This window comes from Molothrus aeneus, chromosome 14 (genome assembly GCF_037042795.1).
Source record: "Molothrus aeneus isolate 106 chromosome 14, BPBGC_Maene_1.0, whole genome shotgun sequence".
Taxonomy (NCBI): Eukaryota; Metazoa; Chordata; class Aves; order Passeriformes; family Icteridae; genus Molothrus; species Molothrus aeneus.
Genome location: NC_089659.1, coordinates 747407 through 1302082, shown reverse-complemented (window position 1 = coordinate 1302082; position 554676 = coordinate 747407). Strand labels below are relative to the sequence as shown.

Genomic DNA, 554676 nt, shown 5'->3' with positions numbered 1-554676 from the left:
CATGCCCTGTCCCCTGTGTGTCAGGGGGTGGCACAGCCCCATCCCATGGGGGCTCAGCCCTCCTGCAGTGCCAGCTGTGGCTCTGCTGGAGCAGGGATCCTGCACAAGGGGGGAGTTTTCCTCTGCAGCCCCAGGGCTGCTGGAGATGGGCCTGGGCTCCCTCTGGCCATGCAGGGCAGCAGAAGCTGCTCCTCTGGCAATGCACTGGGCAAAGGCTGCTGTGCTGTCCCAAAGCTCAGATTGGATCCAGGTAGGAATGCTTGGCTCCTCCCCTGGGCGCAGCATCTCCCCATGGGATGCTGGAATTGGATCAGCCCTGCAGGGACACTCAGTGGCCATGGACAGCAGAGATCTCCTGGAGGGAGGAGTGGCTGGGGGAGAGATAAAGGAAAAACTGCCCCAAGAACAGCAGAGAACTGCCCCAGCTCTGACAGATGGGGACAGAACACACACCCCAATAACATCCTGTGCCCTAAGACACCTCAGTGGATGTGCTGCTGGCACTGGGAATGCCCAGGAAGGCACAAATGTGGTTCAGGGCTGTCACTGAGGGGAAAACAGACAGATGTGTTTGGGAAACATTCCAGCAGATGCTGGGACACATCCCAGCTTGGTCCCTGCCAGGAGCCAGGCTCTGCCCAGGGGGACAGAGCTGGGACAGCAGCTGGGCTGAGGGATGGGAACTGTGAAGGCAGGAGAACCACGAAGCCTCCATGAACTCCAGCTGCACTTGGGTATCCCAGCTCTGGCTCTCCCTGGAGGCAGAACCTGGGTGGAGACACTGCAGGAGCTGAGCTCAGACACCAAGCCAAGCTTTGACCATCAGCAGCCCTCAGAGATCTGCAGCCCTTTGCCCCCCTCACAAGGATATTTCACTTTCAGGCACCTGGGGGAAGACAAACCTAAAAACAAAACTTTTCCCCCAGATTTTGTAGCATTTGTGCAGTGCCAGGACTGCTGGGGTCCTGCTCCCTTCCCATCAGGCATTAGGGAATAATTGCTACAAATATTAGGCAGAAATTTAAATATATGAGCAAAATCGACCTATCTGGAACTCAGCTAAGCCACATATGATTGGCAACACCCTTCTTGCTCCACAGGGAACATTCCAAGGGTTTGAGCTATTTCAGGCATCATCTCTTCCCACAACAAAGGAGCCTGGGTGGCAGAGAGTGCAAAACCTGAAACACGAGGGCTGTTTAAAACATCTCTTAGCAACCCAGAGATACCCCAAAGCCACTGCTGCAGGAGAGCACTGGTGCCAGTGCTTGTGGGATTTCTGCTTTCCTTGGATCCTGGTGAGGAATTTAGAAGCAGATGCAGGGAACTTGACAGCCTTTATCTTTTTATCTCACCCATTCTTATTCAGATAATTGTCTAATCCTTATTTGAAGCTCCCCAAGGTCTTGGCCTCAGTGATTGAAGTTTCAGTCGTGCTCTGGGGTTTGAAGAGCAAGAAAAATCCAGAGGATGTTCCCTTGTGCTGGAATTCAGGCTGTTCCAGGTGGGGGCAGCTGAGAACAGCAGAGATTTCAGCACCAGGGGCAGGGAGGGCATGCAGGGCTGCAGACGTGGCAGGGCTCCAGAGGCCACCCAAACCCAAATCCTGATGGAATTGCAGAGCTGGAGCCTGAGGGACACCCAGTGCTCAGCACTCCTCCCCTCCCATTTTACAGCATGTCCCATTTTCCACAGGTCAGCTGAGTGCTCCTCACTCTTCACTGCTCTGTGGAGAAAATGGCCTTGGGTTTTACTGGGGGGAGGGAGGGAGGGAAGGAGGTGCTCAGTGTGATCTCCAGAGGTTAATTCCAGATGTGGGGCGGCCACTGAGTGCTCAGGTGGATTCTGCTCTGACAGGCAGAGCTTCCTTCAGATCCCCAAAGGAAAGGGCAAAACACATCCCAGTGAGCAGAGAGGAAAATGGGGAAAATCTGCCACAGCTTCTGGAAGGGGTGCTGGGGAGAGGGGTGTGTGAGGGAAAAACCTTGTGATAAGAGAGGGGAAGAACAAACCATGTGATAGAACAAACTATCAGTGCAATATAAAGACTACTCAGTGCAAATCCCCAATCAGCCAGTGCAAAACAACAACTAAATAACCTTTTAGTGCCACACAACAAGCTTCCATCAAAGAAGGTTTTTTCTGAATGTCCTCCCCACTCAGGTGAGCAGGGATAACCATCCAGGAAGTTTAACCAAGTCATATTTTAAAGTCAGATAATTTAAAATCCCTTGCTGAGGGCTCCTGAAAGCATTCCAGAGCTAAATGCTCTGCATTTCCTGGCTGTCTCCACAAGGACATTTCCACCACCCCAGGGTGCTCCAAGCCCTGTCCAGCCTGGCCCCATCACCCCTCTGAGAGGTGTTCAACACCTGAGCTCTTGCAGAGGAGGATCCTGCAAGGGAAGGGAAGGGCTGGAAATTTGTTTACTGAATCTCAGTCTGAGGTGAGTTTTAGCTCTCTCATGAGGCTTTAGCCACATAATTGCAAATAGTTCTTTTAGCTGAACTTCATAACTCTGAGTTGCAGTGATTAAACTGAAATTCCCATCCCAGACCTGCAGGAAGATGAGGCCTAATAACAACTGTTAAATCTCAATATCACATTCAGCCACCTCAGTAATCTGTTTAAAAAAGCAAACATCTGCAATCTCATTATCAAGCAGCCCAGGGGCTGAAACCTCCCAAGTGGATATGTTGGGAAAGAGAGAAATTTTGCTTAAAAAGGAAGCTTATCTCATCAGGATGAAAAATCTCAACCAAGGAAAGCAAAATGTGCTGGAAAACTTAACCACAACCTTTTTTGTCTCTCAGCGTCTGAGAAATTAAAATTCTCCCCCTCTGAAATCCAGATCCAGCCCATCTTTTAGAACAATGGCTTCAGCTTTATCACAGTCAGCACAGAATTGTTTCTTTGTGACAAGCACAGCTAACACAACAAATAACCTCACATTCTTCAGGGGTGCTGGTAAATAAATAAAACGAATTCCTGGCACCAGCACAGCTCCCAGTATTTCAGTGTGATAACGATGCTCTGGGGCATTTCATCCCTGCACAGCCCTCATCCATCCCAGGCAGCCAGGGCAGCTTTTCTCCTTTCACCAGTCAAGAGAGAGGAACCAAATGCTGAGGCTGATCTTGCTGAATGTTTCTGGGTGGCTGAGCAGAACCCTGGCTGCATGATGATACACGCATACAATAATCCAGAAACTCAGTTTCACACAGCTCACAGCATTGCTGGTGCTTCAGCTGCTCCTGGAAGACAAAGTTTCTTGGGAAGGATGACAGAAAACATCATTACATTCATTAACTCCACCCTGTTTCTGTAAATTTGAAGGATTGCAGAGATGTGGACACAGTTAACCAGCACTGCAAAGCCCATTTTAAAGCACTCCATTTTACATCTTCAGTTCTCTACTGTTTTTCTGTGAAATCCAGAATGAGGGGGCTCTACCTCCAGGAAGCAATTGAAGCCTTAAATGCACATTTGACTGAGTAAATTACCCAGCAACTGCTCTGAGCATCCAGCTGGAGACAGGCAGAGATGAACTCAGGGACAAGCACAGCAATGGGTTTTATGCTACAGAATTCACCTCTCTTGGTGGGAAGCAGATGCTGAAGGCTTTGGAAGCACTCTGATATCCTTGATTTCCTTCACAGCAGAAATGCACTGGCTTTAGAAGGGGTGCTTCTAATTAAACTGTTGTTAATGTGTTGTAGTTAATAAATAAATGTGGGTTCAAGCCTCAGCATTAAAATTTGAATTTGACAAAACGTGGGCTGGTTTAGATCTGGGGGTTTATTTTAGCAGGCTGTAAAAGAGATCAGATCCCATTCTGCTTTTCAAACATGGAATTTCTACCCATGGAAAAATGATAAATGATGGAGAGCTGTCCTGTCAGCAGAGGACAGAGTGAGGAACAGTGGAAATAATATTTTGTTACTGACTTTCCTTGGAATGGGCAAATGGGCAAATTCCTTTCATCTCCCCACCCAATCCATAGCTGTGCAAACCAGGGCACTGAGGATGTGCTGCTATTCCAGACCTTGCACGGGACACTAATCTCCTTATGCTCCTAAATCAGCTCCTGTTTTAGCCCAGGACAGCCTGACATCTCTGCTCCTCCATCAGCTCTGCCTCAGTGTCCCCCTGGGCTGATCAAACCACAATAATGAACATTTTACTGACCCTGCACAGGCTTTGGGACCAGTGTCCAGCCCAGTTCAGCAGCTCTGTCCTTGCCTGGGGTCAGGGGCAGCAAAGCAGATTCCAAATGGGAGCACCTGAAGATTTCCCTGCCAGGCTCCCACACCAGGCCATGCCTGTTACACAAGACTTAGATTAAAAATCAGAAACTGTTGCCAAAATATTGGTGAAAGGGCTGGCAGGGAGTGTTTCAATAACTTCTGTTTCGAACATCACATGCTCCAACTCAGCTCTGCCTTAAGAACAGAAAAGCCATGTAGGTAATTTTTAAATTACTTTTTTGCCATTAGGACAGTGTCTTGTACCCAGAAGTTGAACACAGATGGCCCTCAAGACACCTGTAATTCTTTGTCTGCAGTAATAAACATGCAAAATGAATAATGAAGAGGCACCTGAAGCCATTGGAAGCCCTGTCCACAAGCAACACTTGCTGTGACTCCATAATTTTATTTTCCTTTCTAAATAAAAGATACTAAAATGGGTTTTTTTTGACTCAGTAACACTGAATACATCATTGCAACAAGAGGCCTGGGTGTGATAGCAGAACTGATAAGGTGACCTAGGCCAGGGAGGAATTAGGGGGAAAGTGTTTTAGATGTGGCTGAAAAGATCCCAAATGCCAGCACTAGCAGCTGTGCCTGTGGAAAACTCAACAAAGCTGGGAATGCCCAGGGGAAAGCAGGAAAACACAGCCAGATGGAGACATCCCCTCCAAAGCAGCAGCTGGAACTGCACAAGGAGAAATCTTCCAGGCCATTCTGGGAGAGGATCCCAGCACTCAAAGAAATGAAGAATCTGAATTCTTGCATGATTTCCATGTGTACACAGAGTAGGAAGTGTTCACAGGGACGAAAATACCTGGTTTGAACCAAGAAGGAAAGGTGGAATTGGTGCTGGAGTTCACTGAGGAGAGCCAGGAAATTCTGCTTTTGTCTCCAAAGCAGCCCAGGCTGGCAGCAGCCGTGCCAGCCCCTGTCACTGTGATATTTTCTGAAAAATCCCTTCACCAGGATTTCTTCTCCTGGGAAGATGAGAAGCCTCAGCTTCTCCACGTTTTGCTGCTCTGGAATGTGGTCTGGAGATTGTTTATCCAAACATGTGAATTGTTTTTAATTAATGACCAATCACAGTCCAGCTGTGTCAGACACTCTGTGTCAGTAACGGGTTTTTATTATTCATTCTTGTTAAACCCTCTAATGTAGCCTTTCTCTTTCTTTAGTATAGTTTTAGTATAGCATAATAAAATATAATATAATGTAATGTAATGTAATATAATATAATATAAATTATATATCATATATTATATATATTATTATATATTATTATATATTATTATATATTATTATATATCATATATTATAAATTATATATAATATATTATTAGAACACATATTATTATAATATATGATATATTATATGATTGATATGATATGATATGATATATGATATTATATAAATAATAATATAAAAGCCTTCTGAGAACATGGAGTCAAATTCTCATCTCTCACCTTGTCCTGGGCACCCTCACACCACCACAATGCCCCACGAGCCAGCCTTGGAGCAGCAGTGGGACAGGACTGGAATTTCAGTGGATGGGATGAGCCTGGAGGGCTTTTCCAGCCAGGATGGTTCTGTGGCTGGGACACAGGTGTGACCCCCCAAACAATCCTGGGGAGCAGCAGCATCTCCCAGAGCCCCCACAGGACTGGCACAGCCAGCACCCCATGGAGCTGCCCTCAGCTGGCCCAGCCAGACAAGGAGATTTTGTCAACATTTCCTTGATTTGGGGAGGGGAGAGAATAAAGCTGAAACAACAGCCTGGCTTTTAAGTTATAATAAAACTCCTGCAGCTGCTGTGATTCTCCCAGCTGAGATCAAGTTTGGACTCCTGAGTTTTCAGACAGCAGCCTGGTGTGTGATGCTCCCTGCTGCTGCCAGGGCCCACAGTGACAGGCCCTGCTGTAAGGACAAGCAATTTGATTTATTTTATTTTATTTTATTTTATTATTTCTTATTGGGGTAGAATGCATTGAAGCACTAGAACTGCTTCTGTTCCCTGCTAATGGTGCCACAGCTTCACTGACCCATCCTGTTCTGTCCCCCTGGGGGCTGAGCCGTGGTTTTGGTATTTCACTCTCTGCTCTGACTGGGATTTGCTCTTTGTTGTGCTCTGGCCTGTACTTCAGGGCAATCCCTTGTTGGAGACACTCAGGCTGCTTGTCACAGAGCTCTGCAAACAGAAGAGCTCTTCACAAATCCTGTGTGTCTGGGGCTCTGCAGGATGGGAACATGTTCAGGAGCTGTGAATCTTCCAGAACATTTGAGCACAAATCCCTGGCAGAACAGAAATACATCTTCACACTTCAAGTTTTAATGAAAACAATCAGCACATTCCAGTGTGTGTTTTCTCCATTTATGTATTTTCATTCAAAATGCATCTTCATACATTCTTTACAAGTATTTTACTTCAAATATTTAATGAACATCACAGAAAATGCAACATAGAATCAATTTGGCTTTTCTTTAATAATCTGTTCCCAAGGCACTACACATATGGCTACACCTTTACACATAAATAAGTGTGCAGTGGATCAGAGTCTGGATTATTATTATTCATAACTAGGAGAGGACTGTATTTTGCTTTTCAAAATTCAGGAACAATCCAGCAGAGGCTTTTGAGTTATCACAGGAGTCAGCAGGTGTTCTGTGGATGAGGAATTGGAGAGCTCAAGGCCTCAGAGCTGTAAGCACTCCTCGGTTTGAAGAATTTAGAAAGGTAAATAGGTGCAAGAGATAATAATGGGAAATTCCATTTAATGCAGGACAAAGGCAGGGGATGTAGAATTACCCTTCATGAAGGGAGTAAAGCTTGGCAAGGCACTCAAACCAGGCAAAACCTTCAGACAGCTTTCCCCAGCTGAATCCATCAGTGGATTGTACAAATCACAGAGGGGGAAAAATGAGGATCCCTCATCCAATTCTAATCCAGCTGTGGAGAGTGAAATTTTTACAAGTTAAAAAGGAAAATAAAATAATTAAAGCTACAAGTTTTGATAGCTCTGCAGCTCAGGTATAATTTTTGACAAAAATTACAGTTTGGTTAACTGAACCAAAACATTCAAGTTTTGGTTCAGGTAACCAAAACTGAATATTACTTTAATGAAATTTCACCCATTAGGTCATTAAGATCAGTCCATTTGTTTCCCTTGTTTTTCATTATCTACTGTGGAGTCATTCTGGTTTTCTACTGGTGGAAACACATCCCATCCCATGCTGTTTAATTTCCTTAAAAATTTTATTTGCCCATTTCTGGTTTCAAGAGGACTTTAACTTGCAGCTGTTTAAATCAGCAAGGAAACAAAAAGATCATCTCAGAAGGAATTGGAGTCAACTCAAGCTATATTTTAATTTTATGACTGTTCATTTTCTTATATTGGCAATTCCCAGTCAACTCCTCAGGTGAGAGAACATGACATTTTTAACCACTGAAATGCCATAATTTTGAGGTAACTGTGGGCTTCTGGTTGTTATTGCTTAAGATTCAACAGAGGCTGCATCAGAAATGAGCCTTTGAGGAAACCAAGTCTATTATCCCTGCTAGCTGGGGCAATGGCAACCATCATGAAAGTAAAATTACTGCTATTAAATCAAGAAACTAATTAGAATCAGATCATCAAGTTCCTTTTCTGCTGGAGCCTTGATCTCCTGGCATGGCACAGGTGATTTACTCCAGAGCACACACCAGGGCTGAGCTGAGCCTGTCGCTTTAGTGCTTTTCTGATGCTTCTAGAAATTCAATAAACAGCTCAGGAAGGCTCAGTGGCACTTGTGGATGTGGATGTGGGCTGGCAGCTCTCAGAGAGGAAGGCAGAGCTCAGGAAATCTGGCTCAGGGTGGAGTCAGAGGGAATCAGCCTCTGCTCCCCCTGCACAGCCCTGAGCAGAGCAGGAGCCTTCAGCTGAAGGTCTCAGACACAAATCCTGGCCTTGATTCCCTCCCTCCACCAACAGAGATCAGTGAGAGATCAGATGGAAGGAGCAGGAGCACAGCTGGGCTCCAGCATCTCAGACACACAGGAGGGATCTCTGTGGTTCCCACAAGGAGACCTGGGCTGGCTCTGACAGGGTTGTGTGAAAAACACGTTCCCTGTCCTGGGAAAATGTCAAAAGTTTAATAAAAGACCATGGGAGACAAGGACCACAGAGCAGAGGTAATTATGGGATCAGCCAAGAGCACACCTGCTAGTTTGGGAACACCTTTATATCCCATTTCTATTGCATCAGCCTGTTACATATTCATCAACAATTATGCATGGTAAACTCTTTCCCCAAAGTAGTTTACATGTTCCAAGAATTGTTTAGCATGGCTCCTCCTCAGTTCCACCTTTTAGAGCATGCAGATTCCTTGCTTGTGGTTTTAGTCCATTCTTATCATCTCCTGTTTCTGGGCCTTGGTCCACAAACCTTCAGACACTGAGTGCTGATAACTGGAATATCTTAGCAGGGTCCTCATGCTGTGTTTATTGGATGTGATCCCATCCAAGCAGCATTTTAACACAGGCATACTTATATCAGCTATTTCACTAAGCTTAATGAACAACAGAAATAAAAACTTTATAACAAAGTTACTTTAACACCACACATATAAAATCCATTTTAATACTTGCAAAAAGCCAATATTTTAATATGTATCTGTAACATTTGGGAGGCTGTGCACCCTGAAATCCCCTTCATCCCCACACCTGGGAATCTCCTGGGCATGGCAGTGTCTGACCTGCCTGCCAAGCTCCCTGCCAGCTTCCTCCCATCAACCTTCTCCTGCTCTGGTGCTTCAGCCCCTCACATGGAGCACAGGCATTTCACAAATATCCACCAGTGAGCTCAGGAAACCTGGGGGAAAAGCACAGGACTTGTGAGGGTCCCATATTGAGGATGAGAAAGGTGATTCACTCCCAATGATACAAGCAATTAGACAATTAACAAAGGTTAATAATGAATAACATCTGTCACAGCAAGAAGTGCCCCAATGAGAATCCAGGCTGCCACTCCCACCTTATAGGAGCCATATTCTCTTTATGCCTTTGATTTCCCAGCACTCACCCTTATTTCCCTGTCTTTGGACAGTAATCAGTGTTTTAAATGTTCTTCAAAATTATATGAGTCAGTACAAATTGTCTTCCCATTTGTACCCTTAATTGGGTTTTAAGGCCATTTTAGGCATCTGCATGCTCCCAAGTCTAACAGGAACTCTTAAAAGCCTGAAATAATTTGGGACCAGAACTGACACCTGAGGGTCATTCTATTAATGGGAGTTGAGAGTTACCAGTTTTACAGTTGTTTTGTTTATAACCAGAGGGAAGGACAGGTTTACTCAGTAGCTGCAGCATTACTCAGCACAGAGACCTGAGGAATGTTCCAGAAAGCAGCAAGGAATTTGCCTGGTCCACAAATAAAATCACTATTTAAGATTAAGGGGCTCAGAGTAGGACATTGAAGGTCTCAAATGTCTACACACAAAAGTGGCACAAACCAGTTGCCAAACTTCAGATGAATGTTTATTTTCTGAGTTATCAAACAGCCACAGAAAATTAAGAGAGAAGTTCTTTCCCAAAAAATATAATCACTCAAAACAAGTCCCCTCCTTCCCACAGGGGAAATGCTCAGAGCAACATTGATGTTCCTGCCTCCAGGACCATGAGGCTGCTCAGAAATGAGCTTAAGCTCAGGAGAGATTCTAAAAGTCCTCTGAACTACAAAATCAGTCCAGGTTCTCCAGTAGAAATAATATTCCACCAGCAAAGGACTGGAAAGGAAAACAGAAAATCCCTTGCTGATAGGACCCACAGCAGGTGTAGGGCACTTCAGTGCTTCAAGAAATTGGAATGAATAAATTCTGTGGTTTTAGGCTAAACACAGAGTCAGTATAAAAAGCTGCTAATTTCTAAATTAAAGCATTTGCTGAACTGGCAAAGTAACTCATTGGTTTGAAGGTATCCTGACAGATTCCCAAAAGAGTCAACCTATTACCAAAGCACACTGATTAATAAGTGCAGTATTGATCTGCCAGGAGCAGGGGATGCCTTTGCTGATCCCCTTGGAAGCTCTTCCCACTGCAATGCACTGGGAATTCAGCAGGATGGGCCACAGGGAAATCATGAGGCAAAAATAATAAAAGGAGAGAAGAAAATGAAGGAATCTCAAGCCTTCACTAGACAGGTTTCTGATTCTCCTCTTTTCCATGAATTCATGTCATGTTCAGGCTGTAACATTCCTTGGAAAAGCAAGGAAAAACCACTGCTCTCCAATATCCAGCTATTTAAATCACCTCCAATAACTCTGTACAATAATTCTGGAAAAAGAACTGATGCAAACCTGCAGACAAACAACCAAAGTGAGCTAGAAACCAACCCCTCTGGGTGTCCCTGGACCTGGGCTTTTCCAGGCTGCTGGTGTGAAGCAGCACTGAGTTATTCACACACAAAAGGTTTGAGGCTGTTGGGGAAGATGGGAATTAGAAATTCAGTGTCCACTGGATGTTTCCATACACATGGATATCCATCCCTGTGAATGGAGATTTGATAACGCTGCCTCATGGAACTTTATTGCATTTTCAGATGTTTTCCCACTGGGTTATTGAAATTCTGTAAGAAGGGAGGACTCAGGAGGAAATCTGCAGTTTGCAGGCACAAAGGAGGAAGATAAAATTTGCTGTTTCCCACCTCCTTAGGACAGGGGGAGGAAGGATATTTCTCCAGCTAAAAGCACAAGGAAAACCAGGAGGGCAGGGATGGCCTTGCTGACTGGAGTGTCGTTTCCAACACCAACCCCAAAGCATAATTAACAACAGCTGCCTACAATATGGATTTTCTTTTTTTCCCCTGTCTGGAACTCGGTTGCCACGTTCACCATCTCATTGGTATGCAGGGCTCTGATCTGCCAGGGACACCTGCCAGTCTCCAGCAAAGATCAATCCATTTGCTAATTAGGGATGGGAGTTAATGGCAGCTGAAACGGCCACTTGAAATACAGCAGCCCCTAAACAATGACTTCTCAGCGTGCTGCCTGCCCCAGAGCCTTTCCTCTGTCATCTTCTCAGCCTCTGCACTCTCCTGGATGATTTATGGTGTCTGGGGGCTCCTTGGCAGTACTTTCTGTGCTGATAAAGAGGAGAACCTTGACTGTATCTTAAATTGTCAACAAATGCTTGCAAATTTCCTAAGAGTTCTTGCATTTGTCCTTCATATTTCCAGAGTTAAAAAAAAAAATGTTCCAGCTTGAAACTGCCCTTTCCTACAGAGTAATGCCCATGAGCATCTCATTATTGAGCCCCAGGAAGTTTCCCCACAATCCAAATGTGCTTAATTCCACTGGCCTCACCCCATCATTCCCAACTGGATACCCAACCTCGTGCTGACAGCCCAGTTCATTCTGCTGGCATCATTAATTATTGGAGAAACACACCTGGCAAGAGTGAGTTTCACAGGCTAAAAGGGATAGTACAACTTTAATAGAAGGAGACATCAAAAAGCATTTGCCCAGAGCAAGGAATTCAACAATTGTGTTTAAATTTAATATAACAAGTAATAAAGAGTTGAGCTGGAGTCAAAGTCTGTCACTGGCTCCCCCACAATATTATTTATGGCTCTATATAGGCCCAGCTCCATGACTTCAGCAGGCAGAAAGCTTAATACCTTGTGACACAACTGGGCTGAGCCATCTAATATCACCCACAAATCCCTGAAAAACAAATACTCCTTCAAATAATTATGCTGTTCCAACATCATAACTTCCCAGGCAGTGCTGAAATGTCCTGTTTTAGGGAAGACCACTGAAAAGCCTTGTCTGTATCCTGGGCTTCAAATCAAAAACCTTTAATATTAGGATCACACTCTGCACTGAATAAATGTCAGAGAAATAAACTTGACGGAACAATATACTTTTCATGCTCTAAAATGAATTTTAAAAAGGACCTAGAACAGGAAACTACAAAGTCTTTAACCTCCAGGGGGAAAAAAATCAAATACCACCCAGGTCACTAATAATCTAATGTCAACTGTTTCCATAAAAAATGGGCAATGATAAATAATCAAAGCATTTAGTGGGAGCTGTGGGGATCTGGGTTATTCTCAGTTATCCTGTGTTATTCTCTGTGCATGTTGATTAGATTTTTAAAGAAAAGGAAATGTTTCTCCCAGCCCTGTTTCCCTGTGGTTTTTAACCCAGAGCATGAAATCTCTCCCTTTATTTTCTAGATCCTTCCAGATCCTGACCTCTCTCAGCCTGGCTGCCACGTTATCTTCCTGAGAAGGAAAACACCTCAGAGCAGCCAGTGCAAGGTGAACCTCTGGGCTGGACAGGTTTAGGACACAGGGCAGGTCTGGCTGGTCCAAACTGTACAGAATTCCAGAATTCCATAATCCCAGAATTCCAGATTCCTGCCTCCACGAGCTGCTGGCATTGAGCTGGCTCCTGCACTGCCCTTCCACTCACACACCCCTCTGATCACTGCTCTGGATGGGCACAAAGGGTACAAGAAACGTTTATCCCACATAAATTATTTTAATTTCCTGCAGCAAACTACAAGAAAAGGGCCAGCCCCAAGCAGCTCACTCAGCAAACAAGTGAATGTTACAACTTGAACAATGGGCAGGCAGAGCTGTTTATTTCACCACTGCATCAATGCATTTATTACTCTCCTGCATCCATCTCATGCTGCCCAATCCTTCTTTATAGGAAATGTAGAGATCAGCACAGAGTTCTCTGTTCCAAGAGACACAAGATCACTTCTGCTGCACTTCAAATGCGAGAGAAGACAAAAATCTCTTGTCCTTTGGCCAGGCAGTCCAAACTCAGCATGAGGACGAGACCCCAGTGACAGATAACACTGCACCCCAGGACTGGAGAATCAGGTTTTCTTGCCAAAAAAGACTTCAATGAAAAAAACCAAAAACCAACAAACAAAAACCAAACAACAAGAAGAACAAAAAAACCCCAAAAAATCCCAATTAAAAAAAAAAAAAAACACACACAAAAAAACCAAAACCAAACCATCAACCAAAAACCAAAAAAAACCACCCCAAAACAAACCAAAACAGGAAGTGGTATTAGCTAACCTGAAATAGCAATTTTAAAGCAAGATCCCAGAATAGAGAAGAGTTGCTTTTATCATGATATAACCTATGGCAATTGTACCTGAAAATACAGAAAGATTTCATGCCCTGGAATACTTTTTGCATCTTATTTCCATGAAGTGTCACATCCAAGGCCATCTGCCTTCATCGTCTTGGGTGTAATACACTGTCCTAAAGGTAAAAAAAGTAATTTAAAAAATCCCCTAGTGTTTCTCTTGGCTTTTGTGTTCTTGTGGCAGAGCTGGAGCTGACCGTGCGGAGCTTTTCTGTCACAGCTCCGGGCAGCCCTTTCTCGGTGTTTGTGCAATGTGGGATCCTGTGGGGATCAAACACACCCGGGGGGGATCAAACACAGCCGGGGGGGATCAAACACACCCGGGGGGGATCAAACACACCCGGGGGGAATAAACACACCCGGGGGGATCAAACACACCCAGCTCAGCTCCCCAGCCCCGCTCCCTCACCCTTCGCGAACCGCCGGACTCGCTCCAGCTCCTCAGAGCTCTCTCCAGACCCAGACTCGCTGTGGGGCTCAGCTGGGACGGGACGTGCAGCACAACCCCGACCCCACAAACCCGGCACCATCCAACACCGACCCCACAAACCGGCACCATCCAACACCGACCCCACAAACCCGGCAGGATTTCAGGGCCGGATTTTCCGCCTCAGCCGCGGCCGGCCCGGGCTCCGCTCCCCGCCCCGTTCCGCCCTCAGCGCCCGAGGCCGCCCCTTCCCTCCCGGGGGAGCCGGGCCGGGGTAAGGAGCGAGGTTCTGAGGGCCAGAGGGGGGAAAAGTCGCTCTTAGAGCCCGTCCCTGAGGGCTGAGAGCAGGGAGGGAAGGGCAGAGCAGCTCCCGGAGCCCGTGAGGGGCGGGCACGGCCCTGGCCGGGGGAGCTGCCGGGCACGGAGCCGCTCCAGGGCTGGAGCCGGGCTGGGAGAGCTGGAAGTGCTGCAGAGAAGGCTCCAGGGAGAGCTCAGAGCCCTTCCAGGGCCTGAAGGGGCTCCAGAGAGGGACTGGGGACAAGGCATGGAGGGACAGCACCCAGGGAATGGCTCCCACTGCCACAGGGCAGGGATGGATGGGATATTGGGAATCAGGAATTGTTCCCTTTGAGGGTGGGCAGGCCCTGGCACAGGTGCCCAGAGCAGCTGGGGCTGCCCCTGCATCCCTGGCAGTGCCCAAGGCCAGGCTGGACACTGGGGCTGGGAGCAGCCTGGGATGGTGGGAGGTTTTTTCCCACTATCTCATCTAACCATACTCTCTTTCCATTTCAGCTCATTCCCCCTTGTTTTGACACTATCTGCTGTTAAACAGGCTTACCTACCTGCAAATAGTCCTACCTTTTCTTTCCTGTAATTTCCTTTTAGACACTAGAAAGGGAGAAATTAGAATTTTTTTTAATGAAGAATTTTATCCAAGCATTACTGTAATCCACTACAGATTTGAAAAGAACAGTGCTCAGATTTCACAGCTCATGTTCAGTGGTAGTTGGTTCTGTACATTTACCCTGTGGATCTGAACGTGTGCTGCTCGAATCCCTGCTTTGGCTTGATCACGACCGAGTTGTGATTTTACCCACCTGTTGTGGTGGTTAAATCTGGTGGGATGTGCCTGTAGCATCCCAGTGTTCCTCCCATGTTGCTGTGAGCAATCCTGTGAACCTGATTTTGTTTTTGTTTTTGTTTGCAGTGCTGTCCCATGGCAGCTGCCCCAGCAGAGAGCTCCAGGAGCCAGGGGAAGGGGCTGGAGTTGAGCCAGGGTCACAGCAGCTCTGCCTTGGACTATTCAGGAGACACCTTTGAGTCCTTCAGCGAGGAGGAGGAGAGTGAAGCACCTGGATCCTGGTGTTCCACAGAGGATTTGGAGGGGGCAGCTGTGTCAGAGGCTTTGGAAAGCTCAGCATCACTGGCAGGGCAAAGTGCTGCAGGTATGCAGAGCTCTCCCTGCTTGAGGCCTGCCTTCCACAGCTTCAGTCAGTGCAGGGGGGACTCGAATCGGTAAAAATAAACATGTGAAAATTGCATACAGTGTCCTTGCTGTGCAAGGTGCCCACCAGATCCATGCTTCAGACAGCTCCATGGGAAGGACTTGGCCATGGAAATCCTTCCTTAGTAATCTTGTGATGCTGAAATTCTGTTGGCACCTTAAAAAACAATTCTCCAAGCTACTTTTTACCATGTATGAAAAGTAGCTGGGCCATAAAACAGTTTTTCCATGGGATAGTTCCATGATTTGAAATACTGAAGAGGGCTGGGTAGGACCTTAAAGCTGCAGCAGAGGATGGATAAAGCAGAAGCTGAAATCTGTGGCCTCATCTGTGTTTTGCTGTGGCTCAGGGTTTCTCCTCCCTAGCAGGGAGAACTGGCACATTCAAGTGGAGGATTATTTGCCTCCCACTTTGCTTTCCTCACAATGTGTGTTCAAAGTTGCCTTTTTTCTTTGCAGAGGAGGAGTTTGAAGCAGTGGATCCTGCAGCTGTGGAAAGAGCTGCCATAGGGAAATGGATTGATGCCATGGGAAAATGGATTGATCTGAAAAATAAAGACACTGGGATTAGGCCAGACAAATCTGTCCTCAGAACTCCTGCTGGTGAGTTGGGTAACTTCAGCAGAGCCTGTAATTGTTTCTTTTGGAAGGAGATGTAAACTTGACTTAAATTTTATACACAGGCTATTAAATTAAGCCAGCTAATTAGCCTGGCTTAATTAGCCAAGTAATTAAGTGCAAAGTTTCTCTTTTATGCTTTCTTGGAGAGCAGTTTGTGTCCCATATCACACATGGCTTTGATGCTGCCCCCATGTAGTGACATTATCCTGGTGATGCATTACCACAAAACCTGGAAAAGTACATTCAAAAATGTCCCCGTGTTTGGCATTTAATTGTTTAATTTAATTCAGTTTTTTTCTCTCCAGCTGTAGAGGTACTAGGAAATTTGGGCATTTTCCCCTCCAAAATGAACATGACCTCAGAATTTATTGTGTGAAACGGGTTTTCCCCCTTGTTAATCAACAGTATTGATAATTGAATTATTTGTTTGCCCTTTTTTAGTTCCTTTCCCAAGCTGAGGGAGGCAGTAGGGCACCAATTTTGGCAGGAACAATGGAGCAGCTTTACCCAAATAATGATGGAGTGCAGGGAGGAGGAGGAGGAGAAGGGAAAGGAGGAAGGAAGGATCCATTTCCATGTACCAGTTATGCAAGGAACTGTGAGAGCAGATGGTGGGATGCAAGCCCTGCTAAAGTCTGTCAAAAAGTGGGTCAGAGATGCTATTTTTAATTAAGAAAAAAGAGCAAGAAAGCTGTAACTGAGCAAAAAATAATGGGAGCAGACGGGGAACCTTCCTCAATCTACACGTTGATGGGAGGCGAGCACACTCGGAGTTCTGTAGGTCACTGTGGGACAGTGATCCTCCTGCCTGGGCCCTTCATGGTGTGGGATTTGTGCACAGCATCCTCAGAACACCCCCTGTCCTAAAGAAGCAGCAGCTCAGGTCACTGCCAGGCTGGTCTGAGTGGCAGAGCTCCCTCCCCACAGTGGCAGTGCTGGGGGCTCCTGACTCATCTCCTGCACTCCTCTGCTCTGCAGTCAGGGGAGTGTGAGCAGCTCTTCCTGGCCTCTTCCTCCAGGAGAATCTTCCCAAAATACATCAAAGTCCTGTGACTGATTCCTGGAGACACAGAATGGGACCTGCTGGGTTCAGAGGCACTGAAGGAAGGGTGAGCCACAGCTGAAGGTTGAGGATGTTTTCCCTTGAAAGTTGTGCTCAGAGGATTTTATTCATGGAAGCCCTTGCAGATCCCTGCAGTTCTGCACCAGGGAATGCTGTGCCTTTGGCTGGTGGCTGCTGATGGCAGGGAGGGTCAGAGTGCTCACTAGGGCTGGAGCAGCAAATCCTGTGCCATGACCTTGAGGTGAAGGATGCAGAGCTGGCTTGTCCTTGCTGCTCCTGTCACTTGTCCCTGTGGCAGCCTCGGGTACATTGGTGCTTCCAGTGTTCCATATGAAAAGCACAAAATATGGTTTATTCTTTTCTTTGATGCAAACACAGTGCCCAGCCATGCTATCCCCAAATCAATCATAATTAGCCAGGCATTGCATTTTTTTTATTGCAGAATATTACCATAAAATAAACACAGCAGATAATCTTCTGATATCTGTAAATGCTTCTCTTGAACTTCATCCTTCAGCACTTGGTAATCTCCAACTCTTGTATTGTTTTAGCAGCTTGGAGATGTTTTTTAGTGCAGTAGATGAGCTCACCTGGAAGTGGATTGCTGCACACTGAGTCCCCTCAGAACACTCAGCTCAGTGAATCACTGAGCACACAGGGTTCTCTGAATTGGGGTTTGTTTTATTGCCTCAAGACTTTCCTTCTCATCTTACTGCTAATAGGGTTAAATGTGATGGGGGGAGCAAAAGGTTCTGGTTTGCCTGTAGGAACACTCTGGAATGTCATTTTTATTTTTCATGGTTTTCTTTGTGGGCTGAAAGAAGGAAAACACACTGGCCTCAGGAGAAGTGAGAAATTTTCATCAGAGTTCTTTGTCCTTGCACCCCAGTGTGGAAGCATGAGCTGTTGTTAGGCAAATGCATCACAACATGAGTGTAAATCCTCAGTTCCACAGAGATTGCTCCATGTTAGTCATCTTTAAAAAGTACTCAGGAAAAGGCAATTCTTCAGCTTGGCTGTATCTGAGAATTCAGGTGGGGCTCCTGAGCCCCCTGGCTGGTGCTGTGCTCACAAGCTGCCTCTCACTTTTGTCAAGTGTCTCCATCAAATGCTTTGCCTGTTTGTTTTTCTGCACTGTTGCTGTAATTGTTCCCTGGAGGGTCAGGAGGCCCTGGCACAGGTGCCCAGAGCAGCTGGGGCTGCCCCTGGATCCCTGGCAGTGCCCAAGGCCAGGTTGGACACTGGGGCTGGGAGCAGCTGGGACAGGGGGATGTGTCCCAGTGTGGCACTGGATGGGCTTTAAGGTCCTTGCAGCCCAGGTTGCTGTGTGACTCTGGGATGATTCACTGTGCTGGAGGAGTTGTACTCACTTTCAGTTCCTATTTGTGATGAACAGCCTGACATTTCAGCCTGTTCCTCTGCCCTGTGTTACCTGCTGGGGTCTTTCTCGTGTTCTTTGCTGGTCAGGCTGTCAGCATGTTCATCTGAACTGGAAAATCAATCTAGGTCATTATGAAGATGCAATCTGGAGCTGCAGAAGTAAAACCTTACTGAAGAGCAGTAAGTGGTTATTGCCTTTCACAGTTATCTCTTTTTACCTTCTTTAAAATAGAGTATTGGTAGGGAATAATAACAACAAAATGCCTGCCAATTTTCCTATTAAGTCAAAGTTAGACATCAAAGGAAAAGAAAACTCATAAATATTTTCTTCTTTTACTCCCTCCTGGTGGATTTCAAATGTCACACTTAAGGCTGGAGTTAAAACCTACATAGGTCACTGAAAAAACCTCCAAAACTCACACAGGTCACTGAGTTCCACCCCCTCAGCAGGGTTTGGGGTGCAGACATGAGGATTAGCTGGTCTCTCCTGGGCTGCTGGAATCACAGCAGCTTCCTGGGGCTTTGCTGCCTAAACATTGCACATTTTGTGACCTTGCTGCTGGGTGAGGTGGGGCTGGGGTTGATGCTGTGCTGCTGTCACTTGGGCTGCTCTTGTCACCTGCTCTGTCACTCTTCTGCAGTGAAGAGAGGGATCACTGGGTTTGGAGTAACAAACATCAGGAAAATGTCCTTGTGGAGCAGTCATTGGCACTGGCAGGGATTCTGTGCCCTGCCCTTGGATCTGCCACCCCAGCTGGAGCAGGAGCATTGCAGCAGGTCTGGATCACACGTGGAAAACAGGGAATGTGTGAGAGACATGGAATAAACCCAACCCCAAAGCAGGGGCTGAGATCCCCTGGGCAGGTGAATCTCCCACACCTGGGAGGGGCAGTCTGAATGTGCAAATACTTCAGTTCAAAGACAAACTTTCCTCATCGTTTTTTGGGTTTCTTTCAGAAAAATTCTAGTCCTTGATCCCTAATTTATATTCTTTCTGAACTTCCTGTTAAGCATGACTTAATATGAAGGAATAACTCCAGCACTGAGTCGTGCAGTGAGGTTTAAAAATTACTGTTCCCTTTGCCAGTGTTTCTTCTGAAGTCTGGAGGTGCAGATGGGTGGGTGTGTGGCAGCACAGGATTTATGCATTATTAGAAACCAATTCTTAATAAAATTGCACTTGTGGATGTCAGAAGAACCTTAAGTGAGTTATTCAGGCTGGTATTAAACTGTCACTAAATGCTCAGTGGACCTGATGTGTTTTACTTCTTCCTTTGAGTACTCAAATGCTTTTGTTCTGGGTTTTTTCCCCCCTCACAATTGTAACTTTTTAATCTTTTTATTCATTCTATATTCAACATAAATGAACCTGCCAGGAATATTTTATTAGTGTGATTAAACCCAGTAGTGGCACGTGATTTCCACTTTTTTACACAATTCTTGTAAGGAAAATCACCTGATGACTGAAGTGGAGGTTTCCACTCAGATATTTATGATGCTCCCTCAGAATTTTTTAAAATTAAATTTCATTTGAAGGTGTTGCTAATTCTTATTTATGTGTCTATAAATTGTCTTTCCTTTTAATCATTTTGATACATCATCTTCTTTAGGAGGAGTAAATTGCTCTGTTTATGCTCAATTCTGAACATAAACATATTTTCCATGCTGTCAGTGAAGCCACAAAATTCCTGCTTTTAGTTTTAATTATGGATTCCCTCATCCTTTAGAAACACTGGGTTTCTGAGGAATGCTCAGTTTCTTTGCAGAATTCCACAACTGTGTCCTGTGCACTCAGGACTAAATAAATCCCATGGAGTTTGGGGGAAGTTTTCTATTCCAGTGGTTCAGTGTTTTGAGGATTTCTCTTGTGGGACTGGAATGCCAAGTGCCTGTGTGGAAATTGAATTTAATCCTGAAAAGACAGAATGTGGAGGGCTTGTTCAAATGATAAACCCAAGCTCCCAGCAGGAATTTGGGGGTGAATCCTCGGGGTTCAACTGGCCCCACTTTGGAGTCACCGCCTGCCTGACTTTGGGGGAAATCTGCCCATGGAAACCTGGAGAGGCCCAGCCCGAGGTGCTGTCCATGAAATACTGCACTGATTGTGCCCTAAGCCTCTGGAAAATCTCCCCAAAAGCCCTGAATGAAGCTGTAAATCCATCCTAACCCGCCCAGCTGAAGTCTAATCTCTGCTTTATTTATTTTTACGTGCCACTGGGAAGGATAAGGGAAGATGAAAGAGGGAATGATGGTTTTGAAATAAGATCTTATCAAGAATTTAGGAAATGATTGTTGAAGCTTCAGATAAGAAGTGTTTGCTAATTGCATTTCCTCCAAAAAAATTGCCTTTCTGTAGTTGTGGGATTTATTGGAGGTGTTTCCAAAGTGGCTTCAGTGGACACTGCCTCTAATTCTTCTTACAAATTGCTCCTTAGAGTTATTGATGAGATCTCTCTTGATATATTAATTAATTTGGGTTAGCAAGTTGCAGTTGCAGGTGGTGAGGTGCTAAATCTGTATTATTGACAGCCAGTTTATTTCATGTCATAGTATTTAACTGCTTGCTTTGCTAATCTATTTATCCTGTGCCATTAAGCATTTGTCTTTTTAGTTCCTCACATCTTTGGAGCCTCTTTTAGAGCCAATTATTGTGCAAGTTCCTACAGCTCCCATCCACATTTTTGTTTAAATTCTGATTTTGGAGCTGTTTAGGGCCAATTATTGTGCAAGTTCCTACAGCTCCCATCCAGATTTAAGTTTAAAATCTGATTTTTGAGCCATTTATTTTGCAGGTTCCTGCAGCTGCCATCCCATTTGTGTTTAAACTCTGATTTTAGAGCCATTTAATGTGCAAGTTCTTACAGCTCCCATCCCCATTTGTGTTTAAATTCTGATTTTAGAGCCATTTAATGTGCAAGTTCTTACAGCTCCCATCCCCATTTGTGTTTAAATTCTGATTTTAGAGCCATTTAATGTGCAAGTTCTTACAGCTGCCATCCACATTGTGTTTAAAATTCTGATTTTGGAGCCTGTTTTAGGACCTTTTATTATGCAAGTTCCTACAGCTCCGAATCCAGATTTGTGTTTAAATTCTGATTTTGGAGCCTGTTTTAGAACCAATTATTGTTCAGGTTCCTGCAGCTCCCATCCCCATTTGGGTAAATTCTGATTTTAGAGCCATTTATTGTACAAGTTCACATAGCTCCCATGCACATTTGTGTTTAGAATTCTGATTTTAGAGCCAATTATTGTGCAAGTTCTTACAGCTCCTGTCCAGATTTGTGTTTAAACTCTGATTTTAGAGCCATTTCTTGTGCAGGTTCCTGCAGCTGCCATCCCATTTGTGTTTAAACTCTGATTTTGGAGCCATTTCTTGTGCAGGTTCCTACAGCTCTCATCTCCATTTGTGTAAATTCTGATTTTAGAACCATTTATTGTGCAGGTTCCTACAGCTCTCATCTCCATTTGTGTTTAAATTCTGATTTTGGAGCCATTTATTGTGCAGGTTCCTGCACTGCCATCCCATTTGTATTTAAATTCTGATTTTGGAGTCTGTTTTAGAGCCAATTATTATGCAAGTTCCTACATCTCCCATTCACAATTGTGTTTAAATTTTGATTTTGGAGCCATTTCTTGTGCAGGTTCCTGCACTCCATCCCATTTGTGTTTAAACTCTGATTTTGGAGCTGTTTCTTGTGCAGGTTCCTGCACTCCATCCCATTATGTTTAAACTCTGATTTTGGAGCCATTTCTTGTGCAGGTTCCTGCACTCCATCTCATTTGTGTTTAAACTCTGATTTTAGAGGCATTTCTTGTGCAGGTTCCTGCACTCCATCCCATTATGTTTAAATTCTGATTTTGGAGCCACTTAACGTTCAGGTTCCTGCACTCCATCCCATTATGTTTAAACTCTGATTTTGGAGCCATTTAACGTTCAGGTTCCTGCACTCCATCCCATTATGTTTAAACTCTGATTTTGGAGCTGTTTCTTGTGCAGGTTCCTGCACTCCATCCCATTGTGTTTAAATTCTGATTTTGAAGCCATTTCTTGTGCAGGTTCCTGCACTCCATCCCATTATGTTTAAACTCTGATTTTGGAGCCATTTAACGTTCAGGTTCCTGCACTCCATCCCATTTGTGTTTAAACTCTGATTTTGGAGCCATTTAACGATCAGGTTCCTGCACTCCATCCCATTTGTGTTTAAACTCTGATTTTGGAGCCATTTAACGTTCAGGTTCCTGCACTCCATCCCATTTGTGTTTAAACTCTGATTTTGGAGCCATTTAACGTTCAGGTTCCTGCACTCCATCCCATTTGTGTTTAAATTCTGATTTTAGAGCCGTTTCTTGTGCAGGTTCCTGCACTCCATCCCATTGTGTTTAAATTCTGATTTTAGAGCCATTTCTTGTGCAGGTTCCTGCACTCCATCCCATTTGTGTTTAAACTCTGATTTTGGAGCCATTTAACGTTCAGGTTCCTGCACTCCATCCCATTTGTGTTTAAATTCTGATTTTAGAGCCGTTTCTTGTGCAGGTTCCTGCACTCCATCCCATTTGTGTTCAAACTCTGATTTTGGAGCCATTTAACGTTCAGGTTCCTGCACTCCATCCCATTTGTGTTCAAACTCTGATTTTGGAGCCATTTAACGTTCAGGTTCCTGCACTCCATCCCATTTGTGTTCAAACTCTGATTTTGGAGCCATTTAACGTTCAGGTTCCTGCACTCCATCCCATTTGTGTTTAAACTCTGATTTTAGAGGCATTTAACGTTCAGGTTCCTGCACTCCATCCCATTATGTTTAAACTCTGATTTTGGAGCCATTTAACGTTCAGGTTCCTGCACTCCATCCCATTTGTGTTTAAACTCTGATTTTGGAGCCATTTAACGTTCAGGTTCCTGCACTCCATCCCACTGTGTTTGCTGTGCTGTGTTGCTGCAGGCAGGGCTGCTCCTTGCCCAGCCGAGGTCCCGCAGATGAGGAGCAGCCGTTCGTTCCTCTCTCCCTGCCCCAGGCATTGATGTCGTGCCCCGTTGATTGCAGGAGCTGCTGGGCTGTGCCAGGGGGAGCTGCGTGCTCTCAGCCGTTTCTGCAGCAGCAGGATCAGCAGCATGCAGCAGGCACAGAAGGGCAGCAGGCTGCACTGGGGAGGCCCAGCAAGGCAAACTGAGACAGCAGAGTCCTGTGCTGTTCCTGCCCAGCTGATGAACAGGATCCTGCTGGAAAACACCAGGGAGGCTGTGAAACAGGTACTGGGGGAGACAAAGGGAGATTTCCCCTAAATTGTGGAGAACAACTGCAAAAAAAAAAAACCCATAATAACAGGATCAAGGCAGGCAGGCCTTACTGATGCCAGGCTCAGGCCTCTGCAAGAGGTTTTGGGTTGACAACCTAAGATTTAATCTTCTCATTTCTTAGACATTGTCACTGACACATTATATGGAAAATCCTTTCCTTAGGATTTTTTCTGCTGAGAAGCTGAGAGGCCTCAGGAACAAAATGTAACCAATGGTTATCTGCTGCTGTGGGATGCAACAGGTGCATCTGGGATTGGCTCATGTGGTTGTTTCTCATTAATGGCCAATCACAGTCAGCTGGATCAGACTCTCTGTCCCAGACACAAGCCTTTGTTATCATTCTTTCTTTTTCTATTCTTAGCCAGACTTCTGATGAAATCCTTTCTTCTATTCTATTAGTACAGTTTTAATGTAATATATATAATAAAATAATAAATCAAGCCTTCTGAAACATGGAGTCAGATCCTCATCTCTTCCCTCATCCTCAGACCCCTGTGAACACGGTCACAATACATCACTGTAGATGGTAGCAAATAATCACCATAAAATAGTATCTGCTGATAAAATCCTACTTTATGTGATTGAGCAAGGCTGGGGTCATAATTTATTTTACAAGAAGGCCAGAACCAGCTGAAGGAAAAAGCCTTTTTTCTGATTGTGCTTGCCCCAATTATTTATCAAATTATTCTACCTATTATTTGTTGTGAAGTCTTTGTGACTTCAGGATTAGAAGAATTGCAAAAAGAAAACCTCCCTGTGCTCCCAGCTTTCTTAGGTATTAGATAATATTGATAAAAGCAATTCCAATAAAATCTTGCTGACTGTAGCCATGATATTTTCTGAAAAATCCTTTCCTTAGGATTTTTCCTCCTGAGAAGCTGAGAGGCCTCAGGAACAAAATGTACCCAATGGTTATCTGCTGCTGTGGGATGCAACAGGTGCATCTGGGATTGGGCTCATGTGGTTGTTTCTCATTAATGGCCAATCACAGTCAGCTGGCTCGGACTGTCTCAGTCACTCACAAACCTTTGTTATCATTCCATTCCTTTTCTATTCTTAGCCAGCCTTCTGATGAAATCCTTTCTTCTATTCTTTTAGTATAGTTTTAATATAAAATTTATCATAAAATAATAAATCAGCCTTCTGAAACATGGAGTCAGATCCTCATCCTCAGACCCCTGCAAACACCATCACAATACATCTGCTACTGTAGATGGTAGCAAATAATCACCATAAACTATTGTTGCTGATAAAGTCCTGATTTCTGTGTTTGAGCAAGGCTGAGGTCATCATTTATTTTACAAGAAGCCCTGGATGAGCTGATGGGAAAAGCCTTTTTCTCTGATTGTGCTTGCCCCAATTATTTATCAAATTATTCTGCATATTATTTGTTATGAAGTCTTTGTGACTCCAGGATTAGAAAAATTGCAAAGACAAAACCTCCCTGTGCTCCCAGCTTTCTCAGATATTAAATAATATTGATAAAAGCAATTCCAACAAAATCTTGCTGACCTCAGTCCCTGGTTAAGAAGCCTCTGTCTCGTCTTTGCCTATTCAAATCTCTTTTTTTTGTCACCAGCCCAGTGGTTTTTTCCCACCACAGGATGGGATGTGGCTCCTCCCCTCAGCCTTGCATCTAAAAATAACACTTTAAAGTCAGTTCTGGTGTGATAATTATTTCAGGCTTCCTGTCTTTTAAAACAATTTTGACATTTCAGCCATCTGCTTTTTAAATTTCTGTTAATGTTAACCCACCTTACAAATTTAGTGGAATTTTAAATTCCCTCTTTCTTTGTCTTCCATGGTGGGAATACATTCCCTGAGAAGAGTGACTTCATCTGCTTTTCTGCTTGGTTCTGTCTGTAGCTCCACACAACAACATTTTTATCCACAGGAGTCAGGGAAGAGGGGACAGAGAGGCCTGGGATGGGACTTCTTGGGTTGATTCCCCTGTCTTTGTAGCAATTGAATGTGTTTATGGAGCCAGATGGAATCTGAGTCAATTAGATCAGATAAAACCATTGATATTTCATAAAAGCACAAACCCTGGGATTTGTGTAATGCTGATAAATAAGCTTAAGATTTCATGGTGGATGAACTGACCCAGGAATCACTGAGCAGCACTGATTATCTTACACACACAAGCACAGAGTCTGGGTTGGATTCTGGCTCAGAGCTGCATCTTTGAACTAATGGCTCCAGAGTTTATTTGCCTCTTAATTTATTTATAAAATGTATAAATACAATTTATAATCACAGCCCCTCTGGTTGCTGCCTAAGGCCTTGCACACAGCCAGCATAGGAACAGTGATAGATGATGGAATTGTGACTCTGAATTATTTTACCACTGCCTAAAAAGCCAGTTTTTGTCTTGAGTGTATTTTTTGGATTGTTCTCCAAGTTGCCAGGCTTGACATTGCTCATGACATCAAAGTTTCCTCTTCCAGGTGACAGAAGCTGAAATCCATGAGGTTTCAACCTGTCCTGACTGCCAGCAGAAGGAAGCAGAGCTGGCCAAGGTTGCCTTTCTCAGGCAAAAAAAGACTCTGCTGGAAGGTGCTTTAATCCAGGAGAAATTGGAAGAACAGTTTTACTCCAGGGTAAGCAAATATTGTTGAAAAAAAATTCATGCTACACTTTCTAGGTGCTGTAATGAAAGAATCTGTAATTCAGATTCTCCCTGATTTATGGCAGTGAGATCAGTGCAAACCAAAATAGAATTTGGGTCATTTTCATTAATAAAATGCTTGGGACCAACATTCTCCTCGAGGCATTTGAGCTGCTGATTTGTGGAAGCTGAAGGTCATTCCCAGGCTGTCATGGAATGGGTTTGGGTCTCTTTTGATTGTCTCCCCAGTTTGTTTTCTGCTGGGCTGTCCAAGCTGAAATGGAAATTAAATGATGAGATAGGAGATAACTGCCCCTGCTGGGCTTCCTTGCTCATCCTTTGGGAATCTTGGAGTAGGACACTGCAGTGTGTGATGGAGGCTGAGGTTTTTCTGGAATACTGGGATTTTTTCTGGGATACTCTGAGATTTCGTCTTGGAATTCCTGTCTCTGTGCCAGTGTCCCAGAGGTGGAAGCTTTGTTGGTAGGGAGTGCCTCTGGAGCAGCTGGGAGAGCAGTGAAATGTGCAGAATTCCCTGGTCCTCCTGTGGCTGTTCTTCAGGAGGATCCTTGTAGCCATGATATTTTCTGAAAAATCCTTTCCTTAGGATTTTTCCTCCTGAGCAGCTGAGAGGCCTCAGGAACAAAATGTACCCAATGGTTATCTGCTGCTGTGGGATGGAACAGGTGCATCTGGGATTGAGCTCATGGGGTTGTTTCTAATTAATGGCCAATCACAGTCAGCTGACTCAGACTGTCTCAGTCAGTCACAAACCTTTGTTATCATTCCATTCTTTTTCTATTCTTAGCCAGCCTTCTGATGAAATCCTTTCTTCTATTCTTTTAGTATAGTTTTAATATAAAATATATCATAAAATAATAAATCAAGCCTTCTGAAACATGGAGTCAGATCCTCATCTCTTCCCTCATCCTCAGACCCCTGTGAGCACCACCACAGATCCTCCTGAAGGAAGAGCTCTTCTCTCCCTCCTTGCAAGGGGGCAGCCTGAAGGGAGGAGCCTTCCTGCAGCTCCCATTCCCATGGGAGAGCCTTCCTGCAGCTCCCATTCCCATGGGAGAGCCTTCCTGCAGCTCCCAGCTCCCATGGGAGAGCCTTCCTGCAGCTCCCTTCCCATGGGAGAGCCTTCCTGCAGCTCCCAGCTCCCATTCCCATGGGAGAGCCTTCCTGCAGCTCCCAGCTCCCATGGCAGAGCCTTCCTGCAGCTCCCAGCTCCCATTCCCATGGGAGAGCCTTCCTGCAGCTCCCTTCCCATGGGAGAGCCTTCCTGCAGCTCCCAGCTCCCATTCCCATGGGAGAGCCTTCCTGCAGCTCCCAGCTCCCATGGCAGAGCCTTCCTGCAGCTCCCAGCTCCCTTCCCATGGGAGAGCCTTCCTGCAGCTCCCAGCTCCCATTCCCATGGGAGAGCCTTCCTGCAGCTCCCATTCCCATGGGAGAGCCTTCCTGCAGCTCCCATTCCCATGGGAGAGCCTTCCTGCAGCTCCCAGCTCCCATTCCCATGGGAGAGCCTTCCTGCAGCTCCCTTCCCATGGGAGAGCCTTCCTGCACCTCCCATTCCCATGGCAGAGCCTTCCTGCAGCTCCCAGCTCCCATTCCCATGGGAGAGCCTTCCTGCAGCTCCCATTCCCATGGGAGAGCCTTCCTGCAGCTCCCATTCCCATGGCAGAGCCTTCCTGCAGCTCCCTTCCCATGGGAGAGCCTTCCTGCACCTCCCTTCCCATGGGAGAGCCTTCCTGCAGCTCCCAGCTCCCATTCCCATGGCAGAGCCTTCCTGCAGCTCCCTTCCCATGGGAGAGCCTTCCTGCAGCTCCCATTCCCATGGGAGAGCCTTCCTGCAGCTCCCAGGTCCCCTCCCATGCTGATGAGCAGGCTGGGAGTTTGTGCTGTACCACACATTCCTTTCTTCCCTAATGTAATTCCACTCTCCAGAATTTTGGCCCTTCCTCACTCCCTACCTAAGATTTGAGAGCTTCAGCCTCAGGTGAGGCTTCACTTTTTCCCACTTTTCCCTCCTGCTTCCCTGCAAGGTCAGCTGCTTTTCCCTGTCCCTCCTTAGGGAAGAATGCTGCTTTTTGGGCCAGAGTTTTTAAACAGAATCCTTTCAAACCCACCAAACTGTGGGGATGAGTGCTGCCCACCTGGCTGGGCTTGAGGGGCTGGGTGTGTGCTCCAGGCCATGAGAAATGGCAGGGATACAATCCTGAATAATCCCATGTTTGCTTTCTGTTTCAGGACATGCTCACACTTCTAGGAGAAGCCCTCAGAAGCTTTCCCAAACCCTCAGAGGATCCCAGGGATTTGTGGCAAAGGCTGAAGGGTCAGGAGTGGAAAGACTGAATGAACCATAACTGCAGTGGGTGAAGAACTGGGAGAGCTTCCTGTGGGCACTCAGCTCCAGAATCCCAATGGTTTTGGATCTGAGCTGCTCTGGCAGTGATGGATTGGGTGCTGCTTTAATATTCCTGCAGGTGGAACCAGATCTGCCTGGCTGGGGTGTGAGTCAACCTTTCCTCAATGCAAATGTTGCAGTATATTGTAATCCATCTCCATAGGTTTCTCAAATTCCAGAAGCCAACAGTTTCCATGATTAATCTGGCAAGGCAGAAGTATTGTTTTTGTGGGATTGCTGTGGGATTGCAGAGCAGCTCCCAGCTGCTTCCATCCATAAGGAAAATAAATGATTCTGTTTGCCAGGGCAGGGAGGTGGAATTGCTGCAACTCAGCTCAGGCTTTGCCCACTGCCTGATGGTAAATTGAAAGTGAGAGCCCCAGGTGGAAGACAAAAAGCAAAGTTAACTATAAAAAGCAGTAAAATGAAATGAAGTATTTATAGAAGGGAATTAATGAGGTTGTAACAGAAATCAATCAGCAGGACTGGGGATGCCAATGAGATGAGAAATGATAATAAATTAATCATGGAATCTATATAAGATAGAGAAAAACAAGCAACAGATGAAAACTGGGAGAAGAATTGCAAGAAAATACTTTGGAATTTGGAATTTTTCAAGATGATGAAATCACTGTTACTCAAAGACTGGATCTGGGGTTCAGTACACATCCAAATAAAATGGAATTGTGCTGGGAATCTTTGGGTTAGACAGTGAAATCATGCTCAGCGTGGCCCCCAAAGCCTGGTGCTGCTCTGTGGGCACCTCTGCAGCCCTTTGGGACCAAAGCAGGGGCTCAGCCCCTGCTCCAGCCATGGCCTGACTCTCCTCAGCCTCCCATTTCCTATTTCTTTGCATTCCCTGTGGAAATCCTGGAGGGATATCCCTATCTGTGAACCCACACTGTGTTTTGTGCCAAAGCAGAGGGAGTTTAATCCCCCTGTTGGATTTTCTTCCCCCATTTTGGGACAAGAGCCCTCACTGCTGCCCTGGGATTTGTACTTCATGGGGTTGTTTCCCTCCCCGTGCTCTGGATTGTTGGTCAGAGTCCTTGAGGGCTGTTTAGCCTCTTGTTCTCACTTCCCACAAACCATGGAAAACCTGGAGGGAAATGCTGGGATATAAACAGAAGTGTTAGCAAAGTTCTGCCTTCTGCTGCTTAAAAACCTGCTCAGAGTGATTTCCCTGGGATGGATCCTGAGTAGGTCAAGCCCAGGTGGGAGCCCAGCCCAGCCCTGAGTTCCTCAGTGCTGCCTGTCCTTGCAAACAGCTTTAATAGTCCATCAAAAATACTCCCCCAAAAGCATTCCCCTTCCAATTGGCCCTGCAGGGCACCTGGATAATGAATGAACTCTGCTTGTTCCTTCCTGTTGCTCTGGGATCCTTGGAAATGTTTAAATCCCTTCCATCTCCTGCCTTCCAATCTCTTCCTGGATGCCCCCCCTCTGTTCCTTGTTTTGCTCTGCACTCCCTGGTTCTCTGAGCCTCTGGAAGTCTCTGCAGCCACTGGGAGAGGCTCCCAGAATTTCAGGTGGAGCCTTGGGAGGGCGGTCAGGTGTACAGGAGGTGATCAGGAACTGAATCCTTTGAAAATGTCATTTTGTAGCACAGAATTTCAGCAGACCCACAAAGAGTGACTTCCATGCACATGTTGATATTTCTGTTCTCAGATCATAGAAGCTTTCTAGAGCTACTGAAATTTCTTTGCAGCTGCTGTCAGCCTTTCTGTGAATGCTGAGCTTTGAGTTATTTGGGTTATGAGTCTGACAGTATTTGTCTGTGGAACAGCAGCCTGCTCACACACAGTGCCTGCACAGCTCTTGTTTGTTTGCATAAATGTTACAAACAGAACTCAGGTAACTCCTCAGGAAAATCAAAGCAGATTTTGCTGATGGCTGTTGGATGCATTTTCCTGCTGCTCACTACAGTTGTTTCATTCTTTTATCAGCAATGACTCTGAGATCTGAGTGTTTTCTTTAGCAGCTCTTAGAGATATGCAATGGAATGAATGATCTGATCTCCTAAATAATTTATTTTCTAATCCTGCACTTTTTGAGGCTGGAGATCCAGAACTCTGCCAGGGAGGATGTGGGAATGAGGGTGGGTGATGGATCTTCCTTTTTCCCCTTCCAGGATCTCCTCCCTCCAGCAGGAGATTTTTCTTTTGATCCAAAGAAACCTCAAAACTCTGGTCAAGGAATATTGGCTCATCTGTGGCCTGGTTTGTGCTTGCTGGGGCATAAAAGGAGCAGGGTGGCTCAGGAGGGATTGCTTGGGCAAAGCAGCTGTGAAACAAATCAATCTGCCTCTTCAAAGTGCTCTGCAGCTTTGCCTTTGTGGCTTTCATGGCACCCAGAGCTGGATGATTTAATCTTCTGGATGATTGCTGATGTGGTGGGGTTCATTGCTCTGAGCTCTGTGCTCACAGGGAAGGTTTCTCCCATCTCAGTTGTTTCATGCTCTGTGTGTGCTGATATCCACTTCTGGGGTGTTGGATTGTGTAACTGACCCTTTGGAGAAGCTTGCATTCCTCACATTATCATTAAAATCAATTCCCCATGGACTGCAGCACTGTAACTTCCCCTTTCATTTGCTCTAGCTTTCTAAAAACCACCCTGCACTCCAGGCTCCCTCATTCCTTGTCTCCTTTCCAGCCATCTCTCCTGCTCTGGGAATTTGTACCTCTAGAAAATCTTCCAGCTCAGTCCCAGCAGGCTGAGTGAGAATGCCCAGCTCTGGGTGGGGATGAAGTTTTAGTGGCATTCACTCCCTGGGTATGAGCTGGCAACAAAGCTGAGCATTCCCAAAGGACCTGTTCTGGTGGAAGGTGCCCGTGCCCATGGCAGGGGTGGCACTGGATGAGCTTTAAGGTCCTTTCCAAACCAAACCATTCCACAATTCTGGGATATTTGAATTTGGATTTCCAGCTACTGAGGAAATCCTTTGTGGCCCCACTGGTCCAGTGTAGGATCAGAGAAGAGTTTGAGTTGGAAGAGCCCTTCCAAAGGCCACCTAACCCCCAAAGGCCACCTTACACCTCCCACTATTCCAGGGTGATCAGACCTGGACACTTTCAGGAATCCAGAGGCAGCCACAACTTCTCTGGGAATTTTATGACAGGGCCTGCCCACCCTCAATGGAAAAACCTTCTTGTATCTGGTGTAAAGCAGCCCTCCTGCAGGAAAAACCATCCTCCCCTGTCCTGAGGGCCCAGGGCCTGCTCAGAGCTGTGCCCCACCTTTCCTGTGACCCCCTTCAGGTACAGGAACGTTCCTGGGGCCTTCCCTTCTCCAGCTGAACACCCCAAAGCTCAGCTGTTCCTCAGGGCAGAGGGGCTCCAGCCCTCAGAGCACCTTTGTGGCCTCCTTCCCTTAATCCTGAACATTTCTCTGCAGTTACAGGAATATCTGCAATGCTCCAGGCTCCCCTGGGGTCCCTCAGTGCCTCCTCAGAAATTTCCCTCACAGGGTTGGGGTGTGGTGACACTTGGGTGGTTTTTTAATTCTGTTTTTTACCACAGCCAGTTTGATGAGGTTCCAAGAAAAGGAGCTGAACTCATTTATTCTTATTGGGAACTTGACAGAGATTTCCAGCTGCTGGCACCAAGGACAAGGGCTGGTGTTCCCCTGGGAGCTGGGGCTGCCCCGGCTCTCAGTAAATCCTGAGCTGAGAGCAGTTCAAACCATCCACATATCCTCCAGCAAGGGCTGCAGTGCTCCCAGCTCTGCATTCTTCAAGCATTTTCCAATCTCCTTGCATTCCTCAAGCTGTGATTTTATTACCACTGGATGTGATTTTCAGAGAGTGACTTTTGATTGTACCCCTGAGGGAGCCACTGGGTGTGTGCAGATCAGCCCTGCCTGCCCCAGGGCTGCTTTCCTGCCTGCTCTGCCTTTAAATGATGGCAAAACAGATATCAATCCTATCCACAGATATCAATCCTATCCACAGATATCAATCCTATCCACAGATATCAATCCTATCCACTGATATCAATCCTATCCACAGATATCAATCCTATCCACAGATATCAATCCTATCCACTGATATCAATCCTATCCACTGATATCAATCCTATCCACTGATATCAATCTTATCCACAGATATCAATCCTATCCACTGATATCAATGCTATCCACTGATATCAATCCTATCCACTGATATCAATCCTATCCACTGATATCAATCCTATCCACAGATATCAATCCTATCCACTGATATCAGTCCTATCCACAGATATCAATCCTATCCACAGATATTAATCCTATCCACTGATATTAATCTTATCAACACCACATTTGCATTGGTTTCATGCAACTTTTTGTCCTTTTTTTTTTCCTCCACAACTGATTTTGAAGATCTTTGGCAGCACTGACAACACCAGGATGTGGATGGGAGATGAGGGGGAGTGGATTCCTTCTGTCAGGATCCTCCATTTTCCAGATTACCTAAAGAATTGATCAAGGTACTTAAAAAAACCCCAAACATTTTCCAGCTTCTGGGCATGGATATTCACTGCTTATTTATTCATTTATTTATTCTGTAATAAAATAGTCCTGTTCTCACAGACTAGGCTGTATGATCCATAAATACCCTTGTAAAATAGATTTGTAGCATGTAACAGAATCCTTTAGAATATTCTGTGAAAATTCTTTTTTTTGTTGTTGTTGTTGTTGATAGCACTTTCAGAACATTTACATCCTTCATCCTGACATTTTGAAATAGAACATTTTTTCCTACAGAGGTAAGTTTACAGCATCATCACAGTATTATAGCTTGTTTAAAAATACATACAGCAGTACTGGTAATTGCAAGCAAGCTGGAGACTGGAGCAGGGGGCTGGTGGCAACTTCACATGGTTTCTACTTTATAAAACAATGACACTTATTAATATTACATCCATCACTTGGCTAGAAAAGATTACTTAGATGTGCTACTCACAAGAAATCTGTCATTTCTCTGTGACATCACAGGACAGGCTATGGAAATAGAAACACTCCGTGGTATGGGTGGTTTAAAAAGGATTTGATGGCTAATTAAAAAAAGGGGTTTAGGCTGTCTCTTCCCTTAGGAATTTGAGTTCCATTAACACTGGATGTCCTTCATCCACTGGTGGGAATGCCAGGAGCAGCTCTCAGCACAGCCCTGGTGTGAAGGAAGCCCTGAAATGTCCCTCTGGGCCCAGGAGCAGCTCTGGGGGAGCAGCCTGGCAGCCCCAGCTGGGAGCTCTCACTGCAACACCTGCAGCCCTGCTGGGACCAGCACAGCTCAGCCCCCCTGGGCTGGAGCAGCTGAGCTCCTGGGGCACCCCAGAGCAGTGAGAGCAACAGGGTGAAATTTGGAATATTTGAAATACTTGAAATACTGGAAATCGTGAAAAAATGTACAGAAAATCGTGGTTAAGGTTGGAATGGAACTAAAAACCCATCCCATTCCAGTCCTGCCATGGCAGGGACACCTCCCACTGTCCCAGGCTGCTCCAGCCTGGCCTTGGGCACTGCCAGGGATCCAGGGGCAGCCCCAGCTGCTCTGGGCACCTGTGCCAGGGCCTGCCCACCCTCACAGGCACTGCCAGTTTGCTCAGTGAGGATTAAAATGACAGAAGAGATTAAAAATACATCATTGCATTGGTTTTACTTTGCACAAATGAGACTAAATGTATAAATATATATATATATATATGTATAATAAAGCTGTAGGAAATCTCCAAACTGCTAACAACTCTTAGAAATGAGATAAAACAAGGATGTATTTGCTTGGAAATTCCAAATTTGCAGTTCTCTCATGATTTTCATTTTCAGGTAATTCAAGAGTCCTTCATGGCGGATCCTGGTTTTCCCTTTTTATGAAACAAGTCCAGGCGTGCTTTGGCAAATGCTCTTTTCTTGGTCTCTCTGATACTCCTCTTGTGCTTTCTGCAGTCTTCTCCCCCTGAGTTTCCACTTGTGGAAGCAGTAGGTGATGAGGGATGTCATGACCAGGGAGAAGATGATGACCAGCACGACGATGAGGGCGATGGTGGACGAGAGGGAGCCCTGCAGCTGCTCGCTCTCCGTGTCCCCGGTGGAGTTCACAGCAGCAAAGTTCTCATACTCTGCTGAGGCCAAAAGGGCAGCTCCAGGAGCCTCCCTCAACTTGGGCCTCATTGGGACTCAGGAGTGTTCTCAGGATGCTGGAGAAGCAGATCTAGGAGTGCCCTGTCACATCCAGGAGCCACCTTTGGGTGCTGCAGGCATGGGGGAGGCTCAGCAGTGGAGAGCAGGAGCTGCAGCCTGGGCACAAAGCCTCCAGCACAGGCCAGCTTTAGCCCAGCTTTATATCCCAGCTTTATATCCCAGCTTTATCCCTGATTTGGGTCAGGAATGTGCTGCTTTCCTCATCAAGGGGCAGGGAAGGCTCAGCCAGCTGCCAGTTTGGGATTCCTTGCTTTCTGCAAGAGATAATTGGAGAAAATCCAATCAGTTTTCCAGTGGTGGCAGAGCTTGTCCTGGGGCTGAAAGCAAACCAAGTGCTGCAACAAGTGTAACTTTCTATCAGAGGAATTGTTTCAGTGGAAGATTTTTTTTCTTTGCCAAAATATTCCCAGAAGAGAGGGAAATCAAAGGCCTGTTTTGTACATTACCCACAGCAACAAAATCAGCTGCAAATGGGAGTTCTCACATTAATGAAGGGGTTTCATTTCCCCTCTTCTATGCATCTGCTCTTGGACTGGGCTGGAATTTGGGGTTAAATCCTCTGGAGTTTTAGTTATAGTGGGGTTGAGGAGGTTTCCTCACTGATTGCAAATCTGGGATCTGGAGAAAGGTCCTGGGTGAAAAACCACCCGGATTAGTGGAGAGGTGAGCTCCCCTACAGGCACTGAGCTGTAAACTGAATTTAACCCCCCACCCTTCCACAGTTCTGCTGGAATTTCAGAGACTTTTAAGTCATTTGCCTTTGATATGAGCTGAGTGTGACAAATCCTAAAAAATTCACTCATCTGAGCCGTTCTGAAGCCCAAAGCTTCTCTGCCCTCCCCATTCCCTCCCTGATCCAAATCCCATTTTGGAGTTAAACCTGAGGAACAAGGCTGCTCTGCTCTGGATTCCTGCTTCCAATCGGGACAGGAGGATTTGCCTCGGGATATTTTCCTCTGAGGAGCTGTAAGGACGTTCAGGGCTATTTATTTCAAACAACAGCTTGCTCCAAGCCACCCCCACCCTCCTCCCAAATGCTTGGAGGCCAAAATTAGGTTTCAGAGATCTTGGAGCATCATTGTTTGGAGATGCTGTGTTTGATAGGATGCAGTTCATCCTCTTTATAGAAATAAAGTTCATCCCACTCAGGCTCACAGAGAACTGAGGGTCTCTTTTCCTAATTAACAGCACATTCTGATTAGTAATAACCACTGTTTATATAGCTCAGCATTCTGTTGGTGCTAAAAGATGTAAATAACAGTTCCTGCCAGTTTGGAACAATATGTTCACAGAGCCAGAAATGGGGATTTTCAAGGGAGTTCAAAACTCAGATTTTGCTGAGGGAGAGCTGATGGAAAGCTCATTTCACAGGAGGGACCCAGTGGCCCATCTTTGATGAATGTCTGCAAGGGGCACTGCTGGTAAGCCATGCATCAGGAGGGTGACAAGAGAACATTTCAGTGCTCCCCGTGTGTTCAACATCTCTCTCAAGCAGCCTGAAGAAAGGAACTGCAATAAAAGCACTTGAGGAGCTGAGAAATGGCCTCTGATTTATGGAGCAGCCAAGTGCCCACCTGGCCAGGGAAGTCCAGAGGGGGGAATGTCTTAGCACCAGGGGAAATCTGATTCTGTCACACTTGCCTTGGCCGGGGTCTCATCTCATCTGTGCCCACAGCTCTCGGGTTCCTGGGGAGGAGAGAACAAAACACAAAATCACCATGGAGCTGCCTCTGTGCTGCTCCACGAGGGGCAGGGTGGGTTTGTCCCTGCCCTGCCCGTGCAGGAGGTGAAATCCCAAACCAAACCAGGAAAGCTTCTCAACCTCAGAGCTGCCAAGCTCTGCTTGGGCTTGGCTGCATCTGGGGAAGGAAAAGGTGGTTTAGGGCAAATCCCTGGGGAACAGCCCCTGAGGGCTCTGCTGCTGCCTGTGCTGTCACCTCAGAGTGACAGGGACCTAAGCTGGGGTCACAGCAGTGCCACCTCTGCCCCTGTGGGTCACAGCAGTGCCACCTCTGCCCCTGTGGGTGACAGCAATGCCACCACTGCCCCTGTGGGTCACAGCAATGCCACCTCTGCCCCTGTGGGTGACACAGCAGTGCCACCTCTGCCCCTGTGGGTGACACAGCAGTGCCACCTCTGCCCCTGTGGGTGACAGCAATGCCACCACTGCCCCTGTGGGTGACAGCAATGCCACCTCTGCCCCTGTGGGTGACAGCAGTGCCACCTCTGCCCCTGTGGGTCACAGCAGTGCCACCTCTGCTCCTGTGGGTGACACAGCAGTGCCACCTCTGCCCCTGTGGGTGACAGCAGTGCCACCTCTGCTCCCGTGGGTGACACAGCAATGCCACCTCTGCCCCTGTGGGTCACAGCAGTGCCACCTCTGCCCCTGTGGGTGACAGCAGTGCCACCTCTGCTGCCTGAGGGCCAGGAATGCTCCTTGCTGCTGCTCAGGGATGGATTGGGGACCCAGAGTGCAGAGCAAAGGCTGAGACACCCCAGCAGTGCCATCCATGGCTGGAGGCCTGGGCTGGTGTGGGCACAGGCAGGAGCAGCGCCCAGGGAGCTCCAGGGAGAGGCTCCTCCCGTGGGCATGGCAGGGATGCTGGCACAGGGCTGGGGCAGCTGCTCCTGCACAGGCAGGGAAGCAGAGGGGCTGGGCTCCTCTCCAGAGCAGAGGAACTCGGTGAGGTTCAGGCCTTGGGAGGATCAGCTCCCATCCCATCCCATCCCATCCCATCCCATCCTCTGGAATCCCACTGGCACCATGGGCAGTCACATTCTCTGAAAAATCCCTTGGCCCAGGATTTTCTCCTGGGAAGCTGAAAGGGCTCAGAGAAAAAGGAACACAATTCTTATCTCATTTGCTTCTCCTGTGCTGTGCTCACATGAGGAATGTGTTTGGAGATTGTTTATCCAACTGGTGATTGCTTCATTAATTTCATGTGAATTGTTTTGACTCAATGACCAATCACAGTCAGGCTGTGTCAGGACTCTGGAAGGAGTCAGGAGTTTTTCATTATTATTTTCTGGCCTTCTGTCTGTATCCTTTCTCTATTCTTTAGTATAGTTTAGTATAGCATTCTTTAATATAATATAATATCATAAAATAATAAATTAAGCCTTCTAAGAACATGGAGTCAGACTCATCATTCCTTCCTCCATCTGGGAACCCCACAAATACAAGGGGCAGCACATCCTCAGGAGGCATTTCCCATTCCCCAAACCTCTTCCTGTTCCAGGCTTTAGCTGAATTCCAGCAGCAGAGAATAAATAAAGCTGAGATTGTTTGCTTGGCTTTGTGTGAGTCATAAGCCTTCAGTGGCTTTGGCTTGAGCACTGCAAACATTGCAATCAGGAGCTCAGGGCTGGGCACATTGAATTCCCATTAAAATATATTAGAAAGATTCAAATATTGACAAAAATAATGTGATTTTTTTCAATCTGGAAATTTGTTAGAATCAACTTCTTGTGCAAGCACATTAGAATATCTGAAAGTTGAATTCATTTTGAAAGTTTTTAATGAAATAATCTTGTTTTACTCAGGGACTTACACAAGCTCAGGCTCTTGATGTTGCACATCCTTGCCTTGGGATGGACCTTCCTGCCCTGGCTCATGTTCCCTTGTCTTTTTTAGCAAGTTATAAAGTAAAGTACAACTCGGTACAAGATGGGGAAGACAAAATCTGCTCCTTGATTTGCAATATCCTTAGGACAGGCATTGTCTTCCCTTTGTTCTCCAAGTCTGACCTTTGAGAACCTCAGAGAGAAATAGATTTTTGAGGGTTTTTTACAGTTTTTGAAGGTGGAAAGTAAGAGAGAGTTGGAAGCGATTTGTATGAGAGGAACAAAGGAAATGACAGTAAAAAAAGGCAGTGTCTCAAGATGAATTCAGGTTATTGGCATCTGTCAAATACTGAATTACTCAAAAGAGATAAGAATGTTCATCAACAGCTTTTTGATTTCCCTGGGAGTCCTCCCTTTCATCAGGGCAAACCTTGCCTCTGTTTGCCAGACATGGCAATAATGATGTTATCAGTCTTACAGTCAAGACAGAAATGACAATTTGCACTGTGTTCCTAAAAAGAAATAAATTTTAAAATCCAAATAACGTGTGGAAGAGGAGACTTAAGTTTTACTGGATATGGTTTGAGGCTTTTATGTAGTTGGAGAAGCCTGGTTTTGATTTCAGTCTGAGTGGCTGAGTTCAGTGAATGTCTGGGAATTTCAGGTTTCTTGGAGGGATGAAGGGCAGGAATCCCAGTGAGCAGGGGCAGCTGAGGGCACATCCCTGACCCCAGGATAACTCACACTTCCTGATGGGGCTGATCAGGACATCAAACCTGGGGAAAAGGAGCAGCCCTGCTCTCAGAGGAACACAAAAGCAGCTTCCAAAGGAAAGGTGAGTGCCCTGAAACCACAAACCCTCCTTGGGAGCTGAGAGAAAAAATCTCTTTGACAGCAGGAGAGCCTTGGGTTCTGTCTTTGTGTCTCATCTCCTCATCCTCCCCTCACTGTGCTCTTCCCACTGTTGAGTTACTTCCTTCATTTATGTAACTCTAAATATATATTGATTTTTTAACATGGTTTCAGGCTTGCTTTCTTCCCTTTTGCCTTCAGCTTTCTTGTAAATCTCCCCACAGCCTTTCAAATTGCCTCTTCCATTTTAATTGCATTAGGGAAGAATGCAGCTCCTCTCTCTGCATTTGCATCTTTTTGATGTGAAAACATTGGGATGAAAGGTGTCCCTCATGCTTCAACCTGGGTGGAAAGGGGCCTTTCTCCTCCTCCCCCTGAGCTGGAGACATCAACTCCAGCACTTGTGCTCAGATAAAAGGGAGTGGGAGCAGTGGGAGGGGGACGAGGAGGAGGAAGGGATAGGAGAAGGTAGAAAACGCTTGGAAAAGCACAGTGAGATGTTTTAGCCTTGCTGCATCTTCTAGAAACTCATAGGAACAGAAGGCCAGGCTTTGAGAGTGTTTAAAATAGGCCCATAAATATATATGTATTTAATTTGGGATGACTACATTCTTTTGGAAATCTGCAGGTTTCAAGTCTCCAAAGTGCTGCTGAGTTTAATTCCTGGGGGGTTCTGTGGCCTTTGGGGTGTGTGCTGCTCCCAGGCACTGTATTTGTAGGGTCACCAGGTTTGTGGGTGTTCAACACCACAGATTTCCCTGCAAAGTCCTCACACTAAACCTCTTTGTGCCTCTTTCTTCTGTACAGTTAATCTCCTAACAGGAACCATGGTCTGGGTTGGGTTTTTCCATGTGGTCACCCCTAGGAACAATATTTGCATAATTCCCTTGGGATTGCCCCAGTGCCAGAAGTGGCACCTTAGGGAAAGGTGGAGCAGGCAAATTAACCTTTTAATTAAGTGCACAAAACTCCAGCCCTGCTTTTACCCCAGTGAAGAGGAAATTTCTGCTCTCCATTGCTGTTCAGGTGTTCTGCCTTTGTTATTCCTGAAGAAGAGGAAAAGGCTGGGAGTTTTGGGATCTCTCATTCCAGCCCTGGCCAGATCCACGAACCAGGGCAGAGTTGTGCTCCTATAAAAGGATCAGTGTCTGGTGGGATCCTGATTCTCCCTGGGCTTGGAGAACTCTGTGCACAACAAAACCAGGAAATTTCACAGCAGAACCTGATCCCATCTTCCCTCTGCTTGGAGGATCCTGAGCAGAACCACCCCTGGAGACTTTTGGGATCCATTTTTGGGAGCTGCTGTGGGCAGGGGCTGTGCTCAGCAGGGCCATAAATGTAATTTATGGCTGTGCTCAGCAGGGCCATGGATGTAAGGTGCTGCCTTCCTGGCATTTGTTTGACAGAGGACCCATGTGAGGCTAATTCTGGTTTTCATTTTAGTCCAGTAATCCTTGAAGTGGAGATTAATTAAAGCCACAGGTGTGCCTGGCTTTAGGCTCTCTCTCAAGCTGATCTCCATCCCACTGATTTTATTGGTGACCTCTGATAATTTAATGTGTTAATTTAGCCTAAGTGTGATTTGATAAACAGCAGCAGCTTTGAGGGTGTGATCACAGCCTCCTTCTCACTGCCTGCTTTGGCAAATCTCAGCTTTGCTCTGCGCAAAGTCCAAATCCCTCTGGAATGGTTCCTGTTCCCAGGAGCAAACTGCACCTCAGCCATGGGCAGACTGAACATTGGATGGATTCCCTCCCTAAAGCAGCCTCTGGAAAGCACCTGGACAGATATTTAAACCTTCTTGTCCAGGAAATGTGAGGAAAGTTTAATATCCTGAGCACTGGAATGCTCAGATGCCATTTTTAGGGTGGCTTTGAATCTCCATGAAATGCTCCCAGAGGTGTGAGGACTGAGCTGGCACAAACATGTGAGGAGGAGACACTGGGGTTTATTATTTTCATTAATAATGATAATAATAATAACAATAATAATAATTTTTCTCTAGGAAAGGGTCTGGTTTTTTCCCCTTTTAAGCTTGGAGGACAGTGCTGTATCCAGCTGCTCCCTGAGCATGATCCTTCCAGGTGTTCCCTTCCAAAGAGGCTTCACTCCTTTTAAAAGCTCTGTAGTTGTTTTTCTCCAAGCAGCACAATTCCTGCTTTTGGAGGGTGGACTTTCCTGCTCAGCCATTCCTGCCACAGGAGCTTCCATCAGCAGCCCAAGAGCACTCCCTGCAAAATGGGGATTCTTTGTCCCTTTGAAATGATATTCTGTGGTTCACTCACTGCTGATTTGCTTCAGACTCATTTTTATGCTGCTCTTCCCTCCCAAATCAGGGGCAGCTCCATCCTGTGATGACAGAGGCAGCCTGGGAATTTCCCCTTGGTCCATAATTTAGAAGTTATTCTGTGCAAACACAAACCCTGGGGTGAGCAGTCCCCAAACCTGCACTGAGCTTAAATTGCTCAGTGATTGTTTTTTTCCCTATTTGCTGTTTTTAAGCTCAGTTTGCCCCAAAGTTCCAGGATTTTGGAGCCAGGACAAGTAGTGCAGGTAGAGGTGGATGATTAATGGTTGAGTCAGAAGAGAAATGGAAACTAAAAGCTGTTTAGAGCTGAACTCAAATGAAAACCCCAAACCTAAGAACCCCCATAAAATACAACCAGGGCCAACCAGTGGCCTTTTTGTTCAATTCTCATTTTGTGTGCAGGTGAAGGAGGGATTTAATTCTGGCCTAATTGTGAAGGGATGAACAAATTAGATCTGGGTTTGTATCCCCCTCCCTATTTAATCTCTCTTTTCCCATTTTCTCCTGCCCTACGAGGAGCAAGGAATCTATTACAGCTGAGACACTGCAGCCTTTCTCTTGGATCTAAAATCTGACTGAAACTCCTGCAGGGATAGATTTCTTTTTAAAAATATTGCAAAAGAGCAAGAGATTGTTTGAACATTTCAGTTTTCATCCATCTCCTTTCAAAAGAAAACTCTCCTGCTCTTGATGAACAGGCCCAGTCTGGGACTGCCATAAATTCAGTGCTCAGGGAATTTCACCTTTAAATTGTGCAGGGAAAGAAGAAGTTAAAGGGTGGGAGGGAGCAGGGGCTGGGAGGGGGAGTGATGAGTGTCAGTTTAGAGGCAGCTACTTTGTCTGTACGTTTCTGGAATAAAATCACATTTCTTTTCCCACAGCACAGACTGGGGACAGTTTCTGTGGGATCTGGGAGCTGCTTCCCAGCTGTGCCCAGCTGCAGCCCGGGGAGCTGAGCTGGTGAGCAGGGAATGGTCCCAGCTGGAGGAGGGAATGGAGACCGGAGCATCCCGTGCTGCCAGCACTGCCCCTCCTCTGGGCTGCCAAGCCCATTCCAGCCGGGAAAAGCCCCGATGTGGGCTCGGGAATGCTGGGAGGTGGCAGCACTGCCCCGCTGGGAGGGCACGGGCACCCGCAGGGGCACACTCGGGTGCGGGAGGAGGGATGGGAGGCTCAGGGAGGGCTGGAGCCCGGCATGGAGAGCAGGGCAGGGGTGCCCAGAGGTGCCCGGCACAGCCCTGGGAGCAGGGGCGCAGCTCCCGGGGAGCTCGGGCAGGAGGGGCACCCACCCAGGAGGGGCACACCTGGGGCAGGAGGGGCACCCCTGGCACACCCGGGCAGGAGCAGGAGCCCGGTGGGCACCACGAGCGGCCTGGGCTGGGCCGGGGGCAGCGGGGTGGGCAGGGCAGCCCTGGAGCCTGCCAGGGACCGTGCCAGTCACCGGTACCGTGCCGTGCCAGCCTCACAGCCCGGGTATCGCCGTGCCGAGCCGTGCCAGCCTTGCACGCAGGTATCTCAGTGCCGTGCCAGGCAGGTACTGCGCTGCCCAGTGCCGTGCCTGCCCGCCCCGGTACCTTGCCGTGCCAGTCAGCCGGTCCCACGCTGCCCGGTGCTGTGCCGTGCCAACCAGAGCCAGCCTTGCACGCGGGATCACGGTCCCGTGCCCACCCTGCCCGCCGGTGCCAGCCGTGCCGTGCAATGCCATGCCGTGCCAGCCGTGCCATGCCGTGCCGTGCCAGCTGTGCCGTGCCAGCCGTGCCATGCCGTGCCGTGCAATGCCATGCCGTGCCAGCCGTGCCAGCCGTGCCGTGCAATGCCGTGCCAGCCGTGCCGTGCCATGCCGTGCCATGCCGTGCCGTGCAATGCCATGCCGTGCCAGCCGTGCCGTGCAATGCCATGCCGTGCCAGCCGTGCCATGCCGTGCCGTGCCAGCCGTGCCGTGCAATGCCATGCCGTGCCAGCCGTGCCATGCCGTGCCGTGCCAGCCGTGCCGTGCAATGCCATGCCGTGCCATGCCGTGCCAGCCGTGCCGTGTCCCCGCGGGCTGTGGGGCCGGGATGCAGCGGAGCATCCCCGGGCTGTGCCGCAGGCGCTGCCCGCGCCCGGCGATCGCCGCTGCTCCGGGAATCCCCGCATCCCTCCGGGCAGGGCACGGGGCTGGGGCTGTTTGGGCATCGCCCCGAGGCCTCTTCCCTCCCTCCCTCCGTCCGTCCCTCCGTCCGTCCCTCTGTCCCTCCAGCACAAAGGAGCCGCGGCAGCCGCTCACTCACCTGCTCCGGCCACGTCCTCCGGCTGCGGGGCTGTGCGCGGCTGCAGCCCGGGCAGGGAGCCCCGGGACCGGGCAGGGAGCCCCGGGACCGGGCAGGGAGCCCCGAGCCAGGGCAGGGAGCCCCGGGACCGGGCAGGGAGCCCCGGGACCGGGCAGGGAGCCCCGAGCCAGGGCAGGGAGCCCCGGGACCCGCGGTGGCCCCGAGCCGGCGCTGCCGCAGCCGCAGCGAGGCTGGAGCGCCGCACACCCCCTCGGCAGCACCATCTGAGCCCAGCCGAATTTGTCAACTTTATTTAGAGGGAAGAATGGATCACATGGGAGCCTCACCGAGCTGGGAGGAGCGTGCGGTGCGGAATCAGGTCACCGACAGAGAGCCGAGCCAGCCACGGCCACCGGCACAGAGAGCCGAGACAAAGGCAGGGGAGCAGCCGGGAATTCGGCTCCTTTCTCCCCTTCTCTGGCCATCGAACAGGGTGAATTTCGCGCTCCTTTCATCAGGTGCGGTTTCCTAATCAAGTACGAAATAGAGAGCGATGTGAAAGGAATGTTTTCAGCTGCCGAGCGCTTTCGAGCACATCCATCCATCCTGTCGAGCATTTCTCAGCCTTTTCTTTGCTCGTTTCTGGCTGCATTGATCCAGCCCCAGAGAAATGGATGCTGGACCCTTTCCCAAGGACCACATGCAACAGCCCAGGTGGAATGTCCACCTCTGCCTCAAACCTGCATCTCTCTGTCTTTAATTTGCATCTCCTGCTCAGACAAAGGCTGGAGCTGCTGCTGGTCCCTGCTGCCCCACGGGCTGAGGAATCCTTGCAGAGCTGGGCTCCTCCAGCCCCTTTTCCTGCTCTTTCTCACTCATTAATGGCCAGCAAAGCCCCCAAGCACGGGTAACACCAAATTTGAGCCCTGCTGGCTGCCAGGATCCGTGTGACTTTTAATACCATTGTTTATTTCATCAGCACACATTCCCAAAGAGCTGCCATGGGTTTGGGTTATTCAGAGGCCAGAATTCAAGTGTGGATCCCTAAATACACACGGATCTTGTGAAGGAGTGGGCCTGACTTTTATAGGTGCTAAGCAACTGTTCTTCTGCATTTCCATCTGCCTTGAAGTCACATCCCACCCTCTCCACCTTCCTCATGTCCACACTTTGAGACAGAAATGAGCTGTGCAAAGTAGGCTGGCTCCTTCCTCTGCTGCCAGGAGCTTTCTGCCCAAAGGAAACTCCACCCTGCCCCACAGAAAATCCATCCTGGAGCAGGACACCCAGTGCAGGGAGTTGGGAACAGGGGAATTGCCACTGATGTGTCCAGGGAGGGTAAGAACCCAGGGGAGGGTGAATGCTGCAGCCAAAAATGGCTCAAGCAGCCATGGAACAAGTGGCAGCTGCCTACAGAGGGACTTTCCTTCCTCCAGCTTGCAGAAAATTATCCAGCCTTGGCACTTAAAGGCTGGAACAGTCAAAATGTTGATTCTTGGCAACTTCTTAATGAAGCCTCTGGATTAGAGTGGATGTAAATGAGGATATCACACCAGGAAAACAATCCTCACATCAGAGAGCACCCAAAGGCAAAGCTGAGTCCCTCGGTGGGCACTGCAGTCCTGGCTGGAGCAGAACTTCCCATTCCTGGCTTTCCTCTCCCAGAAAAGGGAGAAGCTGTCCCAGGCTCCTGCTTCCCGTGGCTCCAGAGGCTCCAGGGAGTGCAGCTGCTCCTGCTGGAGGGAGGATTCAGCCCCAGCTGGTTCTTTGGAGGGCAAATAAAGAGTGCAGGGATCTCTCTGCAGCTTTGCTCCTGCACAGCCCCGGCCTGGGCCTGGCACAGGGACATGGGAGTGCCTTGGCTTGGAAATGGGGATGTGAGCTCTGTTTAATCTGTCAGAGCTGGGGCAGTTCTCTGCTGTTCTTGGGGCAGTTTTTTCTTTATCTCTCCCACAGCCACTCCTCCCTCCAGGAGATCTCTGCTGTCCATGGCCACTGAGTGTCCCTGCAGGGCTGATCCAATTCCATCATCCCATGGGGAGATGCTGCGCCCAGGGCAGGAGCCAAGCATTCCTACCTGGATCCAATCTGAGCTTTGGCACAGCACAGCAGCCTTGGCCCAGTGCATTCCCAGAGGAGCAGCTTCTGCTGCCCTGCATGGCCAGAGGGAGCCCAGGCCCATCTCCAGCAGCCCTGGAGCTGCAGAGGAAAACTCCCCCCTTGTGCAGGATCCCTGCTCCAGCAGAGCCACAGCTGGCACTGCAGGAGGGCTGAGCCCCCATGGGATGGGGCTGTGCCACCCCCTGACACACAGGGGACAGGGCATGGTCTGACTCTGGCAGTGGGGTTTCTTATTTGTTTTTTGGTTTGTACTTGTGCTAGTATTCAAGCTATGTCAGGGAAGGGATAGGTTAGACATTAGGAAGAAATCTTTCACCAAAAGAATAATAAAGTACTGGAATGCTCTTCCCAGGGAGGTGGCAGAGTCACCATCTCTGGATGGGTTTAGAAAAAGACTGGACATGGCACTGGGTGCTGCAGTCTGGGTGAGGGGTTAGGGCACAGGTTGGACTCAATGATCTCAGAGGTCTCTGCCAACCTCATCATTCTGTGATTCTGTGATTCTCTGTGATTTGTATTTTTTAATTTCCCTAATAAAGAACTGTTATTCCTACTCCCATATCTTTTCCTGAGAGCCCCTTAATTTCAAAATTAGAATAATTCAGAGCAGGGGGTGTGCAGTTTATATTTCCCATTCCATGGGAGGCTCCTGCCCTCCTCAGCACACACCTGGCTGTTCAAACAGGGAGATTTCCCCAGGTGAATCTGGGGTTGGACCTGGGCACTGAGCTTGGTGTGCAGCTTCCTTTGGCCTGGATTTCAGCCCAGCAAGGATCCATCCCTGTGCACAGCAGCTCCAGGTGTCTGGGGTTATTTTGTGACAATCTCCCTGCATTGCCAGGCAGGAGGGGACCTGCCAAAGGCTCTCCCAGCCCTTGTCACCCCTTATTTACATCTCATCCCCAAGTTCTTTCTTCCTCACCAACTGAAGTTTTCTGTCTCCTGCACTTCATGAAACTTTCCTTTTATATTTTTATACCCTGCTGCTTGCTGAAGTGTCTGATGTCAAGTGAAAATCTATACATAATCTGTGTCTAAATGCATATTTATATAAATTCACCCAAATACATATGCAAAGACCTGGGAATGCAAATTCCTCCCTGTTTGCATTGGTGCAAGGGGAGTTTTTCCTCTGGTTTTATTACATTTCACCCTCCCCAACACTTTGCCAATGAGCTAAGCCCATAAGGAATGTCTGAAAAGATTCTAATATATTTTTATGCCACATTTAAGCTTTTCTTCAAATGCTTGCTCTTAATCCTCTATGACTAATCCACTCAAATTCCTCACACTATCAGATTTCCACTTCCTGAATCTCCTCTATTTAAGGCTTGCCACAGGTCAGGAATTGCATCAATAATCTGGAGATTGTGGCTCTCAGGGAGCTCTTGGCCAGGGACAGGGACAGTGTTGATGTGGCACAGCTCTGCTGCCCCCAGAAAAACTTACAATTCCCAGAAAATCAGGAAAACCTTGATTTCAGTAAGACTTCAGGATGGAATTCTGGTTTCTGAGGTTGGGGAGGCCCTGGAATGGAATTCCCAGAGAAGCTGTGGCTGCCCTGGATCCCTGGAATGTCCAAGGCCAGGCTGGAGCAGCCTGGGACAGTGCAAGTGTCCCTGGGTACAGCTGGGTGACCCCAGGAGAGGATTCCCAGTTGTGGGGTTTCTCTGGGTCTGGACTGAAGGCACTTGAGGAGGTAGTTCATGTTCAGATTCAGGTGTTTATTATTTCTTATCAGTGAAACAGCCCCACAACCATGAGTTCAGCAGCTTTTCATTAGAAGGCACAAAATGGCCAACAATCTCTTGTTCCAAGGTCTTTTAAGACTAAACTATCCAATTAAGAGCTGACACCTGGATTATTTCCCCTTTTAACCCAATAACTGATCCCAAAGAGCTGCAATGGGGACTTTTCTGCCCAATTACAAAATGCCACCCAAACCCATGAAGAAGAAACCCAGGACAGCACCCTGTGCCCTCCATCTTGCTTCCATCCACAACATACTAAAAATCCCAAATCCTAAATTTCTCACCAAGTGATAAACCTACACTACTCTCTATAATCTATTTCACACTTTTGTGGATTCCAGTCTATCTTGAAGTCTGGGAAACTTTCTCCATGAGTGAGGGTCAAAGTCAGTGTTCTGCTGGGGGTCAGGGCACCCCAGAGCAGACAGAGAAATATTCCCTGTGGTGCCCTGGGTTTGCACACCCAGGGAAATGTTGTTTTCTCCATGTCCATGCTGCTGTCAAGGTGCTCTTCTCATGCAGAGACTGGAGCAGGTTCCTCACCTTTGATGGTCCCCACCTCCTCTTGGAGCACAGTCAGGAATGTGGCTTTTCCTATTCTCAACAGAGCAGGGAGGCACTAAAACCAGAATTATTCAAAGCAAAGTTTCCCATCAACACCAGACCATCAAATTCCTCCTCACTGGATGAAGTTATAAATATTGACTGCAGGGGAAGAGCAAAATTTAGAGGCAAACAGAGTGAAATGAAAGCTCATCATGCAGAAAGTTTGAGCAGGGTTGTTGTTCCCTTCCATCCTAGTGGAAGGTTTGGCTTTATTAGGAGAGATAAAATTGACTTAATAAAAAAAAAAAAAAACCAAAAAAAACCAAAAACAGTTAAGAGCTCATAATGTAAAAGTGGCTTAGGCAGCACTGCTGATCTCTCAGTCTCACTAATTTTAATTGCATTCAGCCTGATCATGAAATGTGGAATAAGGTCTGGGATTTCTGAGGCATTGTTGGAATTCTCAGGCTGCCCCCCCACCTCTGAAATGGCTCCTGAGGAAAACTGACAGCTCCTGAATCCTTTATTCCAGGGAGGAGGCAGAAAGGGGGTGTGAAAATACAGAAACATGGGGCAGGAAGTCAGCAATTCCTAAATAATCTGCCATTTGGGGAGAGTAAGGAGGAATCCAGAGGAACTGAAAGGCATTGATGATTGAAAGGAAATGAAAGATGATATTAATGGACAGGAATGATTGAGAGGAATTGAAAGGCATTACGGATGATAGGAATGGACAGGAATGCTGCTGCACAAGGCACAGAGTTCCCCCATGGAATTCCTTGCTGCAGGTGTGCTCTGGGGCTGGAAGCCTTGAAGGATTCCTGGGAAGGTGCCTTGTGGGGGTGGGAGCACCCAGAATGTCAGCAGTGCCTGTGGCTGTGGCTGTAACTCAGCACATACAAAGAGGAAATTCCCTTTTGGGGCACATTTCCTGCATCCCTTTAGCTCTGGGTGTGTAAAAGCAGCTTCAGAGCAGCCCAGGGTCAGGAGCTGGGGCTGCACAAACAGCCCTGGATCCATCCAACAAACAGCCTTGGGTCCATCCAACAAACAGCCTTGGATACATCCAACAAACAGCCTTGGATCCATCCAACAAACAGCCCTGGATCCATCCAACAAACAGCCCTGGATCCATCCAACAAACAGCCTTGGGTCCATCCAACAAACAGCCCTGGATCCATCCAACAAACAGCCCTGGATCCATCCAACAGCCCTGGATCCATCCAACAAACAGCCCTGGATCCATCCAACAAACAGCCCTGGATCCATCCAACAAACAGCCCTGGATCCATCTAACAAACAGCCCTGGATCCATCTAACAAATAGCCCTGGGTCCATCCAGCAAACAGCCCTGGGTCCATCCAACAAACAGCCTTGGGTCCATCCAACAAACAGCCTTGGGTCCATCCAACAAACAGCCCTGGATCCATCTAACAAACAGCCCTGGATCCATCCAACAAACAGCCCTGGATCCATCCAACAAACAGCCCTGGGTCCATCCAACAGCCTTGGGTCCATCCAACAAACAGCCCTGGATCCATCTAACAAACAGCCCTGGGTCCATCCAACAGCCCTGGATCCATCCAACAAACAGCCTTGGGTCCATCCAACAAACAGCCCTGGATCCATCTAACAAACAGCCCTGGATCCATCTAACAAACAGCCCTGGATCCATCCAACAAACAGCCCTGGATCCATCCAACAAACAGCCCTGGATCCATCCAACAAACAGCCCTGGATCCATCCAACAAAAAGCCCTGGATCCATCCTTGCAGACACTTCTGCTCCCTCTACTCCTGGCTGCTGCAGGAGGAGGAAATTCAGCTTCACAACAGGGAGATAAATCTGGATTTCCCCCGAGGTCCTTCTGTGCACACAGATCCCCAGTGCTGCTGACTGGAAAGCTGAGTTCCCTTTCTTTGCTGGATCAAAACCCTCCTGGAAAAAGCTTGGATCAAAGGATGAATGTTCTGGAAACGTGGGCTGGAGTGCAGGTAGGACAGGCAGGCCCTGTTTGCAGGGCTGGGATGTGAAAGTCAGGGCTGCTGAGGAGGCTCCTGTGCTCTCTGAGATGACCCTGAGGAACCCCAGGATGATCCCTGCCAGCACCACCCCTGGAATTTCTTTTAATTCCCTCTTGTCCCATGGCAGGGGGGTCTGGATGGGCTTTAAGGTCCCTTTCCACCCCGCCCATTCTGGGATTCTGTGACACAAAACCCCTGTGGTTTCCACTCCCCTGTGCATCCCTCTCTGCTCTCTCATCCCAAGCCTAAAGATCCTCAGCTCTCATTCCCAGTGTCCCTCATTGTGTCCTGCTGTCCCCATTCCTGCCAAGGCCAACCTGGATATCCCAAATTCATCAACGCTTCCACAACACAGCAACTTCCTAACAATTTATTCACCAGTGAGTCGAGATAAAAATGGGACAATAAGTTACTCAAAAATGCATTTGCAGTGTGAACTTTGGAAAAGCCAGGAATAAATTAACAATGTGTGCTCAGAGCAGAACGTGAGTTGGGAGAAGTAAAGTGGGTTAAAGCAAGCAGGGAGGAAATGCTCTTGTTCTGCAATAAAACATTCCAGCAGGGAGGTGCTCAGCTGTTCTGAGCAACCCCTGAGGAGGGAAGGCACCAGAAATGGGCTGCACAAGGAGAGAAAACAGAGATGGAATTGCTGCTCGTTAATTTAGAATTCTCCACCAAGCCAGGCAGGGTCCTGCAGGGAAGAGTCCTCCAGCAGGAGAGGAGGTGACAGGAAGGGCTGCACCTCCCTCCTGGGATGGCTGACCCTGGCAATATCCCAAAATTCACCTGAGCACGTTCAGAGGGGCTCTGTGATCTGCAACAGTGAGTGTGAGGTACAGAAATGTTGTTTTGGAGTGGAGCTGGGTGGGTTTTCACACTTCTGCTGTCAGGGAGAGGCAGCTGGTGTGCTAAAACAAGGGATGGACTTTGGAACCTGCAGGGTTAGGGACTGGAGGCAGGCAGTGACACAAATGTCAGCTTTGCTGGCAGCAGTGACACAAATGTCAGCTTTCCTGGCTGCTCACTCCTCCCACTGCTCCCCACGCTGTTTTCTGGAGCAAAGTGTAAACATTTCATGGGAGATGTCTGGTGGCTCTGCTGGCACTGATTCTGTGGGTTCTCCATCTGATGCTCTCCCTAAATACAAATCTGGGGGCTCCAGTTGCCAGCTCTGAGTTCAGTGTGGGTGAGGGCCAGACTGGTGGAGCTGGGCAGCAGAACTGAACTGGGTGAACTGGGCTCTGCCCCCCGTGTTTGGGCCAGGACAGAGCCCAGCTCCCACCCTGAGAGCCCTGTGGGGCTGAATAAAGGCAAAACACCAAATTTGGGTTCATCATTAGAGTGGGCAGGTGCATGTTGGGCTGCAGGGAGCAGGGCTGGTGAATAGGAACTTGTGGGGTTTCATTATTGACTTTGAAACAAAGAGGTTTTAATCCACCTCCTTAGTTAAGGAAATTGTTATCTTGGAGTCCTTCTGCTCTGTTTATCCTGAGTGTAAATGAAAAGTGATTCTTTGCTCTAAATCTCCTAATCTTGACACAAAAGCAAGAGCAAGAGGTTTAACCCCCAAGGAAGGCAGGAGGTGTAACACTGCAGCAAGGCCTGGAAATCAATGATTAATGCTTCAGGGTTTTAATTAATCTCCCATTTAATAACAGGGGATCAGTGGTCAAGGAGCTTCTCCAGGGCCACTCCTGGCAGTGGGACACAGGCTGAGCAGGAGAGGGAAGGAGGAATGCTTTACCAGAACCCAGCAGGGGTTATCTGCCCAAATCCCAGGCTGGAGCTGGGCCCAAGGCCCCTCAGCATCCTCCCAGCCCCACCTCACGCCCTGGGGAGGGTTTTCCAGGACCAGGGGACATTTCCATCTCCTGTGAGTCAGCAGGTGCTCTAGGAACAGCCAGGGATGCTTTTCTTAGTCACAAGGGGTGGCTTAAGGAGACTGCTCCTGTTCCTTTGTTCCATCCACTCTGTTCTTCCCAAAACACCATTTCCTCTGAGCTGCTCTGAAAGTGGACTTCAATTGACCAAGAGCTCCAGGAGTTACAGAGTCAGGGAATGGTTTGTTTGTTTCTTTAAGGAAGGGACCTTAAAGCTCTTCCAGTTCCACCTCTGTAATGATAATCTCAGGATTACAAAATTCACAGACTGGTTTGGGCTGGGAAGGACCTCAAAGCCCACCCAGTGCCACCCCTGCCATGGCAGGGACACCTCCCAACCTGGGACATTCCAGGGATTTGGGAAATTCCCACCCTTCTGGGCAGCCCTAAGGAGGCAGAACTGGAAACACAAACCCTGGGTGTCCTGAGGGACTGATGGGAGTCCTGCATTCCTGATCCCCACGGGGAATCTCCATGTCCCTCCTGCTGGGAGGGAGATGCAGGGGTTGCAGCAGGATTTCTGTGGTTTGTGCTCATTCCCAGTTTGCCCTGCACAGCAGTCCCTGTCACCCTCAGAACCACAGCAAGCACCAGAGTTTCTGTGGGATTTTCGGGGTCCCTCGACAAAGGAAGGAAATGATGAATCTGACTCCATATTCTTAGAAGGCTAATTTATTATTTTATGTTACTATATTATAGTCAAGAATTCTATGCTAAAGAATAGAGAAAGGATACTTACAAAAGGCTTAACAAGATATTAACAAAAACCTGTGACTCTCTCCAGAGCCTCGACACAGCTGGGCTGTGATTGGTCATTCAGTCAAAACATTTCACATGAAACCAATCAAACAATGACCAGTTGGTAAACAATGTCCAAACCACATTCCAAAGCAGCAAAACACAGGAGAAGCAATCAGATAATTCTTGTTTTCATTTCTCTCTGAGGCTGCTCAGCTTCCCAGGAGAAGACATCCTGGCAAAGGGATTTTTCAGAAAATGTGATGGTGACAAGTTTCTGCTCCTCTCTGCTTTGTTTTTGCTGTGTTTTGTTCCTCCTGGCAGCTGTTTGGTAACTCTCGTGTTGCTGTTTTGGGATCAAGCTTTAGTGCTGAGGTTTTTTCATTCCCAAGCGCTTGCTGGGAATAAAAATACCCTTTCTATCTGCTGGGTGTGCACGTGCCTTGGGCTGTGCATTCTCAGTTCTGGGGGGAAATGTCACTTCCCACCCGGTGTCACTTGGGAGGAGGAGTCTGTTGGTGGCTCGTGGCTCAGTTGTTCCCTCTCCCAGGGCCCACCCAGCTCTGTCCAGTGCTGTCCCCAGCACTCCCAGCCCCTTTCCCAGTTCTCCTGCCCCTCTTCCCCAGCCTGGAGCATTCCCTGGGGTTGTTGTGACCCAGCACCATCTCACTCCAAGGTGGGATTTCAAATTCTTTTTATTTTGCCATCCAAACCTTTATGCAGCTGCCCCTGGGCTGCAAAAATCAGGTTTTTTACCGGTGTAGCTCCTCAGGAGATCTCTGATAACTCTGTTACCCAGGAACAGGGAAAGCTGTGTGCTGGCCAAGCCCCTGTGTCAGCAAATCCCAGGTTTGTGGTGTTTGCTTCCCCCCAGCACAGTTTGATTGGATTTGTGCAAAACAACTTTCCTTCCCTTGGAGCTCTGTGCCAGCAAGGGAGGCTGAAATCCTGCCTCAGCAAACGGGGCAGGGCTGACCTCAGGAGTGTCGCCTCCTGAACAAAACCTGGAAAATGAGTTTTACTTGAGAATTCTGCTGACTTTAATATCACTGAGCTGCACAGCTCTGCCAAAAGTGGGATTGGTGCCAGCAAAAGGAGCCCTTGGACAGCGGGGAACTGGGCTGAGATTGCCACAAAAGGACTGCTGGCACCTCCATGGAATTCTGTGGCTGCTCCTGGTCACTGTTAATGTGTAGATATTCCATTATTATTAATTATTAGTTCTACTGCTAATAATAATTAAAATATATATTAATATGCTAAGACTGGGATAAATCCCTTCCAAAGGCTTTCTCAGGGTGTACCCAGAGAAGGCAAATCTCCTTTTCCAGAGTATTTTTGGGATGAGAAGCCACACTGAGGAATTTCACCCCAATGCAGATCCAGCACTTTGCAGGGAAATCTGCAAACAAAAATTAATGATTCAAAAAAATATTCCTGTCAAAATGCCACTTCTCAGAGGCTGTGCCAACCTTCTGCTGGAGTGGGTGGAGATTCATTAGGAGCAAAGGAGAGGGTTAGGATTTATCAGGAGCTGAGGAAGGCTCCATCCTGACAGAGCAGCACGTGCACAGTTCATGGCCAGCATCTGCTGAGCAATAAATCAGCTCCAAATTCACCTCCAGGGCCCCAAACCAGCCCTGCTGAGCAATAAATCAGCTCCAAATTCACCTCCAGGGCCCCAAACCAGCCCTGCTGAGCAATCAATCCGCTCCAAATTCACCTCCAGGGCCCCAAACCAGCCCTGCTGAGCAGCTCAGGTGCTGCTTGTACTTCCCAGTGCAGGAGGAAGAAGCGTTGGAGCAGTTTAAAGCTCTGTTTCCTCCTGCCCCTCTCCAAATTAACTGCCTGGACACTAATTGGCATCTCCTCAGTGCCTGGAGCTGCTTCCAAACAAATGAACTCTGAAACAAGGCAGGAGCAGCTCAGGGAGAGCTGGCTGCTGGAGACAGAGCTGGGAAAACTGAGGTGCAAACAGCTCCTAATAGCTCTGAAAGAGAGAACTGAACTGTGGAGAGAGCAGCCCTGCCATATCCTGGTTATTTAAAGAGAGGGAGGTGCAGCTGTTTGGATTTCACAGAGGAAAAGAGTGGGAAAGCCTGGAAGTGGTGTGGGAAGTTTAAAGAAGTTCCAGCCCAAAGCTGAGACAGACCCAGGTGGATCTGTCCCTCCTGGGGCTCACCAGGACACAGCAAAACTCATTCCTGCTGTTCCTTCCCCAGCAGGTGATGCCTTGGGAGCTCCTGGAGCAGAGGCTGGACAGAGTTAAAGGAATAAAGCAGGGATTTATTAAAAGGCCTTCACAGGATTCACCTTGGGCAGCACAGGAGCCCAGCCAGGGCTACACCCAAGCTGGATGAGGATCACAAGTTCTCACTATAAGTTTTATCAGTTTTGGTCCATTTCCATGTTGGGGTTAATTGTCCAATTCCAGCTCCAGGTGATGCAGTCCCATCCTCCCAGTCTGCTCTCCTCAATTCTCTGTTGTTTGCACTTTCTGGGCCTGAAGCTGCAGAGGTGTCCTTGGTTCTGGGGCTGGAAAAGGATTGTTCTGTGTGCCTGAGCTGTGAGGAGAACTGCTGACACTTTATACTGAAATAGAGATTTTTGGAGTTCACTTGAGCTAGCAATATGAATTAAGCATTTAAAGTTTAGCCTGTAGAATTATGTGTTGAATTTTAACAACATGAAATTCAGAGTTATACACCAATGGAGGACAGGACCTGGAAAACATGAAAACTAAAACTGAAGGTGTCACAGGGAGCTGGGATTTGGCTGAGCCTGGGCAGAGCTGCTCCCCCGGGCCAAAGGAGATCCCAGGCCGTGCCTCCTGTCCTGCACACCCTGTCACACACGTCCCTTTGTCCCTGTGCTCCCTTCCCCTTGCCCTGGAAGCCATCTCAGCAGCTGCAGCGCTTTCTCCTTCCCCTCCCGGCCCTGCTGCCCGTCTCTGCTCCCTCTAGTGTTCCCAGGCAGCTGCTGCCTCTCCTCGTCGCTGCTGAATTTTGCATTTCTCTCCCTGCATTTCACACGAGCTGGGAACACCACCAGCTTTCTGTCCCCCTTGGGAGAGGAACCAGGGCAGGGTCTGCAACCTCCACCTCCCGTCCCTGTGCCAGCACCTGAGGCAGCTCTGAATCCATCCGACTTCCAGTTTTGATGATTTCCAAGTCCTTCACTTATTCTCAGTTCAGTTTGGGGAATTCTTTTCCAACCATTGCAGTTCCTTTCTAATTCAGGCAGCTGGAGGTTTAATAGGATGTGACACCTGGGATTAGAGCCACCAGATTTTGGTGCCATTCCAACAGCATCCATCACACCTGAACGCCCTGCTTGAGTTCACTTTAGACTCAGTCTAAGTTTAATTAAATCTACAAAAGCTTTTGGAGCTAAGAGATGTTGCCTGGAAATCAGAAAATGCAAAAGGGGGCTGGAGATCCACACTGGAATCATGGAATTGCTGCTGCAGAGGGAAGGTGGAACGAAAAACACCTCACATAGGGATTGTTTCCAGAGTTCTGACGGAAATGTAACTGTTTAAAGAGCTCTGAATTGTGTCTTATTTAATATAAATATTCCATTTGCATGAGAATATCTGGAAAAGGGCTTTGGGATCATCAAATCCAGTGATTCACCAGCACCACCAGCAAGGTGTCTCAGGATGCAAGATGTTATTGGGGTGTGTGTTCTGTCCCCATCTGTCAGAGCTGGGGCAGTTCTCTGCTGTTCTTGGGCAGTTTTTTCTTTATCTCTCCCCCAGCCACTCCTCCCTGCAGGAGATCTCTGCTGTCCATGGCCACTGAGTGTCCCTGCAGGGCTGATCCAATTCCAGCATCCCATGGGGAGATGCTGCGCCCAGGGGAGGAGCCAAGCATTCCTACCTGGATCCAATCTGAGCTTTGGGACAGCACAGCAGCCTTTGCCCAGTGCATTGCCAGAGGAGCAGCTTCTGCTGCCCTGCATGGCCAGAGGGAGCCCAGGCCCATCTCCAGCAGCCCTGGAGCTGCAGAGGAAAACTCCCCCCTTGTGCAGGATCCCTGCTCCAGCAGAGCCACAGCTGGCACTGCAGGAGGGCTGAGCCCCCATGGGATGGGGCTGTGCCACCCCCTGACACACAGGGGACAGGGCATGGGCTGACTCTGGCAGGGTTGGTTTGTATCACTGCATTTGTATTTTTATTTTTCCTACTAAAGAACTGTTATTCCTATTCCCATATCTTTGCCTGAGAGCTCCTTAATTTCAAAATTATAATAATTCAGAGGAGGGGGGTTGCATTTTCCATTTCAAAGGACGTTCTGCCTTCCTCAGCATCTTTTCAATCCAGGACAATGAACACCACCAACCCCTGTCCTCCAGTGCCACGTCCACATTTCTGAACCCTCCTGAGGCTCCAGCCCTGCCTGGGGTTGGTCACCCAGGGACAGGATCCCGGGGCTTTTGCAGGAGGAGGGAAGTGGCAGAGCTTCCCTCGCCCAGGAATGTGTTCCACAGGCTGGGGAGTGGGTGAGTGACAGCTGAAGGCTGAGCTCTGCCGAGCAGCACAGCTAATTAGCACCTAATCTAATTAGCACCTCCTCAGCTCACCCCTCCACCCAGCCCTTCCTGAACGCTGCCTCTTGGGGTTTTTGGCAACCAGCCTCGTGCTGCAGCACAGCTTTGTCCTCCCCAGGACCCGACAGGATGGAAAAGGAGGATCCTGTGGGATTTGGGTCTCCAGCACATCCCTGCTGCCCTGCCCTGCCCTCACCTGGTGTCCCCAGGCACAGGGAAATGGAGCAGCTCATGGCATCCCCAGCTAATCCTCACGATTTCTCTCCAGGAACGCTGGGATTGCTGCTCCCAGCTCGTTCCTTGGTGGCAGAAACTTCCTCCCACGCAGGGAAAAGGTGGAAACCCAAGGCTTTTCCTAAATCCCAGAACATTCCCCCAGCTGGCAGCCAGGAGCTGAGGACACGGCCCTTCCCCTCCTGCCTGGCTCCGGGGCAGCTCTGAGGTGCAGCTCGGGGATTTTTAGTGCCTGGGGCTCCTGCAGGAACCCAGGAAAGGGTTTGTGCTCTGTTATCCATGCAGGAAAAAGCAGAAATTCCATGAAGCCCTTGGAGACTGCACTGCAGGAGCATCCTGGGGATCCACGGGGGGATTGTTTCCAATTCATTCTGTCAGAAACACTGCGGCCCACCTGCCAGGGACCCACCCAAACCTTCCACAAACAAACCTGGAGACAGCCCAAGGCCTCCCTGTGCCCTGGTGTGTCACTCCCTGTGTGTGCCCCTCTCTGCTTCCCCTCCTGTGGGCCAGAATTGGTTCCAGAATGATGAACCTGCAGGGAAATGCTCCCACCTGGCAAAGTCAGGCTGTTCCCACACCATCCTTTTTATTCCAGGAGGAATCTCAACATTTTGGGTTCTTTCTGCTCCAGTCAGGGCCAGAGGAAAGTTTGGGCAGAAAATAAAAAAATCTGAAGTTGAATCAGATCTTAAGCCTGGATTTAAAACAGATGACATGAAAAGAACCAAAAAAAATCCAGTAAAGAATAAAAAATCCCTAATTCTCTCCCTGATCTCCCTCTGCTGCCTCCCTGTCCTCCCATCCACTCTTCCCATCACCTTCCCTTGCTCTGCTCCAATTATAGATCCCTCCAGGCAGGGACCTGCCAGTGTTTCTGTCAGGGAAGTGCCAAGTCCATCCTCGATGCTTTACAAATAATCACAGGCAACACATTTTTTGTGAAATATTGAAGCTCTTCCTGTTAAAAAAAAATGAAATCTCTCTGCCATATCAGACAGGATGAAATGTCAGTGTGCCATCCTTCCTAAATTAACATCCTTCCCTCTGTCACTCCTGCTGTGGCACATGGGAGCCCAGGATCCATCTCTTCCTTCCCACAGAGAAGAATTTGGTTTTAGCTCTGAGACACAAACTTGTATAAAATGGAATGTCTGAGGTGGGTAAGGAAAATCATCTCAAATCTTCTTTAGCTGCCTTTGTTTGCTGCCCTTTAACCCTTCATTCCCTGAAATCCCTTAAAACACCTGGAGGATGAGGCACCCTGTTAAAGGCTGCAGAATTTTCCCTGCTCTCCCCCACCTTTTCCAGGACCTGAGCATGTCAGGAGCCCTGCAGCCCATTCCAGAGCTTGACAGCCCTTTCCATAAAGGAATTATTCCCAACATCCAGCCTGAGCCTCCCCTGGCACAGCCTGAGGACCAGAGAAATCCACTGATGGGCAGGGTGCCATGGGATTGGGAACTGGGCAAGTTTCAGTGCCCAGGAAGGTTCTGCCCCCTGGGATGGGGTGGGATTGGCAATATCTGGGGGCAGGGATTGGGCAGGGGCTCCTGAGGTGCCCCAGCTTTCAGGTCTCACTCCAAGAACACTCTGAGTTTATTTCCAGGCTGGAAATTGTGCCAGGATTTGCGTGGCCAACGTGGATCTCGAGGATTTGAGGTGACAGCTGGGAAAGAAATCTGCTGCTGAAACTGCACTGGAGCTCTCTCCCTGTCTCTGTCATCTCTCTCAGTTCATTAAGGGCCCAGCCTTCTCCTGGGCTGGAATTGAATTATTTGCTTTCACCTCCAATCTGCCTGAGGTGGAGTGAGCTCCACTGGAGCTGGCAAACACAAACAAATCCCATCTCCACAGGGCTTAAGGGTTAATTGTGTTTCTCTCAACCTCTTCTGAGCAGAAAGTTGGGATTTGCCCCCTCTGCCTGATCCCTCTTGCTCCTTTCTTGAATTGTTTTGGGGAGCAGAAGGTTCAGGGCTGTGCCCCCAAAGCAGCTCAGGCTGTGTGAACACAGCAACTTTCTGCAAGTGAAATCTGCTTCTATTTCTGTGTTTGAAAAGGAGCTGAAATGCCAGTGGTGATGTAATGTTCATTTACATTTAGAGCCTGTTTCTATTTATTTTTGCTCCTATTAACTGCATCTTGATTCCAACAGTTGGGTTTTGGTTTTTTTTAATCCACTGAGGCTCTCTTTGCCATGAACAGCTCATTTTTTACCTAAAGCCTGCCAGGTTTGGTGCCTTATTCAGCCCATAAATGAAGAAGAATGACAGGTAGAAGGGGAAATGGATGTTTCCTCCCCAAGGGAAGGCTCCTAAATTTGATAGGAGCTATCTCTCCAGGAATTGCTGCCTCTGATTGCCACTGGAATGGCTCTGGAAGGAGCTTGGAGGGGATCATTCACCTCAGCTCTGTCCTGGATATGCAGGGCTGGGAGATGCTCTGGGGCTGAGAGATTTCCTGTGCCACCTTCCATAAACACAAAGAGATGGATTCAAAATGCTGCAGAGCTCTGATGTGCAGCCTGTGGCTCCAGTCAAGGGGTTCCTCAGCCCCAGAGCAGGAGAAAAAGGCAGAAAATCCTGGAATCACAGGGTTCTTAATGGTGGAAAAGGCCTTTAAGATCATCAGCCACCACCATGGTCACACAGTCCATGTCCTCAGGTGCCATGTGTTCATCCCTTGGACTGAGAGCTGGAATATTGCAGGTTTATTTCCTCCCTGCTCTCATCTCCTTTAGTTCTTTTTTGGGCTCACTTTTGTTGATTCAACCTTCTGGGGTGCCTTTAATTTCTGTTTTTCAAAGGTTTCAGGGAGCACTGCCTTCCTTAGTGTTTAATTTGTTTTCTAAAGGGATAAATGCTCCAGGGTGGCTTTTTTAGACTGGGCAGAATTGGAGCTGGCACTGGCAGCAAGAATTAAAGCACAAGAGTTCAGCTCTGCCTTCAGAGTGAGCAGGGACTGAAGGAGATTGAAGGATTTCATTGTTTCTATGGCTATAAAATCCTTGGAAAATATAACCCAGCAGCTCTCTGTGCTCTTGCTCAGCAGAACTCCACAGAAATGCCCACAAACCCTTTATTTACAGGGTTGTTGGACAAGGAGAATGCAAAATTAAAGAGAGGCTCAGGATCCATCCTGGAGCTGCTGTGCCCCCAGAAAATCCTGTATTTCACAGCTCACCAGCCTAAAAATGCCCCAGTAAACCCAGCCAGGGGAGAGCTCTGACTCATTTTCCCCTCAGGTGGAAGTTTGAGGTTGTCCAGGTAAGCCCAGCTCATCTGAAGCTGAGAAAATGTGCAGAGAAACGTCCTGAAATCAGTTCTGTGCTCAAGGCTGGGCCTAACTCTGCTGCCTGGGGTAGCTGGGCTTGGTTTTTCCTGAAGGACAGAGCTCAGGTCCTTGACTGAAGATCAGGAGATAGGCCAGGCTTAAATCTGTGTGGGAAGGCAGAGCTGGAGCTGCCAGGTGCTGCTGGCAGGGCTGTTCAGTTCCAGCTGTACTCAGAGTGAAAAATGAGTGGGAAATGCAGATTAACACAGGCAGGGCTGGGAGGAGAAGCTGATTTATCTCCCCCTGGTTGGGAACTGATTTATTTCTCTCTATTTCAGAACTGATTTATTCCCCCCTGAGGTTTCAGTGGATCAGGTGAGCTTGGAACAAGCTCCAGGTAGCAGAGGGAGGTGAGGGAGCAGGAATGGCCCTGAGCAGGTCCAGCTGTGCTGGGCCAGGTCCTCTGTGGGTCCAGGAACCTCTGGCTCTGTTCCCACAGGGCTGGAGCTCCCTTTTCATCCCACCCTGCACTGGCATTCATTTATTCCCTATTTTATAAATGTAACAATCTCTCTTTATCCCCACAGTGGGAGGGAACAGAAGGAATTCAGTGCTGGAACCATCTCAGAATATCTTTACCACATTCTCCTCTTTTGTCAATCGTTCTTTTTCCCCAGTTTCTCATTTTATAGGTTTGAATCTGAAGCTATTTAGAGCCTCCTTTTCCCTGGCTTCTCTCTAAATATATCTTAGAGCTGCCTGAAGGGTTAAGGAGACACACAGACATCCCCTTATGGGGAAAATGGGAAAACACAGCCCAGCCTCCTGCTTTTCTCTCTCCTCACAGCCACAGCCACAGCCGCACACATTTGGATTTTGTCGTTATTGTCTGTCATATATTCTGTCATTGTGGGCAAACAGAATGAAAACAGGCAAAAGAGAGCAAATCAGTATGTTCCAAACCCACTTTTTAAAAATTAGGTTACTTAATATGGCCATGGGAGCTGGCAGTTGTAGGAGAGGAAGGTTTTCATATTATAAATGTGTAAAAAACTGGGAATCTGCTTCCCTTCACACTTCCAGCAGTTCCCTTGGACAATGAAACCTGCAGTTGTATTTATTGCATCCCTCATTTCCTCATTTGTGTCTCATCCAGGCATGAATTTCATCAACAATTGGAGGTTTGCTTTCCTGGCCAACACAGCTAGGGGATTGTAAATAACTATAACTATAACTATAACTATAACTATAACTATAACTGTAACTAACCATGAAATAGAAACAGAAATAATAGAAATAATTGCTCCCAGTCTGTGGGTGTTACACAAGGGACTCTCCACTCTGGGATGCACAAGAACTGCTGGATCTGGGGTTTCTGGGGGGGTTCCAGCAGGGTCATTCTGGTGAGTGAACTCCAGAGCAAAACTGTTCCCACCCCAGTGTTCCCCTCACTCCAGAGCCATGGAAAGGGCAGAACTGAAGGAATCTCTGCTGGATGTTGATTCCCACTGAACCTTCAGAGTTCTCCCCTGTGGGTAAAAAATGACAGAACCATGGAATTCCAGCCTGGGTGGGGTTGGAAGGAGCTTGAAGCTCTCCCTGTCCCCTCCACCAGCATCCCAGGCTGCTCCAAACCCCAGAGTTCCAGGAGAAGGCAGAGGTTTGGTGAATCCATCTGGGAGCAGAGTGAGGGAGCAGATTCAGCTTCCAGAGCCTGAAGGGGCTCCAGGAGAGCTGGAGGGGGGCTGAATGAGGCATTCACATTCTCTGAACTTGATCCCTTTGCCCAGGGAAGCTGAAAAGCAGCGAGAGGCCTCAGAGAAAAAGGAAAACAATTCTTCTCTCATTTGCTTCTCCTGTGTTTTGCTCCTTTGGAATGTGTTTGGAGATTGTTTACCCACAGGGGATTGTTTCATTGGATTCTGCTGTGAGTTGTTTTGACTCTTTGGCCAACCAGGGCCAAGCTGTGTCAGGACCCTGGAAAGAGTCAGGAGTTTTCATTATTATCTTTTTAGCATTGTGTAAGTATCCTTTCTGTATTCTTTAGTATAGTATAGTATTCTTTAATATGATATAGTATAATAAAGTAATAAATTAGCCTTCTGATAAGATGGAGTCAGATGCATCATTCCTGCCTTTGTTGGTGGCCCTGCATTTATTTACAATAGACTGGGGACAAGGATGGAGGGACAGAACCCAGGGAATGGCTCCCACTGCCAGAGGGCAGGGCTGGATGGGATGTTGGGAATGAGGAATTGTTCCCTGGCAGGGTGGGGAGGGGCTGGGCTGGAATTCCCAGAGCAGCTGTGACTGCCCCTGGCAGTGCCCAAGGCCAGGCTGGACAGGGCTTGGAGCAGCCTGGGACAGTGGAAGGTGTCCCTGGAAGGTTCTGGAAAGGACACAGGTGGTTTCTCTTGTTCTGGACTTGAGGTGTTTTGTGAACCAGCAAGGAAGTGTTAGACACATCCCATGGAGCTCAGAATTAACAATAAGAGAATTCTGTAAATGGGAATTCTCTGTCCTGTAAAACACAGGCAGTCACTCCTGCTCAGGAGCCAGAACTGGGCCCAAAGAGCCTGGCAGGAGCTGCTGGAGCCCTTCCCTGAGCGGGGTGGAGCTGTCAGGCTCTGCTCAGGGGGGCTGCACTGAGCCCCACAGAACATTCCCTGCACTCTGTGATTCATTCCTCCAGCAAGACCCACTGAATTCCAGAGCAATTCACTAAGAAGGAGCTAAATTGCTTGGCAGGATAATGGGAGCAAGAGAGAACCTGGCAGGAGGGTGAACCTGGCAGGTTTCTTTGACCAGAAGAGCCCCAAATATAACAAGAGCCCCAAATATAACAAGTGAACCAAAATTCCCTCAAGAACTATGAATAATGAACTGAATCCCTCACTCCAGGCTCATCTGCTCAAGACCTGCTGCTGGTGTGTGTTTGAAAGCCCAGCTCCATCCTCCCAACACCAGAATGGTTTTAGAGCCCCGAGCCATGAGCTGCTGAAGAACCCAGAAATAATGTTGTTATTGGAGTAGTGCTAATTCCATCCCTGCTAAATCTGGGGGAAAAAAAGGATTGTTAAAGGATGGGGTTGTTCCTTAGGGGGAGAGTGTTTGTGTGGGTTTATTGCTGCTGGGTTTTAAATGTTACAGATGATGTTGGTAAACTCATAATAAGTGGAAAGTGGTTTTACTTCTGGTTTTACTTCTTCCCCTGCAGCTTTTGCAATTATTAAAATCCAGAGGTTACGATGGAATTTGTTAAAATCTCTTCTGAGGGATGCAGAAGGAATTATTCCAAGTGACTCAGACCTGCTGAGACTGGAGGAGCTTTTCAGAAAGGTTTGGGAGTGTCTGAGCAAATCCAGGAAGGCCCTGCTTAAATAATGAGCTGCTAATTGCAAATTTAGGCATCAGGACCAAGAGTTTTGGCCATTTTCTGCAAACTGCCTCCCCTCATTCATTCCTGTCTCCCATGGGAGGTGGTTTATCCAGAGGATGGATCAACAAACCCTTGGCTGTTGGGAACCTGAAATCAGAGTAACCAATTTGCCAAGCCAAAAGGTGGTGCTGGGCTGAGGAGGTGAAAATCCATGGGTGTGGAAAGGTTGAAGATCAGTGGGAAGGAGCTCTGGAATTTGGGAATTACAGGAGTCCTTTAGCATCATCACACATTTCTGGGAAACCCAGCCCTCCCTGTCCACCCCTAAAAACAAACCAGTGCCTTCCAAACAAATGTTCCTTCAGCTGGTTTGGGAGAGGGTTTCAGGATGGTGAGGAAACATTATGGGATGTTATAGTGAAAGCAGGGCAACGGCCACAAAGGCAGGAAATGTCAGGGAGAACTCCATAATATCAGCAGGCTAATTAATTACTTTATTATACTCTATTACTCTATATTATATCACACTATGTTACATTACATCTAATCTGAATCTGCACAAGCACCCAACTCAACTCAGCTGCCCAGATTCTCCTGACTGTCTGCTGACCCACAGTCTGCACACACTTGGCCCTGACAGGCCCTGACAGGCCAAGGAAACAAAACCCCATCACTGTGGGTAAACAATCTCCATATTGCATTCTGCTTTGGTACAACACAGGAGCAGCCAATGAGATAGGAATTGCTTTGATCATTCTTTTCTCTGCTTCTCTCAGGTTCAGGGAATGTGAATCCCACAGAGAGGGACTTTGGCAGGGGCCTGGTGTGACAGGTCAGCTGTGGATGTGGGCTCTAAGGAAACAGCCACATTCTTGTCCTACATTATACTGTATTATTCTCTACATTTTACACTATATTACACTACATCTTGACTGAATCTGCACAAGCACCCAACTCAACTCAACTCAACTCAACTCAACTCAACTCAACTGCCCAGATTCTCCTGACTGTCTGCTGACCCACAGTCTGCACACGCTTGGCCCTGACAGGCCAAGGAAACAAAACCCCATCACTGTGGGTAAACAATCTCCATATTTCATTCTACTTTAGCACAACACAGGAGCAGCCAATGAGATAGGAATTGCTTTGATCATTCTTTTCTCTGCTTCTCTCACTGCTTCTCTCAGTTCAGGGAATGTGAATCCCACAGAGAGGGACTTTGGCAGGGGCCTGGTGTGACAGGCCAGCTGTGGATGTGGCTCTAAGGAAACAGCCACATTCTTGTCCTACATTATACTGTATTATTCTATACTATTACCCTACATCTCAACTGAAACTGCACAAGCACTCAACTGCCCAGAATCTCCTGACTGTCTGCTGACCCACAGTCTGCACACGTGTTTGGCCCTGACAGGCCCTGACAGGCCAAGGAAACAAAACCCCATCACTGTGGGTAAACAATCTCCATATTGCATTCTGCTTTGGCACAACACACAAGCAGCCAATGAGATAGGAATTGTTCTAATCATTCTTTTCCCTGCTTCCCTCAGGTTCAGAGAATGAATCCCACAGGATGTCTCTCTCTAATTCCTGCTCCCTGCAGGCTCTGGACACGTGTGAGCACAAGGACTCCAAAATCCACAGGAGCTTCTCTTTGGGCAGCTCCCACAGCCCCTTGGGCCTGGACTGACGTGCAGAGATCAGGGGGAGCACTGGGCCCTCCCCACACCCCCTGTCCCTGCAGGAGCCAGCTCCTGGCCAACCCTTCACCTCCAGGGAATTTGGGGTTTGTAGTGAACCCCCAATTCATGATTCCATCTCACCCAGGCTGGTTAAGGCACAAATGCCCTAAATGTGATTTTAATCCTGATTTATGCAACTCATCCCATTCAGATTTGAGGGTTTGGGTGGTTTTGAGGGAGGGGAAGCACCAGAGGGGGTTTTGCCTTGGCCAGAGCTGTTCTCACACCCTGGGAAGGCAATCTGGACATTCCCAGGGCACAGCTGCTGACCTAACTCAGGGTCAGGGGGTATTTTACAGGATATTTTACAGGAGATTTTACTCCCTGTTCCTGGCAGATTTTCCCATGGGACAGCTCCAGAACATGGATGAGTGAGAAGCTGCATTTTCCAGTAAAATTTTAGGGATTGGTCTGAGAGTTTTGCTCCTCAGCAAAGAGGGTGGAATTTGAACCCTGGATAATCAATCTGTGGTTTTTAGAGATAAATGCGAATCAAATGAAGAGATTTGACCTAAAGGGTGTTGGGGAACTCCCTATCCAATAATCAAAGCTTAAATGTGGAATTTACTGCTTAAAAAAATTTTGAGTTGTGCATTAAACAGCAAGTGGTGTGCTAAAATATTTTCTTAAGGAAAAATAAAAAGAAAAAGGAAAAAGAGACGGGAGAAAGGGAAAGAAAATGGAAAAGAGAAAGGGAAAGAGTTTGAAAAGAGAAAGGGAAAGAGATGGGAAAGAGAAAGGGAAAGAGATGGGAAAGAGAAAGGGAAAGGAAATGGAAAAGAGAAAGGGAAAGAGATGGAAAAGAGAAAGGGAAAGAAAGTGGAAAAGAGAAAGGGAAAGAGTTGGGAAAGAGAAAGGGAAAGGAAATGGAAAAGAGAAAGGGAAAGAGATGGAAAAGAGAAAGGGAAAGCAAATGGAAAGAGAAAGGGAAAGAAAGTGGAAAAGAGAAAGGGAAAGAAAGTGGAAAAGAGAAAGGGAAAGAGATGGGAAAGAGAAAGGGAAAGAGATGGGAAAGAGAAAGGGAAAGAAAGTGGAAAAGAGAAAGGCAAAGAGATGGGAAAGAGAAAGGGAAAGAGATGGGAAAGAGAAAGGGAAAGAGATGGGAAAATAAAATGTAAAAATAAAATTAAAAACAAAAATAAATGTAAAAACAGAAAAAGAATGTGACAAAGAGAAAGCAGAATAAAAACAAAGAAAAGAAACAAAATAGAGAAAAAAGAAAAGATGAAAAGAAAAGAAAAAAGTAGTTGGTAAAAACTGATGCTTAAATTTTACAGAATCTCACAGATTATGTTTGCTCTAGAGATGGAACCAAGGATCACAAATGGTGCCAGGTGACATGAGGGGAACAGGATTTTCTGAGGGATCCCTGCTAAGTGGATAAAATAATGGAGCAGAAAGGCAGTTTAGGGGACCCAGAATCTCCTCCAGAAGGAGGGAAAATCCTGGCTCAAGTCCAGCCATGAGATGTTGTGGGGTGTTCCTGCCTCAGCTCCATCTCTCTGCTCTGCTCGGGGCGGTGGGATGGGACAGAGCACCTGGGGACTCACTGAAAAGGGATTTTTTCACTATAAACCACAAAATGCCTCTTGTGGTGAGGTGCTGGGACGCTTCGGAGCCCAGCTGAGGTCAGCAGCACAGGGCAGCTCCTGCACAGCCTCTTCCTTCTGCTGCTGCCTGCGCTCATCCCTGCCCTGGAAATCCCTTCCTGGAGCAGCAACTCCTCCTAGGCCCAACCCTGCTGCTCTCCCGGAGACAGGAACAGAAATTGTCCAGCTTTGGGTTACTGCAGTGCCAGAAATGTCCCTGTCACCAGTGGGGCCACACCCAGCAGCACACGGACACCTGGCTGCCACCCAGCCAATTCCTGCTCTGCCAGGATGGAGGGATGGATGGATGAGGGATGGATCCAAATGCTGATCCCTGCACTGAGAGCAGGAGGGCACAGAGACTCTGCAGAGGGATCAGGACAGGCTGGATCCATGGGGTGACAGCAGAACTGTGAGGGTCAACAAGGCCCAGTGCCCAGTCCTGCCCCTGGGTCCCCATGGAATGTTCCAGGCTGGAGGAAGTGGGGCTGGAAAACTGAGAAAGGCCCTGGGGGTGCTGGGGACAGTGGCTGGACAGGAGCCCAGGTGTGCCCAGGTGGGCAAAGACAAGGGCACCTTGTGCCAGCCATGGTGTGACAGCAGGAGCAGGGCAGTGCTCATCCCCTGAGCTGGCACTGCTGGGGCACCTCAAGTGCTGGGGACAGTTCTGGGATAACCCTGGCAAAACCTGGAGGGGCTGGAGTGTGTCCAGGGAAGGGAACAGAGCTGGGAAGGGGCTGGAGCCTCAGGAGAGGCTGAGGGAGCTGGGAAGGGGCTGAGGCTGGAGAGGAGCTGGAAAGGGGCTGAGCCTGGAGCAAAGGAGGCTCAGGGGGCCCTTGTGGCTCTGCACAGCTCCTGCCAGGAGGGGACAGCCAGGGAGGTCGGGCTGTGCTCCAGGGAACAGGGACAGGAGCAGAGGGAACGGCCTCAGGCTGGGCCAGGGCAGGTCAGGGTGGAAATCAGCAGAACTGATCCAAGGGAGAGACCTCGTGACCATTTTGGGACCATTTTGGTTCATCTTGGGTGTGGTCCTGGCTGGGCTCTCTTGCTACCCAAGGTGGATGGATCCATTGAGGCCTTTTAATAAATCTCTGCTTTATTCTGTAATTCTGTCCAGCCTCTGTTCTAGGGCAGCCTTCACAAGGCATCAAGGGCCCAAATTTCCATGGAGGGCTCTTGTTTGGTGTCACCCAACCTCCCTTCCTCCAGAACCACCCCTCCCTGCGGAGCACTGTCATTTCCTGATCTTTCCATTTAAAAAACCACAGCAATTCCCCTTCAGGCTCCTGGAGAAAGGGGTGGTAAGGGACAGCAGTGGCTGTCACCAGGCAGGGGGACACCATCCCTGCCCCACTGCTCTCTGTGAGTGTGCAGGACCTGGACAACAACAATCCCACCCCATGGAATGCCCCACCGTGCCACAGCTCTGCAGGAACCCCCAGCACCAGCGTCCCTCCCACAGGGACACATGGGGACCTTTTGTTTGTGGAACCACCTGGAAAACTCTGCCCGGCCGGGTCCTGGCACCTCCCACCCCAAAGCACTTCCCAGGCAGGGCCCCAGCCCAGGGCAGGGGCTGAGGGAGCTGGGATGGGGGTGAGCCTGGAGAGGAGCTGGGATGGGGCTGAGGCTGGAGAGGAGCTGGGAAGGGGCTGAGCCTGGAGAGGAGCTGGAAAGGGGCTGAGACTGGAGCAAAGGAGGCCCAGGGGGCCCTTGTGGCTCTGCACAGCTCCTGACAGGAGGGGACAGCCGGGGGGTTCGGGCCGTGCTCCAGGGAACAGGGACAGGAGGAGAGGGAACGGCCTCAGGCTGGGCCAGGGCAAGTCAGGGTGGAAATCAGCAGAATTTCCCCATGGGAAGGGCGGTCAGGGATTGGAACTGCCCGGTGCGGTTTGAGTCCCCATCGCTGGAGGTGGCCAAGGAACGCTGTGCGCTGGTGACCAGATGGGGACGGGCCACAGGCCGGTTTTGCTAACCCCGGATTTGCTAACCACGGATTCGATAACCCCGGAGCGCTTTTCCAGCCCCAGCGATCCTTCAGGGACAGGAGCGCCCCGGAGGCTCCCGGCGCCTGAGGGGCCCCGACCGCGGCCGCCAGGGGGCGCCAGGAGCAGGGCGCCTCACGCACGCGCAGCGCCCGCTCCCGTGTCCGCCTCCCCGGCCGGGCCGCCTCAGACACCGCGCGGACGGCGGAGGGGCCGCACTGCCCGACCAGGGGCACCGGGAGCACTGAGGGCACCAGGGGCACCGGGAGCGGCGGGGGGACGGAGAGCGGCGAACCCCAGCAACCCGGAAGCGCCGCTTCAGCCGTGCAAGTGCGCAGGCGCGGGAATAGAAGCGACCAATCGCAGCCGGCGGCGCGGCGGTGACGTCACAGGGGCTGTGAGGGGGAGCCCCGCTCCGGGAAGCGGCGGCGAACGAACCGCGAGCGGCTCCGGGGACGGTTCTGGGCTCCGGGCTCGGCCCTGGACTTCGGGGGCGGTTCTGGATTCTGGGGGCGGTCCGGCGGCTCCGGGCTCGGCCCCGGCCCCGGCCCCGGGCTCCGGAGCAGTTCTGGGCTCCGCGAGCATTTTGGCTCCGGAAGCGATTCTGGGCTCCGGGACCTGGACCAGGGCGTCCCAGGGGTCACACGGTGGCTTTAGGAGGGTCAGAGGAAAGAGTCGCCACTTGTGGGTGACAGATCTCGGTTGAGAGACACGCCGTGGAAGAGGCTGGCGCTGTGCTGGTGCTGGGGGAGTTTTCCAGGCTGGGTTTGGTTGAGGCAGCTGCAGTCCTGTTCGTGTCCCAGGAGAAGGGCAGAAACCCGGTCACAAATGCTCTCCAAAGGAAGAATTTGAGGTAGTCAAGGAGCTGCTCCAGGCTGTGGTTAATCCATGATGAGCTTCCCCAAACCCTGTTCTGCTGCTGATGTCTGCTAAAGAAGGCAGGAGCCTCCCCTGAAATGGAAAATGTAAACCCCCCCCCCCTCCAAATTGCTATAAATTTTAAATTAAGGGGCTCTCGGGCAAAAAATAAGGGAGCGGGAATAACAGTTCTCTACTAGGTAAGAAAATAAAAAGATAAAATAAACAATGCAGTAAACTAAACTAACACTGACAGAGTCAGAACTCAACCTGACACCCTGTGGGTCAGGCTGTTGGCAGCAGTCCCATTGGAATTGTGGCTCAGCCCTCCTGCAGTGTCAGGGCTGGTTCTGCTGGAGCAGGGATCCTGGAGAAAGGTGCAGTCTCTTCCTCTCAAGATCCAGGGCAAGAGGCAGCTGCTGTTCCTCTGGGGAATCCAGTGCAGAAGCTGTGCTGGTGTTCCAGAATCTCCAGATTTTATTTGGGTAGGAATGCTTGGCTCCTCCTCTGGGCTCACATCTCCCAGTGGGATGCTGTAGTTCTTATCAGCCATGCAGAGACATTCGATGGCTGTTATCAGCAGGTGTCCCCCAGAGGGAGGAGTGGGTGTGGGAGAGAGAAGGTCTGAGGGTCTCTGCTGCTCACAGTGACCCCGAGATGTGTTAGAAAGTCTCTTTTCCCAGCCCAGCACTCAAAGGAGGAGTCAGGGCTCTTCATTTCTCAGTCTCAAGGTTGTTTATTGTTCCTTATCTATAAAATTCTTTCTCCTGTCCTGCCGAGGTCTGCTCAGCAGGACAGTTCCAGGCACTCTGCCCACCCTTGCAGCGGTGTTGTTATCTTTTATACTAAAAACTACGTGTACAATGTTTACAATTCCTTACCTGTATTAGACAGTGAGCTTCTACTCTGAACCAATCTGTGAGTGCCACCAGCACAGCAGAAGATGGAGGCCAAGAAGAAGGAGAAAGGCTGGACAGGCCCAGATCCCTACATCTTGCCCCCTGAACCCCCATTCTAAAAACCCCAAAAATCTATTTTTTCACCCCATGATAAATTCACTCTCATTCTACTGAAACTTTCGTGGCTTGTAATTCTTCATACAAGGTTGGTAATTGTTTTTTCCAAGGGCTAAATCAAAGGCACAGGAGTCTTGGGCTCTGTGCCAAGGTCTCTGAGCCCCCTGGGCAGGGGCTCGAGCCCTCCAGGGCAGCCAGAGGAATTTCCTGGGTTCCAACAATAAGGAAAACTGCCCACTGAACAGAAGACAACTGCCATACAGATGGCAAATAGAATAAAATCTGCTTGGCAATCCAGGACACAAGGCACCCACCTCTGACCATCCCTGCTCCCCTCCTTTCCCCTGCACACTCAGAGTTCCTGCCAGGGCAGACAGGGGCAGCTGGAAGGGGAGCACAGAGCCTGGGGAGCAGCAGAGCAGCTGTGACAGCCACCACAGTGTGCCCAGGGAGTGCCACCCTGGGGCAGTGCGAGCTGTCCCTGCCCATGGCAGGGGCAGAGCTGGATGAGCTTCAAGGTGCTTCCAACCCAAACCAGTCTGGTAATTAATGACCTTGTGCTAATTACCCACAGCAGCACTGACACAAAGCCTTCACACCCTCAGCCCACCTCACGTCCTTCAGAGGATTTTGCTGATTTTTGGGGCGTTGGAAGGACTGAGTGCTGCACACAAGGCACTGCTGCCCTCCATTTAAATAGCATTTATTGATCCCCTGCAGTCAGGGTGGGCCAGGGAGACAAAGGAAGGCCTGGCTGGTGACTTCTCCTGGTTCAGAATTGCCCAGAGCTCTAAAGGTGCCTCATTTCCCTGGGCACGGACAGGTGGGAGCACTTTGTGCCTGTGTGAAACCCTTCCTGCTCATTTTGTGGCTCTCTGTTCCCTAAAACCGATGGAAATGTTCATTGTGTGAAGAAAACCCTTCAGTGAAGGCAGGGAGAGCCTTGGAACGTTTGCTGAGCCCTGAGTACAGCTTTGATCAGAGCAGTGAAGCCCAGGCTGCTTTTTGTGCACATTTTACACAAAATGTTTCAGTCTTTGGGTTTTGGCAGCTCAGTTTGGGGTTTTTCTCCTTGACAGTAAGGATTCTGTGGGGTCACTGGTTTGTTTCAGAGCACTCCTGAATTAAACAATACCTGCTGGTGAAGCTATTTTTGTCTTGTGGGCTGAATTTATAAATTGGGATATTTTTGGGAGTGAGCACAACTTCCTGCCTGCTTTCCTGTGCTGCTGCTAGAGATGAAGGGCATGCTGGTGCCTTGATCTTTATAGCTCTGTGCCAACAGCCCTAAATCCCAAATCCAGGGCAGTCTGTCAAGGAGCTGAGCCCCACCTCCTTCAGCTCTTTGTGGTCTGCCACAGTCACAAAAGCAGGAGTTTGAAGCGCTCAGTGCTTGTGCAGGGGGTGCACTTGGCTCCTGGAGTGAGGGGTTATCTCTGCACAGCCCCTGAGCTGCACTTTTTACAGCTTTTGGGTTCTTCAGTGAAAACCTGGCCAATAAAACTTCAAAAATTAACAAGTTGAGTGTAGAGGATCTGTGAGCAGAAGGCTCGTGCTGAACAAGGACAGCTCAGAGCAGCTGCTGGCAGCAAGTGAATGTTGTCATTGTGCAGCTCAGTTAGAAACTGAGTTCCAAAATTGGAGACAAGTTGTTCTCCTGCAAGAACATCAGGGAATTAGACAGATTTTATCAGAATATTCTGACTTTGGACCATTTTCTTCAAAATCTGCTTTAAAAATAGAGGAGAGGTCCAGAAGGAAGGGGGGTGGGAGAGAAAAAAAACCATTTTACTCTCTTCCCCCTGCACAGCTAATCAAACTTGGAATTTTTTTCTGTTTAATTGGGATATCTGAGAGTTCAGCAAGAGGAACAAAGAGGTAAAATGGCTCCAAATTCTGTGGACCTTGGCACAGTTTTAGGGGACACAAAGTTACTGTCACAGCTTCTCCTGGGATTTGTTTTGCATGAGTATAACACGAACACACCCAGAGTCAGACAAAACTGCAATTGGGGCTTCAGGGTCTGACAAGAATATTTGAAATGTAAATAGAAAACACTTGTTAAAGTCCAGTACAAGAAGGAAGAGGGGTAGGTGTTTTCCTGACATATTTCCTGGTTTTTAAAGGAGAAATCCAAACCCATTTTTACATCCATGTTTGCTTTGAAAGCTTTAAGGAATGGGGGGAAGAAAGCTTCAAAAAGCTTCAAAACCTGGAATCCTGAGGGACCAGCACTGCCTTTCCCACCCATTGAACAGTCCAAGGTTTGCCAGGCTGGAATTTCCTTGGAGCTGCCTGAAGCTGCCAGGTGCCAAGGGAGGGGGGGGGGACAAGGCTCTGAGGGGGGACACACGAGGGAGTGATGGCTCTGAGGGGATGGCACTGAGGGGACACAAGGGGTGATGGCTCTCAGGGGACACAGGGTGATGGTACTGAGGGGACACAAGGGGTGATGGCTCTCAGGGGACACAGGGTGATGGCACTGAGGGGACACAAGGGGTGATGGCTCTCAGGGGACACAGGGTGATGGCACTGAGGGGACACAAGGGGTGATGGCTCTCAGGGGACACAGGGTGATGGCACTGAGGGGACACAAGGGGTGATGGCTCTCAGGGGACACAGGGTGATGGCACTGAGGGGACACAAGGGGTGATGGCTCTCAGGGGACACAGGGTGATGGCACTGAGGGGACACAAGGGGTGATGGCTCTCAGGGGATACAGGGTGATGGCACTGAGGGGACACAAGGGGTGATGGCACTGAGGGGGATGGCACTGAGGGGACACACGGGGTGATGAGGCTGGAAGGGGATACCCGAGGTGATTGATGGCTCTGGGAGGGGACACTGTGAAAAACACCAATCACTTGTTTATAAAATTTAAAAAGTTTAATAGTAATAAAATGATTATAAAAATAGCAATGTAATTAGAGTAATAATAATTTGGACAATTAGGATTTAGGACAATATGAGACAATAAAAACAAAGAGTTATAGACAGTCCGGGTACCTTCTCTGGGCAAAATAAGCCCGAAAAAGGACCCACTGTTAACAGAGGATTAACCCTTAAAAGCAACAGCCTGTTGCATATTCATACACCTCATCCATGATGCATCAATTCCATTCAAACACAGGATTCTGTCTGGTCAGTGTCAACTTTTTCCTCTGAATCCTGATGGTGTTTTCAGGGCTGAGCAGGCAGGAAGAAGTTCGTTTCTTCTGATAATGGAGCAATAAATTCTCTTTCTCTGAAAGATTCAGGTGTCCTGTGGCTGCTGTCTCAGTGTGAGTCCTCTCTTTAAAAAAAGTATCCTATATAGCATAGTTTCTATTTTAACATTATGTTCTAACCTAAAACTATATTTAACACACTATTTAGGAAAATTAACACAGCATAACTTTCTAACATAACACATATAATATTATTTTTTATTATTTGCAAAAAGCCAGTCATAAAATGCGCATTTTTCACAGACACCCAAGGTGACTGATGGCTCTGTGGAGGGGACACCCAAGGTGATGGCCCCAGATCCATGGCAGCAGCAGCTCCCAGGATCTCTGGAAGCCAGGAAACCCCAGCACATCTCTGAGTCCACAGATCTGGGGCAGCTGCCAGGAGTACCTTCAGCAATAAATGAGCCCCCACACGTATAAATCTGTACATCATATGTGGATTTCTAAATATGTATCTTCAGCACAATCCTATTTGCCTTGAGGAAGTTAGGGTGGTTTAAAACACACCGTGGGACACAAGCAGGAATTTTCTTGCTTGCGAAAAAAAGAGAGAAAAAGCCAATTAACAGCATGTTAATTAGCTGGGGCCTCTGTGCTCCAATGCACTTAAAGGTTTAAATAGGTGTGAGGCTGGGTTTGCAGTGGCAAAGCGCTTCCTACGGCTTCAGGGGGCTCCTAGTGCCGAGAAATTTTACTGCAGAGGTGCAAAAATCAAGTGTCGAAGGAGTTTTGATGGAGAACGTGCGGAAAAATAGGAAAGGAGAGAGGAGTGTTTCCCGATCTGGCAGGAAAAGTGAAGCTTCCCATACCGGGAGTCGAACCCGGGCCGCCTGGGTGAAAACCAGGAATCCTAACCGCTAGACCATATGGGAGGCGCTGAAACGCACTTCACCCGCGCGCCTCAAAGAGCTACTGCCCGCCCCGCTCACCGCCAGAGCGGTTCCACCGGACCCTGCTCTGCCGTTCAATGGGAGACACCGGGAGTCCACCGGGAATGCCCGGGACTCATCGGGACCCCCTAATAAACGCCCCCGCCTTGCCAGAGAGACGCTGCCCTCACCCAACATGGCGGCCGGGGCTTCGGTCACCCCGCGCCCGCATCACGTGACAACGGGGCGCGCGCGTGCGCGGGGCGGGAGGGGCGCGCGCTCACGTGACCGGCGGCGGCCGCCGAGCGCTGGGTCCCGTGAGCGGGGCGGGGGGCGGGACGGGGGCGCCGCCACAGCCCCGGGTAACCCCGGGCACCGCACCGGGCACCGCCTCCGGCCCGCCGAGTCTCGCACCGGGCACTGCCACAGCCCCGGGCACCACCTCCGGCCCGCCGGGCACCGCACCGGGCGCCGCCACCGCCCCGGGCACCGCCTGCCGCCCGCCGGGCACCGCACCAGGCACCGGCCCGAGCCCCGCACCGCCTCCGGCCCGCACCGCCCGACCTGCCGGGGCTCACACCGGCAGCGTCCCCCGAGCCGCCGCAAGTGCCGGGGGTCCCACCGGCATCGTCCCCCAAGCCGGCCCCGAGCCGCCCATCGCCGCCGGAGGTACCGAGGCGCGGCCCGGTACTGCGGGGAATCCCGGGGGAATCGCAGGGATGGGGCTGCGGGGAATCCCGGGGGAACGGAAGGACGTGCCAGGAGAAGGGGCTGCGGGGATCCTGAGGGAAGGAAGGGGCTGTGGAACGTGCCGGGAAGGGGCTGCGGGGATCCTGAGGGAAGGAAGGGGCTGCGGAGGCGCTGCCGGCCCGGCCGCAGCCACCCCAGCCGGGCCGGGTGGTTTCGGGAGCGCCGGAGGTTTCCCGGCAGCAGCGGGAGTTCCCCATGGGCCGGAGCAGGGGGAGGGGAGCTGGGACTGTGTCAGCGCTTCCCCAGTACCGGGGATGGGATCGGCCCTGGGATTGGGGTTGGCATTGGCATCAGTATTGGGATCGGCATTGGGATTGGCATTGGGATTGGGATCGGCCCTGGGATTGGCATCAGCATTGGCATTGGCATTGGGATTGGGATTGGTGAGTGGAGCCTGTGCGTGTGGGAAGCAGCGATCCAAGGTGGGCTTCTCTCTGCAGGTGTGTGATGCCAAGCACAGCCATGAAGAAAAAGGTAAGGACAGGCAGGGTGTTTCCCTTCCCCATCCCCATCCATGAGCACCGCTTGTTGGATCCGTCCCTTGGTTGGGGCTCTGGTGCCTCTCAGTCAGTGCTGCATCTTCTGCTAGAGGTGCCAGGCATTATTAAACCCGGCTTTAATCCTGGCCTGGATGGGCCGGGTTAAACCCGGCTTCAATCCTGGCCTGGATGGGCTGGGTTAAACCCGGCTTCAATCCTGGCCTGGGTGGGCCGGGTTAAACCCGGCTTCAATCCTGGCCTGGATGGGCTGGGTTCCTGCAGAGCCTTCCCCAGCAATTGCTGTTCCCCGGGCGCTGCTGGGGCTGTTGCAAAACCCTCTGCAAAACCCTGTTCTCGGGGAGGAGGATCTGCTCCTGTCCCTCCCCGGTCCCTGGGCCACCCTCCTGAGGTGTCCCAGGAGCCCCAATCCCCTCAGGGCTCCAGGAGGATGAAATTTAACACGTGGGGAAGGAGCAGCAGCTCTGGGCATGGCAGGGGTGGGTGTATCCCAGCAGGAGCACGTCCAGAGCTCTTAAAGGAGTATCTGGCTGCTTCTCCATGGTGAGGTAGGGTTAGGTTCCCTGCCTGGCTCTCCGTGCTGCTGTCTGACCCCTTTGCAAGGCCTCTGCAGCCTAAACTTTGGGAATTGAGGCTGGTTTGGGCCGTGCCGCAGACTGGGATCGAGTTTCTGCCTGGGATTTTGTGCTGGTGCTGTGAAATAGGAGCTTGGCTGTTCTCTGGGATCAGCTCAGGGGACAGGACAGGACAGGGCAGCATCCTGGGGGCCCTCCCCAACCCTCCTGGGTGTGGAAGAGCCAGGAACATTCCTTGTTGCCTACCCCTGGAGCCTGTGGGCAGCGTCCCTGTGGCCAGGGTGCTCCCAGCCCGGAGCTGCTGCAGGGATGAGCTGAGCACACGGCCCTGGGGAATTGTGCCTGCCTTTTGTGCCCAGCTCCTGCCCTGCTGCCCAGGGTGGGGGTGGGAGCTGGGCAGCACTCACTGGGCTGCTCTCCTGAAATCCCTCCTGGATGGCAGACTGGCAGGGCTGCTGCCAGGAGCTGCATTTGGCTTTGTGACTGGAACTTGTTTAACAGCTGGGTTTTGTGAGCAGCGCTGTGTTGGCTGCCACTGATGGGTTTGTTTTGTTTAATTTTTATTTTTAGATCACAATGTAAAGCCTTGCCTGGTGTGACTGTCTCCCCTCATCCCCACCCCCAGCAGCATTCCCTGCTTTTTGGCTGCCTCCCCTTTCCCCTGAGCTCTGCAGGGAAGGGACATCATGGAGCCAACAGTCTCCTCTGGAGGGGCATCACTGGAGCCATAAAGGGTCTCCCCTGCTCTGGGGATGCTGACCTGGGCTGTCTCATCTGCTTTTCCCCTTTTTTTGGTCTTCTGGCACCTGAAACTGGGAATTTCCCTGGTATTTAGGGAAAAGAAAACCAGTCATGTTGTGGGAAGAGCAGTATTAGAAGGTCTTTAAGGTCCCTCCCACCCTGTCTGGTTGGGACAGAGTGTTTGGGGTGGAAAACCAGGAGCTGATTGGTTGTTTTTGGTCTGGAGGGGTTGAGACAAAGCTGTTCCTCATCTTTAAAGTCCTTTGGTGCCCCCAAAGCCATCAGGTGGGAGGGGCTGGGAATGGGGAGGCAGCTCCTGCTTTTCCCAGGTCCTGTCCATGTTTTTGGAGAAAAGTGTTCAATCTGACCATGGCCCAGGGACCAAGGCCAGCAGGGACATGAGATGACCATGGCTCAATGACACCCAGGACTGCTTGGGGTGTCTGTCCTGCTCCCCACGTGCTCCTCTCTGCCTCTCTCCTGGTGCATTCCCAGCTGGACTGTGCCAGTGCTGTGTTCAGTGCCTTTGGCACTGAGATGTCAGCTCGAGGGAGCTGGGGGGAGACTCAGTGCTCTGTGGGAGCTCATTTTTCCTTCTTTCCCTGTGTGCAGGTGCTGCTGATGGGTAAAAGTGGGTCTGGCAAGACCAGCATGAGATCCATTATCTTTGCCAACTACATCGCCCGGGACACGCGGCGCCTGGGGGCCACGAGTAAGGACCTGCCCCGTTCCCACAGCCAGGGCTCCAGCCCTCAGCAGACGGGTGGGGCCCTTCCCTGCAGCCATCCCTGGGTCCCCTGGGTGTGTCCCTGCAGCTGCCACACCCTGCTGGGAGCTTCGGGATCAGCCAGGGACAGGCAGGAAGTGGAGGGAAGGGAAAGGCAGCGCTGGGATCGGCTTTGCTGCTCTGTTGTTCAACATTTATCCTTAACTCCCTTTTTTTGGGGTCAGAAAGCAGCCTTTGCTGCTTTATTATTTAACTTTTATCCTAACTCTTTATTTTTGGGATCAGGAAGCAGCCTTTGCTGCTTTATTGTTAAACTTTTATCCTTAACTCCCTGTTTTTGGGATCAGGAAACAGCCTGTGGTGCAGCTACACCTGTCAGAGCCTCCTGTGTGTTGGTGGAATGTTCCTGCTCCTGCAGGGATCTCTGCACAGGGATCCTGCATTGCCCCCGTGGTTTTGGCAGGATGATGCACTGGGTTTAATGAATGCCTTTCCTTCTTCCCTTTACAAAGCCTTTGCTGGGAAAGAGCAAGAAGTGATTCCTCTGGGAGAGGTGGATGAGTTGTTGGGATCTGGTGCTTCTCACTGGGAAGGGCCTGTGTGGATTTAACATCAGGGATTGGTGTACATTTCCTCTTTGCCATGGATTTGGCCTCTTCCTGAAGTTTACATTCCCTGTGTTCCTGGTTTATTTTGTCAGGGATGGCTTAGAGCCCTGCCCAGTCATTCCTACAATATCCCAGGGATCAGGGAATGTGTGAGTGAAGGGGAACACTTACTGCACTTCTCAGGAGAGCAGTGGGCAGGGAGGCCTGAGTTCCTCTGGGAAATGGGGTTTTGGTGGGATTTTACAAACTGGGGCTGCTTTGTGAGGAATGCCCATCCCTGGAAGTGTCCAGAGCCAGGCTGGATGGGGCTTGGAGCAGCCTGGGACAGTGGAAGGTGGCAGGGGCTGGAATGAGGACTTTAATCCCTTCCAGCCCAAACCATTCCATGATTTGGTGCTGATTTCCATGATTTTTGGCTGCCAAGCTCTGCCCTGGCTGTGGTGCAGTCAGTGAGCTCCTGCTGTCTCTTTGCAGTTGATGTGGAGCATTCCCACGTCAGATTCCTGGGAAACCTGGTGTTGAACCTGTGGGACTGTGGAGGGTAGGTACTGATTATTCCTGGCCCAGCCTTTGGGGGAGGCTCTGGGGAATCAGGGATGGAGCAGGGGGGATTTTTCTCTCCCTGGGATGAGGTGGTGCCAAGGGAATGCTCCTTCTGCTGTCCTGAGGTGCTGGAATTGCTCACTCCAGCTCCATCCAGGTGGGATTTGTGCAGAGAGGCCATGCTGGAGGTTGATCCTGTGGCTCCTGGAAGCAGCTTTTTTCAAGGAATGCGTCCCCTCCTCAGCTCCATGGCCTCTGGACCATCTCTGTCATGTTCAGCCAGAGTTAAAGGAGATTTAAATCCTGGGATTTAAGGCTGAACTGATGCTTTGGGTCACGTTTCACCTGTTCCTGCTGCTGTGGGCTTTCACAAACAGCTCCTTAAAGCCAACCTGAGGCCAGAAGCAGCAGCACATGAGGGAAGCTTTGGTTTCCTGTGGGACTGGGGGGGCTGATGCTCTCCAGGAGCATCCAGCTTTCCTTGGGAATGCCCAGGGCACGCAGCCCCAGCCTGGCCTCCCGAGTGGGGGCTGCAGCTCCAAATCCCAGCCCTGCCCTCCTGGCAGGAGGAGCTTCCCACAAACCCAGCGTGCCAGGCAGGAGCTGCCCTAAAGGGAGTGTCCTGCTCTGCCCCCTCAGCCAGGACACCTTCATGGAGAACTACTTCACCAGCCAGAGGGACAACATCTTCCGCAACGTGGAGGTGCTGATCTACGTGTTCGACGTGGAGAGCAGGGAGCTGGAGAAGGACATGCACTACTACCAGTCCTGCCTGGAGGCCATCCTGCAGAACTCTCCTGATGCCAAGATCTTCTGCCTGGTGCACAAGATGGACTTGGTGCAGGAGGACCAGCGGGATCTGGTGAGGAGCTGGCATTGCCATGGAAATGCATCCCCTGTGCCCTGTGGGTCACACCTCAAAGGCAGCCCCGAGGGCCTGTTCCTCAAAGGCTTTCTCAGATGTCCTCAGAGCTTTTCCTGCCTTCTTTTAATGTGTGTCATGCTAGAATCCAGTGGAGAACAGCAGTGCTGGTTTTTAGGGACAAGAAAAGCCTTTCCTGCTTGGTTCCAGAGCTCCCAGCACACCTTGGCTCCTTCCAACCCAAACGATTTTGGGATTCTGCAGCAAGACATCCCTGGCCCTGCTGCTCCCTGGGAGGGTTCCTGGCCACTCTCCCCTGCAGTGTCCCAGAGATCCATGTGAAACTCATCCCATAAATCCATACAGCAGCCACAGCACAGGCAAGAACATTTCACTCAACCCCTCAACTCTCTTTGCTCCCCAGATTTTTAAGGAGCGTGAGGAAGACTTGAAGCGCCTTTCCCGGCCCTTGGAATGTGTTTGTTTCAGAACTTCCATCTGGGATGAGACTCTTTACAAGGTTGGTGCAGCTTCCTCTCCACATCTGCCTTCCCACTGGGAGCAGAGCAGGAGGAGGATCCCTGGAGCTGCTGTTGGTGTGTTCAGCTCTGCAGCTGCTGCTTCTGCGGGGTGGCAGTGAAACCCAAATTAATCCTGGGTTTATTAATTAATTTTAAAAAGTCAGGAGCATGTGGTAAATATTGGGAACTTGGCAGATAGGGATCCCAAATATCCCCCGAGCTCTGGGAAGGGTGAGTTTGCCACTGCCCCACACCTGGGTCAGCAGCTGGGCAGAGAGGGGAGGCTGAGCTTGGAAAATCCGAGTGTGGATGAGCACAGATGTTGATCCCAGCATCCCCAGCCCCTCCTGGGCTTGTTCCTGGCCTGTTGGGATAAGCTGGAACTTTGGGTCAGGGATGAGCTGCCAAGTGTCCATCTGTGTGCTGACCTTGCTCAGGATTAAAGATCTCTGTGAATTCGAGTGGGACAAGGAGACAGAAGCATTCCCAGCTTAAAGCAGGGATGATTTAAGTCTGTTCAGCAGCACTGTAGTTTCTCTGCTGCTGGAGAAGAGCTGGAGCCAGGGAAGGGTCTCCTCAGGTCTGGGCTCCCACTGGGACCTGGGCATGGAGGGTGGAGAAGCTTCTCAGCCTTGCCCAGGCTGTCAGCACCCAGAAGTGCCCAAAATCCCTCTGGGAGCACATTTCTCATGAGAGGCTGAGGAGAGGAGCTGCTGGGACCTTTGTGTGTCTCCCTGTCCAGGCCTGGTCCAGCATTGTCTATCAGCTGATCCCCAACGTGCAGCAGCTGGAGATGAACCTGAGGAACTTTGCTCAGATCATCGAGGCAGACGAGGTGCTGCTGTTTGAGAGAGCCACGTTCCTGGTGAGTTCCTGGCAAGGGTTCCCTGGGTGGAGCCTCCCTTTCCCTCCCTCTGCTCTGGAGCCAGGCTGGGAGAGCTGGGAGAGCTCACCTGGACAGGAGAAGCTCCAGGGAGAGCTCAGAGCCCCTGCCAGGGCCTGGAGGGGCTCCAGAGAGGGACTGGGGACAAGGGATGGAGGGACAGGACCCAGGGAATGGCTCCCACTGCCAGAGGGCAGGGATGGATGGGATATTGGGAATTGGGAATTGTTCCCTGGCAGGGTGGGCAGGCCCTGGCACAGGTGCCCAGAGCAGCTGGGGCTGCCCCTGGATCCCTGGCAGTGCCCAAGGCCAGGCTGGACACTGGGGCTGGGAGCAGCCTGGGACAGTGGAGGGTGTCAGGTTGGAACTGGATGAGCTTTGAGGTCCTTCCAAGCCAAGCCATTGTGGGATTCCATGGAAGCTGGGAGGTGCCAGCCCCAGTGCAGAGTGCCCTGATCCAGGCCTTGGCATTCTGACAGCAGCTGCTGGGATCCTGTGGCCCATGGGACCATCCCAGAATTCCCCCCTGCAGCAGCTGAGCTGAGCTTTGGTTGGGGTTTCCTCTTGCAGGCTCTGGGAGTGTTTCATGTCCCCATTGTGGTGGGACTGCTCTGAGAATCCCCCTCTGCACAGGGCAGGAACCTTTTGTAGCTTCACAACCAAACCTTTTCACTTCCTCCTGCTGAGGCATTTGAGCTGGACCTGATTTCTTTTGGTTTTTGATGTTCTGCAAATCCAGAGCATGGATGGGGGGTCAGCCATGGGATTGTGATGCTTTTCCAGGTCCTTGTGCTCCAATCCCTCTGCAAAGCTGCTGGATAAAACCACTCTTGTCCATATTCTGATTGCTGGGCTGGGCTCTTCACACTTTGCACCAAACTCTTGCTGAGCTGAAGGAAATACTTGAATTATTTGGAGTGTTTTCCTTGCTGGTGATTTGGAAATGATGGAGGGAATTTGGGAAAGGAGCCATGACTTTTTTTTCCTCCTTAAACTATCAGAAACAAACACTTGCCATGCCTGGCAAGTTCTGCTTTTTGACCTTTTGGAGATAATGAATAGTTCCACCTTGGGGTGTGTGACAGTGTGATTGTTACAAGGACATTTTTAACTGAAAGAAATTATCTTTGCTTCAAAAATTGTGGGCTTAATTTAGGTGCAATGGTGACTTGTTAAAAAACTCCTTCCTTTTTTTCATATACTTAAACGCTCTCAGGACTCTCTTCTCTTGAAGGGAAATCTTCCTGTGAAAATCTCTTTGGGAAATCTTATTCTGAAATTGTGTTTAAATTGTGGAAAAACCTTATCTGGGAAGTTTAGGAAGGAAATTGAACACTGGCAACTGCAAGTCTTGAATGTGGCTAAAACTGTGCTTATGGGAATAATTGGGCAAGTTTAAAAAGTGATGGGTTTAAGGTGGTTAAGGGAAAAAAAGAGGAAAAAAACCCTAAAAAAAACCTGTTAAATGTGACTCCCTGAATAGAGCAATTTCAGATCCCTGTGCAAGGGCTCCTGACACATCCAGTGAGAGCTGATTTTGGGATTGAGAAGAGTTCAAAGCAGCTGGCCTAAGGTTTTGAAGAGATTGCTGTCAGGTTTTACTGTGGGGATGGAGCTGTGTGGGCAGGAAATGCAGCTCTCACTCCATGTGGCTGAGGAATAAAGGGCTGGGGCCACCAGCTCGGGGGGAATGTTTATGGAGATGTTTTCAAGGGTTCCTAAAGCCCTTCAGACCCTCTGGGTGTTGGCATCCAGGCACTCAGGGCTGCTCCCTCTGCTCAGACTGGAGTCAGAGAAGGAATGGAGAAGGGATTCCCAAGGAAGCAGCTGCCTTTGAGCTGCTTTTCTTGGGGAGGAGCAGCTTGATTTGGCTTTGGGATCACTGCCTGTGCAGGATGGGAGGGAAAATCCATCACAGCACTCAGCCCATTCCTGAGGTGATGGACACATTTTTTACTCTGTTTCCACCTGTTCTTGGATCAAGATGTAAATTGCTGCTGAGGTGAAGCCCTGAGGGGACAGTGGTGTCACCTGGCAGGTCTGTGCCATCCTTTGTGTGCTGATCCTGTCACTGAGTTTCCCCACAAAAACCCCACAAGAATTTCTGTAGAACTCCCAGGATCAGTCAGCCAAAGGCAAAGGGGATCCTCCTGCTCCCCAGGCATTCCCAGAGCTGCTGTGGGAGGGCTGGGCTGGAATCCCTGACTGCCTGTGCCCTCTCCAGGTGATCTCCCACTACCAGTGCAAGGAGCAGCGGGACGTGCACAGGTTTGAGAAGATCAGCAACATCATCAAACAGTTCAAGCTGAGCTGCAGGTGAGCTGCTCCCATCAGCACTGGGCACATCAGGGCTATTCCAGCTCTTTGCAGAGAATCCCAGTTTGACTCCTCAGCAGCTGGAATATTGCTGGAACACAAATCATTTAAATGTTCATTTAACACCCTCCTTTGCTCATGGTGGGAGAGCTTTGGTGCTGTTTTGTTCCAGACCTCCTTCTCCTGGATCAAGGCAGGGGAATTCCAGGGCTGAAGTGATCAGAAGTGTTTCTCTTGGAAACTGGGAATGGAGAGCTCTGCTCCAGCCCAGGCCCACAGGCTGCTTGGGGAGGATGGGGCTGCAGGCACTGTTTATCCCTGTTTGCAGTGGAAAAGTGGGAAGCTTGGCTTTGCACAGCCCTCAGGCTCCACTGCCAGGTTAATTCTGAGGGTGTGTGGAGCTGGATAGAATGGAGAAGCTTCTGGGGGGTTTACAGGTGTTCAGATGTCTCCAGATATTCCCATTTTATGCTTATTTCTGCTGCTCATCCAGAGTGTCCAGCTGGGAATGGCTGAGCCCTGGTATCCATGGGGAGCAGGCCTGGTCGGGGGGGTTGTGTCTGGAATTTCCTTCATTCAATGCACAAGCAGCTGATATTGTTCTCATTTGGCCCCAAACTGAGGAATTTGCCTTTAAAACCAAGCCCAGCCAAAGCCCTGCTGTAACCACACCTTGCCAAGTGGGAATTCCAGCTCCTCCTTGTTCCCAACAGCTCAGATCAGGGATTTTGGCCATGTGGGCACAAAAGCTCTTCATTCACTCTTTTTTCCCCTTTTTCCCTGTTTTTCAGTAAGCTGGCAGCTTCTTTCCAGAGCATGGAGGTCAGGAACTCCAACTTTGCTGCTTTCATTGACATCTTCACATCCAACACCTACGTGATGGTGGTCATGTCAGATCCCTCCATACGTAAGTCAGAGCCAAGAGAAACCTGCTTGGGGCAAAAAAAAACCCAGAAAAAAAACTAAAAAAAAGCTGGAATTTGTCCAATTTAAACCGTGTTTCTCTTGAAAAATGAGTTTTTAATTACAGAACTGATTAAGAGAGAGGGATTGAGTGTGAGCAGGACCCTGCAGAGGTGGTGGTGGCACAGCTAAGCTGCTGCTGCTGCTGTCACAGGGAGCCACCAAACCAGACCTGGCTGAGCAGGTCGTGCCTAAAGCCTATTTTGGGCATTGGGAGCTGGCAGCCCTGGTGATTTTTGGGGAGGAAGCAGAGCTGGCTCATGTTTGGGTGTTGCTGGGCTGTCTTGGGTGGACAGGCTCTAATTTTAGCAGCCTCTATTTATCCCAAGGAGGAGCTGCAGCAGTGCCAGCCCACAGCCCCTGGGAGCAGATCCCTGTTTACACAGCTCTTGGAATTCCTGCTGGGAGCTCAGGGGCTCCAGGGACACTGCCCAGCACTCCCCAGGCCTGCTGCTGTGCTTTCCCTGCCCTCCTCCCTTGGGGAATTAGGGACACTCTGGGATCCCTGGGCATTGCTGGGCCGGGGAGCAGCGCTGGGATGAGCAGCTCTCTCTGGGAGAGGCTTTTCCTCATGTTCTTCTGGGATCAGCCAACAGCCCTGACCATCCCACATTTAATTTGCCCAGACCATCCCACACTAAACTTTGCCCAGACCTTCCCACATTAAATTTTGCTCAGACCATTCCATGCTGAATTTTGCCCAGACCTTCCCATGCCTAATTTTTACCCATCCCACATGAAATTTTGCCCAGACCTTCCCATGCTTGATTTTTACCCAACCCACATGAAATTTTGCCCAGACCTTCCCACATTAAATTTTGCTCAGACCATTCCATGCTGAATTTTGCCCAGACCTTCCTATGCTTACTTTTTACCCATCCCACACGAAATTTTGCCCAGACCTTCCTACATTAAATCTTACCCAGGCCATCTCAGATCAAATCTTGCCCAGATGTTCCCCCATTGAATTCTACCCAGACCATCCCACCTTAAACCTTGCCCAGACCATCTCACATTAAATTTTTCCCTGCCCAAAAGCCCGCTGTGGGTTTTGCCTGGCTTGGGAGCAGCAGGATTCACCAGCCCCTGCAGACAGAGCTGTTGGAGCCAGGCAGCCCTGAGGCCGTGGTGACTCTCACCCTTTTTAACTTCTTTTTATCTCCCCTGTCCCTTTTCCCTCGCAGCTTCCGCGGCCACGCTGATCAACATCCGGAACGCCAGGAAACACTTTGAGAAGCTGGAGAGGGTGGATGGACCAAAGCACAGCCTGCTCATGCGCTGATCCCAGGCACCGGGGCTTTGGGGGGAGAAAAAACACACCGGGACTACTTCTTTTTAGGAGAATCTAACACTGTCCATGTCTTTGTTGGGCTTTGAAATGAGTGTGCTGCTTGTTTTTTCTCCTCATCACGTTGGACACTAGAGCTGGAGGCTGCCGGATCCGCCGCGGACCTTCCCGGATTCCCTGGCACGGGAGGGTGGGGAAGGAGGCAGGAGGGTGATGTGCCCGCAGGGGGTGTGGCAGAGCCCTCCTGGAGGCGCGGCTGCCGGCTGATGGGATATTTACTGTTTCCTTGGATGGTTGCTAGAAAAAGTTTATAAATTTCTCCTCATCTTTGGTCATGGAAATAAATTTTTGCTACCAGGGATTTCAGATCTGAGAGTTTTGCAAAGTGGGTTTGCTTTCTCCCGAATCCCGAGGCAGCTTTGGGAAGGAGGAGCTGTAGAGGCTGGGTGGCTCCTTTTGTGGTTTTGGGGGGATTTGGCCGAAAGCCAGTCCAGAGTTTCACTGGGAATCGCTTGGCAGCATCTTCCTCCCTTTATTCTCTCTTGCTGCATCAAATTACTGTGTGAAAAAGGGTGTGGTGCCTTCGTGCCTGGCTCTTCCCTGTATCCCTGCCCACACACCCGCTGGGAGGGGACAAACCCGCCGGGGCGAGTCCGGGAGGGGGAACGAGGAGATAAAAGGGCCGGAGAACCTGAGTCCAGGAGGGGGAACGAGGAGATAAAAGGGTTGGAGAACCTGAATCCAGGAGGGGGAACGAGGAGATAAAAGGGTTGGAGAACCTGAGTCCAGGAGGGGGAACGAGGAGATAAAAGGGTTGGAGAACCTGAGTCCAGGAGGGGGAACGAGGAGATAAAAGGGTTGGAGAACCTGAGTCCAGGAGGGGGAACGAGGAGATAAAAGGGCCGGAGAACCTGGGGGCTCCGCACAAGAGCTCCCAGCCCCGCTCCATCCTCCTGGAATTCCACAGCCGCGTCTCGCACCGCCCACCCGGCAGCTGCCGTGCCTCGGGCTGGGGGAGTTCCATGGGAATCGTCCCCGTGGGGAGGAGCTGCTCCAAGGGAGCCCCTGCAGAGCTGGGAATGGCCGGGCAGAGGCAGAGGTTGTGTTTGCCGGGGTGCGGGTGTGGAATACCTGGAGTGGGAATCATCGTAGAACAGCCCTGACACAGCCGCTGTTCCCCCTTGGAGCTGCCCCGTGCCTGGGATCAGCCCCTGCTGGGAATGTCACGGCTTCCCACACTCCTTACCCTGGCCCGGAGCAAGAGGATGATGCTGGGTTGGACCTCTGGGATATCCCATCCCACTGGGAAGGGCTTCAGGAGCTTTGGGCACCTGCTGGGAGCGGTGGGAATGCTGCTCATTGCCATGGTGACAGGAGGTGCCGCTGGGTTTCCTTAGGGAATAAACCCCAGCAGCACATGGAAGTGGGATGATGCCAAAGGGGATGTGGAGTGGGGGGCAGGTGACACAGGGACAAATGGCCAGAGCTGTCAGGAGTCAAATCCTGGCCCGGCTGGAGCTCCTGGGACAGTGCCCCAGTGGGGTTGGAGTAAAGTTCTGCTGTTCTCCCATTCCAAATCCCTTTTCCTGAAGTGCACGGATATGGGGTTCTGTTGGAATCAGCGTGGTCCTTTTGCTTTGGCCAAGGTGCCACTGTGCTCATCGAGTGACAGCCTGTGACAAACACAGGTGGCTGTGCCCTGCCCTGCCTGCTCCCATGGCACCGAGGTGTGTCCTTTGTCCCTTCCCAAAGCAGATCCCAGCCTTTTTGGGAGCCTGGGGTTGGTTGCTGCTCTGGCCCCTTCCATTCTGAGCAGGGAGATTTGGGAGATCAGGCTCATCATCCTCGTCCCACTTTCTCTGGCAGCTCCTGCCCTCAGAAAAAAATATTGATGCCTGCTCCAGATGTTTCTCACACAAACATCCCAAACCTGGATGAGGTGGCCGTGATCCAGCCTTTTCCTTCAGCACTTGACCTTGTAATGAGGAGAAACTTGATGCCAATGTCACTGAGATCGTGAATAAATCCCCCCTTGGCCCAGTTCCTTTCCCTGGGAGCTGCTGTGGGGCCCGGGGTGAGTTCCCTGGGACAGGCTGTGCTTCCTGGGGCTGCCTTGGAGCTACTTCCCGATTTTTTGACCATTTCTTTCTTGCCTTGGAGCATGGATGGCTCCAGTGGGGTCAGCCCCAGGCTGTTTCCCCCAGGATGAGCTGTGTAGGGTCAACAATTCCTGAGGGTCTCCCTGGGGATGCTTCCACTTGTTTTTCCTCCTTAGTGGCACAGAATCGTCCCCAGGAGGTGCTGGGGGGGAGGACATGGGGCTGTGGTGGCCACACGCTGCTCTCCAGCTGGAACCAGCTCCTCCAACCCATCCAGGGGGTCACGAAGTCTCCAAAGTCACCCTGGACTGTCACTGCTGAGCTGTGCCTTGTGGGCACCTCGTGAGGAGCCTCTGCACCATTCCCTGCCCCTCCTGCCCAAATGCATCCCTGGGCAGCAGGAGAGGGGGCCTTGGGGGGAACTCCTGCGCTGTTCCCCCCTTTCTTCTGTGTTTTTTGGGAGGTCACCTGTGCCTGCTGCTGGTCCCTCAGCTCAGTGACATCGGGGTGGGGGTGCTTTGGGTGCAGGGTCCACAAAAGCCCCCCAAGGAAGGTTGGCTGTGGGAGGGTCCCTGCCTGAGCCTGTCCTGGGGCCTCCCTGGTGTTTCCTGAGGAGGGAGAGGGATTTTTGCCAAAACGAAGTCGGTTTGGTGCTGTTTGTGTATGGTGTGGTGGCTTGGCAGAAGTGGGGGTCACGGGGGTCCCTCCACACCCCTGGATGAGCTGTGTGTGCACCAAGGTCACCGCCTTGGTGGCCATGACCTGCTCCTGGAGTCACCCCTGGCAGGGACATGGTGAGCAGGGGACACCTGGCTGAGTCCCCATCTGCAGGATTTCCCAATTCCCTGGGGATGATCTGGGTCAGGGCTGGGGGTGGGGGTCCTGCATTTGGGGGGACATGGGGTGATTAACCCAGCCTGGCAAATGCAGAGCAGGGTGGGGACATCCCGAGGCTGGGGACACAGCGCTGAGAGCAGCCAGGTCCCTTGGGATGAGGGCTGGAAAACCAGTGGGGTTCAGGGAGCGTGGGGGTGGATTCCCACTGGCACTTCCACCCCAGGGCCCCCCAGGAAGGGGCCAGGGGACCCCCAGACTCCTCCACGGCTGCAGCCCCTGGAGGGGCTCCCCCAGCTCTGACAGGACCCTGCCACCCTGGGAGACCCCCCCGGGGTGCTGAGGGGGTGCCCCACATACCTGGGGACTCACCTGTGCGGGACGGGGGCAGTGCAGGGAGCGCCCCCAGGGCACCCCTGGGTGTTCGGGTTTGGGGGTGCTCCAGCGCCTGTGGGTGGCGGTGCAGGAGAACCCCAAACCCCCAATGGGGGGGGGTCCCTGCTCCTCCTCATCAGTGCCACGAGCTCCCCCGGGCTGAGCCCTCCAGCACCGCCCCCCCCCGGGTTTTGGGGTGCACTCCGTGTGGCGGGGTGGGAACAAGTTGGGGTCCACCCCCCCTCCCCCAAATCCTGCGCGTTCCCATGGCAACGCCGGATGCGAGGGGAGCCGCCCATTGGCTGCCGATGATGTCATCTCAAGGGCGGGGCACCCCCACCCCAAAAAAAAGAGGGTGGGGGAGGGGAGCTCCGCCCCACGCGGCCCCTCCCCGCCCGTGGGGGCCCCACCCCGCCCCACCCGGCACCGCCCCGGGGGCAGCGGCGGCGGCGGCGGCGGCCGGGGATGCGCTCGGAGGAGGCGCGGGGGACGGTGCGTGGGGCCGGGGGCGCGGGGGGCGCGCGTGGGGCCTGAGGGGGCCGGGAGGGGGGGGGGAATGGGAGCGCGGGGTCGGGCGGGGGGAGCGGGGAGGGAGGGGACGGGAGGGAGGGAGGGATGGAGGGGGAGGGCCCCGCCCCCCGCGCCCCCTCAGGCCTCCCCTCCCCCCTCGCCCCTCACGAGGGGGTCGCGCGTGGGGTGTCCCTCCCCCCCCAGCCGTGCGCCGCGCGCGCTTCCGGGCAGGGCGCCCCCCCGCGGCCGGGAGGTCACAGCGGCCCCGCCCTGCCCTCCCCTCCCACGCCCTTTGCTCTTAAAGGGACAGGCCCCGCTTGGGCTCCAGCCCCCCGTGCCCCTCGCCCTCCCCCCCCACACGGGCGTCCCCGCTCTGTGTTCCCTCCGTGCCCCCCCCGCCCCCGCCGTGTCCCCAGCGGCCGCCGGCGGAGGGTGGAGCGCGGAGGAAATTCCACGGGGGGGTGTGGCGGCGGCGGCGGGGTGTGACCCCCCCACGCCCACGGGTGGGGGACACGCAGCGGGGGGAGGGGGTGGGGACACGGAGGGGACAAAGCGGTGGGGGGGGGGGGGGCCGTGGAAGGCGTTTTCCCACGCTCACCCCCCCGCCCAAGGTCACCCGAAATGCCTCCTTAAGCTGTTTAGGGATAAAAACGGGGGGCACTAATTATTGCCGGGGTGTGGGGGACATAAAGCGTTGGGAGGGATGCACAGCGCCCTCCGATATGTGGGTTTGAGTGGGGGAGGGCCCGAGCCCCCACCCCGCACCCCTGGCTGGCTTTGGGGTGCACCGGGCTGAGGACGGAGGAATTCAGTTCACCAATAAAGGGGGGGAGGGTCAGCAGTGCAGGAATTTGGGGTGCAATGAGCCTCCCCCTGCCCACTCAGCTGCCCCATCCCGCACCCCCTACCCCCGCGGTGCTTTGGGGTACAAGGGACTCCCAAATTTGGGTATGGGAGGGTCCCCCAGGGGAGGACAGGGTCCCTTTTGCAGCCCCCCTCAATGAACCTGTTTGTGGGGACCCTCCTGGTGTGAGGGGCTGGTCCTGGGGGGCTCTGGGGGGACACTGAGGTCCCCAGGTGCGGGGGGCAGTTGTGTGTCTGTCTGGGGGTGTTCCCTGGTGTGTTTTTGGGGGGGTTCTGGCTGGAGGGGGTGCTTTGGGGACCTGGGGATTTGGAGGGGGTCCCTGACTGAGCGTGGGGTGTTTGACGGGTGTCTCTCCTTGTTGGGGGGTGTTTTGGGGGTCCCTGGCTTTGAGGGGGGGTCTATGGGGGTCCCTACCTGAGAGTGGAGGTTTTTGGGGGCGCTGGTAGTTTGTGAGCGTGTGAGGAAGATGCTTTGGGGGTCCTTGGCTTGTTCTGGGGGTGTTTGGTGGGGGTCCCTGGCTGAGTGTTTGTGTTGGGGGGTCCCGCCAATATGTGGGTACTGGGGGGGGGGGGTCTCTGTCTCTGTTTGGGGTTGTTTGGGGCTGTTTGGGGGGGGGGCTCTGTGTGTTGGGGGTCCCCAGGTGACGAGGCGGGTTCTGGGGACGGGGGGGTCTCTCTGGCTCTTTTTGGGGTGTGTTTGGGGGCTCCCGGTTGTACCTGGGGGTGATTGGTGGGGGGCTCTGTTCGGGGGTTCCGTGCCTCTGTGCGTCTGTTGGGGGGGGTCCCTGGCTGGGTGCGGGGGTTCGCGGGGGATCCCTGCCCTGAGCGTGGAGGCGCTTTGGGGGGACCCGGTTCTATGGGCACGGTGAATTCGGGGCTCCGTGTGTGAGCGGGTGCTCCGTGCCCGTGCCTTGGGCTCGGCGCCGGTGCCGGGGGGGTTCGGCGCCGGTGCTCGGGCTCGGTGCCGGTATCGGAAGTGCTCGGTGCCGGTGCTCGGGCTCGGTGCCGGTATCGGAAGTGCTCGGTGCCGGTGCTCGGGCTCGGTGCCGGTGCCGGGGGTGCGCTGTAGCCGCCGCCCCCCCCGGGCGGGGCCGGGCCGTGTGCGCGGGGCGCGGCGCTGGGTGTGGCGGGGCGGGGCCGCCGCGCGAGGCCGGTGCGTGGGGGCTCCGCGGGCGGGGACGGTCCCTGCGTGGGCAGGTACGTGCGGGGGGCCCGGGACAGCGCCAGGGGGTGCCGGGGCAGCGCGGGGGGTGACGAGGAGCTCGTTCGGCCGGGGGTTCCCCCGTACCGCTTGTCCCCACGCGTGCCCCGGGACCGAGCGCGGGGTGCGGTGGGGCCGGGGGTCCCGCTCGTCCCTCGGTCGTGTCGCGGTCCCGCGGGGGCGCAGCGCCGGCCGTGCCGCGGGTGGGGCCGTGCCCGGTGCCTCCCGCGGGGGCCGGGCCGGGCCCTTTAAGAAGCTCCACCCGCGGCGGAGCCCAGGTGGAGCCGCGGGGCCGTTCGCACCTCGGCCGGCGCGGCCCGGGAGATGGTGCTGCGGGCGGCGGGGGGGAGCTGCGGGCGCGGCGGACACGCGTGGGAGCCCCGCGGGTCAGTGCGTGAGTGACCTCGGGCGGGGGCGCGCGGGCCGGGGGGGCGCGGTCCCTTTAAGGCGCGGGGGGAAGGAGCGGGGCGGGGCCGCCACCGCCCCGCGCGCGGGACACGCCCCCGCCCCGCCCCGCCCGCGGGGGGCGGGGCCGCCCCGGCACAAAGGCGCGGGTGGGGGGGCGGGGCCTGCGGTTCCCGCCCTCGGCGCGCGCGGCCGCCGCCGTGAGGGGTCGGGCGGGTCCGTGAGGGACGGGCGGGCCCGGCCCCGGCCCCGCCATGCCCGGCGACCCCCGGGTGGCCCCACGCCCCGCCGGAGCCGCCCCGAGGCGCCGCCCCGGTCGGTTGGTTGGTGAGAGCCCGTTAAAAAAACCCCTTCGCCCCCGCCCCGTGCCTCAGTTTCCCCGGCTCCTCACGGGCTGCGGGTCTCTTGCAGGGCCAGGGGAAGGCGACGCCCGCCATGAGCTCGTCGGCGCTGCTGGCTGAGGGCCCCCTCGACCCCCCGGTGCTGCTGGCCGACATCAAGACGGAGCCCCCCGAGGAGCTGCTGGCCAGCGACTGCAGCCAGCCCCAGGCCGAGCCCGTCGATCTCTCCCTCAATAAATCCAAGGTGGCTCCGGCCTCGGCCCCGCCGCCACCGCCCTCCACCTCGGTCCAGTCTTCCCCCATGCTGGTGGCTCCCCCGCTTCCCGCTCCCAGCACCGTGTCCATCCCGCCCTCCGGTCTCAGCTCCACCTCGGCCATCCCGGCTGTCCTCTCACCCGGCTCCATCCTGGCCTCCACGCAGGGCAGCGGCGGGCAGCAGATCCTCCACGTCATCCACACCATCCCCTCTGTCAACCTGCCCAGCAAGATGGGAAACCTGCAGACCATCCCCGTGGTGGTGCAGTCCCTCCCCGTCGTCTACACCACCGTGCCCACGGACGGCGTCACCGCCATTACCGTGCCCCTCATCGGGGGGGACGGCAAGAACGCTGGGTCTGGTAAGGGCACCTGGGGAGAATGCTGGAATCTGGGGGGTGGAGGGTGTCTGTCCTGCCTCGTGGAGGGGCAGCCTCGAGGGGAATCTCATTTTTCACTGTGGAGTGTCCCTGCCACTGCCGTGTGCCACTCTCATACAAAGCCTCTCAGCCCCCAGCCTGTGCCCCCCAGGGGACATGGGGAGGGCAGGGACACACAGGGCATGGCACTGCCTGTTCTCCACCCATCCTGCCGCTGGCAGCCTGCCCTGCCCTTCCCACTGGCTGCCTGCTGCCAGCAGCTCTGGTTTCAGCTCAGCTGCTCTCTGTGCCCCCCACAATCCCCTTTCCCAGGACATTCCCAGCTTCCCACCTTAACCAGGGTGGGGGACCTGGATCTGCCCTGCTCTGGGCAGGAGCAGGCAGCCAAAAGTGGTGTCCCCAAGTTGTTTCCTCCCTTTGGCGGTTCTCCATCTACGCAGTTGGATTTGATTCTCTGTAGGGACAGGCTGTGCCAGGAGCACTGCAGGAGCAGGGGGAAGGAGCAGGAGCAGCCCCTGATTGGGCTGCGTGCTTTGGGGACGTCTCTGTTCTGTCCTCACCCCTTGCCTCTTTGTGCCCTAAAGCTTTTCTTTCCCGGACCCCTCCAGTGAAAATGGACCCTGGCTCCGTGTACCCCATGGACATGAACAGCGACAGCGAGGACAGCGCCTCCGAGAGCGGCCCAGCGCCTTTCCAGGACCTGCCGAGAGAGTGAGTGTCCTCCTGCCTGTGCCTCCCCACCCTTGATGGCCCTGAGCCCCCCCTGAGCCCCCCGTGGGCCGCGGGGCCGTGGCTGCAGCTCTCCCTGCTCCCGGCAGGCCGGCGGCGCGGGGGCCCAGGGCCGATTCCCCGGACCTGAAGAAGCGGCGCATCCACCAGTGCGACTTCGAGGGCTGCAATAAGGTCTACACCAAAAGCTCCCACCTCAAAGCCCACCGGAGGATACACACAGGTAGAGCTGGGATTGGTGTGCCTGGATTCCCCATGGGATGGTGCTGTGGCCCTTTGGGAGTGCTGGGTGGAGGTGCTGAGGGCTTCTCCGTTGGGAATTCCTGTGAGGGCTCTGGGGGCCCGTTGTTGTGGCAGCGCTGACCCCTCGGTGCTCCCCCGCGCAGGCGAGAAGCCCTACAAATGCACGTGGGAAGGCTGCACCTGGAAATTCGCCCGCTCGGACGAGCTCACCCGGCACTTCCGCAAGCACACGGGCATCAAACCCTTCCGCTGCTCGGACTGCGACCGCAGCTTCTCCCGCTCCGACCACCTGGCCCTGCACCGCCGGCGGCACGTCATGATGTGAGCGGTGCCCGCCGCGCTGGGAGCCGGCAGCGCCTCCCTCCCTCCATCCATCCACACCCCGCGGCTCCTGCGGGGCGGGGCGGGGACTGCGGAGCGCCGGGGCCGAGCCGTGCCCGCTGCAGGAGCCCCGCCGGCACGGCATGGGACGGCAAACAATGGATTCTGGACTGCTGCCCCTTCTCTCTTGTCCCCAGCTGTTTTTATTCCTGCGTTTGTCCTCGCCTGGAGGCTCCTTGACTCCTCACCTGGAATTGACCCAGCAGCTGCCTCTGGCTCTTCAGCCTCCTGCCCGTTGTTGTCCCCTGTGTGCTCCCTGCCCCTACCAGTGCTGGGAGCCGTGGCAAGGACAGGGGCAAGGGGTGATGGGCCCCGTGGAGGAGCTGATGGCCATTCCTGCTCCATCCCCAGACTGTCCCAGCAGGAGAAGGGACATCACCTCTCTGTGTGTCCCTCAGCACGTGCTGGGCTTCATGGGAAGTGCTGGGTGTGCAGAGAGCCAGGAGGAAAAGAGGAATCAAGAAAGGGGGAAACAACCCATCAGTGACCCACAAACAAGACTATCACCACCACACAAAGGGAAACTTTGTGGAACATGGAACTTTTCTTTTATGGAATTCTACGAGGGGGTGGGACAGGGTGGGGGGGACGAGGGCCAGCAGCTCTCGGGTTTTTTGGAAGACTCTGGGCCACTTGAAGTGTTTCTAAGTTAAACCAGCGGCTGTGGCCACACGCTTTGCTTTTTAATAATGGTTTTTGAGGAGTGTTTCTTCATCCCCCCCAGCCAACCCCCCTGGTTGCTGGAAGGGTGTCAGGATTTGGGGTTGGATGCTGAGAGCTGTTGGGTGGTGGGAAGGGTGATGGGGACCATGACACCTCCCATGCTCAGGGCAGTCCCTGTGGGGAGTTCCCAGACTCCCTCTGAGCTGGTGCTTTTGCTCTGGCTGTGTGGGGATGGGGGAACTGATGTGAGGAAAGGCTGGGGGGGCACTTCAGGGACCTGTGGCCCCTGAAAACAACTCACAGCTGCTTGGGAAAGTGCATTTCCTCAGCTTCCCATCCACCAGCCAGGGTGTGCCATGGGCAGAGCTTGTCCCTGGCCTGAGGTGGTCCCTGACCCCATGGCCTGAGGGAGAGTCTGGCTGGGCACTGGGCAAGTGCTGGGGCTGCCCCTGGCACAGCCACCCCACCCTGCAGGCCTGGGCAGGAAAGCTGCCAGGTGGGGAATGCCTGTTCAAACCTATTAATGGCAAGAGGCACTGTAGGAATAGCATGGATTGGCCTGGTCGGGGTGAGGATGTCACCTCCCACAGGGGACAGGGACAAGGCAGAGCTGTTCAAGGCATTCTGTGTCCAGAGGATGGACCAAGGGAGTCCCAGTGACCTGAACTGGATGAGCAGGACTGCAGGAATGATCTTGAATGAGCTTGTGCAGGATCTCCTGCTCCAGCTGGATCCCTCCAAATCCCTTTGGGACCTGGTGGGATTCATCTGAGAATCCTCCAAGAGTTGCTGATTCCATCACAAAGCCTCTCTTGATGATTTTGAATGGTCTTGGGACTCCAGCAGGTCCCAGCTGGCTGGAAACTGGGGACTGTTGTCCTGATTTTCCAGAAGGGCAAGAAGGAGGACCCTGGAACCCACAGGCCTGTCAGTCTCACTTCAGTGCCCAGTAAAATCCTGGAAAAGATGATTCTGGGAGGTATGGGAAGACAACAGTCATTGGTCACAGCTCCATGAGGGGAAAGTCCTGCTTGTCCAGCCTGATTTCCTTCCACAACAGGGTATCCCACCTGGCTGATCAAGGAGATGGAATCTTTTTGGACTCCAGCAAAGCTTTTGATTCTGTCTCTCCCAGGGTCCTTCTGGACAAAATGTCCAGGCTGCAGCTGGATGCACACATGGGATGGGCAGCAACTGGCTCCAGGCTTGGGCACCGAGGATGACAGAGTGGGGTGACAGCAGCCTGGCACCTGTCATTACTGCAGTGCCACAGGGCTCCAGCCTCATCCCAGTTCTCTTCATCATCCTGAAATGATGAAAGATTGAAAATCTGGGTTTTCATCATTCATCCTGATGAAAACCCACATGTAGGACTCTAAGGAATGCTAAGGAAAAAATCTCTAAATTCTTCAATTGAAGCTTTTTGGGGATTTTGCATGAAAAATGTCCCATTCCAGGGAAGAAAATTATAAAGAAATGATAAAAATTACTCCTTACAGAAATGAAAAAATCCTACTTTAAGAGGATTTGGGAATTATGTCACCTTTTGAAGAGCCTCGTGGCGCCACCTTGGGCTCGGTCGAGGCTGGAGCTTCTTAAAGGGCCCGGCCCGGCCCCACCCACAGGCCGGCCAGCGGGACCGGGGGACAACTGGGGGACAAGTGGGACCCCAACCCCACCCGGGACACGCGTGGGGCTCCCGGCATGAGGTGCCACGGGGACCCCTGCCCAAACCGGCTCCTCGTCAGCCCCGGGACCCCCGGGCTCCCCTGCACGCACCTGTGGGCACCTCGGGGGTGTCACTGGGGGCGCCCCCAGCCAGAGCCTGGGCGTCCCTTGAGGGCACAGGGTGCTGGCAGTGTGTGTCAGGGCTGGGGGCTTCCTCTGGGGGCACGGGGGGCTCTCGGGAGCTGCCCTTTGGGGGACAGGGCGCTCTTTAGGGGGACAGGTGCCCTTTAGGGGGACAGGTGCCCTTTGGGGGACAGGGCGCTCTTTAGGGGGACAGGGCACTCTTTAGGGGGACAGGCGCTCTTTAGGGGGACAGGTGCCCTTTAGGGGGACAGGTGCCCTTTGGGGGGACAGGGCACTCTTTAGGGGGACAGGGCACTCTTTAGGGGGACAGGCGCTCTTTAGGGGGACAGGTGCCCTTTGGGGGACAGGGCACTCTTTAGGGGGACAGGTGCCCTTTGGGGGACAGGGCACTCTTTAGGGGGACAGGGCGCTCTTTGGGGGTGCTGTCACCCTGTGTTAAGGTGCAGGGTGGCACTTTGGGGCACTTAGGCTCTGTGCTCGCCCTTTTTGGGGTGCTGGTAGGCAAAGCCATGCTCGGAGGACCCTCCTGTCCTTCATTGCCCAGGTTGGTCATGGGGTGCCCCCCCTCCTGAGCACCCCCAGGGCCCCGCAGTCCGTGTGTGGGGCTGGGAGCCCGGCAGTGCCTGGGGCTGCTGGGGCGGTCCCGGTGGGCGCTGCTCGCACCCAAAACCCGGCCGGGCGCGTTGCTGGGACCCGGTGGCAGCGCTCGGGCACCCGGTGGCGCCAGCGGCCCGCGCTGAGCCACGGCCGGGGAGGAGCCGGGGGATTCCCGTTCTGTGGGAGCTTCCCCGATCCCCCGATGCTCCCCCGGCACGGCTGAGGAGCCCCAAAAATGCCCATGGGAAGGCTGCACCTCGGAGTTCTGCAAGCATGGGGGCATCAAACCCTTCCGCTGCTCGGGCTGCAGCTCCTCAGCTCCGAGTGCCTTGGCAGGGACCGCTGGCACAGGGGAATGGGGGGACAGCCCCCCGGTGTTGGGAGGAGCTGCAGAGGTGTGGGGGTCACACAGGGTCCTGTGCCAAACGCCCGGGACAGAGGGACAGCAGTGCATGGGCATCACCCTGCGGCTGGAGCAGGTCCTGCCACACAGGAGCAGGTGCCCCCCCCTCCCCAGGGGCTGGCCCCGCCATCCCGGGGCTCCAGGCTGGGCTTCCCCCCAGCTGCCTCTCCTGGGTGAGGCCCTGGAGGCTTTTAATTGCTCTGAGCAGCCCCACTTGAGATCCTCACCCACATCCCTGGGCCCATTTCAGCTCAGCATGGGGCCTCCAGCTGCTCCCTGTACTGTCCTGGAGCTGTCTGAGCCCTTCCACAGCCACAAGAACTTTTCCCCCTGGCTCTCACCTTGACCTGCCCCATCCCTGTCACCTGGGCCTGTCCTGCAGCATGTGCCAAGGGCAGGGTGACCCCCAGGGAGGGCTGTGCCACCCCCGTTCTGGGCACAGGTGGTCCCTGAGCCTCAGCAAAGCCCCTCTGGCAGTGGCTTTGCTGTGGCATGAGGGGCACATCCAGCTCCACGTACCCTGGGAATTCTTCAGTGCTTGGTGGGAGCCCAGAAAACCCTCCCGGTTGTTTTCCAGGCTTGGCAAAGGTCCAAGGCTGGGGTTTGGGGGGGAAAAAGGCCGATATCATCTTCCTTGCACCCTGAATTTTTGTCCTGGAAACCCAGCTCAGCCTCAGGCCCTTCTGCTTCCTCACCTTCCTCCTCCTCTCCCAGGAACACCTGCTCCATCTCACTGCCTCCCAGTGCTCCCCCACTGCCTGACTGGGGGTACGGGGGCCTCCCCATCTCCTCTGGGCTCTTTCCCCATCCCCTGCCTGCACTTTTCCATGGCTGGCAGAAGAATTTAGCAATCCCCAAGGAGCAGTGGCTGGGAGGGGTTCTGCAGCCTTCTGGGGGGTCCTGCGGGCCGGTGTCCCCCCCGTGTCCCGGGGGACAATGGGGTGGCGGTGCCCTGGCTCTGGGATCCCCGCGGTCCCTGCGGACTGCTCCTTGTCCCTGTCCCTGTCCCTGTCGGGGGTGCCGGGGCCTCTCCGCCCGCCCGGCCGGCCGGCACTGCTCAGACTGGTTTAGCAAGTGGATGGGACGGGGCGGCCGCTTTTCCTTTGAAGGGCTCCCGGGAAGCATTTGATGGCTGGAAACCTCCCGAGGAGGAGAAAGGAAAAGACAAAAATAGGTGGTTTTGGGTTTCGGTGGGGGAGCGGGGGAGGCGCGGGGCTGCTCGGGCAGCTCTGCAGAGCTTTGTGCGCCGGCCGTGGGGACAAGCGAGCGGGGCCTGGCCACGGGGAGCCCGCGGCGGCCTCGGCCCAGGGAGGCACAGCCAGAGCGGGCTGGGTTTGTCCACCACGGTCCCGAGACAGGTGGGTGCTCCGGGGTGCACGGGGGGTTCGGGGGACAGCAGGGAGGGAAGAGCTGCTGCAGGAGGGAAAATGGGCCAGGGACCCCCAGGCAGGGCCGGGCCCCTTCCCCAGCCCCCCTCCTGGCTGGGACCTGAGGGGGGCTCTGGGGGGTCCCTTGGGGAGCCAGCCCAGTGCTGAGGTGTGAGGGGGGGACCTGAGTGGGGCTCTGGGGGGTCCCTTGGGGAGCCAGCCCAGTGCTGAGGTGTGAGGGGGGGACCTGAGTGGGGCTCTGGGGGGTCCCTTGGGGAGCCAGCCCAGTGCTGAGGTGTGAGGGTGGGACCTGAGTGGGGCTCTCGGGGGTCCCTTGGGGAGCCAGCCCAGTGCTGAGGTGTCAGGGTGGCTGTGGGGATGCTGGGGACAGGCTGGGGCTGCCTCTACCTGTGCCTGGGATCATTTGAAGAGTGAGAGCTGAGGTTTGCTTCCCAGCCTGATCCAGGTTTCCTCAAAATTCAGTGCCTTTCTTGCCTTTTAGCTCAAGTCTCTGTAATCCGGGGCTTCACCTGCCTCCTGCTCCCTTGTGAGAGGGAGGAGGGCCTGGCTGTCCTTCCTCACCATTCCCATGGACCCGGAGTGCCGGGATCCGGGATCCGGGGCTGGCTCCCCAGATCTCCCCAGCAGCCTCAGCCCCTGGGTTGGGACCCCCTCTCAGCTCCATCCCTCCCTGCACAGGATCTCCCTTCCCAAAGCCCCTCCAGCCTCTCGGTGTCGGCTTTTCAGAGGGGAATTCTGCGTGCGATGAGGTGCGATGAGGGAGGGAAACGTGAGGGAGGTCGGGAGGGAGCGCGTTGGTGGCCGGGTCACGGGAGCCGCTCTTATCTCTGCGCCATCGCGGGTGGCACGTGGGGACACAACGGGACCGGCGGCGCCCCCGGGCAAAGGGCCGGGGGCAGAGAGGGACCCAAGGCCGCTCTCCTGGGGCAGATAAGGGCACTGCCTGCCTTTGGCCCATCCCTGCCAGGAGGGGCAGCTCCACCTTTGGAAATCGTGGATTGCTCCCTGCTGGGCAGGAGCAGCCTGCTCCTGGGATTCACCCGGCTACGTGTGGGATGGAGAGAAAGGGAACACTTTTGGTTTTATAATGGAATCATGGAATGGTTTAGGCTGACAGGACCTTAAAGCTCATCCCATCCCACCCCTGCCGCGGCAGGGACACCTTCCACCGTCCCACTTAAGCTTCTTCGACCAATTTTCAAGCCCATCCTTCCTGGGAATCCCACTAATTCTCATCTCAATAACATTCCCAGCTCTCTTACTACCCTCCCTAGACAATCGATGAATTACTAACTGCTTCTCAACCCTCCAGCTATGATTTATCAACCTAGTCACAAAACAACTAATAATACCCTTAGATTAAAAAGGACACAAATGAGCCCTAATTTTAACATCCCCTCATAATCTTCCTGCTCCAAACCTCAATGTCCAGCCAGGCCTTGGGCACTGCCAGGGATCCAGGGGCAGCCCCAGCTGCTCTGGGCACCCTCACCACCCTCACTACAAACTTCCTCCTGTCCCCGTGGGGTCCTGCAGGGCTGGTGACACATCCCCCTGTCCCTGGCATCCCCCTGGGAGCCCTCGTGAGAGTTCCAGCAGCAGCACAGCTTCCCTGGAAAACAAAACCCTGCAAGGCCGGAGCTGTTCCTGTGTTTGCTCTCCCAAGGGCTCACAAGCTCTGCTCTCCAGGATGCTCAGCCCCCCCAGCTGATGGTTTTGGTCCCTGGAGTGGGGTGGCAGCTGTGACACCAAACCTCTGCTGTGGCTCCTGCTCTGAGTGGTCACAGGTCCCATGTGAAGGCCCTGGAGTGGCAGGAATGCCATGGAACAGGCTCTGCCCTGCCCTGCCAGCACTGCAGCTGCTCTCCCTTTGCCCAGGGGGGTAGAGCAGCCTCGGTCCCCACACTTCCTTCCCCTGCTCCTGTGCTCCCCTGGAGCTGCTGGGATGTCCCCAAGGTGGTGACAGCAGCATCCCTGCCTGTGTGGGATCCTGCCTGGGACACACAGGGAAGTGGGGAATCTGGGGCTGATTTGGGATGGATGAACACAGAGAGGGGGAGGATGCAGGCTCTTCTTTGGGGAGGGGTTGGGGACACTCGGGGCTGGATTATCTGGAGCAGAATGGCTTTTTTTTTTTTTTTTTTGCTTTTTTTTTCCCCCCAGTTCTTTGCCAGAAAGGTAATTTTTATTCCCTTTATCTCTGGATCTTTACACTCCTTCCTTTCCAGAAGTGAAACCCAAACACAGTTGTCTGGTGTCTCCATAGAACCCTGTGCCCTCCTACCTGTCTGTGTTTTCCAACTGTTGCTTTTTGTTGCTTTTCTTTTCCTTCAGGGTTTGTCCCTTTTATTTTTGATCCTTCCTTTTTATTTTTTATTCTTCACCTTTTCTCCCCGGGAATCAGAAGTGTGAGCAAACAAGAATTTCCTCTCAAAAGTAGTTTTGATACAAAATTAACCCATTCATGCAAAAATGGCATTTTCTTATGAAAAGTGCCCATGTGTGTAAAAAGCTGGAATATCCCCCTTGTTTCAGTGCAGGGGACTCAGTCTGGGGACAGTGGCCCAGCTGGGGGGTGTTCCAGGCCTCGAGGTTGGGACTGACCCCTCCATCCTGGTGGTGCTGGAGCTGGCCAGGCCCTGTGGCTGATGAGGCTCCTGGAAGGACTCAGGGATTGGGATTGGGATTGAATCTTGGAGTGCTGGAATTTCCTGGGCTCTGTATGGGAGCAGGGCTGGTGCCAGAGTTTGGGGCTGGGATTGGGGATCAAATCCTGGGGTGTGGGATCGTCCTGAGCTCCGTGTGGGAGCAGGGCTGGTGCCAGAGTTTGGGGCTGGGATTGGGGATTGAATCCTGGGGTGTGGGATCGTCCTGAGCTCCATGTGGAGCATGGCTGGTGACAGAGCTCCTGGCCTCCTGCTTGGGGTTGGGATTGGGGTTAAATCCTGGGGTTTCCTGAGCACTCTGTTGGAGCATGGCTGGTGACGCAGCTTGGGTTTGTGTTGTAGTGTATTTTTTATTTGGCATGTTTACTGCGACAGGTTTGGGATTGGGGATCAAATCCTGGAGTGCTGGAACTTCCTGAGCTCTCTGTGGGAGCAGGGCTGGTGCCAGAGTTTGGGGCTGGGATTGGGGATTGAATCCTGGGGTGTGGGATTGTCCTGAGCTCCGTGTGGGAGCATGGCTGGTGACAGAGCTCCTGGCCACCCGCTTGGGGTTGGGATTGAATCTCGGGGTGTGTGATTGTCCTGAGCTCCCTGCCAGAGCATGGCTGGTCACAGAGCTTGAGATTTGAGTCCTGGGGTGCCGGAGCTTCCCAAGCACGTTGTGGGGTCACAGCTGGTGACAGAGCTCCCGGCCACCTGCTCAGGGTTGGCATTGGGATTGAATCCCGGGCTGTGGGATCTTCCTGAGCTCCCTGTCGGAGCCCAGCTAGTGGCAGAGCTCGCGGGCTGTGTTTGGGGTGCTGCAGCTGCCCGGGCTCGCTGCCGGGGCTCCTCTCGCCCTTTTATGAGCGGTGTCCCGGCGGGGCCGGCGCCGGGAGCCTGATTGGCTCCGCATCACCGCCCGCTCCCGGGGCCGCTTCCTCCTCCCGCGGCCAGGTAGAGCCTTCCCGCGGCCAGGTACAGCCTTCCCGGCCTCCCACCCGCGCAGCTCGCTCCGCCTCGCCTCAGGGTTTTTTTTCCCTTCCCCTCCCTTGTTTCTCCCCCTTTTTTCCCCCTTTTCCCCGTTTCCCGGGCCTGTTTCCCTGTCCCGTGCGGGGCGCGGGGGGATGAGCAGCGGGCTGGTGGACGCGGCGGTGTTGGCACCGCTCAAACCCGTCAGCATGTCCGGGGAGCCCAGCGAGGACACCCCGGTCTTCGAGGACATCAAAGGCCCCTCGCGGCCCCTGGAGACCCCTCCCGAGCTGGCGCAGGTAAGCGCTGGGAGGGAAGGGGCCGCTCCCGCCCGCTCAGGTGCCTCCGGCTTTGGGCTGAATTCTGCTTTGTTTCTCCCGTCGTGGCTGCGACACCTCCGTGGCTCTGTGGGCTCCCGCTTCCCCCTGCGCTGGCTTTTCTCCTGGGCGTGTTGGGTTTTGTTCGGGAATTTTGGTTTGGGTTTTTTGCCTCCCGTCTGCCTTCAAAACTCCCCGGCAAAGTCCGTGTGGGCTTTGCTCCCGCTCCAGGGTTCAGTCCCTGTCCCCTGGGCTTGGCAGGCCAGGGGTGTCCAGGGTCTCTCCCACCGGGAAGGGTTTTGGGATCGGGATTGCTGTGCCTGCGCGTGCCAGATGGGACACGGGACCTTATTTTCCATTTTACTTGATTCTCTGTACTTTTCCACCACCGCCGTGGGGAAGGAATGCTCCTCGAGATTCCCTGGCAGCATTCCCCCCAGATAAAGGCCAGGATAAGGCTTTGGGATGTTCCCGCAGGCCCACCCCTCTCCTGGGCCCTGCTGCCCACCCTATGTGGGGGACCAGGCTCCGTGTGCCACCCCCAGAGCCTCCGGCCGCTCTTCCTGCTGCAGGGAGGGTGAGGCAGGCCGGGCCCCACCCTGGAGCCGAGGTTTCCCCGTTTCCCGCTCCGTGGGGCGCGGGGTGCCCGGGTAATGATTAACCCCAACCCCACAGCCCCAGCGCCATTTTGAGCGGGGCGGGAGCGCTCCGGGCCCGGCTCCAGGGCCACACAGGGACCCCCACCCGGCCTCTGCTCCTCCAGAGACCCCCGGGAGGCCACCCCAGCCTGGGTGGCACCAGCCAGGCTCAGGCCCACGTCCCCAGTGCCCCTGCTCTGGTCCCCGCGTCACCGGAGTGCCCAGGGCCATTTTGGGGCTGTGTCCCACAGAGGGAGGTGAAGGCCGTGGCTCCATCCCTGGATTTCCTGGAGCTCCGGGATCCACAGGGGCTGTCAGTGGTGCTCGTGGCTGTGGGGTCAAACAGGGAGCCATTCCTCCCTCCCCTGTGGGGTTTGGGGATCACCTGGAGCAGAGCTGGGTGGTGGCTCTTGGAAAGCTGGGATTGTCCCCAGGGCCTGTCCCAGGGGGAAAAGCTGTCAGCTCCCTCCAAACCCCCTCAAAAAGGGCTGGGCAAGGTGAGCTTGGCTTCTTGCCTTATTCTGTCTGGGTGGGATGAGGCAGTGTGGCCATGGCTGGCCATGAGCCACCTCCTGTCCCCCTCATGGGGACACCCATGGTTGGGGACACCTTCACCCCACCCCATCCCTGCTGCCCTTCCAGGTGGTTTCTCTTCCCAGTTTGGTCCCACTTTCCTCTGGGGCGGTGGCAGCTGAGGGGTGGCCTTGGAGGTGTCACCCTTTGCCACTGACCCTCCTGTGTCCCTCCTGGGCAGTGGGATCCTGGCACAGCAGCTGTGGAGCTGAGCAGGTCCCATGGATCCCATGGATCCCCAAACCCACGCCGGGAGCAGGGCTGTGCTGGGACACCCCAAGAGCCCCAGGCTGGAGCCCACAGCCCTGGGCAGGAGTTTCCATGGCCTGGTCCCTTTTTCCCAGCAGGTTCCAGGGGCTGTGGGAGCCCTGCCTGGAGGCTGGAGGAGCTGGAACCTGCAGGGCTGGGGAGCCTTTGCTCCAGAGGGTTTTTATCAGCTTGACAAGGCAGGTGCCAAAGGCTGTGACCTGTCAGGCTCCAGCTCGGGGCAGTTCCTGTGCTCTGGGTGCCTGAGCTTGGGAAGAGGCAGGAGCAAATCATCCCTGTGATTTCACTGCCATACATCCCCTTCAAATTGCTTTTCAGGTGGGAGCTCTTTGCTGTCAAAAATTTTATTGGATTTGGCTCAGGTGGAAACAGATCCTTTGTGGAATTTCCAATCAAATTTTCCCTTTCCTTGGCTTTTCCAACAAAAAAAACAGAGAAAAGAGGAGGGAAAAGGGCTTGTGAGAGGAAAGGACTTTTATTTCCTGATTTGAGTCAGATCAGCCAGAAAAAGCATTTTCCTCTTTAAATCTCCAGTGGCTGATGCTGGAGGGAATAATAATAATAATAATAATAATAATAATAATAATAATAATAATAATAATAATAATAATAATAATTGCAGTAGTAAAGCAAAAGTAATGTCCAGGGAACATTTCAGGAGAGGAGGAGCTGATCCCTTTGTGTGGCTGTCGGGCTCCCTGGATGAGTGAGGGGCCTGAGGGATTTATTCTTGCTCCCACCTGGCTGCCACAGCATTCCTGGGCCCCTGGGGCTGGAGAAGCATCCTGGGATCACCCGGGCCTGGAGGGCAGGGCAGGAATTGGCTCCTCCCGGCTCCCCTGTGGCTGTGGGGAGGCGGCTCTGCCACCCTCTGTCCTTGAGGGTTTGGGAAGGCAATCCCTGTGTCCCTGGCTCCAGCTGGGAATTCTGGTGTTGGAGGCTGTTGAGAGAGGGCAGGAGCTGCTGGGAAGAGACAGAAGGACAAACCCCCGACCCTGTCCCTTGGTTTGAGCCCTTCCTGCCTGTGCCAGGCCCCAGGGCAGTTGTGGTGGGGCTGGAGAGCTCCCGGTGGGGCTGAGGCTGTGGTGGGAAACAAGGAAGATGCTGATGAGTGTGGAAAGGGATTTTCCTTGGCTGCAGGCTGGGGAACAGCAGCAAAGGGCTCCCTTTGTGTCCCCTGATCCCAGTTCCTGCCCCACAGGCACTTCCCCACCCTGTCCTTGGCTCTCTCTGGGCTAGGGGGGGCTCAGGAGGAACAAAACATCTCCAGCATCTGGGGGGTGCTTGGGCACATGAGATGGGATGAGGAAAGTGCTGTTCCCAGAGCTTTTCCTGGCACGTCACCTCCTCAGTGCTGGGAATGGCACTGCCAGACCCTTCCAGCAGCGTGGAAGAGCTGTGGAACAGGGTGCAGGTGCTGTGCTGTTCCTCTGACTTATCTTGGCAGGGATTTTGCTCTTGGATCACAGGAGGAGCTGGATCCAGCATTTTTAGGAATGCTCCAGCTTTCAGGAGCTGTTTCAATCCTGCCCCTGTGCCATGTCCTGCACCTCCTTTGGTGCATCCTTGTCATGAATGTGACTGTGGTGGCTTGAGAGTGGCTGTCCCTTGGAGCAGGGATGGCTTTCCCTGTTTCTTGGTGCTCCAGTGCCTTGGAACCAGGGTGATGGGTCCTGGTCAGGGCCAGGAGAGTCCTGCCTTCCATAAATAAAGCTCCTTTACTTTTTAGGAGAGATGTTGGAGTGCCCAGCACAGCTCCCAGGGCGTGATTCATTTCCTTGGAATCTCAGGAGCTGCAGGCAGGGAATAAATTTGGCTTTTCTGCAGGGAAAGGGGAGATGGCTGCTTTGGAATTTTGCTGTGGACCTGGAATGAGATGCTTGGGGGGAATTCCCTCCCTTGGGGATCCTCCTGGCTTTGGATAAGGGTTCAGAAATTCCATGCAAAATCCATTTCCAAAGGGTGCTGACTCCAGGGAGTGCAGGAATGGGGTGGGAGAGATGGGAAGTTAAATCTTGCCAAGGAGGAACGGGAACACCTGATCCCTCTGGCACGAGGATGGGTTTGGGAGCTGGTGGAGCCTTGCATGAGGGATCTCCAGAGGGAGGGATCCTTCCCTCTGTTTTGCTTGGGATCAGCTGATCCCAATGTTTTTGGGACCAGCCCGTGGATTTACAAGTCTGATGGGCTTTGTGCCTGGCAGGTGTCTGCAGGGCCACAGGGAGCTGGGATAGATTCCCAGAAATGATCCATTTATCCCTCTGATTTTGCTGGAAGACCCTCAGGAGAATCCCCAGCCCAGGGGTGTGCCAGGGGTTGGTCCCACAGCAGAGCAGCTCCAGAGCCTGCAGGAAGCTCTGGGTAGAACCAGTGAGGCCAAACCCAGAACATGCCAGGGCTTCATCCACAATATTTGTTATTTGGGTTTTCTGGAGGCCCCAAACACTGCTGAGCTCCATGGGTGGGGGCAGGAGGGAGTGAGGAGCAGGATAGAAGGAGAGGCAGGATGGAAGGAGGAGGATGGAAGATGGAAGGAGGAGGATGGAAGGAGGAGCAGGATGGAAGGAGGAGGATGGAGGATGGAAGGAGCGGGATGGAAGGAGGGGCAGGATGGAAGGAGGAGGATGGAGGATGGAAGGAGCGGGATGGAAGGAGGGGCAGGATGGAAGGAGGAGGATGGAGGATGGAAGGAGCGGGATGGAAGGAGGGGCAGGATGGAAGGAGCAGCAGGATGGAAGGAGCAGCATGGAAGGAGCAGGATGGAAGGAGCAGGATGGAAGGAGCAGCAGGATGGAAGGAGCAGCAGGATGGAAGGAGCAGGATGGAAGGAGCAGCAGGATGGAAGGAGCAGGATGGAAGGAGCAGCAGGATGGAAGGAGCAGCAGGATGGAAGGAGGAGGATGGAAGGAGCAGCAGGATGGAAGGAGGAGGATGGAAGGAGCAGGATGGAAGGAGGGGCAGGATGGAAGGGGCAGGAGGATGGAAGGAGCAGGATGGAAGGAGCAGCAGGATGGAAGGAGGAGGATGGAGGATGGAAGGAGCAGGATGGAAGGAGCAGCAGGATGGAAGGAGCAGGATGGAGGATGGAAGGAGCAGGATGGAAGGAGCAGCAGGATGGAAGGAGCAGCTCCATGGAGCAGCTCAGCCGAACTCTGAGCCGCGGAGCTGCGGCTCTGTCCCGGTGGGACAAAGGCTGATTGTTCTGCTCGGGAAGGAGGGAGCGAGAGAAGGGGACGAGGATTCCAGGTGTGCCATGCTTGTCCTCCTCCCTGCGACCTGCCATCCGCTTGGATTAGCTGGGAAAGCGCCTGGGAGTTGGTGTTCTTTTCCTTTTTGGAACGCTGGGAAAGGAGGGAGCGAGCGGGGCGCTCCGGATTTCCCTCTACGGCTCCTCCTGCGCGCTGTGCGGGAGGCAAATCCCGTCACCTGAACTCGCTGCCCGGCTTTGGGGAATGCATTTCTGGCCCGTGCATCACCGCCCGGGAGTTTTCCCCCTCTCAAACCTGTTCGGTCACCTCCCGGCGCTGTTTTGTTCTCCTTCCCTGCTCCAGTGAGTTCTTTTATCCAACCCATCCACTGCAAATAATCGCACTTACGAGCGTCTTGTGAGCTCGATTACAGTGTTTGCTTTCCTCGTGCTCCATTGGCGAATTCCCGCAGTCACAGGGGCCGGCCGGGCTCCGGGGATTGGAGAACTCGTGTTTACAATTCAGATGTTCTCAGAACTTGAGCTAGCATGAAAACCCTCCAAAAAAACCCCCATGGGCTGTTTACCACATCAAAGAGCTTCAGCCCCGTTCAAGCTCGGCTTGAAACTCAAACAAAGAATCTTTCATTGAGTTCAGAAATGCTGCGAGAATTCTTGGAAAATTATTGTTTTTTCAGCGTGAGGGGGAGGGACCTTAAGTTCCCACCCAGAGCAGGATTTGTGAGTATTAAAACATTTCAGGACCTCGCTCCTTGTAGGATTTTCAGTGCAAGCAGGAGAAGGGAACGGCAAGGAATTCATTGTAGTGTAGCTGCTCTGAAAACACAGGTTAATCCCAAAAAGCAGGGCATTATCCATCCCTTATCAGATCCCTCACACCTCTGAACCCATCGTGGAGAGCCCAGAGGATGTGGATGTTCTCCAGCCCATCCAACCATGGGGTTTTTTGTTGTGTATTTATTTACCCCAAATATTTTAATGTTGTTTCTACAAAATCATGATTTTGCTGCTCCTCAGGGACATTTCAGGGACCTCAACCCAGGAATGGCTGAATATATTAAAATTAATATATAAATATTAATATATTCCTCACAATGAACAGGTTTGATGTTCTCTTAGCTGTGGAAAAGCCCCAAATTTGTTGGGAAAATCAGGGCATCTCCCCAGGTGCTCATCCAAAACATTTCTGAATGTTTTGTTCTGGGCAGCTTCCAATATTTGGGGGTTTTGTGGTTCTGTGGTGTGGGAGGAGCTCAACTCCATTAATTTGGGGTTTGCCATCCCCTTGGGGATGCCAGGAGTGTCCCAGTCCTTGTGTTTCCCAGGGCTGGCAGTGCCCAGGCTCCCAAATGCTCCCACTGGGGTTTCTCCAGGGCTCAGAGCTTCCCCTGGGAGCTGTTGCTGGCCTGTGCCATAATCAGCTTCTCTTAATTAACAGCAACTGGGGATTCCTTTATACAGGGAAAGTGTGGAAAGAGAGGGTTTGGGTGGAGGGCCCTGGGTCTGGAGGAAACCCCAGATTTCTGCTCCCAGCACCACACCAGAAGCACAGAGCAGGGGGTGGAATGAGGTGTTGGTTGAAACCAACCAAAACCATTCCATGATTCCATGAAATACTCAGCACAGGGCACGTGGCAGGAGTGGGCCTGCTCCAGTGTCCCCCTCAGTCCCAGTTTTGGCAGATCTCCTCGACCTGGGGATGTTCAGGCTTGGAAAAGGGTTGGCCCAACCCAAGACAGCCTCAGGCTCTGTTTTGTTTTCCCAACTGCTCTGGGAGGAAGCTGGGGCTGCAGGGATGGGGGGATTTGCTGTCTGCACGTGAAACCTGACCTTGCCCAGGGTCTGCCCGGTGGTTTGCCTGGGAAGAATGGGATTTGTGGCCTCTTTGATGGGATCTGGGTGCCAGGAGGGCTCCACAAGCCCCGGCAAGCAGCCAGTGACTCATTCCATTGTCAGCCCCTGGGAGCTGCCTTGGACAGGAGAGTGAGCTGCCACAGGGGCTGGGGGAGGCAGAGTCAATCCCACCAGCTGGGGATGATCCCTGGGAGCTCCAAACCTCTCCCACAACACCTTCAGGACCTGGGGCAGGGATGTGGAACTGGGGGAACTGGAAGGTCAAAGATAACCCCTGTGTCCTGTTGGCAGGAACAGATGGATAAATCTGTCCAGGTAATCCTGGGGATTGTGGCCTCCAGGAGTCAGGGAGAGGCAGTTCTGGGCTGGAGCTGAGTCCAGAAGGAGCAGTGGAGCTGCAGGGGGCCCCTGCTCCTGGCTAATTCCAAATCCAGAGCTGATTTGTGCCTGTGTAACCCAGGGTTCCTTGAGTGTTTTGGCTGAGGCTGGAGCAGCTCCAAGCCTCTCGATCTTCCAGGAGTTGAAATAACATTAAAACATTTTTCCCAAAAAACCCTCCAAGGGGCTGTAGCAGCTCACACCAGGGATCAGCCCAGAGTGACCTCCAGGAGCTTTGATGGAAAACCTCCATTGCCTTCAGGGGCTTCACCTCAGCCTTTGCTGAGCAGGAGCAGCTCAGAAATCATGGAATGGGAATATCCTGAAAGCTGGGGAGGTCCAGCTCCCTTAAACCCTCATGTCCTCCCTTCCCACACTTTGAGAGTTGTCCTCACACCGTGTATGGAGAGGGGAAAGGCCATCCCTGATTGCCACCTCCCTTCCAGCTCCATCCAGGGCTGAGGTGGCTCTTGGTGGCCCTGCAGAAGTGGGATCTACCCCAAAAATGTGGATCACCAAAATCACCATGGGACCCCCCCACCCTCACATCTGGAGATGCTCCTGTGTCATTCCCTTCCCGCTCTGTGTCTCCAAGGGTTTGGTATTTTTCACTCCATTTATGGCTCTGTTTTTGGGAAGGTTTCTGCTTGCTGCTGGAGCCTGGCTGTTCCCAGCTGCTCCTCTGGCAGCCCCTTGACCTTGGAGTTGGATGAGGCTGTTTTCCCTGGCTCCCTTGGCCTTTGGGATTGTGGCATGATCCCGGTGATAAATTCCTGAGCTGGATTGCCTTTGAGGGAGCCTTTATCAGCTGCTGGAGGGAAGGAACTGCAAACACAGCCAGCAGGTCTGGGAGTGGGACTGCCTGGATGGAGAATCCCAGCTCCCCTGGTTCCTGGGAACTCATCATCTGCTCAGGGAGTTCCAACACAAGGGCAGGAAAGAGCACCGGGATAACCCTCCCCATCTTCTGGGCCAGCCATGGGCACAAACCTGGAGAATGAATTAAATTCCATGAATGATTTGGGAGCAGCACCTCATCCTGGAGTGCTCTGAACACCCAGCTTGGGGCAGGATGGGGTCTGACATCCTTTGTCTGGCAGGAAAAGGGGAAATGCCTGGGGTGGATGATGTCAACCTTGGTCACCTTGGAGGTGTTTTCCAAGCCAAATAATCCACGAATGCCTCGAGGGCAACCCCTCACCCTGGAGTGCTCGGAGCCCATCCAGGGCCTCCCTGGGCCCAGCACATTCCCACGGATTCCATCTGGGACAGGCTTTGTTGTTTACAGCAGCAAACGTTGGGCACTTGAAAGGAAGAGTCCCGGGGCTTTCTTTGCTAATCCCGTTTTACAGAGAGTTCCAGGAGACGTGAGGAACAAACAGAAAATAACGTCGATGCAGGTCGGTATCAAACCCAAATGATCAGAGGATCAAATATTTACCCAGGTCAATATTTAACCAGGAGACAATAAATGCTGATATTGAACCAAATCTGGATATAAATACAGGCTATTTATAAAGTGAGCCTGCAAAGGGGCACTGCCAGGGCCGTGCCAGGGGGGTTGATTGATGATTATCCTGCCCATTGTTTGCTGATTCCCTTGGAGGCTGGAGTTTCGTGCAGGTGCACGGAGGGAAGGAACCAGGGCTGGGTGGTGGCACGGCCGTTGTGCCACACCTGTGCCCAGGTCCCTCATCCTGGGACAGCCCCCCCTTCCTGCTGGAGCCACCTCCTGCTGCTGCCCCATTCCTTGAACCCCCAGGTCAGAGAATCATCCAGACAGGGACTGGTTTGTGCTGGGGGGACATTGGAGATCACCCAGCCTGACATCTCCCACTGTCCCAGGCTGCTCCAAGTCCCAGTGTCCAGCCTGGCCTTGGGCACTGCCAGGGATCCAGGGGCAGCCCCAGCTGCTCTGGGCACCTCTGCCAGGGCCTGCCCACCCTGCCAGGGAACAGTTTTTCCCTCAATACCTAATGTAAACCTACTCCCTTTCAGTTTAAAGCCAAGTTTGGGTAGGAAGGGATTTTAAGATTCCTTGGGCAGGGACACCTCCCACCATCCCAGGCTGCTCCAAGCTCCAACCAACCTTGGACATTTCCAGGGATCCAGGGGCATCCCCAGCTGCTCTGGGCACCCTGTGCCAGGGCCTGCCCACCCTGCCAAGGAACAATTCCCAATTCCCAGTATCCCATCCATCCCTGCCCTCTGGCAGTGGGAGCCATTCCCTGTGTGCTGTCCCTCCATCCCTTGTCCCCAGTCCCTCTGCAGCTCTCCTGGAGCCCCTTCAGGCCCTGGCAGGGGCTCTGAGCTCTCCCTGGAGCTTCTCCTGTCCAGGTGAGCACCCCCAGCTCTCCCAGCCTGGCTCCAGCCTGGAGCAGCTCCGTGGCCTCCTCTGGATTTCCTCCAGCAGTTCCACATCCCTCTGATGCTGGGCCTCAGGGCTGGATGCTATTGCCTGCCCAGCATGGACACAGGTGACATTCTTCTTACCCCCTGTCCCCAGAGCTCTTTGCAGCCCCCCACGCTGGGGTGTGGCTGTGAGCAGGAGCCTGGATCCAGCTGAGAGGGAGTCTCCCACTTGGGAGAAGGGCTGGGAGCTCTGCCCAGGCAGGAATGGGCACAGGGCTGGTGAAACACCCCCAGGTCCCCCCCTGTGCCACCCTCAGAGCTCTGGTGCCTGTTTAGCAAACACCGATTTCCCTCCTGGTCCCCTGGCGCTCCCGGGAGGTGACAACACCTGATGTTCCTCTGGGGCCGTTTGTCATTTATCACCTGCAGATTAGGAGGTGTTTAATCAGGGGACAGCCAGTCCCACCCCAGCCCCAGCCCAGCTCTCCGTGCTCGTGGTTAATCCGGGTTTATCTGGGGCCTGCCAAGAAATGTTTGTGTTGGACTCTGCTTGAATCGATCTCTGTGCTGATAACAGCTCCCCGAGGCTGGGACATCTGATCCAGGCATAAATCCCAGGCTCCTGCAGGATTTATGGGAACTGCCAGGGCTGGAGGGGCTCATGTCCACCCCTGTGAACCACTGGAAAATCCTGCTCCTGCAAAATCCCCTCTGGAGAGGTGGGATGGCATTGCTCTCTTCAGTGAGCCACTGGTTTTACTGGGCCTGGGGGATTCACACCCTCCAGCTCTCCCAGGGGCTGCTCCTGAGGTTATCCCATCCTCCCCAGGGAATTTTGGTCACCAGGTTTGGTGTGCTGAGTGTAACTCTGCTGGTCCAGAGACACAAACTGGTGTCCTGTGGCCTTTCTGGAGTGGACAAAGTGCTGCTTTGTGCCTTCTCCTTGTTTTTAATTTGGTTTTCTTTCTCTGCCAAGTTGAGGAGATGATTCTCCAGGGTTAAACTTGGGTGACTTTTGGGGGAAAATCCCCCCAGAATTCAGTGCTTTGGCTGTGAGAGGAGTTTCTTGTTGGCTTTCCCTTCCTGGACAGCTGCAAATCAAAGAGGGTGGGTTTGGGTGGGATTTTGGGAAGGAATTCCTGGCTGGGAGGGTGGGCAGGCCCTGGCACAGGCTCCCAGATCCCTGGCAGTGTCCAAGGCCAGGCTGGACAGGGCTTGAGGAATGGGATGAGCTTTGAGGTCCCTCCCAGCTCAAACCATGGTGGCACTCTGAAGGATCCCAGTCCCTCTGGCCTCCCAGCAGGTTTGTTGGTGTTTCCCCTTTCCCTCAGCTGCTGATCCCTGACTCGTGGTGGCTGCTGGAGCTGTGGCCATGCAGTCAGGGTTGTTTGGTGCCTCCTGCCCCCATCCTGGTCCCCAGGGATGGCCTGGCCATGACTGTGATGGAAACTGGGCTGTGACCCCACTGAAAACCTGCTGGCTCTTCATCTGCAAGGCTCTGAGGCCTTTCCCCACGAGTCCACATCACTGTTGGGATGAGCTGAGCACCCTGTGTGTGAGATAAATTCAGTCCTGCCCAAAAAGAGCCAGGAAATGGCTCCTTCCTGCAGGAGGGGTTGGGCTGAGCATCCCAGGTCACTGCTGTCCCACGGGAGGGGACAGGCAGGGGTGTCCAGCTCTGAGATCTGAAAATCTCCTGGCAGTGAGCAGGAGAATGGTGTGGGATGAGAGGGAGGCAACAGGAGCCTGGCAAATACTGGTTTGGGATCTGGAGGAATCCCAGATCTCTTCCTCTCTTCTTGGTGCTGGAGGGCTGTGGCCTGTTTGGGACACTGACCTTGGAGAAAGGATCTGGGTCTGAGGGATCTGGGAAGAGCCCTCAGCCCTCTGTGGGAATCTGGGAGAGGCAGAGGCAGGAGGAGGGAGAGGTGCAGGACATTTGTGAGCTCACTGTCATCTGTGTGGGGGTGATAAAGGGATTTAAGGTTCCGTGCCTCAGTCTCCTTGGGGAGCTCAGTACTTCCCATTTGTCTCTTCTTCCCAAAGAGGTTTCCCTGTTCCTCCTTGGACAGGCTCCAACCATGGTGGGCAACCATCAACCCATGGTGGGCAACCACCAGCTGCTTCCATGGTGTGGGGTGGGAGGAGGCACCACTGGCATGGGGGACACCTGGAGACCTGGGGGGCTCTGGGGGTGCTGCTCTCCTTGGCCAGGGGAATTTGGGGGGTCTTTGGGGTGGCCAAGGCAAGGAGGACACCCCACTAACCCAGCCCTGCCTCCCACAGCTGCACCCCATGAGGATGGACCAGCGGATGCCACCGCTCATCCTGGAGGTGAGCACCTTCCCTCATTCCTTCCCCTGCATCCTCCTGCTCCTGCTGGGAAGAGGAAACACAGGAGCCCCCAAGAGACTGAGCTGGGACATTCCCTACTCCCCATTCCCACTCCCTCCTTCCATCCCCACTTCCAGCTGGGACACATCCCTCCCTCTTTGCCAGTCCCCTGTGTGTGTCACTGTCACCTCCATGGCCTGTGTGTCCCCATGGGCTGTGGGACACAGGAGTGACAGCCAGGAGCACCTGAGTGCTTGAGTGGCACTTGGTCACCTCAGTTGTGCTGGTCTGAGCTGAGGACTTTGTAGGATCATGGAATTGTTTAATTTGTAGAAGCCCTCTCAGACCATCGGGTCCAACCATTCCCCAGCACTGACCCAAGTGTCACATCCACATGGCTGTTAAATCCCTCCAGCAATGGGGACTCCAGCCAGGGCTGGAAAACCCTTTTTGGGGAAGATTTTCCCAATATTCCCTGACCTGCCCTGGCCCAGCCTGAGGCCGTTCCCTCTCCTCCTGTCCCTGTTCCCTGGAGCAGAGCCCGACCTCCCTGGCTGTCCCCTCCTGGCAGGAGCTGTGCAGAGCCACAAGGGCCCCCTGAGTCTCCTTTACTCCAGGCTCAGCCCCTTCCCAGCTCCCTCAGCCTCAGCCCTGGGCTGGGGCCCTGCCTGGGAAGTGCTTTGGGGTGGGAGGTGCCAGGACCCGGCCGGGCAGAGTTTTCCAGGTGGTTCCACAAACAAAAGGTCCCCATGTGTCCCTGTGGGAGGGACGCTGGTGCTGGGGGTTCCTGCAGAGCTGTGGCACGGTGGGGCATTCCATGGGGTGGGATTGTTGTTGTCCAGGTCCTGCACACTCACAGAGAGCAGTGGGGCAGGGATGGTGTCCCCCTGCCTGGTGACAGCCACTGCTGTCCCTTACCACCCCTTTCTCCAGGAGCCTGAAGGGGAATTGCTGTGGTTTTTTAAATGGAAAGATCAGGAAATGACAGTGCTCCGCAGGGAGGGGTGGTTCTGGAGGAAGGGAGGTTGGGTGACACCAAACAAGAGCCCTCCATGGAAATTTGGGCCCTTGATGCCTTGTGAAGGCTGCCCTAGAACAGAGGCTGGACAGAATTACAGAATAAAGCAGAGATTTATTAAAAGGCCTCAATGGATCCATCCACCTTGGGCAGCACAAGAGCCCAGCCAGGACCACACCCAAGATGAACCAAAATGGTCCCAAAATGGTCACGGGGTCTGTCACTGGGATCAGTTCTGCTCCATTTGCATCTTGCAGTTCATTGTCCCATTCCAGCTTTAGCCCATGCAGTCCCATCCTTGTTTTTCTCTCTCCAGCCCACGTTGTTTGTGCTCTTGGGCTGAGATTTGGATCATTTGTCCTTGGTCCCCAGCTGGAGCAGGAATTGTTTTGTCTCCCTGCTCTGTGCACAGAGCTCAGCATCCCCTCATATGAAGCCCAGACCCACACACTAAAGCAGCACAGAATCTGAAAAATAGAAAAGCAAAAACCTGAGGCATCACCCTCCATGGAAATTTGGGTCCTCCATGGAATCCTTTAGTTTGGAAAGACCTTTTGAGCTCCACACTTTTCCCTATTTCTCTCCTGCCTGGTCCCCTGCGGCAGAAGGACCTTCCCTTGGGAACTGGAGGTGAGAAAGTGAAATGCCAGAGATAAGGGAAGTGTGAAGGAAATGGCAGCCAGCACTCACCCCGCCCTGCTCCTGCCAAGTGGGGCCGTTCATGGCTCAGGAATGTGTGGCATCCCGAGCTGCCCGGGGCGAGCTGATTCCCAAGGGAACCTGGCCCGTGCCAGCCCGGGTGCCAGGAGTGCCCAGGGCTGGGCTCCAAGGCTGTGCCGTGGTTCTCCCGTGGTTCTCCCGAGGGAGGAACCAGCCCAGCCCCAGCAGGGAGGGGTTGGGGCTCTCCATGGGGATGGAGTGGAGCTGTAGTTCTCCCAGCCCCTTCCCTGCTGATGCCTCGGGGTAAAGAGGGAGGGCAGGCACCAGGGTCAGGGCCCAGGGAATGGCTAGGGCTGTGCCAGGTGGATATCAGGGAAAGGTTCCTTATCCAGAGGGTGCTGGACACTGACCAGGCTGCCCAGGAAATGGACCTCCAGGAATGTTTAGTCAATCAGGTTGTTGGGGTGCCCTGTGCAGGACCAGGGGCTGGGCTGGATGATCCTTGTGGATCCCTTCAATCCTTGGCATATCCCATGAGTCCACAAGCAGCTTTAGGCTTTGCCTGAGCCAGGGTTCCTTCTCCAGAGGGGCTTTGGAGCATCCTTTAACCAGGACAGGAGTTTGCAGCACCTCCATGTTTGACAAGGACAGCCATGTCATGGTTGATGCCCTTAGAGGTGTTTTCCACACGTGACAATTCCCTGGTTCTGCAGGATTCCCAGCAGGCTGTGTACACACAGCACCCTGGCCCTGCCCTGCCCGGCCTCCCTGAACTCCTTCCCGAGTGCCCAGGGTGGATTGGTGGCTGTCCCCTGCCTGGGTGACAGCCAGCTCAGCCATGTGTTGCCAGCAGGGCTCCCAGAGGTGCAAAGGCTCTGAGTGAGCTGCAAGCTCTGTGATCCTTTCCCTGGAAAGGGCCAGGAAATCTCTTGGCTCCCACCCAGCTTTGTTAAGAGCCCTGAGGTGGCAGCAGGGCTGACTTTGGCCCATGGCACCATGGTGACACAGTTCAGGGCTGGAAGTGGCTCAGGGCGTGGGCTGAGCTCAGCTCCTGCTCCTGGAGTGCGCTCTGGGCTCTGCCAGGGAAACCTGGTCCTTTTCCAGCTGCTCTCCATGGGAATGAGGGCTGTGACACTTGGGGAACCACGCAGTGAAGGGCTGGAGCTCTGCACGAGAGCTTTAGTGCTGGGATCTGCAGCCACAGCGAACAGAACCTGAGTCACCCAGTGCCAGAGGATGGATTTCCTCGAGGATTGCTCCATCAGGGTGCTGGATGGTTGGGCCTGGATCCAGTGGGATGCCCCAGCAGGCAGGAACCACGTGGGGAAGGAGCCCAGAGGTTCTGGTAGCTTGGAGGAGCCAGGCTTGTAAAAACAGCTCTGTAAAACCAGAACTAACCCAAAGGTTAGGCCGGGGCTGAGTCACTGCCTAGGTGAGGCACAAAGGCAGGAACTGTTCCCATTTCAGGCTCAGAACACGCTAAATTAGTGGCAACATCACAAAGAATTCTAGGCCTGAATTATTCCCAATTAATTAAAGATATTGTCCTAGAGTTCCTCAGTTCATTAAAGAGACTGCCCCAAAATAAAACACTCCTCAGGCTGCTGAGTTTAAGGAGACCAGAGCCAGCATGTCCTGGTGGGCTGCAGATCCAATGTGCCTGAGGTGTGATCCTGGCTGGATTCATCCCATTCCTAGCGCTCACTCCTGCTGCTTGCGTGGCCAAAGCTTTGTACCCAAAGCTTGCTTCCTTTTATCAGGTTTGATTTCTGTCCTACCTGCATCCTCTCCTGGCTGCCCGGTGTTATCAGGGTGATAGGGAGGGGGGAAGTGGGGCAGAGGACGCTGATTCAGCCCTGGGGAGTCTGGCTGAGTCAGACCCGGAGCTAAATCACCTCAGCTCAGGTTGCTGGGCCGTCACCGCTGCTCCCTCCATTTCCTGCTGGAGGGACGTTGGTCTCCCTCCGCTGGCGGTCAGGGTCAGCGTTCCCAGCCCCGTGTCCGTGTTTTTGCCGCAGGCACGCTCGGAGATGGACAAGTACCTGTCCAGCGAGGTGCCGCCCGTGCCCGTGCTCCCGGACAAGAAGTACCGCCGGGAGAGCGCCTCGGTGGTGGACGAGTTCTTCTCCACAGAGAAACCCAGCTCAGCACCCTACAGTGTGAACATCAACGTCATCCTGCCCGACACCACCCACCTGCGCACGGGGCTCTACCGGCCCCCCAAGCCCGTGGCCCCCTTCCCGCAGATCAAATCCGAGCCCGGCACCGCCTTCTCCCAGCCCTGCTCGTCCTCCTCCGGCCCCACGCAGACCCTGCCCGACTTCACCAGCGTGTTCAGCATGCCCCAGTCGGTGGCGGTCAACAACATCTTCATCAAGCAGGAGATGCCCGCGGAGATCCCGCTGTCCGCCCACCCGCAGCAATCCCAGCTCTTCCAGCTGCCCCTGGGCGCCGCCAGCGCCGACGTTCCCACCCTGGCGTCCTCCTCCAGCAGCACCACGGCCATCAGCTGCCTCAGCGGGGTCACCATGTCCACGGGCTCGGTGGCCAGCGTGGCACACAGGCCCGTGCAGCCAGCGGGGCCCCTCAAGCAGTACCCACACGTGGCCCAGGGACAGGGCAGCTTTGGGAACATCTCCGGGCAGTTCTACCCCGCCCCGGGGGTGACTCTGCCCCCCTCGCCCCCCAACTCACAGCCCGGCAGCCCCGAGAACCAGCCCGAGCTCATCAACACCATCTCTCCCCCGCCCTCCTATGAGGCCACCTTTGGACTGAAGCTGGTGCAGTCGGCCCCGATGCCCCCAGGGCCCAACGGCGTCGGGGGCCTCTCCCAGGGCCACGTGGTGATGCAGCCCCCCAAGTACAACCGGCGCAACAACCCCGAGCTGGAGAAGAGGAGGATCCACCACTGTGACTACCCAGGTGTGCTCACGGGGCCTCTGGGGGCTCTTGGCACCCCGAGGGTGGGTGGGAGCCCCCAGGGAGGATAACCTGAGATCCTTTTGGGGTGAAGCTGTGGATGCAGCCCCAGGGAAGTGGGAGGGAGTAGAAGAGGTTGATCCCACCAGCACGGTGTGCTTCCTGTTGTGTCCCCTTCCCTCTCCCTTTACACTCAGGCAAATGCGACTCAGCAAAGCTCCTAAGGCAGAGATGCTCCTGGGAATCTGCACTTGGGAATCTGCTCCTGGGAATCTGTACTTGGGAATCTTTACTTGGGAATCTGTACTTGGGAATCTGCTCCTGGGAATCTGGATTTGGGAATCTGCTCCTGGGAATCTGTACTTGGGAATCTGCTCCTGGGAATCTGTTCCTGGGAATCTGCTCCTGGGAATCTGCACTTGGGAATCTGCACTTGGGAATCTGTTCCTGGGAATCTGCTCCTGGGAATCTGCTCCTGAGCTGTTGCTTCACTCTGGTCCTTCCCAACCTCAAGCAGCCACTGAAGCCACTCTGCCATTCCCATTCCCCCTTCCTTTCCCTCTCTCTCACATTGGGTGGAAAACCAGCAAGGAATTCCCACCAGGAGCTCTGCTGGACTCTCTGAGAGTTCTGATCTTCTAAAGAGGCAATGAACTGAACATCCCTGTGCCATCCTTCCATGGCTCCACGTGCTGCAGCAGGAGCTGTGCAAGGGCATTCATGGAGTGCTTTGGGTTGGAAGGGATGTTTAAAGGCCATGTCATCCCACCTCCTGCCATGGACAGGGACACCTTCCTGTCCCAGCTTGCTCCAAGCCCTCAGGCTGGGGATCAGCCCAGAGCAGCTGTGGCTGTCCCTGGATCCCTGGAAGTTGCCAGGCTGGACAGGGCTTGGAGCAGCCTGGGACAGTGGGAGGTGTTCCTGCCCATGGCAGGGGGTGGAACTTGGGTGAGCTTTGCTTCCAATCCAAACCAGTCTGGGATTCCATGGCACACACCAGGGAAGCAAATCCCATTGAGAGATGGCAGTGAGAGCCACTCCGGGGCCAGGACACACCTCCCACTTCCTGGGCTGATCCCCAGGGCTGAGCAGCTGTGGATTAGCAAACAGCTTTCCCGTGGGGGTGTGTGAATGAGGAAAGTCACTTCCTAACTGCCTCAGGGAGATTTACTGACCCTTTCCCTGGCATGGGAGTGGCTGAGGCCAGCCCAGAGGCTCTGCCTGTTCCAGATCCCATCTCCAGCCATGATGCCAGGAGCTGCCTAAGAACAGGAGAGGTTGAGAGAGATCTTTCTGTGCTTACGCCTTCCCACTCTCTGGCACCCTGTGGATCAGGGGCTTGCTGAGCCAGAAGCTGCCAGTGGTTGATGGTTTGTGCTGAATTTTTTATCTTCTGCTGGTATCAGACACACTCCTCGTGTCTGACTGCTCAGAGGCTCATCCTGCAGGATTTGCACCAAGGCAAAGCTGCTTTTAGCAGGATTTTGGTCTGTGGTGCAAAAAAAAAAAAAAATAAACCAAAAAAAACCACCCCAATCTATGCTGAATAAATCCTGGGTCTGTACATGCAGAGATGGAGCAGGGGTCCATGTGATCCCTCCCTTGAAGGTTCAGATGGAAGTGACTCCAGTCAGGAATAATGGTGAGGGATTCTCACCAACCTGGCCTCTGTGAGGAAGTGAGGGGGGCTTGGAGACTTCACACCTGGAACCAGATGAGCATGGGAGAGCTGTTGGTAAAGCCCCCATCCAGAACCTTGCAGGGCCTGAAGGGGCTCCAGGAGAGCTGCAGAGGGACTGGGGACAAGGGATGGAGGGACAGGACCCAGGGAATGGCTCCCACTGCAGAGGGCAGGGATGGATGGCATAGTGGGAATTGGGAATTGCTCCCTGGCAGGGTGGGCAGGCCCTGGCACAGGTGCCCAGAGCAGCTGGGGCTGCCCCTGGATCCCTGGCAGTGCCCAAGGCCAGGCTGGACACTGGGGCTGGGAGCACCTGGGACAGTGGGAGGTGTCCCTGCCATGGAATGGGAAGAGCTTTGAGCTCCCTTCCAACCCAAACCATTCCTTCATTCCATGATCGCTCTCCCAAATGTGAGGAGCTGCCAAAGCTTCAGAGCCCCAGAAGCAAAACTGAACAGGGTCACCACCCCTTGTCCCTCCTGCCAAGGAGGAGAAAAGCAGCTCCTGCCCCACCTGAGCAGGACAGGACCAAGGGCTGATCCTGAGCAGGAGGCTCCTCTGGGCTGGCTGGAAACACTGGGATGAAAAATATCCCCATGCTGCTTGTGCAGGTCATAAAAATGCAAATTCATATTTGAATGTCCTCATCAAAACACAAAGCAGCAGGGCCAGAAAGGGCAGCAGAGGCTTCCTTAAGCTTTATCCAATTTAAACTTCAGAGGAGTCAAACTGACTCCTTTTGAGTTGCCTGCTGTTGGAACTGTTCCCCAGTCGTGGTGTTTCTGTTAAACACTGTCTTGATGAAACCTGTTCATGCTGGTCTTGTGAAAACACTTCCCCCTGGCTCTGCTCTGGGACCTGTAAGCCAAGTTGTGACTGTCCCTGGCTGTTTCCTTCCTGGAACATTGGTACCACGTCTGCTGGGCCAGGACTGTTACAAAACCCAGCCTTGCAAAGTCCTGTCAGCTCTGAGAGGAGCCCAGAGAGACAGGGCAGCACAGAGCCAGGAGCGTGGGGGAATCAGGGCTTTTCATCCTGGTGCTGGAAGGGGGGTTTGAACCTCTGTGCTTGACTGTGCCCCCCTAATTCCCAGCACAATTCCCATGGGTGGCAGGAGGAGGTGGTAAAGTCTCTTTGCCTAAGAGCAAATGCTCCTTAGTTAGTGCTGAGCCCAAGCCAGGCTTATTTGCATGGCCCAGCTCTATCCCTCCCCTCAAATATCAGAGTTTGTTTGAGTAAGGGCCCCTTTCTCACAGGGAAATTGTGCTTTTTTCTGTCCTTGCAGGTTGCTCAAAGGTTTACACCAAGAGCTCCCACCTGAAGGCACATCAGAGGACTCACACAGGTAAGAGCAGCTCCAGGAATGCTGCCAGCCTCAGGTACCAAAACCCCCAAAAAGGGCAAGGTTAGAATGGATATCAGGAAGGAATTCCTGGCTGGAAGGGTGGTGAGCCCTGGCACAGGGTGCCCAGAGCAGCTGGGGCTGCCCCTGGATCCTTGGCAGTGCTCAAGGCCAGGCTGGACATTGGGCCTGGGAGCAGCCTGCGACAGTGGAAGTTACCATGGTGCAAGATGGGCTTTAAGGTCCCTCCCAACCTGATCTGTTCCTTGAATCTTTGATTTTTTGTCACTCTAAGCTCTTCCCTTGATTCCCAAATCCTACCTGGGGCTGATCCTGCTGATCCTACAGGAAGGCTGCATAAGGCCTGTGCTGCACATTTAGGATCTCTGAGGAGACCAGGGCATCTCTTCTGTGTCAAACCCCCACCCCAGGGCTCCCAGGGAGAGGGAGGAACACCTCGTGTCTCCCTGAGTTCCACTGCCTCTGAACCCACCCAGGGAAGGGCTCCCAGTCCGTGAGGGGATGGGCTGAGGGTGCCACAGGGAGCCCAGCTGGGAGCTGATCCCAGCACAGCTCCCCTGGGCTGATCCAGCTCCGTGACACTCTGCATTCAAGCCCTGGCGCCCTCATTAAGGCATTTATTATACCTGAAACATTATCAGATCCCCAGGTAGTCCAGGAACCATCAGTGCCCTCATAAATCTCTTTTATAGGAGGGCTGATCTTTACTGAGAGCAATTAAGCCAGGCCCAGAGTTCACTTCTGTTTTTTATGAACAACGACCAAAGCCCGTTCTGTGGCTGGGAATTGCTCCTTGCTCTTGGCTCTGTTCCTTCCCCCCCTTATCAGCCCTTCAAACAAAGAATTTCATCTTGTGCCTGAGCCACGGTGGTTCTTTGGCAGGGGCTGGGCACGAGGGGCTGAAAACAGCACGGAAGGGCTGGAAAAAAAGGAACAGGAAGGATGTTGTCCCAGGGCTGGGTGCTGATAGGGGTTTATCACAGTCTGGAATCAGGCCTTTAAAATGAAATGCAATGAAATTAAATTAAATATCTCTTGTCCCTTCTGTTGGGAGCTCTGTGCCCAGGACAGGATCCATGAGTTGGGTGCCTCCTTACCTATCACATATAAAGATGTGCCCAGAAAAACCTGGGTGGGTTTGAAATCCAGGAAAACTCAGTGGTTTTCCAGGTTTCCCAGTAATCAGGCAGGAAATCCAAGTGGCTTTGCGTCCTTTCCTTCCCCTGCTGTTAGAGGGAAGGGTGGAGAGGTGAGGGAGGGTGTGAGCTGAGGAGTCAGGACCACTGGTGGTGGCGTGGGATGAGCAAAAAGCAGGGAATCCAATCCAGAACCATCCTACAGTCCTGGCCCAGCATCTCTGCATCCAATGTTTTTAAGCCTCGTGTTTTGCTTTGGAGGCCTTATCCTTGCTGAGGTCCTCACCAGAGCTGCAAGAGCAAGGCTCACCCCAAATCCTGCCTCAGCTCCACCACCCAAAGGGTTAAAAATGTCCCTTCTCCCATTCCCTGCCTGACAAGTGCCTGCTCTGGGAGCTCTTTCCTTGTGGTTTTGTTGCCATGGCCAGGCTGTTTTCCTCTGCTGGAGCCACCATTCATTTCCTGGGTGCCATTGTGAGGTTAAACATAAACCCCCGGGGCGGGAATGCCACCTCGGATCCTTTGTTTGAGCCTGCCCTGCCGTGCTGTCCCGGGAGAGGCAGCCAGCTCCAGGGACAATGGGAAACCCGGGACAATGGGAAACCTTGGGATTCCATCCTGGACATTCACCTGGCATTGTTTGAAAGCAAAGGGCTTGACCCAGCCAGGTGACCTGCAGGGGACAAGGTCTGGGCTGCAAGGGGCAAATCCTGCCTTTGGAAAATCCTGCTTTGGGGCAAATCCTGCCTTTGGAAAATCCTGCTTTGGGGAAAATCCTAGCCTGGGGCAAATCCTGCCTTTGGGAAATCCTGCTTTGGGGAAAATCCTGCCTTTGGGAAAATCCTGCTTTGGGGAAAATCCTAGCCTGGGGCAAATCCTGCCTTTGGGAAAATCCTGCTTTGGGGAAAATCCTGCTTTTGGGGAAAATCCCACTTTTGGGGAAGATCCTGCCTTGGGGCAAATCCCACTTTTGGGGAAGATCCTGCCTTGGGGAAAATCATGCCTTTGGGAAAATTTGCTATTTTGGGGAAAATCCTGCCTTTGGGAAAATCCTGCTTTGGGGCAAATCCAAACTTTGGGAAAATCCTGCCTTTGGGAAAATCCCTCTTTTGGGAAAATCCTCTCTTGGGGCAAATGCTGCTTTTGGGCAAATCCTGCCTTTGGGAAAATCTTACCTTTGTCTTGGCATGTCCTGAGTCCCATAAAACCCCCACCAGCTCCTTGTAAATCGTCTGCAAGTGCTGTGTTCACATGAGCCATAAAAATCCCTCTCCCTTTCCCATGGAGCAGCATCCAGGGGTTTTTGGAGGAGCAGGATGTGTTCATGCTGCTCTACCTGCTCCACGTCCATGTATCCCTGGTTTTGTGTTTTATCCACTGCAGGCAAGGCACTGGAGACCTTGCTGTGGTTGATTTCACTTCCCTGGCCAAATGTGGCATTCCCAGCCCTGGAATTGTTCAAGGCCAGGTTGGATAGGACTTGGATCTAGTGGAAGGTGGAATGTGGTCTAGTAGAACCTGGTCTGGGGAAGATGGACTTTAAGGTCCCTTCCAAGAAAAGGCATTCCAGGATTCCCTGGCTCTGTGGGAGGAAGGGCTCCCTGGGAGCATGGAGAGGAAGGAATCCCTAGAAGTCACTGTAGGAATCCCTGAAAGTTGGTGGAACCTGGTCTGGGCAGGGTGGAACACGAAGGGCTTTACGTCCTCTCCAAGCTGAGCTGTTCCAGGATTCCCTGGTTCCATGGAGTAGGCTGTGGGAGGAAGGGCTCCCTGGAAGGCTGGGGAGGAAGGAATCCCTGGAAGCACGGCAGGGCAGGGCACACATGCCCGTGCACGCGTGCTGCGTGCGGACGTGCGCTCCCGCCGCCGCTGCGCCCAGCACTTGGCCCCGGGAAGGGTAAATATTTGAGGTCGGGAATGTCAGCACATTCCCTGAACTCTGCCTGCCTGTTCAGGCTGTTAAGAGCAGCACTAATATTTGAGAGCACCACGCCCTGCGTGGGGACACGGCTGCAGCCAGGGCTCAGCCCCGTGGCCCGGCTGGAAGCGGCCGCGGCTTTTCCGGTGCAGTTCCCAGCTGGCTGGGAAGGTTCGTGCTTGAGTGGATTTTGGTTGGGAATGGGTGTGTTTGGGGGGGAGGAGGAGAGGGCACGGGGATGACATCACCTGAATGTGCTGAGGGAAACACAATGGGTTGTGTACAGAGCTGCTGGCAGAAGAATTAGGAGGTGTGGAGCATTAGGTAATGGAATACCGGAACGGTTTGGCTTTGGGAAGGGTCTTTAAAGGCTGTCTGATCCTTTAGGGACATTTTCTACTAAACCAGGTTCCTCCAAACCCCATCCAACCTGGCCTTGGGGTCAGGTCCCTGACCTGATCCCTGCCCAGGGATTGGGCAGCCATCAACATTGGATGACGGTTTCAAAAAAATTTAGATTTTTCGGATTGAAATTTAGATTTAGAGCCCTGTCTTCCTCCTGGTGCCTCCCACCACTCACAGCTCCCTTAGGAATTTCTGGCTTTTTATTCAAAAAAAAAAAACCTAATTCACAAGTTGTCTTTTTTGCCAGAAATGCTCCAAAATCCAGCAGGAACTTGAAGAGCACCAGAAGGCAAAGTGGGAGGGGGTGCAGAGGGGCAGGACCTGGCTGGTGCAGCTCAGTCCCTCGGTGGCGCTGGGCTGTGTGCAGCCCTGGCAGTGCCAAGGAAATTGGGTGTCTCCCAGAGGCTTGGGGGCGGTTTTGGGAGGCTGGGCAGGGGGTGGAGAGGGACAAGCCCTGTGTGGTGCAGCTCAACCCGTGCTCCCTCAGCAGCCCTGGGCTGTGCACGCTGGGGAGCCCTGGCAGTGCCACTGACGGGGGGATCTCCAGAGGCCAGGGCGGGTTTTGGGGGGCTGGGCACATGTGTGACCTGTGGCTGTCCCCGGGCAGGTGAGAAGCCCTACAAGTGCACGTGGGAGGGCTGTGACTGGCGCTTCGCCCGCTCGGACGAGCTCACCCGGCACTACCGCAAGCACACGGGGGCCAAGCCCTTCAAGTGCCTGGCGTGCGGCCGCTGCTTCTCCCGCTCCGACCACCTGGCCCTGCACATGAAGAGGCACCAGAATTAGGAGCTGCCTCCCTCCCCACTTCTCCGAGAGCAGCTCAAACTCTTCCCTTCTCCCAGGGAAGGATGTGTACATAGGAACGGCCCCGCGCCGCCATCGCCCAGGCGGCAGGAGAGCCCTGCCAGCCTGGCCCCAACGCTGTCTGGTCTTACCAGAGACTGGAACCCCTCAGCTCACCTCAAACCAGCCCTGACTGCAGACTGAGCTCCTGATGAGGCTCCTGGTGGCACTGGGGTGCAGGAGCATGGATGCCCAAGGGCGTTCTTCTGGCAATCCTGCTATCTATTCATCACTCAGGAGTGATTTCTTGTCTCAAGACCCTTTGGGATGGGTTTTACCCCTTTGGTGAGGCCCAGGAGGATGTGACAGCTTGGCTGTGACAGCTCTCACTTGGACTCTCTAGGACAGCCCCATGGCATAGCCATGGATGTGACACTGTGTGACCATGGACGAGGCACCTTGTCCCATGGTGTGACCATGGGTGTGGCACTGGTGCCATGGTGTGGTCATGGATGTGGCATCTGTCCCATGGCATGGCCATGGATGTGACACTGTTTCCCATGGTGTGACCATGGATGTGACACTGTCCCCCATGGTGTTGACCATGGATATGGCACCAGTGCCAGGGTGTGACCATGGATGTGGCCCTGTCCCCCATGGTGTGACCATGGATATGACACTGTCCCATGGCCTGGCTGTGGATGTGGCCCTGTCCCCCATGGTGTGACCATGGATGTGGCACCAGTGCCATGCCAGAACAGGAGCCGTGCCCAGGACTGTTGGCTGTGACAATCCCAGTCTCTGTGGGAGCACAGAAGAACAGACCTGTGACAAACTCACCCTTCAAACAAGGGGCAGCACAAAAGCAGGTGACAAAGTGTCACCTATGTCCCACTGAGCCCATTCCTGGCAGCCAGCTTGGGACTGTGAGCACCTGCCCTGCCTGGCCAGGATTTTATGGCTGTGTCCTTAGCATTTCTGCTTCCAAGAGGAATTTAAACTTCGGGTGTCTCTGGGAGGACCAGCGTGGGTTTGAAGCCACCCGGGGGACAGCGGAAGAGCCACTGTTGAGGTCTGGTGTCCCAGAATCCACCAGTGCTGCCCTTCTCCAAAATTTCACAAGGACTTGGTGGCTGCTGGTCCCACCAGGCCTGTGCTGTTGCCATTCCAGCAGATGGGAAAAAAAACCAGGGAAAAAAGCATCTTGGAAACAAATTCCAATAAATCCTGCTGTTCAGAGTGGAATCACATGACTACCTCACAGGTTCACCTCCTCTGGCTCCCTAAGCTCCTTCCCCCATCCCATGGGATGAGCATCCCTGTTCTCCAAAGCCTTCTAGGGGTTAAATTTGGGCACAACAAGAGCCAGTTCCAAGACCAGCTGTGAGCTTTGTAAATGAATCAGGACCAAATAATGGGTTTGCTGTGTCCAGCAGAACATTGATTTGTTCCCCACCCTCCTCCTCCTCTCTTGTTTCTCCATGGATAAATTCGGGTGACTCATGGATTGATGTGTGGGATGAGGGGCCAGGCTGGACCATGGCATGGTCAGCTGGAATTTGGAGGCCACTCCTCTCTGCTGCTGCCAGAGCCACTGCTGGGTTCCTGCTTGGCCTTTTCCTTGGATAAACAGGAGCAATCCCATGGGTCTGTTTGACAGCAGAGGAGGGCAGGAAGGATTTGGGGTCTGTGGTGTGTGTTAGCTTTGGGATGGACGCTGCTCCAGCTCTGTGGTGACTCCTCCCTGTGGCTCCTCAGCCAGGGAGGGTGGGAATGCAGGGGAGAAAGGCCATGGAATTGCTGCATGACTTTCCCAACAGTGGGAACAGTTTTCCAGCCCTCAGCAGCAACCTCCACGCTCCAAGATGGTTTTTTGGGGCATCTCTTGTGGTTGGACCTCCCCAGTGCAGGAGCCAAACCCCAGGGCACAGGGTCCCCACGTGTGTCACCATCAGCCCCACCCGTGGCTCTCTCAGAGGGGTCTCTTCACCCCCTCTGCCTTTGGCCAAGGAAATCTCCTCTTCCCATCCCTAAGTCCCCTCCTTCCCCACCCTGTGATGCTGATGGAGCCCAAAACCAGTTTGCTAAAACCCAGTACAAAGCCAAACCCACCAACAGGCAGCTTGAAATCCGAGGGGAGTTGGACATAATTTTCCTGCTAATCTTGGGAATCTTTTCCCCTACAGCCTGTGCTTGTCCTCCCCTGGACTCTGTGTGTGTAAATATATAAATATATAAATATTATTTTTTTTCTATCTGATAAGGGGCAGAAGTGTTTTCGCACCCACGCTCTGCTCTGTATGCAAACTCCTCACATGCAAATCCTTCTCTATGCAACAATTTTTTGTTTTTAAAAATGAGAACCACGACAAATCCTCAGCTCTTGTTCCTTTATTTTTCTATGGACAGAGTGGACAGCTCTGGGTTTGTATTAATGCCAAGGGCAGCTGTTTTTGAGGAGAAAGCTGGGGAAAGGGAGTGGTGGAGCCACGTGGCTGGGGCCATGTGACACTTGTGACAAATGAAGGTCCCTCCATCCCCAGTCCCATGGGACATTTTGGAAATGTCCACCACTTTGCAAGGAGTGGAGCAAATGCTGGAATGTGGGTGCCTCATCTCTGTTTGATAACGGGGAGAAAATCGCTGTAAATAGGCCAAAAATGCTGTGTGACTTCATGGGTTCTCCCAGGTGATCCTTTATTATCCAAGATGAACACAATGGGGAAGAAACTGGGACCTGGAAAATGTGGGGGGGAAGATTTCTTTTCCTGGGATGCTGTGTTGGTTACAGAACCCCTCTCCCCCACCGAACCCCTCCAGGAATGTTGATCCATCTCCTATTTTGTAATAAAATTGTATCACCTGCAGACCTGGTCTGGCTTCTGGTCCTTCCTGCTCCAGGAGCTTTTCTTGCCTTCATCCCTGGCCTTTCCAGGCATAATGAAAGGGGGAATAATGTTTTTTTATTGGGGAAATGGGTGTCCAGGCAGGGAAGGGTCCATGGACGGTGTGAGTCTGGAGCTGTACCTGTCCCAGTGCCATGAGAAGGGACAGGGGGGCACGACCCTTGTTTTTGATTCCCTCACCTTTATGTGCTCCCATTCTTTATCCTGAGAAGGGAAATGGGGCATCCACAGATCCTGGACGGATCTGGAGCAGAGCCAGGAGGGGGAGAGGGACAAGCCAGGGACAAAAAGCACCTGAACATTCCGTGACCCCCTCCTGTCCTTGGGGACACTGCTGTGCCCTGGGCTGTTCCTGGAGAAGTCACAGGACAGTGAATATCAGCGATGTCAGGGAGGTTTAGAGGGTGGCTGATTGCTTGAGAGCCTGAAGTGTCCTCCCAAACCCCGGAGAGGGCCCCATGCAGAGGTGTCACACCTGGCTGGGGTCCCTCTGGGCCAGCTCCTCCCTGGAACCTCCTCTTTGAGCAGTGCCAAACCTGGGACAGGGCTCAGATGGAAGTTCAGGCTCACCCCTCAGCGGGGTCCCAGCAGAGCAGGATCCCAAAAAGCCCTGCTCCCTTTCCCACCCCATGGCTGTCCCTCCCTGCAGCATCCCCCTGTCACCGTCCCCTTCCCGGCCTTGTTTGTGTGATGGTGAAGCAAGGGCTGTAAAGGCTGGGCTGTGCACAGACTGTTCCTGCCGGGCTGTTAAAGCTCCAGGAATGCCAAGATCCCGCTGGTCAAGGACAGGAAGGGGAGCAAGAGGGAGAGGGAGGGGTAAAATCCTGGGGGAAGCCTGGAGGAGGCCACGCGGTGTCACAAGGCACAGCCAGGAGGGGACAGCACCAACGGGAGACTCCTCCCGGCTTTCTTCTTGGAATGCAGAAGGAATCTATGCTGATGGCACCACACCGTGCCCAGGACCTGGAAAACACAAGGAAGGAGGGTGGGGATGGGAAAGCCCCTGGGGGAGGCTCTGCCCTTCCTCTGCTCCCTGGGTGATCCCAGAGGGAGAAGCTGGAAGGTCCCAGGGACAGCCAAGGTCCTGCTCAGTGCCACCCTGTGGCCAAGGTCTGCTGGGACGTGGGGAGACAAAACCCAGCCCAGCGTCCCCGGGGATCTGGAAGGGCCCTGGAGATGCCCCTCCAGCCTGGCAGTGACTTTAAGGGTGGCTTTAATTTTGAACTTTGCTGTCCCGACATCTCCCCCGGCAGATGTGGGCTGTTCTGTTTGATGTGCCCGGGCTGTAAAGTTATTTATTGACTCGGGAAAACACAATTACAGCGGGAAGGAGCGGCCGGGCGGGTTCTTGGCAGAGGATGGTGGCATCGGGACACGCATGTGGCTGCGGCAAAGCCACCCCGGGCTGCCACCTGCGGGACAAATCCTGGCTCCCAACACCCGCCGGGAAGCCCCGGGAGAGCTCCAGCAGGGTGGATTTTGGGGAAGGTGGCACAGAATGTTCCGTGACAGCGGCCACGAGCGCTGCCCTTCAAACCCTGCCCTTATCTCCTGTATCCCGAGGACCATCAACCCTCGAGCCTCCCGCTGCAGCCGAGCCATTAAAGTTAACGATTACCCAAAGCGAGTGTTTATTTGGGATAATCCAGGCCCGGGGGAAAGTGAGGGATGGGGGCAGGAGGGCTCTCGGCTCTTTTCTGCGAGATAGGGCCCGTCCTGCGGCGCTCAAGTGGTGCTTGAACAAGATGAATGCTCAAATAACACACGGCAAACAGCGCGGCCCAGAGAGCTCCGGGACACTCGGCATTCCCATTCCATGGGGACAGTCAGCATTCCCATTCCATGGGAACACCCGGCATTCCTGTTCCTTGGGGACACCTGGCATTCCTGTTCCTTGGCGACACTCGGCATTCCCATTCCTTAGGGAGTCAGCATTCCCATTCCATGGGGACACCCAGCATTTCCAGCCCATGGGGACACTCGGCATTCCCATTCCACGGGGACACTCGGCATTCCCATTTTTTGGGGACACTCAGCATTCCCATTCCATGGGGACACCTGGCATTCCCATCCCATGGGGACAGTCAGCATTCCCATTCCATGGGGACATTGAGCATTCCCATTCCTTGGGGACACTCAGCATTTCCATTCTCCCATTCCATGGAGACACTCAGCATTCCTGTCCCTTGGGGACACCTGGCATTCCCATCCCAAGAGCAGACTCCCCCTCTCAATGGGATTTTTGGTGCCCCCAGCCCATGGAGAGCTTTGTCTCCTGCCAATGTTCACGCTTTCCCTGGTTTTGTTTTTTTTTTTTTTTGGTCACCTTTGGGGAGAAATCCTCCTTTTCCCGATGACTTTTCCACTCTGTATCTCCAACCCTGCTGTATCCCCACCCTGTCCTGTTCCTGCTCCACCTGCAGAGACAGCAGTGGGAGCCAGCACAGGGAATCTCCACATCCAGCCCCATCCCTGGCTCCTGGAGGGGCCTCACCCACCTGCAGCTCCAGAGCAGAGGGATGCCAAATCCTCCAGACTGTCCCAGAGTAAAACTCCTTTTTTTCCACTCCCAGAGTTTCTTTCCTCTCCCTGGAAGCGGGGAAGGGCAGGGACACCCCAAAGCTTTTCAGCACCGGGATCTGACCCCAAATGTGCCCCCAGCACTGGGGCAAACCCTTCTCCCTCCCGGTGGTGCCTGGTCCCTTCTGGGCTCGGAGCCTTCCCAGAGTGGGCCCGGCAGGAATTGTGCCCAGGGCCGTTCCCTTAGTCCCTGGATCGCGTGCCAGGGCTCACCTGAGCCTCACCTGAGCCTCACCTGAGCCCTCTAATCCCCTAATCCGTCACCAAGGAGACCCAGCCTTACCTGGCCCGTGCGAGCAGAGGGGCCCCGCGGAGGGAGAGCTGAATCCCTCCTGTGCCAAGTCCCTTTTGGCTCATCCCAGGTCCCTTTTTGGCTCATCCCAGGTCCCTTTTTCGATCATCCCAAGTCCCTTTTGGCTCATCCCAGGTCCCTTTTTGGCTCATCCCAAGTCCCTTTTGGCTCATCCCAGGTCCCTTTTTGGCTCATCCCAGGTCCCTTTTTCGATCATCCCAAGTCCCTTTTGGCTCATCCCAGGTCCCTTTTTCGATCATCTCAAGTCCCTTTTGGCTCATCCCGGTGCTCCAGGGCTGCGGGGTGGAGCAGGGAACTCCCTCCTTGCCACATTCCCGCCCCAGTCCCCCCAGCTCAGGCATCAGGGACCCCTGGGATTTATCCATCCCTGCCTCCCTGGGGTTTATCCATCCCAGCCTTCCTGGGATTTATCCATCCCTGCCTCCCCGAGCACCCCCACCCCCCTGAGGATGTCCCCATGGCCCGTTTGGAGACAATGGGGACCCCAAACTGCTGCTGGGGGGACACCGGGGTGTGGCTGCTCTGCCCCGAGCCCACCATGGATGGGCTGGAGACACACAGGGATGGGTACAAGCAAACTGGGTGAAACTCCCATGAAAAATTCCCTTTCTGGCAGCAGGGAGAGCATGAGGGCTCTAAGGCAGATTGAGAATTGTCCCAGTGAGGCTCCAATCTGTCCCCACAAAGATGGGGAAAATCCCGAGCTGGAGGGATTAGAAGGCACAGGACATGGGGTGGGGAATGCTGGCGTTCCTACAAACACCTGGAGGGGCACGTGGAGACCTGGATGGTGGCCGAGGGTCCCTGCGGGGCCAGCAGGGGACAATCCAACCACTCGTGTCACTCTGGTCACCCTCTGAGCACACCGTCAGTGGGAAGGTGAGGAGAGCAAAGGGTTTCTGGGAGAAAGGCTGAATTCCTGCCGGGAGCATCCTTGCTGCTCCCTGGAGGATCTCCTGGAGCAGAGCTCAGGGCTGCGGGGCGCTCCAGCCCTGCCCGAGCACCCTCGGGGGTGCCCGTGGAGGCTCCCATCGCCTCCCAGTGCCCTCCAGTTCGGCTGCGACCTCACGGCTCGGGGGGTGAATGGGAATTTTCCAGCGGCGCCGCCGATCCGTGTCCGAGCCGGTCCCTCCCGCAGCCCCGGGAATCGTCCTGCCCGCCCCGAGCGTGGCTGGGGACACCGGGAATGCGGGGACATCGCGCTCCAGGGACATCCCTGCTGCGGGGACATCCCTGGTCTAGGGACATCCCCGCTCCGGGAACACCCCCGCTTCTGGACAGCCCCCACCCCAGGGACATCCCTGCTCCATGGGCATCTCTGTCCAGGGACATCCTCGGTCAAGGGACATCCCTGATCCAGGACCATCCTGCTCCAGGACCATCCCTGCTCCAGGACCATCCCCGATCCAGGACCATCCCTGAACCAGGACCATCCCTGCTCCAGGACCATCCCCGCTCCAGACCATCCCCGCTCCAGGACCATCCCTGCTCCAGGACCATCCCCGCTCCAGGACCATCCCTGCTCCAGGACCATCCCTGAACCAGGACCATGATCTCCGGGAGCACGCCTTGTTCCTGGGGGATGTCACCTCCTTCACCCAGGACAGAGGCTCTGAGCAGCCCAGTCTAGTGGGAGGTGTCCTTGCCCATGGCCTTTTTGAGGTTGCTTCCAACCCCCCAAAATCTGGAATTCTACAAACTATTTCCTCCTAAAAGCGATTCCGTGACTCTCTGACGGCTCAGGAGGAGCTGAAGCATCCAAGGGGGGACAATTCCTCCTTCCCACAGCTCCACCCACTGCAGGGGTGAGCCAGACCCTCACCCGGATCCTTTGCTGTCCTGGAACTCCTCTGGCTCCATCCCATCCCTCCCAGCTCCATCCTGTGACTGTGTTCACAGGGGTCTGAGGATGAGGGAAGAGACGAGGATCTGACTCCATGTTTCAGAAGGCTGATTTATTATTTTATGATAAATTTTATATTAAAACTATACTAAAAGAATAGAAGAAAGGATTTCATCAGAAGGCTGGCTAAGAATAGAATAGGAATGGAATGATAACAAAGGTTTGTGACTGACTGAGACAGTCTGAGCCAGCTGACTGTGATTGGCCATTCATTAGAAACAACCACATGAGCCCAATCCCAGATGCACCTGTTGCATTCCACAGCAGCAGATAACCATTGGGTACATTTTGTTCCTGAGGCCTCTCAGCTTCTCAAGAGGAAAAATCCTAAGGAAAGGATTTTTCAGAAAAGATGTCTGTGACACCATCCTGTGTCTCTCTCAGCCCCATCCCATCTCTCCCATCCCATCCCACCCCATCCCATCTCTCCCATCCCATCCCACCCCATCCCGCCTCTCCCGTGCATCTCTTGGGGCAGCAGAGCCCGCGTTCGGCCGGAGCCCCGTCCTGCCCAGGCTGAGCTTTACCCGCCCAGGCTCAGCTGGATGCTGGCCTCTCCACGCCGTTATCTGGTGTTTATCAGCCCCAGAGCCCCGGGAGATGTCCCCGTTTCCCCGCAGTGCCGAACATCCCGGGATTGCCGTGCCGGGACCGCGTGTGGCCGCTGTGGCTCCTTCTGGTGCTCGTGGCTCCGGGATTTTTGGGCGAGAAGGATTTGTGTCCTCGCTCGGCGCTGGGAGGAGCCTTGCCCTGGGCTGGCCCTGCTGTGATTGCCCCGATCCATCCGGAGCAGGGACGGGATTCCTCGGGAATGCTGCCCTCGGCTGCAGCATTCACCGGCACCGACCCCGGGCATGATCCATAATCCGAGCTGGGGCAGCTCTCAGACCTTTCACCGCTCGCTGGAAGGGGAATGGAGCCCGATTTTCCTTGGAGAAGAGCTCCGGGGTGGGAAGGGGGGGTTTGTCACCCCTCTGTGCCAGCACCACCATCCCACAACCCCAAATTCAGAGCAGGGGTGTGGAATGGGATGATCTTTAATCCCTCCCATCCCAGACCAATCTCTGACCTCCCCAGTTTTTAAGGAAGGAGGAAATTCTGGAGACAGGTTCACAGGTGCCCCGTTGTTCCCACCCCAAGGACACAAACTCTGCTCCCACCAACCCATTTTTTAATCCTTGGAGGAATAATAAAAAAACCCAATCCCTGGAGTGCAGGGGATGAGCTCCAACAAATTCCCAGTGGCAGGAACTCTCCCCTGCTGGTTTTCACTAACACTGAAATATTAAAGCAATCTGGTTTTTATTTGGGAATTTTTATTGGATTTGTCAGGCTCGAGAAGCCACAGCGACAAACAAACCTGACAGAATCCTATTAGCCCCATTAATCACCATTACGTGCTAATATCTGTGTTCTCCCTCCTTGCTGCTATTAATTAGCACAACCAGAGAGGGGCAGAGCTCCAGCCCCGGCCCTGGAGGAGCTCTCAGCATTCCTGGGAAGGGGCTGGGACTGCTCCAAGCTCCTCCTGACTGCCGGAAAATCTTCCACCAGCACCAACCTAAAACATTCTCCACTCTGGATGTCCCTCCCCAGATTCCAGAGGCAGCACCCCCGGTGCCTCCCCTTTCCTGCTCCAGGGGCAGCTCCAGCAGCTGGAATAGAGGCTGCCTCTTCCCAGGATTTGCTCTGCTGCCTGCAAACCCTCTGCAGTCCCCCAGGGTGTTTTGGGGTTGGGTTTTTTTGGGGTGTAGGACTGGAATTCCCAGCCTCCCCAGCCCAGGAAGATTTTCACACAGTGTAGGGACAGAGCTGTCCTGTCCCCAGGATCCTGGGAACTTTATCAGCATGGATGTGGCACTTGGGGACATGGTGGCCTTGGCAGAGCTGGAGGAGAGCTGGACTTGATGATCCCAGAGGCCTTTTCCAGCTTCAGTGCTGCCATGGTTCTATGAGGTCCCTTAGAAGCTCTGAGCAGCTCCAGCTTTTCCCTGGAGAGGTTGGCACTGGGGAGAGGAGGCCCTGGAGGCTGCAGGGTGAGAGATCAAAGCCTTCCCAACCCTTCATCCCTGCAGGAGGGGGAGCAGGGAGGGCACAGGGAGCAGCAGCAGCAGCTGTGGTGACCTTTGCATCCCAGGCAGGGAAATGCCAGCCCCAACAGGAGGGATGGCATCCCAGCCTTCCCTGTCCCTACCCCACTGCAGGAATTGCATCCCAACCTTCCTGTGCCAGCCCCAGAGCAGGAATTGCATCCCAGCCTTCCCTGTGCCTACCCCACTGCAGGAATTGCATCCCAATTTTCCCTGTGCCAGCCCCACAGGAGGGTTTCCATCCCAATTTTCCCTGTGCCAGCCCCACAGGAGGGTTTCCATCCCAATTTTCCCTGTCCCTACCCCACAGCAGGGTTTCCATCCCCATTTTCCCTCTGCCAGCCCCACATCAGAGTTTCCATCCCAATTTTCCCTGTCCCTACCCCACAGCAGGGTTTCCATCCCCATTTTCCCTCTGCCAGCCCCACATCAGAGTTTCCATCCCAATTTTCCCTGTCCCTACCCCACAGCAGGGTTTCCATCCCAACCTTGCCTGGCTCCTGCTTCTCCCCCAGCCTTGACCTGATCCCACTCTTGGCTTGGTTTTGATTTATCTTTGTATTTGTGCAGAGGGAGAGAGCAATAAATAAATAAATAAATAAATAAACACATCAATCAATCAATAAATCACCTCCCACCTCCAGCATCCCAGCTCCTGCCAGCTCCACAGGGGGATGGAAATCAGCTCCATCCTTCCTGCTCCTCCTGCTTTTCCCTCTCCAGGCCATCCATCACTCCCTGCCCCTGGGAACAGGAGCTGTGGGGGCAGAGCCAGCCCCTCCTTCCTCTTGTCCTGCTGATCCCAGACACCCCTGGGCTGGCAGGGTGGGAGCTCTGCTCCCTGGAGATGGGGAGGGATGGGGATCCACACCCCTGGCAGTGCCCAAGGCCGGCTTGGATGGGGCTTGGAGCAGCCTGGGACAGTGGGAGGTGTCCCTGCCATGGCAGGGGGTGGGACTGGAGGAGCTTTAAGGTCCCTTCAAACCTAAACCAGTCTAGAATAAAGCATAAAAAATTTATGGAGCTGCTGGAATAAATCCAGGTGAGGACACAGAGCTGCTCCAGGGCTGGAGCTGGGCTGGGAGAGGGCTCACCTGGATAGGAGAAGCTCCAGGGAGAGCTCAGAGCCCCTGCCAGGGCCAGAGGGCAGGGATGGATGGGATATTGGGAATTGGGAATTGTTCCCTGGCAGGGTGGGCAGGCCCTGGCACAGGTGCCCAGAGCAGCTGGGGCTGCCCCTGGATCCCTGGCAGTGCCCAAGGCCAGGCTGGACACTGGGGCTGGGAGCACCTGGGACAGTGGGAGGTGTCCCTGCCATGGCAGGGCTGGAATAGGATGGATTTCCTTCCCTTCCCACCCAAACCATTCTAGGATCCGGCCCCAGAGGCTCCTGGCACCGCCCCAGCCCTGGTGCAGCTCCCCAGAGCAGCTGGAACCTCCCCTCTCCCGCCAGCGAGTCCCAGCCCTGCCACTCCCCGGGAATTGATCGCCCAGAGCCTGCAGAGTGCGCAGGAAACGCGGGGAAAAGCGGGAAAATCCCGTCCGTGCTGGCTGGAGGGAAGGGAGGGAGCAGGGAGGGAGCAGGGAAGGAGCAGGGAGGGAGCAGGGAGGGAGCAGGGAAGGAGCAGGGAAGGAGCAGAGAGGGAGCAGAGGCTCCGCAGCCCGCGGGGGTCTCTGTGCCCCTCTGCGCTGCAGCTCCGCGCGCATCCCGCCAGACACCGCCCCGAGCAGCCCAATTAACCAGCGCTAATTAACTGCCAGGAGGAGGCAGCACTTGGCCCCAGCGGGGGAAGGTTTCTGTGTGACCAGAACAGGGTTTGGGTCCGGGACGGAGCTGCCTGAGGTTTGCGCGGTCCGGGATGCCGCTGGTGGCGTTAATTAACAAATGATTGGATTGAGCGGCAGGCAGGGCTCATGCTCAGGGGGGATGGGCACGGCAGCATTCCAGGGGCTGGGAGGGGACAGGGCTGGCACCCGCTGGGGTGGCTCTGCCATCCCCTGCCCTGTCCCCGTGTCCGGGACATGGGATGGGGCCGGGGAGCGGGGAGGAGCCAGCCGGGGATGATGGGGATGGAGCCGGTGGGAGAGGTGACAGCGCCCTACAAGGGGTGGGGACCATGTCAGTGCCTTCCCAAACCGGTGGGAGCAGTGACAATGCCATCCCAAACGGGTGGGGGGGGGTGACAGTGCCATCCCAAATCTAGTAGGAGTGGTGACAGTGCCATCCCAAGCTGGTGGGAACAAGGGCAGTGCCTTCCCAAACCGGTGGGAGAGCTGACACTGCCTTCCCAAACCGGTGGGAATGATGGCAGTGCCATCCCAGAATCACAGAATGATGAGGTCGGCAGAGACCTCTGAGATCATCGAGTCCAACCCATGCCCTAACACCTCACCTAGACTGCAGCACCAAGTGCCATGTCCAGTCTTTCTAAACACACCCAGAGATGGTGATTCTACCACCTCCCTGGGAAGAGCATTCCAGTGCTTTATTATTCTTTCAGTGAAATTTTTTTCCTAATATCCAACCTGTACCTTCCCTGAGGTAGCTGGAGACTGCGTCCTCTGGTTCTGTCAGTGCTGCCTGGTGGGAGAGACCAACCCCAGCTGTCTGCAGCCTCCCTTCAGGAAGGTGTAGAGAGCAATGAGGGCACCTCTGAGCCTCCTCTTCTCCAGGCTAAACAGCCCCAGCTCCTTCAAACGCTCCTCACAGGGTTTGTGTTCCCAGCCCCTCTCCAGCCTTGCTGCCTCCTCTGGATGTACTCAAGCATCTCAACATCCTTCCCAAACTGAGGGGCCAGAACTGGACACAGCACTCAAGATGCTGTGTGATCCCAAGCCAGTGGGACAGGGGACAGTGCCTTCCCAAGGGGTGGCAGAGGTGCCAGTACCTTCCCAAGCCGGTGTGACAGGGGACAGTGCCTTCCCAAGGCGGGGGCTGCCCTGGCAGCGCCTCCCAGCTGTGCTGAGGGAGCAGAGGGAGCTGCCCGAGGAGGGGCAGCCCCACCCATCCATAGAGCAGCCCTATGTATCCACAGGACAGCCCCATCCATCCATAGGGCAGCTCCATCCATCCATAGGGCAGCCCCATCCATAGGGCAGCCCCTCCATCCATAGGACTGCCCCATCCATCCATAGGGCAGCTCCATCCATCCATAGGACAGCCCCATCCATCCATAGGGCAGCTCCATCCATCCATAGGACAGCCCCATCCATCTATAGGGCAGCCCCATCCATAGGACAGCTCCATCCATCCATAGGGCAGCCCCATCCATAGGGCAGCCCCTCCATCCATAGGACAGCTCCATCCATCCATAGGGCAGCCCCATCCATAGGGCAGCCCCATCCATAGGGCAGCCCCATCCATCCATAGGGCAGCCCCATCCATAGGGCAGCCCCATCCATCCATCCATAGGGCAGCCCCATCCATAGGGCAGCCCCATCCATCCATAGGACAGCCCCATCCATAGGGCAGCCCCATCCATCCATAGGGCAGCCCCATCCATCCATCCATAGGACAGCCCCATCCATCCATAGGGCAGCCCCTCCATGCATCAGGGACTGTGGATCCCCCCCAGCTCCAGCCCCACTCTGTCCCTGCCCCGTCTGGCCCCTCCCAGCCCTGCTGATCCCAATCCCGATCCCGACGCTGCCGTTCTCCTTTGGGAAGTGCCCCTGTGTCACTGTGATATTTTATGAAAATCCTTTCACTAGGATTTTTCTCCTGAGGAGCTGAATGCCTCAGAAAAGAAATGTAAACAATAATTATGTGATGGCTGTGGGATGTGGTCTGGAGGTTGCTCACCAACAGGTGCCTCTTTGATTGGTTCCATGTGAATTGTTTTACTTGATGACCAATCATGGTCCAGCTGTGTTGAGGCTGTGAGCAGTCACAAGATTTTATTATTTGTTCCTTTCTTTGCTAGCCTTCTGATGTCTCCTTTCTATTTCTTTAGTGTGGTTTTAGTATATAATTTTCAATATAATATAATGTAAATATGATATGATATATGATATTATATGATATATGATATGATATATATCAGCCTTCTGAAATATGGAATCAAGATTCTCATCTCTCACCTCATCCTGGAGACCCTCAAACAGCACCACACCCTGGCTGTGCCTTCACCCTGTGGATGGCTCCCGAGGGGAATCTGGGAATTCCCAACCAGCTCTGCTGGGAGCAGCACTGATTTGAGCAGGGTGTGGGAAATAGGATGATGAATTAGAGGAATATTGGCTGTAGGAAAGGTGATCCCAGGATAAATGAGGCAATATTTGCTGAGGGAAAGGCTTGGAATGTGCCCAAAGCTGTCAGAAATCCAGGAGAGCTGTGGGCACAGCCTGGGGTTAATTGGTGTTTCCTGGAGCTGTTAAATCCACAAAAATCCCTGTTGGGTGCTGGGCTGTGATTGGAGCTGCCCATTTTGGGGGGCCAGGGATGTGTCAGGTGTTTGTGGACTGATAAATCCCAGCGTTTTCCCTCTGGTTTAAAGGAACCGTGCCCAGATTTCCCCCCCAGGCTGGAGCCATCCATGACTGTGGGTGTGGAAGGGAAGGTCCCTGCCCATGGGAGCTTTGGGGGCTTTGGGGGCTCTCCCTGCCCTCATTTTCTGGGATCCTGGGATCACCAAGGACTGGAGCTGTCCCAGGCTGAAGGGACAGGGCAGCCTGAGCCATTTCCTGCAGAAGCTCAGCCTCATCCTTCAACAAACCCACCCCAGTTTTCCATCCTCCAAGAAGATCCTCAGAGCCAGACAGAGGAAAAAAGTCTGCCAACGTTTCCACAGCAGATATTGGGATTTTGGGACTTTTTGCACCTCCAGAACAGGGAGGTTTTACTGTTTTGTGGGATGTCTGGGCACAGTGAGTGCTCCCCACACACAAATCCATCATTTTGGGGCTCCCTTGGAGCACAGTCCCCTCCCAGGCAAAGAGAGGAGCAGCAGACAGGAGAACATTGGGAAGGGTAAAATGAAGCTCTGGCAGTCAGGGACACTCCTGATCCAGCTGCAGATGCATTTTGGATGAGCTGCTGGTTTATGGATGGGCTGGGGGGTGCTGGAGTCCTGGAGTGTGAGGAGGAGCAGCTCCAGGATGGATTTGAACGTGGACCCCACAGTGTCCAATGGAGCAAATGATTGAATCCATCCCATCAATCTTTCAGTGCCACCAGAGGAGCGTTCCTGCCTGGAAAATCAGAGTCTGCTCCCTCCCAGAGCAGCAGGGAACACATCATCCTGTGGAATCCTGAGATGGCTCCTGCCTGGAGACAGCCAGAGCACGAGGAGCCTCTTTGCTGCCCAGCTGTGGGAGTTTCTCCTGGAATTTGGGATGTGCAGGAGGCCACACCTCCCAAAAACTGGGCTCCACCCTGCAGGAGCAGCCCAGCTCATTCCATGCTCACTCCCAGGCTGTGCAGGGAGCTGGGTCTGGGAAAATGGAGACAAATCCCAGTCTGGAAGGAGATGGAGAAGGGCAGAATGTCCCTGATCCCACCTGGAATCAGCAGGGCTGGCTCTGAGCAGGGAGATAGAAATCCCTGCACTTGAACTCCTTCGTTCACTGACACTTGGCACGGCCCCAGAAAGAAATGTTCCTGTTCCATGATCCCAAAGAAGGTCAGGAATTGTTCCCAGCCCGGGATAATGCATTCCCTGGGCAGGCAGAGGCATCCATCAAGGCAGGAGTGTTATCCACACTTTGCTCTCCTTGGGAAGCTCCTCTTCACCCAGAACTGCTCCTTCTGCAAAACCTTCCCAGGAGTGATGGCTCAACACCCAAAAAAGGGAGGGAAAATGATTGATCAGGATCTGTTAATTTGGGAACAGCAATCACAGGGGCTGGACAAGAGCAGCAGGATTCCATGGGAACACACTCTGTCCTCCTGAGGAACATGGAGCTGCTCTCAGCCAGTTCCAGAGGCACTGGGAAATCCCTCCCTGCTCACACACAAACGATTCAGGTGCCTGACCCCTTCTTCCACCAGGATAAAGTGGAAGAGGTGCTGGGAAGGCCCAGGGACCTTGGAGCATCTTCTGGGGTGGATGGAACTGAGCAGAGTCCGCAGGGATGCCGAGGTCTGAGCTGGACACATCCCCCAGGGAACCCCTCCAGGGAGCCCTGTCCTGCTGCCAGCACTCTCTGGGCCCTCACAGAATTCCCAGAACCACCAGGTTGGAAGAAACCTTCAAGATCATGGGGTCCAGCCCAGCCCCAAGAGCTCAGCCAAACCCTGGCACCCAGTGCCACATCCAGGCTTTGTTAAACACACCCAGGCATGGGCACTCCACCACCTCCCTGGGCAGCCATTCCAGAGCTTTCTCACCCTTGCTGGAAAAAACTTTTCCTAACATCCAACCTGTATTTCCCTTGGTGCAGCTCGAGGCTGTGTGCTCTGGTTGTGTCAGTGCTGCTGGAGACAGAGCCCAGCCCCAGCTGAGCACAGGCACCTTTCAGGAGCTGTTCAGAGTGATGGGGGCACCCCTGAGTATTGGAATAGATCCCAATATTTCTGGATGGAATGTGCCTGGGCTCATCCGGCCCTTGCTGCTTGGCCAAAGGTGGCAGCTGTGGTGTTTCACCTCAGAGACACCTTTGGCTGGCTGGATGCTGCAGCTGGCACTTGGAACAGGTCCAGGCATGCAGGAACTCAGTTTTACCTCTGGTGGAAAGGCTTTAGGTGATGGTGAAGGGAAAAGGAGAAGGATTCTACTGGAGGGTTTAACCCAGAGCTTTATTCCAGGGTCACAGATCTCTGACTCTTGTAACAGTTACGAGAATCCCGACCCCATGGTCCCGTGTCTTTTTAATCCCGGGGAAAGGAGGAGAGGAAAGGGCAGGTGAGCCACCAACCAGGTGGGAGGGGGGCAGTCTCAGGGGACAATGACACCTGGACTGGCCAATGACCCCAGGGCTGAGGGGCATCTCTTGAACTTCACCAACCAGACCACGGCCTTGCTGGAATGTTGAGATTGATGGACAGCACTTAGCAAGGGGACAAGGGGGAGGGGAAGGGAGAGGCCGGCACACCTGAGGGACTGGGAAAGGTGAAACAGGTTATTGCTTCACACCACAACACCTGAGTCTCCTTTTCTCCAGGCTGAGCACCCCCAGCTCCCTCAGGGGTTCCACTCAGGGTTTGTGGAACAGAGGATGGAAAGGGAGGGTTTGGGCAGCCTGGGGACAGCTGAGTTATTCCTGAGCACAGGCAGAGCCTCCTCCTGTGGCTGGAATGGGAATTCTGCCTCTGGCACAGCTGTCGGTGATGGGAAGCAGGGACAGGGTCTCTGGGATGTGGGATTGTGCCAACACTTCATCCCTAACTCATGTTTATTAGGGAAAGGCAGAGATTCCACGCTGCTCCCACACCTTCCCCATTCCCCTGCTCAGGGGGGCAGAGGTGTCACCCACGGATCTTCTCCCACATCTCCCCATCCTTCAGCACTTGGCTCTCTCTGAGATGGGCAGAGGGTGAGGGACATCCGTGTGCCACCCGTGCTGCCCTCCTCAGCCAGCCCAGAGCCGGGAATGCTGCTCAGGAGCTCGGGGATGTGCGGCTCCTGTCCCCAGCTGCTGCCAGGAGCTGTTTGTCTGCAGCTCTGGGAAGCGTGAAATCTGAGATGGCAGCTGGACACGGAGCAGCAGAGGAGGGAACCTCTCCCTGTCCCTGTCCCTGTCCCTGTCCCTGTCCCTGTCCCTCTCCCTCTCCCTCTCCCTCTCCTCTCCCTGTCCCAAAGAGGTGCCCTGGGCTGTCCCTGTCCCACCCCCAGGTCCCCTCTCCTGCAGTGCCCCCTCCCCAGGCTGCTGCTGTCCCCAGGCCCTGCTGGCACTGCCACCAATCCCTTTTGTCCCCAGGGATGGATTTTTCCAGGAAAACCATTGGATTTCACACATCTCCGGCACAGGACAGGCTGTGCTTCCTGGCAGGAGCTGATCCTGTAGAGCTCTGGGGAGGGCCAGGAAAGGTCCTGGACTTTCTTCCTGAGCCTCTGGAGCAGGGGGAGGGTTCCCAGAGCAGAGCAAAGGTTTGGGAAGCAGCAGCCAAAGGGCTCAGGGTGGTTTTGTGCTGCCTGTGGGATCAGCTCCTGTTCCTGTGGGATGGGAGGAGTGCTCTGCTCCTGTTTGTACTTTCAGGAGCATCTGGACTAAAGCCATGGAAGAAATGTCCCAGGAAAGCCTCTCCCTGTGGATTTGCAGGGACCCTCATGGCAGGAAGGAAGGAATGATGAGTCTGACTCCATGCTCTCAGAAGGCTGATTTATTATTTTATGATACTGTGTTACATTAAAGAATGCTATACTAAACTATACTAAAGAATACAGAAAGGATATAGACAGAATGCTAAAAAGATAATAATGAAAACTCCTGACTCTCTCCAGAGTCCTGACACAGCTTGGCCCTGAGTGGCCAATGAGTCAAAGCAATTCACATCAGAGACAACAATTCACAATGAAACAATCACCTGTGGGTAAACAATCTCCAAACACATTCCACACGAGCACAACACAGGAGAAGCACATGAGATCAGAATTGTTTTCCTTTTTCTCTGAGGTGTCTCAGCTTCCCAGGAGAAAACTCCTGGGTGAAGGGATTTTTCCAGAGAATGTGAATGTGACATCTCCCCTGCTCAAGCACTCCTTAGGAACAAGGATGCAGAGCAGCAGCCACAGGAGGTTTGCCCCTGGCTGTTGTGGGTTTTTCCTGGGGTACAGAGCCTGAGCAGAGGGAGATCCATGGATCCTCCTCTTCTCCAGGCTGAACAATCTCAGCACTCTCGTCCTGTCCCCACAGGACACCCCAGAGCCCTGCCAGGGCCTAAAGGGGCTCCAGAGAGGGACTGGGGACAGGGATGGAGGGACAGCACACAGGGAATGGCTCCCACTGCCAGGGGGCAGGGATGGATGGGATATTGGGAATCAGGAATTGTTCCCTGGCAGGGTGGGCAGGCCCTGGCACAGGTGCCCAGAGCAGCTGGGGCTGCCCCTGGATCCCTGGCAGTGCCCAAGGCCAGGCTGGACACTGGGACACCCTGGGACAGTGGGAGGTGTCCCTGCCATGGCAGGGGTGGCTCTGGGATGAGCTCTACAGCCCCTCCCAGCCCAAACCATTCCATGATCCCATGACATCCCACCTCCATCCCATGGGGAGATTGATCCCATCTCTTGGAGCCCAAATATTCCCAGTGCCCCCTGCAGATCCTTCCACTGTCCCCAGTGTGACAAACCCGGGCAGCTCCCAAGGCACAGCAGAGCTCTGGAATACTTGCAGGGAATGCTTTCCATGGATGATGAATGTCCCTGAGGTTTGTCTGCTCTGAAGGGCACCTATGGAGGTGATAAAGGATTTAAATAGAGGAATTTTATCTCTCCTGATAAAGTTCCCAGCTGGGCTCAACGTTCTGGCAATTCCTTGTGTCCTTCCCACACTGTGACTTTCCCAAAGACCTTTTGGTAGTGACACTTTTGGCACTTTCATCCCAAATTCTCGTGCCCTGTCCCAGTGCCCTGGATGGTGGCACGGCCCACATGGCCCCATTGCTGCCCCACAACTCCAGACACCCCAATCCCAAATCCACCCTCCCAGCTATCCCAGCTGTTCTCCCAGGGGCTGGGACTCTGTGGTTCCATCTGCCAGGTTCATCCCAATCTCTGGAATATCAGCTTTGTCCCCACCCTATCAGTTTTGTCTCCGTCTGGGTCACTCCTGAAATAAACCCCAACCTTTTTTTTCTCCTGAAAATCCCCTCTGTGCCTTTTCCCTCCTGCCCAGAGGATTCTCTGCAGGGCTCCTCTCCTGTTCCTGCTCCCACCATCTGCTCCGTGCCCTTGCCAGGGCAGCTTCCTGCTGGATCCTGGCTCTGGATCCTTCCCTGGCACACTCAGGGCTCCTCATTCAGCACCCCAGCTCAGACATTCCCTGTTCCTACATTTTCCTTCAGTGTTTGTTTTGCAAAATGTTGGGATATTTCCTCTTTTATCTTAAAAAACAAAACAAAAAAAAAAAACCCCAAAAACCAAACCAAACCAAAAAACCCAATAAAATGATTTTAATTTCCCAGGAGACTGAAATTCCCTCTTTTCTCCACCTTTGAGTCCTGCAGTGTCAAGGATAATCCAGAGCTTGATGGGATTTTTTTGGGAGCTGCTCCAGACTCCTGATCCCAGTTTTCCTGCCAAACAGAGAGTTCTTTATCACTTTTGCCTGGATTTTGATTTCTTTGGCTCGTGGGATGAGTTTCCTCCTTGGGAGCTTTCCCCTGAGCTGATTTCTGGTGCTGAAAACTTCCTGGCAAGTTTTCCATGGCTGCTCCAGAAATGCTTCCTCATCTTCTGAGCAAGTGTTATTTAATTACTCTGCAGTGGGGCTGTTCCTGCATTTTAATGGCAGCCAGATCCCTCTGCACCTCCTCATCCTGATTTTCCTGGTTTTCTCCTGTGGGAGAGGTGGAATTGCTGCAGAATTACACAGCAACGAGCAGGAAAACAATCAGGTCTAACCAGGATCCAGGGGCTCTGTCCCTCCTCAGTGCCTCTTTCCTCTGCAGGGATTTTTCCAGCAAGGAAACCCCTGAGGAGCAGCCATGGGAAGCTTTGGGATGTGGCTCCAAGGCTGGTGCCCCAGTGAGGCCTCTTCCCCAGGGAAATGGGGACAGCAGGGAGCAGGAATAAGGGCAGAGCAGGAAAGCCTCTGGAGAAGCAGAGGGAAGCTTTGGCCTTGGCCTGGCGAGGCAAATCCCAGGAAAACAGGGCTGCTGAGCACTAATGAAAAACCTTGGAAAAGCTACCAAAACAGTTTCATTTCCCTGCAGATTTCAGCAGGGAGCTGATGGGGGTTCATTATAACCCATGATAAGTTTTCCTTATGTAGGCAAAGCCCCAGTGGATTTCCCGGGTGTTAATAAAGCAGGAATGAAGTGATCCAGTCCCTTCCATGCAGACAACAAATCCCTCTCCCCCCTCTCCTGATGAGCTCCATCCATCATCCCCAGGGCTGCTGGAGCCACAGGGACCCTGCTCCTGCTGGGCTTCCCCTCCTGCTGCAGGTGCTGCTGAGAACTTGGGAATATTTTGGAAACTTCTCTTCCCTGTCCATTTCCATGGCCCAGTTTGGGCTCAGTGGGTTCTCCTTCCCCACCTCAGAGCCTTTTCCTGCCCATCTGGATCACACCCAGGTTTTTTCCTTTACCACAAAGTTCTGCCCTGATTTAGAGTTCCCAGAAAAATCCATTGACCCTGATGTTCATCTCCCAGTAATTGGAAAAGAGACATAAATCAAACTAATTGCAGAAGAGTTAAAAATGGCTTTGTTTGCTGTAGCTCAGGCTGCAGCCTCCCTCTGGGAGAGTGTTGGGATCAATGAAATCCCCGGATGAGTTAAAGCAGAGCAGGGATCCTTTCCTCCTCCTGGCTGATCCCATTCTCTCTCTGGACATGAGAATAAACAGTTCCAAGGTGCTGGAACATTCCAGGGATTCCCTCCTAAGCCATTCCTGCTCTGGCTGTGGATCAGGTGGCACCGTGGAGAGGGATCCTGGAATGCTTTGGGTGGAAAGGGATCTTAAAGTTCATCCAATCCCACCCCTGCCATGGCAGGGACACTTCCCACTGTCCCAGGGTGTCCCAGTGTCCAGCCCCAGTGTCCTTGGGCACTGCCAGGGATCCAGGGGCAGCCCCAGCTGCTCTGGGCACCTGTGCCAGGGCCTGCCCACCCTGCCAGGGAACAATTCCCAATTCCCAGTATCCCATCCATCCCTGCCCTCTGGCAGTGGGAGCCATTCCCTGGGTCCTGTCCCTCCATCCCTTGTCCCCAGTCCCTCTGCAGCTCTCCTGGAGCCCCTTCAGGCCCTGCCAGGGGCTCTGAGCTCTCCTTGGATCCTTCTCCTGTCCAGGTGAGCACCCCCAGCTCTCCCAGCCTGGCTCCAGAGCAGAGAAGGACCCAAACAACCCCAGTTGTTCCTCTGTCACCTCCATCCCCTTCCCACCCTGCTGCCTTGGGCTGATTCCAGGAGCCAGGGAGAAACATCCCTGGGGAAGAGTCTGAGGGGATAAAATGCCCTGAACCCAGAATTGCTCCCCCCGAGCCCCAGCCCCACTTTTCCTTTCGAGGGATGATGGCTTTTCCTGCTGGCAGCTGGAGATTCCTGCAGCCTGGAGAGGGGACAGGAATCCACAGGCAGCCCTAAAACAGAGATAAGAGATAAGAGGCAGGCTGAGGTTTGGCTCTGATGGAGCTGTTTGGAAACAGAGATATTTATCCAGGGGGATCCTTCGGCAAGATCAGAATTCCTTTTCCTATTCCACGTGCCCGCGTCTCCCCTCCCTGGAGCTGCTCCAGCCTTTCCTGCCGGTTTACAATAAAATCTAATCCATTTCCAATCCCCGCTGCCGGCCATTAGGGCTCCCTGAGCACGGTTATCATCGCGCTTGGCTGGCAGAGCATCCCGAGGGATTTAACCCCTGCCGGGCTGGGCGGGAGCATCCCTGGAACAGCTGTGGCCGAGAGCTGCGAGCCCCAGGGACAATCCTGTCCCCTCTCCCAGAGCTGCCATGAGCAGAGAGGCTGCAAATGTGATGCTTGCAGGGAGGTTTTGTCCCGAAATGCCCAAAAAAGAAGGAAAAATTGGGTTTTATTCCAGCTGGAAAAGAAGAGCTCCTAAAGGGAGCAGAGGATCCAGCCCCTGGGAGTTTGGGGGGATTGCTCCTAATCCAGCAGATTGGGAAGCTCAAATCTGCTCCTGAAATTCATTCAGATCAGGAAGAAACAAAAAATTTTCCATTTTCCTGCATGAAAATGCCACCAAATCCAAATTCTTCACAGCCAAGTGAGGCAACCACTTCTCTCCCCATGGAATATCCCAATTCCTTTGTGAAAACCTGTGCCAGGAGCTCTGAGCTGCTGGGACATCACAGCTTGGAATCCACGGGTGGTGCCAGAGGGCAGCAGCTGAGGCCATGCCTGGAGAGCAAAACCCCTCCAGCTTTCCTGCAGGGATTTGGTTGGAAGGGTTTTTTTTCCCCCACAAATCCCAAGGGAAATAAAATCCTTCTTGTTTCCTTTGCTGGACAATTCCTGCTCATTATTATTTGGGCCGTGTTTAAATTATTCTGTCTGCAGCAGCCGATGGCATTTGCTGCGTGCCATGCAATGTTCCAGGTAATTAATTGGTGTTTAATTAATTAAGGAATAATGACATTCAATTAAGGGAACACTGTCACTGGGTAATTAATGGCTTCCTGCTGCTTCAGGAAAGCCGAGGTGTTTGTGGGAAATCAATCCAGGGGGAAGTGAGGGGTTCACTCCCCTGGGGAGGAGCTGTGGCCTGGGGATCTCCCATTCCTGCCCCTCCCAGGACCAAATTCATGGAAGGAAGCTCTGCATGGACCTGTCAGGAGCTGTTCCCAACCCTTCAGCAGTGGGAAGCACAAGGGGAAATCTCTGGGAAGGAGGAAAAGACACCCAGTGTTGCCAGCAGCACACACAGCAGGAATTCCCATTGCCAATCCCCTGCCCAGGGCTGTGCTCAGGGCAGTCAGGCTCTGCCTAAACTCAGGATTCCTCTCCTGATGTCCAGGATCAAAGCCTGGGATCAAATGGGGCTCTGTGTCCTCTTGGCTGTGGAAGGGAGCACTGGAAAAAAGAGGAATTTCCTGGGATGTGAAGATAAATAAGTTCCCCAAATCAGAGGGAACTGAGCCCTGTTCTGAGCTAAGAGGACAAATATTGAAGGATGAACAGGAAGGATAAACAGGAAAGATAAACAGGAACAGTTCCCAGCTGCTCCTGCCTGTGGATGAGCCCTGGATGAGGTGGGTGAGACCATTCCAGGCACCTCTGGCAGCACCTGCAGGGGTTGAATGGCACAGGGCCCTGAGGAGGGGCAGCCTGAGGGATCCTGCTGCTCCTGGAGAGCAGAGGATCATCCAAGAAAGATTCCAAACTATTCCACAGCTCCTCTCCAAGTGCCAGTTGTGGTGGCTGGTGCCCAGTTAAGGATTTGTTAATTTAATTTTAATTTTCGTTGCATTTTTGAGAGCGTGTAGCTCTCAGATGGTAAAATGCTTTTGAGTGCAGCATTTGTCACCCTCAGGCACCATGGGCACCATCAGGAAGGAATCAGAAGGAATTCCAAGGCCTTCTGCCAGGAGCATCCTCCTCCTCCATCCCCAAATCCAGCCTGCCCTGCAGAGCTGCCCCTTGCAGCTGGAGGCTGATGCAGGCAGGGAGAGCCTGGAGCGTGTCCTTGGGTGGGGGAAGCTGTAATTCCCAAATCCTGAGGAGAACAGGGCTGCCTGCAGGTGCCAGATCCAGCTGGGAATGTTTGCCAGCTCCTTCTGGCACCAGCAGTGTCTCTGCAGCTCCTTCTGCTGAGGAGCTCCAGAGAGCCATGGACAGATTCCAGCTCTGACTGCAGCTCTGGCTCAGCCCCTGCCCTGCTCCCTGAGCTCCTGTCTGCCTGTCTCCCGGGAAGTGGGGATCCTGTGCAGGGAATGATGTGGGAGTAGAGCCTTTTCCTGGCTGCCAGCTCTGCCCAGGGTCACCTCACACTGCAGGGCTCTCCATGTCCCTGTGAACACTTCCCCGAACACTTCCCTAAACATTTCCCTAAAAGCTTTCCCAAACATTTCCCCAAACATTTCCCCAAACACTTCCCTAAAAGCTTCCCCAAACACTTTCTTGAACACTTCCCCAAACACTTTACTGACCTGGCTCCACATAAAAGGAATAAAAATGTGGATCTGGTCTCCCCCTCCACAGCCCCCAAACCCAAGCAATTCAGGGGACTCCATCTCCCAGCCACTTGTAGGGTTCTGAAAAACCCAATTTCCACCTCTGCCCCGAAGCCATGAGGAGACTGGAGCTCATTTCGGACACCAACTCGATTTTATTGCTTGAAATGCCAGGGAAACTCAGTCTCAGAAATGTGGGAATTTCTGCTGGTGCTGAACACCACCCTGGACATCCTTCCTTGTCCTACCCCCTCCAGCTGTGCCTGTGCCCCTGAGGCCGTGGAGCATCCCCTCCACGGCCGAGGTGGGGACAGGCTTGTGACCCTTTCAACATTGGGATGGGCTCCACGAGCCACCTCTGCTCCTCACTTTGGGAGCGTGGAGGGGCCACTGCTGGGACAGCCACCCTCCAGCCTGGAGAGATCATTCCTGGATGGGAGCCGGGTCTGCTCTCAGAGCTGGTACTTCCTCAGCAGCTCGCTCTGCCACTGCCGCTTCTTGTTGGGAAAGGCGGCCGGGATCCTGATCCTGCGGAACTCCTCGATGCACCTGCCCAGCTCGGACTGCAGAGCCTGGCGCTCCTCGCTGCTGCCCGTGGTGGTGACAGTGCTGGTGGCCGTGGAGGTGGCCCTGGTGGTGGCTGTGCTGGCCGTGCTGCTGGCCGTGCTGCTGGCCGTGGTGGTGGTTGTGGAGGTGGTTGTGGAGGTGGCTGTGGTGGTGGCATTGGTGGCGGCAGTGGTGGTGGCAGTGGTGGCGGCAGTGGTGGTGGCAGTGGCTGTGCCCACGGTGGTGGCAGTGGCTGTGCCCACGGTGGCCTCCAGGCCGTTGTCCCTGAGCACGGCCTGGTCGCTGTCCCGCCGCTGCTTCAGCTCCTGCAGCCTCCTGAGGGAGCTGCCCAAGTCCAGGGTGCTGGGCCGGGCTGGGCTTTCCTCAGGGGCTTCAGGCCACGGCGGGGACCCGCTGGGGCCGGGCTCGTTCCCCCCGGCCTGGGCGGCCCTGCCGGGGCCGGGCTCGTTCCCCTCGGCCTGGGCGGCCCTGCCGGGGCCGGGCTCGTTCCCCCCGGGCTGGGCGGCCCTGCCGGGGCCGGGCTCGTTCCCCCCGGGCTGGGTGGCCCTGCCGGGGCCGGGCTCCCCGGATCCCGCGGCATTCCCGGGCTCAGGCGGCTCCTGCCTCCTCCCTCGGCTCTCCCTCGGCTCCGCAGCATCCTCGAGGGCTGGGAGGGAAAGCAGAGAGGAGTGTGAGGAGCGGGACATGAGGGAGGTGAGAGACCTGCTGGGAATTCTTCTAAAAATACACCTGGTGGCAGAGATACAAAACAAGCAATGAACTATTCCTATTTAAAATCCCCACCCTCCATTTTGCCTCCTGCACAGAAGCATAAAATGTCAAGGGGGACCTTCTTTTTCCTTGAAGACTTTTGTAAGGACAGAGTTGGAATTTTTCCCTCTTTTTCCTTCCTCTTTTTTTTTTTTTTTTTCTCCCTATTTTGACATTTGTTGAGCAGTTCCAGCTCTGTAGTTGCTGGAGGTGGAAGCAGGAATGTCATCCATCAGCAAGCAGAACCCTTGAAGGATGGATTTTCTTTGGCAAATCTCTCTGGGAAGTTACAGGAATGAATCTTTGCCCCAAATTCTTTGAGTGATGGGATGAAGCCTCAAAGCTGCTTTAATCATCTTATCTGTGAACCTGGGAGCTGCTTTTGGGAAACATGGAGCTGAGGCTGGGGAATTGAAGCACCCAAATTCCCAGGAGGAGCCTCCGGCTGAGCTGAGGAATGAATTCAAATCCATCAGTTCCTCTCCAGCATCTCAGCTCCCAGAGCATCCCATGACTGTGGCTGCTTCAGGATAACATTTATTTTCCAAAGTTTTCCATTTTACATCCCATTATTCCTGTCTGAGGCACTGTTCAGGTCACCAGGCTGAGAGCAAATCCAGGTTTCCAGGGAATGGCTCCTGAATATTCCTCCTATCCCACCCGCCTGATGTCCTTTGGGTGGTCTGGCAGGGCTGATGCCAGGCTACAAACTCACATCCCTACAGTTTCCCTGCTTCTAATCTCAGAATCCTGGAATGCTTTGGGTGGAAAGGACCTCAAAGCCCCTCCAGTGCCACCCCTGCCATGGCAGGGACACCTCCCACTGTCCCACGCTGCTCCCAGCCCCAGTGTCCAGCCTGGCCTTGGGCACTGCCAGGGATCCAGGGGCAGCCCCAGCTGCTCTGGGCACCTGTGCCAGGGCCTGCCCACCCTGCCAGGGAACAATTCCCAGTTCCCAATATCCCATCCATCCCTGCCCCCTGGCAGTGGGAGCCATTCCCTGTGTGCTGTCCCTCCATCCCTTGTCCCCAGTCCCTCTGCAGCTCTCCTGGAGCCCCTCCAGGCCCTGGCAGGGGCTCTGAGCTCTCCCTGGAACTTCTCCTGTCCAGGTGAGCACCCCCAGCTCTCCCAGCCTGGCTCCAGCCCTGGAGCAGCTCTGTGGTCTCCTCTTTCCTGTAGCTTTGGACATCCCATTTTCCTCCTCAGTTTATCTTTCCTGACATTTGAGCCCCTCTGGCATTAAGGGGGGGTGACCCCTGGATGATCCAAGGACACCCCATAACCCTGAGTGTCCCTCCAGCTGCTGCACTGGGAAAAGGAACCAGCCTGGCTGATTTGTCTGATCTTTTCTCCCACAGATTTTCCTTCCCTGGTGCCTCTTGTGCTTTAGAGCTCCAATTAAATTCAGCAGCGACACTTCCGAGCAGCCCCGCGGAGCCGCTGGGATCCTGCTGGGGGCAATTACCGGCTCCTGCCGCGGGGCTGGGGGGAGCACACGCCACTGTCCCACCCCGGGGGGAGCACACAGTGTCCCCACACTGTCCCCACACTGTCCCACCCCGGGGGGAGCACACAGTGTCCCCACACTGTCCCCACAGTGTCCCCACCCCGGGGGGAGCACACAGTGTCCCCACACTGTCCCCACACTGTCCCACCCGGGGGGAGCACACAGTGTCCCCACACTGTCCCCACACTGTCCCCACCCCGGGGGGAGCACACAGTGTCCCCACACTGTCCCCACACTGTCCCACCCGGGGGGAGCACACACTGTCCCCACACTGTCCCCCCCCGGGGGGAGCACACACTGTCCCCACACTGTCCCCACACTGTCCCCACCCCGGGGGAGCACACACTGTCCCCACACTGTCCCCACACTGTCCCCACACTGTCCCACCCCGGGGGGAGCACACACTGTCCCCACACTGTCCCCACACTGTCCCCACCCCGGGGGAGCACACACTGTCCCCACACTGTCCCCACACTGTCCCCACCCGGGGGGAGCACACACTGTCCCCACACTGTCCCCACACTGTCCCCACACTGTCCCCACCCCGGGGGAGCACACACTGTCCCCACACTGTCCCCACACTGTCCCCACACTGTCCCCACACTGTCCCCACCCGGGGGGAGCACACACTGTCCCCACACTGTCCCCACACTGTCCCCACCCGGGGGGAGCACACACTGTCCCCACACTGTCCCCACACTGTCCCCACACTGTCCCCACACTGTCCCCACCCCGGGGGAGCACACACTGTCCCCACACTGTCCCCACCCCGGGGGAGCACACAGTGTCCCCACACTGTCCCCACACTGTCCCCACCCCACGGCTCCAGGACAGAGCTGTGTTACTCCCGAGGCTGCAGCAGGGACAGGGATGGGCAGCTGGGTTTGCTGCTCTCCCACTCTGCTTCCATCCCCAGGGATGTTGGATGGGAATTTTATTCCCCCCGGCATGGGTGGGGGGGAATGGGACATTCCTGGATGATCCCAAATGAGGGATCTTAAAATTCCTTCCAGCTTCTTAAACTTGGGTGATGTGGGCCAAAAAAAAAATGGATAGGAGTTTCCAAATGAGCTGGAAGAGCACGTTGGGTTTGGGAAGTGTGGGAAGGGGGTACCAGGGTGCATCCAGAGCATCCCCAGTGTGTATCCTCAACATCCCAGTGCCCAATCCAAACCAGCTGCTCCCGTGCCAGCTTCTGGATCCTGTCAATCTCAGGGCCTGACTCTGCACAAATTGTTCTGCTTTATGGGATTAATCCAGCTGGGAACAGCACTGGGAGCTGCCCCTGCAGCTGGGCCAATGTGCTGTGGTACCCAGGCCCTGGCACAGGGCCCTGGCAGTGCCAGTGGTGCCAGCTGGATCCCCAGGGAATCCTGATCCCTTGGCAGGAGGCACCAAGCTCAGGGGTACAGAGGTGTTGGAGCCTCAGACTCATGACACAGGTGGCAGAAAATCCAGCTTGACTCTCCCTGGATTCTCCTTTTGTAATTCATTCCTGCTGTTGGAAAAGCTCAGCAAGAAGCTGGGAAAAAAAAAAAATTCCAAACAGCAAAAGGCACCTTCTGAAAGACCTTGGAGCCCTGGGAAGGAAGGGCCTTCCTGGGAAGGAAAATCTGGAATAATCCAGATTTTCCTCCATCATACAGGCACTGCCAGGAGGAGGCAAGGTGGGGTCAGGGATTTCAGGGATTTTTCTGAGGGCTGGGGTTCCTTGGAGGGGAGCTGCAGCTCCCTGGGCTGGAGCAGAGCTGGACACTGGTACCTGCAGGCGTTGGCTCTGTGTGTTCCAGGGATTGTCCACTCCCTGCAGTGTCCTGTGGTGGGCAGGAGCTCTGCTGCCCTGCTCCTCCCAGGTTCTCTGTGAGAAAAAGATTGGGAATTGCATAAATTATGGAGATGTGCTCACAAACATCACCCTGTGGGTATGGAGCTCACAATTCCATCTTTTGTAGGAATCTTGGAGGCCTGGAATGATTTGGGACCTAAAAGCTCATCCAATTCCACCCCTGCCATGGCAGAGACACCTCCCACTGTCCCAGGCTGCTCCAGCCCCAGTGTCCAGCCTGGCCTTGGGCACTGCCAGGGATCCAGGGGCAGCCCCAGCTGCTCTGGAAATGTGTGCCAGTTTTACAGGGATGTTCGACTTTGCAGGATCTTGGTCCATGTAGGGATAATGTGATTGCAAGAAATGCCCTGGAGATCCTTCATCTAAATTAAATCAGTGTTTGCTGAGTGCTTGTGGATATCCACAGGCTGCAGGAATGGCTGGAATGTGGGAATGCCTCCAGCCTGGAATCGAAGCTGCATTGCCTCATCCCTGGCAGTGTCCCAGGCCAGGCTGGACGGGGCCTGGAGCAGCCTGGGACAGTGGAAGGGGTCCCTGGGCATGGTAGGGGGGATTGGGTCACCTTTAGAGTCCCTTCCAACCCAAGCCAGTCTGGGATTCTGTTCCATGACTCCTGAGCATGGGATGCTGCACAATTCCGACCTTTTTAGCCTTTAAATCCGCGTGTCTGTCGGACTGACAGATGGAGATCTAACTCCAGCCACCTTTTGTTATCCAGGACTTCAATCCCTTGGAGCTGCAACAAACCCGTCCAAGGGTTTTGTGCCTTTAATTCCCGGCCAGCTCCCGCCGGGATCTAAATCAGCCCTGGCCACTCCGCCCCCTGGGCGAGCCGATATCCATCAGCACCTAATTACTGTTCCCGTTCATCCCAGGGCGCCTTTCATCTCCAATTCCTCCCGATTCTCCCGATTTCCTCCCTCCCTGGAGCTGGCAGGGCCCACGCCCAAGAGCTGAGTGAGTGGAGCAGTGTTTGGGGCTGGAATTTTGGCTGCCTTCATCACAGTTGATTCCTGCAATTCAATCCATCCCCTGTGCAGCTGTTCTTGTTACCAAAACATTCCCTTTTTTGTTTTTTTTGGGAGCTCTGCTGTAGGTTTTAGGCGGTTTCCTGTGGATCTGTGCAGTCCAAGTATTTTTTTCACGCTTATTTTTATCCATATATATAAAATAGACACATTCAGCAGTGGATATTCCCTGTCACTGATTAATTTAACACCTGTTCTAATCTGCTCCAGTTCTGGCATTCCCAAGAAAACAGAGAAAAAGGACAAAAAATCCCCTCTCCAAAGGTCTCCCAAATTCCCTCTCTGCGGGAATATGACCACACTGACTACAAGCAATTTTTAGGGGTGTATCTATAAAATATACCTCCTTTTCAAAGTCCTAAATGTAGTCATGTCTAGAGGTGAACATTCTGAATTGGGCACTCTGTTGGAGAAGCTCTGGCTGCCCCAGCCCTGGAAGTGTCCAAGGCCAGGTTGGATGGGGCTTGGAGCAACCTGGGACAGCATAAAGGTGGAACAGGATGAGTTTCAAGGTCCCTTCCAACCAAACCATTCTGGGATTCTGCAGATTCTCCCAATCCCCTCTCCAGAGGGCTCCCAGCTCTTGCTGCCTTCTCTCCATGGGCAGAAATTTTGCTTTTCCCAGAGCGGGGATGCTGCAGCTCCTTGCCCAGTCCTTTGGGATAAGATGGATGGGATGAGCAGGAGGAGCTGTGGGGCTGCTCTGGAAGTGCAGCCAGCTGAGGGGAGTGAAGGACAGCAGCTGTCCCAGCCAGGGCTTTGTGTGGTTCCCTGACTTATCCAGAGCAGCCACTCCAGCTTTGTGGCTGGGGTGGGAATTATGAGGGATTCAGACTCCAGAGGTCAAACCCTGGGGACAGGCAGAGGCCTGGGCTGGTGGGAGCCACAGAGCCATCCTGCTCTGCATCACCAAAACATCTGGCTGGGCTGGAGGCTTGGCACCACGGGCAGCAAAAGCAGCTTTCCCTCCCTGCCAAGCTGTAGCTGCATTTCTCTTCACAGAGAAAAGCAAGGCACAACTTCCCAAGAATAATTCTGAGACTCACATTCTCTTAACCTCAGAGAGAGAAAAACCAATTCTTATCTCATTTACTGCTCCTGTGTTGTTCACAAGTAGAATGCATTGTAAAAGATTGCTTACCTAAAAAAAATTAATAATTAAATAACTTAATTAAATTAAATTCGACCTAAAAAAATTAATAATTAAATTCTAGTGTGAGTGTTTTGATTCATTAGCCAATCAAATCCATGTGTGTGTGTGTCAGGACTGTCAGCTGACAGTCACGAAATGCTGTGCAGTAAAAGGCAGTTGAGTGCTTAGCAAATTCAGCTTAAATGTAATATAATATAGAATAATATAGTATAATAAAGTAATTAATTAGTCTTCTGATAAGATGGAGTCAGATGCACCATTCTCCCCCCTGCATTTCCAATACCAAGCCAATCCCTTTGGATGACCCTTTATTCCCCAAAAAGTTTTTCCAGGCCTGGCACAGCTGCCCAGGACAGGGGTGGAGTCCCCATTCCTGGAGGGATTTAAAATCCCTGGGGATGTGGCATGTGGGGACATTGAGTATTGCCACACTTGGGAATGGCTGGGCTATGGTCTTAGGGGTCTTTTCCCACAGAAATAATCCCATTATTCTAAGACCTGCCTATTTATTGGGATTGGTGATGCATAGTGTGGATGGCAAAACTTTGCCAAGAATTCTTTCAAGAGGAGCTGCTGCTGGTGAGCCTGAGCTGCATCTGACTTGGAAGTGTTGGTTCCCACCTGGAATTGCTGATCCCCCCACCTGGAAGTGCTGACCCCATCTGGAAGTGCTGTTCTCACCTGGAATTGCTAATCCTCACCTGGAATTGCTGACCCCACCTGGAAATGCTGACCCCATCTGGAATTGCTGATCCTCACCTGGAATTGCTGATCCCCACCTGGAATTGATGATCCCCACCTGGAATTGCTGATCCCCCCACCTGGAAGTGCTGACCCCATCTGGAAGTGCTGTTCTCACCTGGAATTGCTAATCCTCACCTGGAATTGCTGACCCCACCTGGAATTGCTCATCCTCATCTGGAATTGCTGATCCTCATCTGGAATTGCTGATCCCCACCTGGAATTGCAGTTCTCACCTGGAACTGCTGATCCCCACCTGGAATTGCTGATCCCACCTGGAATTGCTGATCCCCCCATCTGGAATTGCAGTTCTCACCTGGAATTGCAGTTCTCACCTGGAATTGCTTCTGCCGTGTCTCCCTTGATGTCCAGGATGGGCTCGGAGGAGGACATGGGTTTTTTGGGGCTCTGCTCTGGTTCTGAAGGCTCGGGAACAGGAAGGCTGAGCCAGGAGCTTCCTGAAAATCAACACCCAAATGAGAAAATCTTAGAAGGGAAATGATGCACAGGGAATGTGGGAAGAGTGGTGGATGGGAATGGAATCCAAAGCACCTCCCAGAGTGCCACACTAAGTTCCCAGGATGAGGAATTATCAGGAAAACTCCCAGTGCCTCCCAAACCCTTCTTGGTGTCATCCTTGAGATCTGGGCAGTGCCTGTAACCACATCCCACATTTTCCACCAGGAATTGCTGTTCCTTACTTTGGTCCCACTCTCCTGCCTTTTTCCTAAACCTTTCTATCCCTGCATTTCCATATATTGCATCATTTCCATGGATTTACAAACAGGGAGGAATACAAAGTGTTTATCCTACACTGGGATTAGTGCTTCAGTGTTCCATCGTTTTCTTGCCTGACATTTCCACACAGACACTTCCATTGGCCACCCAGCCTGGATGAACCTTTGGATCCAGCTGCAGTTCCTGCCCCATCCAAGGGATTTGCCTCTCCAAGGCTGAGTGTTGGAGTGGGATCATCCCATTGGCACAGAGAGCAGCAAATCCCCTGTGTGCTCCAGTTCCACAGCTCTTCCCACCAGGCAGACAGGGAATCATGGAATCATCACCCAGAAAGGTCACCCCGGACACTTCCACCATCCCAGGCTGCTCCAGCCTGGCCTTGGACACTTCCACAGCTTCTCTGGGCACTCTGTGCCAGGGCCTGCCCACCCTCCCAGCCAGGAATTCCTTCCCAATATCCACCTAACCCTGCTCTTCCAGAGGTGGATGCAGACTTTCACCAAGGCCACCCTGATTTGGGATAAAGGCAATCCTGCTCCACCAGGCCATGGGAGGCAGGGGATGGAACTGGGTGCTCCAGCTCCCCAAACCCCCAGAGCTGAGCAGGATTCTGTGTTCAGTGGTTGCCAGAATCCAGGATAGCAGGAATTTGCCCAGAGACAGCCTGGCCAGGCTGGACCTCCAGGATCCATTATGATCCAGAAGAAGGCGCAGCCTCCAGGAGATGGCAGCAGGATCCCAGCACGCCCTGTGCCCATGGCCTCCCTCATTAATTGTGGCTCCTGAGACAGTTCCTGGCTCCTCCCAGGCTCTAACCAGGGTGTCCTGCTTCCCAGGACAACCAGCATCATCCAGGGGTTCTGTGGTCACCCCAGTGCAGCTGGAAAGGTTCCATTCCTAATTCCAATTAATATCCCAGAGCAGCTGGTTTTGCACCCAGTTAAGTCCCAAAGTCCTGGAGGAGGGAGTCTGAGCTGAGCTCCATTCCAGTGGGGAATTCCAAAGCCTTTTGGGCAGAACAGCACCTAGACAGGACACGGGGACATGGTTTGGGATGGAATTCCTGGCACACAAGTGCAAGGGGAAAGATTTTCTGTGGAATAAGAGCAATGCTGAATTTCATTCATTTCATTCATTTCATTCATTTCATTCATTTCATTCATTTCATTTGCACAGCTGGGCTTCTCCAGGTGTTCCCAAACATTCCAGCAGAGCTCCAGGGCTCTGGATTCCCTCTCCCACGTGCTGACCTGCAGCCTGTGCTTATTAAAGATTTAAAAGCCAAGCTGTCAGTGCTGCTCTGGGGATGGACTTTTCCTCTTATAGCTCTATCCCTCTAATTCTAATAGGATTGGGGAGAGGAGGCGGGGGCTGGAGCGGTGCCAGGAGCCGAGGGAGGGTTTGCTCCTTCCAGAGGCTTTGCACACCTTGGTGGAGATTTCCAGAAGTTTGTTCCTCTTCCAGCTCCTCCCGTCGGCTCTCTGGGATTTTGGGTTAATCCCTGGGGCAGTGGGAGCAGAGGAGCTGCTCTGTCCTGGTTTTCCCTCATCCCAGGGATAACAAAACCCCCTCCCTGTGCTGGCTGTCTGCTCTGCTCCGCTGGAAAAGCTGCATTAATCCCATTTTATTTCAGATTTCAGATGGGCACTTGCTGCTTCCCAGGGTTTGGGAAGATTTCAAAGCCACCACTGGAAAGTGTTGGCTCAACTCCACTTCCAGCCTCAAATCCATCTGGTCCTACAAACACTATGGCTTTGAGGACATTCCATGGGTGTGGTGAAGGGGTGGAAGCACCGAGGAGCCACCAATCTCTGGGACCCTCGGGAATCACAGCCACTGCTGAAACTCAAATGCGTGAGATTCTTCCTTCCCCCAGTGCCAGGTTTCTTCCAGGACATCTTTTTCCATGGATTTACCTGGAAGGCTGCAGTGCCTGGAGAGCTGCCTGGAGAGTTGGCCTCGCACAACAGGACCTGGGAACAAAGGAGAAGGTTTGGAACTGGATCTGTTCTCTGAGATCATGGAATTCTGGTGACCTCCCTCCACACCTACACACCCACGTGTGGGTATGGATCCTGCTCCAAAATCATGGAATTCTGCTCTTCCACATCCACACCCCCCCTGGAGAGGGATGCAAGGAAAATGAGTGCTGTGGTTCTGTCCCGTGAAAAATCATTCCCTGGGATTTTCCCCTTGGATGTGCCATGAGGCCAGTCAGGTTTTATTTTCCAAAATATTTGGGCTCCTCCCAACATTTCCTGCCTTTTGGAAGTTGAGAAACCCCTTAATCCATGGGAAAGTTCTCCAGCTCAACCCCATCCCAATTTCAGCAAGAGTTGCCCCTGCACCAGCAAAGCCCGGGAATGGTTGGAAAGGGAATTTTGATCCCAGATGTCCTGTAGGAGCAGGGCCAAAGCAATGTCCTGGTGCATCCCCTTCCCCAGGATTTGGGATCAGATCAAGCCTGGGCACCAAAACAGCCCAAGGTTTTTCCACTGGAGAAGTGAAGTAGCCAACCTCGTGCTCCTTGGAAGCCTGAGGAGTATTCCCTGCTCTCCATCCTGGAAATCCTCAGCTGTGAAATGGGATCAACAACCTGCTTTCCACTCACAGGGAAGCAGGGGAAGTCTGGAGTCATTCCCAAATGCTTTATTAATTCCATGGCTTTTGTTGGAAGCAAAGGGGGCTGGAATGAGGCAACTCTGCCTGGCTGGAGCCAGTTGCTATTGGAGTTTTTCCTGGAAACCCATTACATAACGTGGGGAGGGAGGTGAAAATTACCTTTAATACTGAAATATTGTTGGAAAGGGGGAAATTGGGATATTCCATGTGGGAGCTGAAGGAATAAACACATTTTTTACCCAAAAAAGGGATTTTCTGCACTGTTTCCAGCCCTTCCTGAAAAATTTGCACGTGGTTCTAATTAACCCTAAAGCTTCATTAATGATCAGTTTGGCACCAGTCATAATTATTCCCAAATGTGCATTTTTCCATGGAATAAAAGGTTTACCTGAGCACATTTGCAAATTCCATTTAGAAATTGTGGCTGTGTAGTAATTAAACTGAAATAATAATTAAAACCCTTCTAACCCTTCTAAACATGGGGGGAAAAATTCTTTGCTTTTATGCTCAGTCCACAAATTTGTGCCTAATGGAGAGCAGTTATTCCATTTTCCTGAGGGCTCTTGGATGAAGGCCATCCAAGAAGCTTTTAAGGAAAATTTGGAGCCAAGGGGGGATTGTTGAACTTCCAGCATGGATTAAGAGCTTATTAAGGGAGAGAAAAGGGGGGATAGAATCAAGAGTTTGCTCCCAACATATAAATAATGGAATAATGGGATGTTCCCAAGAGACCAGCTCGGGATGAAGGGTGTTTATTACCCAGGAAAGGGGCAAAGAGGAAAATGGAGGAAATGGAATAATGGGGTGGTGGAGGTTGGTGGGAAAGGACCTTGGCATCAGCTCTGATGGAGAATCTTCCAGTGGCATGGATAGAATGACAAACAGGACACAGGAATGTGCCTTGGGAATGTCCCCTGGATGTTTCATAGACCTTGGTAGGGTTTAAGTCAACTTCAGAGACTCGGGAGAGAGCTGGGAATGTTCACCTGGGGAAGGGAAGGATCCAGGGAGAGCAGGGGTAAGGCCAGGAGGGGTTTTATCTTTGTTTGTTTTTGTGGAAGAATTAATCAGGAAATTGCAGCACTCTGGGCTTTAAGGTTGGAGTTAAATCCCTTTAAATCAGTGGCTCCAAGCTCCTCCTATTATTTAAATAATGGCTGGGGATTTTTGTTTGATTTGATTGTGGTCTTCAGAATAAAAAGAGAAAAAAGAAAGCCCACAAACAAAATAAACCAAGCAAAAGAAACTTCCCTGGATCAGCACGGAAGAGCTGCTCTGAGCACACCCGAGGTGCTCCAGCTGTTCCCAGCCCCCTCCAACGCTTTCATCCAAGATCCAATTAATTATCTGCAGTACACGGAGCTGCTGAGCTCATCCTCCAGCACGGGAGGTCACAGTGACCACTCCGAGCCCCAGACATTGGATACTGGGAAGGAATTCCTGGCTGGGAGGGTGGGGAGGGGCTGGGGTAGAATTCCCAGAGCAGCTGTGTCTGCCCCTGGATCCCTGGCAGTGCCCAAGGCCAGGTTTGAGGGGCTTTGGAGCGCCCTGGGACAGTGGGAGATGTCCCTGCCATGGCAGGGGTGGCACGGGATGGGATGGGATGGGATGGGATGGGATGGGATGGGATGGGATGGGATGGGATGGGATGGGATGGGATGGCCTTCAAGGTCTCTCCCAGTCCAAAGCATTCCATAATTCCAGGCTGCTGTTGCTGCAGGATCCAGTGGGAACACGAGCAGGGCAGGTGGGACCAGCCCCAGCTGGAAGGGGCAGATCCTGGGCTGGGAAGGAGGGGATGGAGGAAGGTTCCTGCCCCAGGGGGAACCAGCCCCTCCCAGCAAATCTGGGAACAGAGCTGGGAACAAACACAGGAACAGAGCTGGGAACAGAGCTGGGAACAGACCTAGGAACAAACTTGGGAATAGAGCTGGGAACAAACCCAGGAGCAGATCTGGGAGCAAACCTGGGAACAGACCCAGGAACAAACCTGGGAACAAACCTGGTAACAAACTTGGGAATAGAGCTGGGAACAGAGCTGGGAACAAACCTGGGAATAGAGCTCTGAACAGAGCTGGGAACAAACCCAGGAGCAAACCTGGGAGCAAACCTGGGAACAAACCTGGGAACAGACCTGGGAGCAAACCCAGGAGCAAACCTGGGAACAAACCTGGGAGCAAACCCAGGAGCAAACCTGGGAACAAACCTGGGAGCAAACCCAGGAGCAAACCTGGGAACAGAGCTGGGAGCACGGGGAGGGTTCCTGGCCCTGCCAAGGCTCAGTGACAGCAGCCAGGAGTTTGTCCTTCATTTCCATGAAATGACAGGGCTGGATGACCTCAGCTCCGGAGGGAGAGGAACCGCTCACAGCGGAGATCCCTGGTGCCAAAACCTCATTCCTCATCCAAATACAAATGAATCCCATTGGAAGGAAGCAGCTGCGCTTTCCAGGGGCGGGGGGGGGGATTAAAACCACTCCAAAATGTCAGGAACTGGGAGGAGTATTTAGCATCAGCACCTTATGGCAGCCCCTCAGTGCCTGCTCAGCTTTCCAGCCGGCTGGAAGTGCTTTCTTGGCCCCTTTTGCTGACTTCGGGAAGACTGGGAATCCTTCCAAACCAGGACCTGGGGATTTCAGTTCCCCTGGAGCCAAATTCCCATTAAAGGCAGCGGCTCAAAGTTAATGTGGTTTTTTTTTTTTTTTTGTTTTGGTTTTTTTTTTTTTTTTTGTGTGTGTTCCCCTGGGGGTTGTGTTAAATCCCCTCCAGGCACGCAAAGGACAATAATAATTTGGGAATAAAATGGGAAACGTTGGCTGCGCCCTCGCTTCCCTCGGGTTTGGAGCTGCTCCACCGAGGCGGCTGAAGTGACAGTGACAGGGATGAGGGGCTGGGAAAGCAGCTGGGCGTTTAAAAGGTGCAAGAGCTGCAGGACGAATCGGGAATCCCAAAAGTCAGGGAGGCTGAGCCTGCTCCAGAATCCCTGCTGGGATCCCTTGCAGTGATGGAAGCCCGTGGCTGCTCCTGCCTGCGCTGGGTCTGGGGAGCAGCCGGGGTCCCCTCCCCGCACGGGGGATTTTTAGGGTGCCAGGTTTGCTGCTGCACCCCCCCGACCCCAAGGGGATCCCGTGGGAGCAGAGGCATCCCGGGATCCAGGGAAAAACCCCTTTCCTGGGAAGCATTTGGGGTCCGTGGCGGCGGAGAGGAGCAGGGGAAGCTTTGGTGGCGGGAGGTTGCGAAACAATTTCCTGTTTACTTCTCTCTTTTCTCGGTTAAATGCAGACTCTGCTCCTGAAATGTCACTTGTGGCCTGTCCCTGTCGCCTGTCATGCCTTTCCTTCACCCTCAGACCCTGCACCCTCCCGGCTCAGGATCCCTGCAGCTGGAAAAGGCCGCTCCCAATGGGAGCTCCTCAATGGCATTTAATCCTTGGAGCTGATTAAAGCGCTCCATTAACAGCAAATTAGGGACTAATGGGAATAATGGCTGTGCTCAGGGAGTGATTCCCGGGAGAGGGAACGGCACCGAACAGCTCTAATCCCTTGTTCTGCCGGAGAGGGGAAGGATTTGGGTTTATCCTGGGGTTTTTTGGCTGGAAGTCCCAGCCCCAAGGAACTGATGCCCAGGTGGGGCCAAGCACTGAAACTCGGCGGGGTTTTTTATCCTGCCTGGTTAAAAACAGCTGGAGTGAGCTGGAAAACGTTGGGTGGGGCTTGGAAAACCTGGGATAGTGGAGGGGTCCCTGCCCATGGAGCTGGATCAGCTCTAAGGTCCTTTCCAGTCCAAACCATTCCACGATTCCAGGACAATATTCCATGGTTCTCTCAGTGTTTGGGGTTCCAGATGTTTTCAGGCTGTGTTTGAGCAGAGCAAGGATTTCCCCACATCCCAGAGGGGAGGGAACTCCTGGAATATCCTTTCCATGGCTCCCAGCAGAGCTCTGCTCTCCAGAGCAGCCCCACAGGGACCTCAAAGGACCCATTTCCTCTCGCTGTGCCTGGGGAAACTGAGGCAGGGCAGGCTGGGCGAGGCACAAGACCCACTTTGAGGTTGTTGTGTTGTCCCTTGGGGTTCTCCAGGTCCCCAAAGCTTCCTGTGCCCTCCTCATATGACCCCAATAAACACTCCCTGTCTGGCCAATCCCACAGCACAAGGCTGGAAAACTTGATTTTTCCTTTTTTTTCCCAGTTTCCTTTATTTATTCTTTTCATCTTTGAGCCTTAAACATTTGGGCTTTGTTTGGGTTTGTGGGGCTGGGCCCTCCCTAGTCCCGGAAAAGGCCCCAAACCAAAGCCAAACAAACCTTGATCCCTGCAGGGGCCATTCCTGGAGGGCTGCACTGGATGAGCCCTGGGGTCCTTTCCAGTTTGGAATATTGCATGGTTCTAACTGGATGGGAACTCAAAAGCTGAATTTTGAGGGAAAAATCTGATTTTTCAGGCCATTTTCCTTGTGAAATGGCCCCAAAATCTGCAGCCCCTCATGCCTGCTCCTGCTGGGAAGGGGCTGTTGTTCCCTGGAGGAACATTCCAGGGATTTCATGTCCAGGGAACAAGGTGCTCCTCCTCCCTTGGGATCCTTGGGATGATGGCACAGGACCATGACAAGGCTCCATCTCCCTCCAAAATTCCAGATCATGGAATCCCAGACTGGTTTGGGTGGGAAGGAACCTTAAATTTATTCCTGGTAGGAGTTTTTAGGGGTGTGGGGGTGAAGGAAGGATTCGTCCTTTAAGGATGCTGGTGGGCTCTGCATGCTGGTGGATTTATCCCACTGGGATTTATGCTGGAGGAGGGAAAGGAGGGACAGCAAACATTGGGATGCAGAGGTTGTGCTTTGGCTCCAAAGTGATTTAGTTGGAATCTGGTTTAGGTTATTTGCAGGAACATCTTTCCCTCAGATCCTGTCCAGCCCTCCTGGAGCAGGGGGAGATAATTCCCAGCCATCCATCACCTGGAATGAAGGAAAACATTTTGGACTGCCAGAGCCTTTGAAGGAAACCACCTGGACATGCCCAAGTCCAGCCTGCTTAAGCTCAGCACAAAGTGTCAGCACAGGTTGAAGGAGATTTATTTGGCAAATTCTCCAGCACTCGCCAGAATCCAACACATCCAACAGCTCCCAAAACCTCCAAGGGACCCAAACACTCGTCTGCCTTCCCCCTCCTGCTCCCCACAGCCCTGGGAAGGAGGCCCAGAGGTCTCTCTGTGGCCAGAACACAGCAGCTGCAGCTGCTAAACCGAGCCCAAAGCCTTGTTTTGTTAAACCCCTCCTGACAAAGCATCCAGGCTGCAGTTTCTGCACCAGGAATTGGAAGATCCCCCACTCTCCGGTGGTTTTTCCCAGTGCTGGATGCTCATGTTGTTAAAGGGAGGTTTGGGGGTTTATTTTTTAATATTAATAAGATTTTGGAGGGAGCTTGGAGCAGCCTGGGGTGGTGGGAGTTGTCCCTGTTTCTGGCAGGGGTGGGACTGGACTGGATGAGCTTTAAGGTCCTTTCCAAGCCAAACCATTCCCTGGTTATCTGAGAGAGGAAGAGGTTGGTTCCACCTTCCAGCTGCTTCTCCCCTCTCCTCCAGCACCAAATCCTTTCCATTGCAACATTCCATCAAATCCCTTGGACTTTTGTGGCAGGATGGGATTTCAGGACTGGGAATGGGATTTTTGTGTCCCCCTCTAACCCCCACAGGAGCCTCCTTGTCCCATGGGATTGAGCTGCTCCACGAGGTGGGGAGAGGTCAGCTTTGGGGCTCCTCTGCCTCCAAAGGTGCCCTGGAGAGGGGCTGGAGCCAGGCCGAGGACACAAAGTGTTTCCAGATGTTCTCCAGGGGTGGCAGAAGTGCCTGATGGAGACAGATGGGGTCTGGCTTTTCCTTAAGCTCAGTTTTAGTGAGGAGCAACCAGCAATTTGTGGGCAGGTGGCTGCCTGGGAGGGCAGAGCCAGCCCCAGCTCCTGCTCTGCCTCCCTCCCTCCCACCAGGGGTTTTATTTTGGGATGAGGCTTTTCCAGGAAGCTGGAGATGAGGGGCTGGGTTGTGCTGCCCCTGGGGAAGTGCCCTTGGGAACGTTCTTTGAGGGAACATTCCTGGCTGTGTGCAGGGAGGGCAGGCGCCTTCCCAGGGACCCACACGGGATCTGCTGCCTGGACACCCCTTGGGGCCTCCCTGCCTTAAAACCCATCCCAAAGCCATCCCAAAGCCATCCCAGCCCTCAGCCCTCATTCCCAGCAGGATGAGAGAAGCTGCTGAGTCCTCAGGGCAGGGCAGATTTCAGTAATCCCAGGGATCCCTGCCGGCCCTGGTTTTCCCAGACGAGGTGGATAATCCCCCCTGGAACGTGCCAGCCACCCCTGCTCCAGCTCTGCTCTGCCCCTCGGGGTGCCAGCATTCCCAGGGATGAGCTGGGCCATCCCAAACCTCTGCCCAGCCCTGGAAATGCAGTGGGGGAGGAGGATCTCGGGATGGAGCTCCTGGAAAAGTGCAGGATGTGCCCCCAGCAGCACCTGGAGCTTGGCTTAATCCAGCAGGAAGCTGAGGAGCAGGGTCCTGTCCTCTCGGTGGGAAGGGAAAACCAGCTCCAAGCACAAACCCGGCAGGGAAGGAGCTGGACAAGGCTGGATTCTCCCTGGGGGTGGGAGGTGCTCGGGGCAGCACAAGGACAGAACAAGCAGAGAGCTCTGGGTGGGTTGGACAAGCCCAAGGGATGGCCCAGCAGGAGCTCAGGGTCTGGGAATCACAGAAATATGGGAATATTCCCAGGAAAACCAGGCAGCATCAGGGAATCTCCACTGTCTCCCTGAGAGCTCCCAGCTCTCTCCAGCCATTCCCTGCCTGGTTCTTCCCAGCTTGCCAGGATTGTTCACAGGAGGAGAACAATCCTCCCTGAGATGCTTTTCCATGCCACCACTTCCCTGCAAGTTTGATCTATTTGATCCAAGATCTTTCCTGGGGATCAAATGAGCCAGGTTCTCCTCCCAGCCATGACAAGGACACTTTTCCTATAAATAAATACATGCAAGGAAAAGAAACAACCCCAAAGTGGGTGCATTTTTGTGGAGATGGATCTCAACAAAAGGGTTTTTCATGAAGTCTCAGTTTCCAGGAAAACCATTGGGCTCTGGAAGGATTCAGGCATAACCTCTGCTCTTGTTTCCTGTGGGGGATCAGCCCTGATCCCAGAACCTGCCACATCAAAACCCCCAGAATGGTGACTCTGCCATTCTGGTTTCTCCCTTATGCAAAAATTCCTCCTCCCAAGAGATCAATTTTTCAGCCCAGTTCCAGTGGGGAAAAACATCAAAAGAGCCCCATTTCCCACAAGGCAGCAATTTTCTTTCCCAATCCTACTTAGGAAAATCTCGAGTTCAAAAAGATAAAGCAAATATGGAATGCAGGTCCCCTCCCCCTTTATTTAAAGGTTTTCTTTGTGTGCACACAGAGCTCAAGTTCCTTTTTCTTGCCTTTTTAAAAGCCTGTTGTCATTTCCTCTTCCAGAGGTTGTTGGAATGAGGAACAGGACCATGAAAAATGTCAAAATACCATTTTTGCCTTCCCCTTCTTCAGGAGAGAGGGAGAACCTGGTTTGAAACTTCTGCTGGCCCCAGAGCCCTCCCTCCTGTCCAGGAAGGAGCTGCAAACCTTCCTCCCACATGAATCCCAAGCTGGAATGGCCCCTTGGATGCTCTCCAGCCAGGGAGGAGATCCTGCAGCTCCAGGAGCTTCACAGGGGCTGGGGTGGGCGCTGGGAGCAGGGATGGAGGGTGGGAGAGGGGATGGAGGGTGGAGGGGAAGGGATGGAGGGTGGGAACAGGGATGGGTGGTGGGAGCAGGGATTGAGTGTAGGAACAGAGATGGATGGTGGGAACAGGGATGGAAGATGCAAGAGCAGAAATGGAGGGTGGAGGAGCCGGAATGGAGGGTGGAGGAGCAGGAATGGAGGGTGAGTGCCAGGGATGGATGATGGGTGCCTTGGGTGGATGGTGGATGCCAGGAAGGGGTGGCAGAGAACCAGGGGACAGGCACAGGCAGCAGACAGGGACATCAGGGACATCAGGCTCACCTCCCCTGCAGGCTGAGGCCGTGTGCCAGAGCTGGGGCTGGGCATCCCCCAGGGTGATGTGCTGCCCTGGGATCCTGCCCAGCAGGCACAGGAGGGGCAGAGCAGGGCACAGAGGCTCCCGTAACTTTGTGTTCCTTCTTTCCTTCTCCTGTTGGAGCCCCCCCACCAAACCTCCCCTGTCCTGTGCCAGCTGGGCACGGGGCACACGGCCACTCCGGGCTGTCCCTTTATTCCTCATCCCCCACTGGGGGAGAGCAGCCGCAGCTCCAGCCCCAGGAGGGCCTGGAGAACTGGCATTGGAGACACCTCATGGGAGATCACCCAAATGGCCAAAATTCCCTTTACTGGGTGAAGCTGTGGCCTGACTGCCGCCTGAGCATTCCAGCCTCATCCCCGTGATTCCCATTGTTCTCCCAGGAAAAAATGAAGGGACTTTTTGGCTGACAAGGCTCCAAGGAGCTGGAGAGCTGTATAAGCATTTTACACCCCCAAGCACATCAAACCTTCCCCGCTCCCCCCCACCTCCCTCACAGAACATCTGCCCCTCCCACCCTCCCCAAAATCCCCCCAAAATCCCTCCCGAGGCACCCCGGAGCCACGGCGATGTCTGAGCTCAGAGCTGCGAGCACAGGGGGAGCCTCTCCCCTTCCCAAGCGCTGCCAGCCTCAGGCTAAGCTGCTTACAGGGCTCCTGCCAATCCAGCCGTGCTGCCAGGCTGCCACTTCCCAACCCCCACCCCCTCCCCGCCTCCGCTTCCCACCTTTCCCATGTCTTTATCCCAAGGGTTCCTCTCCGAACCCCCGGTGTGGGCAGCAGGATCCCGTGGAGCTGCACGGGACACAGAGCCCAGTCCAGTGTCCAAGCCCATCCAGCTGCAGGAATGCCAGCCCAGAGCAGTGTCCAGTGTGTCCCACCCCTCCCACCCAGCCCACGTCCACAGCAGTGTCCGAGTCCACACATCCAGGGAGGGTTGGGAGCGACTGCAGAGGTCACGGAGAGGGAGGAAGGCTGGTGGTCAGCAGCTGCTACAAGGAAGAGCTGGGCAGGTTCAACGTGGAGCAAGGAGGAGGGAAAAAAACCCAAGAACCAACTGAAAAGGAGGCAAAGGGAGGACGCCGGGATTCGGGGATGGATCTCTACCTTCTAGGCCACAGCCAGCATGTGGGGACGGGAAAGGGACAGTCAGCGGTTGGTTGGCGGAGGGTTGGTTTTGTGTCACTCACGATAGAAAACATATTCGGTGTAAGAGGTCCAGATCCTGTCGTCCGTCTGCTCGTGGGCGAAGGCACAGGTGCCCGTGGAGTTGCAGGCCACCATGTGGAAGCCGGCATCGGCCAGTTTGTCAAAGGCTTGCTCCAGGAAGGTGAATTTGAGGTAGTACCTGGACGTGTACCTCTCCGGGGGCCTGTCCGGGTCCCTGCTCTCGTTCAAGGTGTCCCCAAAGACCTCCTTGGCCAGCGAGGTCTTGCCGCACACCATGATCCGGGCCACCCTGCGGAACTTGGCGTCCGTCTGGCTGTCCCTGCCCAGGGTGTAGGAGCCGCGGTAGCCGATGGTGATGAACCCTGCCCTGCGGCCCTCGGTGCTGGGCGGCGCGGCCGTGGCGGCGGCCGAGCCCAGGCTGCGCGCGGTGTCCGCGCCAGGGGACGGCTCCTCGGGGTCGCTCTGGCAGGGATCGTCCCCCAGGGAGTTCTGCTCGCTGAGCTTGGGCACCAGCAGCTTCACCAGCTCGGGCAGCATGAAGTACTCGGCCTCGCGCTGCAGCCGGCCGCGCTCCGGGAAGTGCTCGGGCAGCACCAGCTGCTGGTCCCGCATGTAATCCAGGATGTAGCGGAACAGGAACCCGTCCCGGTCCACGAAGAAGCGGCCCTTGCTGTCGCGGGCCAGCGAGCGCACGCTCTGCTGTGTGAACATCTGCCAGAGGCGGGAGCCGGGCACGCTGAGCAGCGTGGGCAGCCGGGTGATGTACACCTGCCCCCCCACGTTCAGCTCGATGATGTCGGGGAAGGGGCTGCTGTCCTCGCTGCCTTTGGCACAGCTCATGGGGTCTGCCAGGGCCATGGTGAGCTCCCGCTGCTCCCTCCTGCAGCACAAACAGGTCACAGCCGTGTTAGAACTGCCAGAAAACACAGCCCACTACCCTGATCCCGGCTGACTGCAGGGCATTCCAAGCCATTGCCCCGGTCCCAGGTGATTGGGAAAGATCCCAAGCCTGATCACACATGGAATCATAGAATTGTTTAGATTGGAAAAGCTCTCTAAGATCATGGAGTCCAACCCGGCACTGTCAAGCCACCACTAAATGCCTGGTTTGGGTCAGCAGGCGGGCAGGACCAGATCCTTGTCTCTCCAGGAGCCTGGAAGTCATCTCTCTTCCCCAATCCCTGGTTCCTGGAACAAGCAGCATTGTCCACAGCCACCTCCCCTCCCGTGGCACACTGCCCATGCCATCTCCACCTGAGCTCTCCAGGCAGCAGAGGGGCTCAGCCTCTCTGCCCAGGAAGGTGCAAGGACGTGGGGCTGCTGTCAACAACAGGAAAGGCAGGGCTGTCACACCCTGGGGACCCGCCAGCTCCGCATCCTGCGGGCAGCAGCTGCCGAGGGAGGAGTTCCCGGTGCAGGGGCCCCGCAGAGCCGGGGCTGGAGGGGTTGTGGTGCCACACAGGGAGCACCCCGGGGGTGCTGGGGAACAGCAGCACCAGCTCCCTGAAGGACAGAGGGACAGAGGGACAGAGCCTTTTGGCACTCCTGCTCTGTCCTTGCTCCTGGAAAGTGCTCAACACGGACTCGCAGCCAAGCTGGGAGATGGCAGAGCCTCTCCAAGGGGCTGGGACCAAGACAAATCCTGGGCTGCTGCTACAGCAATTGCTCCGTGGCAGATGCCACGGATTTGTACATTTTCCAAAGGCAAGCCGGTTCTTGGATGTCTCTTGACACTGCAAATCAGCAGCTTACATAAACCTGGCTCAGCAGCCGGAGCCTGGATCCATGCCGTGCTCTGTGCAGGCATTTGGGAGAGCACGGAGGGAAGGGGTTCCCTGAGCTGACCTCCAGCTCTGCCCCCTCCCTGGGTGATCTCAGTGCTGCCCTGGGTCTGCTCAGAGGTTGGGACCCCCCAGGACTGGTCCCACACCCAAGGAAGAGCCCAAGGGCTCGCCCCGTCCCCATGTCCTGCCACAAAGATTCCCAGGAGCTGCTCCAAAGGATCCCAACACAAATTCTGGAGCAACTAAAGGACAAAGACAGAACTCTGTGGGCACTTTCGGGTACGGAGGCAGAGCTGAGCCAGCGTTCCACTGCTCCTCCCGGCTCACAGGGAGAATCGTCTTTGAACCAGGAGTGACTTGGGCAAGGAAGAGACGGAAGGATGGAAAGAGGATCAGCGCGGTCCCGGCTTCCCGGTCCCCTCCCGCAGTCCCTCTGGCTCCCTTTCCCTGGCGATTCCATGCCCACGGCACAGCCCAGCGGGCAGCAGCGGCCGTGCCCGGAGCTCGCATCCCTTTGTCAGGCTGGGGGCTGCCCATGGTGGGCTGGGGGCTCGGGGGGCACGGGCAGAGCGGCCCCGCTGCCCCCTCTGCCCGCCCCAGGCACGGACCCGGCGGTGACAGCGGCGGTGACAGCGGCGGGGACCTGAGCGGGGACAGCGGCGGGGACAGCGGCGGGGACAGCCCGGCTCAGCCCCGCAGCCGTCCCGGCGCTCCCCGGCCGCGGGACCCCGACCCCGCCGCCCCCGTTACCTCGGCAGGGCGGCCCGGCCGCTCCGCTGCGCTCCCGCCGTGCGCTCCGGCCGCGCCGCTCCCGCCGCTCCTCTCCGCCCGCCCGGCCCTGGCCCCGCCGTTTTATGGCCGGGAAGGCGGCGAGCGCCGTCCCCCGCTGTCCCCGGGACCGCCTTCCCCCGCCTGCCTCCGCCTCCATCCGACCAGCCCCCACCGTCCCCGCTCCCCTGTGAGCCCCATCCCGCTCCCGCATCTCCTGTGAGCCCATCCCGCTCCCACATCCCCTGTCAGCCCATCCCGCTCCCACATCCCCTGTCAGCCCATCCCGCTCCCGTTCCCCTGTCAGCCCATCCCGCTCCCGTGTGAGCCCATCCCGCTCCCGCATCCCCTGTCAGCCCATCCTGCTCCCTGCATCCCCCCCATCATCCCTTGTCCCCGCATCCTCCCGCTCTGGTACCGGGCGGGACTGACTGGGGACTTCCAGGGGCGCCCTCGCCATCGCCTGGGAATGCAGCGGGGATTGTGAAAAAGGAGGGAGAGGGACGCGGCCAGATGGTGCCAGGACAAGGGGAACAGATTTAAACTAAAAGAATGGGGATTTAGGTGGGATACTGGAAAGAAATTCCTCCCTGGGAGGGTGGGCAGGCCCTGGCACAGGGTGCCCAGAGAAGTTGTAGCTCCCCCTGGATCCCTGGGAATGTCCAAGGACAGGTTGGACACTGGGACTTGGAGCAGCCTGGGATAGTGGAAGGTGTCCCTGCCATGGCAGGGGGTGGAACTGGAGGAGCTTTAAGGTTCCTTCCAACCCAAACCATTCAATGATTCCATAATTCCAAACCCAGCCAGCAAAAACCTTACAGCAGCCAAACTCTTGCTACTCCTTGGATGATTTTATATTGTTGAGCTGGAGGGACTGAAATCCCCTTTCCCAAGGTAGGAATGACATAGTGGGATCATAAGGAGCTTAGGCTGCTGTGGCAGCCTGTTTGTCCAGGCTGGAAAAACCAAGCAAGGAAAGAGAATCCAGCTCTTTTTAGTTTGCTTGAAAATTCCAGCTTTATGTAAATCCAGGAAAATATGACAACTCCAAACAACATCCCAATATTTACACATTTCCTGGAATGCTTTCCATCGGAAGTCTGATGAGGCTTAAATCCCAACATTGTCTGACAGCAGAGCTGGCCTGAGTTCATCCATGAATTTTTGTCCCTGTTAAATTTTGTAAGAGCAGAAGATGTGATTTCTTCTTCTCCTGCAAATCAAATCCCTGAGTCTGGGGACTCACATCCAAGGAATTTTTCTGTTTGGGTTTCTCCTTGTTGTTTTCTTGTATCACAGGGCTGTTGGATTATTTTCTCATAAATTGCGGGAACTGTATCCTGTTGATATTTTGTGGGATGCATTTATAGACAGGGGAGAGTTATAAACCAGACCAATTTGCTGGATGGATGGATGGATGGATGGATGGATGGATGGATGGATGGATGATGGATCATGGATGGATGGATGGATGGATGGATGGATGGATGATGGATCATGGATGGATGGATGGATGGATGGATGGATGGATGGATGGATGATGGATGGATGGATGGATGGAAGGATGATGGATGGATGATGGATGATGGATGATGAATGGATGGAGGGATGGATGGATGATGGATGGATGATGGATGGATGGATGGATGGATGGATGGATGGATGGATGATGGATGGATGGATGGATGGATGGATGGATGATGGATGGATGGATGACAGAGATTTGCTCAAAGAGGTACTTGAAACATCTTTGAAATTGGCCTGGGGGAAAATTTAGCCACCATGGGCCTTTTTGATTTTTGGGATTGGGATGAAATCTTGAAGGGTTTTGTCCCACTTTTCTGGAGGTCTGATCCACTGTAACTGCAAGTTCATCAAAGAATTCCCAGGGAATTTTCAGCTCTGCTGGCTCACAGCTCCCTGTCTCAGGGAGATGCCATGACCCCAGCCATGATCCATGGCTGGGCAGCTCTGCCACAGCTTGGCAATGAAGAAATTTTTCCTAAAATCCAATTTAAACTGATTTATTCTGGAGGCTCTACTGGGAGAGCTGGGATGGGAGCTCAGGATAGGCCCAGTGACAGAAGCATCGATGGCACTTCCCATTCTTTTTTCCCTTTTCCTTTCTCTTTCCCTTTTTCCAGCTGCCTCTGTGCTTTTTTCTCACATGCCTGAGGCTCATGGGGGGTGTAAATTGCATCCAAATTGGTGCAAATATTCCCATGAGCTGATGTGGAAATCATGGACACCATCCAGGCCGCTGCTGATGTGTCCAGAGGCAACTGGGAATGGGATCTCCAGGGAAGGGGAAGATGTTTGGCACCATGGAAATGACCAAGGGGCCTGGAAACTCAGGAGAAGTTGCCAGGAAGTTTCATAAAGCAGCTTTTACAAGTTCTTCCAAGAAAAGTGGAACAGGAATTTGGGTCCCTCTCTGGCTTCTGAAGACTTTTACCAGCCACAAGAGTGGCAGATGATTCATCCCCATCCCAAGAGAAGGCAGGGAAGGGTTTTAATGAGGGTTTGTTTGTGTCCACTCTGGGATTCCACAGAGTGATTGTGAGGAAGGCCTTGGAGTCACTTCCTGGCTGCTATTCCCATGTTTTCCAAGCTTGGACACAAATCCCTTCACCCCACGGTGCCTCATCCTCCTCACCCCCCTCCAGAGAGTCCTGCCCACTCCCCAGCACTGCTAAAACCCCCTTGTGCTGCCCCAAAACTCCTCGAAAGCTCCTGAAATTTGCATTTTTAAGGATTGAGGAATGTCAACTGGAAGTGAAACACAAATGTTTCCATTGCCTGATTTTCCTTGGCTAAAAAAGCCCAAAATACAATAAATCGATTGTGAGCCATGCTGGGATCAGGATCCTGTGACCCACCACATTGCAAGGATGTTGTCCCAGAGCCCTGATGCTGCTGCATCCATTCCTTGTCCAGAGATAACAAAGGAAATTGCCTGTGGAGGCAGGAATATTTACCAGAGGAAAAACCCCCTAATTCATGGGTGTCAGAAGGGTCCACACAGAGGTTCAGATTCCTCGGTGCCACGGCCGTGATTCACGAGCCAGGGCTGGAGACAGGAATCTTTCAGCCTTAAACAAAGTGGAGCTAAAAAGTCCTAAAAAGGCAACAGAATCCCTGAGTGCCAGACTCCTGTGGGGCACGGAATTATTTTTAGAACATCTGGGGCACTACATTATTTTTATAGGTTTGGGGCACAATTATTTTAAAGACATTTGGGGCACTGAATTATTTTTAATTCAGGGTCTTCTGGCTGTATATCCATCAGTGGGAAAATCCCCCTTAGCAGCATCCCTGCTCCTCCTGGTGCTCCCAGCTCTGTCTCCCTCTTCCCCATCCTCATTCCCCTTCATTCTCCCCCTGTGCTGGGTTTTCCTCTCTGGGTTAATGAAAACCCCACCGTGGGGTTTGGGGTGAGAAGAGCTCAGGCCTGAGGAGGAACTCAGCCTTGAATCATCGGCCCCGTGCAGGCTCCCAGATCCCCAAAATTCTGCAGGAAACTCCCCCCCGCATCTCCAAACCCCATCTTTTTGTCTTTCCCTCCTCCCGGAGCCGCCAGCTCTGCCGGCAGCGCGGAGCTCTGAGTGCCTGAGCCTGAGGAGAAGCGACAGAAGCGACAGAGGGGACAGAGGCGACAGAGGTGACACAAGTGACACAAGCAACACAAGCGACGTTCCCGGTGTGGCTGTGCCCGAGCCACCCCCGCGCCTCCTCGGAGCTCCTGGAAGCTGCAGCCGCTGCCGGCTGCTCTACAAAGGGTTAATCTGCTCCTGCCCGGAGCTCAGGTGGCTCGGCAGCCCCGGGGAGCAGCGGCCACCCCCGCTGGCCCCGGCGTTCAGAGCTCCTTCAATAATTCAATAAATTCAATAATTCACGGGCCCGTCTGGTCCGGCCGCTCTCAGCAGCCGCTGCCACCGCGCCCCGCGGTTGTCGCGGCCCTTTGGTGACAGATCGGCTCGGACAAGGCAGGAAAAAGGCTCTGCTCGGCTTTAAGTGGCTCCTCATTAGGGGAGCTCGGCGCAGGGAGGGGAGGGCAGGGCTGGAAACTCCTCCCGGGGGAGTCAGGGCTTGGGGCATCACCAAGGGAGGGTTTTCTGCTGTGCTCTGATGGACCAGAATTGTCACCAGGAGGATGATGGAAATGCTGTGCCAGGGACCTGCTTCCATCCTGGATTTGCCAAGAGAAACAAAGGACAGTCCATCCATCCCATCCCATCCCATCCCATCCCATCCCATCCCATCCCATCCCTGGATGGACACTTTGGAACTGCTCGTCCCTAAGGCAGAGAGGTCTCACCCAGACCTTTCCTTGTGGCCTCTTCCAAGCTGGGCTATTAAAATCCCAATCAAGGAGCACAGACACCTCTGGATTTCAGGCCAGAGCTGTCAGCTGGAGCAGGGTTGGGAATATTTCAGCCTCAGAGGGAAAAGGGTGAGGAGTGGTGTGGCCAGAGCAGGAGCATCTCCTGAAGAGCAGCACGGACCCAGAGGAACAAGGGACACCAGCGTCTCCCAGTTTCTCTGCCTTGCACTCTCTGCCAGCATTCTGGAGGACTTTTCCCTCCAAGGGAATTCTCCAGGCTGAATTCTGCTCCCAGAACAGGAGAACCCAGTGGGTCCAGCCTTTTCCTGAGGCAGCTCCTGTGGCCTTTGCCTTCTCACTCCCCTACAGGTGCTTGAGTCCTCTGCAGGGTCCAGGGAAAGCTCCAGCAACCCAAAATTAATGGGTTAAAACAAACTTGTGAAAACCTCACGGGATTTCTGGGATGTGGATCATCCCCACAGCAAGCTGGGAACAACCTGGGCTTCCAAACTGCCCCCAAACACTGGATTTCCACACACAGAGGATTTATTTTGGTGCTGTGCAGTAAGACCCAGCTGAGATGGGATAAGAAGGGAGGAGGTGGCAGGTGGGTGACAGGAGGGGCCTGGGGGGGCCTGGGGCAGCCAGTCTGTTCCTCAGGCTCTGCCAAGGCACTGCCCTGGCACGCAGGTGCCAGGTGGCTGCCAGAGCCAGCCTGGAATGCTGCTGGACAGGGAACAGGGGGATCTGTCTGGGCAGGAAGGAATCCCCCAGAGCCAACCCAGCTGTGCCCTCCCCTCTCTCTCCTGCAGCTGGGAGGGATTCAGCCTCACAGATCTCCAGGTTTCCTGGCTCAGACCAGTTTCAGGAGAGTGCTGAGATCCTTCTCTTCTTCACTCATTTCCTCCCAGGAAGGGCTGCCCAGCACTGGGAAAGTCTTTCCAGGGCAGTGGTGGAGTCCCATCCCTGGAGGGATTTAAAGGCCCTGTGGATGTGGCACTTGGGGACGTGGGTCAGAGCTGGAGGAATGGTTGGATTTGATGGTCCCAGAGGGCTTTTCCAGCCTCAGGGATTCTGTCATCTCCAGCCCAAATGGGCTTGTCCTTCCCACTCCTTCCCATGCCACCCTCACCCTTTAGCACAGCATCCCTGTCCCTTTGTGCCCTGGAGGTGCTTTCCCAGTGTCCCAGTGGGTCAGGGACATGTCCAGAGCCACCCCCAGGAGGGGCCAGCCCAGCCAGGAGAACATTCCCCGTGCTGGGAACATCAAAATTCCCCGTGCTGGGAACATCAGCTCCAGCCCCGCTCCCAGCCTGGAGCTGCAGCTGGGCAGGGACAGGCCCAGGAGCACCAATGTCCCTGTGCCAGCCAGGGGGAGATTTTGGAAGGCACAGCCCTACCCCAGCACCGTGCCAGGGAAATTGTTGGCCCGTTTCCCTGGCTGTGTGCCCCGTGTGCCTGATGGCTCAGGGAGATCCAGCAGTGCCAGTGCTCCAGGGAGCCAGGGCTGGGAAGGGAGCATTCCCTGCGCTTGGAGGGGGGTTTGGAGCACAGCTCCCATGTCCCTGGGTCAGCTCCTCAGATCCCAGCCCAGTTTGGGATAACTCTTCCCCTGAGGGTGGTTTGGAAGGGCAGAGCCCTGCAGTGACTGAGCCTGGCATAGGGACAGAACTCTGGAGCTTCCTGAATGGACAATTTTTGCTTCCAAACTTCAGAGAAGGATCAGAAATCCCCAAATCTGAATGGAGAGACCTTCAAGCCCATCTCATCCCAAACCCTGCCATGGGCAAGGACCCCCTTGGAAGGGTGGGGTGGCAGTGCCTGGGCTGTGCTGCTGTCCCCAAGTGGCTCCAGTGCCAGGAGGGGTCAGGGACCTCAGCCCTGCCCTGAGTGACAAAGGGACATTTCACATGTGCTGGGCAATCCCTGGGTGTTCTCTGCCAGTTCTTCCTGGCCCTCAGTTCCCTGAGCCTGCCTGGCTCCTGCTCCTCCTGTCAGGATCGTTTGGAAGTGGGGCAAGGAATCATTTTTGGAGAAATGTCTCCCAGCTTCCCTCCCTCCTGCTTCCCTCTGGCCCAGGAGGAGCCTGGCACAAGAGCAGTGCAGGGACTTGGGATCTTGGTGGCCCTGCTGGATGTGAAACCTTTCCCAGGGCTTTCATTCCAACAGAGCTGGGATTTGGCCCTGGATGAGTTTTCCTGGAGGATCTGCAGCATCTTCCAGGCAGGCTGCGCTCCCTCCATCCTAACAGTGACAAATGATGTCCATGACAAGGGACAGGATGAGAGCAAACAGCCTCAGGTTGTGCCAGAGGAGCTCCAGGTTGGATATTAGGGAGGATTTCCCCACAGAAAACTCGTCCAGCCCCGGAGTCCTCATCCCTCCAGGGATTTCCCAGCACTGTGGGGTGCTGGATCTCCCTGAGCCATCAGGCACACGGGGCACAGCCTTGGGGACAGGCTTGGGGTGGCCTTGGCAGAGTCAATGGCTGGAGCAGGAGCCATCATTCCAATTTATCCAAAGAGTCAAGGAGCAAAATCCATGGAATTCCAGCTGATCAGCTCCTGTGGGATTCCCAGCTGACAGGAAAACTCAGATGATTCCCACTTTTCCCTGTGTTCAATTCTGTCTCCCCTCCCCCCATATTTAATTAAAGTCAATTAATCTGATTATCTGTACAGTCTATCAGAAAAAGAAATCTTAATAGCCTGCTCAATGTGATGAATTAATAGATATTAATTAGAATTCATGACATTTATCACCATCTCACTGGGCTGGAACTCTGAAAACATTGGGGGAAAGAGGGAAAATTCTCATTTTTAGTTTTGTGTCTGTCACATTCACATTTTCTGGAAAAATCCCTTCGCCCAGGATTTTTCTCCTGGGAAGCTGAGAAGCCTCAGAGAAAAATCCTGGGCAAAGGGATTTTTCCAGAAAATGTGAATGTCACAAATGTCAGATCAAACCTTTATCTCATCTGGACGTGCGTCACACAAAGTCCCAACCTCTGTGACACCCAGGTGGGGACACACAAACACCCAAAAAAGGTCATAAATGGCTGTGGGGTCACCTGCAGGTGGTCCAGAGGGGGATGAATATTTTCAGTTCTGCTGGAGGCTGCTGGGGCGGGAAAGGGATCTCAGTGTGTGCCAGGTCTCACTGGGTGCTCAGGGATTCGGGAATATCCCACTCTGTGATCCCCATTCCTCTCAGGGATTTGGGAATATCCCACTCTGTGATCCCCATCCCTCTCAGGGATTCGGGAATATCCCACTCTGTGATCCCCATCCCTCTCAGGGATTCGGGAATATCCCAGTCTGTGATCCCCACCCCTCTCAGGGATTTGGGAATATCCCACTCTGTGATCCCCATCCCTCTCAGGGATTTGGGAATATCCCACTCTGTGATCCCCATCCCTCTCAGGGATTCAGGAATATCCCACTCTGTGATCCCCATCCCTCTCAGGGATTTGGGAATATCCCAGTCTGTGATCCCCACCCCTCTCAGGGATTCGGGAATGTCCCACTCTGTGATCCCCACCCCTCGCTCGGGCTCACTCCGTTTGTTGGATGCGTTTACTCGAGGGGGAAAATGAAGAAAAGAGGAGGTGGGGCCATAAAGCAAAGGCAGTTTAAAGCTGTGGCAGCTCTGGCTGTGCGGGCCATAAATCAGGAGAGAGGGAAGCAGGGGAGGGAATGCGGCCGCAGGAGCTGCAGGGGTGGCCCGGAGCAGGCAGAGCCTTTCCGTGATTCCCAGCACCCTCTAGTGGGATGTCTGCCTCCGGAGCATCCCAAAATACCACCGAGCATCCCAAACACCTGGCACACACGGGAGGGTGGGGATGTGCAGCCCTGTCACCCACCAGAGGCTCGGGATCCACTCCAGGGCTGCTCATGCAGAGAGGGGAAGGTCCCTGTGGCATCAGGAGCTTTTCCAGAGGAAGGGATAGCCCTGGAATTGTCCACACTGCAAAACCCAGGGCCCCACGGTGCCTCAGGAGCTGACTCCCTCCTGTGCCCTCCTGTCCCCTCTGCCTCTGCTCCCTGGGATGGTCGATGGAGGCCGGGGTCAGATCAGAGCACCCCGGGAATGCTTTGGGGTGAAAGAGCCCCCCAGCATCTGGGGTGGAGCCAGGGCCGGTTCTCCAGGCAGTACAGGGGATCAGCCCAGGGCTCCAGGGTGGGAGATCCCAAATGCTGCACCTTCCCTGCATCCCTGGGTGTGCTTCCTTTCTGCTGCAAAGCAAGAAACCTGGGGGAATGGGAAATCATCCTGTGGGAATTTGCCATTAAAGGATATGAGGCAAAACCCATTCCTGCTCTTCCCTGGAACAAAGCAGCACCTTCTTGGCCTGATTATTTTAGAATGGAAAATGGAATTCTGGAATGGTTTGGATGGGAAGGGACTTGTCTTAGGTTGGAAATGCAAGATGTTATTGGGGGTGTGTGTGTTCTGTCCCCATCTGTCAGAGCTGGGGCAGTTCTCTGCTGTTCTTGGGGCAGTTTTTTCTTTATCTCTCCCCCAGCCACTCCTCCCTGCAGGAGATCTCTGCTGTCCATGGCCACTGAGTGTCCCTGCAGGGCTGATCCAATTCCAGCATCCCATGGGGAGATGCTGCGCCCAGGGGAGGAGCCAAGCATTCCTACCTGGATCCAATGTGAGCCTGGCACAGCACAGCAGCCTTTGCCCAGTGCACTGCCAGAGGAGCAGCTTCTGCTGCCCTGCATGGCCAGAGGGAGCCCAGGCCCATCTCCAGCAGCCCTGGAGCTGCAGAGGAAAACTCCCCCCTTGTGCAGGATCCCTGCTCCAGCAGAGCCACAGCTGGCACTGCAGGAGGGCTGAGCCCCCATGGGATGGGGCTGTGCCACCCCCTGACACACAGGGGACAGGGACTGCTCTCACTCTGGCACGGGGGTTTTTGTACTATTCCACTTGTATTCTAATTTTCCTAATAAAGAACTGTTATTCCTACTCCCATACCTTTACCTAAGAGCCCCTTAATTTCAAAATCATAACAATTCAGAGGAGGGAGTTTACATTTCCCATTTCAAGGGGGGCTCCTGCCTTCCTGAGCAGACACCTGGCTGTTCAAACCAGGACAGGAGTTTAGAGTTCTGCCATCCCACCCCTGCCATGGCAGGGACACCTTCCACTGTCCCAGGCTGCTCCAAGCCCCAAAGTCCAGCCACTGCCAGGGATCCAGGGGCAGCCCCAGCCTGTTTTCCTGACTAGACCTGGATGAAATCTGTCACTGTGATATTTTCTGAAAAATCCCTTCACCAGGTTTTCTTCTCCTGGGAAGATGAGAAGCCTCAGCTTCTCCATGTTTTACTGCTCTGGAATGTGATCTGGAGATTGTTTATCCAAACATGTGAATTGTTTTTAATTAATGACCAATCACCATCAGCTGTGTCAGACTCTGAGGAGTCAGTCACAGGTTTTTATTATTCATTCTTGTGAAGCCTTCTGATGTATCCTTTCTCTTTAGTATAGTTTTAGTATATAATTTCTTTTAATATTATATAATATTATAAAATAATAAATCAGTCTTCTGAGAACATGGAGTCAAATTCTCATCTCTCACCTCATCCTGGGCACCTCACAACACCACAGAGATCTTCCAGAGCAGAGGCTGCCCTTGCTGGGATCAGCCATTCCAGCCCTCCTGGGTGATCCTTTGGAACACTCCAACCAGCTTTCCTAAACTGTTGGAGCCATTTTTCCATCTGGAATCCTGAGGCTGTGGCTTCCCCAGGGCAATTCCATGTGACCTAAAAAGCTGCTGCTTTGTGTGTCTTAAAGCTTTGCCTCTTCATTTGCAGAGTGGCTTTTGTCCCCAAGCACTGGGTGGGGGGACAAACAATGCCTTGGAATTTTATGGGGTATGGAACAGAACAAACAGCTTCTCCTCAAGTATTTTCTATCCTCCATAAATCTTGATTCTGCTGCTCTATCATTTCCTAACACGAAGCAGCTCAAAACCCAGGAAAAAAAAAGTTGATTGGCGAGGTTTTTATAATCCCAGGTGTGATTCCTGTGTGGCAAAGACGAGAGGGCAAAAATTCACTTTTCAGTGTCTGCACATGCAGATCCCACTTGGCTGCTGCTGCCTCCAGCCATCCTCTCCAGGAGAAGGGATGGGATGGGATGGGAGCAAGGCCAGGTCATGCCTCATCCATCTCCTGGCAGGGAGCTGCTTCCTGACCTAATTTCCCATTTCCAGCTGCCTCCAGGCTGTTGCTCCACAGCCTGTGAGGAATCCCCCACCAGTGGCTTCTCCACAGTCCTGCTCCTCATCCAGGGTCTGGAGGGATGGGCAGGGGAGCTGCAGGGCTTGTAAATCTGGGAATGTCAGGAGGAGTCAATGGGCGGAGCCTCTGCACTACCCCAGCTTGAGCTCTTGGATCTCATAACCGTGGAAAGGTTTGGCTTTGGGAAGGAATATCATCTATTTCATCTTTTCCACCCTCCCAGCTTTTCAGAGCTGTCTGCAAGGTGGTTTCACCCAGAAGAGCCTGGAAAAGACCATTTCTGCATCTTCCCATGGGTTTTACCAATTTCTCTCCCAAAAATGAAGCGGGAACACCTCCAATCCCAAACTCCACTCATTGCCAGCAGCGAAGAGGGGAGAAATCAGCTTTCCTGGGATGCAGCTCCAGCACAGGGCCTGGGTTTGTCTCTGTGTGCAAGAAAGCAAATTGAGAGCTGAAGACAAAGAGCTCCCCTTGAATCCAGCGAGGCTCAGAGCACACGAGCAGAGCAGGAGAAATCTTCATGAAAAATGAACGAGGAGCAGGCGGCTGCAGGGAGAGGAAGCGCCTGGAGTTATCTGGGGCATGAAGAAACCCAGCAGGCCAGAAAAATGTGAGCAGAGAGCAGCGGAGGTGAAAAGCGAGGCTTTATGTTTAATTAATCACCCTGTTTGCATTGGAATGGCAGCGTCCTGCTGGGGACAGCGGGGACAGCGGGGACAGCCAGGCCTGGCCGTGCCACTGGGTCCCCACCAGTGCCACTGGCTCCTGCTGGAGCCCTGGGTGCTGAGAATTTGAGACTTTCTGTGCTCACAGGCTCTCACCCCCAGGAGAACACTGCATTGACCTGAGGCTGTGGAGAAGCTTCCAAAAGGGAATGACAGAGCTGGGATTGTGGGTGTGGAGTTTGGATAGAAGTGTGTGAGATCACAGGGTGGGAAACTTAGAGTTTAAGGGTTTAGAATATAGTAATATATATATAAATAATACAGTAATATTATTTTTAAGGGTTTAGAATACAGTAATATATATATAAAACAAGATGGAGGTTTTAGGGTGGAGGCTGCTCCTTCTTCACCTTCTTCTCCTCCTTCTTCTCCACCTTCTCCTCCATGGGTTTGGGTGGTTTTGTGTAACTGGATAAAAAAGTCCCCATTGCAGGGCACAGGTGGTTGGTTATTGGGTTAAAAATAACAATAATTGAGGTGTCATTTCTTAACTGGACAGTTTATCCTTAAAAGGCGTTGTAGAGAGAGAGATGGGGCTCCATTTTTAGTTTGTTAGGGTGAAGTGCTGTAGAACTCACAGTGTGTGAAATTATAATTCAGATAAAAACTAATAAACATCTGAGTCCAAACAAAAAATACCATCTTGTGCATTTAACCCCAACCCTAGCAAAAGAAACCCCAAAAAATCCACAGTGTCCCATGCAGTTTTCCCTTTTCTCTGATTTTTTGGGATGATCTAAACCAGTGGAGCCTGTGCTGCTCAAACCCTTAGTGCTGATCATCCACACAAGAAGATCCCATGGAGGAGGCAGTGCCAGGGCTGGGAGGGTTGGGACATCTGGGGTTTTCCTGCCTTTGACACTGGGAGGTGAATTTTAGAAGGGGGAAAAAGAAAAATAGAAAGAAAAATCCCAACCAAATTCCCCCTGGAGCTGCAGTTCTGTGCTTGTTGGGTGACTGGTGAGCTCAGATGGAGGAACCATTTCTCTCTGGAAAGACTGACACGTTAAAACACCAAGAAATAGTAAATGGAGGTGATTTAATCCCTATTTCACGCTTTTTAACAGAGAAATAGGAAATGGAGGTGATTTAACCCTGATTTTGACTGTTTTTAACCAAACAAAGAGCAAATGAAGGGGGATTTAACCCCAGTTCTGACTCTTTAACCAGACAAAGAGGAAATGAAGGGGGATTTAACCCTGATTTTGACTGTTTTTAACCAAACAAAGAGGAAATGAAGGGGGATTTAACCCCGATTTTGACTCTTTATTCAAACAAAGAGGAAATGAAGGGGGATTTAACCCCAATTTTGACTCTTTATTCAAACAAAGAGCAAATGAAGGGGGATTTAACCCCGATTTTGACTCTTTATTCAAACAAAGAGCAAATGAAGGGGGATTTAACCCCAATTTTGACTCTTAACCAAACAAAGAGGAAATGGGGTGTGATTTCACTTTGTTTTGCTCCTCTCCCTCTGCAGCTCTGATGCTCCTCCTGCACCTGAGGATTTCCTGCCCCAGCCTCAGCTCAGGGCTTCACCCAGGTCCTTCAGGCTTCCTGTTTTGCTCTCAGAGCTTTCATTTCACCCATAAATCATTTCCTGTTCTGAGGCTCCCTGTGGCTGATCCCCTCCATTTCTGCTCCTCTGGTAAATCTTTGCCCTCCCTTCCTTTTCCCAAGGTGCTTTCCCTTTTCCAGGGGTGTGGGTGGGTGATGGGGGAAGCTCAGGAGCTTTCCCTGGCATCTTGAAGTCTCTCAGGTTGTCTCTGGATGTTGGGGGTGGCGGGGCTGTGCTCCTGCTCGCTGCTGACAGCTTTTCAATTCCAGCCACGGGAGGTGTGGAGCCTCCTGAATTAACTCATCCAGCAGCACGGAGCCCTTTATTCCTCTGCCTTTCCATCATTTTCCTGGAGTTCAAGTGCTGCTCTAAACGAATTAATGTTGGGAAATGGGTGTGGGGAGGGAAATGCCATTGGAGAGGCTGAAAACCTGACAGGAATGGAGGAACCAGGGTAACCCAGAAAGGTTCAAAGGGATGTGGTGCTGACAGAATAATTTTAGCTGCAAATCACATTTCATTTTGGGGGGGGGGGGGTCACAGGCATGGTAGGAATTTTTAATAATTGGGGATGTGATTCCAAGCTTGTTAAATGTGTGGCTGAGCTGAGGGAGTAACTGAGAGGGAGTCGTTGAGGAGTTCATTGCTTTCAGTTCACTGCAGAGCCACAAATTCAACAACAAATTCAAATTCCTCCTCCTAAACATTCCCAGTGCCTCTTGTAAATATTATTATTATTATTATTATTATTATTATTATTATTATTATTATTATTATTATTATTATTATTATTATTATTATTATTATTATTTTCCTGCAGTCTTTATTTTTATTTGCCCCTGGTTCTCACTCAAACATTTACAAAACCCGATGTTTCAGCTGTAGCCCCTTGGTTTTTCCCCTCCCCATGCAGCTCAGAGGCTGTGAAAGGATGGTTGGTGGTCTCCAGGTGTTTATCCAGGCCTTGGATTGCTGGAAATTCTGATCTTGCTGGGTCTGCTGAGAATGGAGAAGCTCCCCAGTAACATCTGGAGGGGTTATAAACCCCAATACCCCCATGGTAGGGGTGGGAAGAAGAGGAGCTTTAGGGTGTCTTCCAACCCAGCTTCCTGAGAGCTGGGAGTGCCAGAATTCCAGAGTGGTTTGGGTGGGAAGGGACCTTAAAGGCCATCCTATTCCTCCTGCCATGGGCAGGGAACCTTCCAGAGCCCAGGGTGCTCCAGCACTCCCAGGGGTTGCTCCAGCACTCCCAGAGCCTGTGTGGATCCTCTCTCCATCCTGGCTGTGTTTTGCAGGGAGATCCCCCATGTCCCAGATGTTGAGGGGATGCTGGGGGGTTTCCTTCCCTCCTGGATCATCCATCTCTAACTTGGGGAGGTCAGGCTGGCCAAGGACCTGACCTGGCCAATCCCCGAGCACGGCTGAGCGGTCACAGTGGGGCTCACCCAAAGGCTGCACTGGATTTTGGAGTCCTTTTCCAAGCCTGTTCCATGATTCCCTGGTGCTGCATGGACACAGCTTCCAGGGAAGGCCCAGGAGCTCTGAGCTGTTTGCAGCAGCCCAGGGAGGCTGCAGAGCCCATCTGGCCACGGGGACAAAGCTCCTCAGACAACTCCATAAGGGATTTAAAGATTGGATTTACTGAAAGAGGGATTATGGAGGGCTGGAGTCAGCAGGAATTTGTGCCTTTAGGGTGATATTTAGGTTTTGGGGAAATGCAGCTTGGATCAGGTTCTCCCTTTCTGTTGCTGGGGCTGGCAGAGCATCGTTAAAGTTGGGATAATGAGGGTTTTTATTAATGGGAATGTTCCAGAGGCTTTGGCAACACGCCTGGGGTTTCACAAATGTGAAAATAAATGGGAAAAAGAGCAGCTTCCCAGTTTTACATCCAGAACAAATGAAGTACAGCATGGCTGGCAGGAAAAATCCCAATGCAGATACCAGATCTGCTGTGACCCCTCATTATCTCACATTTCCCACACATGAGGAGATCAGGAGCTCCCATCACACCTGAGAATTCCTTTAGCAGGTGAGCCTGGCTCCTGCAACTGCTTTGCCTCCTCGGGAATTCAGAGTAGGAGATGCCTCCAGGATTTTCAACCTTTCCCCCCTCATTTGATATCTCTTGGGATAAACTGATAATACTGATCTTAAATATTGGTGTATTTTTGCCCACCTCCTGCTGGGAAGCAGAGAGAGAACCTGGCTCTCCTTCCTGTGATTCCCAGCCTGCATTCCTGCCCCCATCGCTCCCACTGTGCTGTGATGTCCTTTAGCTCAGGCAGCTCTTTGCCTTCCCAGATGTATTTTTAGATTGCAGCCTCCTCTCCTTTCACCTTCCTGCTGGCAGGATGAGCAGGATGACCTCTCCACATCCTCCTCTGCTGGTGCCAGGACACAGGAATGGCTTCCCCCTGCCAGAGGGCAGGGATGGATGGGATGTTGGGAATGGGAATTGTTCCCTGGCAGGGTGGGGGTGCCCAGAGCAGCTGTGGCTGCCCCTGGATCCCTGGCAGTGCCCAAGACCAGGTTGGACACTGGGGCTGGGAGCACCTGGGACAGTGGAAAGCATTGGAACAAAATGGGCTTTAAGGTCCCTTCCATCCCAAACCATTCCTTGATTCTCTGATTGTCTCTTCCCCTCATCCTGCCTGGAGTCTCTTCCTTGCCCCTTCCTGGCTCCCTGCATGCAGAATTATCCAGAATTATCCCTCTCATCCCTCAGATGGGACCCCCTCAGCAGCTGGAATTCAAACCAGGCTTTCCCTGGCACCAACAAATGCTGACACAGCAGATCCAGCCCTGCTGAAGCTCCAGCTGCCTTGACCAAAACATCATGAATATTCATGAGGTGATTAATTAACGTGTCCCTGCTTTAATAGCTCCTCATGAAATTCTGTGCCATGCCAGGGGCTGGCACCCGGGTGGAAGTGTCACTTTAAGGTATTTTGGAACAACCTGGCCAGGAGTGAACACGTCTGAGGACTGCAGTGACCCCAATCAGCTCCCCACGGCTGTGATGGTGATTAGTACCCATAATTAGAAATTCTCCAGGAGGGTCAGGCTGTGCTGCAGAGCTGGGATGGTGCAGGAAGGAATTTCCAGCTGTGGGATATTCCAAGTTCAGCAGCCCCCATTGTTCTTTGCACTTAAATGAAGCTTAGTGGCAAAACTGCACCTCCTGTGGTTGGAGATGCCCTCCAGGAGACAACATCCCTTGGGAAGAGGGAGATGGGAACATTTGTATGGATGGAAACAACGTGGGAAATGCCAGGAGTGTTTCCTCCCTGTCCATTTTCCTTCCCCTGCCAGGACATGGGATGCTGGGTTACCCAGATTATCCACACTGCCTCCAGAGGGATCCCTGGCCTGAGCTTGGGGAAGCCTTTCTGGAGTTTCTCTGAGCATTCCCAGTCGGGAGTGAAGAAAGCTTTGAGATCCCAGCAGGATGGGGACTGCAGAGGGAATATCTGCAGTGGGGGTGGGGTGGGTGCTGGATTTATCCCAAATTCTTACCTCCAGTTGCTCACCCTTTCCCACTCAGCATTTCCAGCTCATTCCTGCAGGATGCTGGAAGTGCCAACGCTCTGAATAATCCCAAAACCATTAGAGGAGAGCAGGGACAGCAGCTCCTTCAAGGGCTGTTAAACACAGGGCTGTGCATCCAGCTCGGGGAGCTGCTGGATCATGGGATCCTGGGAGCTGCCAGGGAATCCTGAAGGCACCAGAACTCTGGCCTTGCTTTTGATCCCAAGCACCTGCCACTGGCCACTGTCAAAACTCATCACTCATCCCCCAAAACTGCAGGAAAAGGTGAAGGGGTTCTGTAATGTGGAGTTAAATGAGCACTGCTGGACCAGGACTGGTTGAACCTCATTAATTGATGTGTTAATTACCTGTGGATATCTAGGCCAGCCTGGACTGTGAGCTTCCCTTGGAGAAGTTTTACAAGAGGATCTCCAGAAGCTTGGGGGAGAAGAAAACCTTCCTCAGTGCTTGTGGAAGCTGAACCGGTGCTGTCCCCTTTGTGAACATCCCCTCGAGTGCAGTGGAAGGTAATTAATGAATCAATTAATTAATTAATTAATTAATGGCTTTGTTCCACTCAGAGCGCTCTGAGCTTTTTGCAGTGTCCCTGTCAGTGAAAGGTGAATCAATTCAGGCAGTGAATGAAGGTGGTGGGACAGGGTGAGGTGGTGTCTGGAGAGGGGAGCAGCAGGGGCTGGGTTTGGTGTCTGGGGCGCAGCCATCGATTGATCCACTGCCCATGGATACACAGAGCCAGGCTGGGAATAAAAACAAATTATTTCCAGGAGTCTCTGGTGTGGGGAGATGAGTGTTGGTAACACCAGAGCAGGAGCCTGGTGACATCCCCTCATCAAGGATTAAATACATTTGTGAATATAAAATGTATTTTATATATGCATTATTTGCATGAATATTTAACTCTACAACAGATGACTTTCAGTCCATTTCATAGAAAAACACGGGTTTGGGTTGGAAGGGACCTTAAGGACCATGGACAGGGACACCTCCCACTGTCCCAGGCTGCTCTGAGCCCCAATGTCCAGCCTGGCCTTGGGCACTGCCAGGGATCCAGGGGCAGCCCCAGTTTCTATGGGAATGGGTGCCAGGGCATCCCCACCCTCATTATCAAACCCTTCTTCCTTGTGTCTAATTTAAATCAGAGGAGTTTCTAATTTAAATCAAGGAGTTTCTTCACCTCTGGAATTTGTCCCAGCTTTGTGTGACACATCAGGATGGCTCAGCACACAATCCTGGACACACGAGCAGGGAAAATCCCAACCCAGCCCCAGTGTCTGTTTTGTCCCTCTTGCAAAGCTGACCCTTTATCCCACACCCATCTTTCTCTGCCCCATTCCGTGATCTCATTCCACCTGTTGGACTCCCCCCTCGACCTCAGTGGGCCCTGATTTGAGCAGGGCTGCTGAAATGGCCTCACCAAAGGGCTCTGGCCATCCCCACCCCACAGGTATGTACCCAAGTAGGGTGCCCCTAAGCAGGGAATAATGTGCTCTGACTCCATGATTCCAGAAGGCTGAACCAATGCTTTATTGAGCTATACTATATTACACTAATACTACACTAAATTACATACTAAAGAGATACTATACCATACTAAAACGATACTGTACTACTAAGGTACTAAAGAAAAACCTGTGACTGTCAGAGACAGGCAGGACACAGCTTTGACCCAACTGGCCAAGGAATCAAAACAACCCTCACTGGTGTCCAATTAACAAATCCCTTTGGGCAAACAATCTCCATAACACATTCCACATGTGCAAAAACAACAGGAGCAGCAAGTAGAGATAAGAATTGTTTTCTCTCCTGTCACTGTGATATTTTATGAAAATCCTTTCACTAGGATTTTTCTCCTGAGGAGCTGAGAAGCCTCAGAAAAGAAATGTAAACAATAATTATGTGATGGCTGTGGAATGTGGTTTGGAGATGGTTTACCAACAGGTGCCTCTTTGATTGGTCTCATGTGCATTGTTTTACTTGATGACCAATCATGGTCCAGCTGTGTCGAGGCTGTGAGCAGTCACAGGTTTTTATTATTCATTCTTTGTCACAGACATCTTTTATGAAAAATCCTTTCTTTAGGATTTTTCCTCTTGAGAAGCTGAGAGGCCTCAGGAACAGAATGTAACCGATGGTTATCTGCTGCTGTGGAATGCAACAGGTGCATCTGGGATTGGCCCATGTTGGTTGTTTCTAATTAATGGCCAATCACAGTCAGCTGGCTCAGAATCTGTCCTTTGTTATCATTCTTTCTTTTTGTATTCTTAGCCAGCCTTCTGATGAAATCATTTCTTCTATTCTTTTAGTATAGTTTCAATATAATATATATCATAAAATAATAAATCAAGCCTTCTGAAACATGGAGTCAGATCCTCGTCTCTTCCCTCATCCTCGGACCCCTGTGAACATGGTCACAATACTTTGCTGGCCTTCTGATGTCTCTTTTTTCTTTTTTTTAGTATAGTTTTAGTATATAATTTTCTTTTAATATAATACATATCGTAAAATAATCAATCAGCCTTCTGAAACATGGAGTCAAGATTCTCATCCCTTCCCTTGTCCTGGGAACCCTCAAACACCACCACACTCTTCTTCTCTCTGTGCTTCTCACTGCCTTGCCAGGGAAAAATCCTGAGAGAGAGGATTCCTGCCTTGCCAGGGAAAAATCCTGAGAGAGAGCTGTGGCCCCGGGCATGCAGCAGGACGGGCAGGAACGGGCAGAGGCTGAGCTGCAGGAGGGGCTGGGCACCTTGCAGGAGGGGCTGGGCCCGGCAGAGGCCGTGGCTGTGCTGGCGCTGCTGGAGGAGCACGAGGAGCCCCTGCTGAGCCGCTCTGTGGCCTTTGCCGAGCACCTGGATCGGGAGCTGCGGGAGCTGGAGGAGGTAACGGAGCCATGGAGGGGCCTGGAAGGAGGGGCTGAGTCTCTGGGCATCAGCTGCTCTTCCCTTCGCTCTGGGAGAAATTCCGGGAGGAAAGGGAAGGGGAATGGGAAATGAAGGGAAGTTCAGGGAAGGGAAGTTCTGGGAAGGTTCCAGGAAGGTTCAGGAAAGGGAAGGTTCTGGGAAGGTTCAGGAAAGGTTCCAGAAGGGAAGGTTTGGGAAGGGAAGGTTTGGGAAGGTTTGGGAAGGGAAGGGTCTGACTGTGGGTGCTCTGGGGCTGGCTGAGGAAGGGGAAGGGACAAAAGCTGTCTCTACAGAAGGAACAGCAGGATTCAGGGAGAGTGAAAAGGGGAGAAAAATGAAACAGAGCTGGAAGGAGATTGAAAAGGAAAATATAAACCAGTAGGAAGGGCCAGTGAAAAAGGCACAGAATATTTCCAGAATTCCTGGTGAGGATGGGGAAGGCTTGGCACAGGGAGCCCAGAGCAGCTGCGGCTGCCCCTGGATCCCTGGAAGTGTCCAAGGCCAGGTTGGATGGGGCTTGGGGCAGCCTGGGATGGTGGGAAGTGTTGGAACAAAATGGGCTTTAAGGTCCCTCCTGTCCCAAAACTTTCCAGGATTCTGTGGTTTTCCACGGATTTGGAAGGGAAAGGAGGAAATGAAACCAAGGAGCTCAAGGATCCCCTGGAAGAGGATCCTTCAGTATCCCTGGCTCCCACCCCTGGGTGGATGGAACTGGATGGGCTTTAAGGTCCTTTCCAACCCCAACCATTCCATGGCTTTTGACTACTGAGCTTTACTGACTCCATTGGGGTTGCTGTGATTTATTGCATTTCTGCAGAGGAAATTTCTCCTTTAAGTGCTGTAACAAAAAACCTAGGAAAGCTGCTTTGAGCACTTATCTTCTGCTAAAATATCTGGGATTTTATGGTTGGTAGCCAAGGAAAAGGGGAAAAAATAAGCCAAAGGAAATATCTTAAACCATACAAGAAACCACAAACCCTAAATCGAACCTCCTTTAGCTGCAGAGTCTGCTGTATTCCCATATATGATTTATTACACTTGGAAGTTAATCTGGAAGCCCAAACTCCTGAGGTTTGTTCCTGCCAGCTCCTGGCAAGGAATTCAGGCACTTTTTGACTGTTCCCAGCTGTAAAACACCCTGGGAGAGCAACAAATACATCTTTATTAAGTTTTTTGAGATGAAAGGCACCGTTGAATACATTATTTTAATGCCCTCTAATGAATAAATGTGACTTCCCTCTAATACAAATTAATTAATGAGCATTTCCATTTCCGAGCCCTAATCTCCAATATTAAATGTTATTAATCCCAGCAAGTTAGACCAGCACATGCATCCATTTCAATGTTTTCCCCACATCCCAGTGATAGCACCTTGGCTTTCTCTCCCATATTAATCACCCTCCTCTAACCCAGCTGTTCTGGGAATCACAGAAATCCCTGCACTGGCAGCAAGGAAAAGTTGATTTCTCCAAAGGGAAGGACAGCACGGCCGGGACACCGGGAGGCCAAAGGCTCTGATTTGGACATTGATATTCCTGCAGAATTCCAGGATCCCAGCACATGTGGAACTGCAGGCAGCTCCCAGCAGCTCTGTGCTGTGGCTGGATTTTATTCCTGTTCCTGGAGCCTCTGGAGAGCCCCTTCCCACAGCCCTGTCCCATCAATGTCACCGGGGATGCTCCCCAGGGTGACAGCCTGAAGGAGTGGCAGGGACAGGCGTGGGGGAGGCTTCTGGCTCTAATTAAAGAGCAATTAATAAATGGGAAACTCTGGGCAGAGCTGGTGGGATGGGATGGGCTCCCTGGGCGTGGCAGGGAAGCAGAATTTGGAGCATGGCTGGTGCTTTTGGAGATGAGTGTCCATGGTTAGAGAGGATGGGAGAGCTGGGGGTGTCCACCTGGAGAGGGGAGCTCAGAGCCCTTGTAGGGCCTGAAGGGGCTCCAGGAGAGCTGCAGAGGGACTGGGGACAAGGCATGGAGGGACAGGACACAGGGAATGGCTCCCAGTGCTAGAGGGCAGGGATGGATGGGAAATTGGGGAGGAATTGTTCCCTGGCAGGGTGGGCAGGCCCTGGCACAGGTGCCCAGAGCAGCTGGGGCTGCCCCTGGATCCCTGGCAGTGCCCAAGGCCAGGCTGGACACTGGGGCTGGGAGCAGCCTGGGACAGTGGGAGGTGTCCCTGCCCATGGGGTGGAATTGGAAGAGCTTTAAGGTCCCTTCCCACTCCAAACCAGACTGGGATTCTCTGAAATCTTGTGGGGTGGACACTCAGGTGCTCAGGGGACTCCACCACTTGTGGAGAGGAGGGTTGGACACTCCCTGCAGTGACACCTTCCCAGGGCACACATCCAGCAGGGCTTGGTGGCCTCTCCGGACCGATGGAGATTTTTCTGCTCATGGCCAGATTTTCCTGGACACTCCCCAGGAATTTGCTTGCTGGGGCAGCTGGAAGTGCCCTGAGGGGACGCCTTGCCCAGGGCAGGGTTCTGTGTGCCCTGGCTTTGGGGACATGCAGGTGGCATTTGGCCAAGGTGGGACAGTGGCACTTCCACCAACATACTGCGGGTCACAGCGACACGGTCCCTGCTGTGCCTCAGGAGAGCGAGAGACAGGACATTGGAGCCCAGGATGGTGACACATCCCTGCCAAGCTCTGAATCCCTCTGCTCCTGCTTCCCACAGGCCAACCTCCACGCCATCCTCTCCTCGGAGCAGCAGCTGGCCCAGCTGATGGGCGCCCTTGACGAGGCCCTGGCCGAGGTGGGCAGGGTGGAGGAGACCCTGCAGGTGTGTGAGGAGCTGCTGGGGGCTGTGAGGCAGCAGATGGATCACATCCACCAGGAGAGCTCCCTGCTGCACCGCCTGGCCTCCAACAGGAGCAGGCTGATGGATGAGATCCTGTTCCTCACGGTGCGTGGGCTTGCCAGGACATTAATCTTCAGCTGGTGAATCTGCTGGGAAAAACTTCCAGGGAATTTTAAACACTGGGAGCTCTGATTGTCTGCAAGGGCTGTGGAGTTCCTCTGCCCGGGAAATGGGGATGGTGCTGCAAGGTGAGGATGGACAGAGAAGAGCTGGGATGTGCAGGACCCTCACCATGGCCCAGAGGGGTCTCTGAAAGGCCTTTTCCAGGGCAGGACTAGGAATGACAAAGCTGATTAAATATCCCATGACCTGGGAATACAAAACCAACAATTAATGAACTAATCAATTAATTAGAGGCAGAGCTTGAAACACCAGGCCTTCCTCGGGCACCACTGCAGCTGTTCCTGAGCTGAACACTGGTTTTCATGGGGACTTCCATGGATTTCCTGATGGACACAGCAGCTGCTTCTGAGGGCAGCACTGGGCAGTTCCAGCCAGCAGAATTCCCAGTGGGATGGGAAGGGAAGGGAAGTGAAGGGAAGGGATGGGATGCAATGGGAGGGATGAGGGGCTGGGAAGTGATGAGAAGGGAAGGGATGGGATGGGAAGGGATGGAAAGGGATGAGAAGGGATGAGGGGCTGGCTGTGTGTGAGCTGTGCTCTGTGTGTGAGCCATGCTCTGTGGCTGTGTTTAGCTGTGCTCTGGCTGTGTTTGGCTGTGTTTGGCTGTGTTTAGCTGTGTTTAGCTGTGTTTAGCTGTGCTCTGGCTGTGTTTAGCTGTGTTTGGCTGTGTTTAGCTGTGTTTAGCTGTGTCTGGCTGTGTTTAGCTGTGTTTAGCTGTGTCTGGCTGTGTCTGGCTGTGTCTGGCTGTGTTTAGCTGTGTTTAGCTGTGCTCTGGCTGTGTTTAGCTGTGTTTGGCTGTGTTTAGCTGTGTTTGGCTGTGTTTAGCTGTGTTTAGCTGTGTCTGGCTGTGTTTAGCTGTATTTAGCTGTATTTAGCTGTGTTTAGCTGTGTTTGGCTGTGTTTGGCTGTGTTTGGCTGTGTTTAGCTGTGTTTAGCTGTGTTTAGCTGTGTTTGGCTGTGTTTGGCTGTGTTTGGCCGTGTTTGGCCGTGTTTGGCCGCGTTTGGCCGTGTTTGGCCGTGTTTGGCCGTGTTTGGCCGTGTTTGGCCGTGTTTGGCTGTGTTTAGCTGTGTTTGGCTGTGTTTAGCTGTGTTTGGCTGTGTTTAGCCGTGTTTGGCTATGTTTAGCTGTGTTTAGCTGTGTTTAGCCGTGTCTGGCTGTGTCTGGCTGTGTCTGGCTGTGTTTAGCTGTGTTAGGCTGTGTTTAGCTGTGTTTAGCTGTGTCTGGCTGTGTCTGGCTGTGTTTGGCTGTGTTTGGCTGTGTTTGGCTGTGTTTAGCTGTGCTCTGGCTATGTTTAGCTGTGTTTAGCTGTGTCTGGCTGTGTCTGGCTGTGTTTGGCTGTGTTTGGCTGTGTTTGGCTGTGTTTAGCTGTGCTCTGGCTGTGTTTAGCTGTGCTCTGGCTGTGTTTAGCTGTGCTCTCTGTCTGTGTTTGGCTGTGTTTAGCTGTGTCTGGCTGTGTTTGGCTGTGTTTGGCTGTGTTTAGCTGTGTTTAGCTGTGCTCTGGCTGTGTTTAGCTGTGCTCTCTGTCTGTGTTCGGCTGTGTTTGGCTGTGTTTAGCTGTGCTCTGGCTGTGTTTAGCTGTGTCTGGCTGTGTTTAGCTGTGTTTGGCTGTGTTTGGCTGTGTTTGGCTGTGTTTGGCTGTGTTTAGCTGTGCTCTGGCTGTGCTCTGGCTGTGTTTAGCTGTGTTTAGCTGTGCTCTGGCTGTGTTTAGCTGTGCTCTCTGGCTGTGTTTAGCTGTGCTCTGGCTGTGTTTAGCTGTGCTCTGGCTGTGTTTAGCTGTGTCTGGCTGTGTTTAGCTGTGCTCTGGCTGTGTTTGGCTGTGTTTAGCTGTGTTTGGCTGTGTTTAGCTGTGTTTAGCTGTGTTTGGCTATGTTTAGCTATGTTTAGCTGTGTTTGGCTGTGCTCTGGCTGTGTTTAGCTGTGCTCTGGCTGTGTTTAGCTGTGCTCTGGCTGTGTTTGGCTGTGTCTGGCTGTGTTTAGCTGTGCTCTGGCTGTGTTGCAGAGCCAGCTGCAGCTGAGCAGGGATCACTGTGCTGCCCTGAGCCGGGTGGATCTGTCCAGCCCCGCGGCCATTGGAGCCTGCACGGCTGCAGCACAGGCTCTGTCCTCCTGCCTGGACCTCCCCATCCACCCCTGTGAGTAGGAGCAGGGATTCCTCCCACGGGATCTCCCTGCCAGGGGCGGGCACCTCTTGGAGCTCGGAAAGGAGCTGGGGAAGCTGTGGTTGGAAATCCTGGCTGGTGCTGTCTGTGGAAAACAGCAGCTCATTGTGGCAGGATGGGGCAGTTTCTGGATCCCTGGAAGTGTGCAGGGACTTGATCCTGGCAGGAAATCCCAAGTTTTCCTTGTGGTCACACTGGGCGTGTCTCCTTGGCTGAGGCTGGACTCATGGATTATTTTTATTTTTTAAATTTTATTTTCCACTCCTTGTCTGTATTTCCTTGGTACCACAGGAAAGCTTTTGCCATTTTGGATTTATCTCAGGACTTCTTTCTGAGTTCCCAGTTTTCTGAGGGGTGTGGGTCTGCAGCTCCCCCAGATCCCCCCAAATCCCAAAATATCCTTTTTTCCCCCCGAGGTTACCGGAAGCTGCAGGCAGTGGCTGAGCAGCTGATCCTGTTTGAAACCCTCAAGCAGAACTTTGAGAGCTCCTTCATCAGCCACATCACCAACATCTTCGAGCTGCAGGTGGGCTCCACTCTTCATGGCAGCCTGAAATCCTGGGAAATTGGAATATTCTGGGGAGGTTGGGCCAGTGGTGCAGGAGATGCTGCTGTGACAGGATTGTCCCAAATTGTCTCTCCAAAGAGATCTTCACCCACACCTTCCCTTTGTCATTGTCCCTCAGTCCTCAGGTTAATTTTCCAGGGATGTAGGAGCAATCCATGTTCCCAAAATCCCTCTGGTGGCATTCCTTAAATCCTCAGGCCTGGAGACTTTTTGTTTGGGTTTTCTTATTTTATTTTGGGGGTTGTTAATCTGTTTGTAACCTAAAATCCCAGTGTAAACCCCAATCCTGTGATCCTTTGATTAACACCTTCCAGCACTGATCTGGCTGTTTAAATGATTTGATGGACAAGACCCCTGTGGGCAGCAATCCCAGAGATTTCCTTCTGTGGAAAGGAGCAATTCCCAAATCCTTACTTTAAATCCTTAGTGTTTAGTTTCAAGTAGCAGTTCTGAGAAGGGCACTGGGAAGGAGCTGTGGGATTGCCATCCCTGGAGATTTGCAGACCTTGGCTGGGCACATCCCTGAGCAAACTTTTCCATCTGGATCTGCTCTGAACCTGCCCCACTCCAATCCCACCTGCACCACTCTGCAGGTGCAGTGTCCCAGCAGATTTTCAAGGCTGTTTTATGTGGATTTTTTCTGTCATTTCTCTCCCTTCAGGGCAATTCCCAGGCCCCTGCTCTTGGTGCCCCCACTGGCACCGTGGCTGCCCCAAGCCACAGACCCCACCACGAGGAGCTGCTGCCCTACACCCCCCTGATGGCCTGGCTGAGGAGCACCAACCCTGCTCTGTTCTGGGACCTCCCCAAGGTAGGGCTGAGACCCTCAGCAAGCACTGCAAACCTTCCCTGGGAGCAGCCAGCTCCAGTGGGGAGTTCCTGGTGGGACCTGGCTCTCACCTGAGCTTCCAGAGCTTCTGGGGATGTCCAGCCAGCCTGGAGCTCTGTGCCCAACAGGAAACTGGGGGATGCCAGGGTTGTGCTGAAGTGAAAGGTCTGTAATGCCCAGATTTGGACTTTTTGCTCTTACCTGGCCTTTCCTCCCCATTCCAGGTGTATTCCCAGAACCTTGGCAGGCTCTACGAGCGGGAAATCAGAGCCCTTTTTGAGCAGGCCAAGATCTCCCTGTCAGGAAGAAGAAAAGGAAGTGAGTGGTTCAAAATGTGCCCTCTGTGCTGCTGGGCAGGGTTTGACACCCAGGGATGGTGACAGTCACCTCCAGCACAGGTGGCTTCCCAGGCTTGCTCCAGGGCTTTGTTTCCTGGCTCTGCAGGTGGCAGGGAGGGAAAAGCCAGCCCTGCTCCACACCAGGCAGTGCTGGGGAGAGCCTCAGCCCCATGAATTCCCCACTTTTGTTCAGCTGCTCCTCAGAGCTGGAGCTTTGTGTCCTTCCCTGTGCAGGGCTCAGGAATGACAGAGTGGTGGCTGGGATCGTGTTCCAGGCAGCCACAGGAGAGAGAGGGGGATGTAGAAAAGCCTGGAAAACAAAACCTGTTGTCAGCTCCCTTCTCCCTGGCTCTTAAAGATTCCCACTCCACCATTACCTCCTGAAAAACCCCACCAGGTTTCCCCTTCCCTTGCATGCACCTGCTCCAGGGGCTGGAGCTCCTCTCCTGTGAGGCCACGCTGAGGGATCTGGGGCTGCTCAGCCTGGAGAAGGCTCCAGGAAGAACCTGTAAATCCCCCATCCCTGGAAGAGTTCCAGACCATGTCAGACAGGCTTGGAGCAACCTGGGATAGTGAGTGGAAGGTGTCCCTGCTGGTAGCAGGGTGGAATGAGGTGATTTTTTGGTCACCCCCAGCCCAAAGCATTCTGTGATTTTAGGATTCTCTAAAGCCTGGTCCATCTTTCATGCAAGATTCCCCAGACACTTTTCCCTGCAGGGGGAAGCCTGTCCCAGGAGACAGAGGGAATTCACAGCACTGTTTATGGAATGATTTCACAGTGAGCTGACTGCCAGGCCCTGCTGTCCCAAGGTGCTCATTTCCACCAAAATCGCTGGGTCTGACTCAAAATATTCCAGTCAGGTGTTTCTGAAGATAAAAAGAGAAACTGATCTGTCTCCTCTGGAAATTTTTTATGGCCCACAAGTCACATTTTCCCTCAGCAAAACAAAGGGCTGTAATGGAAATTTCCAGGCCAGTTTGGCCCAGTTTGAAGGTCAGCCTGGTGTGTTTTGTTCATCAGAGTCAGCACTTCCAGTTCTGCACTTCCTTCAGCACCAGCGTCCAGATCCCAAGCCAGGGGATGGAGCTGAAGGAAGGGAATGGGGTTGGTGGCTCCCACTTTTGGGGTTCCTCACACCAAAAACATCCCCACCACCAGCTCCTCCTGCCCAGCATCACTGCCCCTGGGAAAGACACTCAGCTGCTGGGAAAACAGGGGACCTCAAACCCTGGGATCAAAGCAGGATGGGCAGTGCTCACACAAATACCTGCACAGCAGTCCGGGGAAAAAAGGAGGAAAATTTCACCTAAATAGTCCTAATGGCACCTAAATGGGCACTACTGGGCCATTTATGGGAATAAAGTTGTTAAATTAAACAAAAGGTGGTGCAGGGCGTGGGTGGCAGCCAGTCCATCCCATCCCCTTCCATAAATATTAAACTGGGATTTCCTTCCAGTATTTTATCCATCTTTAAATCCTACATGAGTCTGTAAACCAGGAGGGATTAAACCCCAGGGGAAAACCCTTGGAAGGCTACAAGGTGTTACTGCTCCAGTAGAAATCAGCCCAAAGTGTCTGCCCAGCACTGGGGCTGCTCCACGGGCAGGACAGGGTGAATTTTGTTGTCCTGGGATGTCCCCGCTCTGCTCCAGAGGATGAGGACAGGTCTGGGACAGGCAGGAAGCCCCAGGGGCTGTTGAGCCCATCCTTGATGTGAGCAGAGCATTGGAACAACCTCACAGTTCGTGAGAAAAGGGGGAATTTTTAGCAATTTGTGCCCACAGAGGTGGCACCTTCCCCGGGGCTGGCGGCGTCCCAGGCGAGCTCCCTGTGCCTCCTCTGCAGGGCAAGGTGACCCCTTCCCAGCCCCGGGACAGCCCAGAATTCCCGGTGTGGCTCTCCAGGGTGCTGCACACGCTGCAGGAGGCGGCCCCAGGGCTGTCCCTGCTCCCGGAGCCTCCTGCTGCTGCTGCAATGTTCCTGCAGAGCTGGCTGACCCAGCCGGGAGGGTTTGCAGGGCAGCTCTGGCTCTGCTGAACTTGTGCAGGAACCTCAGCCAAGGTCCTTCCTGCTCATGGATGGAGGCCGGGCTGTGAGGAAACCTGCCCAAAAACTTCCCTCATCCCTGCCCAAAAACATCCTTCATCCCTGCCCCAAAACATCCCTCATCCTGCTGGAAAACATCCCTCATCCCTGCCCCAAAACTTCCCTCACTCCTGCCCCAAAACATCCCTCATCCCTGCTGGAAAATATCCCTCATCCCTGCTGGAAAAAAATCGCTCATCCCTGCCCCAAAACTCCCCTCATCCCTGCCCCAAAACATCCCTCATCCCTTCCCCAAAACATCCCTCATCTCTGCCCCAAAAACTTCCCTCATCCCTGCCCCAAAACTTCCCTCATTTCTGCCCCAAAACTTCCCTCATCCCTGCCCCAAAAACTTCCCTCATCCCTGCCCCAAAACATCCCTTATCCCTTCCCCAAAACATCCCTCATCCCTGCCCCAAAACTTCCCTCATTTCTGCCCCAAAACATCTCTCATCCCTGCTGGAAACACCCCTCATCCCTGCCCCAAAGCATTTTTCTTCCCTGTCCCAAAACATCTCTCATCCCTGCTGGAAAATATCCCTCATCCTGCTGTCAAAAATCCCTTATCCCTGCCCCAAAACATCCTTCATTCCTGCCCCAAAACATTCCTCATCCTGCTGTCAAACTCCCCTCATCCCTGCTGTAAAATATTCCAGTCCAGGTCTCCAGGCCATTTCTTTTGTCCTGATTATCCCAGTAAATTTTTTGGGTTGATTCCCTGCCCTCATAAAAGATTTTATTTATGGCACCACCTGCTGATTTCTTGCCTTATGTGACAGGAGAGTGAGTTTAGAAGGCAACCTCGAGCTGTTTATAATTAATTAGGGGCCAGTAATTAAGTCCTTTCTCATTTTGCCATTCCATTTTCTGCAGGCTTGTTAAATTCCATTTGCTGTTGGAAGATTTATTTTTTCCTGGTTTTGCCACTTCCCAGCTGGTGAAATTATAATGAAATGGTGAGAAAAAGGCCAGGAAGCAGCTCCTTAATTTAGTCCTGGTTTTAGCAAGGCTGAGGTCGTGAGCAGGGCTGGCTTATCCCTCATCCCTGCTGAGCATGGAGCTCCCAAATCCTTCCCAAAGGGAAAACCCTTCAGGGAGTGTCTCATATAGAAATATTTGAGTTACTGTGATTGATGGAGAGGTGACCTGAGTCCCCCAGAACCTTTGGAAGAGGGGAATGATTCCTATTTCTGGAAATAATTAGGAAATAATCTGGATGTTTCCCCACTGATTCCTTTCAGGGAGTAGAAAAATGTTTTTTAAACATATCTTTCAAAGGATTTTTTTCAACTTTTCCACTCAGGTCAAGCCCCCAGTGCTAAAACTGCCAATGTTGGAGAAATATTTTTATTTCCAGGTGAAAGATTTTAATATTAAAAGGGCATTTTTTTTTGAGAAAAAGCCATTCCCACCTCCCCTGGATATTTTTTTATGGCAATTTACAATCGAAATTAAGCACCAAACAATTTTCCTGAGGCTTTTGCAGGTTTTTGTGCTGATCTCTTCTCTTATCCCCTGGGATTTTCACCAACCCAGCTGTCAGGAGTAAGCACAAGGCAGCAAAGGGATAAACACCTCAATCGGTGAAATCAAAAGGCAGTTTAATGAAACAAAAATAATGAAAAAGAGGGAGAAACAAGTGAGAAGGCAGAGAAAAAAATGGGAATTTCATCTGCATCTCCCATTTATCTGAATGCAACTGGAAAAGATCAATTCATGTATGAGGTCAGACATAAAAAGAGACATTTAGGACTTTAACTATCCGTGACTCCAGGAGCTGGAGAATCCCAGAGGGAGGAGGTTTCTGACATCCCACACCTGTGCAGGTCTGCAGGAAACGTGGGAGAAGCCAGCAGGGATCAGGCAGCCCCGGTGGAGCCTCCCCTGGAGCAGGGACAGGCAGGAGGATGCCCTGGCCAGGGGGAGCATGCGCAGGGTAAGGAGCTGAGGGCTCCTCAGGGGTTCCTTGTCCCTCCCTGGGCAGAGCCCGAGGCGCTCCCTGTGCTCCCCACGTCCCCTCAGTGGACACGGAGCTGCTCCGGTGTCCCCGGTGAGTCCCACAGGGTTCCCAGACCCTGGGTGTTTCTCAGCAGGTGTTGGAGCAGGTGCTGAGCGAGCTGCAGCCCCTCTGCACCTCGGAGCAGCAATTCCTGCAGGAATTCTTCTGCCTCGGCTGTGACTCCGTGGAGCTGGAGGTGAGGGTGAGCACCGTGCCCTCTCCAGACCCATTTTCCAGCCTGGCTCATCCATGGGGTACCTGGGCTCTCCTGGGCTCCCATCCTCCAGGAACCAGCAGTGGGGATGCTTAAGAGGAGAATGAAATGGAATTTAATTCACAGCTCCAGGAAAACCAGGGGTCTCCAAGCATTAAACAAGAGGCAGCAGAAATAAATCCAGAGCTCATTTTCCTGGCTGAGGGAGAGCAGACAAATCATCATTTGGTGGGTTTAGGGGGGATATTGGGGAGGAATTCCTCCCTGTGAGGGTGGGGAGGTGCTGGGATAGAATTCCCAGAGCAGCTGTGGCTGTCCTTGGATCCCTGGAAGTGTCCAAGGCCAGGTTGGACAGAGCTTGGAGCAGCCTGGGACAGTGGAAGGGGTCCCTGCCTAGGGCAGGGTGTTTGGGGTCCATCCCAAACCACTCGGGGATCCTTTGATAATTTCCACTCTAATCTTTTTTCAGGGATCTGCCACTAAGGCAGGAGAGCCCACGGCACCTCCAGAGGACCCTCCTCGCACCAAGAGCCAGAGCCAGTATGTGGGGGAAGGGATACCCTGAGTCCCCTGGCAGGACACAGGCTGAAGTGTCCCCTCCCAGTTAATTCCTGACCTTTCCCATGGTTTGGTTTGGTTTTCAAGGCCAGAAGAAGCCACAACCCAACTGCTGAGTGAGATCTTCAGCTGCCTGGAGCCAGAGCTGAGGGCATTTCTGGATGTTTGCAGCAAGGTTCAGCCCCTGGGCTGCCTGCAGGTCCTGGTGACCCTGAGTGACTCCGTGCTGGGGACCTGGGGCCCTTCCTCAGCTCCCCCCTCGTCCTTCCTCCACACCCTCCTGGGGAATGTGCTGCTCCTGGCCAAGAGCAACTTCAACAAATGCATCGTGAGTGTCCATGGTGGGAGGGAGCCAACACACCTGAGGGATGTTTGACCTCTTCCAAAACCTTCCAAACAGAACCATGGAGGCTGGAGAAGATCTCCACCATCACTGAGTCCAAGCTGTGCCTGATCCCCAGCTTGTCCCCAGCCCAGAGCTCTGAGGGCCACATCCAGGTGTTCCTTGGACACCTCCAGGGATGGGGACCCCAAAGCTCACTGAGCAATGGCACAGCTCCATGTCAGCCTCCAACAGGGGGTGTCACATCCCTTGGGATTGCAGAAGGCATTGTCAATGGCAAAACCCTCCCAAACCCAGTTCCTTGCCTTGTTTCCTGGCCTGTGCTCCTCCAAACGAGGCCAGATCTGAGGGTGCCACCTCTGTGTCATTCTCAGGGGACCTTGTGCAAGGAGATGGAGGAGGCCAAGCCTGCCAGCAGGACCAGAGGGGGGATCCTGCCCTGTGTCAGCCGCTTCCAGGAGCTGGTGGCCCTCTCTGAGGAGGTGCTCCAGACATCCCAGCGCCGGGGGGAGCTGGACAGGGCCCAGCTCAGGCTGGCCAGCAGCGTCTTCAGCAGCAGTGAGTGCCAAGGCTGGGTGCTCTGGGCAGGAAGTGTCCCCCTGCAGCTGCAGGAGTGACCAGCTGGGCCACCAGGGCAGGGAGAGCTGCCTGTCCCTGGCACTGAAATCTCTCTGCACTTTCCAGGTGTGGCAGGGTGGGAGCTGCCTGTCCCCTGAGCCTGCACCTCAAACCCCTTTCCCTGAGCAAGGTCCTGGGAGCACCAGGCAAATTCTGGGTGCTCTGTCACAGGGGGATGGCCCCAGGGGGGTGACAGGGCTCAGCTTACACACAAGGCTCAGCTTTGGATCCAGTTCCAACATCTCCTGCCCCACTGTGGAGGGAGAGCTCCTCATGGATCAGTCTCCTCTTACAAGGTCTTGGGAGCCAGAAAAACTCGCCCAAAAACCACCAAGGTGTGTTGGTAGGGAGAGAGGGGTTGGGAGAGTGGGGTGGGGAGCTTCCCGTAGATCCCTGTGTTGTCCCAGCTGGAGCCCTCAGCTTCCTGTCAGTGGAAATATCCTGTTTTCCTGCCTGGAGAGGACCCGAGGGGCTGCAGAATTCCCAGCTCTGACCACAGATCAGGAGGTGGTGCAGAGGGGCAGCTCCCACCTGTGGGTGGGCCTGGGGTGACCCATAAATCCATGGACATGGACAACAATCCATGGACCATGCCAGGCTGCAGGAATGTTGGCAGGGAAGCAGGTCAGGCAGGGAATCATGGACAGGGATCAGGATTCGTGTTATAATGACTCCCTCTGAGATCAGATGGTTCAAATGAGCCATCCCAAAGGCACATCCCTCCTGAGAGCCTGCAGGGGCTTCTCTCCACACCTGACTCCCTCCTTCCCTCCCAGTCAGCAGCCTCTCCTCAGCCAACCTGAAGGTGAACACAGATATGGTGATGATGGAAAATTTCCACCACATCCACAACTTCCTGTGCCAAAGGAACATCCCCTGCCTGGAGGGCAAGAAGAGAGAAGCCAAGCAAAGGTGCAGGGAGCACATGGAGAAATACATCACCACGTACGTGGGCCAGCCCCTGGAGAGCCTCAAGGTGAGCACAGGACCCTGGCCTGGGCCTCCAAGGGCTCTTCCCAAAACTCTGGACTAACTGGTGTTCAAATCTCCCTGCCCTGGATCCAGTCTGGGATTATGTTACTTTGCTGTCACAGGATATGAGAGCACCTGGATTTCATTCTGCTCAGGGATTCCCAAAATCCTGGCATGGCCTCCTCCAGCTCTCCCTGTTTGAGCACAGACACCAAGGGAAGATGCAAAGGGGTGTGAATAGTGCAGGAGCCAATTCCTGTTTCTTGGGAACAATTTGTACATTTAGGAACTCTAAATCCTTAGGACTTAGGGTATTTCTCCACAGCAAAATTGCAGCAGGAATAGCCAAAAAGATTCTTGGGCTGTATGAAGAGACAGGAGGATGAAGGAAGGGATTATTCCCTTGTCTTACAGCAGATATGGAATGCCCTCTCCAGTGCTCCCTTCCCTGACCACTGCTGGGCCTGGCTGTGCTGTCCCACCTCAGCAGCACCACAGAATCCCAGGCTGGAAGGGATCCCAAAGGATCACCCAGTGCAAACTTCACTGCTTGAATGAGATTCTGTAGCTCCCTGTCCAGTCCCATCCCAAAAGCTCCAGTGGTGGGACTCCCTCACACCCCTGGGCAGGTGTGATTGACCATCCCAGCTTGTTCTCACTGGAAAAGTTCCTGATATCCAGACAATGTGCTCAGCCCTCCCTTCCCCAGGGAAGCCTTTCCCAGTCCCTCTTCTGACAATCCAAACCAGGTGTGGGTTTTTTTCATTTTTCCCTCTGCCTTGTCCTTGTGCCCATTTCCAAATGGTGAACCAAGACATGGGGAGCAGAATTCCAAAGCATTGCTGGGAAGCTTGTTCCCAGTTTGTTCCCAGTTTTCTCCCAGTTTGCTCCCAGTTTTCTCCCAGTTTGTTCCCAGTTTGTTCCCAGTTTGCTCCCAGTTTTCTCCCAGTTTGTTCCCAGTTTGCTCCCAGTTTTCTCCCAGTTTGTTCCCAGTTTGTTCCCAGTTTGCTCCCAGTTTTCTCCCAGTTTGTTCTCAGTTTGCTCCCAGTTTGTTCCCAGTTTGCTCCCAGTTTTCTCCCAGTTTGTTCCCAGTTTGCTCCCAGTTTTCTCCCAGTTTGTTCCCAGTTTGTTCCCAGTTTGCTCCCAGTTTTCTCCCAGTTTGTTCTCAGTTTGCTCCCAGTTTGCTCCCAGTTTTTCCCATTTTGCTCTCAGTTTGTTCCCTTTGTTCCGTTTGTTCCCAGTTTTTTCCCAGTTTTTTCCCAGTTTTCTCCCAGTTTGCTCCCAGTTTATTCCCAGTTTGCTCCCAGTTTGTTCCCAGTTTGTTCCCAGTTTTTTCCCAGTTTGTTCCCGGTTTGTTCCCAGTTTTTTCCCATTTTGTTCCCAGTTTGCTCCCAGTTTGCTCCCAGTTTGCTCCCAGTTTGTTCCCATCCCCATTCCGGTTGCGTGCCGACATCTGGCAGATCCCAGCTCTTTTTTCACAGCTGCCTGGGCTGATCCATCCAACACTTCCCAAGTGGCTGCTTTGTTAACTGAGCTAAGAGCATCTGGCTCTGCTAACTCAAACAGACATTCCCTCCTTCCCGAGGCTGCAGCTCTTCCGCTCCTTCCCTCTCCCTAAAATGTCTCGCAGATGGAGCTCAGCTGGAATTATTTATGGGACCTGTTACTTCCAATTTGTTTCCAGTCCTTGCTGTCAAACATTTGTTGGCTTGGCTGGAAAATCAGTTGTGTGTCTTGTGCTACCTGAGCTCTGCTATGGCTTCAAACCCTCCCTTTCCCAAGGGAAAAGATCATTTTATTGCTCACAACAAAGTGAGTGGGATATGAGAGCACCTGAAAATCTTGGCATGGCCTTCTCCAGCTCTCCCAGTTTTTCTTCACCAAGAGGAGGTGCAAAGAGGTGTAAATATTGCAGAGGCCAATTCCTGGTTCTTGGAAACAGTTCATACATTTGGGAACTCAAAATCCTTGGGATTTAGGGTATTTCTCCACAGCCAAGTTGCAGCAGGAATAGCCAAACAGATTCTTGGGCTGTATGAAGTGACAGGAGGATGAAGGAAGGGATTATTCCCTTGTTTTACAGCAGATGTGGAGTGTCCTGTCCAGCTCTGCCAGAGATGTCAGGAGAACTGAGAAAATTCAGGTTTTGCTTTACACCTCTGCACATTCTGGGATCCCCCTTCCCCACCTCTGGCTCCAGACCCTCTGTGGGGAGAAAACTGGGGGGAGCACCAAGGAACTGGAGGGATTTTCCAGCAGTCCCATTGCTCCATGGGCCTGCAACCCTTAGGGATGCTTCTTGTTGAGCAGGGAGGGGAGAGAACCATGAAATTCCCTATGTTCTGTTTTCCTGGAGGATAAAAATCTCCAGCACTGCATTAAACATCCTTAAATTTTTCATTTCAACTGAATTAGACATGGGAACTGAGCCAGCACTCAGGTGTTAGCCCTGGTGCAGGAATCCACCTTGGGATGGCTCCTCATGGAATGTCTCCTTCCCTTCCCTTCCCTTCCCTTCCCTTCCCTTCCCTTCCCTTCCCTTCCCTTCCCAGAATTTCTTCGAGGGGGTCAAAGCCCGCCTGGCTCAGGGGGTGAAGGAAGAGGAGCTCAGCTTCCAGCTGGCCTACAGCAAGCAGGAACTGCGGAAAGTCATCGAAAAATATCCTGGCAAAGAAGTCAAAAGGGCCCTGGAGACCCTCTACAGGACAATCCACAAACATCTGTCCCCTGAGGAAAATCTGCTGCCGGTAACCGGAGTGGGATGGTTGGGGTTCAGGACTGCACTGCCTGGGTGGCTGCAGGGGCAGGGGAAGGGGCTGAGGTTTGCTTTTCCAGGTGGTGTGGCAGCCCATGGAGCAGAGTTCTGCTTTTCCAGTGGTGTGGCAGGCCATGGGATGGGGTTTTTGGTTTTCCAGGTGGTGTGGCAGGCCATGGGATGGGGTTTTTGGTTTTCCAGGTGGTGTGGCAGGCCATGGGATGGGGTTTTTGGTTTTCCAGGTGGTGTGGCAGGCCATGGAGCAGGGGTTTTGGTTTTCCAGGTGGTGTGGCAGCCATGGAGCAGGGGTTTTGGTTTTCCAGGTGGTGTGGCAGGCCATGGAGCAGGGATTCATCCAGCAGTACCAAGAGTTTGAGGAGCTCATCCAACGCTGCTATGCAGGAGCAGGAATTGCCCTGGACTTCACCATGGAGGACTTGCTGAGCTACTTCAACTCCATCACCATGGCCAACATGTAGGGAAATCCCTCTCTGGATGTTGGGAGCAGCTCAGGAGTCCTTGTCTGCAGCCACACCTCTGAGGAGCTGAACACAAAAGCATCCCAAATTGGATATTTGGGTTCCTACCCTGAACTTAATCCTAATCTCCGACCTGTTGGTCCTAGACTAAATCTCTCTTGGGGAAGTGGAGTTGTCAGACCCAAACCACAACTTCCCTGCTCCAGGAAACCATTTTGCCATCAGGAAATGGCACTCCAGGCCTCAGATTTCCCCCTAAGTGAGCGCTGGTGCCGCAAATACTCAGCAAAACATTCACAATTGAAAAATGTCTTCTCTCCAGGGACTTTCTCCTTTTCTGTGCTCAAATTTCAGTGAGCCTGAGCTAAACCAGAGGTTAAACCATATGGAAACACTCTGAGTGAGAGGTGTTCCCACATCCAGGTATCCCAACAGGCACCGCTGCTCCATGGCTCTCCACTGAAAGTCATCCAGCAGATGAAAGTCCAGAGCTGTAAATATTAATGGATTTATTGCTTTTAGCTCAGATTTACTCACATCTTAACTGGAGTGGAGAAATGTGCAGTTCCAGAGATCCAAACCGATCCTGCAGGGAATTCCTGCTTTTAACCTGTTTTTGTTGGAATCTCCCTACAGCAACTCACCAATATATTGCCATCCTGTAACTGTTGTCTCTGTTTCTTGGGATGATCATGGGGCTCACATGTTGTCTGTCACAAGCTTCTTCCTAAACAACTGAAGAGTTTTAACTCCTTGATATTTACCCCACAGGACAAAGATTATTTTATTTATTTTGCATGTTAGAAAATTATCTTGGAGGCAAGATTCCCTGTGCATTGTCAGGGAGGTGGAAGGCTGCTGTGGCTGCTTGGACAGCCCCTCTTCTCCAGGGAAATCCTGGATTCTTCAGTGGGAGCTTTCAACCAGAACATAAAGCCAACTTTCCCTTGTAAAGGGAAAAATCCAGATTATTTTTCCGGGATTTCTCAAGCAGTTGGCCTTTGGGTCAAGGTCCACCTCTGCAGGGAGCAATGTTTAGAGCTCCTGTTTCCAACCTCATCATTCCCTCCCTTTGTCCTGTGACGTGGCTGCTCCCAGCAGGAAGGGGATAGTCACAGGAAACCTCCCAGCCTGCCTTCCCAGCTCTTCGTCCCTCTGCAGGTAACAGGAATTTTGCAGCCCCGTTTCCTTCCAGGTTTTGGCTCAGGGGCTCACCTGGGAGGGGAGGGCAGGAGGTGGGGGCTGTAGGCTGGGACATGAAGGTGCTGCAATTTGGGAGCACCTGAGAGAACTCCTGGGGTGAAGGGATTTGCAGAGGGGTTGAGCCAGGTGGCTCCGAGGTTGCTGAGCACCAAACACAGCAAGGAGGGGCAGGGATCCCTCTGGATCTGCTGGTGGCTCCCCCATAACCAGCGCAGTCACTGGGCACAGCCCAGGGCATGCCATGGAAGGGGATAATGGGATCTTGCTCCAAACGGGCTCCTCTGGCTGCAGGGAGCAGACATCCCAGTGAAACTGCACCTGGCTTTACACTGCCCCTGCTCCTGTGCCAGTGGGGCTGGGGGATCTCTCCTCACCAACCACTTTCCATGCAGAATCATGGAATCATTTAGGCTGGAAGAGCCCTCTGAGGTCCTTGAGTCCAACCATTCCCCCTGGCCTGCCAACACCATGTCCCTAAAAGCCAAGGGTAGTGCCAGAGGGTCTGAACACAACCTAAGCCACCAGGAACCTGTGACCCCAGCCTGGTGAGTCCCCACACCCTGGTGCTGTGTCACCCTGAGCCCCTGGCCTCACCCTCTGTCTGGTGGTGACATCTGGCAGCTCAAAGACAAATGACAAGAAGCGTTCCCAGATGTTTCCTGCTGCTGTCCCAGGCCCCAGTTTGTCTCCAGTGTCTGGCTTGGCTCCACCTGGATGAGTGTCCACACCTGGGAGGACCCCAGAGGGGGCTGGAGGAAGGATTACACACATGGTCCCATCCTTGGTGCACACGGGGTTTGTGTGTTGGACCTTGGCATCTTGGTGACACCAGCCCTCAGCGATGTCACCCAGCTGGTCCCCACACCTGGCCCAGCCAGGGGCTCTGACAGGCTCGGTGTCACCAGATGCAGACCAGAGTCCGAGGCTCTTGCAGGGACGAGGATTTATGGCTTCTGTACTTCTGCCACCTGCAGGACAGAGGAAAACCTGGGCGATCCCTCTCAGCCCTCAGCTCCCTGGACCATTTTCCATTTCCCTGCACAGCTGGATGCTCCTAACTTCCATATTCTCTGGTTTCCCATGCCAGTTCCCAGCCCTGAGAGCATGGCTTGGAAGGAAGGGGGCACAAGCCCACCCTCGTGTTTCATCCAGCGCCTGGACCACCTTGTGCTGACTGTGAAGAGCATTGAGGACACTGTGGCCTTTTATTCCAAAGTCCTGGGCATGGAGGTGGTGACTTTCAAGGTAAGCCTGACCTGAGTTAGCAGGAGCCCACCAGGCCCCCAGGGTGAAATGGGTGCTGAGGGTGTAGGGGTAGGTGATAGTCTGTGATACATTGTACAATTGGTTTTAATCAACTGGTGGGATGTCACTGGGGCCAAGTATGAAAAATCACACTCGATAATGTTAACAAAATTACAAACACAAAAATTAGAATGATTTCTGCTAGACAAAATAACATCGCTGTTATCAATTTTTACAGCAGCACAGGCAGTTCTCAGGCACACACACCCTTTTCCAGTATATATGAGCACAGTTTTCTGGTCAGTGTCTGGATGAACTTCGAAGTGGCAAATACTCTGTTCAGTGTCCTAAACACACATCCTGGGCATTAATAGTATTGCTTTCACAAAGGGTGCAGTGGTGGGGGGCCTGGTGGGGTCCTGCTAACTCAGGTCAGGGTTTCACAATGTGTGCTGAGGCTGTCCAGCCCAGGAAGCCTCCCTGACTCTGCCTTTTCCTCTGGAGCAGGGCAATCGCAAAGCTTTGTGCTTTGGCCAGCAGAAGTTCAACCTGCACCAGGCTGGGCAGGAATTCGAGCCCAAGGCTCGGCGCCCCGTGCCCGGCTCTGCAGATTTCTGCCTGATCACAGCAGAGCCCCTGGAGCAGCTGCTGGAGCATCTGCAGGTGAGGCAGGCCCAGAGTGTCCCCAGGGCAGTGTCACCCCAGGAGACACAAATCCAGGGATTCTAATGGACACTCTCCTGGGGAATGTCAGGGTTGTCTCATTGTCTCATCCAACAGTTCATGTTGTCAAGGCTGGGGGAGGAGGGCACAGTGATGATATGACCATCAAACCCCTTCTTTCCTGTGTCCTCCAGGCCTGTGGGGTGGCCATTGAAGAAGGTCCCGTGGCCAGAACTGGTGCTGTGGGTCCAATAACCTCCATCTACTTCCGAGACCCCGACGAGAACCTGGTTGAGGTTTCCAGGTACTGCACGGATGTGGCCGCAGGCACTGAGGGGGAGCCCTGACCACAGCCCATGCTCTGCCCAGGTCCCTGCAGAAGATGGGGTGCAGAGGCCAGGTTTGGCTGGCCCATTTAAGGGTCCAAGCTTTGATTGTGTGGACCTAGGACAAACCTCAAATCATAGCCACAAAGTAGGGCAGCAAGGACCTACGTTGGGAGTTTTCCCAAGGCAGCCTGCTCCGCTCTGCTCTGGGTGTGAATCCTGCTTTTATGCATCATCATGGAGATTTCATGGCCTTCTGGGAAGATCTGCCCTGCTACTGATGCACTGCAATTGCTGGGACATCTTCCCTAATTCCTGCTTTCCCTTTTGCTACACTGTCCACCTGCCACTCCTCTCCTCTCCAGAGTCACAGGTGGACAGTGTAGCAAAAGGGAAAGCAGGAATTTTCCACAGCTGGAAATTTCTGTCTCCCTTCCTCTCATCCTCCTGCTTCTTGTCTCAAGCTGCCTGGTGCTGGTGGCTCTCCCACCACACCAGAGGTTTAAATCCAGCTGTGGCTGTCCAAACACATTCCTCTCCTGGGGTTTTGGAATTTGGCCTCGGTGTGACACTCAAACACTCCTGAAACTGAAGCTCCAAGTTTCATCCTCAGCTCTGTATCAATAGTTGGAGGGTTTCTGTCACTCAGGAGTGGAAAAAGTGGGGATGAGAAGCCTACATGAAGGGCAAAGTGTCAGAAGTCCAGGAGTTCACCTGGATTTATGCAGGGATTGAGGATGGTCTGACACAGAGGAGTCTGACTCTGATGGCTCCTGGTTACTTGTGGGACTGTCCTGAGTTTTCTTCTTCATTTAGTTATTTAAAAAGCCTTTTCAAAGTTATCTAAAAAGTATAAAACAATGAAGGACCTGGGGATTCTCAAGCAGAGCAGTTCCGAGGCTGGCCACACTGAGGTAGCATCGATATCCTCACGGGAACAGCGCTGGAGAGGAGGGAGGACTCTTCTGACCTCTACAGTGCAAATCCTCTATAAAATTGAAACAATCTCTGAATCGTACTCATTTTTCTTTGGAATTCTGTGGGAAATCCAAAATTCTTCATGGTGTGAAAAAAAGGCAAGGTCACAAGATATTCATTGCTTTGGATGATCAGCAGGGATGAGCTGGTTTCCATTGAGTCGTTTGTGGGAACTAAAGACAGGAATGCCATGGGAGAAATCCACGGGCATCTCCTCGAATGGAGATCCAGGAAAGGATCCCAGGGAAGGAACCCCGGGAGCGGAGTCCCCTCGGCCCCGGCGCCCGCGGAGCATCCGGTGGCTGCTCTCCAGGGTGCTGATGTGCCCCGGCCCTGTCCGGCTACGGGAGAGGGTCAGAGCCCATGGGGGAGGGTTAATCCCCAGGGAACAGGATTGGTTCCCACGGAAAAAGGCCAATCCCTACAGGAGAGGTCAAAGCCCATGGGAGGGAGTCAAAGCCCATGGGAGAGGGTTAATCTCCGCAGGAGAGGGTCAAAGCCATGGGAAGGGGTTAATCCCCACGGAACAGGGTTGGTTCCCACAGGAGAGGGTCAAAGCCCACGGGAGAGGGTCAAAGCCCATGGGAGGGGGTCAAAGCTCATGGGTGGGGGTCAAAGCCCATGGGAAAGGGTCAAAGCCCATGGGAGCAGGTCAAAGCTCATGGGAGGGAGTCAAAGCCCATGGGAGAGGATCCAAGCCCATGGGAGAGGGTCAAAGCCCATGGGAAAGGGTCCAAGCCCACGGGAGAGGGTTTTGTTCCCTCCACTGGAGCCTATCTTGGTTCTGTCCCACACATCGATCCCTTTAAGGCCTGAAGGACCTACCTGGCTCCAGGGCTTTCTCGTTCACCTCAGGGTGAAACACAGAATGACACTTTTGGGCATCTCACATCTGACCCAAACCATGGGAAACTCAAAACTTGTCATGGAAATATATCAAGTATTTGGAATGTGCTGCTGATGGAGGAACTTCTCTTGGAGTGATGGTGTTGGAGCACTGGAGGCTTTGCTGGCTGATGGTTGTGGTTGTCTCTGGAAGAAAGAACCTGTGGGGCTCAAGGTTTTTCCCTGGATGAACCACTGGCCAGCATTGCAGTTGCCCCTGTCCCAACCTCTGCTGGGCGTCCCATCTATTGGAAAAGCCTCTGTATTGTGAGTATTCCAAATAAAACTGATGGTTTACACAACACAGCATAAAATCTTTATGGAGAAAATTTAATTCCATTCTTTATTCAGCAAGATTCATTGTGAATATTCGACAGTGGGAGAGAGTGGATGAACAGAGGTGGGAAAACAGTTTTCTTCTGGATGGTTCATTCCCTGCACAAACCACAACCAGCAAGAGAAAAGGATCTTCCTTCTTGTCTGCTCCCATCTCATCTCTCTTGAATACTGATTCCCACAGTAGATTCCACAATTTTATCACAATCACATTGGAAAGGAGCTCTTTGGATCAGCAATCCCAGTGTTTAATGTGGAGAAGTGTTGAGTTCTCCATCTCTCTACTCAGGGAGGGCGTGGGGTAAGGAGCCTTTCAGGGAATGGCTGCTCAGGAGCACAGATTCCAGATTTCATCCATTTTCATGGAAAGATGAGTTAAGAGCCAAATCTCAATGAGCTTCCCCTCCTCTTACAGGAGGGAAACAGGAGTTTCCCAATGGGAGTCACAGTGTATGTGCCCAAGTCACTTCCCAGAGAAGCCTATGGGCCACCTGGTGGGCCAGCTCAGAACAGGTGCCTGGGAAAGTCTGGGAAAGGCAGAAGGGATGGTGTGGGACAGCCCTGGGATGGGCAGGGATCACCCTCAGGGTGTAGAACTGACGTAGGATTCCTCACCTGCCTCCCCTTCAGAAAAGACACCCACATCTCAAGGGTCCTCAAACCACCTCAAACCATTGTACACAGAGGAGTGGCAAACACTGCCCACGGGTTGGAGAAATGGGAGGCTTTCACTGGGAAGGAAAAGAATCCCTCTCTGCTGGAGAGTTCTGCAGGCAGGGCTGTTTGCAGCAAGGAGAGATTTCTCCTGTGCCTGTGAGACTGCCTGACCCTGATCCCAAAAGTACCCAGAGGAGCGCTGAGAAAAGCACAGGCTCTGCAGCTGAGCTTCCTCCTCTTCCCAGCCTGAGCAGTCAGGCATTCTGCACAGAAAAGTTTGGAATCCAGCTGTAAGAAATGCACAGGCACTGTTCCTTCTGGAGAACTGGATGATACCCCAGGATTCTCAGAGATTTCCATGGGAATTTTTTTATACTTATGGTGGCCTTTCAGGTCCTCAGCCAGCACCAATGAGGAGTTGAAGTTTACTCCATGTGTTAACCCAGATGCCTCCTGCCTCATGGGTTCCTTTGGAATTATCTAGTAGAAGGGTGGGAACTTGCCTGTCCTTGGGAATCAGTAGGAAAGCACCAATGAAGAAAGGAATCGCAGCTTCACCAGGACGAGCCCCTCACCAAGCCCCCATGCTGTCCCCTCACAGGCTGCAGGCCAGCTGGGAGCTGTCTGACAGGTTCTCCAGGTTGTCCACCAGAGTGATGATGGTTTCTATTTTTTCTTCTGGAAGCACATGGGAGGCGTTGGATCGAAACTTCTTCAGGAGTGACTCTTTGCTCAGGGGCTTCCTCCAGTGCCCATAGAAAGTGTCACATTTGCCCGTCAGGACATCCCCGCTGTGCAGGAGCAGGGCCACCTCTCCGTACATCTTGTCAAAGTTGGCCACGTTGTCTTCAGGGTGCTCCACCACCACCTTGTCCAGCAGGTCCCTGAGCTCCTGCCGGTGGATGCTGCTCTCAGAGAAGGAGCCCAGGCCAACCTCGCCGTCCAGCAGGGCGGCACAGGCATTGAACTGGAAGGAGTGCCTCGCCTGGTGCTCTGAGCTGGGGAAAGGCCGGTTGATGTACTTGGACACCGGGATCTTCAGCATAATGGTGCGGATCAGAGACGGCGAGAAGGAGCCCGCGTAGTTGATGAAGAGGTTCCGGACAGATAAGGCAGCATCCACCACCCAGTGCATGCCCAGGTGGGCTGGGAATCGCTTGAAGGCAATGTCCTGCTTTTCCAGGAGGAACTCGTGGTGCTCGCCGGGCGCGGACAGCGGCTTGGGCTGGTAGATGCTGTAGAAGGCGCTGAACCCCGAGCAGCCCGGGATGTCATCCAGGATCAGGGGGTTGGCCTCCATCCCTCGGCCCGCCAGCAGGGCGGCCTCCAGGCCCAGGCGGGTGGCGTTGCCCACGTGCAGAGGCTTGGCCTGGGTGGCGGCGTTGGCCATGGGCGCCCCGGCCAGCGAGGCGGCGATGCCCAGGGCGTGGCAGCACTGGGCCGAGCTGAGGGACAGCAGCTTGGCCGTGGCTGCGGCACTGCCCAGGGTGCCCACCACTGAGGGAGGGTGGAACCTGCAGGGGGATGGCAGGAATGAGCAGCCCTGGCTGCCTGGCACAGAGAACACCACAGGACCCCTCCCATGGAAATATTAATGGGAAGTGAGGGGCCCATCAGCCAGTGGAACTCTCTCATGGCTTTGGTGCGGGTGGGATTCACCTGACTCAGAACTTAACCATACATTTTAACTAATAAATTAACTTTAAAATCAGAGTTTTACTGCATTTTAGTTTAACTCTAAATTTAGAGTTAATGAACATAAATTTAGTCTAAAAATGGAGTTTTTCCTTGAAACCTTCTCAGAAACACCAGGGTGAGCTCAGCATCTCCAAAGAGCAATTTGAACTTTCTCCAGGACGTGCCATGGTTTGTGTCCACCCAGCCAAACTTTCTATCCCTCAGACAAATAATTCAGCCTCAACCACATCCAAGGGAACAGTTCCTGCTTGATTCCATTGCTTGGATCACACCAGGGCACTGCTGGAGACAGCAGTTGGCCCAGGAGCCATGCCCACCACCAAACTCCGCTTGGTTCTGTGATCCTGACCTGGCTGAGTCAGGTGATGGCACTGCAGACTCCCTGAGAGTCCTCCTGAGGGTTATTTTTGAGGCAAAATCTCTGGAAATCACCAAATAAGTGCATGGTGTAATCACCTCTGGCATTTGGCTTTCGGTAAGGCTTTACTCTGGGGTAAAGCTAAATCAAACTGGACTTAAACTTGGCTTAACCTAAATGAACATTTTAAACCCAGACTCACCAACCCTCTTCATCCTCAGTGAAGAACAGGAGCTTTACCTTTTGGGAATATCATGAGCCTCAGTGGAGAAGTGCATGAGCCTCCCTTGCACTTCCAGGCCCACGTTGAAGGCCAGCAGGAAATCCAGGCCATTGGGTTTGGTGTTTGGAGGGAGCATCTGGGAAGCTGCCAGGAGAGCCGGCAGGATGGCCCCGGAGGGATGAGTGGCAGGGTGCCAGGTGTCATCAAAATCCATGGAATGGGTCTGCCAGGGAAACAGAGATGGGAATGTGCTGGCTGGGTGCTGTGGGAATGAGGGCTCCTTGCTGATATTCCTGAGGAAATTCTGCCAAAGCCTCCACTCAGTGTCCCCACAGGGCGGTTCGGCTCCTCTAAGAGCCAGGAGATTCCCAGCTTTTGTCCCCCATCAGTGACCACTCTGTTTCCTGGAATGCTAATTCCTGGCACCACAGATTCCCCTGGGAGAGCCAGGAACACAGATTCCCCCTGGAAAAAACAGGAGAACAGATTCCCCACGAAGAGCTGGGAGCACAGATTCCCCTGGAAGGGCTGGGAACACAAATCCCCTTTGTAAAAGCCAGGTGCACAAATTCCCCTTGAAAGATCCAGGAGCACAGACCCCCTTGGAAGATCCAGGAGCACAAACCCCCCTTGGAAAAGTCAGGAGCACAGATCCCCCTTGGAAAATCCGGGAGCACATATCCCCTGGGAAGATCCAGCCTCACCGCCACGCCGTTGGTGAAGGCAGCCAGTGTCGGGGAGAGCTTCACCCCTGGCTTTCCGTAGACTGAGCTCACGGCCACGGAGGAGTACAGCTCCTGTGGGAAGGAGGGAATGTCAGGGGAGCCCTGGCGGTGATGCCACAGGTTTGAGTTTTTATGTTTTTCAGGTTCTGTGCTGCTTTAGTGTGTGGGTCTGGGCTTCATACTAGGGGATGCTGAGCTCTGTGCACAGAGCAGGGAGACAAAACAATTCCTGCTCCAGCTGGGGACCAAGGACAAATGATCCAAATCTCAGGCCCAAGAGCATGGACAATGGTAGACTGAAGAGAGAAAAGCAGGAAAGGTGGGACTTCATAGGCTGGAGCTGTAGCTGGGCAATTGACTCCAGTGTGCTGGTGGACCAAGGCTTAGAGAGGTGTGGGACCCCTGTGACCGGCTGGGATTTTCGTGACCATTTTAGTTCACCTTGAGTGCAGCCCGGGCTGGGCTCTTGTACTGCCCAAGGTGGATCCACTGAGGCCTTTTAATAAATTCCTACTTTATTCTTTAGCTCCATCTAATCTCTGTTCTAGGGCAGCTTCCACAAGGCATCAGAAGGAGTGGGGATGGTGCCGGCCACAGCAGCTGCCGGGATCAGCCCCAGAGGTGACAATGGCAGTGGCAGTGGCAATGGCAGTGGCAGTGGCAGCAACAGCGGCAGTGGCAGCGACAGCGGCAGTGACAGTGGCAGTAGCAGTGGCAGTGGCAGTAGCAGTGGCAGTGGCAGTGGCAGTAGCAGTGACAATGGCAGTAGCAGTGGCAATGGCAGTGACAATGGCAGTGGCAGTAGCAGTGGCAGTGGCAGTAGCAGTGGCAGTAGCAGTGGCAATGGCAGTGACAATGGCAGTAGCAGTGGCAATGGCAGTGGCAGTAGCAGTGGCAGTGGCAGTGGCAGTAGCAGTGACAATGGCAGTGACAATGGCAGTGGCAGCAGCAGTGGCAATGGCAGTGGCAGTAGCAGTGGCAGTGGCAATGGCAGTGACAATGGCAGTAGCAGTGGCAGTGGCAGTAGCAGTGACAATGGCAGTGACAATGGCAGTGGCAGCAGCAGTGGCAATGGCAGTAGCAGTGGCAGCGGCAGTGGCAATGGCAGTGACAATGGCAGCAGCAGTGGCAATGGCAGTAGCAGTGGCAGCGGCAGTGGCAGTGGCAGTGGCAATGGCAGTGGCAGTAGCAGTGGCAGTGGCAGTGGCAGTAGCAGTGGCAATGGCAGTGACAATGGCAGTGGCAGTGGCAGTGGCAATGGCAGTGGCAGTAGCAGTGACAATGGCAGTAGCAGTGGCAATGGCAGTGGCAGTGGCAGTAGCAGTGACACTGGCAGTGACAATGGCAGTGGCAGCAGCAGTGGCAATGGCAGTAGCAGTGGCAGCGGCAGTGGCAATGGCAGTGACAATGGCAGCAGCAGTGGCAATGGCAGTAGCAGTGGCAGCGGCAGTGGCAATGGCAGTGACAATGGCAGTGGCAGCGACAGCGGCAGTGGCGGGGCTGTCCCTACCCGGCAGTAGCGCAGGGCGATGTCGAAGACGCGCGTGGTGCTGCCCACGAGCCCCACGCCGATGCTGTCCAGGATCATCCTCTTGCTCCGCTGCCGCACGGTTGGGGACAGGTGCTCGGGCCGCGCAGCGCGGATGAACGAGGCGAAGCTGCTGGTCACCGTGTCCTCGGGAGCGCTCTGGGCCGCCACTGCAGCACCAGGACACCGGGAGGGGACAAGGACAGCGGTGAGTCCTGCGCTGGTGTCACCAGGCCCAGGGAGCTGCACCTGCCCGAGGCAGGTGGGTGGGTCTGGGGAGCCTGCAAGGGCAGGGAGCTGGAATTCATCATCCCCATGGCTCCCTCCCAACTTGGGTACTCTCTGATTCCATAGGTTCTATACATAAAATTTCATATTCCACAGATGGGGTGGCTTCCAGAAGGTTCAGGTGAAGAAACTTCAGAGTTCAGCCCAATCTCCTCACCTTGGGGTTCCAACAACTATTTCTTGGGAGGGATCAACACAAATTATGTCCCTTTATCCAGAGGAAAGCCAAACACAAATGTACCACAGAAATCCAACACTTCCATAATTTTTTGGAAAGCAGGACTAGACCCAAAGCCTGGATTTGTCCAGGTGTTTCATCCTAAAATCACAGAAGTGTCTTGACTCAGCCACCAAAGCTCTTAAGCCCTATTGTACTCCAAAGGATGCTAATCATTGAAAGTAAGTTAAAATTCTATGGAAAATACCCAGTTTGTGTCTATTGTATATTTTCATTTCAGTGACAAATTGCCTAGATTATATATATATATATAATTATATATTAATTTAATATATATTTTAATAATCTATATATTAATATATAATTTATAAAATTAATCATTATTCTATAATCAGAATACAGAATATTATTAATATAATTATATTTATAACTCATAGAATTAAAATTGTTATGGCCCATTACAATTTATACTGTTAATTTGAGAGTGCATAGGAGAGCAGGAAAAATAAAATTCCATGTGGACAACATTTGCAGGATGGCAAATCCATACATTTACTTATGGGTGGATGTGGGGGTGCACACATTGATGGAGATAAAAGATGAATTAATGTCCAAATTTAATGAACCATGGGCGAAAAAAATTAAAAATACTTTGCCCCAAGAGGAAAGCTCATCCAGATCAGCAGGTACACAGGAGGCTTTGGTTTTGGAGCAGCAAACATGGCAATTAATGAAATGACCATTCCCTAATATCGCTAGTTTGGATTCGTCCTGAAATGCCACACCAGTGACTCACGGAGCGCTGGCTCATGTTCGGGCTCACCTCGAGCCCCGTCTGAGGCTCCTGTAAACACAGCTGGGAATGCCATCACCGCCTGACTCATCCCCCTCCCGGCACCGCGTTCCTATAGGAATCCCGGCACTCAGCACCCCGGACCCCTGTCCAGCCCAGCCCAGGTCCCCCCGGAGCATGCCCAGGTCCCCCCGCACCCTCCCCGAACTGTGAGTGGTGATGTCAGGGCTTGGAGAGGCTGCAGGAAAATCTGCTCCCATCACCCAGCACCCAGCAAAGCTGGATTGGTTCCTCTCCGGCATCAAATGCTCTTTGTCACCTCAGCAGGCAGCGGGGTTTTTAACCCTTCAGCTAAAAGCACTCCATGACTCCAGGGTTTTCCTTCTTGGTATGGCAGGACTTCATACAAAAATTAAATTTGATACAAGACCAAATAAATCCCTGTGGATTATTATTTCTCTTGTCCTCGGATCTCATTTGGCAACATTCCTTGCATTTATTGTATTAATAACTCATTTTAAAACAAATTGAGACAATAGACTAAGAATATATTTTAAAATGAGTTAATAAACCTAGAATAAAACTTACAATTAACCAAGAGCCCCTTTTAAAAGAAGTTAATAAACTTATAATAAACTTATACTAAACCAAGAAAACTTTTAGAAAGAAGGTAATAAACATAATAGATCAAGAACATATTTTAAGATCAGTTAATAGACATTCTTAGATCAAGTTAAGAGATATAATATACCAAGTGTCTACACGGCCAAGTTGTGGTTAATTTATCCAAAGGTGGGCAGTGCTGGTGTCACAGAAGGAGATCCATGAATGTCTGCAGGCAATGCTCAGAGCAGGATCAGGTGTAAGTAGGAAGCAGTGACAAGTGGAGGAGTTAAGGATCTGAGCCACCCTTTGAACACCTTACAGTTGTGGTCAAAGAATTTGGAAAGTCTGGTTCTAAACCAGTTAAAGATCTGGTTTAGCACAGGACTAACAATCCACATTTTTACTCCTTGCTGCTTTTCTCCTGGTCCTTTATCCCTGAGGGCAAGAAGAACCACAGGACCCCCAAATATTTGGAAGCTTTTCCTTCCAAGAATTTGAGGATTTCTCCCAGCATGATCAGCCCAGGACCTTCTTTTCCAGCAATTATTTAGGGATGCCCACTAGGAAAGGATGGGGAATGCTGAGAGATACAAACCATGGGTAGCAGTTTTGTGGACTTGCCGAGAGCTTGCCAAGAACTTCTGGGATTTCTAGAGGAGAGACACAGAGAGGGAATTTGTCACTGGAGCTGCTGGAAGGTTTTTTGGAGCAGTTTTCCTGGTTGTGCCTCTCATCGTGAGACACTCACAGATCAAACGAGCACGTAAAAGTAACGACATATTTAAAGGAGGGAAAAAAATATTTTCCGAAGCTGCGTCCAGCAGGGATGCCAAGAACATCCAGGGAAATAAAGCCACACAGCTGAAGGGGCAGCAGAGCCTGTGCAGCCCTGCCACGAAATCCTGCAGCGAGTGGGACCAGCTCGGAGCGGGCACAGGGAGCAGAGCCCATGGAGCACATCCCAACAACAACAACCCCCAGGTGGCACAGTCCAGGGGATGTCTGCGACACATGAAAGGAGCAGGATGGCAGGAAAAGGTCGGTAGCTGAATTAGGTGACTGTGAAAACCATTGGAATTTGTTAATTTTGGGGCAGGTTCCCGTTTAGTGCCACGATCAGCTGGACCAGCGGAGGAACCACCCGGAAAGCGACATTTCCTCCTTAAAGTGCAAAAGGCGAGCTCAGGGGTGGGGAGGGTTTGCATGGAAGAGTTTTACCTGGAAGGTGGAGTAGACCATGCTGGTGGCTGCTTTTCCCAGTGCCTTTCCCGGCTCGGTGTGCTCGGCGCGAGGGATGGCAGAGGTGTGTGGCTGGAAGGTGCTGGTGGCAGGGTTTATATCTGCCTCCAAAAGGCAATTTGCTTTCTGTTTTGTGCAACTGAATTTCCAGGGGGATGACATCAGTCCCGGAGGAGCCAGAGGGTGGGGGGAATCCGTGAGGAGGGGTGGTTTGTCCGTGCTAGACAGAAGGGAAACCCTCCCTCCCCCCCCCCCCAGTTTCAGGAAATAAATAAAGATTTCAGACAATAACTGACAAGGTTCAAGGAAACTCCTGTCTCCAAAGTGCCACAGGTGCCAATGGGTGAAGCAACTGGCTCCAGGCTCCTCCTCCAAAGGAGGACTATAAAAGTGAGATTCACCAGGAAATGAGAGGGACAAGAGCATCCTCCCATTGAGCTGAAGTGTCACCAAAGCAGGTAAATCCCAGCTGCAGAGGCAGAAGTGAGGCAGTGGTGGTTTTCTTGGATGCTTTTCTTGAATACCTTCAGTGTTTGGGTGTTTGGCTGAGTCTTTCCCAGCTCTCCTTCTTCTCCATCTCCAGCTCTGCTGGGTCACTGAACTGGGAGTGCACCCTGGAGCTTCCAGGGAACACGGGGAGCCTTCATTCCCAAAGCAATGTCTGGATTTTGGGGGAGTGCCACAGCTTTTTGCTTTGTTCAGCAGTGGAACCTGGGGACATTTATTATTTTGGGCAGAGTAACAGCCTGGAGGGACATACCTTTACTTAAAATTGGATTTTTTACTAACCCCCATGCAGACCTTTGTTGTAGCAATGCATCCCTGGCAATTCCGTCGTTGTTTGCACCAGAGGAGAGGCAGGGTTGTGATGTGAAATCCAGCTGTGTGTTGTGGCTGTGCACTGTTCATCTCGCTGTGTGTTTATCCAAAATGAATTTTGTTCTCTTTCCATGTTTATCTGGAGAGAAGCAGCATTTCCTCAGAGCTCTGTAAATGTTTGTTATCACTAACAAGGTGGGATGGGAAACTAATGGCAAGGTGCCCCTGGGGATGAGTGAAAATGGAATGGTTTGGTTCTTGCAGATGTGTCCCATGGCATGGGAGCCTTGCACCAGCCTCCTGGGGATGGAATATTCCTGTGCCCTGGAATATTCTTGTTAATACTGGTCACGGAGAAGCAGCAGCAGCTGTGAGATGCACAGAGAGATTCCTGCAAACCTGACAGCCCCATGGAATTGGGATGAGATGGGAATGACCTTTCCTGGCAGGGGGTGAAGTTGCTGTGAGGACAGCAGGGAGTGAAGGAAGTGGTGTCCAGAGCCTGTCCCACGCAGCTGCGAGGTCAGCGGGGACAAGAGCCAGGAGGGAGGGAGGACCTCACAGGGCCTTCCTGCAGCCCCCGGGGTGAGGGATGTCGGGGCAAGCAGGGAGAGGAAAGAAGGTGGAGGGGGCAGGATGAGGGAGGGTGTGGCTTTGGCTTTGCCCTCGCTGTATGAGGGATTTGAGCAAGGGAAGGATCGTCCCGGGCTGCCCCTTCCCTCCGGGAGAAGCAGCTCTCAGGCAGCACCCCAGGTGTCCAGGTGCCTCCTCAGCACGGGGACATCTCCATCCCGTGGTTCCCTGGACAGCGGCTGTGCTCCCGGTGCCCTGGGTGTGCAGAGAGCCTCTAATCCCACCTGGCACAGGGGGATTTTCCATCTGCCCCCTGCCTCCTGCACAGCCCCACGTTATCCTGTTGCACTACCAGGGTTCTGTGGTGTGTGTGGAGAAATGACAGCATTAAGGACAGCGACAGCACCCATGGGTGGGGCTATCCCAGGGCCAGACCTGGGCATATTTGATCAGAAAACCCCCCTGGGGTTCCCCTGCTGGGCCTCCTTTTTCCAGCTCAGTGTAGCCCTCAGTGTTCTGGTGCTGCTGCTCCTGAGACAGCACCAGGAGGATTTTACTGGTTTGATGTATCCTGACCTTGCAGGAAACTGAGGCAGGGGCAATGCCCAGGGACATTGTGCCCAATGTCTCAGGGCAGGGACCACGAGTCTGGGTTGGTGTGTGAGGGGTGGGTGTGAGCAGTGGGTTCCTCCTTTTCCACATCTTGGGCTGGATCCTCTCACATCCTTCCCCTTAACACCTCCGTAGCCTGACAGCATATTCTGGTGTTTGTCTTCCTTCCCCCGTGTCTGCACTGGAAGAGAAAAACATCCCTGTGAGTTGTGTCTCTCCCTCCCTCCCCAACCTCAGCTCTTTGTTGCAGGTCTGTTATGCAGAAAACACCAACAAAATGAGCTTTGGCAAATAAAAAACCACTGCTGGGAGCCAAGGAGTCACCTTGCCAGCCCAGCTCCCTCCCAAATCCCAGCTCACCCTCTTCCTGGGACCCACTCCAAGCAGGGGCTCTGAGTGTGCCTTTGAGCCACTGCCTGGGCTGTTTCAGGGCAAAACATCTGGAGGAGCTTAATTTTGTGGCTCATTTCCAAATATAACCATTTAAACCAAACTGCTTCTTTATTTAGAAGTATCATTTAAAACAATTATAGAGACTAAATAATGGAATCCACAGGCTCAGCTCTGCCCAAGGGCACAGCATTCCTTGGGACCTCCTGAAAGGCAGTGCCTTGATGGGAAAAGGGAGAATTCCTCCCTGGGAACAGGGATTTGGTGCATCTCCCTCTCTGAACCCAAAATCCCAGCCTTTAGCACAACCAAGTAATTGAATAATTCATTGTTCCCCAAGCTTTGCTTGAAGGTTTTTAGCTTTTACTTATTTGATGAGAGTTGATGTTGCCAAAGCAGTTTGGAGCTGTTGGAGTTGATTTATCCTTCATCCTTCTTCCTTTGGGGAACTGACATCCTTTAGAATAAATGGAGAGAGGAAAACACAGGGTTTTTAGCAGAACAAGAGAGTCCAGAAGCTACTGATGTTTGCAAAATGTAAATTTGGTCTGAGGATTTGTGTGATCCCGGGATTTAGGTTCATTATTATTCCCATATTATTTTTCTTTGGGTGGTGCTCCTTCCCTCCTCCTCACTTCCCCTAACAATAGTAGAGCTTTCCTCCCTTTCCAAAGGGTTCTTTGGAGTGGCTGAGAACAGAATACATCACCTTCTCCCTTTCCAGCTTTTTTAGCTCACCAAATATTCTAAAAATATCCAAATAACAAGAACATTGCTGTTTTATTTTCATCTTTGTTTCCCAACAAAACCCTCCAGAGAGAAAACTTCAGCTCCTGGTACCCAGGAGTGCCGAGGAGTGGAAATGTGGGGGCTGCCTGCAAACAGACGAGTTCATGGGAGAAATATGAAGGGTTTGAAAATAGCCTATTTAGTCACTGGGGTTTCAAGAAAGGGATGGAGCTGGAAAATTCCATCTGGAAGGGAGACTGTGTGTGTGTGTGCACCGTGCCTGCCCTGTTTGTCTGCAATAGTGGATAAGAAACGTCCTGGAACGGCTCAAAAATACCTTGTGGGTTTTGTCTGGATGTTTGTTGGTTTGTGTTGGGCTATTCATGCCTCTCCATCTCCAGCAGCCTGGAGAAGAGGGGACAGCAACCATCACCACCACCTGCAGCGCTTTGGGGCACCTAAACATGTTTTTGCCAGGAATCCTGGTCGCCTAAATAGGTTGTGTGTGTTTTTTCTGGATAGGGCTGCGGAAAGTAGGCACCTCAAGTGGTGCTTTGAATGGAGCCTTTGTCTGCAGCGAGGAGTAGGGAGGAACATGGAAACACCTGAGCCTGTCACCAGCCTGTCCCTGCTCGGGGCAGGGGCAGGGCTCTGCAGGCTGGCCGGGTGCTGTCCTGGTTCAGGGCAAATTTTGGAGAGAACCCCCAAAGGGGCTCCTCTAGGAAAGCAGATTCAATTGGCCCCTCCCTGCAACCAGTTCGGGGGAAACTACCTCCTTGGACAAAAGTGGAAAAAACCTGTTTATTAAACAATAAAACCTAAACAATATTAAACAATAAAACTCCTTGCTGCTCCAAAAGAGATGACAAACTGAGAAAGTCCCCTCCCCCAGTTGCAGTTCAGCTCACACAGGCTCTTATCAGTCCCTCCGGTGCTGGAAATGTTGCGGGCCGGGCACGGCCTGGTGGGCCACAGGTGCTAGCTGCCGGTCCTCTTCTGGGTGTTCAGTCCAGAGCAGGTTTCAAGAGGTCCAAAGAAAAGGGAAAAAAGAAAAAAAACCACAGTCCAGGGAACTTCCTTGCCTCAGCAAGCTAAAACTAACTAAAAGCAAAGGAGAGCTCTGTCCCACTGTCTGTTCATCCACAGACAACACAGTCCAGGAGCAGGATTGTGGAGGAGTGAGTGCAGTGTCTGAAAACAAACTGCTGCTTCTTCAATCCCCCCTTCACTCTTTGGAACAAGGCTTAAAGGTGCAAAACTTATTATTCAGCATAAACAGAACAAGACAATTGGGGATAAAAGCATCATATAGTCAACCTAGGACAGGTGTCCAGGCCCGGTGCAGAGGGCCCGGCCAGGAGGCTGTGGAGGCAAGGGCTGACTCTGCTGTTTTGTCTGCAAGGCCCAACTCTGCTGTTTTGTCTGCAAGGGCCATGGCGAGCACCGAGGGCTTTGCCGCCGTCTTCTACAGCGAGCCGGGGGTGCTGGGGCTGCTCGGCAACGTGGTCAGCGCCTTCCTCCTGTGCCTGCAGAACTTCACTGTGGCCGCCACCGGCCTCGGGCCTCGCGCAGCAGAGCAGGTCCTGGCAGGTGGGTGCTGCTGCTCAGGGTGGGGTGGGTGGGCCTGAATGTCCCCTGAGATCTTTGAGGGTCGTCCCCATGGGCCAGTGGGCACCACTGGTGGGAAATGTGGGCTGTGTCCATTGTGCAGGTCGGTGTGCTCCTGGGGATGGCTGCTCCTCCTTCCCCAGCCACGGGGCCAAGTATTCCAGGTGCCATTCCCTGCTAGATCCAAGCTGTCCTTGAGGCCTGCTCAGCACAATGAGCCAAGGGGCTTAGGGGCCACGCAGAGAAATTTCCCATAAAGGTGGGAAGAGGGGCAGGCAGAGGCCCCAGGGCTGCTCACAGGAAAGCCATGGGACCTGCTGTGGGGTGTGCCCTAGAGCTTCCTGCAGCTCCAGCCTTTTTGTGCTTGGCTTCACACCTGACCCATTCCTGCATCCCTCAGGTGTCCACCTCATCCTGATCGGAGGCTTTGTCCAGCTCCTGGCTGGATTTCTCGCCTTCCGCAAGTATGACCACCTTGGAGGCGCGGCCTTCCTCACCTTCTCTGCTCTGTGGAGCAGCTATGGGGCCACGAAGGTCCTGTCTGCCGTGTATCCCTCCCCGGAGAACACAACGCTCCCCTCTGGAAATGCCAGCCAGCTCCCGGCCGCCAGCACGGCCCTGCTCTCAGCCAGCCAGAGCTCCGTGGCCGGGCTGGTGGCCTACATTGCCATCTCCTTCATCCTGTCCTTCTGCTCGGCCACCATCAACTACATCATGCCCTTCATCTTCGGGGCCATCGCGCTGGCCCTGAGCTTCGAGGCAGTCGCGCTCTTCGGGGACTGGGCCCTGGTGGTGTCTGGGGTCCTGGAGCTGGGCATCGTCCTGTGCGGGCTGTACGGGGCTGTGGCTCTGCTCCTGAAGGGCATCACCCAGAGGTACGTCCTGCCTGGCTTTGGGCACCCCCTTTTCAACGTCCTGCTGCTGGGATCGGCACAGAAAAGCTCCTCCAAGGCCCTTGGGGAAGAAAAGAAGAAGAACACCAAGTATGCAGAGCCGATGGCCCTGGGGAACATCTGCGACACTGTGTCACCCTTTATATTTGCCTTTTACTTCTTTGGGTACATGAAGACATTCTGTGTGGGGGCAGCGTGGATTTCCATCATCTCCAGCTGCCAGCTGCTCTCCAGCTTCTACAGCTACCTCAGAGGAGACAGCTACCACACCACCAAGTTTGGTGTCCACAGCCTCCTGTGGCTGGTGATGTCCTGGGAGGAGTTTGTGCTCACTGCCTTCCTCGGGCTGCCCGTGGCTCAGGACAGCAGGCTGGGAATGTTTGGAGCGTGGTTCTTCCTGGCCACTGCCTGCCTGCTGTTTCTGATGTCGACCCACAAAGATACCCTGGAGATGCTGCAGAACGCCTCCTTCATCCTCCTCACCCTGGCCTTCATCCACCAGATCCCGCTGCCCCATGCCCGGCCCTTCCTGGGGGCTGCCTGCAGCCTCTGCACCGCGCTCTCCCTGTACGCCACCTTTGCCAGCCTCATCAACTCCATCGGGGAGAAGGCTCTGATTCCCGTGGGCACCCAGGCCGTGCCCAGCTCAGCTCTCCAGGCCATGCTGGGGGCTGCCCAGAGCTGGCTCTCGAGCTCCAAGGACATCCCCAGCGGCACCAGCGCTGCCTTGCCAGACTCGTTGTTCTACATCTGCAATGGCCTGGCAGCAGCTGCCGCCGTGCAGGGCAGCGTGGGTGCCCCGGGCAGGCAGCTGCTCTCCATCCCCTCTGTGCTCATCCCGGGGGCCCTGGGGCAGCTCTTCGTGTGCCGGATCCAGGTGCAGGGCGGGAAGAGGTTCGGGTCCGTGCTCCCCTTCTGCTACGCTGCCTTCTGGGCAGCCTGGACCTGGCTGCGCCTGGCAGGTAAAGCACAGGATGGTTCCTGGCTTAAGGGGCATTCCCAGGGAATTTCAGATCGCTTTCTCTGATGGAATTCCTTCTTTCCTGAGAGTCAGTGACAGCAGGTTTACTGATATTCCTTCTTGGAAAAAGATAATTCACCAATCACCCCGGTTTGCATTTGGTTGCCATTGCTGCAGGCACTTGGTGCCCTCAGTTCCAGGAGTTCAAGTTGTGTCTTCAACTCCAATAAAACACAAGATTTCCCTGCAAAAACATTGTGAGACAGGGCTGGCTCTGGGCTGTTATCTCAGAATAACAACTCAGGAGACGCTTTTAGGCAGTGAGAGGCTCCAGGTTCTGGATTTCTCCTTCGGGAGCCTGGAGAAGTCTATCCCAGCTGATCACAGCCATGAAAGAAGCTCTCAGAAGCTGAGCCTGGCTTTTAAAAGCTGCATTTTGCTCCAGGTGGGCAGAGTGTTCACACAGCCTCCGTGCCAGGAGCTCTTAAAATGAGCACCTGTGGGGACAGTTAAAGTTGTGGCTTGGGACTTGTGGCAGGAGCTGCTGGAGTGTCCAGCCAGGCCCTGAGTATTCCAAGCTGGAGGTAAAATCCAGAGCTTTTTTTGGACAACTGTCACCAGCCCCACAGTTAATACCTCAAATACTTTGCGTGGCAGAAGCAGCGGATGTCGGTGAGGGAGGGTATTTGGGAGGCCACCATCCAACAGCTGGAGCTGTGGTAATCCCAGCTGAGGCTCTGCCACTCTCCTGCCACTGTCCTCTCACACTGCTCTTTGTGGTTTGCTCATAACCAGATGTGCTGCTTCTGTTTCAGGACACTTGCTGGACATTGGGGCAGGGCACACTGAGGGATTCACTGCTGGCTCCATTGCCTTTTTGGTGCTCAATGCTTTTTTAATCATTTTGGGTAAGTCTCAGAACCACGTGGGATGTTTATTGAGGGGCATCTGGGGTCAGATCATGAATCCTGCTGTGATTGCTCCGTGGTGGAGATGCACCAGTGAGGGAGGCTCAGCTCTGCCTGTGGCTCTGATTAAGCAAGAAAAGAGATGTTTTGCCCACAGCCAGTAACAGAAGCTGAGCTGGGCTTAGGAGAAACAGCCCCGAGGGAATGGAAGAACATCTCAAAGAAAATAAAAGGATCAAATCAGGTGAAAGTGTTCGACTCACTGGGCCACTGGCTCCAATCCTCAGCCACACTCCAGCCCAGCTGGTGTAAATCAGAACCTGCTTGGCTGCCAGAGAAGTGTTTTCCGTGTGAGCACAGTGTCCTGGCAGATCAAGGGTTTGGCAGTGTGTCTGTGGAACCTGAGGGCTGAACAGACCCTGGCTGTGCCTCTTTGTTCCTCCACCAACAGGGAAATCAGAGCCGGGGCTGCTCAGTTCAATCAAACAAGCCTCAGTTGATTTAGGAACTCTTCTGCTGGCTCATGGACATTTTTTGGGCCGTGCTTGATGTGGGTCCCTCTTGTTTGTGTTTCTTTCCACAGCTTCCTCTTTTAATATGGTGCTGCTCTGCCTGACCCTGGCCATGGAGCTCTTGACTGTTTGTTTTCTGCTCTTTACACTGGAGAACCTCCCTTTGCCATTTGAAAGTGAGTTTTAGGGGAATCTGGATATTAAACCTTCACCCACAGAGTGCAGGGAGTGGGTCCTGGGTTGGGGAGCAGTGTGGGGAAATCAAGCAGGGTGTTCCTCTTTCCTTGGAAGTCTGGGGTGTGTGCAAGCATGACTGAAGAAGGAAACCTTTCCTCCTATCACCCTCAGGGCCTTGAGGTTCCAAATAAACCTGATACTGCTGGATCAGAGCACCTCTAGAGGTTCTGTCCAGCTCTGCTTCCCAGTGGATGTTCCCTGAGGTGTGGGATGAGCTGGATGTGCCACAGCTGTCAATGGCTGCAGTTCTGCTGAAGCCTTGGCTTTGCTGCAAGTGACAATTTAAGTTTTAATTCCATGGAGTGCTTTAGCAAGGGGATTAGCGGGAGCTTTTCCACCAGGACCTTGTCACCACAGAATAGAATCACAGCACCATGAAATCCAAATGACTGAGCCCAACCATCCCCACAGCACTGACAAACCCTGTCCCCAAGTGCCCCATCCACACTATTAAATCCCTCCAGTGATGGGGATTTGTTGCAGTGCAATTTCCTATTTTACCTATCCCAACCCCCCCAGGTGTGCCAACCTTTCCCCCTCCCCCTTTTGCCCTCCTGCCTAAGAGTTGTCCATCAATCTTAACATTCCAACAGGGCGTCGTGTGGTTGGCAGAATTTCAAAAGATGCCCCTCAGGTCTGGGCTCATTGGCCTGTCCAAGTGTCTTTATCCCTTGAGCCTTCCCCTCCTCACACCTGGTTGGCCCTCACCTGTCCCCTCCCCTCCCCCTGTCCCCGGGGCTTAAAAGGACACGAGACCATGAGGGCAGGTGTCTGTCTGTGAGCTGTTACCAGATTTAGAGGTCTACCATGCTGCAATAAAACTCTGGACTAAGTCTCTATGACAGAACCTGCTTCTTTTCTCTTCACTCCTGCTTGAACCTTTTCCACCAGAGGTAAACTGAGTTCCTATTTTGCCTGGATTTGTTCTGAGGGCCCAGCTGCAGTACCCAGCCGGCCAAAGGTATCTCTGCAGTGAAAACACCACAGCTGCCGCCTTTGGCCCAGCAGCAAGGGCCAGAAGAAGCCAGGCCCCCCCACACCCGGAGACCTCGGGGTCTAATATTTAATAGGGATTCAATCACCCTTCCTGCCTCTGACTCTGGGATTTTTTCCAGTTGTGGTGCTGAGCATCCTCAGTGTCATCTGCTTCTATGGAGCCACGGCCTCTCTCACCAACTGCATGTTTGGAAAGGACCTCCTGATGACAGGACCTCCTCTGCTCACAGTAAGAGATCTTGGCATGGTGGTGTAGCTTCCTTGCTCAGAGGGGATGTTCTGAGGCCTTCAGTGCAGATTCCTGTGGAATTTCCCTTCTGCTGAATCCTTCAGTGCTGTTGGAAGTCCTGGTCACAGCACTTCTGTCGGGAGCTGTGAGCTGGAAATGAGCTCTCTTCCATTAGGAGTAACACTGGGAAAAGGGCAAGGGTGTTCACAAGACTCATACCTTGCTCCTGAGGAATCAGCCATCCCCAGTCTAAGAATTCCTCATAAACTGAAGTTTTAAAGCCATAACATTGGGAGCAGAGAGCTTACAAATTTCCCAGACTGGACAGTAAGAATTCCCCATCTTTTCTTAGCTTCAAACTCCTTCTGCCATCTGGTGTGTCTGCCTAGGGCAATTACCCCTATCCAGGGTGATGGATCTGCAAGCTCCAATTCCTGCTGCAGAGAAACATTTCCATTAAGTCAGCGTTTCGTGGGAAGGCACTTGAAACTCCATCTTGGTCTGGAGTTTGGATTCTTGAACAGTTTCTTTAGGTCACTTTGGAGAGCAGCCATTTCCCCAGGAAGCTGTGCTGGGTAGGATTCATCTCCTCTAACTCAAGGCATTGGCAGTTGAAATGTCCACCCTGAGCTGCTCTCTTTAACTTTAATAATTGGAATTCCCTCCCCTGCTGTGGGAGAAGCATTCCTAGAGGTGCTGCCTGTGACCTTGGACAGCCAAGGGATCATGGCATGGTGGATCCCTACATTCAGCTGGGTGCATTCCTCCCCTGTGTTCCATATTTTTGCTTATTCACTGCCTCCTGATTCCTGGCAGGTCCAGAGCTCCAGGAAGGACAGGGAGGATCCCCTGCCCTGTGTCTGCCCCAGGTCCCACCTCACGAGTGGCCTGAGGACCATCGCGGAGCTGCTGAACACGGGGGCCGTGTGTGGGGTCCCCACAGACACCGTGTATGCCCTGGCAGCCTCCTGCAAGCACCCTCAGGCCATTGAGAAGGTCTACAGGATCAAGGTGGGAATTCAGGGATGTCTCTGCTAACCTGGCTCTGTGTCCTGTCCTGAGTTTCTGCAGAAGCAGAAGGGGATGCCCCTGGTTTCAGGTTGTCCCAAGACTCAGGAGGTGACCGTGGGCAGAGTTCATGGCAGCCACACCAGAACATCAGGGACCATTTTCTGAGCAACCCAGGGTACAGCCCCTCTGCTCCAGGCTGGAGCACTGGTAATTAGGCAGCAACATCCCTGGGGATGGACAAAGTACAGCCCCAAACAGGAGCAGCCACTCACAAGCGGGTCCAAACCTGTGTTTGTCCTCTGTGCCTCACGAAGTGCTGAATCAGAATCCCAGGGCTACATTACCCCAGACTTTTGGAGCCATTCAGTGCTGGAACCAGCCCCAGAGTTTGCACCTTCAATCCAGCTTTTGCAACCTGGCCCTGTCTGCTGTCCATGAGGCAATTTCCTGGCTAGCCTGGAGAAATAACCATAACAGACGATCTCAGCTGGCCGAGCGCGAGCAGCGGCACAAAGGCCGTCTCTTCTGCACTGCCCTGGTGCCAGTGCTGACCTTCCCTGCCGATGAGAGAATACAAACAGAATGTAAATACATGCCCAGTTCCTGAGTCATTTGGCCCCACTGAAGCTGATGTCAGTTGAGGACTGAAATGACACCGCTTTGCGAGCTTGTTTTATTTCCCCTCCATCTCCACTGCTGGTTTCACACTGAACTTATTTCATCAAGCTTCTTTCAAAGCTCTGGAGGGGTGATTATGGAGAGGTTGGTTTGCAGGGGGCTGAGCTCTCCATCCCTTATCCCATCACAAATTGGTGTGTTTGACCTTGGTTTACATCAGCAGAAGTTTGGAAAAAATCAGGCCCCTGGTGCAACATCCCAAAAATGCTGATACTGAGTGGAGCATTTCTGTCCCTGTGATGGATGTGGTTAAAGGGGGGGAATTGGATGCATCCCAGGAGTTCCCAAGGGCAGGCTGCTGCTCTGTCTCCTCTTAAATTTGCACGTGCAGATCTGAGCTGGGGCATCCATCACAGCTCAGCATTTGTGCAGACACAGCATCTTCCTTGCCTGGAGCTCCTGCTCCATGGGAAACACACAAACCAGGATCCCAGCAGGCTTCAAGGCTCTCCAGGCAAGCTTTCCCTCCTCATCTATTTTCCCCCTCTGTTTTTTTCAGGACAGGCCTCAAGAGAAGCCCATCTGCATCTTTATTTCCAACCTGGAGCAGTTGCGAGCAGCTGCCCCACCCATCAGCCCCCTGCTCTGGGAATTCATGGAAAACGTTTATCCCGGTGGCATTGGCTGCATTATCCAGAAGGGAGAGTGGCTGAAGAAGTTGGGTGAGATGAGCAGCACAACCCTTCTGTCCCCCTGTCACGTTTTCAGCAGGGCAGGTCTGCAATCCCAACACTCTTTGGGATGTGATGGGGAGAGATTCCCATCACTTTCTCCAAGAAATTCTCCCCGGAGCTCCCAGATGCTTTGGTGGATGTTTAGCAGAGGGTGTTAATCAGCTGGAATGACTCATCAAGAGTGGGAGCAGCAGGATGAGCTCTTTAACCAGAGGCAAGGGAGGCTGCTCAGCCTGGGAGGGTCCCCTCTCCCAAGCCCCCCGCTGCTCACTGGAATGAGCAAAGCAGGGTGGAGCAGTGTCCAGGAGATGAGAGGGTTCTGATGGTCATCCCTGCTCATCGCCTGTGCCTCCAGCACACGGACACAGGCAGGCACTGTGAGCACTGGGATGATTCACCTCAACCCTGGCTCCTGGGCAAACAGCAGGGAATGAGGGAACTGGAAGGGTTGGAGCACAAGTCCCGTGAGGAGCAGCTGAGGGAAAGGGGCTTAGCCTGGAGCAAAGGAAGCTCAGGGGGGACCTTCTGGGTCTGCACTGCTCCTGCCAGAAGGGGACAACCAGGGGGATCAGGCTCTGCCACCAGGGAACAGGGACAGGAGGACAGGATACAGCCTTAATCTGCACCAGGGGAGCTTTCAGTTGGACATTAAGAAAAAAATCTTCCCAGAAAGGTTGGTCAGGCATTGGAAGGGGCTGCCCAGGGAGGTGTTGGAGTCTCCATCCCTGGAGGTGTCCAAGGAAAGCCTGGATGTGGCACTTGGTGCCAGGGTCTGGGTGACAAGGTAGTGTTGGGTCACAGGCTGGACTCGATGATCTCAGGGCTCTTTCCCAACTCAGTGGATTCAGTGATTCTGAGTTAACCACGTTTAACAGGCAGAGGAAGGTGGTGGAGGATGGGAGGGTGGGCAGTGGTCACAGGAAGTCAGACTTTGGGATATAGGGAGGTCCTGTGTCTGTGGAAACAGCTGTGATGTCTCCAGTTGTGAATAATTTCCTTTTTACCCAGTTGGACCCCAAACTGTAAATCTGCTCTCACAGATTTCTGCTCAGGAACTGACATCCAGAGAAACACATTTAGTTGGTGCATGGAGCTGGGTCACTTCCAAAGGCAGCAGGAGATCCCCCCTCTGCCACGACAGGGGCTGTGCCAGCTGTGCCCCTGCCAACATCCTCTGCCTGTCCTTCCAGGGGTCGGAGCAGGATACAGCAGGGTGGGAACCCAGGACAGCATCATGATCCGAGTCCCTGACCTGACGGTGCTGGTGCACCTCATCGACATGACCGGGCCCTTGGCCATCACCTCGGCCAACCCCAGCGGGGAGGTGGACAGCACCCACCACGACATGGTCATCTCGTGAGTCCCTGCTCCCTGGCAGTGCCACCCTCCTGCTTCAGAGCTGGCAGAGCTTGCTTTGGTGCCCTGCACCGTGGGGAACCACCTCAGCACAAGGTCACAGCAAGGTCTGTGAAGGGTTGTTGCTATTTTTTGCCCCCCAGGCGCCTTGGCCATAAGCTGGAGGGTGTTCTGTGTGATGGAGAGTCTGACGAGGTGGTGGCGTCCACTGTGGTCAACTGCACAAAGATTGATGAAAGTGAGTGTGAGACCCGCCCTGTGTCAGCCCTGGCGTTTTCCTGGGAGGCTTCCATGCCTTTCCCAGTATCAGTCTGGCAGCACAGAGTGCTCCAAGAGTAACAGCTCCTGAGTGCCTGGACATTTGCAAACATGTTGATGAAGGGAAACAAACAAAAGATGTCCTGGGAGGACCTCTGTGTTGACAAGGAACAAGGGAGGAGGACAAACACAGTTGTGCAAGGAAAATCTGCCTCTGGAAATGCTCTGAGTGGGAGGGTGGGTGCTGCTGGAAGGAAAGGTGGGTGCTGCTGGAAAGAAGGGCTAGATGGGTGCTGGGAGGAGAGGTGGGTGCTGCTGGAAGGATGCTGGGTGCTGTTGGAAGGGGATGGGTGCTGCTGGAAGGAGGGTGGGTGCTGCTGGAAGGAGGGTGGGTGCTGGAAGGAGAGGTGGATACTGCTGGAAAGAAGGGTGGGTGCTGCCTCAGCCCACCACAATGAGGGTGGGACAGGAGCTTGCCCACAGTGATGCAGCAGCACACGCTGGGTGTCCTGGGTGACTCTGGGCTGACATTTGAGAGGGATTCATTAGTGGAAAACCAAACCCTTGAACAAAGTGTGATGTCAGTGTTCATCTGTGGTTTCACTTTCTGGTCCTTCCACACAAGTTTATTTTGAGTGGCTTTGTTGGTGCAAGATGTTCCTTTACATTCCTTTCTGTGCCACTCTGGGGATTGTCCTGACTTGCTCATTCTCCCTCTGGGAAGGTGGCATCACCATTGTGCGGGAAGGCTGCATCCCAGCTGGAAAAGTGATGCAGATCTTTGAAAGGGTGAAGAACAGAGTGGTCTGAACCGAAGGAACCTTCCCTCAGCAAAGGAACAAAGTCTGCTCTCCCTAAAAACAGGAGGTGTCCCATGTTTTGCTGGAGCACATGGCCTTGGGAGAGCCATTCCTTCTCTGATCTGCTCTTACCTCCTTGGGAATGGCAGCACTTCCCCAGCTGGGGCCTGTCCTGGGACCTTTCTGCAGTGATTTGTTGTTTATCCCCAGTAAGTGCCTGGAATCTCCAGGAGAGCTGCCCAGGAGCTGATGATTTACTGCAGGAACTCCCAGAGCTCCTGTGCTTCTGAAGTGCATTGGACTGTGAACACAATGTTTGTGCATCCCCCTCCACAACACTCACATCTGTGTATTTTAAAATCCTAAAACCCACTAAATAAATCCTCTTTTTGGAACATAAGGAGAAGGCTTTGTGTTTCATTTGATCTCCACCGAGCTCTTCATCCTCCCAAACTGGCAAAGCTCCATGACAGAGAGTTTGCAGCAAGTAACTCATCCCATTCCTTCCCTGCCGTCTTCCTTGCCACTCCCAGCTCATCCCAGGGCACTCAGCTCCTGGAAAATGCAAAGGAACATTCATGAACATCCGTGGCCAAGCTGGGGGCTGCCGAGGGCTCAAAGTCATGGGCTGGCTGGGGTTGGAAGGGATCTTCAGGATTATCTCATTCCAACACCTTGCTCCTGGGCTGAGTGCTGCTGCCCCAGAGCTGTCCCCACACAAGTCCCCAGGGCTGTCCCCACCCCTGTCCCTGTGTTAGGCGCTATGGAGGGGCAGAAGTTTCTGCCAAGAGCAGAGAACAAAACCTTCCTCTCTCCCAAAGCAAACAAGCCCCAGGGGGAGCCAGGGATGAGGGAATCCAATCACTAAAGTCAAACCTCAACAAAGGAAACAATGAGTTAGACCCAAAGGCTTCAAAACACTGCGAGGTGCGTGACAGATTGGAGGTTTTCTGTACTGTTTTTCCCATCCTGGAGGCAGTGTCCAAGTGGGAGACCTCTGCCAGTTCCCTGTCGTTGTTCCCTCTCCTCCCTCCTGCTCTGGGTAGGGAGGTCATTCCCCTGGCACAGCCACAGTCCCACCTCCCACGGGACAAGACCCTTCCCTTCTCTTGCTCCTTATCATTGTTTTGGAGCATCTTGCTCATGGAATTCTCCCTCAGGCCACATCCCACCTGTTCACCTGATGCTGCTGTGGGAGCTGGGCAGGAAAATCTGGGAGCCCTGGGGCTGGATTCCTCCTGCTGCTTTGGGAGTTGGGCAGGAATATCTGGGAGCCCTGGGGCTGGATTCCACCCAGGCCTCATTTCTGACATGTCAACACCAACTCCAGCCCGAGGTGCTCGCTTGCTTTGGCGCTGCCGTTGTTGTCCAGCTGGTGCTGCCGTCCCATGTGCACTCAGAAGTCACCATAAATAGCAGCTCTTGCTCCTTCTCCAGGTCACAGATGTTGTTTCATCCCAGCAGCTCCCCAAAGTCCCGGTCAGAGATCCTTGGCAGCGGTTCCTGGGATGGAACACAGGCTCCCCTTCACCCCGCAGCCTCCTGACCCTGAAGCCCGCTCGGGCACAGCTGGGCATTCCCAGCCTCCTGTGGTTTCCCAGCCTGTGCCAGCATCTGGAAGTGGAAGTTAGTCAAGCTCTCCTCCCTGCACATGCCTTAGGACTGCCCAACAACCTGGGCTGGTGGAAGGGGATGAGCTTCCAGGTCCCTTCCAAGCCAAACCCTTGCACGGTTGTGTGATAAACACTTCTTCAATAAACGGATGTAGGCGCCAGCTGAGGTTCATCACCACCCAGCAGAGGCTTAACTTTAAGGCATGTGGTGAAGTCCCACAACACGGGACTCCTCTCATGTTTAAACACCTTAATGCTTGAAAAACGACTTGAACTTCCTGAGCAAGTGAGGTTTGTTAATATTGGCTATAAACTGCTGGAACAGCAGAAAAACCCCAAGAAAGTAGAAAAGGAGAAGGTCCCTTCTTGACTTGTGATCTGGGACTGTGTGAGACCATCTCCATGCTGGTGCCATGGGAGGTGTCAGCTCCAGGGAAGGGTATGGAGTTCCCCAAGTGCCCCTTCATTGTTCACACCAAACTGCCAGGATTTGGTAAAAAAATTACATCTGGAACTCTGCAGTGGGTAAAGGGAGCCCAGGATGTGTCAGCCCTTGAGGAAAGCTCTGGATGGGAAATCAGGGGGGATAATAGAAACAGATTCCAACCAGAGCTACGAAAAATCCAGACTTTCTGTTATAAGTGGAGCAAGATAAGAAAATGGCAGGTGTTTATGACTTCATTTCAGGGAGAACCAGGATTAGTATTTCCTTATAAAATGTATGTAAAGAGTCCCTTCCCAGCAGAGCACAAGGAAATCTGTCTGTACTTATGGGCAACTGAGCCAGGGGTGTACAATTTTATGCAGTAATGGAGTTTTTATAATTTACTGAGTAAGGAAACAAACAAATTATGTTAGAGGAAAAAAAAGCCCCAAACAGTCACCCTAGTCTGGGCTGCTCACTTTGGCACTTGCATCTCATGAGTGTTCTGGTGACTCAGGAGTAATTATGGGTCAGAGGTATTTGCTCTGCACCTGTTTTCCACCATCAGGTGATAAAGTAGAAAAACAGGTGATTTTTAATTAACACAATAAATGGCACAATCAGTTTGTGCCAGGAACAAGTTCTCACCTCTCTTTGCTGCAAAGAAGGGAATAAATTTGATTTTTCAGTGTTGCTGCTAAATAAAGGGGAGTATTTCCTTAAAAAAAAACAAAACCAAACAAACATGTTTGGGAGAATCAGATAACCCTAAAATGGTTTGGGTCAGGAGGGACCAAACCCAATCAATAACCCTTTTCCAATCCCTTCCACTGGACCAGGTCATTTGTGCCTTGCACACACAGCTGGGAATTTCTGACCAACATCATGGAGGTTGTGGAGCAAAAATTTACTGGGTTTGCTGATAAATCTCAGACAAATGGCAAAGAATCTATGTTATTGGGAAATGTATTTCACAGCATTTTATCAAAAATACTTTCTCATGGCAGTGATATACTGGAGATGCTCCATCTCTGGAAGTGTCCAAAGCCAGGTTGGATGGGGCTTGGAGCAACCTGGGAGAGTGAAAGGTGTTTCCATGGCAGGAAATAATCTTTAAATTCCCAAATATTTCAACCCAAATAATTCTGGGGTTCTTTGATTAGGTTGTTGGTTCTGCCCCTTTAGCCAAATACATGATGGAATTGGTTACTGGGCTCTGAGGGGTTCCCAGGACAAACTGGGCTGGGAAATGGCTTAGAGCCCATCCCCCAGAGGGGTGAGCAGCACTGTGCTGGGGCTCTGACACACAAACCCAGCCCAAGAACGTTGGGGCCTGGAGCAAGGTCCCCATCATCACATTCCCACAATTCTTCCAAAGTAAATTCCCCAGGTCTCCACAGCCTCTGCCGGTGTTCCTGCAAGTTTAGAGGGAAACAAACACACCTCCCTTAGATCAACAACAGGAGGCCTCAATTCCTTCAGTCAGGCTCTCTAAACACAAGCGCCTTTCATCAGAGCTATTGCTGAGTTTTAACACCTCTTGTTGTGTTTTCCATTCTGCTGCACACTGGAGGAAGTTCATTCCCAATTGGGAAGGCCCAATTCCCAATGGAAACAGCAATGTCAACCAGAGTTAGGGCTAAAGGATGCAAACCTTGTCATATTTGTCCCTAAATCTCTCTTGTGGATGGTTTTAATAATTTCCACCCCTTCTCACCTTGGTGTTTGCTCCAAAGTGAGCTGAGCTCCAGTGAAATCATTTTCAGGCATGGGGACCTCGTTTGGCAAAGAGGAGCAGCCCTTTGTGGGTGCAGAGACAGGGAAGGAGAGGCAGGGATGGGAGAGGAGGCTTTAGGTAGCAGGGCATTCTTTTATTAATTCTTTTATTAAAAGAAACACTGGTGGAAAGTGCTGGTACAAAACTGAGCATTCACATTGTCAAGGAATTAAATTGCACCAACACCCATGGCGTTGCAGGACATTCCATGTGTGCTCCAGGAGACTGTGAAGGGAATACTGAGGAGTGACCATGGCCAGGCCTGTTCTGGGACTGAGGGACCAATGCCTGGGGGGTGGCAGCACGTTCGGGCACCACCAGGGCTCCCGTGCCTCGGAGGGGGCTCCTTTCTCAGGAAAGCAGGATTTGGCCAGCTCAGCTTCCCAGGGAACTGGATTTCCATCTCTTTCTCAGCACAGAGAACCAACTCATCCTCGTGCCTGGACTCTCTTAGGGCAGCTTTTACCAACTCATGGTTTACTCTAAAAATAAGGAAGTCCCTCCTAGGCCAGGAGTTGGTGACACCCTTCCCAGAGCTGCCCCACATCAAGGCTGTTGCGGGCTGGTTTCGGTTCTGCCCTGCCCATACCTGTCTCCTTCCTTCTTCTTGGGCTTTTTTCACTGATTGATCAAAGAATTCTATTTGTCAGATAATTTTATGAGGCAGGAAAATGCATCTTCCTGGTGGCAGTTAGGTCACACCTCTGTGAATTTGCATTTTATCAATTTAAACATAATTTCGTGCAGAGTAGGAAGAAAAAACAACCTGTGAAGACAGGTACACACCAACCTGTGAAGACAGGTACACTCTTGTTCTTCCGCCACGGATCTGGTGGGACTCACTTCCTCAACAGACAGGAGGAATTGTTCTGGGCAAAGCACGCCCAGAAAGTTCAAAGATCTCCAGAATCTGTAGCACCACAGACAAGGCCACCTCAAAGGATCCACCCATTGCTGTGCAAAACCCATTTCAGTAATCCCAAAACTCCAGACTGGTTTGGGTTGGGAGGGACCTTAAAGCCCATCTCATTGAGCTCTCATGGGCAGGGACAGCTCCACTGGGCCAGGCTGCTCAGATATGAACCCCCAGAGTTGCTGTTTCATGTTAAGGTTTAGCAATGAAGACATCTGGACAAGGCCTCCACCTTCCCTTGACTCACATCTCGGGTCTTTGAGCGAGACCTTGGAAGTGAGCAGGAGAACAGGATCACCATTAAATGGCTGTGGAAAGCCCAGCTCAGCTGTTCCTGTGGCCAAGGAGCTGGTACCCTGTACAGACATCTTTAATGAAAAATCCTTTCCTTAGGATTTTTTCTCCTGAGAAGCTGAGAGCCTCAGGAACAAAATGTAAATTGATTATCTGCTGCTGTGGAATGCAACAGGTGCATCTGTGATTGGCCCATGTTGGATGTTTGTAATTAATGGCCAATCACAGTCAGCTGGCTCAGACAGAGAGCCGAGCCACAAACCTTTGTTATCACTCTTTCCTATTCTATTCTTAGCCAGCCTTCTGATGAAATCCTTTCTTCTATTCTTTTAGTATGGTTTTAATGTAATATATGTCATAAAATAATAAATCAGCCTTCTGAAACAAGGAGTCAGATCCTCGTCTCTTCCCTTATCCAAGAACCCTGTGAACATGGTCACAGTACCCCACATCCCAGCAGCCATGGAGCCATGGACTCGTTGGGGTTGGTAACCATCAGTCCAACCACCTGGACTTGGTTTCTTCCTCACTTCCAAAACAGCAGCGAGCTTCCATGTCTGCTCCTTCCTTATCCCTTCCTCATTCCTCACTTCTTTTGCCATTTCTAATTCCCACAAGAGAATCCTGTGCTTCCAATTAGGACTCGGTTGGTTTTGCAAGGGAAGGAGGGCCTGGAGCGATTGTAGGGTTGGGAAGGAGGGGGAGAGGGGTCTGTAGGAGCCCTTGGGTCATGTAGGATCTGATAACCCAGTGTGGGACAACAGGGACCTTGGGAAGGCCGCAGGCACAGGAGGCCAGAGGTGGTTTGGGGACTTTTGGGAATTTTGAGGAGATAAGGTGAGAGTGGTTGGGGCAGGCTCAGTGCTGCTGATACCCACCCACCCTCTGGGTTCTAAAGAACTCCTGAAAGGAAACCAGGACATATCCTGGTCCTTTGGGAGTTTTCACTGAGTCATGCTGGGTCAATGGGTCACGCTGGAAGCCACAGCAGTGGGAATGATCACCTGAATCCAGAGATGCATGGGAGACCAAAGGAGGAAGGGGCTGTAGCACTTCAGGAATATTGGTGCTGTGTCAGGGAAGGAATTTGGGGCTGGGCATTTACTGAAACTCCTCACAAAAGGAACAAAAACACCTCACAGAAGGCCCACGTTACTTCCTGCTGGGTGGGGCACATGAAAAGTGGGGTATGAGAATGGAGGTGCTCAGATGGGGAATCCCCATGAGGAGGTGATCACCTGAGTGAACAAGGAATGCCAGTGAAGTCTCTAAATTTGGGATGGGACCATTAGAACTGCACAGAGCCAAGGCAGAGATGATCAGAGAATCTTCTGCAGCAGGATGTGAGAACATGAGGCTCCTCAGAGGTGCTTGGGCCTTGGAGGGACCTCAGTGACTGCTCCACAGCTGCTGGGACAGATGAACCCCTCTCTCTTGGGACAACTGTCCCAACCCTGACATCCATCTCATGGCCAGAGCAGAAGAATTTGCTGAAATTCCTGGGTTTTGCTATCTAGAACAAGATAATAACATGAGTGAGATCTCTGTGTGTTTTCCAGGAAGGAATGAAAAGTTCTCACAAGAGCTGACAATGTTGACCCTTAAACACGAGATTTTCTCTCAAGGTATTTATTGGAGCTGCTGAACTGGATGTTCAGGGCAGACCTCCCCATCTAGCCCCACACAACCTCCTGCCCTGACTGCTCTGTTATCCCCTGGGATCTGCTGGCACTGGGATCATCAGTCCAACCACCTGGACTTGGTTTCTTTTTTCACTTCCAAAACAGCAGTGAGCTTCCATGTCTGCTCCTTCCTTATCCCTTCCTTATTCCTCACTTTGCCATTTCTAATTCCCACAAGAGAATCCTGTGCTTCCAATTAGGACTTGGTTGGTTTTGCAAGGGAAGGAGGACCTGGAGCGACTGTAGGGTTGGGAAGGAGGGGGAGAGGGGTAGCACCTAAGGGAATGGAGCAGGGGAATCCAGTGATCCCATAAACCCACCAGGGTCTGCCCAAGGATGCAGCTCCCACAGACCCTTTCCTCCCTCAGCCCCAGCTGGCAGTGCCCTGCAGAAAGAGAGGATGGAAATCTTCAAATCAGAGGAAGAACATGATGGAGTCACAACTGAATTTAATTAATCCCATTGATTGTTGTTAAGTCTCAAAAACTGGATTTCCAGAAAGCTGTTTTTTCCTGCAAGATTTTGTACATAAACCATCTATTCCCTAGGGAGGTAAGTTCTCTCTGCTGTGCCACAGCAGGCACCTCCAGGAGCACCAAGAGTCACAGAGAGGGAGATGCACAGCAAAGGACAAAGTGTCCAGGGCCAGGTTGGACACTGGGGCTTGGAGAAACCTGGGATAGTGGAAGGTGTCCCTGCCATGGCAAGGGGTGGAATGAGATGAGCTTTGAGCCTCAGACAGTCTGGGATTCGGGGGTTTAACAGTTTTTTGCTTTGGTTCAGGGTCCCATTGCTGTCACCCAGCCATCTCTAAATCCAGCATTCCCTCTGGCAGGAATGTGGGGATCCCAGACCAGGGTGCTTAGCTGGGCACCACAGCTCAGCCCCTCTCAGGTGGTAAATCCCAGCTGTTCTGTGGAGCAGCTGAAAACCTGCCCCAGGATTTTGAACCATGGTATTTCTCTGTTGTTGACAGAGCTGATTATCTGGTGATTTTGCAGGAATAACCCCGAGCTGCTGCTGGGAAAGGGAGGAGCAGCAGGAAGAACGCAACGAGGTGAGAGTGACAAGAACCCACTGCAGGCCATGTTTGCAGAAGCTGTGCCCTCAACCCTGCCAAGATCACTGGGCTTGGCTTTAATTGAAGATGACCCAACCAAGCTTTGCCTCCACCCAACACCCCATCCCAAGGCACAGGCAGACTTGGACTCTTCAGGAGAAAGAACCCAAGAGAAGAGTCATAAAACCATGGAACTGATAAGGTTGGAGAAGATCTCCAAGATCATCTCCAGCATCATCTGATGTTCCCATCCCCCCCGAGCTCCCAGTTCCTGCAGGTTAGAAGTGGCCAAGGGATGTTCCTGCCCATGTCCCAAGGCTCCTGCTGGGCTGGTGTGGCCCCAGCCGTGGTTGGGAGGCTGCCCTTCCCCTCGGAAGAGCTCTGCCCACCCTGAGCCAGGCGCACCCACCCCACGGCACGTCCTGGCCGTGGCACTGAGTCAGTTCCTGTCCCCATGGCACCGCTCTATTCTCGAAGGGTGAGCTGGCTTTTTCCTGCCACTGGAAAATACACTTCTTTTACATCCTTATTTAATCTTTTTTCCATTGACACGGATGTCTAGACTCCACAAAGGGCAGAAGGAAGGTGGGACAGCCCTTCTTCCCGGGCTGTTTCCAGCCCCAGTGGGATTGCAGAGTTGGCTGGTTCACAAAGAGCCCCATTCATGAGGTTGTTTTGTCTCCCAGGGTGACCTTTCAGGCCTAAAGATCTCCAAGACATTGACAATGCAACCAAAATTGGTTTCAGAGGAGCCTCTTCTGGTTTCCCTCCTCCTGTGGTGGAGGTCTGAGGACCTCACACCCCCTCCTGCCCCTCTTACCCAGAACATGGGAGCAGTTCCTTCCCCTTGAACAGGACAGAAGGCTCCGTGAGGCTTGTCCTTGAGGAGCCTGGACAACCTTCTTTGACCATAACCTCCAGTTTTACTGATGAAAATACTCTTGTTGATAGCCCAAAATACTCCTGATCTGTGATTTTTCAGCACATGTATCCCAATATTCAAATGTTTATCTCAGCCCTTTCTGACTGGATTTCCCACTTAAAACAGCAACTTTTTTCATCTCTCCACTACCCTTCAAAAATGTTTTACTTCCCCTTAATGCTGGGAAACTGTGGAAATAGTAGAAATTTTTTTTGCCTTTATTTAAGTGAAAGATCCCATTTAAATCCCCTTTTCCCTAAGCTGTTCCTTTCTGGTTTGCTGCTACACAGGAGAGCTGTGGGTGGGGTAAGATCATGCCTGAAATGAAACCTCTCCTTGTCTCACTTCAGCAAAGTGAGAAATGCTTCCCCTGAGACTGAAACCAACATTTTCTCTGAATAAAAACAAAAAAAATATGGAGAAAAAGAGGAAAAATGGATCCTGATGAAGCGTTGAGTGAAGAACACAGTTTCTTGAGCCACTTTTAATTTGTGCCACACCAAAAAATCATTATTTGCAGCACAGGGCAGCAGCACCCCTGGTATATTTAAGCAAGGGCAGTTTTCCCTCACCAAAAGGCTTTGTGATGTTTCAGCACCTCTCCAAATTTCCATTCCTTATCACATTCCCTCAGATTTTGGTGTTTATGGTGTTTTTCCAGTGATTAAGGGGTGAAATTCAGCCTTGGCACTTTTGAGCTGGTACCAGGAGCTGCTGTGAGGAGTTATCTTCTCCCTCCCTCCTCTTCCCCACCCTGGAGGTGTCACAATTTGATTTCCTCCTGACATCCTGCTTGGATCCTGCATGGCCCGGAACATCAACATCCAGAACCCTTTGCCCCACAAGGTTTTTTCATGATTGCACAGCCCTGTGTGAGATCTGTTTATTGAAAATATTTTATTGCTTTCTAAAAATCATTTTAATAAACTCCAAGGAGATACAGGAAGTAGATCAGCAAAATTATTTAACACACCTAATTCTCTGAAATTTTCTCTGCAGGAAGAGAGCCAGCTCTGTGAGGACAAGTTGAGGAGACCCCATTTTGCCAGAGTTCATCGAGGTTGATCTCCTTCAACTGCACCACTTTAATCCTCAAATTCCAGCACAGCTTCAGGTGAAATCAATGATCAATGGATTGGTTTCAGCTGGAGTTTGATCAGCACCTTGCACCTGAGTCAGGTAAGAATAAGACCAGCAGTTTTTGGAGATGAAACAAGCCATAACTGCAGTGTTTGCCAAGGAAAACTCCTCACAAAGGTTTGAGACTCCTTCCCAACTCCTCCTGCTCAGCAGCCACCTCTCCACACTGCCTGTCCTTCCTAAAAAGTCCACATCCTCCCATTGCTGCACTCCAGGAGCCATCCCACCATGTCCCAGTGATGCCAGTAAGGTCATGGGTGAGCACATCTCCAACTCCTTCCCTGTACTTCAGGAACTTGCAGAGAAGCTGGAGAAGACAAATGACTGCCTGGAGTGGCTGGAATTCCTTCTTCTGATCCTATGGAATTTGCACTCTGGAGGAAACGTGCTGTGAGATGGAAAGAGTTGGGCTGTAAGGCAAGAGACCAGCTCCTGGAATCCTCAAACACATGGAGATTGCCCTCCTGAAATTCCTAACATGGGAAGGGAGGGTCTTCCCTAAAGCTCCAGCACCTTTAAGGATATAATATTGGAGTCATCCAGATGGGAATTCCACCCTGACACTGAGTGTGAAATACAGAAATGGCACCTCAGGTCATGGCTTTTCTTTGGAGTGTTGGGTTCTCCCAACAGAGGAAAGACCTCCCAAGAGGGGTCAAACATGGGTGACCTCCCTTCTGGAGAGAACACAGCAGGAGACACCCCCAGCTCCCAGCCCAGACTCTGCCAAGTCCATTGGATGCACCAGCAAAGCACCTGGACACATCTCCCCTCCTCCTTCCCCACGTGGAGTGGCACTTGGGGACATGAGTCAGGGGGGCACTGGCAGTGCTGGGGGGACAGCTGGACTCAAGGACTGGAGAGCTCTTTTCCCACCTAAAGGATTCTGTGTGATTCAAGTTTCATGCAGTGTTTTTCCCCCACCAGGTAATTCTGCACCCCTTGGCCTCACTCCATGCCCCAAATCCACGGAATTCCCTCCCAGTGTCAGGGATGAAGCACTGTCACTCTGGGCCAGCTATCACCAAAGGAAAGCTTGCTTTGGCCGTGGCTGATCTCCAGGGAAAGCTGGCAGTGTCCCCAAGGGAAGATGTTCCTGCTGGGTGCCTGGGGTCTGCCAGGCAGCACCGCACTGGGATATTTGAGCAGGGTCCATAGGAAGATGAATGAGGCACCCCTGCAGCTGGGGAGCCTCTCCCATTGCCCAATTTGGCCAAAATGGCATTTTCCAGCAGCTGCTGTCCCACTGAGCACGGAGCTGTGGCAGTCAGAAGCGGGTGTGATGCTCGGGATCGGGATCCGGCTCCACCAAGGCAGCTCTGCCCACCCCGTTGGGCACAGCATGGCCACGACTCTGGAGCTCTTCCCAGCCTTTTGTGGGGCAAGGGCCACTGCTAGGGACCACCAGGTGTTTCTTCTGCACCTGCTCCAGGATTTGCAGCACCTGGAATGAGTAGACACAGCTGGGAGTAGGTTAGGAATTAGGGGAGAGCACTGATTTCTTCTCCAGCTGTTGAAATAATCAAACAATCATAAAATAATGGGTTGGAAGTGACTCTTAAGGGGGGCAAGGACACCTTCTACAAGATCTTCTCCCCCTGGGCAAGGACCTTCCACAGGATCTTCTCCCCCTGGGCAAGGACACCTTCCACAAGATCTTCTCTTTCAAGTGTCTGGCTCGGTTTTGGGATGACACAAATCATTTTTGCACTCAGAGGTCTCTGGGATGGCTGAACTTGGAAAGCCTGCCCCACAGAGGTCCATGACCTTGGATCTCAGAGCCCTTTCCATAGATGAATCAGCCCCACCTTGCCCATTCCCCAGCTCCTCAGAAGTGCTCCAGTGCTCCAGAGCAAGATCAGGACAGAAGCATGGAGCTCTGCTCTTGTCCCTCACACCAGCCTGGGATAACTCCTTGTGCTATCACAGACTTCTTGGTCTCCTTACTGAATTAGGAAGCCCCAGGCTGAAACTCATTCAAGGGAGAAAGGGAATGGAAATGAAATCCAGCTGAATTTCACCTGAGACTTGGGGATGATGCCGACTCGGAAGAATCCAATGCTCCCACTGTCAATCTTGGTGCAGTCCACCACGGTGGAGGCAATGTTCTCTGGAGAAGGCCCAGCACAAAGAACTGCATCCACCTAAAACCAGCAGATTTCCACACCAAATTCCCCTTGGAAAGGGAGAGTTTCCCTTCCCAACAGTAAATAAAACTCATCAAAGGCAATGCTGCTCCTTCCTGCCCTGCTGCAGTGACACCAGTGCTAGATTTGGAGTGAATGAACCTCAAAGCAAGGACAAGGGAGAGCTCTGTGGGGTGCAGGTCAGCAGCACAGCACAGCACAGGCAGGTTTACAGCAGCCAAAGAGCTCTGGAGAAGTCCCATCCACAAAGAAAATGTGTATGAAGTTTTGATTTTTGAGCAGTTAGAGGTGGTAGATTTGCACCACCTCTTGTTTAAAGCTGCCACGATGACACAAAATGTAAAACCCCCAGAATTCAGCAGTGAAACCCATCCAGAGTTGAAAGGATCCACAGGTACCATCAGTCCAACCCCTGGCCCTCCACACCAACAATTCCACCCTTCCAAAGGCTCCTGGAGCTCTGGCAGCCTCGGGGTTGTGCCCACTCCCTGGGGAGCCTGGGCAGAGCCAGCACCCTCTGGGGGACGAACCTTTCCTGATCTCCCACCTAAACAATGAAAGGCCATGACCATGACACTTCCATGAAAGCTCTAAGTGCCAGCAATATTTTGGTGCTTGGCACCAGTTTTAGACCAGCCCCAGCCTTAGATGGGAGTCCCTGAGTTCAGGGATCGGCACCAATTTTAGACCTGCCCCAGCCCAATGCCAGCTGGAGCCCTGGCACATCCAGGCACCAGGATTTGCTTGCCTGTAAGCAAGAATGATTTTTTTATTGCTCCCATTATCCCATGCTGGAATATGAACCCACTCACGTTGCCAAGCCATAACTACAGTGTGTAAAGCAGAAGAGTTTTGGTTTCACACCAAGACCTGTGCTTTAAAATCTTATTCCTCTTTGACACCAGCATGAGGAGCATCCATGAGATTTTTTAAGTTAGAGGCTTTCCCAGATTCCTGATACCAGCTATTGATTTGCCTTCTGGAAACAAAGTGGTTGCACTTTTCCATCCCCATCTCTTGGTTACCTTATCTCCCAGCTTGGCATACACTTGGTTGTGGTGGGTCGTGTCAGCCTCTCCTGTTGGGTTGGCTGATGTGACCACAATGGGGCCAACCTGGTGACAGAAGAACGGGGGTCAAAGCTCTGAGCAGGACTTTGGGGATAAAAGAGGTGCCTTGAGCTCTGAACTTCATCTGTAACTCTGAAGAGAGCTCAGTGTGGCTCACCCAGGTGAGGCACCTTTTTTGCAGGCAACCAGAGTCCCACCAAACTGCGTTAGAGTGACCAGCACTGACAAATTTGGGTTTAGTGATGATGGCCATGAAATGACATCTTGTTTTCTAGCAATAGCACTTGCCTAAACCTAGAATACTCAGGGTATCACAGCTCCTGTGGCCACCTTCTGCGCCTTCTGAAGTTATTCCAGCCTCAGAGAAGTCCCTGCTTCCAACAGTGTTCTACGTTGGAAATTAAACTGTGTCTGTTAAGGGTATTCTCCTGATTTCTTGACCTGGTGGTAGCTCCTATTCCCCTCTTTGCTGCCATAAGATCCCTCCCAGCTGCCTGGAGGCCCCAGCTCTTCTCAGAGAAGGGCTGAGGTGCTGTGACTCACCAGGTCGATCAGGTGTGTGGTGACAGAGCAGTCGGGAATGCGGATGGCCACACTCTGAGGGGTCCCAACGTACTTAGCAGAGTCCTTCATTCCCAGGAAATCCACCCATTCACCTGCACCAAGCAGAGTCACTCAGCACTTGGAGGTTTACATCAGCCCAAACATGATCATTGTAACGGGAATATCCCTATGGAACATGTGGCGTTGCAGGGGTTCACAGGTTTGGGAATTTCAAACCCAAAGCTCTCCAGAGAGCTTGGAATTAATAGCATTTCCTCACCTCTGGGAATGACCAAGCTAATGGGAGATGGCCAGGCAGCCTCCATGAAGTCCCAGAGGAGGGGAGTGAACAAGTGCTTGGCAGGTTCCAGCTGCTTTAGGCTGGAAATCCAGAGGGACATGGGGCGATCCTGAGCCTGGCGCTTGGACCTGGAACGAGGGAAGAAAAGGTGAGGCTGGAAGTAAGATGAGGATTTAAATTCAAGGAAAAGAAACTGCTGGAGAGGTCTAGACCTAAGAGAAGGTGTGCAGGCTCTGCCCCAGGTCACCAGTCTGGAGAAGAAGTAGGACTGTTCAACCACAGACTGTATGGGAAGGAACTTTAATGGCTACTCCCAATCAGGAATGTCTATTTCCAAATCAAGGCTTTAACTTCTTGTGTAGTGATGGGTAAAGGTCCCAGCAGCCCAAATTCTGAGGAAACCCCACCCATATGAGAGGCTCCAGTTTACACCAGAGGGGTTTTGTTGTGGCAATACATACCTCCAAGTAAGAACAATAACCCCTGCCCCATTTGCCAGAAGTGGTTTGGGTTTCTTGTGGTGTCCAAGTTACCCAGCTCCATCAGCCTTCAGTGTCCCAGAACACAACCACAGCTCAATTCCCTCCTTTCCTCACCTGGATCTTCTCCCTCCCTTGCTGTTCCCACCGAGGCTGAGCTGCCTTGCTCTCAGTGGGTGCTGCAGCCAGCACTCAGTAGCAGCCCTGGGTTCTGGAGGCCAGCCCAGGTGCCAGCACTCACCGGTGAGCTTTCTCCACAGCGTCAGGCCGGCTGCAGGCAGCCACCAGCACGTACACAGTGTCCGTGGGGATGCCACAGGTGCCACCATTCCTCAGGATATCTGTGGGCATGGGAACAGGGCACGAGCCTTGAGTGACAGGGGAGGGGTGTAATTCCCATGGCAGAACTGCCACACAGTGTCCTCTCCTCTCCTCTCCTCTCCTCTCCTCTCCTCTCCTCTCCTCTCCTCTCCTCTCCTCTCCTCTCCTCTCCTCTCCTCTCCTCTCCTCTCCTCTCCTCTCCTCTCCTCTCCTCTCCTCTCCTCAACTCTGGCAGTGCATTTTCCCAAGGGGATATCTGACATTTAGGGGAATTCTGGGCCAGAGTGGAAAGAGCAAGGACCAAGCATTGGCTCTGCTCTCTCTGTGCAAAGCTTTGGGTGATAGCCCCAGCCTGGAGGATTCCTGGGTCTCAGAGCAGATGAGGACACAGGGAAATGATGCAGGAGACACAGCAGGAGATACGCTGCCCTACTCAGCTCATGACTCCTGTAACTTGGCCCACTTTACCAAAACATCACCACATCATCCAGGTTTCCACATCAAGGCCAAGTTGGATGGGGTTTGGAGCAACCTGGTCTAGTAGAAGGTGTCCCTGCCTATGGAACAAGGTGGGCTTTAAGGTCCTTTCCACTCAAACCATTCTGTGATTCTCTGATTGGGATAATGTTCTTCTAAGAGTGTTCTGCTACAAAACCTCCCAGAATTTCCCCTCCATCCCCACATCCTGCCCTCTGTTTTCCCCTTACCTGCAATTCTCTTGACTGAGGAAGCTTTCCTGGCAGGCAGGTGAAGGCACTTGGTCGTTCCTGCCCCGACACCACTGAGCTGCACCATGGGCCTCCCCATGGGCAAGCAGCAACCCTCAAAGGTGCTGCTGGCCAGGGCAGCCAGGAAGCAGTAAAAGCTGACCAGCCCAAAGATGAGGGTGGCAGCAATGTCGTATCCAGTGGGAAGAGCATGGATGGCATCCAGCAGGAAGCTGACAGCAATGAGCATGAACGTGAGGGAGTAGAAGAACCAGGCCATGTTTAAGAAGACTGAGCAGAAGACAATGAAGCAGTTGAAGAGCATGAAGGAAATGATGCCTGTGGCTGCGTGGAAGCTTCTGGCAGTGCCACAGAGGCCACTGTACCTTGTCAGGCCCCAGATGATCCACATGACAGAGTAGAGGATGAAGGCACTGCTCTCCAGGGTTTTACCCCGAGCAAAGGCCACTGAGCCACCAAGGAGCTTCAGGACCCCACCAGCTACCACCACCCATGGAATGACCACGGTGGCAAGAGGAGCCTGGGAGTCTCCTGAGGCTGTTAGAGCAAAAGAAGCCAGGACACTGCAGGCATAGGTAAGAACTTCTGCATCAGCATACTTGGAATAGCCCAGGTAGGGGTCATGAAGGTCTGGCCCCTCCCGGAGCTTCAGGAGGCTGCTGCGAGCAAGGAGGGCCTTCACAGCACCCTTCCCTGTTGGGATCTTGGCCCTGGCCCTCACATTGTACAGGTGAATCAGAGCCACCAAGGCCGAGGACACAAAGATGGCCACAGCCACACCTTGGGGGCCACCTGCAAAAAAACCCCTGGGGCTGCAAGCCAAGGCAATGCAGTAGGTGACAAAAACCAGCAAGTACAGACCATCCACAGGGCTCTGAAGGGAGAGAAAAAGAGCCAAGACAGCAAAAAGAATGGAGAAAACCACCAGGAATGGGGTTGGGAGAGACGGCTCCTCTGGCTGCCAGGCGGGGTACAGGAGGCAGTAACCTGCAGCGAATTTGAGGATGGAAGTGAAGCCAAAGGCCGTGGCCATGAGAGCGTCCATTGCACGGTAGGACAGCACACAGATGCCAATCTGGTAGGTGCCAGCTGCCCACAGCCAGGGCACATGGCCCAGGAAGAGTCTGTGGGTGACCCCCAGGAGCCTGCAGCAGAAGACACTGGCTGACAGCATGTTCAGGAGCAGCCCGGGGGCTGCAAAGGGGTTGGTGCTGCCAGCGCTGCCCCGGCCCTGCTCCTGGGCCTTCCTCTCGGAGAGATCCGTGCCAGGGAGGGCAAGGCTCCCTTTGGTCAGGAGGCGGAGGATCCTCCCCAGGGCAAAGTAGCCCCCAACCAAGCAGACACTGAGGTGACCGCAGGCCACGGCCGAGGCCCCGAGCGAGGAGCTGCAGTGCAGGGCCACCTCATGGGCACTGGCCAGGGACACAGCAGCGGCCACCAGGCCCAGCAGGGGCTCCCCACACAGGAAGCCCACCACGGCCAGCAGGAGCAGGGCCAGGGTGAAGGTGGCCAGGCCTGGCACCAGGGCATCGCGGGCATCCCCCGGGCCAGGCAGCGCTCCCTGCCCTGCCAGGATGAGGATCACTCCATAGCCACTCCAGAGGGCTGACAGGGTCAGACACAGCGCCACCAGCAGCGAGGCATTCCTGAGGCTCCTCCGGATCCCTGCGGAGCAAACGGAGACAGGGCTGTGGTTTTGGACAGGGTGTGGGAAGCAGGGGTTAGGAAAGGCGGGGAGCAGGATCACTATGGGGCAAGGATCAGCACAGGCCCTGCCTGATGATGGATTTGTCCTGGAGAAAAGGATGCTCAGGGGGACCTTATCCCACTCTACAACTACCTGGAAGGAGTTTGTAGTGAGGGGTCAGGCTCTTCTTCCAGGGAACAAGAGTCAGGACAAGAAGAAATGGCCTCAAGTAGTGCCAGGGTAGGTTTAGATTGAATATCAGGAAAAATTTCTGATGGAAAAAGTTGTCCAGCCTTGGCACAGCTGCCCAGGGAAGTGGTGGAGTCCCCATCCCTGGAAGTGTTTAAAGACACACGGATGTGGCACCTGAGGACATGGCTTAGTGGTGACCATGGTGGTGGTGCTGGCTGATGGCTGGATTTGACAATCTTCAAGGTCTTTTCCAACCTGAACAATTCTGTGATTTGATGATTCTGTGATTTTATGCTGCTATAGTTACAAAGAATAAATAATTCAACATTCATTCTAGAAAGTGTGGGTTTTGTCCTAGGCAGTGATTTTCTTCTCTCAGGTAAGTAGAGGAATTTACCCATGGACATTTCAATCCATGCATGCCGAAAGCACTCTCAGAAAGCCTGGGAGATAAATGTGCATTCAGTGTGTTAAAACTCTGGTAGAGCATTTGTTTAAAACAAACATTGATTTCTTCTCTTGCCTATAGAGGGAAAATTTGCTGCACTGACACACAGCCATTGAATGGCTTGAGTTGGGAGAGACCTCAAAGCTCATCCCATTTCACCCCCTGCCATGGGCAAAGACACCTTCCACCATCCCAGGGTCCCTCCAAGCCTCATCCAGCCTGGCCTTGGACACTTCCAGGGATCCAGGGGCAGCCACAGCTGCTCTGGACAACACACTCCTCTGGAAGAAGGGATGACTGGCCCGGCAAGGCTGCCATGGTTTGTATCCTGTGGGCAGAGCAGAGCTGGATGTGCACAGCTGTGGGAGGGAGGTTTGGGGCTGGCCAGCCCCAGGTCTTACCTGCATAGGCCAGGAGAGCCGACACAAGCAGCAGCAGGACCCCCAGAGCCGTGCTGGGGATCAGCGGGGCCGCTCGCGCGGAGCTGTAGAAACGCACGGCCAGCAGGAGAGAGCCTGTGGGACACGGGGGAAACACACAGAGCCTGTAAACCTGGCCCAAAACCAGGGGAGAATCAGGGCAGACAGAGCAGGGAACAGAGGGAAAATAACAGTGCAAGATCTGCAAATAGGAAAGCCTAAGGAGCTGGGGGACTGTGACTCGGTTTGTGCCCAAGGTCTCACTTCTTTCTGGGTGCCTGGTTTAAAAAAGTTTGGAATTAGTCACTTGAGGTTGCCCAGAGAGGTTGTGGTGCCCCATCCCATGAAGGTCAGGTTGGATACTGGGGCTTGGAGCAGTTTGGTCGAGGGGAAGGTGTCCCTGCCCATGGCAGGGGATGGAACTGGATCATCTTTAAGGTCCCTTCCAACCCAAACCATCCTAGGAATGTATGAAAGAGTCTGAAAGTGCTCCCCTGTTGCCAGGTAAAGGTAAAAATCCATTATTCCAGTTATACAAAAAGCAGACAGACAACACACCCTGCAGCTGATCCCTCCAGCCTTGTACTGATGGAAAACCAACTGAAAAAATCCAGGAAGATGGAACACAAAGGAGGAGCAAGTGAAAGGGAGTGAACACAGAAAACAGAGCCATGGGGAGCAGGGCTGGAAAAGGAAAGGGGAGGAAACTGCATCCAAACCGAGATGATTTACTACAGTGACTATAAAAAAGTTTGGATTTGCTTCCCACCCAGCGTGGAACGAGTACAAAACTTCAGGCCAACCCTTGGAAGCCAACACAAATATTTTGTTGGCCGCCAAAGCAGGCACAGAGATCTCTGGATAGAAAAGCTCACCCCAGGCAGAGAAGCCTGAGGATAAACAGCCTCCTTAGCCCCCTCGGAAAAGGAGGGTGTCCCGGAAAGCTCGTCCCAAGCCCGTGTCCCGTGCCAGGATGCCAGGAGCGGTCCCTACCTGCGGAAATGCCCAGGAGCCCGATGCAGGAATGCAGTGACTCAGCCCCGCTGTCGCCCATCCCTGCGCGCCGCAGCCCCGGCCGAGGGCTGCACTGCTGCCTCTCTTTCCTCCCATGCTCTTTATAACCAAACCATCGCCGCTGCCGCCGGTCCTCCCTGCTCTCCACCCCTTTTCCCTACAAACCTCTTCTGTTCCTGCTCCTCTCTGCAAGCGGGAGGAAATGCAAATGAAGTTCTGGCTGCAGTAAATTTGGGGCTGTGAGTCAGCGTGGGCTGCTGGTAGCTCCCTCCAGGGGCCTCTTAATTTTACTGTTGATTAACCCTTGTTCAAAAAGACACTTGAAAAATAAGGCTGAGAGTTTATTGCTGTTGCTACCTTTTTTTTTGCTCCTGCCAGTGAGGAAATTACACTGGTTAAAATGAAGGTTGTTGCAAGCATCCACCTTGATGGAGCAAACAAGCCCTCTGCAAGCCCAGCAGCTCCTTGGGGACCACTTGTTTCTCCTCACACTGGCCACGGGCCTGCTGTTTGTCCCTGTCTCAGCTCTGAATGCCTGGCACCAGCCCCCTGAGCTGGGCAAACCCAGGGCAGACTCAGTGCCATTCCCTTAAAGGTGACTTCTGTCTGTCTGCCACTCCACATCCAGCTCCTCCAGCCATGGGGAGCCTCGCTGGCTTTCCAGGTCAGGAGTGAGTGTCCAACACTGCCAGGATTGTGTCCCAAAGGGGACATGAAGGACCTGTGGGAAGCTTCCTGCTGCTCCTCATGGGGAATGCGTGGTCAGGGCACAAAGGTGTTTATGGATGGAGGGAAGGCTGCAGAAAGCACTGGCCTGGGGATCATGTCAAGTCATGGCTCAGGTGGGGATTGTCATATTCTGTGAGAGCTGACAGAGCTTGGTTCCTCTGTTGTGTTGTTTGTGGGGATGGAGCAGTGTAGGGACTGCTCCCTTGGGGGACTCAGCTCCAGTTAAAGCAAATCCCACTTTCCTGACAAGGTAAAAGGTGCAGAACAGCATGCAGAGCTTTGCACTGATACTCTTGGGCTGCCCAGAGATGGCTCTGCAGAGCTCCTCTGATGCTCCTCTCGGCAGATCCTGCTCTGTGATTCCCCATAAATCCTGTTCCACAGCCAGGGCAGGAGGACAGGAAAGCTGCTGGGAATGGGCTGGGAGCTGCACTGACTGAGCTCACAGTCAGGCCTGTGGGATCATCCAAGGGGTGCTGGAGCTGGGACAGCATCCAGAAGAACCCCAGAGCATCAGGCCCTCTGCTCATCAGGCCCCTGCTCCTCCTGCCCTGAGCCAGCTGCAGCACAATGGCAGCTGGATCCAGCTGGATCCCCTTCACTGCTCCCAAACTTTCCTGGCATCTCTAACTGTGCTCACCCTGCACAAAGAGGGTCCCTTTACACCCCTCCTCACTAGAACCTTAATGCAGATTAAAGCCACTTGTTATTACCAAAGCCCACAACAAATGTATACAGACAAGGCCATCCAGGCTGTAATAACCCAGCTGAGAAATGTCATTTATCATTCATCTCTCCTTTGCAGAGAGATATTAAGGGCTGACATGTCTGTTGTGACAGATGTTTTCCCAAGGGGAGGAAACAAGCCTGGCTGGTCCAGTTGCACCAATTCCCCCAGTGAGGGGAACCAGCCCAGCCAGTTTACACCAGGCAGGGGTGACTGATGTGGTTTGCAGCAGGCAGGCTGTGGGAATCCTCAGCCTCTGGCTACCTTTGTTCCATGGCTAGCAGGACTGCTCCTGAAGCAGCTGCAGGAAGGAGAATTTACCTGTTCGGGTTGCAACATCACTCGGTTGTTTTTCCATGCAAGAGGAAATAATATACCCTTAAACCATAGTTAGGATTCCTTAGATAGCAAAACAAAAACAGGGGAAAGGCTTTGGGTGTTTTTTATGCATATCTCAATTTAATTCCTGCTCTGGGCAATAAAAGTAACTGAGAGGCACAGTCTGGGTTGGGTTAGTGGGACTGCAAGGCCTCTGTCACACATTTCTTGTTCCTGCTTGTTCAGGTAGCAGCTGGGTGCCTGAAATGCCTCATTTTGGGAGAAACGTGCCATAAATGAAGTCCCAAGCAGCAGCAGTGAGCCTCCTCCTCAGGCCTGCCCTGACTGAACACCTTGCCAAGCCACGAGTTCATTACCCACAGGATGTGCTTCATGTCTCTCCCAGAAATGGCAGAGCCCCAAGGAACATGTCTTATAAATAACCCCTGAAAAACACCCTGCAGCCATGTTGTGGGAGTTTTTTATTCTCTCAGCCTCCACAGGGCACAGTTATTTCACCAGGGCCAGGCTGAAATAGGCAGGTACAGGATCATCTCCATGAGAGCAGAGACAGGGTGGGACGAATGAGCTCCAGACACTGAATTCAGCTCCAGGGACCCCTCCAGAGCTCAGGGCTCCTCCAATTCCCAGTGCCACCTCCCTGGAATTAAATAAATGGAGAGATGGTGCTGTTGATGAAGAATCCCATTATTCCAGAGATGAAGAAGTGCTTGGACAATGCTCTCAGGCACAGGGTGGGATTGTTGGGGTGCCCATGCAGGGCCAGGAGTTGGACATTGTGAGGTCCCTTCCAACTCTACAACTTCATTAATTTCTAAACTCAGAGTGCAAAAGCCAGCAAACAACTGCAGCAAAGTGTAAAATATCCACTTCTGAGAGATGGGATCTGAGGGAAGGAACATTCAGGATCCAAAAAGCAAATGTTGGTGTTAAAAGTCTGAAGCAGCCTATGCAGTGCAGGGTTCAAAGAATGGGTCAGAGAGGGGAATGCACTGGCTGAAATCCTGGCTCCCTTTGATACCATCTCCTGTGCAAAGGTTTTGGTGCTTCAGACTGAACTAGAATGGAAAATCAACAGCCGAGGAGGAAAAACACAGCTGCTCTGTTGAGCCGGGCATGTCAGCTGGGGCTGCTCTGCAGACAACGTGCTGGGAGGAAGATCTGTAAGGGAGCAGCCAGTTGAGGAAACAAATAATATTTATATGCCCTGCCTGTGGGACTGGAAATAAAACCTCCCTGCCAGTAAGAAACTGAGCCCAGCCCTCGGGGCCCCACCTGCTCCTGGGGAGGGCTGGCGCTATAAAGGGCTGGGGCCGCGAGCGGCGCTCACAGCGGCCGGGGCTCTCCGGGGACTCCGCTGCTCCCGGGGCACCATGGCCAAGCGGGTGGCCGTGGTGCTGGCTGGCTGCGGGGTGTTCGACGGCAGCGAGATCCACGAGGCGTCCGCGGTGCTGGTGCATCTCAGCCGGGAGGGGGCTCAGGTAAGAGGCACCGGCAGGGTCCTGCCCGGGCTCCTTGTCCCGGCTCTGCTCCTCATCCTCTTCCCTCCTTGTCTCTGACACAAGCTCCCCAAAAGCCAAGCAGCAGCAGCGGTGCCTGCAGTCAGTGGGAGTGGTGTGGAGAGCTCCCTGCTCAGCTGTGCTGTACACAGGGATTGGTGTGGGGCTCTGCATCCAAATCCCCAACAGACTTTCCTGAATGCCTTCTCTCTTTGCTTCTGGCTTCACATCCTCTTTTCTCTCCTGCTACTTCTGTTTAAAAGACAGTTTGGGCTGTTTGAAATCCATCTTTTTAAAACATTCAAAGAGGAGAAGTGAAAATAGAATCAGAGAATCCCAGAATGGTTTGGGTTGGGAAGAACTTTGAAGCTCATCTATTCCCATCTCCTGCCATGGGCAGGGAAACCTTCCACTATCCCAGGCTTCTCCAAAGCCTGTCCAGCCTCGCGTGGGACGCTTACAGGGATGAGAGAACAGACAGGGGTTCATGAGTTAAACTTGAGTGGTAAAAAAGGTGCAGCTGCTCTAAAAGTCTGGAGAGCCGCTCCGTGAGACTGGGGAAGGAGGGAAGGAAAGCCTCTGGAACATCTCACTCAGCTGTGAACCACCCACGGGTCTGGTCGGAGCCGTTCCTCTGGGAATGGGAATTGCTGTGTGGAACACAGAGGCACAGGGGTGACCTTCCCGTGCCAGCCCCCCCAATCCCAAACTATTCCAATCCTGCCCTCGCTGTTGGCTCCAGGATGAGCCTTGGCCAGACGTTTTCTCCACTCCGTGTAATTTTGCCTATTCCTCTCCTGGAGCTGGTGCAGTCCTTCCCTCCTGCCATATCCCAGCCCAGCAGGCTCGGAGCCCGTCCCTCCCTCCCTCCCTCATCCCTGGATCGCCAGGGGCCTCTAGTGGAGGAAACTCGGGCGTCATTTCAATCCCTCTTCTAAGGTCAGCATAGAATGGAATATTTCAGCTGCAAGGGAGCAGGGCTCAGTACCTCCCTCTCCACGGGAAGCTGCCATGAGGTTGCCTCTCAGCTTCTTTGTCTCCCACCTAGATAATTCCAAAGTCCTCGGCTGCTCCTCACAGGACGTTCCTTCCTTCCAGGTGTTCCTTAAATCCTGCTTAAACTGTGGGGCCCAGAGCTGCACAGGTGGGACAGTCCCAAAATCTGTTCACCACCCTCCACTCTTAATTTCTGCATATGAGCTTGAAAGTGCTAAAGGAAGGGAAAGCATTTTCCAGAAAAACACTCTGGCTTTGGGCAAGTTGGTAGGGAGAGGAAACTCCAAGTCCTGTGGGAGATGGGGTGGGACAGCAGCTCTCTGGGTGGTCACCCTGCAAGAGGGATTTGTTGGGATATGGATGGACTCTTCAGCCCCCCAGACTAGCAGTTCTGGGCACAAACTACTGAAAGTTTCCTTCCTCCCTTCCCTCCTTCCTCCATGCCAGCTCTTTCCCAAGAAAGCCCCTCAGCATTCCCACTCACTGCCTGTGCCTTTCCACGTTTTTCCATCGTTTCTGAAGGATAACACCCTCTCCCCTCACTGCAGGCTGAGGTTTATGCTCCCAACATCCCCCAGATGCACGTGGTGGACCACATGAAGGGTCAGCCCACGGCAGAGCAGCGCAATGTCCTGGTGGAAAGTGCCAGGATAGCCAGAGGCAACATCAAGGACCTGGCTACGCTGGATGTCAAGGGGCTGGATGCCCTCATCATCCCAGGTAGGACTGTCTGGGGTCTGCCTCTCCACAGCTTACACATTCCATAGGCCTGGAAGGGCGTGGGAGTTGTGGGGTGAAGAGGGACAGGCTGGAGCAGGGCTTGGAAGGAGAGCCAATTTTAGTTCTTTTCTTGATTCTGGACTGTCACAGACACATTTTATGGAAAATCCTTTCCTTAGGATTTTTTTCTCTTGAGAAGCTAAGAGGCCTCAGGAACAAAATGTAACCAATGGTTATCTGCTGCTGTGGAATGCAACAGGTGCATCTGGGATTGGTCTCATGTGGTTGTTTCTAATTAATGGCCAATCACAGTCAGCTGGCTCAGACTCTGTCCAAGACACAAGCCTTTGTTATCATTCTTTCCTATTCTATTCTTAGCCAGACTTCTGATGAAATCCTTTCTTCTATTCTTTTAGTATAGTTTTAATATAAAATTTATCATAAAATAATAAATCAAGCCTTCTGAAACATGGAGTCAGATCCTCATCTCTTCCCTCGTCCTCAGACCCCTGTGAACACGGTCACAGATGCACCTGTTGCATTCCACAGCAGCAGATAACCATTGGTTACATTTTGTTCCTGAGGCCTCTCAGCTTCTCAGGAGAAAAAATCCTAAGGAAAAGATTTTTCATAAAAGATGTCTGTGACACTGGACAAATGCTGCCAACCACCCCATCCACCTGAGCATTCCACCACGCCACACCTGGCAAAAATCCTGCCCTGGATATAATCTCCTGCTAAACTGTTTCTCTTTCTTCAGGTGGCTTCGGGGTGGCAAAAAACCTGAGCACTTGGGCCACGCAGGGCAAGAACTGCAGTGTCTCCAAAGAGGTGGAGGCTGTCCTGAGGGCATTCCATGCTGCCCACAAACCCATCGGGCTGTGCTGCATCTCCCCAGTGCTGGCAGCCAAAATCTTCCCGGGCTGTGAGGTCACCGTGGGACACGACACGGAGTGTGAGCAGTGAGTGACCGGGGGGTTGGTGACACTCACACCAGGGTCCCCCAAAGTCCCCAGGGATCCTGGCCAGCTGGTGGAAGCTCACAAGGAGCTGAATGCTATTGCTGAGAACTCAGCTCTGCTGCCTCCAGTGAGGCTTTCAGCACTTCCAGCTCTTTTGGGGACTGAACAGGGAAAAGTAGAAACTGGAATTTTATAATTTCTCAGCACAGCAGAAGGATGATGTAACACCTGATCTGTTTGCATTTTTGTGACTTGTTTCCGCAACTCTGATGGCTTTGAATAAGACACTTTTTATTTTAAATTAATTTAAATGTAATTTATTCTTTTAAATTAATTATTTACCTCCCTGATGCCTCACAGAGCCAGGGTAGGAAAAGCCTTTGCTGACTCCAAGCTAAGCAGATCCAAGGCAGGAACAGGATGGTTACCCAAGGCTTGAGGTGGGAAGAGGAGGGAGGGAAACTGTCTTCAGTCCTACAGGGAAGCTGTGACTGGATTCTCCCAAGGGCAGGCAAGGAATGTTGATAGGATTTGCTAGGAAGGAGTTTTCTAACTTGGAGGAAGCTGCTGGAAAAACCCACCCTAAACTTAATTCTAATTGTTGCCCAGGGAAGCTGTGGCTGCTCCATCCCTAGCAGTGTCCAAGGCCAGGCTGGACAGAGCATGGAGCAGCCTGGGACAGTGGGAGGTGTCCCTGGGCATGGCAGGGGTGGCAATGGGTGGGCTTTGAGGTCCCTTTTCACCCAAATCATCCCAGGCCCCTATTAACATGAGCACTGGAGTGGGAAGAATTAGGTAGTGGAACATCCAAAGTGGAACTTCAGGTCTCATTTTGGCTTTACTTCAGATGTTTAACTCATTTGAACAGGAGATTATCCTGTTGTATAGTCCTGGAGAAAGTCCTCAAGCAGATTTGGATCCTGCTGAGCAGGTTTTGTGCAGTGACCACAGAATCTTCCCTCTGGCCCTTCCCCAAGCACAGCATGGAGGAGTGTGGTATTCACATGCCCTCTGAACAGAGAGAAGCTGTGAGACAAGCAAAGAAGGAAAACACAATTCTTATCTTGCTTGCTGTGCCTGTGTTGTGCTATAGGAGAATGCAATATGGAGATTGTTTACCCAAAGTGAGGATGTTTTGTTCCCTTGGCCTATCAGGTGTGTGTGTGTGGGACTGTCACGGGACAGTCACGAGAGAATCAGATGAGGGCAGTTCTGTGCAGTTGTGAGCAAGAGGGCAGATTCAATTTAGATGAAATGTACATAGTATAGTATAATAAATTAATTCATTAGCCTTCTGATGATGGAGTCATATGCATCGTTCTCTCTCCCCTTCGTCAGAGTCGCCTTTGATTTGCAATAAAGGAGATTCCCCACTGTTGGGGAAGAGGAAACAAGAAAGCCTTATAAATATGATTGTTTGGCAAAAGATTTTGAGAATATAGAAACTTTAAGTGAGATTGAAATAAAAACAAGCTTTGAGATACCTCAGTTACTGAACAACTAGAAAACAATGGTGTGGCCAGCTGAAGGTGATCCCCTTTTGATGGAACAACACCCTCTGCTTGCAGACAGGCCCAAGGGTCAGAGCAGACCCTGCCAGCTTGGCAGAAGGGGCCCAAAGAGAAGTTTTTAGGGTTTAAAATGTAACACAGGATGGTAATGAAATGATTCTTATAGGCTGTATGGAAATGCTATAGGATTTGTATCTTGTACTAGATTGGTTTGTGAGAATCAGAATATTCAACACAGAAGATGATTTATTGTATTGTAATGGGAACCTCACTCTCTTCCCCTCTCATCCTCTCTCCCCCTCTCTTCTCTCAGGCCTGCTCTGAGCTGTGCCTGGCAGCTCCCAGCAGGGCCCTGCCCCCAGGCCCTTTGCAATAAACCCCAAGTTCCAGACCTGGCTTCAGAGATCTCTCGTCTCCATCCATCCTGACCCTGCTACCCCCCGATGCTCCTACACCCCACTCCAGGTTTCCCTTCCCTGTTCCCTTGCAGGTGGCCTTATGCCAAGACTGCTGAGGCCATGAAGGAGCTGGGCTGCAGGCACATCAACAGCCAGGTCACCGAGGCCCACGTGGACGCCAGGAACCTCCTGGTGAGCACCAGCGCCTTCATGTGCAACGCCCCCATCCACCAGGTGCACGACGGCATCGGCAGCATGGTCAGGGAAGTGCTGCGCCTGGCCTGAGCTCCCACAGGCACCCAGCTCCTCCCCGGGGAGCCTGCCCTGCCCCTCACACAGCACCAGCTACAGGGACACTCGGGGGCTCTGCCCCAGAGCTCTGGTGGCAGCTGAGGAGGGACAATCCTGGAGGTGGTGTGTTCTGCCATGGACACGTCACTCCCTGCCAGGAGCTGGAGCTGCTGTGGGATGGGGGGCTTGGGAGGGACCTTAAAGCTCATCTTGTGCCAGGCTCCTGCCATGGGCAGGGACCCCTTCCACTGTCCCAGGCTGCTCCAAGCTGCCCTTGGACACTGCCAGGGATCCAGGGGCAGCCACAGCTTCTCTGGGCACCCTGTGCCAGGGCCTGCCCACCCTCACAGGGAGGAATTCCATCCCAAAATCCCACCTATCCCTGCCACAGGCTCCCCAGGGCTCAGGGTCAGTTGCTCCCCAACCCCTCCCTCAGAGCACTGAATTGTGGCCAAAGGAAGGAACCCAGCTCTGCTACCAAATAAAACCTGATGCTTCTACTGAATTCTGAACTCTGCTTCTGTCTCTGCCTTTCCCTCGGGATCAGGACAAGCTCTGGGTCAGTTGAGGGAACGATACAGGAAGAAATCCCCAGCACCAGCCCCCTCTTGTTTTGCTGGGATTTGTCAGAAGCCAGACTGGAGCAGGAATGTGACACTGGTGAGAGCAGGACCAGCCCCATGTCACCAGCCAGCTCTGGTGGGAAGAGGTGAAATTCTTCTCCTGCATTAACAGGACCAGAGAATTCCAGGTTGGAAGGATCTCAAGGCTCACCTAGTCCAACCTTTCTTGGTAAAAATGCTGTCTAGAGAAGATGTCCAGCAGCCTGTCCTGATGGATCCCAAAGAGCCCAAACTCAGGGAATCCACCACTTCCAACAGCTGACTTCCTCATGGTGAGAAATTGTCCCATGGTGCCCATTCAGAATTTGCCCAGGAGTGTCCTGTACAGATTATGCCTTGTCCTTTCCATGATTCCTCATAAAAAGGGTTTCCTCCTCCTTTGTAGCCACCCTTCAAATACCAAACATGGTGACAAGATGTCCCCTAAATCCCAGTTCTTCCAAGGCTCAGCTCTCTCAGCCTGTCCTCACATGGGAACTTCCCAGGCTTTGGATCATTGTGGCCTCTGGATCCTCTCCAGCCTGGCCACACCTTTTTTTGGCAAAGTGGGGATCAAAACTCTTTCCACAACTCTGATGGCTTAAAAATAAGATTTTATTTGAAATCCAATCCCATCTGCAGCCTCTGAGCATTCCTGCAAGCACAGAGCCCTCAGCAGCAGCACTGGGAATTTCCTTCTGTAAAGTCTTCCTTAGCCATGTGAACTGAACACAAGGTAAATTGCAGCAGTTTATTTTTATTTTGAGTTTAAAGAATGCCCTAGAAAAGGGGGGGGGAAGTGATAATCCCATAAAACAGGTTCTAAAAAGGTGGTTCCTGCAAATATGTCATAAAAAGAGTTCACTGTAGGGCCCAAACCAAGACATAAACCCAAAGTAGATTTACAATGAGCAATAGATTGACACTGTCTGGTTCTGAGTCATCTCTTTACCAAACTGAATTGTTTGGACCCATTTTTTTAGTCAGAAAAGGATCTGAATTTGGTCCCAAAACTGTGATTTGTGTATTTAAAGCAGTGTAAACATTATAACCAGCAACCACATTGCTGCCTGTAAACAGAGCGGTGCAAACTGCTCCCAAACACCTTTAAAATGTAAAAATATTCTACACAAAACACTTCCAAGAGAACTGACCTGTATTTCTGCTGCCTCCAAAGAAATCAAGACACCACAAAAGTGAGGCTCCCATTCCCTAAGGGATGTACACAAGTGCCAAGGAATAAATCCCACTGGGCTCAGTACAGGCCGGTCTTCCTCATGATCCTCAGGAACTCCTGCTCGCTCACTTGCCCGTCCCCATCCCGATCTGCCTCATCAATCATCTCCTGCAAGAGATTTGGGGTCAGCACTCAGGTCTGGGGCCTCTTGGGAATCACTGGATTCATGCAGAATTCCAGCCACTCTTTAGCTGTGCTGGAGGGGACAGTGTTGGCTCAAGCTCAGATAAAATATTTCCTGAAATCTGTTTTGCTGGGTGTATTTATAGAGAAATCTGAGCAAGAAATATTATAGGGAAAGTCCTGGAGGAAACCAAATGCTTGGAGCAGAGTCATTCCTTTCACATCACTGCTACTGCACAGAACTGCAATGGATGATCCCAATCCTACATCCATGTGGGCTCAACCCATCCTCATCCTCAAAACCCACAGATTCCAGGAATTCCTCCCTACCAGCACAGAGAGGATTTTCCTCCCAGCTCCAGCACAAAGACCCCAAAAGCACCAGGTCCAAACCTGCAGCTCTTCATCAGTGAGGTTCTCCCCCAGCACTTTGGCCACACGTTTGAGGTTTTGGAAAGAGATTTTTCCAGTCTCATCATCATCAAAGAGTTTGAAAGCTTTGAGAATCTCCTCTTTGGAATCTTTTTCAGCCTTAAGGAAGAAAGAACAAATTTAAGGTAAAACAGGAGTGGTTGTGTTGTAGGTGACACTCAAAGTTATAAAAGATCTGATAGACTGAAAGGACAAATAAAGGAGCCCAGCCAGCAGGAAGTACACATAAAATTCAGACAGAGACACAACCAGAATTCCAGAATTTCAGGGATTTTTTTTCTGTCCTTGCCAGCCAGATATCTTTCACTATCAGGGTCTTCTGCCATTAAATATCTGGATTTTGAAAATATTTTTCAAACCAGAGATTTAGTCTGTAAATTAGAATTCAAGGAAAGAGAACACCCCCATGCCAGACATCAACCCTCCAAAAGCTTCCTGCAGGCCTGAGCTGGTTTCCAGCTGTGAGAAAAACTTTTTTTCCCTTTTTTCAACACAAAATTCACCTCTGCTTGTTAAAGAAACCTGATAATGATATCAGGATTTTAATTTTTCCCTGAGAAATGAGAGAATCCAGGATAGGGATTACCCCAAATTTTATACATTTAATTGTTAGGATTAAAATATATAGTGCTTTATCCCCCCATAAACCCAAAAGGAGACAAAGGCTCCTGATCTACCTTCAAAATTCCCTTTGGAGCTGTAAAACATCCATACCATTCTCTGTGACATCACTGCCAGGAAGTCACTGAAGCTGATTTTTCCTGTCCCTTCCTTATCGATGTCTGAGATCATTTTCTTGATCTCTTCTTTCTTAGGTTCAAACCCCAGGGCCCTCATAGCCACCTGGAAGGACAAAATAAGTTACAAATCCTACAAAATTGCCACCAAAACCACAGGAGAGGGGGGAAAAGTGTCCAAAATTCTCCCAGAAAACAGGGGCAGGCTGAGAGTGAGGCTGCTCTGCACTCACATCAGGATGCAGAAAACAGGGATAGAAATATTCCTGTTCTGGAATTGTCCCCCAGCTAATCCAGGAATTTCCTACACACACTCTCACCATCTTTAACTGATCAACCACAGGGAATTTAAATAAGTTTATTTTTCATTCTAGTGATAAAAATCTTGTTGGGAAAACATTTTCTTCCTTTGATAAAGGGCCAGATAATAGCAACAACAACCACGACAATAATATTGAAGCATAAAATCCTCAACAAGAGGGGAATGCCCCCCCCCCCCCCACCTTTTTAATGGGCACAACTCCTTTTTTTGATGTTTTATGCACAGATAAGGATTTGGGACACAAAGCACAGAATTTTACATGAATTTTGAGCAGCTTGGCCCTAAACACACTGGATCAGAGCAGTAAAAAGCTGCAATTAAAGAGAAAACGGCGCCTTTTGCCCACCAGGTGTTCTGCTGGAGGGAGGAGGGGGAAACCCAGGAAACTCCAGTGTTTTTTGAGGTTATTTCAGCATTTATGGCCCTGTTCCCTTAAAACCTCAGTGACCTTCAGCCCCAGGGAAACCCCGACCTTCAGCTCTTTGACATCGATGCTGCCGCTGCCGTCGGTGTCGAAGAGCTCGAAAGCGTCGCGGATCTCCCGCTGCTGCTCCTCCGGCAGCTCCAGCTTGGGATTCGCCTTCTTCCTCTGCGCCGCGGCTCCCAGCGACGGCTTCTGAAAGCCGCAGGCCTCGGCACGGAACAGCGGGGTCGGGAGGGAACGGGGACTCAGCCCTGGCACTGCCCCTGAACCCCCGGCAAAACCCTGAGCCCCAACCACCGCCCCTGAGCCCCCTTCACAAACCCTGAGCCCCGGTCACAGCCCCAGAGCCCCATCATGGACCCTGAGCCCGTCAGTGCTCCTGAGCCCCCTCACTGCCCCGAGCCCCCGGCAAAACCCTGAACCCCGTCATGACCCCTGAGCCCCCATCACAGCCCCTGAGCCCCCCTCAGTACCCCTGAGCCCCATCACGGCTCCTGAGCCCCCATCAAAACCCTGAGCTCCCATCAAAACCCTGAGCTCCCATCACAGCCTCTGAGCGCCCTCACAGCCCCTGAGTCCTCGTAAAAACCCTGAGCCCCACCATGGCCCCTGAGCCCCCATCAAAACCCTGAGCCCTCATCACGGTCCCTGAGGCCCCCTCACAACCCCTGAGCCCCCTCAGTGCTCCTGAGCCCCTGTCAAAACCGTGAGCCCCCGCACGGCCCCTGAGTCCCCTCCCTGCCCATGAGCCCCCTCAAAGCCCCTGAGACCCCTCACACTTCTGGAGCCCCCTCCCAGCTTCTGAGTCTCCTCAGGCCCCCTCAGTGCCCTCCCAGCCCCTTCAGCGCCTTCGCCGCCCCCTGACCGCTGCTGAGCCCCTCACAGCCGCTCCCCGCCCTCACCATCCCGCCGACTTCACGCCTGGCAGCCTCAATATCGTGCCCTCCCATTGGCTGTCGCCCCCACGCCGCTGCTATGGCAACGCGCGCTCCTATTGGCTGGCGTGACGGCGGAGGCAAAGGTGAATGAGCTCGTGGGAGAATCTCCTCCTTCCTTCAACGCGATTGGCCGGAGTGAAGGGGGGTTAGACCAATCAGCGAGCGGGAGCAGGCTGGCGCGATGCTCGCCCCAGGGAAAGAGGCGGGACCAGGGCGAGTGGGGCGTGGTCTGGGCGGAAGCGCTGCGCTGACTGGTGGAGTGCGGGCAGGGGGCGTGGCCAGGGTCTCTGAGGGCGGCGGCGGCGAGAGGGCTCCGGGAGGGTCCGGCAGCCGGGAAAGGTGCCGGCAACGGAGAGGACCGGGTTGGGGCTGCGGGACAGGGCCTGGCATCTGTAAGGAGGGCCCTGGGGGCAGGGTGAAGGGCCCTGGGGGCTGTGGGGAGGGAGCTGGGAGCTGTGGAAACGTGCCGGGAGCTGTGGAAACGTGCCGGGAGCAGGGGAGCAGGTGCTGGGGCCTGTGGGTGAGGCCCTAAAGGCCGAGGGGAGGAGGTTGGGGGGCTCTGGGATGGGCTGAAAGAGCTGAGGGCGAACTGGAGCTGCAGCAGTTCGTCAAGTGCATTCTGGAGAGGGATGAGATGCTGAGGGACAGGGCGTGGAAGAGGAGGGTCACCCTGTGCCCCTGCTTTAAACTAGCTCGGTGCTCCAGCTGGACAGGCATCGACCCTGCCTCTTCTCTGCTTTTTCCTTGGAATTTCAAAGGAGTTTGCGAAAAATCAGTACCAAAGAGCCAGGCCAGCACCTGTAGTTGCTGATTTCGTTTGGAAGAGCAGGGAGCTCTTCCAAACTAACTCCCTCTCTTCATCGTTCTTCAGCATGATGGCTTCAAAGCTTGATTTCTGTAACTAGAGATGTGTTATTTTATTGGGAATAAAAAATATTCTCCCTTTTTTTCAAGGATTCTGGTGGACAGTGCCTCACCCAAGCCATGGCCACACGCCTCAGATCGGTGAGTTGGGGCCTCAAATGGTGCTTGGGGAAGTTTTGTCTTGCAGAAACAAATTCATAAATATTCTGCCCATCACTAGGGAAGACATGAGGCTGATCCTGCATTAATGATAATTCTGGGGGTAAAATATGATTTTCCAAGGTATAATTTGGGTAGGTTGAATTCATACCTTAAAATCAATATAGACATGTAGCTTGGCTTGCCACAAATATTATGCTGTGCAATATCAAATTATAGAGAGTTTATCATAAAATTATATATAATTGTGGCCCTGGATACCTGGAAGTGTCCAAGGCCCGGTTGGATGGGGTTTGGAGCAGCCTGGGATATTGGAAGTGTCCCTGTGGAAGGTGGAATAAAATAAACTTTAAAATCCCTCTCGACCCAAACCAGTCTGGGATTCTGGGATTCCTTTGCAGCCTCTGCAGTGCTCTGGGACTCAGAGGCAGAGGGCAGCATTCTGCTGCAGTAAAACTTCACTTCAGGCACATCTCAGAGCAGTTGGGGTGCTCTTGGCTCCTGGAGAGTGCACAGCCATCAGGGAATGCCAAAACGGTGTGGGGTGGAAGGGACCTAATGGGAACGGGTGCAGGGAGAAGGGAAATGTCCGTGGGAGGGAGTGGCTGCCTTTGAGGAGAGGCTGAAACAGTTTCTGTCCCCTCAGCAGCCATCCTCCCTCTGACTGAATCCCCTCATCTTCTCCAATGCCACATCTGTTCATTGGCTGAACACTTCCAGGGCTGGGGACTCCAAACCTCCCTGGGCAGCTGTGCCAGGGCTTGGCCCCTCTTTCAGTGAAACAATGTCCCCAATGCCACCCTGACCTGCCCTGGCCCAGCCTGAGGCCGTTCCCTCTGCTCCTGTCCCTGTTCCCTGGAGCACAGCCCGACCGCCCCGGCTGTGCCCTCCTGTCAGGAGCTGTGCAGAGCCACAGGGCCCCCCTGGGCCTCCTTTGCTCCAGGCTCAGCCCCTTCCCAGCTCCTCTGCAGGCTGAGCCCCTTCCCAGCTGCTCCTCACAGGAGCTCCAGACCCTGATCAGACTCTCCTCTGCATGGCCCATCCCAAATACCTGCTGCAGCTTTGATGTAACTCAGGGAGCTCCTCACATTTCTCTTGTGGATCACCCAACACTTGGCAGCAGAACCTTTGAGGATGTGGCCTTTCAAGAGTTGTGAACAATCCCTGTCTTTGTGTGACTCCCTCAGAGCTCTCTGCAGAGGTGGGGGTTGTGTTACAACCAGGAGTAAAACTCTCCAGCCAGCACAGAGCATTCTTTGTGTAACAGCTCCCTCAGACTCAGGGCTGGATGTTCTGTGCTGGCAGTGAGGTCTTTGGTCTCAGTCCAGTCAGACCAGTGGCCAGCCTGAACTCTGTTAATTAGTGACTCCAATCAATGATTTACAAAGCCTAAAGAAAAAGAAGGAAGAACTAATAGCTGAAAAGGACAGCCCCTGCCTTTACCTGGCTGCTTTCTTGGCTCTGAGTGTCACAGGTTCTGATCATGGTGATGGTTTTAATGCTCTGAGTTAGCTGTGGCAGGAGGCTGAGGCAAATCACAGAATCATCCCAGAGTCCCAGGCTGCTCTGGGTTGGGAGGGGCCTTAAAGCTCCTCCAGAGCCACCCCTGCCATGGCAGGGACACCTCCCACTGTCCCAGGCTGCTCCAGCCCCAGTGTCCAGCCTGGCCTTGGGCACTGCCAGGGATCCAGGGGCAGCCCCAGCTGCTCTGGGCACCTGTGCCAGGGCCTGCCCACCCTGCCAGGGAACAATTCCCAGTTCCCAATATCCCATCCATCCCTGCCCCCTGGCAGTGGGAGCCATTCCCTGGGTCCTGCCTCTCTGTGCTCTTGTAAACCATCTCTCTCCATCTTGCAGGCTCCCTTCAAATTCTGTTTGCTTTGCTATCCAAGCAGAGTTCATGGGGACCAATCTTTCTTTCCTTCTCTCCTCCCTGAGCCTCTTGGTTGTGAGCATGAGGCAGAGTCCTTCCAGAATCCCAAAATCAGAGTGCCTGCACTCGTAACTCCCTGGGACAGCACAGAGCTTTGATGTCCCAGTTCAGATTCCTCTGGTGGAGCTGCTGAGCAGAATTGCAGCTCACTGAGCCCCAGGGAAGCTCAGGCCGGTGTGCTCTGTGTGTGCCTGTGTGTCAGGGAGGTTCTCCCTGTCCTGACCTGTCCCTGTCCCTGTCCCTGCAGGCTGGCAGGAGCTGCACCGTGATCGGGGGCTCGGGGTTCCTGGGGCGGCACATGGTGGAGCAGCTGCTGGCCAAGGGCTACAGCGTCAACGTCTTCGACATCCAGCAGAGCTTTGAGAGTGAGCAGGTGACCTTCTTCCTGGGAGACCTGTGTGACAAGGAGGTGAGGAAGGAACAGGGGCAAATGCAGGCCTTGCACTTTTGCTTGGAAGCCTCTGAAGGAAACAGATCTGGTGTCTGATGTCTGGATTCTGCTGGAAAGAGCAGGACTGTGACCATGTTCACAGGGGTTTGAGGATGAGGGAAGAGATGAGGATCTGACTCCATGTTTCAGAAGGCTTGATTTATTATTTTATGATATATTTTATATTAAAACTATACTAAAAGAATAGAAGAAAGGATTTCATCAGAAGTCTGGCTAAGAATAGAAAAGGAAAGAATGATAACAAAGGCTTGTGTCTTGGACAGAGTCTGAGCCAGCTGACTGTGATTGGCCATTGATTAGAAACAACCACATGAGCCCAATCCCAGATGCACCTGTTGCATTCCACAGCAGCAGATAACCATTGCTTACATTTTGTTCCTGAGGCCTCTCAGCTTCTCAGGAGAAAAAATCCTAAGGAAAGGATTTTTCATAAAATGTGTCTGTGACACAGGACTGCTTTGTGCCTGGTGCCTTGCATTACTGTTAGCTGAGATTTACAGGGTAATTACAGCTCCTGGGCTAATTGCAGGGGGCTCTCCCAGCTCTTCTCTGCTCCATGAGAGTGGCACAACTCATATTCCCAACAGTCAGGGCAGGATGAGTGGGAGCCTTGGCCAAGACCTGTGTGAGCCATGTGGGAGGTGACTTTGGGACAGTCACCTGCACTCAGCCAGTGCCATGGGGAGCTTTAAACCTGCTGCTTCCTCAGGGACCCAACTCCAGGGAGTCCTGAGCCTTGTACCTGCACCTGGGGATTGCAGGGAGTGCAGCCTGGACAGCCTCCAGCTCTGGAGAAGCTCCCAGGATTTCTCTGGGAAGAGGAGAGGATGTGGTGTGTGCTGAGGACAGGACATTGTGGAGATCCTGGATGCTAATCCCATCCAGCTGCCCACCTTTATGGAGGAACATGACTTGAAATGCAGCTGTTTCCATGAAAAAAACTGCTTTATTTCCCTGCTGTTATTTTTTCCTGATATCCACCACGGCTGTTGCTCCATTCCCTTCCCCCCCATGTTTCCTGCAGGCTCTGCTGCCAGCCCTGCAAGGAGTGTCTGTGGTGTTCCACTGTGCCTCCCCAGCCCCTTCCAGTGACAACAGGCAGCTGTTCTACAAGGTGAATTTTATGGGAACCAAGGCAGTCATTGAAGCCTGCAAAGAAGCTGGAGTGCAGGTAAAGCTGGAAAAGCCCTGGAGACCAGGAGGGGCTGATGGACTTTGTAACATTGGCAGCACAGGCCAGGGCCAGCCTTGTCTGAGAGGGGGACAAAGGGCTCTGTGGTACTGAATTCCCACTTGTCCATGAAAACCAGTGGAAGAGAGACTCTGAGTCTCCTGCTTCCTGTAAACTCAGTCCCTGCTTGCCACAGAAAACCACATTGTGATTGCAATGGAAAAGCTTCCATTAAAATCTGTCCTGCCTGGGAGTCACCCTGGGAGAACAACACCTCACAAGTGGCTTCTTTCCTGCTTTCATAAGGGGACAGCCCAGAGATGGCTTTTCCAGCAGTGGGAAGACTCATGGCATCAATTCCCTCCCTGAATTCCCCACCATGGAGTGAGGAGGAACACAATTGTGCCATAATCTCAGTGCCATTTGGTTTAGAAAGGCAATTGCCCACAAAAAGAAGAGCCTGAGGAAGCCAGCCTGGAATTGGAGACTGAATTTTCTCCCTAAATTACCTTGATATCCCATGAGTTTTCATTTAAATTAATTTATTTCATTTATTTTAAATTTATTTATTATATTAATTTCATTTATTTTCATTTCATTTATTTCATTTAAGTCACCAAACAAAAACATCCAAGGTTTCTTTTTTTATTTAATCCACTGTGATCTGTTATTGCCAAGATGAGCAAATCTTTCTTTAAAACACTGGGGGTGTGTTAAGGGTTCCAAGCCTCTGATTTTCCTGGAGATGTTTCCCCTGGATTGACTGCCTTGGGGGTTTGTTGGAATGTTTTAATCTCCTTTAGGTAGCATTAAATGATGGGACAGAATGAATTAAAAGGAGGAGTTCTCTCACCTGCAGTTTCTATTCATCTTCTATTAGACTCAGGTTATTTCCTGTAGGATCAGTTGGTTAAATATTATCATTATTACCATTATTATCATTATTACCATTATTATCATCATTAGTACCATTATTATCTTTACTCAGCCTTTGTAAATAATGACCTTTTTATTTTAGGCTTTAAACAGCCCTTTTCTCCCCTATCTCTTGCAGAAATTGGTGTTAACCAGCAGTGCCAGTGTAGTTTTTGAGGGCACAGACATAAAAAATGGCTCAGAAGACCTGCCCTATGCACAAAAACCTATTGATTACTACACAGAGACCAAGATCCTGCAGGAGAAGGTATTTGCCAATGGTTAAATTGTTATTTTGGGATGTATCTACTTAATAAAAAGAGAATACAATCAATCTGTGGCTTGACTTGCCACAGAGGTTGAATGAAATGCTGTGTGACACTGCAGAGGTGGTTCCAGAACTGCCACAGGTGTCACTGCCATGGAGCAGCCACAGGATAATCCCAGTTCTCTGCCACAGCTTTGGTTTCACAGCAGTCAGGGGAGGTTTTTGTCCTCTCTGCTGCTTTTCCTGATTTGCAGCCTGAATTTGGAGTTGGGAATGTGAAAAAGGCACTGAGTGAGGAGGAGAGGAGGAGGTGGGAACATGGCCTGAGCTAAGGGGCACAGGCCATTACTGAAAACAATCATGTTAAAAAACATCTGAGAGTTCACTGCTTTGGACACTTGCACAGCACCAATATCTGCTCTTCTCATGCTCTTACTGCTGCAGCATCTGTGTTTAAATATGGGATAACAATGTTTTCAATCAAAGGCAGCAGACCTTTTTGGATCCTTTTTCCATGGCTTGCATTCAGCTGGGGGAAGTATCTGTGCTTTTTGTGCCAGAAGAATTGAGAGTCCCTTCCATGCTGATGCTGACAGTGTGAGAGGCTGGAAGGAATTTCCTCCACAAGAGCTTCATTAATTTAAATTGTGCAAACATCTGTTCCTTCCCCAGCACTTTGCAGTGACTGATAAAGGGGAAGCTGAGGAGCAGCAATCAGAGGTAGCCCAGTGCTGCTGATTATGGCTTTGTTTTGGGGGAAACTCAAAGGATTTTTTTCTGTGCCTCCTCCATAGAAATCCCAGCAGCTGCTGGAAATGAAAACATGTTGTTTAGGAACTCCCAGGAGAATGAAATCTGCTCCAGAGCTGCTGAATGTGCTGCTGGAGCTCCAGGGAGATGGGATCAACCCCTCCTGAGAGAGATCCAGGAGGGCTGGGGTGGGTACAGCTGGGAGGGACAGAAATGGAATTCCTGAGTGTCCTTCTCTGCTCCAGCTCCTGCACAGGGTTCCTCTGGCTTCTGGGGTGTTCAAAGAGAGAAGCAAAGCCTTCCCTTCCTTTGTCAATTCATTAAGTGCTCAACCATAAAAACTGATTTGTGTCTGGTTTTCTTATCAAGGAGAATTGGGAAAAGAGATGGGAACAAAGGAAGAGCCACTTGGAAAGACAGGAGGGGATAATAATTCTTCCACTGGTTCCTCCCAAGGAGATGGGGAGCCCCAGCCCCTTCAGTGATGATTGTGGGATGTTGGGACCCTGGCTGCTGAGAATTTGAGACTTTCTGTGCTCACAGGCTCTCACCCCCAGGAGAACACTGCATTGACCTGAGGCTGTGGAGAAGCTTCCAAAAGGGAATGACAGAGCTGGGATTGTGGGTGTGGAGTTTGGATAGAAGTGTGTGAGATCACAGGGTGGGAAACTTAGAGTTTAAGGGTTTAGAATATAGTAATATATATAAAACAAAATGGAGGTTTTAGGGTGGAGGCTGCTCCTTCTTCTCCACCTTCTTCTGCATGGGTTTGGGTGGTTTTGTGTAATTGGATAAAAAAGTCCCCATTGCAGGGCACAGGTGGTTGGTTATTGGGTTAAAAGTAACAATAATTGAAGTGTCATTTCTTAACTGGACAGTTTATCCTTAAAAGGCCTTGTAGAGAGAGAGATGGGGCTCCATTTTTAGTTTGTTAGGGTGAAGTGCTGTAGAACTCAGGGTTTTTGAGATTGTAACATAAATAAGCATCTGAGTCCCAACAAGAAATACCATCTCCCACATTTATTCCCAACCCTGGCAGAAAAGAAATTAAGACTCCATCGTGGGATGCATTGCTGAGCTCTGTTTTCCTTCTTGATCTCCTTCTCCTCTTTCCCTACAGGAGGTGCTCAGTGCAAACGACCCAGACAAGAATTTCCTCACCACTGCAATCCGTCCCCATGGAATATTTGGTCCCAGAGACCCTCAGCTGGTTCCCATCCTCATCCAGGCAGCTCGGAGTGGCAAAATGAAGTTCATCATTGGGTGAGCAAGGCCCAGGCATTTCAGAGCTGGGCCAAAGTCAGTGCTGGCTCTACAAAGCCCTTTTGGAAGGGAGCAAAAGGAGATCAGTTGTGTTGTTTCTTTTATTTTTCACTTTCCAGTTTTTTTTTCCTTAAAAATCCCATGTCAGGGGCTCACTCCCTGCCAGGGTGAGTGTCCATAATGCCAGAGGAATATCCATGAGGAAAGCTGGCATGGCTTGAGCTGTTAAAGAGCTGTGCCATTAATATGAGACAGCTCAGATTACTTGCTGTTAATTTATACCACTTGTGGTGTTTGAGGTTCTGGCAATTAAAATCCCTATTAAATATGAAACACGAAAAGTATGGTCTGAAATTGCAGCACCAGAGAATGAGAGAAGAGGAAACTTGGGATGAATTTATTCTGCTGGAAGTCCTTCCTTTTGCCACAAGGCAAAGGAAGATTCTCAGCCCAGCTTGCCTTTGGAGCTAAATTCCTTTTCTGTGTGCAGGGATGGAAAGAACTTGGTGGATTTCACCTACGTGGAGAACGTGGTACATGGGCACATCCTGGCTGCAGAAAAGCTGCACAAAGGCTCTCCCCTGTGTGGGAAGGTGAGGAGGGAGGGGAAGGGAGGGGAGGGAAGGGATCCCCAGCCTCTGCTGTGGGATCCATGCTGATTCCTGAGGGCCCTGCACATCATCCTGGAGGCCAGAAGCTCCAGGTATTCCACCTGTGGTGAGCATTGAGTGCAGCCACCTGGGCCGAGCTGGATGGATATCCTGGAATTTCCTGCTGTAAAACTCCTTGGGAAGGGCAATCCAGGCAGAACTGGGGGCAGCCAGGAGGCACACATGGAAACACAGCAGCTTTTGGACACAGTTCAGAACAGAAGGAGCTTTTCCAGCTTTTCCTGGTCCTGCTGTGCTCTGGGCACACTGGGGTGTTTTAGCCTGTCTGCTCTGTGCTGTGGCAGCCAGGTTGGTTGACATTTATGAGGAATCCTGGCCTCTGGAGTGCTGGAAGCAGCTGGTTTCCTTGGAAAAGCAGGGATTCCCCCTCTTCACACAGAGGTGGGCAGTGCAAAGCAGTTTGTCAGGATGGTGTGTGCTCTGGCCCAGGCCAGGGGTGTCATGTCCTCACATGAGCAGGAGAGGGGCCAGCACAGAGCCAAATCTGGGAAATCCACCATAATTTTAACCCCTGATTTCTCCTCTGCCTCTCTTCCAGGCCTTTCACATCACCAACGATGAACCAATTCCCTTCTGGACGTTCATGTCCCGCATCCTGACCGGCCTGGACTACGACCCTCCCAAGTACCACATTCCCTACTGGCTGGCCTATTACCTGGCCCTGCTGCTGGCCCTGCTGCTGGCCCTGCTCAGGCCCCTGGTGACCATCAAGGCCACCTTCACACCCATGAGGGTGGCCCTGGCTGGCACCTTCCACTACTACAGCTGTGAGAGGGCCAAGAGGGCCATGGGCTACAGCCCCGTGGTCAGCCTGGACGAGGCCATTGCCAGGACTGTGCAGAGCTACCCCAGCCTGCGCCGGGCCAGGGCCTGACAGCCTGCCTGGAGCCTCTCCAACCTGTTTGCCATCATTTCTGACAGCTTAACATGGAGCACAGGGCACCAGTTCCCAGGAAAGAGGAGTTTTCCTGAAGGCTCTGCTCCTCCTCCTCCTCGCCATTCCATGTGGGAGCTGTGCTGACAGTTTGTTTCTTGGATGTGACTTCTTGTTTGGAAACTGCTGCTGAACTCTCTGGGCTGTGAATAAACACCCTGCTGTGCCCTCTTCAATCCTGAGCAGGCACACCAGCATTCCTGCTCCCTTCCCTCCACCCTTGTCCCGTGTTTTGTTGCTCTGGTGACAGCAGCCATCCCTTCCCAGAGCTGCAGGCTGGGTCACAAACACTTCCTGGGGCTGGCTCCCCTCTGCACTTTGGCTTTGCTCTCCACAAGAGAGCCCTGTGCCAGAAAGGATTTCTGCCACCATCTCTTAAATCACTGCAGCTCTTCTGGTTTTCCCTCCATGATCAGGGGGTGGTTTGGCTTCTCCCTGAGGCAGCAGAAGGAACCCACAAGGAGTGTGTTCACTTGTGGCTTCATTCCATTGTCCATGCAGGATTTATTTCTGTTCCAAAAGAAGCCAAGTAAATCACACAGAGCTGACTTTGCAGCTTTGTGTCCCATCTCTGAGAGGGCAGATCCCACTCTCAGCACAAACAGGATGTATATGATTCCCTTTTGGGGCACAGATCTTTGGCAGCAGCCCCAGCACTGTTCTGCAGATCTGCAGTGCTGGGAAGATCTGCAGCACCAAGCTGCTCCTCCCTGCCCTGTCAGTGCTGCTCACGGGGATTTTTGGTGCTCTGACCACTTAGTCCATGAAAAAACCTCTTTTCCACAAGGAAATGGATACAAAGCAACAGGCCCCAAGCTATTTCCTCTGACTTGTATGTTAAATGTTCTTTGCCCTCTAATCTTTCTAAGCACTTCAGTTCTGGTTTGGTTTTAAATGAGGGGTTTAGGTTCGAGCTGGAGTTTTGCCCTGTGCAAATTCCTGGATCCCTGGGAGTTCTGGTGTTTCAAATTTCAGAAGGATGGAAAATGCCTCAGTCACAGAATTATGGAATCCCAGGATGATTTGGGTGGGAAGGGACCTTAAAGCTCATCCCATTCCACCCCCAGGGACACCTTCCACTGTCCCAGGCTGCTCCAAGCCCCATCCAACACGGCCTGGGCACTTCCAGGGATCCAGGGGCAGCCACAGTCTCCTTAACCTCAATGTGCTGCTATAATCTGATTGAATGTCTGATTAAATGGGTTTTATTTGAACTTCTGGCTGTTTTCTGGGGGGAAAAAAACCCACATTGGGCTTTTTTTTTCCTGGGAACGTTGATTTGCTGGTTAACAGCTGGTTTTACCAACCTTGACCTTGCAGCAAACACTGGCCCCAGGTGCTTGGACCAGCTGCCACCACCCTGCTGGGCACTGCTCAGCCCTGGGGCAGGGACAGCCCTGCCCTCCCATGGGGAGGGGAAGGATCCAGGATTTCCCAAAGCCAAACCAGAGGTAAATCACTACATCCCTGTTGGATTATGCCCTTTTCTGACTTAGAGATGGGGAAGCTGAGAGGCATTTTAAAAACTTTTATTCCATTTTCAGTCTCATGTGAAGGGTGAGACAATACAGATGTTAAAATTCACACTATTATAATCAAAAGCTTTCTATCAAACTTTAAAAATTCTCTACAAATTCACTGCCCACACATCAACTCCAGCCTCTAGGTGGCATTTCCCAGCCCAGCAGCTCCAATCCACCCCAAAAATGCTGTGGCTGTGCTTGGACACAGGGCAGGGCAGGGTCACTGCTCTCCCTGTCCTGGCAGGGGGAGCTGAAGGGGCTCCCTGAGCAGAAGGCCCTGGAAACTGAGCTCAGCTGGACCAGAGAGGGGTTCAGAGAGGGGTTCCCTCTCCCAGGGAGGGAGCCAGAGCTTTGCTGGGCTGGGGAGCAGCACCCAAGGCAGGCTGTGCACACCTGGGCTCGGGAGCAGCACCCAGGGCAGGGCTGTGCACACCTGGCTGGGGAGCAGTGACAAGGTGGCACTGAGGGCAGGCCTGTGCACACCTGGGCTGGGGAGCAGTGACAAGGTGGCACTGAGGGCAGGGCTGTGCACACCTGGCTGGGGAGCAGTGACAAGGGGGCACCCAGGGCAGGGCTGTGCACACCTGGCTGGGGAGCAGTGACAAGGTGGTATCAAGGGCAGGGCTGTGCACACCTGGGCTGGGGAGCAGTGACAAGGTGGTATCAAGGGCAGGGCTGTGCACACCTGGCTGGGGAGCAGTGACAAGGGGGCACCCAGGGCAGGGCTGTGCACACCTGGCTGGGGAGCAGTGACAAGGGGGCACCCAGGGCAGGCTGTGCACACCTGGCTGGGGAGCAGTGCTCAGGTGGTACCGAGGGCAGGGCTGTGCACACCTGGGCTGGCAGCTCTCCCAATGCAGTCAGGGAGCTGCCAGGCTCCTCTGGCTCTGAGCACTGCTGTTTCCCAAGCCCAGGCAAACAGGGAGTGCTGGAGCCTGGCTGTGCCTCCATCCCTGGCCACAACAGCAGAGCCTTGCTCCATCCACAGCCTCTTCCAGCCCTGTTCCAGCCTCCTCCTCTCATTTTCCAACTCTAACAGACATAAATCCTGTCCTGGGATTTTGGGGCAGTGATGAGATCCTTCTGTTGTGCCCTGGATGTGTTTTTGTGCCACCTCTTCAGCACTGGGAGGGTGTGGAGCTGCTGGAGCGAGTCCAGAGGAGGCACCAGGATGCTCAGGGGATGGAGCAGCTCTGCTGGGAGGGAAGGCTGAGGGAATTGGGATGGTGCAGCCTGGAGAGGAGAAGCTTTGGGGTGACCTCACTGTAGCCTTGCAGTGCCTGAAGGAGCCAACTGGAAACATGGAGAGAGACAATTTACAAGGGAGGGAGGGACAGGACACAGGGCAGGGATGGATGGGATATTGGGAATTGGGAATTGTTCCCTGGCAGGGTGGGCAGGCCCTGGCACAGGTGCCCAGAGCAGCTGGGGCTGCCCCTGGATCCCTGGCAGTGCCCAAGGCCAGGCTGGACACTGGGGCTGGGAGCAGCCTGGGACAATGGGAGGTGTCCCTGCCATGGCAGGGTGGCACTGGGTGGGTTTTGAGGTCCCTTCCCACCAAACCATTCAGGGATTTTTATGGCTTCAGTCTGTATTCTGTGTGTATCAGCGAGCAGAGGCTGTGAAGCAAAATTGCCATTATCAAACTTTCCTTCCAACCATCCAGGATCAAATGCAGGTGCAGTCTGTCCCTGTCAGAACACTCAACAGGAGCTCCCCACGACTTCAAAGAGTTCCCTGGAGCACTCTCATCAAACTCCTTATCTCCCTCTCTCTGCTTTCCTGGCTTTTCCTTGCTGCAGCTCCTCATTTTGCTGACCTGAGATTGGTTTTGGCACTGGGAGAGATAAGGAGAGATCTTCTGTTGCTTATCCTGGAGAAGGGAGAGGGAGGGAAGGGAGAGGAGATTACAAGTGCTTTTCTAGGTGGAGTTAAAGTAACCAAAACCTCCATTTCCCTCTTACAGGGATTGCAGAGGGAACTTGCTCAGGAGGATTGACCAAGGAATTCCTTTCAGTGCTGCCCTTGGAACGTGGGGGAAGCCCTGGTCCAGACACACCTCCAGAGAGGAAAAAGGGTGGCTTGGGTGTAATTACCAGAAATAGATAAGAGGAAAAATGGATGAAAGCAAGTCAGAAATGGCTCTGCATGTCCAGGGAGCAAAAAGGCTCAGGGGGCACTCCAGGGGTGTGCAGGAGGTGAACAGGGCTGGACAGTGGAAGGAGCAAGCTGGGACAGTGGAAGGTGCCCCTGCCCATGGGGTGGAACAGGAGGGGCTTTGAGGTCCCTTCCAAGCCAAAGCATTCCATGATTCAGTGAGGTTTGGGAGCAATGTGCCATGTGCACCCTGCAAGCACTGGGGGATCTCCAGACACAGGATCCAGGCCTCACTGCAGGGCTCCAGCTCAGCATTTTGGGAAGCTGTGGAAGGGGTGTTTTCTGTCCCAGTACACCCAGTTACCCCAACGTGCTGGTGGCAGGGAGCACCAGGACATTCCCACAGCTCCAGCCGAGGCTGGGCTGGCTCTGCTTCCCGGGAGAATTCTCTCCGAGTTTCGCTGTGCTTGTGCAAGCCCCAGGCCGGTGCCAGGCCCACGGGGGAGAGTGGTGCAACCCTGCCCTGTCAGGGCAGGGGGAAGAGCAGCTTGTTTGCCTCAGAGCCTGCAGGGAGCTGGCCGAGCCGCTGAGGATAAATCAGCATCTCCCTGCTTGCGCCAGAGCGGCTTTGGGTGTTGTGGTGGCACCGCAGTGTCCCCGCCACAGCTCTGCCTCTGCCATGCCCCGACTCTGCTGACAGCACCACTTTGTGTTGTGCTGGCACTCCTGAGCCCCAGGAGGGTGCAGGTGTGTCCCTGAGCACGGGCAGGTTGCTGTATTCCTGCGGGGAATCCTTGGGACAGACAATGCCCTGCTGCCACCTGCTATTAGGAAGGTGAGGCCTGGCGTTCTGACAGAGCTCTGCAGTGACACCTCATGAAAAACCAGTTTGATTCCCTTGTAACAAATGGGTGTAGTGGTTTTACACCCTGCGACTCATCACGGCTGGGCTTGGGGCTGGTGGCACCTCTGCAAAGGCCTGGGCACTGCAGGGTTCCTGCCCTGCCCTCCCCCTCAGCACCAGCACCAGGGAGGGGCTGCACGGAGTGGCATCGGCAAAGCAGGAAATGTTCAGGGCAGCTCCAGCTCTGGAGTGGGCTTGGTGGATTCCTCACCACCAGCAAACACAATTCTCCCCACCAGAAAATACATACCAGAAAATGTTACAGGATGTTGTTGTGGCTGTTCAAACACAGGCTGGGCTGTGAGGCTGTCTCTGGGCAGGAATCACCTTTGCCATAGAAATGATTTGGTAAAACCCCTTTGCCATGAAATTGGCTGCCTGGATTTCCAGGGTGGAGCAGGTTCCCTGCAGACATCCCTGTTCCTGCAGGAATGAGCTGTGGGGTTACAGCTGCTCTGGAAGTGGCAGAACAAGGATCAATCAGTGCCAGCTGTGGGGCATCTCCATGAGAAAGGGTCTTTGTGCTTTCCTGAGAGAGCAGATCCCATGAAAATCCATTTCCTGGTGAAGTCAGACATTCCAGGCTGAAATTTACTTGGTAACAATAATGTTTTTAACTGGAGCTGGGGAAAAGACTCTGTCTTCTTGCTCTCCCATGCTGCAGGAGTGTATGTGTATCCCTGGAGAAGCTGGGGCGTTGGGATGGGATTCAGGACCTTGCTCCTGCTCTGGGCTGGGCTCAGGCACAGCTTTACCTGAGCCTTGGCTCATGGCTGAGGAGGGGGCCAGGCCTGCAGGGTGGGGGTTCAAGCCAGATCCTCTTGGTTTTAATCAGATTTAGTGGGAAAATGGAAAAATTCCCCTCTTGGATTCCGCTCAGGTCGGGTGAGTACAAAAGACTTTTTGTGTTGCTGACTTCAGCACACTCAGGTTTCCTCCAGAGGTGTGCAGGGCTCCTGTGCTGCTCCAGGTCTCTCCTGCCAGGGAGACAAGACTGGTGTCTTTTCCTGGAGCATCCTGAATTTGGCAGTGATTAAGTCCCACTGTGAGCAGCTCCCTAGCAGAAATCCAGAGTCCATCCCTGAGCCTCTGGCAGAAGCTGTCAGCTCCTTCAGGCCCTGCATGGCCACACTGAGCTCACCCCAAAGCTTCTCTTCTCCAGGTGAACAGTCCCAGCTCTCCCAGCCTTTCCTCCCAGCAGAGCTGCTCCATCCTCTGCCCATCCTGGAGCCTCCTCTGGGCTCTCTGAGCAGCTCCAGATCCCTCCTGTGCTGGCCCAGGGCTGGGGTCTCACTGAGGGGCGGAACCCCAATCCCTTTCCTGCTGCCCATATTGTGGGGATGCATCTCCTGAGCCAGCAGTGACCCCTGGGTGCTGCTCTGGGAGCTCCTTATCCTCTCAGTGTTTGATGTTGAGGTGCTCATAACAAATACCTTTTATTTTTGCCTGGGTTTTGAACATTCAGCATGGAACAGAGTGTTCCCACTGGGAAAAACCAGAGCCTGGCTGTCCCTGTGGTGCCTGGGGACCCGGTGTACCTGCAGGGCTGGCCAGGCCAGGCTGGGCTGTTACTCACTGCTGTTTCAGGGGAGAGCCAGGACAAACCTTCAGCAAACGCTGCCATGACTCAGGGCTTACCGAGAATAAAGCTGCTCTGTCAGCTGGAGCCCTGGAGCAGAGGATGCTGTCCCAGGAAGGGTCCGGGCTGCGTTTTCCAGCCCGCTTTGAACCACTCCGGCTCCCCTGAGCTGGACCCCGAGCCCGCCCCGCCGGGAGCTCAGGGCGCGGCCCTGGGAACAGCCCCGCTTATCTGAGCCGGGATCAGCGCAGCCACCGAGCCCGGCTCAGCTGAGCCCGGCTGCTGCTGAGCCCCAGCAGATCGAGGGGGAGATCTGGGGCTGCAGTAACGCCTTAACGCCTGAAAATCCCTGATGTCATCCTCACAGTGCTGCTGGGAGCCAGGGCTGGGTCATCGGCCCTGTTCCAGCACATCCCGATGGGATGGGATGGGGTGGGATATTTGCCCATCATCCCACAGCAGGAGCTTTCCTTTCCAGCTGCTACAGGCTCAGCATTACCTGTGCTTGAATTGGGGTCAGGGAATCCTGTTGGGGGCTTGGTTGGGGCTTCATGACCTCCAGGGCTGGAAGAGGCCACAGAGCTGCTCCCAAGGGCTGGAGCCAGGCTGGGAGAGCTGGGGGTGCTCACCTGGACAGGAGAAGCTCCAGGGAGAGCTCAGAGCCCCTGCCAGGGCCTGAAGGGGCTCCAGGAGAGCTGCAGAGGGACTGGGGACAAGGGATGGAGGGACAGCACACAGGGAATGGCTCCCACTGCCATAGGGCAGGGATGGATGGGATATTGGGAATTGGGAATTGTTCCCTGGCAGGGTGGGCAGGCCCTGGCACAGGTGCCCAGAGCAGCTGGGGCTGCCCCTGGATCCCTGGCAGTGCCCAAGGCCAGGCTGGACACTGGGGCTGGGAGCACCTGGGACAGTGGGAGGTGTCCCTGCCACGGCAGGGGTGGCACTGGAGGGGCTTTGAGGTCCTTCCTAACCCAAACCATCGTGGGATTCTCTGGTTCTTCCCATGCTGTGGCAGTGCCAGGCTGAAGCCCTGACTCCTCAGGACAGCTCCAAAGCCCCAGCCCCAGCTGCCAGGCTTTGGGGATGGGCAGAAAGGGAGTCCCAGGGTCTGGCTGTGCCAGGCTGTCCCCACAGCCGGCCCTGGGGACCGTGCGGTGACCGGAGCAATTAGAAAGGGAAATCAAATGAGGACGAGCGGAATGCCCGGCAATTTCCTGTGGCATTATCACACCTGTGGGCCTCGGTAATGAGTTCCAAGTAGACAATCAGTGTCGAGGGCTAATTACAGCAAGGCTCCCTGATGCTCCCCGGGTACCACCGCTCCAAAGCGGCTCCGAGCCGGCGCTCGGGGGTCCCGCTCCCCCTGCCTGGGGGCAGAGCTCGCCCCGAGCAGAAATTCCGTGGGGTGAGAGCTGGGGGGCTGCTCGGGGCTGTGCCAGGGCCCACAGGACTGGGGAATGCCAGGAATGCAGAGCGGAGCCTGCAGGGAGGGGAGCCTGTGCCGCCGAACGGAGAAACCTGTTTGATTCCCCTGCAGGGCCAAACACACCCAAGTCTCCTCCTCAAAACAAGGCTTGGCTTCCCGGGGCCGGCCCTCCCGGCAGGTGGGGGTTCAGGTGTGCCACAGCCGTGCCAGGCCCGCCCGGAGCCGCCGCTGCCGCCGGGAGAGCTCCGCGCCGGGAACCGCGGGTACGGCCGGGAACGGGACCGGGACCGGGACCGGGAACGGGACCGGGAGGGGGGCCGGGAATGGGAATGGGAACGGGAACGGGAGCGGGAATGGGAACGGGACCGGGAATGGGAATGGGACCGGGAATGGGAACGGGAACGGGAGCGGGAGCGGGGCTGGTCAGCTGGGGGAGAACAGAGGGCTGCGCTGCCCTGCCCTGCCAGGGACACCCAAATCCTCCTGCCCCACGGAACTGGAGCTGCTCAGGGGTGTCTCGGATCAAAGCGTGGCTCTGCAGGGACGGATGGGGCTCCTGCAGGAACGGGCTGGGGCTGAGCTTTGGCTCCGGGGCTTTGTTGCACCTGTCTGATCTCAAATTCCCTCCCTGCTCACGGCTCCACATCCTCCTAAATCCCTTTTCCCCGCTGGATTTCCGTGGGGCACAGCAGTGCCCTCCCTGGGACAGGTCTGGGTGTGGGCAGGGTCCGGAAAACTCCGGGAAAATTCAATCCCGTGACCCCGACAGCCTCCGCAGAGGTCTGGGGGAGCTCCAGCTCTTCCTGCCTCCCCAGCCCTCCCTGCCAGGGCTCCCGTGGGACACAGGGGCTGCAGGCAGAGATTTCTGCCTCTCTGCTGCTCTGCCTTGTTTTGTTTCTGCCCGAATCAGGGTGAAATCAGCACCCTGGGAAGGAGTGGCAGAGCTGGCACGGAGGAGAGAGCACCTCCCTCTCTCTGCCCTTGCTCCATCCAGGGAATGTCATCCCCATTTCCCTGTCCCAGCCCTGCTCAGGACAGACCCCACAGAGGAGGACGAGCTGTGCTCACCTGGGCAGGGATGTCCTTCCTCCTCAGCCGGACCTGGAGGTTTTCTTTAGGATATTTTATTTCTTTTAATATAAACTCAGTTTCTTTTATTCATCCAGCCAATGACTCAGTACATTTCTTCCCAAAAAAATTTACCAGGACTTAAGTGGAAGTCCCAGTTTCCACGAGTGGCAGATTTTAGCTTTCTTTTACAAAAAAAAAGTTGTGTTTTCTTGGCAAAACTTTGTGGTGTCTCTGTGATGTCATGTGGCTTCAAGGAGCTTTTGTCCTGCTCTATTTGTGGGTCAGTGACACAAACACAAAGCTCCACCTTTGACACAAAACCCATTTTTCCTTCCTTTTTCCTTTCATCTTTGAACATCAAGGCTCAAGGTCAGCGATGTGTGGGTGTGGTGAACGTCCTGCACATCCTTCCTTTTAAACCCAGAAATTAGCTGAGCAATTAGGAATTAATTCCATGTAATTAGAGCAATGAAACTGCACACCCAGGATGGTGAAGATGACCCGAGAGTTTCTGGCAGTAGCAGGGGGGAGCTGTGCTGGGGGTGGTCCTGCACGGGCAGGGCTCAGGAAGTTCGTGCCGCCCTTCCCTGCCTTCAGCTCCAGGCTGTGCCAGCTTCAGCAGGATCTGATGTTTTTGTGGGATGTGTGGTCGTGAGTGAATGAAAGGAAATTCTAACTGGGCATTTGCAGCTTTTCACACATTGTGTGGAACGGGTCCGTGTTGCTCCTGTTTGTGAGGTCTGGGCAGGATTTCCCCCCTCCAGCTGCAGATTTCCATCCCTCTTCCCCAAGCTTAGGGGAAAAGAGACCTTCACTGTCCTCAGGTGATGGAGGGAAGATCCCAAGGGAATGTGGTGCTGGGATGAGGCTCCTCAGAGCTCCCACAGAGCCCCCAGGCTCTGCTGCAGCCACAAGGGGGGTGAGGACAGAGCTTCAGGATGGACACCACAGGAATTTCCCCATGGAAAGGGTGCCCAGGGCTTGGCAGGGGCTGCCCAGGACATCTGGACTGCCCATCCCTGGAGGTGGCACTCAGAGCTCTGGGCTGGGGACAGGGTGGGGATGGGGCACAGGTTGGATTTGGTGATCCCAGAGCTCTTTTCCAGCCTCAGGGACTCTGGGATTGGGAGTGCTTCTGGCTCATGGACCAGGCAGGCATGAGCTGTTGTGTTGCACAATCCCAGAAGGGTGGATTTAATGTTTGATTGAAGGTTGCCTGGACTGTTTCAATTATTGAATTCCTGATTGTTTATAGCTTGACTTTGGAAATCTCCTGGTGCTTCTTAAATATCTCCAATGTTTATGGAACAGCATCAGTGTTAACCAGTCACTATCTGGAAAAACGGAAAGGTAGGAATAAAAAGCTGGTCCTTCAGAGCAGCTGAGCATTGTCCAAAACCTGGAATCCCAGACTGGTCTGGGTTGGGAGGGACCTTAGAACCCACCCAGTGCCACCCCTGCCATGGCAGGGACACCTCCCACTGCCCCAGGCTGCTCCAGTGTCCAACCTGTGCTTTGGGCACTGCCAGGGATCCAGGGCAGCCCCAGCTGCTCTGGGCACCTGTGCCAGGGCCTCAGGCTGGGTCTGGACCTTCAGAGGCTCCCTCAGAACCTCCCCCTCCAAGGAGAGCCCCTGTGTGCAGGAGGTGCTCTGGGATCCTCGGGTGCAGGCTGTGAGCTCCCAGTGTGCAGCCTGAGGTGCAATTCCCATGGCCCCTCGTGCCCCCAGGAGCAGACAGCAGGACAGGAGTGTCCATCCCCCCAGGAACGGGATGTGCTTCGAGTCAGAGCTCAGAGGAGAACTAAATGCAGTTTTAAATTACTGCCTCAAAAATGGCACAGCCACTGGCCCAGGTGCTGCTCCAGCAGGAGCTGGGGTGGGTCTGGCTGGGTTGGGGTGGGTCTGGCTGGGGTTGGGGTGGGTCTGGCCGGGGTGAAGGTGGATCTGGCAGGGGTCGGGGTGGGTCTGGCTGGGGTCAGGATGGGTCTGGCAGGGGTCAGGGTGGGTCTGGCAGGGGTCAGGGTGGGTCTGGCAGGGGTCGGGATGGGTCTGGCAGGGGTCAGGGTGGGTCTGGCAGGGGTTGGGGTGGGTCTGGCAGGGGTCAAGGTGGGTCTGGCAGGGGTTGGGGTGGGTCTGGCCGGGGTCGAGGTGGATCTGGCAGGGTTTAAGGTGGGCAGGGTTCCTTCCAGCTCCTGTTGTCCCCTCTCAGGGATCAGGTGTCGGGTGACATCAGGGCAGAGCAGGGACAGGGTTTGCATTGTGGGCTCGGCTGGTGCTCAGAAATTCGAGTCTGTGCCCTCTCGGGAGGCAGTGCTGGGGGCTGGACCTGCCTGCCAGGCCAGGTAACCTGTGCCAAAGGAAAGGAAAAGCCTCCTCCCCCTGCTCTCCTTCCCCTGGGTGTCCAAAAGCCGGGCTCCAGCTGCTGAGTGCCACCAGATCGGTGCTGGAGCCCTGGGTACTGAGAATTTCAGACTTTCTGTGCTGCCAGGCACTGAGCCCCAAGAGAACACTGCATTGATCTGAGGCCGTGGAGAAGGCTTCCAAAATTTAATGATATAATTGAGATTATAAGTTTGAATAAAAGTGCATAATATCACATAGTAAAAAACTTAATGGTTTAGAATATAATAATATATACATATAAAACAATATAGAAGTTTTAGAGCAGTAGCTAGTCATTCTTCACCTTCTTCATAAGTTTAAGGTGTATTGTGTAATTAGATAAAAAGTCCACATTACAAACCACAAGTAGTTAGTTATTAAGTTAAAAATAAAAGTAATTTAAGTGTCATTTCTTAATTAGACAGTTTATCCTTAAAAAGCCTTATAGAAAGAAAAATACAACTCCATTTTTTCAGTTTTTTAGTAAAGTACTATAAAACTCACAACTTATAAATATAGTATATATATATATAAATGTAGTATGTATATAAGTAATAGAAATAGTATATATAAAAGTAATAAAAATAAATAAAGTATAGTATATATGAAATAATATAAATAAAACAATATAAATAAAGTAATATAAATAAATAATAAAGTAATATAATAATAAATCTATAAACAATAAATATAATAAAGTAATATAAATAAAAGCTAATAAACATCTAAGTCCAAACAAAAAATACCATCTCACACATTTAATCCCAACCTTAAAAAAGAAAAGAAAAAGGCAAAAAAAAAAAGCAGCACAAGTTCTTCCCTTGCACATGGAGGTGGGGACCTGGCCTGGAGATAGTCCTGGAGGCCAAAACTCTCAGCAGGCTTGAGGAGGCTCAAAGGAAGGAGGTTCAAACCTCTTGCAGGCTTTAAATCCATTTTAATTTGAGGCTTGTGAAGGTCAGAACAGACATCAATTATCCTCAGAGCAGGAGGTTTTTCCACATGACTGCCCTGGGTGCTGTTTGCAGCCTCCGGGTCAGCGGCCAAGGCCTCCATCAGTGCCCAGGCCTAGGGAAATGAGGCCTGTGCTGGCAGCCAGGGGCAGGGGGAGCAGGGGACAGATCCTTGGAGAGCTCCAGCACAGGCTCAGCTGGTGGGAGCAGAGCCTGGAGCTGCTGCTGGGTCACCTCGGGTGGCACCTGGGTCCCCACAGAGCCCGGATCACCGTGGGCAGGACGGGATCACTTCAGAGCTGGGACCACCAGTGATGCCCCATGGGTTTGGGCTGGGGGAAATAACCCTGGTGAGGGCACAGGTTGTGTGAGGAACCCAGAGTTTCACCCCTTGTCCAGGAGTCCAGAGCCACTGAGGCTGGAAGGGACCTTCAAGGTCCTCCAGTGCCACCAGGGCCTTGCAGGGACAGGGAGGGCAGCAGAAGGACCTGGGGGTTCCTGTCCCAAAGGGAGCTGAGACAGGAATCAGCATGGGAGAGTGAGTGTGGGGCTTGGGGCATCCCATCCCAGGGCCAGGAAGCCAAACACGGGGAGCAGGAGTGCTGGAAGCTGGGCCTGGCTGCAGGGACACTTCAGGGGTCTCAGGGCACCCGGTGCTCCCAGGAGAGCTGGATTTATGGGATCAAAGCAGCTCCATTCACTCTTCCCAGGGTGCCACCCTGATTTTTTAAGATTTTCTAAGCCTTCTGATGTTTACATTCTTGTAACGAACTTTCTCACACACTTTCTGTAAATAACTTATTGTTTTGCATTCTTTTATAGAAGAAATTTAATAGACTGTTAGTTTGTCCAGTGTCATTGGAGAGGTGGCACTGTCACCCTCCAATCCACTGTCACTTTTAGAAAACTATAAATGTTAGAGTCAGAAAATAAACTGCCCTTTTGTTCACCTTGAGAGCAGCAGTGTGTGCACTCGTGTTGTTTTGTGTCCTATAGAGACACCAGGGCATTCCTTCAGTCCTCAGAGCTGGGTCCAGCTGGGATCCAGCTCATCCCCAAGGCACATAAGGTGCTGTTAGGCTCAAAGGAGCCATTACCCCAGGTGCCCACAAACTTCAGGCTGAACTCCTGTTTTTAACATTTCAAAGTCCCAGCTGAGCCACCCCAAAGCAGGGTGGCCAGCAGGGAAGAGGAGCTGCCATCAGCTTTGAAAGAACAGCGAGTGTTTCATCTCCTGCAGGGTAATTCGAGCTGTTCCAGTGCTTTTCGTGGAAAGCAGATCCTTTCCAATTAAGGACTGTGCTGCTGATTTCAGGCACTTGAAGAATTTCTTAGGGAAGAGTTGGTGTGGCTGTGCCTGCACTCCTGAGGGACAGGATGGGACAGGATGGCTGGGCAGGGACAGGTCACCCTCACAGGGCCAGGGCAGCTCTGCATGCTCGGGCACAGCTGGAGGTGCCCCCTGGTTCATCCACGGGCTGTGATCCATAGGGAACACTCCCTGCCGGGGATGGGAGAGGAGTCTGGGGTGCTGGAGCTGCTCCAAAACTCCGGGGCATGGAAAGAGCCGGGGCAGGGCTGGGACCCCAGGGAGTGTGCAAGAGGGAGAGCTGGGCTGAGCCCTGCCCCTGAGCCGGGCCCTGCCCCTGAGCCGGGCCCTGCCCCTGAGCCGGGCCCTGCCCCTGAGCCGGGCCCTGCCCCTGAGCCGGGCCCTGCCCCTGAGCCGGGCCCTGCCCCTGAGCCGGGCCCTGCCCCTGAGCCGGGCCCTGCCCCTGAGCCGGGCCCTGCCCCTGAGCTGGGCTGGGCCCTGCCCCTGAGCTGAGCTCTGCCCCTGAGCTGGGCTGGGCCCTGCCCCTGTGCCCCTGAACATTGCCATCCAAACAAGGTTCTGACCATTTTCCTTATTAAATAGCCTGGAATTGCTTTCCTCATTAAGTAGCTCGGAATGGCTTTCCTCATGGGATGAGGAGCTTCAGAGTGTCCTCGGTGGGACACTGCAGCCAGGCTTGGTCCCAAACCAGGGGCTCTGTGGCTCTCAGCAAGGCTGCCCGTGAGCCCCAGGGCTTCCCAGAGGTGGGAACGAGCTGTGTGTGTTGTCTTGGTGGTGTTCCAGACCTGTGAGTGCTGTCTTGGTGGTGTTCCATGCCTTTGGAAATGGGATTCTGTGTTACTTAGCACGGGTTTAAGCAGCAGCTCCATTTGCAGTGTGCAGTCTGAGGACAGAGTTTAATGGCATTTTGGTCCTGTGCAGAGAGGACATTTATCTCCTGTGCTGGGTGGCTCATGTTGGATGCTTTGTCAGTGGGAATGAACCATTTTTATGGATCTCCTGCTGCCTGGGACATCCCAGTGCCCCATCCCAGAGGCTGGTATCCAAAGCTGAGCACCCAGTTGCATTTATCCAGCACACAAAATAAGGGATTTAAAGTACCAGGGACATGAGCTGAACCATAAATCACAGGTTATTCCAAATACCAGAAGGAATACCGGAATATCAGCTGCCTGTTGCATATTTGGATGGCACAGGGGTGGGTGTAATGCTTGGGAATGTTTGCAGAGGGAGAGGAGCTCTGGGGAATTGTTCATGATCCCAATGGGAAGAGCAGGGGATGAGCAGTGGGCAGATCCCTGGCTGAGACAAGCCAGGGGAGGAGGCTTTGCCAAGCCCAATGCCATGAGATCAGCACCCAGCATTCCTCCTGGGCACGTGGCTTCCCAGGAATACTGCAGGGACAGGCTCACCAGCAGGGAACAACAACCTCCTTTGAGATTCTCCCAAACAGGGTTGGGCCTTCTTATTTCTGACTGGCAGAGTCATTCCAGAATCCAGGAGAGAGTTTTGGCAAGGGAAGACTGGGGGTGGTAAAAGCTGGAAGGCGTCCCTGCCATGGAAGAGTTTGGAACTGGAGGAGATTTAAGGTCCCATCCAACCCAAACCATTCTGGGATTCAATGTGGGATTTTCTCCTCCAAAACCAAAAGCTGGTCCTGCAGCTTACATGGAAAATCTAGGAGCGCAAACAGAACTGAACCATTTCTGACAAACACAGCCAGGTGCTGAATTAACCTGGGTCCTTCTCATCCCACCTGACACAAATCCCAAGGGATCCTTGAGGTTCTGTGGACTCCAGAAGGTCTGGCCCAGCTGGACACTTTTGCAAGGTTTCCTCCACCACTTTCCTCCCAGATCTGGAATAACACCTCTGGCATGGCTGGATTTAATTTTCCCTGTCCTTGCCTGCCAGGTTCATGGATGGGGAGGAATCCCAGCTCTGGTGCAAGGCCAGAGCCTCCCCATCCTCTGGCTGTGCCACCACTGCTGTGGCTCTGTGGCTGTGCTCTCCTCTCCCCTTGCCTGCCAGGTTTTCATACCACAGCTGATATTTTGCTTATCCCCTTTTCCATGTCTTCCAGGTCCTTGTTGGCTGTGAGCAGTGGCAGAAGGGGAAGGTGCTGCTGAGACCATGATGTCCCTGGGTGTCACTAAAGGTAATTCCTTCCTCTCCTGGTTTTCCTCTGTTTCCCCTGCCCAGCTGGAGCTGCTGGAATGTCCCAGCTGGGACAGGCCACCAGGGAGGTGTGAAACTCTGAGTGACCCTCTGTGATCCAGCGGGATGCTGATCCCGAGGTCTGGATGGCCTCGTCTCCATCTTCCACTATAGAATAATAATCCTGATGTTTCCGGGTGTGTCCTGCCTGGCTTCGTCTAGCTCTCGCTGCTGGGCCAAAGGCGGCAGCTGTGGCGTTTTACCCCAGAGATACCTTTGGCCAGCTGGGTGCTGCAGCTGGGCGCTCAGAACAAATCCAGGCAAAGTAGGAACTCAGTTTACCTCTGGTGGAAAAGGTTCAGGCGACGGTGAAGAGAAAAAGAGCGAGTTCTATCATAGAGTCTTAATCCAGAGTTTTATTGCAGCATGGTAGACCTCTGAATGTGGTAACAGCTCGCAATAGAACTCCTGGCCGCATGGTCTCGTGTCCTTTTAAGCCCCGGGGACAGGGGGAGGGGAAGGGACAGGTAGGGGCCAACCAGGTGTGAGGAGGGGAAGGCTCAAGGGATACAGACACTTGGACAGGCCAATGAGCCCAGACCTGAGGGGCATCTTTTGAACTTCTGTCAACCACACGACGCCTTGCTGGAATATTGAGGGACGGCTCTTAGCAGGAGGGCAAAAGGGGGAGGGGGAAGGTTGGCACACCTGGGGGCATCACACTGCAACATTCCACCGGGACTGGAAGCTCTGACAGGGAGGGGAGGGCTCCGTGCTGGGCTGGATCCCACCCGCCCCGGGGTCCTGTGAGTGCTTCCCTCCCTGTCCCTGCTCTCCAGGAGGGCTGATCCCGCCCACGGACGAGGATCGCCGTAGAATCATCCGGCAGATGAAGGTTCGCACCACCCTGCGGGGGGACAAGAGCTGGATCCAGCACCACAACTCCGACTCGGACGAGGAGAAGAGCAGCCCCCTGTAAGAGCATTTCCTTCTCCTTCCCTTTCCCCATCAGAATTCCCTGAGCTGGGTCATTGATCCCACCCTGTGCCCGAGGGCATTGTCCGGACCCTCCCGGAGCTCTGGGCTCCCCAGGCTCCGTGGTCTCCAGCTGCACAGGATGTGCTGTGACAGGTTTTGGGGTGCCCCTGGTGCCAGGCACTGACACTGCCTATGTGAACTCAGAACATCCCTCTGGCTGTCCAGGATGGCCAAGACCCCTGCCAGGGGGCTCAGAAGCCCTGGCACGGAGCCCACAACACCTGTGGGTTTGATTATGACCCGTGGAGCAATTTACCAACCTTAGATGAAGATCAGCCAGCCACAACAGTTTAGGTAGAATAATAGTGAAGTTATCACAGGGTGGAAAAGTAGATTTTGGGGTTTCTGGTATGGGGGTTCAGGAGGCAAGATGGAGGGATCTGGGCATGTCCAGCCTTTCTCCTTCTTCTTCTTGGCCTCCGTCTCCTGCTGTGATGTTGGCACTCACAGACTGGTTTAGAGTAGAAGCTCACTGTCTAACACAGGTGATAGGTATTGGAAAGTAATTGTAAACATTGTACACGTAGTTTTTAGTATAAAGACATAACCCTGCCCTGGGGGCAGGCAGAGTGCCTGGAACTGCCCTGCTGGGTGGACCTCAGCAGGGCAGGAGAAAATTTTTTTATAGATAAGGAACAATAAACAACCTTGAGACCGAGAACTGAAGATCTCCAACTCATTCTTCAAGTGCTTGGGCTGGGAAAAGACTTTTAACAATCTCGGGGTCGCAGTGAGCCAGAAAGACCCTGAGAACTGCCAAAGGAGTTGCTGCTCCTCTTCATTTCTGATAAATGCAGGGTGGGCAGAAGCTTGGACAAGTGTCTTCTGCTGGAGCTGGGATTCAGCAGCACAGACAGATTGGGAGGCTCAGGAGAGCTCTGAAGTTTTGTGAAGCCAGATTGTGCTTTGGGGTGACAAACTCAGGGCAGTCCTGGAGGGAGTTTAGGATGGGAGAGGCAGGAGATCAAACAGTCCCTGGATGTCACACAGTGCCCTGTGCCAGGGAACACCAGTCTGCTCCAGCTCCTCTTTACTTGGGAACAGACCCAATTCCAAACCCCTCTTCCCTTCCCCTCTCTCCAAACCCATGCTCAGCAATCAGTTAACCACATCCTTGTGTTTGCTGTTCCCTCAGGTCTGGCCAGGCTGGTGGGGCACCCCCAGCCCCCAAACCCGCTGCTCCCCAGCAGGACAGGTAATTCCAGGGGCCCATTCCCACCCCATTCCCTGCTCTGCTGCCTGCTGGGCTCGGTGCCAGCCCTCACCTCGCTGTGTGCCCCCCTCACCTCCTGCTGCCAGCACAGCTCTGGGCACAGCCCTGCTCACAGGGATGCCTCACCTTGGAGAGAGCAGGGAGTGGCTCCTGAGAGGTGCAGCAGGATGCAGGGATGACTTTAATTCAGGGGAACACAGCCTTTGAGCCACTGATGGCACAAGGCTGGGCTGGGACATCAGCTGCTCTGCTGGTGCAGCCCCTCAGTGCTCCAGAAAGGGGCTCCTCAGGGCAGGGAGAGCCCTGGGTGGGGCTGAGGTCAGTTCAGAGCATGAGGGGTCTCCAGGAACTCAGGAGCTTGGAGGAATATCCTGAAATACCAAACTCTTGGGAAGGGCCTGGCCCTGTGTGAGAGCTCTGCCCTCTCCCCTGAGCACTTCCCTGTTTCCCTTTCTCTGTGGCAGCTCTCCCCACTCCTGGTGCTCTCCAGAGGAGCCACGCTGTGCTTCCCCCTGGGAATGCACCTTGGAGGAGTTGGAGTGCAGCTGTTGCTCTCCAGTGATAAAATAATCAGGGTCTGCATCACAGCTCATTTCCCCCTCCTGTGCCACCAGCCTGGGCCAGAAAACACTGCCAGCATGGCTAATATTAATTGGCTCACTCTAAAATTCACTTTCCCTATAAAAAATCCTCTATAGAGCTTGTTCTGATGATTATTCATTTGAAAACATCCCTCCAGAGTCAATCCAGCTGTGGCATCCCTCCAGGCCTGCTTAGCTGGGTTTTTGGTTTGACATCCACATGGACTTTCCCCTTCAGTCCTGGTGCTGCTGTTGTTGTTTTCCCCATGTTTTTTACTCCCTGATGTCTGTTCTTTGTACAGGTCCTCTGCCTCCAAGCCCCAGTCTGGATACCTCATCAGGTGGGTATGGAATGGGAGAGATCTGGGCTGCAGGGTGAGGAGGGCTGGATCAGGAGCAGAAAATGTTCCCTGCTGGGTTCCATCAGCTGGGAACATCCCAGTGCTCAGGGCCAAGAGCCAGCCCTGTTGTTTCACTGCTGGTTTGAACTTGGCTCCAAACATTTTCCATTTTATGTAAGATGTCCCTTCCCTCCCCAGGGGGGTGTTCACCAGGACCATCGATAAAAGCTCCTCCGCGCCGGATCCTTCACCTTCCAGCCCAGCACAGAAAAAGTACGAGAGGTCCCCCTGTCCCCTCCCCTCCAGCTGAGCAGCATTCCCTGCAGCCAGAATGGGGATATTTGGGGCTATGCTGCTGTTCCCCTCCCTGTGGAGCTCCCCTGGGGAAGAGGGTGGGGAGGGATGGGAAGGTCACATTCCCAGGTGTGGTTTGTGTCCCCCCAGCACTGCCCCGAAGGGACAGAGCCGCTCCCCCTCTGGATACAGGATGACCACAGAGGACTACAAGAAACTGTGAGTGAGCAAAGGGAGCAGCTCCTCCTGTCCCTGCTCAGTGGGAGCCCCAGGAATGCCCCTGGAGCTTCCAGAGCTTCCACTGGAAACTCCAGTGGTTCCAAGGGCCACCTGTTTGTGGGCCAGGAGGTGCTCCTTGAACTGACACCAGCCTTTGCATGGAGGGGATTTCATCACCAGGCAGAAATGGAGGGTGCAGCCTAAGAACTGGGTTTGGAGCTTTCCTGAAGCCTGGAGAAAGGCAGAGCAGCACTCTGGGCATTTCCTGCCCAGCTTTTTGTGTCCCAGAGCATGGCTCTGATCCGAAATGGGGTTGGGGCCTCTGGACTAAGGACAAAAGTCCTTCAGGGACATGTGCACCCCTGTGGAAAATACAGGTGTCTTTCAGGGTCTGACCCAATGCCTTGGAATCACTTCTCTTTGGCTCTTGCTGCCTCTGCCCCAGCAGCAATTCCCTGACCCTGGCTCTCCCTTCCCTCCCTCCCAGAGCTCCGTACAACGTCCGGCAGAAGTCTGTGGATGGGGAGGAGGAGGATGTGCCTTTTTCTCCAGATGAGCATAAGAAGAGGTGAGGCCTGGAGGTGCCCCCATGTTCCTGCAGGGACAGTGACAAGTTCTGTTCCATCCTGGAGGGTTGTTGGACCCAGGCACAGCTCAGGCCTGGGTGCAATCCAAGGATAATGCCAGCTCTCCCTGCTCCAAGCCCCGCTCTGCCCACGGGCCACTGCGCTCCCAACAAAACGTAATTAAAATCCCGACGTGATGCAGCCTGACAGCACAGCCCAGTTACCCAGGCAGCTGGGAGGGGCTCTGGGATCCCTGGGCTGCCTGGTGGCCATGGGGAAGATGGAGATGCACAAACAGGCAGGAGGGAGGGGCCCAGCTGCCCCCACTGCGGGAGTGCCCAGAGCTGGGATCACTCCAGGACTGGCACCCGAGGGCAGCTCCAGGCTGGGCTGTCCTTCTCCTACCAGGAATAGGATCAGAGAATCATCCCGGTGTGGTTTGGGTGGAAGAGACCTCAAAGCCCAGCCAGTGCCACCCTGCCATGGGCAGGGACACCTTCCACTGTCCCAGGCTGCTCCAAGTCCTGTCCAGCCTGGCCTTGGGCACTGCCAGGGATCCAGGGGTACAGAACAGGAACAGGTCTGGTCTGGTCTCTCTGGCTTCAGCCTCATTGCTTTTGATGGAGTTTCTGAGGCCCCTTTTCCTCAGCCACAAATCTTGTACAAAGGAAAACTTGGTCATTGTCTCCCCTGGGGTCCAACCACTAAAGAGCTGGAGAGGAACTTTGGATAAAGGATGGAGGGACAGGACACAGGGAATTTCTGACTTCCCACTGCCAGAGGGCAGGGATGGATGGGCTATTGGGATGGAATTGTTCCCTGGGAGGGTGCCCAGAGCAGCTGTGGCTGCCCCTGGATCCCTGTCAGTGATCCCTTCTCCCCTGGGACATGTGGTAGTACCCAGGTCAGTGCAGACACTCCATGGAGTGTCAGGCACAGAACCCATGCCCCATTTTTGTGTCCATGGAATCCAGTATTGCAGCAGTCCAGGTCTGCAATGGATGATCCAGGGCTGGCACAGCTGCCCAGGGCAGTGGTGGGGTCCCCATCCTTGACAGTGTTCAAAAAGGCTGTGGCACTTGAGGACATGGGTTATGGTGACCATAGTGGTGGTGCTGGCTGATAGTTGGACTGGATGATTTTAAAGGCCTTTTCCAACCTTAACCTGTTGTCTTATATATCAAGAGTTCTGTTATCATTATAGTGCAGGGATTCCATACCACCAGAGTTTCATGCCTCCTTGATGTTTCTTGTAGGCAGCTCCTCTAAGCACTGACTGTTCCCAGTCCTTGCAGCAGCCATCTAACTCCAGATCCCACCAATCCACTCTTTTATGATACTGTTCTTATTTGCTACAGGTGTGGCCTGTTATCTTCAGGCCTGCTCCTAATCTTTAGTAATTGGTTCAGCTGCAACTCTTTAGGGGATAAGATTACATTCTATACCACCTTCATTCCCCCATCCTGTATCCCCCTACATTAACCCATTCCACAATTCCATGAAATCTGCTCCCCAGAGCGCAGGGGCTCGCTCAGGGTTAGCCCAGCCTGTAGTGGTTGTTCCCTGCCCCTGCAAGGCTCCAGGCAGCCAGGAGCAGCAGGATGAGCAGGCTGTGAGCCCTTCCCTGCTCTGTCCCCCCTCCAGGACCGAGGCTGCCAACAGCGTCCTGCGGCGCTCGGCCGGCCGCGAGCGCGCCTACGTCCTGTCTGCTGCCAAGAAGAGCAACGGGTGAGTGCAGGGCTGGGAGGGGAACAGGAGCCAGGGAAGGGCAGCTGGAGCTGAGGGGAGCCTCTCCAACACAGCAGCCAAGGACAGGCCACAAGGGCTCCAAGGACTGGAACTCCTTCCCTACAAGAGAAGAGCTGGGAATGTTCACCTGGAGAAGGGAAGGGTTCAGGGAGGGTTCAGAGCTCTTCCAGGGCCTGAAGGGGCTCCAGGAGAGGTGGAGAGGGACTGGGGACAAGGGATGGAGGGACAGCACACAGGGAATGGCTCCCACTGCCAGAGGGCAGGGATGGATGGGATATTGGGAACTGGGAATTGTTCCCTGGCAGGGTGGGCAGACCCTGGCACAGGTGCCCAGAGCAGCTGGGGCTGCCCCTGGATCCCTGGCAGTGCCCAAGGCCAGGCTGGACACTGGGGCTTGGAGCAGCCTGGGACAGTGGGAGGTGTCCCTGCCACGGCAGGGGTGGGGCTGGAAAATCTTGAAGGTCCTTCCAACCCAAACCTTTCCATGATTCCTTGGTGTCTGCAGGTTTCTGCAGAACTGGGAAATCATCCACTTATTTGTTATTGAGAGGGATGAAACTTCCAGAAAAGAAAATCCATGGGAGTCCCTAATTCCCTAAGGCAATCAAGAGTCCCATTTTCAGCCTCAGTCCTTCAGCTGCTCTCTGCAGTTTTGTTGCATTATTTCATTAGTGTGACACCCCTTGGGACCAGCTCTGCCCAGAGAGGTGACAGGACCTTGCACACCTGGAGCAGGGTCTGGGGGAGCAGTCTGCCCCTGCCCAGGGAGTGTCTTTCCCTCCAGTCCTTTAACTGCTCCTTAATCCTTCCTCCACAGCAGCCCAACACAGGAATTCCCACCCCTGTTTGCCAAGAGGTAGGTGCTGGACCTCAGGGAGCACTGCTGGGGCTGGGTGCATGTACCAGGCTGGGATAGCAGATCCCAGCAGTTTCACAGCAGAGGAAGAACAATTCCTTGAAAAAGAATGCTGGGGGTTGGATCTCACTGCTTTTTTGGTATAAACAGTGTTGGAAAAACCAGGAATGCAATCCTGATGGTGCTTTGAGTTATGGACAGCCTGAAACTAGGGAGACTCAGCCACAGCCTCCCTGCTTCCTGGGAAGCTGCTCCAGGCTGCCAGGAGAATGCTCCTCAGGCATCTCCCTCCTGGAGCTGTCTGTGGGACAGGGAAACGTGCCCAGGGCTCTCTCTGCTATCACTGCCACTGTTAGTAATGAAGGGATGGGACTATTTTTGAGCTAAGAACAACTTACTGCTCAGATAAACATCAGTCTCAGAGGCTGGGAGATTTTAAGAGTCAGTCATAGCTCAAGAGTAGTCACAAGTTCTTTGTTAGAAGACAATGTAGAACTTTCTAATCTAATGAACAGATGTTACAAGGGTTAGTTTGCTTTTCTAATTGGTCATTTTTATTTAATTTTGCTGCACTGCAGATAATTTTGCCTAATGGGCTTCTGTCTCACATGCACACATATGCCTCTGTTATAACATCTAAACTCTCAGCTTACTCTGTACAACTACACCCCTACACTACAAACCCTTCACCATCTTACCAATACAGTTTCTTACTTACTTAAGGCATATTCTTACTTACAACTATAAAAACATAAGTTTATAGGTTTTCTGCCTAATGTCTGTGTATTGTATTTTTACATCAATCCAAGCTTCTCCCAAGGCTGCAGGTCAAACCCTTCAATGTCTGTGGAAGTTTCTGTTTTTCCAATTCCCACACTCTGGAATCCAAGCTGATGCTCTGTGGAAAGATCCCCCTGACCTGGCTGCATTCTGCCCCTTGGGATGCTCAGCAGGAGCACAGGGAGCAGCAGCAATAACCTGTTCAGGACACAGGGAAATCATGGCTGGGGAAAAACAGGGATAAACTGCCTGGAAAGCTACAGAAAAGAGGAAATGATGTGCCATTTGTCTCTTTGTCCCTGTGGAAAGAATTGAGATAGAAGAGGAGGAAGGACAGCAGAGGAGGAGTCCGACTGTGCCGGCTTCATCCAGGGTTGCTCCGGAGAGCAGCAGGTACTCATTCTTCAGGGCAGGACGCCTGATTCCAGCCTTTGCCAGCTCTGGGGATAACTGCTTTTATCAGCTGTCCAAACACTACCAGACATGGGGAGTTTGCAGAGGAGACCTCCCAGGAAACACTGGGGATAGAAACAGCTCCAGCTGGGATAAATGGGGAAAATCAGTTTCTAAACCTGAGCAGAAAGGCAGATGTGAGTGACAGCAGTGCCACAGAGCACAGGGACACTGCTCAGGGAGCAGCACAGGAGCTGTGGGCACAAAGCAGCATTTGTGCTCCCAGGGGAGAAGCTCCTAACAATCACCTGGGTTCATGTTTTGTTGATTTGTTATGTTGTTCTCCTTTTTTGTTTGTCAGTGCTAATGGGCTAAGAAAAACCAGCTCTGGGTCTTCCTGGGATGAGCCAAAGGCAGCAGCAGCCTCTCCCTCCAGGTAGGAGTTCCAGCACAGCCAGGATGGGTGGGACAGTTGGGGCTGAAGGTCAGAGACCTCTGTGGGCACCACTCTGGGAAAGGGGAGGAACCAAACCCATCTTTCCATGGGAAGCCTTTTCTGGATGCAGACAGCTCTTAATAAAGGTTTTATGGCTGAAACCCATAGCAGGATCTGCCAATATCCTGATAGAAGGGCTCAAAACCCAAAAGGAAAAAAAACAAATGTAGAATCCTGGACTGGTTTGGGTTGGAAGGGCTTTAAAGCCCACCCAGTCCCACCCCTATGGGCAGGGACACCTTCCACTGTGCCAGGTTGCTGCAGGCCCCGTCCAGCTGAATCTTTTCTTGCCAAACAGGTGTAAGGGAATAATTTTTAGCTGTTTTCCAAGGTTTTTGACTGAATCCATGCCTGGTGTATAAAAAAGGTGGAATAGTTCTCACTGCAAACAGCACTTTGGCTGCTGCCCTTGTCCTGGTGCTTTTACTGGTGTGCCACTGTAGAAAGTGGAAATTCCTGGCAAAATCTGTGCTTTTAATTTAAAATTGCTTCTGAGAAGATGACTTTGCCAGTGAATGGATTGAGAAGAGTGATGATTCATTCCCATTTTCTTCATTCCCATAAGGAACACTCCAGTGCAGGGTAGATTTGCTGCATCTGGAGCTGGTTTGATCAGGAATGACAATTTTGTCCTTTGTCCTCTCCTGCAGCCCCAAACCAGGCAGCAGGAGCCAAACATCCCCATCCCTGAGTGACACTTTGGGGAAAATCTCCACTTCTGCTGAAATCAGGTGGCTCTGGAGGCCCTGCAGGATCCTGAGGGCAGGATGGGGAATTTGGCTCTGCCTGGGGGGATTCCCTGGAGACACAAAATCCTCCAGGACATGTCCACCTGTCCATCCATCCCACATGTCCATCTGTCCATCCATCCCACGTGTCCATTCATCCATGTCCACCTGTGCATCCATCCATCCATGTCCACATGTCCATCCATTCATGTCCATTGGTCTATCCATCCATGTCCACCTGTTCATCCATCTGTGTCCATCCATCTCCAACACACCTGTCCATCCATCCATATCCATCTGTCCATCCATCCCACATGTCCATTCATCCATGTCCACCTATCCATCCATCCATCCATTGTATCCATCTGTTCATCCATCCATGTCCTTCCATCCATGTCCACCTGTGCATCCATCCATCTATGTCCACATGTCCATCCATCCATGTCCACATGTCCATCCATTCATGTCCATTGGTCCATCCATCCATGTCCACCTGTTCATCCATCTGTGTCCATCCATCTCCAACACACCTGTCCATCCATCCATATCCATCTGTCCATCCATGTCCATCCATCCATATCCACCTGTCCATCCTCCATGTTCATCCATCCATGTCCAGCTGTCCATCCATCCATGTCCACCTGTCCATCCTCCATGTCCATCCATCCATGTCCACCTGTTCATCCGTGTCCATCCATCTCCATCCATCTCCAACACACCTGTCCATCCATCCATATCCATCTGTCCATCCATGTCCAGCTGTCCATCCATCCATGTCCATGTGTTCATGGAGCAGCACAGAACAGCAAACACCACACAGAGAACTCCAGGGAAGGGGCAGAAGCACCTGGGAGGAAACATTCCCAGATAGAAGCCAGGGCCTGCCACAGTTTGAACATTGCCCAGCTCTGTGCTGGGAATTGGAATCCAGACCTGCAGCCCTTTCTGTGCAGCTCCTGTGGCTCCTCCTCCCCCTCCCTCACACTCCTGCTGTTTTCCCTGCAGGAATGGTGAGGACAGACAGGCCCTGAGTGGGAAATTCTCCTTGGAAACGGTGTCCCAGGGTGGAGATGGGTAAGGACTGGGCAGGGGCTGCTCTGTGCTGCTGAGCCTGGATTTGCTGGGGAGCAGCAGCTCCCTGCTCCTGGTGTCCCCCAGCCCGGGCTGGGCTGCACTCCCAGAGCAGCATCTGCTGGCAAAGCTGAGCCTGGCAGAGATCTCCTCCCCTCCCTCACTGCTCTGGGATCCTCCCCCCTGAACACTCCCCTCCCTGCATTTCCCTTTATTTTGCTGCTCCCTTTGCCTCCTGCTGCCATTCCCTGGAGCTGTCCCTCCTCCCAGGGCTGTGCTGGTCCTTGCTGCCTGCTGGCTCCTGCTGCTCTTGGGCCATGGTTCCATGATCTGCAGTCAGACCCACTGGGCTCAGGAATGCAGCCCTGCCTATCCTGATGGAGAGATTTAACCCCATTTTGTTCCCCAACCAAATATCAGCAGATTTCTCTAGGATGATACATTACAAATGCTGACAAGTCCCATTTTCACTGGAATTTTCCTTTTTTTTCTAGTGACAAAGCTCTGAAGGAAAAGCCTGAGAGGTTCCCATGGGATGAAGGGGCCCCCAAAGCCACCAGGGCTGCCACGAATGGAAGGTAGAGTCACTGTGGGATCCCTGACTTGGGCATTGCACAATCCATAAACTGCTGTTCTGGAGCTGGCTGGAGTCTTGGAATGGATCTTTACTGGTGGAAAAACAGATTCCACATGGGCTTTGTAGAACTGCTCTCTCCTCTAGGAAATCAGGGGAAAGTCACTGTAGAACATTCCTCAAGTTGTGTCTCTCTTTTCCAGTTTTGCTGAGCACACAGAAGCCAAGAATGGGTTTTACCCACCAGAGTAAGTGCAAAATTCCCTTTTTCTCCTTCATTTTAGAGTTGGGGTTGGGGAGGTTCTCCTGCCCTGGGACTGCCCTGTGGATGAGCTCTGGGAGCAGCCCTTGCAGAGGAGGGTGGGCCTGACCCAGCAGCTCAAAAGGCCTGGGCTCTTCCAGCTGCTTTCCTCACACGAGGATGAGTGGGTTGGATCTGGGGCTCAGCCCTTCGGGAAATTCTCAGGGCCAAGCAGGAGGGAGGGAAAGATGCTCCCCTGGAGCCAGGAAAAGCTGCTGGTGGATATTTTTTCTTCTTGGTGTTCTCCTCTTGCTGAGCTCCTGCTGGGATCAACCTCCTTGTCTCTCAGGTCCAGCTCTGGTTCCTGGCACGCTCCTGAGGATGCTCCAGAGAAGCTGCTCCAGCCCTCCCAGGGGGACACCAGGTGTGACAGGGCCTGGGGCTGGCACCCTCTGCTTCCAGAGGGACCTGGGCTGGGAATAAGCAATTTGTCCAGAGTAGAGCTGGGATTAGAATCCAAACTGGGCAACAAAGCAACTGGGAAAGGAAAATCCTGTGTGGGTAAACAGTGGGAGCAGCATCTTCCTGTTCACTGTTACACAACTTCTTCCCAGAAAAGCAGCCTGGGAATTCAGGGGGAATTTCTTCTGGGAAGGGTGGTCAGGCATTGGCAGGGGCTGCCCAGGGAGGTCTGGAGTCCCCATCCCTGGAGGTGTCCAGGGAAGGATTGGATGTGGCACTCAGTGCTCTGGGCTGAGGACAAGGTGGGGATGGGGCACAGGTTGGACTCAATGATCCCAGAGGGGTTTTCCAGCCCCTGGGATTCTGGGAGCAGATCCAGCAGCTTTAGCACTGCCTTTAGTGCCTCCATCCCACAGGGTTTTAGAGCCTTTGCTCCCCAGACTTTGCCAGGGGTGCATGGTCAGGGAGGAGTTGCTGCTGTTGGCAGCACTGATCTCCCTGGAGCTGCTTCCCTCCCTTGTCCATTACTTTGGGATTCATTTCCCTGTATTGGCCCAACAAAGGCATTGAGGTGAGCAGGTTTCAGTGTCAGGTTGGACACTGGGGCTTGGAGCACCCTGGGATAGTGGAAGGTGTCCCTGCCCATGGCAGGGGGTGGGACTGGATGAGCTTTAAGGTCCTTCCAACCCAAACCTTTCCATGATTCCTGGATTCTGTGAAATGAATTCATCCCCCTGAGCTGAGGAGAGGAGGATCCCACGGCCTGGAGCTGCTGCTGGTGATGTAGGAATGTCTTCCCCAGAGTTACTCCTATTGTGCTTTGTCCAGCTGCTCCATCCTGGGACAGGACAGGAAATTCCTGTACAGAGATGTGTGGGAATTTAAACCACCTCAGTTCCACCACCAGCCTCTCCTCCTCTTGGATAGGATTGAAAATGGGTTTTTCTGAGGGCAAATCAGTTCTCTGAGACAATTCTTTCCTCTTTCCTGGGCTGATACAAAGTGCAGTGTTGCTGTTCCATACAAATCCCCTAGAAATTTCTGGAAGCTCTAAATTCCCCATTTTTTTGCCAGGTCAGCCTTGCAGCCTGATGTCCCTTTTCATCCCACTGAGAGAACCCCTGTGCACATTGAGAACACAGAATATTCCTTTAGAAGGTAAGAGTAGGGTGAGTTTAGTGGGTGTAGGAACAATCCTGAGCATTAAGGGAAACCTGAATGGGCAGGCACAGAAAGAGGCTCCTTCTCCTGCTTTTTTCCCAAGGATGGAAACAACTGCGGTTTAAATAAACCAAGAGCTTTGTGTTGTATCCCCCTCCACCTCCTTTGAGCACTCCAGATTTTTCCTCCTCCTGTGCTCTCAGTGGGGTTCAGTCACTCCCTTTCAATTGCCTGATAATCCAGGATGCTGCAGCAGCAGCAGGGAGCAGCTGGAGCACAGGGACATGGGCTGTCCTAGAGAAAACCCCAGTGCCACCTTTCAGCTGGCACAAGGCTGGCCGGGTGAACAGAGCAGTGCCAGGATCCAGGTGCCAGGTTTTAGGGATGTGATGGGTGTTGCTCTGGTTTCCAGCTCTGTCCTGGGCTATGAGGAGAGGAGCAGCTCCACGAATCCTGAGGGCCCATCCCACCACCAGCGCTACTGGGATGAGACAGGGTGAGGACTGGGGGGACTGGGGTGTGTGGGGTTGGTGACCCGGGGTGTGTGGGGTTGGTGACCCGGGGTGTGTGGGGTTGGTGACCCGGGGTGTGTGGGGTTGGTGACCCGGGGTGTGTGGGGTTGGTGACCCGGGGTGTGTGGGGTTGGTGACCTGGGATGTCTGGGGTTGGTGACCTGGGATGTGTGGGGTTGGTGATCCGGGGTGTCTGGGGTTGGTGACCCGGGGTGTCTGGGGTTGGTGACCCGGGGTGTCTGGGGTTGGTGATCCGGGGTGTGTGGGGTTGGTGACCCGGGGTGTGTGGGGTTGGTGACCCGGGATGTGTGGGGTTGGTGACCTGGGATGTCTGGGGTTGGTGACCCGGGGTGTGTGGGGTTGGTGGTTTGGGATGTGTGGGGTTGGTGATCCGGGGTGTGTGGGGTTGGTGATCCGGGGTGTGTGGGGTTGGTGACCCGGGGTGTGTGGGGTTGGTGACCCGGGGTGTGTGGGGTTGGTGACCCGGGGTGTGTGGGGTTGGTGACCCGGGGTGTGTGGGGTTGGTGACCCGGGATGTGTGGGGTTGGTGACCTGGGATGTCTGGGGTTGGTGACCCGGGATGTGTGGGGTTGGTGACCTGGGATGTCTGGGGTTGGTGACCCGGGGTGTGTGGGGTTGGTGGTTTGGGATGTGTGGGGTTGGTGACCCGGGGTGTGTGGGGTTGGTGATCCGGGGTGTTTGGGGTTGGTGGTCTGGGATGTCTAGCCTTGGTGATCTGGGGTGTTTGGAGTGGCTCTGGCCATACTGGCTCCTGCTCCTGGCCTGCTCCTCTCCAGGGAATGGGTTTCTGCCCATCCCAGCATGGGTTTTCCCAATCCTGGATGTCTGGCTTAGGTTTCTGGACTCAGCCAGCCTCACTGAGAGGGGCCAAGGAGCTCCTGGCCATGACAGCCCCCCAGAGCCCCCCAGGCTGAAGGATCCCACTGAACCCAGCAGGGCTGGGTAAGGAATGGGATATTCCCCCTGCCTTCTGTGGGATGAGGGGTCATTCCTTGGGCATCTTCCCCCCTGCTGATAAATATCCTCCCAGGTTCTCCTTTTCATAGAGTAAAGGAATTGTTAAGGTTGGAAAAGACCTCTCAGATCAAGTCCAAGCATCAGCCAGCACCATCACCACATTCAGCACTAACCCATGGCCTCAATGCCACACCCACACATTTCCTGAACGTTTCCAGGAAAGGACAACCCTTTCCATGAAGAAATGGAGAGGACAACCCTTTCCATGAAGAAATGGAGAGGACAACCCTTTCCATGAAGAAATTTTTCCCAATATCCAACCTAAACCTCTTCTGGTGCTACTTGGGGCCTTCTGGTGCCTGATTCTAGTGCTGCTTCTACTGGATGAACCTTTTACCATGGTTTTATAGGAAAACCTGGGAGAAAAGATCCTCCTTAGCTGGAGCCATCAAACCCTGTCCAGCTGGACTGCCAGGAGTGCCTTCCTAGACTTGGGAAATCTGTTCCCAGCTTTGGGAGCAGAGGGTGGCTAGGGAGAGACAACAAGCAATAAAATTTGGCATTGGGCTCCATAGTAACGCTGGGTCTGGTTTTGAACTTCCCCAGTCAGAGCTGGGTGTCCACATGGGAGGACTTTATAGACTGATTTACTTTCTTTTGTCTATATTTTCCACCTAAACTGGAAGAATTGAGGCTCCCTCCCCGGTGTGTCAGTGAGAACACAGAGGGTGAGCAGAGTGTTCTTCTCCCCAGGTCTGAGCTGCACTCCCAGGACACTGCTGGGAGCAGGGACAGGGACCTGGGACAGTCATCCTGTGTGCAGAGTGAGGAAAGCACTGCAAGAAGGCAAGAGTGATGAGGGGACTGCTTTTCCTCCTGGGAGGACATGGGGAATTTGCTGCAGGGGGCTCTGGAGGAGACACTAAAGGTGCTGTGGTTGGGGTCCTTCCTTTCAGCCCTGCTTCTTAAGAGGTCTGGATTTTCCATCTGTTTTTTTCACATCGCTTTGGGTTATTTGAGGACTTGGGTTAGTGCTGGGTGGTTGCATTTGATGATCTTAGAGGGCTTTTTCAACCTAAACAGTTCTGTGATTCCATGATTCTATCTGGCACATTTCCATGCAGGGATATTGCAGGTTTTTATTTTATCCTTTTTATTTTATCCTGAAGATTCTCCAGGGGCTGTATCTCCACCCCACAGGAATTCTGTGCTCAGGGTGCTTCCACAGGCCATAAAGGTCTCATGTCTTGGCAGGTCCAGCTCTGTTCCTGGAGGAAGCAGCATCCCAGCTCCAGAGGTTCCACATGCAAACGAGTCTGAGCCCTGCCGGGACAGGTACAGAGCCAGGGCACCAGGACATCCCTCACACACCTCCAGGTCTCCTTCCTGGCCTGCCCAAGGCATCCAAATGCTCATTTCCTGGCCCAGGGAATTCAGGAGCCAATGCAGGCTCTGCCAGTGCCACCTTTCCCTGTGGAAGGAGCACAGCCCTGCAGGGACCTCCCACAGGAATTGTTGCAGTTCAGCATCAGAAGGACCTGGAGCTGCTGGAGAGAGCCCAGAGGAGGGCACGGAGCTGCTCCAGGGCTGGAGCCCCTCTGGAGCCAGACTGGGGGAGCTGGGGGTGCTCACCTGGACAGGAGAAGCTCCAGGGAGAGCTCAGAGCCCCTGGCAGGGCCTGAAGGGGCTCCAGGAGAGCTGCAGAGGGACTGGGGACAAGGGATGGAGGGACAGCACACAGGACACCCCACTGCCAGAGGGCAGGGATGGATGGGATATTGGGAATTGGGAATTGTTCCCTGGCAGGGTGGGCAGGCCCTGGCACAGGTGCCCAGAGCAGCTGGGGCTGCCCTGGATCCCTGGCAGTGCCCAAGGCCAGGTTGGACACTGGGGCTTGGAGCAGCCTGGGGCAGTGGGAGGTGTCCCTGCCATGGCAGGGGTGGCACTGGGTGGGCTTTAAGGTCCCTTCTAACCCAAACCCTTCTGGGATTCTGGAATTCCCTGATCCTGTGATTCTCTTAACACCGTGGTGCCCCATTTCTCCCTGTTCCCTTAGGAAGTGGCAGGATCCACCCTCAGCACACCCTGAACACTCATGGGAGCTGCTCAGGGCAAAGACACCCCTTGGCTTTATGGTCAAACTGGTTTTAATTCTTCAGCAGGTCTGACTTCAGCTCCCAGGAGGGTGTTGGCAGTGCCCACGAGCCCCTGCCCCCCGTGCCCCTGTTCCAGGAGCGCCAATCCTTCAGGGGCTCTGTGCCCAGCCACAGGATTCCAGGCTATGTGGACAGCCAGGTGTTCAGCACCAGGAGGTGAGGATTTGGGGAGGGGGTTTAGGATGCAGAGACAGGGAAAGCTGCTGGCATGGGAGACTTGCCACTGTCCCAGGCTGCTCCAAGCTCCGTCCAGCCTGGCCTTGGACACTTCCAGGGATGGGGCAGCCACAGCTTCTCCAGGCAATCCGTTTGGGAATGCTTTGGCTTTGCTCAGGTGTTGGGTTTGGAGCCTGCTGTCCCTGTGGAGCACAGAGCTGACACAGGGGCAGAGCATGGGGGAGTGCATGATGGAACCATGGAACTGTGGAGTTCTCATGGCTGGAAAAGGCCTCTGTGATCATCAGCTGTGTCCCACGATCACCACCAAGCCACAGCCTCAAGTGCCACATCCACACATTTTCTGGACACTTTCAGGGATGGGGATTGCACGCTGTGCCAGGGCTTGGCAGTCCCAGAAGCAGGCAGTGGCTGTGAGCCCAGTGTGGGGACTCCAGAGATTCCCAGTGCTGTGTGCTCAGGGCTTTGTGTCCCCCAGCAGGCCCAGCCCGGATCCCAGAGGGAACGTTTATTCTGGGAGCAGCAGCCCCAGGAGCAGCTGGTATGACAGTGCCAGGGGGCACGGGGACTTCAGCCCCCCTGCAGGACGGTGAGTGCAGGGCTGGGATCCCTTCCCCAGCCAGGGAACTCCCACTGCCACACCCACCCAGTGTCCCTGTGTCCATTTGCTCATTCCCTGGGTGTGAGCAGGTGTGGGGTGTGCCATGGGAGGGATCAGTGCCCAGCAGGGAGATTCCAGCCCAGATTCCACCCTGGTGAGGATCCCTCAGGTGCCCAAACTCAGAGCTTGAGACTGTTCCACTTCCTCTCGCCAGCCATGACTCCTTTCCCAGAGATCCCACCATGTCCATGTCCCAGAGAAGCCACAGGGTGCCGTTCTACATGGACAGCTTAAACTCTAACAGCTCCAGGTAAATGGGGAGTCACAAGGGCTCCGAGGGAAATTCCCCGAAATTTATGACATAGGAGCCAGCAGGCAAAGCCAAGAGCTGAGAGAGGGAGGATTGGTTTCCAGGGAGTGGATGTATGATCAGACCAGCTCTTAAACCATTCCTAGCTAAAGCTGCCTAGCAGAGTGTCTGGGATACATCCAGAAAAATCCCTGGAGATTTTTCATTGTGTGGGAGGCTAGAAGAGAGGGACAGCAGAATGGGGAGCTGGTTCCTGGCCAGGAACTGGCCTTTGCTACAGGAAAACGGAGATCACAGCAAAGAGAGAGGGTCCCTGTCCCCAGAATGTCAATGGTTCAATGACAGAACTGCTCCCAGACCAAGGCTGTGTGAAGGGGCAGGAGGTATCCAGTATGGAATACCATTATCCTGGGCCCCTGCAGTCCCTCCTGCATGGGCAGTGCCAGCCCACCCATGTGCTGATAGATGCTCCATGCAGCCACCAGTGCAAGGCTGAGGGATCTGTAACAAGGAGTGGTTGTGGGGGTGAAGGGGAGACAGAAGATCCTTGGACAGGATCCTTAAAGATCAGCCTCATTCCAGGTCTCATTGCTAAGCAGATGGACAGAGCTGTTTTCCATAGTTTTGTCGCAATCTTCCTTCAAGTTACTGAGTTGGGGACAGTTCCATTGGCCTTGGGAACGTTCCCATCTCCTGCAGTTCCTCCTGTGCCCTGTCTCCCCCTGGCTGCTCCCAGTCAGGCTCCCACTCACTCAGCCCATCCTCATGGGAAGATCTCATTGGATCTTCTGCCTCATGGCCCTCCAAGTGAGACTTCCCCAAATCCCTTCTCCAGGAGAGGATCTCTGTCCCGTGGCAGATGTAGAAGGCGAAAGGGATTGGTTTTGTCCATGACAAGGGCTGTGCTGTCCATCTGCCCTCCCAGCAGTGGTGCCGCTCTCCTGGTGGCCAGTTTGGATCCTGCCATGGCTCACAGACTTTTCCCTCTCTCCACAGGCTCCTCTCCAGTTCCAGTGAGAGGCTCTGCAGCTCCCACCACAGCTCTGGGTACCAGCCTGACTCCAGCTCTGCCGGGTAAACAACCGAGGGGGGCACAATTCCCTCGCTGCAGGGTGGGGCTGTCCTGCTTGGGAGGAATTGCAGCTTTGGCACCTGGCTGGTGTCACCCACTGTGGCCAGCAGGGTCAGGGCAGTGATTGTCCCCCTGCTGGGGTCAGTTCTGGGCCCCTCAGGACAAGGCAGACCCTGAGGGGCTGGAGCATATCCAGGAGCTGGGGAAGGGGATTGGAGCACCAGGAGCATCTGGGAGCTGGGCAGGGGCTCAGCCTGGAGCAAAAGAGGCTCAGGGGGGCCCTTCTGACTCTGCAAACTCATGACAGGAGGGGACAGCTGTGGGGGTCAGGCTGTGCTCCAGGGAACAGGGACAGGAGGAGAGGAAACGGCCTCAGGCTGGGCCAGGGGAAGTTGAGGTTGGTGGTGGAAGTGTCCAGAAAATGTGTGGATGTGACACTTGGGAACATGGTTTGGTGGTGGCACTAATTGATGGTTGGATTTGATGATCTTAAAGGTCTTTTCAACATTAATGATTCCATGATTCCAGGATGTAGAAAGAGCCCATGCTCAGTTAAAGGGAAAAAAAGAGGTTTCTTTCCTTAGCCATGACAGGTCTTAGTGTAAGAAGGGAGGATTAATCCCAGCTTTTAGGCAGCAGTGGAAATGCACCATGGAAAAAGGCTGATTAATTCCTGTCAGGGCTGCAGGCTGAGGGTGGGGGGCACAGGGCTCCCCTCGGCCTGCACACAGCTGCACCAGGGTGGAACATGGAATTCTGGAGCTGGGATTGGAAAAAAGCAAGAACATGCAAGGGAGGTAAAAATATCCCCAACCAAGCAGCAGCAGTTTACACTCTGGCTGGAAACGCTGGAGACATTCCAGAGGCAGAGCAGCCCCTGGAAGCAGCGCTGTGCCACAGGGCTCGGCGGTAACCGGGAGCTGGGAGCTCTCCCCGTGCCCATTGTGTGCCTAATCCTGACGGGAGCTGCGAAAGACTTATCCCTCAAACCCGTAACTGGATGAAAGGGTTACATTATCCATCCCATTCTTTCCAATTAACTCGATTTGTTTTGGTGGGGTAATTAGAGGAGTTGGTATTTAGCAACAATGCTCGATATGCAGGATTTATTCCAGAACAACAGCATCCCCTTGCTCCGAGCCTCTCCCGCACGCGTTCCGTGTCCGGGGCACACACCCGAGCCCCAGCCGCTCTTTTCTCATGCAAATGCTTCCCGTTTTCCCAGGAGAGGGATCCTCTTTGTCAAGGAGTACGTGAACACCGGCGGCTTTGCAGCCTCGCCACGCCACAGCAGGTAGGGAGCGCTGGGGACAGCCGGTGTCACACCCGGGTGTCACACCCAGGTGTCACACCCAGGTGTCACACAGGCGTCACACACTGGGCTTTGCCACCTCGCACATCCCACCGGAGGGAGCAGCTGGAGCTGGTCAGCCCGGGGGGTTACTGGGGGGGGAGGTTCTGCTCTCTGGGGTCCTGCCCTCTCCTCCCGTTCTGCTGGTGACAGCAGGACCCGTGTCCCACTGCTCCCAGGGGACAGGCCAGCTCCTCCTGGAGTGGCTTGGTCTCTGAGATGGGTGAAAACACCACACTGCAGGTTTGGCACTGGGAGGCTTCACCTGTAAACAATGACTGGAATGCACGAGGAGAATGTGGAGGCTGAGGGATCTCAGAGGTAGAACTCCCATTATATGAGTTTAAAAAAGTTAAATTGTACCATTTTCAAGCTTAAGTCTTCAGTCCTTTGAGCTCTGCTCAAGTGAAGCTGCTCCAGACTGGCCCCAAGTGACAAGAGCAGGATTTAGCCCCATGCACAGCATCCTCACAGTGATGTGGCACCAGTTCACACCAGTTTGAGGCTCCCTGCAGGCATTATCCTCCCTCAGTGCTCTGCTGGCATCCCTGGCAGAGCTGATTACACTCCCCACACCTCCAGCCTGTCCCAGAGCTCAGCAAAGCTGCTGGCAGCAGCCACAGATAAGCCAAAGATCCAGGAAACTCAGGCAGAGAGGGAAGGGGACACTCAGCTGGATGAGGGGTGAAACCAGGGATGTGCTCCGTGCCTTTTCCTGCACAATAGTGCAATATTTGGAGTTTTGGCACTGAAAAGCTGCTATTTGTAAGGGCCAGATGCAAACATGAGGGCCCTTGTGAGGCCAGGGGAATTTTGCCTGGAGAGTTCTCTGGGAAGGCACTTGGAGGACCCTCTCCCCAAGGAACAGGTAGCCAGGATATTCCAAGTCATTGGATTATGATTCTATCTGAAATTCTCTTCCCACATATCACTGCCAAGTGCTGATATTTCCCTCCTTCCTTCCCCAGTGGCAGCCTTGTGGATTTGAGTGACCTGGAGAGAAGCAGCTACAGCCACCACAGTTACCTGTCCAGTGCTCCCCTGCACAGGTAGGACAGGGTGGGGCTGCCCTGGGCAGGTTCACCAAATTCTCAATCAGAAATGAATGCAAGGTTTGCTTTTTGAGGACACTGGGGTGTGTTTGTGGAACAGCAGCACAGTAAATGGAAATACAGTGACATGGACTCCAAGGCCACCAAGGTGACCAGAGGGATGGAGCACCTCTCCTGTGAGGAAAGGCTGAGAGAACTGGGGTTCTGCAGCCTGGAGCTGAGAAGCTTTGTGATAACCTAATTGTGGCCTTCCAGTGCCTGAAGGGAGCCCGCAAGAAGAATGGAAAGGGATAATTTCCAAGGGCCTGGAGTGACAGGGCAAAAGGGAATGCCTTCTCACAGACTGAAGGAAGGGTTAGATGGGATATTGGGAAGAAATTCTCCTTTGGGAGGGTGGGCAGGCCCTGGCACTGGGTGTCCAGAGAAGCTGTGGCTGCCCCTGAATCCCTGGAAGTGTCAAAGGCCAGGTTGGACAGGGCTTGGAGCCCCCTAGGATAGTGGAAGGTGTCCCAGCCATGGCAGGGGATGGAACTGGATGAACTTTAAGGTTCCTTCCAACCCAAACCATTCCATGATTCCACAACTGTAGGATTCTGAAATCTGCCCCACTGCTGTGTGGCACCCCTGGGACAGCAGTCCCCTGTTCTGTCACACCTGTGGGAGCAGGCTGCTCATGGACAGCAGTGCTGATGGCTGGGATAAACCCCTGGCACCAGTGCTGGCACTGGAACCAGAGCATCACAGAGGCATCCACTGCCCTGTTCTTGCCAGGTCCAGTGAGCCCCTGTGCAGCTACTGCAGCCGGGAGATCCGAGACTGCCCCAAGATCATCATAGAGCACCTGAACATCCACTGCCACGAGTACTGCTTCAGGGTAAGCCCCAGAGCCTGCCTGCTGGGAATGGCAGGGCTGGGAGCAGGGATCTTCCTGCACCTTCCATCCCCAGGCTTTCAGAAGGATATACATGGGGTGTGGCAAATCCTTACCTCACATTGGGACAAAAACAGTCAGGCAGCCACAGGTGTCCCCGGGAGGTTTTCAGGTCCTTGAATAAATGTTAGAACAAGGGAAATTCTTTATTATTGGCAGCATCCTCAGAACACCCTCATGTCCTTGCCCCACCGTCCTTGGGGCAGACTTGCTGCTTTGTGTTCTAGTGGAGGTGGCTGAATCCTCAAACCCTGCAGGGTTTCCAAGGAAAGTGTGTGGGGATGTGGAGAGGGTGAGAGGAGGAGGGATGGGGAGTGTGGGAGGAAGAGGCCTGCAGGGACATTTGGCTGTTGTAGGAAAGTGCAGCCTCAAAGGTTGCATCCTCGCCTTTTAATAGAATGATGCAGAGCCCTCTGCCCCCTCCCTTCTGCTGTTCCTGCGTGGGCTTTTGCCCATTGTCCAACCTCCTTGTTTTCCCTTTGGCAGTGTGGAATTTGCCACAAAGCAATGGGAGATCTCCTGGATAAAATATTCATCCACCGGGACATCGTCCACTGTGACAAGTGCTACGAGAAGCTGTTCTAGGTGGGTTTCCAGGGCCCATTTCCAGAGCCACTCCCAGGGGGATGGCTGGGTGAGGGCTCAGGGTTCACTGGTGAAGGGCATTTAACCCTCACATTCCCAGGGTGGCCAGGCAGGGATCCTCCTGGGCTGTTCAGTGGGAAGCAGTGACCTTACTGCAGCATTAGCTGGGAACTCACTCGCGCTGTCCCGGGGGTGTTGGTTGGAGCCAGAATCTCAGTGACAAACAGGCTGTGGTGGCTTCCCGGGGGTGACAGGCAGAGGCTGGCTTGAGTGATGACAGAAATGCCCCTCAGAGGTGGAGAGTCCCCACGGAAGGCAGCTAAAGGTTCCTCGCTGCGTCCTGGGCTGACCCCGCGCAGGGACCGCGGGCGGCTCGGAGCTGTGACACTCCCATGACAGGGACAGAGCTCCTCGGCGGCAGGTGCAGCCACCCCTTTAGTAAAGATCCTTTAAGGTGAAAACCTTCGGGTAGAGTTGTACAGTCCAACAGATCGACAGGAGCGGGTTGGACACGGTTTGGCTTTGTCAGATTATCTGGAAGGAGCAGGAGGTGCGATGGCAGCGACCAGAGCTGCTGTGCTGGGGCTGGGAGACCTCGTGTGCTCCCGATGCAGGAGGAGGAGGAGGAGCAGGGAGCGGGGCTCCTGCCTCGCTGCTCCCCGTACCTGCTAATGGGATGTGACTGGTGAGGTGCTCCACTGACCTCCAGGGCCGCACTCCTGGCGGGATCAGCCCGTGCTCAGGCGCTCTTTGTGTGCTCGCAGGGCCCTGCGGAGCTGGGAATGCAGCCCGTGCCCGGCGGCACGCCCGGGAATGCCGCAGCTCCTGACTGGCTGAGATTGCACAACTCCCGCTCCCGCTTCCCTCGAGTTCTTTTCCCTCTCGCTGCCCCGTGGCCGTGGATGAGTTCAGCACCTGCTGTTGATGCTGTCACCTGCACCAGACAAGAGTGATGGGAACGAGATAAGGCAGCCTCCTCCTCAAAGATAACGTTTTCCAGAGGTGCTGAGCCCCGCTCAGCCTGGCTTTAGCTGCATGAAGATTCCGGGTGCTCCCGGAGCTGGGAGTCAGGCACAGCTCCTCAGGTTTATCCAAGCTAATTGCCACGATCTCTCCTGATGATATTTGTATTTCTTTACCCTGTGCAGCTAGGCTGTGTGAGCTGGCACACAGACACTAGGAGCCTTAAACACTAAATGTGGATTCTTGGGAGGGTTTGAATTTAGTCCTTAGCAAAAACCTATTTCTGCGTCTTTCACCCCCAAATTCAGCCTAGAAATAGCTTCTGCCTGATTTCCATTTGCTTTCTCCAGGATTCCAGGAGCACTTGCAAACTCTATTCTAATCGTGTGTCAGCTTTAATTCCCCTTCCTGCTTCTTCCCTGAGGATGCTGCAGCAGCACTTGTGGCTGCTGCCTGCTTGGGGAGATAACAGTGTCCCTCCCTGGGGTCTGACTCAGGCTCTGAGGGCAGGTGTCCTGTGCCAGAGCAGGGCCATCTCAATTCCCTCTCCTGACAAAGAGCTCTGCTCAGCTGAAATCCCACTTTCCCCCTCACCAGGGCTTTGCCCAGACCTCTCATTGCTGTTACTCACAGCCCTAATGCTCACTAACCACATTGAACTTCCAGCAGATGCTGCACTCAGTAAAATCAGAATTGTGTCATTTTAGCCCTTAACTCAGAGCTGAGAGGTTGGGAATGCTGAATACTGAAACCTTTCAAAAGTCAGGTGTCCTAAAAGTGTCCAGACTTATTGTTTCCTCATGGGAAGCATTAGGAATCATGGAACTATAGAGCCCCAGAATGCTTTGGGCTGGAAGGAGTTAAAGTTCATCTATTTTAAAGTTCATGCCCAGGGACACCTTCCACTATCCCAGGTTGCTCCAAGCTCCGTCCAGCCTGGCCTTGGACACTTGCAGGGATCCAGGGGCAGCCACAGCTGCTCTGGGCAACCAGGGCTTCCCCATCCTCACAGCCAAGAATTGCTGAAAACCAAGCTCCTCCTAAATTCCTATGATTACCTGGGGAAAAAGGAACCCTGATCCCCCATGTGAATTTTTGTTTGTTTGAGATTAGCTGAGGGAGTTGGGAAAGGGGCTCAGCCTGAAGAAAAGGAGGCTAAGAAGGGACCTTCTGGCTCTGCACAACTCCTTGACAGGAGGGGTTTTCCCCCTTAAAGACATGTATCACCTAAAGGGAACCTGCAGCTATTATAAAAATGTTATGCTTTATAATTTGTATTGGTCTGAGCTTTGAAGAATTGCTGACCCCATGAATAAAAAACAAATGAATTATTCAAAGAGGTGAATCTTCCTGGTATTTGTGGAGAAGGGTCACCTGCACACAGATTTTTCCTACATGATGGATGAGGTGCATTTTCTTTAACATGCATTTTCTTTAACAAAAAGATCTTACTTCTCTTGGGATTCTGCTGCTTGTGGGGACAAATCTTGACCAGATTATTTCAATGAAATGAAATAAATAAAGGGTATGAAATGTGCTGGTGGAGACCGAGCAGAGGTGGAGGCAAAACCATCCTGGCACTACAGCTCCCATGGTGGCACAGGGACCTCTGCTTTTGGAAATCCCATCTTCTGCACAGACCAAACCTCTCCAGAGCATCTGAAAATTAACAACAGAGTGACAGAATTAACACTAGCCCAGCTGACACCAGGACAGACCTTGAGCAGTGCCAGTGCTGGATGTGGTGTTCAGGCCAAGTGGTACAAAAACGAGATTCTGGATTCTGCTCGTAGCACGTGGCCTTGGTGACTGCCAAACATCCAACACTTCTTATCAGGAGGTGCCAGAGGCTGTGTGTGGGTCCAACAGGCACATCTGGGAGGACGATGTCAAAGAATGGAGCTATTTTATTGTTGTTTGATAAAACTGTCCTGAAGAGACATTACACGCACCAAAGCTTTGGGAGATCCCAGCTAAGCTGTATTCTGTGCATTTTTCTGGATCACATGCACAGGGAGAGACCCTTTCCCCCCTCATTCATCCCTTCCCTATTCAGCCCTTTTCCCCTCATTCGCTCCTCTTCCTCTCTCCCTTCCCCTCTTCCCTCACTTCCTCACCTTTTTCCCTCCTTTCCTTTCCTCCCCCTCACTCTCATAGCCCCTCACTTACCCCCTTTCTACCATCACTTACCCCATTCCCTCTCACTGCCTTTTCCCTATTCACCTTTTCCCCCTTTTAAACCTTTTCCCCTCATTGATCCCCACTCCTCTTCCTCCTCACTCACTCACCTCCTTCCCACCACCACTCCTTCATTTTCCCCTCATTCATCTGACCCTTTTCCTCCTCTCACCCCTTTCCCCCATCAGACATCCCCTTTCTTCCCTCACCTGCTCCGTTTCCCTTTCACCCTCACTCCCCTTTCCCCCTCACTCGCCCCTTTCCCTCACTTACCCCCTTTCTGCCATCACTTACCCCTTTCTCTCTCACTCCCTTTTAACCCTTTTCCCGCCACTCCCCACTTTTCCCCTCATTAATCCCCATTTCCCTCATCCATCCCTTTTCCTCCTCACTCACGTCCACATCCCTCTCACTCCACTCACCTCCTTCCCATCATCACTCCCCGCTTTTCCCCTCATCCATCCCCTTTTTCCCCTTCTCACCGCCATTCCCCCTCACTTCCTTTCCCCCCTTGCCCCGGCCCTCGTCCCCTCACTCCCGTGCCCCTCACCGGGGCCGCCCCCCGCCCGCCGCCGCCTGAGGCGGCCCCGCGCAGGCGCAGCGCCCCCATCCCCCGTTCCCCACACAGGGGCGGAGGCGGCGCCTCCCGCCGTTCGCGGGCCGGGCTGAGCCGCCGGAGAAAGGCGGCACCGGCACCGACCGGGCGGGCGCCCGCCCTCCGACCGACCGCCATCCGCCTGTCCGGCCGTCTGTCCATCCATCCATCCATCCATCCATCTATCCATCCAGGTACCGTCCGAGGGGGGAGGTGCCCGCCGCGCTCGGCTCTGCCGCGCTCGGTGCGGACCGGCCGCGCCCGTGCCCCCCGCGGGGGTCGCGTCCGCCGGTGCCGCACAGCGCGCTCCCCCATCACGGCCATCGGAGCCCGCTCAGAGCCCTCCTCAGAGCCTCAGCCCGTCCCTTGCCTCACCCCCCCGGCTCTCGGAGCTGCACGGAGCTCCCCCAGCCCCCCGGCCATCACAACCCCCCGGCCTCTCAGAGCCCTCTCACAGCGCTCATGGCCATCACAGCCCCGCAGCCCCCTCACAGCCTCCCCTCCAGCTCTTCCAGCCCCACGGCCATCATTGCCCCCCAGAACCCCCCACGCAGTCCCATGGCCATCAGAGCCCCCCACAGCCCCCTCATAGCCTCCCCCCTGATTCTCAGAGCCCCCGAAGCCTCCCCAGAGCCTGCACCTCCCTTGAGCCCCATGGCCATCATTCCCCCAAGACCCCCTAAACCCCATGGAAGCCCCCCCAGGCCCCCCCAGTCCCTTCCCAGCCCCTGCAGCTCTCGGAGCCCTCCGAGCCCCCGGCCCTGGCGGCCCGCGGGGTGAGGGGACCGTTACCCTCGGTGAGACACCCGGATGTCTGCTCGGCAAACTCCGAATTATTGTCTCCGACCCGCTCACGGCTGCCGCCTTTTTGCCTTCTTCTAAACGTATTTTATTTCTTTCCCCCGTTACACGATGAAATTAACTTTCACAGGTTTGTATCTCTTCCCCCGCATGTCTTTGCGGGGGTTTTTTTTTTGGTGGTTTTTAGGCTTAGTGGTTGTGGGGAAAGACTGAACGCTTTTCAGCTGCTCTTTCCCCTCAGTGTGTGTTTTTTCCTCACGTTAGGTTTTTTTGCAGCTCCTCACCCTTGGAAGAGAACGAATTTTTTTGGGTGACCCATCTCCTTAATTCCCTCCTTGAGCCACTGTTTTGCTTGGACAGTGGAACTCCTAGAACGCTCCACTGGTGCATCCTGAGAGTTGCTGAGCTTTGGGATATATCTGGGAATCACACTGCCCCTTCCTCGGAGATCTCTTTGGAAATCTCAGTGCAGTTACCCGAGGGGATCCTATGGGTTTGGAGGAGTGGGAATCCACGTGAGGAGCTTTTTGAAGCTGGAACATGGGTGGGAATGGGATTGCTTGGTAACTCCACAGTAAATTTCCTTTCCCCAAAGCAAAATGCCTTCAGCAGTGCTGCTTACAGGCACAGGTTTGGAATATGGGTGGAAAGTGTGCTCTGTTCCTCACAGCTCTTCCTAAGGGCTGTTTGTATTTTTTTATTAAATTGAGTGGAAGTTGAAAATTTACATCTTGCAGATAGAGGACCAAAATAATAATAAAAAATCAATTAAAAAACCCCAACAAAACAAAATGTATTTTAAAAGAAATGTACCCAACTGTTGCTGTTACAACAGCCTAAATAATAGAGAGATGCTGAGGTACCTATGGGGGTGTCTGTTTGTAACCTTGCTTTGTGTGACACTGAGTTTTTGTGGTTTCCTTTGCCTGCTGTCACTTAAAAACAGATGACATTTTCAAGCAGCAGAGGGAGGGGGAAGAACATCCACAGCCACAAAAAGGCAGGGTTTGATTGCAGTTGTAACAAGTGCATCAATTTTTAAACTTTGAATTGGTTGTGTTGACTCACCCCCTCTTCTCCTCCTTCTGCAAAACAGAGAGGATTTCTGACTTTTAACCTTTTTATTTTTTTACTTTTAACCTTTTTTTAAAATCTTTTTTTTGTGGTTTTACTCCTCCATGGACCGTTAGTTTAGGGGTTTTCAGTGAAGAGTCAGTTTGGAAATGAATGTGCCCAGTGAAACTGAGAACTCACGTAAATCAAGTGGAGGGGAAAAGCAGTGTTTGCCCATGTTGTAAAACTAGTGTGAAATACACTTCAGGGTTTTTTGGCTCAGTGGAGTGTGTAATCTTAAGTTGGGTTTTTTTTATTTTTCCCTGTTTGCACGCCTCTCTTTTCAATTTTAACAGGAAAATACACCAGTAAAAACATTACTTAAGGTTATTTTCATGTACCACAGTAACTGCAGTTCCTGTTGTTACTTTGGCATAAGGTGATACAGAAATTTTTCCAAGTTTTTTCTGCTTTGCCAGGATAGACCTGGTAATGAACAAAGGATGTTTTCACCATTTTCTTGACACTGTTGTTGTCTGACGTCAGCACCTTGTTAATGATGTTTCCTGACTTTGCTCCATCAGTGCTTTTCTCAAGTGTTTTGTTGGTAAACAGATGGAAACTAAACTATTGTGGGGGATTAAATCAGCTTCCTTCTATTAAACTCATTGATAGCAGAACAGGTGCACATCCTTGCAGTTCAAAAAGAGGAATTTGTGGGCTTTGCAGCATTCAGCCCTAATTTCAGTCATTCTTTTTGGGTTTGGATGAAATTCAGACACCTTCCACCCCAGTGTCATTAGCCGATGCTTAGAAAAGCCAGAATTTTTGGTGTCGAATTCCACTTGCCTAAAGCTCTCGTGGCTCTTTGCTGTGTTTGGTGCCTTGCAGCGGGAGCGGGCATCCCGGAGGATGGTGGTGCCCGGGAACGCGCCGCTGATCCAGCAGGACCCCGCTCTGGAGCCGGCCCTGGGCAGGGACGCCCCCGAGCACTCGGCCATGGGCCCGGAGCCCCCCGAGGACGTGGGCCCCGAGGTGCGGAAGCTGCGCGAGCTGGTCCGCAGGCTGGAGCTGGACAATCAGCACGCCAGGAGCAGGAGCAGCAGGAGCCTGCTGGGGACAAACGTGCCTGGGGACATCCGCGCCGGGGTGGACAACCACGAGCCCGGCCTCAACGGGATGGAGATCAACAACAGCATCAACGCCATGGCCGAGCAGCAGGAGCTGCAGCTGATGGCGGATCTGCACAGCCAGCTGAGCAAGATGAGGCACGAGGAAGGGGAGAACAACTTCAGAAGAGCCCTGGATGCCCCAATGCAATACAGCTGCAACAGTGCCCCCGAGGAGGTGTCTCCCAATGGGGGGCAGAGGCACAGCAATGGCCAGTGTCCCTCGCCTGTGGATCCAAGTGACAGCGCTGAGCTCCTGGGCAGCCTGCTCATGGCAGGGATCCACACCCCGGCTGCAATCCATGAACAGAACCCCGGTGAAAAGGGTGCAGATCTGGAGGGGCTTCCGAGTCACGCGGATCTGGATGAAGTCAAAGTGTTAGAACTGGAAAATGGCCCTGAAGAGGAGGATTGCTGGTAGGTACCCCCAGGCCTGGGGGACAGGGATGTGCTGTGGTTAGGTGAGCAACTCCTTTAAAGCTATAAACTGATTTCTGTACAGGACCTGGATTTTTAGCAGCAAGTATGCAGTTCTCATTAGTGACTGTTCTTATTTTTATGTCCATTGTGCCAGACCATTATGTTTTAAAAAATAACTTTACCTGTTGGTGCTGGTTTTTCCCCCTTCCTTCCAGCCACTGCTGCAGCTTCCTTTCCTTCTAAGTTTCGTTATATATAGCACATGCAGATGAATGAATAGTGGAGCTTTTAAACCTTATATACAACTGTCAAATACCATATTTTAACAACAATTTTGTCAATAAGAATCCATAGACCATCTAGAATTTGTGGCTTTTGCTAGGACCTGAGGAGACAAACCATTCCCAGCTCCTGGAGGCTGTTTCTTTCCAGTTAAGCACCTCTTTTGTTCAGAGACATGAACTGAACCAGATCAATGATGTAATCCTTAACTGACCCGACTCTCTGGGACTCTCCCCTCCACCACCAGCCTTGTTTAGAACTTGTTTTATGAATCAGTACATTAACAACCTTTGGAAGGGCAAGGGAAATGTAACATTTAAGGCTTATTCCAGCTCCTGCAATAGCTGGGACTTGAGATTTTACCCGGAGTTGTTAATTTGCAAGGAAGGAAGAGCCGCAGGGCTCTGCAAATTGGGTTTCAAATTTGTGTAGCCAGATTAATCTGGCAGCAAGGACAGGGCTGCTGAACACAAACCAAACCTTCAGCTCCAAACATTCATTAGCTGTTAGAAGGGAAGGTAAAGTTTTTGTTAATAGAATGGAGCTCAATGAGGTCATGGCATCAGCTCCAGCCTGAATTTGAGGTTCCATTTAAAACAGGATTTTTTTTTTCTTTGCAAGTGTACTTTTAAAACCCAAATACTTGATCACTGGAACTCTTCAATATACCTCAACAGCTGATTTTGAGCTGATTTCTTAAAACTATATAAGGGAATATATTTAACAGGTTGCATATGGAAGATGAGCTTTATTATTTCTGTGTTAATGGAAGCAGCCAGGTTTATATTCACATTTATAGAGCCTGTGACAGGGGAGAGTCTTCAAATTCTGTTGAGTCTCAGAGGCTGAGATTTATCCAGGCAGGGGATGCTGCCCAGTGTATTAGGAGAGATTCTGTGCTCAGGAGTTCTCTTCTTTGACCTTTCCTTCAGTTGGTGGCTGGTAAGGCCCTTCTTTCCCAGGTACCCTTCACTCTGCACCTTGTAGGATCCTTGTGGCTTTGTTAGTTCTGTTTTATGCCAGATTTGGTTGGAACAGGGTAACCTGTGACAAAGAGGCCCCTGAGGAGCTGGATAAGGGTGGTGATCCAGAGCACTTGTGCAAGTGCTGTTTCCATAAATTATCTTTGATTGTGCTGCATCACTTCCATCTGTTCCCTTTTCCTCTTGTCAAACAAACCTGCTGAAACAGGAAGCTGCTTTTAGTGGTGGCTTCTTGTTCTGGAGCTCGTTCTGAAAGTGGGGAATGAATCCTGTGTACAATCAATAGTGCCTGTGCTCACTGCCAAATATCCCAAACTGTCTCCATAAACACATCCCACATGCAGCCCCTGCAGGTGTTTGTGCTTTCCCACAGCAAGAACCAGTAAACTGCTTGGAGGGGAGGGAGGGTTTTCTTAAAGCAAACAAGAAGAAAACCCAACAAATGCCTTTAATTCTCTGTGAATTTAGGATCAGCTCTAACAAGGTGGCTTTGCTGATGGGGGCAATTCAGTGCTGCCTGGATTGAGCAAATCCAGAGGGAATGGCTGAGTGTATTGTGTATTTGCAATCCTTTTTAAAGCATTGTACATCCTTCTTCCCTGGACGGAGGATGGACTGGAGAAGGATTTCTTGCTGTTCTCTGCAGGTGTAGGTGGAGTCTCAGTCCCTTCTCTATTTTGAAATTATTCTCTTTATTCAGCTGGAAGTGTCAGAAGTGTCTGTGCAGCTGCCCTGGTCAGCAGCTCTGAGGTTGTGTTTTGGAGCTGTGTTTGCAGCGACTGAGCTGTGTGAAACCCGAGGCAGAGCCCACTCCCAGCTGCTGTAACTCTGCCCTGGCCTGCCTGGCCTGGGCTGCTCCCTCAGCTCCCTTTCTCAGATAGCTGCTCAAAATTGTAAATATCCTGGAGACCAATGCCATGGAGCTGGGCTCTGGCACTGAGGAGCTCAGTGATGCTCACCTTGGACTCGAGCACAGGGCAGCTCCGGAGCTCTTTTGGGAAGGCTTTTATCCAAATTCCCTCTTACCCAGGGAGCAAACCAGATCTGCTGCTGATAGCATTACATGGGTTGTGTTCCCCAGTGTTTGTCATTCTGGTTTTTTCCATGGGGTGAGAAGAAGAAGGAATCCCTGGCACTCAGGTGAATCCCTGAATTGCTGCTCTCGTTCCCAAAAGTCTCTCTTGACTGAAACTGGGTCATGCTGTCTTCTCCTCAGTGTTGAGTTGTCTGCTGCCTGAATCCGTGCTCAGCACAGCAAGTGGGGTGCCCTTGAATTGGTGTTTGCAGGGAGCAGGAGTGTGTTGTGCTCTCAGAAATGCCAGTGCAGGAGTTTCCTGGGTATGCAATTCTCAGCCTTAGCTCTGTGTCCAGTGACCCTCTTCTACATTCATGTTTAAGTCTTTAATTCAGTGTACTGGAGGAAAGCATTGCTGCTTGTACCATCAGAGATAGGGAGAGAAATTCTGAGGAAGTTCCACCAAGTGAGGATATGATGCTGCACAAAATCCAGGAATTCTACCAGTGCAGCCCCTTGTGCCTCCAGCCTGGGGGAGAAGGTTACTTACAGAGTGTCTGGGTAATCCATTTATACCCTTCACAGGCTGTGCTGTAGCTTCCCTGGGATCTCTCCTGGTCACAGGGTGCTGCTGACAAGATCTACATGACTTAGAAACAGCGATTTGCAAGGTCCTGTTTTCTCAGACTGATCATTTTATCAGGTGTTTTTACCTCTGTTGCATTCAATAATGCACAAGTGACTTCTCCAAAGCTTTCCTGACTGGTTTGAGGTGAGTGCTGCCTGTTTGTGCTGGGTGACATCTGCCCTGCTGGGACATCTCTGGCACAGGAGCTGCTCAGAGCCCCGTGCAGCTCTGTGGGAACGTCCCTGGTGGCAGAGCTGAAAGGCAGAACCTGCCTGGCGCTGACATCGCGTGCAGAGCTCGGCCTGGGAGGGAGAGCTGCTTCTTTCTGATGGCAGGGCCTGGCTGAGGCTGGGAGTGCTCCAGGCTGTGCCTCCCGTTCCTCACATCTCTGTGAAATCAGGGGTAGCAGGGAAATCCTCAGGGTCAGTGCCAGAGAGGTGGGGAGCAGGCTGGGCCTGCTGCAGGATTGCTGGGGTCTGTGTGTGTGTGTCTGTGTGTGTCTGTGTGTGTGTCTGTGTGTGTCTGTGTGTCTGTCTGTGTGTCTGTGTGTCTGTGTCTGTCTGTGTGTCTGTCTGTGTGTGTGTCAGTCTGTGTGTGTGTGTCTGTGTGTCTGTGTGTGTGTCTGTCTGTGTGTGTCTGTGTCTGTGTGTCTGTGTGTCTGTCTGTGTCTGTGTGTGTGTCTGTGTGTGTGTCTGTCTGTGTGTGTCTGTGTCTGTGTGTCTGTGTCTGTCTGTGTCTCTGTGTGTGTGTGTCTGTGTGTGTGTGTGTCTGTGTGTGTGTGTGTGTGTGTGTCTGTGTGTCTGTCTGTGTGTCTGTCTGTGTGTGTCTGTGTGTCTCTGTGCTCACAGCAGCACTCTGGAGTGCACCCCAGCTGCCTTGCCATCACTGTGGGCTGCTGGCTGGGGCAGGAGATTAATTTAACATGAGCTTTGGAGCTGCTCTGACTTGGGGACTGATTTTTTGGTGTTTTGTTCAGCAGGATTAGTCCCTAAATAGACATGAGAAAGTGTCTTTGCAGTGTCATTTTTTCCTCTCTTTGCAATTTCTTAGGAATAAAGCTCAGTCCTCTCCTTGGGCTAACAGCAGAATGTTTTTGTGTGGAGTGTTCTCCACAGGATTTTCCCCATTTTTTCCTTTTATGTTTCTGTCATTTCAGAACCTGGATATTATTGTTTCACTGTGACTTTCTCCTCCTGTCTTGTCTGTGTTAGGATTTCTGTTCAGCAGGAGTGTTTAGATTTGAGATTAGCACAGCATAAGCAGAGTACTAAATGTGAAAATCAGCTCTCTGAAGTCTGATATGTAAAGGAAAGGAAAATGAATGTATTACCTGTTTGAAGTCCATGCTTTGGAGAGGAATTCAGCTGCCTTTCAGCACTTGAAGGAGGTGTATCTCATACACCTGAATCGTTCTAAACCCTTTCAGCTGTTTGAGTTCTACTTGCTGTGTTGGTATAACTCAGAGGCCTGCAAATCAGTGCAGTGATTGCCATTTTTGGAGCTGCTGCAGACACTGGTGCCAAGTGCTTTGGAAGATGGATAATAACCCAAGCTGTGTCTTCAGAAATGGCCTTTGCTTTACGCTCAGTTTAATTTCCTAATGCACTGGTTCTAGAGCCTTCTGCAGCCTGAATTCTGCTCTTACAATTTATAGATTTCTGCTGCAGATCCTCTGCATGAGCAGGATCTAAAATTCCCAGGATTTCACTCTTAAAGCTGCTCTGATCAGTTTTTCAGTGTGAGGATGCTTTTTCTCGGTGCATTGTGCAAGTTGAGAAAGTTGTTGTGTTTCCTGCATTCTTGGGGTTTGGGTTTTTTTAAAGCAGGAATTTCAAAGTCCAACAATAGTGGCCATTAACTCCAGTAAATCCTTCTGTGACATTGATTCCATAAGGGAAGTAGTATCTCTGGAATATTCCTTGGTTTTAGTGCTCTGGATTATGTCAGAATAAAGTGCAGAGTGTATCCCAAATTTATTTGTGAATGGCTACAGCTTAATGAAAGAAAAATCCTTGTGGCACTGGGTCCTTACCAGAGATGTTTGTCACAAAATACTCTGTTTTACAGGGTAAACACAAACATTAGTAAGCAGAAAGTAAAGATACTTTATTATTGAAGGGTTTCCTCTCAGAAGCTGAATAAAATCTCATTTGTACTTAATAATTTATACAACAAACCCCCAATCCATCAAACTGGGAATATTTGCCCAAATGTTTACTTTGTGCATTTTGTATGAGGCCTTGTAAGTATCTAAATAACCAATTTTCATTTGCAGTTTGACAAAAGAAAACATTCAGAGACATTTAGAGGGAACACCCAAAGTGCTGAGCTGAGGAACTGCAGGGTGGTGAGGCTTGGTCCTGAGCAGGGCTGTGTTCAGCTCTGCCTGACTCTGGGGTGGCCCTGCTTTTCCAGTGCTTCTGGGATTCAGTTCCCCTGGCAAATCAAGCAGCCTGGAGGCTGAAAGTGCCAGAAGGAAAAATTCTGACTGTTTTTAAACAAATCCAAGACTTTTTACCTTTTCACCCCACCCTTTTTCCAAGGTTTTAGCTCCCTGGATGTGAGGCTGGGTTAAGTCAGCCTCTGGTGGGTGACACTGTTCACTGGACTTTCCTGAGCCTAGGAAAAGGTGACTTCTGGCTCTTAATATGGCCAGAGAAATATTCACATTCACATATTTGAGGGGCTGGAGCTTTTAGTTTAGTGCTGTGCCAGCACCTTTGGAGGAATCAGGGTGCTGAGCCCTTCCCAAAGCTCCTGCAGAAGGAAAATTGGAATCCTGGTGCTGTGAAATCAAACCAGAATTCCTTTTGTTTTAAACTAAGTTGCCTGTCAGTGCTCTGAAGAATTGAGCTGTGTTCACTTAATTGGGTTTGGGGAAATTGTGAGAGCTTCTCTTGCCAATGGATTTGTCAGCAGAAAAAATCAGAGTCCTGTGGCAGAGCCCAGAGGACTCCACAGCTTTCCCCATGTGGGAATGGCTCTGCCAAGCAAACAAGTGTTGCCATCCTCAGCTGGGATGGAGCAGGGAAGGAGCTGGGCAGGATTCTCTCCCTGAACCTGGAATATGTGCAGAGCAGCCTGACCTGCCCTGAGGAGGCTGTTGGCCTCTTTTTTGTCTGCTGGTTTTAGTGCTCCTTTTGTGGTCTGAGCTGTACAGTAAATCCAGGGAGAGGGAGCACTTTGCTTCCTGGATTTGATTGGATTTGAGTGCTTGTAATGCTCATTTATCCATGCAGAAATGCAGCAAGATTGGCTGGGGGGGGTCTGTCCTGAGAGGTACCTTTGGAGAGTCAGGAATATTTGCATTCATTCTTCAGCATTTATTTTATCAATAACAAATTAGCCTTTGGATTTTTTTATTTGCATTTGGGTTTGTGTAAACCTTGGTGGGGAAGAGCTTCTGTTTGAGTTGTGACTAAAGAGGCTGAGTCTGTTCCCTGAAAAAGATGGCTCTGGCCAGAGGCAGGGCTGGCAAGTCAGGAGTGGTGTGTCAAAAAATAGAGAATAAATGTCCTTCTGCAGGTGACAAACAGAAATAGAGAATAAATGTCCTTCTGCAGGTGACAAACAGTATTTGGAGAGCTGTTGCATGCAGTGGTGCTCATAGCCCCAAAACCTGCCATGTCTGGGGAGTGTTGCTTTCTGCATTCCCTGTTACCCCTGCCTGGATCAGGGTTAGGGTCAGGACAGGAGCCAGGGCAGTAGGTCAGGCAGACCTGTACAGCATTTTCAATATCCCAGCTGTTTGTGTTCTGTCTTGGCCAGGTGTTGGTGTTCCAGCCAGGACACCTGACAGCTGTAAGTCCCACAGTGTTTCTCTGTAATTTAAACCTAGGTTTTCAGGAATGAGTGGGATAATGACTGACATTCCTGCTGATTTACTGCAGTTTTGTTGAGGAAATCAGTGTTCTATGGGTTGGATCTGAGCTGGCTGTGAGAGAGTGAGGAATTGGAGCAAAAAGGCTCTGTGTACCTTGCTGCAGGAGTGACAAAAGTTGGGAGAGAGAGGAGGAGGCAACTGAAGCACAGGCAGACATCTCTTGAAGTCTTAACTCCACCCCCAGGGTTCCTTTATGCTTAAATACTGGATTCTGGCCTGAGGAAGGGGAAATGCTCTGGACACAGGTATGGCTCTGGGTGTTTGCTGGTGACCAGGAGGGTTCTCTGTCAGCTGGGAGCAGTTCCTGAGGTAAAGCAGCACCAGGAGAGGGAGGTGCTGGTGGGAAAGCAGCAGTTGTGGGATTGTGTGCATGGGAGAGCTCCCGGCTGGCCCAGGAGCTCCTGGAGCTGCTGCTGGGGATTTTCCAGTGCAGAGGGAGCAGCTGAAGGCTGTGCCAGCAGCTCCTCAGAGCCTCAGGAGAGGGGGACCCTGAGAGCCAAACCTGATGTCCACAAATCACAGAATCCCAGAAGGATTTGGGCTGGCTGGGACCTTGAAGACCTTCAGGCTCCAGATCTGGGTCGAGGTCTCACTGCCCTCTGCACCAGGGTGTTCTTCAGGTGATCTGCAAGAATTAAAAACAGTTTCAGTTTTGGAGGTACAGAGGACTGATTTTTCTTTCCCGTTACAAGTTTTGAATGTGTTGCTGAACAGCAAAAACATTAAAAAATAGGGAGCTGCTTTTTGCTTTTAAAAATACAAATGTGGGATGTGTAAATAAAATACTTGAGTTGCTTTTATAGCAAAGGCTCTCCCAGATTTGACCTTTCCTCAGAGGAATGTTCTGCTTGGGAAATCTGGTGAAGATGTTGCTTTCCACCCCATCCCTTGTAAATAATCCAGGAGTTGAGGATGAATAAATCTGCCTGTCCATAAGGCTGATCTTGGGTGTCCATGCAAAGCCGTGGAAGTGTCAGAGATGTGGCAGACACTTAGGCTGCAGGAGAATGTATCTGACATTACAGGGAAGATAAAGCACAGCCACACTTGCTGCCTGGCTGGGAATGTCTGAATCCTCCAGTGAAGGGGTTTATCCCTGGAACCTGGGAATGCACCTTTGGCTGTCTCAGAGCTGCTGGGAGGGCACATCCAGAGGCTTTTAAACAACAGCCACAACTCCTGGAAGGAGATCACCCTGCAGCTCAAGTTAGGAGCACCTCACACCCTCACTGCCTCTGAGGGGGGGTTTTGGAAGAGGGCAGTGGAGGGAGAGATAGGTGAGTACTCCAACAACTGTTGCAGTAGCCTAGGATGGCACCTTGCCTTGCAGAGCCTATGGGTTTCTCTGTGAAGCCATTGATTTTCCTGCTGGGGCAGTAAATTTTCTTACTGAGTCATAATATGCTATTTAAACCTGAATTTTTTAATTTGGGTAACTGTTGGTTCCTCATGGCTACACTCTAGCAAATGGCACTTTGGTAGCTGTGTGCTTTGAATTAATGAGCATTTCTTCCTGTCTCCTTTGAATCCTTGCAAAGGCTCTATGTGTCTCCAAGGAAATCCATGGATGAGAAAACAGCCTCTCCTCTGAAGTGGTGCCGGCAGGTGCTGGATAACCCCAGCCCTGAGATTGAGGCTGCCTGCAGAACCCTCATCAACAGGCTGGACCAAGGTAGGGCAGCTGCAGCCTCTGCTGCTCTGGGCTCCCTTGCAAATCTCATTCTAAGCAGGAAAATCGAGCTTAGTGTTGTCAGGCTCTTGAATTTTTAAGTTTTGTTAATATTTAAACATTTTTAAATGTAAAAAATGTGTAGAGGAAAAAATGTGCTGCTGGGGAGTGGGAAAGGAACCATGGCAAACTGTTCTTGCAGCTTCTTGCTGGAGAAGAACTCCTGGTGCTGAGTGTTCCTAGTGGTGATGATTCCTCCTCTGGATATCCTACTGGATATTCCTGCTGGATCTTCCCAGCTGCTCTTACCCAGCTGAAGAAATTGTCTGCTGCTCAAAGCTTACAGCAATGAAATACTAAACTTGGAGAAATGGTGTCACTTGGAAACCAGGTTTTTCCTCCAGTTTATCATCCCCTAAAAGCACTTCCTGGTGGCTGTGGGTTGTGTTAATCCTGAGGGGAAATCCCTGATTTCATCTGCCTGAAATAAAAACCTGGAATGTTGTGTGCAGTGGGGACATCTCTGATCACAGGCAGTGTTCTGGAGCCTGGCTTTGGGGCTTTGCTTTTCCACCTGGGCTTTCAGTGGTGGGACAGCTCTCACAACAGATGCAGTTCACAGGACGAAAATGAATTTATTCTGCTCTACCTCTGTCCTGCATCACCTGCAGTGCACCTGGTGCATGTCCTGCCTGTGTCAGCCCAAATGGCCCCCAGGTTTGTGTGAAATGGGCTGGACACTGAGGTCCTGACAGCCTGGACCCTGAGGGGTTGGAAAGGAATGAGGAACTATTTTTTACCTTCTCTAGATTCCCTCTGATGCAGCTCTCCTGGTCAGGACTTGCTGCAGCTGCAGGATTATTGCAGGCATGTGCTGCAGTCTCCTCTGTCCAGCTGGACTCAGGAACCTTCAGACAACAAAAGCAGTGTGTGGAGAAGTGACACTGCTGAGAGAGTCACTCTTTGGAAGTTCATGGATATCCCTGAGCTCAGGAATGCAGCCCCAGCTGGGTCCTCACGTTGCTGTCTGAGGGTTTGTCTCCATGGGAATGCAGAAATTCTGATTTCACTTGAACCAACAATTTGAGCCCTGTGGTTTGCAGTCTGAGGTGGCTGCTTTGGGGATTGGTTTGGGTTATTTTAGTTTTCATTCTAACAGTGTTTGGCACTGCTTGAGATCTCAGGCTACTCTTGAGTTTAACCTTGGCATTCCTGATTGGAGATAACTGAATAGACTTTGAGAACAAACTTCATTTGCTTTCATAAACCCTCTGTGCTTAGAAATTTGAATGAAATCTCTTTTCTCTCTGAAATGTATCAGGCTTCAGTTGTACTTAGTCTGACCTGGTAATATTTGTGGGAGAAACAAAAAAAAAGAAAACTTAATATGATGAATCTTCCTTATATTCTTAAAATCTTCATTATATTCTTAGCTGATATTCTCACAGTAGGGAGAACTGAGTTCTGTGTGCAGTTGAGCAGCACCTTGAGTATCTCCAGATCATGGTGTAATTTCCTCAATGTTGTAGCTGCTTATTTCCACCTCCAGTAAGGATGGGGGTACTTGGTTTTGCCACCTGCCTTATTTTGGTTTGTTTGTGAACATGTGTGTGTGTGTGAGCTGAATGAGTTTAATTCAAAGAGCTGGTTTTTATTTATTTTATTTTATTGGATTGGCATGATTTCTGTGGTTTAACACTGTCTTTGTTCCATCACAAAAATTCAGAATAACACACTTGTAACATAAAGTTCAGTGAGGTCTCTAAAATGAGGAGGTGTGACCATGTTCACAGGGGTTCTTGATTGAGGGAAGAGATGAGGATCTGATTCCATGTTTCAGAAGGCTTGATTTATTATTTTATGATATATTTTATATTAAAACTATACTAAAAGAATAGAAGAAAGGATTTCATCAGAAGGCTGGCTAAGAATAGAAAAAGAAAGAATCATAACAAAGGTTTGTGTCTCAGAGAGTCTGATCCAGCTGACTGTGATTGGCCATTCATTAGAAACAACCACATGAGCCCAATCCCAGCTGCACCTGTTGCATTCCACAGCAGCAGATAACCATTGGGTACATTTTGTTCCTGAGGCCTCTCAGCTTCTCAGGAGGAAAAATCCCAAGGAAAGGATTTTCCATAAAATGTGTCTGTGACAAGGGAGTGTAGAGGTGGCAGATATTGATGGAACTAGTCATCCATCCAGCACTGGAGCTTGGTAAATGTTTGGCTTCTTCAAGGCCAGGCTTGTCAGGAGTTCCTCTTGGAGTTCCTCAGAGGGGACAGAAGCAGTTAAAGGACACCAGTGGGGGACTGGGCACTGCTGCATTCCCTGCAACGTGGCAGGGAGCAGCAAATACCTCTGCTGCAGAATTTAATCCTGTTCTTGATCTTGCTCTCTGTTTCCAAAATAATTTGCTAACATTTGTGGCTTTTTTGTATTTTTCCTTCTAGCCAGTAGATGGAAAAACCTGTATTGCAGCCCCCTGGCATCTCCCAGCGCACATAACCTGAATGCCGAGGCAGGCTCCTGTAGCAATGCACTAAACTCTCCTGGGCACCTCAAATCGACTAACAAAGCACTACTAACCTGTGGCAGCTCAGGTATGGCATGGCACTGCAGCACTGGGCTCTTTAAAATGCAAGGAGGGGTAGGGATTGGCACAGGGAAAAGTTCTCATGGCCACTCGTGGTGTTTTCCCCTTTTTGTTTGCTCCCTTCCTCACCCAGGTTTCATTTGTGTGGGAGAAAACCTCCTTGCATTCTAAATGTCCTGTAGTTATTTCTTGGTTTGGGTTTCTCTACTTTCTCTCCCTATATATATATATATTTATAAATTGTACTAATTTTAAGTGGCTTAAAATAGAAAGCAGCTGTTGGGGCAAAAATATATTGCTCTTGAATAAAGTTGTAGACTGTAGATGTGATCTTTATAGAGTCACTTGGATTCAGTTTTCTGGGGAAGGTTTCTCTTGGGAATATTGATTAATGCAGGGAACAAAAAGCTGCCAAAGCCTCCAGGGTAAAGCCTTCAGTTGCCTGAGTGGGAAGCTAAAACAAAATACCAAAAGTTTTCCTTCAGCCTTAATTGTGTGTGGAGAAGATTCCCTACCTTAGAGGCAGCTCAGCCACGACTCTTGTTACAGCCTGATAATGAAGCTCCTCCAAGATGCTGTGGCCTGCAGCCTCCCTGTGCCTGAGGAGGCAGGAATACCCTTCCAGGAGCTCCATTTGTTATCCTTGGTGCAGTTCCTGCTGTTCCCTGCACAAAGGCTTTGCCTCTTGGCTCTGTTATCAAAGGACTCGTCCTTATTTGTTTGTTTTGTGTGAAATTGCTAAACCCTACTTTGCATGTTTCAAAACACAAAGCATGTTTAACAGTCTCTGCCTCCAAACTTGATGTTAAATGAACTTTTTTTCCCTCTGAAAAAAGAAGAAGGGTTGCCTGTGGCTGTTTTCACAGGTGCAGGTTTATTTCTGAGGTCTGATTTTCTGCTATAAATAGAAACTAACACTTATCTCTGTTTTGCAAACAAAAGGATGCACGTAGGACTGAGGATTTTTGCCAGCTGAGGTCTGCAGGGAAACATCTCTAAGGCAATTTCTTGTTTTTCATATGAGGCTGGGGGGCAATCCAGGTGTCTGAGCACCTTTTCACCCAGAAGCAGCTCCTGATGAGTAAAACCAAAATGTCTTTGGCCTCTGCAAATGTGCTGGGTGGAAGGGCAGGGCCAGGACAGGCTCTGTCCTTTCAGAGCATGATGAGTTCACTTCATCTCAGGTGCCTCTTCCCTGTGCCTTGTGCAGGTGCTAAGACGAGTTTAAAGTTTCCTGTCAATCTGACTGACCCAAATCTTCTTTTATTTCCAAGAAAAAACAGATTTTCTACCCTTCAAATGGAAAATGTTTAACTGACTTCCCTTGAAAACCAAACCAGCCCCTTTGACAAAGCCCAGATGTGGTTTCTGTTTGAAAACCATCATCAGCTCGGCTTTACTGATGGAAGGAGGAGCAGTTTTTCCCCCTCCTTGGCTATTTTTAACTAGACCTTCATTTTGAAATGCAACAGCCAAACTAAACAAAGTTGGATTGGGAGTTTTGCTTTTTAGAAAGCTGGTCTCAAGGTCCAGCTGGATTTTTAATCAGTGTTGAATGTGCTGTTAATTACAGCAGGAAACCTGTGCTTGTTCATTCCACCACATCCTACAGGTGCAAGCCCAGCTGAGGATGGATTTATTTCAACTCTTACAGTCTTTTCCTGACACCAGGAGGAAAGAAAGGGGATTTTATAGTGCAATATCTTGACTTGGAGTGTGTATTTGTGCAGCATACACCCAGATGCACCTTTAAGGTAGAGCCACACTTGTGTCACTGTATTATTTCAGCCTCCTGAAGCTCACAGTTTTCCTGCAATGTTCTGAGAAGATTTGAAGGCAGGGCATTTCCTGAATACTCAGCAGTGATGTTAAAATAAACTATTTGCCAGCAAAGCTGAGCAGTCCTTTCCAACTGTGATCAAATGCAGCAGGCAGGAAAAAGCAGCAGGTTCCCAACATGATTTCTTCAACCAGCTTGGAAGAGAGTAAGTGCTGACATGGAAAACACAGGTGTGAAGTTCAGGTGTAAAATGAATTTCTTACATGGGCACTGACCAAGCTGCTTCCTGCCAGTCAGCCTCACTGTCCTCGTTTGAAAAGCACCTGAAAACTGCAGGTTAGAAACGGAGCATTGGAATTTCTAAATTCTTATTTCTCACAGCTGCACTGCTGCATTGCTGGGATAGATCCCTGCTGCTCCTGGTGTGTTTGTGGGTGTGTGACTGGGTTTGTGTCCCTCTCCCCCAGGGTACCTGAGCATGCACTCGGCCCTGAGCTCCCAGTCCTCGGTGGACAGCGAGCTCAGCACCTCGGACGACTCCATCTCCATGGGCTACAAACTGCAGGACCTCACTGATGTCCAGGTCATGGCACGGCTGCAGGAAGAGAGTAAGTTTGGTTTGTTTGGTTTGGGTGGTTGGGGTTTTTTGGGGGGTTTTATTTGAGTTTGGTGTTTTGTTTTTGTTTTTTTTTTTAAGTTGCTTCTATATTGTCAGGCAGGAAAACTTCAATAACGGCATAAACTGGTGAGAAGCTGTAAATAACCCAGGTGCCACATAGGCAGGTGTGTTTTCATGGGAGGCAGACTTGAAATCTTTGTTCCCACCTTTGAAATGCTGGTGGGTGCAGAATGAATTAAACTAAAAGATTTAACCTCTAAATGAGACTCCCATACCTGTAGATTAGACTCCTGTACCTACTTAACCTGCTGGAGCTTGTTGGCAATGTCCACAGTCTCAGGTGGGATTAGGGAGCACTGCAGGTCCCCTGAATGTTAACCCGTGCTGTAATTAAGCAGTGCTGTAATTAAGCAGTGCTGTAATTAAGCAGTGCTGATGCAGGTGATGCTGTTCCTGCTGATGGATTCTGGAGAGGACAGGTTTTAACCTGACTCTCCTTCCAGAGTGAAACAAATCACTACCAAAGCATTGCTCTGGCGTTCGGGCTGTGTCGTTGGAATTGGTGCTGCCCGTGTCCCCCGTGTCCCCAGGCCTGCGGCAGGACTGCGCCTCCAGCTCCGCCTCCGTGTCCCGCCGCAGCTCCAGCGCCTCCCTGCACTCGCTGCGCCGCGGCACCTACAGCGACCAGGAATTCGACACCTACAGCCTGGAGGACGAGGACGACTGCGACTGCTCGCTGTCCTTGCGCAGCGCCCACCGCTACTCGCCGTCCCCGCTGAGCTCCCCGCGCTGCCAATCGCCCTCCTCGGGCGCGGAGCTGGGCAGGGCCGCGGCCTCGCGGCTGCGCGCCCCGCGCAGGGCGGTGCAGAGCCCCATGCAGGAGCGCCTCAAGTACGCCAACAGCGAAGGTGAGGGCGATCTGAGCCAGGGACGGGGCTTCTGGCACACACGGATCCCTCTGCAGGGCTCCGGGCTGGGAGTGCTGGTGGTGCTGGGTGGGAGGTGCCCAGGGGTCCAGGACAAGGGACACAGGGGCCGCCGGATCGAGAGCAGGATGGCCACAGGACCAGGGCAGGGATTGCCCCCTCTGCTGGGCATACCTCGAGTGCTGTGTGCAGTTCTGAGCTCCTCACTCCAAAAAGGACATTGAGGGGCTGGAGTGTGGCCAGAGAAGGTAATGGGGCTGGAGCACCAGGAGTGGTCGAGGGAGCTGCAGTTGTTCAGTCTGGAGAAGAGCAGGCTCGGAGAAGACAGCACTGCTCTCTACAGCTCCTGACAGGAGGGTGCAGCTGGGCGGGGGTTGTTCTCTTCTGCCGTTTCCCAAGTGAAGGGACAAGAGGAAATGCCTCAAGCTGCACCAGGGGAGGTCCAGGTTAGGTGTTAGAATCAATTGTTTCCCTACGGAAGTGGTCAGGCCTTGGAATGAGTTGCCTCAGGAGGTGGTGGAGTCACCATCTCTGGATGTGGCTTAGGGGGTGATCATGGTGGAGCTGGGTTGATGGGATGATCTTGAAGGTCTCTTCCAACCTCCTTATCCTGTGGTCTCAAAATCACTGCTGTTTACTGGAAGCTAAGAACTAGGTACAGACTGCTCTGCTTTGGAGTGCATGGGTTTCTGCAGCGCCTTAGAGCAGCAGCAGGGGGCTGAGGCTGTGTCTGCTTTCAGAGGAGCTGAGGCACAGCATGCCCAACCTGGCCCGCAGCAGCCTGCGCGCGCTCGAGGCCGTGCGCAGCAGCCGCAGCCTGGAGTCCGACCTGCAGGTGCCCAGCAGCCGCATCCCCAGGACTCAGCAGCGGTCAGCAGGTCAGTGCCTCACCTCCCACACTCCTCCATTCCCTTCTCCCTTTAGCCAGCCCTCTGAGGTGCTCTTGTGTCCCTGCAGGTCTGACTCCCAGCAAGCTCAGGTATTCCTCGGGGGCCGCACAGTCCCCGCTCACGGGGCGCCAGCCCAAGGCGGCCTCGGGAGCCAACTCCCTGCTGCCCGGCAGGCAGGTGGGGAAGCCCTGCAGCTACACGGCTCCTGTCCCCCCAGTCCGCAAGGCGCAGCTCCACACGGGCTCTCCCAGCAGCAGTTGCACTTCCAGAAGCAGCACCATGGTCACTGTGGCCAAAGGCTCTGCCCTGAAAGCACGGCCGGGCGTGGGAGGCGTGGCCGTGCCCAAGGGAAAGGCACCGCCCCCGTCCAGGAGGTGAGAGGGGCTGCAGAGCTCTTTGGCACTGTGCTAACTTCATGCCATGAAGTTCATGCGAGAAAGCAGAGCATGGGGAGTGGTGTAACAACACTTAGAAAGCAGAGCATGGGGAGTGGTGTAACAACACTTAGAGTTTTTGTTCTTGTTGCTGGTTTTTTAACAGCTGTTATGCTACAATTCATTATTGAGGGAAATTGAATTGATTCAGTTTTTATGATATGATTGATACCAGACTAATAAGCAACCAGTGCTTGTTGATCTTTAATGTCCCATTAGAGCCTTACATTGAAATCTTTAAAAACGTGAAAAAGGGAAATTTTAATTTCCTAATTTATATCAGTACTCTGCATACCCAATTAATTTTCATGTGTTCAGTTGTATTTGCATGGAAAAATATTTCTCTTGGACTCAGTCACGGGCCGAAGTCACAACAGTGTTAATTTGGCAGATGTCAATGTCTAAGTATCCAGTAACAGCCACTGAATTTCTTAAAGTGCCTCAAGTTGGTGTTTGCTGATGCTCAGGGCATCACCCAACCCTTCACCATGGCAGGGGGGATGTTGGTAACCCAACCCCCAAACCTGTGTCCACTACAAGGCTTTTCCTGGAGCTGTCCCTGACGTGTTGCTTTGTCCCCCCAGGTTCCTCCAGGCAGCACAGACCCCCCAGGCCCCCGAGGACGACTCCTGGAAGGATGGGTGCTACTGAGAGCCCAGAACACCTCTGTGGAGCAGATCCCAGCTGGCTGGGCATGACCTCACTGGGAGAGGCCCCGAGCCCCTGCCCCTGCAGACTGCTGTACATAGCCCTCATTCTGTGCTCTCCACACCTCCCACCTCCCTCTGCTCTGCCAGGAGCCGGGGCTGGGACACACAGCTCCCACCCTTCACTGAACCCTGAGTCTTCCCAGGAAGACTGGAAAAGCCTTATTTCATCCACACCCCAGCTGCAGCCCTGGGGAAGGTCTGTCACCATCCCCTCCCAGGGATGCTGCAGAGCTGGGGGTGTCCTCAGTGCCAGAAGCAGCTCTGAGCTGGTGCTGTGGCAGAGCTCGTGGGGAGTAGAAATAGTGACATAGGTGTTAGATTTGAGACTTTTTAAACCCAACCTGATGTACTCTAATATTTGTCTGGAATTCAACTGGGTTTGGTTTGTTGGTTTTGGGTTTTTTTTTTACTTCTGTATAGAATGTATTTCTGCTACTTTTTATTGTTTGGTCTAGAGCTGCAGCAGGTTTTTATAACTGTAGAACACTGAGCTGTTGTATCCAGGTGTCAGCACAGGTCACGAGGAGCAGTACACAATATTTGTGTGGGGTGTGAACAGGCAGGGACAGGGATGCCATTAAAAACTGCTGGGCACCAGCACCTTACCTCAGCTGAGTCAGCTCAACACCACTTAAGAGTAAATTTTTAAAAATCCCTTTCCCTCACAACTTTGTCTTGAAGTGTTGAAGATCTCAGCTGGTTCCCAACTGCCCTGACTTTTGTAGAAGTTTTCTACTGTCTCTTAAGGATTCTGTTCCAGTGTCCTTTTTCTCTCAGCAAGTGCTGGATGCTACAAATACAGTCTTAGTCCAGGAAATATGCACTGATAGCAATGTTCTCCCTGCCATCAATGTGACTTTGATAGTGTAGTTTAATAAAATGTTATGGTGCTGAAATAGATATGCTTTATTCCAACAGTGAGTTTTGTGCCACAAACGAGGCCTCTCCTGACAGGAAAGAGCTCTGCAAGGATAGACAGGGCCTCAATAAAGTCTGGTAGGATGCAAGGAGTGAGATTTACCTTTAATTCCTCAGGGATCAGGACAAGGCACTCAGTGTGTGCCATTTCTGAAACCTCCACACATGGCCTGAGCAGAAACAGAGGCAGGAAGCAGCACAGGGGAAGTTCTGCACTGCAGGGATCTCTTGTGATCCAGGAAAAGAGGAAGAGACACTTAGCCAGTTGTGCCCCCAGTGCTGTGAGGGGCCCAGCAGTGTTCCTGTGCCAGCACCCAGCCCTGCCAGGCCAGGGCTGGCACCAGCAGCACTCACAGGGCAGAGAAGGGGCCCAGGAGGCTCAGCTGGAGCTGCTGCTCTGTCCCTCCCACCCTGATAAAGCTCCATGGGGTGCCAGCACTGCCCTGTTGAGGCTCTTCCCTCATCCAGAACACTTTTCTGAGACCTCTCCCTGCTGCCACAGCTGGGCCCTGCTCACACTGATCTTCCCAGGGCACAGAAAGGTAAAAGAGCAGCAACATCTGTCTGATTTCTGTTACTGGAGGCTTCTCCTGTTGCCTTTTCTGTGCCCTGTGTTCCAAAGTGGATTTTCCAGGCATTGCCTTTCTCCACCCACCTGAGTCAAGCGCTGCTGCTCCTCATGGACATGTAACAGTAGGGGCAGAACAGAAACGTCCTGAAAGAGTCAGATATTAACTAGTTGAAGGCTACATCCCAGTTAAAGCCACTCAGGCAGGTGGGATTGTTTCTGTGTTTTCCAGCCTGGCTGGCTGTGGAGATGCAGACCTGGATGCAGTTCCAGGCTGAGCAGAGCAGCAGGAAAGTGCTGAGGTTGGATTTGTTTGGATTTCCAGGTGTTTCCAGTACAAACCTGATGCTGACAGGCACTTGGGAGAGGCTGTCCCACTTCAGGAGGGAACACAGCACAGCTCTGACAGAACCATCACACTCAGGAACTGTTAGTTTAATTTTATCCTTTCATTTTTCTGAGCTGTTCCCACACCAAGTGCTCTCACTTCAGCTCCCAATATTGTCTATCATCCCAAGCCCTGGCTGATACCATTAAAATGCAGCTTTGCCTCAAACTGAGGTAACAATCAACAACTCCCAACAACTTCTGCAAGTCCAAGAGGAAATCCAACTCCCTCATCCCCAAGCATGAGCCTGCTTCCAAAACCTCCCCCTGCATCAGCTCAGAGCATTCCTAAGGTAGGTGTTCCATAGAACCATGGAACTCTGCTTTCTGTACAGGAATTTTATTGAAATCAAGGTAATGGTTTTTTACACTAATGCCTCAGTGCATCCTCAAGAAGGAAAGGAAGGATTTTCTTTAAAAATTGTTTGTACATAAGACAAATCATCCGAATGAACATGGTACAGCACAATCCCTAAAACATGCACAGCTGGACCTGGGGCTGCAGGAGCAGGAGCTGCAGGGAGGGGGCTCCAACTTCACATTCAGAACAGAAAGAGAAGCAGGTGCCAGTGGCCACTGGCACTTCATGGATATCAAGAGCCAATCGCCCTTGGTGAAACTTCAGCCTAGCAGAAGACAAATCCAAAGGAGCCACTGTTCCTAGGAGACTGTAACTCTACCTGGGCCCTGCTGGGAAGCTCCATGGTCAGTGCCACACGGGAAGGAGCAGCAGAGCCACCTCCCCACCCTGCCAGTGTCACCAGGACCTCATGGCACCAACTCTGTGCTCCAGCTCAGGCACCACAAGAAGCCTCCCCTTCCATCCCTCGACTTCTCTGGGCCAAAAGCAGATTCCTTCCCCCCTGAAGCATGTTTCCATTTTTTCCCTGGGAAAGGAGCCCCTCAGCTCCACGACAGAAGTGCCCCCAGCCCTTTCCCAGGCCCCAGCAGCTCCAGCTCCTCAGCCAGGCCTGGCTTGGGATGGAGGTGTGCAGCTGGCACAGAAACGGCACCCCTGAGCCTGCATTTGGTTACCAGCCTTGGGTTTGGTTTGAAATCCTCCCACAGGAGAACGCTCATCCTTGGGCAGAGCCCTTCTCCCTCAGACCTTGGAGAAAGTCACCAGCCACCAACTCCACCACTTGTCTGTCCTCCAGTTTCAGTGCACACCTTCCAGGAGAAGCACAAGCAGCAGCTCCCTGGCACCTCAGCAAACCAGATTGGCCCCAAATTCACCGTAGCCAGTGCCAGAATTATACTCATTGCAGTCCAGCCTCCAAAGAAGAGCAGGAGAAATCATCTGTGAGGAAGCAGATCCTGAACCGTGTGCAACCGGCCCCGTTGCTGTGTCCCTTCAGCCTCCAGCCCAGGGGGAGATGAGGAAGAAGTGAGGATGAAGAGGCAGCCATGGCACACCCTGAGGTGACCCCACACCCTCCTCCTGCCTGCAGGATCACTGCAGGAACAGGGACACCTCCCTGCTCCCTGTCCCCAGCAGCAGCACCTCCACCTGTGAGTGCACAAAGCCCAGACCCCTTTTGTTCCTACCAGGGTGACACCGTGACCTCCCCATGGTGCAGCACTGGGAGCCACCAGATGTGGCCAGATGTGCAGGAGAGGCTCTGTGGGACCCCAAACCCACCTGTCCCTGTTAGTTTGACCCAGCCCACCCTGAACCTTCTCTGTGGGACAGCTCCATCCCAGGGGGAGAGCTGCAGCCACTCCTGTCCCCAGCCAGGAAAAGCCACACGGACACGGGGCCAGCATGCACAGAACCCTCTGCAGGGGTGGCATTGGGACAGCAAAAGGAACACAAAAATCCTTTCAAGTAATTAACCCAGCCCACTCTTGAGGTCACAGCTGCAGAGCAGCAACCAGCTGGGTCTGTCTGGGTGATAAGGCAAAAAGTCTGAAGTCCTGGAGGGATGGGAGGTGGAAGGTGGCAGTGGTGACAGGCAGGAGTCACTCTGGAGGTTCCTTCTTCACACTCTGCCTCATCTCCTGGTGAGCAGCTCCAGCTCCAGTTACTTCTGCACACAGCTGGGCTAGGCCAGGCCACCATACACAGCTGACAGGATGATGAGCAGGATCACCTGGGGAGGGATGAGGGATTCCCAACATTCACTGACTGCCACAGCACAGACATGGAAACCTCTGATGGTCAAAGCCTTGAAGAACCTGTCTAACACCCTCCTGTCCCTCCACACCCCTGCAGCTGAGAAGTGTCCCCATGGAGGTGACAAAGTGCTTCCCACCCTGACCCTGCAGTTGCTCCATCCACAGTCCTCACAGCTGGAGGGGAACCGTCACACCAAAAAAGCCACTTCAGAGTCACAGAACAAGATCCCACCAGGACTGAGAGCTCAAAAGCCACCCCAGCACAAGCAGGGCACCTCAGCTGCTCCTGGGGCAAGCAGGGGCAGCTCCTGGTCAGGGTGTCCCCATCTCCCCTCAGAGGGTCACAAAGGTGGGAAAAGACCTCCACAATCATCAAGTCCAACCTTTGATCAAATCCCCCCACATCCACCAAACCATGTCACAAAGTGCCACATCCACTCATTTTCTGAACCCCTCCATGGTGACCCCAGCACTGCCCTGGGCTGTCAGGGAAGGAATTTTTCCTAATATCCAACCTTAACCCCCCCAGTGCAACCTGAGCCCATTTCCCCACTTGCCTGGGAGAAGAGGCCAATCCCCACCCCATCACAACCTCCTTCCAGGTGCTTGAAGAGCCAGAAGGTCCCCCCTGAGCCTCCTCTTCTCCAGGCTGAGCCCCTCCAGGCACTCCCTGCAGTACTGATTGCCCAGGCCCTTCACCCTCTCCTCATACAAGCCCATCAGGAGGCCCTGCCCTGGTTCTGCCCTCCCAGGCAGAGCTGGGCACACAAAGATCCCAGGACAGTGACAGGGGTTTGGAGTTTCCAGGGGCTCAGCCTGGCACAGCAGCTCCAGGCTGCACACTCACAATGGACACGATGATGATGACGATGGTGAGCTTGAGGTTCTTCATACACATGGCTCGGGCAAGGTTCCTGCTGGTGGTTTTGAAAGTGACTGACTGCAAGGGAAAACAAGGGAAATCCCAGGATGGATTGGGTTGGAAGGGATCTAAAGCTCATCCAGCCCCACCCCTGCCATGGCAGGGACACCTCCCACTGTCCCAGGGTGCTCCCAGCCCCAGTGTCCAGCCTGGCCTTGGGCACTGCCAGGGATCCAGGGGCAGCCCCAGCTGCTCTGGGTAACCTGTTATGGAAAGCTTGTCCCATCCCAAGTGTCCTCTCTGTACCCTGCAATTTCATGCATTCACAATAGGCTTTGGGCACCAAACGACCCCAACGCCCCCAGGCTGGGTCAGTGCAGCCATTCCCACACAGCCCAGGTAGGATGCACCTGCCCCTGGGAGCAGCCACTCCAGCAGCTCCTCCCACTGGGCAGTGCCAGCTTTTCCTACAAACCACCTTCCTGAGGCTGCAGCATCCTGGCAGCTGCAGTTCTGCCTTGGGGTACATTCCCAAGGTGAAGAACACCAGCCCCGGATCTCCAGGGATGCGTCCTCCTGGGCTGTGGGACATTCCCACTGAAGGAAGTTCCATCCCTCCATCTCCCTGTGCTTTCCAAAAGCCTGCACTCCCTGGGCCAGCTCCTCCATGAGCTCAGCCCAGCTGGTGAAGGAATTCCAGTCCCTTTCCCTAAAGCTTTACCTGAGCTTTCAGCCCTGCCACCACCTGAGGACAGGGGAAGGTTTGAACACCTGGGAGCTCCAGGCCTGCTCCCTGCTGGATAAACTCCTGGCACCTCTGCTGCCCTCCAAAGCAGGAGGGCTCTGAGACAGCTCAGGGATGTTTGGATCCCCACAGCCACACACAGGAGCTCCTGGCACTCTCCCAGCCCCAGGACTGGATGCCACAGGAGCTGGGCTCCGAGCCAGGATGCTGCAGAGGAGGATGCTGAGCCAGAGCCAGGGATTCCCAAAGGAAAGACAAAAAGCTTCCAGAGTGCACAGCACTTTGCTAGATAACTGTGCTTTATAATTACTTTAATTTGGGGTTTTTTTTAGTCTTCGCTTCCTCAGAAACACTCCAAGAAGCTCCAGAGTCTTTAAAGATTATTTAGATGCAACAACTCAGCTTTTTTAATTTGAAATCAGCCACACTTTCCCTGCTGGTATCAGAACAACTCCACAGATGCACATTTTCCAGTTTATTTGCAGCCAGCTGCCTTCAGCCAGGCTGCCAGGGAAGTGTAAATTGTGATTTTATCTCTCCTATCACTGCATTTAACGAGAGGGTCTTCCCCACCTTGGACACAAGGGATGAGGACAGGGATGTGTCACCCTTGGCTGGCTGTGGCACAGGGAGCAGGGGGAAGCTGGAGCTTTCCCAAACTGGGAAGCAGCTGGGAAACAGCTTGGAGGGGAAAGGATTCCCTGCAGGCCTCAATTCCTCTGTGCCCTTCAAGTGTCTCCAGGAGCTGTCCCCACCTCCCTGGTGCAGGAACACAACTTCCCCACTCCCAGGACTTCCCCAGACTCACCGAATCCACAAGATTCTCTGTTTTATCAATCAGCAGCTCCAGCTTCTCTCCTCTTTGTGCCACAAGGTCTGGAGACAAGAGACAAAAAATCCAGCTCTGAAGGTGAAATCCCCAGAGCTGCTCCCAACACCCAAACCCAAGCCAGGAGCTCCTGGCTGCAGCTTCCAGCCTTCCTGGGATAACCAGGGCCTTAGGGAACAGCCTCACATCACACAGGCTGCATTCTGGGACTGAATTCTGCTCAATTCCAGATCTCACCCTCTATTTTGAGTGGTCAGACTTGGCAACAGCCAAACCCCAAATGAAAGCAGGTGCAGAGAGCATTTCCCAGGGAAGCAGTACCTATGTTCCGGACCATGATCCCTTTGAGTTCATCGATCTGGGCTTGTGTCTCTGCCACCTGGTCCGGGCCCTTGCTCTCTGAGTGGTATTTCTGCAACAGAGAACATCATATTGTACTCCTTGAGCTTGGTCTTATGAGCTCTAAGAGGAATTTGTTACACTTGAGATAACTCTGCTACTTGGAATGGTTTAAAATTAGTAGGATGGTTTTGGAGGTTGTGTTGGAAACAGAAAAAGGTTTTAAAAAAGGCAAAATAACAAAGATAATAAATAGTTTAATGAAGTGTAATAAAAGGCAAAATAACAAAAGGCAAAATAACAAAAGACTAAATATAGAGAAAAACTTGTTTATTTTGTCTTTTGTTATTTTGCCTTTTGTTATTTTGTTATTTTCTTATAGAGAAAAACTTGAGTTAGGGGTAAGAGATTTGTACTCTTATTAAAACACTCTATAAAAGTGATTATTTCTTTTATTTTCTTTTTTTTTTAGTGAATTACTGAGGAGGACCTCTTGGCTTCTGGCGAATTGGGTAGCTCTAGGTCTGAGGTGAAGTCTTAAAGGTTTTATGGGTGTCCTTTTACTAAATTGAGGAGAGAAACTTTTGGGTTTTTGCCTTTGTAGGCAGACAAAGAATAATTTGGTCACTCCATCAACAGGGGGCACATTCCTGCAAGAACAGGGAAAACAGGAGCCTCAAAGACCAGGAGCCAGGGAAAACAGGAGCCTCAAAAACCAGGAGCCAGGGAAAACAGGAGCCTCAAAAACCAGGAGCCAGGGAAAACAGGAGCCTCAAGAAGCCAACAGTTTGGGAACACCACACCAGATGGAGAAGGTGGCCAGTGTGAGTGGCCTGACTGCTCTCCCCAAAGGAATGGAGGAGCCAGGAGCCATCCCATGTCCCAGAGCCATCCCAGAGGATCTGCCCTGTCACCTCCTGGGTACAGCTGAGCCCTCACTGACAGCTCTGCTGCTGCCAGCCCCTCTGGTGTTTATCCTGAGCACCATTCCTGTCATCCCTCCCCCTCCATTCCCTTCACAAGTGACAGGGACTTCTCCCAGACTGTTCCCCCAGTTTGGGGATCCCAGGGATCCTCTGGTGACTGCACAGCTCGGGGTGGGTGAGAGCAGCATGAGCCAACAGCAGGCTAAAGGAGCCTGAGGGCTTGCAGGATCCAAGGCCCAGTCAGCATCAGGGAACTGAGCTCTGTTATTCCTGCATGGATTTTAGTCACTGTTCACATCACAACAGCTCTGCTCCATGATCACCCACGTAGCTGCTTAAATCCTGATTTTCTTCTGGTTAGGAGTTCAATTTCTGACAGCACAGGGAGCCAGAGTCTGACACTGCCACCCCCACCTGGGCAGTCACAACTCGTGACTCACAAGCAGCTCCTCCTCCTCCACCTTCTCCTCAGGGGGAGATTCCCAGGAGGTTTCAGGCTGGCCACAGTCAAAGCTGGGCACTGGTTTTACTGGAAGCACAGCCTCCCTCTCCAGGATTATCTGAGCACTGCACTTGAGCTGGGGCTGGATCTCTGCCTCACACAGGAACCTCCTGGAGGCCACCCCAGCAGGGAATGTCAGCCCTCACATCCCATGGGACCAGGGGAGGGAAGGGCTCTGTCAGCACTCAACTCCCCTCAGCTGATCCTGCATGCCAGCAATGTGGAAAAGCTCAGGCAGGCAGCTCCTCCCGTGCTCAGGGAGATGGAAAGGTTGGGATTTTAGAGGAATATCAGCCCCATGGCTCCCAAGACAGCCTGGCCTTTCTGATAAGGCAATTCCAGCTTATTCCAGCCCCAAAGAGCTTATAAAGTGATGAGTCAGCACTTTGGGTAGTTTCAGTCCCCACACAGCAAAGCCTGGAGGAAAAGCTCCTTCCTCACACACAGGAAGCTAATCCTATTCATTTTGCACTGGCATTGCTATTCCCTGCTCTCCCCCTGCTGTGGAAGGCAAGGAGCAGCTCCTGGAATGAGCTCCTGTGCCTCTCCCTGTTCCAAACCACCTGCACAGCCCCAAATTCCAGTGCAAACTTCAGGCAGGAGCAGCGCAGGTGCAAATCCTCCCTCAGAGCCCTGGCCTCACCCTGCAGCCACCACACAACTGGTCCAGCTGGGACTGCTCCACAATTCCTGCACTGGGGAGGGCTCTGCTGTGCCCACAAAGGGCCCCTCCTCCTGCAGCTGTGACACCCCCAAACCTGGCTCCTTCCTTCCATGGGATAAACAGCAAAAGAGCCAAGGCCTCCCTGGAGAACAGCCCCAGCAGAGCTCTGAGAGCGTGGGGACACAGACCACAGGCTGGGGACAGCCCTAAAGCCACCATTCCCAGGACACCTCATCTTTAATGCAAGGGACACCTCAAATCCCCCTGTCCTGGATTGTGAAGCAAATTGTATCCATTTGCCATCTGTATGGCAGTTGGCTTCTGTCAAGTGAGCAGTTTTCTTATCTCTCCCACAACCACTCCTCCCTCTGGGGGACACCTGCTGATAACAGCCATTGAATGTCACTGCATGGCTGATAAGAACTACAGCATCCCATTGGGAGATGTGAGCCCAGAGGAGGAGCCAAGTATTCCTACCTGGATATAATCTGAGATTCTGGAACACCAGCACAGCTTCTGCACTGGGTTTCCCAGAGGAGCAGCAGCTGCCTCTGCCCCTGGATCTTGAGAGGAAGAGACTGCACCTTTCTCCAGGATCCCTGCTCCAGCAGAACCAGCCCTGACACTGCAGGAGGGCTGAGCCACAATTCCAATGGGACTGTGCCAACAGCCTGACCCACAGAGTGTCAGAATGTAGCTATGATATTTTTTGAAAAATCTTTTCTTTAAGATTTTTTTCTCTTGAGAAGCTTCAAGAACAAAATGTAGACAATAATTATCTGCTGCTGTGGAATGCAACAGGTGCATCTGGGATTGGTCTCATGTGGTTGTTTCTAATTAATGGCCAATCACAGTCAGCTGGCTCAGACTCTGTCCAAGACACAAGCTTTTATCATTCTTTCCTATTCTATTCTTAGCCAGCTTTCTGATGAAATCTTTTCTTCTATTCTTTTAGTATAGTTTTAATATAATATATATCATAAAATAATAAATCAGCCTTCTGAAACATGGAGTCAGATCCTCGTCTCTTCCCTCATCCTCAGACCCCTGTGAACATGGTCACACACTGGATTTCCCAGAGGAGCAGCAGCTGCCTCTTGCCCTGGATCTTGAGAGGAAGAGACTGCACCTTTCTCCAGGATCCCTGCTCCAACAGAACCAGCCCTGACACTGCAGGAGGGCTGAGCCACAATTCCAATGGGACTGTGCCAACAGCCTGACCCACAGGGTGTCAGGTTGTGCTCTGACTCTGTCAGTGTCGGTTTAGTTTACTGCATTGTTTATTTTATCTTTTCATTTTCTTCCCTAGCAAAGAACTGTTATTCCTGCTCCCTTATTTTTTGCCTGAGAGCCCCTTAATTTAAAATTTATAGCAATTTGGAGGGAGGGGGTTTACATTTTCCATGTCAGGGGAGGCTCCTGCCTTCCTCAGCAGACTCCTGGTTTTCCAAGGCAAGACACCCCCAAGCCCACCCGAGGAGGGTTTCTGGGGAGGCTGGGCTGCCAGGGAGCTCAGGGCCTCACCAGCTGCGCAGCCAGCACAGAGGAGAACTCGCTGTTCATGGCGTAGGGCAGGGCAGTCTGTGCCCGCGAGCCGTACGTGGTCTGGAACCGCTTCTTGATCTCGTTCAGGAACGTGAAGGCTCGGGAGCGCTCAAAGTCCTGGCAGCAGAGAGCACACAGAGTCAGGAACAGCAGCCCCAGGGCTGGGGGCTGCACTCCAGCTCTGGCTGGGGCACTGGCAGCCCCGGGGCTGGGCCAGCTCCACTCCTGCACTCAGCGGGAGCATTTCCTGCAGCACTCCCAGAATTCAGGAGCACCAGGCAAATTCCACTGGCAGCTGGAGTGGTCTCTGCACCACCAACCCCCTGCACTGAGACAGAAACTGGGCAAAGCCAAGAGCTTCACCCCAGAACTCCCAACCCACAGGACTGGAAGGTCCCTCCCATGGCAGGGTTGGAATGGATGGTTTTGAAGGTCACTCTCAACCCAAACCATGCCACAAGTCTCATGTGAGCTCTGGGCTGAGCTCAAAGCTGTAATTGAAGTTACAGCAGCTCCAGAGGGAGAAAAGGCACCTCAGAGCAGCCCTCACTAATAACTGCCACATCAAAACCAAAATTGCCCAATTTCCCAGGGCTGTAGCTGTGTCCCCAATACTCACATCATCTGTGATGCACAGGTAAATGATCCTGTCCTGGCAGATGTAATGGAACAGGTAACTGCAGGGAATTGAAAGGAACAAACAAAACGTCATTGAAAGCTGCCACATTTCCAGAATTTCATTTTCCAGGTGACAATGCTGCCTGTGGGGCCTTTGGGGGCTGGCAAGAGAAAATCCCAGTTATTCTATGGAGCTGGCACAGATAAACACGTCCAAGGTAAATGTCCAGGGAAGTGAGGCTGGGGCACAGGTCTCTGCCCTGAAGGTCTGTTCCTATAAAAACGTTCAAAAATCCTTGCACATCCACAACTCTCCTGGAAAGAGGGAGGTGAAACTTGTCTGGTACCACCCTGTAGATTCCTCAGAGAGGCCAAGAGCAGAGAGAGAGAAACCCAAGAATTCCTGATGCCAGAGGGCTGCTTTTCCTTGGAGATTTATACAAAAGACTCAGAAGTTCTTAGAAACAAAAAGAACTCATTAAATGAATTTAAGGAGTTCAAAGTTCAAAGAAACTCAAGTTTTTCCTGTTTCAGAACAGGATGAACTATCTTGGACAGAACCCAGGGAGTTTTTCAGCCTATAGGCTGGGAGGCAGAAGATCCCTGGGAGGCTCCAGACAGGAGGAACAACTCCAATTGCTCATCAAGCTTCACAGCTCCCACATTCTGCCCAGTTACCTCCAAAAATGCACCACAGCACTCCTGAAACTCAGCTTTCCACTTGGCTGAACAGCACTCAAGGCAAAGTCATTTTAAAGGAATAACTTAAAATATTCAAATTTATCCTTAAAATTCCAGCAGGAGAGAAGAGCTGCAGCATCCAAGGTGTGTCAGACTCCAGAGCAGGCACTGCCTCCAGAACATCTCCCCCAGGGACTGCTGTGCTCCTGAGCACATGGGAAGCCCAGCCCAGTTCTGCATCCTCAGAACAGCTCTGACACAACAGCTTGGGCACCAGAGATGATCCAGCCATGCTGCCAATTCCAAAAAAAGAGCTGGACTGGGCTCCAACACCTCTAACTCTGTTTTTTCCACAGTTGTTCTAGTTTGTTCCTATTGACTCACCTACTTCCCACGTGCAGGAAGTCACAGATGATGAAGCATCCTGTCCTACCAACACTGTCCTACCAACACTGACCAAGAGTTCAGAGAGCTGGGAAAATCCTGGGAAAAACCCCTCTGTCCTGCAGACTAGATCTGGGGCAGCTCAAGATGTGATCTGTGAGCACAGCTTCTCTCAAAGCCCCCAGGAAGGGTGACAGCTTCACCTAAAGCCACGTTCAAGCCTCAGAAAATCCAGGGGAAGCTTCCAGAAGCCAAACTCCAAAGATTCCACACCTGGGCACCCTCCAGCTCACTTTGGAATTGTATAAAAATGAAAAATTTGATTTTGTATCAACTGCTTTGTGCTGCTGCTGGAGCTGAACTCAAATCCTGGTTATGCTGCAGAGTTCTGAGGGACAGAAGTAGCTACTGAGCTGGTGGCACATTCCATCAAATGGGAATTTGGATGGAAAGAAACTGCAGAATCACAGAAAAACCCCCAAACACACCCCACCCAGTTTGTCCCTGCCCTCATGCATCCCCACAGTCCCCCAGGAGAGGAGTTACTCACTTGCCATGGGAATAGGTCAGTTTGTTGTTCTCAGATGGGATTTTGGCCAGGATCTGCTCGGTGACCTCCAGGAAGTTCCCCCCACACCAGGCATGCTTGGCCAGGATGGTGGTGCCCCTCGCCACCACTGCAAACAGGATGGCCATGGCTGCTCTCCTGCTGGGGACAAAACAGGGACATCAGCACTGGGGGCACCTGCACAGTGTCCCCTGGCACAGGGAGCAGGACATGGGCAGGACTCAGCCAGGACATCACAACCACCAAGTTCTCTCATTTCCCCTTTTAGCTCTGCTCCCAACGACACAAAACCCTCTAGAAAAAGGGTTTCCATTACCTCTGGTGCCCTGTGAGGGTTGCAGCAGCATCAGCTGCTACACAGCTGCACAGCTGATGCACAGCTCCCTGTGGAGCCAGCATCTCTACCTGAAGAGCAACCAAGGCAGAAATCAGACCCAACAAGTTCATGAGAGTGAAAGAAAACTAAACCTTGGAAAAGTCCCATGAAATGCTGCTCACAGCAGAGGGAAGGGCAACCCCCACAGCCAGAGCAGCTGGGGCTGCCCCTGGATCCCTTGGAAGGGGCCAAGGCCAGGCTGGATGAGGCTTGGAGCCACCTGGGGTAGCAGAAGGTGCTGGGAGTTGGAACTGGATGAGCTTCAAGCTCCATTCCAACCCAAACCATTGTGGGATTCCCTAAGTCTCCAGAGCTGGAAAAACACCCCTGCTGCCACAGAAAGGGACACTCTTAATCAGCTCAAGTATCAGCACATTAATCTATGGCCAGAGCCAGATCTAACACACGGAGCACATGTCAGAGCCCAGCTGGGCCAGCTGCCCTGCTCATCCTGCACATCCATAAGCCTCTTTTCTGCTCAGCAAGGACTTAGAACAACTTTGGACCCTGCAAAACCCAAAAATCTCATTTTTCACTTTGTGCTTAGGCCCTGCTTATTACCTGCTCTGTTCTGTGCACGATCACAGACCTCTCCCGAAGCCCCAGGAGAGCTCTCTGGGAACAGCCACAGAGCAGCAGGGCTGCCTGGGCTTCTGGACCCAGATTTTCCATCCCCCTGGCACTGCCTGGTGAGAATTAGGGATCTCTTCTGGATTAACAAGGCCAGGAAGGGAGATCCAACCACCACCCCAGCAGGGCTCACCTGGGCAGGCTGAGTCCCACAGATCCAGGCTTGGCACCAACCAGAGCATCTCCAAACCTCCCACAGTCTGAGCCCAGCATTGGAGGGGAAAAGGATAAAGTCATGGATTTACTCACAAGACAGACTCCACACAACCACCTGGGAGCACTGCCAAGGGGAACAGAACCATGGAATGGTTGGGGCTGGAAGGGACCTCAAGACCATCCCCATGGCAGGGACACCTCCCACTGTCCCAGGTGCTCCCAGCCCCAGTGTCCAGCCTGGCCTTGGGCACTGCCAGGGATCCAGGGGCAGCCCCAGCTGCTCTGGCTGTGGGGGTTGCCCTTCCCTCTGCTGTGAGCAGCATTTCATGGGACTTATCCAAGGTTTAGTTTTCTTTCATCCTCATAAACTTGTAGGGTCTGGTTTCTGCCTTGGTTGCTCTTCAGGCAGAGGTGCTGGCTCCTGCAGGAAGCTTCCAAGGAATTGCTTACTCCTTTATGTTTCAGCTCTGAGTAATCTCCACTTTGGCTCATTTTCAGGTCAAAATGCTCCTGTCTTAAATAATATTGTGAGCTAACTCAGCCCAGGGAATTCACTGCACCCTCCTGTCCCTGCAGAGCCGCTGGACACAGAGGGTTTGGGCAGCCCAGGGCTGTCCCAGGCCCATGGAGCAACAGCAGGGCACAGCCTGGAATCACAAACACCCCTTGAGCAATCAGCTGAGTGTCCAGCACCAGAAAACCACTGTCTGCTCCTGCAGTCACCCAGGAGCCACAGAAAGGAGCAGCTGCAGCAGAAAACACATCCCAAACCCTCCCCTTGCCCTGCAAGGACAGCTGAGACTCGGGGTACAGAGCCCCCACACACACAGATACCTCAACAAATGCAGCCCCAGCTGAGGATTGTGAAGGGTTTAGACAATTCCCACAAATCTCTGCTCTTTTAACAGTGGATTTTGGTGGAACCTGAGGTGACACCTCGGCAGCAGCAGCAGTGAGGTGGCACTCACTGGCACTGGAGGATGCCACAGACCTCAATTCCCTGAGTTCCTGGCTCTCCCTCCCGGGGTTCACACCCTCAACTCCCCGAGTTCACAGCCCTGACTCCCCAAATTCCTGGCCCTCATCGTGCTCAGGACACAGGAGCTCTGTGCCTGGCAGGAACACCAGCCCCAGCTCTGAGCAGAAGGGGTTAAATGAAGTAGAAGACATTAACCAGGAGCATTTTCCTCCCTGAGCAGCCTGTACCAGCCCTGTGTTACTCCTGTTAGTGACACAAATCTGTTAAACTGCCACAGAACGTCCTTCCTCAGCAGTTAGGAATGAAATCCCTTCAAATCAACCCCTCTGCAGAGCTTTTTCCTATCTAAACTTAAAACATTACACAGCTGGAAGCAGCCAAGACCAAACCTTCCAAAAAGACCCTGCAAGATGCACAAGCTGCTGCCTGAGGTCCCTCTGGGGACTGAACTGAGGTATCCTAGAAACCCAGAATGGTTTGGGTTGGGAGGGACCTCAAAGCCCATCCATAGCCACCCCTGCCATGGCAGGGACACCTCCCACTGCTCCAAGCCCTGTCCAGCCTGGCCTTGGGCACTGCCAGGGATCCAGGGACAGCCACAGCTGCTCTGGGCACCTGTGCCAGGGAACAATTCCCTCCCAATACAAGGGCACAGAAAAAAGGCACAGAAAAACCTCTTAAGGAACATCAGAAACACAGGCTTAGTCCCAGCATGATGTTTAGAACTCCTGTAAGGATGATTTACTGTTTTCCAGCCACTCTTCTGGCCCAGAAGATTCCCAGCTTAGTGCCAGTGAGCCAGGGAAGGTCCCTGCCTGCACTTGCAGAAATCCTCTTACCAGAAAGCAAAGGGCACCACGCTGCCGTTTAAGCACAGAATAAGGGAACAAGGGGAGGTGTTGCAACCCAGCGAGTTGCAAACTGCTGCAATAAAGAGATCGTTTGAGCAGGGTGAGCTCAGCAGAAAGCAGCCCAAGCTTCCCTTTAACCTCTGCTGGGCAGCTGGAAAAATCATTATTTCATTACAGAATATTCCACCGTGAAGTCCTGGGGCTCTCCTGTTCATTTTGAACCTGAGAATTGTAACATTTGTGCTCCAACTGATCCCAAGTTCAGCCTCCCTTCTGCACACAGAATTTACTTCAGGTGCCCCCATTGCATCACTAGGGAAACAAATCACCAAGGAAATCAATCCACGTGCTCTTCCAGCCCCATCACCTTTGGAGGCAGCATTGCAGGGGAGTGAGGACACACAACACCACGGTGGCTGAGTAAGCAGCTCTCTAAAGAGGGAACACGTGCAGCCCAAAGCATGGAATCAGGGAATTGTTGGGGTTGGAAAAGCCCTGCAAGAGCACCAAGTCCAACCATCCCCCAGCACTGCCAAGACCACCCCAACCCATGTCCCCAAGTGCCACATCCACGCGGCTTTGAAATCCCTCCAGGGACGGGCACTCCACCATTGCCCCGGGCAGCTGTGCCAGGCCGGACAGCCCCGTCCAGGCCAGAATGTTCCCATTATCCCACCTGAGCCTCCCTGGCACAGCCACATCCTGTGATCCTGCGGCTGCTCCCTGGGAGCAGGGCCCGACTCCCTTCAGCCTCCCTGCACCCCGCACCAGCACACCTGTGGTTAATTAATTAACCCCTGCAGTGCTACATCCGCAATGCCATCCACCCCCAGACACACCGGTAACACCTCAATAACACGCCGGTAATACACCGGTAACACCCCAGTAACAAGCAAGTAACACACCAATAATACCCCAGTAACAGGCCAGTAACACACTAATAACATCCCAACAACATGCTGGTAACAGCCCCGGCAACAGGCTGGTAACACGGCAATAACACCCCAGCAACACAGAGATGTAACACCCCAGCAATACCCCAGTAACACAGTGATATAACACCGCAAAAATAACCCAGTAATACAGAGATGTAACACCCCAGTAATACACCAATAACAGAGAGATATAACACCCCAGTAACACAGTGATATAACACCCCAGTAATACCCCAGTAATATGCCAGTAACACCTCCGGTAACAGGCCAACAGTACACTAGTAACACGCCAGTAATATCAATAATATCCCAATAACCCACCAGTAACATCCCAGTAACATGGCAATAACCCACCAGTAACACAGTGATGTAACACCCCAGTAACATGCCGGCAACACCCCCGGTAAACATCCCAGTACCACACCAATAACACCCCAGTAACATGCCGGTAACGCCCCCGGTAACAGGCCAGTACCACACCAGTACCAGGCCCGCAGCTCTCCCGTGACACGCCAATAACACCCCGGTAATCCCCGGTCACCCGCCGTGCCCCCCGTGCCCGTGTCCCGCTCCCGGTGCCGAGCGCGGCCTCCTCCCGCCGGCAGCGCCTGCGGCCCGCTGGGCTGGGGCTGGGGCTGGGGCTGTGCCCGGCTGGAACCCCCGCACCCGAACGCCCGGCCCGGCCCAGGCCAGCCCAGCTCCGGGCCGCCCCGGCCCCCCGCACTCACCGGCGCTCCCGGGCCCCGCCGGCCCCGCTCGGCCCCGCCCGGCCCGGCTCGGCCCCGACGCGTTTCCGGCCGCGGGGCCGCCGGGAGCCCGGAGCTGCGGCCCGGAACCGCCATGGCCGGCAGCGGCAGCGCGCCTGTGCTGGAAACCGTGAGGGGACACCGGGAGCGGCGGGTGGGATCGGGGTCAGGGTCGGGATCGGGGGCCCCGCTCCCTCCCTTCCCTGAGGTGGAGCGGGGGCCGGGCCCTGCTCCCGAGGAAAAGCAGCCTCACGTTGTGCCGGGGAGGGTCAGGTTGGATATTAGGGGAAATTCCTTCATGGACGGGGCTGTCCGGCCTGGCACAGCTGGCCAGGGCAGTGGTGGAGTGCCCGTCCCTGGAGGGATTTCAAAGCCGTGTGGATGTGGCACTTGGGGACATGGGTTGGGGTGGCCTTGGCAGTGCTGGGGAATGGTTGGACTTGGTGCTCTTGCAGGGCTTTTCCAGCCCAAATGATTCCCCGATTCTGTCGTTCCCAAGCCTGGCTTAGTGGTAGGGCACCCCCTCGTGTGGTGGGGTGGCTTCGGCATCAGGACAAATCATGTCAGGGTGGCTCCAAGGGACACCCTGTCATCATCCTGTGGTGAACAGCAGCAGCTGGAGGTCAGGACTAGCCTGGTTTAAAACTAGGTGGAATTTTAGAGCTTTCCCTCCTCTCTGAAGGTGTTTTGGTCCCACAGCAGCACCAGAGGTGGCCCAGCGAGACCTGCAGCCCTCCCAGCTACTCTGGGAAGCTGAGCACGGGAGCTGAGCCTCACCCTTCAGGTGTCCCCTACCTCAGGGAGGTCACAGCTTCTCTCCTCTCGCACTGGTGACAGATCCAGGCGGATGGAACGGACGGGAACTGCGTCACGTTCGTGCTGCACGACGAGGATCACACCCTGGGCAACTCCCTGCGCTACATGGTCATGAAGAAGTGAGTGGGGCCTCTGAGGGACATCCATGCCCTGCTCCGGCCTTCTCCCAACTGACCCACACCTCAGCTGTCCCTGGGATGAGACAAACCATCCCAAATCCCCTCTGTGCACACCCTTCCAGCCTTTCTGTCAGACATGGAGCCCTGCTCCCACCTGCTGCTCCTCCTTTTCCTTGGGCTGTGTCAGGACTCTGAGAGCACCAGCAGCCCTTAAAGGGCCTGACCAGCCTCTCCTGAGCCTCCCCCCACACCCTCCCCTGCCCAGGAACACAAGTTAAGCTTAGCCCAGGGCTTTCAGTCCCTCCTGAGCAGCTGGAGGAGTAACTGGGTCCTGGACTCCGTTTGCTGCCCAGAGAGGCTGTGGATTTCCCATCCCTGGAACTGTCCCACCAGCTGGACAGCACTCTGGAGCACCCTGGGGCAGTGGAAGGTGTCCCTGCCCATGGCAGGGGCTGGGACTGGGTGGCCTTTAAGGTCCCTCTGATAAATCACTGTGACAACACAAAAGAAGCTGCTGGCCAAAGCTGGGGGCAAAGCCCCAGCACTCAGCTCAGCTGGAGGGAGAGGCCCTGGAACATTTTGGGAGCTCCTCCAGTGCCCTGGACCACTCAGCCTCTGGCAGCAGCAGGGCAGCAGCAGGTTTGGTTACAGAGAGAATTGCAAGCATCCAGGATCCTGTGTTTGGATCTGCAGAGCTGGCACTGCTCTGGTTGTGGTGCTAGCCATGTCTTTGCCCTGCAGAGCTCCAGCTCAGCTCAGAGAGATGGGTGTGAGGGAACAAGGACACACAGGGAGTTTCCCCTCAGCACATCCCTCCCCTAAGTCATTCTGGAAACATCCAGAGCCCCAGCAGGCCTGGCATGCCCTGAGCCTCTGACTTCCCTGGGATTTGCCATGGATTGGCCCGGGTCTCACTGCTCCCTCTCCTCTCTCCTCTCTCCTGCTGCCCTCCTGCAGCCCTGACGTGGAGTTCTGTGGCTACTGCATCACACACCCCTCAGAAAGCAAGATCAACTTCAGGATTCAGACCAGAGGTGAGCCTGGGGCTGTCCCTCCATGGCTCAGACCTGTTCTTATGGAATTCCCCCTGCTCATGCCACCTTCCCAGGAGCCTGTTAAATAAAGAAAAGCCCTTTCTCCCTGCCCTCTGCCAGGCACTGCAGTGCTGAGCCCCTTTGCTGAGCCTCAGAGGCTGCTCCCAGAATTCTGCTCTGGCTGCAGTGGAAGCAGGATCCCTGCCTCCAGGCACCTGGGCTGGCTGGGAGCAGCCCTGGCACCCCAAGCTGTGGGGCTGGGGAGGGGGCACACCCCTGGGGAGGTAAGGACTGCCCCCAGCCACCTCCCATGTCCCTAATCCATCTTTTCCCAAAGGGGCCCTTCCTGCTGTGGAGCCATTCCGGAAAGGGCTGAATGACCTGATGGGTGTTTGCCAACACGTGCTCAACACCTTTGAGGTGAGACATTCCTGGAGGGCTCAGGGTCAGTTCTGTCCCTTGGGCCATTCCTGGGGAGCTTAGGGTCAGTTCTCTCCCTTGGGCCATTCCTGGAGAGTTCCAGGTCACTTCTGTCCCTTGGGCCATTCCTGGGGAGCTCAGGGTCAGTTCCATCCCTTGGGCCATTCCTGGAGAGTTCCAGGTCAGTTCTGTCCCTTGGGCCATTCCTGGAGGGCTCAGGGTCAGTTCTCTCCCTTGGGCCATTCCTGGAGGGCTCAGGGTCAGTTCTGTCCCTTGGGCCATTCCTGGAGGGCTCAGGGTCAGTTCCATCCCTTGGGCCATTCCTGGAGGGCTCAGGGTCAGTTCCATCCCTTGGGCCATTCCTGGAGGGCTCAGCGTCAGTTCTGTCCCTTGGGCCATTCCTGGAGAGTTCCAGGTCAGTTCTGTCCCTTGGGCCATTCCTGGGGAGCTTAGGGTCAGTTCTCTCCCTTGGGCCATTCCTGGGGAGCTTAGGGTCAGTTCTGTCCCTTGGGCCATTCCTGGGGAGCTTAGGGTCAGTTCTGTCCCTTGGGCCATTCCTGGAGAGTTCCAGGTCAGTTCTGTCCCTTGGGCCATTCCTGGAGGGCTCAGGGTCAGTTCTGTCCCTTGGGCCATTCCTGGGGAGCTCAGGGTCACTTCTGTCCCTTGGGCCATCCCTGGGGAGCTCAGGGTCAGTTCTCTCCCTTGGGCCATTCCTGGAGGGCTCAGGGTCAGTTCTGTCCCTTGATCCCAGAGTGGGAGGCTGAGGCCTGTGTTGGAGACACCTTTGGCAGGAGAACCTGGGAGGTTTTTTGGCCAGGCTCTGCCTGATCCATGGCATGGCCTGGCTCCCTTTCCCTTGGAGTGACTGGAAAGCTCAGTCACTTCCAAAAGCACCTGGAGCTCTGTCAGAGCTTCCCAGCCTTTCCAGGCTCTGGTCAGAGCAATCCCAGCAGAGCAGGGCGGTGGCTCTGTGCCACCCCAGGGACACGTTGGTGACATTTGTGCTTTTGTTTCAGAGGAGCATGAAGGAGTTCAGGACACAGAAGGAGGAGGAGATGCAGTAGCCTTTGGGAATGGCGTGGATGTAACCTCTGTTGAATTCCCTGTGTCCAAACGAGGTTTTTTTGTTGTTTTTTTATTACTTTGCTGCAAAATGTATTTTCTTTAATAATAAAGTTTATTCATTTAAATGCTTCAGAGCTCATGATGTGTTCTGCTCAGCACAGGGATGGAAGGTCATAGAATGTGGAGACAGACTGCTCCACAGATTGGGAAAATTTTCCAAATTTGGGAAAATTTTTGCTCCACAGATTGGGAAAATGGGCTGGTCTTGATATTCCTCAGTCTCTGTTTTCCTTGAAACCCATTTGTCTTTTATGATTTATTTGTAAGACATTTGCATTTCAGTGAAAGTTAAGCTAAAAGCCCACCCCAACACCTGGAGAATGTTTTAATTGCAGGTCTCGTCTCCCCTTTTCCTCTCTCCATTTTTTTCTATGACAAGGTAGAAGGGGCAAAGAAGGAAAAGAGAGAGATGTGGGAAAACCAGCAAAGAATCATCAAAAACCTGATAAATACAACTTTTTCATGTAGTTTTTCTGGAAGTTTTGGCAAGAACATTAGAATGGAGTCACATGGATTCTCAGTCACATGGAATCACATGGATTGCAGTCACAGACTGATTTGGGTTGGGAGGGACCTCCACTCCCTCTCCTCCCACCCCTGCCATGGGCAGGGACTCCTTCCCCTATCCCAGGGTGCTCCAAGCCCTGTCCAACCTGGCCTTGAGAGCCGCTGGCAGATCACCTGGGGGATGAATTATTGCCAATAATAAATTTGAGAGAGCCCTTTCCCATATTTTACTTTGCTCTAGTGGCTCTTCCAGCTGAGATTGGACCTTCTCCACTGCCTTTCCCACCTCCACATGACCACAAGGACATCTCTGTGCCTCACAGGGATTTATCCAGGCTTTGCTTGGCTTTTACAGCTGGGAATTGTCACTCTGCCTCTCCTCCTCACCCCACAGAGTGACCACCCCACCATTCCTTCCCTTCCCACACGCATCCCCCCGCCCCACATTCCACCCCGAGGCAATGGCCAGAAGTCCCTTGGTTTTCCTGTGAGGAAATGAAAAATCCTGTGAGGATGTGAATGCCCTTCCCTCTCCTGAGGGGACGTCTGGGGTCAGGGGCTGGGCTTGGAGCAGGTCCTGGGGAATGCTCCAGCTCCTTCCAGCTGGGTGAGGACACGATGGCAAAGCAGATCCAGGCCCAGCCAGGAAGAGCCTGGGGGAGGATCGGAGGGGTCCTGCTGTCCCTGTGCCTTGTCCTGGACAGTGACACGGGTTTAGGAAGAGCTGTACTTGTTGCTCAGGCGGGAGCTGCTCCGGTCCAGCCCCAGCTCCTGCCCCGTGGCTTTCCACTTCCCAACAGATCCCTTCTCATCTGTGGGGGTGATGCTCAGGGCCGGCCTCTGGCACCAGCAGCACAGGCAGGACTGGGGAGACACAAGGGGGAGAGGTCATACGTGGGATGTGGGAAAAGAGGAGGAAATATTCCTGTATTGTGCCAGCAGGTGTCCCTGCACAGAGCCTGGCTGGGAACTGCTGAGCCTTGCTGTCCTGCAGCTCTGCTGGGAGCAGGTTTTCCAAGATACAGCTGGTGAGGGTGGGAAATGAGGACACTGAAATTTGGGTAATTTTTTGTAATTGTGTGTTCTCGTCATTAGGGGACAGAAAATACAGGTAATGCTTAGCTCCCATGCCAACAGGTGGGCTCAACTCCCATCCCATCCCATCCCATCCCATCCCATCCCATCCCATCCCATCCCATCCCATCCCATCCCATCCCATCCCATCCCATCCCATCCCATCCCATCCCATCCCATCCATCTCCTTCCCTTTCTTTCTCAGGGCTTCACTACTCCTGACAATTATCTCCCAAAATCTTGGGTTCAATGTCTGCAGCAGCCCCAGCCCCATGTCTGATGGTTTGTGGGGATGTTCCTGTTCCAGAGTGACAGGGAGTTTTTGGGATTGTCCTAAATCCTGCTCTGGCAAAAGCCTCCCCCCAGCAGGGCACTGAGCTCTGGTGTACTTGGAGAAAAGAGATATCCAACAGGGAAAATTTGGGATGAGGAATAAGGTCAGCTGGTGCCCCTGGGCCTGGGGGGTCATTCCTACCTGGAAGCAGTTCTTGAATTTCCGGCTGACAAAGTACAGAGCCACGGGGTTGATGCAGGAGTTGAGGGAGGCCATGTTGATCCCAAAATAATCCATCACCAGGAGGAAGCTGAAATGGGAAAGGAGAGAACAGATGTGTCAGAAGCTCATGGAGAACAGAGGGAATTGCCAAACTGCCTGGCCTGGGATCCTGCTTCTGTGGAGGAGCAGTGACTGATAACAGAGCTGAGCACAAATCCATCCTTCCCTGAGAAAAACCACTTTTCCTTGCATGGAGCATTCCCTGAGGAAGCCAAGAGCAGGAGCTGTGATTTCTCCTGGCGCTCCTGATGTTCCCAAACCCCAGCACAGCAGCAGCCCCTGGCCTGGGCTGGATTTTGGCTGATGGGTGGAAGGGGAGGGAGACGGGCACCTCCCACCTGGCAGAAAGTGAGGAGCCCTCAGCCCTGCTGGGAATGTTCCTGTGCCCAGGAGACCTCAGCCTCACAGAGACATTCCAAAATTTAACTTAAACCCTTCTCACGTCCCCCCACCCTCTCTGTGCCCATCAGGGGGACGGTGCAGTCAGGGCAAGGAATTACTGAAAGCAGGAGGTGGAAGGCAACCCCCCAGTCTGGTCCCACCCAGCAGGGCCTGTGCTGGTGCCAGGGGGGCTCCCAGGCCGGTGTCCCGGGCTGGGGGCCCTACTGTCGGGATCTTTGGCTTGTCACAGTGACCCTGAGAAGAGTTAGAAAGTCTCTTTTCCCAGCCTGGGCTTGAAGAAGGAGTCAGGGCTCTTCATTTCTCGGTCTCAAGGTTGTTTATTGTATCTTATCTATGAAATTCTTCCTCCTGCCCTGCCGAGGTCCATCCAGCACGACAGTCAGAGGCACTCTGCCTGCCCCCAGGGCAGGGTTATGTCTTTATACTAAAAACTACCTGTACAATGTTTACAATTACTTTCCAATACCCATCACCTGTGTTAGACAGTGAGCTTCTACTCTAAACCAGTCTGTGAGTGCCAACATCACAGCAGGAGATGGAGGCCAAGAAGAAGAAGGAGAAAGGCTGGACATGCCCAGATCCCTCCATCTTGCCTCCTGAACCCCCATACCAGAAACCCCAAAATCTACTTTTCCACCCTGTGATAACTTCACTATTATCCTACCTAAACTGTTGTGGCTGGCTGATCTTCATCTAAGGTTGGTAAATTGCTCCATGGGTCATAATCAAACCCACAGGTGTTGTGGGCTCCGTGCCAGGGCTTCTGAGCTCCCTGGCAGGGGTCTTGGCCATCCTGGACAGCCAGAGGGATGTTCTGGGTTGCCACACCCTACCTGAGCAGCTCGCAGCGGTTGGGGTCTGTCTGGTCGTAGATGGTCTTCTTGAGGATGCGGCTGAGGTGCAGGGGCAGCCAGCAGAGAGCAAAGATCACCACCAGGCAGAACACGGTCTTGGCCACCTCCCGGCGCTGCCAGACAGGGCAGGGGGAGGATGAGCACAGGGGAATGGGTTCCAAATTGTGGAATCGTGGAATGGTTTGGATTGGAGGGAACCTTACAGCTCATCTCGTCCCACCATGGGCAGGGACATTTCCCACTAGCCCAGGCTGCTCCTGGAATTCTGCATCAGGTCCAGGCTGCAGAAAGGGGCAGGGCAGGGCAGCAGCAGCTCCACCTGGACAGACCCCTCCTCACCACTGCTCCTGGTGGCTCTGCTGGGATGGGTACCCTCCGTCCACCCAGCACGCTGCTAAGGTGGCAACCAACTGGAGTTCCTCAGGGAATCATTCCCAAAGCGTGGGAGGGGACAGTGAACTCAATCCTGCACCCCTTGTCTGGGATTTGGCACATCCAGCCTTTGGTCCAGTGTGGTGTGGGCTGGGATAAATGACCAGGAGAGCTCTAATGAAGCCAGAAGGGTTTGGGGTCATCCCTGAGGCAGGAGATTATGGAGCTGAAGCCCTTTTCCCTGGTGTAATCCCTGCACCAATGTGCCAAGATCCACTGTGAGGCTGTGCCAGCTCATCCTGTCCTTCAGAGGGATGGGAAGCGTCCCCCCTCCAAGAGCACTCCCTCTTCTTTGGGAATGCCAGCATTCCTCCTTGGTCTCTCACCCGTTTCATGTGGTCATTCAGAGCAATCCTCATCCCGTTCCTCTTGCTCAGCATCTCACAGGACATGAGGGTGTAGAAGATGCCCGTGCACACCAGGGGCAGGCAGAAATAGAAGCCAAAAAGCCACCAGTCCTTCACATCCCGGTAGAACTGCAGGGGAAAGGGAGAGAGGGAAGCTGGAAATGGGGCCAGGGCAGCAGGGGGAACTTGGGATGCACACGTACCTTCCTGGAGCAGGATTGGTATTGGGGTTGGGATTGGGATTGGGATTGGGATTGGGATTGGGGTTGGGGTTGGGATTGTGATGTACATGTATCCTCCTGAAGCAGGATTTGGATTAGGGTTGGGATTGGGATGCATGGGTACCCTTCTGAAGCTAGATTGGGTTTGGGATTGGGGTTGGGATTGGGATGAACATGTACCCTCCTGAAGCCAGATTGGGTTTGGGATTGGGATTGAGATTGAGATTGGGATTTGGATTGGGACTGGGATTGGGATTGGGGTTGGGGTTGGGATTGGGATTAGGGTTGGGGTTGGGATTGGGATGGCGATGCACAGGTACCCTCATGAAGCGGGATTGGGATTGGGATGGGGATGCACAGGTACCCTCACGTAGCGGGATTGGCATTGGCATGCACATGTATCCTCATGAAGCAGGAGTGGGATTGGGGTTAGGATTGGGACTGGGGCTGGGATGGGGATGCACAGGTACCCTCATGAAGCAGGAATGGGTTTGGGGCTGGGATTGGGACTGGGGTTGGGGTGGGGATGCTCAGGTACCCCCATGAAGCGGGATTGGGGTTGGGGAAGCGGGAAGCAGGATTGGGATGGGATGGGGATGCTCAGGTACCCTCATGAAGCGGGATTGGGGTTGGGATGGGGATGGGGATGCTCAGGTACCCTCATGAAGCGGGATTGGGATGGGGATGGGGATGGGGATGCTCAGGTACCCTCATGAAGCGGGATTGGGATGGGGATGGGGATGCTCAGGTACCCTCATGAAGCGGGATTTCTGCTCCGAGGCCAGCATGCACACCCACAGGTGCTGCTCCCAGTAGCTCAGCTCCACCATGTCGAAGGCGATGGCCTCGGGCACTGCCAGCACGATGGCCACTGCCCAGATCAGCAGCACCTCCACAGCCTTCCACATGGGGATCCCAATGCCCTGGATCCGGCTCCAGGACGCCACGGCTCGGTACCTGCCCGGGAGTGGGAGCAGAAGGTGCAGGTTAGAATTGTCCCCAAAGGTTCTTTCCCTCCACCTCTGGACCTTCCCAGGTGTGGGAATGGGAAGCAGGGGCTCAGAGGATGGATGGGGTGGGGGCTGTCCTTGGCCACCCTTCCTCACCACCCCACCCACACCACGATCCTCCCCTCAGCCTTTCCCAGCAGGATTTCAGCTCTGTCACCAGAGAGTTCCTGCTGGATTGCAGCTCCATACGAGAGCAGTCTGTCCCCATCTTGGCACTGGCCTGGGAATGAGCTCCTGGTTCTGCCTCTGGTTCCCACCAAGGGACAGGGCAGGCTGGGCAGGGCAGGGGTGGCTGTTGTGTCTCACCTGTCGATGCTGAGGGCGCAGAGGCTGAGCACTGTGATGCCCACGGAGGCTTTTTGGATGAAGGGCACCAGCTTGCAGATCTGTACCCCGAAGGGCCAGTCCTTGGCCAGGAGCTGGGGAGGATCCACAGGTTACCAGGCTGCTTTGGGAATGTGCTCCCAGCTTCCTCTCTGTGGGTGCACCCACGGGCTGTGGGGAGCCCACAGAGAGCAGGAAGAGCTCCCTGAGCTTCCGACCACTGGGAATGTGGGCACTTTCCCATGGTTTGCTGGAATTGGGAAACTTTCATTTCCCTGACTGGACACAGAGATGAAGGATGGTCCAGACACCAGTTCCTGACTCCAGACCCTGGGGGGTTTTGAATGGAGTCCTAAACTCCACACTAGGCTGCTTTGGATTGCTTTCAAAATGAGAATCAAAGTCGTGCTCTGACACAGCCAAAATCCAGCCTGGCCAGCTCCAGAGCTGTGTGTCTTGAGCCTTTTTCAGATTTTGACCCCTAAGCACACAGGATGGGCTCTGTGGCCCCACTCTCTGCCAGGACAAGCAGAGGTGGGGACGATGTGTCCTGGCAGCTGGAGAAATCCAGGCCACTCATTCCAGAGGAGACTGGACTGAGTTCACAATCCTCCTGTCCCCCTGACCCCTGGAGCCTTTCCTGAGGCTACCCCAGAACCCATTCCAGCTCTTTCCTTGGGCCTCAGCAGTAACACAAACCATGGAACCCCAGAAAGGTTTCTGGGGCACCTCAAAGCCCATCCCATCCCATCCCATCCCATCCCATCCCATCCCATCCCATCCCATCCCATCCTTTGCCATGCTCAGGGACACCCTCCACCACCCCAGGCTGCTCCAAGCCCCATCCAGGCTGGTCTTGGACACTTCCAGGGATCCAGGGGCAGCCACAGCCCATGCAGGAGCTCCTCCCAGGCCACCAGGGATGCAGAGCAGCCCCATGCCCGCCGTGCCAGGCGGAGCTGACCTTGTAGACGTTGATGGGCAGCGCGATGAGGATGTAGAGCAGGTCGCCCAGGGCCAGGCTGGCGATGAGCACGTTGGGGCCGTTCCTCATGCACTTGTTCTTGTAGATGATGCGCAGCAGCGTGGAGTTGCCGATGATGCCCACGACGAAGATGGTGCAGGACACGATGGTGTTGATGTACTTGAAGGCGTGGCGGATGTCGGCGGGCCGGGCGCACACGGGCAGCAGCGGCGGCTCCGAGGGACGGCTCCCGGCGGCGCCCGACGCGTTGGACACGACCTGCACCGGGCCGTGGGGCTGCTCCTGGCCCAGCTCCCCCAGGGGCACCGGGCTCTCCTGCACCGCCCCGGGGGTCTGGCTGTGAGCCCCAGAGAGGAGGCAGCTCAGGACCATGGCCAGGGCGGCAGGGAAGGGGATGGGTCCTGCTGAGGAGGGGACGGCGAGGCTGGGGGCTGCAGGAGTGCTCATGGTGCTTGTGAGGTGTCCTTGGGGTCCTGCTGGGATCTGCCAGGGGAGAAAGGGAGCAGCGAGAGAAATTGTTTAGTAGAGGATGGAGAGATGGGATATTGGAGAGAGGAAAGTTGTCCAGCCTGCAGAGGAGGAGGCTGAGGTCCGATCTCATCGGGGTCTGAAAGCTCCTCACAAGGGGCAACTCTGATCCCTGCTCGCTGTGAGCAGGGAACAGCTGGAGCTGTGCCAGGGAGGGTTAGGTTGGAAATCAGGAAAGGTTCTTCCCCCAGAGGGTGCTGGCACTGCCCAGGCTGCCCAGGGAATGGGCACAGCCCCGAGGCTGCCAGAGCTCCAGGAGGGGTTGGACAGCGCTGCCAGGGATGCCCAGGGTGGGGTTGTTGGGGGGTCTGGGCAGGGCCAGGGGCTGGGCTGGATGATCCCTGGGGGTCCCTTCCAAGCAGGGATATTCTATTTTATGATTCAATTCCATTTATGAGTTGCTGGAGAGCTCCATCATCCCAGCAAACAAACGATGCCAGATCAGATCCCACCAGGTCAGAGCTGTTGACCCTGAGGGTGGGGTTTGTGCTGCTAAATTTAAACAGCCCAGTAGAACAAAGTGGAAGGAGAACAAACTGTCCCTTGTGCCTCTGACGTGGCCCTGCAGTGGCTGGGACACCTGTCTGTGCTCAGGGACTGTGGCAGCAGGGACTGCACCTCCTGCATTGCTGCTCTGGGGACAGTCCCAATTCCCTCCTGTGCCCATCCCACTCCTCACTCAGAATCCCAGAATCACTGACATTGGAAAAGGCCCCCAGGAACATCGAATCCAAGCTGTGCCCAATCCCCATCTCCTCACCAGCCCAGAGCTGAGTCCAGGTGTTCCTTGGACACCTCCAGGGATGGGCACTCCAAACCTCCCTGGGCAGCCCCTGCCAAGGCCTGAGCCCCCTTTCCTTTGGGAAATTCCTGCTGTGCCCACCCTGAGCCTGCCCTGGCCCATCCTGAGGCCGTTCCTTCTCCTCCTGTCCCTGTTCCCTGGGAGCAGAGCCTGACCCCCCCCCTCATGTCAGGGAGCTGTAGGGTTTAGTTTTGGGACATTTAGTTCCTGGCAGGTTGAGGTTGCAGTTTGGGGGCACCTCTGTCAATGCCTGCCCATCTGGGCAGCTCTGCAGCCCCACCTCAGGCTCCAGAGAACCAGCAGAACTTTTCCAGCTCATTCCAGGGGGAAACTGAAGCCTCACCACCATCCCCCTGCCCAGCTGGTCCCACGGCTGCCCCTGCAAAGGGAGGGCTCAGCACAGCCCTGCTGGGGAAACGCTGCAGGGCTTTTGCAGCAGTGCCACACTGACCCCTGAGCTCTCACCCCATGGATGTGCAGCAGCACAGCCCCTCCCTGCCCTTCCTCACCCCATCAGCTGAGCCCCTTCCTCCCCAGCCCCTGCCTGCCCTGCCCAGGGCTGTAACTCTCCCTGGGCTCCTTCCAGCCCTGGCTGCTGACACAGGGAAAGGTCTCCAGAGCTGGAGCACCAGGGAATATCCCCAGAGGGGTTTTGCTCTGCTCAGCTCTGACCAGGCAGGAAGAGCCCAGGGGCTGCCCCACAGCCACGGGAGAGAGCTGAGGGTGGTGGTGGCTCCATCCCAGGGGTGGGGTTGAGGAAGGGGCTCTGGGAGATCCAGGCTGAGAAATGAGCCCAGAGAAGGAGCAAACTCCAGCCTGTTCCTCAAACAGGGATAAATCTGGGGGCTCCTGGTTGGAGTGAATAAGGAGCAATTTTGTCAAACTGTGAAACTTCCCAGCTCTGAAGGGAGAAGAAATTGCTATGGCTGGAGTGGGAACTGGAGCCTTTGTGAGAGCCCCTGGGATTTCCCTGCTGCAGGGAACAAGTGAGGCAGGGACCAGGGAGCCTGACTGGGACCAGAGCAGGGGCTCAAGCTCTGCTCTGACTCCTCCAGGCAGAGCTGGGATCTGATCCCAAACCCGCTGCACCCCAGGAGCTGCTCCCAGGAGCAGCCAAGGCACTCCCAGGTGTAGCAGGGCTCTCCCTGCCCATGGCCAGGGGAACCCCGGGCCCAGCACAGCTCCCACCCTGGGAGGAGGTGGCCAGGCCAGGCAGGAGCCCCCAGGACTGACCACAGCTCCTGTGGACACGGCCGTGCCTCCCCAGGGGCTCAGCCTTTGTGGGAATGCCTGGGCTGGGCTGGGAAGGGTGAAGAAAGGAAAGGAAAGATGGATAAATACCCCAAAGGATCACAAACCTGGGCACAAATCCCTGCTCTGACCTGTTCTGATTTCAGCCTGGCTGAACTCCCCCAGCCATGCCGGGCACAGGTGCCCACTGGGGGTGTCCCCTCCCCACAGTGCCCACGGGGTTGCAGCTCTCAGGAGAGGGCAGACCCCGCTCAGAATTCCTGCCCGAGCTCCCTGAGGGCTCTCAGGGGCAGCTTTGGATGGCACAGCCTCTGGTGGCTGGGGGACAGAGGTGGCACTGGCAGAAAGCGCCCGAGCACCCCTGGAACAGGGAACGTGGCCAGAGCCCCCCACAGCCCTGGGCTGTTTCATGAGCCCAGCCTGGCCTCAGAGCTCTGGTAAAGAAAAATGCAGAGGCATAAAAACCCTGGGGCTTGGCAGAGGAGCTCATGTGAGGGAGGATCACAGGACACGGCTCCTGCCCAGCCTCTCCATGACACAACTACAAAGCACCGGAGAGGAAAAACACTTCCTCCCCAGCTCGCCTTAAACTCAATCAAATCTGTTATTAAACCCAAAATTTAGGCAAAGAGAAACTGTTTCCTCCTGTCCAACTGCCCTTTTACTCCTTGCTCTTCCCATCTTGGAGTGCTTGGAAGCACAGCCCTTCCTCAGCTGAGGGAAACTGAGGCACAGGAACATCAAGAAGCTTGTTCAGATGGGAAACCAACACCAGCACGGTTAAACCCCAGATCCAGAACTGCTTTCACCCGTCCCAGTGGGAATTTTAACTGTGCTGAGCCCAAATGGCAGCTGAAGTCATTGGAATCCTGACATGGATTCAGGGAACCAGGGAGAGACTCCCAGAGAGAAACTCACACTGAAAACTGTCACCTCAACCCTCCAGAGCCTGATTCTGCCTGAAAGGTGCCGTGAGTGGGATTGGAATCCCTTTCCCTGGGAGCCCAGGAGAGCCCAGGAGAGCCCAGCGCGTCCATCCTCACATCCAGCAGCCTCATCCTCCCTCCATCCTCCTCCATCCTCCTCCTCCTCTCCCTCCCTTCCAGAGCAGTTCCACCTCTCCAGACTCATCTCTGCAGACACCAAACACAGCTTTTCTGTGGGTAAATATTGCAGCACGATCTGTGTGGAGGGAGAGAGGTGGCAGCAGCACATCCCACCCTCAGGGCTCCCTGCCCTGAGCCCAGCCTGCCCCGGGAGCAGGAGGAGTTCCCACCCCAGGTGTGCTGGATTTCTCCTCTCCTGCCACATCCTGGACCTTGTCCAGCCACCGTGGTGCCTCCAGCACCTTCCCCAGAGGGGGCTGCAAAAATTCACCCAGACACAAGGAATCATTTTGTCTGCAGATTAATGCACAGGAGATCAAAGCTTTCCTGGGAGTCGTTACCTTCCTGCTGACCCTGGAATGTGGGAGCTGCTCCTCAGGGCTCCTTCCCCCTGCTGGGCATGTCCTGGGGGAGCTGCACTGTTTTGGATGCTGGAGTTGGCTTTTGAGAGGGGCTGGAGCTGTGGAAAATGCTCCTTCCTGCCGTGGGTGGTTTTATAGAACATCCCAGGGCTCCCCCAGCACAGCCCCTGCGACCAATGGCTGAGGGCGGGATGGGGATGGAGGAGGGAAAGGCGGGAGAAACACGGGATAGCTCTGGGAAGGAGTGAAAATAATAAACAAATAAAGCTGCTCAGGGGGTGGCACTGTCTGCTCCATGAGTGACACGATCCTCAGCTCAAGATTTGTTCAAAGTTCCTGATGAGAACTGGAGCAACCTGGCTTTTCTCAGTGGTCAGGGTTTGTAAATAGGGTAGAAATCATCTGTATATGCAGGAGAAGCCAGGTTTAGTGGGGAGGACACGGAGGTAGAGCCAGGTTTAGTGGGAAGGACATGGAAATAAAGCCAAGTTTAGTGGGAAAGACATGGAAGTAAAGCCAGGTTTTGTGGGAAGAATATGGAAGTAAAGCCAGGTTCAGTAGGAAGGACAGAGAGGCAGAGCCAGGTTTAAGTGGGAAGGACAGCAGGAAAAGCCAGGTTTGCTGGGCTGGGCTGGATGGACACAGCCCATCCCTGGCCTTGCCTGGAGCACTCAGCTGCTGCCCTGTTTTGCCCAGCAATACCCAGAGATGTTTCCACCTTGTGTGTCCCAGAGCTGACTCTGGAGCTCAGTGGATCATTCCTGCACCTTGGTGCATTCCTGGGACTGGGGCTGGACTTTTGCTCTGGGAGCAAACGAGTCCCTTGCCAGCTGGAGGCTCTGAAGGGCAGCAGGAGGTGACCTGGCCCTGTCCCCCCTGCCCTCTCCATCCCAGGCAGAGCAGGGAGCAGCCCCTCGAAGGGCTCCTCTGCCCAGGGCAGAATCCATGGATTTAGCTACCCTTTAACCCTTTGGCCTCTGTGAGGAGCTGCAGCTTTTCCTGGGCTCTCTTCCCCAAACAGAGAAGTTTGGGGTGTGCAGGGCCCCCCTTCCTGCCTATTCTGGGCCAGTCACGTTCCTGCACGGGACAAGGCATGAATGGCCCTCTCTGTTCTGCTGGGGACAAAGGATGGCTCCAACCCCTGGGAGACCCCCAGGAAAACCCAGCCTTGCCCAGCCAGAGGGGCCCTGACACAGCCTGGGGTCCGAGGCTGGTGCTGAGTCACTGCAGGGGTGAGAATGAAACCCCACAGCCACGCCACATCCCGTGCTTTGTGTCCCAGCAGGAAAGCAGGACAGCTTCCAGGGATCCCTGAGGCCTGGCAGAGCCACAGCCCAGGGCATCCATCCCTCATGGCTTTGCCAGCTGTGGGAATGTGCCAATGGCTTTGTAGTCCAAGCCACGGGAACAGCTTTGCCAGACAGGGTTGGGGAAGGGGAATGGCTGCTGCTCCCAGCTGGAATCACAGGGTTTGACCTGCAGTGGACAGGCTGGAGCTGCCCCAGAGAGGCTCAGCTGGGCTCTGCTTTGGGGTGAGGAGATTGAGAGGAATCTGATTTACAGGTGTGGCCATGGAGCAAAGAAACATCTGGAGAACCATTTGGGAGGTTCTCCTTTCCCCTCCCAACATCTGGGTGCTCTCCCCATGGCAGGGGGAATGCAGCTGTGTGCCCAGGGATGTGCACAGGAGGGGACGGAGGTGCCTCCCAGACCCCCCACTAATTGCTCTAATTATAGCACTAATTAGGGCACTAATTGCTCTTCACAGCCCTGGCCCCGTTTCAGTTCAGCTGGAGGAGTCCCAGTGCCCAGGTGTGGGTCTGTGTTATCCCAGATGCTGTGGGAAGTCAGGGATGCCTGGCAGGAGGGAGCATCCCTGGAGGCAGCACAAACAGAGCCTCTCCTCTGGGAGCTGAACAGGAGAGCTCAGAGACAGTCCCTCGGGAATTGAGACAGGTAAAACATCACAGAGAAGCGACTGCTGGGGACCTGCAGGGACAAATCCTTCAGGAAGACGTTTTTCCAGGGCTGTCAGCTGGCAAATTCTGCTTTTGGGAGGCCTGGTGTCATCTGACTGAAATGCTGGGTGTATTTCTGCTCAGGCATCCTCTGGGAAGGCTTGGATTTAGTTCTGCAGCACTGGGAATGCTGAAGTGGAAAGCTCAGAAACTGCCTCCCAGCCCAACACCTCCACTGGCATCACTTTAAATAAATAAATAGAAGATTGTGCCTGCATTTCTGGTCATACTCCTCAAGTCCTGCTGCCAGCATTCCCTTTGCCCTGCCTCTTATGCCAGAGGGGTCTGGAGAGCTGGGGAACAGCTCTGGCATCTTTCCAGCAGTGCTTTTCTGCTGCAAATATTTTCATTCACATCAAGTTCTGGTCTCTGAATTTCCCCTTCTCCTTCCCTCCAGGCTGATATTCCCTGGTTTTAACTCCTGGAGCAACCCAGCAGTGCAGCAGCAAAGAGTGAGGAGAGCAAGAGGTGGTGCCAGTTCCTGCCCTGCCCTCTGCTCCTTCCCTTTCCTATCCTATGGAGAACTGAGCCTGAAGCCTCAGAGCCAGGAAAAATGTCCCAGTGGCTTGGGAACCATGGGAGCAGTGGGGTACAAACCCCCATTTGTCCCCTATTCCTGCCCTGCTGCCCATCCTGCCCCAGCAGCCCAGGAGGAACTCCAGGAAATTCTCCCTGGATTAAACTCTGGAACCTCCAGCAACTCCGGGCTGGTTCCCCGACCCGGGCATGTTCAAAGAGCTGGAGCAGGGATGATTGCAGGGTCTGCAGTGTGTGCAGCCGGGATGGGTGGGTGTCTCTGTGGGTGCAGGACGGCGTTGTTCATCCCCACGGGATTTTCCCTTCCCGGGAGGAGGGAGGGGATGTCTCGGGAAGCGCAGCCACATCCCTGCTGTTCCCACGAGCCCGCGCTGACCCCGCACTTGAAGTTTTTTTTTTTGCTCATAACTTTCTTATCAGCCGGGGCCGAGCGGAGTCGAGTTCTTGGAGCTGTTGGAGGGGACGGGGCGTTTGCAGCCCCGCCCGGGACATCCAGAGGGACACGGGACAGACGGAGGGACATGGGATAGAGGGGGGGACATGGGACAGCAGGGGGGACACGGGACAGCGGGGGGGACACGGGACAGCAGGGGCGACACGGGACAGACGGAGGGACATGGGACAGACGGAGGGACATGGGATAGAGGGGGGGACATGGGACAGACGGAGGGACAGCCGGAGGGACATGGGACAGACGAAGGGACACGGGACAGACGGAGGGACACGGGACAGCCGGAGGGACACGGGACAGCCGGCGCTGCCGCTGCTGCTGCCGGGGTCGCACCTCCTGTCCCCGTGTCACCGCTCGGGGGTGGCCGTGCCTGGGACGTCGGGCACAGCGGGGATGCGCAGCCGGCCCTGGTGACAAGGATCAGAGGCTGAGCTGTGTCCGTCCCTCGGGGCGCAGGAGCCTTAAGGAAGTCGCAGGGGCTGGGGACAGCTCTGTGTCCCAAAGATGTGGAAACCAGCGGTGGGAGGATGTTGATCCTGGCCTGGTGGGAAGAGGGAATAACATCACAGAATCATGGAGCTGTTGAAGTGGAAAAGACCTTTTGGCCACCAAGTCCAACCATCAGCCACCACCATGAGTGCCACTAAACCTTGTCCCCAGCTGCCACATCCGTGTGGTTTTAGCCCACTTCCAGGGGTGGGAATCCCACCACTGCCCTGGGCAGCTGTGCCAGGGCTGGACAACCCTTCCTGTGAAGAATCTTTCCCCAGTTTCCAATCTGAGCCTCCCCTGGCACAGCCTGAGGCCGTTTCCTCCCATCCTGCCCCTTGTTCCCTGGGAGCAGAGCCCGATCCCACCTGGCTGCTCCCTCCTGGTTTCTCCAGGAGCCCCACAAGTCCTGAGGGCTCTCCAAAGGCAGAGGGGAGGCACCTCCCAGGTGTTCACAGGGTGGGGATTGCTGCTCTCAAGGCGGTTGGTGACTGCAGAGGATCCCCCAAAGTGCTGGTGGAGTTGTCCCTCCTCACCCCGAGCTCTGCCATGGCTCCCAAGAGGGTCCTTGCTCTCCTGGGTGTGGAATTGTGGCTCCTCAGGACCCATAGGTTGCTCCACAGCTGATCTGGTGCCAGGCTGGACATGGGAGCGAGACCCATGGACACAGAAATGGGATTTCTGCCAGGGTTTTATGTGCCACAAGGTGCATTTCCCTGAGGTGTTTTGGGGAGGTCTCCCACAAACCTCTCTCCGTTGGAAGCACTGATGCCATTTGCTAATGAGCTTGATTAAAGGTGGGCTACTGGCTCCTGCAGCAGAGCTGGGATGTAATTATTACATTAATTTCTCTTTAGCAGACTGAATCCTAAATGCTGTGGGCTTTAAACCTGAGCAAACTCCCCTGCCCTGTGTAATTGTTCTAACCATTAATTAATCCTTTGCTTATACACACCTATGTATGTAAAAAATATTGTTATTAATTGATAGAAAATGGGAGTGGATTTGGGCTTTTTAATTTCTGAATCCTGTTTATTATCTTCATTCATTTTGGTAAATCTACTTCATTTAAGTAGTTCAGCTCCAGAACTGTGAATATTTTGAATTCAGGGCCAAACTTCCTAAAAAATTTCAATTGAAGTAAATCCAAGCACTATCAGTACTGGAGTGGGTCCAGACACTTCCTGTGAAACCCACAAAGATCTGGGGAGATCTCCAGATCCTTCCAGTGGCTGAAGAGCTGGGGCAGATCCTCGGTGGCTTTGGCAGGACCATGCCAGCAGCAGAGCCCCCACAGCCACACCGAGCCAGAATCTCAGTGGGACATTCCCTGGATTATTTCCCAGTGTCTCCCACCTTCCATTCCCTCCTTCTGCTTAACAAGCTTCTGAGAAAAGCTCGGACAAATGGGTTATTGCTCCTGAAATGATTGCAGATAATTATAGAGAGATTAATGGCCTCTCCTCGAAGAGCCACCGACAGCTTCAAGTGCTGTTGACCTTTCCAGGAAACAGGAATGGGGAAAGGCAGCAGGAAAAGGGCTGGATAAACAGTGTGGAATTTAGAGGCTTCATAGTTCTGGAGAGGGCAGGACTGCTGAGACTCCCCATATTCAGCCCATGGAACCCCCTCAACGCTCACCAGAGAAAGCTGGCAATGGGGAAGTGAAAAATGCCTCTTTGGCAGTGGAAAAAACACCTTGGGAATGAGAGAAAGGAGAGGAAAACACCAGTGGGGATCCCCTCCCTGGCATCTGGGAGAGGACCCATCCTTCCTGTGGTCTGGGCTTTGGTTATCTCTGGGGAAGGAGGGTGAAACAGCCAGGAATTCCAGGCTGCCCTCACTCTGGGATTTGCCAGATCACTTCCACACACTGGTGGCCAGCTAAGGGATGAGCCAGGAAAAACCAGAATTTAATACAAGTGGTGGCAAAATCTCAACTGGGCACTGCTGAGTTCAGACTCACCCCTGAGCCTGGACCCTGTGGGAAGAGAAAAACATGGATGCCATCCAAGAAAAGGGAGAATCCCTGACCCTGGGACTCCCCACTGCCTAAAGAGGATCTCAGCCTTTTTGGATGAGTTTTGCTGTGGTACCTCCAGCAGGGACCTGGAGGAGGGAATGAACCAGCTGAGTTTTAGAGCTCTGCCCATTGGAGCCACCCCAGAGAGACAATAAAAGGAAGGGTGGAAATTGCTTCAGGAGCGTTGCAATCCTGCCAGGGGATGTCTCCTACTGAAGGTGAGAGCCCTGAAGTTTGGCAGCCCCACCACAGCCTGGGACAGTTGTCTCTGGGTCAGGCACTGGCTGTTGAGATCAGTGTCCCCAAAAACGTTTGAGGAAGACAAGAAGTGTCCCGTCTGTAATTCCCTGGCTGCTTCAAGGGAATCCTGGGAGGAGAGGTGGGAAGAGCACAGAGTGCACGTGTGCAGAGCTGGCTTTAGCAAGGAGCCATCAGCTAAAAATCCATCCCTGCACAGGAATCATCCCATCTCAGTGCCCCAGGGAGGTCTTCCTGCCCTCAGCAGCTCCAGTCCAGGATTTATTGCCATGAACCTCTAATCTTCCATCCTGCCTCCTGATGGGGAGGGGCAGAGCAGGCAAATCTCCCTTCAGAAATGTGTTGGGGAGCATCCCAAGGAGGCCTAGAGAGGTGGTGAAGGATGGAGGGGCAGCCCAGGAGCTGTGGCTGAGGTGGCTTGAGAAGAGGAGGTTCTGGAACCTCCTCCTGAGGGGCAGCTCCAGTCTCTGCTCCCCGTGCCAGGAACGGGAATTGGGGCATGGCTGGAGCTGTGCCAGGGAGGGTTAGGTGGGAGATCAGGAAAGGTTCTTCCCCCAGAGGGTGCTGGCACTGCCCAGGCTCCCCAGGGAATGGGCACAGCCCCGAGGCTGCCAGAGCTCCAGGAGGGGTTGGACAGCGCTCCAGGGATGCCCAGGGTGGGATCTGGGGGGTCTGGGCAGGGACAGGGGCTGGACCCACAACCTTTGGGGTCCCTCCCAACTCAGGATATTCCAGGATGCTCTGCAGGAGGGGATGTGCTGTGCTGGGGGCACAGTGTGGAGCTGAGCCTGGAGCCCAGGGTGGGTCAGGGACAAGGGGGACAGAGGGGCTCAGAGGGGTTTCCATCCTGCTGGAGTGGGGCTGGACTGACACCGATGGAGGGGAGAAAACGCGATGGGGAAGAGGAGTTGCCTTGTAAACCAAGGATGGCCTGGGGACAGCAGCAGTCACGTGTGCCAGGGCTGACTGGGCCATGTGAGGAGCCTCAATGGGGCTCTGTGAGGGACACTGGGCCCTCTGTGAGGGCTGCACGTCCCCACAGAGCCACTGGGTCACAAGCACCACATGTGACTGGACACTGCATTTAAGGACAGGGTTTTGGGGAGGCCCTCCCTGCTCCATGAATTAAGCTGGAAAGGCAGAGAGGGAATGGAAATGGGGGGTTTTTAGAGGATTTCATTATGAAAACACCCCCAATATCCCATTTAATGAAATGCTGGTTTCTGGGGAGCTTTGTGGGCTCCTGCACTGGAGCTCTGCTGCCATGGGTGGATGAGGACAAGGATTTCCTTGTGGAGACTCCTCATTTGTCACCCCCAGATCTCCTCTGGGAGTCAGGAAGGGAGAGCAGCACATGGGCAGGAGCTGGTGCCCTCTGTCACCTGCTGACCACACCACAGAATGGTTTGGGTTGGGTCACCCAGCTCCATCCCCCACCACGGGATGCCTCCACCAGGCCTGGGAGGTTCCTGAGGGGTCTCTCCACCAATGAAAGCACCCTGAAAACACTCCTGGGACACCCTGGAAGGAAGGACCTCCTTCAGGGAGCTGGGATGTCCTGAGAGCCTCACCACCCATCTGGAAGGTCAAAGGGAGGGGAGGAAGGAGCCCCACCTGAGAGCAGGGAAGTGGAAGGAGATGTCTCTGCTGGGGGCTGAGATGAGCCCCAGGGTTTCCCACTTGAGGAGGGGACAGCAAAAGTGGAATAACAATTCCAAATGAAGCCCAGTCCCCCCACCCCCACCCAAACAGGATGGGACAGTGGCAGGGTTTAAAGGCAAGGCTGGGTCCTCCTGTTTATTTTAAGCTGGAAGCCAAGAGGCTCCTGCTGGTGACTTCAAAGAAAAGTTTGTTTCTGTGTTCTGCTAATTACCAGAACACCCAGACCCCGTCTCTGGGGCCTGGAGTGTTGCAAAAACATGGAAAGGTTAATTGAAGGCAAAGGGAAAAGGAGAATCCCAGATTTAACCTTCCTGGGCTGCCCTTGTTACGCTGACAGCACGGTGCAGGCAGATTTAATGACTCCTCATTACCCTGCTACCTAATTAACCTCCTGCCCTAAGCACAGAGAGGCTGAGAAAGAGCTCCCTGCCCAGGAACCCCTCTGCCAGCACCCCCAGGGTTACAGGAGACACCTCCAGCAATGCCAGGCTCAAATCCTGCCGGGATTCCAGCTCACTCCTGAGCTGGAGAAGGGGAGTGCTGGGATCCGTGGGGTTGGATTTTGGGAATCTCTTTGCCCATCATCCCAATGGGATCCCTGGGAGCAGGGTGGCTCCCAGGGACAGAGCTGGCACCAGGCTTCCAGTGGGACAGGGAAGACTCCAGCTGGTCATGGCAAGGATGCTGCAGGGCTGTGTGAGGGTCTGGAAGGTGGTTTGGGAGCACAGGCCTGGACAGCTGCCCCTGCACCCTCCTGGCAGCTACAGCAGGATCATGGAATGGGTCAGGTTGGAAGGGACCACAGTGGATCCTCTGGCTCAACCTCCCTGCTCAAGCAGGGCCAGCATCTGGAATATCACTCCAGATGCTTGGGATTGTCCTGTATGGAACAGGAATCTCTCCCAGTTAATGGGGAAAAATGTTATGTGTTCTCTTCGCTGGATCAGCTCCTGTTTTTCCTCTTACCTCAAATACTGGGGCAGGTGAAATCAAGGACTGGCCCTGTGATTTCACCTCCAGGAGGCTGCAGAGGGATTTCCCCTGAGGGCATGGAGTGACAGGACAAGGAGGAATGCCTTGAGCTGAATGAGAACAGGGTTAGATGGGATCTTGGCAATGAGGAATTGTTCCCTGGCAGGGTGGGCAGGCCCTGGCACAGGTGCCCAGAGCAGCTGGGGCTGCCCCTGGATCCCTGGCAGTGCCCAAGACCAGGCTGGACACTGGGGCTGGAGCAGCCTGGGATGGTGGAAGGTGTCCCTGCCCAGGGCAGGGGTGGGGCTGGATGGATTTTAAGGTCCCTTCCAACCCAAACCATTCTATGATTCCATGACCCACACTTCCAACAGAGCTGGTGGGAGCTGCCTGTGCTTGGTGGGACCTGGCCCTGCCCCTGAGAGGGAACAGTTCTGTCACCTGTGAGAGCTGAACCACCAACATGAGCCCAGTTGGTGCAGGTTTGGAATTTATTACAGGAATTGCAGTTTAATTTCTTGGTGTCACTGCCTGGAACAAGTCCATGAGTGCCAAGTGTGGGTAAGGAGCACAGATGCCATGGCCACAGTGTCCAGTGGGAATGCTGAACATCTTGCTGCACTTCTGGGAGCAGTTGGGCACCCATGGAAGACCTGGGGACAAGGATGGGCAGCAGAGAGAAAAGGAGCAGGAGCAGAGAAAAGGAGCAGGAGCAGAGAAAAGGAGCAGGGGCAGAGGAAAGGAGCAGGGGCAGAAGCGTCTCCATTGGCCACAGCCACGTGATGGGCCAGAAATGCAGAGGCCAGAGCTGGAGGGAGATAAATCACCCCCACCTCCCCTGGAGAGTGCAATGGTCTGCAAGGCTTATCTGGGCTTTGATGTGTCACTGAACTGTGCAGAAGCAGGGCCCGTGTGGAATTCACTCGCCAGGACATGAACAGTGTCCGGGCTGTCACAGCCTCAGCCCGTGGGACACCGGGGCCATTGGCACGGCCTGACCCGGCTGGGGCTCCCGGCCCTCTCTGGGAGCTGCTCGGGGCCCACGGGGGCTCCCTGGGGAGCTGGGGCAGCAGCTCAGCTCCTCCTGCCCTCCTCCTCTCCTCCTCCTTGGAAACTTTGGGATTGTTGCTGCTGGGCAAGGAGAAAATCGCTCCAAGGTCTGAGTGCTTGGGGCGGTGGCAGCAGGCTGGGGGGACAGTGGGGCTGTGGGGCGTTCTAAAACCACCTGGGGTGCCCTTTTGGGGAGGTGGGTGTAGGGTCCGTCCCAAACTGCCAAACCATCACACATCCACAGCAGTTTGTACATAATTTGTGTCCATTTATTTCCTTTCTTTAGGCATTGAGGATTTTTAGAATGGTTGGGATTAGAAGGGACCTTAAAGCTCATCCCATTCCATCATCCCAGGCTGCTCCAAGCCTCATCCAACCCAGCCTTGGACACTTCCAGGGATCCAGGGGCAGCCACAGCTGCTCTGGGCAGTGCCACGGTCTCCCCAGCCTCACAGGGAGGAATTCCTTCCTTTCCATATACTCTTGCCAAGGTGAGCCATCCAATCCCACCTGCAGCTCATTCCCAGTGCCCCCAGCCTGTCTCAGGTGGGATGGATCACATCCCTTCATTTCTGCTGGAGTGCAAAGACAGCTCCTTGGACTCTCCAAAGCAGGACCAGGCACGGCCAGGGCTGCAGAGACAGAAATGCTGCAGGTCCTGCCCCAAACCCAGAGCAGGGGCTGGCCAGCAGCTCCAAAGGGAAGAGTCAATCCCAACCCTGCCCTCGCCACGGATAAACTGAGGGATCCCCTGGAGTGCTTTCAAAGCCGTGTGCATGTGACACTTGGGGACATGGGGCAGTGGTGGCTTTGGCACTGCTGGGGGAATGGCTGGACTCGGTGCTCTTGAAGTTCTTTCCCAACCTAAAACATTCTGGGATTCCAGCAGCCTCTGGCCGAGGGGCTGCTGTTGGCCAGAAGATGGTGCTGGTAGGAAGGTGATGAAGCCTTTGCTCCACTCCGCTCCTGCCAGCAGAGGAGAGCTCAGATCTTTCCTTTTCTTCCCCTCCTTCTTCCTCGAAGAATCCCTGTGAAAATAACTGGGCTCATTTAATGGTCCCAATCCCACCCCACAGCACCCACCGGGTTATTTATTGCATCCAGCGGGGTCCTGAGAGCTCAACTGCAGTAACCTGAGACCCGGGAGGCTCCGGCAGCTTCTGGGCAGAGGGTTCTCTAATGGAAGCACAACCCTGATGGATAATGGTTTTAAGCTGATTTATTTTTCCCCAGGATCCTTCTCAGAACATCCTCCTGACAGGCTGGGCTGGGCTAGGCTGCCCCACAGTGCGGTAACTCTGGGGATTTCCCCCAAAAGCAGCACAGGGGGACACCTCACCCTGGGGAAGGGCTTTTGGGGGTTTAAAGGGTTTGCCCTTCTGGCAAAGGCTGTGAAATGCAGGGCTTGGTTTATCCTGCTGCAGTTTGGGGCACTGAGAGGGACCAATCTTATTTTTATTTATGACTCAACATATGTTATGTTCTTATAGGGGCTGTCCCAAGGAAGGCTTCGCCTGGCAAACAACCAGGGCAGAGAAATCCTTCAGGATCGGGCTGTGAGCAGCACCTGCCACAGGTTGGTGATGCAAATGCCCAGGTGCCCACCAAAACAGCCCACCAAAAAAATCTGCTAAAAAAATGTGCCAAAAAGCCCCCCGAGAATTCCTGCCAAAAGTCTGCCAAAAATGTGCACCAAAAAGCCTGCCAAAAATTCCTGCCAAAAAAGCCTGCTAAGAAAGCACACCAAAAGGCCTGCCAAAAGTTCCCACCAAAAAAGTCTGCTAAAAAAGCACACCAAAAAGCCTGCCAAAAATTCCTGCCAAAAAAGTCTGCTAAAAAAGCACACCAAAAAGCCTGCCAAAAATTCCTGCCAAAAAAGTCTGCCAAAAATGTGCACCAAAAAAAAGTCCACCAAAAATGTGCACCAAAAAGCTGACCAAAAATTCCTGCCAAAAGTGTCTACCAAAAATATGTGCCAAGAAATGAGCGCCAAAAATAAAAAGCCCCCCAGAAGTGCCCAGGAAGCTGGGTGTGGGAGCAGCCTCAGCACTCAAACACAGCCAGTGGACACACAGTGGGAGCTGTTTATCTCCAGGCACCTGGGAGGGAGCGGGGCTCACCTGTGGGGTCTGCTCAGCCCCTCCACCCCTTCTGTTCTCCTCCCTGTGGTCCCTGTGGTCCCTGCCTGCACCTGAGAGGGAAGATGTGAGCTCGTGTCCTGCAGACAATTGGATGGGTGAAGGGATGGGTGGTAACCTTTGGAATGGGTCTGAATGTCTCTCGGAGCTTCGGGCAGCAGGTTTGGTGCAGAGCCCACACAGTTTGGCTCCTGATAGAGTCAAGGGTCTGCACAAATCTGATCTTCTGAACTTTGGGGTGAAACAGTAGGTTCAAGGGGAGAATACGGGGTAGGCAGCTCAGGGAGGCTGCACCTTCCTGGTACCTCCCAGTGGGGGAAGGAAGAGGGCAACAAGTGGCTGGGAGTTCAGGATAAAAGGAGGCTGAGCCCTCCAAAACCCAGAGAGAGAAAACCCCACGGGTGTGTGCCCCGGTGGACTCTCTCTCTTTGCCCAATAAAGTTGCAGGACTCCTCTGTGTCCTTTTTTGGACATAAACCTCTGGTTTGTGGATTTTCCTGACGGAAGGAACACGCAGGCTGCTGCTCTTTGGAAATGGTGCCCAGCCCAGTGCGGAGCCGCACGGACACACCACGGTTCAGGGCACACTGCATCTGCCAGGCCAGGCTGACAGACAGACAGACAGACAGGCTTCTTCTGGGAACCTGTCCCTGCCTGCTGTTCCTTTCTCTGTGTCTCTTTTCCCCCTCTCTGCTCTTTTTTCCCCATCCCTTTTTAGCAGGAATGCTTTCTCTTTTTTATCAATACACGGTTCTCAGATATAATATTGCTGTGTTTGTGTTTCTTTTCATCCGAGCAATCGATCAAAAAGGATCCTTCCTAACTCCCCCTTTCACAGCAGAGGGGGACAGGCACAGTCTGTCCTGGGGGTAAATCCCCCATGGAGCCACAAGGGCTGTGGAGCCTCTGGGGCATCTCTGGTGCCTCTGGAGCTGCTGCCCTTGGCTGCTCCCTGATCCCCCTGCCCGCAGAGCCTGGCAATGCCACAGGGATCCCCGTTCCCAGGGGAGGGGGATAAGCTGCCCCAGCCAGTGCCAAGGAAAAAGGCCCCAAAGCCATCAACCACCCCAGGGCAGCTCCTTCCCTCCTCCCAACATCCTCCTGCTGGGCTTGGCAGCAGAGACTGGTGGAATGGTTTGGGTTGGGAATGACATTAGAGATCAGCTCTGCCATGGCAGGGACACCTCCCACTGTCCCAGCTGCTCCAAGCTTCAATGTCCAACCTGGCCTTGGGCACTGCCAGGGATCCAGGGGCAGCCCCAGCTGCTCTGGGCACCTGTGCCAGGGCCTGCCCACCCTCATAGTAAGAATATTTTTTCCTCATATTTAATATAATCCGTCCCTCTTTTAGTTTAAAATAATCACCCCAGGCCCGAGGTGTGAGTGGGACTGGGGCTGGGATGTGCTCCAGGATCATGGGAAAGTGGCTTTGGGGTCTGAGCCCCCAGCTCCCAGCCTGTGGAGCCCAGAAGTGATGCTGGAGGGGAAAGGCTGAGCTGAGCCAAACCTGGTTTGTTCCCTGCATATCCAAGAACCCAAATTCCCAATGCCCAAGGGCTTCTCCCCAGCCTGGGCAGTGCCAGCACTTGGGACTGTGCCCTTCCCATGGCTGGTTGCCCCCACACTCCCACTGGAAGGGGGAGAGCAGGGGCTGAGGGGCGCTGACCCTCGGTATGAGTGTTACAGAGTGGGTGGGAGCAGGCTGGAATTTATTCTGAGTTTGTCAGAGAATGAAATCATCCTCCTGCAGGGTGAGGATTGATGGCTGTGGCTCTCCAAGCCCTCGGCACTGGGCAGGTGAGTGGGTCCCAGGTGTTGTGTGACATCCAGGGCAGCAGCGGGGAGGGGATTGTCCCTCCCTGTGTCTCAGGGCTCCTGCAGGACCACTGCCCCTTCTGGAGGGGGGATCCTCACTCTGGACATCCTTTCAGCTGCAAACCATCTCCACTGGGATCCCCGGGCCTATTATAGGCTGATTAAATATTAAAACAATTCATTTTGTACTTAAACTGTTCCGAAGGCTCCTGCTGACGAGGACTTTGAAGTCTGTGGTGCAAGGCTTTGCTCTCGTTCCCTCCCTGCTCCATCCCCTCCTTCCACACCTTTTCCCAGGCAGGGAAGGAGGGCAGGGGAGCCCTGCCTGGGTCTGTCTGTCTGTCCCAGGGGATGGGGTCTGGCCTGAGGGTGTGGGGGGTGTGTTGGTCCTTGTGTGGGAGCTCCATGGTGCTGCTGCAGCAGGAGGAAAGCTCTGGGCGCTGCTTCCAGAGGCCAGGGTGGACTCTCAGCAGCTGCCTGGACGTGGCTGCTCAAGGAGAAGGGGCACTGAAGGCTTTCACCTGGTCCTGCTGGTGCCCTGGGAGCCCACAGGAGCTGAGGGCAGCATTTGCATGGCAGGGAGGTCCCTGTTGGTTTCCTTGTGCTGCTCTTTCCAGGCACTCCAGGAATCATTTGATGCCTCCAGGACTTGAGTCTGGAGCATCCTAATAGTGGGTGACCCCCAGGGTGCCACCCCTGGTGTCCTGCCCCTCCGTGCTCTGGGGTCCTGCAGGGAGGGACACCCACCTGCAAAGAGCATTCCAGGGATGGATGTGGTGAGCTGGTACCTGCACCAGAGGGACTGAGGATGGAGATGTGGGAGAGGCACCCTGGGGTCCATGACAGTCCCTTCCAAGGGATGGAGCTGAGTGAAGGAAGGCAAGGACAGCTCCTGGGAATGAGGGATTGCTCAGGGTCTGCTGGGGGCAAGGTCCAGTGTGGAACCCCAGCAGAAGGATGTCTGAGCACCTCAGGGCTTCCATTTCCAGCTGCAACCTCTCTGTTTGTGCACCTGCTCCCAGCTCAGGAGCCCGAGGTTCCCGAGGACCTGAACTTCCTCCTGCAGAGGGAGGAAAATGGGAGTGGCGAATATTTCCCCTCCCCAGCTGGATCTGGCCTCCTTCCCACTTCCCTCCCCCTTCCCCCGTCCCATCCTTTCCATCTGCAGGATGTGAAATGCAGCAAACTCTCAGCAGAGCTCATTACTCCGGGCTGCTGCTCTGAGCGGGGCTGAAAGGTCCTGCTCGTAATGATTGGAGGTGATTTGTATTTAAGGCACTTGGCTTTCAGATGCTGCCAGGGGGAGGGGAAATTAAATAATTGAAAGCTGTGGGGAAGGGAAGGAGAGAGCCCTGGATGGAGGGAGAGGACCAGAGTTTCTCCTGATCCAGAAGTGTTTTGGTTCACCTGCATCGACCGCATAGGTGCAGGTTTAAAAGGATTGAGGAAAATCTTCCTCTTGTCCATGCCAGGTCAGAACATGCTCCAGGGATTGATGGACGCTCCAGGAATTTTTCCAGGGATGGCACAGCTGGCCAATGGGGCAAAAGGTCTGACCCAGGTGGGACAGGGGACCCTCTGCCCTCCATGTCCTGGTGGGATGTGGCTGCCTTGGCCACGCTGACTGCTCCTCTTCCCCACTGCCTGCCTCTGGCACACTCCTCTTGCTTTCTCCTCTTCCCCACTCCCTGCCTCTGGCACACTCCTCTTGCTTTCTCCTCTTCCCCACTGCCTGCCTCTGGTACACTCCAGGCAATAAGGGCACTTTTCCAGCCTGGCAGAGGGCGTGAGGGAGGCTGGAGCCCACGGTGATGGGGGGCTGGACAGAGCTGGAGCCCCAAAGGCACCGACTGAAAACACAGTGACAGCCTCAAGGTGTTTGTTAAGGTCTCAGAGCAAAAGAAAACCCAGGACAAACTCTGTGGGGTGGGTGGGGAAACTGAGACATGAAGGGTGGAAATGAACTTCCTGGGAAAAGGGCAGGTGGGTTCTGTCGTTTACCTGGAAGTTCAAGCTGGGATACACAGCTCAAACTTATCTAAAACAATGCTGATCCCCTTTCATACACCAAAGGTCCTTTCAGCCTAATTGCTTCTCTCTTTTTTTGACCAAATTGCCAAAAATTCCACCAGTTAAATGAAAATTAAATGAACCTGTATGCTGCAGGGTTGTGGCTCCTGCTCCTCTGCAGCTGATGCCAGAGCCTGGGCTCACCAGTGCTCCTGGGTGTTTGTGGGGTTTGACACTAGCCTGTGGCTTCTGGAAAGCAGAGCAGCCTCACAGAGCCCTTCTGCACCTCAACGTGGAGCTCAAGCTCCAAAGCCCATCTTTAACCTCGACCCAAACTCGTGCCTGGCTGCAGGTGCTCAGGGGGTCCTGCTCCCAGTCTGGGGAACCCACGGATGCTGCTGCCCTTGCCAGGCCCTCACGAGCTCCTGGTGCTTCCAGGAGTCCCTGGAGGGGACAGGTGACCCTTTAGGCTTGGTTTTAGGGCTGGGAAGGGGAATTTTCCTTTAGCCTGGTCAGTGAAGATCACAGAACCAGCTCAGCTTAGCCTGCTCTGGGGCTAATGAGCCAGGAGAGGGCTGTGGAATGAAGGTCAGGAATCAATAGCCTGGGAAGATCTGATGCTTTTCCACAAGCCCTTCATGTATTTCCCAGCTCTGTGCAGAAAGCAGGGAAGTCTTAGGAGCCTCCCCTAAAGTCTGGTGTTTAACCCTTGTGTGTTTTCCCCTCCAGCCCAGTTTTCTTTCCCAAGGTGAGATTCCTACAGTGCCACCCTCCCAGAGCACCACCTTTTCTCCCAAAAAAGAGGTCGAGTGTGTGCCTGGCTCTCTTGCAGAGAGGGAAGTCTAAGAAAATTAGTTTTTCTTAGTCCCATTGTCACAAAATTCACTTCTAGGCTAAAGAGACTGGGAGGGCAAAGGGCTGGGAGAGGTGATAATTCCCTAATGTTGGCAACTGGTTTTCAGGCCCAGTACCCAAACACACCTTTCCTTGCAATCTCTTGGGAAAAACTCTCTCCTACTGATTTTGGGGTGAGGACAAACAGCATTTTGTTGTCCCTGCCCCCACGTGGCTCTGGCTGTGGTTGGAACTGGCTGGTGCCCTCGAGGGTCTGGCCATTCCTGCCTCCCTCCCTCCACCCCTCACTCCCTGCAGCCTCTCCCCTTTCCTGCTGCATCCCTGCTGGATGTCCCTGATGGACCTGCAGGTCTTCCATTCCCACTGTGGATCACAGCCATGTAGGGAAGAATGAAAGAAAAGTGTTTAGAGAAAATGCTTCCATGTTTTTATAGCTCCAGCAGTGGGAATTCTGGATCTCTGCTCCAAATGTGGGTCCTTTACTTGTGACCCTCACATCCCATGACACCTCCCAGCCAGCATCTTTGGGGAGTGGGAAGGCAGTGCCTAATTAAAGCAGGTTTAATTGAACCTGCTGCCAGGTGAGTCACCCCTGTCCATCCCATATCAGCTTCCCTGGGTGATGAACTTGGAGCTTGTACTTGGAATTTGGGGTTAAAAGCAGCCAGGGATGGAGAGAAATGACCCAGCACACCTGGAAGGGGAAGTGGGTGCCCTTCATGTGCTTCCTGATAACCCTTATTGCCCTAAATTTATTGGGAAAATAATTAGGTTATATGAAAAATAATGACAATAACAACAGCACCAACAATAATAATAACAATAATATTAATATTATTATTAATAATAATAGAGACCCAGGGGGTTTACAGAGCATTGCATCCATAAAAACATTTTCCTGAGGACTCAAATCCATGGTAAACACTCTATCACAGAGCTCCACAAGAACAGCTGGAATGAGCCCTAAATATTTATAATTAATAGCAAAGCTGTTTATTTTTTACATATTAAATAGGTCATATCTCATCTAATAAAACCTCAGGGCTGGCTCTGCTTGCTGGGAGAAGGATTGTGCTTTGTGGTGTGAGCAGAAAGAGGGAATGCAGGAGTTCCTGCTTGGGCTGGGCAAGCTGAGACCACATCCAAAGTTCCAGCCTTTGGATTTGCAGGAGGGCTGGAAGATTCCTGCCTGGGAAACTGCATGGCTGCTTCTGGCATCTCCCAGGACGTGGTCTAGAAATGTGACCAAGAGGTGGGGATGCAGGTCCAGCCCATCCAGGGATTCCCTGTGTCAGGATGGATAAACCACTTAAACCCTAGACTGGGCTGGAGTCTGGAAATGGGGTTGCACCAAGCAGCCCTTTGGGATCCTCCGAGCGGCTGGGAGGCACATGGTGACAGCAAAAGCTCTTTCTCCCCTTCTGAGACATCATTAAGCAAATATCTATGAACCTTCCCGAGCTCCAGAGCCTGAATTCCTGAAGTTTGCTGGATGCTTAAGTGCATCAGGACTTAATTGCTGCCAGGTCCAGGTGTCGGGGGGGGAAATGAGTGTTGCACAACCCTCCATCATTTCAGCCCCCTTCCAATGGCATTAACCCCACATCAATCTCCCCAGGCCTCCCAGGAGCTGGGAAAAGCTGGGTACCCCTATGGAATTTCCTTCCAAGTGCAGTGCAGCCCCTAATTCCTGACCTGGACATGGATACAGCAGCAGGCTCTGCCCTTCCCCACAGCTGGGGGTGTGGAGCCACCCCTACAAAGCTGGGGAAGGAATTCCTTCCTGGAGGGTGGGGACAGCCTGGTCCCAGCAGCACCTGGGGTGGCCCAGACCAGGGACAGCAGGACCAGCCATCCTCGCTCTGAGAGACCAGGAGTGAATGTGGGTGCAGCCACAAACTTGGGATTGACCCATTCCTGGGCTGGTTTGGGAGCAGAAATGTGCTCCAAAAGCCCAAATGTCCCATTTTCAGGATCGTTGGAGACACTCAAGAGCTTTCCCAGAGACTGTCAAACCCTTCCTGTAGGACAAGAGAAAATGGCCTCAAGTTGTGCCAGGGGAGGTTTAGATTGGATTTAGGGTATCAGGGAAAAGATTTTCATGAAAGAGCTGTGGGAAGCATGGAAAGGTGTTTATGAGCAGCCGTGGCACAGCTGCCCTGGGCAGTGTGGACTCCCCATCCCTGGGGCAATACCAGACCTGTGGATGTGGCACTTGGGGACAGGGGTTACTGGTGGCTTTGGCAGCGTTGGGAGAACAGTTGGACTCGATGGTCTCAGAGAGTTTTTCCAACCTGAAATGTTCTGTGATCCCATCACAAACCCCATTTCCCACCTGCCCGTGGTCCCACCGTCACCGGCTGCTCCACCACGTGTGCAGATCCTGCGGTTCCTCTGGCAGCTCCAGCGCCTGTCCAGGCTCCTTCCCTGCTCCTGCAAACTCTTCCTGGCACATTTCCATGGAATGCAGAGTCCCACGGAGCATTTCCATTTAAAACAAGCCTGGAAGTTCCATCAGGAGCCTCCCTCTGAGGGCCGTGGAACCTCGACAGCATCATGTCAGTAATTTGTTCTACATTGGTGATAATAAGCAATAAGAACATAAACACAGGCAGGGCTTTGTGTGGAGAAGTTTTTTTCTCCTTTTTTTTTCTTCTTTTCCCTTTTTTTTTCCCCCTAAAGGAACCTCTGAGGTGGGGGGGGAAGAAAAAAAAAGGCATGAATGATTCATCGATGTGAGGGGGGAAAAAGGCGGAGAGAGGGAGAGAAAGAGAGAGAGAGAGATTAAGAGAGAGGAGCTTCAAAGTGACTGGAGAGGATTTGAAGTGCTGAGCGTTCCTGGGCTGGGCAGAGCAGCAATTCACCAGAGAGGCCCCGTCAAGCTCCCTCCGCCCCGGCCTCATCCTGGCTGCCTCCTCCTCCTCCTCCTCCTCCTCTCCAGAAAAAGCAGCCTCCAAATCACAGGTTCAAAGTTCAGCATCATCTAATGATGGGAAGGCCTCCCAGCCCCTCTGTGAGTGGCATCTGTTTATAGACATGGCCCTTCCCTGGTGGTTTAGCCTGGCTTAAAATAATTTAAAAAAGAAAATATTTATATATATATATTAGAGGAGGAGGAAGTGTGGAATGAGATGCAGGGCTCCATTTAAAAAAAAAAATTATAAAAGAATCTACTGGTGGTGAGGTGCCTTTGATTCTGAATATTAAAAAAGACCGTTGGATTTCAATGTAATGAGAATATTAACACTGCTGCCTTGATTTGTATTCACCGGCCACCCCAGGCAGGCTGGGGAGTGGGGAAGGGAGGTACAGCTCACTCCTGGCTGGAGCTGCCACCCTGGGCAGGGATGAGGGAGATGGAGGGACCAGCCCTGCCCTCCCCATCTCATGGAATGGGATGGGCACTTCCAGAGCCATCCCCGTGCTGCTGGAACTGGTGCTGTCACCACCAGCATGGTCAAAACTCAATATCCTTTCTCAGGGAAATTCAGGGATTTTGAAGCAGCATTTTGGGTTCATTCAAGGGGAGTTGGAGGCCAGGTTTAGCTAAGGTGGTGGTTAGGAATTAAAGGGGGATTAGATGGGATTTGGGATGGAATTCCTGGCTGGGAGGGTGGGCAGGCCCTGGCACAGGGTGCCCAGACCAGCTGGGGCTGCCCCTGGATCCCTGGCAGTGCCCAAGGCCAGGCTGGACACTGGGGCTTGGAGCAGCCTGGGACAGTGGGAGGTGTCCCTGCCCATGGCAGGGGTGGCACTGGATCAGCTTTAAAATCACTTCCAAGCCAAACCATTCCATGATTCCACAACTCTATGACTTCCTTGTCCGTGGAATTCAAGTCTTGAAACAATTAATTTCTTTTTAATTTCGTCCAAAGAGCCATTTGGTTCCTGCTCCTCCAGTTGCCATTGAACTGAGCACCTGTGCACTGAGATAAATCTGAGAGAGGGACAAGTGACATTCACGAGTCCTGCAAGACCCATTATTGCTCCTGTGTCACAAAGTAAATGGCCCAATGATGAATGGCTAATTAGCAATTCAGTCTATTTTATTAATCAAAGGCTGTGCCATTCACTGGCCTAATGAAAGAGTTTGATGTTTTAATATTTCTGAAAAAGGAAAAAAAGAAAAGATCTCAGGACTAATTAGAGGAGAAGCTGATTTTAGAAGAAACATCTTAAATTATTGCTTGGCTGAAATAAGGGTATCAATCACTGCAAATCTCCCAATTTGGGAATGAAAATAACAGAAAATAAGATCAGAGGCTTGAAAATAAAGTTAAAAAAAGAGCACAGTTGTCCATTCTGTCATATCAGAATATGTCAAGACGTGTCATCAGAAGTCACCAGTAGTGTGTATGTACAGCTCTGAACAAAACAGAAAGAAATCGTATTGAACAAATAATTCCATCACAAATATTCGACCACAGCTAATGTTTAATTAATAATAAGGTGGACTTTCAGGGATTTCTAACTTATTTTTGGGAAGTGCAATATTCTAAAGACTTGGATAGACTTTCCCAACCCAAACCATTCCATGAAACATTCCACGCCCCCCTAAGCTAGAAATGCCAAGAGGGGGATCAAGCTCGACTCTGCTCCTGTTTTGTCAGAAGTCCCTTAAAAATCTCATCTCCATGTGACAAACAATGACCAAGGACTGATGGAAAACCAATTTTATCAACTCCCAACTCCTCATTACCAGAGTCTGGGTGAAGCCACAGCCTTTAGCAGAGGGAAGGGAAGCTCTGGAAGTAGATGAATTCCATGGGGCTCCAGCTGGGAGCCTGGGCAGGGGTGTTGCCATTGTAATGGGATTTCCCCCAGAGGAAAATTCCCCCTGCAATGCCCAGACACAGCAGAAAACACAATTAACTCCACTGGAGGAGCCTTAAGCCCACTTTCCTTGAGTGTTGTGTAATTAAAACCTCAGCCTTGTTAATACATTAGTGAGATGTTTGCATATAATTCATCAAATGTTTATGAAAATGCGTAACAAATAATCCTGACAAACAAGTTGCTTAATTGAGAGAAGGGCTGGGAAGCCTTGTGAATTTTTAATAAAAAGGGGGAAGGAAGCACACTACATTAATCAGACAAAGTTATCTCATTCAATATTTTCAAGTGGCTTCTCCAGCACACATTTTATTTCATGTATTGCACAAAAGGAATGTCTTGGTCCTCCAGTGAGATTTGCAGAGCAAACCCTGCCTTGCTCCAAAGGGGCCCTTGGCTGGAGGCATTCCCTCTGTTACTGATCAAAATCCCAATTTTTCATTCTCAGATAACAGCACTGAAGCCTGGATGGGATTTTTCACTTTGTGTGTGGGAAGAGGAACCTGTGTGTCTTTCTGCAGGTTGTAGAGAACCAGAGATGATGTCAGAACTCACAGCCCAGAGCTCCCATCCAACCCTGCCCTCTTGTAGCCACTCTCCCCTGTCCTGTCACTCCATGCTCCTGTAAAGTCTCCATCTTTCCTGTAGGATTCTTTCCCACCATGTCCATCTCCTCTTGCAGCAAGAGGTTGTGAGTCCACAGCTCCTCAGGTTGCCCCATCAGCACAAGAAATCTCCCCCAAGGAGGGAGGTGCACCATGAGGAGAGAGCATCTGAGCCCAGAGCAGCCTGGCATCCAGGGCTGATCTGACCCCATTGTTTCCTCCAGCTCCTCACAATCCACTGGGATCCCACAAACCTTTAACCTGGATCTGCTGTTCAGCATCCAGGGATCAGCCTGAGCTTCCTCAGCCATTGGCTTGGTGAAGTTTGTATGGACAGGAGAAAGAGCAAGGCTGGGAATGGAGGGGAGAGAATGAGTGGAACAGAAGGAGAGAAGGGATGGAAAAGGAGGGTTTGGGATGGGAGAGGTGGAGATTCACTGTGGGTGCTCACAGGAGGCAGCCCAGGTGTGCATCACAGCACCAACATCACGCCTTGCTTTGGTCTCCTGGCAGATCCTCAGGTCCTCCATGGTCTTCCTCCAGCCCCATCTCCTGCCCTGACTGGTTCCACCCCTCTCCTCGTGGCTCCTTCCATCCTGGCTGGAAGCAGGCAGGAAAAGCTGCAATTGGGAACCTGATGTGAAAATTGCTCAGCCCCAACAAAGCTCACCCTGGCACGTTTGCCTGCACTCCCAAAGTGCTCCCACTGAGCAAGTCAGGGATGAAGAACCAGAGACTCCGTGGTTTAAAAAGCTCCCAGCCCAGAGTCAGCATTTCTGCCCTGCCCTGCCTCATGGATTATTCAGCAGGGGACTTGTTGATGCACACTTATATTCTGCTCCCAGTGGAGTTGATGATCTTCCTTCCTCAGAACGGCCTCTGCTCTCTCCCCACCACGGAGGGACAGTGGCTGGAGCAGGGCTGGGCTGGGCTCTGGCATGTCCAGGATGGGGATGGAGCACGGAGCTCCTGGCCATGGCTGCTGCTGGTGGCAAGGCCTGGGGGGCAGCAGTGGGAGAGGGGTCTATGGGAGAGAGAAAAGTGGGAGAAGTGCAGTGGGAAGTGAGTGGTGTTAATGAAATATTCAGCAGTGGTGGGCCTGAACGCATTGCCGAAATTGCAGAAGCAGGGATGATTAATATTTCACAGGGTAAGCTGCCACTTGGCTGCTTTCTGCACACAGATTCCACCCCCACATGCACACACACCCCTTCCTCCTCCTCCCCACCCTCCTCTGCTCCCTCAAACTCTGCCTCCACCACTGCCCTGGCTCCAGCTGATGGCTCCCACCATGGCTGGGGGAGGTTCTCCAGCCCCTCCATGAGCTCTGCCCAAGGGACACCAGGTCCCAGAGTTGCCTGGTGGGAAAAGCACCAGCAGGAGGGGGGAGGAAGTCGAGGGAAAGCACATAATTCATTTTTCATGGGGATGGGAGAGCAGGTTGTCCTATTTAGTCACATTAGATGCTCTGTTAACACAACAGGAAGGAAAAAAAGAAAAGGGGATGAATAAATGCTTGGAGCTGAAGAAGGCTGCTCCTGGCTTCTCTGGGAAAAGGGGCCTGGGCTTTCAGCAGTTAAAGTGTTTTGGCTCTGGATGAGTCTCCATGGGGTGTCCCACGTAGAGGATGGGCAATTAAGAAGTCAGGGAATATGAGGCTCTCCATCAGCTGGTTTGGTGCAGGTGGAATGGCCCAAGGGTGGTGTTTGGGACATTTCCACCTGTCTGGTGTGGAGACAGGTGAGTCCCAGCAGATGGAGGAGCTCACTATAAACATCCTCAGAAGAAGCTCAGTGCTTGACCTCTTGCAAACAAGAAGCTTTGGGGTGACCTCATCATGGCCTTCCAGGGGCTTAAGGGGCTCCAAGAAAAATGGAGAGAGACTTTGTACAAGGGATGGAAGGACAGGACACAGGGGATGGCTCCCACTGCCAGGGGGCAGGGGTAGGTGGGATATTGGGAAGGAATTCCTTGCTGGGAAGGTGAGGAGGCCCTGGCACAGGTGCCCAGAGCAGCTGGGGCTGCCCCTGGATCCCTGGCAGTGCCCAAGGCCAGGCTGGACATTGGGGCTTGGAGCAGCCTGGGACAGTGGGAGGTGTCCCTGCCATGGCAGGGGTGGCTCTGGATGGGCTTTGAGGTCCTCCCAACCCAAACCATTGCATGGCTCTGGGATTCTCCCTGCCCTGGTGGATTCTTGTCGTACCCACCCAGCCTGGCAGGGGCACAGAGCCCATCCCAGCCACCCCTCCTGGAGCTGCTGCCCTGCTGGGACCGGGCTCACTCAGGACTGAGGCAGCTCCTGAAAGCTGAGGTGGGCAAAGGCAGGAGAAGGAACCCTGTGCAGAGCCCCAGCTCTGGGGACAGCAGACGCCTGGATTTCCATTGTGTAAACGGGGATTTGTCCAGGATGGTGGAGGAACAACTCAGATTAGAAAGGAATAAAGAGTGAATTCTTCCTTCGTCCCAGGAGCGTTCCCTGCAGGGCAAAGGTCAAGTGCATTGTGTGGCAGTGTTTGGATTCAGAATAAAATAAGTGACAAGGGCGCAAACCTGGGGCATGCACAGGGACTGAATAAAGAGGAGTGTGGGTGAGCCAGCAGAAAGCACCCCCTCACCCTGGGGGTCATTAACATGTGCAGGAGGTGACCTGGTGACATGGTGCAGGGGACAGGGACACCGATGTGAGGCATTTAAATGCTGCCCTGAGCATATTCAGCTATTGATAAGAGCAGATTTCTGAGCACAGCTGTAGGGGAAGTGACCAACTCCTCTGGAGAAGGGAGACTGTGCTCAAAGAGTTGGCTGGAATTTACTCTCAGCTCTGTTCTCCACTTCTTGGTGGAAATGGGGGCTTTGTTGGTTTCTCCCTTCAGATTGTCTCCCCATCCCATATGGATTCTTTAGGCAGAGCTCAGTCATCAGTTCCTGAAGAGGGCTCAGCATAAAGCCTGAAATGCTGGTTGAAGTGGGATTTGTCCACAGCTTTTGTAGAGGGAGGACTTCCTAACTCAATGAAATTCTGGTGAATGATGCTGATGACCTCAGGAAGTTCATCCTTTGTTGTGAAGTTGGATCAAACCTAAACCACAGCCACTAAAAATCTGTGCTTTGGGATCTCCCACCTTCCCCACCCTCTGTGCCCAGCTCAGCTCAGAGCTGGTGCCCAGCTGGGTACCAGACCCTGCACAGCCTGGCACTGTAGCTTCAGGCTTCAGTCTGAAGAGTTCCTTAGACTATTGACTGATTCCATTGATTTATTTAAAGTCAAGAGCTTTTTTGAGATTCTCTCTTCTCTTTTGTACTCAGATTGAGGGACCTTTTCTTAAAGCTCGGGTTTATTGGGGCTGCTCAATAGCAAAACCAGGCTTAAGCAGCAGGCCCTGGCCTGGGGAGAGATCTGGGTTTGGAATTTTAGTTTGTAACTCTTCCATGCTGTGACATAGCTGTTCCTGGAAAATTGGAGATGTTCTTTGGAGATGTGCCGGAGAAATCTGATGGAATAAATAATATAAGAGAGTTTCACCCTCGTGTCTCAAAGCCACAGAAATATTTGGTGTCAGGGCAGGTGAGCTGGGTCTAAACAGCATCAGAACTCTTCAACTCAACCATGACCTCACTCAAATTCCTCATCCTTCCTTTTGATTGCATCCTGGGACCTTTTGTTCAGGTTCCCTGTCTATAATGGCATTGATTCCCTTGAAAACTGTTCAGTGGCTGTGGAAAAAAACCCAAAATTCTGCTCATGGGGTTCTCCTCTTGCCTGGGGTGAGCTGCAGCCCCAGAGGGAGCGGGTGAGTCTTGGTTTGGAATCCTCATGCTCGGATTTTATCAGGACTCATTGAATCAGGCTTCTTGGAGACCTCTTCTACCAGGCTTCTTCTTCTCTCTTCACGGAGGGAAGCCCCAGGCAAAGCCTGGCAGAAAGCCCCAGTTTAACCTCCCTGGCCCAGGGAAAGTTTGGGAGCAGCAGAGGAGCTGTTATTACACCCAGGCCAGCTCCGAGTGCCAGGCCTGGCAGGCAAGCATCAGTGAGGGATTGTCCCAGCCACTCCCAGCTGTGAGGGGAGCTCAGCTCCCTGCTCAGATCACTGCCCCTCCTGAGAGCCCGAGATATTGATTTTGATAGCGACACTCCCTCCCCACAGGAGGGGCCACACCCGCCCGTGCTGCTGTGACATCAACTGTGACACCGGGCTGTGACACCGGGCTTGACACCGGGCTGTGACACCGGGCTTGACACCGGGCTGTGGCACCGGGCTTGACACCAACTGTGGCACCGGGCTGTGACACCGGGCTGTGACACCGGGCTGTGACACCGGGCTTGACACCGGGCCATGACACTGGGCTGTGACACCGGACAGTGACACCAACTGTGACACTGGGCCGTGACACTGAGCTGTGGCACCAGGCTGTGACACTGGGCTCTGACATGAGGCTGTCACACCGGGCCGTGACACCGGGCTGTGACACCGGGCCATGACACCGGGCTGTGACACCGGGCTGTAACACCAGGCTGTGACATTGGGCTGTGGCACTGGGTTGTGACACCGGGCTGTGACACCAGGCTCTGGCACCGGGCTGTGGCACTAGGCCGTGGCACCGGGCCATGACACCGGGCCGTGGCACCGGGCTGTGACACCGGGCTGTGACACCGGGCTGTGACACTGGGCTGTGACACCAGGCTGTGATACCAGGCTGTGACACTGGGCTGTGACACCGGGCTGTGACACCGGGCTGTGACACTGGGCTGTGACACCAGGCTGTGACACCAGGCTGTGACACTGGGCTCTGACATGAGGCTGTCACACCGGGCCGTGGCACCGGGCTGTGACACTGGGCTGTGACACCAACTGTGACACCGGGCTCTGACCCTGGGCCATGACCAGGCTGTGACACCAACCTTCCTCCTCATCTGCTGCAGTGACAGCCGTGCTGTGCTCCCAGACTGCTGGGGACATTCTCCTTTTCCCACCTGGAGTTCTGCCAGCCTGGCCGTTCAGTGCTGGTGTCACAGTTTGCTCTCATGGCTTCTCCTGAGGGAGTAACAAGCAACGTCTTTGGAGAAGGAAGAGGAGCAAGTTTTGATCTTATTGATGGAATCACAGATCATGGAATTCCAGGATGGTTGGCTTGGAAGAGACTTTAAAGCTCATCTCCTTCCTTGCCATGGCAGGGACACCTCCCACTGTCCCAGGCTGCTCCAAGCTCTGTCCAGCCTGGCCTTGGGCACTGCCAGGGATCCAGGGGCAGCCCCAGCTGCTCTGGGCACCCTGTGCCAGGGCCTGCCCACCCTTCCAGCCAGGAATTCCATCCTGACAGACCCACGGAGCCTCTGGCTCTCCACAAGCCTGGATGCCTGCCATGAGCAGCACAGCGACTTCCAGAAATCCAGGAAATACCAGCAATCCATGCTCAGATCAGGTGGTGAGGGAGGAAACCCAATCATTTGACACTGGTCAGTGAGTGAGAATATGGATTTGTCAATAATTGGCTTTAATTAAGTCAAAGTTGTTTCATTAATATCATTTTAAATGGATTCCCTGCAAATCCTGCCTGGGGGAAGGTCAGGGTTGGGAGAGGCTGATTTTACTGACATCAGGGGCTGTAACTGAGGAGGGGCTGGGATCCCAACAAAGGAGAGGGAAAACCAGCAGGACCAGGTGAAACCAGGTGAAATATCCAACTGCTCTGCCTTTTCCTCCTGGGAATCTGGCTCTTCCTTGTCAGGGCTTAGGGAATTACAAAAACCCCAACCAGAGATCTCTGTTACCCCAGAGATTTCTGTCCAAAAACTACAAGGAATAAATTACTTATTTTAACCAAGAACTGGATGCTGTTTCCTGGTTTTCCCTCAGCAGGGACAGGGATCACACTGGAAAAGCTGCACTATCCCCAGGCCCAGGCTCTGATCCAGTAAATTCATTTTCTCCCTGACCAAGCTGGGAATTAAAATTTGTCTAATCCCAACCAGCTGACGTGAGCTCCTGGGTGCCACCAAACCACTGAGTGCCATTCCCCATCCCTGGCAGTGCCCAAGGCCAGGTTGGACACTGGGGCTTGGAGCAGCCTGGGACAGTGGGAGGTGTCCCTGCCATGCCAGGGGTGGGATGGGATGAGCTTTAGGGTCCCTTCCAAACCAGCCATTGTGGGCTTCTTGTTTGGGTTTCAATTATCTCTTTTCCATTTCTTTCCTGACCCAAGTGGCAAAGGCTGCATGACTTCCAGAGCACAGGGTTGAGGTGTGTTGGCATCCCATTCCTCACTATTGGCTGGGACAGCCCAGCAGTGGGAATTCCCCACTGACCCTTTGCCCAGTTTTAATCTGCTCTTTTATAAGGCCACCCCATTCCTTTCAAGTCCCTTTGGTTGTTTCTAGAGCTGAATATCTACAAACAATTCCCATTTTCTCCCTTCTCACTCACACCCACAATGCAAATGTTCCATCACCTAGTCCCCAGCATGTTTGCCTTTCTATTTGTGTCTTCTTGGATTAAAAACAAACCAAGAGGTTCCTGCAATGAGTCTCCTGCCCTGGAAACCACCACCAACCAAACCATAAACTCCCCCTTGCTTGGAGCCACTTGATGCTGGGATTGTGCTCACCCCAATTTGAATTCTGGTAAATAATTGAAATTTTTGCTCCTACTCTTTTGTTTTGTGCATTTTTAAAAACAACTTAAAAATTAACCAAATCAGGTTGCTGGGCTGCCCAGTGAGGCATCAAAATAACCAAGTGTAAATAAGGATGTGAGGGGAAATTGAGGTGAGGATGTGAGGGGAGATTGGGGTGATTGGGGTGAGGGTGTGAGGGGAGATTGGGGTGAGGATGTGAGGGGTGGTTGGGGTGGTTGGGGTGAGGATGTGCTCTGCCCCAGGGTGGCTGCAGAAGGTGAGGAGGGGCCATCAGGAGATTCCTGCATTTCCACCCCCACACCCTGATGTGGATGGAGCCTTTGCCATTTTGTCAGGACAGGACCAACCCCACTGAGTCCTGTGGATCAGGGAATTGGCAATTTATTGAAATTGTGTTTCAGCCAAACTCTTACTGTTGGACTGCTCAGGGGCAGCCCTACGGTCTGTGGAGCAGAAAAGCCTGGGGTATCTCCTTGTTCCTGGAAAATCCAGGCTTTTGCTGTAATTCCTGGAAGAACAACCCTTTTGGCAGGTGTTTTTCCCATCTGTCTCACACTTCAGTCCAGGGCAAGTGAATCAGCTCTGGGCAGCATTGCTGTCCCTCTCCATGGGACAAAGGGATGCTTGGGCTCAGATACCTCGTCTTTGGGTGGATGGAGCTGTGGGAGGCCTCAGGGAAGGGCTCTGTCCTGTAGCCTCAGTGTTGGAATTGATTGGGAAGTTGCTTGGTGACACCAGGATTCTGACCTGTCCCAGCAGGTGAAGCCACCTGGCCATCCTGAGAAGCAGCTGAGACACCTGTGCCATGCTCAGAACAAGAGGCTGGAGTCACTGTCAGACCCGGGATGTCCTCAGCCCATCCTTCCCTTTGGCTGTCTGTGGAGTTTGCCCATTTCTCACCTCAACTCCCTTTAACCACCTGTGAAACCCCCCTTGCCCCTCGTGAAGCTTTACTTCCATCATCTCCTGGCACATCTGTCACACCTGGTGATGCCTCCTGTCCCCACCAGCACTATGAGCTCCAGCCAGGTGCTCATCCATGGTCTGCTCACCTCTCTGGACCACTCTCCAAATAGCATAGGCTGGTGGCAAATGGATGGACCAGGGCTCATGCTGGAGGTCAGGTGTGGGATGTGCTGGGTCAGGTGTGGGATGTGCTGGGCCAGGTGTGGGATGTGCTGGGTTAGAGGTGTGGGATATGCGGGGTTAGAGGTGTGGGATATGCTGGGTTAGAGGTGTGGGATGTGCTGGGTCAGGTGTGGGATGTGCTGGGTCAGGTGTGGGATGTGCTGGGTCAGGGTAGGTGTGGGATGAGCTGGGTCAGGTGTGGGATGCGCTGGGTTAGAGGTGTGGGATATGCGGGGTTAGAGGTGTGGGATATGCGGGGTTAGAGGTGTGGGATATGCTGGGTTAGAGGTGTGGGATGTGCTGGGTCAGGTGTGGGATATGCTGGGTCACAGGTGTGGGATGTGCTGGGTCACAGGTGTGGGATGTGCTGGGTCACAGGTGTGGGATATGCGGGGTTAGAGGTGTGGGATATGCAGGGTTAGAGGTGTGGGATGTGCTGGGGCAGGTGTGGGATGTGCTGGGGCAGGTGTGGGATGTGCTGGGTCACAGGTGTGGGATGTGCTGGGGCAGGTGTGGGATGTGCTGGGTCACAGGTGTGGGATGTGCTGGTTTCACCCTTCTTTCTCCTGGTGCTGCAGGACAAGGTGAGGCAGAGGGCTCCCTCAGCCCTCTGGGTGCTCCTGGAATGCTTCACCTTGCCGAGGGCTCCCATGGCAAACCCTGGAGAGCTCCTGACCCTGGGCATGTGCCCCCCACCCCAGAGGCGCCCTCTCCCCCCAGCCCTGCCCGGGGCACTGACCACCTCTCCTGCTGGAAGCAGCTGGATTTTGGTTCCTGCAAGGGAAAGCAAAGCCTTTTTCTTTCCCCTTCTTCTCCTCCTGCTGCATTTTGATGGGGCTGGAGATCTCTCGGAGGAAGATGCTCTTCCCTTTTTATCAATTAGGAGCACACACGCCGCTCCCTGGCTCTCTCCCACCCCTGCTCTGCTTTCCTCCCAGCTCCTCTTGGCTGCAGACAAAGATGTGTGAGTTCTTTGATCTGCCTGGCAGCCCCCACTGGGGGATTGGCTCCGGGGTTAATTACACACAGCCCGGCTCGGCTGTGGCACGGAGCCGTTCGGCTGGAGAGGGAGCTGTCCCTTCTCCCCCCCAGCTACAAACTTCAAGGGGACAGGAGGGCAAGGAAGGTACCACTGAAACCCCTTTTGATATGACAAACGGGCTCCTTGCTTGGCTCTCTGGTTCTTGTTTTGTTTGTCTAACTGGTGTTTGAAATATGGATGAGCTCTCAGTCCTGCGGGTGCAGCCACTGTCTCAACAAAACCTCGTCTTCTTCCCCCACTCCCCATCCCTGCCTGGAGTTCAGCTCTGTCCATCTGTCTGTCTGTCATCCTGCCCGTGTGTCCTTGGCCAGGAGCCCTCTGTTCAGCCCATTCCCAAGGGGATGCAGAGGCTGGACCCTCTCTCATCCCACACTGAGTGCTCTGCAGCAGTGACAGAACCAGGGAACAGAGGAACACCTTTGGAGCTGATGGCTCAAAAGTGGGAGCTTCGTATTCCCTCCCTCTCCCTGTGCCTGCCTTGCTCTGGGATTATCTTCTTGATTTCCTCTTTTTTCCTTTAAAGCCACTTAAATCCCTCTTTGCCTCAGTTTCCAAGTCTCCTTGATAAATGCAAGGAACATTTATCCCCTCCTCAGGGCTGGATTGAGGCTGATTGATTCGCTTGTCCAACATCCCGAGCAAAGCGGTGCCGTGGAGGAAGCTCCTGGCCTAATCCCCCTGCATTAGGAAAATCCTTCCCAAAAGGAGTTTACACAGCTGCTCCAGGGCAGGATGTGTTTGGATTTCCATGGTTTCCATGGGCTCACCAGCCCCTCTCCTGCCTCCTGGGCTTCCACACCGTGCCCAAGAGTGGGACAGTGGGAATTCTGGGCAGTGAGGTCAGCCTTCAGTGGGATCAGAGCTGGGCAGCGCTTTGTGTCCTCAGTGCCGTCACCACACAGAGCACAGCCCACAATGTCTTCAGAGCAGGTTTAGGGCAAGGTCCAAATTCCCCACATAAAATGCTTTTCTGCTGACATCCAGAACCAGCTCCACTTCCCGTCAGTGGAGAAAAATCCATGATTTCGGGTAAAACTTGCCTGACTAGAGGATTTGGACAAGGCCAACGCAAGGGAGAGGTGACAGAGCCAGGGGCCAAGCAAGATGAGGACAGAGATCTGCAATTCTCCCGGGCAGGAGGAAGTTCCAGTTGGCTTCTGCATGGACCTTTGGATGGATCCCAAGCCCTCCCACACCACAATGGCCTTTGGACTTCCTCTTAGACCCCACTTTGCACAGGAGACATTGTTCTTCTTGGATGAACCACCAAGGAGCTGTAGCTCATCCTCCTTCTCACCACCCACACACTGCTGGGTGGAGACACAGCTCAGCTCTTTCTCCATCCATCATCCATCCATCCATCCATCCATCCATCCATCCATCCATCCATCCATCCCTCCATCCACCATCCATCCATCATCCATCCATCCATCCATCCATCCATCCATCCATCCATCCATCCATCCACCATCCATCCATCATCCATCCATCCATCCATCCATCCATCCATCCATCCATCCATCATCCATCCATCCATCCATCCATCCATCCATCCATCCATCCATCCATCATCCATCCATCCATCCATCCATCCATCCATCCATCCATCCATCATCCATCCATCCATCATCCATCCATCCATCCATCCATCATCCATCCATCCATCCATCCATCCATCCATCCATCCATCCATCCATCATCCATTCATCATCCATCCATCCATCATCCATCCATCCATCCATCCATCCATCCATCCATCCATCCATCCATCCATCCATCCATCCATCATCCATCCATCCATCCATCCCTCATCCATCCATCCACCATCCATCCATCATCCATCCATCCATCATCCATCCACCATCCATCCATCCATCCATCATACATCCATCCACCATCCATCCATCCCCCATCCATCATCCATCCATCCATCCATCCATCCATCATCCATCCATCCATCATCCATCCATCATCCATCCATCATCCATCATCCATCCATCCCTCCATCCACCATCCATCCATCATCCATCCATCCCTCCATCCATCCATCCATCCATCCATCCATCCATCCATCCATCCATCCATCCATCCACCCATCCATCATCCACCCATCCATCCATCATCCATCCTCCTCCCAATCAGTGTTGCTGTCCCAAGCTCCACATGTCCCTTTGAAAAGCTGCTCTGTGGGCAGGGGACTCATCTGGAGATGGCACCTGAGGGGTGGCAGCTGCCCCTGGGGCTGTCTCTGCTCTCTCTCAGAAGGTGAAATGCCTGGGCAGACCCAGAGCCCCAGAGGAAGCTCCTTCTCCTCCTCAGTCCTGTCCCTGCTGGTGGTGTCACCATCTGCTGTCCCACTCTGCCTCCTGGCACTCTCCCCAGGCACCCCACAGCAGAGAAAAGGAGAGGGGCTTCCTTTCAAACTTTGCTGGTGCAAGAGAAGGAAAAGATTCCTTCAGGGATATTTTTCCAGCATCGAGTTCATGTCACACTTCCTCGTGGGGCTTTTTTTTAATCTTGGATCACCTTTACCCATCTCCTGCTGGCACTAAAGGGAGATGCTGCAGTGGAAGGGGATACAGTGTGTCAGGAAATGAAAATTCACATCAGAGAAGAGTTTGGCTCTCTCAAAGCAGCTTTAGGAGAAGTGGAGTCTTCCCCAGAACTGGTTAAACACTCACTCGCTGTCTGAAGGGGCTTTTCCCTCTCTGCTTTCAGTGGGACCATTCCACAACCCAAACTCAGCCCTCCTGCCCCCCTCCCTGGCTGCAGGGACACATCTGCAGGAGGAGTGCTCTGGGTTGACCACTTTTTTATGGTGCTGCCAGGGTGGTGGAGTCTCCCATAGCCCTGCAGGACCCCCAGGATCCCTCAGAGGGTCACGGCTCACCCACACTCAGCCAGGTGCTTTTATTCATCTCCTCCTTAAATGTTTCTACTCGAGTCATCTGTAAATGAAACAAGACATCTAAAAAGTTGGTTTTTAGTGGGGCTTTTACTAATTTGCTTGATTTTTACGCATTTTACTTGGCCAGGGACCTCTCTGCCCAGCTCTGGGGGAGGCAGAGGGGGATCTGAGAAGTCACCTCAGAGCTCTGTGCTTGGGCTGAGCCGTGTGAGAGCAGGTCTCCAGGGCTTGGCTGCGTGCATGGGAAGCCATGGCCACCAAAATGGGCTGTGGGGACACGGGGGTCAGCAGTGCCCACAGCAGCAGCTGGGTTGTGACAAAACAGTCCTGGAAGCTGCTCTTGTGAGACACCAACAAGCTGTTCCTGGGGCTGCCTTCCCTGGAAGGAGCTGGAGCCTCTCCCTCATGCTCTCCTAATCCTCAGCTTGTGCTCAGTGGTGTCTCAGCACCCCCAGGCACTGCTGCACCCCCTCTGTGATGGGGAGAAGGAGTTGGGAGCTCCCTGAGCAGCACCCTTGGGCAGGTGCCACCCAGGGAGGCAATGGTTAATCTCCTAAAGCCTCCAACCCTGGTGGGCTTTTCCCCCGGAATAATGAGGAGCGGAGTGTGCACTTGGCAGTGTGATTATTACCTGTTTATTTTTTCATGAGGCTCCTCCACTGTGTGTCACTCTCGTGTCACCGTCCATAAACACATTGATTGCACATTCCCGGGAACAGCGCTGCTGCTCCTCGCTGGATCCCTGTCCCCGGGGCCCTGCAGTGACGGGCGGGCTTGGACCTCATCCCCCGGCTCTGCTCCTTTCCTTCCGCAGGATCCACCTCGCCTCTACCCCCTCTCTTTCCTCTCCTCTCCTGCCTTGCCCCTCCCATGCTCCATCTCCCCCTCCCACGGAGTTTTCTGGCCCCTGCCCAGAGGAGCAGGTGAGGAATGTCACAGCTGTCCCACCCCAAACATCCCCCGACCTGCAGCCACTCCATCGGACACCTCCTGCTCGAGGAGCATCCCTGCATCCCTCCAGGCACAGGGATGCTCCTCGGGGAAGCTTCCAGCTCACAGCAGTGACAAGAGGTGGCCGTGCCCTGGGGGTACCTGCAGGGTGGGATTTGCCTCTTCTCCCCTAGAGGTGTGTAGGAAATAAAACCTGCTTTTCCTGGCATCAGCTGAGGGGATGTCACTGCAGGGACATCCCAGGGACCTCCCTGGGGAGCTGTGTCTCCCTGGATGAGAAGGGAAGCAGCCGCCTCAGAGCCCTCACTGTTAAGCACAGGAGGGGGACAATTCCCTGGGGACCCGCTGGGTGTCTGCCCTCACACTGCAGTGCCCGGGGCACCTGGACACTGTCCTGTGCCAGGAGCAGCCTGGAATGGGAATCAGGAACCACTCTGAGTCTGAAATCCGCAGACGTGGGGCTCAGGGAAGCTCTGGGGAACTGAGTGTGATCACACAGCTGTTGGCAGAGTGCACCTGCTCTGAGGGGACCTTCCATTTAAGGATTCTGGGATATAAGCTTGGAAGGTGCAAGAATGAAGGGAATAGGGATGATGGATGGATGGATGGATGGATGGATGGATGGATGGATGGATGGATGGATGGATGGATGGATGGATGGATGGCTGATGGATGGATGGATGGATGGATGGATGGATGGATGGATGGATGGATGGATGGATGATGGATGGATGATGGATGGAGGGATGGATGATGGATGGATGGAGGATGGATGGATGGATGGATGGATGGATGGATGGATGGATGGATGGATGCATGGATGATGGATGGATGGATGGATGGATGGATGGATGGATGGATGGATGGATGGATGGATGATGGATGATGGATGGATGGATGGATGATGGATGGAGGGATGGATGGATGGATGGATGATGGATGGAGGGATGGATGATGGATGGATGGAGGATGGATGGATGGATGGATGGATGGATGGATGGATGGATGGATGGATGCATGGATGATGGATGGATGGATGGATGGATGGATGGATGGATGATGGATGATGGATGGATGGATGGATGATGGATGGATGGATGATGGATGGATGGAGGGATGAGTAGATGAGGGATGGATGGATGGATGGATGGATGGATGGATGGATGGATGGATGAGTAGATGAGGGATGGAGGGATGGAGGGATGGATGGATGGATGGATGATGGATGGAGGATGGATGGATGGATGGATGATGGATGGATGGATGGATGGATGGATGGATGGATGGATGGATGACGGATGGATGGAGGATGGATGGATGGATGGATGGATGGATGGATGGATGGATGGATGGAGGGATGGATGACGGATGGATGGAGGATGGATGGATGGATGGATGGATGGATGGATGGATGGATGGATGGATGGATGATGTATGGATGGAGGGATGGAGGGATGAGTAGATGAGGGATGGAGGGATGGATGGGTGGATGATGGATGATGGATGGATGATGCTCATGGCACCAACCTCCCATGGTGCTGCCAAGGTCAGTTACCCCACCAGGGTCTCTCAGTGTGCACCAGACAACCTCCATGGATAAGGGGCACGGGAGGGGGAATATCAAGGGCAGGATGTGTGGGAGGAAAGACAAACAGGGAGGTGATGGAGGAAAGGAAGAGGCTGCAGAAAAGAGAAGGAAGAAGGGAAAGCAGGGAGCAGACTAAGAATCCACACTGGAATCCAGAATTGATTTTTTTTGTCCCAGAAGCCTCCCAGTTTTTAGTAAAGTCCTTTTCTGTCTTTAATGAATTCTGGTTCCCTTCCCCCTGCCGACCCCGGCGACGATGGAACATTTCCAAGAGCAGGAGGGAGGCAGCGGCACGAGGGGCTTGGAAATCAAATTTAAAAGAAAAAAAAAAATACTCCTCTTTAAAAGTCACTTTGCATCCCCTCCCCGAGCGGGAAGGGAGCACGGGTCATGTCAGAGCCCTCCGCTGCTGTGCCTCGCCTTTGCCGCGGCGCTAATGACACTGGGAATATGCTAAGGAGCTGCCTGCGAGGGGCTTTTCTAATGCGGTCACTTCCTGGGACCTCAAAGAGGCTTTAATTGCCGGGCTCGGCGCTGGCAGGTGTGCTTGTCATGTCTAATCAGCGCGCCCGGCGCACGGCGCCGCCAAAGGGCGATGCTGCCGCTCCCCTCCCCGCCGCGCCCCCGCACCCCCAACTCTTCAACCATTGCACACCTGTCAAAATGATTATGGGAATGAGTCTCCATCACGGGCAGACAGAGCAGATTTGAAGGAAATCCTCTTTCTCCCTCGCTCTCGCCCTTTCTTTTTTGTGTGTGGTTTTTATTCTGGTGCTCGCGTTCGCTCGGCTCGGGAGGGATTAGGGGAAGGGGGGGAAAAATCCCTCTGGTAAATGGACCCTAAACACGCATTGTTGTCGGTGGGGTTTTTTTCTGTGGTACATTCTGGAGTCAGGGCAAGGTTTCCACGCCAGGAGCTCCTGGATGAAGCTGTAAGGAAGGAAACAGAGCAACCCCTGTGCTAAGCAGCAGGTTCCTTGTACATCACAGCCCTTGCACACCCAAAAATGCCCACAGAGCACACCCAGCCACTGTGCAGACCCCCAGCACTGCCACACACACACACACACACACAGAGCAGGCAGAGCTGAAATGGGCTGTGTCCCTGTGGCTCACACACACCCACACTGCCACCTGCGCACACTCACTCACACTCACACCCCTCAGCACACCCCAATCCCTGTGCACAGACCCTCTCCCAGCAGAATCTCTAGTTCAGCCCCACACGTCCTGTCATAGGATCAGACACTGGTGGGGTTGGAATGGACCTCCAAGATCTCCCAGTTCCACCATGCCATGGCAGGGACACCTTTCACTGTCCCACATTGCTCCAACCTGGCCTTGGACACTTCCAGGGATGGCACAGCCACAGCTTCTCTCAACCTCAGGGCTTCCCCACCCTCAAAGGGACAATTTCCCCCTAATATCCAACCCAAAACTGTTTTCTGTCAGTTTGGAGCCATGTACCTGCCACCACACAGCTGTTCTCACATTTTGGTGATTTTAACACAAGCTGATGATGCTCTCTTATTAAATCCTTGCTGAGCAGCACTCAGCAGTGAGCTGAGCACTCAGGATGTGCCCAACAGCTCTCCAGGAGGAGCCTGAGCTCAGCCATGTCCCCACCTCACTGCCACTGCCCTCCCAGGGGCTCCCAGCCAGGGGTCAGGGAGGAATTCAGGCTGGAGGGAACCTCCTGAGGTCTCCAGTCCAAATTCTTACTCAAAAGAGCTCAGCAAAGACCCTCAGGGCTTCATCCAGGCACTGTTGAGTTCAGCTTTTCTGGGGAACCTTAAGGTGATTTTTACAGAATCATGGAACTGTTGAGGTTGGAGAAGCCCCCTGAGATCCCAGAGTCCAACCATTCCCCAGCCCTGCCAGCCCCACCACTGGCCACGTCCTCAGGTGCCACAGCCACAACTTTCTCCTACATTTCCAGTGATGGTGACTCCACCACTGCTCTGGGCACTCTGTGCCAGGGCTGGAAAACTTTGGAGAAGAATTTGTTGTTAATAACCAGTCTAAACCTTAGGCCCAGTCTGAACTTCTCTTGTTTCATCTCATCCCCTCTGTCTCTTGTCCTTTTCCGGTGGAAAAACAAAAGAGGATTTTGATGGGAAGCTTGAGGCACATTTTCCTGCTTGGTGGCCCTGGTCATCATTTAACCCCACACCTCTCACCAGTCCCAGGAGCAGAAGAAAAGAGGAAAAAGGAAGGAAAATAGAATCTGCCCATGCCAAAGGAAAACAAAAATGGGGAAAAGAGAGAGAAAATACAAGTGAGGAGAGAAAAGCTCATTTTGTCTATTGAAAAGATTCTGTTTAATAAAAAATTGATGATATTTTAGTGGCCGTTCCCCTTAAAATTATTCCCATCCCTCTGCTTTTCATCTCACTTGGCTCCTTTTGGATAATCAATCAAGAGTTTCCTGGGACCCACCAGAGGCTCCTGCACGTAGCCCCTTTTGAAGTGGGAGGGAAGGGTTTGTCCTAAATAAATAACAAATAAACTAAATTCTTTCTTTGTTTTGTTCCTATAAGGAATAATGCAAAGGGTTTCAAAGAGAGGGAGAGGGAGAAGGAGCAAAGAGAACAAAGAGTGTCAGCTCCATCCTGAGGGCACAGACACAAAATCCCCCAGGTCAGCCCCTGTGCCAGGGCCTGCCCACCCTCACAGGGAGGAATTTCTCCTCCAGCTTGAGGCCATGTTCACCTCACTGGTTCCAGCTCTCACTGCTCAGCCCAACAGAAACAGGTTTGCTTTGGCCCCCAGGTATCCCCGATTCTGAAGGAAGAGAAATCCTGGGCAAAGTGAGGAATGCAGACACACGTCCAGGCCTTCCAGCCAGTCCATGCCCAAGGGAAGCTCTGAGCCCACATCCCCCAGTCCTACTCCAACCTGCTGTGTCCAGGGGAGCCAGCTCACTCATCAGGATCAGAGAAAACTCCAAGATCTGATCCCACAAATTGATTTCTGCAGCTGTGCCACCCTCTTGTCAACATCTGCCTTGTTCTTGCCCTGCTGGATCAACCAATCCCTCAGGAAGTCCTTCCTGGCTGCTTTCATGGAGCTCCACAGGGTGGGAGTGGGGAAAAGCACAGCCCAAAGGTTCTTCAGCAAGGCCTCACCTGTGATTTATTTAAAAGCAGCTTGGGAAATATCTGTAGCCAACAGCTGTCCCCAGACTGCACCTCTCAGCCATTCAGCTGAAAGATGCCTCATCCCATGCGTGTCATCCTGCCCTTCAAATTCTAATCACAACTATCAGAAAACAGGAGCTCAGAGAACTGAAATAAAAGTCACCAGCCCAGATAATTCCTTAGCAAGGCCCTGGTGCCATCCTTGGGATGTTCACTTGGATGTTCTTCTCTGCCAACAGCATCCTTAAAATGCCAGAGGGTGGGATGAAGGGACTGAGCAGAGCATGAAGCACTGCAGGAAGTGTCCCCTGCTCTGCTGGGAGCAGCTCCTGGCTCCAGGCAGCTCAGCCATGCTTTCACTGGGATGTCAGGGGGTGAAGGGACCCCAGGTCAATCCTGAGACCCATTGGGGCATCCTGAGAGGGTGAAAAGCTGATGTTTGTGAGGGAACAGCCCATGGAATGAGGTGTGGCAACCTGCTGATGCCATGTGAGGGCAAGGGCAGAGGGAGCTGTTGGACAGGTGGCTGGTCATGGAATCTGGAATCATGGAGTGTTTTGGGTTGGAAGGACCTCAAAGCCCATCCAGAGCCACCCCTGCCATGCCAGGGACACCTCCCACTGTCCCAGGAGCTCCCAGGCCCAGTGTCCAGCCTGGCCTTGGGCACTGCCAGGGATCCAGGGGCAGCCCCAGCTGCTCTGGGCACCTGTGCCAGCCCCTGCCCACCCTGCCAGGGAACAATTCCTCCCCAATATCCCATCCATCCCTGCCCTCTGGCAGTGGGAGCCATTCCCTGTGTGTGCTGTCCCTCCATTTCTTGTCCCCAGTCCCTCTGCAGCTCTCCTGGAGCCCCTTTAGACACCAGGAGGGACTCTGGGCTCTCCCCAGAACCAGGCTGAACAATCCCAGCTCTCCCAGCCTTTGCTCATGGCAGAGCAGCTCCATCCCTCTGCTCAAACCTGGGCTCTCTCCCACAGCTCCAGCTCCTTGCTGTGCTGGGCCTCAGGGCTGGGGCAGCTCTGCAGGTGGGGTCTCACCTGCATGGACACCTGGGAACAGCTGGAGCCATGGGAGGAGCAGCCCCAGCACTGGAACTCCTGTGCTGTTAAAGTCAACCAAGAGGACAGCTGAGCTCTGAACCTCAAAGCTCTCCCCCTCACCTTGCTGGCACCTCCAGGCTGGCACTCAGATCGAGGGGTGCAACCACAGCAGGCTCCAAGGCAAGGTCTGGACCATTCCAGAAGGAAGGAATGCCTGGGAAGAACTTTCCAGCTGCTCTGGGGGCAAAGGCAGGGAAGGGCTGGGAGAAGGGGCCAGCCCTGGTGCAAGGAGAGCCCAGTGCTGAGGGCAGGGCTGGTTTTGTGCAGCAGAGAGCAGCGCTGCAGGCTGAGCCCAACTGCAGAGAGGTGTTGGCAGCGTGTCAGGGCTGCAGGAAATCAGCAGAGGTTAAGATCCTGTTAATTTGTACACACACAGGGGATCGGGAGCCCTGGAAGCAGGGCAGGGAGAGAGGGAGGGAGGAGGAGAAGAGGAGGAGGGAGAGGACTTGCACACGAAAATGTCGGGTTTATGTGTGTGGGGGGGTCCATTTCCAAAGCAAGAATACAAATGATCCCAACAAAGCCCAAGCTGTCCTGAAACCCTGTAGCCAATTAGTGCACATCAATAATTAATCAGCTCTCGCTATTGTGCAGCCCGGCCTGTGCTACCCCAGCCCCTGCCACACTCACTCTTTCCCATCACAGACACACTGTTATGACACATAATGATATTGTCCATGAATAATTTAGAGCAGTTTTTCTCCTCTTCTCTCTCTGTCTCACTCTCTCCCTGTGCCCTTATTAGCAGAAAATGTGGAACACACTCTGGGAGGAGGCGAGCCAGGAGCTCCTTCCGTGAGGAGCAGCCCAGTCCCTGCTGGCCCAGGAGCGGAGCCAGTGCCCAGCGCTCCCAGCACGGCTGGGGTGGCTGCCCTTGGTGCAGGGGCTGGCCTGGCAGGGGCTTGGCTTGGAAAAGCTCCTGGAAGCAAAGACTGAACCTTCTGCAGTGTCAGGGGTGGGCAGCACCTGCAGCCCATCCAGGCTGGGCTTTACCTGCATCCATTCCAGGCTGGGCTGGGCCTTCATCCATTCCAGGCTGGGCTTTACCTGCATCCATTCCAGGCTGGGCCTTCATCCATTCCAGGCTGGGCTGGGCCTTCATCCATTCCAGGCTGAGCTTTACTTTCATCCCTACAAGGCTGGTCTTTACCTCCATCCCTTCCAAGCTGAGCTTTACCTCCACCCATTCCAGGCTGGGCTTTACCTCCACCCATTCCAGGCTAGGCTGGGCCTTCATCCATTCCAGGCTGGGCTTTACCTCCATCCCTTCCAAGCTGAGCTTTACCTCCATCCCTTTCAGGTTGAGCTTTATGTCCATCCCTACCAGGCTGAGCTTTACCTCCATCCTTGCCAGGCTGAGCTTTACCTCCATCCATTCCAGGCTGAGCTTTACTTTCATCCTTACAAGGCTGGGCTTTACCTCCATCCATTCCAGGCTGGGCTGGGCCTTCATCCATTCCAGGCTGGGCTTTACCTCCACCCATTCCAAGCTGAGCTTTACCTCCATCCCTTCCAGGTTGAGCTTTATGTCCATCCCTACCAGGCTGAGCTTTACCTCCATCCATTCCAGGCTGAGCTTTACATTCATCCCTACCAGGCTGAGCTTTACTTTCATCTTTACCAGACTGGGCTTTATGTCCACCCATTCCAGACTGAGCTTTACCTCCATCCCTTCCAAGCTGAGCTTTACCTCCATCCCTGCCAGGCTGAGATTCATCTCCATCCCTGCCAGCTGGAACTCCACCTCCATTCCCATTAACAAAGATGTTAATTATTGCAACTGACTGATCCTTGTGCTGAGCCCTCCATAAGATTGTGGGACCAAGAGTGGTGGAAGCACAGATCTCAAATCTGATATTTTTTAGACTGAACTGGGCAAACTAATCAGGGCAAACACTGAATTTGAACTGGTTTTCTGCTGGCTCCACTCTCTTTTGTCCTCATGTCTGGCAGGCTCTGCTCTTCTCATCAGAGACTTCTGGGCCTCTTGGTTGAAGTCAGGCTCGTGGGTGAGGAATTTTAGGGATTATAATGTTCCTGTGGAATAAAGATGAACATGGAGGGGAACTGAGTTAGCACCTGTTTTGTGGGAATGGTGGAATGAGATTAATGCAACTCCTGGTTGTCCTTGCCACAGATGATAAGGGGAGGATTAATTAACCCTACCGGTTATTCTTCTGAAATTTGCACAAGGATTTCTTCCAGCATTTCTGTCCCCAAAAGCAGAGATTGTTTGGCTAAAATGAATTTGGGGAAAGAAAGGTTTGTTCTGAATTCAAGCACTGGAGTGTAGGAAACTCAGTTGCCCTCTGCCATGAGACCTGATGCAGCCATGATCCCTCCATGGTCAATAATCCAATCCATGGTCAATAATCCACTTCCCACCTGCCATTCTCACCTGAGTTTTGATGCCACTGTGGGCTCCAGCCCACTGCTCTGCCCTGCACATCTGGTCCAGCCTGGAATGCTGCTCTCCTTGGGAATGAAGCATGGGAGCCAAGCTGCAGAGGTGCCTGTCCTGGTGGTCCTCCAAGGTTTCCCACAGATTATGATCTGGTACCTTCAGATCTGGAGCTTCCAGACCTAAATATTTTCTTTAGGAACTGAAGAACTGAACTTGACCTGAGCTGTTTGAAATGAAAACCCAGAACCAGCCTATCCTTCTGGAAATAAGGCAGCCCTGAGCCTGGGGCCTTCCATGGGACATGGGGCAGGACTTTGGGAAGTTTGATTTCCAAAGCCTGGAGAACTCAGAGTGCCCCCAGCACTCGAGGTGTCCCAGCAGTGCCAGCACAGGGGACAATCCTGCCCTGAGCAGGAAAAGACATGGTCCCACTATTTTTGGTACAGAGATCTCTCTTGTCACGTGCTGTCACAACATCCAGATGGTCCCTGTGGCCCCTGTGCCCTGTGGGCACTGTTTGGTTTTATTTCCATGCTCCAAACCCATTCTGTGGTATCCATGGGGTTCCATCCTCTGGATTTGTGGTTCTGGAACAATCCCAGCAGCTCTATCCCCCCCTCCACATGCCCAGCACAGCATCAAGGATCTCCATCCAGTCCTGAGATCATTACTATTGGCAAAATAATTGCAACAACAAAACGAGGACTAAAAGCCTTGTTTGCTCCCCTTTCATCTCAGTTCTGCCTTCCTAATGTGGATTTTAAAGGGGAGAGGAAAAATGGGAAGGAATCCAACCCCTCTCCATGTCTTCAGCAGGGCTTTACTGGCCATTTTCACGCTATAAAGCACCAACATTCTTTGAGTTCAGGGGGATTTTGAAAGTTTCTTTCTGAAGCAATGACTGTCAAAGTTGGTTATTGATTGAGGCTGCGGGATCTGAGGGCTGCGTGAGGAAACCTGGCTGATTATTCCACCCCTTCCTCTCTTCTTTCCCTTTCTTTCCTTTGCACCAGGACTGGATTGATCGACCCTGTCTTCATTGTGTTCCCTTCTCCTTTTTCTCTCCTGGTTCCTACTGGGGATTCCTGATTAAACTATGGCAGGGCTCAATTGATCCTCTGCAACTCTCCTGCTCCTCACAAGGAGGAAAAACTGCCCGGCTGCATAATTCAGAAAGCAAACACAGAGAGGAGAGGCAGGGAGGAAAAATCAATACAGCTACAACAGATCCTGCAGACAAATTAGAGGGAGGATCCCTGGCAGCAGCTCAGGGAAAGTTCAGCGACTCCAGAACGGGCTCAAAAAGCAATGGAGCCTCTTGGAGCCCTTTGGAGTGGGGCAAGAAGGGAGGGATCCCCTGGTTCTTTCAGCAAACGGGGGCTGAGCAGGAGAGACCCTCTGCAGTGTCTGCAAGAGGGGAATAAATGTTCTTGTCCTCATCTCCCTACCCAGACTCCAGGGATCCTCCTTCCCAGCCCCGGCTGGGCTGGTCCTGTGGATTTCCTCTGGAACCAGGGAAGTGGGAAATGAAGTGGAAATGGGATTCTCTGCTTCTCCAGCCTTGCAGGGGAGTGGAATCCCAGTAACTCCCTAAATCCTGAGGAAAGCAGGGCTGAGCCCCAGTCCTGCCCCTTGGGTCACTGCAATGGCTCACCCTGAGTCCTCAGGGAGCATCAGCCAAGCAGGTTTGTCCCAGGAAATCAGAACAGAAACCCAGCAGGAGCAGGGCAAAACAGTAAAACAGTAAAACAGATCATAAAGTCCCCAAATGGGCTCGGTTGGAAGGGACCTTAAAGCTCATCCAGTTCTACCTCTGCCATGGGCAGGGACATCTCCCACTGTCCCAGGAGCTTCCAGCCCCAGTGTCCAGCCTGGCCTTGGGCTGGATCCAGGGGCAGCCCCAGCTGCTCTGGGAAATTCCATCCCAGCCCCTGCCCACCCTGCCAGGGAGCAATTCCCAATTCCCAATATCCCATCCATCCCTGCCCTCTGGCACTGGGAGCTATTCCCTGGCTCCTGTCCCTCCATCCTGGTCCCCAGTCCCTCTGCAGCTCTCCTGGAGCCCCTTCAGGCCCTGCCAGGGGCTCTGGGGTCTTGCTGGAATCTTCTCCTCTCCAGGCTGGACATTCCCAGCTCTCTGACAACAGCCAAGAGTTCCAGCTGCTGGCAGAGGGAAGGTGGCCTAGAGACAACCTCCTGTCCCTGGATAGAGGGAACTGTCCTTGGGTCCTCCCAACATTCCCAGTCCATCCGCCCACTCCTCTCCCCAAGGGCACGCTGTAAAATGGGAGAATTGGAGATTCTGGGCTCCAAAGCAAAGCCTGGGTGTGAATGGCAGGCCCAGGGCCATTGCAGCCAAGCCCTGCCTGGAAAGCAGGGGTCTGGGCACATCCCCCTCTGAGGAGCATTTGCCAGCTGAGCCATCCTTCCCTGTCCTTAAGCAGCTCACAAACACAAACACTGCCCCAGCCACGGGGACCTGGGCTATTAAATGACAAACACTCCCTGGGCTCAGTGCAGCCCCAGGAGCATCTGGGATGATGTAGGGGGAACTCCAGGACTGTCCCAGAGATGTCCCTGTCAGGCAGGGCCCAGCCCTTCCTGGCCAGTGATGGATCCCCAGGAAGCCCCGGGCTGGTGTCGAGCTCTGCTGAGCTTTCCTGCAGCAGGGGAGAGCAAAGGCTTTTAAACCAATATTGCTCCGTATTTTAAGATGATTTAAGATCCCAAGGACCAGCCCAGCTCCGGCTCTGCCAGCAGAGGGGATGGATCGTTCCCTTAAAAGCTTTTAAGTGCGTGTGATAGAAAGGGGAAGTGCAGCTGCCTGGCTGAAAGGATTGCAGTGGCTCCAGCTTCCAGCCTGCCCACACATCACTTTAACTCTGCCTGGGAGCTGAGAGACACTTTCCTTCCACACTGGGATCTTCAGGGATCCCAGGAGAGCCAGGCACCCAGGAGAGGCATTTCAAAAGAACCTGGGGGATAGGAGAAGATGGAGAGGTTTTAGTGCTCCTTAGACATCCAGGTGCCTGAGTGAATTCAGCCACTCAGGATGCAGCACCCCCGGGCAAACCCTGCCTTTGCCACTCTGCTCGGGCTGTGGGGAGGTGACCTCCCCCATTCTGGGTTTCCCAGAGGAAACACAGAGCTCCTGCTCCCTGCAGACACAGCTGTGCTGACACTGCACCCACCCGGGCTCCAGGGAGGTCCCTGGTGCTGGGGAGCCCTGGAGGCCGGGGGAGGCACCAGCACCCACCGAGGGATGGATGACTCAGATCCTGTGGGATTCAGGATTCTCCTCACTCTCCCTTTGCCCTCAGAGCCCTCCCAGCTGTGCAGCAGGGAATCCACAGCTCCAGGGCTCCTTTTGGAGCAGAGCATGGATGGGGGTGCCCATCCTGCATGCCCAGCACTCGATCCCAGCTGTGCCATCCTGGGCAGTCTGCAGTGCTGCCCTGAACAAATTCCCTGCTCCTCTGCCCATGCCAGGCACTTTGCACAGAGGAATGTCCAATTTTCTGCTCTGCTAAGGCTTGCAGCAGGGATGCAGACACCTTCCATTCAGTGTTCCCTCGTGTCTCTGGAAAACCTGTGCACATCCCAGCTGTTCTCCTGCATCAGAGCCATCTGCATCCTGGCTGCTGCCTTTAGAGCCATTTGCACTTCTCCTAGGAATCACAGAGCAGCAGCTGTCCTGACCCTTCTGGTCCTAGAAACTGCTGGACCTGTGGAAAGGGACAACCACAAGTCCTTGGTGAAGAGGAAGAGCTCCCAGGCAAAGCCAAGCCCTTTCCCTGTGGGGTTACTGGTGCAGCTCAGATGCTGGGAAAGGCTCCCTGGGCCTGGCATCTTGGTTCACTACCAATTCCCAGCCCTCCCTAATGGCTCAGATGGTGTGGGCAGAGTGGGAAGGAGCTGTAGACCTGCAGCCCACACCCAAATTCCAGCAATTATTGGTGTTCCCGGGTGCTCCTTGGCCCCCTGCCCACCACCAGCGCTTGGGAGACTCAGAGCCAGCTCTGGAGCATGGATGGCTCTGAGGAATCCTGCTCAAGGCTCCTGGGAACCATTATCCACTTTATCCTGCGCCTCAGGGGTGGACTTGGTGCCTCTGAAGGTCCCATCAAACCCCAGCTGTTCCATGATCCTCTGATCCACCCAGGAGCGTGTCCTTGCCAGCAAACCTTGTGGCTTTCCCTACATTGAATTTCTTGTCTGCTCTGTGCTGCCTCTCTCTTCCTACCCTCCAGGGATGGCTTTTGTCTTCTGCTGCTGTGCTACACAGAAACTTTTGTCATCCCTGGATCGCCTGAGGCAGTGGAGGTGACCTTGTTGCTGAGCTTTGTTTCCCTCTCACACTGAAGCTTCTCCTCCTTTGAGCCGAGCCAGAGCCCTTCTCTGAAGCTCCTTTTCCATCTTGTCAGAGCAAGGCTCATTCAGGCAGAACTCATTCATGAAAGGCATCTGTGAGAGGCTCCTAGAGCTCCCATCTTTGGGGTAGAGCTCTGCAGGGTCAGGGATTGGTCTCCACGACCCTGATTCCTCCCAGCTCAGGATATTCTCTGTTTCCATGGGATCAGTATCTCCCACCTGGCCTGGATCTGTCTTGGAGGCAGAGGAAGTGAGGATGGTCTGCCAGGTCTGAGCCCAGTTCCAGGACCAGCACAAACCCCCTCCCAAACCTCCTTCCAGCTCACACTTCCTCACAGGGTCCTTTCTGCCCCTAAATCCCCCGAGCTGGGTTCAGATGGGTTCCAGGGGTAAAACAGGTGAGCACAGGTGGGTTGTCACAGGGAGAAGGGACAGGGAGAGAGGTGCAGGGTTTGGGCAACTGCAGAGGAGAAGTGGGAGGATTTGTGGCCCAAATATTCCTCTGAGTTACTAAAACTCTGAAGAAGTGATGGCACCTGAACTGCCTTAGGCAAGAGAGCCTCGTGTACCTGCAGCCACCTTTGTCACCTGCCTGTCCCTGCCCCCATTCTGCCAGGACCTCCTTGAGAACAGGGCTGAGGAGTGAAGTGGCTTCAAGGAAACAAAAGGTTTGAGCTGATGCTCAGAGGATTTCAGAGTCTTCCCTTCTCCTGTGGACTTTGGTGCAGAGCTCTGTCCACACTCTGGCCAGGCCAGAATTGCTCTCATGGTCAGGGATGGGCAGTGGTTGGGATGGATGGATGGATGGATGGATGGATGGATGGATGGATGGATGGATGGATGGATGGATGGATGATGGATGGATGGATGGATGGATGGATGGATGGATGGATGGATGATGGATGGAAGGATGGATGGATGGATGGATGGATGGATGGATGGATGGATGGATGGATGGATGATGGATGGATGGATGGATGGATGGATGATGGATGGATGGATGATGGATGGATGGATGGATGATGGATGGATGATGGATGGATGGATGGATGATGGATGGATGATGGATGGATGGATGGATGGATGGATGGATGGATGGATGGATGGATGGATGGATGATGGATGGATGGATGATGGATGGATGGATGGATGGATGGATGGATGGATGGATGGAATATCCCAGCAGAACCTCTCCTAAACACCTCCCAGGGTAACTCATTTTTGGAGTCAGGGTGACTCATTCTTGGAGCTCTTCCTTGCTCCTTGGTTTTGCTTGGGCCTGGAGGAGGGACAGGAGAGGTGGCTGGAGCATAATCCATGGGGAATGCTGGGATTTGGGTCGGCCAATTCCATGCATTGCCCAGGGAGTTGATGCCCCATCCCTGGATGTGTCCAAGGCTGGGCTGGATGGGGTCTGGAAGCAAGCTGGGACAGTGGAAGGTGTTCCTGCCCATGGCAGGAGGTGGGGTGAGATGGTCCTTAGGGTTCCTCCCAACCCAAAGCATTCCCTGATCCATTGGTTCCATAATTCCCAAGGACAGCCAGTACCATCCTCTCCCTGGACCATAAGCAGCTCAGAGAGTCACGTAATTGCATTGTGGGGAGACTGAAAGTTTTCCAGGGCTTCTTGACTTCTCCAAATTGGATTTGTGGTGCCCATTTGCTCCCAAAGTGTGCAACAGGACACGCACACAACTCATTATTCCATTTCAAAATCCATCGGTGCTTTCAGCCTCCCATGGGTGCAGAGCTCTGAGCTTTTCAACCCAAATTCCTGCAGGATCCCAGCTGCAGACCACAACCAGAATTCCCAGACTGCAGCAGGTGCTGGGCCAGCACATCATGCAAAGGAGAGAGAAAGAGAGCCTTGATCTGAAAGTGGAAAATGTCACTTGGAGACATTTGATGGGTTTTTTGGAATTAAGCCGTGTTTGCCACCCGTACTGGGACACTTGAGGTGAAGATCTGGGATGTTTCAGCTCCCAGCTTTCCTGCTGTGAGCCCTGAGAGCTGCTTGCTGTCTCCCAGCAGATCCTGCTGCTCCTGCTGCCCCCTCTCTCCAGAGCAGCCCCTCAGCCTCCAGCAGGATCACGTTATGGGGCTTCCCATGCTCCAGTGATCCCCAACCTTCATCCCAACCTGTTCCCTGCTGCTCTTCCCACACTCTCCCTCTCCATGTCCTTCCCACACTCTCCCTCTCCCTGGAGTAACATTTCATGGATAGCTGGAGGGACACAACCGTGGCTTTCCTGCAGAGACCCTCAGAGTGATTTTCCCACTGGGATCTGTTCCCTGACAGTGACAGATGACAGAAAAGGGAGAGGAGCAAAAGCAAGTTTAGCCCACAGACAAATTCATTTTTCTCCCAAAACTGTTGCACCTGAACATTTTCCCAGCATATTTCATGGAGAGGAAAAGTGGCGGAGACTGAAAATCTGCAAAGCAGATGGAAGGACTCTTCCTCCTTCAGCCGGAGTCCGGCGATCCCGATTTTCAGGTGCTCGGGACTTTTCAGCAATTCCTTTTGATCCGGCAGCCAGGAGAGGGAGCTCGGCATCCTAATGCCAGGCTCCACTGGCCGGAGAGCTCTGGAGACAATGCTGATGATTCTTTTGTTCGACAAATAAAAGAAGTGGCCCGCGAGGGAGCCGTTTTGGCAGCTGCTTTATGAGGGCTGCGGGGAATTGTGGAAAATCGATGTTTGCCAAAGGCGGAATGGACAGAATTGGTGGAAGAAAACAGAAGTAACTCTTGGGCTTCGGAGGGATTACTGCAGGCACAGGATCTTGGAAAAGTGGGGTGGCTTCAGCCCCAGCAGCAGGAGCACGGGGATCTGTGGGGACCAGGAGCAGTGGGAATTCTTGAGCTGGACTTGCGACATTGGACTTTGGCCACCAAAGCCAGAGGAAAGTCCTCTCGGTAAAAATTCCCCTCCCAGAACACCAAGGACTTGCAGGTCCCATCCACCTCATGGGGAGCAGTAGAATATTCAGGAATTTTTGTATTTTGGTGTTTAAGCAGGGGCTGTCACCGAGCTGTAGGTGTCACAGGGAGAACGCTCCAAGAATCACAATGGAAAGGGATTCCCAAATGTCCTGAACATCAGTGGAAAGAGACACTTTAAAAATGGATAATTATCCCATGCCAGCCTGCCAGCGAGACCAGGAATTCAGTAGGATTGGAAGGGAGACATTTATTAAAATATAAAGAGTCCCACACTCCTACCTCAAAACCTTCTGAGTTTAATGATGTCAACTCATCCAGTTCCGATGAGCAGTGGCACAGTTCCTGGACTTCCTGAAAGTCCTGTTTCTTTCTTTCCTTTGGATGTTTAACACCCTGGGAAGAGCAGATTGTGCACCTGGCTTGGCCAGCCTGTGGATGGATGTAAAGATGTCACCTCAAGGACTTTGGAGATGCTCCTCAGTCACAGTATCCCAGAACCCCTGAGGTTGGAAAAGACTCCAGGATCATCGAGTCCAAGCTGTGCCCAATGCCCACCTTGTCCCCAGCCCAGAGCTCTGAGTGCCACGTCCAGACATTCCTTGGACACCTCCAGGGATGGGCACTCCACCACTTCCCTGGAAATGTTCTTCTTCAAGACCCCAGAAACCACAACAGGCCAATTTCAATCCCTGTGTGCTGCTGGTATCCCCTAATCCAGAGATGCCTGAGCACAAGGAGCTGCTGCTCTTGGTGATTCCCTTCATAGTGTCACTTTTTTCCTGTTGCTCCTGGAAAATACCATATGTGGGCATCTTTTCCCCCTGCTCAGTGTGACACCCCTGTCACATGAGCTGCAGCTGTAGGCATGGGAAAGGAAATGCTCCATGTTGGGAAATCTGGAAGAGTTCAATTCCTTGGCCATGGGATCATCCATGAGCCATCCCAGGCCCTGCCAGAGCTGCTGTAACCACTCAGTACCGACAGATCCATGCCTGGATCCACTTCCCAGTCTGGCTTTTGGAGACCCAAGGGATGGAGTTGAGACAGGAAGGCTGCAGCCTTTCCCTGTGTCCTTCCAAATCCTGTTTGGGTAAGGACAGTGCCTGCAGGGAAACTGGAATAGAATCATGGAATGATAGGATGGTTTGGGTTGGAAAGGACCTCAAAGCCCACCCAGTGCCACCCCTGCCGTGGCAGGGACGCCTCCCACTGTCCCAGGCTGCTCCCAGCCCCAGTGTCCAGCCTGGCCTTGGGCACTGCCAGGGATCCAGGGGCAGCCCCAGCTGCTCTGGGCACCTGTGCCAGGGCCTGCCCACCCTCACAGGGAATAATTTCCTTCTATTTTCCTATTCCTCACCTGACAGATGCATTCCCCCTTGGGCTAGAGTGAAGAAAGGTTATTTGGGGAGTGCCAGCTGGGCTATGGAGCCTCCTGAACAGCAGCTGCCACTGGAATATCCTCCTGGATTAGTGGCTGCTGGCACCCAACAGGCTGAAACCTGTGACTGAGCTGCAGATCCCAGCTGGCTGCTGAAGCCACCTGACCATGGTGGGGACAGCAGTGCCCCTGTGCATGGCAGGGGATTGCACCAGGGCGTCTTTAAGGACCCTTCCAACCCAAACCAGGCTGGGATTCTCTGATAGCAAAACGTGCAGGTCTCAGTCCTGGAGAGAGCTCTTGAGAGCTCCTGTTACAGGTGGGGACTGGAAGAGTTTTGGGTCTGGTTTTGAGTGAGCCAAAGCCTCTGTTCTTTGAAAATGCCCTGTGCAGGGAGAGAACATTCCCCACTGACCTCCCAGCAGGAAAAGCCTGGGATGTCACTGTCCTGCCCTGTGCCTGGTGAACACTCCCTGGCAAGGCTGGCATTTCTCCACCAGTGCCTCAGTTTGTAATGCCCCTCCAGCCACTCCTTGGAGCATCCCCAGCTCTTCTCCAGCGCCTTTCTCTGCCCACATGGATCTCAGAGACACGAAAAATGATCTTTGAGTATCACCATCCCCTGCTGCCCCTTCTCAGGGAATCACAGAACAGCTGGGTTTGGAGGAACCTTAAACACCACCAAGCCCAACCATTCCCCCAGAGCTGCCAAGGCCACCACTGGCCCATGTCCCCAAGAGCCACGTGCACATGGCTTTGAGCACCCTCCAGGAATGATGATTCCCCCCTGTCCAGTTTGTCTCCTGGCTGGAGGGATGCCTTCCCTGCCCCGCTGCCCGTTCAAACAGACAATGAAGTGTTTCATGTTTTCTGGGACCATTCTCACATTGACTTTGAAATTTATTTCCCACAAACATTTGTCCTCAAATCCAATCTCTCTGACGGCTGAAGAAAGCAACATAAAAGAAGCAGGGCATTTATTCATAATTGAAAGGGAAAGTCCCTGGCTCTGCTGACCAGAGGTGCCAATTAGAGCCTGCTGGATGTGGATGGAGGCACCTCCTCCCCTCCCCAGCTCACCCCAGACAGAGAGCAGCAGGTATTTGCTGTGCTGGGTTAAGATTGGACCTCCAAGCAGGAATTCCATGGCTCCAGCTCCCCTGTCCTGAAGCCAGCCAGGCCCCAGAACATTTAGAAACTGAAAGGCTGGATGAAAGCCTCAAACACCAAGACAGTTTGCAGGAATATCAACCAGACAAAAAAAAAAAAAAACCTAAACCCCCAAAAACCCAATTGTACCGAAGCCATTGCTGGGCACAGAAAGCTCCAGATTTTGTAGCTTCCAGACAAAGCAGCAACCGTCAGAATCTGTGTTTCAAGTCTGACCTTCTGCTTTTATCTATATTTTAAACCCCACACAAGGTATACAAGGCGAATGTTGCTGTTACAGTCAGAAAAGCCTAAATAATGGATGAAGAACAGAGGCTGCACAGGGAGGAAGGAGGGGGGGGAAGAAAAAGAAAAGAGAGAAAAAGAAAAAAGGAGGAAGAGAAAAGCTGGAGGAAAAAGGAAAAGGGAAAAAAAAAAGGTAAGAGAGAAAGAAAGTCAAGAGCCCTCCAAAATGAGAAGGGGCTGACACCTCTGAGCTGAGCCTGGAAGTGGGAATGTGATCCCTTCCATGGGTGGGGTGTGAACTGGTCAGGGGCTGTGCTGGAGCAGTTGCAATTTGCTGCTCTCAGCCCAACTCAAAACCGGGCAGTTTCTGCTCTGCCTCTGCCCATGATCCAAGCTCCTCTCCTAGAGGGAAATATCCTCAAGGGAAGGAGCCAGGAGAGGTCTGGAGCTGGATGTGGTGAGAGGAGGTGTTGGGCAGGGCTGTGCTGCCCTTGGAGCTGCCAAAATATTGCCAGGACTGGATCCTCCTGCACTGAGGCATGGGGTGAGGATGAGATTTATCCATGGAAGGCGTCGGGATGGAAACACTCGCTGGATGCTTTCTTATTTCCATGAACATTTATCCTGGAGGCAGCACTGTGATTTTGCAGCAGGGCTGGGAGCACCAAGGGCAGGCAACATCCATTGCCAGGATACCCCACAGCAGAGCTGAGAGCTCTGAAGGGCAGAGTTTCCACTGGGTTAAATATTTGGAGGGGCTTGCAGGAGGCCTCCTCCTTCCCTGCCTCCATCCCTTCCTCCCAGCCCTGCAAGGAGCTGGCTCCAGGCAGCAGGGCTTGAGAGCCCTAAGAAGCAGAATGAAGCCATCAAGGCTTGGCATGGAGGCAAACTGCATTTCATTCCCTGCAAACTGCATTTCATTGCCTGCCAAATGCCCAGTCACTGCTGCTCAGCTCCCTCCTGCTGCCTCTCAGTGGGTTCCTGTGCTCCCTGTCCCTTTCCAGGTGTGCTGGGAGCAGGACACAGCTCCTGGGCAGATCCCCTCTCCTCCACACATCCCCCTTTGGAGACATGCCCAGGAGCAGCTTTGCATTGGATCCTCTCTGCTGGTGACCCGATGTCCAAGGGGCTGCCTGGCTCCCAGCCCATCCAGGAGGAGTGGGATGCACTGCAGGCTGTGCTCAGCCACCAGCCCCTGTGTGTGACAGGCCCCAGAAAAGGGCAGGCAAGAGGCTTCCTTTCCACCAGCCCCTTACAGGGTGACCTCCCCTCTGCCCCTGTCACAGCCCCTGGCACTGTCCCAGGATGGTATCACTGTGTCACTTTCATAAAATTTCATCATTTCATATAATTTCATAATTTAATTTCTCTTCTTTCATAAAATTCCACAACAATTCGGGTGAGAAGGGACCTTAAAGCCCATCTCATTCCAGCTAGAACTGGGGGACAGAGTCCCCCATTCTGGGGACTTTTCCTCCAAACCAGGCTGCTCCAAGCCCCATCCAGCCTGGCCTTGGACACTTCCAGGGGTCCAGGGGCAGCACAGCTGCTCTGGGCACTCTGTGCAGGTCTTCAGCACCCCCACAGGGAGGAATTTTTTCCATATATCTAATCCTAAATCAAATCCTTCCTTGTATCTACCCTCTGTCTGTTTAAAGCCTGAGGTCTCACTCTCTGATGACCCTGGCCATGCTTCCAGGGTTGTTATTCCCAGAAACTTTGGTGTTTGGGCAGTTGAGTGCTCAGCTGTTTCAGACACTTGTACCAGTCACAAATGGCACAGCAAGAAGTGGGGAAGGTGGGCCTGGAGGCACAACTGTGGGGCAGGGACCCCAGCTCCATGGCAAATCCATCCCTGCTCCCAGTCCATGGCCTGAGTCTCCTGCAGATGTTCCCACATCATCTTATGGTGTAGGGCCAAACTTTTCCCAGTCAGCATTTTCCTGGCAGCAGAAGGAGCAGGGGAACAGCAAGGTTGGCAAAAAATGTAGGAGTGGAAGTTGTTCTGGAAGGTTTCACCCACCAGCCAGGGAAGGGAGATGTTCCCTCACTCGTGGGCAGCACAGAGCCAGGTCACTGTGATCCCTCAGTGACAAATGGTGGCAGGATGGGAAGAGGCAGCGTGGCCAAAGGGGAGACTCAGGAAAGGCTCCAAAGCCAGTCCAGCTCTGTCAGTCAGCTCCTCTAACAAGGCTTCAAAAGGAATCCAGGGCATCCCAAGATCCCTGTGGGTTCCTGCAGCCATCCCAGGAAAAGCAGTGTGGGAGGGAGGGTTCCTGCTTCACCAACCAGGTCCAGTTCTTCTGAACAGCAAGAGAGGACCCAAAGTGCTCTGTGATTGCAGCCCTGGCTCACCAGGACACCTCAGGGAGGTCCCAGCATCAAGGGGTGACAGATGTGGGAGCTGTGGGAGCTGTGCTGTGGGAGCTGCCCCTCCAGTCCTTCACCCAAGGCTGGGGAGGCTCCAAGGCATGGCATGTTTGCAGGACTGTGAGACTGACCCGATGAAAGATGTTTCTTTAGAGCTGGGTTAGATTTGATGATCTGAAAGGTCTTTTCCAACCTAAATGATTTCAAGAATGAGGAAGAAAAGAGTCTGGGAGTGACCTGGCCTGTTAACAGATGAATTCAGTGATCCTAGAGGTGTCCACCTGGATGATCCTGTGATTCCATGACCTGCACAGCCTCTCCTGGGCTCTCTGCAGACTCAGGGGGACTCCACAGAAGCTGCTTTGAAGTCACAGAGTCACAGAATGGTTTGGGTGGGAACTCAGAGCTCATCTCGCTCCAACTTTTCCTGCCATGGGCAGGGAAACTTCCACCAGCCCAAGTCTTCTTGGAAAACCCTTCACTGGGAATTTTCCTGCTGGAAACATGAAGCTGAGCCATTGGATTGATCTCCACACTCACATGGCTCCGATAATCGCAGGCCATGGCAGAGGCCACAGCACCTGAGCTCTGATTGAACCTTTGCTCTCAGCGAGGCCTGAGGAGCAGCACCCTACAGAGGGAGCTTTCAGGTTCCCTTAATTTAACCAAAATATCCTGCAGCCCACTTAACAGCACATTATGAAATTTTCTCATGAATAATTAACTCTGAACTGCGATTGACATCATGAAGCATGTGGCTGGCTCGGGCAGTGCCTTCCAGCAGCCAGTGGCTCACAGGGGGATGCGCAGCCAGCACGGCAGAAATCAGCACTTCCCCAGCAAGAGCAGGGCCTGCTGCAGCTGCTGCAGGGCAGGGCAAGGCAGGCAGCAGCTCCCCAGTGCTCCTCCAGACAGGGAGGACAGGATGGCCAAGCCCAAGAGCAGGGTGGGTTCGGGGTGGCAGGAGGGCAGCAGGGAGCTTTGGCCAGGGCTGGTACATCACAAGGAGAAATTCAGAGCTGTGTCTGAGGCCTTCGGGCTGTCAGCGGGGTTGTTGTGATGGGGAAACAGCTCCTGGTGCAAGGAAAAGCTGCTTTTGTCAGCACTGCAGTCACTGACAGCTCCTGGCAGGCCGTGCTGGAAGGCGAGGCTGGAGGTCCCTGCCAGACCCGGGATCACTCCCTGCTCCCAGGGGCGGCACAGCCCTGGGTGCTGCACTCCCATGGCAGGCACGGGCACTCCCAGAGGCTCCGATTTCGGCAGTTGTCAGTCCTGCCTGCTGTGATTTTCTCAGCCTCCAGGTATCTGAGAACAAATCTTGACCCAAGGCTCAAAGTTTCCCAAGGGAAAGCTCCTCTTCAGGAGTCGGTCTCATGAACAGCCCACAGGCTTTGCATCTCTCTCACAGAGCTGGGCTGCCCCAGGAGCCACAGGGAATCCCAGCACAGCCCCTCCAGCAGCCGGGCCACCAGCCCCTGGGGGACATGTCCCTGTCTGCCCACCTGCCTTCACACCCGAGGGGACACAGCCCCGGGGGAGCGAGCAGAGGGGCTGCCCTCCGCCACGAATTAGTCACGGCCAGAGAGGTGACCCCGTGTCCTGCTGGCTGTACCGCGCAGCTGTCGGCGGCTGGGAACAGTTGTGGAGCAGAAGATTCCCATGGTTTTGGCTGCAGAGCGAATCCAGAGCTGATCCACCCCCCACTCCCTCAGCCCCCTCCTTAAACTGTGTGTTTTAATAAAGACATCCAGGCAGCGCGCTCGGAAAGCTCGCTTAGATCTGAACTAAAGAGCACAGCCAGGGTGGGAAAAAATCCATGCGAGAAGCCGGAGGAAGTCGGCATTGCGTGTGCTGAGCGAGGAGAGCGGGCAGGGCGGCGGGAGAGAGCCGGGCACGGCGATGGCAGCGCCCCGGGCAGCGCCCTCCGGAGCCACCACCCGTGCGGGAGGCAGCGCTGGGCGGCTCCGGGGGCGGCTCGGGGCTCCCGGGGAGCGGCTGCAGCCCGGGGTTCGGTCCCGGCTCCACTGCCCGGGGCCCGCTCCCGCTTCCTCTGCCCGGGGTTCGGTCCTGGTCCGTCTGTCCGGGGTTCGGTCCTGGTCCGTCTGTCCGGGGGTTCTGTCCCGGCTCCTCTGCCCAGGGTTCGGTCCCGATTCCTCTGCCCAGGGTTCTGTCCCGGTTCCTCTGCCCAGGGTTCGCTCCCGCTTCCTCTGCCCGGGGTTCGGTCCCGGCTCCTCTGCCCGGGGTTCGGTCCTGGTCCGTCTGTCCGGGGGTTCTGTCCCGGTTCCTCTGCCCAGGGTTCGGTCCCGGCTCCTCTGCCCAGGGTTCAGTCCCGGCTCCTCTGCCCAGAGTTCTGTCCCGGTTCCTCTGCCCAGGGTTCTGTCCCGGTTCCTCTGCCCAGGGTTCAGTCCCGGCTCCTCTGCCCAGGGTTCTGTGCCGGTTCCTCTGCCCAGGGTTCGGTCCCGGTTCCTCTGCCCAAGGTTCTGTCCCGGTTCCTCTGCCCAGGGTTCTGTCCCGGTTCCTCTGCCCAGGGTTCTGTCCCGGTCCGTCTGCCCGAGCTGCTGCGGGCACTGGGGAAGCAGAGCGGGCCGGGCACACCCGGCACCATCGGGAGCAGCTCGGCCTGCAGGGCCCCTCTGGAGGAGCCATGGCCCTTCCCGCAGGAAGGAACCCCCGCAGGAGAGAGTCCCCCGTGCCAGGGCCGGGAGAGAGCGAAGGAGAAAAGGAGCCGTGCTCACCTGGCACACGCGGCCACATTCCCCCGTGGAATGGGCTGGTCGAGAGCCTGGGTACTGCAGGAGCTGGGCTGGACCAGGTGAGGAGTGAGAGGGTCCTTGAGCAGCTGGGTGGGACCAGGTGTGAGGACAGACCGCCCAGACAGACAGAGCTGCCTGGGATAGGAGGAAGGAGGGAGGAGGGAAGAGCAGGAGAGATGGTGGAGGCCCTGGAGAGAGAAGGTGAAAGGGGAAGGTACAAGGGGGAACAGACTCACTCCTGGTGGGACTCAGGGTGAGGGAAGGGGCCTCCCAAAAATACTGACTGATTTGGGTGATGCCATGAGTGCAGCATTGCTGCCCTGAACCCCCACTGCCACCAGTGGCACCCTGACCCAGCCCTGCATCCATTTTAGTGGCTGAAAGGAGATGATGAATTTGTCCTTCCTAATCTGAGGGTCTGGAATGCTGATCTCCTTGGACATGGTGCAAGTATTGATAAACAATGGGAAAATTCTGCCCTGAAGACCTCTCTTGGTGATGGGAGTTTTTTCAAAGCCTGGATAGATCACAGATCCAGTGTGGTGGATACTTCCCCGTGCTGTTGCAAGGCCAGCAGGTGTTTCCTCTGCTTTGCAGGAGAGGCAAACACAGCTCTGCTCCACCATTTATCCTGGAAATCCATCCTGGAGCTGGGGAGGGATGAGGCAGTGTTCCCTGAGCTCGAGGTGCCCTGGAACACCTCTGGAACAGCTCCCTGTGACTGCCAGGCAGCAGCTGGGAAGTGGCAGAGTGGTGGAGCAGGATTCCAGACACACACATGGGTTTTCCTTGTGTGAACCCAAACCCTTCCCGTGCCTGAGATAAATAAAACACAGTCCTTAGCTGACACTTTCACATCACTCAGAGAGTTCCAATTTTCCTACAGCTGCTGGAGGTGTTGGTGAGGTGCTGCAGATGAAATGGAGATTTTACCTCTGATCCCTCTATGTCCAGGATCCCAAAGTTCCTGGAATTGCCTGTGAGTTCCCCTGCTCTCTGATTTCCCCAAAGATTGAAGGCAAATTCTACAGCACTTCCTTAGGGTTTATGGCTAAAAACAAGAGGCTATTCCTGCAGGGCTCTGGGAGGGCTGATGGGGCAGGAGGCTGTTCCTGTAGGTGAAGGATGGGGAGATAAAGGCCTCTGGAAAAGCACAAGATTAAATTTCTGGAAGTATTTCTTTAACACAGATGAAAAAAAAAACTAAATTATTAAAAAACAACCAACAAAAAAAAAGCCACCCCCCCACAAACAAACAAACAAAAGCAAAAGTAAAAAAACCTCACAAATTTGTAAATTTATTAGGATCTCTTATTCCCCACTGCCACTGGGATGAGCAGGGAGCTCTGGTTTTGCACAGCCAAGGGTTGGAGCTGCTCCTACCACAGGCAACTGCACCTGACCCAGGGCTTGGCCCTTGTGAAGGGCAACAGATCCACTGGGGAGCTGGGACCTGCTCCTTTTCCCTGGGATTGTGGGATCATGGAATGGTTTAGCTTGGAAAAGCCCTCCAGGTGTTCCCTCAGCACTGCCAAGGCCACACTGCCCCATGTCCCCAGGTGCCACATCCACACAACAGGGATGGCATCTCCACCACCACCATGGGCAGCTGTGCCAGGGCTGGACAGCCCTTTCCATGAAGAAATTTCCCCAAAATCCCACCTAAACCTCCCCTGAGGCCATTTCCTCTTGCCCTACCCTGCAGCCAGCTGTCAGCTGTGTCCCATGGAATGCCCTGCTCCACTTCCCAAACTCTTTCCCAAGCCTTTTTCCTGAGTTCCCCTCACCCTGGCTGTCCTCCCCCCTGCTCAGTGAAATCTAATGATGGTTTTACTCTTTTTTTCCCTGTAGTGGAACAGAGCCTACCCCAAGCATCTTTAAAAATACATCTGCTCTGCACTGCACTAAAACACATGGAATAATAGAAGAAAGTCTGGAGTGGGCGCAGCCTGGACCTGCCCAGCTTTCAAAGGCAGGGATCCTTTAAAGAACACGGAGCTTTCTCTCTGCTCCTGACCCAAAGATGGGACGTGCCAGTAATATCTGAGCAGGGATCCTTGCATCCCCCCCCTTGGCCTGGATCCCTCAGGGATGAGGCAGTGCCTGTTGCTGTCCCTGCTGCTGCTGGTGCAGACTCCCCACATCTCTGAGAGCTCTCTGTGAGCACCCTGAGCTCCCTGGATGGACAGATGGGACCCACTGATGGTCCCCAGACAGGCTGGGTGTTCCTGCCCTTGTTCCCCAGTGGGGAAGTCACCCCCTGAGTGTGGGATTTAGCAGGACACAGGGGCTGGGGTGGCACCAGTCGCTGTCACCCTGCTGCTTGGGGAGAACAGATGGGCCCTGTGCCTGTGAGACCAGGTGGGGTGAAGGGGATCTAGAGCAGCTTTACAGCCTAAAGAATGCACCATCCTAAAAGATAAAAGAGGGGCAGGGCTTCTGCAGGGATGTCTTCAAACATACTCCACCTCAGCAGAGCATGGATAGCTTCAAACACATCCCTGCACACTTTGCTGGTGGTGGCATGGCCACACTGGCCTGGACCATGTCTCTGTCACATCTCAGCACAGCAGGTTTAGATGCCCAAATTCTTGGAGGGTCTTGGCTTTTATAGCAGGAAGAAGTAGCACAAAAGAGCAAGACATGGAGGAAACAGCTTGGAGCAAGGACTGGGTTGCAAGAGAGATCCTGATTACAGTACCAGTGGCTGGGAGAGCTCCAGGAACTGGTGTCTGACAGCTCCAGCAGCCCAGAACTGGTGGCAGCTTTCCCTGGGAAGCCTTTGCAGCACCAGGGGTGAGACCCAGCTGTCACATCCCCATTTGTTGGTGTCTCCACCTGAGCTGGCCATTCAGAACCCTTACAGGCTGGAAGGTGATGAAGGTGCCTCTAAGCCCTGAGCCAGGGGTTGAGATCAGAGGTTGGTATCAGAGCTGAACTGCAACAGAGGCTCCTTGGTCCCTCTCCAGTGCCCCTTGCTGGAGCACAGAGGCCTCCACTGCTCCATGCATCCCTGCTCTGAAGGTCCCCAAAGCATCTTCATCCAGTCCCTGGTGAATTGGTGGTGTTGATATTTTTGAGTTCTCAGGGTGCCCCTGGGGAAGGGGTAAGGCCTGGCCCACCCCCTCAGTCCCACCAGCCTGGAGGTAGATGAGGACTCCAGTCCTCAAAGGTGGCTGAAGCTGAGCTCCTCCTGGAGGAGCTCTGGGCCAGCTCAGGGTTGGATTAGCAGGTGCCTGTAAAGGAGGAACTGCTGCTGAAGCAAAAGAGCTGAAACATCTCAAACCTTGCTCATGCATCAAACCTCAGATGAAAAGCCAGGGTGAGAGTGGAGTGTCTATTCCAGTCAATATTCCCTTCCTTTAATGCTCTTTTGGGTCCAGTGTCAGGCTCAGGGGAGCCCCAGGAGCAGGGAGTGCCCAAGGCACCCCTGTGTGCGTCTGTTTTCCTTCCCTCACCCCATCCTGTGCCAGGTGCTCTGCAGAGAGCCTGGATTTGGAGGGATTTGAGTCCTTTTGGGTACCCAGCTGGGGCCCTGGTGCAGGAGGAGAGACCCTCAGGAGAACAGGAGCTGAACACAGGACCTGAGACACCAGACCAGGGCTGGGACCTGCTCCCAGGTGTGTCCTGGCTGCCAGAGCTGCAGGAAGGAGCAGCAGCTTCTCCCTGAGCTGTGCCTGGAGCAGCTCCTCGGGAGCAGGGGGCGGGGGAAGCACAGGGGGCCCTTCTCCACCTCCTGCCAGGCTTTTCCCTGAGGATCCTGGAGCCTCACGCTGGCCTGGGCGTAGTGGGAACTGCTGGAGCAGGAGCAGAAAGAGGAGCAGGAGCAGGAGCAGGAGCAGGAGCAGGAGGAGCAGAAAAAAGAGCAGGAGCAGGAGCAAGGGCAGGAGTAGGAGTAGGAGCAGGGGGAGGAACAGGAACCACGGTAGGAATGGGAGCAGAAACAGAACTAGAAGCTGGAGCAGGGGTAATGGCAGGACCAAGACAAGAAGGAGCAGCGGCAGCAGCAGGATCAATCCCCGGGCCGGCTCCTGCCCGGCGCCCCGGCTGTGATGAGCTCTCCAGGCCTCAGCACCGCTCCCGGTGTCTCTGCCCGCCCCTCCCGGCCTCCAGCCCTTGCTCCTCCGCTCGGATCTCGCCTTACCTGGCGGCCGCGGGGGCCGGGGGGTCCCCGGGCGGCCCCGCTCCGGCTCCCCGGCGCAGCGCTTTGCATTTGTGCCTGGGAAATACCCGGCCGGCGTTTTATCGGCGCGGCTGATAAATATTGCATCGGCCCTGAACTTGGCGGAGCGGGGGCACCGCGGCACCGGCCCCGGCACCGGGCACGGGCCGGGAGGGGCGCGGGGGGCGGGGGAGCCTCGGGAGCGGCTCCGGCTGCGAGGGGGAGCCGCGGGAAGGGGGGGCCGGGGCCCCGCTAATGCTGCGCGGAGCCGGTCCGGGGCCCCCCCGGGCAGCACTCAGCATCCCGCCTCATTAAAGTTTCATCGGCAGCGCTCGGCCAAGGTCTATTTATGAAAATGCGCTTTTCGCTGCATGGAGAAAACAGGGACGGAGCGCAAGAACAAAGGGATGGGCTTTGGGAAGCGCCCGGGAATAAAGAGGGATGTGCGGGACGGGGTGCGGGAATCCCAGGGTGCGGGCAGGGCAGGCAGGGCTGGCAGGGCAGGCAGGGCTGGCAGGGCTGGCAGGGCTGGCAGGGCTGGCAGGGCGGGCAGGGCAGGAAGGGCTGGCAGGGCTGGCGGGGCTGGCAGGGCTGGCAGGGCTGGCAGGGCAGGAAAGGCTGGCAGGGCTGGCGGGGCGGGCAGGGCTGGCAGGGCTGGCAGGGCGGGCAGGGCAGGCAGGGCTGGCAGGGCTGGCAGGGCTGGCAGGGCTGGCAGGGCTGGCAGGGCGGGCAGGGCTGGCAGGGCAGGAAGGGCTGGCAGGGCGGGCAGGGCTGGCAGGGCTGGCAGGGCAGGCAGGGCTGGCAGGGCTGGCAGGGCTGGCAGGGCTCTGCCGGCCACCGCCGAGCTGGCCCCGCTGGCCCAGGGGCAGCGACTCCTCCGACAGTTATTTCGGGAGCCGCACAATTTCCTCTCCTTCCTTTCTTCCTTCCTTTCTTTCTTTCTTGCTTTCTTGCTTTCTTTCTTTCTCTCTTCCTTTTCTTTCTTTCTTTTTCTTTTTTTTTTTTTTGTGCGTTTTTGTTTGTTTGCTTGCTTGCTTTTTTGTTTGTTTTTCTTACTTCTTTGTGGAGTTTTAGGGTTTTGTTTGTTTGTTATTTTGTTTTGTTTGTTTTATGGTTTTGGTTTGCTTGTTTGGTTTTGGTTTGCTTGTTTGGTTTTGGTTTTATTCTATTTCACTTCATTTCATTAGTTCACTTTCATTCATTTTACTTCGTTTTATTTTATTTCACTTTATCGTATTTCATTTCCCTTTATTTTATTTCATTTAATTTTATTCTACTTTAATTTTTCTTGTTCTACTTTGGTTTTCCCCTGTAAAAGCCGCAGGGTCCCGGCTGTCGGGCTTCAACACCACGACGCGCGTTTGATTATTTCTTTCCCCGAATAAGTTATGAAACAAAACAAAACAACAATAAAAAACCACGCACAAACAAAAACCCAAGTAAACAAAAAACCCTCAAACAAAAATAAAACAGAAACACCCCAAACAAAGAAAACCAACACAAGTCACTTGATTTCAGCCCTTTTCTCCGCGTGTCCCGGGGACGGAGCGGACCCCCAGGTTCTGATCCCCGAGGACAGAGGAGACCCTCGGTTCCACCCGCCAGGAGTTGAAGCGCGTTTGGGGAGCGGAGCCGGGGGAGGGCGAATGTCTCTTTCGGAGCCAGGGGGTGACAGGGACATTTGGGGGTAGCAGGGGCACCCGGGGGGTGACAGGGGCATCCGGGGGTGGCAGGGGCAGCCGGGGGGTGACAGGGACATTTGGGGGTGGCAGGGGCACCCGGGGGTGACAAGGACAGCCGGGGGTGACAGGGGCACCCGAGGGATGACAGGGACATTTGGGGGTGGCAGGGGCAGCCGGGGGTGGCAGGGGCACCCGGGGGTGACAGGGGCACCCGGGGGGTGACAGGGATATTTGGGGGTGGCAGGGGCACCTGGGGGGTGACAGGGGCAGCCGGGGGGTGACAGGGACATTTGGGGTGGCTGGGGCACCCAGGGGGTGACAGGGGCAGCCGGGGGATGACAGGGGCAGCCGGGGGTGTCCCCCCGCGGGCTGCGGGCTCAGGGGGGCAGCCCGGCCCCGCCGCCGTTCGCGGCAGCTCCCGGTGCTGCGGGCGGCGCCGCAACGACCCCCGGGCTGCGGGAGCGACCCCCGGGCTGCGGGAGCGACCCCCGGGCGGGGAAGGGCCAAAACCGCCGCGATGGCCGGAGGCAGCCAGGACCCCCCGGTTCTGCCCCCCCGGGCCGCTCTGTCCGTGCCCATCCCCGCGGGGCACCGGGAGCCAGCCGGGAGTCCCGCGAAAGGAGCCCCGGAGCCGCAGTAAGTGCAGGAGGCAGGAGGGTGAGGTAAAACGTGCATGATTTATTTGAAATGCTGCAGCGTACACAGACACCAAAATTTCATTCAGCACACACACAGCGGAACGAAATCTCCTTTAATTCATAAAATAAAATATTAAAAAAAAAAGAAAACAAAAGGAGGCAATTTTCTCTATTAAATATGCAAAGGAAAGGGGGGAAAATAAGAGTTTTCTTGCCTTCGAAAGTGCAGAGTTCCCTATGCGCAGAGGCAGCCGCCCCGAGGCCGGGCCGGGCTCCGTCCCCGCTGCCTCGGGCCGCTCCCGCCGCTCCACTGAGCCCCAAGGACGTGATTGTCGAAGCTTAGGATTTTATACAGTGAAAACCATACAGAAATCGAACGGTTGGAGTGAAACCAACGCAAAATAAATCTCCATTTCCCCGAACAAACCGCGACTCCAGGGACGGGCCAATTTTTTTTTTTTTTTTTAATATTTTCTCCTTTTTTTCTCCTTTTAATTTTTTTTTTTCAATTTAGCCGATGAGGTAGAAACAGAAATGGTACTGCAAAAACGCGATGGGTTTGCGGGGGGCAGGGGAAAGAACAAAACCATGCAGGTGCGTGTGTGTGCGTGGGTGTGCGGGGACCCTGGCGGCGGGGAGCACCCCGGGTTTACAGCTGGCTTCCAGCTCGTTTCCTTTCTCATTTCTTTTCCTTGTTTTAATTTTTGTGGTTTTTTTAAGAAGAGGAGCGGACACAGAGGAGTGAGCGGGGCCACGGCCCCCAAGCCGGGAGGGGCAGTGACAAAGACCCACCGGGCTCTCGCTGCTGCTGCTGCCCCGACTCCGGGCACCCCCAAACTTCCCCCTTGGCCTTTTCGTTTTGTCTTATTCCTTTTTCTCCATCTTTTTTTTGTTTTTTTTTGTTTTTTCTCCAGTTTTATCTACAAAAGCAGTCTGTACCAGTCAGAACAGCGGGGCCACTTTGCCCAGGGGTGAGGAGCAGGCACCAAACTGTTCACTTTGCTTTGGGCGCGTTTCCCTTTATTTTAAAGTTTATTTTTTCCTGTTTTTTTTGTTTGTTTGGTTGGTTGGTTGGTTTTTTCCCAATTTTTTAATCCCCCCCCCCAAAAAAAAAAAAAAAAGCTGAGAACCCCAAGCCCTGTTCGGGAGGGCCGGGGGGCGGTCGGGAGGGCAGCACCCCCCGCACCGCTGCCTCCCAGCCCCTTCCTCAGTAGGTGGCAGAAAATTTCATCCTTTTCTGCTTCTGTCTCTGATTGCAAAACCAGACCCTCACCACGTTCTTCTTCAAGTCTAACTTCTCGGCGATGGCGGCGATTTTCTCGGAGGAGGGCCGGGGCTGCACGGCGAAATAGGCCTCGAGCGAGCGCTTCTCGGGGGCGGCGATGGACGTGCGCTTGCGCTTCTTGTCCCCCCCCGTGTAGATCTCGGGTTTGGTCATTTTCTCCCGCTGCGCCCTCTCCGCCTCCTCCAGCCACGCTTCCAGGATGGGCTTGAGGGCCACCATGTTGTTGTGGGACAAGGTGAGCGACTCGAACCTGCAGATGGTGCTTTGGCTAAGGCAGCCCACCCCCGGGATCTTCAGGTTGGCCAGCGCGGAGCCCACGTCCGCCTGGGTGACCCCCAGCTTGATCCTCCGCTGCTTGAAGCGCTCGGCGAAGGACTCGAGCTCCCGCGGGTCCGTCTCCGTCTCGGGGCCGGAGATGACGGCGTGGGACGCGAGGCCGTGGGGGTGGGACATGTTCATGGGCTGGGGGTGGTGGGCCATGTGGTTGATGGCCGACATGTGGGAGTGCGGGTGCGAAGGCGTGGAGCCCACGTCGGGGCCCGGCACCCCTCCGAGCGGCAGGGCGGAGTTGAGGTGGTCCAGCAGCTCCCCGTCCAGGCCCTGCGAGGGCTGGTGGTGGTGGTGGTGAGGATGGTGCGTGGTCAGCACGGACGGGTGGTGCAGGTGCACGGAGGACGAGGTAGGAGTGCAGGACACGCTGCTCATGGTGTGGTAGGTGGCGTCCGGCTTGAAGGGGTGCGTTTTCTGCGACACGATATCCACGGCGGCCAGAGCCTCGGCCCCCCGCAGCAGCGTCTCGTCAAAGCCCGCAAAGATGTTCCCCTGGATCTGCACGGAGGGGCGGGGAGGAGAAAAGCGGGAGCGAAAACAAACCCAGAGAGCGGGAGAGGATTAACGGGGAGCGGCGTGACGGAGATCCCGCTCTGCCCCACGGGCGCTGCCGGGGACAGGTAACGCGAACCGAGCGCTCCCCGAGCCCCCGGATAAACGCACCGCGGTGCCAGACACCGAGCGCTCTCCCTCCGAGCCGGGCACCCGCTCTGCTCTCCGGGAACAGCTCCCCAGACAGCGGCAGCGGCAGAGCCGGAGCCGTCGGGGGTCCCGCAGCCCCCGCTGCTCCAGCGCCCGCACGGAGCGGGACGGGACGGGACGGGACGGCCGCGGCTCCCCGAGCCCCCCAACCCCCGAGCCCGGGGAACGGCCCCCGCCCGCCGGGGGTGCAGGACGGGAAGGACGGACCCCCCAAACCCAGCCGAAACCCAGATGCAAAGGGAAAGCAGAGTAAGTTGGCGAGGGACGGCGGGCACGGAACCTCCCGAAAGCCGTGCTGGGCTTACCTGGGGGGCGGGCAGGCAGGCTCTGCGGATGGCTTCGGAGCTGGTGTGCAGGTGCGGGTACTTGGGCTCGTGCAGGATGGGGTGCATGCTGAACGCCTGCTTGCTGTTCATGGACATCATGGTGGGAGCGGAGCGGGGCCGGCCGGGGCAGGGCAGGGTTGGGCAGGGCAGGGCAGGGCGCTCCGGGCACCCTGCTCGGGGGCGCGGTATTGTCTGGCTCCGCCGCCCGGCATCAATGGCATTATAGCCCGGCCCCCCCGCCCCCCGCCCACCGGGAGGGGCCGGGGAGGTCCCTCCCAGCGCCCGCCCCCGGGCACTGAGCTCACCCCCCCTCAGACGGGGGCTCGGCCCCCCTCCGCCCGTGGTACTCCCTCCCCAGATCGCGCCTCCCCCGATCCGATTGTAATCCCCCCAAAACCAGAGCTCCCCACCTGTCGGTGGGCCCCCCCAAACCGCGGCTCAGCCCCCCCTCTCCGCCCCTCCCCGGCTCTGCTCGTTCCGCAGGTGCGCCCCTCTCCCTGTCACCCCTCGTCCAGCCCTGCCCCCGGCCGCTTCCCCGGGGGGATCTGGGGAGCAGAGCAGCCCGGAACCCGGGGCTGAATAGGAGCCGTTCCCCTTCTCCCTTTGAAGGGAAGAACCTTGGGTCAAAAATCATAAAAACAAAGAAATCCAGTAAAGTTTCACTAACTTTCTTTTTCCCTGCTTCAGTGAATCTCCCGGTCTCATTCCCCAAATCCTCCCGTGCAGAGTCCCAGCCTGTCTGTGCAGCCTCTCCATCCTGCAGCTCATCACTGCCCCTGCACTCACCCATCCACGCGAATTTCCCCACAGCCCGCGGCGTTTCCCTCCCTCTTTCCCTCCCTGCCACCAAGGCCAGCTCCTGCCACCACCGGGGTTTGGTTGCACTGCTGGATCAGGGGGTGGGGGCATTGCAGCCCCCCCAGAAGCTCTCAAAAGGTGCATGAGGAGTGTGACAGCCCCAGCAGCCCAGAGCAGGGGGCTGCCGAGGAGGAATCCCAGTGCCTGGGGCGATGGGGGACAGGAGAGTCCCATGCTCAGAGCAAACTTCTCCAGGGAACCAGGTGTGCTTCTCCAGCCCCAAAATCCAGCCTCGATGGCTTTGGTGCACGGAGCAGCAGAGTCAGGGGCAGGATCTGTTTCCTGCTCCCTTTGGCACTCTTCTCCACAGAGCCTGAGCACAGCATCTTCAGTCCCTTCTCGGGACAGACATGGTCAGTGAGTGTCAGGAAAATCCTGACCTGACCCCATGACCTGATCCCCGCCTTACCTGAGAGACTGAACCATCCCCAAAAAGATCACAGAGTGGGTTGGGCTGGGAGGCACCTGAAAGATCATCCAGTTCCAGCCCCTTGCTGTGGGCAGGGACATGAGGGAACCAGCAGAGACATTTCCTTGGTGCTGGACCTGCCCAGGGAAAGGTCAGATCCAGTGACAGGAGACTGAAAGGCACAATCACTGTGTCTGGTGATGCCCAGACTCGGGCACAGCCACCAATCCCACCATGGAAGTCCCCAAAAGCAGCCCCGTGCAGCCCTTGGCTCATGCAAAGGGTGGAGGAGAGTCCCCAGGGCTGAATCCTGACTCCAGAGAAATCCTCCTGGGGAAAAACCTGCACCAGCATCAAGGTGCTGCCAGGGAGGCCCTGTCACCTGTCCCTGGTGGCCTGAGACACTGCCAGCCCTTCCTGGAGCATCCCCCAGTGCCAGGGACAGCAGGCCCTGCCAGGATGCTCCCACCCTCGGGAGGCAGCAGCTCAGGAGCCTCTTCCCTTCTCCTGCTGCCAGCCCAGCTCTGAGTCAGGCCTCCCCTCTGCTCCTGGAGAGCTGCAGGATCAGCTGATGGCCAGAGGAGTCTGCAGGCTGGAATTGCCCCTTCCAGGTGCTCTGCAGTGGGATCTCTCCCCTCCAGCTGGGTTTGTGCATTCTCTCATGACTCTGGGAGCTTTTGTCTCAGGATATTCCACAGCCCCTTTTGCTGGGCTCTTCTTGGTGGCCCCTCCACCCCCACATTTCCTCATTTTCTGCATTTCAGCAGCTCAGAGAAGGTTGGACAGAGCCGTTCAGCTCCTGGCCCTGGATTTCACTCTCCCCGAGGAAGCAAACCTGTGCCAAGCTGCATTTTGCTGCTGCTCATGTAGGAAAATTGGATCAGCTGAAGTAAACAGCATTCCCTCCTTCCCATTCCTCTGTGTGCCAGCAGACTTTTCCAAACCACCAAGCCTTTGCTCTTCTCCTGTGGCAGCCCTGAGCATCCTGCCCTGAACTTCGTCCTGACAATGAACATTTTGAGCAAGGGACACTCAGGGAGGATCCCTGAATGCACCTCTGGGCACCCTGGCACTGACACTAAAACACAGGGACACCACAGGGACATCAAGCACCCCCTCCCAGCCCCATTCCATGGATGAGCTCGTCCTCCCACCACCTCCTACACTGTGGATCTGTGGGCTGCTCCCAGAGGGGAAGAGAGCAGTGCCCCCTATCAAATCTCTGGGTTGAGTTGGGATTTATCAGGCTCCTCCTGGGCAGGGAAAAACAAGGAAAATCCTCCTGTCTTTGTGCAAAGATGTGGAAACACCACACAAGGAGAGGTTTCTACTGCAGTGATAATCACAAACATCTCAAGCACTTCCACAGTTGTTGCTTTAGCCCTGGGCAGCTGAGTATTGGCACTTCCATGGTGTGGGATGAACTTCCAGGGGACTCTCTGCTCTGGCTTTCTGGACTAAGATGGGACAGCTCTGCAATGCTCCTTGTAGCCTTTTAACTTCTGTTACAGCTTTCCTCCCTAACTGATCCAAAAACTGGAATATTCCAGACCCACCTCTCCCACCCATCCATATCAGCAACCCCTGTAAAGCAGGAAATGCTTCACTGGAATCAGAATTAAATAGAGGAAAATCAGGATCCTTCCTATTAAAACGAATAAAAGCACTGACAAAGACCCTCAAGATCTGAGTCTTTGGAAAACAAATTCCTTCCAGGGTGATTCCAGCTTCCAGGCTGAGCTGGCACCTCAGCCTGGTCAGTGGCTTTGGGGACCCTTTCTGAAATAAATCCCTGTGCAGAAATGAAGAGCCAGGAGTCTCCTCACACTGTGTGCTGTGGTTCTGTGCCATGGAATGGCAAATGAGCCAACAGGGCAAGAATATTTTGGGATTCATGACCCCTACAGCCAGTGCCCAGGGCCTCTGGCTTCTCACTCCCACTGGAAAAACAATCCTGGACACACTCTCAGCAAGGTCTGAGCTCGAGAAGCTCCAGCTCTCAGCTGCCTTTTGAGGATGCCCCATAATTTCCCAGGCTGGCTCCCTGCCCGCAGCCACCAAACCCCGCAGCTCCGCCTGCTCCCCATGTTTTCCATCCCAGGCCTGCCATGTGCCTCGCTGCCTCAGGCACTTGCCTGCAGACTCCAGCTGTTTTTATTACCTAAGTGGGTTTGATTGCTCCTTCATTTGTGCCTGAACGAGAGCCCTTGGCACCCTCGTGGGCTTTAATGGGGTCTGTGTGTTCTCGCTCCCAATTAAACCCACGGGCGGCGATTAACAGCTTCCAGCAATCCAGAGCGGAGCAGGGGGGACGCGGCTTTCCAGGGCTCCGGGAGAGCATCCTGCAAAAAGGACACGGCTTGGAGCATCCCGGACAGACAGCTGGGCTGGCTGGAAATGGCTCTGCCCCCAGTGACTGCCGCCACTTTCTGCTCGCCAGGGGACGTTCGGCTCAGCCATCCCAGCCTGGCACACACACATCTTCCAGCAGTGGGGGACAATGCTGGTGGGTGGCCAGGGCAGGTGTCACCCCAGACATTAAGGACAGCTCCACACCTGCCCTGGCTGTCGGGGCTGCTCCTGGAAAACCTCATGTGGGGTGATACAGAGACAACCTTGCCCCGCTTGGTCCTTCCCTCCTCTCCCTTTTCCTTATGCTCCTGGCCAGGGCCTGAGCAGGTGGAAGAAGCCAAAACTGGTGAATTTCTGGTGCACTTGGAATTTTCAGCCCCAAGTTCTGACTCCAGGAGCCATCCCAGCCCCTGGCAGCTGCTCTGCCAGGATAGTCCCGGCTGTCCCAGGCCGAGGCTCCGATGAGCACCTCACATCCCCCACAACCCACATCCTAATGTGGGAACCCCGGGGAGGAGCCATCCCTCAAAATTAAGATGTTGGGGAATTAAATGTTTCAATCTCATTGGAATTGGTGTTTTCTGATGCAAATTGGTTCTGTCAGGAAATGGGGAAGTGGCACTACCTCAGAGGCCCGTGCACTGGGACCAGGGGTGGCTGGAGTTGGCTGATGGAGTGCAGGAATGGAATGGAAAACCCAGGCCCAGGAGCTTTTCAACTCAATTAAAGTCTGGCTCGCTCCCGAGACGAGCCCGTGGCATTGGGAAGAACATTCCTCCCACACTGAATTAAATGTGGTGTGGGGTCAAGAACAGGACCTCAACAGGCTGAAGTGACACCTCAGGTGACAGATGGTGGCATTATGGAAAACTCAACAGAGGCCAAATTCTGCCTAATTCTGGAATTAGGAGCGGACATCACAGAACCATGGAATCATTGAGGTGGGGAAAATCCTCTCAGATCCTTGAGTCCAAGCACTCCTCAGCAGGGCCACCACTGACACTTGTCCCCAGCTGCCACATCCACACAGCTCCTGAACCCCTCCAGCCACAGTGCCAAGGCGTGGGCTGAAAAAACACACTTCCAAAATGCCTGTTTCTGGAGGAAAATGCAGGAATAGCTCCTAATGAGGATGAGATCCCTTCCCAGCCAGAAGAGCAGGGTGTTTAATGCAGGTCTTACACTTGAGGTGTAAGAGAAAGATGATCCGTGCTGGCCAACAGATCCAGCTTGTAAAAATCCTTATTAAAACCCCACTGAGCCTAATCAGGAAAGATGGCTTTTAATTAAAAAGTGCAACCATTCAGCCAACTTTTATAGGAGATTGCTGCGACCCCAGGAGATGCCAACCAGCAATAGACTCAACTCCTTCCGGAGGGAGGGATCCTTCCCATCCTTTGTTAGCTGGAACATCTCTGCTGCTTTTAAATGGGCAACTTCACAGCTTTCCTGAGTGTGGTTTCTTCCATTAGGAAATGGGAATCTTCTAACAGCTCACCCAGGCAGCAAAATTCCTGCACTCCATCTCCTGCATTAGGAACCTGGAGTCCACGGAGCGGGAGAGAGAGAGGGAGAAAAGAAAATCCAGATGGGGCAAAGTGTAGCTCGACTTTTTAATACTAAATTATTTACAGTAAGTAAAATCGTGTGTGTCAATTGTGAAAAGAGTCCAATTTGTTTGATTTACATTGCAGGGGGGTGCCCTGGGGTAGGGGGTGTTTAACTATCTCCTCTAATGTAATTGCCTATGGCAGCCCAGTAAATATTTGATGGGCTGCCTGAGCGAGGGAAGGAGCTGGGGCTGATGCTCCCACAGCCCTCGCAGGGTATCAAATGCAGCTGCAGCCAGGCACTACCTGAGCCCTTCCCATTGTGTAACTGGGCTGGCTTTAGCCCACTTTCAGGGTGGGAACGTGCACTTTCTGCTGGAAAATGGGTTTGTGCCCCGTGCTGTGGGTTTGTTTTATATAAGAAGCCCAAATTTCTCTGTTGGTGCCTCAAAGGGAGTGTTTTCCTCAGCTTTTCAGTAGAAAAAGAAGGTTTTGCTCTTGTCAAGGATGTTTCCATGGCTTGGAGGTGCTGGATGCTGGCCCCGGCTAGCAGGGATTGTCCCTCAGTCACAGGAGGGTCAGACCTTGGCTGAGGATGGTGAGGGGGATGTGGATGGACAGGATTGGGAAGGACACAGAGGGGCTTCAGCAGCAGAGGTGTCTGCAAAGAATTCATAGTCCCAGCTCATGCAGCCTCTCATGGTTTTCTCCATTTTTAGTGTTTCAAGCAGCACCAGGAAAGGTTCAGGTTGGACAGCAGGAGGAATTTTTTCATGGAAAGGGTGGTCAGGCATTGGAAGGGGCTGCCCAGGGAGGTGGTGGAGTCCCCATCTCCGGAGGTGTGCAAGGAATGCCTGGACGTGGCACTCAGAGCTCTGGGCTGGGTGACAAGGTGGGCATTGGGCACAGCTTGGACTCGATGATCCTGGAGGTCTTTTCCAACCTCAATGATCCTGGGGTTCCATGCCAAGATGGCACACTCAGTGCCCTGGGAATGCCCCTGTGACCTGGGGACAAGGTTCTGCTGCTCAGACAAGGCTGGGACAGAGCCCTGCTCCTCTCTGGGCAACCCTGCCAGCCTGTAGGAATTCCTGGAGGGTAGGAAATGTCACATCACCCACCTGGGACAGTAAATATTTAACAAGGGGAACACCCCCTGCCTTTCTCCCTGCCCTCCTCATCCATATTCAGCTCCTGCAGCTCTTCCAGCCCTGTAGGAAACACAGAGGCCCCTGGGAAGAGGGAATTCACTGGGGGGCTGTGTCTGCAGGTCCTTTGCCCTCCAAAGGGGTTTGGACTTCCAGATTTGGGGATGGGAAGTCAATGATCTATGAGGTCCCTTCAAAACCAAATCATCCATGGGTTCTGTGGTTTGGAAGGGATACGTGGAGGCCTCCAGCCCAATTCCCTGTTGGAGCAGGGCCAGTCAGGGGAGGTTTGTGCAGTGGAGTTTGAACCTTTCCAAGGATGGAGACACCAAAGTCTCACTGAGCTCCCAGACAATGAGCCGGCAGAGGCTGCCCAAGATCTTCATCTACAAAGTCAAACCAAAGTTGGGTGGGGATGCTGCATCCCCCTGGTTTGGCATGGAAAGCCCTTGGGTCTGTGGATGGAAGGAACTGGGCTTGGATGGCACCAGCAGCCGGGCAGGGAGGGACAAGTGGGACCCACCAAGGTCATGGGGAGGTCCCCATGAACTCACTGGGGTTTCTCCAAGGCTTTCTTGGGGTGATTTCTGTGCCTGGGAGGCAGGAGCAGTCAGGATGGAATGGAGGAGGGATGGAGGTGTGGAGCAGGATGAGAGGCCTGCTGGGTTCCTGGGATACAGGGGGAGGTTTTACATGGAGATCTGAGTGGATGGTCCCGGTGCCCTGGGGGTCCCAGCCTGCTCCTGCCAGGACACTTCCTGGGGTTGTCCATGCCTTGCTTGCCATCCCAGCTCTTACAGAAACCAGCTCTATTAATATCCCAGCTCTTCCTCTCGGCCCATTACTCTCCTGATGGCCCAAATTTCCAGTTAGCTCCTCTCCAAATTTAAATGATGGCTTCCCCCGTGTTCTACACCCCCACCTTTCCGAGAGATGCCGTCACTGATGACCCACATTCTCTGCCTCCGAGTGCCTGGCGCCGGGGCCATTAGATCCCTCTGCTGGGCTGGGACTGGCTGACAGCCAGCCCCGACCTCACAAGCAACCACGGCCATTCACCAGGAGAGGGAAGCTCCAGCCCTGCCAACAGCCTTGGAGAACGGCACAGGAAGGAAGGATGGAGATGGATGGAGCCTCCTCCTGCCCAGGGGGTGTTCCCAGGGAAGGGAGGAAGGGGAGCTGTCAAGGAATGAACAGTTTTGAGGGAGGGAAGCAACCCTGGGAAGGGTCTTCCCCGTCCTACCTGCTCTGAGGGTCTGCCAGGAGCTGGCAGGGGGGATCCCATGGAACTCTGGTGGGACTGGGACACCATGGACTGTTGATGGAATTAGGACACCATGGACTGCTGATGGAACAGAGGCCACCTTGGACTGCTGGTGGGATTGGAATATCATGGACTGCTGGTGGGATTGCTTTTCCTCTGCCCCATCTGGCAGCCCCTGTGAGTCCTAAGGCACTGCAGACTCTTGGTGGGACCTGCACTGTGACATGTGTGTCACTGTGTGTGCCCATCCCCAAGCCTGCAGAGCCCTGAAGTGCAGCTTTGAGCAGTTCCATCCCCCAGCCTGCACTGCTGCTTTGAGCAGTTCCTCTTGTTCCTCGAGGCCTCCAAGCTCCATATCAAAAGCCAGTGAGTTTCTGCCCAGAGGAAAACTCTTTCAGTTCTGGTTTTGATCCAGTGAAGAACCTCACTCCACATGAGTCAGCGCAGAGGCCAAAATTCCATCAGTCTATGGAGGAGAAATCCATGAGCAGCTGGAAAGAGACCTTGCAAGCAGGGGCAGGAAAGAGGACAATGTCCCCTGTGCTGCCCATGGCTCCTGCCAACGCAGCCCTTTCCTAAAGCCTTCCTGAGAGTCACCTCTGGCTCTTCCCATTCTCAGTGAGTCTCAGGCTCAGGAAAAGCCTCCAGGAGCCTTTGGTCCCACCTGGAGCTGGTGGGCTCAGGACTGGGTTGGTATGGAATGAGAGAGGGAGAGCAAGGAAGAGAGGTCCCTTGCCTTCCTCCAGCCTTGCTCATCACCATCATCTCTGCCTTGTGGCCCTGTCCCGCATCCTTCCAGCTCTCCAGCCCACTGCTAATCCCAGCTCCCATGAGCCCACCCAGCTCCTCCTTAAGGAGACATCCCCCAGGCAGATCCCAGCACCCCAAACACCTCCTGCCACCCGCCCAGCCCATCCCAACCAGATCCCACCCCTTACCTGGGCAAAGGAAAGGCCCAGGCAGGCAGGAAAAGCATCCCAAAGAGCAGCTGTGGCATCAGCTTCTCCCAAATGAGCAGTGTTGGGCTGAGAGATGGGTTTTTGGCTGGATGATCCAAAATCTCACTGCCGCAGCACCTCCAGCACACCTGGTCCCACCCTCCCAAGCCCCTTTCAAAGGGATCCAGCAGCTCCAGGGCATGAACAGGGAGAAGATCTCCTCATTCAAAGGAGGTTCCTCCTGGCCCTCATCTTGGCTCATTCAGCAAAGTGAGTTCCCTGGAAATGAGTGTGGGGAGGGTTTCCAGCAAGAGGAAGAAAGTGAAAGAAAGAATAAGAAATAAATGCTAAGAAAATAAAAAGAAAGAAAGAAAGAACAGGAAGAAAATGAGGAGAGAAAGAGAGGAAAAATAAGGAAGGAAAGAGAGAGTCTTGGTTTTCTGAGTTAGAAGCAAAATTATCTTGATTTCCATTTGAATAATTCATGTTTGCCACGGGCCATGTATTCCTGAGCTTGGGTGTCAAGTGTTTATTGAATATATCTCTTGACAGGGCACTTGTGTGATATTCAGCCATTGCCAGAGTGTGAAAAAAACACACACAACAAATGGAAAAAGAGAGGGAAAAAAGGAAACGCCAGAATGACGGCTTCCTCCACCTCAGTTTGAGAATAATTGGCCCAAATGAAGCCCCTTTCCTTGCCATCAAGTCCCCCCTGCCCCCTCCCTCCATGGGGATCCAGCACCGGTGGCTGGGATGTTGTCCCTACACCCAGAGGGAGAACTCTGGGATCATCCTCAGGATGAGCCCAGCAGGTGCTGTAAGAACTGGAGCTTTTGTCACCTCCTCAGCCTTTGCCATGACATGGAGATGTGATCCTGAAGACTTAGAGGGGTCTTATCCCAAAAGTTTCCACCTTGGAGTGAACCCTAGGTGTTGTCTTATACATTACAACAGTTCTATTATCATCATATGTTGTCTTATATATCAAGAGTTTTGTTGTCTTATGTTGCCCTATATATCAAGAGTTCTTTTATCATTATAGTGCAAGGATTTCATATCTTCAGAATTTTGTACCTCCTCAATGTTTTCTGTAGGCAGCTCCTCTAAGCACTGACTGGTCCTGGTCCTTGCAGCAGCCATCTGACTCCAGATCCCACCAATCCACTCTTTTATGCCATAGTTCTTATTGGCTACAGGTGTTCCCTGCTATCATCTGACCTGCTCCTAATCTTTAGTGATAGGGTCCAGCTGCAACTTGTTGGGGGCTAAGGTTACATTCCACATTACCCATCCTGTATCCCCCTACACCCAGCTATGGTGTGAGCCAGGGGGCCCAGGAGTGGCTCCTGGATGGTGTGGACCATTCACCTCCAGCTCACATCTGGAGGGCCATGGCTCCACCAGCCAGTGGGGAAAGCTGGAAAAGGACATCTCCTGTTTCTGGGTGAGCCAGAGGAGAGCAGGGAGGTGGAGCCATGCCCAGTGTTATCCCTGGGATCAGGAGGAATGGGGAGGAGTGGGGAGTCCCTCCAGCATTGACCACGTACCCAGTGCAGGACAGAAAGGCACTGGAGGCAAATCTGGTTGCAGGGCAGTGAGTGAGGAAGGATTTGCCTCTGTGCTGGACACAATTCCCATTCCTCAGAGGATTCAGGGAAAAGCTCCCACCCTCCTACCCCCACTCTCACACAGACCTTTCTCTTCATGCAGCTCTTGAAGGCAGGGTTGGAAGGGACTTTGCTGGCCACATCCACCCCAAACACCTCCTCAGGGCAGGACTATCTCTGAGGGGTGGCTGGATGGTTCTAAGCCCAGGACACAGGGATTGCAGCTGGGAACAAGGACCTGCTGTGTCAGCAGCCTGGGCAGGGCCTGTCAGCCCTTGTGGGACACACAGACACTCTGTGGGACACACAGACACTCTGTGCTTCCCCTTGTGCTCGTTCAGCTCACACAGGAGGGGGTGGAGGGGGCCTGGTTGGTGTCCAGCAGGTCCCCCTGAGGTGGGGGGGGTCACATGTGGAGCTGGGCATGGTGGTGCTTCACCCTGTGGGGGATGTGGCTTCAGAATCCAGATGTGTCCAGGTGTCCGTGTGTCCATGTGAGGGCTCCCCATGGGATACCCAAGGTGCATTCCCAGCCCCACCTGCTGCTCCCTGCCCCGCTCAGCCCTCAGCAGTGCCCAGAGCTGCAGTGCCAGGACCACCCTGGAAGGGACACATCCCCCTCTGTGTCCCTGCAGCTCCTGCACCCCACAGGGGCTCAGGGATCACCAGGACACAGTGGGGAACACCTTGGGGGGAGCACAGACAGTTCTGGGGGGCTGCAGCCTGCCCACACCTGGGACCCCAAATCCCACAGCAGAGCTGGCCCCTGGCAGAGGGAGGGGGCAGAGCAGCCGGGCTGGCAGCCTGGGAGGCCAACACCGTCACAGGAGAGCCAGGGGCGAGGAGAAGGCAGCGATGCCTTCTGAGCAGACCTGGACCCCCCTGCAGAGCCCTGGCTCACCCTGCAGAGCCCCGGATCCCCCCGCAGAGCCCCAGATCCCCCTGCAGAACCCCAGACCCCCTGCAGAACCGCAGAGCCCCAGATCCCCCTGCAGAACCCCGGATTCCCCTGCAGAGCCCCGGCTCGCCCTGTAGCGGCTCCCAGACAGCGGCGAGAGCCCGGAGCCTCCCTCCCAGGAGTCATTTGGAGCCCGCGGGGGCAGGGGGAGCAGCCAGACAGGGAGACGGGGCCGGTCCCCGCCCGCTGCCCCCAGCACCCAGTTCCCAGCTGGTGCAGCAGCAGGGAGCCCTGCCCGGCCATATGCTCTGCGTGCTGCTTCAATTACCCCGCCAGGAGCGCGGCTCGCTCAGCTCCTGGGAGCGGCCCGAGGGGCCCGCGGGGGGAGCGAGGCCACGCCGGGGCTGCCAAAAACCCGAGCAGGGTGGAAGGGCTTAAATCAGAGCGACTTGGCTCCGTGGGGGACACCCCTGGTGCTCCCACACACGGCTTTGTGTCCAGGGGCGTCCCTCGTGTCCCTCGTGTCCCTCGTGTCCCTCGTGTCCCTCGTGTCCAGGAGCAACCCTTGTTTCCCGGAGCATCCCAACTTTCACAACCCCATCAGGGCTGGGAGCTCCTCTGCACCTTCTGGGGGTGGGTCCAGCTCTTGAACCTCCAAGCCAGGACCCAGCTCCTGGCATTAAGGAGCCATTCCCAGCCCTAAGGACGGTCAAAATATCCCAAGTCCTCTCTCCAGAAAGCTGATTCCTCCCAAACTGAGCTCCCAAAGAAATGGTGTAAATGGGAAATTAAAAAAAAAATCACTACAGCTTTTATTTTCACAAAAAAATAGCCTAGTGATTGCACAGAAGTGTTCATGGAGAACATTTCAGCTCCTTGAAAATTTTCTTTCTCTCTTTGTCTACTGGAAAACCAAGAAACTAAAACTTAAGCCCATATTTTCTTTTCATTTTCTTATTTCCTTTTAGCTTTTTTTTTTTCTGAAATAACCTGTGTTCGTGTTTCTAATGACTCGAGGGGTGTCAATTTGTGATTATCTGATGGAAGAAAAAATTATTTGATTTTCCTGAGTTCTATTACTGGATTACTCCTGATATCTCTAAGAATGGACTGTTTCTGAGAAGATTTAATTTGTGTTGTTCCCTAAACTTCACAACCTGAGGAAAGATCTTTACATGAGCAATATTTGTTGCTCTGGTGCTCATTAGACAGATCACCCTGGTCCTTTTCTAGCCAAAATATCTCCACCTTCTACAGAACTTTTGTTCCCTTGAGCTGGAATCAGACTCTCTGCTCCTCAGGAAGACTGGTAGGGTTTGGGTTGTTAGCTTTTTTTTTTTTTTTTTCCTTAGAATTTTCTCTAAGTCTCTAAACAGAATTTTTTAAAAAATAAAGGAAAGCTAAAATTACATGGGGAAAAAAAGTGCATGAAATCATCAAAGATTGATGTGAAGTTTATCTGGTGATTCTGGAGCTCACCACCTTCGTTTCAACTTTTTCCAGCTATTGGCCAGCCTGGCCTTGGGCACTGCCAGGGATCCAGGGGCAGCCACAGCTGCTCTGGGCACCTGTGCCAGGGCCTGCCCACCCTCACAGGAACTGGGAATTCCTTCCCAATATCCAACCTGAATCAACCCCACTGCAGCCTTAAACCATCCACCCTTGTCCTACCAAAACATTTGTGCCCATGAAGCCTGGAGGGGCTGGGCTGGGAGCAGAGGCTCTCTCTGACCTCAGACAGCCCCGCTGGAGAACAGCAGCTCTTCAATCCCGACCCTCCTGGAGCAGGGAAGGGAAATTAGCAAAAAGCAAATCAAGGAATAATTCCAAGTGTCAAAGCCACTTGATGAAATTGTTTTGCTTCTGGGAGACCCGCGGGCAGAAAAGCTTGCCTGAATAAATGAGTCTGAGGCAGCAGTGTCAGATAAAGCCGTGGATGACCGGGGGCTGTGGCTGTACCTGGGCCGCGCTGTCCCCGCCGTCCCCGGCACTCCTGCCACCCCCAGTGCCACTGCCAGCTCCCCTCCAGCCCTGCTCCTGCTCTCACACTCCAGAGAGAACCCGTCCTGCTGCTCTGCCAGCCGAGAGGGGCAGGGAGGGCACCGGGAGGATGCAGAGGGCAGGGACAGCCCCGACAGCCGGTGGGACACGGGACGGGACCCGGCCCCGGGCAGCCCTGGTGACAGCGGTGGCAGCTGCTCCGTGCGGCTGGGTTTGTTCTGGGACAAAGAACGGCGCTGGGGCAGGGCTCAGCCCGGCTCTCCCGGCGGGGACAAACCCGGGATGGGCCCGGGCAGGAGCTTCGGAGCAGCCGGGAGCGCTCGCAGAGCGATCTGGTGACAGGAGCGAGCTTTGTCCCCGCTGCTCCGGGGACAGCCAGCGCAGGGCTCAGCGGAGCAGGCAGCGCAGGGAAGGAATTCCCGTCAGCACTCTCTGTCCTTCCAGAGCAGACACAGCTGTGCTCTCCCAGCGCCCGCATCTCCCGGGAGTGGGATCAAAGCCACCCCGTGGCTCAGGTTATTCCTAACCCCATCTTCCCCGTCCTCCCAGTGCCCTCCTTGGGGGTCTGGTCACTCAAAGCTGGTGGCCAGGGCCTTTCCTCCCCTCGGAGCTGTCAGGGGTGCAGCTCGGATGTCACTGCCCACCCCCAAGCCCATCCGAGGGGAGCTTGGCCTGGGGAGAAGCAATCAAAGCTTGGGAGAAACCCCTGAGATGGGCTCAGTCCTCACACCTGGCGTGGCCTCATGGCTGTCCTGGAGCCACGAGGCTCATACCAGGGAGGGTCATTCCAGCCAAAGGGGGATGCCCAATTCCACTGTCCCCAGGCTTGGACACAAGACTGATTTCAAACTTCCCACCAAAACAGCAGGAGCAAGAAGGTGTCAAATCCCTCTGGATGCACCTGCAGCCAGAGGAGAGCACAGTGTCTGATAGGGGAGTGTGTAAAAAACCCTGCAGGAGAGATTCCCCCCATCTTTCAGGGGCAGGATGAGGGAATATCTGGGTGGGAAGGTTTACTTGACCTTCACACATGAATCTTTGCTGTCCTTTCTAACAGGCAGAATTCTTCCAGGCAGGACCTGGTGGGGAAAGGGTTAAGAACCCTCCAGGCCATGGGCTGACCCACAGACCCTCCCATATTGTCCCCTCTTATCTGCTGTCCCTGGGGACATCAGCCACCAGCAGATTGCCCTGGGCTGTGCCCTGAGGAGGAAAGAAAGGCTGATCCTTGGATCCTGAAATGCAGGAGAAGGGCTGGAGGGGGAAGAGGCCCGGAGGGCTGGAAGGGAAAGGGATGCACAGAGGCAGTGGGAGGATCAGCCAGCCCTGCTGGGGGAGCAGAGCTGCAGCCCCTGGGGCTCCTCTGTTCCCGAGGGCAGCAGCAGCTCCAGAGCAGCAAGGCACCCCCAGGGAGGGGCAGAGTCCTTGGGATGGGACTTTGGGGACAAACCTGGAGCTGCCCTGGCTGGACTGAGCGAGGTGGGGAAGCAAGGGCTCACCCCAAGGCGTGTGAGAGTCTGGCTGTGCCCAGCAGAGTGTGAGGGGCTGAACCCTCCCTGAGCCACAGCCGGGGGCCCTGGTGAGTGCCCTGAGCGATGCATTAACCCCAGGGTGCAGCTGAGCCACCAGAGCAGCAGCTGCGGGGACAGTGAGAAGGGAGATTTCAGGAACTCTGTGATTTGGGGTTTTCTTTCCTAAATCTGAAAAGCTCCCAAGTGATGTGAGAACAGCCTGGCCAGGCCGAGCATGGGGGTGTCAGGAGAGCAAGGCAGGGTGGCAGGGCTCAGGTATGTGCTGCTCACAAGGGCAGCAATGACAGAAGGTGATCTTTTCCTGATGGAAAGCTCCAGGATCCTGGGGGAAGCCTTGAGCATGATTCCCATCCCCTCCTGAAGGGACTCACAGTCAGGTCACTGCTGCCAGAGCTAAATCCTGACCTGGGGCTATTCTGGGACTCTTCATCCTTCACTGGGCAGGGAACAATTCCATATCCACACCGGTCTGTGGGTGATTGTGACTCAAAATGTTGGAGAGAACCAGAGATGGAGCAATGGGTTTGGAACTGGACAAGCCTGATACTACTGGGGAAAACTTTCAAGCTCCATATTTATCCATCAGCTCCGGGCAGAGTGGCCAACAGCCTGTGGAGACTTGCACAAGGATTTCAGAGGTATTTAGGGGAATATCCACGATTTGAGTGGGGATAAACCCCCTCACTGGGGCAGAGCTTGTGCAAAAGGAGGGATCCAGACCTACTGAGTGGGGCTGCTTCCAGGACGATGAATTGGTGTCACCCCAGAAGCTGCAGGTAAGAGTTGAGCAGAGCAAGGACAATACCTTGGATTTCCTGTGCTACCCTTGGGGTGTGAGTTCAGCCAGACCTCACCTGCCAAGGAGCCCTTTACTCCCAGCTCCACCTTCCCCGGTGCATCCCAAGGTATTTAAGCTGAAACCTGGTTTCATTGATCCAGGCCTGAAATCAATGGGCAGCAGAGGGCTGAGCCACCATCCAAATAAAGATAATACAAACAGCACTAAAATAGCACCATTGATTTTAAAACTCCCCATCTAAGGCTTTATAAAGTATTCATTAAATATCTATTAGGATAAATTGAAAGCATTAGGAACACGGGGAACTGGTTATGCAGATTTGCAAGTGTTTTTGGTTAATTTATAAATGCTGCATCCGCATGGACAGAGCAGGAGACATTGATAATAATTACTCTGATCTGTTTTGTTACTCTCTGTAGAACTCAAAGTTGTGGATATCAGAGGCAGAAAGGGCTCCATGTCCTTCTCTCCTGGATTCGGAGGAGGTCAAGGAGCGGAGGAAGGCCAGTGAATTTTTCACCTCCGAGGAGGCACAAAGCCACATTTAGTGAAGCCTTTCTGTGGCGGGGGGAGTGGCACCGCTTCATCAGCCGGGTCCTGATGGCTGCTGATTACACGGTCGTTAAGATGCTCGGGAGGGTCACAGCTCCCCAGCACATGCTGGCTTGTATCGTTTTCACCCCTGGCAGGGGGAGGCTGCCGGGGTGACAGTGGGAGCCGTGTCCCCTCTCCGTGCGGCACCGCGGGACATTTAATGCTCGTCAATCAAGCCCGGAGCCGGGACGGGGCTGTGCTCCCACAGCAGAGCCTGGAAATGGGATCGGGACACACCCCTGGGGGCTGCTCTGGGGCTGGGACACGACCACTGCCCACTGCAAGCAGGGAAGGGCAGCCCGGGCCGTGCAGGCAGAGCTGGGATTCCCCTTCCACAGCGCCAGTGCCCAATTCCAAACTGGCTGCCTGGGCTCTCCCTGGGCACGGATGAGGCGGCAGTGCCAGAGCAGGATTTGTGTTGAGGGTCCCAGTATAAAATAGAGCTGGAGCTGCTGGAGGGAGTCCAAAAGAGGCCATGGAGCTGCTCCCAAGGCCTGGAGCCCCTCTGGAGCCAGGCTGGGAGAGCTGGGGGTGCTCACCTGGACAGAAGAAGCTCCAGGGAGAGCTCAGAGCCCCTGGCAGGGCCTGAAGGGGCTCCAGGAGAGCTGCAGAGGGACTGGGGACAAGGGATGGAGGGACAGCACACAGGGAATGGCTCCCACTGCCAGAGGGCAGGGATGGATGGGATATTGGGAATTGGGAATTGTTCCCTGGCAGGGTGGGCAGGCCCTGGCACAGCTGTGGCTGCCCCTGCATCCCTGGCAGTGCCCAAGGCCAGGTTGGGGCTTGGAGCAGCCTGGGGCAGTGGGAGGTGTCCCTGCCATGGCAGGGGTGGCACTGGGTGGGTTTAAGGTCCCTCCCAACCCAAACCTTTCTGTGAGTCTCTGACTCAAGCTGTGATCCCTCCCCAGGAGCCACAGGGGGACACCCAGCAATCACCTCCAGGCCTTGTTCCTCCCAGGCAGCTGCAGGAGATGAATTCTCTGTGCCTCCAAGCCCTGGCCAGCCCTGGAGAAGCTGCTCCCTGAACGGGGTCGTTAGTCACAGCCTCCCACACAAACACAGCTCAGAGGCACCATGAAGTGCCCAGCTCCAGGAGGCTCAGGGAGGTGTCCTGATCCTGGGTGCTGAAGTCGTACCTGAATCTCAAACCACCTGTCATTAAGAATTACATCTTTCAAACATAAATATCCTAAATGAGTCCTTTCCCAGGCCATGTAAAGTGTGTGCATGGATTTACAGAGCATTGCCTTCCCCACTGCAGCTCCAGAGGGAGAGTTTGAAACATCTGAAAGGAGGGTGGAGTGGAAGGTGGGAACAAAAACCTTTTCCTCATGGTCCCTCTTGCAGGGCAGGTTGGTCAGAGAGTATCCACCTCAGTGGGGTCCAGAAATCCTGGTGTTTCAGAGAGACATGGTCCAAACATCTGGGAGAGGGAGTCAGGAGTCCTGGCGGTCTTCCCAGGGCTGCTTTTGGGTGACATCCCGCATCCTGGAGCTCAGCTTTCCCACTATGAATCCCAAAGGAAATCCCATCCCAGCAGATGGATGTTATGGAGATGTACAATCAGAGAAGCCCAGAATGGTTTGGGTTGGAAGGGCCCTCAAAACCACCCAGTCCCAGCCCCCTGCCATCCTTCCACTGGACCAGGGTGCTCAAATGATGCTGAATAAGCCTTGGGAGAACAGCATCACACAGCCCATAATGCTCCATCTTGCCTTTTATCCCCTTTTCTCAATGTTCATGCATTTCCTTCCCTCCCCACTCCCTGCTTCTCCTCCCTCTGAATGCTCTGGAAATACCTGGTTTGGTGGCTTTGTGAATTATTAGAGGCATTTACCATAGGCCCTCTCATTAATTATTCACAGCTGTTTTGTTCTGGGGCTCAGATGTAATTAATGGCTCAATTAATATTTAAATATTAACTATTTTTAAAAACCCAAGACATCTCTGTTAAGCTTGTCCATTGAGAAATAAAAGGCACGGCCAGCGAGGCTTGGCCAGGGAAGTTGCAGAGCACAACGTGGAGTGAGAGACTTGTGGCAGAACAGATCCATGGGGGGAGAAATTCTGGGAGCAGGAGCCTGGGAAAGGGGACCTGGAGGGGGACAGAGCCTACAGAGCTGAGGAGAGGAGAGGAGAGGAGAGGAGAGGAGAGGAGAGGAGAGGAGAGGAGAGGAGAGGAGAGGAGAGGAGAGGAGAGGAGAGGAGAGGAGAGGAGAGGAGAGGAGAGGAGAGGAGAGGAGAGGAGAGGAGAGGAGAGGAGAGGAGAGGAGAGGAGAGGAGAGGAGAGGAGAGGAGAGGAGAGGAGAGGAGAGGAGAGGGTTTGGTGTTGTTTGATCCTTGGGGAACGACCACTGATACCCAAAGTGGGAATTTCTCCATGGACTTGCTGATTCAGAAATTCCCTGGATCCTGGTTCTGCCCAGGATTTCAGATTTAAAATCTGTCAAAACTGGGAATCTTGCTGATGTTCCCATCACCCTCTCCTGCTCCACATCCCAACGGAAGGAGATGGAGGAAAATGGAACTTGGAAGATGCACTGATCCAACCCAGAACTTGGATGGCATAAACTGGGAATTGGTGAGATGTTATTCCACAGGTGGGGCTGCTGGACACCCCCACCTGCACAGAACTCTGGTGGGATTTATGGTTTTGCCACTTGGGACATTTAATTTACAGGTGCATTGGTGAGAGACACGGAGCAATGCAGGAACTTGGAACTCTGATGGAAAAGGCTGAGACTGGGTTTTATTAGAAAAGATGGCATTTGGAGAAAGGCAGTGTGGGAGCCTGGCTTGTGCTGAATGGGATATGCCGGTTTTATTGCTCTGTAATGCTTGTGTTTTCACTGGATTATTTATAAAAAGAGAGAAAACTGTAAAAGCAAAGTGACTTTAATGAATTAGAATGAAGTTGATGTGGAACCAAAATAAAATACTCAGCTGTGACTGTAATAAACCCCAACTTCACTGCCATCAACTCTGCTCACTTTCATTTGCCTGCCGGTTTCCCAACTGAAATTCCATCGGAACGGATTTCTCCCACCAACCCCAAGTGTCAGCAAAACAACGTTTCCCCGCAAAAGACTCAACCCAGGGGGAATTTTTTTTCCCCCTGAGTGCGGGAATATTTCCTTTCTCTCTGCCCCGGCGTTTCTCATTCACTGAACGTCTGCGGGTGCCCGGCGCTGACAGCCGGGAGCCGGGAATGGTGCTCGGAACAAAGAGCCACGGCCAAGACCCTTGGCTGCTCCTTCCTCGCGACTCTCCCGAGCACGGAGCCTCCCGGGATGGGGTTTCTGGCACCATCGCTTTTTTGCCTCCGGTTGAGCGGGCGGTCGGGAGGTCAGAGCCCCGTCCCGCAGTCTGAGCCACGGGAGGTTCCCCACGCCCGGCGGCGCGGGCGGGAATCCGCTGCTTCCCTCTGACGGGAATTCGCAGCGTGGCTTTCACTCGTGCTAAATAAAGCATTCCTGGAGCCAGGTACCTCCGGGTGGTTTCCGCCAGCTCCCGCTCGCATCCTGCTCGTCCTCGGGCTGATTTACAGCACCAGCCCCGGCTCGGGCGCTGCAGGGCCCAGCTGCTCCGGCAGGCGCAGGGCTCAGCTCCTCACCCCGACATCTACGGTAGCACAGCGGCTGAATAATGCATGGCCGGGGCTTTGTGGAGGTGCCGTAACCCGATCCGCAGCGCAGGGACACACGGACACAACCGCGGCGGGGAAGCCGCCCGATAATGCGAGCCGCGGCCACCCGATCCGCGTCCCTCGAGCACGGGCTGGTGCCCGGCCAATGGTGTCTGCGGGGACGAAACGAGAGCCCGGCTGCTTGGGCACCGGCTGGCACCCGCTGCTCCCCCCCGGCGGCGCTCCCGCAGCGCTGGGCCGGGGCAGAAGCTGCAGGAGCCGCCCGCTGCCGCCCTGCTCCTCCCGGCCCCCGGCCGCGCTCTCCAGCTGGAGGGCTCCGGGCTGTCCCGCTGTGCTCAGCATCCCGCAGGGAGCCAGGCGCCCAAACCTCACCAGCACGGCCAGAGGCACCCGCACACCTTGTCCCGGGGGAGCGCTGCATTAGCCACGGCCTGTCCGCCGGGTCCTGTCCCTTCAAGGAGCTTGCTCCAAACGCCAGCTCCTTCCCAAGGCTCAGGGCCTTCCAGCTGCATCCTTCTGCCTTTCCCTCACGAAAGCAGCCACAGCTTCTCTGCAGCTCCGAGCTGCGAGGAATTCCCTGCTGCCAAGGTTCACGGCAAAAAGTCTCCATACTTTCATTTCCTTGGGAATCTCATCCTCCATGCTGACACCTGGGACTTCCAGCTCCCCCTTGGCCTTTCCCCGTGTTGCAGAGGCCCCATGTCCCGTCTGGCTCTGTGGCACCCCGGCAGGGTCACAGAGGCATCCTGGGCACCAAACTGCTCCCGGCACCACGCACGGCAAGGGCTCCTTGCCAGCCTGGAGTGCTCCCAAAGCGCTGGGATTGTATCAGCACGGCAGGAAATGCGTGGGACCGATGGAATAATGATGGGATGAGCCCTGGTGTGGGATTGTCCCCGTGCCCGTGACCCTGGTGACGGGGCAGCGGTGGCCGTGCACGAATGCTGCTCACAGCTCGGGAGAGGCTCCCGGAGCCGGAGCCTCTCACCTCCAACCCCACCGGGAGCGAGCTTCGGTGAGGTTGGAATAAAAATCAGTGCGGGTGGCTGGGGGGCAGAGAGAGAGGGCATCTCCCCCGGGAGCTGGGGGAGAGCGGGGAAGGGCTTCAACGACAGCGGTCACTGCTCCTGCCGCTGCCTTCTCGCACTGCATCCCGACCGAGCCTCGGATCCTTTGCAACGCTTTAACCCGGGAACCCGTGCAGGGAAAGCTGGATCTGATCAATTTAACCGGGAATCCGTGCAGGGAAAGCTGGATCTGATCAATTTAACCGGGAATCCGTGCAGGGAAAGCTGGATCTGATCAATTTAATCCAGGAACCATTGCAGGGAAAGCTGGATCTGATCAATTTAATCCAGGAACCATTGCAGGGAAAGCTGGATCTGATCAATTTAACCGGGAACCCGTGCAGGGAAAGCTGGATCTGATCAATTTAACCGGGAACCCGTGCAGGGAAAGCTGGATCTGATCAATTTAATCCAGGAACCATTGCAGGGAAAGCTGGATCTGATCAATTTAACCGGGAACCTGTGCAGAAAAGCTGGATCTGATCAATTTAATCCAGGAACCCGTGCAGGGAAAGCTGGATCTGATCAATTTAACCGGGAACCCGTGCAGGGAAAGCTGGATCTGATCAATTTAACCGGGAACCCGTGCAGGGAAAGCCGGACCCAGCGCATCTGGAGCTCCAGCCGCACGGAATTCCATCTGCCGCTGGCCCGGAGCTGCAGCGCTGCTGCCGGCGGCTCCCACCTCGGAGTAATCCCGGTGTAGAGCTATTCCTCCCCCCGCAAAGCCGACAGCCGGCAGCTGGGCCGGCCCGGCCCGGGCTTGAAAAGCCGTGCTGGGGCGGGGGGCCGCTCCCAGCGCCCACGGCCCGGCCCGGAGCCGCCAGGCGGGCGCGGGGGGCTCGGCCCGCGGGGTCACCGGAGCCGGCGTCAGCTGTCAGGCACAGGCACAGAGCCACCCTGGCTGCTGGGGACTGCTGGCGACTGCGGTGGCCGCGGGGCACACGCAGACGGCGGGGCCGGGCACAGCCAGGGGCTGAGAGCGGGGATGGGTGGGAGGCGGAAAAACCGCAGCTCCTGCCCCAGCCTGCACCAACAGAGAATCCCACTGAGTCACCGGAGGAAAAATTCGGTTTGGATGCACAGCGAGGCTTTCTTTTTTCTCTCCATCTGGAGGAAAAAAAGAAATATTAAAAAGTGTAACACAGATACACACACACACACCCGATGCTTTACCCTATTTCTTCCCACAACATTCCATTCAGCAGCTATTTGGACGTCAGCTTTAACCTGTTTGCACTTGTCATTGCTCATTTTAGAACGGTTTAAGAACAAAATCACCATTTTGAAGCCCAAAAAAACCCCAGCTTCCCCAAAATCATTACACTCCAACATTTTCTAATAATTCCCCACTTTTCCCTCTCATTTGCCTTGGGTTTACTGAACAGGTTTCAGTTCTGTTCAGGTGAGCTGGCTTATTAAATTCAAGCTGACTGAAAGCTTTGGAGAATCTTGGAGAGAGGGAAAAAAAAAAAAGAAGAAAAACCTGGCTTGAAACAGAATTTGTTTTGTTTTATTCCAGTAAATGCTCCACAATATTTTCTAAAGTAAGTAGTTCTGTACAACATTGCTGTTTAATTAAAAGGCTCAGTAAAGCTGATTATTTATCGAGTAGGAGGGGATCTCTAAAGGACTTTGTTTTTCCTGCTCAGAAGGAGAAATCCCAAATCCTCCCTGCTCTTTGTGGCTCTGGAACAAAATCTTGGAGGTTGAATTGAAGGCTTGTAAGGGATGAAGGATCTCTGGTTTCCATCTCTGTTTACCACCTGGACTGCTCGTCCTCGGCAGGTGACAGCAAAGGCTGAGGTGAGAAAGAAAACACGGCCAGAGAGGGGTGCTGGGGACCGGCCTGGGGGGGCCCGGGGCTGCTGGCTCCAGAGGGGTCTCACATGGGGTGACACCGGGGCTTTGGTCCCCCTCCTCAGCACTCACGGCCACCTCTCCAGGGCAGTCCCAGGGACACAGGGGACACTGTTCCCACGCTCACCTGCCTTTCCCCGCCTGTTTGGATTTGGGTTTGGTTCTTGACCACCGTTTTTACAGGGCAGCATCAGCCTTGGCATTGGTTTTCCCTCTTTGGTCCTGTCAGGCTTCTCCCAGCGTCCCACGGGGGGCTGGGCAAACAAGGGGTTAAAATAGGGGCTGTGTGCAGGGATGAGGGAAGAGAGACGGTTTAGGGGGAAATTTGGGGAATGTCCTGAAGGACAATTTTAGTGAGGTCACGCTCTTGCAAAGGTTGGGTGGTTCAAAGGAGAGAAGGGCTGGGTGCGAGCTGTCCATGGCTGGGAGGGAGGAGGAGGAGGAGGAGCGGCGGGGCCGGGCCGTGTCCCTGCAGGAAGGATTCCCAGGACATCCCTCATTGTCCACACGCTGTTCCCAGCTGCTGCCCGGCCCATCTCCGTAACGGGAGCTGACACGGCTCCGGCGGGGAAACGTGGGAGTGAAACCCCTCCCTGCACAGCCTCTAATTGGAGTTAACTTTTGCCCTGGGAGCGACTCCATTACCCGGGAACCCCGCCGAGGGGCCGCGGTGAGTTGGGGTTGATGGGGCCAGACAAAAGTCGTTTTCCGAGGCTCCCCTCAGCTTCACACCAGACTTTCTCCTGCCCTTTCCCCTCCCACCTCCTCTCCAGATCAGCTGCTCTCTGACTGGTAAAATGTTTACACTCCATGCAGGTCCAGAAATCAATTAGAGACACATTTAGCTGACATATGGCTTCTCTAAACCCATGGCCCTGGTGGATCCAGCCAGAGGAAATAAAGGAGCTGGGCTGGAGACCCTGTGCACCACCCTTATGGACACCGACCCTTTTTAACGACCCTTTAAATCAGTTCTGCTCCAGGGATAGGGGCCAAAGCCATTATTCCCTGACATTTATGACCAGAACTCGCCGCCTGCTCTGTCCCTGGTTTTACCCATCAGGAAATTGGTAATTCTTCTCTTCCCCAAACATCAGCTGGGTTGGGAGGTGTCAATCTGCCGGCTCTGGAAAGGGCAGCAAACACAGGGATCAGCGATTGCTGCCAGGGAAGGGGAGGGAGGGAAGGACTTTGGTGTTGCTTTGATGGCTCCTTCTCCCATTGCTCCACTTTTCCTTCCCATGGACAAGGCCCAGCAGCCCCCAGAGCTGGTCCTCACCTGCCCAGGTGGCCATAGAGCCATGGGAGCAGAAAACTGCTCCTCAACAACTCCAGCTAAAGCCAGCCTCTGCCCAGTGATTGAGAGGAAAAGGTCCTTTAAACACTGAACTGATGTCCTGCAGAGGATCTCCCTCCTCTGTGCCCACCTGACTTGGTTCTCCATTAACAGATCAACTGATAACATCCCAGAAAGAATTCCTGCAATGCTTCCACAGGCTCCCGCCGCAGGTGATGGAAGTGGACAAGTGCTCAGCTGCTAGAACAGAGAGGGAAGAGCTGGGTGCATGGGGGTGATGGCCAGGGAGCCAGGGAAGGTGGGAGCGGGCAGAGCAAGGTGACAGTGGCCCCTTTGGGCCACCATGCTGCCTGCTGGGTTTGATGTAAATCCTAAGTTTTAAACATGAAATTCTGCACCACGAAGAGAGCAGTCACACCAAGACATTTCTGAGCCACTCAGGATCCAGGGGGAGAGATTTGTCACATCCCATCAGGTGTCCAAGGCCAGGTTGGACCTGCGATGGTGGCAGGTGTCTCTGCCCATGGCAGGAGCTGGGATGAGCTTTAAGGTCCCTTCCAACTCAAAACATCCTATGATTTTCCACTGGCCAAGGACAACCCCTGGGATGCAGCAGCCTGGCCCCAAACCCACCCCATCCAGGAGGATTTCCCTCTGGACACGCGGCCAGCAGCAGAACACACATGTATCCTTCAGCTACCCGGGAATGCCGTGGTGGGGTTTGCATCCACCGAAGGAGTCTCGGGTGTGCAAACGCCGGGCCCCTGCAGGTGCCGGGCTGAGCGGAGCCGCCTCCGTGAGCCCGGGAGGCGCAGCCGCCGGCTCGGGGCTGCAGCGCTGCCGCATCGCCCCATCTAGTGGCAGCGGGTGGCCAGAGGGACCTTCTGCGGCCCATTAAGGCGCAGGGATCAATGAGCGGCTGCCCCTGGCTGGGTATTTTTAGTGTGCAAATGTTGCAGGCTGTAATCTATCTCCCCCGGTCGGGGCTGAGCACGGCTCCATTTCCTCCCAGCATTACGAGGATGCCGCTGCAGCCAGACTGACGAGAGCCTGGTTGGAATTATTGCACCAGGAACCACAGGGATGGGGCTGCGTGGAGGGCTGGGGGCTCTGCTGGTTCCAGTAAAGGTACAACGGTTTAAGTGGAAATGACTGCTATTGATCCTGGCAGGCAGAGACCAGCAGAAGTAAAAATAAGCTGCTCTCAATTAACCCGCATTGATCTGAATTAAAAGAAAAATGGATCAGCCCTAAATAAAATACCAACCTCTCCAGGCAGGGAGGCTGGTGCTGGGTGGCTTTTTAGCAGAAGCAGGTGTTGGAGATAGGAAAGGAAAGGCCTGGGTTTGAGGGGCAGTTCTGGTTAGAAAAGCAGCAGCACAAATGGGATGCTCCACAGGTTTTTCCCCTCTCCCTCAGTTTTCAGGTAAGAAGGGCTCTTTGTCCAGAAGGCATTTTCCATGAGCCCCCCAGGAATGTGTCCCAGAGCAGCACCAAGTGCAGGAGGGTGGGGAAGAGCCACGGGGGATGGGTGGGAGCCACTCAGCCTTGGTGCAAATCTATGGGCAGAACCAGGAGAAGAGCAACAGACCTTTAAGCACAGACCAAAAGAATTATTGAAGTGAAAATGATGGAGAAATCCCAGAAAAGACAAGCTCAAGTCCTGCTCCTTGTCTCAGGGTGGTGCTGGGACTGTCGGGAGTGGTCCAGCTCTCCAGGACTGTGCTGCATCCTCCTCCTCTCCTCCCGGACCTCGGGCTCCCTGTCAAGGCTAAAAGCTCATTTGCATCAGACTAATCAGCAGAGCTGACACAGGAGCTGTGAAAGACAACATTATCTTCCCCTGAGGAATTGGTAACACATTGCACAACTCCTGGAGGGCCCGGGGCTGCCAGCAGACACGGTCCCTGCTCCTCCGCGGGGCCACCGAGACAGGCAGGAGGGGAGCGAGGATGCAGCCGAGACTTCGGGAACAGGGGAATCCTCCACTGCACCTTCCTGCTCCGGGCTGGAGCCTGGCTCAGCTGGAACCCTCCCGCTGGTGCCGTGAGGAATTTGGGTGGGAAAGGAACGGGAGGAGCCGATGCAGGGAGCAGATCCCGGTGGGCAATGATGCAGAGATCTCTGCAGTCGGGGCCGTTGTACCTGAACGCTCCCACTTATCCCCCACATCATCTCCTGAGAAGTGCAGACAGAGCTTGGCTCTGATTCTCCAAAGGCTTTCCTCAGCTGCCACAAAGGAGCAGGATCCTTGGCCCTGTCCCTTTCCCCCTCAGCACCTTCTGCTCCACATCCCCCAATTTTCCAGTGCTGGGAGGTCCCGCAACAGCCTCTCCTCCTCCTGTTCTCTCTCAGTTCTCTAAGCTGGGTTTAGCTCCATCTCCTGCCCCGTCAGCTCCCGCAGAACGGCTCCTCAGCTGTCACGGGGATGTGAGCAAAGAAAGGCCCTCCCCAGGCAGTTTGTCATGACTGATCTCAGGTGCTGAGTCCCTCCCTTCCTGCTCTGTCAGAGCTGTCACTCAGCTGTCACTTCCCTGTGAACCAACGTAAAAACAAGGGAGTTACTTGTTTAGTAAAAAATACAAACTTAAATTTCTTGTTTCTCCTTAGTAAGAAATTTGATTATCGAATAAGAAATATAAACTGGAAAAAGTCAAGAGATAAAGAAAAAATATCTAGGAAAAAACTGGTGTGGGCAAAAGAGATGAGACCTGAGAGAAGACGCATTGTGTGCTTAAATCAGAGAATCATGGAATGGCTGGGCTTGCAAAGGACCCTAAAGACCCTAAAATCATCCGCACCTTCCATGGGCAGGGACACCTTCCACTATCCCAGGGTGCTCCAAGCCCCATCCAACCTGGCCTTGGACACTTCCAAGGATGGAGCAGCCAAAGTGCTCCTGCAGAGAGAGGAAACAGCCCTTGGAGGACAGGAGGAGAAATCCTCGATCCAAAGAGCATCCAGGAGCCCCGAGGTTACCCAGGCTGGGAAACTGAGGCACGGAGAAGGAGCTGCAGAGAAGGAAGGAGCAGAGGAATGGGAACTATTCCCTGGAGCTCACAGCTGCTGGTGCTGCTGTGCTCTGGGACAGACCTGTTAATGGGCACTAATGAGCCCTAATGAACCCTCGGAGCAGCGGAGCCGCTCCCCCGGGAAGGCCGGGAGGGATTTTTGGCGAGGAGGAAAGCTGGCATTGCCCCTCACGCGGATCCGTGTGCCAAGCCCCTGCCCGGGTCTGCAATCCCAGCTTTCCTCAGCAGGATTCCTGACTGGAGAGCAGCACAGCCTCAGGCACTAAAGAGGGAGACACGGATGGGATGAGATCCCAGCTGGGCAGAGCACTCAGACTCTGGAGGAGTGACACTTGGATGTACTGACATTCCCAAATGATCTGGTTTTGCAAGGAAAGTCACAGCTCCCTGAGGTTTCAACACTCGATCTGCCCGTCCCCAAGTTCCACTGCTTCCCTGTAATCTCCAATCATCCCACTCATCTTCTTCTGCTGCCTCTTTTTGATTAAGTTTAGGCACAGATCTAATTTCACCAAAGGATGCTGAGCTCAGCTCGTGGAAAGATCCAGACCCAGCTTAAGGTGAGCACCCACCTGCCCAGCCTGGCTCTGCCTGTGAGCTCTTCCTGTGCTCCCCGAGGTTTGGTGCTCACTGCCTTGGGCTTTCTTGCCCTATACTGTTCTCCTCTCTCCTCTTCTTCCTTTGCTTTTCCTTGCTACTCCCAAAAAAATCCTCACACTTCCCTGCCAGGGAATCTCCCAGTCCCACAATGTCCCTGGCACAGGGATTATGCTAAAAACTGAGCCACGGCCCAGCCCCAGGCTCACCAAGGGAGTCAAACCTTAAATTCCCTCGGTGAGACCCCATGAAGAGACAAATCTCCTGTGCAGGCAACATTCCTTGGTGAATTCATGGACTCATGGAATCATTTACACAGGAAAAGCCCTCTAAGGGTCATCCAATCCAACCATTCCCCAGAACTTCCAAGGCCACCACTGACCCATGTCCCCAAGTGCCACATCCACATGACTTTTTGATCCCTCCAGGGATGGGAACTCAAAACCTCCCTGGACAGTCCCTTCCCATGCCTGACAATCTTTTCCACAAGGAAATTCCTGCTGATGTCCAGCCTGACCTCCCCTGGCCCAGCCTGAGGCCGTTCCCTCTCCTCCTGTCCCTGTTCCCTGGGAGCAGAGCCTGACTCTCCTGGCTGTCCCTCCTGTCAGGAGTTGTGCAAAGCCAGAAGGGCCCCCTGAGCCTCCTTTGCTCCAGCTGAGCCACCAGGGAATCAATGTCCCTGGGAGCAGGGGCTGCTGTGGAGCTCCCACCCTCTGCTCCCAAGGCAAACTGGACCCCGGTGCCATTCCCAGCTCCCACTGACATTTCCGAGTAAACCAAACCCTCACCTGGGCACACACAGAAACCCCCCAGCCCCCAGAACTCTTGGAGATGGCCAGAGGACACAAACCATCCCTGGCCCACCCAAGGTGGAGCCCAAGGCAGTTAAGGACCTCCTGAGAGCAGCACAAAGCTGCTGCTCCACACTGTGCTCTGTTTCCAGGCAGTGCCTACAAAAAGTTCTGGGTTCTCTGGGTTGCAAAGAGACACAGAGTCTCACTCACATCCTGGCACCTCGCTCACATTGATTTCAGATCAGAGCTGGGTGCCAGGAGAGGAGCAGGAAGGAGCCCAAGCAGTCTTTGGGCTGAATCGCTGCTGCTTCCCCAAATGGCTGCTGCCTCCCCACCCAGGCTGCATCTATTCCAGGCATTCATTCCATTCCCAGGTGGAGGGTAAGTGGTAAATGCTGGGAAAAGGGGGGCCTGAGAGCCTGGACATAGGAACAGGGCTGTTCTCTCGAGCACAGGGGATGGATGATGGATGGATGGATGGATGGATGGATGGATGGATGGATGGATGGATGGATGGATGGATGGATGGATGGATGGATGGATGGATGGATGGATGGATGGATGGATGGATGGATGGATGGATGGATGGATGGATGGATGGATGGATGGATGGATGGATGGATGGATGGATGGATGGATGGATGGATGGATGGATGGATGGATGGATGGATGATGGATGGATGGATGGATGATGAATGGATGGATGGAGGATGGATGGATGGATGGATGGATGGATGGATGGATGGATGGATGGATGGATGGATGGATGGATGGATGGATGGATAGCAAGGTGACAAGCAAGTCGGCACTGCTCTGGAGTTTCCATCTATCAATAAAATCAGGAGGAGAACTTCCCAGGCAAATTCACCTACTGGACACCCAAATTCATGTGTAAATTTGCATTTTTTCCTGCTGTAGCTTAGTGTCAGGAGGAGCCAGCAGTGCAAGGGAGCAGCAATGGATGTCCATTCCCAGAACTTCCAGGGGCCAGCACTGCCCATCCAGGGCTCAGCCAGTAGGATGGCCCCTGGCCCCACGCTGCTGCCTCAGGTTGGGTTCCTGAGCTGGGCTTGGAGCCTTTTTTTTCTCCCTTTTGCTTTTGGACAGCACATTTATTAGGGAAGACCTTTAATTTTTCCGTTTTGGAAGAACCCCAAATGGGCTTCCCGGCAAAACTAATGTGCAGGCACTGGGCATTAAGCACTGAGTAATCCTGGAAGTACAGACCTGATGTCTCTACAGGCAGCAATAAACTTTTCAGCACAATATTGTAACCTCAACTCTTCCTCCTTTAATGGCTTTTCTCTGTGCCATTAACATCCCTGCAGAACTTCCCAGCCGTGCCGTGGGCAGGTCTTGGGAGTCAGGGCTCCGGTGCAGCCCTTTCTCCAGGCTCCCTGGGTTGGGAATGCTGCCTGCAGGGTAAACACACATGGAAATCCTGGCCATGCCTTTATTCTTCATCCAAGGCTAGGTTGGAGGGAGCTCTGAACAATCTGGTCTAGTGGAAGGTGTCCCTCAGGGTTTGGAATGGGATGAGATTTAAGGTCCCTTCCAACCCAAACCATTCCATGATTCTGTGACTTGCAGAATGCCTAGTGCCAGGCTGGGAGCAGAGAATGAGGATGACAAAATCCTCCAGGGACTTGTCTGGGGCCAGAGACAGCTGTGGAAGGGTGGTGGAATTTCAGGAAGGAGAGCAGATTTTGCTCAGCTGCTGGCAACAGGTTGTCCAGGATGGACCCCAGCTCCTGCCAAATCTCAGGAGCCTGGGCAGGAGCAGGATTTGGGAATGCAGTGGTTGTCTTGTGACACCTCTCACAGCAGCACTGGGGAAGGAGGACTCACTTCCAGTAAGAGGACAAACAGAAGGTCTGGAAAACCAACTACAGAGGTATGGGAACATTCCCAGAGAGGAGCCAGCTCAATTCCCTGTCCTGCTTTCCTGCTGCTCTGCTCTGGTGGTTCAGACAGTTACCAAGGCGAGTCTGGGGCTCTGGAGAGCTCCGAGCTGAGCCAGCTCCACCAGGCAATTAAAAAGCACTAAAGCTTGGCATGGAGGCCCAGCTAGCAGCAGAACCTGGTGCAAATTGATGTGAGGAGGAAGAGGAATTGCTGCCACTCATCATCCTGAATTGCTGCCACTCAGCATCCCCAGCACCCTCAGCTGAGAAGGGGCTGGGGCTGGGTTGGCTCTGCCCCCTCTAAATTGCCCTACATGAGGCTGGGGGAGATGCCCTGGGCTGGGCAGCACGAGCAGGGCCTGGGGCAGGCCCAGACCCCCATCACTCAGCATCTTCTTGAGAAGATTTTGAGTGACACTTCACCCATCTCCAGGGGAAAGTCAGGGATCCCACACCAGCAAGTTCCAGCTCTTCTTCTTCACAAAATTAAAGATGTAACAGTTCCCTCTGAAAGCGGGCAGAGTTTTCTGTCTTAAATAATCAAAAACATTTAAGATTAAAAAAAGGCAAATTTCCTCCTGGAACAGATTCCCAAGGCCAACTGGCAATGTTCAGGCCTGTGTGAGACAGAAGATGCTTTTGGACATTTCAGAAAAAGGCCAGCAAGGCCTTGGACACTTCCAGGGATCCAGGGGCAGCCACAGCTTCTTTGGACACCTGGGCCAGGGCCTGCCCACCCTTATTGTAATAAACAACTTCATTTTCTCCTGCGAAAACCCCTCATGTAGCTCCAGTGCAGGGACCCTCCCTTCCTTTCCCTCCCTGCCCGTTACTTCAGCCTCTCTCTGCTCTCAGTCAGGGAGGGGATGGATCCAGGGATAGGATGGACCCAGAGAGGGGATGGACCCACGGAGAGGATGGACCCAGGGAGAGGATGGAACCAGGGAGTGGATGGATCCAGGGAGGGGATGGATCCAGGGAGAGGATGGATCCAGGGAGAGGATGGACCCAGGGAGAGGATGGACCCAGGGAGGGGATGGATCCAGGGAGGGGATGAATCCAGGGAGAGGATGGATCCAGGGAGGGGATGGATCCAGGGAGGGGATGGATCCAGGGAGGGGATGGACCCATGGAGAGGATGGACCCAGGGAGAGGATGGAACCAGGGAGGGGATGGATCCAGGGAGGGGATGGATCCAGGGAGACCCAGGGAGAGGATGGACCCAGGGAGGGGATGGATCCAAGGAGAGGATGGACCCAGGGAGGGGATGGACCCAGGGAGGGGATGGATCCAGGGAGGGGATGGATCTAGGGAGGGAATGGTTACAGCGACGGGATGGATCCAGGTCCCACTCCTGTCCCCTCAGCACAGCCAGGAACTTCCACTCCTGTGAGGATGGATCCTGGCACCTGGAACCACCCGTGGCAGTGGCAAGCAGGGTTTCTCTTCACTTTGGAGCAAGTAAATAAATAAAGAAATAAGTCATCCCCAGAGCTCCCCCAAGGTGCCATTAAGGAGCTGAGAGTCGGTGATTAGTGGCAACAGGAAAGGGGGAAAAAATTATAAACAAAGAAGTCATCGTGGTGTCCGTGGGGAGAGCACTTCTAAAAATCCTTTAACAGGCCTCATTAAATATTCATGGCCTCGGTGGCTGGCTATACATCCTGATTAGCCTGACTCCAGCTCCTGCAGGCCAGGGTGCTGCTGCTCCTCAGCACGGACAGGGCAGGCAGGGCGGCCATGGAGGGGCCTGGCACAGGCTGTGGGCAGGGAGGCGGCCATGGAAGGACCTGGCACAGGCCTTGGGCTGCAGGGCAGCCATGGAAGGGCCTGGCACAGGCTGTGGGCAGGGAGGCGGCCGTGGAAGGACCTGGCACAGGCTGTGGGCAGGGAGGCGGCCATGGAAGGGCCTGGCACAGGCCTTGGGCTGCAGGGCAGCCATGGAAGGGCCTGGCACAGGCTGTGAGCTGCAGGGCCATGCAGGGGCCTGGCACAGGCTGTGCGCTGCAGGGCACAGCTTGCTGCTCACCCTGGGTGGAAGCACAGAGGGAGGAGAGGAAGAACCAACAGGGACGTGGTTTCCTCTCGGGTTTCTGTGGTTGAGATGACTCTTGAGGTATTAGAAAGTCTTTTTTCCCAACCCCACAGCAGAAGAAGAAGTTGAGATTCATTGGTTCTGCAGTTTAAGGTTGTTTATTTTTCCTTATCTATTACATTCTTTCTCCGACCTGCTGAGATCTGTCCAGCAGGTTGAGTTGTGGCATACTGACCACCCTTGGGGTGGTGTTAGCTTTTTATACTATGAACTATGTGTACTTTATTTACAATAATTTCTTAATATCTATCACCTATGTTAGACAGTCTGTCTCTACTTTAAACTAATCCAAGTGTCACTATTCCAGTAGAAGATGGACAAGAAGAAGGAGAAGAAGGACAGGACATGCCTAGATTCTTGCATCTTGCCTCTTGAACTTCTATTCTAAAACTCCAAAATTTTATTTTTTACCTTGTGACAAATTAACTATCATTCTACTCAAACTCTTGTGGCTTGTAATTCTTCACTCAAAGTTGGTATTTGTTTCCATGGGCTAAAATCAAAGGCACAGGTGTTTTTGACTCCATACCAAGGTCTCTGAGCCCCCTGCCAGGGTCTCAAATCACCCAGGGCAGCCAGAGGAATGTCCTGGGTCCTGACAGTTTCCCTCTGTGCCTGGCAGGTGGTGCCTCCACACGAGGCTCAGGGAAGGGGAACCTTTAGGAAGCAGGGGCTGCTCTATCCCAGTCTGTGGGGCAGGGCAGGCCAGGGGCTGCAGGACAGTGACACCTCAGCCGGGCCAGGGGACAGCTCAAGATCAGTGTCCCCTCAAGATCAGTGTCACCCTCTGCCCCCACCCTCCCCTGCTGGAGAACACAGCTCTCCCATTACCTCAGCCATAGGAGCAGCCTCAGGCCCTCTCTTTTCCCCTCTCCTTTAATGATATGAATATTTTATTAGGTTCCATTGGGAGAAATATGCAAATGAATGTGTGTGGGAAGGCCCTGGAGCTACCCAGTGTTAACCAAACAAGAAACATGGATTGTCCTGCTTGTGGAGCATGTTAACACCACACAGGGATGTTCTGCAATCCAAAACCTCACAGGGAATGCGGGCCTGGAGCCACTTTTGCCACAGGAACTCACGGTGGCACTGAAAGGTTTCAGCTTTGCTGATCTGATTTTAGTTTTCCAAGCAATAGAAGGATTTCTGTCAAATGTTTCAGAAGGATCAGAGAAAGCTGGGGCTGCACAGGGTGTCAGGGCTGGAGTGGATCCATTCCTGGGAGCTGTCCTGTGGTAAGGAAAGTGTTCACTCCTATGAACACTCTCAGGGATGGGGAAGTGTCTTAAATAATCAAAAATGCTCCCCATGGGATTCCAGTGCTTCCCACAGATATCTTCCATGGCCTCATGCTAATTGACACATTGTATGAGGGGTCCATGATGGGTTGGCAGAAAAGGAGAGAAAAACAGGAGTGGGACATGAGAAAAGAGAGGAAAACCTTCCAAGTCAGGTTGGACAGGGCTTAGAGCAACCTGGGTCAGCGGAAGATGTCCCTGTCCATGGCAGGGCCTGTGCTGGATGAGGTTTAAAATCCCTCCCCACTCAAATCCTTCTGGGATTCTGTGGAATGCCACTAATTCCAAGTTGGAAATTTCTGAGAGCAGCTGGAGACTGGAGCAGCCTGGGAGTTGGGGTCCATCAGGATTTCTGAATTTGATTTCTTTGGGTGCTCAGGCTGTGAGGAACTCAGCTTCCAAGGTCCTGCTGCACCTCCCCACTAATCACAGCACTGTCAGATTCCTCCTGCTTTGCTGCTTTTTTCCAAATTCCTTCTTGTTTCACTCATCAGTCACAGAACCTTGACCATGAAAGGTGGGAATTCTGCCTGGAAATGCTGTTTGTGGAGTTCTGTCTGAGCAGCACCATCTGCACAGAGCAGAGGGGAGCCCCAGGTCCAGCCCCATGACCAAGCCCATCTGTTCCCAGCTCCGAGTCCCACGACTCCCTCAATCACTTCCACAAACATCCCCCTTGGAATCAGCAGCTTGTTTTTCTCACTGCTCAGCCCATCCTGGGCCAATGGGCAGAGTAATTATGTAAATTCTGCCATCAGAATGATTAGCCATTCCATCTCAGCCAAGAAAATGCTGGAAACTGGCTCATGATTTATTCTGCATTCCCATTTCATCTCGTCCTTCCACCACCATGCCAGGGTCTCCCTGCAGCTCTCCGGCCAATTAATGCCATCAAAGGAGGCCCATGGAAAGGCAGGTCCCAAGCACAGGTCTAGGGGTGGCTCCACTCCCCAGGAGCTCAGGAAGAGACATCTCCCTCTCCCAGGGATCCCCCACCAGGCTGGACTCTTCTCCTTCATGTCCCAGAGCCCAGCTCCTTGGGGATGGGCAACTCTGGAGCTCAGCAGCTGCTCTGGGACTTGGAGAATCTTTGAGCTCAGCCCAGAGGAGAAAGAGTTTGGTCTTTCCAACCTAAAATAGTGATAAAACTGCTGAGGCAGGAACTCTGCTCCCAGCTGCTGAGCCTGGAAATGTCCACATTCCCTCCCTCCTCCCTGCTCCTGGATGCCAAGGCATGTTCCCTTCATTTCTCTCCAGTGCTCTCCATGGGATTCCAGTGCTCCAAGGAAATCTTCCATGGCCTGGCACATCCCTCTCTGCCAAGACATTCCCTGGGCACTTTGTTTCCAGTTCAAAGCCCCATCCTTCTCTGCTGCATTCCCTTGATGCCTGGACGTGTTCTTCCCTCCCTGCACACCCATTTTGCTGGGTCACAATTCCCTGTGTTATCCATCCAGAGATGCTCCCACTGCTGCCACCCATCCCTGCCCTGCCTTGATTTTTATCCTGATGCTTTAGGACTTCAGACACTTCCCGTATGTGAGAGCTCTGTGAAACATTCATAGGGTTTTCCTGGAGCTGAGCAGAGCCAGGGCATCTCTGCTGTGTCACCTCCCTTGTGTCACCTGCTGTGTGTCACATCTCTGGGGGAAGGTGTTCCTGCCCATGCCAGGGGTTGGGATTAGATGTTCTTTAAGCTCCCCTCTAACCCAAACCATTCCCTGAGGCTGTGATTCATCCTCACAGCTTGGATCCACCCGAGCTCCTTCCCTGCCAGCACAGCCGGGTTGTGGGATGGGACACAGGTTATGGGATGGGACACGTCCCTGCCAGCAGGAGCTCAGCCGTGACCCCGGGGCTGATTTGTCTCCTGCTGACCTGTCTGGGACCCGTCTCCTCCTGCAGTGTCCTAAGTGGAAGTGACTCGGGAGCGCTGCCGGAGCCACGTCCCCATTTATCTCCATGAGAGCGGTGACACCCCGGACAGTGATGCATGAGCCGAGTCCCCGGCCCGGGCACTGTGACACCGCCGGGTTCCGCTCTGCTGCCTCTCCCGCGAGGCGATGTCACTGCAGGGTGACATCGCTGCCTGCTCCGGTGGCAGCCAGGATTCCGGGAGAAAAGCCTTTGTTCGCACTTTGCTTCAAAGAAATAAAAGAAAGCAGAACTCGTCCGTGGACGTGCCTGAGGTGCCAATGGCTGCTCGGAACTTTCTGCTTTGCTCCTCTCCGGGTTTTTTCCAGAGTCCCCGAGTGGTGTGGGGAGCAGGGAAAGGGCACCACTGCCCAGCTGCCCAGGGGACACAGAGCAGCCCCACCAAAGTCAGCTCACAGCTCACGGGTCACACCTGGGGCTTGGGGACAGGTGACACCACACAGGAAATTTGAGATGGGGGCAGATGTTCCAAACTCCAGACTGGGATTTTATCCATGAACCTGAGAGAATTACTATCCTGTTTGTCAGCTAAAAGGTCTGGATGACGTTTGATGCCTCTTTCCTATTCTTGATCTCATCAAGTTATCCAAAAACCACTGAAAAACAGAGTCAGGTTTTCCAGAAGATCCCAGCTTCCATGATTCCATGATGCTAAATTACTCTTTCAGCCTTTCATCAGGAAGGTTTCCTTTCCATGGAGTGAATGATGGGAATTTGGGGCTGATCTGATCAGCAACACTTTTCTCAAACTAAAATCCTACAGGATGGAGGAGAGGTGGAGGGAGCACCATCCCTCTGCTCCATGCTCTGCCCAGCTCTGGACTCAGGAGCTGTCAATCACCAGGAAGTGACTTTGTTCACAAATGGTTTCCATTTTTGGTTGTATGTTTGGAGTGAGACCAGAGTGATCCATAACCCCACGAGCTGCTCTGCTCTCCCTTGGAATCTCAGCCTTTTTTCCCTCTGCTTTCCCATTGAGGGGCAGCCCTAAAGCAAAGCCAGGGAGGCTCCTTGGTGGTCAGGATCATTCCCAGGCCCGAGCCAGAGGCTGACAGTGCAGTTGGTGCCCAGGAATTGCTTCTCCACGTCCTCATTTCCCACTGGCAGGAGGAAGGAGCAGGGAAATCTCACAGGGAGTCCAGCTGCTGCCTTCAATGGGAACCATGAGGATGGAGCTGGATTCCCAGAGGTTTCCTGCTGAGCAGTGGGACACCGACCTCCCTGATGGGGACGTGAATTCCTGCAGCAGAAGCTGAATCAGGGCAGGGTTAGGTTGGAAATCAGGAAAGGTTCTGCCCCCAGAGGGTGCTGGCACTGCCCAGGCTGCCCAGGGAATGGGCACAGCCCCGAGGCTGCCAGAGCTCCAGGGCTGCCAGGGATGCCCAAGGTGGGGTTGTTGGGGGGTCTGGGCAGGGCAGGGGCTGGGCTGGGGGATCCCTGTGGGTCCCTTCCAGCTCAGGATACCCTGTGATTCCAATCCCCATCGTCATTCCCGGCCGCCTCGCTGCATTCGCAGCTGGTGTCACAAGATGGAGCAATTGCCCCGTTTGTCGCTCCCGCCTCTGCTCCGCCGGGCGCTCCTGGCCGTTCTTGGGGTGGTTTTGCAGCCTGGGTGAGGGGGTTTTCCTTTCCCGGGTCCCAGGTCCCTGTCCCAGTGGATGCCTGAATCCAAATCTGCTCCTCAAATTCTCCCAGCGGCACCACATTCCCTGCACAGGCAACGTGAGAGCCAAAGGAGCATCGGGACCACCCTGTGCCTCCTGCACCCACATCCCACAGCCTGTCCCCCCACATCCCCTGTGCTCTGTCCCCCCACGGGGCTCTCTGCACCCAAAAATCTGCCCAGGTCTCAGCAAAACTTCTGGGGATGAGCTTTGACAGTGCAGCAGCGCTTCAGCTCCTCATGCCAGGATCCCATCTGGGATGCAGAACTCCCCTTGAGAACCAGCCGGGTCCCAGCCTGGTGTTTTGGGTGTGGCTGCATCTCAGAACTCTCCAGGAGCACCGTGGACGGAGGAAGAGCTGCCCCAGAGGTTTGATGGGCCCCCTGAAGGCACCGGGGCAGGGAGGACAGGAAAGCTGGGGGAGCCAGGAGGCAAACAGGAGGAGGGATCTACCCTTGGGAAAGGTGGAGGAGCAGTGGAGGAGCTGAGCACAGGGGTGGACTCTTGGGGAATGAAATGAAACAGGGAAAATTCTCCTTTTCCAGAATAATGGCCCAGCTGGAGAGGTGGAGCAGTGCCAGGGAGGCACAGCACTGATGGCCTGGACATGGAAAAGTGGCTCTCTGTGCCTGTGCCTGGGGACTTCCTGTCCTTGTCCCAGCCAGGACCTCCTCAAAAAAACCGCTGCCATCCCAAAATGATGACTCCCTTGAACTGGAGCTGCTCCACGCCTCCAGATCTCTCCTCATTGAAAACATGTTTGGAAGAAGTTGAAACGTCCCATTTTTCCACAGCCTCATTTTCCTTGGGACAGCTTTTCCTTCCTGAAGCTCTCTCTGAAGTTGATTGGGACAACAAAACAGCCTCTTTGGAGAGACCAGCTCCAGAGGAGTCATTTGGCCTCTCGCTTCCCAAATGCTTTCATCAGGATGGGAAAGCTGAGAGAGCTTGGGGAGAAATCCTTTCCCAGCAGCTCCATCCCTCAGAGGCCAGGCCAGAAATTTCCCTGATCCCCACCCAAGCCAACAGCCCCAGCCACGGCTGCAGGGACCCCACGGCCCCCACACCAAATATTTCTTGCGAGTTCAGGGCCACCCAGCACAAAGCAAACAGGGTGAAGCCACAGCTGTACAAACATCTGGGTCCCCAGGATCCCTGGGACCTCTCAGCATGTGTGTGGTGACCGAGGAAGAACAGCTCCAGCCTCAGCCTGTCTCCAATGAGGGAGCAGCTCCAGGTCCTCTCCCATGGAGCTGCAGCAAAGCCTCGATTTTTCAAGTAGCCCTTGTGTTCATAAAATCATGGAATGGTTTGGGTTGGAAGGGTCCTTAAAATCACCTGGTTCCAACTCCACACCTGGGTGTAATTCCAGGCTCATGCCTAGATGGACCCTCTCATCCAATCCCAGACTGGTTTGGGTGGGAAGGGGCCTTCAAGCTCATCCCATTCCACCCCTGCCATGGCAGGGACACCTTGAGGTGTGCACCTGTCCCAGGCTGCTCCAAGCCCCGTCCTTGGACACTTCCAGGGATCCAGGGGCAGCCACAGCTGTGCCAGGCAGAGCAGGGCAGTGTCTCATCCTCTCCCTCCATGGGACGTTGCTGCTTGGGAGGGCACAAGAGATGAATTTCCCCATTTCCTCAGCTGTGGGGGAGCAAACGAAGCTGAATGACCCTCACAACAAGAGCAGCACCACAAACCCCATCAACAACCCCCCAAAACTTCCCTGCTGGTCCTTCCCAGTCCCCCAGCCGCCCCAGCTGGCCTGGCTGCTCATTCCAGGCGTGTTTCTCATGGCTGTCAGAGGAATGCAAAGCCCTGGGGTGCTCAGGGAGACCAGCAGCAGATCCCTGCCCAAAAGGGACAGCGGGCTGATGTCAGCGGAAACTTATTTTTATCCGCATTCGAATGAAAAGGAAACGACCCAGAGGAAATGCATCAAAAAAATAAAAAGAAGCCTCCTGACAATGAAAAGTCCAGCTTTGCTTTCAAGTTTTACTTTTCCCAGGACACTGGCTCCCTCCTGCCCTCAGCCAAGAGGGACAAGAGCGAGCGAGGGAGCGAGAAGGCCCCGCGCACCCCACAAACAGGAAGCTCGGGCTATATAAAGCCTGGGGCTGTGTCAGGAGCCAGGGGGCAGGACACAGGATGTGACATCCACCTGGGCCACCCGTGCCTGCAGATGGGCACGTTACCCCTTCGAGTGATGCCTTCCCACTGCCAGGGGGCAGGGTGAGGTGGGATGGGGGAAGGAATTGTTCCTTATGAGGGTGGGGAGGCTCTGGCACAGGGTGCCCAGAGCAGCTGTGGCTGCCCCTGGATCCCTGGAAGTGTCCAAGGCCAAGCTGGAATAGTGGAAGGTGTTCCTGCCCATGGCAGGGAGTGGAACTGGATGAGCTTGAGTGTCCCTTCAAACCCAAACCATTCTGTGGGTCCAACCATCCCTGCTGGAAGCCCATCCCTGCAGGATGCTGTCCGTGCCTGCAGGAACAGCAGTGCTTTAAGAGAACAAACCCATCAGCACCCCGAAACTGCTGCTCCTGTCCCCCCCCAGCCTGGCAGTGCCAGGGGGTCTCAGCCCACCCAGGACACTGTCCCTGCCCACTCCAGAGCCGGGCAGTCTGCAGGGGATCCCAGCTCGGAGCCTCTGCGGTGCCCTGACAGCTGATGGATGGCAGAGGAAGGAGGTTCAGCAGCCCAGCCGTGCCCCCTCGCCCTCCCCTCCCCTGAACCCATCCGTTCCCATCCAGCAGCCCTGGGAAGAGCCTTTTGTTGAAGGCTCTGCCAGAGAAGCTCATTAACACCGTTTAATATCCCATTTCCTGGAAGGCAGGACGCTCCTGGGGACAGAGAGGGAGGGGAGCAGAGGGGCAGCCATGGAGGGCAGAGGTGGCACCCCCGTGAGGATCGTGCCCGGCGCTCACAGCACCACGGGCTCTGAGCATCCCCAAAACCTCATCACCCCAGGGCGCTGGCAGTGGATGTGCCCCACCCCTCTCCAGGCACCCAGGCGGATCCCAAAGGCAGGGATGAGACCCAGGAGCGCCCAGGATGTCCCGCAGGGGACTCAGGAAATATTCCTGAGGTGAAATATTCCTGAGGTGTGAATCTCCAGCCACGCCCGTGCTGTGTCCAGCTGGGATCAGCTCGGGGCTGAGCCCTGAGCAACCTGGCTGGGCATCACCCCTGGGTGCAGATGGGATCCCCAGAGCCCGGCTGGGCATCACCCCTGGCTGTGGATGGGATCCCCAGAGCCCGGTACCGCTCCATCCTGGCGGGGGGGTCACATTTGTCCTCAGGGACAGCTGGAACAGCCCCGGCACCCCCGGGTCACTCCTCCAGGGGCACTGAGTGCCTCTTCTTCGCTTCATTTTCCCTCCAGGGCTGAGCTCCAGCCCAGAAGCTCTTCCCCAGAGCTGTGCACAGGTTATTTTTAGGCACCCCGGGGGCCAAGAAAAGCTTGGACCCGGCTGCAGGAAAGCGGCGTTTTGGAAGGCAGGAAAGAACAGGAGGGTGGGTCCGAGGAGCCCTCCCTGGCCGCAGCCACCGCGGCTCTTCCTCCGACCGTCCCTCTGTCCGTCTGTCCGTCCGGAGAGGAGAGGAGAGGAGAGGAGAGGAGAGGAGAGGAGAGGAGAGGAGAGGAGAGGAGAGGAGAGGAGAGGAGAGGAGAGGAGAGGAGAGGAGAGGAGAGGAGAGGAGAGGAGAGGAGAGGAGAGGAGAGGAGAGGAGAGGAGAGCCCAGCTCGGGGATGTCCTGCAGAGGCCACAGCAGCCCCTGGCTTTTGGCCCCGGCTGCTGCTGGGAGCTGTGGGAGGTCGGGGATGCAAGGGGAGGAGGGCTGGCTTGGAGAGGGGCTGGAAGGGACCACTGGGGAGGCTGAGCAGCCCCGCTGCAGCTGGACAAGCAGGATGCCCCTGAATTTGCCTAATTAGCAGGCTGGAAAGGGTGTGCACCCAGAGGATGCTCCCTGGCCCCTGCTGGAGGAGGTTTTGGGGTCCCATCCTCCCTGGCTGCCCCAAAGCTGCTCCCCCAGCAACACCCAGTGATGCCTGGGCAGGCTGCCAGCCTGGGGACAGGACTGAGAGCTCTGCTCTGCTGACACCTGAGGACAGCTCCTTCACCTGGGAAACGTGAGAGGTGAGGAGTAAAACAAGAAAAGCTTCAAGGGGCAGATGCTTCAAGGGGCAGATTCTTCAAGGGGCTCTAAGGAAAACCCTAGGAGCAAGAGGCTGCTTGGTCTTTGGCTGTCACCTGCAGGTTCTCAGCATGTCTGTGGGGTGCTGTCCCCCCTCAGAGCAGCAGCAAGAGGAGGTGCTGCACAGCCCCAGCCCCTTGGATGGCAAAGAGGGACAATTCACATGGACATGGAGTGACAGGACCAGGGGAACAGCTTTAAGGTGAAGAAGGGAAGATTTATATGGGATATTGGGAAGACATTCCCCCCTCTGAGGGGGGGCAGGCCTGGCACAGGGTGCCCAGAGCAGCTGGGGCTGCCCCTGGATCCCTGGCAGTGCCCAAGGCCAGGCTGGACATTGGGGTTTGGAGCAGCCTGGGACAGTGGGAGGTGTCCCTGCCATGGCAGGAGTGGGATGGGTTGATTTTAAGGTCCCTTCTATGAAAAATGTGGGCAGCACCTCCCCCCCTCAGCTGGTCACTGTGGCCACAGAGCAGAGAGGATGATGAGGGGCCAACCTGTGCATTCCTGACCCCCACCTGCCCAGGAACACGAGTCCCATGGGGTTTGTTTGTGTTCCAGGAGCGTTTCTTCTTCCTTGCCTCACATTTTTAGGAAGGCCTGTTTGCCCCAGGTCTGGCTGCCTCCAAGATGATGCGCTGTGTGCCTGACATCCCTGGGACCTGCTGTTAGGTTTATGAAATCCTGGAATCATTTAGGGTGGAAAAGATCTGTAATTATTAAGTCCAACCATTAACCCAGCCTTGCTGCTGGTTTAGGCAGGAAGATCTCCAGCTTTACCTGCAGATCAATTCCTCCCTGGCATAACTTCCTAGTCTCACACTTTACCCAAGCAAATGCCAAGTCTTGCTGCAGATAAACTATTTCTAGATTTGGACCAGTGTATTCCTTTAGTCTCGTGGGTCTGGGAAAGTGCAGCTTGTTTTGGAAGAAGAGGGAAAAGGGAAAAGCAGCAGGACCAGAGGTTTGGAAGTTTTCTCCCCGAGGCACTCGCTCTGTCCCGGCTGCCCGCAGGTATTCCCACAGCCCCCAGCTTTGATGGACAACTTCCTTCACGCTGAGTGACACTTGGGGACCCTCCGGGCTGTGTGAGGGGTTCCGAGGACGCCTGACCCGGTCTCCACCCTGCCACAGCCACAAGAATGAGCCCATGCCCCTCCCTCACCCAGCGCGGCCCCGCGGCGGAGCGGAGCCCGTGAACCCTGTCCCTGAGCCGTGGGACACCGAGGGGCTGCGGGGATCCCCGGGGCCCGGGGCCACCCCCAGCACTCGCCGGCCCGCAGGGAAGGGCGCTGGGGACGGCCCCGTCCCGCAGTGCTCTCAAAGCCGCCTTTGTCGCGGGGCTGTCACCCGGGGCAGAGGCGTCCTGGCCTCTGGTTGCCAGGACAACGAGAGGAGGAGGAGGAGGAGGAGGAGGGTGGGCTGGTGGGGAGGAAGGGGAGAGGCGGCATCAGGAAGGTCTGGGCGGTGCGGGTAAAAGCGAATCCCAAAGAAGTGGCTCCGGGGGGCTCCGGAGGCACCACCGGGAGGGGAGATGCCAAAGCTGAGCCCTGAATTGCTCCAAGCCCCCACTGGGTCAATTTAAATCAGACAAAAAGGAGAAGGTTTTTGTGATGAGGGTGGGCAGGCCCTGGCACAGGTGCCCAGAGCAGCTGGGGCTGCCCCTGGATCCCTGGCAGTGCCCAAGGCCAGGCTGGACACTGGGGCTTGGAGCAGCCTGGGACAGTGGGAGGTGTCCCTGCCATGGCAGGGGGTAAAAATTAGAAGATCTTTAAGCTCCCTTCCAACCCAAAGTATTCTAGTGTTCTACCATTTCATGAAATGTATTTTTAGGCCAATATTTATGGTTTGTCCCTTTGCAGCTCTGCCATTCCACCAGATTTCAGGGGAGTTCAGAGGTGTTTTCCTGCCTCCTCTGAGCCCTGGGCTATTTATAGCTGTCAGATGTTGGCAGCCCAGCTCTCACAGACAACTGTATGGTGACAGTGTGCACATGGAAATGGCTCATTCCTGGTGAGTAATTCCAGGGCCAGCCAGGATCCTGCAGAGTGATGGGGTTTGTGTACACGAGAGTCAGAAAGGGGGGGCTGTGAAGAGCACTGAGACTCTCCTTTAGGCTCACTATGAGAAGAAAGGAGAAGATTGAATTTTCCAGGGAGATCTCTCACCTTTTGGGATTCTCCTAGGGGAGAACGATGCTAATCCTGCCCCATGGGCTATTTCAAGCCAGGGTGGCCTAGTTGCCAGAGCTGTCCTTGCTGATTCCAGCTCTGGGGATGCTCTTATCCTTCTGTAGGTGCTCAGGAGAGGACGAATCTCACTGTGGCACAGCACCAATGCTGCTCAAAGCCCTGACTGACCCAGATGCCTCCACAGCATGTGGTGCCAAAGCCCCTCAGATGCCCATATATGCCCCCCAAGCTCCTAAAAGGCTACCTCTGGCTGGGACTCAGGGAAAAGTGACCCAAAAAGTCACTTCTGACATAGCCCCAGCATCAAAGTGGCAACCCAGGGCAGAGGTGGAGTCCCCATCTCTGGAGGGATTTAGAATTGCATGGATGTGACACTTAGGGACGTGTTTTGGTGTGGCCTTAGCAGGGCTGAGGGAATGGTTTGACTCTATGACCTGAGAGGGCTTTTCCAACTGCTACAATCCCACGTTTCTGTGGAAAAGAACCTCCTGCAGAAACCAGGGCCCTTGGTTGCATTTCTGGTGTATTTCTCCACAGAAGGTGAATATCCCACGTCGCTGGGGGAGTAGAGAAGGGCAAAGCAGGAATTCCAAAGTTCCAGCTAGCAGGGTCTCACATCCCAGTAAATCCCGGTGTTTACAGAGCTGCAGGAACGGCCCAGAACCAGGGATCTCCACATCTCCACCAGCAGGGGCTGCGTGGGGCTGCGCAGCCGGACACACGGACGGGCTCCAGCCCACCCCGGAGCTGACTGGGTGCCGGGAGTTTTCCACTCCTGCTGGAAGCTCCTGCCCCCCTCACCCCTATTGCCGAGGCACCACTATCATCTCCTGCATCTCCCAAGTGCTTCCCTGCTCCAGCCAAGGGCAGGAAGAGGAGAAGGACACCACGAGCACACAGGAACTCGCTGAGAGCTGGAAAAGAGCTCTGGGGGCTGGCCAGCCTCCAGGGCAGAGGGACACAGCCCTGCTGGGGAGCAGAGCCACAGAGCCCTGCACGGCCACCCCGTTTCACCCCACAGCAGCCCCGTTTCACATCCTGCTGGAGCAGAACCACTTCACCTTCCCGGTTTTTGCACTCACCCCCCTCTCCCTTCAGCATCAGCTGCCGGCAGATGGGAGTGTGGTGGATTATTTAGGGAAAACGCCCAATAACATCACAATTACTTACCATAAAAGCCTGGTGCTTCCAATAATAGCCTAATGTTCCAGGCACCTGTCCAACAGAGCTCTCCTACCTGCCCATTGCAGGATCCGTATCCATCACGCTCCCTACAGGCATCTCCAGGTGCCGCTGCCCCTCTGCCAGGCTCGGGGAGGCAGCAGGGACAGGGGCTGGAGGACCTGTCCCCCCCCCAGTGCCATCCCTTGGGGTCTGCAGAGGGTTGTAAACAGCAACTGGTGGAGAAGAGGCAATGCCAAACCAGGAATTCACCTACAAATCAACACTGCCATCCCTGGAAGTGTCCAAGGCCGGGCTGGAAGGGCTTGGAGCACCTTGGGCTAGTGGAAGGTGTCCCTGCCCATGGGGGTAGAACGAGGTTGGTTTTAAGGTCCCTCCTAACCCAAACCATCCTGGGGTTCCAGGATCTGCCAGGCTTTGGCAGCTGCTCCAGCTCCAGGCTGGCCCCACCTCTCCTGCCCATGGCAGGTGACAACAGCGGGGTCCAGTGAGCCCAGATGCCACTGTCACCTCTTGACACGGTCACCCTGATGCTGGAATGAGGCGGAAAGGGACAAATGGTGCAGGAACAAAAGGGCTCAGAACTGTTTTTCTTGGTCAGATCCCACGAGCCCCATCAGCGACATCCGCAATGGCTTTTCCAGACCAGGCTGGGCAGCCGGATTTTGCTCAAGTGTTCCCAGGGAACAACAACAACAAAAAAAACTCCATCATGAACATGTGTCTTGCTGCACAGTCTGGCTGATATGAACCCAGGATTGTCCAGTAGCAAAGTTCTTTGTGGGCTTGGGAAAGAGTGGAGGAGCAGCAGAGATGGTGTAACAGGATGTGGGCATCTCATCTCCCCGGAGCAGGAGACAGCCAGAAGCACTGGCACTCACCCAGCACTCAGCTCCAATTTGTTTGCACACAGGCTTTGCTGGAAAATTGCATCCAGCCGGCCAGTTAATAAAAATCATCCTCCCAGAGCTCACCGGCAGCATTTGCTGAATGAGAGATGGATGCTAAATTATTCACTCTGCGCCATCGGAGCCGCGGCGCTGGAAGAGGAGGAAGATTTCGTGTTGTGCTGTCAGTTCTGGAGCACTTCATTCTCAGGGCTCTGAGGCTGCCATCTGCTACTAAATTCTCCACAAGGAACGGGGTGGGGGAAAGTAGGCAGCGCTTTCAAGCACTGACTGCTCATCGTACAGCAGCTCTAGAACACATTTTCGAGCAGCCATGAGAAGGAGAAATCCAGGGGGAAGTGCAGAGTGGAAGGGATAATGTGTCACTTAGAGAATTCCACCTACACAGATGGAGGAGAAACATCTGAAGGCACAAAATCTGAGGCCATCCTGCCTCTCCTGTCTGCCACAGCTGAGCGGTCAGGGGCGAGGGCAGACGTAGCACAACCTTCTGGATGTGTAAATGGCCTTCACAGCCAGAAATTTCCCCATTTCTCCAAGTATCCAGCTGTTTTCTTTGTCTAGTGAGCTATCTCTCAACCCCCCCAAATTTTCTTTAAAAAATCCAGAAAAAAATTTAAACTAAAACCTTGATAAGGTGCTCAGCAGGGAGGTCCTTGTTCTTTTACACACTAGAAACACTCTGAGAGGAAATTTTAGGAAATTGCTGTGGGAGACATCCATGGCCAGGTGCTGTGGTGGAAGTGTTCTGGTGGAGGTGCGTGGTCGTGAGGCTCTGGATGCATGATCCGAGTTTGGGAGTTCACCCAGCCATGCTGAGCAGTTTGTTTTATCAGGAACCAGACAGAGGAGACACAGCAGAGACAAGCGAGGCCCTGCAGGCATTGCTAGAGAGGGAGATAGAGCACCTTGGCTGGGCATGAAAGGCCCTGGGAGAACAGGAGAGGAGGAATCAAAAAAATTCAGCCAGGAAAACAAGCTCCCTGATTTGTTCCAAGACTCTCAGCATGGAACACCACAGATTTGAGGATTCAGTGAAGCTGGAGCAGAGGGCACCATGGGATTCCCATGTCTCTGATATGGTCCAGACAGGAGAGGGATGAGGATGCAGCCTGAGGGTTCCCACAGAGCATCTCAGCGCTGGGAAGAACCCAAACAACCACGGGAAAGCCACGAACAGAAAGCTTCTTCCCTTTTATGCCTTTTTCCCCCAGGCCATGTGCCTTTCCCTCCAGCAGGACTCTGGGATCAGAGCCTGGCATCACACACAGAGAGGATGAGGGAGATGGAAAATCAGGCTTAAGTTCATCAGCCTGTGCCTTGGGCTTGAAGCATCCACATGCTCAGGAATCCACATGCTCAGGTGTCTGCAGCCTCCCCTGCCCATCCAGCCTGTGGGAAGTTGGGTTCCCATGGTACACGGGATACCCTCTGTGTCCCTCCCCAGAGCTCCCAGACTGGGGCTGAGGGCTCTGGGGATGGCTATGGTGGGTCTGCTCTGGGAGACAAATGTAGGCTATAAACCAGCCTCCATGCAGCAGGGGAAGCTCCACAGATTCCCTTGTCCTTCACTGCATCCCTGACAGTCTCCCATTCATCTCCTTTAGCACAGCCTGGAGCTGTGCATTACAAACATGACAAAAGTCAGGAGAGGGAAGGGCAGGAGAGCTAGGAAACGCCCTGATGGATAAGGACTGGGACACACAGTCCCTCAGGAGTCTGTCTCTCTGGGGCCCCAAAGGAAGAGCTGGAGTTTCCTGTGTGGAATGTAGCTCAGGAGCTGGCCTTTGCAATGGGCTGTGAAGTGAGGAGAACAGCTGGAAGAAACACCTGATTTTGGGAGGAGATGCCCAGTGCGGTACCAAGGCCACAGCCCTCACCAGGACGTGACCCAGACACGGCGTTCCACGAGCTTTACAGATGAAGCTGTTGATTTTCTTATCCTTGTGCACCACATTTCCCACCGGGAGCCCCCGGACACAGGAAGGACCCACTGATGGGAGGGCAGGAGGTGGTTCCCTCCCCCCAGCCCCTGTCAGGAGTGCCTTGCCCACTGGATTGACCCTTGGGACACCGTGGCTCAGGGAAAGGACTCTGACACAAGCTCGGATTTCCAGCTGTCTTGGACCCTTCCACCTCTCCCACTGTCAGGGTACCCATTGCTGATTCCTCGACTTCTGGGTCTCAGGCTAGGCCCTCCCAGGGGGCTCTCCTGTCAGGGGAGACCCTCCTGGAGCGGTTTTGTGTCAGGAAAGAGAGATGCACTGGATTTTTTCAATCTTCAAGTTCTTGTTTATTATTATCTTACCTAAAGTTTTGCACACTGTCCACACCAGGCTCAGCACACTGGAAAACACCACAAAAATGGCCAACAATCTCTTGTTACAAGGTCTTTTAAGACTAAACTATCCAATTAAGAACTGACACCTGGATTATTTCCCCTTTTAACCCAATAACTGATCCCAAAGAGCCCACAATGCGGATTTTTCTACCTAATTACAAAATGCCACCCAAACCCATGAAGAAGGAGGAAGAAGAAGCATGAAGAAGAAACCCAGGACAACACCCTGTGCCCTCCATCTTGCTTCCATCCACAACATAGTAAAAATCCAAAATCCTAAATTTCTCACCTAAGTGATAAACCTACACTACTCTCTATAATCTATTTCACACTTTTGTGGATTCCAGTCTATCTTGAAGTCTGGGAAACTTTCTCCACGAGTGAGAGTCAAAGTCAGTGTTCTGCTGGGGGACAGGGCACCCCAGAGCAGAGAGAGAAATATTCCCAGGGCTCTGGGTTTCCACATCCCACCTCATCCTACTCTGGAGCATGGATTGCTGATGCTGCTTCCCTTGTATCCTTGCCACTTTCCTGGTGGAGAAGAGATGCTCCTGCACAGCCAGAGGTTCACTCTCCACCTCTCTCCCTTTCCAAAGGTGGCCCTTCTGTCCTTTAGGAGCTGAGAGACATTCAACAGGAGGGTGAAACCCTGCAAAATTCTACCTGATGGAGCCCATGGAGCCACTCTCCAGGCGAGGCTCTCCTGCTGTCACCCCTGGGACAAGCAAGGACATTCTCCCTGTTGCTTACTCCCCAGCACATCCATCTCACCCAGCCCACTTCTGTCCCTCAGAGGCAGGGTGGGATTTCATCCCCAGCCTTGGGGCTGTTGATTTTTAATGCCTGCGTATTTATTTTGGCCATTGCAGACCCCCTTTATCCCCAGCGCTCTCTGACCCCCGCGTGTCAGGAGTTCAATCTGGGACGTTCCACTCTTTGCCCCCACTTAATTCTTTTCGAGCTGCTCGGCCTTTGAAACCTGGTGCCATATGCCAGTCCCAAAGAGTCCTGATCAATACTGGGGGACCACGTCCCTGTGACCTTGCAACCTGCCCCAAAAAGGGCAGAGGGCAGAGCTCAGGGTTGGCCATGTTTTCATTACAGGGTTGGTTGGAGGGGGAGGGAGAGCTTTTCTTTCTTGCTTTCTTTCTGTCTTTCTTTTCACAGACATGGCCCAGCTGGGACACTCCTGGCTGCCTGTCCCCTCCTCTACCTCATTTAATGACAGCAAGTGCCAGAACCACCAAAAAATCAGGAGAACTGATGAGATAAATTAGAAAAATCAGGAGCACATCTTGCTGTAAGAAAGGAATTGCCCCTGCCTGTGCCTTTCAGACAGCTGGTGTGTTTGGGGCTGTAAAGTCTCACTGCAATGGAAGGACCCATCAAAGGCCCCCGAAGAGCCCTGACAGGAGGGCTCAGGGCACCTGGTTTCTCTCCCCAAAGCTCAAGCCCTTGTGGGGCCAAGTTTTATTCCAAGGAAGGGGTCCCAGTGAGCTGCAGCCCTGTGCTGCCCCAGGTGATAGGGAATGGTGGGGATCCTTCAGCCCTGTGCTAGGGCTGTGTGAGCTGGGCTGTCTCCAGGCCCTTCCATTTGAAGGCCACTCTTTTTTTGGGCCCAGACCTTCCCCATGCCATTTATTTTCTCCTTTTCTCTGTTCAAAAGGTACAGCACCTGCTTTCTGTCCTGGCTGCTTTCATCTTCGGAACAAGGAGAACAGATGAAAAGGGAAAAGCAGGTGGTGTCTCCTTGGGACAGAAGGGCTTTGATGGGGCTGCTCCCAAAGGGAGATTTAACCCAGCTTCCCTTTGCCAGGGAGGAAAACCAGAGCAGTGAGGTTCAAGCCAAACCATTCCCCTGGGAATGGGCAGGGACCAGGTGTCTGCAGGATCTTCTCCATTTGCTGCTGTGGGCCCCATCCCCACGGTGCTGGCAGAGCAATGGCAGGGCCAAGCTGGTGGTGCCAATGCCTGCAAGTCACCAGGACACCCCTTCCCTTGGGGGGACACAGTTCCACTGGCACAGACCCTTCCCTCGGGAAGACGCCATTTCCTGTGGGCAGAGATCTTCCCTCGTGCCAATATCCATAGCCAGGATAAATCTGCTCCCCAGCACAAGCCCAGCCCTCCAGAGGGTGCAGGACACAGCGTGGCATTGCCACAGTCACCCCTCTGCTTGCCTGGGCCCCTGGGCCCTGGGCTCATCATTCCTGACTCAGGGAATGGTCCCAACCCCAAGGCTGCCAGAGCCCCGGGACAGTTTGGACAACGCTCCCAGGGATGGTGGGTGGGATTGTTGGGCTGTCTGTGCAGGGCCAGGAGTTCAATCAATGGTCTCCTTGTGGGTCCTTCCAGCTCGGGGTACCCTATGGTTCCATGGTTATGGGATGTCCCCTTGCCCAGGGCTGCAGGGGGAAGCTGTGACCCTGGCTCAGCAATGGAGAGGCCAGTGGGTGATCTGGGATTTGCTGCATTTTGGCTTCTGTTGATGGTTTGACCCCAGGGTTGTATTGGCAGGGCTGTGCACACCAGACCTCCCACAAGCTCCTTTCTCCTCACCTTTGCTTCCAGCTCTCCACAGGGTCAGGACTGCCCAGACCAGGCTCTGCAGGAGCTCAGTCCCATCAGGAACAAAAGCACTTTTGAACAACCCTTGCAGTTTGGGGTCAGTGGCTTCTGCAGGACCCTCTTAGAGGAATTTTGGGGCATTTTTGAGCATAGATGTTCTGATGACTCACCCCCAATCCTAATTACCCAAAACCTGTGGGGTGAGCAGCACACCCTGGCATGTCTGGGGCTGGAGAAGCAGGAAAACTCCTCTTGCACTGGTCTGTGCCCTGAGTGCTGCCCAAGGACAGGAGTGATGGGGCACCTCATCCTCAACATTCCTGGTGGTAGTGGCAAGGGCAGGCGATCCCCAGATGGAGGGCACTGCCATGCACCATCCAATTAACCCTTCTGGCAGCTTCCATTAAAAATAAAGGGGCCTCCAGATCCCTGCTGGAGTGGCCTATTTTACGTGAGCATCTCCTTGGTTTTGCCTCGGCAGACGGAGTTCGGGAGGCAGTTATTTCAGGAAAGGGACGCTATAGATAACTGATCTGCCAGCCAGGTGTCATGTTCCTTCATTTATTTTCAATTACTTTGTCTCTGGAGCTCCACTGAGAATTGCCTGGTGTCAATTCATTTGGTCACCTCCATGCCTGCCGTGCGTCTCCAGAGGCGCTCCCGGCGTGGTGTGATCCATCCCCAGGGGAGGCTGTTACAAAACAGCTCCTCTTCTCTTTCAGCTCCAGCTCAGCCTCCGGGCCACCCCCAGCTCTGTGCCCCTGCTCAGGGTCACCAGGGGCTCTGGGAGCAGTGGGGTGAGCAGGCAGAGAAGAGGGTGTTTGGGTGGAAGATTCCTTCTGCTCCTCAGGGTGCCATGATGGTGACAGTGCCCAGCCCCTCACCTGCAAAGGTCTCGTGCACAGCCCCTTCCCAAGTGCATCTGCCTGTCCTTACATGCAGGTGACAAGGACCTGAACCTCCTTGTCCCTTGGCTCCTTGCTCTGAAATCCATTTGGCCCCTCAGCTGCTGAAGGTTGGGCTGATCACAGAATCATGGAATGGGCTGGGTTGGAAGGGAGCTTGAGGATCATCTCATTCCACCCCTGCCATGGCCAGGGACACCTTCCACTGTCTCAGTTGCTCCAACCTGGAACATTTCCAGGGATCCAGGGGCAGCCACAGCTTCTCTGGGCACCCTGTGCCAGGGCCTGCCCACCCTCACAGGGAACAATTCCTAATTCCCAATATCCCATCCAACCCTGCCCTCTGGCAGCTTAAAGACATTCTCCTTGTCCTGTTGTTCCATGTCCTTGTAAAGAGTCAGTCCCTCTCTCCCCTCAGGGTTCACCACCTTTAAGGTGGACTGTCTTCATTTTTACTTTTTACCTGCCTGAGCTGCTCTCCAAGTGTGGTCTGAGCCATTCCTGGTGAGTCCCTGCTCCTGCTGGCACCACTGAGCTGGCAGAGCTGGTGACAGGGACTTGTTGTCAGCAGCAGGGCCAGCTCAGCGCTGACAGTGACAACAGCGGGGACCAAGAAGGGCATGATGTCATTTTCAGATCCGCTGGGAAGTTTTCAGCAGGCACGTCTGGAAAAAAACATCATTTCCCCGTGAAAAAAGGGCACATTTGCTCTGGTTTCAATGAGAAAGAAATAAATAGAAAGCCTGGGAGTGACTGTCCTTAATTGATTAGTCATTTCTGCAGATGATAATTGCACATCAAAAGACTGAGATCCTACTGTACCATGCAAATGTCCTCACAGAAAGCAGCAAGGCACAGAGGAAGTGGATACAGGAAATAAATCATTTAGAAGCTCTCCAGGAGGAATTTGAGTTCTACATCAGGAAAACAGTTTTGTTCTAGATGTGCCTTGAAGAAATATCCTGAACCTCAGGCACATCCTAGGAGCAGAACACAGAGAGGAAGGAGGCCAGGGAACACCCTGGTGAGGGGGTCTCCAGCCAGGGGAAAACATTCCCACTTCAGACACCAGTGGAGAGCTTTGCAATCTCTGCAGCTGCTGGCCCGGGGAGCCCAGGATGCCCCTCAGCCCTGTGGCCCCAAGCACTGGCGCTGCCAAGGCCAAGGTGATGTGGCCGGAGGAAGGAGCCTGCCAGTGACTGGGCTAAAGAGACAAGATGGACCTCCCATCCCTGCTGGGTGCTGGGCAGCGTCCCCAGCCGAGGACCCTTGGCCATTTTGTGCACAGCTGGTGCCTGCCAGGGCTGCCCAGGCTGGCCCGGCTGCCCCAGCCCTGCTGCGGCCCACGGGAGGATCCGCGCTCGCCCCACGGCCCCGTGAGCTGCCAGCCCTGCTGTCTGGCAGAGGAGGCTTGTGAGCATGACTCAGTCAGCCTCCAAAAGCAGCAGTGAAAAACAAGAATCTGCTGTGAGCTGCATCTTGATTTTTAAGCCAATCTCGTGATGTTTTGCGGGGCCGGAGTGTGGCTCTGTGATACCCAGGCAGTGCTGAAACCTGCAGGCATTTTGGATTTTTTGAGGATGCAAATTGTCCTTTTTGTACACACTGGGGTCCGGGAGACCTTCCTTCCTGCAGGAAGCAAATCGCCCACATCCCCAGGGCTGCAATCACAGCACAGGTCACCCTTCTGAGGGAGTCATTTCTTGTGGGAGATATTCCAAAGGCTCCTGGCTGCCCTCAGAGCTGCCCCCTGAACCTTGTGATGCCTCCAGAGATTCCTAAACCTCACTGAGCAGCTCTGAACAGTGGTGGGCCAACATAAGAATGGCCTCTTGTCTCAGCCCAGAGCAGTCTTGGCTTTGTGAGGCCAGAGGTGTGAGAGCATAGGTGCCCTCAGTCCTACCCAGAGCACAACCACGGTCAGGCAGGAAAGGGCTTCAGATGGTGGAGAAGCCATTGTGCAAATCCCTCCAGCCTGAACTCATGTCTCCTGGTCCCCTCAGCCGGGGGTGACAGCAGGGAATTGGGCTGGACCCTCTGTCCACTCCTCTGGGCTCTGCATACCCAGGTTCCTACAGGCATCACCTTCAGCACGAGTCAAAAGCCACCCGTGTTTAATTAATCCTCCGTCTCCTCATCAGCATCCCTGAGGAAGCAGCACTGAGGATGCCCGGGGAGGCTGAATTCCCTGCTGACCCAGGGCACATCCAGAGGCAGGCTCGGATCCGCTCCCCTCGGCTCTGCAGGCGGGGGGACGGCGGGAGGGAGCTCCTTCCCTCTTTGTAGTCAGCGCAGAGAAATCGGCACTTTCAGGGCATGAGTCATCTGACCTATTTAGCCATCTTAGGAAGAGATGAATGACTCCTTCTGAGGGCTCCTCTCTCTCTCTCCTGTCTAGACAGCCAAGCTCTGACTGCAAACACCTTCCCCAGCTCTCCTGAGCCCGCCAGGCACCTTCTCGGGCTGCGAGGGATGCTCCAGCAGGCACGGGGCTGGATCACACCTGGGCATCCTCAGGGGCATCTGAGCTTGGCCTGACTCTGCTTGCTCCGGGCAAGGGAAGATTTCAACACCAGGAAGGTGGGAATGCACTTTTGGAAAACATGGTCTGTATCTGAGAAGGGTTTCATGGAGCTGAGCTTGCTCAGGCTGTGCTGGTCCTGGGACAGGACAGAACAGGACATTTCAGCTCTGAACAACCCCTGCCAGCCAAGGACTGCTGGGGTTTTATTCCAGGCTAAACCCTCTGGGGGGCTTAGAGCCCCAGTCCACATGGGATAGGTGCCATGGGGTGTTCGAGCCTGGGGAGTCTTTCCTTGTTCTGGATGCAAAACAAAAAATGACTGTGTAGTTCAAAGAATCACCCTAATCTCAGGAAAAAAAAAAAAAAAGCAACAAAACAATTTTTGCAGTTTTTTTGTCATTCCTAGGACAATTGTGACTTCCTTCACACAGAAGAAAAATGTTCAAGTGAGCAGTTGACATCTGTTTCAGCTTACCATGGTCTGTAGGTCACTGTCTCACGCTGCTGCTCAGCTCCTGAGCCTTCCTCATGGGACCACAGGAGAGAGACCCAGAGATGCCAGGGGATTTGGTGGCATGAGGACAGGGAAGGCTTGGGAAGGTGGCACTACAGGCACCAATAGGGCTCTAACACAGTTAACAGAAAGCAGCACATCTGGGAATGAAAGTGCTTGGCTCTGTCCAAAGGAGAGGGACTTTGGCACTGAAAGGAGCCAATGGGTGACAAATGGCCCGGAGCCATCTTTTGTTTGAAAAGCAGGGGAAGAGTGAGTCACAGCAGGGATTGGACTCACATCTGTGCTCCAGAGCCCTCAGGCAGATCCTGGATGCTGGGGATGAGGCATTGGAACCGATTTTGGAAAGCAGGCTCCTATACCAGCAAAGCCACAGCCAGGGAGAAACAGGGAACCAGCCTGGGAAAAGGGTTTGTGGTGAGAGATGTGCAGAGTGTGTGGGTTTAATTCAGCACAGGGGTCAGGAAGGCTCTTCAGCACAAGTCTGGCCTAGGGACACCCTCCTAGGAAAGGAAGGATCTTGCGGAGAGGGGAAACAGCTTGAGCCCAAGCCAAGGGCTAGGCACTGAAGCCAACAAATGAAAGAGGAATAAGGGGGGTGCCACCTACCATGGGATTGATCAGCCACCAAATCTGTGTGCAAGGACCTCGGGCTCTGGAGGTGCTGGGAGAAAGCTCCACCAGCTGTGTGAGAGAAGAGCTCTCAGTGAGCAGAGAGCCCTCAGAACGAGGATGTCTGCACTCTGGATGGGCAGGGCTTTGGGATCCTCAGCTCTGGGATGTGCACAGAGAGCAGAGGCACCAGCCTGGCCCAGGAGCTGCTGGGCTGTGGCCCGAATTCCTCCTGGTTTGGGCTACACCCACCTCCAAGGTGCCTTCAGCAGCTGCTGGCGAAGGAGCCGGGTGGCAGCTGCAGCTCCTCCTGCAGAACACACCCATGGCCCTGTGGCATCACCCCCTCTCCTCTGGCACTGGGAGAGGCTTTGGAAGCACATTGGGATCTCTGTGGGGTGACTGAAAGCCCCCAGGCACCCAGGAATTCCTTACCTAAGTCTCCCCTTCTTTGCTCCTGCCCTCTGCTGCCTGAACCAGCCCTTCCTCAGGGATCTGGGGCAGCTGCAGCAGGGAAGCCCACGCTGTATTTTGGAGGTCTGAGCATCAGAAGACTCCCAGGGGCAACCTCACGAAGGCCAGGATAATCCCCCTAGTTCTCAGTCCCTGCCCAGCCATCCAGCACCCCAGGCAAAGCCTAAGCTGTGCCCCGGCCACCATGGAGACAAGAACAAGAGCACGTTCAAAATTAATATATATTTTTATTGAATAGTTGCTCTAAGTGGGCTTGTGAAGCCACCCATAGAATCACTTCTTTCACCTCAGCAGTGGTTCTGTAACAGTTATCAGCTTTGCAAGAGAAGAAAACCAAACAGAAGAGGGTGCAGTAAAATAAATAGGTTTTTTTTTCTTATCTTTAAAATAAACTTTTCAAATAAATACTTTGGTTTTTTAATTTTTTCCCCCTTAAAAGGTACAAGAGTATTGTCAAAAAAACCAGCCATCAGGTTATAAACATATATTATACCTTAAAGAAAGGAACTGGAATGGATAGAGCCGGGGAGGGATTTTACAGGCTGTACAGAAGGGCTTTGTACCCAGAAACTCGGGATGGGAGCCTTGGGATCCTGGGCCTGTCCTGGGAAGCTCAGGGGGATCTTCCAAGGGGAGCTTTGTGCTGAGGACACCAGGGGAGGAGGAGGATGAGGAGCTGCTGCCAGGAGAGCATCCCAATGGAAAGGGGGAAAGGGGCAAGGTGGGGACAGGTCAGGCTTGGGGCTTGAGGTGACCTTGGCACAGAGGTGGGACCTCCCTCCTCTCCCAAGCCCAGCTCTGGGGTGGGCTTGGTCCTGCTCGTGATAAAACCATTTGGGCACAGCAGGAGAGGGACCCAGAGCCTCCCTTGCACATTCCCGCTGCCCTGGAGGGCTGTGAGCCCTTCCCATCCATCCAAAACCCCTCCTGCCTGCAGTGCCCCTCACAGGAACCCCGGCATTGGGTCCTCAGGAGATATTTCTGCAACGCCACCCCAAGCAGGAGAACAGATCCCAGCTCCACTCCCAGTGTGACTCCAGGAGGGCTGGCAAGAGATTCTGGTGTGCATGGGGAAACACCCAAAGCCAGCTGAGCCCAGGAGGTCCCAGCTCAGGGTGGTTTGAGCCAACTGGATCAGGGAGCATCCCATGGGCTCCATGGGTTCCTCGGAGGAGCCAAGCCTGAACTGGATCCTGTTAAAGACCAAGAGTGAGCTTCAGGTTGGGGGTCAGCCCTTATCACATCCCTGTCACAAACATTTGTCCTCCCAGTGTCTGAGCACTCCCAGCTTTCTCCAGCCTCGGAACAGCCCAGAAAAGAGTGACAGCAGCAGTGCTGGGAACAGGAGTGTAGGGCACAGTGGGCTCCTTTCCTGCGCCAATCCCACAGCAGCTCCCCTCAAACCGGGCTCATCCCTCTCTACCACGCTTCAGAGCCGTTCCTAATCTCTGATCCCAGGCTTTGGCATCTTTTGGTCAATGGCATTTGTCCTCCCTCCATCAGGGTTCACCCCCGGGGATGGGCAGGAGTGAATTCAGTGGGATTTTATGGGAATCTCTGAGTCACAAAGAGCTTCCCCTGCTCTTTGAGGCACTGATGCTTCTCAAGGGTGAGTGGACAACAGCCCAAGGAGTGGTGGGGGTGGGATGGGAGGGACACTCCAGCCTGGTCCCCAAAACCCCTCCCCACCTTTGCTGAGACTGATTTGCCAGTGGGGAAAAAGGGGAGTGGGACCAAGGGAAGCCCTGGAGGAAGCAAAAAGCATCAGAGGTTCTTGCATGGATGGAGCTTTGGACTCCTGGGTGGGAAAAGGAGGCTCTGGATGGGGAGCAGAGCAGGGGGAGCTCAGGTCCTGCTCAGCAGCTCCTGCTTCCTGCTCCTTTGGCACCTGAATCTCTTTCCCTGCTCCTATCTGCCCCCAGCTCTGCAAAGGGGACAAATGTTCCCTGGCAAAAGGAAGAGAGCAGCCCGGGAACATTCCCTCGCAATGCGGATCCATCCTGTGGGAGAGCAGAGGGCTCCACATGTGACGCTCCCAAAAGAAAACCAAAAAAGACACGTCAGGACAGAGAGAAAGCCCAACTGCTGGGACAGGCAGCTGCAGACAAACACCCTGAGCAGATGGGATCTGACTCATGGAGGGTGGGGCAGGAAAGGGGCTCCCAACCCCAACCCCAACCAGGGGCCCTCTCTGTGGGCAAACCAAACAGCCTGGCAGCCAAGCTGGGGATGGAGCAGGATGGATCTGGTCAGAGGAGGCTGGGAAAAGCTCAGGGAAAGAATCTGAGGCTGCCCATAGCCTTTCCCACCACGGATGAGCTCGGTGAACAGGAGCTTTGGGTGCTTCTCCTTGGACAGATTTGGTGCTTCCCAACCTCACCTCCCTGCTGAGAGCAAGGAAGGGAAATGCACTGAGGACCCCCAGCTGGAGTGGGCAGCAGGAATTCCAGCAAAGCCATCTGCCCCCATGAGCAGGGCAGACACCAGCAAGCTGAACTGCTCCAGCCCCTGCAGGTCCCGGACGTGGCTTTCGTGTCTGCCCTTGGTGAAAACAAAGCCCTGCTCTGGTCCCACAGCCCTCAGTGCCAGCTGGGGCTCTCGTCCTCTCCATTTCCTAGAACCATGGAATCATTCCTGGGGAAAAGCCCTCGAAGACCACTGAGTCCAAACATTAACCCAGCATTGTGAACCATCACTAAACCATGTCCACAGCTTTTAAATCCCTCCCCTTCTACATGTCCAGTATTTCATTAAATGTCTCCCCCAGATTTGTCATTTCATGGAGAGGAGCCCTGGCCGTGCTCCTCAGCTCTCTCCAGGCTGTGGCACCATTCCCTGGTAGGAAGGGAGCCTCTGCACTGACCCAGAAAAAGCCCATTAGGTGGAGGCTCCTGGCAGTCCTGGCCTCCCCCCAGTTCCTGAAGGTAACTGTGCTGCTGCTCTGTGCCAAGCAGAGCTCTGGGGAGCTGATCCATGGGCAGCCTCTCCTCATCCCCCTGCTCCAGCACCTGGGGGAGGTCACCCCGCGCTCGCATGACTTGGGAGGCCGTGAAAATGATGAAGCTTCACATGTTGAGTCATTCCACCATCAGGAGAGGAAGCAATGAATTGCAAAGATACAGAGGTGGTAACTAAATTTACAAGTGGGATCCGTTTAAAAAGGAGGAGGAAAAAAAATCAAAGTAGAGCAAGTTGGAAAATTCTGTTCATTAGTTTTCTTTAAAAAGTTTCAATGAACTGTTTCTCATTCTCATTCAAGGGAGACAGTTCCTCCAACCCACAAGGAAAAAGGGACCTTTTCTCCCTAAAAATGCTCTCTGGTTTTTATGAAGCAGGAGTTTAATCAGCACCAATAGAAGAGTGAACTGAACCTTCCAAAGGAAGGAGACTCTGGGAGGAAGTGTCTCCCCACAACATCACTTGGAAGTAGGGAGCCAAGCAATTATTGGCATAAGGATAAATGTATTAGCAATGCATTCTGTATTTGCTGCCACAGGAATGATCTTAGAGGGGTTCACACACCTACAGGGCATCCTCTGAGAAGGACATGGCTTTAAAATCCAAATGATTCCAGAGTCCAGGCTGGCCTCAGGGATGGACCATGCCCAGATGGGGCTCTGTCTTTTCCTAATGCCAGGAGATCCCTCTGCATGCCAGAGCATCGTCCTGAGACACTCACAGATCCTTCCACATCCCCCCTTGGGCTCTGGGTGAAATCAGAGAGAGGATTTCACTCACGTCCATAACATTCTCCAGCACAAACCTCCCACCAGGCATGGAATTCATCCCCCCTTCCCCATGGAGCCTGGAGTTCAATGTTTGGGTGCCATTTGAGTCAGGGGAGCCGGGCACAGCCAGCACAGGATTTGATGAATAATGCTTCCAAGCGGGATGAATCACTCCCTGGAACCACTTTTCCCTGCAACAGAGGGAGCTTGGATCCATGGTGATTTTTAGAAAGTGAATGGATGGAAAGAGGAGTCCCACAATGAGATTCCACTTCTGCCTCCCCTCTCTGCCAGCACTGAATCCCACCATCCCTGCAGAGCAGACCCCCAGACAATCTGTACACCTCCATTTCCCCCACTCCCGACAACCTGGGAACCAAGGGTCTGGGATTAGCAATAAACTGACTGGGAAATCATCTTTTCCAGCCTGTGCAAGTGCACCAGGAAGCCAAACCTTGTACCTGGCACCGTTCACAGCAGTATCATGAATATTATTAGCAATAGACCTACCCATCCTAACGTTATATTTATATCTACAAAAATAGATCCACAGAACTCTACGGAAGGAGGCGGCTGGGAGGAGGCGGCGGACGGGCCCTGGGAGCTGGGGCTTGGAGAAGCCAAGGGATGTGTTGCATATATTCCTCCAGGAGCACCATTCCCTCCTCTCGTGCTCACACACCTGGGAAGGGGGACAGGCAGGCAGAGCCGAGCTCCAGGACGCCCTCCTGGCTCCAAACTCCCCCAGTTGATGCCAGCAGGGTCACAACCAGGAGCTGGCACTACACAGACATGGGGCTGAGCCCAGGACCACCTGGAGTCCCCCAGCCACAGCAACCAGTGGGGGTAATCATCATCCCAGCAGGAAACACGGAGCCCTGACCTGGATTGCAGCGTCCTCTGCTCTGCAGATGGCCCCAGGGCTGGCTCCAGGGCTGGCCCCAAGGCTGGCTCCAGCCCCATTCCCAGCTGTCAGTGAGTGGCAGAACCCCCTCAGTGAGGTGAGGACTCAAAGGAAACTTAGCAGGGAGGGAAGGTTAGGGTCCCCAGCTTTGACACCCCCTCCTGCTCTCCATGTCCTCCAGACCAAGGCAAGGTGACAGAAGCCCTTCTGGGGAGTCCCTGGAGTGGTGGCTGCTCACAGTTGGCTTTGCTGTAGTTTTTTAAAGTGAATTCAGTGCTGGTGGAAGGTACCAGATCGGGGTTCGAGCGTGGAGCTGGTGCCTGTAGCATCTGCTGGGTCGTGGGATGGAGCCAGGCGGCAGCTCCCACCTCAGGCAGCCCTCCAAGGCCTGGAGAAATGAATGGCAATTTCCAAGCAGCTCCTTGTTCTCAGACAAATCCCAGAGGGGACCTTTCCCTTGCTGCAGTCGGGCAGGAGAGAGTGGGCTGGGCTGCCTCCGATAGCTCCTTCCCCTGCCAGAAGGTTTCTAAAGCTTCCCACACCTTCTCTTCCTCTTTGAGATAGAAAAACACGGTGCCACCTCATTTTGGAGCGAGCTCGCTTCTCCCAGTGGCTTCCAAGCCTGGAGGGAAGCCACTGCCACTGGTGAGACCCCTTGGCACCCCAGCCCCTCGGGGAAAGGGACCTGTGGCCACCTGAGGGACGAAAGGCCACCCACAGAAAGTGCAGGAGAGGGAGAAAGAGTGGGAAAGGGGTCTGGCTCCCAAGGGACTCTGGCACAGGGACGCACTGACCTGTCTCCTCCCCCACGGATAAGGACCACACTGTGGGGCAGCTCCTAAAACTATGGAGAGCAGAGCCCTGTGAGAGGCCTCAGGTACCCTTGCCATGGGGGCAGAGCCCAAGGACCCTCTGGGTCACCTTTCCCTGTGGGACACAGCCAGGGAGGGCACCCTCAGCTTGCTCTGCCTCTCCTGTCCCTCTCCTGTATGTGCAAAACCACTGGTACCCCCCAGCTCAGTGCCAGCTCCCCTGGCCACCCAGCCAGGGCGTCCCAAAGCCTGGGGATACCCAGGTCACCCGTCTCAATCCTGGAAGGTGATGGTGGGGAGTGGGGGGGGCACCGCAGAGCAGAGGGAGCCGAGGGAGGAGGGGGATGGAGGAGAGAAGAGGAGGAGGGGGAGGAAGAGGAGCAAAGCCCGCTTCTCCTCCTCGGGAGGGTCATACCGGCTTGTCCAGCGTTTTGGGGAAGGGCGTGCCGCTGGCCGAGGAGATCTTTCTGCAGACCGTGTTGGTGTGGCTCTGGCAGCGGCAGCCGGGGCGTTTCAGGCCGTCATAACCCCGCTGGCAAAGTTTGAGGCACCCCAGGGTGGGAAAGTAGCAGCAGAGGCAGGGCAAGAGAAGGGACAGGACGCTCATGGCAGCCCAGCGGGCGCAGCAGGAGCCCGGCCCGCAGGAGCAGGGGTCGTCGGCGCAGGTGTCCTCGTCGTCGGTGGAGCAGTGGTAGAAGAGCCCCTTGACGCAGCAGAGGCAGGTCCCGTAGTCGAGGAGGCTCTCGGCGGAGCAGAGGCAGCGCTGGTTGCAGAGCCAGCAGGAGGGCAGGCTGCGGGCGGCCGTGCAGCGCGGGCAGCGGCAGCGCCCGCACGCCTCGCACAGCACCAGGTGCCCGTGCGCCGCCGGCGGCTCCGCGCCCTTCCGCGGGGACTCCTCCGCCTTCAGCTCAGCCCCGCGGGGCTGCGTCCGCACCAGCGAGTGCCCGGAGTGCGACGGCGTCAGGCTGCTCAGCAGGCGCTGCTCGGAGGCCGTGGTGCTCTGCGACACCGAGCTGGCCGTGCTCGAGTGGCTCAGGTGCGGCTGCAGGGGCGGCATCTGGTGCTGCTGGCTGTGGCTGCGGTGCAGGTCCTGGAAGGTGGAAGACGCCAGGCGGTCCTGGGACCACTCCTGCTTGTGCGGGGGCTGCGACAGAGAGGGGTTGGAGCGGGCTTGCTGGAAGCACGCCGCCGGTCTCTCCACGTAGTTGTTGCTGGCACGGATGGAGCGGATTTGGTCGATGGACAGGACCTGCTGGAAGTCCTCGGCGGGTGGGTCCATGGTCTCGTCACAGCTGAGTTCAGCCACACTGGAAGAGAGCTGCATTTCCAGGAGCCAGGAGACCCTGCGGCATCAGGGCACATCTAAAGATCCTAAAGGATGGGGCAGGAAGAGAGAAAATATCCCTGTTACGTCTATCCAAATGATTGAATCACAGACTGCTTTGGGACGGAAGGGACCTCAAAGCCCGTCTCATTGCAGCCCCTCGCCATGGGCAGGGACACCTTCCACTAGAGCAAAGCAGGACACAAAGGCTGGCTGGAGAACTCCAAATGAAAGGATTTCCAGCAATCAGACCCAGAGTAGTTTTGTGCCTGGGAACATTTAGGCTGGACACATCCCAAAGGAAGGGCTGTCGGATCTGCCCCTCGACCCTGGCGGGCACAGCCTCTCTCCATGCTTTTGAGCCTCTTGTGTCCTTCCAGAGGATTTCCCACCCCTCACTAGCACCTCCTTCTCCTTCCCCAGGGACCTGTGCTGGCCCTCTCTGGAGGAGGGGAAATGGGAAGCAGTGGCTGATCCAGAGGCATGACAGAGCTGGGAACGGTGGATCCCTCAGAGCAGGGGCTCTCTCTGCTTTGGAGGTTCCCAGCACACCCTGAGCAGCCTCCTGCTCCCATTTCCTGCACACACTGGGGGCACTGGGATGGGGAATCTGAACACAGATTCTCTAACTCTGAGGCAGCAGCAGTGACAAATTAGAATCACTGAATCAGTGAAGTTGGAAAAGCCCTCTAAGATCAGCAACTCCAACCATCAACCCAGCACCACCACCACCACCACCATGTTCACCACTGAACCATGTTCTCAAGACCAAATCCACACTTTTCTTAACACTTCCAGGGATGAAATTGAGCCCTATGTTTGGCCAAGGACAGGACTATCCCACAGACTCCAAGTCCTGGTGGACTGCAGCATCCCACTACCCCATCCCCAGCCCAGGAGCTAATTTGCCCCCATCAGGAGCATAGGGAAGGGCAGGTTTCCCTTCAAACCTGGCACAGACACAAGGGAAGGCAGCCTTGGCACAGGCAAGCCCTGTGGTGCCCCTCACACCACCCTGCTGTGCCCTTTGCTGTTGTTTTCAGGACGTGGCCCTTCCCGGGTGGCAGTGCTGGCAGCAGAACCTGCCGTGCCCAGGAACAGCAGCACTGTTCTGCTGAGGGCCGTGGGACGGGGCAGGGAGGGCTCCATGTGCCACCACTCCCCTTCCTGGCAAGCTTGACCCCATGGCAGCAGCTCCATCTCCAAACCTTCATCTGCCAGACCTCGCCAGAGAAACCCCTCGGTGGGGCTGGGAGAGGAGAGAGGAGGGAGCAGCGGGCACGGGAGCCACGGGACAGCTCCCGGCCCCGAGAGGGAGGGAGGCAGACACAAAGCTCCCTCTCCGGCCACCCGCACACGGAGCTGCCGGGACTGCCCAGAGGACGGACGGACATCACTCACTGCATGCCAGAGCCCACCACGTCCAGCCCAGATCTCCCCGTGGGATCTCCCCGTGCTGCCCGTGCACAGCCGGCTTCCCCGGACAGAGGGGACAGGTCACAGAGTGATCCCCCCGTGCCGCGGACATTGCCGGGCCCGCAGGAAGCCGCCGCTCAGGAGGGAGCTCCTTCGGCAGAACGGGGCAGCCGCCGCTTTCAAGTAGGTGAAGGGGCCACAGGTAGAATCTGCTCATGCAGCAGAGAGAGGCAGAGGGAAGATTGATTTTCATTAGCTAGGCTGACCTTGAGGAGCAGGGAAAAGCAAAGGCAACTTACTTTGACTGTTCAAGCAAGATCTCGTCTCTCCCATCCCCCTCTCTGGAAAGAAAAGGAAACTGATCTGCTCAGATTTGGGGGTTTCCCTCCTCCATGCAATTCCCGTGTGGGAAAATGCAGACAGTGAGGAGTCGCTCACCCAGGACACCCACGGGTGATTTGAGTACCCTTTTCTTTCACAGCAGTACCAAGGGGAATTAGGAGGGCATGGCTGACTCGGGGAAGGTTTGTGAGATGGGAAGAGGCCAGAGGCAAAGCTCTTGTGGCTGTCACCTGCTGTCACCGAGCTCCTCACCTGGGAGGGTCTTACTAAAGCACAGGCTGGGGATGTGAAGCCCCAGCAGGCCCCTGAAGAGGGAGGGCCCATCTCAGCCTGCAGCTGGGACTGTGCAGAGGGGAGCAGGGAGCAGCCTCAGAGCATTCCCACACCCCTCATGACCCAGATCCTGTCGGGACGGGATCATTCAGAGAACGATGCTGATTCCACCTGGGAGCAGCTGCTCACACCAAGTGTCCATCCCCACTCACCCGGGCTCAGTACTTGGCCATTCAGACTTGGCCACTGAGATGGCCAAGTGAGGGTCCTGGGGCATGGGGAGCACCAAAGGGAGAGACCCCACAGAGGGTCCTGCAGCCACAGAGCCAATGGGACTGCTGGCCCAACACAGGCAGCCCAAATCCTCTGAGCACCTGGAGCTCAAGAGGCGTGAGGAGACCCCTGAGCCAGGCTGGGGCGGGAGGGACAACGTGAGGAGGACCCAATCTCAGGGGACACAGCCAGAGAGGAGCTGACCATCGGCCATGCCGGACACTCCAGATCTGAGGGCAGGGCTCAGACACAGCATCTTGAAAAAGATAGATCTTGGGAGCCCCCCCAAGACTGGACCAGGGCCCAAATGCCCCCAAAACTGTGATTGCAAGGTGCAGGGATCAGACAAGGACCTAGGCTCACTGACTGGGGGGATGTAAACATCCCTGTGGGAACGAAGGGGAGCTGAAGAGAACATCTGTGGGTCCTGCAGAGGGACTGAATGACTGGAGCTGGGACCCCGCTTCTTCCTTCTCCCCCACCCCGGAATAGCCCAGTGCCCCCCACTCCCTCCCAGCCCTCCCTGCTCCAGCCTGATTCCAGGGCTGCAATCAGTCCATATCCCAGCCCCACTGAGCCGAGCAACCCCGGAGCTCTGCTGCACCCCTCCCTGCCTACCTGCCTGCCTGGGGGACCTGGGGCAGCGTCCCCCATCCTCCTCCTCCTCCTCCTCCTCACACCCTGCCTGCCAGGCAGGCATGCCAGCCCCGGAAACCGGGCCAGCTTTATGGCCACCACCAGCCTCAAACATATAAAGTTCGTGTGATAATGGGCCAGAGGAAGGATCGTAAAAGCAAATGATTTACAGGCTGGAGGTGGCTGCGAGCCGGGGGCAAGCGGCTCAGGGCGCCAGGTGGGAGAGAAGGGACCCCCTCGCCCTGTCTGGGTGCTGCGGGGTGGAGCGGGGTGCTGGGGGGAGGCTGAGCCCCCGGTCCCGCTCAGCGCGCAGCCCACGCGGGGCTCGCACCCGGCGCGGTCCCGCAGCCCCTCCACGCACACGCAGCCCCCGTGTGCCGGGACTCCCGGGCACCGCCGCGCCCGCTGCCCGCTCGTGTGCAGGACAACTCTCAGGACGGCCCACGCGTGACTCGGACCCACGGGCGGCCCCAGCCCCACCGCGCGCACCCCACGCGTGTGCAGGACCCCAACACCCACCCGCACTGAACCGCAGCTCCTTCGCACAGCCCGTGCGCATCCAGGGACCCGCGTCCCTTCAGGAGCGGCTCACGAGTGCCCAGGAGCCCTCCCGCTCGGCCCACGCGTGTCCCCCCGCCGCGCTCCGCCGCCGCCCCGCAGCCCACGCGTGTCCGCGCCGGGCGGACTCACCCCGCAGCCGCCGCCGGTCCATCGGCCCGCGGAGCCCGAGCGCGGCGGGGGCAGCCCCGGGGCGGGAGCGGGGCAGCCCCGGCCCCGCAGCCGAGCCCCGCGCCGCGGGCAGCGGGAGCGGCGGGGGGGCCCCGCGCTCGGTGGGAACGGGAGGCTGGGCGGAGGGAGGAGGAGGAGGAGGGATGGAGGGAGGAGGGAGGGACCTGGCGCTGCCCGGGAGCATCGCGCTCCCCCTCGCTCTGCGCTGCCTTCCCGGAGCTCTTAACGCTTTACCCAAGTGGCGTCATCCCTCTGAAATGGACTCGGCCCATTAGCGGCTCCGCAGAGCCCCGCAGCGTTCCCCAGGCGCCGCTGCCGCCCAGCCCCGCCGCGGGATGCTCAGCCGCTCTTTAAACGTTTCCGTCTGCCCCGGGCTCAGTGTCCCTCCCTGCGCCCCCCCGGGATGGCCCTGCCGCACCCCGGGCCGGTGTTCCCCCTGCGCACACCGGGACAGTCCCCCCTGGGGACACAGCAGCGTCGCGGCTGGGTCGGGGACAGTGTGACACCGTGGGCAGGTCCTGTCGGGCTGGGCCCCAAGGGGGCCAGCAGCGCCTCAGGATCCATCACCTTGGGTTTGATCCATAAATCGCCGTGAAACGGGCTCAGTCACCTCACAGAACCATGGAAAAGGTGGGAAAAGACCTCTAAGGTCATGGAGTCCAACCTTCTCCCAGCTCACCTCTTCCCAGGAGGCCCCCGGGACAGCCCAGGTGCCATTCAGCTTCAACACTTCCCGAAAGTCCAAAGCCACCCCTGAATGAGCCCCTGCAGAGACACACTCGATAGAGAGGCTGGGAAGCAGCTTTTCCATCCTGAGACCCGTAGAACCAGCCCACACACATCCCACTCTCCCAGAAACGAAAAGCTTGAACTCAAGGTCCAAGCAGGACCTGGACCTTCCATTCCAGAGGTTTTCCCAAGTCACTGCATGCTTTTCCCAAGTCCCTTGCTTTCCTGCTTTCGTGCCTGTGGCTCAGGAGCCCCAGGGGTCCTTGTGACACCCCTCACCCCCATTTATAGTAAAGTAGACCTGGCTTGACAGTCCCAAAGACACAAGGCCACCCTGATGACACTGGACATCACCTGTGGACCCCAGCAGAGCCCCCACCCTCCCTCCATTCCCCTCGACACTTCCAGGGTAGTCTCCCATTCTTTCTGGGAGTGCTCACCAGATGAGCAAAGCGACAGCCCCGGCTCGGGGAGGGCTCAGAATCTGTCTCAGACATGTGAAGAAGAAACCACCAAGCCCCCCAGACAGGTGCCCAGCAGCACAGGACCCCCTCAGGGTGGACAGGTCCCCGGGCTGGATGGCAAACACAGGGTCTGAGCGTGTGAGAGCAGGATGGGGACAGAGGGGAAGAGAAGGACCTGGAATAAGAGTGATAAATCCAGCTCTGCTGCTTGAGTCATTAACAGATGAGGACAAACTGGGATGATCCCAGAGACCTCAGGGGCTCCCTCCCAGCTGATGCCAGCAGAAGCACTGGAATCCCCCCAGCTGGGGCCAGTGACTCCATTCTCCCCCATAGTGCCCAGCTGAGCCTTTGCAGTCTCGTTTTTCGGTATTTCTAGGCTGAGGGTTTCTCCATCTCCATGGGATCCCACCAGGGACATTCCTCCAGGAGTTTCTCCAAGAAGAACGAGTCCCTGACAGCATCCCTCAGCCTCGGCTCCAGCTCAGAGCCTTCAGGCTGAATCCCTCTGCACTCCCACCGGCCCCTCCTCTTCTCCCCATCGCTCTCAGTTCCGTCGTTAAAGGCACAGAAAGGATCCGAGGTGCCCAATTCCCAGCCAACTGGCTGAGAGCACCTGACTCCCGGGAGCACGTGTGATGCCCTCCCTTTCTCCCAGCCCGAATCTCTCACTCCCACCTTGAGGTGCCGGTGATTCAGGCTTTCCTCGCTGGCTCACAGCATCCCAGCGCAGCCCGCGTCGTGCTCAGCCGGCGCCGCTTTATTCCTCACTCGCTGCCGAGGGAGGGCCAAACAGGCATGAATGCAGAGCTCCCGGGAGGAGTGGGAGGGTGGGAAGCACAGGGAGAATAGCAGCCTCCCGGTGAGTTATTGACCACAGCACCGCTGGAGAGGAGGGCTGGGAACCCGAGTGCACTTGCAAAGCAGGAAAGTTTAGAGCCTCCCCCAAAGGAAGGACCTGGGATGGAGCCCGCCCTCCTTAGGAGAGGTTTTGGCTGTTGGGAGACAGATGTGGTTCTTCCTGATGAGCCATGGAGAAGAAGGTGTGAGACTGCTGCAGGTTTCTGGCCACCTCTCCCCGTGTGGGGGGTGTGGGAGCAGGGACTGAGCCCCCTTCCCACAGCCCCCACTGTGCCCCACTCCCCACCCCAGCTCCTCAGTTCACCTCTGGCATTGGTCCCACTCCTCATCCCAGTGGAAATCCACCACCTTGAACACCACTGGGGTCCTGCACATAAGGATGGGGAGAAGCAGCTCCTGTGTGTCCCATTTCTGTTTGAGGCTCTCAGTGCATGTCCTGAGTGCTGGGGAGAGCACCAAGACGATCAAGGTGGACATCCCTGGGTTCCCAGCTCCAGCTGAGCCTGCTGGGAACAACAGGGCCCCAGCTCCTGTTGCAGACCCCTGCATTTGGAGAACCCCCATCCCCACCAATCCTCACAGATCATAAGCAATTTCTCCCTGCTTTGATCTTCCCATTCCCCCTACACATCCCAAACACCCCCAAAACCATGGGGAGTTACTCACTTTCATTTCCCTTCCCAAAAATTGTTTCTCTACATCCACACCTTGGTCACAAATCCCAAAGAGCTCAGTCTGAAGGTTGGAGAGCTTAGTTGGGATTTTAAAACGATCAAGAGAGCTCAGCACCATTTTCCACACAGATTTTCCAGCTCCAGGCCTGGCTGTGCCCACAGTCAGACAATTCATGCCCAGGAATCAGCCCTGGAGTGGGCAGGAGAGCAGGATATCCCAGAGCAAGGCTGAAGCTGCCTGGTCTCTCCTGCCGCTGTTTGCCAAGCTCAGGCTCAGGGAGAGGGTAATTCACCTCCAGTTAGAGATGATGCAGGGGAGGGAGGAAAAAAAAAGAGAGGAGAAAGAGAACACGCGATTCCCCTGATTCAATCAGCCAGAAACAAGGAGGTGCTGGTGCCCTCTAATTTGGAGATTCACAGATTTTAGGGCCAGAAGGGACCGTGATGCTCATCTAGCCTGACAGTCTGTATTATGTAAAAGCCACTTGAAGCCAGACAGTGCCACGAGCTTTTCAGAAGCAACAGCCAGCACTGGGGAACTTATTAAAGGACTGTGACTCTCCTGAGGTGGGGACATGTGGCTCCCAGCACGCTGGGAGAGGAGGAGGCCAGGTACACCCACCCGGCTGGGCTTCGGCTGAACAGATGGCAGTGCTGGGGGAGAGGAAACATCATTTCCCTTCCCTGTCATGCAGCTCCTTCTAGCAGAAAGAAGTATAAGCAAGGAAAAAAACAACCCCTTCCTTGTGTTCTTCTTTTGAGTGTTCCCTAGTCCCAGGAAAGAAAAGAGAGATGCTGGACCTGAGATGTTTTGTGCCCCCTTGGGGGTCAAACCCCACGGTTTGCAGTGTAGCCATGGGAGCTGAGCCTGCCTCTCTGGGAGCCAGATCCGGAGCTCCGAGCTCAGCCTGCAGCAGCCGGAGGTGTAGTCATTGACTGCAATGAGAGTTTCCCTCTGAAGATGGAGCCAGGCAGCATAAAACATCAATAAAGCGCTCAGGATGCGTCCCTTAATGAGCTGAGATTGTAACACGCTGCCAGAGCCTGCCAGAGCTGCCCATTCTGTCGGGAGAGAGGAGCAGATTCTGCTGGGGAAGTGTTAAGTGGGTCCTGCTGACTCATTGATGCAGATGGTTCCGGCCCCGCGCCGAGCAGGAGCAGCAGCGTCTCCAGGGGCTCTCAGCGCCCGGAGTGAGCAGGGATCTGGCACCTCCCCCCGGCTGGAGGGGACAGCAGGACAGGGCAGTGACTTCCCGTGGCAGGGCTCTCCTGGTCCTGCTGTGCACACTGAGTGTTGGCTGTCCCTGTGCATCGTCAGCGTGAGGGTGGGCAGGCCCTGGCACGGGGTGCTCAGAGCAGCTGGGGCTGCCCCTGGATCCCTGGCAGTGCCCAAGGCCACCTTGCACAGGGCTTGGAGCCACCTGGGATGGTGGAAGATGTCCCTGAAGAGGATGGAAACTAGAGGATCTTTAATGTGCCTGCCAACCCAAATCATTCCATGGTTCCATGATCCGTGGGCTCCCCACGCTTCCACAGCAGCTCTTCTTCTACAGCACACATTTGTCCTGATGAGGTCCCTGCCTGAAGCCACATTCCCCTCCCAACAGAGAACACAGATGTGACTCCAGCAGTGTTGGCTCCAAAGGTGAGTTCCCGACCTGAGCTCCTGGGAAATGTGAGCAGGGTGGGTGAGGAGACCTTGGGTTACAAAGGGATGTTCAATACAGGCATTTCCTTGCTGGGAAATTGTTTACTCCATCTTCTAGCTCCCTGGGAAGTGTCCAGACACTGTTGTGCCTGTGGTACAGCTGTGGAGCTGGATCCTGCCCAAACCCCACTGCTACATCCCTGTTGGGGGGAATCAAGTGACAAAGGACTTGCACCCTCCAGACTGTGAATGTCCCCAGAAGGCCCTTGGAGCACTGGTTCCTTTGCCAAGTCACACCCTGCCTTTGCAAGACACATTTCTCACCCAACCTGTGCCTTTGTGGCACCTTCACCCCTGCCCTGATGGAGACGTGATGCTCTCATAGTGTCTTTTCTGTCTCAAGCCCTCAAGACCCTCTCTCTCCCTGGATTCGCTGCCCTGTGCTCCCCGTGATGCTCCTCAGGAGGTCCCTGATCATTGCTGGGAGCAGTCACCACCCAGTGTTCCAGGTCTTCTTCAGGCTCTCCAGACTGAACTCCACTACAAGTACCACATGCAGCAGGTATCCCACATGTCCCAAATACTCCAAATGTGCCAGGTATCCCACATACATCACATGTACTAGGTACCCTGCATGTCCCAAATGTCCCAGATGTACCAGGTATGCCATGTGTACCAGGTATCCCACAAGTACCAGCTATCCCCTGCACTCCAGGTATCCCACAAGTACCAGGTATCCCACAAGTACCAGGTATGCCATGTGTACCAGGTATTCCCTGTGTCCTAAGGTTTGCTTTCTGGAGGGGCCCCCCTTTAGAGATTCTCTCCCAAATTTGCCCTAAACCAGGACACCCTGTACTCCAGGTATCCCAAATACACCAGGTATCCCATGTACTCCAGGTATTCCATATGTATCAGGTATCCCTTGTACTCCAGGTATTCCACATACACTAGGTATCCCATATGTACCAGGTATCCCAGATGTACCAGGTATCCCCTGTACTCCAGGTATCCCACGTGTACCAGGTATCCCATGTCTACCAGGCCATCCCAAGTACACCAAGGATCCCACATACACCAGGATCCCTCCTGCTGGTGCTCCAGGCTGCTCAGTTCTCCCTAAACCAGCTGATCCATCCACACTGCAGCTGTCCCAATCCCTGCTCCCTCCCAAGCCTGCACACCTGTCCTGAGCATCCTCCCTCACCTGGGCACCACCCTTCCCGCTCCCACATCCCATGGAGCAAGCTCCCCTCCCCAGGGATGGATAGGAGGGGCTGGGGGGAGGCAGCTCCCCCGAAATTCTGTGCCTTCAGCACTTCGAGTCCCCGTTTCAATGTCACTTTAACTCGAGCGCGCGTGTGCCGGGAGCAGGGCTCCGTATTAAATTGCCAAGCCGGTCACATGCTGCTGGGATTTGGCCGTAGCTAAGCAGCACCGCCCCCGCAGTCACTTTTTTGGCTGGTGACTCCTCTGCTCGGCGTAAGGCAGAGCCGGCAAAGAATAGGAGAAACCGGAGGGGGAAGGAAAAAAAAAATTAAATAAATAAATAAGAGAAAACCAGGCGAGTCATTGTGAATGTCAGGAGCTCCTCGGCTGCGGGTGTGACAGCGATCCTCCCCCTCCAAATTCGCTCCGTGTGAGAGCCAAAGAGAGGATTTCATTAGGATCTGGTAGCAAGCTATTTTCAGAGCTGACATCCTACCCACGGCTAAAAATAGCCGGTCCCCTCCACGCAAACCACGGTTTCTGTTCTTTCAAACTTTAATAAACCCTGGTGAGGCTCAGACCTTCCCTTCTCCCCACACTTTGCTCCCTTCCTTGCTCCATTCCTTTCCATCATTCCTTGCCTTCTCCGCTCTTTTACCAGGTGTCCTCTTTCCTCCAGCCCAGTTGCTGGTACCAGAGTGGAGATGGAGCTGTCACCATGGCATGGCTGGGGTCACCTCCTTCCCAAAAGCACATCCTGCACCCAGCTCGGAGCTCTGGGACGCCAGGCAGGCAGAGAGGGATTGAGCCCCACGAGACGCTGCCAGGCACTGGCAAGGAGCATCTCTCTGGAGCCTGGAGCATCTCTGTGGAGCCTCGAGCACCCCTCAGGAGCCCAGGATGCTCCAGGGAGGGACCACTCACTGCCCCAGGGAAGATGCTTGGTGCCTGATGCTCATGTGGAGCACCTGATTTGGTGCCTGATGCTCATGTGGAGATGATCCCAGGATCATTTCAGGATCATGGAAAGGATCCCAGGGCTCATGACTGGTCTGGGCTCAGGGAGTCCCAGCATGAAATTGTCCCACCTGTAGAGAGCAGCTGCAGCACTTGGCCACAGTCATTTCTAAGAGGGCTCTCCTGAAAACCCTGCCTAGCCTAAAAACCAGGTCCCTAAAACCCTGTCCTGCCTGTCCCTCCCTCCCCAGGGCCCACAGAGCCACTGCAGCCACTGCTGCTGCTGCTGCCCCCTCCCTGAGGGGCTGCTCACAATTCCCTCCCTTCATTAGCACTGCCACCTCTGAGGCAGGTACAGGTATTTATAGCCAGCACCTACCCCCCACTCCCGGCTCTGTTACAGACAACACACATTTAAGTCTTTCCCAGGCTCTGCTTGACACCAGCCCAGCCTGGTGATTTAAAAATCCAACAGCTTGGAATAACCAACCTCTGCAGAAACCTGGTGTACTCAGTGAATGCATCCTCCCTGTCACAGCCTCAAATGTCCCACCTGTCCCCGGTCCCAGTCCTAAACCTTTCACCCCTCTCAGGTCCAAACAAAATATCTCATCTCTCCCTGGTCTCAGCCGCAAATCTCCCACCTTTCCCTGGCCCAAGCCTCAAATCTCCCATTTCTCATTGGTCCCAACCTCAAATCCACCACCTCTCCCTGGTCCCAATCCCAAATCCTCCACTTCTCCCTGCAACGCAGCAGAGCACAACCTCAGCAAAGGCTGTGGCCAGTTGGGCTCTGTTGGTCTCAGGCTGGAGCAGATTCATCAGGAGACACCTTCCCTGCTCATCCCATGTCCCCAAGCAGCAGGGACCAGATCCATGCCCTCCAGCTCAGAGGATGCCCAGGGAGCCTGGCATGCAGGACCCGGCAGAGCGGGTGGGCACAGCCTGGCACAGCATGGGCACATGCAGGAGGATGGGGCCCAGTGCCATCGGCTCATCCCGGCGCTCCGCTCGCCTTCTCCCGCGCCACGGCCCTCCGGACCCCTGGCCGCCGGCCAGCCAGCCATTTCCTGGTAATCTAATAGCTGCAGCAGATGAACTGAAAATGCATTTCCTGCCACCGTGCTGTAAAATTTTTATTAATGTAAGGAGAGAAGGCAGCGCTGGCTCCCAGTGCCCGGGGCTGCGGCGGGAGGAGGCCGGGGGGGCTCGGCGGGGCCGGGGGCTGCAGGGACGGCAGCGGTGCCCCGGTGATGTTGTGGGAACATGGGCAAACAGGGAAACAGAGGCACGGGCAAGGGAAGTGGTTTGTGTGCAGGTAAAATCGGGCAGCAGGCCCCCAGCTGCCTCCTCAGGGTGACAGACCAGGTTGGCACAAGAGACACCGCAGAGCTGTGTCCTTGAACTGTGGCTCGGGAGCACTGATGCTGAAGGCCCTTGTGCCTCGTGCTTGTCCCCTCGGGGAGGATCCCGACAGCACAAGCAGCCTGGAGGGATGGATGGAGGCAGGGAGAGAGGGGCCAGAGTGCCCTGGCAGATGGGCACCACAGCGGGAGACCTGCCACACATCCCTGCCCACATCCACATGGCAGCTCATCCACCTCCCGCCTGGCTCCATGGCCTGGGCTGACCTCCCTGGCTGGCAAAGTGACATCCCAGCTAATTGCTACATTAAGAACAAGGAACAGCCTGGAGCAGCCAGTAAATAGTGACCACGGGCCCTGATCTGGCTTGGGAGGGAGAAGAAGTTGTTGCCAAGGAGGAGCGAGGTGCCAGAGCTGGGACACGCCTGTCCCCGTTTCTGTATCCACACACGATCCCCAGTCCTCAGGGGCTTTGTGAAGGACCCTCAGGGCCAGCAGCCAGCTCAGTGCACCCTCCCCAGCCAGCCCAGCCCCCTGTCCCGCCAGGGGGTGACATCCCTGTGGCCACGGGAGTGGCAGCCCCAGGCCCGGGGGCTGGAGCTGTGCTCGCAGCCTCTTCCCACCCGGAGCCTGCTGCCTGCACCAAGGCAGATCTAAATTGGAAAAACACACACAATGACCTCTTGTGGAATGTAGTATGAATATTTGATAGCTCTAATGTAATCATATCCAATCGATACCGGCAGGAATATCTCCCCACCACTCCCTGAGCTCTCACTCTGCCCTGTCCCTTCCTCTCTCTCCCTCTCTCTGCCTCGCTCTCCCTTTCATTAATGCATTCTCCACTTTACATTATTTATTAACTTCCTTCCTTTTTTTATTTAGAAAAAATAAATTAAATAACCGTGGTTATCTCGGACCCTCCTGCCTCAGGCTTTTGGGCCAGGCAAAAACTTTTCTGACCTTCTGTCACCTGCTCACCATTTCCTCTGCTGGCACAGAGACGCTGCCCTATGGCCAGGACACCCTGACACCTCATCCCTCTCTATTCCCCAGCATCTCTCACCTCCACCTGGGTGCCTGGAAGCCCCCAAATCCCCCAGGAATTTCCACCCATTGCATGAAGATGCCTGAAGCATGGAAGGAGCTCCCTGAGGGGCTGCCAATGCCTTGGAGGGTGAGGGTCTCCAGCCAGGGCAGAGGGGGGGATCTGCTCCTCTCTCCAGAGGGGCAGAGGATTCCCAGTCGCCTCCAGCTGGCTCTGGAGGAGAAGGGAGAGTCAAGACATGGCGATCTCATGCTCCAGGGTCTCACACATCCAGCTCATGCTTCCCAGGAAAAGCATCTTCCAAGACAGGCATCAGGGCTCTGTTAGAGATGGAGGGGTGACATCAGTGTGCCCCCAGCTGCCACTGCTTCCCAAGACACCATGATCCAAAGCATCTTCACCAGGAATCATTCTAGGAGGCAGGAAAGAGGGTGAAGATCCAGTCTCAATGTTGGATGTAGCTCCTCTCCCATTGCTGGTATCCCAGACAATTTGGGGGGACAGTGGGATTTCAGCTAGGAAAAGGCTTGAGAAAATCACAGACTCCTTGGGGACGCCACGTCTTGACCCACTGGGGTCAGTTTGAAGGAAGGAAAGGATTCTTCATGCTCAAAGCAAGGCTGAAGGTTTCCTGCTCCCCAGCTTCCAGAGCAATCCTATGCAGGAGCTGCATTTCCCATTCCTGGATCTCATCAGCCCGGGCTGCCCGGGGCACAGGGAGGGAAGAGCCACCCGTGTCTCGCAGGAAACAGGATGCAGTGCTGGTGAGGACCTGGGGATGGGGACAGCTCTCCTGACAACTCCCTCAGGACCCTTGGAGTGCCAGCACTGCCATCCTTGTGTCACCACTGCCCAGCTCCCCCCACGGCTGGGTTTTGCTGACCAAGGAAAATCGATAGCGGCTGTCTGCCGGTGGCCAGCCCGAGGGGAGGGGACGGGGGAGGGAGAGGGGCTGAGCCAGGGCGGGAGATGGAGAAGGTGCAGGGGAACCCCAGGGACATGAGGAAAGTCAGCAGAACCACGTGGTGGGAGAAGGTTTGGATGGAGGAGACCCTGAAGCATTTGTCTCCCACCCTGGGGGTCTGGAGGATTCCCCCTGAGGATGCAGCCCCCTCCTCCCGCCCCGGAGAGCCCCGGCTGCTGCCGGAGCCAATGGAATCCACAGAGACCCCGCCTAATGTGGATCACTTATTGACCCTGCGGAGCCGGGCCGGGGAGGGAGAGGAGGAAGTGTAGGGAAAGAGCTCCAATTAACAGCACCGAGGCCATATTTTATCCCCTGGAACAGGTCCCGGGCCAGCGGGCAGAGAGCCAGGGCAGGGGCTGGGAAGCACCTGGCCCGGCACAGAGCTCCGGGGCCCCCCAGAGCATCCCTGCTCATCCCCAGAAAATCCATCAGTGCCCACCAGTGCCCACCAGAGCCCACCAGAGCCCACCAGTGCCCACCAGTGCCCACCAGTGCCCACCAGAGCCCACCAGTGCCCACCACAGCCCACCAGTGCCCACCAGAGCCCACCAGTCCCCACCAGTGCCCACCACAGCCCACCAGTGCCCACCAGCACTCACCAGAGCTCACCAGCACCCACCAGTGCCCACCAGAGCCCACCACCCTCCTCCACAAGGCTGTCAAGCACATGGGGTTGGGAGAAGGGAGCCAGAGCTGGGAGCCCCCCAGGTGGTTGCTGGGACCATGGAAAAGGACAGTGACCTCATGCAGAAGGATGGGCATGGAGACATCTTCCTCCTCAGCTACCTGCACTCCCCTCACCAGACCCAGATGCCCATGCTTGTGCTCCAGATCACTGAAGCAATTCCCTTACCCAAAGAACAGAGATGCTGAAAGAGGTGAGAGAATTTGCTGCCATCCCTGGAAAAAACTGGTCTGTAGCAGGAGATAGAAGCATTGCTGGGAGGTGGGAGGAGGTTTGGGAGCCATTCACATTTGTCTTGGCTGGGAGAAGTTGGAGTCTCCTGCACAAGGACCATCAGCTGAGGGATGGGGGGGACACCCATTCCCTCCTGTCCTCCCCTAAAGAGGGGACACCTTTGCAGCTCACTGCTGCAAAGACCATGGAGAGTGAAAGGCTCCATTCCAATGGACAGACAGCCCTATTGCCTTCCTGCTCCAGCATTTCCTACCACGCCTCCCCTCTGGTACCTCCTGCATCCTCATTTACCCTGGAAATCTCCCAGGGACTCATCTCCTGAGCCCACTCAAATGTTCCTCCCAACCCAGGGATGCTGGGGAATCAGGGCGTCTCACGTCCCCTGGAGTCACTCAATACCCCAGGGAAGATGCTCATCCCAGAGGAGCCTCAGAAGATTCCCGAGCTGATCCCATCGACCCTTGCCTTGAACCACATCCCTGTCCCCCAACAGGGAGCGGGGAACACAAAGCTCCCAGCTCCCCCACCTGCGGCACACACCCCACACCCCATAAATATTTCTCTCTCTTCTGGGACATCTTCCAGCTTGGAGAGAGACTTTCCAAGCTAATGGCTCATGGCAGCAGCCATGGGATAAGTCCCTGACATTGCTCAGAGCAGTGAGCACCCCCTCCTCCCCTGCCTGAGGTCTGTGACAGCTCAGACATCACTGGGTAGGACCATCACAGGTGGAACCTGCCTGGATGGAGAAGGGGAAGTTCCATGAGAGGAGCACAGCCCAGGCTGAGCTCTGATCCATGCGGGTTCTCCCTCTCCATGGCCCCACAAGCAGGATGAACCGTGGGTCACAGCTGCACCCTGGGCCAGGAGTTTGGAGGTGGCACCAGGGCAGGCAGAGGGAATCTGAGTGGCAAGGAGACATTCTCCTTGTGGGTGTCCCACCAAGCACAGTCCCCTGAGCTGGTGACAAAGGCAAGAGCAGAGGGAGCAGAGGCAGCTGGCAGAGGCATCCCCAGGCCAAGATAATAGGAGAGAAACCGTGACGTAAGGCCAGGGGAAGTGGGGTCCTGGCCTTTCCCAGGCTCTGCCGTGCTCCACGCTCCACTTCCCTGCCAGTTTATCAGCCACTGGAGCAACCAAGGGAACATCAGCCAGGACAGAACAAACAAACATCCGAGTTTGGGCTTCCTTCCTTCCTTCGAATAACCAAAAAAAAAAAAAAAAAAGCCCAAACAAAAAAAATCAGAGAGAGATGGGGAATTCAATTAAATTTTAAAAGACTGAAACAAGTCAAATAAATAAGCTTTTATGTTTCCATGGTGACATGATGCATTCCTGGGAGCGGGAGCTTGGCCTTGGGGAGAAGCAATGCTGGGGCAGCAAAGCCAGGGATGCCCCAAGTGGCCCCATCAAGTGCAGCCCACCACTGCACCCAAGGGAGCAGCATAAGTCCCTTGGTTCGGATAGCCCCTGGATCATCAGAAGTTCTCCATGGACTCCCAGGTCCCCAGCACACAGCCATGGCTCACCAGGAACTCACAGCCAGTTTGGAGGGAAACTCTGGGTAGGAGAGGTTGTTTTCCTCTTTCTGTTTCATTCCCACAGCAAATATATGTCAGGACCAGCCACCTGGAGCTCCAGTCCATGCAGCACCATTTGGGGTGGGTGTTGTGGTTTGACATAGCTTGGTTTTCAGTTGAAGAGAAAATGCATCAGTTATGGAAGTGATTCTCTGTGAGGACTGCTAACAGCTTCCTCCAGGCCCAGCAGAACCAATCAGCTGGCTACTTTTGAATATTGACACCTTGTTAAACCACTTAAGAAAGCTGGACAAACCTCTGTGAAATCACATTTGAAAACGAACAAACCCTGGGGAAAACACTCTTGTTTTTGGCCTTTGAACAGGTAACTGGACACTGGCAGGACTGGGCCCCACTCTGCTGTGCAGCCTGATGGGGCCAGGCCGGGCCGGGCTGGGCCGTGCTCTGCTGCAGCACTGGCCGGGCTGGGTTTGTTCCACCATGCAGCCACGCTGGCCCCCAGCACAGCTTGGCTGAGATTCTGCCACCGGTGAGTTCCACCTGTTATGAGTAGAAAAGTTGTCCAATTTTTTTAAAAGGTTGCAGAGTTAAAAAGTTAAACCAATTGCTGCCAAGTTGGAGTTCTAATTATTTGTTGTTAATAATTTCATGTTGTAATCCTCTGTTGTTAATAGCTTTCCTTTAATTACCTGTTCTTGATGGTTGGAAATCCCCCTTTGTCGAGTATCCCCCTGCTGCTTCTTGGAAGGTGGCACCCGGGACTGTGAGGAGGAGGTGACATCAAGGCTGGCAAACGAGGGGAAATGAGGGAAACCCCTCACCAAATCTAGCAGGAAAAACCCCTAAAGCAACAAGCCACTGTCCGGTCCGGCTGTCTGTCTCTGCCCCGACACGGGTAGAGTGGTTCTTGGGTGGCACGCGTTTCAAAGGACGAGTCTGGACTCTTCAGCTTTTTGGTCTTCAGATTGTTTATTGTTTCTTATCTACAAAATTTTCTGTCTGCCCAACAGAGGTCTGACCTGCAAGGCAGCTACAGGCACTCTGACCACCCACGGGGCGGTCATGTCTTTTTATACTAAAATCTATGTACATGATATTTACCTTTATTTTCCAATACTTTTCACCCATGTTAGCAAGTGCACCTTCACCATAAACCAATCCCCAAGTGCCAACATCACCACAGGAGATGGAGGACAAGAAGAAGAAAGAAGAAGGACGAGACACGCCCTGATCCCTCCATCTTGTCTCCATAAACCCCCTGTACCAAAAACCTTAAAGTTTATATTTCACCCTCTAAATGTGTCCCTTTTACACCCTTCACTCTAAAGTGATTCTCATGTCCTCAAACTCTTGTTACTTCTGTAGATGGATCAAAATCAAGCCACCAAACACTCTTGGCAACATTCCAAGATTTCCGAGACCCCCAAGGGTTCTCTTGGCATCTCTGGACATCGAGAACGATGTGCTGAGATCCCACAAGCCACCACGGAATAAAGAGATCAAAGTGATGCCTAGACATGAGGAACAGAATCCAGTGTCCGCTACGACCCTTTTTATCTCTCACCCTAACCTAAAAGATGTCAGCTAGAAAGGGGAATTCAAATGTCAAACTGAAAAACTGGGAATCTCCTGGTGCTCTTTGAGGACGGAGGCCTCAGCTCTGCCTGCAGACCAGTGGACACAGCTGCACTCTTCATCCTCCTCTGTGCCACTCCTGGGAGCAGCGGCAACGTGTGTGCCACCGGTCGGTTCTCCCCACCCGAGCTGATTTTTAATAAAGGCATTAAAAAGGAGAAAGGTCTCCTGCTCTATTTTTTTCACACCCACAGCCACTGGACAGGGAGAGGGGAAGCTGTCGACTCGTGGCATGCTGCCGCTGAGTTGTGGGCAGGCCGCTGAAATCCTGGCTGCTCCTGCTGCCATTGGGAGCCTGGCTCAGGCCGCACTCTCAGCTCGGCAGGAGCCGAAATCAACAGCACAAGCAGCTCCAGTATCATCCCAGCAGAGATCACACGGCCATCCACAGCCTGGATGAGATATCAACTCTTTCAGTGCACAGATGAAACTTACAGATATCAATCCTCTCTCAAGTAAGAGGAAAAGAAAGGGTGAAGACCCGTAAAGAAAACAACACGGAGACACCAAGGTCAGTAAAGAAGGAGTCAAATCCCAGATGGGAGGAGAATGCCTTAGTCTTGGGCTGAAATTCTCTTGTAAGGCAATGGTGAAGATATAATTGATACATCAGACTCTTTTTTTCCTTGTAACTCATGGAATGCACTGGGGGGATGTAGTGTTCTAACCATCACTGTGAGCAGAGGCACCCGTGCTGAAGCAAGAAGTTGTTGAAGTAGCTGTGATCCAATGAGAAGCTTGAACAGAGAGAAATGAGAAAGATTAAAAACCTTGCCCCAGGAATGGAAAAAGAAAACCTCTGTTTCCAGAGATAAAAGAAGAGAACTTTTGTTTCTATACTAGAACAGCTCATCCTTAAAATTGAACCCCAGTAAGCTGAAATGACCCTTGGTGGTAGTTGTGGGAAAACTACCAAAACCATGGGAGGACTTCACAATTGCAGATTTCTGGGCAGGTGCTCGTTGTGAAAATTAAAACCATGAGAGAACTGTTTCTTGTGGAAAAGTCTCGATGGTATGGCAGGAGAGACTCCTCACCCTAAGTGGACTGAAGAAAGATTATTTTAAAGGTGGTAACCTGACTGAATATACCAAATTTATCTCTTTACATTGTCAGTGGGGAAAAGAAAGGAAAGTTGGAGGGATAAGAAGTGTTCTGAAGGTTTATTCTGATTTCTAATTATTTTTATTTTAATTCTGTTAATAAAGTTTTCTTAATATCCTTTAAAAAATTTTAAAAAAGAAAAAACAAAAAGAATAAACCCTGAGTTTGAACTTTCCTGCACGTTGGTGACTCTGGGATCTACATGGCAAAATAACTGCATAAATTTAATAAAAGTTCAGAAGTTCAACTTTACCTCAGTTCTAGAGCAGACTGGGTGTCTTGGTTTGAAAAGACAGGTATCTGCTTAAGGAAGATAGGAGCCCCCCTGAAATGGAAAATGTAAACACCCTCCCTCCAAATTATTATAATTTTGAAATTAAGGGGCTCTCAGGCACAGATATGGGAATAGGAATAACAGTTCTTTATTAGGAAAACGAAAGCTACAAATGCAATAGTACAAACAAAAAAAAAAAAAAAAAACAACCCACTGCCAGAGTCAGACCATGCCCTGTCCCCTGTGTGTCAGGGTGGTGGCACAGCCCCATCCCATGGGGGCTCAGCCCTCCTGCAGTGCCAGCTGTGGCTCTGCTGGAGCAGGGATCCTGCACAAGGGGGGAGTTTTCCTCTGCAGCTCCAGGGCTGCTGGAGATGGGCCTGGGCTCCCTCTGGCCATGCAGGGCAGCAGAAGCTGCTCCTCTGGCAATGCACTGGGCAAAGGCTGCTGTGCTGTCCCAAAGCTCAGATTGGATCCAGGTAGGAATGCTTGGCTCCTGCCCTGGGCGCAGCATCTCCCCATGGGATGCTGGAATTGGATCAGCCCTGCAGGGACACTCGGTGGCCGTGGACAGCAGAGATCTCCTGGAGGGAGGAGTGGCTGTGGGAGAGATAAAGAAAACTGCCCAATGAACAGAAGATAACTCCCTCAGCTCTAACAGATGGCAAATAGAATGCACACCCCCAATAACATCTTGCAACCCAAGACATATATGGATACAGGCCCAGTGTCATGAATAGTTCACCTTAAAACAAGGTCTCTTTGCAGTATACATTGGGTCTCTCCATTTTTGCATCATCCACCAGGTGCAACTTGGTCCCTGAGTGAAGATACCCCCACGGATGGGATTGTCTTTGCTGGAGGCAGAATTAACCCAAACAGTTTTTCCCAGCATATCACTCATGTGTACCACTGGAGCCTTACTCTATTTGTTGTTCACAAGGGCTTAGACCGGGCAGGGCCTGCTCGATTTGTGGAACTTCAGATGTTCACTCACCATGTGGCCTTTGCTAAATTAATCTCCCAGTTCTTGAAAGTCCCCCCACCCAGTGCCTTCAAGGTGGTTTTAAGCAGGCCATTGCACTGTTCAACCATCCCAGCCGCTGGTGCATGATAAGGAATATGGTACACCCACTCAATGCCATGTTCCCTAGCCCAGGTGTTGATAAGGCTATTCTTGAAATGAGTCCCATTGTCTGACCTGTTTTTCAAGGCCCAGGATGGTGTTCCAGGCAGTGGCATGAGACACAGGGTAGTTTCCAACCATCCTGTGGTGGCTTCTACCATTGTGAGCATCTAGCGCTTGCCTTGGCGTGTCTGGGGCAGTGGGATGCAGTCAATCTGCCAGGCCTCCCCATACTTGTACTTGGACCACTGGCCACCGTACCATAGGGGCTTCACTCGCTTGGCCTGCTTGATGGCAGCACACGTCTCACAGTCATGGATAACCTGAGAAATCCTGTCCATGGTTAGATCCACCCCTCGGTCTCGTGCCCACTTCTAGGTGGCATCTCTGCCCTGATGGCTGAGACATCATGGGCCCATCAAGCTAGGGATATCTCTCCCTCGTGTTTCCAATCTAGGTCTATCTTGGACACCCCTATCTTTGCAGCCTGGTCTACCTGCTCATTGTTTTGGTGCTCCTCATTACCTCTACTCTTGGGGACATGGGCATCTACGTGATGGACTTTCACAGGTAGCCTCCCTACCCTGGTAGCAATGTCTTTCCACTCATCAGCAGCCCAGATTGGTTTTTCCCCTACGCTGCCAGTTGGCCTTTTTCTACCTTTCCAGCCAGCCCCACAATGCATTGGCTACCATCCATGAATCAGTGTAGAGGTAGAGCTTTGGCCACTTCCCTCTTTCAGCAATGTCCAGGGCCAGCTGAATGCCCTTGAGTTCAGCAAGTTGACTTGGTCCACCTCCTCCTTCGTTAGCTTGAGCAACCTGTCGTGTGGGGCTCCATACAGCTGCTTTCCACTTCCAGGTAATCCCCACAATGCAACAGGAACTGTCAGTGAAAAGAGCTTAGTGTGTTTCCTCTGCTGGTAGATGGTTGTATGGTGGAGCTTCTCCAGCCTTCATCCCTTGTTCCTGCTCCTCTTCATCAGTGAGACCTAAGTTTTCACCTTCCGGCCAGTTTGCAATTATCTCCAAAATCCCAGGGCGATTTGAGTTTCCAATAGGGATGTGCTGCATGATGAGGGCAATCCATTTGCTCCATGTGGCATCAGTGGCGTGGTGGGTGGAAGGAACCTTTCCTTTGAACATCCACCCCAGCACTGATAGTCGGGGTGCCAGGAGGAGTTGTGCTTCCATGCCAATCACCTCCAAGGCGGCTTGAACTCCTTCATAGGCAGCCAAGAATAAGAAATCTCTCTTTCTCTGTGGGAGTGTAGCTGGCCTCAGACCCTCTGTAACTTCAGTTCCAGAATCCCATTGGTTGGCCTCGAGTGTTTCCAGACACCTTCTGCCAAAGGCTCAGGACAAGCCATGGTTCCTGGCTGCAGAGTAGAGCATGTTCTTCACCTCTGGTCCCGTCCTGACTGGGCCAAGGGCTACTGCATGAGCGATCTCCTGCTTGATCTGGCCTTGTTGCTGTTCAGGGCCCCAGTGGAAATCGTTCTTCTTGTGGGTGACCAGAAAGGGCTAACAATTTGGTGTACTCAGGAATGTCCATTCTCCAAAAACCTATGGTGCCAAGGAAAGCCTGTGTCTCCTTCTTGCTGGTTGGTGGAGACATTGCTGTGATCTTCTTGATGACCTCAGTGGGAATCTGACGCCATCTGTCTTCCCAATTTACCCCCAGGAACTGGATCTCTCAGGCAGGTCCCTTGACTTTGCTCTTCTAGATGGCTGTCCTCATTTAGGGCAAATTTGGGAGAAAACCTCCAAAGGGGTTCCCCTACAAAGCAGATTCAAGCAGCCCCTCCTTTAGCTGGTTCAGGAAAATATTTCCTTGGAGAAAACTGCAAAAAACCTGTTTATTTGACAGGCAAAGCATTACCCACACACACAAAAAAAAGAATATTAAACAATAAAACCTCTTCCTGCTCTGAAGAGATGACCAAATCAGAAAGTCTCCATCTCCAGTAGGACTCCTGAAAGTGGAAGAGCAACAAGTACCAATTGCCACCTCAACAGTGCACTGGCTTCTGTTTCATTCTAACAGCAAAGGTAGGTCAGGACCAGCCACCTGGAGCTCCAGTCTATGCACCACCATGTTGGGTTGGGTTGGGTAGGTCAAGGTGGGTCATTCATACTGGGTGACATTGATCTTTTGCATGGGATTGTGCTGGGTAGGTCATTCATTTTGGGTTGTATTGGGTCAATTAGGTTGAGTCATTCCTGTCAGGTTAGACTGAGGTAGGTTTTTCATGTTGGATTAAGTTGGACATATATGTTGGGTTGGGGCATTCATGTTGGGTTGGGGCATTTGTGTTGGGTTGGGGAATTCGTGTTGAGTTGGGTAATTCGTGTTGAGTTGGGTAATTCATGCTGGGTTGGGTCATTCACACTGGGTTGGGGCATTCATCTTGGGTTGGGTCATTTGTGTTGGGCTGGGTCATTCATCTTGGGTTGGGGCATTCGTATTGGCTTCCACTGGATTGGTTGGGTTTTGCTGGATCATTCATGTCAGGCAGGGGTGAGGTGGGTCATTCATTAAACTGTTCCAACACCCACAGCGATATTTTTCAGCGCTTTTGCCCTACAAACTATTTCCAGGAACATCTCCTTGGCTCAGCCACCCTTGGTTCCTGCTGCTTTTGTGGAAATTGCACAAGATTTCCTGGAAAACATGAATTCCCTGTCCTAACCTTGTCCAGAAATATCCTCCACACGCAGAGAGAAACCTCCATGTGCCCTGCACGTCATCCAAAGCTCTGCTTGACATCAGCACCACCAAGGCCACTTCCAAGAAATCCTGGAGTGGGGAAGGGGGACGGATTTCTTGCACGACTCCACAGAACAGGCCCAGGGGAGGATGCACCTGTAGGATCCAGAGTCTTTTTCCTCTGCGCGTGGCCACGGGAGCCCCTTGGTGTGGAACCAGCTGGCAGGGCCTGGCAGGGCCTTTCCCAGGCAGAGGGCTAATTCCGTATCCCCTGCCGGATGCAGGATCTCGTCACCAGCACCCTCTGGAGAAGGGAAGAGCATTGTGTGGGCTGTTGCTTTTTTTAAAGCCGTTTGTGACCTCGGGAGCAGTGTTTGAGTGAGGAAGGAGGGGACAAGGGGGAGGGCAGAAAATTCCCAGATCCCAGCTCTCTCTGGGAAATCCCCAGAAAGTTCCCAGGCACTTTCTTTCCCAGCACATGTGTTCCTACGTGCTGAGGCCAAGCAGCAGGTGCATCCCAGAGTGCTGGGCTTCTGGGGGGCACATGGGCCGCCTCCAAGAGGACCCCGGCACTGCCTGTCCCTGTCCCACAGGACCCTGTGGGGCACAGGAGGGACCACAAATCCCAGTGAGCTCCAGAGACCCCCATGCTCCACACTCAAGGAGAAACAACCCTGTGAGCTTAACCCATGGGCCACGCCAGTGCTGCTGCACTGCCCATCCCAAAGGCAGCCAGTGGGACACCACGGAAGAAGGATCCCCCCTCCCCAGAGCCCCCAGAGCTCCCAGCCCAGCCCTTCAGCTCAGGCACGGCTTGATCCTGTTTGCTCGCATCCATCACTTCCATCGGGAACACGCCTGGATCCTGCAGGCACCCAGTGAGCCCCTGCTCGTCCGAGGGGCTGTGCCTCCCTCGTTCTTCGGAGGGAGAAGGGCCCGGGCTTCCTGCCAGGAAGGACCGAGGGACAGGCGACGGGCACTGCCCGAGCACGAGGCTGCTAATCGCATGCGCTGCCTCCTCCCGGGAGCCGGTACCGGGACACGATCGCATCCCGGGAAGGGCCTGTGACAAATTCTCATGGAGGCCGGGATGCCTTTGCCGTGAGCTCACCCAGTGACTAACTTGTTTATCTCCCGCGGGAGCTGCACCGAGGTTTTGGGAAGCAGCAGATCCCCGACAGCTCCTCTGCCTGTTCCAGGCGTCGCCCCCACCCGTTTCCTGAAAAACACTCGGAAATCAGGAATCCGCGGTGGCACCAGCGCGTCCCCTCGCTGCCAGGACAGCGACAGCGAGAGACTCCGCTGCCCCCATACCCACGGCAGGGAAACTGGAAAGAATCAGAACACCTGGATCTTGGAAAACCAGGCATGGAAATTCCGGCACAGCTCTGGGGAGTATCTCCCAGTGCTTCGCTGGGGCGGTTTGCTTGCACAGGTACCGGGGAGGCGCCGCTGAGACCTCATCCTGCCCTATTCCCTGCCCAGGGAGGCACCAGCACGTTTAAGCACAGAGCAGGATGTCCCTAGAATGTCCCTAGGATGTCCCCTGTTCCAGGCCAGTTTAGATGGGGCTTGGAGAAACCTGGGATAGTGGAAGGTGTCTCTGCCCATGGCAGGGAGTTGGAACAGGATGAGCTTTAGGGTTTCTTCCAACCCAAACCATTCTGGAATTGTCTGTGTCTGACAGGTTTATCCTAATCCCCAGGTAACCACTCCCAGAGCTCCTGTGTCCCCACGTGTCATCTATTCTCCCCAGTGCCACCTGCCTCTCCCAGTGCCGGCTCTGGAGCTTTTTCTGATCCACCAACTCAGTCCCTGTGGGTGCTTCGTGCTGCAGAGCAAGCCGGAGCTCCAGGGGCCGGAGCCACTGTCCCGAGGGTCCCGGCGGGTCCTCCCCGCGCTGCTCCGGGGCATCTTCGGGGCTGAGAACGCTCTCCAGAGAGGCGGCGGCAGGACAGGATCGGGCGTGCTGCGGGACCGGGGGTGGTGGAAGGGGGCCGAGGGGCGGCGGTCGCCACCGCCGGGCCAAGGCAGCCCTCCAGCGGGGACCCGCCGCCTGCCCGGCGCGCACGCCAGTGTGCCGGTTTGGATGAAAATCAGCGCTTAGTAACCCAAAAGGGGATGTGTGTATCCCCGGCACCGCATCGGCTGCAGCGGGGAAGGACGGGGACAGGGACGGGAGAAGGGAGGACAGTGACGGGGAAGGGGTAGGCAGGGACAGGGACGGGGACAGGGACGGGGACAGGGACGGGGACGAGGACAGGGACGGGGACAGGGATGGGGCAAGGCAGTGGCAGGGACAGGGACGGGGACGAGGACAGGGGACAGGGATGGGGCAAAGCAGTGGCGGGGACAGGGACGGGGACAGGGACAGGGACGGGGACAGGGACGGGGACGAGGACAGGGACGGGGACAGGGACAGGGATGGGGCAAGGCAGTGGCAGGGACAGGGACGGTGACGAGGACAGGGGACAGGGATGGGGCAAAGCAGTGGCGGGGACAGGGACGGGGACAGGGACAGGGACAGGGACGGGGACAGGGACAGGGACGGGGACGGAGACAGGGACAGGGACAGGGACGGGGACAGGGACAGGGACGGGGACGGGGACAGGGACAGGGACAGGGACGGGGACAGGGACAGGGACGGGGACGGAGACAGGGACAGGGACAGGGACGGGGCAGCGCGGCGCCTCTCGCTGTCCATGTGCCCGCCTGTCCGCCAGGGGGCAGCATTCCGCAGCACCGCTCCGTGCCCGAGCCCGTCACGGCCGGCGCTGTCCGGGGGCTGGCGGCCCCCGCGCGTCCCCGTAGGGCGTGCGCCGCGCTCCATCCCCTTCCCCGAGCTCCGTGCCGCCTGCGGCGCTTCGTCCCGTGGCCTCCAGGACCGGAGCGGCCTCCGGAGCCGCGGCGTCTCCCAGGGCGGCGCCGTGCTGTCCCGGTCCGGTCCCGTTTGCCGCCGGCCCCGTCCCGCCGCGGCTCTATGGTTTGCGGGCGCTCTGCCCCGCGTGTCTCTATGGCGGCGGCGGCCCCGCCCCGGGGCGGCCTGAGGCGGCCCCAGCCCCGCTCCTGACCCGGCCCCGCCACCGCCTGCGGGCTCTGGGGCCCGGCAACGCCGCTCCGAGGCACCGGGGCCGCGCCAGGGCAACGGGGAGCCGCCGAGGTGGGTGGCGGTCGCGGTGCCCCCCAGCCCCCCGAGTTCGGAGCGGGGCTGGTCCTGCCCGCGGGGCTCGGGGGCTGCGCTTGGGCCCCCTCGGAGAGGGACCCGTTTGCAGCGTAGCTTTCTTTTTTCCTTGTTTTTTCCCTCTTTCCAGGGTCACCCATACGCCGGTTCCCTCGGGCAGCAGCGGCCGATGTGGGAAAGCTCCGAGCGGCGTTTTCGGCCTGGTGGGCGCAGGGAGGCGGAGGAGGGGCAAGGAGCGGCGGAGAGCCCGGGGCAGCGGCGCTGACCCTGCGGAATTCCCTCGGCTGAGCCCCTCCGGCTGAGCCCCTCCGCCATCCCTTCAGCATCCCGAGCCCGCCCGAACCGCGCTCCGCCATCCCGCAGCTCCGCCGTTCCAGTGTCCCAGGTAATGCCAGGCCCGGGCTCACACGGGAATTACGGTCCCAGCGAAAGGGAATGAAAGGCTGCAGCTCTCGGGCAGAGCTGTTTTCCGTCATTCCCTGGAAAAACACAACCCCACCCTGCCCGGCTCCTCTTTGCCCGGGCAGGACCCAGAGTATGGAGTGATTTAGCAATAGGAGTTTATTGGAGTAACTCCTCTGGGGGAGTTCTACCATCAGGGCTGGCTGCTTTGCTGGGAAAAAAAAAAAAAAAAAACAGAATTAGAACTTGTTTCTGTTAAGCTGCATGGCCTGGGAAGGCTTTGCTTGGGAGAAATGCGAACAGGAGGCTGGAATAAGGTTCTGGGAATGGGGCCTGCCATCAGGTGGTCAGTGTGAAACGTGGGGTGAGCAGATAATTCCCTTTGCTTCCAGGAAAATGAAGTAGCTGTGAAGCTGGCAGTGCCTGGGATGTCTTTATTAGCTCCTTAATTTCATTGAAATCCCATGTGGGGAAGGGCTGGAAGAGGAATCTGGTTCCTGACAGCTGAGATCTGATGGAGTTGACTGCAGGGTGAGGGCAGGAGCTCAGCAGGGAATAGCCAGTCTGCTTTTTGTCTCTGTGGTAATTAATTGTAATTAACTGAGTCAGCTCAGGCTGTTAAACTCTGCCTGTGTCCTGTCCAAGAGGTGCTGCCATCCTGGGGGATCTGGTTTGTCACCTGGCCTTGTGCTCTTGGCTCCTCTGGCTCTGGCAGAGTCCTCAGGGCAGCTCAGCCTTTGCAAATTTCTTTTTCTTGGTGTTCCTTTCCTGCAGAGAACTGTCAGGTTAAAGGATCCCAGAGGATCAAAGGCCAAATTCCTTTCCCTCACTTTGGACTGTTGTGCTTCTGACAGCTCCCTCTTCCATATGGAACAGAAACCTTGGTTCCAGCCAGGTGCTTCCAGAAGTAAAAACTGAGTGAGTGTGAGCAGTTGTTGAATGTTTGAGGTGTTTTTTTCATAGAAAACACCTTTTTTTTTTTTTTTTTTCAGAGGAACTGGACAAACAGGCTGGAAGGGCTGGAGCAGGGCAGGGAGGGCAGCAGGGTCATCCCATCCCCTGGAGGGTTTGGCTAAAAGCTGGTGAAACCCCTGTTTGTGGGTTTCTCCTTTCTTAGGTGTTCCCATTGCTGAAACTATTTGGTCACTCATTTTTTTCACCATTTCCTTTGGCCAGAATGGGGACTGTGGCTTTTTCTCAGAGAGGTTAAACCCAGTTTTGTTTCCTTGAAATGTTTCTTGTGAGACAAACTGTGATGTTAGGGTTAGGGTTAACCCCTGTGAAACCCAGCCTTCCTTTTTCCTTCCACAGCATCTCCTGTCCTTTCTCTCCAAAGACTGATGGGAATTCCTCAAATCACAATAAATTTGAGGTTTCTGTTTTTCCTTCCAGCACTGTTCTCTCCTTCACCCTGTGGGTCCTGTGTCACCCACCGTGTGTATTATGCACTGAGCATTTAATGTCTGCTCCCTCCTGCCCTTTTCCTTTGAATTCTGAGGGAAATCTTGTCTGGAATTCTCTCATTTCACTGCTGCCCATGTGTCTGGACCACATAAAGCATAAAGGCGAGGTAGCAGGAGGTGCAGGAAGAGAGTTTGCTGTTCATGTAGCTCATTCAGCTGTTAGCTCTGATGAAACAACAAAAATTATAAATCCTCCCTAATCATACAGATTTTTGGGGGGTTTAATGCCTCTTAGTTTTAGTATGTCTTGGAAAGATTGAATTTAAGGCTCTCACTGGGCTGCCTGTGGTGTTTTCTTCCAGGAAGAGCAACACAAGTTCTCCCTGATTAGGTTTAATTATCTGGGTCACTTCCCATTACCTGTGTTAATTTCCTTCTCAGTTTTGATATTGGGAGAGGAGGAGAGCAAAGAAATGTGTGTGGAAAGATCAAACTAAGGCTGGAGCTGGCCCAGTCACAGGCCATGTGCTGATGGATTTGTGGGTGAGCCTTTTCCTGGCATTTTGGGTCCTCTGTGTGTGTGCAGGCAAGATTCCTTGTTTTCTACCCCTCACTGGGATAGTGGATCCAAAAGCCAAACTGGACAGACTTTCCCTCTCTCAGATAAGCTTTGTGAGTTGTTGGTTCAGGGATTTAAATTATTTCTTTAAGATTTTAAAGCTGGTAAAAATCAGGAGCAGCTCCTGGGTTTGTAGCTGTAGGGTTTCTTCTCTTGGTTATGAGATTTGTGTGTCACATGAGGCTCATTCCTCTTCCTATAGCAGATTTTCAAAGCTGGGCAGCAGGAACAGGAACTGGATATCTTGGAAAAGGAGGCTGGAGCCAGGGGGTTTGGTCTCTTCTCCCAGGTAACAAGGGATAGGACAAGAGGAAACACCCTCAAGCTGTGCCAGGGGAGATTTAGATTGAATGTTGGGAAAATTTCTCATGGAAAGGACTCCAGGGCTGAAGTGTGTCTGTGTGCCTTCATCTCAAACCTTCTCTTCAGAAACATTCCCACTTTTTCTCCCTAGGGATGTCTGCATTCTTTGATCCCTGCTTAACAAGTTGCTGCTGGGAATGTGGCACCTCTGTGGATTTGGTTGTTATCAGCAGCTTTTGAGGTCTCTGCAGAGCAGAAGCAGCTTGGACAGCCAGAGCTCCAGTGCCTGGACTCTCCAGATAAGAAAATGAAGGAAAATCAGAAGTCTAGGATAAGAAATGCTTTCTGAGCCTGTGTCTTATCCAGAGAGACCACATTTCAGTGCACTTCAAAGTGCTGTTAAAATCCTGCTGGGTTTAGACCTGGCCCCAGAAATTCATAAACATGACAGGCATTTAGACTGAGGCATCATTTCTTAAAACTTGTCAGGTTTTTGCCCTTGCTCTTTGCACTGAAGAGTTGTTGCAAATTTCCCTTGGAGAAATCGCCTTCTAACCTGTATCCTAAAATTAATCATGGTGGTTTCTCCTTCATGCCAGCTGTGTCCTTCACCAGCAGCAGAGATCTTCCTCCTCCTCCTCATTGTTTTGCCTGCTTTTTCTAGAACTGGCCTAATTACCAGATTCCTCTGTTATTGCTTCCCTAACCAAGGTCACTTTGCTTACCCTATTGCTGCAATTCCATCCAGGAATGGTGAATTCAAACTGGGAATGCTGGAGGGGGGACAAGACCTTCAGAGATGAGGCTTTGCCACTGTTTTGCACAAGAGTGTTGAACACAGCTGTCTCTCCTGGATTGGCTTTGCCTGGTAAATCACAGAATCATGGAATGGCTTGGGTTGGAAGGGATCTTAAAGCTCATCCCATTCCACCCCCTGCCATGGGCAGGGACACCTTCCACGAGCCCAAGTGGCTCCAAGCCCCAGTGTCCAGCTTGGTCTTGGACACTTGCAGGGATCCAGGGGCAGCCACCGCTTCTCTGGGCACCCTGTGCCAGGGCCTGCCCACCCTCACAGGATCCTGGTATGTCCTTTGTGTCTCCTCAGGGCTGTTCCTGCTGGGGTTTAGGACAGAGTATCACATCCAAGTCACCTTGTCCCCTCTCTCCTGACTGGCAGGATGTGGTGCCAGAGGCTGGCGTGCCTGCTCCGGGGGCGGCGTGGGAGCTCTGGACATCGCTGGCCATGGCTGCCCCGGGGCCCCAGGCCCATCCTGGCTGTCCCTGCACGCTGCCACCCCACGGCCCCAGCGTCCCCCTGCTGTGCCTGGGAGCTGCACCAAGACCATCTCGGTAGGTGTGCTGGGTGAGGGTGCTCCTGCTCTGCCCAGGGACAGCAGGGAGGGATTCCACCCTTGTCCCCTGGAATGATGTGTGTTTTCCTTCTGAAATAGCCTGCGTCACAGGGATGCACGCTGGGGGCCGTTTCATGTTCCCTGCTGGAATTCCCAAAGGCAGGTTGGAGCAGCCTTGTCTTCTATGATAAGTGAGGCACTGCTAAATAAGTAATCAAATCCAGGGATTCCTGAACAAAAACTGTCTGAGCCGTGCCCTGTCAGGCACCATTTTCTGCGCCATGCTCAAGCTTTCCCTGGCACAGCCCCCCTTGGCTCTGGTGTGTGCCCACCTCTGCTGCCCAGCCTTGTTCAGGGTTGGCAGCTGAGGCCAGTGAGATCTCAGTACTCCGAGTCACTTGCAAGCAAAGGGAATTTCTCAGCATTTTACGCAGTAGCTCCAAAGCAAAGGAGCCAGGCCTTTGATAAGATCCTCTGCCAGGTCTTCCTCTTGTGACAATTTATGTCAAGGGATACCACTGCATCCCCTGTAATTGGGATGATACGGTGTGGGCTCTGGGCTTCAATTCTTGGCTTTGTTTGTCCTCCCTGTTGCCCCAAAGCCTCCTCTGCTCCCATCCCTGGCAGAGCTGAGGTACGGCAGCACCGTGATGCGCCTGGATTTCGTGTGGCTGCGGGATCACTGCCGCTCCGCCTCCTGCTACAACGCCAAGACCAAGCAGCGCAGCCTGGACACGGCCAGCGTGGACCTGGCCATCCAGCCCCAGGCTGTGCGGGTGGATGAGACCACGCTCTTCCTCACCTGTGAGTCCTGAACACCTGTGCCCTCCTGTGCCTGCTGATGGACAGCATTACCCCCAGATCTGCCTGCCTGGGAAGACACTGAGCCGTGAGCAGGTTTTAAACACTGCTCTCACTGTAAACACACCTCTGCATCAAAGTGGTGTGGTTCTCCTGCCCCAGCCCTTCTTGTGTGTATGCAGTGCCTGGGTTGGTCAAACTCCCCTAGCAGTGCAGGTGATGAACAGATGGGGCATGACATGGTTGCTTTTCTTTTCCTTCCCTGTTCTGTGTGAGCAGCTGTCAGCCCTGCTCACCATGCCTGTTCTCTGTCCTTTCTCCTCACTTTCCCAGCTGCTTTCTTCCTTTTGGTGGGGCTGACTTTTATTTGAGGGCTTGACTTCAGGGCTTTGATTGTCCTTTTAGGCCTGTCAACAAAAGCCAGAACCACTGCAGATGCAACAGTTAGCTGGGAATTTGGAGAGGGTTGCAGCAGCTGCCCTGAATTTGGAGTTGTGGCAGCAGTGATAACACCTGTAGGACTTGTGGCCTTTCAGGTCATATTTCAGGTGGCAGCAGGCTGCAAAGGACCCATCCCCAGACAGGTGACAAGGGTGAGGCCTGTCCTGGGCTGACAGGTGCCACGATGCCAGGCTGGCCAGTGGGATTTTGGTGACTCTGCCCTTGTCCCTGTGCCAGGGCCGGATGGACACGTCACACGGTATGGGCTGGAGTGGCTGGCAAGGAACAGCTACGAGGGGCAGAAGCAGCAAGTCATGCACCCCCGGATCCTCTGGAATGCTGAGATCTACCAGCAAGCCCAGGTCCCCTCCATCGACTGCCAGAGCTTCCTGGAGACAGACGAGGGTCTGAAGGAATTCCTGCAGAACTTCTTGTTGTATGGGATTGCTTTTGTGGAGAATGTCACTCCCACCAAAGAAGACACGGAAATCTTGGCAAAGAGGATCAGCATAATCAGGTATCTAGGCTATCCTGGGAAGGATAAACTTGTTTTCTTTCTGTTTGGAAAGCTGCTGCTTCCTTGTCCTGTGTTTTGTGTGGCATGGCCTGGTTTGCAGACAAATGCTCTGGCTGCTCCCCTGGACCTGGGATGGAGGATCCTACTGTGGGATCCACCCTCCTTTATGGAAGAGCTGTGAATCACTCAGTCATTGAGCTGCCCCTAGAGCATCCCATGACTTTTGTGACAGTGGGACTGTGCAGAGAGGAGGGACTGAAGGAAGTGGCTGGCTGGGAAGAGCAGGGCTTTGCAAGGAGAGACATTTCCTGTTATGACTTGAGGGGTCGTGAGGGCAGCCTGGCCCTGGGAGCCAGGGAGATCAAAGACCAGTTGGAGCTCTTGCTGGAGAAAAACAGTGAGAGCTGTTGGTGTTGGGTTTGTGTAAAGCACTGCCAGCATGGTATGCCAGGGGCTGGGCTCAGGGCTTTATCCAAGCTGTAGAAACAGTTTGATTTGTCTGGGGCTGTTGGAAAAGGAGGGATTCCTGTTAATGAACAGTCACTTCAAATGGAAACTAGGGGCTCCAGGGAATACCCAGCCAGCTTTTGTCTCCAGGGACCCTCTCCCTGTAGCCCCTGAGTGCTGTTTGGCCTTGCCTGGTGTCGCTTCCCTCCTGTGCATGTTGGAGGGGGGAGGTAGTGAAAACAGGATACTGGGAAGAAGAAATGGAATTATTGGGCAACCCTGTGTGGATACAAGTAAGGACTGGCTGCACTTAGGCACCTCCTTGTGTCACTCCATGACTGGGGATGATGGTTGGTATGGAAACATCAGTGGTTGTGGAGGGGAAGACTCATCATCACCAGTCTTTTGGGGAGGAAAGAGAGGAGGTGAACACCAGAAGAGAGATTAGAAGCACCATCCCTGACAATCTGAATTTTGTGAAGTTGTTCTGCTTTAAGGACTCTGTGCATGGGACAGAGGGGAATAACTCAAATGTAGGGGAGGATGTGCCTTACCCAGACACTGACCTATGATAACTGCCCATCTCTTTTCCAGGGAGACCATTTATGGCAGGATGTGGTACTTCACCTCTGACTTCTCCCGCGGAGACACAGCCTACACCAAGCTGGCCCTGGACCGGCACACAGACACCACCTACTTCCAGGAGCCCTGTGGGTACGTGCTGCTCCAGGGACACCTTCCACTATCCCAGGCTGCTCAAAGCCCCATCCAGCCTGTCCTTGGATGCTTCCAGGAATGGAGCAGCCATTTGGGTTTGGATTTTGGGTGACACAGCCTTCATCCTGCAGCTCCTGAAGTCCCCAGACTCGTGTCACTAGGTTTGGGATGCAGCACAGGCAGTTTGCTGCCTCCTCACCCAGCAAAACATGTGGGATTGGGTCTGGAGAAGCAGCAGGGACACCTGGCTGTGTCCTCAGGGAGCACTTTGTGCCCAGGGGATGGGCAGCCAAGGTCATTGCTCTTGGATTCTGTCTCCATGCAGCATCCAGGTGTTCCACTGCCTGAAGCACGAGGGCACGGGCGGGCGGACGCTGCTGGTGGATGGGTTCCACGCGGCCGAGCGGGTGCTGCACCAGGCCCCGGAGCACTTCGAGCTGCTGGCCAAGGTGCCCCTCAAACACGAGTACGTGGAGAACGTGGGCGGCTGCCACAACCACATGATCGGAGTGGGGCCGGTGCTCAACGTCTACCCCTGGAACAACGAGCTTTACCTCATCAGGTAATGGCCAGGAGGCCTCTGGGGAGGAGAGGGCATTGTGGTCATGGTTTTCCAGAACGTTCCATGGGCTGAAAACCAATGTATCTTTGATGAGCAGGGATGAAACCGCAGGAACACCCTGTATTCCTCCCACTTTAGAGGAAGCATCAGCACCACTGATGCAAAGATGGGTGTCAGTGCTGAACTTTGATTTTTTACTCCTGGTATTCTCCCTTCAGCTCCAAGCTCTCATCTCATTCTATGTGAGATGCAGAAAAATTCAGCCCTTCTCTGTAGAAGCCTCTAGAAACTATCCTGGCACACAAGGAACAGGGAGAGTGCAGAGTGATCCCTTCCAAAGGGAACTTGGGCTGATTTTTGAAACTCCAGTTTGCCTCAGTTCTAGACGTTGTCCGGCACTGCTTTGCACTTTTATTCTAAGCAGCTCTCAGTCTTGCCATGTCCTTCCATGGAAAACCAGGAAGAACAGGTGTACACTTGATACACTTGATAGTAAACTTCTCTTGCCCTCAATGCTGTGTTCCCAAAGTTCTGTGCTGGCAGCACAACCTCTCTGGTCACCTCTGCAGCCTCCCTTAAATTACCCAGTAATCCCACAGGCTCCTGAGGTTCCCTTGGAAGCACCTGGAGCCGTGTTGGGCAATCTCTTGTCTCTCCTCTCCCCGCAGGTACAACAACTACGACCGTGCCGTGATCAACACGGTGCCCCATGACGTGGTGCGCCGCTGGTACCACGCGCACCGCGCCCTCACGGCCGAGCTGCGCCGGCCCGACAACGAGCTCTGGGTCAAGCTGAAGCCAGGCAAGGTGGGACCTGGAGCTGCATCCTCTAGCACTGGTCCAGGGTGGGACTGGGAGCTGAATCCCGTGGGTTTGGCACAGGGAGAAGGGCAGGATGCTCCATGGGTGTGCCGGTGTCTGGGCACTGCCATATCCAGCAGTTTTCCTTGTTCTGGGTGCTCCAGTGTTAACAGTAGTGGCTTCTGCGTGTTTTTCTGCTGTCCTAAAGCAGTATGAGCTCCCAGGTGAGGCAGAGATGTTTAGTTCAAGCTCTGCCTCAGAGGAAAGTTAGTCCCAGTTTCCAGCCACTGAAATGAGAATCCTCAGGAGCAGAGAGGCCAGAACACTTAATGTTCATGCTTTCACTTCTTCAGAAGAAATTACAGTTCTGAGGTTATGTTTGAGCCCTTACATGGGTAAGTGACACCACAGAGGCAGGTGGTTGGGGCTACCCCATCCCTGGAAGTGTTCAAATCCAGGTTCCATGGGGCTTGGACCAACCTGGGAGGGTGGAAGGTGTCCCTGCCCATGGCAGAGGGTGGAACAAGATGGGCTTTAAGGCTCCTTCCAACCCAAGCATTCTGGGATTCAGTGATATGTTGGCCACTGTCTATTGCTGATGAACTATTGCCTCTCCAGTAGAAAGGCAAAGAAACCCCAAAATGTGTTTCTAGGCTGGCTGCATAAAGAGCTGGTGAAAGAGCTGTGCTGGATCCTGTGGAACAGCTGGCTGTAGCCTCACTTGTGCCAATGTGGAAACAGGAGGCTCCTGCCCACTGTGGTACACCCTTACCTGCTCTTCCAGTGTCCAGGGATCCCCAGGACCTGCCCTGCCAGAGGCTCCTGGCCCTGCCTGCTGTGGTTGCTGTCCTCCTGACCTTTTCCCTTTCCTGCAGGTCCTGTTTGTGGATAACTGGCGTGTCCTGCACGGCCGGGAGGCTTTCACCGGGTACCGGCAGCTCTGTGGGTGTTACCTGACGAGGGACGACGTGCTGAACACTGCCCGCCTGCTGGGGCTGCAGGCCTAGCCCACCCTCCAGAGAGCCAGGCAGCCCCCAGCCCCACCTCTGGGAGAGGCAGGACCCTCCCAGTTCCACTGCCGGGAGAGGCAGGCAGCCCCCAGACTCACCTCTGGGAGTTGCTGGCAGCCCCCAGTCCCACTTTTGGGAGAGGCCAGCAGCCCCTCAGTGCCACCCCCAGGAGAGGCAGGAGCCCCCAGCCCCACTCCAGACCAGGCCAGGTGGGCTGGTGCCTCCCCAGGTGCTCCGGGCCCTCTGTGCCGGTGCCTCACCATGACAAAGACACTGCAATACCTCAGGCACCTCCACCCTCTCCAAGCAGCTCCCAGGGCCTGCTCAGGTGAGGGGGCAGGTGGAAACCAAAGGTTGTGGTACCATTTTTTGGGACCACACTCTGCCTTTGAGCACAGGCAGCTCTTGCTGTCCATGCTCCCAGCCTGGTCCTCCCAGCCAGGGTGGCTCAGGTGTGGTTAATCCCACCACAGTAAGTGCTCCTCCAAGCAAGTGCCTTCAGGAGTCCCTGTTTGGCCTTTTTTTTTTCCAACTGCCAGTTTTAGAGGACTTTCAGCAGAACAGAATGGAAATCTCTGGGATCTTGTCTCTTATCACTGATGAAGCAGCCAAGCTGCCTGAGAGAGGGCCTGGAGAGATCCTGGTGTACTTCGAGCATTTCTGAGAAGGTTTAGGAAAAGGGAAGCACCAAGATGTGCATGTTGTGGAGCAGAGATGATGATGTTAGATGAGGGATGGAATTCCCACTTTTCCTTGACTTCCAGGACTGCCATGCTGCTGTTCCCTCTGCCTGTTGCACTGCACTTGTGTTGAGGGCAACACTCAGCAGCCCCAGGACTTCTGACAAATTTCCCACTGTGCCTCCTCTTCCATCCTTTCTTAAGGAATTGGTGTTAGGTCATAATCATACTCTCTGGTGCATGAAACTCACTCTGGTTACATTTTTTTCCCAAAATTCTCTTCCTCTGAATGTAACTCAGAGGTGCCTTTCAGCTCCTGGGAGCTGGGGTCTGGAATGCTGAAGTGCCACAGGGTAAGCAACAAAAGCAAATCCTGCTGTTAAACATTTTTCATTCTGCCATATCTTCTGGCGTGTTCCCTCTGCTCTGACCAGACCTTAAAGCAGGGCCGGGCCCCTTCACCCCTGGCTGTGCTGTGTGAGGTGCTCTGTGTCCTCAGGGCAGGGGCAGTGCAGGTGCACAGGTGCTGAACTTGCTGCTCTTGTTAAATCCAAACGCTGAATGTAGAGATCGTGGTGCCAAGACAGTCCTGAAATCTGCTCTTGCTGTGGGCTGAGCTCCCTGATGCTCCCAGTCCCGGTGTTCCTGCCCCAGTGCTTCCCATCCCCAGTGAGCCCCTGGGAGCCAGCAGGGATCAAAGGGATTTCCAAGCCCAGGCTGGGCAGGTGGTGCCAGGGGAGCTGCCCTCTGTCAGGTAAAGCTCCAATGGCAGCCTTGGATCCTGGTAGAACCAATTTTAAAACTCAGCAGGAAAATTAAGCCCCCTCCAGCCAACCCCTTTCCATAGTGGAAGAAAAATACTATAAGTTCTGAGCTGGAGTCACAATTTACTGAAGAAATCGCAATAATCACAATGATATTAATAAAAGATTGTATAAAGTGAGAATGGTTTGCTCACAGAAAGGGTATTTGCCATCAGAAGTGTCACCAGGGCCCTGGGACAAAGGTGAGAGGTGGCAGTGGTGCAGCCAGGTGGCGGCAGTGGGGAGACTCCTGGAGTGATCCCAGCAAAAGAAAGAGAATCTCTCCTCTTCCACCTCCAGTTCTGGAGGGGGACAAAGCCACTCCCTTCCCCAGCCAAGGAAAGAACACAAGGTTCTGCTCGCAGTGTCTGAGCATTCCCTGCTGGAAGTCGCCCTCCTCCAGCGCGTCCTGGGCGGGCGGGACCCTCGGGCTGGGCTGAGCCAGCCCCGGCATCCCGCACCCCCTCCCGCATGCCCGCAGCCCGTGCCGCTGCACGGGCCCTTCTCTGGCCACACGATGGCACAAGATGCCAGAAATTCGTGTTTCAAAAAGCCACGAGTCCCATCCCGGGCGGGCTCGGGGCCCCCGGCGCTGCCGGTGCAGTTCGTGCCGCTGCTCTCCCTCCATCCCTCTGGAGAAGACCAGGAATTGGTGTTTAACGCCTCTGTGGCTGTGAACGTTTTTTAGGAGCTGTGGGATGTGGTGCCCGCCGTACCAAAGGGTGGCTCAGAGGGTGGGGATGATGTGAGAGAATTGGAGATGTCGGTCTGGGGGACCTGCGGGTCCTGCAGGACCCTGGGGCTGGTCTGAAGGCAGGTGAGACCAGCGCAGCGGAGGGAACCCGGAGAGAGGCTGGAGGGTGTTGCTGTATCCCGGGATCCTCCGTTCCCATCTGCACATTCCAGGGCCCCGCATGGGTCCCCTTTGCCGCTGGGGCCGTCTGTCCCTCACGCCGTGCAGCCCGAGTGTGTCCCTCCCTCACACCGAGCTGGCTTCAGCTGGCTCCACTCCCATCCCTGTTTGCTGACTTGTCCCACACGGACCCCAATTCCTCCCTTGGAACCCCTCCCTTTCCTCTTGGCTCTGCAGTTCAGCCCCTCCTCCAGCTTTTGGGGCTCCCCAGAGTCCTCAGCCCTGCAGTGAAACCAAACCCTCCCCATTCACCTGCTGGCCACATGAATTTCCCTCCAGTGTCTCCCAGAGCTTCCCATTTCCCCCCTGTGCACTGCAGAGCCCTCTGCTCACTCCCAGCTCTCAGGATTGTGCAGGTGCAGCTTTCAGTGCATCCCCCTTGGCCCCCTCTGGTGCCACCAAGAGCCTCCGGTCCCTCACAAGACTCAAATAAAATCGGGGGAAGCTGCTTCCAGCCCAGCTGAAAAGTGTTTCCATTTTTAGCTTCCCTCCTCATTTGGGGCTTGGAGCAACCTGGTCCAGTAGAAGGGATCTCTTCCCATGGCTGGAGGGTAGAACGGGGTGGATTTAAGGACCCTCCCAACCCAAACTGGTCTGGGATTCCATTATTTTGATACAGATGTAACAAAATGAGGTCCCTGGGTCCTGATCCCAGGAGTATCCCTCCTGTAAACTGAAATTCCCTTTGCAGAAAGCCTGTGGGATGTAGATGATCCCAGTACACCTCAAGAGCAGGGAGGAAAAAGCTGCTCTCAGGCGTTTTAGAGCCAGACCGAACCCCTGCTCCCCTCAGAACCGGGCTGGGGGCGAGTTCCAACTCAGCTGCAGGCTCTGGGAGAGGATTGAGCTGTGGGAAAGGGATAGGGACGGATCTTCTGGCCCTGGGGCGTGAAAATGACCTGGGCTGCCCCCTGTAATTTCCATTCCTGTGGGACCCCCTCAGCCGTGCCGGCAGAGCCGGGAGCCGCCGATGGATCCCAGCGCGGTGCCGGAGCCGTGGGCAGCTCCATTTCCCGGGGGAGCGGGGACAGGAGCGGGAGCTGCCGCCGCTGCCACTCCCGGGAGGAGCCTGGGAGGGGAATCGGCGCGGAGGGAGAGGAGCCATCGGCAGGAAAACAGGCTGGGAACACCCGCGGCACCGGGTTCCATCCCAGGCTGCAAACCCACGGTACCGCCTCACCTGCTGCTCTCAGCACAGCGCGGAATTTCTGTGAGGGGATTTCTGAGATCGGGGCTATCCGGGGCTCTTTTCCCTTGGCAGATGCTGCTGTGCCGTCCCGCGGAGCTGCTGGGCACCACCTCGGTGCTCCTCGCAGGTAAGGAGAGCCCGGGCTGGGCTGGGCTGGGCTCCTCGCCTCTTCCAAAACCCTTTGGAGCCGAGCGTGGAGAGCTCCGGGCCGGGCGTTTTAGGTGGGTAAAATGTTTAACCTGGAAGGCAAAGGCGTGTTTGCCCAAGGGGAGAGGTGGTGGAAGAGCCACGCACAGCTCCAGGGATAAAAGTCTGCTGCAGCCAGATTTATAGTGGGGCTGATATATGTACTCACACATAAATATCGGTATGTATGTTAATATCTGTGTTTGTGTTAAAAATAGATATGTAAAAATATTTGATGTTTTTAAAAACACAGATTTTAGTTCTGTTAAACTCATGTGAGCATTTTCACTGTGCTCCTTTAAATTGTCACTGGCTGCTTTGAAACACAAACCATAGAATAACAGGAGGGTTTGGGTTGAAAAGGATCTTGAAGTTCCTCCCATTCTATCCCCAGGTTGCTCCAAGCCCCAAGTCCAAGCCTGGCCTTGAACACTTCCAGGAATGGGGCAGCCATACCTGCTCTGTGCTAGGTCCAAATGCACAAAGATTTTCAGGACGAGCATCTAAAATAGAAAGGAAGCCCATTACCCTACAGCTTGATTTTGGGATGATGTCAGTGAGCTCTCAGTGTCTGTAGGATGAGTTTTGGCCATTGCAGCTGCAAAAGATGAAGTGTTTTCCTCTTTCCTTCAGCTCATTGTTCTGTTCTCTGTAAACAGTGTTTTCTCAGCAGAAAAATGACATTTTTCAGATAATAAGAATTTTTAATGATTAAATTGTATTTTCTTCCTCCACATCTACAGTCTGGGGGGGCAGGAGGGCATGAAAACAGCTGTGTTTCAAGGCTGAGAAAATCACCTGATGAACTTGACTTTACCTGGATTGTCCCACTTCTTTTCTCTCCCACCTGCGCTGCACCATCCCCAGTGGGAGCAGCAGGAGTTTCCAGGGCAGTTTGCCTGGCAGGTGCAGTGGGAATGCAGGTGAACAGGTGCTTATCAGGGCAGGTTGAGACAGGGCCGAGAGCAAACACAGCCTGTGAGGATCCCTGGCCTCTGCCCAGCTCTGGAGCCACAGGGGCTGGGGAAGCTCCCCTCCCTCTCCTCTCTCCTGGAATCCTCTTTACTGGGGATGGGGGTCTGGCGGCTGTGGCCTTCCCACAGCAGCTCCTCCATAAGTCCTTGAGCACCTGCCAGAGCCCAAGTTGTGACAAGACCAGAAAGTCTGGGCAGAAATCCTGTGGGGGGCATGTGGACAACTTCAGCCCCAAACAAGACCAGGAATTTTGTGGCTGTCCCATTCCTAGAAGTGTTCAAAGGCAGGCTGAACAGGGCTTGGAGCAGCCTGGTCTAGTGGAAGGTGTCCCTGCAGATGGCAGAGCTGGAATGAGACAGGCTTTGAGCTCCCTTTCAACCCAAACCTTTCCAGGGTTCTCTGAATTGGGAATGAGATGTGGAAATTGGGTGAGTACAACAAAAACTCAGGTAGGAGAAGCTCATTCCACTCCTCTGCCATGGGCAGAGACACTTTTTCCCAGAGCAGCTGTTCCAGCCCCTCTCTTCCCTCCAGGGCTGTTGGTGTCATTCCCTCCAGCTCTGGGAGCAGCAGGAGCTGTCCACAGAGCCACTGCTGTGGGATCCTCGGTGCTGCTCCCTGGGCCAGACAACGTTACCCACAGCGATTCCATGTGCTGGGAATTCCTCAATGGCACCGGCCCCCAGCCCATCCTGCAGCACCGGGGGGGGGCCCACGCCCCAGCCATCCACGCTCCCTATGCAGGACGAGCCGTTTTCCATCCATCCAATGGATCTCTGCTGCTGCAGGATGCCCAGGAAAGTGACAGTGGCACCTACAGAGTGACTGTCAACACAGGAGACAGGAAGAGCCTGGAAATCCAGCTGGAAGTGCTCCGTGAGTGGAGGGTGTGGGAGGGAGGAGCAGGGTGATGGATCCAAGCAGAATCTGTCTGTACATGGACCAAGCACCAGGGCAAAGGGGTTGGAGAGGGGATTTGAGCAAAGGCCAGTCCTGAGCGTGTTTGCACCTGTCATGTCTGGAGACAGCAGCAAGAGATCTTGAAAGAGGTTCCCAACCTGTCCTAGGGGAACAAATCTGGAAGTGCTGCCCAGTGAGACCTTCCAGGGGCCTGGCTGGGACAGAGGGACAAATTCCATCAGGAAAGGCAATTCCATCCCTTGTTTCCCACACTTCAATGCAGGGATGGAGAGACTGGTGGGAGGATAAAGGGGTGGCAGAGTGACTGGTAGGATGATGGAGGGACTAGAAGGGTGATGGGGCTGATGCAGGGACAGGTGTGAGGATGGAGGAACTGGGGAAGTGGTGGAGGAAGCAGAGGGATAACAGAGGGACAGGTGGGTTACTGTGACTCTGCCACCTGCAGGGTCCCTCTCCCCAGCACTTTGCCAGGGGACACCTGGCAGAGCCAATGCAGCTGAGGTTTCTGGAGAAGCCACCACCCCTCAGGGCCAGGCTGTCCTGTTTGCCCTCTGCAGGCACCAGCTGCCACCACAGAGAGAAGAGGCATTGAAATGGCCACAAGTCCCTCCTCAGCACTGCTGCCAGCAATTCCCTTCATTTGCTCTGGCTTATCTCACCAACCACGCCATGGCCATAATGCCACCACAGCCCTTCACCACCCACCTCTCCTTCCAACCACACACAATCCGAGTGGGATCTGCTGCCTTCTCTGCTATTTTCTCATTTCCTGATGCATTTCAAAGTGCTCTGTACTTACCCACATCCATTAAAGCAGTGATTCAACTGGGAAAAAAAACAGTCCTGGAAAGCACAGCAGCAGGATGGCCTTCCAAAGGGGAAGGCACCTGTGACCACACTGTGGCTGATGCTGTGGTGGCAATTGCAGCCCAAGCGCCCATCAGGGATGCTCTGGGTCACATTCACTGGCACAGATCCCCAGAGCAGCTGTGGTTGCCCCTGGATCCCTGGAAGTGTCCAAGGCCAGGTTGGACAAGGCTTGGAGCAACCTGGGATAGTGGAAGGTGTCCCTGCCATGGTAGGGGGTGGAATGGGATGAGCTTTAAGGTTCCTTCCCACCCAAACTATTTTGTGATTCTATGTCTGAGAGAAGTGCTGGGGTCTCTGTTCCATTTCCAGAGCCTGTGTCCCGCCCTCAGCTCTGGACCAGCAGTCTCCTGGCTCAGGCCACTGGCCAGGTTATCTGTGAGGTGGCAGAGGGCAGAGTGGACACCATCACCTGGAAGAAGGATGGGCAGCCCCTTCTCCCAGACAGACTTTCCCAGCTGTCCAGCAGCCACAGTGTTCTGTACCTGAGGCCAGCCAAGAAGTCAGACTGCGGCTCCTATTCCTGCAATGCCAGCAACAGGATCAGCTGGCAAGAAACCTCCTTGGAGGTCACCATTGAAGGTCTCATTACCCACTGCTCCTCCTGCCCTCCACCCTTCCCTGGAGATGTCTCAGAGGTTCCATCCAATCCCTCAGCCTCCATCGCCCGTGGTGTGGCCGCCCTTCCCCGGAGGCGGTGTCCATATGCTGCTGCCAGGAGCTGCCCATCTTGGGATGATCAGCAGCAATTCCCAGCCTCTGATCTCACCAAGGCACAGTCCTTGCAGGAGATTGGTCGTTCCCTCTTGGGGAAGGTCCAAAACGATGGCCCTTGGCCAAGGGGATGCTGAGCAGGACACGGGCAGGAGGGTGGTCAGGAAGCCTGTGGGGAGCACCCACCCCAGGCTGGACATTGCATGCAGTGTATTTGGCCACCAGTTGGCAAATAAATGAAATCAAATAAATGGAATGGAGGACCCCTGCGGCCACCAGAGCCAGGGGCCTGGTCCTGCTGATGTCCCATCTCCTGCCCCTCGGGGTTGCTCTTTTCCAGGTCTCTCCCATCGCTTGAAGCACACCTTGAGGATTGCAGTGATCGCTGTGGTCTTCGCTGTTGTCTCAGCGTGGGGACTAATTATTCCTGTTTGCCAGTCCGAAAAGCTTAGGATAAGTGAGCTGGGGGGAGCGGGACCCCATTTCCCTTGTCTGGTGGGGGAGAGCAAAGAGGATTGCTCTGGGAACACCCAGATCCTGGGATATCCTACAGCATCTGGGTGGGGATGGGCTGCACCTAACCATGAGGAAGGGGTGATGGCTGACACGGGATTCCCAGGGCTCACAGCAGTCACCTCCCTCTGCTCTGGGTTTTTAGGGGGGGAGCTCTGGAGGTGGCTCAGCTCCTACACCTGCGGGCTGGTGTGCATTGCCTGCATCCTGGATGGCACCGCTGGCATCCTCTGGATGTGGGAGGAAGGTCAGAGGGGGCGTGGGGAGGTTTGGAGGAAGGGGGGACAGACCCCATGGGAGATGCAGAGTCCAGTGGGGCCCAGAGAGGAAGGCAGTGAGGGACAGGGGAGTCATGCCATGGAATGTGGGGGACAGACCTGTCCAGAGCAATACATGATCCATGTGTGATCTCCAGGTCTGGGGGAGCCTGGACCACCACGTGCATTACACACTGCCCCCCCCCAGGACAATTAATACAGTTATTCCCCTTTTCCCAGAGCCCTTTCCCAGGATGAGTCCCAGCAGGACAGTAAAATGATCAGAGAATGGAGAGGCTGCAAGGAAAGTCTGGAAGTCAGAAGAGGGTGGGGGAGGGATGTAATGCCCAGGTGTTGAAGGGGGTGGGCAATGGAACATCAGGGTCTCTGCCTTGTCCCGTTGTCTTTCAGGCCCTTCTTTGGCTGTCATATTGCCCGAGATCACCCTGAGCTACCTCAGCGTGGTGAACTTCCTGGGGGCCACCACCGTGATTTTCCAGCCTACGCATTTCAGCCATCTGAAGAGCAAAAAGGGTGAGCGGTCCCACCAAGGATGGACCAAACTGGTCCACAGGGAAGTTATTCTGCCCAAAACATCCTTCCTAACATTTTAAAATGAGAACTCCTGTGCTGACTCAGGCTGGTGGATCCCTTACCAGTGCCTGGTGAGGCCAGCCCTGCACCCACACCTCTGGGCACTGACTCACATCTCTTTTTCCTGCGCACCTCTGCAGCACAGCGCACCATGGGCTACTCCGCGCCAGGGGCCGTGGTGGCCGTGGTGCTGAGCAGCACCTTCCTCATCAAGAGCATCTACCACCGCCACGGTGAGCAGAGATCCTCCAAGAACACAGCTCATGAAATCCCCACATCTCTTCAATTCAGCTGCTAGGCCTCCAAGAACAAACCCAACAAACCAGGAGATTCGGGGAAGTGAAATTTTGGCGGGAGTAAAATCCGGTATCAACATCGTCCACTTATTTTATTTTCTATTTTTTATGTGTTTGTGCTTTCATGGTGGCAACCTGCCTCCCTCGTTTCCCTGCCCCTGCCGCTCTCTCCGGCGGCAGAAGAAGGATGCACGGAGTTCATGGACGTGACCGTCCTGGTGTGCAGCGCAGCGGCCGTGTCGGCCCTCCCGCTCCTCGCCATTGGCCTCTGCTGTAAGTCTGCTCCTCCTTCCCCTCCAGCCCCTCCCAACGCCTCGGGGTCCCCGCACCACCCAGCAGCCACAGGAATTGTTTAAAAGTGGCTTTTGTGAAGCCCCCGTGTTTAATGGTTCCCAGTATTTCCCTCCCCTGGGAAGCCCCAGGGACCGTACCCCAAACACAACACCCCAGGGAGTGCATCCCAGATACAACACCCCAGGGACTGCATCCCTGATACAACACCCCAGGGACTGCATCCCAAACACAACACCCCAGGGACTGTATCCCAAACATGACACCCCAGGGACTGCATCCCAAACACAACACCCCAGGGACTGCATCCCAAACACAACACCCCAGGGACTGCATCCCAGATACAACACCCCAGGGACTGCATCCCAAACATGACACCCCAGGGACTGCATCCCAAACACGACACCCCAGGGACTGCATCCCAGATACAACACCCCAGGGATTGTATCCCAAACACGACACCCCAGGGAGTGCATCCCAAACATGACACCCCAGGGACTGCATCCCAAACACGACACCCCAGGGACTGCATCCCAAACACAACACCCCAGGGACTGCATCCCAAACACAACACCCCAGGGACTGCATCCCAAACACGACACCCCAGGGACTGCATCCCAAAAAACAATACCCCAGGGACTGCATCCCAAACATGACACCACAGGGACTGTATCCCAAACACGACACCCCAGGGACTGCATCCCAAACACGACACCCCAGGGACTGCATCCCAAACATGACACCCCAGGGACTGCATCCCAAAAAACAACACCCCAGGGACTGCATCCCAAACAAAACACCCCAGGGACTGTATCCCAAACAAAACACCCCAGGGACTGCATCCCAAACAAAACACCCCAGGGAGTGCATCCCAAACACAAGACCCCAGGGAGTGCATCCCAAACACAAGACCCCAGGGACTGCATTCCAAACACGACACCCCAGGGACTGTATCCCAAACATGACACCACAGGGACTGCATCCCAAACACAAGACCCCAGGGACTGCATCCCAGATACAACACCCCATCCTTGGTGCCTCTCACACCTTCTCCTGATCTGGGACAGATTTGTCTTTTGCACATCACACGACGCAGGGCTGGAGCAAGGACCGTGAAGTCTGTTGGATGGACAAAGCCAGGTAGGTCCTTTGTTCCTATTTTCCACATAAATTCCTATTTTCCACATGAATTTGCACATCTTGAAGCAAAAGAAGCAGGATATGGAAACTATCCTGTGTTTTAGTTTAAGGCCCAGACCCCAAGAAAGATCCAGCCCAGCACTGCCCTCTAGCCCCTAGGTTCTTGCTGGGTTCAGGGGGAGGCTCTGGTGGGGTCCCCATCTAGCAAAGCACTTGAGAGCCCACTCAAAACTCCCCCTTATGGCCTCAACTTGAAGTTTTTAAGGCTTCATTCCTCCTGGATTCATGGATTAACAGAATGGTTTAGGTGGAAAGGGAATTCTAAGATTATCCAGTGCCACCCCTGCCATGGCAGGGACACCTTCCACCATCCCAGGCTGCTCCCAGCCCCAATGTCCAACCTGGCCTTGGGCACTGCCAGGGATCCAGGGGCAGCCACAGCTGCTCTGGGCACCCTGTGCCAGGGCCTGCCCACCCTCACAGGGAACAATTTTGATGCTCAGCATGTCCCCCCTCCTCTTCCTTCCAGGTCCTTTGAAATGTCTCAGCCAGGCACCAAGGACACCATTCCCTGCTGAGATCCATCTGGGTGTCTCTCACTTGGTTAAGCCAGCCCAAGCCTTCCCCCAGATTTAGTGGGTTCAGGAGTCTCAGTTTTTGTTCCTCTGTCATCTTCATAATAAATGTCCACGAAATTAACCTGATTCTGCCTTTTTTAATAATAAATCAGACCCAGGGGAGGCCAAATGCACATTTCTCCCTTTATTTCTGCAGAAAACCAAAGCCTGAAGTAGAGAAGCCCCTTTAGTAGCAGCTGCAGGAGTCTCTCACTGGTTTATCTTTATTTAATGTTTACAACAATTTAGAACTATTTGTGGAAGATATACCTAGGAGTAGCATGAAATACTTTTCTGGGAGTAACCCTGTCGTAACTTGAAATAGATTCTGGCTTTACCAGTAGTAAAGGCGGAGGAAGGACATGAAGGCACAAAAACCAGGGTGGGAGGAGGTGGATGCTGTCAACAGCTCTTCCTCAGGTCCATCCCAGGGCGTCTGACACACTCTGGGATTTATTTACTCCGTAAATTGTACTCAGCCTGTGCCAGAGGCTGTTTGTCCCGGCTGTCACAACTCACTGAGCTGTTTCCTGCAGCCCAAGGGAGCCTTTCCCAACCACAAACAGCTGCTGAGCACAGCCCTGCACCCAAAGGCCCCCAGATGAACCCCAAACCTCCCTGAAAAGCACCCCTGGGGCAGCCCTGACCCAGCTCCTTGGAAGGCAGCTCCTCCCCAGGCACTGCCAGGGCAGCTGCCAGGCTCCCATGACTCAGGGAACAGGGCCAGGTTAAAAATACCCTCACCCTGATTTGGAGCAGAGTTGTTGGGCTGTTCTTAACCCCAGCTGAGTCCACTGAGTCCCTCAGGCAGTCATTGCCACAGGAGCAGGTGAGGGAGGGGATGGGAATGCAGGAACCCCTCGAGAGGAAGGGATCATCTCCCAGAGCCGGACACCAGGACAAATCCAGCATTCCCAGGCCTGCCACCAGCCATGTCCCACCAGGGGCTGATTCCTACCCCACTGCTACCCCAGGCTCCAGCTACCCCAAGGGGGCATTTCCCACCCTAAACATCACAACAATACCCTCTGGGGTAACACACACTCTTTATTAGCAGCAACAGACATCAACAAAACACAAAGTCTCAAAAACCATTCACAGACAACTCCCCAAAACATTTAGAAAAGTATTTCTTGTAAAACGTGTGGCTACCTTTTACACCCTCAAGTGCAACAGAGAACATGAGAATCTGCCCTGCAGCTTCCAACAGGGCTGGAATCTCATTTATTCCACCCAAACTCCTCTGCTTCCTTTAATGGCTCCACAAAACCCAAGGCTGAGATGGCCCCTTGCTAACAGCCCCTGAATCTCCCAGTGATCTCTCCCACAATTTTCCAGTTTGCCTTTGAGAGGACCCCAGCCTGATCCAGAGATGCTGGGGACTGGCTCAGGGAGGGCCCTGGACCTGGGATTGTCCCCTCAGATTAAAAGGAGGTGCAAATGTCCCGGGGTGACCAACAGTGGGGTCCAGCACCTGGGAAAGCATCCAGGTCTCTCCAGGCTGGGGATGCCTGCTCTGCCTCCAGGCTCAGCTGAAGGAGTGACATGCAAAGCCTAGGAAAGCCCTGCAGTGGCAGCACGGGGAGGGAGGGGACAGCAGGGGACAGGAGCAGGGCTCCCTGTATCTAGCCAGGCCAAGGCCGATGTCACCCGCAGGAGCAGCAAATGGGAAGGACAAGCTGGCACCAGCGCTGGTGCTGGGAAGAGGAGGGGATGTCCCCAAGGATATCCCCAGATCCTGCAGAGCCCAGGGCTGGAAGAGATGGGCTCAGGAGCATCCCCACCTCAGCCAGCTGCAGGGATTTCCTTGGGATCTGCTTTCAGAAACTGAACTCCTTTGCTGCTCCCCCATTCCCTGCCAGCTCCCGCTGCCTCTGCTCCCTCCAGCTGCACACCCAGCACAATCCTGCCCTTTCTCCTCCCTCCAAGGGTCACACGGAGCAGGATGCCCAGAGCCTCAGCCCCTGAGCCCCCTGGCAAAACCCTGGCACAGCAGGACAGCAGAGGCCCCGGGGAGGCAGGGCTGGCACTGCAGCACCTCCCAGCAGCCCCAGGACTGTGGATTTGCCCAGCGGGGACAGTGGCTCTCTCCTGAGCCAAGAGCCCATCGAGGCCTCTGGAGGAAGCCAGGAGGATGGAGGGAGGGAGCAAGTACATCCCTCTCCCCAGGGCTGCACAACAGGAAGAGCAGGACAACATAGAAATAGTCCAAACCAGTGTTTCCCAAGAAAATATTTGCAGGTTCTGGCAGCTTGAACATTTCACAGGTGAGCCCAGGACAGGCTGGAATGGGATGGAATGGGATACCTGGCACTCCCAGCTGTATCCATCACCAGGGTCACCAGGGAAGGGAACAGCAGGGTTGACCCAGCTCTACCTGCAAGGAGAGAGGGCCTCACGTGAGCCATGTCCTGGGCACTTGGACCCCTCCAGGGCCTCAGCCTGCTCAGGGTCCCACACTGGCAGCGGCAGCACCAGGAGGTCTGGACTTCTGCCCTATTCCAGATTCCAGGAGCTACCTTGGCCAATTTATCTGTCTGGAGTTCCCTGGGTTCTGGCAGCACAAGACACCTGAGAGCTCCTTGTTTGTAACCTGCCACCTCATGGGATGGGTTTTCCATCCTTATCCTCTCCATCCTTACCCTCACCCTCCAGAAAGCTCCAGTGAACAGCCTGAGTGTGTTTGTGGTCACAGAGAGGGAGTGATTTCTGAGAAAATGTCAAGAATCACTTGCTTCCCACAAACCTCTGGAGTATTCAAAAGCCCACCCATTATTCAGAGCTAAGGTAACCAGGAGTGTCAGGCTCTGGGTGGAGGAATCAGGAATATTTCCAGAGTGGGGATTAAATAGAGAGGACAGCAAACCCTTTGAACCTCCAGGGTGGGAGAGCAGCCTCTTACTAGAGAGGCTGGAATAGCACCCTGAGCTCTCCTACTTCTCCAGCTCACTTGGATCCAGCCAAGGATAAGTTTGAGCTTGTAGAGAGAAAATTTTGGCTGAAGCAACCCCCCAAGAGGGGGCTGGAAGCATCTTACCAACAGTTGTCACATGAGTTCTCCTTCTCCCTTCTCTGGCACCAGACAAAGACACCTGGGGACAAAGCAGCAGCATCAGAAAACCCCAGAACCATTTGGGTTGGAGGAACCTTCAAAGCCCATCCAGTTCCAACCCCTCCCATGGGCAGGAAGAACTTCCACTAGCCCAGGCTGCTCAGAGCCCCACCACCATCATCATCCACATATGCCAGCATGACCTCCTTGGACTGGGGACCCTCTGCTGGAAACAGCAGCTGTGACAAAACCCAGCCACTGCCCATGGGATGCCAGGGTGGGAGAGTCAGGTCCTGGCAGGGATGTGCCACATGGGACCCTTTCACCCACCTCTGGTGGCCACAGCACCCACCAGCCAGAAACCGGGCAGAGTCACCTCAGCACCCACCTGCCCACCCCAGCACCCACCTGCAATCAAGCCGATGATAACACAGGTCATGACCACAGGCAGCACCACGTTGGTAGAATCTGCAAAGGGAAGAACTCAGACCCTCTGCACCAGAGCAAATTTAACCCAAATTTAACCCACCCACAGCATCCCAGCAAACCTGCCTGCTCAGCACAGGCAGGGAGAGAGAATCCCTTTTCTGGGGCTGTTCCCCTGTTTTTTTACCGGGCAGGGGAAGGAATGCACTCACGGTGGACCTTGAGCAGGAAGGAGGTCTCATTCTGGCTCACGGCGTTGCTCACCACGCAGGTGTAGTAGCCGCTGTCGCTGATGGACACCCGCAGGATGAAGAGTGTGGTGTTCTCCACAAACTGGATGCGCTCATTTCCCACAAGCAGCTCCCCATTTTTCTTCCACCAGTAGGTGTCTGCCGTCCCGTGCACCACGCTGCAAACCAGTTTGGTGTTGCCTCCTGCCTTCACCAAGGAGTTGCCCACAATTTGTGGCGGGGACAGCGGTTCTGGGAGAGGCAGAGGCAGTGTCAGCGCTCAAAGCCGTGGCAATCCCGGCTCCCAAGCACGGAGGAGGGTTGGCCGTGGCACCACTCACCCACAACGTGCAGATGGAACCAGGCCGTGGCCTCCTCCTGGGCCCTGAGGCGGTAGAGGCGGCTGTCCCCGCGCTGCAGCACCACCTGCAGCGACAGGTTGGACTCGTTGAACGTGGCGCGGTTCTCGTAGAGCCGGGACACGTTGGGGGGGTGACGGAAGCCGTAGGTGAGGATGACCCCCTCCTCCGAGCCCACTCGGTACTCCCAGGCCACGGCCCGGCTGCCCCGCAGCGCCGGGGCCGTCAGCAGCACGGTGCAGCCCACGGCCGACACCAGGCTGCCCGCGGCCGGGCGCAGGTCGGCCGAGTAGCAGGGAGCGAGCGTGCGGGCTGGAAGAGAAACAGGAGTCACGCCACAGCCGCGGGGATCCCACCTCATCCACCTGGGAGGTGCTGCAGGAGCCCTTCCTGCCTCAGCTGTGGAGGGAATTATTTATAGAATCATGAATCATGGAAGGGTTTGGGTTGGAAGGGACCTTAAAGATCACTCTGTTTCATGGCCAGGGACACCTTCCACTGTCCCAGGCTGCTCCAAGCCCAAATGTCCAACCTGGCCTGGAACACAGCCAGGGATCCAGGGGCAGCCACAGCTGCCCTGGGAAACTTCTGCCAGGGCCTCACCACCCACACAGGGAAGAATTTCCCCCAGTATCCCATCTAACCCTGCCCTCTGGCAGCGGGAAGGCATTTTTGCCTTGTCCTGCCCCTCCATCCCTTGTCCCAAGCTCTCCTGGAGCCCCCTTAGGCCCTGGAAAGGGCTCTGAGGAGCCTGGAAGGGGCTCTCCTGGATCCTTCTCTTCTCTAAACACCC

The 554676-nt window shown here is 53.7% G+C and overlaps 20 protein-coding genes, 1 long non-coding RNA gene and 1 other non-coding gene across 31 annotated transcripts; 12 read left to right on the top strand and 10 right to left on the bottom strand.

The window, feature by feature from the left end:
• Window positions 1-6605: 6605 nt before the first annotated feature.
• On the bottom strand, window positions 6606-14078 carry LOC136562803 (uncharacterized). Its single transcript, XR_010784571.1, has 3 exons — window positions 13962-14078; window positions 13398-13507; window positions 6606-9095 (listed from the first exon to the last, which is right to left on the bottom strand). It is a non-coding gene; the product is annotated as an uncharacterized lncRNA (long non-coding RNA).
• Window positions 14021-31258, top strand: C14H8orf48 (chromosome 14 C8orf48 homolog). Of its 2 annotated transcripts, none has more exons than XM_066559808.1 (6): window positions 14021-14092; window positions 15026-15263; window positions 15782-15925; window positions 23429-23634; window positions 26130-26282; window positions 28541-31258. In XM_066559808.1, exons 2-6 carry the CDS (start codon window positions 15035-15037, stop codon window positions 28643-28645), a joined length of 837 nt encoding a protein of 278 aa, XP_066415905.1. In that variant the 5' UTR covers window positions 14021-14092; window positions 15026-15034; the 3' UTR covers window positions 28646-31258. The 2 variants fall into 2 exon arrangements, with proteins under 2 accessions (XP_066415905.1, XP_066415906.1); XM_066559809.1 differs by lacking the exon at window positions 14021-14092 and adding an exon at window positions 14474-14688.
• Window positions 31259-75561: 44303 nt separating this feature from the next.
• Window positions 75562-75633, bottom strand: TRNAE-UUC (transfer RNA glutamic acid (anticodon UUC)). Its single transcript has one exon. It is a non-coding gene; the product is annotated as a tRNA-Glu (tRNA).
• Window positions 75634-76106: 473 nt separating this feature from the next.
• Window positions 76107-87277, top strand: LOC136562678 (ras-related GTP-binding protein A). 2 transcript variants are annotated; one of them, XM_066559646.1, is made up of 10 exons: window positions 76107-76317; window positions 76821-76854; window positions 78806-78905; window positions 80003-80069; window positions 80711-80933; window positions 81358-81453; window positions 82197-82319; window positions 84562-84653; window positions 85445-85560; window positions 86801-87277. In XM_066559646.1, exons 2-10 carry the CDS (start codon window positions 76828-76830, stop codon window positions 86896-86898), a joined length of 942 nt encoding a protein of 313 aa, XP_066415743.1. In that variant the 5' UTR covers window positions 76107-76317; window positions 76821-76827; the 3' UTR covers window positions 86899-87277. The 2 variants fall into 2 exon arrangements, with proteins under 2 accessions (XP_066415743.1, XP_066415742.1); XM_066559645.1 differs by having other exon boundaries at window positions 76111-76299.
• Window positions 87278-90629: 3352 nt separating this feature from the next.
• Window positions 90630-96211, top strand: KLF8 (KLF transcription factor 8). Of its 3 annotated transcripts, none has more exons than XM_066559393.1 (5): window positions 90630-90704; window positions 93604-94150; window positions 94777-94879; window positions 94987-95120; window positions 95284-96211. In XM_066559393.1, the coding sequence occupies exons 1-5, from the start codon at window positions 90678-90680 to the stop codon at window positions 95463-95465; spliced, it is 993 nt and encodes a 330-aa protein (XP_066415490.1). In that variant the 5' UTR covers window positions 90630-90677; the 3' UTR covers window positions 95466-96211. The 3 variants fall into 3 exon arrangements, with proteins under 3 accessions (XP_066415490.1, XP_066415489.1, XP_066415491.1); XM_066559392.1 differs by having other exon boundaries at window positions 94753-94879; XM_066559394.1 differs by lacking the exon at window positions 90630-90704 and adding an exon at window positions 92723-92783 and having other exon boundaries at window positions 94753-94879.
• A 7945-nt stretch (window positions 96212-104156) lies between these two features.
• On the top strand, window positions 104157-127808 carry LOC136562514 (Krueppel-like factor 5). Its single transcript, XM_066559390.1, has 5 exons — window positions 104157-104300; window positions 115875-115922; window positions 119619-120522; window positions 123486-123545; window positions 127630-127808. The coding sequence occupies exons 1-5, from the start codon at window positions 104157-104159 to the stop codon at window positions 127806-127808; spliced, it is 1335 nt and encodes a 444-aa protein (XP_066415487.1).
• A 44133-nt stretch (window positions 127809-171941) lies between these two features.
• LOC136562751 (BTB/POZ domain-containing protein KCTD12-like) lies at window positions 171942-175154 on the bottom strand. The gene is made up of 2 exons (XM_066559749.1): window positions 175073-175154; window positions 171942-173418 (listed from the first exon to the last, which is right to left on the bottom strand). Exon 2 carries the CDS (start codon window positions 173394-173396, stop codon window positions 172551-172553), a length of 846 nt encoding a protein of 281 aa, XP_066415846.1. The 5' UTR covers window positions 173397-173418; window positions 175073-175154; the 3' UTR covers window positions 171942-172550.
• Window positions 175155-194190: 19036 nt separating this feature from the next.
• On the top strand, window positions 194191-211936 carry LOC136562646 (exocyst complex component 1-like). The gene is made up of 14 exons (XM_066559591.1): window positions 194191-194379; window positions 197081-197308; window positions 199387-199519; window positions 199963-200072; window positions 200776-200925; window positions 201168-201261; window positions 205194-205303; window positions 205461-205568; window positions 206050-206120; window positions 206226-206466; window positions 206856-207039; window positions 207876-208075; window positions 210624-210818; window positions 211150-211936. The coding sequence occupies exons 1-14, from the start codon at window positions 194191-194193 to the stop codon at window positions 211303-211305; spliced, it is 2169 nt and encodes a 722-aa protein (XP_066415688.1). The 3' UTR covers window positions 211306-211936.
• A 465-nt stretch (window positions 211937-212401) lies between these two features.
• On the top strand, window positions 212402-214763 carry GLOD5 (glyoxalase domain containing 5). Of its 2 annotated transcripts, XM_066559713.1 has the most exons (4): window positions 212402-212466; window positions 213596-213753; window positions 214261-214416; window positions 214611-214763. In XM_066559713.1, exons 2-4 carry the CDS (start codon window positions 213613-213615, stop codon window positions 214761-214763), a joined length of 450 nt encoding a protein of 149 aa, XP_066415810.1. In that variant the 5' UTR covers window positions 212402-212466; window positions 213596-213612. The 2 variants fall into 2 exon arrangements, with proteins under 2 accessions (XP_066415810.1, XP_066415809.1); XM_066559712.1 differs by lacking the exon at window positions 212402-212466 and having other exon boundaries at window positions 213589-213753.
• Window positions 214764-218193: 3430 nt separating this feature from the next.
• Window positions 218194-225234, bottom strand: LOC136562732 (cis-aconitate decarboxylase-like). The gene is made up of 6 exons (XM_066559723.1): window positions 225214-225234; window positions 224591-224645; window positions 222113-222300; window positions 220582-220674; window positions 219895-220100; window positions 218194-219112 (listed from the first exon to the last, which is right to left on the bottom strand). Exons 1-6 carry the CDS (start codon window positions 225232-225234, stop codon window positions 218194-218196), a joined length of 1482 nt encoding a protein of 493 aa, XP_066415820.1.
• A 23811-nt stretch (window positions 225235-249045) lies between these two features.
• Window positions 249046-258692, bottom strand: LOC136562774 (uncharacterized). The gene is made up of 9 exons (XM_066559781.1): window positions 258632-258692; window positions 257621-257734; window positions 254872-256557; window positions 254085-254184; window positions 253344-253492; window positions 253064-253176; window positions 252476-252565; window positions 251325-251447; window positions 249046-250747 (listed from the first exon to the last, which is right to left on the bottom strand). The coding sequence occupies exons 1-9, from the start codon at window positions 258690-258692 to the stop codon at window positions 250571-250573; spliced, it is 2613 nt and encodes an 870-aa protein (XP_066415878.1). The 3' UTR covers window positions 249046-250570.
• A 3128-nt stretch (window positions 258693-261820) lies between these two features.
• On the top strand, window positions 261821-267329 carry LOC136562705 (putative glutamine amidotransferase-like class 1 domain-containing protein 3B, mitochondrial). Its single transcript, XM_066559679.1, has 4 exons — window positions 261821-261928; window positions 263491-263662; window positions 264423-264624; window positions 266626-267329. The coding sequence occupies exons 1-4, from the start codon at window positions 261821-261823 to the stop codon at window positions 266816-266818; spliced, it is 675 nt and encodes a 224-aa protein (XP_066415776.1). The 3' UTR covers window positions 266819-267329.
• A 1235-nt stretch (window positions 267330-268564) lies between these two features.
• LOC136562706 (centrin-2-like) lies at window positions 268565-271651 on the bottom strand. Its single transcript, XM_066559680.1, has 5 exons — window positions 271604-271651; window positions 270750-270908; window positions 269933-270061; window positions 269180-269317; window positions 268565-268771 (listed from the first exon to the last, which is right to left on the bottom strand). Exons 1-5 carry the CDS (start codon window positions 271649-271651, stop codon window positions 268682-268684), a joined length of 564 nt encoding a protein of 187 aa, XP_066415777.1. The 3' UTR covers window positions 268565-268681.
• Window positions 271652-271949: 298 nt separating this feature from the next.
• Window positions 271950-282232, top strand: NSDHL (NAD(P) dependent steroid dehydrogenase-like). Of its 2 annotated transcripts, none has more exons than XM_066559385.1 (8): window positions 271950-272031; window positions 272594-272644; window positions 274843-275004; window positions 276071-276217; window positions 277272-277400; window positions 279271-279413; window positions 279904-280006; window positions 280623-282232. In XM_066559385.1, the coding sequence occupies exons 2-8, from the start codon at window positions 272624-272626 to the stop codon at window positions 280956-280958; spliced, it is 1041 nt and encodes a 346-aa protein (XP_066415482.1). In that variant the 5' UTR covers window positions 271950-272031; window positions 272594-272623; the 3' UTR covers window positions 280959-282232. The 2 variants fall into 2 exon arrangements, with proteins under 2 accessions (XP_066415482.1, XP_066415481.1); XM_066559384.1 differs by having other exon boundaries at window positions 271952-271978.
• Window positions 282233-296384: 14152 nt separating this feature from the next.
• ZNF185 (zinc finger protein 185 with LIM domain) lies at window positions 296385-320257 on the top strand. Its single transcript, XM_066559779.1, has 28 exons — window positions 296385-296445; window positions 297284-297419; window positions 298618-298677; window positions 299579-299617; window positions 299816-299890; window positions 300062-300130; window positions 300618-300698; window positions 302341-302424; window positions 303263-303301; window positions 304391-304474; window positions 305621-305701; window positions 306704-306772; window positions 307264-307347; window positions 307547-307591; window positions 307934-308008; window positions 309121-309204; window positions 309620-309703; window positions 310575-310682; window positions 311952-312032; window positions 312860-313009; window positions 313509-313619; window positions 313846-313941; window positions 314938-315015; window positions 316239-316307; window positions 317333-317413; window positions 318188-318290; window positions 318834-318932; window positions 319697-320257. Exons 1-27 carry the CDS (start codon window positions 296421-296423, stop codon window positions 318930-318932), a joined length of 2190 nt encoding a protein of 729 aa, XP_066415876.1. The 5' UTR covers window positions 296385-296420; the 3' UTR covers window positions 319697-320257.
• A 2443-nt stretch (window positions 320258-322700) lies between these two features.
• Window positions 322701-343426, top strand: LOC136562458 (SLAIN motif-containing protein-like). Of its 2 annotated transcripts, XM_066559301.1 has the most exons (9): window positions 322701-322862; window positions 325414-326108; window positions 334441-334574; window positions 337025-337174; window positions 339415-339555; window positions 340157-340474; window positions 341233-341370; window positions 341450-341756; window positions 342401-343426. In XM_066559301.1, exons 2-9 carry the CDS (start codon window positions 325435-325437, stop codon window positions 342465-342467), a joined length of 1929 nt encoding a protein of 642 aa, XP_066415398.1. In that variant the 5' UTR covers window positions 322701-322862; window positions 325414-325434; the 3' UTR covers window positions 342468-343426. The 2 variants fall into 2 exon arrangements, with proteins under 2 accessions (XP_066415398.1, XP_066415399.1); XM_066559302.1 differs by lacking the exon at window positions 337025-337174.
• A 1297-nt stretch (window positions 343427-344723) lies between these two features.
• VAMP7 (vesicle associated membrane protein 7) lies at window positions 344724-359880 on the bottom strand. 2 transcript variants are annotated; one of them, XM_066559303.1, is made up of 8 exons: window positions 359836-359880; window positions 355163-355321; window positions 353549-353606; window positions 352909-353046; window positions 349275-349365; window positions 348933-349000; window positions 347365-347457; window positions 344724-346492 (listed from the first exon to the last, which is right to left on the bottom strand). In XM_066559303.1, the coding sequence occupies exons 2-8, from the start codon at window positions 355306-355308 to the stop codon at window positions 346445-346447; spliced, it is 642 nt and encodes a 213-aa protein (XP_066415400.1). In that variant the 5' UTR covers window positions 355309-355321; window positions 359836-359880; the 3' UTR covers window positions 344724-346444. The 2 variants fall into 2 exon arrangements, with proteins under 2 accessions (XP_066415400.1, XP_066415401.1); XM_066559304.1 differs by having other exon boundaries at window positions 355163-355318; window positions 359836-359877.
• A 36-nt stretch (window positions 359881-359916) lies between these two features.
• On the top strand, window positions 359917-363436 carry LOC136562553 (DNA-directed RNA polymerases I and III subunit RPAC2-like). The gene is made up of 5 exons (XM_066559454.1): window positions 359917-359983; window positions 360691-360788; window positions 361746-361822; window positions 362160-362242; window positions 363259-363436. The coding sequence occupies exons 1-5, from the start codon at window positions 359948-359950 to the stop codon at window positions 363304-363306; spliced, it is 342 nt and encodes a 113-aa protein (XP_066415551.1). The 5' UTR covers window positions 359917-359947; the 3' UTR covers window positions 363307-363436.
• Window positions 363437-364588: 1152 nt separating this feature from the next.
• LOC136562772 (endothelin receptor type B-like) lies at window positions 364589-437833 on the bottom strand. The gene is made up of 11 exons (XM_066559778.1): window positions 437814-437833; window positions 436096-436325; window positions 431934-432037; window positions 431019-431765; window positions 370059-370562; window positions 369077-369189; window positions 368513-368717; window positions 367519-367668; window positions 366740-366873; window positions 365424-365532; window positions 364589-364738 (listed from the first exon to the last, which is right to left on the bottom strand). Exons 1-11 carry the CDS (start codon window positions 437831-437833, stop codon window positions 364589-364591), a joined length of 2466 nt encoding a protein of 821 aa, XP_066415875.1.
• A 1807-nt stretch (window positions 437834-439640) lies between these two features.
• Window positions 439641-441175, bottom strand: LOC136562695 (brain-specific homeobox/POU domain protein 3). The gene is made up of 2 exons (XM_066559669.1): window positions 441056-441175; window positions 439641-440546 (listed from the first exon to the last, which is right to left on the bottom strand). The coding sequence occupies exons 1-2, from the start codon at window positions 441173-441175 to the stop codon at window positions 439641-439643; spliced, it is 1026 nt and encodes a 341-aa protein (XP_066415766.1).
• A 55670-nt stretch (window positions 441176-496845) lies between these two features.
• Window positions 496846-507114, bottom strand: SPRY3 (sprouty RTK signaling antagonist 3). The gene is made up of 2 exons (XM_066559647.1): window positions 507037-507114; window positions 496846-503453 (listed from the first exon to the last, which is right to left on the bottom strand). The coding sequence occupies exon 2, from the start codon at window positions 503404-503406 to the stop codon at window positions 502492-502494; it is 915 nt and encodes a 304-aa protein (XP_066415744.1). The 5' UTR covers window positions 503407-503453; window positions 507037-507114; the 3' UTR covers window positions 496846-502491.
• Window positions 507115-529759: 22645 nt separating this feature from the next.
• TMLHE (trimethyllysine hydroxylase, epsilon) lies at window positions 529760-539939 on the top strand. Of its 2 annotated transcripts, none has more exons than XM_066559435.1 (8): window positions 529760-529870; window positions 533390-533562; window positions 534192-534368; window positions 535044-535323; window positions 536365-536484; window positions 536813-537049; window positions 537718-537856; window positions 538726-539939. In XM_066559435.1, exons 2-8 carry the CDS (start codon window positions 533391-533393, stop codon window positions 538855-538857), a joined length of 1257 nt encoding a protein of 418 aa, XP_066415532.1. In that variant the 5' UTR covers window positions 529760-529870; window position 533390; the 3' UTR covers window positions 538858-539939. The 2 variants fall into 2 exon arrangements, with proteins under 2 accessions (XP_066415532.1, XP_066415531.1); XM_066559434.1 differs by having other exon boundaries at window positions 529771-529870; window positions 533318-533562.
• Window positions 539940-554676: the final 14737 nt, after the last annotated feature.

Excerpts from the sequence above, each read along its gene's own strand:
- LOC136562706 (XM_066559680.1), bottom strand. The coding sequence starts at position 271,651 with ATGGGAGGGCACGATATTGAGGCTGCCAGGCGTGAAGTCGGCGGGATG. Across the intron at positions 270,909-271,603 it reads GGCGTGAAGTCGGCGGGATG|GCCTGCGGCTTTCAGAAGCC; the intron begins GTGAGGGCGGGG and ends TTCCGTGCCGAG. Across the intron at positions 268,772-269,179 it reads TCACTGATGAAGAGCTGCAG|GAGATGATTGATGAGGCAGA; the intron begins GTTTGGACCTGG and ends AATCTCTTGCAG.
- LOC136562695 (XM_066559669.1), bottom strand. The coding sequence starts at position 441,175 with ATGATGTCCATGAACAGCAAGCAGGCGTTCAGCATGCACCCCATCCTG. Across the intron at positions 440,547-441,055 it reads CCTGCCTGCCCGCCCCCCAG|ATCCAGGGGAACATCTTTGC; the intron begins GTAAGCCCAGCA and ends CCCTCCGTGCAG.
- LOC136562553 (XM_066559454.1), top strand. The coding sequence starts at position 359,948 with ATGGCCGGCAGCGGCAGCGCGCCTGTGCTGGAAACC. Across the intron at positions 360,789-361,745 it reads CGCTACATGGTCATGAAGAA|CCCTGACGTGGAGTTCTGTG; the intron begins GTGAGTGGGGCC and ends GCCCTCCTGCAG. Across the intron at positions 362,243-363,258 it reads ACGTGCTCAACACCTTTGAG|AGGAGCATGAAGGAGTTCAG; the intron begins GTGAGACATTCC and ends CTTTTGTTTCAG.
- GLOD5 (XM_066559712.1), top strand. The coding sequence starts at position 213,589 with ATGCCAGTTCCCAGCCCTGAGAGCATGGCTTGGAAGGAAGGGGGCACA. Across the intron at positions 213,754-214,260 it reads TGGAGGTGGTGACTTTCAAG|GGCAATCGCAAAGCTTTGTG; the intron begins GTAAGCCTGACC and ends CCTCTGGAGCAG. Across the intron at positions 214,417-214,610 it reads AGCTGCTGGAGCATCTGCAG|GCCTGTGGGGTGGCCATTGA; the intron begins GTGAGGCAGGCC and ends TGTGTCCTCCAG.
- ZNF185 (XM_066559779.1), top strand. The coding sequence starts at position 296,421 with ATGATGTCCCTGGGTGTCACTAAAG. Across the intron at positions 300,131-300,617 it reads ACAGAGGACTACAAGAAACT|AGCTCCGTACAACGTCCGGC; the intron begins GTGAGTGAGCAA and ends CCTCCCTCCCAG. Across the intron at positions 318,291-318,833 it reads GCCACGAGTACTGCTTCAGG|TGTGGAATTTGCCACAAAGC; the intron begins GTAAGCCCCAGA and ends TCCCTTTGGCAG.
- LOC136562678 (XM_066559646.1), top strand. The coding sequence starts at position 76,828 with ATGCCAAGCACAGCCATGAAGAAAAAG. Across the intron at positions 80,070-80,710 it reads AACCTGTGGGACTGTGGAGG|CCAGGACACCTTCATGGAGA; the intron begins GTAGGTACTGAT and ends CTGCCCCCTCAG. Across the intron at positions 81,454-82,196 it reads GGGATGAGACTCTTTACAAG|GCCTGGTCCAGCATTGTCTA; the intron begins GTTGGTGCAGCT and ends CTCCCTGTCCAG.
- LOC136562774 (XM_066559781.1), bottom strand. The coding sequence starts at position 258,692 with ATGGGCGACAGCGGGGCTGAGTCACTGCATTCCTGCATCGGGCTCCTG. Across the intron at positions 254,185-254,871 it reads CTCAGTCAAGAGAATTGCAG|ATATCCTGAGGAATGGTGGC; the intron begins GTAAGGGGAAAA and ends CCATGCCCACAG. Across the intron at positions 250,748-251,324 it reads GCATCATCCCCAAGTCTCAG|GTGCTGCAAATCCTGGAGCA; the intron begins GTGAAATTCAGC and ends TACTCATTCCAG.
- NSDHL (XM_066559385.1), top strand. The coding sequence starts at position 272,624 with ATGGCCACACGCCTCAGATCG. Across the intron at positions 276,218-277,271 it reads GCAAAGAAGCTGGAGTGCAG|AAATTGGTGTTAACCAGCAG; the intron begins GTAAAGCTGGAA and ends TATCTCTTGCAG. Across the intron at positions 280,007-280,622 it reads GCTCTCCCCTGTGTGGGAAG|GCCTTTCACATCACCAACGA; the intron begins GTGAGGAGGGAG and ends CCTCTCTTCCAG.
- LOC136562705 (XM_066559679.1), top strand. The coding sequence starts at position 261,821 with ATGGCCAAGCGGGTGGCCGTGGTGCTGGCTGGCTGCGGGGTGTTCGAC. Across the intron at positions 263,663-264,422 it reads GGATGCCCTCATCATCCCAG|GTGGCTTCGGGGTGGCAAAA; the intron begins GTAGGACTGTCT and ends CTCTTTCTTCAG. Across the intron at positions 264,625-266,625 it reads CACGACACGGAGTGTGAGCA|GTGGCCTTATGCCAAGACTG; the intron begins GTGAGTGACCGG and ends GTTCCCTTGCAG.
- LOC136562514 (XM_066559390.1), top strand. The coding sequence starts at position 104,157 with ATGAGCAGCGGGCTGGTGGACGCGGCGGTGTTGGCACCGCTCAAACCC. Across the intron at positions 104,301-115,874 it reads CCCCTCCCGAGCTGGCGCAG|CTGCACCCCATGAGGATGGA; the intron begins GTAAGCGCTGGG and ends TGCCTCCCACAG. Across the intron at positions 115,923-119,618 it reads TGCCACCGCTCATCCTGGAG|GCACGCTCGGAGATGGACAA; the intron begins GTGAGCACCTTC and ends TTTTTGCCGCAG.
- LOC136562458 (XM_066559301.1), top strand. The coding sequence starts at position 325,435 with ATGGTGGTGCCCGGGAACGCGCCGCTGATCCAGCAGGACCCCGCTCTG. Across the intron at positions 334,575-337,024 it reads CATCAACAGGCTGGACCAAG|CCAGTAGATGGAAAAACCTG; the intron begins GTAGGGCAGCTG and ends TTTTCCTTCTAG. Across the intron at positions 337,175-339,414 it reads ACTAACCTGTGGCAGCTCAG|GGTACCTGAGCATGCACTCG; the intron begins GTATGGCATGGC and ends CCTCTCCCCCAG.
- C14H8orf48 (XM_066559808.1), top strand. The coding sequence starts at position 15,035 with ATGGCAGCTGCCCCAGCAGAGAGCTCCAGGAGCCAGGGGAAGGGGCTG. Across the intron at positions 23,635-26,129 it reads CCAGGGAGGCTGTGAAACAG|GTGACAGAAGCTGAAATCCA; the intron begins GTACTGGGGGAG and ends TTCCTCTTCCAG. Across the intron at positions 26,283-28,540 it reads AAGAACAGTTTTACTCCAGG|GACATGCTCACACTTCTAGG; the intron begins GTAAGCAAATAT and ends TTTCTGTTTCAG.
- LOC136562732 (XM_066559723.1), bottom strand. The coding sequence starts at position 225,234 with ATGGTCTACTCCACCTTCCAG. Across the intron at positions 220,101-220,581 it reads CCTTCACCAACGGCGTGGCG|ACCCATTCCATGGATTTTGA; the intron begins GTGAGGCTGGAT and ends TTTCCCTGGCAG. Across the intron at positions 219,113-219,894 it reads GCTCATGATATTCCCAAAAG|GTTCCACCCTCCCTCAGTGG; the intron begins GTAAAGCTCCTG and ends ATCCCCCTGCAG.
- LOC136562772 (XM_066559778.1), bottom strand. The coding sequence starts at position 437,833 with ATGCCCCTGTCACCCCCCGG. Across the intron at positions 436,326-437,813 it reads ATGCCCCTGTCACCCCCCGG|CCGGAGCCGCTCCCGAGGCT; the intron begins GTGCCCCTGCTA and ends TCCCCCTCGCAG. Across the intron at positions 368,718-369,076 it reads TGCGCCCTCAGCATCGACAG|GTACCGAGCCGTGGCGTCCT; the intron begins GTGAGACACAAC and ends ACTCCCGGGCAG.
- VAMP7 (XM_066559303.1), bottom strand. The coding sequence starts at position 355,308 with ATGGCCATCCTGTTTGCAGTGGTGGCGAGGGGCACCACCATCCTGGCC. Across the intron at positions 353,047-353,548 it reads ACCTGTGCATCACAGATGAT|GACTTTGAGCGCTCCCGAGC; the intron begins GTGAGTATTGGG and ends CTCTGCTGCCAG. Across the intron at positions 349,001-349,274 it reads GATCATGGTCCGGAACATAG|ACCTTGTGGCACAAAGAGGA; the intron begins GTACTGCTTCCC and ends TCTTGTCTCCAG.
- KLF8 (XM_066559392.1), top strand. The coding sequence starts at position 90,678 with ATGCGCTCGGAGGAGGCGCGGGGGACG. Across the intron at positions 94,880-94,986 it reads TTCCAGGACCTGCCGAGAGA|GCCGGCGGCGCGGGGGCCCA; the intron begins GTGAGTGTCCTC and ends TGCTCCCGGCAG. Across the intron at positions 95,121-95,283 it reads CCACCGGAGGATACACACAG|GCGAGAAGCCCTACAAATGC; the intron begins GTAGAGCTGGGA and ends TCCCCCGCGCAG.
- TMLHE (XM_066559435.1), top strand. The coding sequence starts at position 533,391 with ATGTGGTGCCAGAGGCTGGCGTGCCTGCTCCGGGGGCGGCGTGGGAGC. Across the intron at positions 533,563-534,191 it reads GCTGCACCAAGACCATCTCG|AGCTGAGGTACGGCAGCACC; the intron begins GTAGGTGTGCTG and ends CATCCCTGGCAG. Across the intron at positions 536,485-536,812 it reads TACTTCCAGGAGCCCTGTGG|CATCCAGGTGTTCCACTGCC; the intron begins GTACGTGCTGCT and ends GTCTCCATGCAG.
- LOC136562646 (XM_066559591.1), top strand. The coding sequence starts at position 194,191 with ATGCAGCAGGACGGGCAGGAACGGGCAGAGGCTGAGCTGCAGGAGGGG. Across the intron at positions 205,304-205,460 it reads CCAGGGGGAGCATGCGCAGG|GTGTTGGAGCAGGTGCTGAG; the intron begins GTAAGGAGCTGA and ends GTTTCTCAGCAG. Across the intron at positions 206,121-206,225 it reads CGCACCAAGAGCCAGAGCCA|GCCAGAAGAAGCCACAACCC; the intron begins GTATGTGGGGGA and ends TTGGTTTTCAAG.
- SPRY3 (XM_066559647.1), bottom strand. The coding sequence starts at position 503,406 with ATGCAGCTCTCTTCCAGTGTGGCTGAACTCAGCTGTGACGAGACCATG.
- LOC136562751 (XM_066559749.1), bottom strand. The coding sequence starts at position 173,396 with ATGGCCCTGGCAGACCCCATGAGCTGTGCCAAAGGCAGCGAGGACAGC.